Source organism: Phallusia mammillata, chromosome 1, assembly GCF_965637545.1.
Source record: "Phallusia mammillata chromosome 1, kaPhaMamm4.hap1.1, whole genome shotgun sequence".
In the NCBI taxonomy this organism is placed as follows: Eukaryota; Metazoa; Chordata; class Ascidiacea; order Phlebobranchia; family Ascidiidae; genus Phallusia; species Phallusia mammillata.
In genome coordinates, this window is record NC_137252.1 from 6,273 (window position 1) to 568,057 (window position 561,785).

At 37.5% G+C, this 561,785-nt stretch overlaps 60 protein-coding genes, 4 long non-coding RNA genes and 1 pseudogene across 84 annotated transcripts; 38 read left to right on the forward strand and 27 right to left on the reverse strand.

The window, feature by feature from the left end:
* Positions 1-6,529: 6,529 nt before the first annotated feature.
* LOC145238813 (uncharacterized) lies at positions 6,530-12,555 on the forward strand. Its single transcript, XM_080102086.1, has 17 exons — positions 6,530-6,784; positions 6,846-7,022; positions 7,157-7,289; positions 7,351-7,454; positions 7,813-7,971; positions 8,038-8,232; positions 8,373-8,473; positions 8,544-8,648; positions 9,883-9,979; positions 10,048-10,148; positions 10,225-10,329; positions 10,591-10,687; positions 10,748-10,865; positions 10,982-11,055; positions 11,297-11,430; positions 11,737-11,833; positions 12,344-12,555. Exons 1-17 carry the CDS (start codon positions 6,724-6,726, stop codon positions 12,553-12,555), a joined length of 2,070 nt encoding a protein of 689 aa, XP_079958212.1. The 5' UTR covers positions 6,530-6,723.
* A 627-nt stretch (positions 12,556-13,182) lies between these two features.
* LOC145234380 (receptor-type tyrosine-protein phosphatase alpha-like) lies at positions 13,183-16,199 on the forward strand. The gene is made up of 10 exons (XM_080099119.1): positions 13,183-13,313; positions 13,373-13,508; positions 13,586-13,686; positions 13,747-13,835; positions 13,896-13,969; positions 14,226-14,351; positions 14,497-14,613; positions 15,011-15,156; positions 15,362-15,497; positions 15,559-16,199. Exons 1-10 carry the CDS (start codon positions 13,246-13,248, stop codon positions 15,631-15,633), a joined length of 1,068 nt encoding a protein of 355 aa, XP_079955245.1. The 5' UTR covers positions 13,183-13,245; the 3' UTR covers positions 15,634-16,199.
* A 20,318-nt stretch (positions 16,200-36,517) lies between these two features.
* Positions 36,518-46,608, forward strand: LOC145234362 (uncharacterized). 2 transcript variants are annotated; one of them, XM_080099101.1, is made up of 28 exons: positions 36,518-36,863; positions 36,924-37,100; positions 37,373-37,508; positions 37,695-37,813; positions 37,976-38,134; positions 38,206-38,400; positions 38,542-38,642; positions 38,714-38,818; positions 39,550-39,649; positions 39,711-39,811; positions 39,893-39,997; positions 40,290-40,386; positions 40,447-40,564; positions 40,681-40,754; positions 40,994-41,127; positions 41,472-41,568; positions 42,060-42,262; positions 42,509-42,640; positions 43,255-43,394; positions 43,454-43,589; positions 43,667-43,767; positions 43,827-43,915; positions 43,976-44,049; positions 44,306-44,431; positions 44,577-44,693; positions 45,087-45,232; positions 45,442-45,577; positions 45,639-46,608. In XM_080099101.1, exons 1-28 carry the CDS (start codon positions 36,803-36,805, stop codon positions 45,711-45,713), a joined length of 3,354 nt encoding a protein of 1,117 aa, XP_079955227.1. In that variant the 5' UTR covers positions 36,518-36,802; the 3' UTR covers positions 45,714-46,608. The 2 variants fall into 2 exon arrangements, with proteins under 2 accessions (XP_079955227.1, XP_079955235.1); XM_080099109.1 differs by having other exon boundaries at positions 36,798-36,863; positions 36,944-37,100.
* A 2,253-nt stretch (positions 46,609-48,861) lies between these two features.
* LOC145238838 (uncharacterized) lies at positions 48,862-51,894 on the forward strand. The gene is made up of 7 exons (XM_080102118.1): positions 48,862-49,800; positions 50,025-50,196; positions 50,255-50,322; positions 50,382-50,565; positions 50,744-50,878; positions 50,940-51,045; positions 51,788-51,894. The coding sequence occupies exons 1-7, from the start codon at positions 49,772-49,774 to the stop codon at positions 51,892-51,894; spliced, it is 801 nt and encodes a 266-aa protein (XP_079958244.1). The 5' UTR covers positions 48,862-49,771.
* A 1,600-nt stretch (positions 51,895-53,494) lies between these two features.
* On the reverse strand, positions 53,495-66,806 carry LOC145209060 (uncharacterized). Its single transcript, XM_080079310.1, has 28 exons — positions 66,674-66,806; positions 66,440-66,616; positions 65,694-65,832; positions 65,483-65,598; positions 65,060-65,218; positions 64,808-65,002; positions 64,636-64,736; positions 64,328-64,432; positions 64,168-64,264; positions 63,985-64,085; positions 61,133-61,237; positions 60,051-60,147; positions 59,641-59,731; positions 59,355-59,428; positions 58,877-59,010; positions 58,721-58,817; positions 58,288-58,490; positions 57,760-57,891; positions 57,305-57,444; positions 57,110-57,245; positions 56,862-56,962; positions 55,555-55,643; positions 55,424-55,497; positions 54,994-55,119; positions 54,687-54,797; positions 54,470-54,615; positions 54,152-54,287; positions 53,495-54,085 (listed from the first exon to the last, which is right to left on the reverse strand). Exons 1-28 carry the CDS (start codon positions 66,744-66,746, stop codon positions 54,011-54,013), a joined length of 3,330 nt encoding a protein of 1,109 aa, XP_079935436.1. The 5' UTR covers positions 66,747-66,806; the 3' UTR covers positions 53,495-54,010.
* Positions 66,807-69,170: 2,364 nt separating this feature from the next.
* Positions 69,171-72,198, reverse strand: LOC145209062 (damage-control phosphatase 1-like). Its single transcript, XM_080079313.1, has 7 exons — positions 72,045-72,198; positions 71,762-71,867; positions 71,188-71,327; positions 70,767-70,862; positions 70,542-70,707; positions 70,041-70,208; positions 69,171-69,899 (listed from the first exon to the last, which is right to left on the reverse strand). The coding sequence occupies exons 1-7, from the start codon at positions 72,086-72,088 to the stop codon at positions 69,300-69,302; spliced, it is 1,320 nt and encodes a 439-aa protein (XP_079935439.1). The 5' UTR covers positions 72,089-72,198; the 3' UTR covers positions 69,171-69,299.
* A 3,975-nt stretch (positions 72,199-76,173) lies between these two features.
* Positions 76,174-84,666, reverse strand: LOC145209061 (uncharacterized). Its single transcript, XM_080079312.1, has 6 exons — positions 83,158-84,666; positions 82,731-82,825; positions 82,247-82,463; positions 81,463-81,688; positions 78,813-81,099; positions 76,174-78,595 (listed from the first exon to the last, which is right to left on the reverse strand). The coding sequence occupies exons 1-6, from the start codon at positions 83,443-83,445 to the stop codon at positions 78,391-78,393; spliced, it is 3,318 nt and encodes a 1,105-aa protein (XP_079935438.1). The 5' UTR covers positions 83,446-84,666; the 3' UTR covers positions 76,174-78,390.
* A 58-nt stretch (positions 84,667-84,724) lies between these two features.
* LOC145209059 (uncharacterized) lies at positions 84,725-97,774 on the reverse strand. 3 transcript variants are annotated; one of them, XM_080079309.1, is made up of 16 exons: positions 97,573-97,774; positions 96,617-96,727; positions 96,300-96,365; positions 95,156-95,303; positions 94,739-94,876; positions 94,320-94,405; positions 93,135-93,244; positions 91,075-91,241; positions 90,491-90,627; positions 89,984-90,093; positions 87,704-89,792; positions 87,367-87,473; positions 86,710-86,875; positions 86,142-86,313; positions 85,608-85,751; positions 84,725-85,527 (listed from the first exon to the last, which is right to left on the reverse strand). In XM_080079309.1, the coding sequence occupies exons 1-16, from the start codon at positions 97,573-97,575 to the stop codon at positions 85,388-85,390; spliced, it is 3,894 nt and encodes a 1,297-aa protein (XP_079935435.1). In that variant the 5' UTR covers positions 97,576-97,774; the 3' UTR covers positions 84,725-85,387. The 3 variants fall into 3 exon arrangements, with proteins under 3 accessions (XP_079935435.1, XP_079935434.1, XP_079935433.1); XM_080079308.1 differs by lacking the exon at positions 97,573-97,774 and adding an exon at positions 97,033-97,140 and having other exon boundaries at positions 84,725-85,524; XM_080079307.1 differs by lacking the exon at positions 97,573-97,774 and adding an exon at positions 97,033-97,140.
* An 868-nt stretch (positions 97,775-98,642) lies between these two features.
* Positions 98,643-100,858, reverse strand: LOC145231328 (uncharacterized). The gene is made up of 3 exons (XM_080096335.1): positions 100,053-100,858; positions 99,347-99,494; positions 98,643-99,007 (listed from the first exon to the last, which is right to left on the reverse strand). Exons 1-3 carry the CDS (start codon positions 100,133-100,135, stop codon positions 98,759-98,761), a joined length of 480 nt encoding a protein of 159 aa, XP_079952461.1. The 5' UTR covers positions 100,136-100,858; the 3' UTR covers positions 98,643-98,758.
* Positions 100,859-102,522: 1,664 nt separating this feature from the next.
* LOC145229817 (WD repeat-containing protein 76-like) lies at positions 102,523-110,150 on the forward strand. The gene is made up of 13 exons (XM_080095151.1): positions 102,523-102,704; positions 102,804-102,915; positions 103,308-103,369; positions 103,674-103,827; positions 103,919-104,034; positions 106,078-106,238; positions 106,409-106,562; positions 106,856-107,014; positions 107,273-107,391; positions 107,729-107,830; positions 108,014-108,166; positions 108,980-109,139; positions 109,623-110,150. Exons 1-13 carry the CDS (start codon positions 102,645-102,647, stop codon positions 109,770-109,772), a joined length of 1,662 nt encoding a protein of 553 aa, XP_079951277.1. The 5' UTR covers positions 102,523-102,644; the 3' UTR covers positions 109,773-110,150.
* Positions 110,151-110,192: 42 nt separating this feature from the next.
* On the reverse strand, positions 110,193-114,686 carry LOC145229802 (spermatogenesis-associated protein 7 homolog). 2 transcript variants are annotated; one of them, XM_080095131.1, is made up of 8 exons: positions 114,347-114,686; positions 114,097-114,186; positions 113,767-113,906; positions 112,951-113,417; positions 111,681-111,770; positions 111,452-111,505; positions 111,261-111,389; positions 110,193-111,104 (listed from the first exon to the last, which is right to left on the reverse strand). In XM_080095131.1, the coding sequence occupies exons 1-8, from the start codon at positions 114,429-114,431 to the stop codon at positions 110,324-110,326; spliced, it is 1,836 nt and encodes a 611-aa protein (XP_079951257.1). In that variant the 5' UTR covers positions 114,432-114,686; the 3' UTR covers positions 110,193-110,323. The 2 variants fall into 2 exon arrangements, with proteins under 2 accessions (XP_079951257.1, XP_079951266.1); XM_080095140.1 differs by lacking the exons at positions 112,951-113,417; positions 113,767-113,906; positions 114,097-114,186; positions 114,347-114,686 and adding an exon at positions 111,983-112,733.
* A 429-nt stretch (positions 114,687-115,115) lies between these two features.
* Positions 115,116-117,065, forward strand: LOC145204766 (cysteine--tRNA ligase, mitochondrial-like). The gene has a single exon (XM_080077364.1). The coding sequence runs from the start codon at positions 115,233-115,235 to the stop codon at positions 116,943-116,945; it is 1,713 nt and encodes a 570-aa protein (XP_079933490.1). The 5' UTR covers positions 115,116-115,232; the 3' UTR covers positions 116,946-117,065.
* Positions 117,066-117,095: 30 nt separating this feature from the next.
* LOC145204775 (zinc finger-containing ubiquitin peptidase 1-like) lies at positions 117,096-119,744 on the forward strand. Of its 3 annotated transcripts, XM_080077370.1 has the most exons (9): positions 117,096-117,220; positions 117,282-117,433; positions 117,607-117,796; positions 117,966-118,117; positions 118,177-118,287; positions 118,832-119,021; positions 119,111-119,199; positions 119,266-119,417; positions 119,484-119,744. In XM_080077370.1, exons 1-9 carry the CDS (start codon positions 117,096-117,098, stop codon positions 119,646-119,648), a joined length of 1,326 nt encoding a protein of 441 aa, XP_079933496.1. In that variant the 3' UTR covers positions 119,649-119,744. The 3 variants fall into 3 exon arrangements, with proteins under 3 accessions (XP_079933496.1, XP_079933501.1, XP_079933504.1); XM_080077375.1 differs by having other exon boundaries at positions 117,220-117,437; XM_080077378.1 differs by having other exon boundaries at positions 117,220-117,437; positions 117,622-117,796.
* A 1,201-nt stretch (positions 119,745-120,945) lies between these two features.
* Positions 120,946-122,823, forward strand: LOC145213404 (beta-1,3-N-acetylglucosaminyltransferase radical fringe-like). The gene has a single exon (XM_080081661.1). The coding sequence runs from the start codon at positions 120,987-120,989 to the stop codon at positions 122,013-122,015; it is 1,029 nt and encodes a 342-aa protein (XP_079937787.1). The 5' UTR covers positions 120,946-120,986; the 3' UTR covers positions 122,016-122,823.
* LOC145213379 (E3 ubiquitin-protein ligase synoviolin B-like) lies at positions 122,818-129,514 on the forward strand. Its single transcript, XM_080081631.1, has 14 exons — positions 122,818-123,034; positions 123,249-123,341; positions 123,424-123,576; positions 123,667-123,715; positions 125,280-125,383; positions 125,804-125,930; positions 126,196-126,361; positions 126,516-126,628; positions 126,766-126,890; positions 127,126-127,177; positions 127,419-127,665; positions 127,982-128,140; positions 128,523-128,704; positions 129,029-129,514. Exons 1-14 carry the CDS (start codon positions 122,897-122,899, stop codon positions 129,175-129,177), a joined length of 1,857 nt encoding a protein of 618 aa, XP_079937757.1. The 5' UTR covers positions 122,818-122,896; the 3' UTR covers positions 129,178-129,514.
* A 217-nt stretch (positions 129,515-129,731) lies between these two features.
* LOC145213395 (lysosomal Pro-X carboxypeptidase-like) lies at positions 129,732-134,953 on the reverse strand. The gene is made up of 11 exons (XM_080081649.1): positions 134,754-134,953; positions 134,454-134,591; positions 134,176-134,283; positions 133,633-133,814; positions 132,960-133,136; positions 132,557-132,707; positions 131,962-132,110; positions 131,448-131,554; positions 130,848-130,944; positions 130,185-130,326; positions 129,732-130,076 (listed from the first exon to the last, which is right to left on the reverse strand). Exons 1-11 carry the CDS (start codon positions 134,886-134,888, stop codon positions 130,020-130,022), a joined length of 1,443 nt encoding a protein of 480 aa, XP_079937775.1. The 5' UTR covers positions 134,889-134,953; the 3' UTR covers positions 129,732-130,019.
* Positions 134,954-135,853: 900 nt separating this feature from the next.
* Positions 135,854-170,536, forward strand: LOC145213366 (acetyl-CoA carboxylase-like). Of its 2 annotated transcripts, none has more exons than XM_080081619.1 (45): positions 135,854-136,088; positions 142,394-142,565; positions 142,682-142,930; positions 143,190-143,301; positions 143,565-143,797; positions 144,017-144,180; positions 144,337-144,493; positions 144,652-144,762; positions 145,164-145,315; positions 145,424-145,512; positions 146,167-146,311; positions 147,446-147,596; positions 148,254-148,357; positions 148,760-148,912; positions 149,334-149,408; positions 149,928-150,055; positions 150,708-150,831; positions 152,125-152,233; positions 152,539-152,685; positions 153,041-153,261; positions 153,786-153,999; positions 154,621-154,782; positions 155,036-155,191; positions 155,664-155,782; positions 156,164-156,319; positions 156,736-156,994; positions 157,597-157,692; positions 158,037-158,252; positions 158,597-158,730; positions 159,101-159,326; positions 159,673-159,900; positions 160,246-160,320; positions 162,553-162,711; positions 163,199-163,351; positions 163,608-163,766; positions 163,961-164,089; positions 164,528-164,792; positions 165,369-165,580; positions 166,079-166,193; positions 166,576-166,720; positions 167,623-167,768; positions 168,038-168,192; positions 168,651-168,821; positions 169,425-169,559; positions 169,815-170,536. In XM_080081619.1, exons 1-45 carry the CDS (start codon positions 135,931-135,933, stop codon positions 169,935-169,937), a joined length of 7,062 nt encoding a protein of 2,353 aa, XP_079937745.1. In that variant the 5' UTR covers positions 135,854-135,930; the 3' UTR covers positions 169,938-170,536. The 2 variants fall into 2 exon arrangements, with proteins under 2 accessions (XP_079937745.1, XP_079937741.1); XM_080081615.1 differs by lacking the exon at positions 135,854-136,088 and adding an exon at positions 140,733-141,820.
* A 684-nt stretch (positions 170,537-171,220) lies between these two features.
* LOC145213420 (copper chaperone for superoxide dismutase-like) lies at positions 171,221-173,144 on the forward strand. Its single transcript, XM_080081686.1, has 2 exons — positions 171,221-171,396; positions 171,476-173,144. The coding sequence occupies exon 2, from the start codon at positions 171,541-171,543 to the stop codon at positions 172,330-172,332; it is 792 nt and encodes a 263-aa protein (XP_079937812.1). The 5' UTR covers positions 171,221-171,396; positions 171,476-171,540; the 3' UTR covers positions 172,333-173,144.
* Positions 173,143-184,502, reverse strand: LOC145213360 (KICSTOR complex protein SZT2-like). Its single transcript, XM_080081606.1, has 3 exons — positions 184,395-184,502; positions 184,241-184,323; positions 173,143-184,166 (listed from the first exon to the last, which is right to left on the reverse strand). The coding sequence occupies exons 2-3, from the start codon at positions 184,307-184,309 to the stop codon at positions 173,625-173,627; spliced, it is 10,611 nt and encodes a 3,536-aa protein (XP_079937732.1). The 5' UTR covers positions 184,310-184,323; positions 184,395-184,502; the 3' UTR covers positions 173,143-173,624.
* A 266-nt stretch (positions 184,503-184,768) lies between these two features.
* LOC145213414 (GPI-specific phospholipase A2-like PGAP3) lies at positions 184,769-186,698 on the forward strand. The gene is made up of 3 exons (XM_080081674.1): positions 184,769-185,002; positions 185,062-185,168; positions 185,643-186,698. The coding sequence occupies exons 1-3, from the start codon at positions 184,919-184,921 to the stop codon at positions 186,406-186,408; spliced, it is 957 nt and encodes a 318-aa protein (XP_079937800.1). The 5' UTR covers positions 184,769-184,918; the 3' UTR covers positions 186,409-186,698.
* Positions 186,699-186,739: 41 nt separating this feature from the next.
* LOC145213386 (ERO1-like protein beta) lies at positions 186,740-193,623 on the reverse strand. Its single transcript, XM_080081640.1, has 14 exons — positions 193,147-193,623; positions 192,792-192,911; positions 192,580-192,666; positions 192,271-192,392; positions 192,130-192,203; positions 191,651-191,771; positions 191,539-191,591; positions 191,230-191,274; positions 190,532-190,624; positions 190,164-190,306; positions 189,705-189,808; positions 189,043-189,193; positions 188,440-188,558; positions 186,740-187,460 (listed from the first exon to the last, which is right to left on the reverse strand). The coding sequence occupies exons 1-14, from the start codon at positions 193,315-193,317 to the stop codon at positions 187,379-187,381; spliced, it is 1,485 nt and encodes a 494-aa protein (XP_079937766.1). The 5' UTR covers positions 193,318-193,623; the 3' UTR covers positions 186,740-187,378.
* Positions 193,624-195,408: 1,785 nt separating this feature from the next.
* On the forward strand, positions 195,409-196,704 carry LOC145220877 (polyglutamine-binding protein 1-like). Its single transcript, XM_080087987.1, has 2 exons — positions 195,409-195,495; positions 195,833-196,704. The coding sequence occupies exon 2, from the start codon at positions 195,870-195,872 to the stop codon at positions 196,467-196,469; it is 600 nt and encodes a 199-aa protein (XP_079944113.1). The 5' UTR covers positions 195,409-195,495; positions 195,833-195,869; the 3' UTR covers positions 196,470-196,704.
* Positions 196,705-196,714: 10 nt separating this feature from the next.
* LOC145220835 (mitochondrial ribonuclease P catalytic subunit-like) lies at positions 196,715-206,220 on the forward strand. 2 transcript variants are annotated; one of them, XM_080087985.1, is made up of 12 exons: positions 196,715-197,007; positions 197,533-197,661; positions 197,759-197,914; positions 198,527-198,688; positions 199,175-199,294; positions 199,926-200,108; positions 201,782-201,929; positions 202,597-202,752; positions 204,108-204,253; positions 204,454-204,655; positions 205,273-205,431; positions 206,100-206,220. In XM_080087985.1, exons 1-11 carry the CDS (start codon positions 196,715-196,717, stop codon positions 205,426-205,428), a joined length of 1,851 nt encoding a protein of 616 aa, XP_079944111.1. In that variant the 3' UTR covers positions 205,429-205,431; positions 206,100-206,220. The 2 variants fall into 2 exon arrangements, with proteins under 2 accessions (XP_079944111.1, XP_079944112.1); XM_080087986.1 differs by having other exon boundaries at positions 206,119-206,220.
* LOC145220893 (uncharacterized) lies at positions 199,924-201,782 on the reverse strand. The gene is made up of 2 exons (XR_013858409.1): positions 200,348-201,782; positions 199,924-200,146 (listed from the first exon to the last, which is right to left on the reverse strand). It is a non-coding gene; the product is annotated as an uncharacterized LOC145220893 (long non-coding RNA).
* A 2,159-nt stretch (positions 206,221-208,379) lies between the features above and the next one.
* Positions 208,380-211,581, forward strand: LOC145220861 (WD repeat domain phosphoinositide-interacting protein 2-like; annotated as a pseudogene). Its single transcript, XR_013858378.1, has 3 exons — positions 208,380-208,576; positions 208,846-208,985; positions 209,063-211,581. The product of XR_013858378.1 is annotated as a WD repeat domain phosphoinositide-interacting protein 2-like (transcript).
* A 1,183-nt stretch (positions 211,582-212,764) lies between these two features.
* Positions 212,765-219,975, forward strand: LOC145236287 (uncharacterized). Its single transcript, XM_080099647.1, has 4 exons — positions 212,765-213,981; positions 214,406-214,510; positions 215,664-215,835; positions 218,034-219,975. The coding sequence occupies exons 1-4, from the start codon at positions 212,892-212,894 to the stop codon at positions 218,221-218,223; spliced, it is 1,557 nt and encodes a 518-aa protein (XP_079955773.1). The 5' UTR covers positions 212,765-212,891; the 3' UTR covers positions 218,224-219,975.
* A 2,268-nt stretch (positions 219,976-222,243) lies between these two features.
* Positions 222,244-233,592, forward strand: LOC145234742 (kanadaptin-like). Its single transcript, XM_080099472.1, has 16 exons — positions 222,244-222,986; positions 224,762-224,975; positions 225,350-225,414; positions 225,777-225,910; positions 226,201-226,344; positions 226,608-226,805; positions 228,556-228,728; positions 228,824-228,893; positions 229,042-229,231; positions 229,593-229,659; positions 229,802-229,922; positions 229,980-230,113; positions 231,462-231,606; positions 231,849-231,928; positions 232,320-232,401; positions 232,874-233,592. Exons 1-16 carry the CDS (start codon positions 222,322-222,324, stop codon positions 232,921-232,923), a joined length of 2,532 nt encoding a protein of 843 aa, XP_079955598.1. The 5' UTR covers positions 222,244-222,321; the 3' UTR covers positions 232,924-233,592.
* A 281-nt stretch (positions 233,593-233,873) lies between these two features.
* Positions 233,874-241,004, forward strand: LOC145238848 (2-aminoethylphosphonate--pyruvate transaminase-like). Its single transcript, XM_080102128.1, has 8 exons — positions 233,874-233,967; positions 234,023-234,155; positions 235,204-235,336; positions 235,742-235,955; positions 236,615-236,774; positions 237,605-237,772; positions 239,928-240,094; positions 240,735-241,004. Exons 1-8 carry the CDS (start codon positions 233,874-233,876, stop codon positions 240,896-240,898), a joined length of 1,233 nt encoding a protein of 410 aa, XP_079958254.1. The 3' UTR covers positions 240,899-241,004.
* Positions 241,005-241,525: 521 nt separating this feature from the next.
* LOC145238980 (uncharacterized) lies at positions 241,526-262,126 on the forward strand (the record flags this gene model as incomplete). The annotated part of the gene is made up of 25 exons (XM_080102280.1): positions 241,526-241,630; positions 243,020-243,294; positions 244,040-244,332; positions 245,256-245,486; positions 246,981-247,169; positions 247,743-247,857; positions 248,469-248,730; positions 249,116-249,234; positions 249,763-249,928; positions 250,627-250,762; positions 251,202-251,353; positions 252,032-252,180; positions 252,716-252,831; positions 253,230-253,376; positions 253,709-253,823; positions 254,280-254,413; positions 254,941-255,146; positions 256,033-256,290; positions 256,663-256,783; positions 257,856-258,016; positions 258,463-258,693; positions 259,634-259,807; positions 260,207-260,399; positions 261,096-261,250; positions 261,559-262,126. Coding segments are annotated over 25 exons (4,506 nt in total), but the record flags the coding sequence as incomplete, so codon positions are not given.
* Positions 262,127-263,763: 1,637 nt separating this feature from the next.
* LOC145239017 (uncharacterized) lies at positions 263,764-264,087 on the reverse strand. The gene has a single exon (XM_080102311.1). The coding sequence runs from the start codon at positions 264,085-264,087 to the stop codon at positions 263,764-263,766; it is 324 nt and encodes a 107-aa protein (XP_079958437.1).
* Positions 264,088-266,965: 2,878 nt separating this feature from the next.
* Positions 266,966-275,026, reverse strand: LOC145239059 (integrator complex subunit 13-like). Its single transcript, XM_080102348.1, has 10 exons — positions 274,793-275,026; positions 273,717-273,876; positions 272,391-272,480; positions 270,824-271,038; positions 270,224-270,439; positions 269,801-269,940; positions 268,996-269,154; positions 268,225-268,325; positions 267,514-267,688; positions 266,966-267,107 (listed from the first exon to the last, which is right to left on the reverse strand). The coding sequence occupies exons 1-10, from the start codon at positions 275,024-275,026 to the stop codon at positions 266,966-266,968; spliced, it is 1,632 nt and encodes a 543-aa protein (XP_079958474.1).
* Positions 275,027-276,584: 1,558 nt separating this feature from the next.
* Positions 276,585-296,946, forward strand: LOC145229138 (gephyrin-like). 3 transcript variants are annotated; one of them, XM_080094420.1, is made up of 18 exons: positions 276,585-276,820; positions 281,181-281,282; positions 281,660-281,738; positions 282,077-282,134; positions 285,323-285,510; positions 286,410-286,476; positions 287,793-287,879; positions 288,917-289,072; positions 289,152-289,209; positions 289,473-289,610; positions 290,192-290,284; positions 291,332-291,519; positions 292,352-292,564; positions 293,017-293,185; positions 293,448-293,562; positions 293,885-293,949; positions 294,256-294,359; positions 295,315-296,946. In XM_080094420.1, the coding sequence occupies exons 1-18, from the start codon at positions 276,664-276,666 to the stop codon at positions 295,543-295,545; spliced, it is 2,268 nt and encodes a 755-aa protein (XP_079950546.1). In that variant the 5' UTR covers positions 276,585-276,663; the 3' UTR covers positions 295,546-296,946. The 3 variants fall into 3 exon arrangements, with proteins under 3 accessions (XP_079950546.1, XP_079950556.1, XP_079950559.1); XM_080094430.1 differs by lacking the exon at positions 276,585-276,820 and adding an exon at positions 278,299-279,577; XM_080094433.1 differs by lacking the exon at positions 276,585-276,820 and adding an exon at positions 280,945-281,007.
* On the forward strand, positions 279,587-281,163 carry LOC145229176 (peptidyl-prolyl cis-trans isomerase FKBP4-like). The gene has a single exon (XM_080094476.1). It carries the CDS (start codon positions 279,713-279,715, stop codon positions 280,553-280,555), a length of 843 nt encoding a protein of 280 aa, XP_079950602.1. The 5' UTR covers positions 279,587-279,712; the 3' UTR covers positions 280,556-281,163.
* On the reverse strand, positions 287,360-288,923 carry LOC145229196 (uncharacterized). Its single transcript, XR_013860384.1, has 2 exons — positions 288,583-288,923; positions 287,360-288,148 (listed from the first exon to the last, which is right to left on the reverse strand). It is a non-coding gene; the product is annotated as an uncharacterized LOC145229196 (long non-coding RNA).
* Positions 296,947-299,060: 2,114 nt separating the features above from the next.
* On the forward strand, positions 299,061-305,535 carry LOC145229186 (uncharacterized). The gene is made up of 6 exons (XM_080094486.1): positions 299,061-299,385; positions 299,901-300,059; positions 301,017-301,253; positions 301,845-301,934; positions 303,179-303,313; positions 304,570-305,535. The coding sequence occupies exons 1-6, from the start codon at positions 299,299-299,301 to the stop codon at positions 304,657-304,659; spliced, it is 798 nt and encodes a 265-aa protein (XP_079950612.1). The 5' UTR covers positions 299,061-299,298; the 3' UTR covers positions 304,660-305,535.
* A 744-nt stretch (positions 305,536-306,279) lies between these two features.
* On the forward strand, positions 306,280-310,122 carry LOC145229169 (uncharacterized). The gene has a single exon (XM_080094465.1). It carries the CDS (start codon positions 308,052-308,054, stop codon positions 309,093-309,095), a length of 1,044 nt encoding a protein of 347 aa, XP_079950591.1. The 5' UTR covers positions 306,280-308,051; the 3' UTR covers positions 309,096-310,122.
* A 725-nt stretch (positions 310,123-310,847) lies between these two features.
* Positions 310,848-316,700, forward strand: LOC145239101 (b(0,+)-type amino acid transporter 1-like). Its single transcript, XM_080102386.1, has 6 exons — positions 310,848-311,686; positions 312,201-312,730; positions 313,486-313,630; positions 314,500-314,687; positions 315,219-315,425; positions 316,080-316,700. Exons 1-6 carry the CDS (start codon positions 311,476-311,478, stop codon positions 316,305-316,307), a joined length of 1,509 nt encoding a protein of 502 aa, XP_079958512.1. The 5' UTR covers positions 310,848-311,475; the 3' UTR covers positions 316,308-316,700.
* An 879-nt stretch (positions 316,701-317,579) lies between these two features.
* LOC145239070 (b(0,+)-type amino acid transporter 1-like) lies at positions 317,580-325,489 on the forward strand. Of its 4 annotated transcripts, none has more exons than XM_080102359.1 (6): positions 317,580-317,839; positions 318,948-319,474; positions 320,317-320,461; positions 321,167-321,354; positions 322,206-322,412; positions 323,798-325,489. In XM_080102359.1, exons 1-6 carry the CDS (start codon positions 317,638-317,640, stop codon positions 324,035-324,037), a joined length of 1,509 nt encoding a protein of 502 aa, XP_079958485.1. In that variant the 5' UTR covers positions 317,580-317,637; the 3' UTR covers positions 324,038-325,489. The 4 variants fall into 4 exon arrangements, with proteins under 4 accessions (XP_079958485.1, XP_079958495.1, XP_079958492.1 ...); XM_080102369.1 differs by lacking the exon at positions 317,580-317,839 and adding an exon at positions 318,430-318,557; XM_080102366.1 differs by lacking the exon at positions 317,580-317,839 and adding an exon at positions 318,720-318,846 and having other exon boundaries at positions 318,907-319,474.
* Positions 325,490-338,802: 13,313 nt separating this feature from the next.
* On the forward strand, positions 338,803-352,813 carry LOC145232663 (kremen protein 2-like). The gene is made up of 9 exons (XM_080097330.1): positions 338,803-339,004; positions 344,460-344,613; positions 345,093-345,184; positions 345,562-345,903; positions 347,052-347,429; positions 347,704-347,760; positions 348,021-348,143; positions 350,115-350,171; positions 351,451-352,813. Exons 1-9 carry the CDS (start codon positions 338,911-338,913, stop codon positions 351,651-351,653), a joined length of 1,500 nt encoding a protein of 499 aa, XP_079953456.1. The 5' UTR covers positions 338,803-338,910; the 3' UTR covers positions 351,654-352,813.
* Positions 352,814-358,473: 5,660 nt separating this feature from the next.
* LOC145218974 (stabilin-2-like) lies at positions 358,474-396,492 on the forward strand. 2 transcript variants are annotated; one of them, XM_080086395.1, is made up of 48 exons: positions 358,474-358,602; positions 358,998-359,089; positions 359,401-359,575; positions 360,584-360,742; positions 361,141-361,236; positions 361,733-361,912; positions 362,362-362,495; positions 362,971-363,123; positions 363,960-364,207; positions 365,050-365,326; positions 366,630-366,836; positions 367,582-367,740; positions 368,123-368,314; positions 368,713-368,849; positions 370,166-370,320; positions 370,914-371,094; positions 372,125-372,282; positions 372,639-372,837; positions 373,315-373,486; positions 373,970-374,102; positions 374,514-374,623; positions 375,395-375,571; positions 376,326-376,456; positions 376,899-377,025; positions 377,214-377,432; positions 377,703-377,910; positions 378,355-378,510; positions 379,119-379,326; positions 379,944-380,164; positions 380,732-380,839; positions 381,302-381,459; positions 382,099-382,238; positions 382,597-382,747; positions 383,208-383,362; positions 383,744-383,824; positions 384,536-384,677; positions 384,999-385,145; positions 385,495-385,612; positions 386,336-386,456; positions 387,561-387,678; positions 388,201-388,423; positions 389,448-389,750; positions 390,301-390,380; positions 390,911-391,046; positions 392,430-392,642; positions 393,348-393,664; positions 394,959-395,188; positions 395,838-396,492. In XM_080086395.1, exons 1-47 carry the CDS (start codon positions 358,539-358,541, stop codon positions 395,169-395,171), a joined length of 7,752 nt encoding a protein of 2,583 aa, XP_079942521.1. In that variant the 5' UTR covers positions 358,474-358,538; the 3' UTR covers positions 395,172-395,188; positions 395,838-396,492. The 2 variants fall into 2 exon arrangements, with proteins under 2 accessions (XP_079942521.1, XP_079942526.1); XM_080086400.1 differs by having other exon boundaries at positions 394,959-395,171.
* An 8,140-nt stretch (positions 396,493-404,632) lies between these two features.
* Positions 404,633-427,179, reverse strand: LOC145226707 (son of sevenless homolog 1-like). The gene is made up of 23 exons (XM_080092308.1): positions 426,904-427,179; positions 424,881-424,997; positions 424,205-424,339; positions 423,654-423,824; positions 423,048-423,126; positions 422,043-422,173; positions 421,511-421,654; positions 421,048-421,158; positions 418,005-418,103; positions 415,803-415,924; positions 414,771-414,897; positions 414,008-414,169; positions 413,202-413,416; positions 411,770-411,897; positions 411,242-411,323; positions 410,807-410,929; positions 409,918-410,232; positions 409,308-409,440; positions 408,790-408,939; positions 407,983-408,100; positions 406,823-406,919; positions 406,127-406,325; positions 404,633-405,603 (listed from the first exon to the last, which is right to left on the reverse strand). Exons 1-23 carry the CDS (start codon positions 426,958-426,960, stop codon positions 404,815-404,817), a joined length of 3,804 nt encoding a protein of 1,267 aa, XP_079948434.1. The 5' UTR covers positions 426,961-427,179; the 3' UTR covers positions 404,633-404,814.
* Positions 427,180-428,246: 1,067 nt separating this feature from the next.
* On the reverse strand, positions 428,247-437,990 carry LOC145229154 (uncharacterized). 2 transcript variants are annotated; one of them, XM_080094452.1, is made up of 8 exons: positions 437,831-437,990; positions 437,353-437,426; positions 436,795-436,972; positions 435,546-435,694; positions 432,272-432,349; positions 430,441-430,852; positions 429,508-429,675; positions 428,247-429,015 (listed from the first exon to the last, which is right to left on the reverse strand). In XM_080094452.1, exons 1-8 carry the CDS (start codon positions 437,851-437,853, stop codon positions 428,814-428,816), a joined length of 1,284 nt encoding a protein of 427 aa, XP_079950578.1. In that variant the 5' UTR covers positions 437,854-437,990; the 3' UTR covers positions 428,247-428,813. The 2 variants fall into 2 exon arrangements, with proteins under 2 accessions (XP_079950578.1, XP_079950571.1); XM_080094445.1 differs by having other exon boundaries at positions 437,353-437,438.
* Positions 437,991-441,958: 3,968 nt separating this feature from the next.
* Positions 441,959-445,614, forward strand: LOC145232528 (uridine diphosphate glucose pyrophosphatase NUDT14-like). Its single transcript, XM_080097163.1, has 6 exons — positions 441,959-442,216; positions 442,602-442,645; positions 442,992-443,056; positions 443,190-443,243; positions 443,731-443,945; positions 444,442-445,614. The coding sequence occupies exons 1-6, from the start codon at positions 442,121-442,123 to the stop codon at positions 444,607-444,609; spliced, it is 642 nt and encodes a 213-aa protein (XP_079953289.1). The 5' UTR covers positions 441,959-442,120; the 3' UTR covers positions 444,610-445,614.
* Positions 445,615-446,557: 943 nt separating this feature from the next.
* On the reverse strand, positions 446,558-452,631 carry LOC145232520 (protein disulfide-isomerase A3-like). Its single transcript, XM_080097150.1, has 11 exons — positions 452,337-452,631; positions 452,163-452,250; positions 451,174-451,291; positions 450,580-450,687; positions 450,148-450,271; positions 449,725-449,838; positions 449,262-449,387; positions 448,772-448,957; positions 448,198-448,429; positions 447,633-447,770; positions 446,558-446,905 (listed from the first exon to the last, which is right to left on the reverse strand). The coding sequence occupies exons 1-11, from the start codon at positions 452,474-452,476 to the stop codon at positions 446,831-446,833; spliced, it is 1,449 nt and encodes a 482-aa protein (XP_079953276.1). The 5' UTR covers positions 452,477-452,631; the 3' UTR covers positions 446,558-446,830.
* Positions 452,632-454,896: 2,265 nt separating this feature from the next.
* On the reverse strand, positions 454,897-457,430 carry LOC145238116 (uncharacterized). The gene is made up of 5 exons (XM_080101185.1): positions 457,203-457,430; positions 456,441-456,711; positions 456,053-456,169; positions 455,542-455,686; positions 454,897-455,366 (listed from the first exon to the last, which is right to left on the reverse strand). The coding sequence occupies exons 1-5, from the start codon at positions 457,384-457,386 to the stop codon at positions 455,262-455,264; spliced, it is 822 nt and encodes a 273-aa protein (XP_079957311.1). The 5' UTR covers positions 457,387-457,430; the 3' UTR covers positions 454,897-455,261.
* A 58-nt stretch (positions 457,431-457,488) lies between these two features.
* On the reverse strand, positions 457,489-462,131 carry LOC145238099 (uncharacterized). 3 transcript variants are annotated; one of them, XM_080101165.1, is made up of 8 exons: positions 462,008-462,131; positions 461,148-461,346; positions 460,542-460,759; positions 460,215-460,248; positions 459,774-459,883; positions 459,207-459,419; positions 458,509-458,674; positions 457,489-458,124 (listed from the first exon to the last, which is right to left on the reverse strand). In XM_080101165.1, exons 1-8 carry the CDS (start codon positions 462,045-462,047, stop codon positions 458,040-458,042), a joined length of 1,065 nt encoding a protein of 354 aa, XP_079957291.1. In that variant the 5' UTR covers positions 462,048-462,131; the 3' UTR covers positions 457,489-458,039. The 3 variants fall into 3 exon arrangements, with proteins under 3 accessions (XP_079957291.1, XP_079957282.1, XP_079957299.1); XM_080101156.1 differs by having other exon boundaries at positions 458,509-458,698; XM_080101173.1 differs by having other exon boundaries at positions 458,509-458,671; positions 462,008-462,130.
* Positions 462,132-462,501: 370 nt separating this feature from the next.
* Positions 462,502-464,057, reverse strand: LOC145229368 (uncharacterized). Its single transcript, XM_080094695.1, has 3 exons — positions 463,748-464,057; positions 463,401-463,455; positions 462,502-463,156 (listed from the first exon to the last, which is right to left on the reverse strand). Exons 1-3 carry the CDS (start codon positions 463,785-463,787, stop codon positions 462,850-462,852), a joined length of 402 nt encoding a protein of 133 aa, XP_079950821.1. The 5' UTR covers positions 463,788-464,057; the 3' UTR covers positions 462,502-462,849.
* Positions 464,058-467,698: 3,641 nt separating this feature from the next.
* LOC145229348 (Golgi resident protein GCP60-like) lies at positions 467,699-477,538 on the reverse strand. The gene is made up of 9 exons (XM_080094673.1): positions 477,415-477,538; positions 476,878-477,025; positions 476,380-476,520; positions 475,557-475,694; positions 475,051-475,138; positions 474,377-474,578; positions 473,439-473,585; positions 469,911-470,048; positions 467,699-469,441 (listed from the first exon to the last, which is right to left on the reverse strand). The coding sequence occupies exons 1-9, from the start codon at positions 477,536-477,538 to the stop codon at positions 469,230-469,232; spliced, it is 1,338 nt and encodes a 445-aa protein (XP_079950799.1). The 3' UTR covers positions 467,699-469,229.
* Positions 477,539-477,551: 13 nt separating this feature from the next.
* LOC145229359 (zinc transporter 7-A-like) lies at positions 477,552-480,213 on the reverse strand. Its single transcript, XM_080094683.1, has one exon. It carries the CDS (start codon positions 480,038-480,040, stop codon positions 478,970-478,972), a length of 1,071 nt encoding a protein of 356 aa, XP_079950809.1. The 5' UTR covers positions 480,041-480,213; the 3' UTR covers positions 477,552-478,969.
* Positions 480,214-481,980: 1,767 nt separating this feature from the next.
* LOC145229378 (beta-1,4-glucuronyltransferase 1-like) lies at positions 481,981-492,951 on the reverse strand. 2 transcript variants are annotated; one of them, XM_080094709.1, is made up of 12 exons: positions 492,892-492,951; positions 488,222-488,435; positions 487,880-487,943; positions 487,576-487,683; positions 487,138-487,254; positions 486,524-486,677; positions 485,315-485,484; positions 484,919-485,011; positions 484,266-484,394; positions 483,776-483,925; positions 482,225-482,298; positions 481,981-482,161 (listed from the first exon to the last, which is right to left on the reverse strand). In XM_080094709.1, exons 2-12 carry the CDS (start codon positions 488,365-488,367, stop codon positions 482,053-482,055), a joined length of 1,314 nt encoding a protein of 437 aa, XP_079950835.1. In that variant the 5' UTR covers positions 488,368-488,435; positions 492,892-492,951; the 3' UTR covers positions 481,981-482,052. The 2 variants fall into 2 exon arrangements, with proteins under 2 accessions (XP_079950835.1, XP_079950841.1); XM_080094715.1 differs by lacking the exon at positions 492,892-492,951 and having other exon boundaries at positions 488,222-488,818.
* Positions 489,266-495,056, forward strand: LOC145229408 (uncharacterized). The gene is made up of 8 exons (XM_080094749.1): positions 489,266-490,073; positions 490,609-490,775; positions 492,022-492,175; positions 492,909-493,062; positions 493,652-493,736; positions 493,937-494,014; positions 494,130-494,349; positions 494,644-495,056. Exons 1-8 carry the CDS (start codon positions 490,013-490,015, stop codon positions 494,721-494,723), a joined length of 999 nt encoding a protein of 332 aa, XP_079950875.1. The 5' UTR covers positions 489,266-490,012; the 3' UTR covers positions 494,724-495,056.
* A 244-nt stretch (positions 495,057-495,300) lies between these two features.
* On the forward strand, positions 495,301-500,113 carry LOC145229393 (uncharacterized). The gene is made up of 8 exons (XM_080094726.1): positions 495,301-495,458; positions 495,851-496,017; positions 496,372-496,525; positions 497,195-497,348; positions 497,898-497,982; positions 498,159-498,236; positions 498,938-499,148; positions 499,674-500,113. The coding sequence occupies exons 1-8, from the start codon at positions 495,377-495,379 to the stop codon at positions 499,751-499,753; spliced, it is 1,011 nt and encodes a 336-aa protein (XP_079950852.1). The 5' UTR covers positions 495,301-495,376; the 3' UTR covers positions 499,754-500,113.
* Positions 500,114-500,309: 196 nt separating this feature from the next.
* LOC145229403 (uncharacterized) lies at positions 500,310-504,576 on the forward strand. The gene is made up of 8 exons (XM_080094736.1): positions 500,310-500,491; positions 500,957-501,123; positions 502,001-502,154; positions 502,336-502,489; positions 503,049-503,133; positions 503,310-503,387; positions 503,618-503,828; positions 504,109-504,576. The coding sequence occupies exons 1-8, from the start codon at positions 500,410-500,412 to the stop codon at positions 504,189-504,191; spliced, it is 1,014 nt and encodes a 337-aa protein (XP_079950862.1). The 5' UTR covers positions 500,310-500,409; the 3' UTR covers positions 504,192-504,576.
* Positions 504,577-504,641: 65 nt separating this feature from the next.
* On the reverse strand, positions 504,642-506,724 carry LOC145229456 (uncharacterized). The gene is made up of 2 exons (XR_013860450.1): positions 506,671-506,724; positions 504,642-504,684 (listed from the first exon to the last, which is right to left on the reverse strand). It is a non-coding gene; the product is annotated as an uncharacterized LOC145229456 (long non-coding RNA).
* LOC145229424 (uncharacterized) lies at positions 504,682-507,870 on the forward strand. Its single transcript, XM_080094766.1, has 5 exons — positions 504,682-504,968; positions 505,289-505,452; positions 506,068-506,221; positions 506,689-506,843; positions 507,085-507,870. The coding sequence occupies exons 1-5, from the start codon at positions 504,887-504,889 to the stop codon at positions 507,112-507,114; spliced, it is 585 nt and encodes a 194-aa protein (XP_079950892.1). The 5' UTR covers positions 504,682-504,886; the 3' UTR covers positions 507,115-507,870.
* On the forward strand, positions 507,111-508,969 carry LOC145229434 (uncharacterized). 2 transcript variants are annotated; one of them, XM_080094785.1, is made up of 4 exons: positions 507,111-507,169; positions 507,282-507,359; positions 507,840-508,104; positions 508,297-508,969. In XM_080094785.1, exons 1-4 carry the CDS (start codon positions 507,125-507,127, stop codon positions 508,377-508,379), a joined length of 471 nt encoding a protein of 156 aa, XP_079950911.1. In that variant the 5' UTR covers positions 507,111-507,124; the 3' UTR covers positions 508,380-508,969. The 2 variants fall into 2 exon arrangements, with proteins under 2 accessions (XP_079950911.1, XP_079950902.1); XM_080094776.1 differs by having other exon boundaries at positions 507,118-507,174.
* On the reverse strand, positions 508,000-511,176 carry LOC145229449 (uncharacterized). Its single transcript, XR_013860449.1, has 3 exons — positions 511,110-511,176; positions 508,977-510,426; positions 508,000-508,062 (listed from the first exon to the last, which is right to left on the reverse strand). It is a non-coding gene; the product is annotated as an uncharacterized LOC145229449 (long non-coding RNA).
* Positions 509,315-512,222, forward strand: LOC145229415 (uncharacterized). The gene is made up of 8 exons (XM_080094758.1): positions 509,315-509,396; positions 509,532-509,692; positions 509,849-510,005; positions 510,258-510,405; positions 510,708-510,801; positions 511,123-511,251; positions 511,584-511,677; positions 511,858-512,222. Exons 1-8 carry the CDS (start codon positions 509,315-509,317, stop codon positions 511,926-511,928), a joined length of 936 nt encoding a protein of 311 aa, XP_079950884.1. The 3' UTR covers positions 511,929-512,222.
* A 633-nt stretch (positions 512,223-512,855) lies between these two features.
* LOC145209013 (phospholipase B1, membrane-associated-like) lies at positions 512,856-520,333 on the forward strand. The gene is made up of 14 exons (XM_080079262.1): positions 512,856-513,306; positions 513,699-513,795; positions 513,865-513,947; positions 514,477-514,561; positions 514,767-514,825; positions 514,900-515,011; positions 515,299-515,413; positions 515,807-515,858; positions 516,477-516,623; positions 517,075-517,248; positions 518,410-518,514; positions 518,800-518,895; positions 519,106-519,168; positions 519,721-520,333. Exons 2-14 carry the CDS (start codon positions 513,729-513,731, stop codon positions 519,934-519,936), a joined length of 1,374 nt encoding a protein of 457 aa, XP_079935388.1. The 5' UTR covers positions 512,856-513,306; positions 513,699-513,728; the 3' UTR covers positions 519,937-520,333.
* Positions 520,334-520,621: 288 nt separating this feature from the next.
* LOC145239188 (uncharacterized) lies at positions 520,622-524,792 on the reverse strand. Its single transcript, XM_080102475.1, has 6 exons — positions 524,697-524,792; positions 524,140-524,342; positions 523,081-523,237; positions 522,210-522,457; positions 521,462-521,678; positions 520,622-521,372 (listed from the first exon to the last, which is right to left on the reverse strand). Exons 1-6 carry the CDS (start codon positions 524,746-524,748, stop codon positions 521,296-521,298), a joined length of 954 nt encoding a protein of 317 aa, XP_079958601.1. The 5' UTR covers positions 524,749-524,792; the 3' UTR covers positions 520,622-521,295.
* Positions 524,793-526,422: 1,630 nt separating this feature from the next.
* On the forward strand, positions 526,423-538,142 carry LOC145218064 (protein Smaug homolog 1-like). Its single transcript, XM_080085455.1, has 15 exons — positions 526,423-526,592; positions 527,047-527,224; positions 528,391-528,560; positions 528,751-528,907; positions 529,235-529,339; positions 529,584-529,715; positions 530,656-530,765; positions 532,635-532,721; positions 533,739-533,919; positions 534,400-534,485; positions 534,743-534,846; positions 534,914-535,052; positions 535,512-535,615; positions 536,581-536,669; positions 536,923-538,142. Exons 1-15 carry the CDS (start codon positions 526,575-526,577, stop codon positions 536,949-536,951), a joined length of 1,689 nt encoding a protein of 562 aa, XP_079941581.1. The 5' UTR covers positions 526,423-526,574; the 3' UTR covers positions 536,952-538,142.
* A 395-nt stretch (positions 538,143-538,537) lies between these two features.
* LOC145218080 (lipoyl amidotransferase LIPT1, mitochondrial-like) lies at positions 538,538-540,439 on the reverse strand. The gene is made up of 3 exons (XM_080085478.1): positions 539,982-540,439; positions 539,564-539,777; positions 538,538-539,219 (listed from the first exon to the last, which is right to left on the reverse strand). The coding sequence occupies exons 1-3, from the start codon at positions 540,235-540,237 to the stop codon at positions 538,601-538,603; spliced, it is 1,089 nt and encodes a 362-aa protein (XP_079941604.1). The 5' UTR covers positions 540,238-540,439; the 3' UTR covers positions 538,538-538,600.
* A 63-nt stretch (positions 540,440-540,502) lies between these two features.
* Positions 540,503-544,983, forward strand: LOC145218071 (adenosine 3'-phospho 5'-phosphosulfate transporter 1-like). The gene is made up of 7 exons (XM_080085467.1): positions 540,503-540,814; positions 541,058-541,218; positions 541,399-541,517; positions 541,691-541,847; positions 542,171-542,431; positions 543,883-544,053; positions 544,375-544,983. The coding sequence occupies exons 1-7, from the start codon at positions 540,595-540,597 to the stop codon at positions 544,630-544,632; spliced, it is 1,347 nt and encodes a 448-aa protein (XP_079941593.1). The 5' UTR covers positions 540,503-540,594; the 3' UTR covers positions 544,633-544,983.
* Positions 544,984-545,885: 902 nt separating this feature from the next.
* LOC145218090 (uncharacterized) lies at positions 545,886-552,274 on the forward strand. The gene is made up of 4 exons (XM_080085489.1): positions 545,886-547,603; positions 548,438-548,593; positions 551,276-551,395; positions 551,883-552,274. The coding sequence occupies exons 1-4, from the start codon at positions 547,555-547,557 to the stop codon at positions 551,975-551,977; spliced, it is 420 nt and encodes a 139-aa protein (XP_079941615.1). The 5' UTR covers positions 545,886-547,554; the 3' UTR covers positions 551,978-552,274.
* An 845-nt stretch (positions 552,275-553,119) lies between these two features.
* On the reverse strand, positions 553,120-554,886 carry LOC145239256 (receptor-type tyrosine-protein phosphatase alpha-like). Its single transcript, XM_080102561.1, has 4 exons — positions 554,689-554,886; positions 554,262-554,393; positions 553,567-553,648; positions 553,120-553,505 (listed from the first exon to the last, which is right to left on the reverse strand). Exons 1-3 carry the CDS (start codon positions 554,884-554,886, stop codon positions 553,604-553,606), a joined length of 375 nt encoding a protein of 124 aa, XP_079958687.1. The 3' UTR covers positions 553,120-553,505; positions 553,567-553,603.
* Between the last annotated feature and the right edge of the window lie 6,899 nt (positions 554,887-561,785).

The window sequence follows — 561,785 nt, forward strand, 5'->3', positions numbered from 1 at the left end:
GACTCTAATTCGCCATTAAAAATTCAAGTGGATGCATCGCAACATGGTTTGGGCGCTGTCTTGTTACAAGACAATGGTCCTGTCGAGTATGCATCCCGAGCATTAAGCGAAACTGAACAAAAGTACGCACAAATTGAAAAGGAAATGCTAGCAATAGTTTTTGGGTGCGCAAAGTTTCATCAATATATATATGGCCGACATTTTTCAGTTGAATCCGATCACAAGCCTTTGGAAATCATCTTCAAGAAACCGATTTCGACAGCCTCTGCTAGACTGCAGCGAATGATGATAAAGATTCAAGATTACGATTTTGCTGTTTCGTTTAAACCTGGAAAAGATATCCCGATTGCAGATGCCCTATCTCGAAACCACCCTCAAAACAGTGACGAATCGGACCAATGTGACAACAATTTGCATGTTAATTTTATAGATTTGCCATCAGATGGGATTCATGATCTCAAAGAAATTCAACGCGCTGTTGAGATGGACCCATGTATGCAAATGCTTAAAAGGTATATTCTTCACGGTTGGCCCACCGCGCGAAATTCATGCACCCAGCAGACACGTGATTTTTGGGGATTTCGAGACGAGCTGTCTGTAACAGAAAATGTCCTGTTAAAAGGTGAGAGAATCGTTGTTCCTTCGTCTCTGAGACAACTTGTAACAAAACGCATTCATGGTGGACACATGGGAATTGTAAAGTGTACAGAAAAAGCACGTGATTTGTATTTCTGGCCCGGAATGACAAATTACATCCGCGATTACATTGCCAAATGTAAAGTTTGCCAATTGTTTCAAAATAAGCACCCAAAAGAACCCTTAGTCAATCATGAAATACCTAGGACGCCATGGGAGCAAGTCGCTATGGACCTATTTCAATGGAATGGAAATGAATATATAGTTTTAGTGGACTATTACAGCAAGTATTTTGAAGTGGTTTTGTTGACAACTACAACTAGTCCAGCTGTAGTTTCTCATTTAAAATCTTTATTTTCAAGGCATGGGATTCCGAAGGTTATCATATCAGACAATGGTCCGCAGTTCAACAGTCAAAACTTTAAAGATTTTTGTACAAATTGGAACATATTACATAAAACGTCGAGTCCATTATATCCACAATCAAACGGTTTGGCCAAGAGAACTGTACAAACTGTAAAACGTTTGTTAGATAAAGCCTTCAAGTCTAATGAAGACCCGTATTTAAGTTTTTTGCAGTACAGGAATACGCCGATCGGAAACGAAGGCTCGCCAGCGCAATTGCTGATGGGGAGAAGATTAAGAGAATTGTCACCTATGACATCCAGACATCTTGAGCCAAGGACTGTGCCTGTATCAGTCGCACAACAATATATGCGTGAGAGGCGGAACCAACAGAAGAAGTATTTTGATAGAGGTGCTCGACCACTTCCACCACTTCAAACTGGAGACAAAATCTATCACCGACGTGACAAAAATCTTGAACCGGCCACTGTTATCAAAGCCTCTCACAAGCATCGTTCTTACATCATTAAGGATAAAAAAGACGATTTGCTCAGGCGAAATCGACGGTTTCTGTACAAGGCTCGGTTTGAGCCCATTATCCCTCACACAGAAGATGTCGAAAGAAATGATGACGCTAGGAGTGCTTCACTGGAAGGTTCAACATACCACACTCGGTCTGGTCGGACTATACACGCACCGCAGCGATTTAGCGAATAGTGTTACGTATTTTTCGTTTTGTCTATTATTGTTATGTTTGTATTTACAATCTTTCTGAAGAGGGAAGATGTAGTGAATTTGTGACGTATTTATACGCTTGGGTGGTTTTCTACTACGTAGTCTTTCTTGTACCTCTCCACCTTCTTGGAGGTCATTCTAGTTACGCGCGCATGCTGTGCGGTTGTGCTTTTGGCTCCTGGCAATAAAACACTACACTAAGCACCTAAACTCTAGATGCATCTTTTCAAAAAATCTTTCAAAAAATAAGTTGGCTAAAAGCTAGCTAACGGCGACAACTGTCAAAATGTCGTTTAGATCGCTTCCTTGTGAAATCCGGTAAGTAAGTTATACAGTCATATGTTTTGTTTTTGTTTGTTTAAATATCTCGCAAAACAGCTTATAATGGTTTACACCAGGGGTCTTCAACCTTTTTAGCGAAATCGCCCCCTTTCAAGGCCACTGGCTCAAAATCGCCCCCTGTGAGATTGTTATTTTGTGTGAAAGTTCTTTCCTTCTGAGCAAATGTTGGCGGTTAGATTCACCCAGCAACACAAAAGCTTTACTTAACAGTTAAAACCTTACATTGAATTCCTACTACAACACGCAGGATCTATATCAGGCAATTCTTATGCAGCTGAGGAAAATTTGAGAAAAATTTCATACACAAGATAGTATTACGATTATGCGCAAACAATCGCCTTCTGTTGTTGAAAATAATGGGGCAATTATTCGTCAGAGCAGAAACCTAAACATTCCACATCAACTTACACTAGATTTACCTAATTAAATGTTACAAATACTTGCAGTTGGGGTAGCGCCAGTAGGCCTTTAGAAAGTGTGAAAGCAAAACCACTTTAAGGGAAAGCTCGTAACTGTTGTATTTAAAAAGTATGGCCCGTCACCATACATAGCCTTAATAAAGTGTCCCTTGTGGCAAACTAAATGCCCAACCTTGCTCACAAAAAAGTAAAACAATCGCCAGCATACAAAGTGTATTCAAATAGCAGCATGTTCAAGCTATAGCGCCCCGTGTCCCTGATGTTTGCAACACGAATAAAACCTGCTGGTAAGTTAAAGTTAGCTGAGTCTCACAGTTCTTGTATATATTTATACAATGAGTAAAGTTGAAATCGCCCCCTATTAAAGTTAAATCCCCCCCCCCCCCCCAACTCCAAAAATTGTCACCATCGCCCCCTCGGTGGTCGAAATCGCCCCTGTTGAAGAACCCTGGTTTACACATTGTTGGGCATGAGTCAGTTAGCGGGGTGTTTTACTGTATTTGCATACCCTGCACCACAAATACCATTTAATCCACAACAAGACCTTTTGTGACATCACAATTGATGTTCGTTTTGCAACTTAACATGTTTATGCGGTAGAGCTACTAACACCATAACAAGAATCTACCCCCAAATTTGATTGGTTATATCTCCAAAAATGCTCACGATTATGACTATTAGGGTCGGTGTAAGGTATTAGCACTTAAAATACAATAAAACTAACCCAAAAAATTACTTACTAATGTAAAAATTTTATGTAAATATTTCCCAACCCAACCCATTTATAACCGCTAAATAAAAATTCAGCTTTTTACGCCCCCTTGTGAAAGCTAAGTTCGGATTCTCGTTATGGTGTTAGTAGCTCTTCCTGTTTATGCGTAGAGGAACATAGATGACCGACGGCCTGTACACTTCACCGCCATTGGGAAGTATAGTACAATTATTTCACAGTTTTATATTGTCTCTTTATTAATTGCTTGAGCGTTTACCTTTTTCACTGTTGTTTGATGTGTATATCTTTCATCTGTTTAATTTCATCTTTTAGGCACATTGTTTCCACTTTAAGTTAAAGTATTCCCCGTTGCTTTGATTCCTTCCCCTGTCGTTGCCTTCCGCAAGCATTACAACTACAATTTCTGGTGTTCATTACCAACCAAGAGATGCTGTTAGGGCGAAACTAATTAATCAGTAGGTTTCGATCACGCTGCCTTTTGGTGACCGCGATGGCCACGTGCTCATCTATCCCACGTGATTGAAAACAATCATACAAACAAACAACTACAAAGGGCATCTTTTCATAATAATAAACGTTTTGCATATTATAAAACAGTTAACCGGTAGACTATAAAATCCTTGGTTCAAACAGAATCAGTCGGTTCATGTAATTCTAAAGAAACATATATTTCGCCTAAATAGCATCAACAGTTTCTGAAAATCGATGAAAAAATGAATGGTCCAACAAAGCACGTTTCTGCTTCTATTGGTTTTACGCGCTGCTTGGTTTTACATTCATTCATTTGAGGTAGACGAAAGTTGATTGTCGAAACGTTATGTTTTATACAAATATACTGGCGTGTTGTTTGTTTCTCGTCAGAATTTTTCAACCGTTATTTCTGAACCAAAGCACGATAAAAAAAACGAATAAAACATTAAACCAAGGAACCTGTTTAAAAGTGGTTCAAATCTACCCGAACTGACCTCTAACTCAAACAAGCGCAACACCGGATGCCGAATCAAGGGGGAAAGATAAGAGGTAAAAAGCGCAAAAGTCGGACAGGCACGCGCAGGGAGGTGCCAACAGCGGTGGTTGTCGAAGGGAATTGTTAACGCACTCGGGGCAAGACCATTTCTTGAATGTTTATTGTTGCGTCCAATATTTTTTGCCATTTGGCCTCGCACAAGTCTAAATTTTCGTTAGTGGGGATTTCAACTAATATGATTCAGAAACATGTGGCGATGTGACGATTGTTTGGCCCACATAGTAGACATTGCATTCATTGCATTTGGCCACATAAATACCATAGTCGCGGCAACCAAGGGTTTGCTTGAGTTGCATTTCCCCAGCGGGTGTGTTGATTGTGGTGGTATCGGGCACCATTGATTTGTAGTTGCTGTAATGCCCACAAAGGCCGCAGTGCTCGCATGGATGGGACCTTCCTGATATAGTTGCGTCTCGGTCTTCACATGCAATACGTCTGCAGTTTGTTAGTATTCCTCCAAGTGTAGCTGGTCGTTTGTACGCAACACAGGCATTGGGTTTTCGGTTCATTTCTTTTCCTGAAACCTTGAGCAACTTTGGAAAACAGTTGGCCAGAAAAGTCGTATGACAAGGCATTGTTATGCGACAATAAACTAAGGAGTCATTTTTGCGTCATAGAGAAGAAAATGAAACTGCTGCTACTTGCATAAGGTTGGTGTACAAACTATAAAAAGAAAATTAAATTAAAGCGTCCAAACACGCATTTGGTTTAACATAAACAAACTTAGTAAACCTCTGCCGAGTAAACATGAGATCTATAATGAGTATTACGCCTCGCTGAGTCTTTCAAATAATCTTATTTCAAGCAATTAAGTCTCTAACCAAAGCATTTTTGCAATGAGTTGCTGCAACACAAACATCAAAACTGAGATCTGGTCTGGTTTGAGTTGCAATCCAAAGTAGTTGTCCAATCTTAGATTGCAAAATATATACAATACAATTTTACAATGGTGAAAGCCTGAATCATTTTGCAGAATATTTTAACTTATTTATTGTTGTTCAGAATTTCAAACTACTGCGCAGTGTAACAATGAATACATTTTAGCAGCATATTTTTGTTACACAACGCAGTACAAAATACAAAACTGCTGTTTATTTGCCACATTTTCGGGTGTAAAAGAAAATATAGTTATATATGCGTTGGAATCAAACTCCAGTTCAATGCGCACAACAAATTCACCAGCGATATTTTGATGACAACTTGTAAACTCAACAAAACTTCACTTTCGGCGTTTCACAGTTTAGTGACGTCATTCGATACAGAAGTGGCGATGACGTCACACAGATACGTGCAGGCAAGTGACGTCACTTTCCCCGATGTCTCCGCGATCCTTAATCACTGACTAATTGCGCCAACCGATGTAAAGCGGGGAAAGGTTTTGAACAGAAATGTAAAAATTAATAGTCTTGTAAAAGTTAATGTGATGCAATAAATAAACCAACCAAAATCAAAACTCGCTAGTTTTCAATATGTTTGTTGAAAGTTTAAAGTAGTGTTGTATTGAACGCAGTTTTGGGCGCGTGACATTCTACAGGAATAGAACAAACGACCCACGTCTTTCGTAATAAGCGTGCTGTTACTGTTCGGATATTTTCAGATTGGATCTTTCCATCCCACGCTAAGTAATAACTTCTATGGGACAACAAGACCCGATGCATCAACACATGAGGGGATTTCTTCAGTGTGTTAATTATCTGTTCATTGTGAAGCCGATGCGCTTGTTTCATTTCTTCATCAGGATCACAGACTTTTCTTCAGCAACAGCCCTATTCGCAACGAGTTTATGAAATATGTTTTTGATATTATATATTCGTTTGAAATGTTTGTAAACTACTTATTATTTAGAACGACAATCCAGGCTTCTTATATGAATTGGTTGTTTGTGCCAATCGTGATCGAAACCTTAGATTATATCAGATTGATTTGCGAAACCGGTTGCTTGTGCTAAACGTGCAAAAGTATTTTGTTAAAATCTTCGGGTCCTGTATTGCTTTGCCCGAACCGCTTTTTTTCTTACAGCGCAGCAACAGGGCGTATATTGTAAGTTGATTTAATCAGGAAGCCCGCGATTCTGGCAGGCGTTGAGGAAGTATTTACTGCAGCGCGTTGTAACACGAACCAAAGAGTTTCGGAAAATATTTATCGTGTTGAGCGCAGGAGCAGAACCTTGAGCTGCACTGGAAAAGTCGACGGCAGTTAAATCGATACTTCTGTTTGGCTCGCCACTAAAACTAGCATAAAACGAAAGATTTAGAGATTACGATTTTTACGTTGACGTGTTGTAGGTGTACAGAAAACAAACAAAGGTAGTAAAATAAAAGTTGTATATTATAAAGTTGTACAATGATCTTCATGATTTGTGAATTGTAACCTGCTTGGATTAAACAAATTGCGCACATCTAAAAGTAAACGCGGATTACCACATTTGGTTGTTGAATTTTCGTCTATCGCTGGAGCTGAACCAAATTGTTACGAAGACTGGGAAAATGAAAAGTGAAATACTTGTATGTTTGATGTTGGTTTGTTACTCGATGGAACAAACTTCCAGTAAGTACGAAAATCTAGGACATTTAAGGTAAAAATCTTAAACAATAATGTTGTTTGTCAGGTTGTAACAAAACCGTGAATGCAGTGAAAGACAGTGTGTTGATATTATCTGACGATCTTGTGGATGCAAACACTGCACAGGAGAAATGTTGTTCGCTGGGTGGAAATCTTGCAATGACTGATGACCCACAGGTCAACGCAATTCTCACTCAACTCATGACAAACAAATACACAACAGGTTAAAGTTGATACAAGAGAATATCGCAGTTGTTATATCAATACTTTCAAAAGAAACTTATCTTCAAAAATGAAATAGTTTTAAATCATTGCAAAAACGACAGATAAAAATCAAGTAGTTTTAAAACATTTTAGATTTAGAGCGGGTTTACATATTTTACAATCCTGCCGATCCTAGACGATACAAGTACTCAAAGAATCAAGCTGAAGTGGGTTGGAGTAGTACAAAGTCTCTTGGACATCTGTGGTATTTCGACTTGTGCAAAAGGTGACAATTTTAAATACAAACCATTTGATGCAAATTAGTTAAACATACTTTTGTCCAGCAGCAATTCTGGAATTCATAGCCAAGAAATTTTCTTTTGCAATTATGCGAGTGCCAGAGACACAGAAAGGTGGAATGTGACCATTGGAAGAACTTGTGGTGTCCAAGGTTTGTGTCTTGCACAAATTAACGGAGCATAATAAACAGTTGATTCTAAAACATATTTTAGATGTCTAGGTTTCATAGTTAAGTGATAAGTTGCCTATTGACGCATCATTTGAATTTAAATTTAACACAAGGCAACAAAACCACTATGGTATATAAAACACCTCAACAACAGAATAAAACACATTTATAAATGGCAGACTGCTGTTTATTTAAACTGTTTAATTAAAGTTTAGTTTCAAATAAAAATCATTTACTCTGTTTGACTCACTCGTCGTTTTACAATTTTATCTTTATTACTGTGGTCAAACAACAACCTTGTTACATAGAGTTGGCCTTTAACCAAACTCGTTGTTTGTAGGGTGGAAATTCCGGTTCTTTCTGTTTTCCGAAAATAAAAAAGGCCAAAACGAAATATTTAACTATGGAAGACACATACAGCCACGTTCAAGCAAGTTGCGAAGTGTCAACGTTCCGTATGAAGGCTTCAATATATTTGATGGATCGTTCCTGGCACCAAGTAAGCGCTTGGTCTTAAATAGTAAAAGTTTGACATTGATGTCAAAAACATTTTCTGTATTTTTAGACATTAACTTTTTCATTGGAGCTCGTTACAACACGTCGTTGAATGGTTGGTTCTGGAGCGACGGATCTCCGGCAAACTTTCCCGTTTCCAAGGTGACAACTTGCCAGCAGGGAGCGTTGCATTATGGGATCGGATGGGAGCAGTCAAGCATGAACTGCAGTGGGGAATCGGCTTACTACGCTTGTCAAGTAAAATGTAAGTCATTAACAAAAAAATACAAAACACGGTCAAGGCTCAAACTATCATTCTGTGTTTTTATGATTTATTTTTGTTACCATTTTATTGTGATGATGCACGCAAAAAGGTTTTGCCCCATATACTATTTATTATTTTAGTCAAAGCTACAGTGAAGAAATTTCCATGCAACGCTTCAACTGTGCTTATCGGTTGGACTGGACTTGATCAATTCATCAACAATAACAATCTAACTGCGCAGGTGAAAATCATTGTTAGTTTACAGCATTTTTTGTGGTAAAACATATTTGTAAGATGTATTTTTGTTACAGGTTGAAATTTACGTTTCGGAATTGGGACAAAGGTCGATGGTGGATTACGCACGCAAATCGGCATCTATTGGCGGTTTAAGCTTTTCAACGACATATTCCATCAGAGTAAGTGATTTACAGATAGCACTGAGTAATAAGCAACTCATTGGAATGAGTAGAGTAGGGGTTAAAACTGAAACAAAACACGAAAGTTTTGCTTAAAAAATTGTTTGTGTTTTAGGGCGTTGTTCAACGTCAGTTTAGCACAGGGGCGGGCAACATACGGCCCGCGGGCCGGATCCGGCCCGCTACGGGATTTTGAGCGGCCCGCAGACAGTTTCAGGTCTTACATGATAATGTGGCCCACGGCCACAGTCTGCCACAATCCCCCACTACTTCCTTACTGCGTCAAATTTTAGTTGTAACGGACAGTAACGCTCTCCAATAGCAAAACACTTTCCCGCCGTTGTTACCATTGCACCATACGTCCATTGTGACGACATAACTGCCAACCTTGTGTGTGGCCTGCTTCCACGGTTTCCTTTGTTTCCACACGTGTAGCCTATAGTTAGTGTTTCAGCAGTATCTAAGTCTGTGGTGTATGCATTAAATTTGCTGTGGGGAATAATTTTATGTTATATCAGTTAGATTGTTTGGACTGTATTGTAATTGTGATGTTCTTGAATGTATTTGGTTTAGGTGGTCAAAAATCCGTTTTAAGTCACTGGATAAATACGCGATTAATGTATCGATTCAGGAATCCGGCCCGCCAAGTACTTCATTTTCCCATATCAGGCCCGCCGACTGAAGAAGTTGCCCGCCCCTGGTTTAGCACATTTAATCGTATATTGTCCGTTTACCAACAAACCGCTTATAACGTTAAAAAACATGTTTGATAATAACGCAAATATAATCCCTGAATTGCGCCTCACTTGTATCCTTGTAATCTTGACCACAAAGGCAACATTGTAGTGGTGTAACCTCAAAATGCCCCAAAAGCGCAAGGTACATCCATCAAAAGTTGCGCCTCACACGCCGAAACTGAATTTCCGGTGGCTGTATTTGACCCAGCGTGTACGAGAAGCGCAGCAGCAGCGTCACAGTTAAAAGCGCGTCAATAACCAGCGAGAATCACCATAAAAACGCCAGATATAACACGTATAACATAAACAGGGTTAAAGCTAGTTTTCAGAACATTTCCAACAAACAAATTGCAACATATATGTCATTTTCCACCTTACACTGACGTTAAACTTTCCGCAGCCTACTGTCTGCTATTTACCAAAGAACCTCGCGACCCTCAGTAAAACTCCCCACGGGTTACCTCTGCTGTAAATAATTAACTTCGAATTTTCCGCAGGTTACTGTGATACTTGAAGGTTGCCAAACACTTAACGTGACTTCCAATTTGCCAGTTACAACTGTGGGTAACCCCCCTGCGAGTTGCTACCCTCCAGGTAACCATAACAACAACATATAACTTCAAATCTGTTTTGAACGTGTATTCACACCGTTTCGTGTACAGTTGTTTCAGCAGTGAAGACATTTCCATGCAACGTCTCAATCGTAGATGTCAGTTGGAGTGGACTCGATCAACTTATCAGAAACCACAGTCTTACCGCGCAGGTAATACAGCATTTTTTAAAAGTGACTCTGTTCTTTTGTGTTATATTTCATGAACATGAAACACGTGCGTTTGTAGGTCAAAGTTCACGTGATGGAAGTGAATGAGATAATATTTGTCCCGTACATGAACAAGTCAACGACAATCAACAATCTCAACCATTCAACGTTTTACAACATTAAGGTAGAAACAAGTTTTAACACAAAAGTTCATGAAAGTTATACATTGTAAAACTTCAAAACAAAGCAAACTCTTTGTCGCTGATATTTCTGCTTCTCTATATACATCCGGTTTAATGAATCCTGCACTTGTGAATTTTACCACTACGTTACCAAGCTTAGTCTATTTTAGGGTTTTCAACTGGGAAATACTATTTTAATTGTTAAACAAAGCATTTGTGTTTGCAATGTATATTTAAAACGTAAAGTATCTGTTCAAATTTAGATCACGGTTTTACTTGCTGGTTCAATCAACACAAACATTTCATCCAACTTAACTGTGACCACGCCTGGTATTCCCGCTGCAAACTGCTTCACTGGAGGTAACACTTTCATCCAATGCATCATATGCTTGTTAGCTTTAAACATACTTCATGTAATAGACACAACAGGAGCTGGTCGATCCATCAGCCCCGGTGTCATCGGCGGTTTGCTTGCTGGGATTTTGCTTCTGGTGTTAGTAGCAATGTTCGTTCTGTTCGTGATCCGGCGAAGACAAAGGTATTTCAAGTTGAAATTGTTCTCCCATCTCAGCGTTTCGGAATTACAAACGCATACGAGTACCTGTTACCGTGGCTTACTAACATCATATAAAAATAATAATGTTTGACTTTCAGACCTGGTAAGCGTCGTACGATGCCAGCCAAACAACACCAGGAAAGTCAACCACAACCAGTAGAAGCAGCAGGAGGTAAATGTGGGAGTTTCCTTGACGTGAAAAACAAAATATTCGTCAAGTTTCCGTCTTTATCCACTCATGGTGGTGCGGAGGCGGAAAAAAGTGCAAACAAAACATTTCGTCTAACTGACTAGTAACGCAGTTTGTTGGTCTAATGGCAATTACATTTCTTGTTATCTGTGCTTTGTACATGACGCCCATCCAACTTGTCTTTTTCCGTTCTTGCTTTAAACTCCTTCTGCTTGTTTTGCAGGCGTAAACGGTCTTTACCAAAACGTCTTATTTGATTCTGAGATTGTGACAAACAACAACGTCACAAAGACTCTGTTTAATATTTACAAAAGAAATGTTGAGTCAGGCTTTGTTTTTCTCGCTGAAGAGTTCAAGGTTGGTTGAGTCATGGACAGTAAACAAGCCGCTATATTAATCCCTGTGTAATATGTAAAGCCTGAGTTGGCTCGTGGCTAGTGCGATATAGTCTGTCAATGCATTGCCTTGCCCAATGGGAAGATATATTATTAACTAAGCATATAACATTATTACACATTCTTAACCGTTGAGTTTAGGAAAGACCCAACATTTGGCAACGATAGCACGTAGTTAAGTTCTTCACATTTGTGGTTATTTTTCGGGTTCTACCAGAAATTCGCGACAACGAATCAATCAATCAAGTCACATTGTGCATTTTTTTAGAACATCGAAAAAGAAAGTAAAGAAAATCAACGACCAAACCAGATTTCACAGTTGCCTGAAAACGCACCAAGAAACCGATACAAGAACATTTTTCCCTGTAAGTTGAGTTCAAAAATAATTCTTGCAACGAAAACAGGGTTAACTGTTTTTTTCTCGGCAAAATCTGTTCGGAAAAAAGTTACGTTTTCCGACGGACAAGAATGCTTTAATTCACTTCCTATCACATTTGTTGCGGTTTAAATTATTAAAGGTTTTGATTTAGATTTATTAACTTTGGCTGAAATTTGCGTAATTCTGGCTTATTTGTAACATAGCCTACACATAAAATCCCACCAATATAAGTAAGCTATTGCTGCCAAGCATAAATATCAACTCTTCTGGCACGTATTTTTATTCCGACGTTTCGACGTCCTATGCAGGTCGCCTTCATCAGGGTAAATAACACTGAATGCGACTAATACATAGTACGATAAACAAAGGAAAAAAAGAATGAAACACAACGAAAACACGGCCTCTAATCTTTGAGCAGGCGCCTGTAGCACGCTGAAAGCATCACGTCTCTTTTGATGTTCATCCAACCAATATTAAGGCTCTGTGTATTTTACAGACGATCATGCTCGAGTGGTTTTGCAAGGAAGCGGTGGAAACGATTACATCAACGCCGCTTATATACCGGGTTACGATAACGAGAGGAAGTTCATCGCCACTCAGGGTCCGAAGAAGGAGACAATCAACGATTTCTGGTTGATGGTTTGGCAGGAAAACTCCAACATCATCGTAATGCTTACTGGCTTAAGGGAAAACGGAAAGGTTAGATGAACTGAACATGTGCGCAGTTCTCTGTTGTTCTTTGCTAAACTATTTTCGTTTGTTCTTTGCTAAACTATTTTCGTAACAGCTTAAAATAGATTGCGCCACCTTGCGGTAGACTGTGTAAACCTCTCTGTTAGCACCTGTTGTGCCTATTAAACTCGCAATATCAACTAAATGCTGGTTAGCCTAAGGCCCTGTGAAGCCCTTACTCTTGCTGTAAGTAACGAACGTTATAGTCACGATTCGATCGTGTTCATGTAACACTTTTTAACACTCGGCACAGTTGTTTCTAACAGTGGTTGCCTCTTAATCATATTGTGAATTATCTTCACTTGTATGAGTGTGACGTAACAAAGTTATTATAAAATCCATTGTAACGTCATACACGCAGTTGGACGCCAAGTGGCCTGGATTGGCATTCATTGTTTATTGAGATGTGTGACGAGCATCAATGCGTTACGCACATTAAACAAAATAGCGAACATTACTATTCACAGTTTTGTCTGAAATTACAAGATTTAATACTAAAACAGCAGGTCAAAATTTCTTGAGGGGGGGGGGGGCATGGCACCTTGTTCAATGTGCAGTTCAACATTATCATTCAATCATAATTTACTTTTCCAGGAACAACGAACCATAACACAGTTGCAGTTTACAACTTGGCCCGATCATGGGATTCCAGTAACTACATCCAACATGATCCACCTACGTAACATGGTCGATGGTTTGCAAAGCACAAATGCTCCAATCATTGTGCACTGCAGGTAAAGGCTGACATCCTATGTTGTTTTGATCAATCCATTTAACATATGTCTGTGTGCAGTGCTGGAGTGGGACGCACAGGTACTTACATAGCAATGGACACTTTGTTTTATGAACTTGATGACAAAGGAACAGTTGATGTGCCACGAACTGTGTTAAGAATGAGAGAAAATCGAACTGACATGATTCAAAACCATGCAAGTACCTTCTCAATTTAACAAAACAATCACAATATCTGACAGTAACACATTTTCTTCCTGTTGTCCAATTACAGAAACAATACACGTACGTCTACAAACTGCTTATGGAGCGTGAGAGTTTAACAAAAACAGACAAAGATGTGACAGAACTACAATCTATGACTTCAAGTAAAATGTGAGAGATTCACTCGAAAATTTTTAGTCCCGATAAACAACATTATACAATATTTTGAAGGAAAAAAATGCAGAATCAAGAATACAAGACCTTGAATGAATGGAGATTCGGCGAGCAATGGTTGGAAAACCGCCCCCAGCTGAGCATTTGTAACAACAAGCAATTAACCTGCTAAGAATGTTTTGGTTAAGTTTGTGTGTATATTGCAGATAAGAACACAGCTGTTGGAGTATGGGATGACAAAATACAAGCAATTCAACAGTTGGATGCTACATATATTCAGGTACACCACTGTCATTATTGACAAGCATTAAACTCCCACCCGCAGAGTTAAAACCAGAAAGCTTTCCACTAAGTTTAGGTCGTTTTGTATCGTTGCATGCGTGCATCGGTTATTCGTCCTTGGGAAGTGTAGCTTGGGTGACTGGCAACGTGTCTTTCATCCTGTGTCTTCGCGGAAGAATACAAGATAAACAACAAAATTACATAAAAAAGGCCTCAAACAAACGAAAAAATGTAATCATTTATTCCCTTTACAGAAACACGTTTCTTCAGAATTTTTCATCGCAGCGAAAAATCCTGCTCCAGGTGAAGAAGAAAACTTCTGGAAGATGGTGGCAACGAGGAGTTTATCCCTCATCATTGATTTGGACCACGGTATCAGGGTAAGTAATAACACGAGTCTAAAATAAACCCTGACCAGATGAATCCAAATGCTGCGTTGATCTGGCTTGCCTAGAGCTAATGTCATGCTTTATAACTTCTTTAGACCATCAGAAGCACATAACCTTCAACCGAATATTTTGTTAGATTCCACACAATGCCGTGACCCAATGCGGAAACGTTTCGGTTTCCTTGAATGACGTAAAAGATGTGAAGCTGTACAGTGAAGCAACAGTTTTCATCACTTCCGCAAACAACTTTTTCGTAAGCTCACGTTTTGTTAAGCTTGTTTAAAATTGACCAAGCATCAGTACGTTTGTGTGTTTAAGCTATTTATTAAACCTGAATCAGTAGCGTTTATGTTGTGACCCCTGTAATAGGTACATGGTTATCAACGCTAAAGCGAAATTTATTTCTCATTGCCGTTAACTTCCTGTGGTGTTAGAACCAACTCATTTAGTTACTATGCAACTTGGAATGATTTAGTGAAATTATCTGTAAACCTTTTGTGACTGTATGTGCCAAAGCCTGTTTGGGCCGAGATCTGATCTAGATGAGCTTTAAGCCCGGGAAGCAACGTGTATGCATTCAAATCAGTGTTTGATATGACTTGTAATGTAGTGTGTAGTATTTCACAGTTAACACCGCTCTACATTTCAAGGTTGACCAACGGGTTAAACTGGTGCAAGTGAAAGGGTGGGATGACGTGCAACGACCACCGAAAGAAATTGATATCGTCAAAATTATTGAGACATTGCCACGTTTACATGTTGCTCAGGGACCGCAGTGTGTATTGGTTAGCTGCAGGTAAAGATGATTTTGTCTTCATGGAGATAGTTATTGCTAAAATCAATAGTTTGTATCCAAAACTTTCCTCTTGCTGTTTCAAGTCTACTAATGTTTATGTATCCACACTTTCTGTGAAATTATTCAGAATAAATTAAATAAAAATGAGAGTTATTTTTCTGTTGTCATCTTCCAACATTTCGATGTATTTATTTATTTATCGCAGTAACGGTTCAACGAGAACTGGAACCTTCATCGCTCTGGTGAACATTCTCGAACGTTTGAAGGCACAAAAGCGGGTGGATGTATTCCGAACTGTAAAAGACCTGAGAGATATGAGACCGAATATGGTCGACAACAAGGTAATTCACGTTAGGTTTATCTTTAGAAATATCCTCGGTAATAATGTTTATGTTGTTACAGGAACTGTACAAATACTGCTACTCGGTCGTCATGCAATATCTGTCCGATTTTGAAACTTATTCAAACTACAAGTGAATTGTTTAAAGTTGCAATCATTGTTGAATTCACTGTAATCGTGTTTTGCACTTATATTGAGTAATGCTAAAGCACGCAACGCTGCGAACCTGCTTTCCAAGTCAACGTTGCCATCGGCTACTTTAACATGTGCCATAAGCATAAGCACTGCTATGAATAAATCTCTGTATATTAAGCTGAGTTCACGTGCGCTAACTAGTTTTAAGTGCCGAGCCGATCAATTTTCACACGCAGATTTTTTGCAGATTCCTGGTTTTAATATTTGACTGATTAATTTCGCCTTTTAAGCTGCCTACAATACACACTGTTGCACACTGACCTATAAGGTCTTATTAGTGCTGCCGGTGACAAGAAATAGACCTTGTTGGCTGGTGCAGCCGTCCAACGACAGCCCAGTTTGTTGGGAGGTCGGTCAAAACTATGTGCTTTGTCTGCATTTTATTATTTATTGACTTGATACTGAAGCAGTTTTGTTATTAAGCGAATCTCCCGCAGACAATAAAATGTATAAAAGAAAGATTCTTGCTTCTGATCAGGATAATATTGGACTGTTTCATAAAAACAGATAAAAGCAACGATTTATGCGTTTAAGAAACGATTTATGCTTTTATCTGTTTTTATGAAACAGTCCAATATTATTGACTTGATACTTTTACAATTTCACCTTCATTATAAGTTTACGATTTTGATTTTGCTTCTCTTAAGTCTATTTCTTGATTTAGTATGTGCACATTACCATGTTCATTTTACATGTTTTGTAACAAACAAACAAAACTAGAACATGTTCTTCGTTACTATAATGTAGGATTACCTGGGCTTCGAAACAGCAAAATGTTTATGATTTTAAGAGTTATTCAAATTTAAAACTTCAATATCGGTAAAACCAACCAGGAACTATGTTTTTTTGCTTGTCTAAATTAATTTTCGTTCGTTTTTTTTATTGATTTTTTATTGAGCATTTCTATAGACTCCTTGTTATTGCGTCATTTTCTTAAAAACTGCCAGGTTAAATAAATGAAATTCTACAATTGTGAACGTCCCATTGTGCCATCATAATGCCTTGCACTTAAACAATGCAGATCAGTTTTTGTTTTGACCGAGTCCGAAAGTTGGCATGTATTGAACAAACTGTAACGATTTAAGGTGTATTTCATATGGTTGTTCGTCCCACTGCTTAGTCTGTTTTCCCTCTGGTTACTTATATTCATGTAATAGTTCTAAGGCTTCGTCCATTCGCTACGCTTGCCACGTTGAACTTACCTCTGTATTGTTGCCCAGTTACATTTCTTTCTTTTTTTCACGGGGTTCGAACCCAGAACACTCCCGGGGACGAATCCCGATCAAGGTCTTTTATTACTGTGTATGGGTTAGGCGCGCCAGGCCATTCGGCCAAGTTCCCGCGTCGCAGGTAAATATATTCACAACCTAATAAAATTTCTATCGATTTCTCGTTTTGCGTTCGTTAAACAAAAGCGATTGTTACATGCACGACTTTGCAAGCTTAAAGCGAGTTTTCTAATTCGTGCAGTCAACCATAGCGCATGTTACATGCACGACTTTACACGCTTGAAGCGGGTTTCCTAACGAGTGTCGTGCGGTCAACCATAGCGCTTGTTACATGCACGACTTTGCACGCTTAAACCATCGCAACTTTTGCTCTTGTTTTGTAGTACAGCTTGCTACCTCCTTTTCGTGGTAGTGGAAAAACAGAAAATGCCCTTATGGCGTAACAATGGCAACGCCAGGTATGACCGCTTTGAAATGATTTGATGCGCTGTCGACACAGCTAAATTATACAGGCACTAAATCACAATTGAACGACTTAACGTAAATGCAAACGATTTTTACAGGTCTACTATAAAATGTAAGTAGTAAACACAACAAAATATTGTTTCAATGTGATCAAAATTTAGAAAATGTAAGGCGCACATCATTAGCGAACTTAATGCGTTGAACCTTTGCATTTGCCTTAAACCAGGGGTGTGCAACAGGCGGCCCGTGGGCCACAATCCGGCCCGTGAAGCTATTTTTAGTGTGGCCCTCACCAACACACTGATTCAGAGAAATAATGCAAGTCTTGTATATAGGATTTCAGCAAAATTTTCCGCTTGTTTTTAATATATGTTTTAAGTTGCTATACTATACGTAGCAAATATAAGTTAAACCAGCGTTTACTATCAGGTGGGCCATACAGCAGCTTGAAGGTACTTCCGACTGTGACGTAACAATTCCCTTCGTCTTGTAAACAATTACGTTGTTGTGAAAGCCAGTGTGGCAGCGAAACCGTATTTTTGAGAAAACAAATGTATTGATGCTTTAGAACAGGGGTCACCAAACTTTTTTCACTGCGGGCCGGATGAGTGCTAATAATGATTCGCGCGGGCCGCATAGTTTACATGCCCTAGCGCCGTCTTTCCAACCACAGCCCGTGAGGCGATTTTAGGTGCGCCAAGACATGGTCTTTCTACAATCCCATTCAAAAAGTAGTCATGCGACTGTTAAACTGTATAATTAGTCCCAGTTTACGAACAATGCTTGTATATTACGCCACAAATGACAAAAATAGGCACTTGTTTTCGCACAATTAACACTTGCAGTCTTGTCTGTGACGTAACAAACTGGTTTTGGATCAATCCTGGGCGTTATAATCCTATGAAACTCGGTAACATCATTTCTGAATATCCCCACAGAAAAAAAATTGTAAGGAGTAGATTAAATTGTAATGTTACAAAGTTATTAATACAATTTGGCAACCTAAAAAATGTGGTCGCGGGCCGGACGAAATGACCTCGCGGGCCGTAGTTTGGTGACCCCTGCTTTAGAACAAGGGTGTCCAACTCGTACACACCGCCGTGCCAATTTTGGCTTTAAAATATACTCGCGTATCAACGTTTGGTACTTTTTCCAAACCATGTCTTAAACGTCTTAACGGTACGGGCTCAATCCGAATATTTGGCCAATATGTAGAACCCTATTAAATGATTAGAAAAAAATTATGTCGTCAAATGCGAGTAAACTTGTTTATGGTACTCCAGAAACCTTTTATTCTGTTTATGCAACACAAAATACAAATGGTTTGCAACGGGGCATAAGTTTTGTCAAAAAACGAACAATTTCACGAACAAATTAGTGGGTTGTGTAATTTTACTACTGATAATCTTTACTGAAGGTAGAATAAAGGCCATGAAAAATCAATAGAAACAAATTTAATTGCGTGACAAATCCTAATGTTTACCATGTAAATGTGCAAAACTTGTGTGCCATTTACAAATGCTCTGCGTGCCACGTGTTGGACACCCCTGCTTTAGAAGAATTTTAAATTTATTGTGTACATGACAAAAATTGTATGGCCCTCGCTTGATGTTCGAAATTGGTTATATGACCCACCAACGAAAAATGTTGCATATCCCTGCATGGGCGTCCGCAGCGGGGGGCAAGAGGGGGCGCGTAACAATAGCTCGGTAACAAGCATATTATTACGTCATTGATGGATGTGTCAAAAAGCCATTATGTGATACCTTCACTGTGTCTGTTGTTACATCTGATAAGGTTCGTGTATGTAAATCCTACTTCCGTTAAAAATCGTTTGCCAACCTTCCACATATTACAGTAATAGTTGATATTGTCTTTATTGCACTACTTTGCTACATTGGGATTGGTAAGAATGAGTATTTTTGTTCTGAAATACAAATACCGTTTATCGAACGGCGATGTGACGATAGTTTGCCCTCCCCTGTATTTTTTCCTGCGGACGCCCATGCATCCCTGCCTTAACCCGTTTGTGATCTGGAGCCTGTATAAGCTGCTTGTGTCCACATAAAATCATTTTTAAGGAAATGCACATGAAACCACTTTTAAGCGGTCATGCCTGGCATTCGCTGATGATGTGTGCCTCTCATTTTCCAAGTTTTGATCACATTGAAACGGTATTTTGCTTGTGTTTACTACTTACATGGTATAGGTTAGTTGACCTGAGAAAATCTTTTGCATTTACGTTAAGTCGTTTGTGATCTAAAGCCTGTTAGAACTAGTTAATAATTACAACGATAAACACCAAATGCACATGGTAAGAACGACATTTTATTGATTTAAAAAGATAAAGCCACTCAGTTACCCAAGCATAATACGAGGATTGCGCTTCTCATACAAAATGACTCTAATTTACCAGCAAATAAATCATTGTGTGGCCACAAAAACCTGATGATACAAACAAAGTATACAGTATTGTGCTTATTAGTAATTAGTATCATAGTAAACATAATAAATCAGGTAAACAAAGCACTTTACCAACAGTTCGACATTGGTTCACACAGTTATATAAAGGCAGAAATAAATGTGAATGAGACATGGTAAGTTGATATACCACAATAATTTGGTTCAAGAAATGAAAATCTGCTTATATACACAAGGGATCTAGCCTGTAGATAGAAGATTTAATCAAATGATTATACATGACCGTAATCCTTTTACCTACATCTTTAAAATTACACAAATATTTTTTGTCATCAGGCATATAGACTGAAAAACAGTAAGGTGAAACAGCTGTGCATAGGTGCCATTACAATGCTTTGCTACATTCAAAATAACATGCCATCAAACAGAATGCTTAAATTAAAAACAGATTTTTAATTCATCATCTCATAGATCACTTTTGCCAATAATTCAACATTAGAGAACAAAGCTTTTTTGCGTTTATCCAAGACATAAAGACCATAAACAGCATGAAGGTTAAATGGCATTAACATTAATGAAGGTTTTCAAATAGGTATTAAGTGTAACTTGTGTACAGGTGGAAAGAATGGCCAAACAACAACATTACTTTAAGAAAAGTAACATTCTGTTTGCATTAATGGTTTTGTGGACACTTTTAGAACCTTCAGTGAGCTCATATAAGCAAATTTCTTTCACAAACAATGACTTGACAGGGGATCTTTTTTTACAAATAGTCTACTGGATGACAATCTCAGCCAACCCTCTGCATGTTCCTGTTGATTCTTTTTGTGCTTGTTAGCCTTCTTGGAGGTATTGTCCTAAAGTGACCCTAAATGCTTCCCCAATTCCCACCGTCAACAGTCACTTTGCATTGCTTCACTGTTTTGTCAGGTTCTAATCTTTGAGGTACAAAATTGGACAAGCTGTTGCAAATTTCACCATGTAGACCAGGGGCGGGCAACATACGGCCCGCGGGCCGGATCCGGCCCGCGACGGGATTTTGAGCGGCCCGCAGACAGTTTCAGGTCTTACATGATAATGTGGCCCGCGGCCACAGTCTGCCACAATCCCCCACTACTTGCCTACTGCGTCAAATTATAGTTTTAACGGACAGTAACGCTCCCCAATAGCAAAAACTTTCCCGCCGTTGTTACCATTGCACCATTGCACCATACGTCCATTGTTTTTTACGACATAACTGCCAACCATGTGTGTGGCCTGCTTTCACGGTTTCTTTTGTTTCCACACGTGTAGCCTATAGTTAGTGTTTCGGCAGTATCTAAGTCTGTGGTGTATGCATTAAATTTGCTGTGTTGAATAATTTTATGTTATATCAGTTAGATCAGTGGTTCCCAACCTTTTTTTGTCGCGACCCAAATACTTACCAAAATTTTGATTTGTGGCTTCTCGCGACCCATGGATATGCATTCTTACAATTTGGGTTGTATTTTTGTTTATGAATCAGGAAAGTTTTTCAAAAATTACTACGCTAGTTTGAAAAATAGAAAACGTCAAACAAAAATTATTCGTTTTACCGCCAACTTTAAAGCTGGTTCAAAGCATTATGAGCCAGACAACGCTTAACAGTGATCTCACACAAACATTATGACGTCACAAGCAGAATTGCCGTAACTGCTATTCCGCCAAATAGTCATGAAATTGTTATTGGGAAACAACTCACGGCCTTGGGAAATAACAAAATAACGCTACGAAACGTAGATGCTCTTATTGTCACAAAAACTGGCGACCCAACAGAATTTACAGGCGAGCCAACTTTGGGTCGCGACCCATAGATTGGGAAACACTGAGTTAGATTGTTTGGACTGTATTGTATTTGTGATGTTCTTGAATGTATTTGGTTTAGGTGGTTAAAAATCCGTTTTAAATCACTGGATAAATACGCGATTAATGTGTCGATTCAGGAATACGGCCCGCCAAGTACGTCATTTTCCTATATCAGGCCCGCCGACTGGAGAAGTTGCCCGCCCCTGATGTAGACTGATTTTCCATTTCACATACTATTGTTATTTCAATGTTTAATCTTAATAACCTGCGATTATTTCCACAGAAAAATATTCATTTACCAAAAATTTACACTAAACCCACTGTGATCTAATATTTATACACAAAATGGGAAGGTTGCAGTACATATATTTGGAAAATTTGCTTTCCTGCCCTTAACAAACGGCATGGCTTTCCTGATATGACTGCATTTAAAGGGACTAGTTTAGTTGAATCTGATTCTTTAAGTCCAAAATATATTTCTTGCATTAATTAGTTTTCTATTTCTTGTTATCTATTTCTTGCATTAGGCATGGCATTGCTGTTTGTATAGCTTCATAAACTGAAACACAGTAGTTACATGAAGTCCAATGCATGTGGTGCCAGAATACTAAATGTCAGAAAGTTACATTAAGCAATTAAATAAATAAATGATATTTGCTTGTTTATCTGTCATGTAGACAATTTTGTAGATAATTCTTGTTTAGTTAGGATACTTTAAAATCAATGGCTGATTCATTTAAAAGTCTAACCATCCAACAGTTTCTTCAATATATTGGCAAACATAACTGGCCACCGAATAAATTTTTCACTAATTTAAGCAGCAAGTTTCTGTGCACATTTCGCTCATCTTATCATAGAACTGGTAAATGTATTGTGACTTTCCATTGGTTTGCACTTTCCTATTTCCAGTAGCCAAAAAATAAGTTTACTTTTGATAAAGACTTTAAACAGTGTAACTTTGATAAATCGAACTACTTTGATTAAATCATTTTTTAACATTTTTTTATCATCTAAAACAGTCGGGGTCATTTATATCTATTACATTTTATCATCACAATAGTTTTCTCAAAGACTATTTTCTCAAATTTGCCAGCAAACGATGCAGAAAAACATTTTTCGTCAAACTAGTGCCAATAAAACTGCTTTTCAGCAAAGAATACGCGTTGCCCAGCAACCAATGACGTCATTTTTACGTAACATTTAATTTTATTGTTAGCAAGACAATTTACAAAAAAAATAGTTGGTCGTTAAAACAAGTTATTGAAAAACACACCAAAATCCATATCTTTTGCGTTAAAAGTAGCCCCGTTTCACAATCCATGAATTCGCGTGCAACAACTTGTGTTTGATCATAGACTACTATAAGCTGGACTGAACCGTATGAGGTTAAGGTTTAAGCGCAGTCACGCATGAATGAACTGGGCGCCAAACGTCGTTGAGCGCTTGTAGTACTGAAGAAAGTGGGTTGAAAACTCGGAAAAAATGACGCATTGTTGTATACCAGGCTGTTTTTATCGACACAACAGCAAAAATGCACCCAAGCGATCTCTCTTTATAATTAAAAGGCCAGATCTGGGGACAAAATCAAAGGAAGAAAAAGATCACTACAGTAATCTTATGAATTTTGTGTTAGGCATCCGCGATTCCAGCAAAGGAGATCAAATCAAATCTTTATTACACAAGGAAACGTGAGTAGCGATGTTTTTGCAACTAGACTAAATTGGAAAAATACTAAATTAAAAGGTACTACAGGGCAGCAATTTGTGAGGCTCACTTTAAGCCAGAAGATGTAAAGGTACAGGCGCCAAGAAAAATCTTACGTATAGGATCATACCCCAGTGAAAACTTGCCAAAAAAATACTATGGGACCAAACAGGTAAAATTTGACCAAATTATGTTTTATTTAAAATCGATGACAGTAATGAACACATGCAATTGACAGATAACTAGAAAGGAACCAAAAGTTAGACTTTCCCCAGTGAGTCAAAGAAGGTATCTCAGTTTAGATCAGTTAAAAAAGGCATTTCAGCATCTACCCAAGCATTGTTTTGGTAGGCATATAGATTATTGGTATAGGCTTGGTCAGTTGTGTACTTACGAGCCACTAGTGGCCCATTTAGAAATTAAGATCAGGTTGTTTTATGTTTTCTTGTTTCAAAATTGCGAAAAATGATAACCATACATTTGTTTTAGATAAATGGTCATGTTCACTTCGACATAATAAATTTGTCATGGAGTACTACTTGTCTGAATCCAGTGTCTGTCCGTACATCTGGTATGTTTGTGACAAAAAAATTAATAGAACTTTCAGCTACAACTGGTCATATTTTTGCAGTGTATGCATAAGTTCAGGGGTCAATATTGATTGGGTATCATACTATGGCTGGAGAATTGACCTTGAAAGCAAGATGTTGGGTAACATCTATCCGTTGACAATTTTTTTAGGTGAGTAATTAAATTTTTAGAAGGACTAAGGAACATAAGTGTGTTGATCGTTTAGATAATTTGGAAAAGTTTGACATTTGCACTGGAGTCAGTTTTCGCACTAGTAGCAGTAACATCCATGCAATTCAAAGTTGGAACTCAGCTTGCCTTTCTTCTCAGGAGATAATTAGGTCACCAACTTGTGCAGTAGTTGGTATGTAACCTTAAATAGGAAAGGATAAATTGCAAATTAATGCTTGTACTGTGTAGTTAAAAAAGACTTGCAAAAGCAGAAGTGTCACAATTGCTGTAAATATGATACAAAGACCAAATACAACAGAAAATATGTGTCACAGAAGGATATTCCAGAGGTTTTGGATGATGAACTAGTTATAGTTGATGAATTGTTGCACAAAGACATGGTTGTATGTGTAAATGTTTAAATTTTTGTTTGCAGGAATTTAGAGTAAATCACAATTTTATTCTTTTTTAGAATGTTTTTAATAGTGAAATAGGTGATATGAATGAGTGGCAAAGGATGTTTTTTAAGGAGCAGTTTAAAAATGCAAAGGCCATTCCAAGTGCTCGCCGATATCATCCTGATGTCATTAGATGGGCAATAGAGTTGTATGCCAAATCACCATCAGCATACCAACAGTTAAGAACAACAGGGGTGTTAGTTCTCCCCTCAACCAAAACATTACAACAATACAGGTGATGTTATTATATTCACACATTATGCCTAATCTGAAAAAACATGTTTTTGTTATTCTAGAAATTTTGGGTCATCATCCCCCGGGATTAATGAGCTCGCAGTGGCTGAAATGAAGAAACTTAAATCAACCATAGATGGTTACATAACTGTTGATGAAATGAAAGGTATAATGTATTAATTCAATGATTTTTATCTTTGTCTAATAATTGCTTCACAGTTAAAGAAAATCTGGTTATTCAAAATGGAAAACTTCTTGGATTTATTGATTTTGGGGAAAGAATGTTTGATGCAAAGCTAGCAACACACATCTGTGGTAACTGTTTTCTCCAGATTAGGTTAAAAAATATGGTCTTAGGCTTAAATATTTGACATGTTTTGCAGTTTTTTATGCTCGGTCACTGAAAAAAGAACTGTCCTTGCCATTGTCTTGGTGGCCAACAACCGTTACTCCATCATTTCAACTTGCTTCATTGTTTTGGGAGGCTGTGGGAATTTGTGAGACAAATAATTTCCAATTCATGCTGTAGTTGCTGATGGATGTTCAGTAAACAGAAAATTCTTTGATTTAATTCATGGATCTAAATATTTACCAAGCCAAAAATACACAGCTCCCAACCCATATCACTCCACAGATGACATTTTAATTTGCTGTGACACAAGCCATCTTTTAAAGGTATGCCATGCAACAATATCTACTTTAGGTGCAAATTTTGTTGCAATCCAGCCTTTTTATTTAAGACATCAAGAAACGCTGTGTATTCATCAAAACCGGGTGGCACAAAATACCTGTGCAAATCAGGTGAAGACATTTTGTGGCCACATATTAAAACCCTTTATGAACTGGAAAGTAGCAAACCACTGCACAAAACAAAACTAAGTCCTGCTCATATGGACCTACATTCCTACAGCAAGCTAAGTCAAGCGAAACCTTTTGTGAAGATATATAAACCTGCCAATGCAGCAAGTGTTACAGACACCTTGTCATATTTGCAGTTGGTCTATACCAGTGGGAAAATTTGGCGGTCCCATCCTTTAAAAATAGCACATTTATATTATAGTTTTGTGCAAATAAAAATACAATTAAACTTCCAATACTTTTTCAGATGAAAGTATCATTGGCTAAAGATACACTAAGTTGGGCTGTTGCTACTGCATTAAAGCAAGATGTTGCAAAATCTGAAGGAACTTCCACTTTCATTTTTAAACTTGACAAGTACTTTTATTATCTTGAATTACTGACTTTTGTTTCAAACATTCAGCTAACTATTGTTTACAGGTGGTTTGAAATTGTAAATTGCGGTGTTAAAAATGCAATTAAATCACCTGATGACGAAAGACTTTCGTGGTCGCAAAAACATTTCATTCAGTACCTTCTTGATTGGAGAGTAAGTTGTTTGTTAATAGTTTTTCTTGCCTCCTTTTTCAAGCCTGTGTTTTATTAGAATGAAGTTGATGTGATTTATCCTGGTGAGGAAAAACGGATTATATCCAGGTCAACATGGGAAGGCTTGTTATTTTCAACTCAAAACCTAATTGCCTTGACAAACCGACTGTTATTAAACAATTTTCAGTATGTGTGTTTGGGCATGGTTACCCAGGATGTCCTAGAAGCAGTGTTTGGAAATTTGGTTTGTACATCATTTTATTATGCAGCTTTTTGTTAGACTTATTAGTTTTAATTTAGAGGTCAATAATGAGAAGGAACACCAATCCAGACATTAAACAAATTGGATATGGATTGTCTAACATTTCTCAAAGAAAAATTATTAAAAAAATAAAGGGAGGCAACACCACATTCGGAAAATCCAATGTATGGACAAGTGTGTGTGAAGAACCATTGAGCAAAAAAATTAAAAATAAATAAAATTCTGCTGCAAGTTTTTCAACGATCATGCTTTTTATTGTGGTCGTTCTTCACATGCAAATTTTGAAATACAATAATACACCTGTTACGGGCATTGAGGAAACAAAATGGCAATACAAATAAATGTCAAAGAAGATAGTTGAATTTATACTCCAAAGTGGGAATTTTACTTGGATATCCGCTTGAGATCACCACGTAGCCCAGCTGACTGAATATTTGGCTTTTTGAGATACTTGTGAAGTGTAAATTTTGCAAAATTGTGTGACAGAACTTTAAAACACAAAAACAACACATAATCTAATACTTGAGTTACTGAACCAAAATCCACTTTCAATTGGTCACACAACTTTTTTATAAAGTAACAATAATAAACATCATTTTTTGCTTTTTCTAAAAGATTTGTAAAGTTAATAAGACGCACCTCTTTTTCAATTTCTCTGTTGTGCAATTTCATAAAATCAACTGTAAAAATTCAGCACTGGGGCAATGATTTGCAATGATTCAGATTTTTTTTCAACTAAAGTAACATAATGAGTAGTGGCATGGCAGTGGCATAACGTAAATGACCTAATATTCGCACTGACGTCATAAGTAAGAGCGGACGTGACTTGTAAGTTTTCCCATTACGTGATTTATATACCTCAAGCGTTTGATTGCGTGAGACCGCAGAGGTACATCCCATATAATTGCAAATTGATGTTTTGACACAGGATGTAAATGTTCTGTACCTCCAGGCAAATCACAGATCCCACGTGCGTAGTTTAATGACGTTGTTTTGATATGTATTTATATACCGTGTGTTTCAAGTTCTCGTGGGCCACAGGGGCACAAGGCACAGGGCAGAATTGACTGGGCTTCGCCCCAGCCTTTGCCCATACATATTCGATTCGACTTCGGTTGGGCGTATGAATCACACTACGTCAAGCCACGTTTAAATTGCATTACTGTTGGTGTTATAATAAAACAAACTAACCAACGGCTGGACTATTGCTGTTAGCACAATCGGAAGCGCAAGTCGAATAAAGAACACGTAATATACATCTACATACCTACCTATTTCCTACAATTGGTGACCTCGACTGCGATAGCTTCCAGCAGCAAAATAACGACTAAGAAGAAGACGAAATACATCAAAGAAGAACAACTGTGACCGTGAGTACCAAAACAATTGTACTTTTTGGTCGGAAGATCTTTCATCATCCAAACGAAGATAATCTTTCTTAAACCATTCAACAAATAACCTTCTGATCCATTCAAGTGTCAAGCAACAATCAAGCAAGCGGTACAACTTAATTCCGCTACAATCAAGCATCGCTTCGACTACGACGAGTCGACGAACAAGCACTAAGCCTTGCCAAGTCCTAGAAGATTACTTTCAATCAATCCATCCACAAGAATTCAAGAGCACGAGCTTTCAATTTCTTCACGAATCAATCAAGCTCGAGCTATTGAGGAGGATATGTACTATTCGAGGTACGGAGATCGGAAACACAAACTGTCTATTATAACTGGATTACGGAACAAATGGAAACAAGCAAATACATCAAGCATCGTCATGAATCACTACTTCAACGATGACGCTTCTTGAATCTTACCAGTTAAGTTTTACCTTTTGTTTTTACTATGTCATTAAGTTTTTGCCTACCCCATTCTTGGGATATGTTATACTAACACCTTTGTTTGTCTCTTTATTTGTAATGTGCTAGTTTAAAAGCTACTTATTGTGAAACACACACTTAATTTGAACTATTAATTTCGAAACTAAGCTTTTTATTATTGCTTTTGCTTGTCTCGATATCCATTAGCTTCGTGGAGACTCGACTTTTCGAGTTGAGACACTTTATTCTCTAGTATGCCACCGAGGAAAAGTTAGCTCTTGGTAGCGTTTGTGACTGATCAACACAAATTATTACTTTTCGTGGTTCTGAGAAATACGGTAGCTTCTCGCGCGTACCTGCTTTACACCAGTCCTTATTGTCTACAAGCAACATGCTCTATTTTTGACGGGATGAGCTTTTCCCCGCACTTATATTCTCCCATGACACTTCACAAGGTTGCTATACCTTTATTGGCTAGATGGCGTCCCAATTGGAAACATGATGCATTAGACACTAGACCAGATATCTTTACTAGGCCATAGCTGCCTCAGATGTTGCTTACCGAAGCATATTGCGTGAATAACTTTGACCACGTAGAGTAAAGGCGATATTTATTTAGTGATGTTTTGTTATTTGTAATTGCATCTAAATTTTGCTCTAGCACAAAGCAAACTGTTTATGTACGTGTACTGCTGTTTATTTTATTGTTGCAGAAATGTGATTCATACAACTACTTGTGGCACAATGAAGGAGGACATTTGAATTTCCCATACCACTGCTGAGCCCGATTCTCGAATTTTCGGATAACTGTCGACAACCGAGCTCGAGAGACGTGCAAGCGTTATAACAAATTTTACTGTTAACGCGTATCAGTTGGTGTGGTTAATTAAATGTTTTTCTTTTGTATGTCATAATTGTTTTCACATGTTTTTTCGCAATTCTTTCTTGTGCATGTTTCTTGTAAAACACTTTTTGGAGGAAGACTAATGTAACGTAAATGACCTAATATTCGCACTGACGTCATAAGTAAGAGCGGACGTGACTTGTAAGTTTTCCCATTACGTGATTTATATACCTCAAGCGTTTGATTGCGTGAGACCGCAGAGGTACATCCCATATAATTGCTAATTGATGTTTTGACACAGGATGTAAATGTTCTGTACCTCCAGGCAAATCACAGATCCCACGTGCGTAGTTTAATGACGTTGTTTTGATATGTATTTATATACCGTGTGTTTCAAGTTCTCGTGGGCCACAGGGGCACAAGGCACAGGGCAGAATTGACTGGGCTTCGCCCCAGCCTTTGCCCATACATATTCTATTCGATTCGACTTCGGTTGGGCGTATGAATCACACTATGTCAAGCCACGTTTAAATTGCATTACTGTTGGTGTTATAATAAAACAAACTAACCAACGGCTGGACTATTGCTGTTAGCACAATCGGAAGCGCAAGTCGAATAAAGAACACGTAATATACATCTACATACCTACATATTTCCTACACTCCTGACATAAACTGTTCAATATTGGTGTTTGATGGGGAAACTTTTTTGTTGCTTTTCTTATCAAATACCCAGACATGTATTCCAGAATCTCTGCAAAATAAGACAAAATATACTACCCATTTTTTGTACCTTTGTCTCTACCATTTATTTCTTCCTGTCCATGGGCTTTTTCCAAATCTGGTGAAGCTGCACAATGTATTACAATAGCATGAAGCAACTTGATTAAAAGTTGTGCTGCTTGGTTCTGTGGAAGAAGGAGGTGCAGCGATGCATTCATGCAAAGTGCTGGATATCTTTTATATAATTGGTCACGATTTTGGTCTCTTTTGAATGATGAAATCAGTGTCCCTATAAACCCAATAACAGAAGGAGGAACAGAAGTTGGTAGCTCATCTTCGGTTATACGGGCAAGAGCATTTTTGGCCTGAACATAGATAGCCGTTGCTTCCTCGTCAGACACGTTTATATTAAATTTTGTTTGCGCTGTGGCTGATGCAAAGTCACTGTCATCCAAACTTAAAAACGCTTCTTCAATTTCACGAAAAGTTAAATTTTCTAAGTTAAATGGCATGGTTACTGATAACTTGCGTGGTGAGTTCCAAATCAACCTAAAGCAAAAACTAAAGATAATTAGGTATTTTGAATCAATACAAAACTAAACTCGAACAAACAATATATATAATTGCAACGTTAGCCTTAATACGACACATAAAACTCATTTACAATGACGAAATTACACCCATTGCCTGGGCGTTATCTGCCATTTACAGCCGCCATGCGCCCATGTCACTCAAGCGTGACTGCGCTAAACATCAAAAATGCATTTAAAATATTAACGTTTAAATCAAAGCTCTTTTTGTATTAACAAAAAACAAAAAATGCAACAAAAAAACATTTTAGACATACATGCCAGTTTTTGTTGTATTCCAAACTTTAATTTTAAAGATATCTCCGATTACTTTGTACGCATAAATTAGACGGTTCAGTCCAGCTTATAGTAGTCTATGGTTTGATACACAATAATCTTCGCCGCAAACTGAATACAAAATGGTCCTCTATCGCCACCGCAGTGGAATTTTTTAAATAATTATTTTAAAGCCCTGCAATAATTATAAAAACAGCAATTAGGGAGACATAGTCATTTTTGATCCACGTTCAAACATTATTTTGCTTTTATTTATGTTGAAACATTTTTGTCGAAACGATTTTTCCTCAAAACAAATTTAAAATTCGGAAACGTTTTTTCAAAAAAAATAAAAAATTCGAAACATTTTTTTTGCTGAGTCAGCAAAATTAGGCGCTCACCGTGTAGTAGGTTGGAAAACACTGTTGTGGTAAATACATTTTACTGAGCTATAAACAACGACAATTGCTAAAACAAATTTGAAGTGCACCACAAGTCCGTACTAATTATGTTTATGCGACATTACCTGACACAAGTCAGTGTTTGATTCTGTTGTCACTTCTTTCCACTGTTTGTAAACCAAGAGTTGTTTCGTCCCTGAGGGGGCGATGGTTCGGTCAAAACCCGCGGTAAAGTGATTAAGTAATCCTTGCCCGAAAACCCCACAGGTAGAAAGATTGGGACTCCAAAGGTGACTTGCAGTGCCGCAGATGTTAATATAAAAGGCAAACAGCTGATTTGCGGCGTTAAAAGCACGTGTTGCTGGAAGCGGATGGAGGAAGCCAAGCTACAGGTTCGGCGTTGGTATTATTTTTTTTTTTCAAGTTTAGAGGCCCACCCAGAACCTTGTTTTGGTATTTTTGAATTACTTTGTTTCTCTTCTCTTGTATTTTTGTTTACTCCGCTTGTGACGAAGCATTAGTGGGAACGTTAGTGAGAGCGTTTCAAAACCTAAACCAAGTTTAAACGCAGGTTAAATTGAACACTGTTGGAATTTAAGCCAAAAATAAAAACATTCATTTTTCCCCAAAATCAATAAATCTGGATATGCTTAAAAAATCCTTCTGGTGGCCACGCATAACAAACCAAGCTTAAAACAGCCTAAATTATCTCTGATAGTCGTCAAATTAGGACCACATGGCCGGGTGTGGTATAATCCAGGCATAAACTGGTCAAATCAACAGTTGGCCGGAGATACGCCGGCTTAAATTTTTGATTGGGAATGAACCAATGGCACAACAATGCCAAAAAAGGACTGAGGTTACTTTGTATACATTAATATGAGTTGTTTGTATATATACACTCTGTAGTCTCTCCAAAACAACAATATTTCCTAACAGAAATTCCAACCTCCTTCTCTGCGATCCCACAAAACTTCACCTCTCCATCGAACAACAACTTTTCTACCGATAAGTTTTGTTACAAGTCTGTCGTGTGATTCACCCAGGTCGTCCAATCAAATCATAACTACGAATTTTCTTTTAATTTTACAAACTCGGTCAATTGATTTGTAACCAATTCATAATCTGTTTATTTGCATTTCCCGTAATCGGGTTCTGCTTTTCTGTTTGGGGGTCAGATCTCATGTCATTATATACAATCAATGTAATAAAAATATATATTTGTAACGACCAATTTCATTGCTAATTGTTGTAAAATATATCACATGTTATCATAATTTTCATAATTAATAATTAGGGTAAGACAATAGCAAAGTGAAGTTATTGCGTTTGTTATTAATTCAACTAAACCACAGTTTGATAATCTCATTTTTAAATCAAATTTCTTTTTCTGGACCTAATTGTAAAATTACCTTTCCAACTAATTAATCTTGGTTTTAACTGCAACAAATCATAACTTACACAATAATTTTCACTAACCCAGTTCATATAATGTTCAGTTATGCAACACAAATAATTTTTACACATTTTGATTTATTCCCAACCTTTCTTGTTGACAACAACAATGATGCTGTAAACTTAACCTTGTTTTGTTCTTTTTTATTTTCTTTATTTCACTTCTCTTTTATTCTTTTTATTTCTTTTTTTCGCCGCATTATATAATATAGATGGTTGTGCACGCTCTCTATTTCATTTTTGGGGATTTTTGGCCACGAGGTTTCGGGTTCAATAAGTAAAAAATAAATAACAAACCAGTTTACATAATTTGATTCTTACGTCATAGCAGGGAAATTCCCATATGCGCGACTCCTGCTCCAAACACATTACGTCATAGTCCGATTTAAGGTTTTGCAATCTAATCTGTGGGTATAATTATTATATGGGTATAATTTTGAAAAAAGCAATAAAACATAAACCAAACGATTGCCGCTACCAACTGCCAGAACATGTTTAAAAGTGGTTCAAAACTACCTGAACCGACTTCTAAACCAAAACAAGCACAACACAGGGCGCCGGGTCGAAGGTGGACACAGGGCGCCGGGTCGAAGGAAGATAAGAGGTAAAAAGTAACAATTGTTATAATGTTAACATTATATTTTATTTTAACGTCCAATATTTTTTGCCATTTGGACTGTCTCTTTTTGCACATGTCTCTTTTTTCCTTAGTGGGGGTTTCAACCAATATAATGCAGAAACATGTGGCAATGTCAGGTTTCCTTTTCAAAATATGAAAGTGGATGCTGGCGTAATGTCGCAATGAAGCTGCTTTGTCATTTTTTTCACTGTAATTAAATGTTTCCAAAATCGCCCTGTGTGCCCGCAATCGTACAGCAAACGGGTTCTTGGTTTGGCCAACATAGTAACCATTGCATTCAATGCATTTAGCCACATAAATACCGTAGTCGCGACAACTAGGGGTTTGTTTAAGACGTATTTAACCAGCGGGTGTGTTGATTGTGGTGGTATCGGGCACCATTGATTTGTAATTGCTGTAATGCCCACAAAGGCCGCAGTGTTGACATATATGGGACCTTCCTAATGTAGCTGCGTCGCGGTTTTCACACGCAATACGCCTGTAGTTTGTTAATAATCTTCCCAGTGTAGCTGGCCGTTTGTACACCACGCAAGCATTGGGTTTCAGCCAGTGGTGGGATTCATTTTTTTATCAGTCGGTTTTATCACAAAAGTCATATTTTTCAGTCTGTTCAGTTACAAAAAAAGTCCTTTGACAGTAACCAGTAATGCTAACAGGTTCGCTGATCTCATAAAATTTCGTGAGACGGTTCTATAGAACCGATGCGAACCGGCTGAATCCCACCACTGATTTCAGGTTTCTTCCTTTTCCTGATACCTTTAGCGACTTTGAAAACCAGTTGGCCAGACAAGTTGTATGACAAGGCATTGTTATGCGTCAATAAACTAGTGAGTCATGGTTGTGTAATAGAGTAGAAACTGAAAGTTTTAAACCGCCGCTCACTTAAGTTTGGTGTACAAACTATAAAAATAAATAAAAGCGTTAAAAAAGGCATTTTGTTTAACATAAACAACCTCAGTAAATCCTGAAGTGATTCCTCTGCTGAGTAAACGTTAGGCCTACAGTGAGTATTACCACGTCAATCAGCTTTTCGAATAATTATATTTCAAGCAAATAAGTCTCCAACCAAAGCACTTTTGCAATGAGTTGCTGCAACACAAACATCAAAACTAAGATCTGGTCTGGTTTAAGTTGCAATCCAAAGTAGTTGTCCAATCTTAGATTGCAAAATATAAGTTATACAATACAATTTTACAATGGTGAAAAAATTTTTAAACAGGGCCATAAATTTGCAGAATATTTTAAGCACATTGCTCTTAAGAATTTGAAGAATGTTACTTTCAAATTAAAACTAAACTACTGCGCAGTGTAACAATGAATACATTTTGGCAGGATCTTTTTGTTACATAACGCAGCGCAAGATACAGAACTTAGGTTTGTTCGCCACATTTTCAGCTGTAAAAGAAAATATAGTTATATGTGTTGGAACTAAACTACAGTTCAATGCGCACTACAAACTTGCCAGCGGTATTTTGATGACAACTTATAATCTCAAAAACAAAACATCACTTTAGGCGTTTTACAGTTTAGTGACGTCATTCGACAGAGAAGTGGCGATGACGTCACACGCATACGTGCAGGCAAGTGACGTCACTTTCCCGGTGTTTGCACGATCATTAATCACTGATTAATTGCATCGACCGATGTGAATCTGGAAAAAGGTTTTGAACAGAAATGTAAAAATTAATAGTCTTGCAGAAGTTAATGTGATGCAAATAAACAAACCAAGTAAATCAAAACTAGCTGGCTTTTCAATATATTTGTTAAAAGTTTAAAGGAAGTGTTGTATAGAACGCAGTTTTGGGCGCGTGACTTTCTACAGGAATAGAACAGACGGCCCACGTCTTACGTAATAAGCGTGCTGTTACTGTTCAGGTATTTTTAGATTGGATCTTTCCATCCCACGCTAAGTAATAACTTCTATGGGACAACAAGACCCGATGTATCAACACATGAGGGGGTTTCTTCAGTATTGTTACAGCGAGAAATTACTTGTATGCGCTTTCTTTCCCTGTTTCTAGTTCATGTCGGTAATTTGACTTCATTGACTATGACGTAACAAAGCGTCTGCCAGGATTGGTTAGAAATCTCCAAACGTAACAATGCGTGTGATGTCATTAGTGTCGCAATCTTGTGCTGACCACGTTTTACAGTTTCTTTCTGTGCTGTGAGCAGGCTTTTTAGTAGTTGCAGTTGTGGTGGATCTAATGTAGTTTTTTGTAGATATTTATGTGCTAACAATACAGTGTATTATGTGCAGCTATAAAAACATGAAAGCTAAAGTTATTAAAATGCTGAAACGTCTTAGTTCGTCAAAGTGCCTGTAATTCAGTCCTGGACTCCTAACAAGTTGGTACGTAATTGAATGCGTAAATTGTATGAGTTAAATGCCGTAATACTGTTTGTGTATGATTTAAGGAGTATTGACTTTCTTAACGTGACATATTCCTAAGTGTAAGTTTATCGGCCATATTGAATGTGCGTATTATTGCCGATTGTGACACGTTTCTGTTCGTTTAACAGAGAACCAATGCTGTTGTGCAACCAAGGAGAAATTTGTACCATCAGGCAGACAGTGTTGCGTTCAAGACAAATTAGGAAACCCCCTAGTGCGGCGGTCGGTGCAGATCCAGGCTGCACAGATTTTTAAGTAAATTACGGCCGCTACAAGTATGTTTATCATCTCTTCAGTGCAAAGTCGATGCGCATGTTTCATTTCATTGTCAGGATAACAGACCTTACTTCAGCAACAGCAGCATTTGTAACGAGTTTTTGAGATATGTATGTATGCAGTGGTGGGATTCAGACGGTTCGCACCGGTTCTACCGAACCGTCTCACGAAGTTTTATGAGATCAGCGAACCGTTTAGCATTACTGGTTACTGTCAATCGACTTTTTGTAACAGAACCGGCTGAAAATATGACTTTTGTGATAGAACCAGCTGAAAAATATGGCTTTTGCGATAGAACCGGCTGAAAATATGACTTTTGTGATAGAACCGGCTGATAAAAAATAGAATCCCACCAAACACTTATCATTTACGACGACAATCCATGCTTCTTATTTGTTGTGCCAATCGAAATGTGGTCGAAACCTTAGACTATATCAGGATGATTCGCGAAACCGGTTGCTTGCTTTAAACGTGCAAACGTGTTTCGTTAAAGTCTTCAGGTCCTGCATCGCAGTGCCCGAACCGCTTTTTTTCTTGCAGCGCAGTAACAGGGCGTATATTGTAAGTTGATTTAATCAGGAAGCCCGCAAATCGGGTAGGCGTTGAGGAAGTATTTACTGCAGCGCGTTGTAACACGAACCAACGGTTTCGGGAAAATGTGTATTGCGTAGCGCAATAGCAGGACCTTAAGCTGTACTGGAAAATTGGCGGCGGTTTACGTTGAAATCGATATTTCTGTTTGGTTAGGCACTGAAATAGGCACAAAACGAGAGATTAAAAGATTACGACTTTTACGTCAACGTATTGTGGGTGTACAGAAAACAAACAAAGGTCGTAATAAATTTATATAATGAGTTTTATGACTTGTGAAGCTGCTTGGATTAAACAAATTGCGCACATCTAAGAGGGAACGCGGATTACCACATTTGGTTGTTGAACTTTTGTCTTTTGCTAATACAAGTTTGTTACGATGAAAAGTGAAAGACTGGGAAAATGAAAAGTGAAATACTTGTATGTTTGATGTTGGTTTGTTACTCGAAGGGACAAACTTCCAGTAAGTACAAAGTCTAGGACATTTATAAAACAAATCTTAGATAATAATGTTGTTAATCAGGTTGCAACTTGACCATGCAGGCAGTGAAGGACAGTGTGTTGATATTATCTGACAATCTTGTGGATGCAAACACTGCACAGGAGAAATGTTCTTTGCTGGGTGGAAATCTTGCAATGACTGATGACCCACAGATCAAAACAACTCTCACTCAAGTCATGACAGACAAATACACAACAGGTTAAAGTTGATCCTATAGATAATGTTGTAAAGAGTTTGCAGTCCAAGTTAAAAACGAGCTTTATTTTGCTGGCCCCGTTTGTGTATCGCGTATTTTTCAATTAAATCACAAACTATGGATTGCCTTCTGGTTTTGTGCCTTGTGTCGTAAGTTTGGGTGTTCAAATAGGAAGTTTAGGAAACACAATACAGAAGCAGTGCGAGTTTCATGTCAACAACTCAGCAGTGTTAAGTTACCCTGACCATTTCTACTCACCACCATATTGTTTCAGGATTGCAACGAGTTTATGTTTTTTACCACCGAGTTGATCACAACCGATACAAATACTCGTACAGTGCAAGAGAAGATTCGTCCTGGGCGTTGGCTTTACGTCTGGGACATTTATGGTTTCTTGACTTGCACAAAAGGTAACTTTTTTATGACTGTCGCTTACAGAAAATTGTGACGCTCCTACCTGTTCCAGGTCTTATTGCGGTACAAAATAATCGGACGTTAGTCTAATTTTTTCGGCAATAAAAAAGTTTGGTTTAACAATTTGTGTTTGGTTTTAATTCACCCTGCACAATTTATTAAGCGGGTTATTTCTGCCACAGGAATTCTGGACTGTCAGCAAACATCGTCAACTTTTGTGATGCACCTCGTTGGCCTAAAAAGAAATGGGGTGTTTTCGTCGATAGAAATTGTGAAATTGATAACAATGGAAAAGCTAGTGGTAAGTAATAAACATGAATATGAATAGGTAATGTGATGCAACATAAAAAAACGCTAAACATTCTTTTCACCAAAGTGAGTATTATGAATGAAAGTACCCGATAAAAATCACCAAACACCTACAAGAGAATAGTATGTAAATATATGTTTGTAAAACTTGCAGGTTGGATAATACAATTTACCCTGTATTCCATAAAAACACCACAAATCGGTCAAAGGAAGATATATCATTATTTTGGAGGCACAGGTTCCAGCAAACTGAGGAATGTTAATGAGTCTTACGGACTTTTTGCCGAATACCGGGGATCCTTTCAGCAGCCAGGTAAGATCTAAGCAGAATCGCAAACAATATACAGTATATGATGCAAACACACAAACAAAGTTTCTGTCCAGATATCAACGTCTTGATTGGAGCTCGTTACAACACGTCGTTGAATGGTTGGTATTGGAGCAACGGATCCCCGGAAAACTTTCCCGTTTTCAACGTTAAAACTTGCCAGCAGGGAACGTTGCATTATGGGATCGGATGGAAGCAGTCAAGCATGAACTGCAGTGGGGAACCGGCTAACTACGCTTGCCAAATGAAACGTGAGTAGAAACAAAACCAAACAAACTACCGACCAGTCTCAAACCGTCATTCTGTGTTTCTATGGTTTATTTTTGTTACCATTTTTGCTGTGATGTTGTCCGCAAATCGTTTTAGCTTCATAGAGCATTTATTAATTTTAGTCAAAGCTACAGTGACGAAATTTCCATGCAACGCTTCAACTGTGCTTGTTAGTTGGACTGGACTTGATCAATTCATCAACAATAACAATCTCAATGCACAGGTGAAAATCATTGTTAGTTTACAGAAATGTTTTGTGGCAAAACATATTTGTAACGTGTAAATTTGTTACAGGTTGTAATTTATGTTGTGGAATTGGGACAAAGATCGATGGTGGATTACGCACGCAAATCGGCATCTATTGGCGGTTTGAGATTTTCGACGACATATTCCATCAGAGTAAGTGATTGACAAAGAGCAATAAGCAACACATTGGAATGAGTAGAGTAGGGTTTAAACTTATTAAAACACAGAAGCTGTTCTTTTGAATGCGTGAAATATCGTTAGTGTTTTGTTCAGCGTCAGTTTAGCACATTTAATCGTACATTGTCTGTTTACCGACAAAGCACTTATAATGTTAAAACACAAGTTCGATGATAACGCAAACATGATCGCTGAAACACTGAGTCTTTACCATAAAGGCTACATTGTAGCGACGCGGCCTCAAAATGCCCCGAAAGTGCAAAGTACATCCATCAAAAGTTGCGCCCCTTCACACGCAGAATTTCTCCCTGCGTCACAATAAAAACGCGGTTGGTGACGTTAATAAACGGCGGGAATCTCCCTCAAATCCCTAGATACAGCACGTATAACATCAATAGGGTTAAAGCTAGTTTTCCAACTGAAACACAGCTGAAAAAATCGGTTTTGCTCAAATATATGAGATGTATTTTTGTTTATCCTAAAACCGACTTTTGGCAAATATAGTTTAACATTGAAAATCCAAAACATATCCAACATACGAATCGAGTTAAATTTCAACATATATCTCATTTTCCACCTTACACGAACAATGAATTTTCTGCAGGTTATACTGTCTGCGATTTGTCATAAGGCCTCGCGACCCCCAGTAAAAAGCCCCACGGGTTAAAGACCTCTGCTGTAAATGTTTAACTTTGAAATTTTCGCAGGTTACTGTGATACTTGGAGGTTGCAAAACCCTAAACGTCACTTCTTCTGCTTTGCCAGTTACAACTCTGGGTAATCCCCCTGCAAGTTGCTACCCTCCAGGTAACCATGACAACTATGTATAAGTTGTTTTGAACGTGTATTCACACCGTTTCGTGCACAGTTGTTCCCGCAGTGAAGACATTTCCATGCAACGTCTCAATCGTAGATGTCAGTTGGAGTGGACTCGATCAACTTATCAGAAACCACAGTCTTACCGCGCAGGTAATGCAGCATTTCTAACAAGTGACCTTATGATTTTGTGTTAAATTTCATGAACATGAAACACGTGCGTTTCACATGTAGGTCAAGGTTCACGTGCTGGAAGTGGATGAGATAATATTTGTCCCGTACATGAACAAATCAACGACAATCAACAATCTCAACCATTCAACTTTCTACAACATAAAGGTAGAAACAAATTAGAAAGTTAACACAAAGGTTGGAAGTGAGATGTAATTTTGTAAAGGTAAAATTCAAAAAAGTTTTAAACGCAACAAGCTTTGTGTTGCTGATATTCCTGCTTCTCTATAAATCCGTTTTGATGAAACCTGCACTTGTGAATTTTACCACTACTTTACCAAACTTAGTCTATTTTAGGGTTTTCAACTGGGAAATACTATTTTAATTGTTAAACAAAGCATTTGTTTTCGCAATGGTACTGTGAAATACAGCAAATTGAAAAGTATCTGTTCAAATTTAGATCACGGTTTTACTTGCTGGTTCAATCAACACAAACATTTCATCCAACTTAACTGTGACCACGCCTGGTATTCCCGCTGCAAACTGCTTCACTGGAGGTAACACTTTCATGAAACGCATCAGATGCTTGTTAGCTTTAAACATACTTCATGTAATAGACACAACAGGAGCTGGTCGATCCATCAGCCCCGGAATCATCGGCGGTTTGCTTGCTGGGATTTTGCTTCTGGTGTTGATATCATTGTTCGTTCTGTTCGTGATCCGGCGAAGACAAAGGTATTTTAAGTTGAAATTGTTCTCCCATCTCAGCGTTTCGAAATTACAAACGCATACGAGTGCCTGTTACCGTGGCTTACTAACATCATATACAAATAATAACGTTTGACTTTCAGACCTGGTAAGAGTCGTACTATGCCAGCCAAACAACACCAGGAAAGTCAACCACAACCAGTAGAAGCAACAGGAGGTAAATGTGGGAGTTTCCTTGACGTGAAAAACAAAATATTCGCCAAGTTTCCGTCTTTATCCACTCATGGTTATGCGAAGGCGGAAAAAGCGCAAACAAAACATTTCGTCTTATTGACTAGTAAAGCAGTTAGTTTGTCTAATGGACGATCGCATTTCTAGTTTTCTATGCTTTGTGCATGACAACAAGCCTACTTCCTTTTCCGTTTTTGCTTTAATCTACTTACTTTTGTTTTGCAGGCGTAAACGATATTTATCAAAACGTCACTTACGATGCTGAGATTGTGCCAAACAACAACGTCACGAAGACTCTGTTTAATATTTACAAAAGAAATGTAGAGTCAGGTTTTGTTTTTCTCGCTGAAGAATTCAAGGTAGGCTGAGTCATGCATTTACAGTATACAAGTCGTCAAATTGTTCTATTGTTCCAACAAGCCGCAAAATTGTTCAATACAAAGCCTATGTTGGCTTGTGTCTAGTGTCATAATGTCTATCATTATATTGTCTTGGCCAATGGGAAGGTATTATGTTAAAGGTGGGGCGAGTCATAGAATAAACAAGCCGCTGTATTAATACAATGTTTGCTTGTGGCTTTTGAGTTCAAAGTCAACAATAGCACTTAGTTACGATCATCACGATTTATTTTTCGGGTTTTAACAAAAAATTACAAAAACAAATTAATCAATCAAGCTATATTTAATTGTCTATTTGTTTTTAGAATATCGAAAAACAAAGTAAAGAAAATCGGCGGCCAAACCAGGTTTCACAGTTGCCTCAAAACGCACCAAGAAACCGATACAAGAACATTTTTCCCTGTAAGTAGAGTTCAAAAATATTGACGACATGTAAACCTGGAAAAATCTGCTTTTCCACTGAGCAAAAAAAGTTTTATTTCACATTAAACTTGTTGCGGTTTAAATAATGGTTTGATTCAGATTTTGTGACTCTGGTTGAAATTTGCGTAATTCTGGCTTATTCGTAACATACACTTAAAATATACCAACATATATAAACTATTGCTGCCAGGCATAATATCAGTTTTATAGAGCTCTTCTGGCCATGGTACTTTTATTCCGACGTTTCGACGTCCTATACAGGTCGTCTTCATCAGGGTAAATAACACTGAATGCGACTGATACAGTGTACGATAAACAAAGGAAAAAAAGAATGAAACGCAAGCACGCCACAACACAACAAAACAAAAACACGGCCTCTAATCTTTGAGCAGGTGCCTGTAGCACGCTGAAAGCATCACGTCTGTTTTGATGTTCATCCAACCAATATTAAGGCTCTGTGTATTTTACAGACGATCATGCTAGAGTGGTTTTGCAAGGAAGCGGTGGAAACGATTACATCAACGCCGCTTATATACCGGGTTACGATAACGAGAGGAAGTTCATCGCCACTCAGGGTCCGAAGAAGGAGACAATCAACGATTTCTGGTTGATGGTTTGGCAGGAAAACTCCAACATCATCGTAATGCTTACTGGCTTAAGGGAAAACGGAAAGGTTAGATAAACTGAACATGTGCGCAGTTCTCTGTTGTTCTTTGCTAAACTTTTTTCGTTTTCTTTAAACCAAGTCGTTGACGGATGATGTGCTGTAGATTATAACTCTTGTAAGAACCACGCGTTTATGTGAATTAGAAAGTGAAATGCCGCTAAACAGTCCACATTATTCAATGCTCTTGGATAAAACGCTTCGTTCTCAGACGGTTAGTAGAACACGACCCAACAAGAAGTTTTGTTTCTTCAGTCAAAGTGTGAACAATATTGGCCTGAAGTTGGATCCCAAACCAAGTTATCATCAAACCTTCAAGTTCAAGGTCAACAAGAAACGACTGTTGGTGGAATCGTTCAACGGAAGTTTATGTTGTCCAATACCAAGGTATGAATCGCATAGGTACTGCTGAGCAAAACTGTTTTGCCAAAATACAATGTACATTATTATAGCATGGTTTGTATTACAAAGAATAAGAACAAGCAAAAAACTACGACAAGCCTTATGGCTGCCACGACTGTTACAGACACTTTAAAAAATGCTAATATGTCTTGGGTTTACTGCCGCCAATAGCTTTTAATTATAGCCAATCCAGGTCAAACAATGTTCTACATAAACTGCAGTGACCCACTTACTTATATCTTTTGACACATTCCAATTAACCCATTAACTTACAAAAAGTCGTAAACGAACCGATTGGAAATTAAGATTGTTTGCAGCAAATATCATACGAATAGCCCCAAATTTATAGATAAATGTAAAAACAGACGAGAACTAAACTTTTTTGGGTAAATTTAAAAATATTATCAACTGTTATGGCTTTCACGTACAAAACGAAGATTTCACTAGCAACAGGACACATAATCAAAATATGTGGCGTTCATGTCAAACACAGACGACTTTATCTGTATATACTCATGACAAAGATTCCACATCATAAGTTAGTTCATCATTCAATGTGCAGTTCAACATTATCATTCAATCATAATTTACTATTCCAGGAACAACGAACCATAACACAGTTGCAGTTTACAACTTGGCCCGATCATGGGATTCCAGTAACTACATCCAACATGATCCACCTACGTAACATGGTCGATGGTTTGCAAAGCACAAATGCTCCAATCATTGTGCACTGCAGGTAAAGACTGACATCCTATGTTGTTTTGATCAATCCATTTAACATATGTCTGTGTGCAGTGCTGGAGTGGGACGCACAGGTACTTACATAGCGATGGACACATTGTTTTATGAACTTGACGACAAAGGAACTGTTGATGTGCCACAAACTGTGTTAAGAATGAGAGAAAATCGAACAGACATGATTCAAAACCATGCAAGTACCTTCTCAATTTAACAAAACAATCACAATATCTGACAGTAACACATTTTCTTTCTGTTGTCCAATTACAGAAACAATACACGTACGTCTACAAACTGCTTATGGAGCGTGAGAGTTTAACAGAAACAGACAAAGATGTGACAGAACTACAATCTATGACTTCAACTGAAATGTGAGAGATTCACTTGGAAATTTTTATCCCGATAAACAACATTATACAATATTTTGAAGGAAAAAAATGCAGAATCAAGAATACAAGACCTTGAATGAATGGAGATTCGGCGAGCAATGGTTGGAAAACCGCCCCCAGCTGAGCATTTGTAACAACAAGCAATTAACCTGCTAAGAATGTTTTGGTTAAGTTGGTGCGTATATTGCAGATAAGAACACAGCTGTTGGAGTTTGGGATGACAAAACACAAGCAATTCAACAGTTGGATGCTACACATATTCAGGTACACCATTGTCATTATTGACAAGCATTAAACTCCCACCCGCAGAGTTAAAACCAGAAAGCTTTCCGCTAAGTTTAGGTAGTTTTGTATCGTTGCATGTGTGCAGCGGTTATTCGTCCTTGGGAAGTGTAGCTTGGGTGACTGGCAACGTGTCTTTCATCCTGTGTCTTCGCGGAAGAATACAAGATAAACAACGAAATTACATAAAAAAGGCCTCAAACAAACGAAAAAATTTAAACATTTATTCCCTTTACAGGAACACGGATCTTCAGAATTTTTTATCGCAGCAAAAAATCCTGCTCCAGGAGAAGAGGAAAACTTCTGGAAGATGGTGGCAACGAGGAGTTTGTCCCTCATCATTGATTTGGACCACGGTATCAGGGTAAGTAATAACAAGAGCCTAAAATAAACCGTGACCAGATGAATCCAAATGCTGCGTTGATCTGGCTTGACTAGAGCTAATGTCATGTTTTATAACTTCTTTAGACCATCAGAAGCACATAACCTTCAACCGAATATTTTGTTAGATTCCACACAATGCCGTTACCCAATGCGGAAACGTTTCGGTTTCCTTGAATGACGTGAAAGATATGAAGCTGTACAGTGAAGCAACAGTTTTCATCACTTCCGCAAACAACTTTTTCGTAAGCTCACGTTTTGTTAAGCTTGTTTAAAATTGACCAAGCATCAGTACGTTTGTGTGTTTAAGCTATTTATTAAACCTCAGTAGCGTTTATGTTGTGACCCCTGTAATAAGTACATGACTATAAACGCTAAAGCGAAATTTATTTCTCATTGCCGTTAACTTCCTGTGGTGTTAGAACCAACTTATTTAGTTACTATGCAACTTGGAATGATTTAGTGAAATTATCTGTAAACCTTTTGTGACTGTATGTGCCAAAGCCTGTTTGGGCCGAGATCTGATCTAGATGAGCTTTAAGCCCGGGAAGCAACGTGTATGCATTCAAATCAGTGTTTGATATGACTTGGAATGTAGTGTGTAGTATTTCACAGTTAACACCGCTCTACATTTCAAGGTTGACCAACGGGTTAAACTGGTGCAAGTGAAAGGGTGGGATGACGTGCAACGGCCACCGGACGAAATTGATATCGTCAAAATTATTGAGACATTGCCACGTTTACATGTTGCTCAGGGACCGCAGTGTGTATTGGTTAGCTGCAGGTAAAGATGATTTTGTCTTCATGGAGATAGTTATTGCTAAAATCTATAGTTTGTATCCAAAACTTTCCTCTTGCTGTTTCAAGTCTACTAATGTTTATGTATCCAAACTTTCTGTTATTCAGATTATTCAGAATAAATTGAATAAAAATGAGAGTTATTTTTCTGTTGTCATCTTCCAACATTTTGTTGTATTTATTTATTTATCGCAGCAACGGTTCAACGAGAACTGGGACCTTCATCGCTCTGGTGAACATTCTCGAACGTTTGAAGGCACAAAAGCGGGTGGATGTATTCCGAACTGTAAAAGACCTGAGAGATATGAGACCGAATATGGTCGACAACAAGGTAATTCACGTTAGGTTTATCTTTAGAAATATCCTCGGTAATAATGTTTATGTTGTTACAGGAACTGTACAAATACTGCTACTCGGTCGTCATGCAATATCTGTCCGATTTTGAAACTTATTCAAACTACAAGTGAATTGTTTAAAGTTGCAATCATTGTTGAATTCACTGTAATCGTGTTTTGCACTTATCGTTTTACCAAGGCGAGACAAGTGTTTAGCTTCATCACTGTATGTTTGTTTGCCACCATATTGAGTAATGCTAAAAGCACGCAACGCTGCGAACCTGCTTTCCAAGTCAACGTTGCCATCGGCTACTTTAACATGTGCCATAAGCATAAGCACTGCTATGAATAAATCTCTGTATATTAAGCTGAGTTCACGTGCGCTAACTAGTTTTCAGTGCCGAGCCGATCAATTTTCACACGCAGATTTTTTGCAGATTCCAGTGTCAATTTTTTTTTTGCAGATTCCTTTAAGCTACATACAATACACACTGTTGCACACTGACCTATAAGGTCTTATCAGTGCTGCCGGTGACAAGAAATGTACCTTGTTGGCTGGTGCAGCCGTCCAACGACAGCCCAGTTTGTTGGGAGGTCGGTCAAAAATTGTGCCGTGTCTGCATTTTATTATTTATTGACTTGATACTTTTACAATTTCACCTTCATTATACGATTTTGATTTTGCTTCTCTTAAGTATATTTCTTGATTTAGTATGTGCACATTATCATGTTCATTTTACATGTTTTGTAACAAACAAACAAAACTAGAACATGTTCTTCGTTACTATAATGTGGGATTACCTGGGGTTCGAAACAGCAAAATGTTTATTATTTTAAGAGTTATCCAAATTTAAAACTTCAATTTCGGTAAAACGAACCGGGAAACAATGTTTGTTTTGCTTGTCTAAATTAATTTTTGTTCGTTTTTTTTATTGATGTTTTTAGCATTTCAATGGACTCCTTGTTATTGCGTCATTTTCTTAAGTTTGTTTAAAAACTGCCGGGTTAAATAAATGAAATCTACAATTGTGAACGTCCATTGTGCCATCATAATGCCTTGCACTTGATAAATACAGATCAGTTTTTGTTTTGACCAAGTCCGAAAGTTAGCAAGTATTGAACAAACTGTAACGATTTAAGGTGTATTTCATATGGTTTTACGTGTGTTGTTTTCAAGAAGTTTTTCACTGCCAAACATTTAAGCGATGCTTGATACAACGACCACTGCGCAACGTTGTTCGTCCCATTGCTTATTCTGCTTTCCCTCTGCTTACTTATATTCATGTAATAGTTCTAACCCTTCGTCCATTCGCTACGCTTGCCACGTTGAACTTACCTCTGTATTGTTGCCCAGTTACATTTATTTCTTTTTTCTTTTTTTTCACGGGGTTCGAACCCAGAACACTCCCGGGGACAAATCTCGATCAAGGTTTTTTATTACTGTGTATGGGTCAGGTGCGCCAGGCTATTCGGCCAAGTTCCTGACGTGTTTGAGCAGAGTTAGCAAAGATATGATGCCGACCGTCGAAGTGAAACCAATGCTGTTTGATCCATTGCCGGTGTTGCAATTGTCTAAATGCAAAGTTTTTCGTTTGGTAATGTTAAGCATTTTCCACAAAACATTTCGCAATATTTCGATGCTATAGGACAGTGGTTCCAAAACTTTTTCGACAAGTCCCTCACATACAAAGCACTTTCAATCCTCCCCAATTGGAAACATAGTAGAGGATGAACCATACAAAGATGTTTTAAAATTTGGTCTTTTATCAACTTCACAGGTTATTTTCTAGAACTTAAGAGTCTATTCACAAACCAGTAAACCCCAACTCCAAGTTTTAAAATTCCTTTCTTGGGAGGAATCCCTCCTCGGTTGGGAAACAGTGCTTTAGGACATCCCACTTAATTTGGCTTGTTGCTACGTTGCTAGGTTACAACCACCTAAAAAGAAGACATGAACTTAGTTATAATTAAAGTCTGTGTAAAACACAAGTTTTCAACAGATTGTTGTCCAAGAGCCTCATGGACGCCATTTTGTGTCCAAATTAATGCAGCGGGTAAAGAAAAAAACACATAAAAAATTTGTTTGTTTTTAGTTTTGTTGCGAGTTTATCACTGTTTATATTATTGTTTGTTAATAACTTTTTAAAAAACTACTAGAGCCAAGTGGTTGCGTACCGGTATACAAAGCGATTTCCGTAGTACTGCCAAAAGACCAAGGTTCGACAATTTTACTTGTGTTGAAAAAGAACAATTGTTTGCGTGTAATCGAATGTCTTAAACTCGTCTGTGATGTCACAAGCTGCTCTTAGATTGATATTGGTAAACAAGCGAGTTCCTACTTTAATAAAATCCTTAATGTTGCAGTGAGGGTGGAAATGTAGTGAGGAATTTTATTAGCTTGGATAGCTTGGACCGTAAGTTCAATAGCACATCAACCATTCTGTAAGTCAAAATGTTTGAATGTCACTGTCCTTGGCCTGTTTGGCGGCCTTCACAAACAAAAAGGTTCCCCACCCCTGTCTTAGACTGTGCACTGTCTAACTCAGGGGTTCCCAACCTGTGGTACGAAGGTTTTTCAGGTGGTACGCGAGTAACTTCCGTTTTGTTCACATAAACCTGGATTTACAACCTCATATTTTGTTTATCTGGTTTTGTTTACAAAAAAACATTCCCCAGGCCTATTGTCATTGTTACGGAACTATTTCTGTTGTTTCGTATCATTACGATCTTCAAAATACAGGTCATGTCAATTGCCAAGAAAAAACATAGTTGCTATGAAAAGCCGTACAACCAGGTGGGCATTAATTATTTTAAAAGATTTCTCTTGACAGATATCATCTACTGTTTGTTTTGTAGTGTTAAAAGAAACATGATTCGAACAAATTAGTTGTTCTGCAAGAAGTGGTACCACAGAGATGTGCTCTATGGTGGTACGCGTGGCAGTGCAAAGCGTCCAAGTGGTACCAGATCGTAAAAAGGTTGGGAACCCCTGGTCTAACTTGACACGGGGATAAAACATTAAAAAAGTTTACCTTGGTTACATCATTTGAAACCTGCATATTTTTTCTAATATCCTGACAATCAAATATTAATGGTTCATTAAAAGTTTGTGATGCACCCTTGTATACCCCTTCGTACTGGTGCACCCCATGCTTATTTTGGTGCACCGTGCACACCGGTTGAAGAGCACTGTGTTAGACAACTGAACCATTTTGCACATATATTAGACGCTGTGCTAATCATTTCAATATGTTGTGTCTTTGATTGTTTCCGCAGCCTGCCAGGAAAGTACGTCCGATCCAAGCTACCCGGAGCCGGCGAAGAGCTTGAAATGATCGGTGACGATTCGACACCACTTGACAACTGCTTTGCAGTAAAGAATGCCCAGACTGACGAGTATGACATGAATTTCCTGAGTGGAATTGGACAATGTGCTGCAAACATAGTCGTAAGCAGGGAGTCGAACCGCTTGTCATATGGGTTCAGGTTCGGTTCGGGTTCATTTGTTTTTGTTTTTAAGGGTTCGGGTTCGGTTCAGGTTTTAAAAAATGTATATTTTCGGGTTCGGGTTTTGTTCCGGTTTGGACAAATTATCGGGTCCGAACCGGTTTGCGGTTTTTAAACCGGTTCAAATTTAATTCTACCCATCATCTACCTGTCCTTATCAAACTCCGAAAATATTTTGCAGGTGCACTGTTATTTTTGACACGCCCTATAAGTGTTATCTCGCGTATTCTTCAGTGCGTTGTTTTCAGTAAAAATCACAACATTTAAAATAGACTGCATTTTTTACTGGTTCGGTTCCGGTTCGGGTCCAACGCCAAACAAAATATGGGGTTCAACTCCGGTTCGGGTTTTCAGAAAAGCGTAGTTAGCGGTTCGGATTCGGTTCGGGTTTAATGAAATTAACCGCTCAAACCGGTTCGCGGGTTCGGGTTCAGTTCCGGTTCGACTCCCTGGTCGTAAGATTCAAGTTTACTGATGTAAAAAGTAGCTCGGCAAATTAGCCGAAAAAAAATTGTTTTTTCTGTTTTGTTGTTTAATTCCAGGAGAGCGACACAGAAATTGTGGTAACATACAAAGTTTCGCTTGGTGTCGCTGCTGACTCGTCGTCGCACATAATAACTCGTAATGGGGATTCGCCAATCGTGGAGTTTCAATGCGCCTACGACCGTTCAGAAATAGCGACAATGGATCAACCTCTAGTGGCAATGATCAGGTTCGAAATTTATGTAGAACCCATTCGCAGAACCCACTCTGATACGTGAGTGAATGTTGTGGCATGTGAGCATAAACAATATAGACCAAATCACGAATATGTGCTTGTGTATAATCCAATAATAATACCTTAAAACATTTCTTAGCGTGTTTCTGTATATCGTTACTTTTAGGCCGGTCTGCCGTACTGTGACAAATATTAACCGGTCAATTCCTCTTCTGCAGCAACGTTAGGTTGAATTTGGGCAAAACATCGTCATCAATTAAAATGGAAATGGCTCGTTACCAATCGGACAGTTTTACTACAATTGAAACTGACCAAACGATAACAATTGGATCCCCTGTTTACATTGGTGTTAAGATCGATGTGGGAGCTAACACAAACTTGGCTTTGCAGGTATAATGTCAAATAAACATGCTTTATACCAACTCTGTTACATTACTTTAAATGTTAGGGAATTGATTGTAATCTGGCGGCCACTGAAGACGAAACTGGAACTTTTTACCCTGTTGTCATCAAAGGGTGAGCGCTTGTAATTGAGGATGTGGAAAGTTCCACTTTAACATATTTCTTTTTCACAGTTGTGAGGCGCCTGATCCTCTTGATGCGGGCGGGAATGTCATCTACGATGTGACCGATTCTCACAAGTTTCACTTTTCGTTCCTGGGATTCAGCTGGTCAGGTGTCCAAGATTCGGAACAGCAGATATGGCTTTCGTGCAAAATGAATATCTGCGAAAAAACGGACGACAACGATTGCAAAATAGTACGAATTGTTTTTCGGGTATTTTTGTGAATCCATTAAAATTAGTTGTTTGTTAACACGAGTGTATCCAGACTTGCTACTCCATTAACATGGCTTCATAAGCGAAGTGGTATTTCATAAAACAAAGTCACAATCCCTTTTAAATCGTAATCTTTCCTATTTAACTTGATTTTATCAGGACTGTTCACAACCGGCTCAACCAGTCAAAAGATCAATCACTGACGAAACTGATGATGCAACAAAGAAAATCTCTCTCGGACCTTTTGTCCTTGCACCTGAACTTGATAGTGATGACCAACTTGTTTGCAACAAGGTAAATCTTCTATTGTTACCTTAAGTGTGAATATGTTAGATCTGTTTAAATTTCTTTCTAGGAGGAATTGGGATGCTCTGACATGTGTGGTATCGACACGACAGGTGCAGCTCGCTGTATTTGTCCTGAAGGATATTTCCTCATCAAAGATGGAAAAACTTGTGTTGGTAAGACGCCAAATACGTTAGTCAGTTTAGCTATTTTGGTGTTTAAATGTTTTCATTTTTACACTCAAGTGTGCAAAAATGCCTGCAGTGTGTTCTTTGTATGGTTGCAATTCGAGAGGAAATCAAAAGGCCAGCAAAATGACACTTTTTCGCTTTCCAAATATAAAGCGATTGCGGTCAGCTTGGATTAAATTTGTTAACGTGAAAAAAATGGAAGGGACCAACGGAATACAGTGTTCTTTGTAGCCTACATTTCACAGATGAATGTTTCACAAACAAAATACAGTATGACAGGGGTATGGCAAAAGTTCTGGTGTTAAAGCCAAATGCTATTTCAGCAAGAAATGCCATTGAGAGCAGCTGCAAGAAAAGTAGCCGCACAGCGTATGGTATGCTTTAGTTAATTGTTTTATAATCTCATTTAACATTAAAGTCTTTAATATTACCATTATGTCATACTAATTTAGTTTATTGTCATGCCATTTACTTGGTAATAACAAAAAAGTGTGGTTATGAAAAAAAAGGTGTAATAATATCAATACATTTTCATGTAGGGAACCACCCAATCTAAGCTATGAATCAAAATATATTGTGTGTAAAAAAAAACTTCTTAAATCTCTTAAATGGTGTACCAGAAGTAAATTAACTGCAGATTTCCCTGGACACTCAGCTAAATTTGGTACATACACAATGATGGATGATGGATCTTTGCAACAATAAAATTGCTATTAATCTTGTTCAGGTATTCAGATGGTATATAATATTTTCTACAGTAATGAAGTGGTAAACAGCAATGATATGGAAAAAGAAGGATTCTTGGGATGCATTGAAAACATCACAAGCAAGTGATTGTTTATTAAAGCCTTTGTTACTCACAGGCATCCACAAATCATTAAATACATTAGTGAAGAATTGTCACAAACAAAACATTATTTTGATGTTTGGCATGTAGCTACAAGTATATATGTTAGAAATAAAAGATGAGCATACACCAGTATATTTGTTTTTATGGTTTTAATTTTAGGAATCCAAAAGAAACTGACAGCACTTTCTAACAAAGCCTATTGCAAAGAGTTGGGACCTTGGGTGAAAAGCTTATGCAACCACATGTATTGTTGTGCAGCAACGTCACAAGGCAATTCACAACTTATAGTTGACAAGTGGCTGTCAGTCTGGCAACGTAACTCTGAAGTCTTCCTCAGCACCATTCAACAAATTTTCTATAGGCAGTATATCTGTAACGCCTGAATACATAGAGGTTGCTGGTGGCATATTGCATGTTAGTGGTTAGTATAGTAAAACTTACTCGTGATAGGTGTTACCCTCATCCTGATTTCCGAATTGACGTTTAAATCTATAACATGCTGCTTCTAATACATACACGTTGAGACATATAGATTCAAATCCAGGATGTGCTTTTATACAAAGCAGATTCGACTCAGAATATTCGTTGAACTTGGCTAACTGCTGTTGCACTTACTAATTTCATGGCAACAAACGCATGATTTTCTCTCCTCCATTATCACACAGTTAGTACATAAACACCTACAATAATTCTGTTACGTGGAAAATAGCTTTTGTCAACAACAAAACACCTACCTTTTTAAGCAAACAGTTGTTATTTATTGCTTAACTGTCAACTAAGTATCTACGTTAATTTTATCAGTTGTAAACAATAAAAAAATGTACGCATCAAAGCTAAAACAAGCAACAAAAACAACAGCTGATCAACGCCATTGTTAGAAGTTGGTACGAGGTGACGTAACAATCGCTGCTACATTTTGAACCAAGGTGTCGCTCGAGAGCTCATTGTTTGATTGAATATCTCAAAAACGACAAATCATAGGACCAAAAAAATTAGTGATTCGGAATCCCTGAATTATGGCAATTCTAAATATCTAAAATGTAGAAAAAGTCACATCGCCGCTGCTGGGGCCCGACCCTTTACGTGTTTACGTCTTCCAGTCAGGTTACATTTGACGTTTCTAAAAGCAATTTAAGCATGATTACGGTTTAGAACTTCATTGACCTGGTAGTTCATGATGTGTTTACAACTAAATTCCCATAGTAATATTGTGACCTGAGCGCTATACAAGTCAAGTGTTTCTTAAGCAAAAATCAGTGCATGGTAGAGTTATGTAGTACACGGTACTCTAGCAATACGCTCGTTGTGCTGTGCGACATGTTCTGTCGAAATATAGACTTGGAATTAACTGAGGTGTTCGGCGTCATACAGGTTTAGTTAAGCAGCGTTTAGTTTGTTAAAACAAAGAATTAGATTTACGTAGTGTTTTTAATTGTCTACCGTAAGGGTCAGTACAAGGTCTTATCAGTGCTGCTGGTGAAGAGACAGGCCTTGTTGGCTAGTGCAGCCATCCAACGGCAATCCAGTCTGTTGAGAGGTCGGTCAAAACTGTGTGCACTGTCTGCAGCTGGTCATTGCTTGTGTTGATTCTTTTACAATTTCACGTTTATTCCACGATTTTGATTTTGCATGTAAACATTACCATGACCATTGGCTACGCTTGTTACGTTAAACTTACAAGGGTCCTTTGTCGCCCAGCGGTTGCCCAGTTACATTTTGCCACCATTGGTCCGAAACTGTGTTTTGTTTCGAAAACTTAACAAGAAGAGACGGAAACTGGACCGCTGCCCGTTGTGCCTCACACAAATCTTCACTGCTTTAAACAGGAAAATATTTCAGTGTAACGTTACCCAGGGAATAAAGTTTGTCCAGGGTCAGGGTCAAATTATACAACAGAGAGATATTTTTTATATTTCTTATCATTTTAAATGAATTTCGGTAAATCGTACAAAAGAAACAACAAACTTCAATTTGTTTTGCGGTTCTAAAAAAACACGACAAAACGCACAAAGCTCAAACCAAGATCAACGCGCTAGAGCTTGCTTATGTTTTTCCGTAAATACACAAATAAGCCAGGATGCAACAGCGCTATCTTGAGGTTTACAACAAATTGGCATAAGTGTTAAAATCAGACGAATATTCAAGCACTGCCGAGTAGCAGTATTTGTAGAGTTCCTGTAAACAGATAAACATTACATAGAGATTTAGTCTCCGTAAACCAACCATACGCAAAAACATTACCTTGTTGTCGACCATATTCGGTCTCATATCTCTCAGGTCTTTCACAGTTCGAAATACATCCACCCGCTTTTGTGCCTTCAAACGCTCGAGAATGTTCACCAGAGCGATGAAGGTCCCAGTTCGCGTTGATCCGTTACTGAAAATAAATCAAGACACGTGATCAAACTGCCTAAATGCACCGCAATGAACTTCAAACATTTAAAAGTTAGAGTAACGAAAAGTCAATTCAACATTTTTCAATATGGCGCAATGGTTTGTTTCGTAAATTGGCTTTTCCAACTGGTCAAATCATTGCAATTGATATTATCTGTTTTTCACCTGCATCCCACCAAGACACACTTGCAATTTTGTTTGGACTTTTGCCGTTGCATTTCCTCGATAATTTTGATGAAATCCATTCGTTTCGGGGGTCGTTCCACGTCACTCCATCCCTTGACTTGCAGAAGAGTAGAATTTTGTTCACTCTAAAAACATTTTCATAAATCACGACTGAAACCTGAGTGATGCTAATGTCAGTAACAAACTGTTATCTTACAAATGACTTCGACGAGATGGTAAGAGTCGTTTCAGTTTGGAGTTCGCCTTCATTTACATCAAGTACAGACACAGAAACGTCGCCATATTGCAAAGCTTCGTTAACCGAAACCTGAAAACAGTTGATATTGAAGGAAAAATCGAAATGGATTAAAAAAATGGTCCTTATCGATTTTATGAAGTGCTTTCAAACGAACAAATACTGCCCCAACCGACTAGGCTTGTTACATAAGAACACAAACAAGAGAGTATTTGTCGGGCAAACTAGATTCAAACATCAAATGTTTATATAGGTAATTGATTCTCACTTTAATGCTTCCGTCCAAATCAATTATGAGGGACAAACTCCTCGTTGCGACCATCTTCCAAAAGTTTTCCTCTTCACCTGGAGTAGGATTTTTTGCTGCGATGAAAAATTCTGAAGATCCGTGTTCCTGTGACGAGAAGAAAAAAATTGAGTTTAAATTCACCCAAACCAACATCGTCATATCAGAAACAGACGTTGCTTCACGAAAGTTTGTTTATATTTCACCAAATTTCTATGGTTACGTATTTCGTCTGCCTTTTTACACGAAATGCTTCTACATGTTATTTACCATTATATAACGTTTACATTATATTAAGAAAAAATTGTGTTTAGAGCGTTTTAGCTTTTCGATGGAGTAAATATTAACAAAGCGACATCTAAAATATATTTTTACGGTGAAATGAAAAAAAAACGTTTTAAGTTGAAGTTACCTGAATACAGGAAGCATCGATGCGCATCACAGCTTGTGCTCCATCGTCCCATATCCCTATCGAATTGTTTCTGTCTGTGAAGGTTACAAGAATAAAGCAGATGATTGTTAACCATTGCAACACAACCCTACATGTGGTAACTTCGGAGGAATTTCCCGTCCAATCTTCACCGAACCTCCAACTCGAAAGCAGTGAGAATTCGTTTTCCTGGATTCTGTTTCTGTGTTAGAGAAATATTACTTACTGGAATATATCAGAATTTTTGAAACTAAATAAAAAAATTACTAAATCGCGAATTTCCGGTTGTTTTCATCTACAATCCCTTGTTGAAATGATTTTTGTTTTTTTTACATATCACGTTTAAATTAATAACTTTTATTCAGGGATAAATTTAGCGTTTTATTTTCGCGTGTTTTCCGCATTCGGACGACGTAAAGGTCTGCTAAAATACGCAGATATATATTCACAAAAATGCCAACCTTAAAAAAAACCTTTAAGAGTTAGGTCTTTTCACGCACAAAATAAATTCGAACAAAAAACGTCCTCAGTTCGGTAGTTATAGATGTTAGGACCCAACAATCGATGTTTGTTTAAATTAGGGGGTCGCAAACCGAATCTGCGACGGGAAATGACAATATTTTTTTTCCAAATCCACTTAGTGTGAATAAGGCATTGTTATAAAGTTAGGACCAGAGTCGGGTTCGGGCCGGGCTTTCAAGCCGGGTTCGGGCTTAGGTTTTTTTTATTATAAAAACGCTTGATTCGGGCCTGACTTTACACTCTATGTCAGTATATATATAAATATTTTTGGAATAAATGTAAAGTAGCTAGTTACTGGACCTGAACAGCCCTTAAACGCCTTGTTCGAGTCCAATTGTTTATTGTGTTTGTTGTCTTGGTCTTTACTAAGGCTTCAATGTTTAGGCCTGTCAATCAAACTTTCGGTCCTAAACGGGCTTCTCAAAAACGATTCGAGTTCGGATTCGAATTTCAGGCCCGTTTACAGCTCTGGTTGAGCACAACATTTAAGTTCTCACAATCGTAAATTGTGTGTACTCAATATGCGCAAAAGCTTTTAAACCTGGGGTTTCGGGCTGGGATTTCCCGGGAATCCTAACTTCTCACATCAATTACCTTATATCGTACTAAAATGCTTGCAAGCCCAGATTTCATTCACTGTAGCAACACTGGTTATGTCTAGTTATCGATGATGCACATAAACGATCCAGTGATGCTTATTTGTCCGCTCCAGTGATGCTTATTGTTGCATAAGAAACCGGTTGTAAACGGGTTTGAAGTTGGGACATAAATCCTACCCCATCCCAAAACCACAACCAAGTCTGATAGGTTTGAAAACCAAAGGCCGAATTACACCCCAAAGTTGTTGAACTGGCAAACAAGTTGTGTGATTTATTCTACCAAGCATAAAGTGAGTTACATTTCACTTGAGGCCATCGATTGTAGTTCTGTCACATCTTTATCTGTTTCCATCAAACTCTCGCGCTCCATAAGCAGTTTATAGACGTACATGTATTGTTTCTGTAGAAATAAATTATTTAAACGTATTTAAATACAGAAGAGATTTAACTATCTGCAGAAAAGTTCAAGGTTTGACAAAATTGTATGAACCGAATTTAAACCAATCATGTGCTGAGGTTTGGGAATTGGCAAAACAAATTTACCCACCGAGTTTTGGATCATGTCTGTTCGGTTTTCTCTCATTCTTAACACAGTTCGCGGCACATCAACTGTTCCTTTGTCGTCAAGTTCATGAAACAACGTGTCCATTGCTATGTAAGTACCTGTGCGTCCCACTCCAGCACTGCACACAGACATATGTTAAATGGATTGATCAAAACAACATAGGATGTCAGTCTTTACCTGCAGTGCACGATGATTGGAGCATTTGTGTTTTGCAAATCATCGACCATGTTACGTAGGTGGATCATGTTGGATGTAGTTACTGGAATCCCATGATCGGGCCAAGTTGTAAACTGCAACTGTGTTATGGTTCGTTGTTCCTGGGAGGAAATTAGATGCTCAACAAAACATCTGCTACACAATACGGCAATTTCCCCGGACCAAACGAGGGTATTTATCTTTATCGCTATTACAACTGAATATCCACGACACAAGAAAGCTCAGGGTTCGCATTTTGTGTCGAAATCGAAACTTCACTAAATGTAAAAAGCAGCGTTAACTTTCACAGGAAAACTTTACAGTGCTCGGTATGTTCAGCACTCGCATCAGTACCGCATAGTGGCGAGTTGACAATGAAAGTAACTCCATCAACCATATTTTGTATTTTTTGCCTTTGATCTGATACAGCTACTTACATCAGCAACGGACAACACGAACTTCCGTTGAACGATTCCACCAATAGTTGTTTCTTGTTGAGCTTGAACTTGAAGGTTTGATGACAACTTGGTTTGGGATCCAACTTCGGGCCAATATTGTTCACACTTTGACTGAAGAAACAAAACTTGTTGTTGGGTCGTGTTCTACTAATCGGTGGAAAAACAAGCGTTTTATCAAACAGCATTAAAATCTGTGTTAAAGTTTTGCAAAGAACAGCAGAAGAAAAGCGCATTTGCAAACGGAGTATTTGTGAATAACTACTGCGCCAGAGTTGTAAGTCGGGCCAGGTTTTTCGGGCCGGGTTCGGGTTTAGGTTCCTTAAACGCTTTGTTCAAGACCAATTGTCTGTTGTGTTTGTTGTCTTGGTCTTTCCTGAGGTTTAAATGTCTAGGCCTGTCAATCAAACTTTCGGGTTAAAACATACTTCTCATAAACGATTCTGGTTCGGGCTCCAATTTCAGGCCCGTTTACAACTCTGTACTGCGCACATATTCGGTTTAGCTAACCTTTCCGTTTTCCATCAAGCCAGTGAGCATTACGATGATGTTGGAGTTTTCCTGCCAAACCATCAACCAGAAATCGTTGATTGTCTCTTTCTTCGGACCCTGAGTGGCAATAAACTTCCTCTCGTTATCGTAACCCGGTATATAAGCGGCGTTGATGTAATCGTTTCCACCACTTCCTTGCAAAACCACTCGAGCATCATCGTCTGTTGAACAAACTCCGTGGTTGAACGTGCGGTTATTGTTATGCTGGGAAAGTTTAATCAACAAATGCCGGCAAATGCATGGTATCTCCACTACAGACACACAAGCATAAACGTGCCTGTTAAACTGGCTAAGAGCAGAAACACTTGTCGGCTGCAACGTTAGTATCAAAACAATGTAACTGTGCAGGGTACTTTTTTGTTTAAATGACCCACATTTTCAATCGACTTACATGGGAATATATTCTTGTAGCGGTTTTTGGTCGCGTTTTGAGGCAACCGTGAAACTTCTCTTGAATGTTGGATGCGTTCACTTTCATTTACCATCAACTGAGGATTAGATGTTTATTAATTTTTTTGCCTTTGAACCTTAGCATGACATAGCAAACCTCAAACTCTTTGGAAAACAAACTAAATCCTGACTCAGAATATTTTCTGTACATGTCAAACAGTTTGTTGGTGACGTAATAATGTCTGCCTGATTCTTCATCGAATGTGACGTTTTCGTAGACGTCATCGTTGCCTGGAAACACTTTTTTTGTTTATGATTTTTTAAATAAAATGAGCAGATCAAATCCAGAATCGTAGCAAGCATTTAAGAGTCTTAGGCTTGTTCACTATCAGTTATAATAGGTTTCAAAATAATGAATAACATCATACGCGCATTCAGTGTTATTTACCCTGATGAAAGCGACCTGTATAAGACGTCGAAACGTCGGAATAAAATTACATTTGCCAGAAGAGACTCTATAAGGTTGATATTATGCCTGGCAGCAATATCTTATATAATCAGTTTATTATTATTGTTAAGTTTTCTAAGGGAGTTGTACAGACTGCTGGTTGCTTGCAGAAACGTCAAAGTTTTACCTTCCGCTGTTTGTTGCTGTGATCGACCGTTTGAAACATGCAGGGATCCGCTTAACTCGGTTGCGCTGTGTGCTCTGAAATGGATTGTTAAGTGTAAAAATTTCCACGTGTATTGTTACTTAAAAACTTTTGCGTGAATTGTTACTTAAAAACTTTTGCATATGTGTGTTTTCGAATCGGTCTCGTTTAAGGACGTCAAAGTTTCAAACAAATTCCAACACTACCATCGTTCAAGCAGAGTTATAACGGCCACAACATTCGCTTCAAAACAACTAATCTATCACACCTTCGTTTTCGATGCAGTACGAGAAATGCCAGAATAAAGATTAGAAGCAGAATCCCAACAAGCAAACCAGCAACGGTGCCGCCTGAAGAACCTGAAGTTAAGAAGCGGTTAACATCCAACAATTGTGTCCAACATGATTTCGCTCCGATAAACGTTACAAAGGCTAGAGATACTTAAACCATAACTCACGTCAGCCGCACGTTTAGCTAATTTTCGATAGGTGGCGTGAAGAGCTGAATTATTTATTTAACGGCCAAAGAGGGGTTGGGTTAGGAAGTAAGTTTTTTTTAATTTTACATTGAGAACTAAATTTTAGAGTTAGTTTCATTGAATTTTTAATGATAATACCTGACCTCCCGTGGTTTTACCACAGTTTAAATCCATGTCTCCATATTTAGTTTAAGTTTTACCTGAAGGAAAACAACTTGGAGGGGGATTCCCCGGAGTTGTTACTGTCAGATTGGATGTGATGTTTGTGTTGATCGAACCAGTTATAATCACTGTGACCTGTGGCACAAAGAACTTTGTACGTCAACGTCAGCCACAACAGCACTTGCTTGATACTTTCGCTTGATTCATATTGCAACCAATGGTTATCAACCCCTGGCAGGCGTGCCAAGGTTGGCACGCAAGGTGGTTTTTTATGGCACGCCAACCGATTTGCGTGTTTATATTGAAGTAACAATTTAACCTGTTACACTGCTTGCTTATATTTTTTATCATGCCATTGTCTTAAAATTCAGCCATGCACAAAACACTCTGCTTTCTCTTTATTAGTGATATCTGCTGGCACGAACCACTATTACGCGTCGCCTAGAACAGCGCTTCCCAACCGGTGGGCCGCGACGTTATTTCTGGTGGGCCGCGAAGCTTTTCAAACTATTACAATACCAATATAAAAGTTTTCGTGAGAACGTACTACAAGTTTAACTATACTACTCTAAAATATAATATTACTTACTATGAGAGTCGTAAAAGATTTCACGTTAAACAAAGCTTTATCACACAAACAAACTACAATTGTCACGTCACAGCAGTATTAAAACTGCAATTGTCGCATCACAACACTACTTGTATTAGTAACTATCAAGAAACACTATATTAGTAACTATCACGAAACACTGAAACACAAAATGCTGCACTGCGTGTAAGCTTGTCTCCCAATAAACTCCGACTTGATGTCATCATATCAAATCAGATTAGCAGAAGTATTGCTTGTGCGGTTATTATTTTTCTTTCTTATTTTTGTTCTTTTTCCAGTGTGGTTTTGTCGCAATGTGAAACAGTGGTCCGCCAAAAAATTTTTTTTTGAAAAGTGGGCCGTGAGGTGAAAAAGGTTGGGAAGCACTGGCCTAGAAGGTTGCGGACCCCTGTGAGGCTCACAACCAGGGCTATGGAGTTGAAGTCGGTGGTAAAGTGAACCAACACCACATCCCTGCTTACAACGAACACGAAACATGTCAGTTTCACTAAATTCGGATTTCTTACTGACCTGAACGCTGTAACGCGTTGAATCATTAAGATTCCGGATGGTTGCCGAATAGCTTGAATAAGATGACAAAACCTTGTTGCCCGCCTCAAGGATGTGGATTTCAACCTGTATTTGTTTAGAGGACTTAGATCACTTCCTTATATTGCTAAGACGATGAAATTTCACCGTAATTCAAGAATAATTAGACGAATAATTGCTTATTTCCGTAAAATTTGTCCATTTGTTTCTGGATTAATATGTATGTTTTCAGTGCTGGATTAACCTATAAGCAATATAAGCACGTGCTTAGGGCATCAAGTAAAGGAAGGGCACCACAGAAATGGTTTCTAGGTAAATTATTAAATCTAACAAAAAACTACAACTATATTCAAAATGTAATGAAAATAAATAAGTTCTGTTTATAAAGCGAGAAAATCGAATAAAATAACTGACAAAGGGATTGATTGCGTGCTATATGACGTAACAACGTTGCTTTGTTTGTTAAAACCTAAAACAGTCAAGACTCATGGGTGCCCAACCCGTCGATCGCGATCGACTGGTCGATCTCGGACTGATATCAAGTCGATCGCGAGGGATTCAGAAAATTATTTAAAATAATTGATTTGTAATGCGTTTTTAGGGAATGCTGCCCTACATAGATGACTTTATTGTAAAAGTTATTCATTAGGGCAGTGGTTCTTAACCGGGGTTCGGCAAAGCCGAATCAGGGGTTCGACGAAGGTCTTTTTGAAGTACAATACAAATACTCGTTTTCGTCAAAGCTTAGGGTCTATAGTCGCTAAAGATGGCACTTTTTTGCCAAATATCAAAACGCTGGAAGGTTACACTAAGGCAGGGGTGCACAACCTGCGGCCGTACGGGTCGAGTTTGTGCGGCAGTGAACATGTTTATTAAAATATATGTACAGGCGGCCGTGACGTAAGTAAAACTCTTTTGCTGAATATTTTTATTTTTAAACTGCTCTAAACAGTTTTTGCGGTACTAAAAAGAGTATATCATAAGCATACGCGTCAGACTTTTTGTACGCCCATTGTGTGCAAACAATGCAATCAAAACAGGTACCACAAGCATCACAATATAGATTATGACATCATAAAAACCTAAGATTGATCTCCACGTTGTGTGCACCAAGCTCGAAATTTATCTGGGCTTTTGGGGCGCTATTACAGGGTATATATATATGATATAAACCAAGTATTTCAAAACAAAAAAGCAGGTAAATGGCTGCCGTTGGTGAAATAAGAATCTGCGATGCGGTCGTCCTAGCAACAAGGTTGTGCACCCCTGCACTAAGGTTTTATTTTCTTTTGTTGACGTAACAAAGAGCACTGTGCGCGTTGTTCGTAAGCAGAAAAACAACGAAATTTTGTTGGCAGCAAAAACTTATTACTTCATCTTTTTCATGTTAGTGTACAGATGCTAAAAATACAATGCTTCATTTTGGTAAAAACTAAAAATTGCCGGAATTATAGCAATCTTGAAACAAGTTGCTTGTATTATTATGTCAGAATTTAACAAAATGACAAACAGTAACTGTTTCCACTACGTTTGAACAAAAACTAATTATGACCCACCAAACAAAATGGGTTAAAAACCTAGGATGTAACTTTGGGGTTCGACCAAAGGCTGAAGAATATCGTAGGGGTTCGGCCGTTATAAAAAGATTAAGAACCACTGCATTAGGGTATGTTCACACCACAAATACTCAGTCGACGCTTTACATCGCAAAAGTCACAAAAGTAATAGTTACGTCACAAAAATAATAGTTACAGTAGTAATGGTTACTTTGTGCTGGTACTTTTTGTATTATCAAGATTAGCTTCGGATGAATTATAAACAATTAAGTTCAATGTAGTGTAAAAAGTCACCCCAAACCACGATAAAAAACGTAAAACAGGGCTCGGAAAATGCTAGTTTTCCTTTAGTAATACACACATAGTCTTGCATTATCTTGTTAGTTTGTATTCGAATGGTAGATCCCGAGAGTTGGACTACACTACCTCAAACGTCGGTCTTGAGTCAAAAAAGATTGGGCACCCCTGGTCAAGACAGTAAGGCAGGGGTGTCCAAACTGCGGCCCGCGGGCCAAATGCGGCCCCCGACGGCATTTTAAGTGGCCCGCGGCTGTTTTTTTTTAAATTGTGTTGCGTATGGCCCGCCATAGTTTGGAACTTTGGATTAAGTTTTTGGGTTTTGGCGACGATACATCACGCAAAAGCTTTCCATGGAACTTCATTTACCGGTAAAAAGGAAGGTGCTGACTCAACAAAATCACAAAATTTCCTTAAATCCTGTAAATTTGTGTCTTAATTCTGAAATAACGTTGGCCCGCGGGCGTCATTACCTGGTAAAATTTGGCCCCCGTTAAAAAAAGTTTGGACACCCCTGCAGTAAGGCAATGCTTAGTTAATAGCATGCTGTTTGAAAACATATTTGCGCATGTGACAAACGTAAATTAAACACGACGCTAATACTAGTATGTTTTACAATTGGGCAACAGTGCCGAGACTGGGGAAGGCAGCAGCAAAATTAGGCGTTTTTAATTGAGTTTTGGAATATTTCTGACATTCTGAAACAAATCTGCAAGTTCAATATCAGCTAAGCTTATAGTCTATTACCCTTGCTGTGTATTCTGTTAAAATCGAAATCTCGATGAATAATTTTGTTTTACGTTTATATTTCGAATTAAAAATGGTGTAAGGGGCACCAAATTGTTTTAGTGCTTAGGGCCTCTAATGGTGTTAATCCGGCCCTGTATGTGTTTATGGGAAGCAAAAAGTACAATTCCGTTCACGATTATAGATCTGTGATTTGGTTTTATTTATTGTTTCTGTTTGTTTGATTGAAGGTACCTGAGAATTTAATTTGCTGTCGTTGATAAACTGATCAAGTCCAGTCCAACTGACAACTGCAGTGGAGGAATCGCATTCAAACGTCTCCGCAGCAAGAACAGCTGCGCAACAAACACTCGATAAATTACTGAACTGAAATATGCGCAATGACCAATAAGAGGAGGTTTTGGTTGCCATGGTTACCTGGAGGATAGCACGTCGACGGGGAGTTACCCGGAGTTGCAACTACCAGAGCGGAAGTGACGTATAAAGTTTGACATCCGGTTAAGATCGCGGTGATCTACAAAAAAACAGGTAAATTCCATCGAATACTCAGTTAACTTTCTGGGATTGCGCAACTAACATTTATGTTGTAGTTGGTTGCACGACTCAGACTTTCAATCACTGTTGACCGATCCGCATACGGCAAGATCGTTCCCCATTTAAGTTCAGGGATCTGTATTTCAACCTGTGTAAGTCACAACAAAATGATTAAAATTATTTGAGAGATTGACAAATATGAGCGCCATGTTTTTTTCGATCATATTTTTCAACTTGAATTTGATTTTTACGTTAGTAAACTGCATGAAACCTTTGGATTTGTTCTTAACTAAACTACAATAAATCGAGAATAGCTGTCAAACATTTTCCTGGTTTCTGGATCAAAATTACCCGTGCAGTGAGATTGTTGTTGATGATGAATTGATCAAGTCCAGTCCAACTGACAAGCACAGTTGAAGCGTTGCATGGAAATGTTTCCACCCTCGCTTTGACTGAGAATGAAAGTTAGGCAGAGGTCAGGTTATGTACAAAAATCTAACAGAAACAGACACAAATTACTCACATTTCACTTGGCAAGCGTAGTAAGCCGGTTCACCACTGCAGTTCATGCTTGACTGCTCCCACCCGATCCCATAATGCAACGCTCCCTGCTGACAAGTTGTAACGTTGGAAACGGGAAAGTTTGCCGGAGATCCGTCGCTCCAATACCAGCCATTCAATGACTTTTTAAATCGAGCCCCAATCATAACATTAACACCTGAGATAGACATTTCAGCATTTTATTTTGTAAATATGTTTTGACAGTGCTACATACTTGGAGCATAAAATGTTTTTTTGTATTGATCAAAAGATCCGTATGTCATGTTTACAGTTCGCAACATGGTTGAATGGATGGAATTGGAAAACATAAATATAGGTTGGAAACCAACTTTCCATTTTCTTCGTGCAAGTAAGGAGAACTGAAAACGCCAACCTGGAAAACAAGCAGGAATAATACATTCGGGCATTAACCTTCCACTTTGGGGCGCTGTAAGTCAGATAAAAGTAACATATGCAGTTGGCCGTGGTGATACTAAACACAATACTTCCACATTTAAACTGGTGCGTTTTCAACTCACAATATTTAGGCCTTTGCAATGTGGTTACATGCAGTCAACAGCTTACATTACGTAACGGCAACAGTGGTTTTAATTTTTCACATTTTAAATCCCGCTCAAATAATTATACCAAGTTTTACCGTTCCATTTTGGAGAATTCACTTCGCAGTTTCTTCCTGCCCTCACCGACCACTTGAGCCGCGCAGAGTCAGGAGCAATACAAAAGAACATCTTCAATGGTGTTTTCAAATTACCACTAGACAAGCAACGAATAAGCGAGAGATTAACGGGCATTATCCGAGTTTCATTTACATGTGAAGCTTCAACGCACGAGAATACAAAATAATTTACCGGCTGCGAAACAAGTCAAGATACCACAGATGTCCGAGATCTTTAGAACTTTTCCAGTAATCCACCTCTGCCGGCTTGTACGAGAATCTGGACCGATTTGAATGCACTGAATCGTAAAAAATGTAAACTCGCTGGAAACCTGAAAAATACAAAATATGTTTTCGTTTGTTGCGCCACCTTTTCTCCACGTAAGTAGTTTAGTTTGTAGCAAACTTTGCAGAATAAAAACACAAAACAATTATTATTTTGCAACTTTGGGGAATGCTTTTGGAAACAAGTAAGAGTGGAGCACGTCTCTATTGGAAAACAAGTTATTCGCGGTAGACTCGGTAACTGATCACTGCACAATAGCTTTCCGTGGCAGAGTGAGTAAAACACTGTTTACACCGAACCACCAGAAACGCTGAAGTCCAGCAATAAGTTTCATTATCTCAGTATATCGGAGAAGCAAAGTTGTTTTCCGAAGCAATAAGATTTTACATTCTAATAACAAATCTTTTATGCAACAAATATTTACAATTTGCTCTTGAAATTATGATGGCGTTTTGTTTACAGTGGGGTATTGGACGAAAAATGTAAAGAGTTTAAAATAACGAATGCACAACTTCCTTATTCAAGCCGGTTTCTATACGTCTCCATCAACGCAGTTTAGCAGGAAGAGATCGGTTCCTTATCACGTTTCAAAATCCCCCTTCTGTCTGTAGCTGTGCTAAACCAAAAACCACCAAAGACCATCCAAACGTTACCTGTCGTGTATTTGTCTGTCATGAGTTGAGTGAGAGTTGTGTTGACCTGTGGGTCATCAGTCATTGCAAGATTTCCACCCAGTAAAGAACATTTATTGTTTGCATTCTTTATACTCTTAAGATCATCAGATAACAGCAACACTGTGTCCTTCACTGCTGCTACAGTCATCTTGCAACCTGACACACAACCCCCATTATAAAGCGTCGCCGTAAATACGTTCAAACACCACTTACTTGCGGTTTGAGACGAGCAAATGTGGATTTGCAACAATATGAATAGAATCCAATACTTAAAACCGGCAGCCATCACCGATTAGAGTGAAAAGCAATATGAAAAGTAGAAAAAATTATAATTCACATTTTCTGGCTAAATCTGAGCATAACAAGAAAAACAAACATAACACATCGATCTATTTTACCAAAGCTTGTCATAAGATCAGAACTAGAAAAGGTTTAAACGTTGTCTCATGTCTAAACTTGATGATGTAAACCTCAGGGTGAAAACAACATTCGAACGATGCGCAGCTGTTTCCGCCTTGATGATTGTTTTATTGTTATTGTGTTTATAGTTTTTTCAACAAGCGAAAGTATCTCAACACACTTATAAGAATTACTGTTGGGTTTTTAAGCCGGCCACCATTTTATCTGCTTACCACGAAAAATAAGTTACTTTCAAATTGAAATCTGACGACTTATGTTATTATCTATCAACATAGCCTACTTGCAGTGGTTTACTGCGCTTCCCACGAGGACAAACAAAAACAAAACTCAACAGATAGGTACATAGTCCCAACAGGGACCAATGAGACGCAAACGTTTTTGTGTGACAAGGATTTTATTTTGGCTGTAGGCTATCAAAATGCGAAAAATCCACATTCGCTGTTGTGTGACTGACCTCGTTGCGCAAACGTAATGCTCATTACACCGAGCTAATAAATATTGCTTGCTTTGCAATGGACGCATTAAACCTGTTATTGATTAATTAACAATAAACGTAATATAACATCAATAACAGGTCACATTACACTGTTTCATTCACATGTTCCTTAGCCACCAACCGGCCAATTGACAGCTTTACTAACAATTACAAATAAATATAACTTAATACAACGTTATCGTTGCGCACCTGTATGCGTACATTGAACTTTTTGCTTAAGCAGCCTTCTTTCTAACGTAGTTCCCTTGCGAGTTTCCTGTTAAGTTGAAGTAAAGATGAAAAGCGTCACAGCTCGGCGGGACTTTCAACGTTTGTGGGGAAAAAGCAAATATCCAAACAGTATAGGTGAACTTTCAGTTCGTAAAAACGGCCACTATTTGTTGCTTTACTCGTTATTCTATTTCAGAAATATTCCGCCTGCTTGAACTAAAACAACCACACGCGCAGACTTACACCTAGCCAGGTTCGATGCAATGCGTCAACTTATTTGCGGATGCTGAAACTTAACGGGGTCGGCGCAACATGACCTGATGACGTCATCAAACAAAACGGGGCACGTGAATCACCACAGGCTGACGTCATCAACGACAAGTGGCGCTATGAAAGTGGAAGGAAAACTACTCACATAAATGGGATTATCTTTTTACGTTAACACAAACCTGTGTATTGACTGCGGCCCATTTAAACAGGAATGCGCCAAACTTCAAACTGTCGAGTTCGAACTCGGATCTACCAGTCAACTATGGGGGTAATTTCAAATTTCAGGCCTGGTATTTTTAATCTCCCAACACTCTATACAGATCAGTTGATCGTTACACGCATGTCGGGCACTGAAATTTTGGACGCAAAGTAACCATTTCTGCGTCATGAAGGTCACCTTGCAGTGCCGGATTAACCATTAGGCAAAGTAGGCACGTGCCTACAGGCCAGTCAAAAATCGAGGCCACTTTACAACAATGATTTGACAACACTGATAATTCTATTTTTTAGCTGGCAACCCTGATTTTCGGGCCACTTGTGCCTACATGCCAGCAGACCCTTAATCCAGCACTGTCACCTTGAGCAATAAATAATTAATGCCTTTGCAGTTGTTCAAAAGATTCTCATCTGGATCATCGAATAAGCAGGTTCTCGTGACATTAAAGGGATCAGACCCTTTATCATAGCCAAAAGTTTTACAGTGCCTCAGTATTTGAAATACCACAAAGTTAGATTATCCCAGTTGACAGTGAGTTGCTTTCAAGTTGTTTCAATTCAGTAACAACCCAACAATAATTTTAGCCCGCCACCCACCCTTTAAGATAGCACGAAGTTCACAGAACATTCGTACGAACCGGGATAGATCATGGGAATAGTGTGTGACACACACTGTCTGTATAATTGCAACAAAGTTTTAATTCACCCAGTTTTGGCCTTAAGAATCATTGCATGACAAGCTGGGAGTTCGACCTTGTTTTTAAGTCCTCGCAAAATCGGTTGATCATCAGCTTTAGAACTTGTAAACAAGCACAAGTGTGTCAGACCACTTTGCAAGATCCAACTTAGAAAGCTTGGAAATATGAATCTCCTTAAAATGTTGCGCGTTTTAGCTTGATTTCTGGTTCCATTTTTACGGTTTGCGCTCAAAAAAATAAATATTCACACAAAATCATCAATAGTGTAGTCGTCGATCAGATAGATAAAAAGAAACAGAAAACTACGGTTTCAGCTTAAGCCTTCCAATTTATAAGTTTAAAAAATATGCGAAAAACCCCAAAACAGACTTTTTTCTCGCAAGGGCAAACCAAATTAACAATCTGTTAAAATTGTCGTTTATTTACTGAACCGCTCACCTAATCAGCAAGTTTACACGCGGAACTTGTTACATTGCCCATTAAATGCATAGGGTAGTAAGTGCGGGAACAAATTTTTAGGGAAACAATTTTATGGCATCCAGGTTTGAATCACAGCATATTTCCCGGCAACCATCCAATTCTCATCCTCCGATTCTGCACGTTCTGCTTGGCCAGGTTCAAGACCGACCATTACATTCGCTTTGGACGTCCTAAGCGCACAAAGGGGTGCAGGGGTAAATCCCCGTAGAGTTGTAGCAAACGGGGTTTCGTGGGGCCAGTCGAGATCACCAACCAGTTTCCGGTAATTCAAATCACCCTTAAATATAATCAGATCAGATTTGGACAAATAATTGTAAAGTTGAGGGGACGATTTTTGCATGCGGCAAAATGCGTCTGGAAACGACCAAAACATTGTCATTGCATCAGATCGTTCCAACTGTATTTGCTTGTCATTGATGCGTTCGCGCAAACTGCCAATGAACTCCGCTACGCCATCCAGCGGTTCGCTCTCTAAACGATCAAGTGTCCACTGGAAGTCGCTGTTGGTTACATCGGATACAAACCATGGCATTATTTTCGGGTGAAGCCGAATAGAATCAACAAGTTTTGTCTTCAACAAAAACTCACACAATACCAAGTCTGTGAAAAGCTCAAATCCGGCGTTGTCAAGAATAATGTCAATGTGCACCTGGAAATAATATTCACAACTTGATTTTAAAACACAACAAAAACCCCTTACTGAATATTTATTTACAATTGAAAGTCAACATTGAACAAACTTTTCGTAATAATAAAAGAACATGTAAAATTTATGAGCATTCTGATTTACCTGTTTGTTTTTTTGAACAGTGTTTAAATGCTTCCACATTTTGTCAATGTCATTTACCAAAACAAATTTATGAAGTGCCTGCAGATTTTCATGTGGCCCAGCAGTTGATTGTGCATTCTCCTCTCCGCCAGATATAGATAAATCACATTTGTTGCCCCACAATGATATCTAAGTTCATAAAAACATGAATAAAATAAATTGTTACCACTTCACATACATCATGGTAAATTTTGACAAAGGTACATAACAGTTTTTTTAATATAACCCTTACATCCCAACACACAAAAGTTTGGATGTTGTATAAAAAACAAACTTTATTTTAAGGGCTTACCTTTTTACCCCAACTGTATTAAACTTTGTGTTATTTCATTAGCATTTAGTAATTTTTAGAATCTCAACCACTAAACTTTGAGACAGCCACATTTCATTCACATTACCACAGTAAATATAACACAGAGAAATATTTAAAGTCGTGTAGGAAAATCCTAATGCAATACACACCTGAATAAAGTCTGAGAAAAGGCTTTTCACGTGATTACAATCATTTAGTTTGCCAGCACCTGTACAGTCATGCAGAAATTTTGTCAAGCTCCTCACAGCATCTAAAGATTGTTCTAATGCTCTCTGTTTTTGATCCATGAATGTGTCAAAGTTGGACATAAACTTACTATATGTACAACACAAAATAGGTAAAATTGTTTTTGCTGCAAAATATTGTAAAAATACCTCTTGTGTATGATCCCTTGTATTTTCCGATACATATAACATTCAATGTACAACCAAGGAGCCGTGAACCATGTGGGCAATTGACCTTTGTCTTTCCTAAAAACAACAAGAAACATTCATTGTGTTGATCCAAAGTTAAGTAAACAAGAAAAGCTTTGGTTTGATTCTTAGTATTTTTGGGAAGACTATGTGTCTTTGTTTAATAGTGAAAGACTATATCTTTTTAAGTGAACCAGTTCTTTACAAATAAAATAGATAGTTTAATGGGGCAAAAATACAAAAAATAAGTGAAACTAGCAACAAACATTCACAGTATAAATAGACCTGTAATATTATGAACCAAAGTTTTTATAACTGTTGTTACATATAAATATTGTGAACAATATTGGTTTACATTAAACTTCAATATTGATTGTCTTACACATAAGTGTCAAATCGTTGATTCCAGATATGAACATCTGGCAGGGTGTCGTCTAAGTAGGTCAATGGCTTGTCTGTCATTATTTCACTTCTAAGTTGGGAAAGTTTTCCAACAACTGACAATGCATCAACACAGCCATCCTGTGATAGAAAACATGTAATGTATTGAAAACACAAGAAATAAATACCATTAAAACTCAATTAAATACGTTTTTTTTAATAGGGTTTTCAGGAGATAACTGTAGACGTCGGATGTAATCATTCATTTACAACAACACCAAGACTACTAAACTGCAAATTAGTTGAACATTTACAAGATTGTAAACACAGGCATTTTGAGCCAGTAATTTTGAGCCATTTTGAGTTTATAGTCGTGCAACGTTGTTTTAAAGTATAAAATAAAATATATACATCAAAAATCATAATATTCAGAAAAATATCTTTGTATGCATATAAAGAGCCTAGTGACAAAATTTTAAAAATAGTCTTTTTTTGGACTTGTAGTTTAAAGATTTCATAACCAACAATTGTAAACTAGTTTGCTTTATCTAAATAAGGAATCCCAAAACACTCACTTTCCCATGAAGTTCTTCAACGTTCTTTACTTGCTTGTGACAAGTATCCACAAGTTTCGTGAGGATTTTAGGAATCCGGTCTTTCACTGTGCCATAAGCAAATGTTCTACAAAATGGATTGTAGTAAAAGGTTTGACACAGAACTTGCACAAATGCTGCAAAAATAAAGCACATAAACAAACAATTGATTTTACAACGCTTTGAAAAATACATAAAATCGTGAGAGCATTGCTTTGTCCCAAACTTGATCAAAACATTTTGCCACCATTATTTTTTAACTTACCCCTTGTACGAAGCAGAGAGGGGGACGGGCAGATCCAAATCCATTATTGTAATTGTTTTGTTCGAGATCTCTATAATAATATCAGCAGTTCAGCACATACCAACATTCAAACGTTGAACAAGGCAAGTGTTACATCTCCACGTTCAGTTACGCATGATTAACTTGTCTCATTATTCCACTGCTATGACGTTACAATCGCCATGTGCGTAACAGTAAAATTAGAAGGCCTTTGTCTGTATGTTGCAATGATTAGTTCATTTTACTGTACAACGTGGTCGAGTAAGGTGATTTATTACTGCATTAAGTAAATTCGTTTGTGTTGCATTTTTAGAGACGAATAAGGCTAAATTAAATATTGTGACGACTGACTAATTAATCTTCAAGTGAAGGCTGTTTACCGTGATTGTCGGTGAGTGTTTAATTCGATTTGTGACCTAAATTAATTCATGGCTTTATGTGTGACTTATGGCATGCTGTATTTTCCTATAGTGATTGCAGCGATTGTTTCATCGTCTTGCAACTGTTGATACGTGTACTGTACCTGTTGACCTGTGTCGCAAAATAGTTGGTAAGTTAGTCATTGGCATTTTTGTGCGTTGACATATGTCAATGTGTTTCGTTTTCTTGTTTAGAAAACCGTTCCCGTACCCGTTCCCGTTTCGTTCTCAACCCTGTTTCTGTCCGTTCCTGATTGTGTACGACGTTGTGGTTGTTGCCGCTGTTGTCGCTGTGGATTATTACACGTGATTCGGGAAGTGTGATTTGTGTGGGAAAGGGCGGGGCGTGTTTCAACGTGACAAACCCCTTTGTGAGGCTCAGCCTTGCAGGTCGGCCGTTCAGAGTCTACAGCAAGCAAGTCAACCTCTGCACTTTTGCCGACTAGGACATTACTAATTTACGGAAAACGGAAATGACGGAAACGAAAGAAACCACATGCTAATTTACGGAATACGGAAAAGACGAAAATTACGGAAATAATTCAAATCTAATTTAAGGAAATAGGAAATAATTTCCAACTGGCGGAAATCGACAGAGAACAATCTCTATGCATTTCTTATGACGGACATCGACAGAGATCATTCTCTATGTATTCCCGTAGAGCCAATACACAGTACACACCCCACGGCTAAGCCATATTTAGCTATTTTTTGAACGGTGGCGCCAAGAGCATTTTAGCCATTTCAAACGATATATCTCTAAAATGCTTACGGTTAGGGCTATTAGGGTAGGGGTAAGGTATTAGCACTCAAAATTCAATAAAACAAAATTTATGCTATCAAGCATGCAAGTTTTCAGAAAATTTACATCAGAAATTAGGTCCTATTGCTAGTTTTATTCGTTTTTGAACGCTAACACCTTACCCCGACCCTAATAGCCCTAACCGTGAGCATTTTTGGATGTAGCTCTACCGAAATATTGTCCTCTGTCGATTTCCGTCATTAGGAAATTTCTTCCTATTTCCGTAAATTAGATTTGAATTATTTCCGTCATTCCCGTCTTTTCCGTTTTCCGTAAATTAGTATGTCGTTTTTTTCGTTTCCGTCATTTCCGTTTTCCGTAAATTAGTAATGTCCTGCCGACTAGTCCTAGTGTCTAGTGGTGTCAACCGCGCCGCGTGAGCGGCCGCGCAATTTTTTTAGGTAATTTTTTATGCGCGGCCGCGGCATTAATAAATTTTTATGCAGCGTCAATGCCGCACGCCGCGCAACTTGTGTAATTACTTTTGCTTTAAAAAGGTCCTCAACTTTTATGTACACAGGTTTGATACGTTTTTCTGTCATGATTAAGCAGAGCTATTGTGAAATAACAATTGGCTGTATGCCTTTAGAATTTTAGAGTAAACGTAAACGTTAAATTAGGGTTGTTCGAATTTTTTGTTATCAACAACATGAACACAGCGCAAGTCAAAAAAAGTTTGGAGGCAGGCGAGCTCTGTATTATAAAAAAATGCGGAAAATCCAGCATTTGGAACACTTTTGGCATAGTGGCAGAGAAGGCAGGAGCAGAATCTTCGGCTTCCAAACAACTTCCGATGGTAGCATGCAGACAGTGCTTGAAGTGTTTCAAGTATATTAGCCACACGACAGGCACAACCCACTTAGCCAGACATGTGGAACAAGGTTGCAGCAATGAAAGTTGCAAGCAGCTTAAACTCAGTTTTCCTAAAGTAAAATTACCAACACAGGCTAGAAACGACGTTATTAAAGGTGCAGCAGATCTTGTGGTTAAAGATCTCAGACCATTTTCATGTGTAAATGGGCGTGGAATGAAGAACTTTGCACAGACTTTAATCAATGTAGGCGCAAAATATGGACAGGTGAATGTTTCAGATGTTTTGCTTTCAAGAAATACCATCAGCAAGTATGTAAAAGAGTCAGCAGCAGAGGAAAGAGGTAATTTGATTGCAAAATTAAAGCGGGCTATACATTGCAATGGAGGAGTCGGCATGACTGTTGATTTATGGACAGATAGCCATAAAAAACAAAGCTATATGTCATGTACTGCACAGTGGATCGAAGAGGGATCTGTTAGACAAAGTGCCATATTTTGTGAGCAATTTTCTCCATCTTTTAAATCTGCAGATAATATTAGAAACGAATTGGTAAGAAGCTTAATAAAGTATGGTTTTACAATGGAGTTGATGAAATCAGTTACTTTTGTGTCTGATAGAGGAGCAAATGTAAAAAAGGCATTAGAGGTTTTTAACTGGCTACCATGCTGCTGCCATATTTTAAACACTGTATTGTATCATGTCTTTAGAATAAAACCTGCAAGTATTCTGTGCAATGATAATGAGGAGAATGAAGAAACTTTACTGTATGATGAAACCTATTATAGTCAAATAAGTTCTGTTGTGAAACTGCTCACAGAAGTGAAAGATTTAGTTACTTACTTAAAACGGAGCGGCCTTGCTTGTATGCTGACTAGTTCAGTTATACAGGAGTGTGAAACAAGATGGAACACAAAACTTGCAGTTCTAATCAGTGTAAACAAGGTGTTTGATGAAATAGAAACTCTTTTGATTGAGAAAGGCCAACAATCTCGACTTGAAAATATTGACATTGTATTAATGAATGAACTTATTAATTTTCTTTTGCCTTTCAAACAAGTATCGGAAGCAATGGAAGGTGACAAGTATCCTACCATACATGGTGTGCTTTTGTGGAAAAAAAAATTACTGGACCACTGTAAAACACTGCCAACTAATACTATAGTGTTGAAAATGTTAAAATTAAAATGCACTCAATTGATTAAGAGCAAATGGCCAAGTCTTGACACCTATAAGATTGCCCTTTTTCTATTTCCTAAGTTTAAAAGTTTGTCAGTTCTACCTGTGGAATGTGCAGTGGAAGTCCCAAATTTAGTAAGGGAAAAATTGGATGTGAATCAATCTTCTTCTAACAGTGGTTTTCAGCCCATGCTGTCATCTGACCATACCTATCAAAATGTTACACAAAAAAAGAGAAAGTTTGACTTTGCATTAGATTTTAATGACTATGCTGATACTCCAAATACTGAACAAACTTATGATGAGGTTACAAAATATATCCATGCTGACTTTTCTTCTGAGTGCACAACAGGTGCAAATCATTTAGGAGGTTTTGATGTAATTAAATTTTGGAACCAGCAAAGTTCATTGTTTCCTAAGCTTGCAAAGTTTGCAAAAAGTGTTCTTTCAACACCTTGCTCATCTGCTTCTTCAGAAAGGGTGTTTTCATGTGCTGCGAGAGTGTATGAAGAAAGGCGGAATCAGTTGCACCCAGAATCAATTAATGCAATTGTGTTTTTAAATAGTTTTTTAAAGGAGTAGTGGTTTATTTTAAGATTGTTGGTTTGTTATTTGTTGTTTAAAGAATTTATGACTTTGTTACGTTGTTGCTGTTTGACTATTTCATGCAAAGTAGTTGATTTTTTAGATAACATTAATACATGTTTAATGTTGCATGTTTTGCATTACAGGTTTAGGAACTGATGTAGGGGTTTATGATACAATATTATATGCGGTGCGGTGCAGTGTCAACAAAACTTTTGATAAGGGTTGCAGCTTCGGTGCGGTTTGCGAACAGCTTGGAATTTTGCGGTGCGAACAAAATTTAAAAAAACTCTGTCCGCGACATCACTACTAGTGTCTACGTCAAGCACGATGACATATTATATGCGAAAAGATCAATGTGTAAAAACACGCTTTTTGTAAAAAACTGCATAATTTTAAAACGAAAAAGCAAACGCCCAAATTCTTACAACCAAAATTTGCACTGCTCAAAGTTCCAAGTTTAAAACATGGCTCAAAAATAAAATAACACTTTTGTAGGTCGGATGATGGCTATGTATCTCGCCGCATTTTTGCCACTTCGTAACGCAGCACAAGCGCAAGTTTAAATTCGTTTTAAGTCAGTGTTACCACGTCGAAATTTAACCCGTCGAAAAAAGTGCAACTCATAAAAACAAACGGGAGCTCGATGTCAAAAAGTGGCCTTATTTGGCAATAAAAGCGCCAACCAGCCACACTGTGTAGAATGTAGGCTAATACACCAACACCAATAGACTGTAAATCCTTGGTTAGGCCTATAACAGAATCAGTCGGTTTTAAATGAAGGAATATATATTTCGCCTATGTGGCATCATCAGTTCCTGTAACCGAAATACGATATAAATATGATTGCTAAAACAAACACGCTAAAATAAATAAAAGCAGTAAAACACTAAAACAAGATTTTACTGTTTCAAACTGTCAACGCTGTCTGAGCCAACCTCAAACACAAACAGAACAAGCAAAAACTCCGGGCACTGAATCAAGGGAGAAAAAAAATTTTGTTAAGCCAACTGCAATCAATCGTCTTTTTTTACACGGAACATCACACCACCCACTCAGCATATTTAAGTCCATTGTTGTTGGGGAGGCAAGGCGATTGCGGAGACTTAACGAAAATGATGAGCTCTATAATACCAGCCTGGAAAGACTGCAGCAGAAATGTTTGTGATCGCATTTTCCGAAAAATCTAGTAACGCACAACCTTAAAGTTGCCAAAACCTGGACCTGGGACAGCACAACGGCAACAGAGTCAAAAAAGTCAAAAAAGAACAACACCACAAGACTTGTCTGGCCAACGGCTTTTCCTAAGTTGCTACAGATTTCAGGAAAAGAAAGGAACCTGCAACCCAATGTTTGCGTGGTTTACAAACGGCCAGCTACACTGGGAGGATTACTGACAAACTACAGGCGCATTGCGTGTGAAGAGCGTAAATCAAGCACAGCAGGCAGATCCCATCCATGTCAACACTGCGGCCTTTGTGGGCATTACGGCAACTATAAATCAATGGTGCCCGATACTACCACAATTAATACACCCACTGGAGAAATGCGTCTCAAACAAACCCTTTGTTGCCGCGACTACGGTATTTATGTGGCTAAATGCATAAAATGCAATGCATGTTATGTTGGCCAAACAAAGAACCCATTTGCTGTACGGTGGCGCGGACACAGAGCGGTGTGGAAAACTTTCAATTTCAAGGAAAAAATGACAAAGCAGCTTTATTACGGCATTACGCCAGCAACCACACTGATATCTTAAAACAGAAATCTGACATCGCTACATGTTTCTGCATTACCTTTGTTGAAAGACCTAATAAAGAAAATTTAGACTTGTGCGAGGCCAAATGGCAAAAAATATTGGACGCCAAAATAAACATTTAAGAAATGGTCCTACCTCGAATACGTTAGAAATTCCATCGGTACCCACCACCGTTGGTTTATCCCTGCATGCGCGTGCCTGCCCTACTTTTCTTATCTGTATTTTCATTTTTTTTTCTCCCTTGATTCAGTGCCCGGAGTTTTCGCTTGTTCTGTTTGTGTTTGAGGTTGGCTCAGACAGCGTTGACAGTTTGAAACAGTAAAATCTTGTTTTAGTGTTTTACTGCTTTTATTTATTTTAGCGTGTTTGTTTTAGCACTCATTCTTATATCTAATTGTATTTCGGTTACAGGAACTGATGATGCCACATAGGCGAAATATATATTCCTTCATTTAAAACCGACTGATTCTGTTTAACCAAGGATTTACAGTCTATTGGTTTTAGTGTATTAAAGTTAAAAAGGCAAACAGTGATCGTCAGTTTAAGACACGCTGTTGATGGTTTTGATCTATTACTAAAGTTATCACTTTGTGTAGAATGTGCAACGTTACTGAATTGTTTACGAACAAACTTGTTATTGTCTACTCGGAAGTTTGAATGGGACAATTGTATAATAATGTAAAAGCGTAAAAACCACTGCTTTCGAAAAGAACATAATACAAGATAGGTAAATGAACATGACAATTTTCATGGAATACTGCGGCCTCGACGTTTTATCCAAAAATAGAAATCGGTTTCGGTCCATCGCTGGTCGCAGAAGTTCCCTCAAGACTCACACCGAAAAACGCGGCAACCTTTGTCAGAAAACTTTCTTCAGTTTTGGATTCCGTCACATCAGACTGTTCTGACGTCTCGTCCGCGTCAACTTGTTTTGCTTGTTGCAAGTTCGTTGCGACGCTGTCCGCTTTATTACTGGCACTGCGTGAACGAAAAACTTAATTCAGGCGATTCTACAATAATCTGTGTGATTTAGTGTGGCTGTATGCAGTGATGGGATTCAGTATGTTCGCACCGGTCTGTATGTTTAACGTATTGGAGAAGAATAAACTTCAGCATACACAAAAACTTTGCAAATGACGAAATTGAAACTATCCAAGTTGCACAAATCATAACATACGATAAATGCTGTCCTCACCTTTGGCTGGCAACATCAGGCACTGACGTCACTCGTACATCACGTGATTTCGGGCTGACGTCACCAGCGTCATCGTCCGTGGGATTGGTCGAAACTCCGGAATCGAACGAAGGTTGTTTGAAGAAGCGACGTGGTTTTCTGGAATCAGCGGGAAGTGGACCAACATCACTCACATCTTCATCGTTAGACGGAACAGGGATCAACCTCTTCTTCGGTGCTGACATCTCTTCCGTTGAACTTGGCCTCCTGCTTTGTGTTGGCACAGGAGCTGCGCTGTTTGCAGCCTTAACCTGTTGGGCACTCGGCCATTGCGCTTCGGTGAAATCTTCAATAGACTCGCCGGGAAGTTTCTGCATCAGCTCAGCTACTACGTCGATCTCCTTTCGCTTTTCAATATCATCTTTGCGGAAGAACGAAGCCACCCTTTTCACCAGCTTCCCATCCGCTTTACTGTCGGCCACTTGACGTTTCGACCACATCACCCACCAACCTTCGCTGGCTCCATCCATCCCCGTCCCTGCGTCAACCACCGACTGAATCTTCTCATTCAGCTGTTCAACACTCTCACCGCGTTGGTTGCGGATCCCCTGCACACGGATAAGCGACCTGCGTCTCCTCACACCGGCCGACGAATTAGAACGTGACGTAGTGGCGTTACCAAGCAACGGAACTCTATCACTTATTACGTCATCCGAATCAAGTTTTTTGTCCCAGGAATTTATGACGTCAATTGTTATGACCTGTGACGTGTCTTTAGTTATTTCCCTCCGCGTGGATTTCTTCCGCAAAACCGGGATTTTCTGCGCAGGATCTTTGTTGGATTTCGTTACGTCGGGTTGCGAGTTCGGTTTTGGGGGTTCGGTTGAAGCCTCAACAGGCTGAAACGGGGAATGTTGTGTTGGGGAATCACCGGTTGCTACGGGATACGGTGGTCGGATTATTTCACGTTCGTTGTAAATGTGACCGTTAGGAGTTTGAACTTGTGAGCGCGCTACAATCGACTTTCGAATCGGCTTTATAGGTTTTTGAGCAAGTTTGGAAATGTCAGGTTTTGTTGCAGAAGCATCGATTGTAGCAGGGTCAGAAGTCGGTGACGGGAGAGGACGGTTCATCGCAGATTCACTCCCTCTGCTGTGTTGGTCACGTGGTCCCATTGATTCATACGTCAGGTCATCAAACTGCGTCTGTAACTCACCAGAATCGCTCACAGAGTCAATGCTTCTGAAACTTGCAGCAAGTGACGGTCTTCTTGACTCTGATGTGTACTCGTCTTCCAAGTCGCCGAAACTCCGGTTCGAGTTGTAGATTGAACCCGAGTTGCGCAAAGATCGCCGGGACACGATACCTTGCCTTGCTTCCTCCATATCTTGCCAGCGTTCCATTAATTCATTCTGCTTCTCCACAATCGACGCAAGTCTCTCGACCATCGCTACATCACCACTGGAGGCGCTCCTGCTGATACGGGCGCCGTGTTTTCCGCTGTAATTCAGGTTTGAACCATGACTCCTGTGCATTCTTCGGCGAGCTGAGTTCGTTGATTGGCGTCGAGCGTGCTGTGCTGGTCCGGATTTGTTCTTCCTCACTTTTGAGTAAATCGGTTCTCTGCTTGTTTCTCCCGTGGGGTGGGCACTCATCGGTCGGTTGTTGAGCGAAGGCAAACTTGCGGCGAGAACTGCGGGCGAATCGTAACCGTAATCCACCACGTCAGACTCGCTGTCTACTTCGCCGATTTCAGGAGGCAGCACAAACACATTCTGTCTCTCATCTCGGGCTGTCGCATAATCCGACAGTTGAGGAACGTAAGCTCCACTTTGCAGGGGATTGCTCGGTTGTGAGATGTCAATCATAGAGACCGTGTGTTCCAAGTGCTTGGCGCTCGCCATTAGTATTTCCGAATACGAGATCATCGCTCCAGTATCGCAGAAGTCATCGGGAGGGGAAGGGTTGAGCGCAGCCATGATGTTTCCCTCGCTTTTTGCGTGACTCAATTTCTGTAGAAAACTCGGTCGTTTGGCGACTGGATGCAACCTTGGAGGTTTGTTGCTCGATTTCTTTCGGGCGATCGATGTTTCTGGCTCTACGGCTTCGTCTGTGTTGTCGGTGTCTGGGTCGTGCTTCAGTGGGTTTGTATGCGCATTAGGATCGTCGTTGCCGTTCTGTTGTGATTCGTTGCTGTTCTCTCCTATGTGTTGGTCGTTGCTGGGCGACTTGGCAATTTTCTCCTGCTGTTGTTGGTCTGTTACTTTTATTTCGTCATCGGGCTGTGCCTTTGTTGGAGTTTGCGCAACTGTATAAAGCAAGCAGAGTTTAACACAAAACGCGCGGTTATCTGTTATGGATTTGGTGGCGAACAATATAACGCGTAATTTGGTATTTATGTATTCAATCACTTTTTTCTCTGTAGAGTTATGACTGTATACATTCCAAAGTTATTTCCTAAAAACATAATTAAACGCAGATTAGATGTAAAAGTTGCAAGCATTTGATGCAGGAATGTAAATAAACAAACAAGTTATTGTTTAATTCTAACCAACGCTCATGAAGTTAAAACCACACAGAATTACAAACGTTCCAACTTTGTTGTCGGTTCCGTTAAATATTTCCACCACTATCACTTACAACAACGCGTTCCTCTCCTCCATTCTCTCACCTGTTTCAGATTGTTTTTCACCGGATGAGCCAATCGTGTGGAGTTCAGCCATTATCTTCTCATTCAGCATCCTCTCCTCTCGTTCCTGTCTCCTCTTCTCAATCTTCTGCATCACTGCGCTCACCACAGCGATCTTCCGGCGGGGAAGACTCTTCCCAATCGCCGAGAAGAAAGATTCTTCATCAAGGTCAGCATCAGCCACATAAGTTGGCCTGAAAATCTCCTCCTGCGCATGACGTCATAGTTAGTCGGGGTGAGATGACGTCATAGTTAGTCGGGGTGAGATGACGTCATAACTTGGCGCGCATAGTCCTTGAAACACACAAGGTTTTTTCGAGTTTTTTTTGGGACTTAAAGTTACATTTTTCTTTGAAGTCGAATTTAAAGTTTCACGCGTTGATTGTTAAGACGTTGTTTTATGTTCAATACAGTACTTTTTACTGCCAGCTCGTTGTATGAAGGCAAATACCTGGTTACCACGAAAACAATCAACTTTATTTTCAGATGTTTTGCTGTTTGTGGTTTCTTTTATGAAACTCGGCGTACGTACAACTTTGCGTCGCGCACCGTTCGTTTGTGTTTGTATGGCGTTTGTTGCGACAATATACCACAGTAGTTTAGAAGTTTCGTTGTACTTTTGTGTCGCACAATATTTGCCGCCCGAATTGTTTGAGCAACATTGCGATACGAACTTAATAAACCGAAACAAACCGGAAACAAGGTTGCAAACAATTTAAAAAACACCGCAACTCAGCCCAAAACTTTCCAGTAATATGAGTTTTACCTCCAACGTTCGTTTCTCGTGTATTTTGTCGAAACCATCTCCAATCTCCTGCTCATTGACAACTCCTCCTTTTCCTGATGCGGATTGTCTCTTCTTGACGGCAGCGATCCGAGCTTGCTCCTCTTGTGTCTTCCTCCGCTTCCAGATCTCCTCATCAGTGATTGTTCCTTCTAACTCCGCAGACTCCTTCATTTGCTTCTTCCGGATAAAATTCTTTCTGTGTTTGTTAAAAAAGAAAAAGTGAATGTTGCTTCGAAAAACTCAATCGCTCGTCTTTGTGTTTGACATTTTAACTAAACTGGGACAAAGATCGTTCACCACCTTAAGTGGCGTTAAAATTTTGTTACAAGAAGTCGGTTTTAAAACTGACACGCTACCTATAACGAGTAACATGTAAGCTGTTGCTGTCAGGCATGATATCATGTTTGTAGAGCTCTGGGCGCGATAACGATGTTTGGGTCTCTAATCAGCAAGTTATTTATACCTGTACTTTGCCATCGGAACAGTATTCTGAGGCAGAACTTCAACGCAATCCTTCGACCTTTTGCTCGGGGTCAAATCGAAGCTCACTGCAGATTTCTGTAATTGAAAGGTAATTCGCAATTCATTAATTATGTGTATTTGTAGTCATTGACTTTTTATCGGCCGACAAAGTGCTACATTTGTACAGTGCAAAGCCATTTACAAAACTGATTCGTTTTGCGAAAGTTTCACAACAAATATGAAAAAAATCACTTTTCTCGCAAAAAAGTGCTTTAAATAAGTGTCTTGTGCAAACAGAAAAATGTTTGGGCCAGTGTGAAATGTTTTTTTCTGTGTTGGCTTGCGTGAGCAAAATTTATTCATGAGGCTTGTTCCGCCTGCAGAGTTATCAAATAATACATGAAATACTTCAACAGCATCGCACTTACCGATTCCATCATGCGGCGATCGGGTAAATCTGATGGACTTGCGCTGGGTTTGGGCAACCAACTGTCGGCGGAGGATGAACTGCTGCTCCCGGCAGTGGCAACCGAAGACCGGCGCACCCCAGCCATGTACGGGTACTTCTGCAGTGTTTTGATGTCTGTCACACTCATAACAGGAGGTTTAATGTCGTCTTCTACTGGAACCAACGGAGGAAGGTCAGCGTAGAGGTCAAAGTTATCCATGGTTACTTTAGACCGCGAACCGCGGATTTTTTGCTTGTAGGAAAGCATGACAACACTTCAGCTCATAAAGTCTGCGATACTGAAATATAGAAAATTGTTGGTCTATCACTTATTGTACCAGGAATTGGATACTCTTTATAGTTTTACTCAAACTGACAAATGCATACTGCGGCTGCACAACACTTACACAACTAAGCCTTGTCCGCCTGGCCATGACAACAATAATTGTCGAAACCGTGTCATGTTTTACTCTCAGGTATTGGCTTGTGTTTTGTGAAGTCCCTTTCACGATTAAAAAATAACTTACCAATTCAATTCAATGCAAACCAATTGTACTTCACGAAAATGACGTTATCAAGATCAAAATTGTCTCTTGTCACCTCACAAAATATACTTGAACCTCACAAACACATTGGAATGTGTTGAGGCAGCGCCAGAGTTGCCAACTAGTCGGTTTGCTAACTTTCAACCGAACCAGTACAAGTATATAAAAGTTCACAAAGAAAATGTGATATCTCCAGGTAACGTAATTTGATTACTTGCAACGTCAGAAATTCGGAGGTGAAAAATCTCAACGCGCTCACTGTTAGGTGGCGGCAGAGCGTAACGGGGAATTGTGGAGATTAATTATTCACTCAGGGAAACGATACAACCGAACGTCGCACCCTGAAAAGAATGTAGAACAAAAAGCATTCTTTGTCGCTTCATGGGTGATATTAAAGCAATCTATAAAATGAAGTCGTTACCAAATAGTTGGCTATTTAATCGTAAGTATGACAAACAACAATAGAAGCTTGTGGACATGATTCCAGCCCAGAATAAAACTTCAAGCAAAACGTTTTTGAGGTTTTGCAAAACTCGAACCAACATCAATCTTTAACAAGTGGACACGCTCCGTCAGAGGTTTCAAACTGAGGATACTTGATGCCAACCAAGTTCGACTGAATCTCGAAGTCATAGGAAGTACTTGTACCACCAATTTGATGTCAAATCGTGCTACTGACCACTGTATTCATTTTGATAAAATCCAACGACGGTTTGAGGCTGAGAATGTTCGGAAAAATCGCAAAAAATGGGACGAAAAACTTTGTAATAATTTTTCTGTTTTGTTCCATCGGCAAAATAAACAAAACATGCGACGTTTCAACGTCTCATACATGAGGGAAAGTTTATGAAATATGTCTGGTAACAACAATATATTCATTAAAACCTGTGTAAGTTTGTGCTAACTATCACCAGCCGTGGTGCCGAATCAAACCATAACAAGCTTCCAGTAGCAAAACCTGTACAAGGCGACCCGGGCGGGGTTCGAACCCTCAAACTCATGTCTTGTTTCGACGCAGCACGGTTTTATTTGCATTCACGTCATAAATATATACAAACTATGTAGAAAGGCGAGAAACTGCGAAGTCGGGCGGTTTGGGTCGAGCTGCTGTACAAAACACAGGAAAGGCGCGCAACGACCTTTAAAAGATATTCACGGGGTAAAAACAAAATAAGTAAACAAGAATATAAAAATCGAAGCACTTATCACTCGGTACAATTCGGAGTGCGAGTTGTTTCATCACGAGCAACTCGTATTTCGTTCACAAAAGTTTAAAGGCTTTGGATAGAAACGAGTAAAGAATTTGTATTGCTTGTGGACTTGGCAACTCGTGCGAGTAACGCAACACGAGTACTCGTGCGAGTAACGCAACGTGAGTACTCGCATGTTATTGCAAAAGCCTCCTCGTTTGCTCACGTGTTGTATGATTCCTGGTTAAGCTTGTCTTGCTCGTGTGGAAGCATTTTCGCCGGTAGATGGAGCAAACCTGAACCAGTTGATTGTCACAATACACTGTATGACGTATTTTGAATTGTGGCGTCACAAACACTTCCATCTAAACACCTGCAAAGTTGAAAGTGAGAAAAGAAATAAATAAAATAAAGATTTCTGGGCTGGCGTCTTTTTTCGCGGATGATTGGCAGTGCACGCGGGCGGATTGTAACGTCATACAAGCGAGTTGGAAGCGTTTGACGCGGCGATGTCGGCCTCGATGTCGCCCTTGTCGGCGCCGATTTCATCGTTTTCCCGTTTGTCGGGCGACGAGCAATGTTTCTTCGAGTTGAACGGCGAACCAACTTCTGCTGCTGTAAAAAATACGAGTTTGTGCCACAATTTCAAATCACAACTTTATCAGTTTTATTCGGATTCGGTAATTTGACGTCACCTTCCTGTTCCCGCCTTTTTGCTCGCTTCCGCTTCCTGTCAATCGACGACACTTCCTGCTTCAGCTGCTGGTAAACTTTCCTCATTTCAGCGAGTTTGGATTGCAGGACTCGGATTCTTTCATCAGGATTCATCTTGGCCAACTCTGCACACAAATAGTGGGTGAACAAGCGAGCCACTTGTGACAGTTTAAACCACCATCAAACCGCGCAGGTTTAACAAACTGGAAATGTGACACTGAAACATCAACTGCCGGCCAATCACGAAATCAAATCCTTTAAAGCAGGGGTCGGTAACCTTTTTTCTACTGCGGACCGTTTTTGAAACTGAAATTTTATCGTGGACCAGACTTTAAAAAACTACAAATATTCTGCAAGAAAAACGCTTGTATTAGTTTATCATCTCCGGGATGCATGGAAGCGTTTAACCTGAAAAAGTATTATACTTTTACGGCCCGGTAACGAACCCTTTGCGGGCAGGCGGGCGGTTGCTGACCACTGCATTAAACAAAACAATAAACTGAAAACATTCGAACCTTCCCCTACGACCGGAGGAGGCGCAGAAGGTGGTTCGGGTTTCGTTCGAGTTCTCCTCTTGTTGACTCGTCGCCGTCCTTTGGTCGGTGTTCCGTCATGGGCCTTGCCGCTAGGTGGCGCGTCGTCTTCTGAGTCCGTGTCCCCTGGGGCGCTTTTCCTCGACTTGTTGCGCTGTAACCACGTGTCGTGTCATTTAGTCGGCTGCTTTGATGAGACCGGGCGCACAGGATACAAGAGGCGGTGTTTTCGAGCTCGTAATTAGGCCGATTTAAATTGCCACGTCAATGTGGTTTTGTGGTTTGGGCAGTTTGTTGGAAAGCGGACACGATCCAACGGGTTTCGTCCGAATTTTATTTCATCACTAACTTATAATGTTCAGAGCTCAAGTTTTCTAATAAGTTTAAAATTGTGCGAGACCGAAAAACTTATTGTAGCTGAAAATGCGCCACCCAAACCTGATATGCTTCATAATATAAAAGTTCTTGATACAATAAATAGAAAAACTAGATTTGATTAATTCTGGCCAAGCCCTAACACAAGCGATTCAATCCAGGGTATTCAACTTACAGCGTCGCTTTTTGACGATGACCTTCTGTGACCTTGTCCCTTTCGATATTTCCGCTTGATGTCGCCGTCCCCACCAGTCTTATCATCTTGGCAGGTTTCATCTTGCGGGGGGTAATCGGGTGACGACGATAGAACAGGGACGTCCCCACTGAGGGAGCTTGCACCACTGAAACGAGGCAAGTAAGTTAGTGTGACGTAATAAGTAAGTTTGTGTGACGTAATACAACATGTTATCTAGTGGTGGGATTCAGCCGGTTCGCACCGATTCTATAGAACCGTCTCACGAAGTTTTATGAGATCAGCGAACCGGTTGGCATTACTGGTGACTTTCAATGGACTTTTTGTAACAGAACCGGCTAAAAAATATGACTTTTGTAACAGAACCGGCTGAAAAATATGACTTTTGTGATAGAACCGGCTGACAAAAAATCCTACCACTGATGTTATCCACGTACGCGGGTTCATAACGAGCTTGTTAAATCATGAACAAAATTAACAGAGAAAAACTTTTTGGACGGTTTCACGCTTCAACCAAGTAACGGGGATTTCAGGTTATGAGAACCACAAATAGCACACAAGCGCAAAACAAGCGCAAAACAAGCACAAAACAAGCACAAAACAAGCGCAAAACAAGCACAAAACAAGCACATAACAGACCTTCCTGCCATCCCAGCATTGTCGCTCTCTCCATTCATATCCTGGTCGTCATAGAAATGTTCGGGCGATGCCTCAGGCGTGGTAGGAGGCGTGTTTTCCACTAAAACCTGCCGGTGAAAAAACATTCGTTACATTTGTTGCCGTCACATTTGGAAACTCCACATCCACACGTAAAATGTTTTATTGTTGCAAGTGTCAAAGAGCTTGAAAATTTTTCAGGTGTGCTTCATTTTGACAATTTGTTTCAAAATTAATATCAAATAGTTATAATCCTGTCCATTGTTAAATTTGATTGAAAGTAAACTGGCACTGCGAAGCCGTAAACCTCTCAACTCACCTTACTGCTTGATGGGGCTCCTTGGGGTAAGGGTGGGGGAACCAGTTGTACTTGTTGGGGTTGTGGGGCAACAATAGGTGGGTGAATATAGGGCAAATCTACTTGGGGTTCTTGTGAGTCATCGGAGGGCCGCTCGTTGTTCTCAGAAAAGCTACTGTCATCCGATGCGTTGCTGTCTGTGGTGACGATGTCATCTCCCTGCGATGGTTGTTTCTCTGTCACTGTCGAAGTGCTGTCGTCCGCGTTCTCGGGGTCATCCAGTTTCGGCGAGGTAGGGTTCGAATCAACAGCAGGAGGACTTTTCACGGTGTCAATTTGATTGTTATTTTCTACAGCAGCAGGAGAATCACTCAAGTTAGTCTCTGTGAGTTCACTTAATGCAACACACGATAAGCAATTGCTCGGCTCCCTGCTCGACTCTGCACACACAGAATGTGATTTGGGCTTTTCAAGTGCAATGATGGGCGCCTCCTCGTCAAAGTTATCATAGGTAGCTTGCGAAGAGGAAGAAATCTGATCCTCATCACTTCTCACACTAACTTCCTGCTCTTTTTTTGTGCTGGTTTCAACAGTTAAATCTTGATCTTCAGAGGATTTGCTTTGGTTTTCAGATGAACATTGCGAGACATCGCTACATATTGGTTGGCCAACAGGTTGCTCAGTGGGACTCAATGCGGTTTCAGCAGCAATGGGAGAGTTTTTAGATTCGCTTACAGGTGTCTCTGTCACTGAGCTTGAGCTGGTCGTGCGTTTTCGTTTCGATGTGCCGAACTCTTTGAGGTAAGCTGGTGATTTGGAGCGACGACTTGAAACCCTTCTTGCAGCTGCAGTCAAAGCTGAAGGAGGAGTGATCCTGCCTGATGGATGCTTCTCTCGCACTACAGGCTTTGGTGACCCTTCCTTGTGGGTGACACTCTCCTGTTTAACCTTTACTTCCGGGGTTGTTTTTTCTTCGGAGGCTGCTCTTTTTAATGGTGGACTGACTTCGGGTTGTGCTGAACTTGACGAGGACATGCTTTGTCTTCTCGTTCGACCCTTTCCTGGTTTCTTTGCACTAACTTCAGGTTTGGGTTCTTGCTTCAAAGAAGGAGGGTTTGCTTCTTCCTTAACAGCAGAACTTTTTGGCGGAGTATTAAAATTCAGAGCTTGACTGACACCTTTCAACACATCTCTCGTCAAACTCACAGTCGGTGTTGTGTTTATCGGGGGACTCGGCGTGTATTTCTTCTCACTCACTTCACCGGGTGTTGGGGTTTTCGGTCTTCTGCCCGGCACTTTACCAGGAGCAGGAGATGAGTTGTGAGTCGCTGAATCAGTCTCATTCAAGCAACCTGCTATTTGCCAACTTTTAATCCATTCATCGTGTCTGCTATTCCATCCAGTGTAGTGGACATAATACTGCATTTCTGTTCCTTCATCAAAATCAACATCAACAACTTTGGCAATGTAAAGTTTAAACGAATCCTTTCCATACTTGACACGGATTTTATCCCCAGCTTTGTACAGAGCATTTTTTCTCCTTGTTCCGCTGTTGGAGCGACGTCGGTCGTTTACTCCTCTTGCCCCAAGTTTTTGTGAAGCTGACTCATTTACTGATGAAAGTCGACTTCTAGTTGTGGATTTTTCTGAGCTCGCGGTGGAACTTGCATCGTCCATGTCCGAATCTCGCTTCGAATCATCCACTTTGCTCCTCCTCCCTCGCTTTGTCTCCTTCAGTGGGGTTGTCACATCTTGCTCATCAGTGACACACTCCGATATCTTCCTCCTCCGGCTTCTACGCTTACTGGATGACTCCTGGTCATCATCGGATCGTGTGAGAGGAGAAGCTCGACCGGAGACGGCACGGGAAAGTCGCTTCTCCTTGCTTTTTACAGTGTCACCCTTCTTGCCACGTTTATGATTGTCCTTTGCTGTCGACTGCTTGAAACTCATCAAATATTCCTCAAAACTCAGCAGGTATTTGGTGTAAGCCATCTTCGCATGGTGCCCAGCTGCTTGGGAAACTTTCGGGATTCCAAGTTCACAGTAAATTTCTCTCCAATCTGGAGCGTTAACAATTGCATGGAAACCACCTTTTGCTTGCACCAGTCTGTTGAAATAAATTAACAGTTAAATAAAATAAAAATGTGAAACAAAATAAAACACTGAAACATTAGTAATTCGAAGTTCAAAGCAATATGGCACTTAGTAACTGCAGTGTTGTATTGTGTCATTAATAAACTATTTTTATGGCAGTTGGAAGTAAATGGGAAAAGAAAATGTGAAAGCAAGAACACAAACCTGTAAAGCAAGAAAAGATCCAAATCTTTGTAGCCGAGAACCGGAGTTTTATTGACGGGACTTCCCCTGTCCTCCATAAACTTGTAAAGTTGTTCAAGAAAGTCATGATTCTGTACAAAGCCAAATAACATCATTAAACCATTGTAATGTTTTTGTGAACATTACAACATCATTCATTTTACAATTTTACCAACATGGATAGAAAAAACTGTTTGCCAAATGCCAACTCAGTTGGTCAAAGCCATCGTGTGATACCAAACACAAGCAATGCTAGAATGGTCATTGTGTGACTGACCAACAACTATTTGGGCACAATCCTCATGTGTTTGTGAGGTCAACCTTTTTGTTGCCACTGACCAAACCCTACACGATATACACTATAGAGACGGGCATGGCATTAACTCCAAGAACATCTGATGTATAAAGTTGATTGTCTATTGGCAAAAAAAATGTTGTACATGAATGAATGAAAACTGGTGACTGGTGAAAAAGCCAAACACATCCAACCTTTTCTTGATCCTCAGCAGATGTGGATGTTTTGTCCTTTCCCTCATCTTCTTCATCCAGGATATCTTTGATGTCGGTCCTCCACGCATCGGGAACCATCCGCGTTTCCTCCCACATAAAAGCACATTCCATCACATCTGAAATAAGCAAAGTTAACACACATGGTAATTATGTTACTGCAGTCGAAACAATAAAATAACCATCTACAATTCTACATAGATAACGTTTTCTTTAAAGTGACTTAAGTGGATATAAACGGGTGTAACTGATGCGGCCTTCATATCACTGATGATGGCACAAGCATTTACCGAAACATTTGAATAATAAAGCATGTTGTCTATGAAGTCCGTTATTTCTATCCTGAAATGCTTCTGATACACAAATAAATTGAAAACTTCACTATAAAAATCAAAATAGGTCATTTCCCTAAAGTTTCCCTGAGTTATGATTTTAAGTCTTTTTTGAAAAAACAAACTCTCAAAAAAACATGAAATTTTAAATTTTTTGAAAAAAGACAATCACAGTCAGCTGACATAGTAGCTTTAATAAAAAGGATTGCAAACTAATTTATTTCCAAAATTTACCTTTCCACGAGGGTTCCACTTTGCTTGGTGCAGTTTGCTTTGTAAGACGTTGGCATCTCTCTACTGCTTGTAATTTGCCATTCTTAAACGATCGAACAACAATCTGAGAACTCGTGAGTTCATCACAGTCTTCATAGGACAGTGGATTCACACAAACAGCCGGATACCTGAAACGAGGGCAAAGGTCAATGTCACATTCATTTTTAAGTGGAATTTTGGGATACTTTTGGGATACAAAAACTTGGTATTTACATCAGTGTTATTTACCCTGATGAGGGCGACCTGTATTGGAAAAAAATTGCAAGAAGAGCGCCATAAAGTTGATATTATCCGTGCTTAAAAAGTCTTTCAGGTGGTAATAAAAAACTTAGAAGAGATTGTGGGAACTTTCAAACCATACAATGTGTCAAATTTATGTGACCCATATTGTTGAATATAAGTGACATTCATTCTATTTGCTGTTACACTAGTGTCAGCTGACGTAATGCAACTTATATGTTGATTTGCTTATGACGTGAACTATATTATGTTCAGTATTTGAAGCTTGACTAACATAATAAAGTGTTGGACATTTTTGAAGGTTATAGCTATTAATAAGTGAGGAGGACTATCTGCTGCAATATGTAGAACTGCATAAACCATTGCATAATCAGCTGGTCAATTCAAATTTGATTATGTGCAAATAAGCTATGACAATATGAAAATGTTAATTTTATTGACTTTAAGGCAACAAAGGGCACATATGCTTTCATATTTCTGGATATAAGTGGTTTGCAGACATTGTACAAACCTCTGAATCCTACAAACATAGAAGTTCGGGAATTGCTGATGTCAATTTTACTCTAGTGATGTTGTAGCCCTTAAATGTGGGACAAAATACAACAGTCATTGCTTGCAAACAACTGTCATTTCCCACAAAACAGATTTAATTACAACAATTTGGATTACTACTAAAGTCACCAAAGTTTTAAGTTTCATTCACAACAACAGTTTCATATGCACGGCACTGCTTAAGAAATTTGCACACAAATGGTGTAACATTAACGATTTCATACAATACCCCACCCTAACTCTCACATGTATTTGAGGAGCTTTTCGCCGCCCGGTTTCAAATAAAACAGAAGCAAATTTTTTCTTGATATGGATTGTGACACCAGCTCACCAACTAACTGGTGGACAAGACCATGGTACAGTACATTTATAAATGACAATGGATTTTTTATTTTTGTTTATTTATCTTGCCTGCATTTTTATTTTATTTACTTGATGTTTAATTACACCAATTTTAAACGAACTTGCAAATTATTTTTTGAATGCCTGCACATGTAAAATATAACATTTAAGTGCAGCTTGTAAAATTATTTTATACCACCGTTACAAGCATTATTAAAATCACTGATCCTATCCTATCTTATATAGTCAGACACACATCTAGCTTAAGCAGGTCCTTTCATCAACTATTGATTTTTTTCAGCCAGACAAGCTTCAGGACATTCAGCAGGTATGACTGTTTACCATTAAGCAAAGAAGTATGAAGAAAATCTTGGTTTTTCCAATGTTTGTTTGCCAGTGTAGGTGGCGATTTTTGTTATGTTTCATCTATGGGTGGGATATATTGCATTGTAACAACATTTGACAATTTGCGACTATTCAAAATATCTTGAACCATAACACTGCAAATCATGTTGGGATGGTTAATGAAGGGCTTTGTCAAAATAAAGCAAAACAGAAGAAGTTTGCAGGTGCCATCACTAAAAGTTTGCAGGTGCCATCATCATCATCATCACGGAAAAAAAACAGAACATACACTGTGGAAAATGTGGTGAAATCTTTACAGTTTTTGACATTAAACAATGATTGGGTAAAATGTTAACAAGTATATCAAAGGTAACAACCTGACACCATAAATTGTTGGTTAGAACGGATGCAAACATCCCTACTTTAACCTAGTATTTTTAACACTACAGGTACCAATGTTTATTTGTGAAGAATATGTGTAACATGCTAGCCACACATGTGGATACAAATAAGTTTGGAACAGATTAACAAGTCCAACGCACCAGTGTTTTCGCTTGTCAGGCGGCTCCACGAGTACAAGTTTCCCCATCAGCGGATCAGCGAGCCATTTTTTTCTCTTTTCCTCCTCTGACTCCTCACTACGATCTTCATCCTGATCAGAAAAAATTATTTGTAAAAACTAAGTAGAGAATAGGTAAACAAGGCACGAACTTGAATAGTAGCTTCAATAAAAACCAAACTGACAGCGATGTAGAATAAAACATATTCATTTTTTCACAGATGATGACAATCGTTTAACCGTCAAATCGTCTGTTTAATAAAATGAATACTCATTTAAAAAGTTTTATTCTACATCGCTGGTAATTTGGTTTTTATAAAATGTAGAAAATGTAACATTTATTATTTTTTTCTTGTTTTACTTTTCAGCAAATGAAATGAGTAAAGTCAAAATAAATAAAAAATACTTTTTCAAACTGAAACTAGCTCTTGGTTAAACACAACTAAAGATGAAAATGTGCATCATGGTGGGTGAATATTTTTCAAATGCCTAAAACTACTTCTTGCAACATGCACCGGGGCTGAACGTGGACACAACTTCGATGCCCCTGCGGCTTTTTAACACCTAATTATCACTGGTTTTATCGTTATCTCCATTTTGTCGGCAACCTTTTATCAGCGTGACACAGTTGATTAAACTTTCTCCTTACTTTTTCTGTATATAAACGCGCTTGTTTTCACTTGTGCATTACATTTTACACTGATGATGACAATAGTTTTGTCGAAACGTTTGTTTTAATAAAAAATGAATACGTTTTACTCTACGTCGCTGGCAATTTGCTTTTTATTAAATACTTCTTGCAAGTTATTACACACACCCATATGTGTATTAGAGATATACCGATATGGTTTTATAAAGACTCATTATCGGTGGCTATCTCTATATTAGAGATATATTCAATTATTATTGGCCAACTTAACCAGCAATAATCAGTCTTAAAAAAAAAACACCGGTATATGTCCAATACACATATGTGTGTGTATACATACACGTAGAACTATTGGTTCGAAACAACTCATTTGCACATACATATGTACATTTATATTTAAAACCTCATATTAAGGACACTATTTACAAATTAAAAGGTGGTTTGATCAAAACCAACTTCCACACAAGCCTGTGTATAATGAGTACAATCTATGGTAGTGAACATCATGCATTACAATACCTTGGAAATGTTTCTTGTACTTGTCACAAGTTTTCTCTTCGCATTCGGTTCACGATCTGAGGTTTTCTGGTCGTCACTGTCGTTGTCTGAAAGAACAAAAAGTTCAAAGTTGGCACAGAAGCAGAATTCCAATGCTCCAACTATTTGCCAAAAATTTAAGTGACTGTTTGTTAAAGTTGTCAACCCAACTTGCATAACAAAGATGATTACAATTTTTTAAGTAGCAAAACTAATTTTACCAACATAAAAAATACAAACTGGTTTAACATAATTGCTGTTGGCAACAGAAACATTGAAAGTGGTCAACTGTTACAAAGAAAAAAAACTTTAAAGATACAAATAAGGAATAAACTAATGTTTGATGGTGACAACATTTCCAGCAAACTTCAAGGCAGAATTTAAGGAAAACCAGTTTTTACCTTCTTCTGCATTTGTGGAAGTGCTTTGAGGTGTTTTGCGCTTTGGTTTGCGTTTCGTAAGAACAGGCGTCCCAAAATTTTCTGGGTCGGTCAGCGGCAGATGATCGAGTGTCTCGCTTTCAGCAAAGTGACGGACCCCTGAAAGATCACAAAAAGTTTAACACACACACACATACATATATATATACATCCAATAAAGAAGACAGAAAATTGGGTGGTAAAACACAATGTTAAAATTTATTTTTTGGTGTTATATATTTATCATTATTGGGAATATATTTAATTTGTAACCTAATTGAAACAAGTTTACAGAGTTGTATTGCCGAAAGAGCTCTATAAAATGGATATTATGCCTAGCAGCAATATCTTATATATTAATTGAAACAAGTAATGTTTAAATATTTGTATCCAAACTACCTTGCAAGCATAATGAGCTTCTATGGAGAGTTCGCACATCACCATCATCAAACTCAACAGTGTAAACACTTTTGTCACGAGCGCTTTGTATCACAGCCTCTGTCCAGCTGTTCTGCTCAGGAAATTGGGCCTCCACTGCTGAACCAATCTTTGCAAAACAAATGTTGTGTTTGCATCACACAGTGTGCAAAAATTCCCACATTATTGTGGCTTGCAAAAAGTCACATATAATGTTAATGTGACCCAAGTCTGTTTAATCGTTTTATCTATGGGTAAGATATATTTTATTCTTGCCACGTTTGACAGACTGTAACTGTTTAAAACATCTTTAGGGGACAAAAAATACTGCAAATTATGTTGTGATTGTTAATGAAGGGCTTTCTAAAAATATAGTGAAACAGCAGAAGTTTGCCCAGCCAAGCATGGAACGTGGTGGTGCTAAAATACTTTACCATCATACAGAAAGGAAACACAATGCATAAGCAGATTAATTAAAAGCAATAATCAACAACCAATCAATAATGCCTGCTAACTTGTACTTAGCTCAACCTCTTGCGGAATAAAAAAGATCTAACAAACATTGTTGTTTTAGTGAGTACAAACTAAAATAACCACAAATTTCAGTTTCCAGTTTAACCCAATGTTCTTGTGATAGATAATGATTGTGTGTTTGTATGTAAGGTATGATGATTTGTATAAGGTAACAAATCAAACTAAAAACAACAACTTCGACAGTGTATAACTACGTTGGGAAACCATTACACAGTTTAAAAGCATGTGCCTGTTGCAAATAACTTAAAGGGAAATGAAACTGGTTTGTTTGTGTTTAACTGCTTGGTTCTGCTGTGCAAGCAATGTAATTGTTTCTGGTCAAACAACCCACAGAAATGCACAGGTTATAAAGCTGACACAATTGAGAAGATACAAACAAACATATTTGTTGTGGTGGCAAGCAATGACAGGGAAACAATACACTGCACCTCACCACATCACAAATAATGTTAACAATATATTACAGGTGCCAGGATTTTATTGTTTTATTGAATGGCTGGGAATATGTCAAACAACAAGAACAAACAATACCAGTATTATCCTATTTGTTGGTATAAAATAATGTTATTAGGGTGTATATAAAACAACATACCTTTAGAGACCCCTTGATAGATTCTTCTGGAATATTGTAGGATTTTCCATCCTTCTTGTTGGTCACCTTTTCAAAAAAAATGTTACGGGTCAATGAAAATGTACATTTAGAATTGTGAAATTGTGAAAGTTATTTTCGCAGCAAAAAGTACAAGTTGTACTGAAGTCATCACAGGGAAATTGTTACATTTATAATTGCTATGATGTATTCATTACACAAAAATGGCTGATAACTCATACAGCAGCAGAAAATCGGCTCCATTAATTATTTATATTTGGTGTAGACAATGTAACCAAGTTACACATTTGCATACTTACCCTAAATATGACACTCTTTTTCACAGACTTAATTTTTGCTTCACAGAATGCTCCCCTGTATTTAGCACTGACCTCAGTTCCAACTGATAAAAAATGTTGGTCACTTTCCTCCTGAAATAAACAAACAAAATTAGTTTTTATTTACAATATATATATGACACAAAGCATTGGTAACATTGTAATTGTTCATTGTGATTGATTAGTTGCTGGTGTTATGCTTTGTTAAGACAAAAAAAACACAAATGACTTATAAAATATAAATAACTGTAAATGTCATCAACTCTGTACATATATAAAAGTTTATTATTGCTGCCAACCTTTTCAAAATATTTTACCTAAAGTAACATAACTAATGTGGCTAAACTGTTTAACTGGGCTTAATGCTTAAAAACTCAAACATACAAACACTTTTTTACTTTTTCCTTTGGCACAACTTGCTTTACCGGCTGTTCCAATACTTTACGGCTAATAAAAGATCTCCAAAACATTGTAACACCTTGCAACTGCATAATAGAAAACAAAACTATGCTGGATTACTTTATCAACTAAACACTGCATATAAAACTGTTTGTATTTTAACAAACTATTCAATGATAACAACTATAAAATGCTATCTAAAAAAAAACAAAAAAAAACTGGTTAAATAAAAGATATAAATGTTACTGCTAATCCCTGTATACCATATCCTTCAAATTTGCCCTGAACTAAATTCATAATACTAAACTTATAAACATTTTTGTAACCAGTTAAAGTTATCTCACAATTCAATATTTCTAAATGCTTCACAACAACTCTGTTAGAATTGCTACAAACTTTGGGCTAATTGACTAAATGGTCAGGGTGAAAACAAAAAATCTTTGAATAAGTTTCTATTAAACCTTTCAAGTAGCAACAAACAAATTGAAAGTAAACGTGCAAGTTAAATAACACATATTTTTGATTGTGTGATAACTTACCATAACTCAGAATTTTTAAACACCGACTTGTCAGCTAAACATCAAGGTAAAACGCAAGCCTGGAAAATCGGCATTTCCAAAAAACTTTTGACAGAAAAACTACATCCACAGACAAGATCGAATTGCAGGCGTTCAATGGAAGAAATCGAGATCAACAACTCACGCCACCGAGCGCGCTGATTGGCTAATCCCAATATTACGTCACACCAGCTGCTTCACGTTTAGGCCCGGAGCAGTCGCTGTGCGCAGTCAAGTATGTCATTGTGAAGCCGGCGGAACGCTATGGGTTTATTTGAGTTGAGTTTGGGGGCTTGGTCCCTGTTTCTTAACTGGTTTTGGGTTATTGTCGTTGACCACCTGCCTAATTAAAATAATGTAGAAAACAATTTCTAATTTTAGACAACCATTTTGGCATGATAGGCCTATATATTTGCACGCAACAGAATTTCAATAAGTGAAGGAAAATAACTTGATTATTTGGGTACAAATTGTCCGTAGCAAATTTTAAATAGGTTTGATGCAATTATTTGCAGTTAATCACCAAACATTGGGAGTGAGACACCCAAAATGTCACCCGCCAGTTTAGAACCACAGGTGCACCGCCAAAAACATTAACTTTTATTCCCTTTTGGAAAACATACTCCCACAAGGTCGCATTTAACAACGCAAGCCTAACAAACCACATATTGTTTTTTTTTTTTTTAATTGCTGAAGTTAACGATTGATTTTCGTTACCAAAGGCGCCGGCGCATCGCAGATTGCAACACTATTTTGCTGTTTCTTGTTTTTCATTACACTGACGTCAGCACTCTTAACGTGAAGTTCTCACAACCTTATGTAATCATTGTTTTGTGTGTTTTCTTTCTTCCGTCGCTTGGAACTAACCGACAGGGTTTCTTTCGGTGTTTTTTCCTGTCGAACCCACCCCTCTTTCCCTAACACGACCGAGTGGTTATAAGCTAGTTCATAAGCCCCCCTCGACTCGTACCACCAACGTTTCCCCCCAGTCGTGTTTACCGACTCATTTATGCAATCAGCATGTTTATCTGCCGAAATGGGCTCCATCTGACTGAGATTCATGATTTGTTTGTATTTGTCTCTGACACAAAAACATTACTAGACTAGACTTTGAAAACGCGACGAAACAAACAAGGATAATAAATACAATGCGAAAAAATATGTCGGTTCAAAATTCCGAGAGTTTGTTGAAGACTGAATCCCTGAAACCTTGTCTCCCGTACATTTCCCGTTTCTTGTCTTGACGATCACAAACAACCGATCTCGCTATAGCGTTTTCGACGTCATTGTTCGATTGATAAGTCTCCGAACTCTCTCCTCTCATCCGTTTACTCTCGTCAAGGTCAATTACGTCGAAATCGCTTCCGCTGTAGCGATTTTTAAGGGCGAGTCGTTCTGACTCGTAACTCGGAACGGACTGAAAAGCATTTGAAAGTTGTTTCGTGAAGTTCACATGTATTTATGGGAGACAATGCCAAGGAATAAAATAATGTGGCATTTTTTTGTTATTCACGCCTAACACGGGAAATCCCGGGATTTAAGCAATTTTATTTCGATCCCAATTCTATGGTCTATAAGGCATCTGATTTATTAATTTTGATATTTTATTTGAAAACGTTTTGAATTATGCGCAAATTAAGTAGAAAGGTAAACAAACAAAAATTGTAAAGTGCTGCATGTTAAAAAATCTTGTTCTGACAATCCCGATCTAGGAACTCGAGAGATCTCTTCTCAAATATTTTTCAGAAAACTTTACCAGGCTTTTTGAGACAGAACCGGAAACGCTTTTTTCTTTTCCATCGGGATCGCCTCGAGGTGGAATAAATATTTCTTCCGATTTCGCCGATTCGCTACCTTCCAACTTCGACCAACGACGTTTGCCGACCTCGGAATTCTCACTCACACTGAAGAACATAAAACCTTGAAACTGTTTTTAGAACCACGCGTTTTAGGTGTTTTCGAATCTATTTTTACTGCAACCATGAAAATTAGCAACAAAATTATGTTTCTACACTACTACGATTCCAGATTTTTTAGTGCAGTGTCGACCGGTTTAACCCATTTTCCAGGCAGGCCTTCAAAAGAACACAAAAACGTTTTTCTACTTATTAACCCCCTCACCCATAACCCTCACCCAGTGGTGGGATCCAATTTTTTCTGCTGGTTTTATCACAAAAGTCATATTTTTCAGCCGGTTTTATCACAAAAGTCATATTTTTCAGCCGGTTTTATCACAAAAGTCATATTTTTCCGCCGGTTTTATCACAAAAGTCATATTTTTCAGTCGGTTCTATCACAAAAGTCATATTTTTCAGTCGGTTCTGTTACAAAAAGTCCATTGACCGTAACCAGTAATGCTAACCGGTTCGCTGATCTCATAAAATTTTGTGAGATGGTTCTATGGAACCGAAGCGAACCAGCTGAATCCCACCACTGCCATCACCCCTCAAATCCCCGCAAACCTGTCTTTGGTGTCGACCGATGCCACATCATAACAGCAACACCATTTGAAAAACGTCTCGAGCATGTTTGGCTTGTTTTCCATTTCACTTTTATCTGCTGTTTTTAACAACTCAGCTTGACTGAAACAACAGCAGATACTTCAGATACAAGGAAGTCACATTGAAATTTTATTTATGATTTGATGAAACGAAACTTCCGCAAGGTTGCTTGGCATTTTGCGGTCATTATTAACACAACACTCACGACGCATATAGGACCGTAATCATTTCAACACTTTCGATTTAAAATAAATTTCCGTGTACCCGAGTTCAAGTTTTATTTTACATTCGTATATTTATCTCAGCGCTTTCTTTGTTGCTATAGCTTTTACACATATAAATCGAAACCATACGGTCTCCTGTACCATTAAGACAATTAAGCGTTTCACACAGGCGACAAATATCTTATCTTTGAAACCAAATTTAATCAGCAACCCAACAAACATATATTTGCAAATAAAAAAACGCGACTTAACTTCTCTCTAATATTAACCTACTACGCAATTTTAATAACATTTTACAACTGCGAATTTGTGACCTATCATCTAATCATCCATGTTCATAATTTGCTTGATGAGCAAGCGGGTAAACTAAAGGTTGCAATTAAGGGTCAAACAAGAGAAAATAGTTTTGAAAATAAGGTATTCCTGTATCTTACAGCACAAACAATTACGTTATGCTTCGCTGTGCTGTAAGCTGTGCTATGCTCACGTACAAACCGAAACTTGCCAAAATATCGCAGATATAAAATATTGCGCTGTCGGTCTCTCGCTCTACAATGAACAGCAGCTAACGGGGCAAGTTTGCGCACGAGCAAATTGAAACAAAGCAGGTTATCAGGTCAGCCAGGAACCACGTGCGTCAGTGCCACAACGAATGGGGAATAAGTCGAGCTAAACACGTCATAACAGCCGCTCACCTGTCTAGAGAGCCCCGTGAGTCAGCCATAGACTGATACAAGGGTTCCTGCCTTCTGTGCATGTCCAGCATCACATCGCTCATACGGTATTGGGGCCGAGCAATGTAATTGTCCGAGTAAACGATTTGGTGGACTTTTGACATCACGCTCGCCTGTTCACAAAACTTACATTACAACTTAATTGTGTGTTTCAACATATTTGGTTGAAGCAAATAAAGCGACTTTAGAGCAATACTTTCTTTTCTTGCGCTGTTATTATGACGAAGCAAATTTATTCGCGTAAACTAATAGCGTAAAAATGCATCACCTTTTTATAGCAAGTCAAATAAATCAACAAAAATCAACTTACGTTTATTGAAGACCTATAGTCTCATATTCCTCAGCTAAACTTGAAGATATTTATTACCTAAAAATATTCCTGTAAGTTATATAGAAATTTACTTTACGAAACTTTTTTGTGTGTTTAATTTTTATTTCAGCTGAAACTGAATGAGTCGATGGCCAAGTTTAGTTGAAAGCAATTTGGACTTTGCGTCGTGATTCACGCAAAAATCCGGTGTGACCAAATATTTGCATGAAATTATTATGAAGCCTGTTTCGATGATGACTTTGGAACGAACAAAACGAAACACTGCAAATAGAACAACCTGCATCGATTACTTTTGGTTTCATGGGAGGCAACTACTACTTATTCACCACTTGCAGTTGCCCCTGAATCATTACAACGCACACATACGATGCTAAAAAGTACATCACCGTTCTTACGGTTCCCTGTATAGCTTAGTAATAACTTGCTACCACAATTTCATGCAACTTGTGTCGGACCAATCAAGTGCCTACTTATAATCACGTGCCATGTACTCGGAAACGTGTTGTTTTTGTCTCAACTCGAAACCTTTTCTCACTTCAAATGTCACGGCAGGACCAGATAACTACTGGTTAAAAGATGGCGCTCGAAAATATACATGGTAAATCTTTCTATTTTAATGCCTTCGCCTCTTTACCCACAATAACAAGCATTTATTTTTAGTGTAAAATTTTCGCCCTCCAAACCCATTCGAGTTTGTTCGTTTTATTTTTATCCTAGGGGGAGTTGATGACCTGCTTTTGCTTCAACCCATGAGGTTCCACTGGGTCGAAGAAATGTCGCTCAAATTTTCTTGCTTAAAGAAACGCAAGTTTTAGAACCTACATCCAGGATTATTAGAACCCACATCTGTGAAAACACAAGGTAGCGCGAACCACCTGGCCATCTTGGTAGGTCGAAAGCCCACAAACAATATAACTGTAGGCTACATTGTATTTGCAAATATTACTATGCTGGTAAGTTTCTTACTTCACCAGTTTAGGCAAAGAAGAATTCCTTTTTTAAACAATTTTGAAATTGTGATTCTAGTTTGATAGAACTTTGAATCAAAGTTTTGCAACACAACATGTTTATGATGTCTGTGGTAAAGAAACAATCTTTAAACCGTCACGCACGACTGCTTGTGCTGACGCAGAAATATTTCATCTGGCGCGAAAATTTGTCTTCATTGCGTTTTGTGGCGCAACCTCACTTTATTTTGTTTGGTATAAAACTGTTTTTTAGATCGTGTTGTGTCTGAACGAATCTTCGCGAGGTTCTAATCAACATGCCGGCTACAAGGAGATCACTGCGTATCATTGATAATGTCAATCAAACGCAGAATGAGGTATTTTGTTTATTCTGTTTCTGTTGTTGATTTACTTTTGTATGATTGGATGTTATTAGATTACTTTCGATTTTTAATGTTTTGAGCCAATTTTTGCAGCAACCATTAAAAAGGATTTCTGTCAAACTTCAAAAGCTTGGAGCTGAAACAAAGGAAAATCTGAAAGTCAATCGAATTGGAAGAAAATCAAAATCGTCCTTTTCAGACAGTGGTATGTAAAATATAAAACATTGTTTTTAAAGCGAAATATCGAAATCATACTTTCCATTGATACAATCTGGTAGCACCCTCAAATTCCTCAATACTTTGATGACAAAGAGATTATTTCACCAAATTATACAAGGAGTTCAAAACCTAAGATAACTGGAGTATAAAATAAAACTAAAGTGCAAAAAACGTTCAAATAATAAAATCACCCGCCCAGGCCAGATGTTTACTAAAAATCCTAAGAATGGATTTGAACAATTGTGACGATATAAAAAATAGGGTGTGTTTTTGTTTGTATACTTTCTCTGTGTATGGGTATGTTTTTGTTTGTATACTTTCTCTGTGTATGGGTGTGTTTTTGTTTTGTAGCATTTTATATATTCTCTCTTTGTGTAGATGTACAAAACAATTCTCAATCAATTGAAGTAGATGATTCAGATTTGAGTAGCGATGAAGAGGTTGGATTTTACTTGTTGTATCATTTGTTTTTGGTTTTCAGAAAAATGTATATAGTTAAAAAACAACAAAAGAAAACAACTTTGTCAATTTAGGTGCTTAGTTAATTTCTTAAACTTGAAACAGTGGACTTACACATTCTTTGTTATTGTGCCATAAAATACCATAGGTAAACAGGAGCATAGGTCCAAAGGTTACTTAAAGGGCCTAAAAGTTACTTAAAGGGCCACAATCTGTGTAAGGTTGACAACCACTGGTCTGGGGCAAATCAAAATTGTTCTCCTGAGACTTTGTCTGCTTCTGTAGGACGCAGTTGAGAAGTTGCAAAGACGACGCCTTGAAATTGAAAAACACAAACTTGAGGTAATTCAAAAGTTGAACTTGCATCAAGCGGCATTCGAGTTGAAAGCTTCAATCAACATTAAAAAGAAGGTGGCCGCGAGGTCCAAGTTGCCGGCAAGTAAGTAGTTTGTGAACCCATGATTACTTATCCCTGCGGCAGTAATGTGTGTGTGAAGAGTGGGAGTAGTTTTAACAATTGTGAATTGCAGGATTTACTTCAGAAGAAGTCAAACATGAACCTGTGAGGAAATCGCTGAGAATCCAAAACATCCAGGCGTCGGAAGCAAGCGAACATGTCATTCACACAATGGAACACACATATGAAGTAAAATTAATCGCTTATTGTGGGTCCCCTTCCCTGAAGGGGACACATCTTGATTTCACTCTGTTTTTTTTTCTGCCAAAGCCAAAGCGTTTCCATGCACTTTTGGCATGAAATCTTTGGTGGATTTAAATGAAACTTTCACAGATGGGAGATATAGTTATGTAGATGTGCCATCCGCTTCGTTTGAGTTAATAACCCCAGTATTTACCCCGCTAGCCCCCAAAATGTAAAACGTTTTTGCATGTTGCTGCGCACCACAAACGAAAAAAATCTGTGGAGTAACAGTATAGTAAAGGTACCAGAGAATATGCTACTTGTGTTTGTGCATTACTTGGAAGGCGTTTTTGCACATGCCAGTCAGAGGGGTGTTAACAGTCTTATGACGTCAGATGTGTTAACAAATGTTGCTAAAAACACCTCTAGTGGCCAGAAGTTTAGACATTGGCCGATTTGAATAAAATTACATGACTGTTGATTGGGTCATTGTAATTTCATATTTTTTACTTTTGGGTGTAGAACCCCAATAGTTGCCCCACTAACCCCCTAAAATGGGTGAGTTTTTTAAACGATGTCGGAAATAGATGAAATTTGGACAGCTTGTAGAATTTGTCATTTATAGGGTCAATTGTTGTGTTTAACCCCGTGGCCCCAATATTACCTCTCTAGCCCCCTAAATTGGGTGAATGTTTTAAACAATGTCCGAATTGGATAAAATTTCAACAGTTTATAGAGTGTGCTATTTATAGTTGTCTATTGTTTTGTTCAACCCTTTGACCCCAACATTTTCCCCACTAGCCCCCAAAATGGGTCAATTTTTTAAACAATGTCTGAATTGAATAAAATTTAGACAGCTTCTGGAGTGTGCCACTTATAGGTGTCGATTGTTGTTTTACCCTGTAGCACTATCATTTACCCCACTACCCCCTACAATCAGGTGCAATTCGCAATTAAAAGGAGCTGATTGTTGTGTTTAGCCTTTTTTCTCAGACAGAGAAAAACCTTGTATGAATGGAATGAATATTCATAACTGTAAGAAAGTTTGTTGTTGTCAGATAAAACACAGTGACTGGTACCGAGCGTAAATAAATATGCTATTTGGATGAATGGAATGAAATTTGAATAGTTTGAAGTCCATACAGCATATTTATTTATGCTCAGTACCAGTCACTGTGTTTTACCTTACAACAACAAACTTTCTCATAGTTATCTCTTGAAATGCATTATTTGCAACTTTGTAATTGTGGGGACCCATGAGTTTCTGCCTGCAGAAACAACCAATGTTATAGAAACAGTAGATAATATGGGACCCATTATAAAACAGGTGTAGGAAATATAGTAATGTTTTAAAGTAGGTTATGGTGTATATGCAATGGCAATATGTCCTTAGCCACCCTTCTAGTTTCTATTTTTTTTTGTAAAACCAATAGTGATGGGATGAGTACCCGGTAGTGGTATCGATACTAGACTCGGTATCGAAATATTTAATCTCAGGGCAGTTTACACCATAAGAATACAGTCAACTTTTTGCCAATATTTGCTTCGGACAGCACAAAATCAGGAAAGCGAGTTCTGCAAGGTTATGTATATTTTGATGCGCTATCATGTGGAGATTACATTTTTCTGCATGTGTTATGGCTGTCTGTTCCCCGGCCATGGCAGATAAATTAGACAGTAGTATACAACTAAGTACAACACTATACTTAAGTACTCGGTTTCGAAGGTATATACATGTGGTACTCATACTCTGTATCGGTACTCGCTTCAAAACCTGGTATCGTCCCATCACTAAAAACCATGTGCTTACCAACCGTGTGCTCTATCTTTAATCCTGGGTTTTCGACAACTTTTGAAACTGTAGACACAAATAGGGAAATTAATGACAGATAATACACCACAAACTATTGACACATCTTAAAAAATGAATATGGGCCAAAAGCTCCCCAATGTGTACATTTAGTCCAGAATATAAATATTTATTTGTGCATCTACATGTTGTGTATGTTTGTTGTCAATTTGTATCTGTGTAGTAACTGTCTGTTACAGGAGGAACGAAAACCAGTTGGTGAATATGATATGGTTTCGATCGGGTTCGAAGAAGATACAGAAGCAGAACTGAGCAAAGATGATTATTTGACATTTATGAAAAGCTTTTCTGACATGAAACCTACTTTAAGTTCCAAACCTCATTCTGATTCAACCATAAAGTAAATCATAGTTTTCATAATAACCACTTTATTGGTTTCATATGTTTTGTTTAACTAGATTTCAACTTGAAAAGGGTATTTTCCACTTATAAATGTAGCTGATTTGTTTCCTTGAAACTTTGCAGTGTTTCAAGAACTAAAGTATGAAAAAAAAAATTGTTTTGTTTCAGACACATAAAAAAGCTGAAAGTCATTGCGTCTGCTGGTTGTGCTGTTAAAAAAGTTGTGATGAAAAGGATTTTTTCAATGGCATTTTACCCTGGTTGTGAAAGACTGTTGCTCGCAGTTGGATGCAAAACTGGTACTGTCGGCTTCTACAACATGGTAACTGAGTTTGTACAGAAAAAATAATTTGTTGTAGTGCAGGATAGGGTTGGTCTTAGCGCAGAAACCCTGTTTGTGCCGTAAATTTTGTTTGACCAATCCCAAGTTTTAGAAAGGTGTAGGTGACTTAATTTTACGACAAGGACAGTTTAAAATGTTTAAAAAAATTTTCAGAAAGAAATTTTTCATGTGCTTGTCGGAATCTCAACCAATTGTGTTTCGAAACAGTGTGTACTGTCTGCAGCTTATCATTTATTGGCTCTATATGCTTTTAAATTGTGTTTGTATTTCAGCAAAACCCGGACAAAAATGAAGGAGTATATTTGTTTTCAACTCACACCCGTCCTGTAAGGAACCTTAAGTTTTGTCCTTCACATCCAAATATGTTGTACACCTGCAGTTATGATGGAATACTTCGTGCCTCCGATATGACAAGTGGAATGTATAAAGAGGTAGAAGTTTTACTTGAGAAATTTTAAGTCCTGGGATTCTGTGATCTATTTCCCAATTATACAAACACTTGTTTGACAGGTTATTGTTAGTAATATGTGTTTGTTTCGAAACAGGTATAGGATGTAAGAGTTGCAAATATATTTTCGGAGGGTGAAACATCTAACAAACTTGTAGCTACATAAAATTCAGGGAATTTTAATTTATTCAGTTCACAATAGTGTAAAATATGTTCTGTAAATCTATCCTTTTCCCGTTAGGCAGTTATAGACAATCAAGAAAATCCCCCAACAGCTTTTGACTTTCAATCCTTATCCGGTGATGTTATATTGTCTGGAAGTTATGATGGTTCGGTGGTGGTTACTGACACAAGAATAAGGTAAGTTTAACATTGGCCTGGAACATTTCCTGAACTCCTGTGAAGAAAAACTTCATGTTTTTGAGATGCAACATGTTATATGTTGTTTGAGTACTTTTTGTGATGATAGCAAAACCTTTCAACGGTTCTGGATCCTAACATAAGGTTATTGATTCTCCATTAGGTGGGGACCACCTTTTGAGACACCAATAACTTGTTTTGTTATTTGTGTGTGTATGAAGTTCGTTGTGCAGCTATTTTCATTGGATTGGTGATGATTGTTCAAGTGCAATTGTGCTTGCATATTTTTTTCACTAAGCAAATAAATTTAACTCGTAAAATGCTATTTTTGTTGCAGAGAAAAAACAGTGAACACATTTGAAGCCCACAGCAAGAATATAAAATGTGTTTCTGTTCATCCTGTGAAGAGGGAATATTTTGCAACATGTGGAAACGACACGTAAGCTTCAGGAATTATTTGCTAACTGTGTAGTTGGGTTTAAGGGTCGAAACAGTGTACACAGTCTCCAGCTGATCATGTATTGACTTAATGCTTTGATATTGTGTTGTTGGGTTAACCTCCCATTGGGTCCTGGTTGGAAATTTGCACTTTACTTCAACAAACAAAAATCCACTTTATCAGGAAACTGAAGATATTTGACATGCGGACGGTGACCAGTAACCACTCAAAAGCACTGGCTGTTGTTCATGAACACGGAAAATCGATAGACTCTGCATTCTTTTCACCCTTAACTGGAAACAAAATCCTCACAACCAGTCTTGATGACCGACTAAGGTCAGTTTTGATGGTTTAGTGCAGGGGTGGGGAACCTGCGGCCTAAAGGCCACATGCAGCCTTCCAAGTCAAAATACATTTTTAGGATGTTGGGACTACTGACTGCAACAGGCGCAGAAAAACTAGAGCCAATAGTCCCATAGTGCTACACGCAGCGATTTCCGTAGGACTACCGGACGGCCAAGGTTCTACAATCTTAATTGAGTTGCAAAAGAACAATTGTTTGCGCATAATCGAATGTCTTAAACTCGTCTGTGATGTCACAAGGTGTTCTTAGATCATTGATATTTGTAAACAAGCGAGATTCTAGTATAAATAAATCCATAATGTTGTAGTGAAGGTGAAAATGCAGTCAGGAATTTTATTTAGCTTCGACAGTAAGTCCTACAACACAATGAGGGAATAACAAAACGACCATTCTGCAAGTCAAAAGGTTAAACAGCACTGTCAATGGCCTGGGAAATAGTCTATGCGGCCTAACGAGTGTTGATAAACTGTTTGGTGGCCTTTACATACAAAAAGGTTCCCCACCCCTGGTTTAGTGTTTTCAAATATCACTCCAAATGAACATCTAAATTTGTTTGCATTGTAGCTGCCTCTCTCACTACCGTTATTCTGTGCTTTCCTACTATGCAACAGCATATTCATATTTGTGTTAGGTAGCAGAGCGTGGTTGTGAATTTTCTACAGCAAACACTACAAGCAATAATACTTTAAACTAGAGTTACCAAAATATGTGGGAAACAAACATCACAAAATTGCTTTAAATTTTTAAAATTTCTTTTAATTGTTCTTATTATTATTTATCCCCAGGATTTATAACACAAGTGAGATGACTGCTTCAGCTATTCGAATGCAAACATCAGCGCGTCACAACAACTTTACTGGTCGATGGCTGTCAAACTTCCAGGCGTCGTGGCACCCGACAAGAGAAGATTTGATCATCGTGGGAAGCATGGCACGGCCCAGACAGGTTTGTGGTGTTAATGTTCAATAGAGATCACTGACAATTTAGTTACTGCAGTACTTGGACCCAAACTATAAATGTTCTGTTGGGTCAAACATAGAGCATCTCATGTTAATGCCCGATTCATTGTGACACCATAAACAGGTCCCAGAAGTATGCACTTTTCTACCATTTAACATAATTAAAACAGTTTTTTTTATACCTTTTCGAACACAGGTTGCTAGCTGGACATGAATATTCAAACTTAATGCTTGACTTATTTCATGCGACTGCTTGTCCAAGCAAAAACAGCAATGCTCGGTGCAGAGTACTCGGATGCTGGTTCTGCTTGGCCCATCCCTAGTTGCACTCAGTTTTGGAAAATGCACAACTTACTTTTTCGAATATAAATTCACCAAACTGTTCACAGATTAAAACCTTTACATGAAATTGTATCAAGGCTACCCTTGCATGATCTGGTGTTAATAAAACTTCTGTGTTTTTGTTTAGATCGAAATACTTGATGAAAATCTGAATTGTGTGATCCCTATTTCTGACCCTGATTTAAGTTGTGTTTGCTCACTCAACTGTTTCCATCCAACACAGGATGTTATCTCCGGTGGTAACTCAGGTGGAAGAGTTTTCACATTCGGGCTCTAGATAAAAATTTGTGCCAAGTTGTAAAAACTTTACTGTTGTTTGTTCTAAAACCTTTTCTTTAATTTCTTTTTCATTTTGTTCACATCTTGGTGCCATAAAACAAACCATCTCTAAAACCAATATTTTTGTGGACTTTTGTGCTAATATTGTAAAAACTTTTGCTAACATCTTAATGCCATAAATTGTACAGACAAGCATAAAACTTGACATCTCTGAAACTATTTAATGTTTTTGTCAACTTTGAAACTGTTTCTTGTTGTGACATTAGCATAACCTCATTTATCAAGACTTTGCAATATTTATGTACAAACCCATGTATTTCTTTGTATGATTGTACTGCTCTCTCTCTTCATTATAAATATAAATCCTCCTAACGTGTTTAATGTGGTTTTGTAAGAAGGGTATTAAGACATTATATAATGCTATGGCACATTTAATACAAAAATAGTTCTCCACGATAAATTGTAACATTTGCAAACATTCACAGTAACAACAGAAATTTGCTAAATGCAACCAACCCTTGGTACAGTTCTACACCTGACAGTAAGCAATTAAAAGTCATCATCAAAATCATCACTGTATATTCCCCCATCCCCTTTTTCAGCAGTTTCTATTTCTGAGGTCTGTGTGAGAGTTTTGTCCAAGTCTTTTGTGTTTTCTGCCGGCTTAATTGCCATCGAGAGAGCTGCAACCGACTCATAATCAGATTCAGCACTTGAGTTTGAGTCTGTGTGGCTTTTTGCTTGTTTTGAGCGACTTGTAGATGGAGCACACTCCACCTCAGAATGTGGATCGCTCACAACATTATGCCCTTCATCGCTAATGCCTGATTTCGACAGTTGCCTAACAGATCGACTTTCTACAGTAATGTCTGCACTAGACACACTTGGTGGGTGTGAGGGGCTGCCGGGAACTGGCAGCAGAGTTTCACTGATATCTGTTGAATACTGATGCTTTGTGCTACTAGTTGGATTAATATTGTCAACTTTGTCATTGTGGAGTGATGAAATACTTGTGACAGACGGTGACGGTTGAAAAGTCTTCCTGCCAACTGACGACAACATAGTTGAATTTCCTGTGTATTCCATGTCGTTTATAGTTGATTGAGCAGTGATTTCTGACACTCTGCTATCCTCCTTGTACATTCCTTGCGATGTGTAGGTGCCACTATGTTCGAATGAGCTGGTTGTGTTCAGCATATTTGACCTTGAAGGAACATCCTCCGACATTCCAAGGTCGCGACGTAGTTTTACAAGCATACTTCGCATTTTGGTTTCATCCAGTTCGTGCTTATTGCTTTGAACGTGTCGCTCCATAGTTTGGTGGAGGATTCTGCAAATATTTAATGTTTTAATCAAACAAGAACAAATATCACATGGTCAAGTTTTTTAAACGCACATTTTTTTAGATGTAATACATTTTTACCCCTTTATTAATACTCAAGCTTTTCTGCGCCACAAACAAATGTCTGAAACAGAGATAACATACACATCTGAGTAAATTCCTCGTGCCAAAATATCATTTGTGATCTCGTTGATGAATGCAATATATTTCAATTCTTCCTCCTCTGCTTCGATTCTTCGCATTGTCTCGGATTTTTCTGATCCACCTTGTATTCTGAATCAACACAAGTCTTTAAGTTTTATAACAGTTTTAATTAAAAGAGCCAAACAATCTACCTGATGGATGGTTTGTTCAATACACTTGTGTGTAGCCACGTTCTGCTGCTATTTCTTTAAAAAAACAATATGAAAGAGTGTTATACATGCTTCATAGGGTGGTGTAAACGTGAAAAGTTTTTCAACATCTGAGATTGTATGTTGTTTCATTGCTTAATTAGGAACAAACATAAGAAAAAAAACAATTATTGGCAGAGAGTCCAGGCTAAGTCTTAATTCAGTGAAATACCTGCTTGGTGCCTTGGAGCGTTTTTCATCCAGGGACAAGCGCTGCATGTGCTCCGTTTGTTCTTCTATCCACCTTCGATGGTCTTCATCTCTAAAACAAAATTTCCATTACTATCTCGTTTAGCTAGAGCGAATTAAACATGCAGTAAATGCCACATCACTTATGGAGCTAATTCGATGCTATTCGAACCGAGAGAGCTGGAAAGAATATGTGACAATATGATGACACACTTAAATATCATGATCAACAACAATCACACTGGTTAAAACTCTGAATTGGAAACATTTCACCTAATTTCTGACCTTTTTGGATTACAACGTTCATTTTGTGACATATTTTCCATTATTTCGTCCACAGACATGTCAACAAATTCATTAATCTGATCCTGGGCATCTTTTCTTGAGCACTGCTTCTGTTTCATTGCAAGTATAACACACTGTTCTGACAAACACTTGGCAAACCAACTGCTTTGCTTCATTTCTAATGTGTAGTGTTTACGCAAAATATGCAGCAGATTCCGGGAACATTGTTTCAACTCGTTGTCCCATTCCCTTAAAAAAGCGCACCCCAGTGGCAGACCTGGTGGAGTTAAACTGATATCAAGCGCTGGTGGTATCGTCCTGTCATCAATATGACTATTCACAAGTTGTAGAAACATCCCAAACTTCACCTGTTTCTTCACTGCCTTACTTAAGCCACCAAGCAATCCTTTCATCAGCTGACTTTGCTGGTGTTTATTGCATGGTGTTATCTCTTCCAACTTAAATATTCCCCGCTTTGTACCTTTTACTAAAGGCATGTCTGAACATATCATTTCAAGACGGTTTGCAGGCAAAATGAGTTATCATGCATCCACTCAAGAGTATTATTACCTCACAGATTAACTAATCAATAGCTCTTATGATGTCACAAGCATACTGCATGCCCTTGTACCAGTCAGTTGATAGATTGTAACTAAGCATTCACACTCCAGTTGTTTTAAAGGTTCCATTGGAAATCTCAAGGACATTTAGTTGCCACATGTATACACTTGACAAACCATTCAATACTACACTTGTGTTTATTACACAGTCAGTTTGAGCCAGATACACTTGGTTTCAAGTAACAAGTGGTGTTGATGTTTTTAATAAACCTCTACATGGTTGTATTTATGATTTAAAGGAAAAAAGGCAAATTTAACAAAATAATTATAGCCTATATGGTATCGCTTCTTTATTTCAAATAACATTACAATTGAACTATCTGAAAACATAAAATCTTTGGGACTTACCTTTGACTACTGTGAGAGCTTTCCAACTTTTGTATGTTGTCTTCTGTCATATTATCACCATTACGTTCTTCTGCTTTTTTACTCTTTCTTGGAGTGACCACAGGTGGGGCATAATGCTTTGATTGGGACAAAAACGACTTTCCTTTTCGCTTTTTTGTGCGTGGAGTGAAAGCAGAATTGTTTTTGTTGTCAAATTTTTGGCTGTGTCTGTCCAAATAATCGCCACTGTACGTCACATTCATAACTCCAGGTTTAGGGGATTTCGATTCTGTTGTCTTTTTGTTTTTACGGCTGCTTACTGCCGATTTACCACTGCGTGAACTTGAGGATGAACCATAGTCATCCACCCAAGATTTAGACAAAAAGTCTGTTCGGTCTGTTGGAGTTTTATTGAAATCAGCGTAATTATAACTTTTGCTTTCAAGGTTTCTTGTTTGTTTTCTTTCTGCAGTCTTCGAGCCTTGATGCTAAACGAAAACAAAATTATGTCAAAAAAGTAGATCCTATCACTGATATTTGTAGATGACATTTATATATACGCCTTTTCTTTAGACAAAATATACGACAACATAACCAACAGCATGTAGCCATGTTTAGCTTGTTCACTATAATTTGTTTTGTCCTGCTCTACTTAATTTGTACTTATAGCTTCCTAACTATTGTAGGGATTCCAGATGTATGACATTCCCAACTAACAATATGAATTGTTATATTTGCAAAGACTGACAAAAGTTTAATCATCAAGACTTTCATATTAAAATGTGAGATCAGTGCCATGTTTAGTGTGTTTTGCTTTTTCAACAAGCATTTATTTACCCTCTGGGAAGCGTATCCATTAGAAACTGTTTCGCTGTATGGAGATGCTTGCGTCTTCCTTATAAGGGTTTCCCGCTTCAGTTGGTCTTGTTTCTTGATGCTCATTGAACTCGATTTTGGTGGTTTCGAGTCGATAGCGGCTATAATACAACATTATTATGTTATTAACAAACCCAAATTATATGCATGAATATAAATGTTAATTGCTATTGTAGTGAAGCATGTTGTCATTATAAAAAAACATAATAATTCATGCTGTCATTACTAGACAGGTCAAGGCATAACAAGAACTTTAATATAGTAGGTTTGTTCACAATAATCACTATGTACATTTTATAGTTGCCAGATTGTAGTAGTGGCTCGCCATTTGATCTTGGATCAAGTACTGAGATGACAATTTGTTGATAGTCGGCTTGAATGCTGAAACACAATGTTTGATTATATATGAACAAAAAAATATGTTTGTGTCAGTTGGGTAACAAATATAAGTTCGTTTTAAGGCTAGAAAGAGAACAGGGGATTAATTTTACTTGAACTGTGACCAACATATTATATAATTGTCGAGCAACAATATACTTACGACTGCTGTTTAAAGCCATATGTCCCTTCATTTGTGTTGATCTACTGGACGACCTGCTGTTCGGGCGATTCATATTATTCACCATAACTTATAGCAACAAAATTCAGATTTCCGACCACAACAAAATTAACGTTTTTGAGGAAAAACAAGTTTTCCTAGGTTTCGTAATTATTCATAGTATGCTGACACAAAGTAAATACTTTATCTTAATTTATAAGGCATTATTTACTTGGTTACCACAGACGCTATTTTTCGCATTTTACGTTCAAACATTTAATGAAGTTGCCGATAAACAAACGATTTTAGTAAAATCGCTTGTACGTAACATCGATCACAACTTCGGTTTTCCCTTATCTTCATTTTTAAATAACAAGCGAGATAATCTCATTGTTTAAAAATGTTTATCGATCGCTGATCTCTGCGCAAAATTATCTTTTAGTTCGAGAGAATTTCGGTTAGGCGGAGAGCAGTCAACCGTGACAAAAGAAAAAAAGAAATTAGCGACAACACATGGCAAAAGTAAAACCAAAACAGATATTTTTGTTTGTGGCAAAACAAGTGAAAAGTACACATGATTAAATGTACCGCAAGTGTGTTTGCGTATACTTTTATAAAACCTATTAGCGTTGCTGGATCTAGAATTTAATAATGTATGAGCAACAATAGCAAATTGATTAAATAAATATGAGTTTAGTTAAATTGTGTACTTTTGTTGTTTATGCAATATCGTGTTGGTTAAATTGTAAAGCTGATATGGTTTTGTAAAAGCAAAGAGCCAATAAATGATAAGAAAACGTTATGATTTTGCCTGGTAAAAAGTGTTTTGTTTGGGCTTTGTTAATTCTAAATTGTTCTATTTTAAGGTGATTGTTATGTGGTATAGACAATGCAGTTAACAATGATATACAGATCTTGCCTGCAAACCCTGAGGTTCCATTCTAAGTGCTACTTGTCGTTCATGCATACACCTATAAAAAGGCAATATTCTGAATTTGTTCCTCTTGAAGAGACTGAAGGCATTAAGACTTGGTTAAAGCCAGAAGGTTACAACACTGGGATCAGGGTTGCAAATGGTTATGAATATTTTGGGAAGCACCCCAGCAAAACCTTGTGCCCCTTGATTGTGAAAGATCCACAGAATATAACATGGTACTCTTGTGGACCAACAGTGTATGATGACACTCATATCGGGCACGCTTGCACTTATGTGAGGCTTGATGCAATTCGTCGTGTTTTAACCAACTTTTTTGGTTTTGACGTAAAAATGGTCATGGGCATAACCGATGTAGATGACAAGCTGATTATTCGGTCACAATTACTTAACAAAGAAATGCAAGCCATGGCACAGCATTATGAGATCTTATTTCAGAGAGATATGTGCTTGCTTAATGTATTACCTCCACATCAGTATGTTCGTGTCAGTGAGATTATTCCTCACATTATATCCTTTATTGACAAACTGATAAAAGATGGTCATGCATATGCAACTCCAAAAGGTGATGTCTGGTTTAATACAAACAAGTTCACTGATGTTGGGCGTCTCAGTAGAATGTATGAGGAATTTGAGATGCAGGAAAATCCATGGGTTGCCAAGTCACAGCAAACACGGAGTAAAAGAGATTTTGCTTTGTGGAAAGCTGCCAAGCCCAGTGAACCTTACTGGGATGCTCCGTGGGGTAAAGGGAGGCCAGGTTGGCATGTGGAATGCTCGACTATAGGAACACTTGCTTTCGGTAGTCAGATCGACATTCATTCAGGTGGTCGCGACTTGTGTTTTCCTCATCATGAATGTGAATTGTTGCAGTCGGAGGCATATCACGGCTGTGATCAGTGGGTCAATTACTTCTTACATACTGGTCCGCTTGTGCTTAAAGGGGATACCTCAAAAATGTCCAAGTCATTTGGCAACACTATACTTGTATCAGACTTTTTGCAAAAGCACTCCAGTGATTTGTTTCGCTATCTAGCTCTGTCTACTTCATATCAAATGGATTTAACATACACAGAATTTGACATATATAGAATAGGCAAGCAAATTCGTCGTAGCTGTAACATTTTGTCCAAATGTCACAATTACATCAACAAAGGTGGAAACTATAATATAAATACAGCTCTAATAACGGAAAAGACAAATCTAATGGAGACCGGATTTATTCGATTGTTGCAAAAGAACTTTAGAATTCCTGTTATATTGTCTATCTTAAGACATGTAGAGTATCTGCTTGAAGAATCTCTAACTGATGTGGAAGACACTGATGTCCAATATCCTAGTGAAGTGGGTTGCATCCAACGGGCTACTTCATTTATAGAGGATGTCTATCAAAAACTGGGATTTGTTCACATGAATGGCAGAACACGACAGGTTGATGGACAAACACATCAAATAATTAAAGTTAATCTGGACTTTAGAAGAAATGTTCGCAATTTTGCAAAAGAAATGTTAAAATCTGGAAACCAGGAACAAAAAACAAAAGCAATGGAGTTGTTAAGCGAAAGTGACAAAATGCGCTCTAGTTTAAATAAACTTGGCGTTACTGTTAAGGACGACTATCATGAAACTATTTGGACATACACTGAAAAGGATTTTCGAGCATATTAAATATTTGAAACAGTTTGATTTGTTTTATTTATATGTTTTTGTTTGTGACACATGTTTTTGTAAATCCATATAAACATCTAAGGTTTATGTTCGATTCATAGAAACTTTTAAACAAGTGAACAGTCACACAATCCTCTTAAATTTTCCAGAATGATTGCTAATGAATTTTCATGTCCATTTTGCTGTTATTTAAGCCCAAATTCTGAAGAGCTTCAAACACATGTTTCATCTGAACATTACAAAGAGCTGAAAACACCCACCAAAAGTGGGAAGAAGTAAATTGTGATTGTTTTATCGGGACAAATATTTCTTTGTGATCAATTTGATTTCTTCCAGACAGCAAAGTCATGAATCTGATGAAAGTTTCACTGAATGTCCAATATGCATGACATATTTCAGCATTAAAGAGATAGACAATCATGTACAAAAACACTTGTCAGAAGCAGAACCATCCTGTAGTACTGAGCATGATGCACTGGTTGCCACATGTAGGTAATGCTTCCTAAATTCTTTACCAAAATGTTGAATATGATTTGTTTCTACCTTGTTTTATTGGTTGATGACTCAAGTCAGTTTATTTTTTTGCACACACTACATGCATATCTAGTCAGCACCAAGTTGTGGTTACGAAACATGCTTGAATTGAAATTAATTTGATTAGGTTTGCACAACACAGAAAGAATGGTTGAAGAAAATCTGGCAAAGGAAGCTGCTGAAAATTTGCAACTGCAGTTGTTACAGGAAGAATTTAACTGTGACCCAAATGATAAAGTGACATACAAGAAACAAGCAAAACAAGTAATGGAAAAGGCTGTTGGAAGGAAGAAGATGACAACCACTGAATACTACCGGTTTGTTACAACTGCTGTTTTTGTTACATGTGAACTTTATTGGGTTAAATACAAGCATACACTGAGCAAATTGAGAGAATATTTTGTCAAAATACAAACTATTTTGTGAATTGTGAGCAAATATTGGAATTAACTAAGGTTTGAGTAAATAACAAGCATTAGTACCCAGGAGAAGATTTGAAATGCTTGAAAGTTTGGAGCAAGGGATCGATGACGGTTCAACTCTCACACCAGACTTTGCATTTAAACTGAGCAAACTTTTCAACCAAAATACAAGAAATAATACAAGCATCATTTTGAACTCAACATCTGTACATTATGGTATGTTTCCTTGCGTGGATATATACACATTATATCTCCAATTTGGTTGCTTGCTTCAGGAAGGGGCGCTGGTGATTCGGGGTGGGGCTGTGGATTTCGTAATTTGCAAATGATGATATCTTCGCTTGCTGCACTTCCAGCATACAGGGATCATTTGCAACAGTTTCAAGGTAATAAACACAGCTTAACTTGTAACAGTTTGTGTACTGTTAACAAAAATCAAGGCAGTTGGGACCCTCGTTATATGTGTGACCAATTTGCCAAGCTTATCTAAGTGACTAACTAGAATAAAAGAAGTGTGCAAGTAAACTGGTTATATATGTCTTCTTCTTCTTCTTCAAAAAAAGACACATGTATTTATCATGTATTAAACATGGCAAAAACAACTCTAACAATTAGTGTGTTCTAGATGTCTTATGGTTTTATGCTTCACCCAAATGATATATTGAATAAAAAGATAACCCGAGCAGTTGGCGCAACCGCCATGTGTCCACAAGGTTGTCGATGGTGATTTCCTTGAGCAATGGGATAAATTAAACTAAAGTCGTCAACTACAAAAAATCAAATTTTATAAACGGACTTGAAATAAAACAATAAAGTTTTTCAGACTTGCAATAAAACAGGCAGCTTGAGATAACACATTCAGGCGTTGCCTGCCATTTTTTGCAGTCATTTTTGTTGTAAATGATTTAATTTGTGTTTTATATCCTCTAGACAAAATACCCTCTATTCCGAAATTGCAAAGCTTAATAGAAGATGCTTGGGCGATTGGGTTTGATCCACGAGGGAGGGAACAACTGATGGGAAAACTTGTTGGCACCCGTAAATGGATTGGGGCAACTGAAGCTTTTGTTTTGCTCTCAAGTCTTCACTTGCACTGTAAAATTGTGGACTTTCATTCAAGGTATGAAACAAAGACTTTCTATTTCTCAGAGATATTCAACTTTGCCAACCACATATTTATAGTGTGCCTTATTTGTTTTTCATTTCAAGATCGGGATCAAAAGTGAACACGGAACTTTTCAAGTGGGTTTTGAAATACTTTCAGAAAGATTTGAATCAAGAATCCTTACTTAAACCTGGTTTGTAACATATTAATGTTATTTTACCAAGAACTTGTTTGTAATGGTTAATAAACGTATTTTTAGGTTCAGTTGAACTTGCCAACATCCCAATTTTATATTTGCAACACCACGGTCACAGTCGAAGTGTGTGTGGAGTGCAAGTTAACATGAAAACAAAAGCTGCCTCCCATTTAATTGTTTGTGACCCGGGTATGACCAAGCATCAGCTTTCGGCAGTAAGAACCACATTGTTGTGCACAAATTTGTCTGTTTCTTTAAAGCTGTTGTTGTGTTGGTTTAAGGCTTTAAATGGAAATAAGACATGTTCACTTTCCAAGACGTTGAACTCTTTCAAAGAAGAAAAATATCAAGTTGTAGCAGTTGTTGGCATTTCAACAACAGAACAGTTTGAGAGACAGAAAGATGTGGACACACTTGCTGAGAAAATATACTCACAAAAAACTTGAAGCAGTTGCCCAACTGCCGTTTCTATTTTGTTTGTGAAAACACTGTGCGTTTATTATTGCTTATTTGGCACGTTAATAAAAAAGTTTTTGAATATACCTTGTAGGAAGATTTTTGTAAGAAAGTCTCCAAATTAAATTCACTGATCTGTCACGTGACCTGGTTGTTTATAACGTTCCGCATGGATGCGTTATAGAGGTTACGTGTCTGTAAGAATAAGAACTAAGAAGATTTTTCCCGTGTTTGAAAAGTAGAGTAATATAACAAACAACCAAAACTTGCCATCTTAATTAAACAGCGCGATTACAATATGGTAACATGGGTATCGTAGCAATATTACAAACGCGTCTGTTGAACCGTAAGGTTGGTAATTTTTAATCAGTTGATTATCCCAAGATCCGGATTAAGTTAGAATGCAGACAGCTGTTAATTGTGTTCAATCAGGTCAAGCTGTGCAGCACCGGCGTTCGTAAATATTATGATCGACTGGATAATGCACTTGCTTTAATAGCGACTAGTTTAGATTTAGACAAACTGTATGGATTAAGACATGTTCACTTGTTCATTCATTTTGCACTCGCCGTGCGGCGAGATAAACGATGCAATATTAGTGACTCGGGTCAGCTATCGTACCAATCGATAGATAGTGCTAGATATGCTACACTGGTACTAGAGTAAAGTCATACAGTTAAAACAAGCATGAAAAATTCAGAACAACTGTCTTACCCAAAATTGGATTCAAATATGTTTTGTTTGGCTAGTTTTGTTACTTCTGTATGTATCAGAGTGAATTATTTTGTAGTTCTAGTTCAGAGGTGGCCAAACTGCGGCTCCCGAGCCGCATGCGGCTCTTTGAGCCTTTGATTGCGGCTCTTTAATGTTGCACATGCAATAATTGAAAAGTTTAGCCAAAAACGTTGTTGAGAAATAACTGCAAAAAAGAAAGTGTGGAGGTAAACCAGATAATGGAGGTAAACCTGTGTGTCTGATTTGTCCAGCTTCGCTCAATCATTACAAAACTAGTAACTTGAAACGTCGTTATGAAGCTTAACACAAAAAACTTTCCCATCATCTCAGCCTAATTTCAAACACCTTGCAGCCCAGGTGAAGACACGCAGTATCACACAACAATAATCATTATTTGATAGCATACACTTCGTTGTGAGTGAATAAATTCGTTTTTGATTTTTTGCATTGCGGCTCTTTTAAAACTAAGTTTTGTGATATGCGGCTCGAGCATGAAGCAGGTCTGGCCACCCCTGTTCTAGTTGTTATAGTGTGGTATGCAAAAATAACATTTTTTGTTATTTATTTGTTTTCCAGATGGTGGCCCAAATAGAATGGCTAACTCTAGGCACCCACCCTACTGTACAAAACGTTTATGTAGAGGGGTGTGGTTGGCTGCTGTTACCACTTTAACATTGTTTTACCTCGTCATCATAAATTGCACAAACTTTGCACCAAGTTACAGGCATCTCACAAAAATTAGTCTTTCTTCTACGCCAGCAATCCCTAAATACAGAAGAGTCAATGAAACCAAGAGTTTATCTGCAGCAGCTAAGCATGGAGTTGAAGATGCACTACTGCAAGACATATTTATTAGTGTAAAAACATCAGAAAAGTTTCATGGCAGTCGACTAAAGATCATCATAGACACTTGGTTTGACTTGGTGCCGGAACAAACATACTTTTTTTCGGATGCAACAGACGAAAAACTACAAGAGAGAACAAAAGGCCATGTTATCAATACAGGCTGTGGCAAAGAACATACCAGGACTGATCTTACATGTAAAATGGCTGCAGAGTATGACATGTTTGTGAGCTCATCAGAAAAATGGTGGTGTCATTTCGATGATGACAATTACGTGAATGTTAAGCAACTTAATGTTTTATTGAAAGAGTTTAACCCTGAAGAAAATGTTTATATTGGCAAGCCAAGCATGTCAAGACAAATCTCAACCCTGTACAGTGATGAAAACGTCAAGTTTTCATTTGCCACTGGTGGAGCAGGGATGTGTATATCGAGAAGCCTTGCTATGAAAATGTCCCCGTGGTGCAGGAGAGGGAGCTTACTGGAAACATCTGATAAACTGCGTTTTCCTGATGACTGCACAATAGGTTTCGTAATTACCAACAGACTTGGAGTAAACTTAACCCACAGTCCGTTATTTCATTCACACCTTGAGCCTTTATCAAGAATCCCCTCTGATGATTTGAAAAAACAAGTTACCCTCAGTTATCAAACTTCATCATCAGGTTCGAACATTATTAATTTCAAACATTGGAAGCTGTTTAATAGTTCTTTTGACCCCACAAGGTTATATTCATTCCACTGTTCTCGTTATCCCACCACTCACTTTTGTACGTAAGTTTTTATGACTGTGTTATCACCATTGATCCCAAGATTGTGAACAATTTACCAGAAACATCACTGTAACTATTTATGAGTTGTAATGTACTAGTTAGATTTGAAACTATGTAGTTCAAATTAATTTGTCACTGTGATTAGATCAAGCCATGACAGATGTGTACAAACTTTTCTATCATTTTGATTCTTCTTACAGTTGAACACATATGTCAATACCCGAGCAAACGCTGTTTCTTGCCCTGTGTTATTAACCCATTGAATCTATGGAAAATAATTTTGTTTTGTATGCAACTGTTTTATTTTTTTACTGACACAGCTTGTGATATTACCTCGTGCCTTGTCTTGCCCCCAACTCTCAATGTTCCATTTAGTTGTTACGTTACCACTGTATCCTATATACACATTTAGTAAGATGTTGTTTTCATTGTGGCCTTAATTTATGATTTCATTGTCGATCCATGCATGTTTTTCCTGCAAATGCTCACTTTGTAATGTGCTTTATTATGCAAATTTGAAGTTCAGTTTTGAGCAGATCATTAAAAATGCCATTTAATAGTTGTTATGCAGATAAATTTTTATCAGTCTGCTCGGTAATTGTGACCTGTTATAAACTGGGTTGTTATTATGTAATTACTGGTTTATTAGGTCAATATTTAGCACAAATGGAGTTGTATCTAATAAATCTGTTTGTTGTGTTGTATTTTCGAATGATTGTTTGTGACATGTGCTCAGTAGATTTTGCCTGAAGTTAATATTCCAAAAAAATGTGTTTTGAAGTTTTATGTGTTACATTTTATCTTCAAACAGAATGACCTCCACTACGCTACTTAGTGTTTAGTTGTATATTTTTTCTGTTAACTGACACCTGACTGTCACGTTGTAATGATCAAAATGAGGGGCCTCGTTCTCACAGGTGCAAGTTTTGCCCTCACGATGTCGGTGGTCGTCAACGCATGGATGCAAAAGAAACAGTTTTACCCCACTGTCGTATATTTGACCAAATCAAGCCCATGTATGGCTGTAAGTAACAATCAAGATGTTTAGAATATTTAAGTATAAATTGATTGCATAACTGACAGGTCAACATAATATTATTGCAGTTTGAAAATTGACTGTGGTTTAAAAATTTATTGTTGTATGTTCAACTATCAGCAAGTTCCATCATTAGGTCTTGTTCATAATTTGTACAAGACTAAAATAGAAAAAAATATCCCAACTAAGTCTTCTTATCTAGGTGCTCTATCTTCAAGCATTTGTTTTTGTTTTATTGTTGGGAAAACTGATGCGAAAGATTTTTTTTGGACAATTACGACCTGCTGAGACAGAGGTGAGTTTGAAGGCTTTTTTTATGAGATGAGTTACTCTCATTTTCTGGGTTTCTTATTTTGTACAATTTCATTCTTTTGCAGCATCTTATTGAGAAGTCTTGGTATGCGGTCACCGATACTTGTCTTGCCTTCACAATGTTCAGGGACGACTTCAGTCCTGTATTTGTTGCTGCATTTACAATTTTACTTTTCCTCAAAGCCTTTCATTGGCTGCTCGAGGACAGAGTTGACTTTGTAAGATTATTTTAGTTTAATAGAAAAATATTCAATTACGTGGAAAATGAACTCTTAATATGATTTAACCGTTTTCTAATTTTGTTACAGATGGAGCGAAGTCCCGTTATTACATTTGTTTTCAAATTAAGAGTTTTGTGTAAGTACAATATAATTATAGGTCCCCTTCCCTGAAGGGGACACATATTGATTTTACTCGAATTGTTTGTTTGTTTTTTCTTTTTTTTCTTCTTTTTTTTTTCTTCTCAAAGTTTCTCGTTTTTCCATCAAACGACTCGTTTTTCCATCAAATGTTTGATGGATTTGGATGAAATTTACACAGATGGTAGATGTAGTTATGTAGATGTGCATCCCACTTTGTTTTTGTTGATAACCCCAGTATTTACCCCGCTAGCCCCCTAAAATGGGTATTTTTTCCCCGAAGTTTGTCCGACTCGTTTTTCCATCAAATGTTTGATGGATTTGGCTGAAATTTACACAGATGGTAGATATAGTTATATAGATGTGCATCCCACTTTGTTTTTGTTGATAGCCCCAGTATTTACCCTGCTAGCCCCCTAAAATGGGTGAGTTTTCAAACAGTGTCAGAATTGGCTGAAATTTGGATTTCTTGTATAGTATACCATTTATAGGTGTCGATTGTTGTGTTCAACCCTGTAGTCCTAACATTTACCCCACAAGCCCCTAAAGTGTAAAACGTATTTGTATGTTACTGGGCACCACAAACGAAAGATTTCTTTGGCGCAATAGTGTTACAAGGGAAACCAGTTGTATGTTGCTCGTTGGTGGGTTGCTTGGTGGTCGTTTTTGCGCCATGGCAGTTTGGGGCTTGTCAACAGCCCTATGACGTCAGAAACATTACCGGTTGTTGCTTAAAACTCCTCTAGTGGTCGAAATTTTAAACATTGGCCGATTGGGCTGAAATTTTGCAGTACTATTGATTGAATCATTGTGGTTTTTATATATTTTTTAGTTTGTGTGTCGAACCCAATTAGTTACCCTACTAGCCCCCTAAAATGTGTCAGTTTTTTAAAACGTTAAATAGGACATACTTCAAACAATATCTGGGGTGAATCTAATTTTATAGCTTGTATTCTACATAGCATTATTATTTAAGCCCAGTGCCGATCACTGTGTTTTACTTTACAACACCCGACTTTCTCATGGTTATCTCTTGAATTGCATTATTTTCAACTTTGCATGTGTGGGGACCCATGAGTTTTTGCCTGCAGAAACGACTAAAGTTATAAAAGACAATGGCTAATATGGGACCCAATACAAAATAAGCATAGGAAATATATTTATGTTTTAAAATAGGTTATAGTGTATATGCAAGGGCAATATGTGCTAAGCCACCCTTCTAGTTTTGTTGTTGTTTTTGTAATGATAAAATTTTGAGATTTTCTGCCCCATTAATACCCAATTTGATAACTTGTTCAAGTGAAAAGTTTCAGTGTTGGGATTCAGCTGGTTCTCACCGGTCCTATAGAACCGTCTTACGAAATTTTATGAGATCAGCGAACCGGTTAACATTACTGGTTACTGTCAATGGACTTTTCGTAACAGAACTGACTGAAAAATATGACTTTTGTGATAAAACTGGCTGACAAAAAATTTGAATCCCACCACTGAAAAGTTTGTAGCATTTGTTGTAGCAGAACAGCAAATATGTGTACACTTGACACTCTTTTACATGTACCTAGCACTGTTGGCCATTCTTTTGTTCTGTGATGTTTTCTTTGTGAAAACTTCCTACCAGACAACACTTACTAAAGGAGCTTCCGTGCAATTGGTGTTTGGTTTCGAAGTAAGTTTCAGATTAAATTTCCCATCCTGGGCTTATGATACCTCTGTAACTTTTCTATTAAACCTGCATTGTCATTGTCTGCAATAAATTTATCAGTCAATAAAGTTTTAAATTTCAAAAAGGCTTTAAAGGCCTACTTAACTTTTGTACATGTATAAAGACAAAGTTACCCCTGAAGTACCGAAACTTCTTTTTCACTTCAAAACTTTTGAACATAAAGTTCTTGGTATGACATAAACATAAAGTTCTTGGTATGACTGATAGTAGTAAACCCAGCTGTATAATGACAAGATTAACTTTGTGCCACATTTTATAGGAGTCGTAATGTTATGAAATTTACAGACATTCATAATTGGCTCTTGTTATTAATCAGGTTTGGGAAGTGTGGAGTGTTTTTGTGCTAAACTATTTATTTTGTAGTATGCAATATTGGCCACGATTGTGCTGACAGTTTTCCTCAAATACGTTCTTCACTTAATTGACTTACAAAGTGAAAATCCATGGGAAAACAAAGCTGTATATATGCTGTATGTTGAACTAGTGACAGGTGAGGGCATTTGACACAGAAGATTTTTTCATTCAAAATATTGTTCTAATGTTTAATTGGTGTATGTGTGTTTCATACCTTAATGGTTTTCAATATTAAGCTCTATCTATTGTCTGTCGACAGCAAATTATTAGGTATTGACTCCTTTGCAATACACAAGCAGATGTTCACTCAAATAATCTAATTCTTTTCAGCTGCACAAGTCAAAATACATGATATACATGTGATGCTGGTTTTGTAAAACCTAATATTTGTTGTTGTCCAGGTTTTTGCCGAGTGCTCTTATACATCTGTTTCACTGCTATAATGGTGAAAATCCACACCTTCCCATTATTCTCCATTCGACCAATGTATTTAACGATGAGACAATTCAAAAAAGCTGTTTCAGACATAATTCTGTCAAGAAGAGCGATAAGAAATATGAACACTTTGTAAGTTAACCTAATGTTTGTGGCTAGCTAAAATTTATTTAAGAGCAAAGAAGACAAAAAGGCCTGCTTAGCTTTTGTGCATCCAACAACACACTGCATACTGACAATATTTTGTGAAACTTTTTCCCCTACATTTATGACAAATGAACTTTAGATACCCTGATGCCACTGCTGAGGAGCTTGCTAGCACAGACAGCACTTGCATTATTTGTCGTGAAGAAATGAATGCACCAGCAGCCGATGCCCAACCAATGCAAAATGCCACAGGTATGTTCAACTTGAGTGTTTGTTCGAAATAGGCGAAAGTCCAGATTAACCAATGTTGATTAGCTAAAGCCTTTACAAACCATTTGTAACCCGGGTTTTGTCCGAATTAAGTAAAGTTCCGGATTATTTGTATGCAGGTGTGAACAAGAAACTGCCGTGCGGTCACATCTTTCATGCATCTTGTCTGCGTTCCTGGTTTCAGAGACAACAAACTTGTCCAACATGTCGCCTGGATATTTTGCAAAATCAAACAAGACCACAGGTAACATTATATCACACTCCAAAAACATGGGGGATCGAAACACGAAAAAGAAAATCGTTTGAAAATGATGATGGACATTGTTCATGAACATGACACGAACTGTGTTGTACACATTTTCTTTTATGTGGACATGTTTATTTTGGCCGTGGCTTTTCTTGCTAAACCCATTGGTTTCAGGGGGTTAAACTACTATGAATAATTACAACTAGCTGAATTATGATTTTTTACTTGTCAGACTCCGCCCCAAAGACCAGCACCGCCACCCGCTCAACCTGGTCAAGGCCCATGTAAGTTGCTTGTTTGTTTAAAAAGAATTTTTCTGTCGATGTCTAACTCAGTGAAAGTTGCTCTTAGCACTGAATATTGCATGGATCTGTTGTTGCAATACTCTCTTCCTATTATTTTTAACTAAATTTTTGAATGAAATAATTTTCTTAACTCAGCAGCCACTTATTAATTTTGCAAGAATTATGAATATTTTTTACCTGTGACAAAAAATTTTGAGTTGGGCATATTGTTTGTGTGCAGACCCGCCCATGTACCCTCCAATGTACATGCCGCCTCCCAACATGCAACACCCTATGTTTCAACCCCCACAAAATGGACAAGCACCCAATCCAAGCACATCTGAATCGGGTAACTCAGCCCCATCAACGAGTACAGCCCCACCAGTCTTCTCACCACCACCCATGCCCCCAATACCAGGGACTGGACCAATGTTCATGCCTCCGATGCCGTTCATGCCACCGCCCCCTCCAATTCCTCCTAATTTTGAGTAAGTTTGGAAACACTATGTATGGATCTGTTCACAAGGTGAATGGTGAAAATAACGGCCCAAATAGACATAGAATCATTGTTTTACGAGACTAATGTGTATAAAAACGGGTGTAACTGATGTGGCCCAACGTATCACTGATGAGTGCATGAGCATTTGCCGAAACATTTCAAAAATAAAGCATTTCGCTTTACGTCTATTTGGGCCGTTATTTTCATCATTAAACTTTAAGTAAGTTGTTGTTGTTTAACAATTTAAAGCTATTACTCAAGTTTTGAAGATTTTTTTTGTACAACTCGCGTTTGCTTTGGAACAGAGGTTTAAGTGAAGATCAGGTTCGGAGTATGGAGGGTCACGAGAGGAGAGCTGTTGAAATGAGGATTGAATGTCTTCGCAACATCAGTCTTCTCATGGATGCAGCTTTCCATCAAGTCCAGCAATATATTACTGTTGTGCAAGCACAAGGAGATGCTGGGTGGGTTTCTTATCAAGAACACTTAGGATACCTGGCTTAAATCTTTGCAAATGTATTTTTAAAACTCACAACACGATTCAAAACTTTTAATAAGGCACACCAAAAAAACAGGTTCATGCAAAAATGTTTGTGTGATATATCCAGATAGCTTGCATTTATTTGACACCAGTGGTGGGATTCACATTTTTTGTCAGTCAGTTCTATCACAAAAGTTATATTTTTCAGCCGGTTCTGTTACAAAAAGTCCATTGACAGTAACCAGAAATGTAACTGGTTCGCTGATCTCATAAAATTTTGTGAGATGGTTCTATAGAACTGGTGCGAACCGACTGAATCCCACCACAAGTAATTGCTAACATGTAAACAATTCCCACATATGCAGATTACGTATCAACGCAATGCCTTCATTCGCCACCCAGCAACAGCAGCAGGGGTCAAGTTCGCAGGCAGATGTGACATCAGGTTCGCATACAAATGAGAAACAGGACACGAGCAGTGGACCAACTTCCACTGAGGATGTGCCTGGACCGAGTGGCCTTCCTCAAACATCGGCTGAAACGAATGGTGAGATGACCTCTGATTGACCCACCTTCAATGCGCGATCTTTTCATCTTCAGCTGTTTGTAAAAAATATGGTTCAGTGACTCCTACTTGTGTTAACTGGTTGGAGCTGGAAACCTTACTAGGAAGATTAGGTTTTTTTAGAAAAAGCATGTTGCAAATATTAGGAAAAAATAAGGCTACATAGAAAATATTTTTACTGAATTGATTATTGTGAAGCACTGACAAGCAAAATACTCTTTCCCATGCTTAATTTAACCAGCTTAAAGTTTTATAAAGAACACTTTTATTTCGCAGTTTATAACATTTTAAGCCTTGTATATCCAGACACAGCAGATGCCCCAAGCAGCAGTTCGACCAGCAACAATGGCTGTGAAACTGATGATATTCCTGCCGATGCCAATGAGCTGCGTCGACGCCGACTTGCAAAACTACTCAGTGACAAATCATCGCCCGATCATGGAAAGGACGACTGAACACTTTTAGCCATAAAGATGTTACCTTGCATAATAAAGGGAGTTAGGACCATGTATTGCCAACCGTTGTCATATTTAATAAATTCGCTCGGAGGTATTCACATTTTAATGCTTCAAACGTAACCCACTAATAGTTGGGTTGGACATACAGGAATCTCACTTGACAAGTTGTGTATGCTCACAGTAGTTTGTGCGTTCTATTTTATTGGTTAGTTTTCTATTACAGGTTGTAAGCTAGCTGTATCTGTTGTTGTTGTTTGACTTCGCATGGTGGAGGGGAACTTGTTACAATTTTTCTGCTTCAAATATTGTGAGATAAACGGAATTTATCGCTGTTTGTTTTGGTCATGCCTGGTGAAGAATATATAAAGCAACAAGCTACAGAAAAACTTGTTACAAAGTTGGTTTTGTAACAGATCATTTATTTTGGAGGATTGAATTTAGGGTTTGTTGTTATGCTGGTCAAGACAACCAAAAGAGTTAAATTAAAACTGTTGTAGATTGTATTGGTTAGTTGAATCAAGGCAAAACAAAATCAATTCCTACCAAACTAATCACAAACAAGGTTATTTTATTGCACAAGAAAACAAACATGAAGAAATGAAACACAATGTTGTTTATCTCAGTAACACTTTACAATCATGAAATATAAGGTTTGTTTGGAGAAACATGCACAATTTTGATTGGTAAAATGAACAGGATGGTTTTGTGTCAATACAATTCAAAAATGAACAATAAAATAAAATAACAGCAATACAAGAAATACAGATGAATGAATCATTTTCATTTAGATCGGCAAACAGACAACACAATATTTGCTTCAGACACAAAAAACACTTTTCTTAAACCTTTGCTTGCTTGATCCATTTGTGTATGTGTTCAATTTCAATTTTGCGAGCCTACGACACACAAAAAAGTGCATAACTTGCATATGTGGGCATTATTATTAGGATGTAGTCTTTCAACACAGTTTACTATGGTTTGGTGAACCTCAGTATATAACACACCTGTATAACAGCTGGTGGATCATCCGGGTTACTGTGTCTTAAATCCAAGTGATGCGCTCCACCTTGGATATAAACAGCCACAACGCTGTCGGACACTGACTGAAGGACACCACCAACTTGCCAAGGGTCCAGCTCACCATTTCTACATCAAGGCAAATGTAATATTAACAAAGTATAAAGTCTAGTTTAAAATGCAATCAATCCGACAGTAGCAGTTTCCCGGTGAACTGAGGATGAGGCAATAAACATTTGGTGAAATATGTATTCTGGGAAAATACTGTGTACAACGATTGATTCTGTTTGGCCTGGGTTTATATACTGGGTTTTGGATTATTATTGAAATATTTTTCAGTTCACTTTGTACAAACAACTTCAAATTGCCAAACTAATAATGGAATGAAAGCGAGCTTTGCAGACCAAAGTAAAAGGTTAACAACCAAAACTGACTAATCTCATGTTGCGGGATTTGAAACTGATTTGCCACTATTGGTTATTCTATTCATATCTTGACCAACATATATTTGTATTTGGGGTTTTATTTAACAAATACCTGAGTACTTAGCACACATATTGTTTTTAATTTATGACCCACAATGGTTGACAAGTTACATGCAATAATGTATTTACCAGCTGTACATTATTTAAAACATATTTTCAACTTACGAAAACACGATATTGCTCGCAGACTTCAAGTCACCTCCTCCATAGTTGGTTATCGCCCAATGTTCGCGAGGGGTTGTTCCATATTTTTTACGACAATCTGTTAAAATTGAACAACATCAATTTTTGTTGGAATCTTCAAAATATCACTAAGTTACATGATGTGTATCTGAATGTTGGATACAAAGCAGTGCTATTTTTATTGTTGTGTTTAACCCAAATTAGTAATACAGTAATTAGTACAATAAATTTGACTTTATCATCAGAATTAGTTGTATTATATGTTTTCATTGTCGCCCAATGTTCTTGAGGGGCCCTCCCATATGTTTTACAAATTCTGACAAAAGCAAACAACATCAATTTATGTTTATAACTCCTTGTTAAATTGGTCTTGTTCACCATGCAAACTATTATTAATTGGAATATTTAGAAACTATCACTGATTAAGTATTAAGTACCGTGTATCTGAGTATTTGATATGAAGAAAGGCATTTTTATTGTTGTGTTTAACCCAAATCAGTTATACATTGATTACTATTGACCAAACCATTATCTTGCTTTATCATCGTATTAGTGTTAGTTGTAATATGTTTTTCCACATACTGGCAGTGAAGTTTTGAAAAGTCCAAGTTGTTGGAGAAAACATGTCATGAATTCCATCCGAACAAAACGGCATAACCATATCTGTACAGGTCTGATAATTCCACAAACTAAAAAAACAATAGACAAAATAATATACACCAAAGTTGGTCATGTTATTCCACACATTTAACATACATTGATGTCATGTATATTATATTTATATGTTGTTACAATTTCATCAATTTACCACCTATTTTTGCATGTCACAATTAGGCAAACCTTTTAAATAAACTTGTTACTGATAATGGCAATATGTTTAAATGCTTAGATATATAAAGGCACAATAATTGGACAAGGTTGAGTAAATGCAACCTCAGTAGCCAGCACCACATACACAGGGTGACAAGTTTTTTTATGATTCATCCACATCTTTCAGTTGATCTAACCCATATATTCGACACAAAGCTGCCTACATTTTTTATAAAGACAGCACAATATGGGCTTACACAAAGCTTTAAGTGTTTGTTGTTCTTACTTTGTGGAAAGTGAAGTTGTTTCTGTGGAGCTTACATTGAAACAATCTGCCTTTCCGGTGTAGTTGTAGAAAACTCCCAGAGCATCTCGCATGGCTGACAACAGTTGAACTCCAGAAAGGTCAGCTTGTGATAAGTGTTGGCATGTGACCTAAGATTAACACAAACAAAATGCAAGGTAAATTTAACATGCCAACATGGAAACACTTTCGAAATATAAAGGTGATATTTAGTACCAGTTTGTTCTGTTGGTTGTAATTTTGTGTGTTTTGTGTATTCATATTTTACACATTTTAATAAAATCTAAAAAGGTTTGCAATTTTTAGTTAAAAAAAGAGATATATGTTTACACATTTCAAAGCGAATTGTTAATACAGGTTTGCACTTCAGGATAAGAATATCTCTGCTTCAATTTGTAGGATTTGTTTAGTTGATAAAAGTGTAGTTAATAAAAGCATCTTAACATCTTACATCAATCAACACTTTTTTTTGCTCTTTGTGCATTGCATAAAAAATTTGTTGATTATGCCTGGAGGCAACAGTTTATTCATATTACAACAATAACTGGTGATGAGTCATTACATCACAAGCCCTCACATTAATTGGAAAGGCAGGCAGTGGATTGAGGAAGTTGTTGGGGTACGGGTAATCCACCATAGCTAGGTTACCGAACGTATCACTGATCCAGTCACTTAGTTTGGAGGCTTTCTTCAGTGGTTTGCATGTATGGAATATACTTGACAGTTTCCTACACAACAATGAATGTGAGTAAAGTTGAATTCATGACAATGCATTACAAATTAAATTTGAGACAAAGACACAATCATAAAAAAACATATTGGAAATCATTGTTTCGTGTGAAGAAACATAAAGTTTCTTGAAAAACTAATTCTGGTTTCTACTTAAACAAACAAAATTTTTGCAGACATGTGACGGTTGAATGATAAAAACATTAAACAAGCTCACAACTTATTTATTACACAACTGTTCAAACACATACTGTAAGCCTCCGGGCTGGCTTCCTGTGTCAGTCACGGTTTTCCAAACATGGTGAATGTTATTAACACATTCTTTTCCGTTTGTTACCCGAGCGAAATCCTTTGTTACCACCGCATCGTAAGCTCCACAGTCAACATGGCCGGGAAAATAATGGACTGGTGCTGAAGCCGCGATTGCCCTGATAATAAAATATCCAGTGGTAGTAAATGTGGTGAAAGTACACAAGCTACAAACTGTTCTGTTTGTTATAAAGGACAGCTTACTGGTAATTGAATGCATCAGATGGTAAATTTAAACCAAACAAAATCTACAATGTTTCATTTAAACAACAGTCATACAATTGCATTTTTTTGCTTTACCAAAACACAAACATCGTGGTTGCAAATGTTGTGAAAGTACAAAAGGTACAAAACTGTTCTCTTTTTAACAAATAGTTGCACCAACAACTAATCTTTTGTTTAGCATTACACCAGTTGATTGGCAAATTTGTTAAATATGCAACCTAGTGGACGAAACGCTTACTCCGTATTAACTGTTCTCTTTGTTAGGGCAGCTTACTGGTGGTTAAATGCATCAAATAAATGTTAAAAAAATTAAGCAAAACAAAATCTAAAATAATTTGTTTTAATAACAATCATACAATTGCATGTTTTTCTTGCTTTACTCAAACACACCCGTCCACTATGTGTCCATATTTTATTCTCATCCAAGCCGCCAACATGCCACCATAAGATCCACCAAACGCAATAATAGGGTTGTTACCGTTTCCAACTGTTGCTTTAATATGTGTTAGAAGAACTGCAAAGTCAGCCATCGCTTGATCAGCCGACAGTTGCACAAACTTATGGACAGATTTCTGAATAAAGAAATTTTGAAACGAATAATATAATTCTGTAAATTAAATAATTTTGAGCAAAACTAGTTCTACAAATACAAAATTGTTGCTCCTAAAACAATTACGTGGATATTTACAACAGTAAAACTGTTTACAAAATAAGAGCATCTAATAAAATAGGAGCAATAAAAAATAAATTAAAGTTTGTAAATAAAATGTAGCTAAAACTTACATGCAAAACTTGATAAAAAAAGTAATTTGCTACAAATTAAAATGCCAAAAAATTATAAATTATGGTATTTGGTTTGAAATGTTTTATGCGAATGCTTGCAGAAAGTGACAACTTCGTATTTAAACAGTGGACACAAAGTGGATTTCTTACAGGAGACACTTTTAGAGAAATGTCGTTTGGTGTCGATTTTCCATAATATCTGTGCTCCGCAAATACGACCAATGCATTAAATGAAGGTGCAATATCCCACATAAAACCCTGCAACATATTTTAAATTTATAAAGATTAGGTACAAAGATTTTTACTTGATTTTTAGGCCCAGATAGTAGGTAATTTATGCGATTACATTGTTATGAAAATATTAGTACAGAAAAAACTATATTTTTAAGAAACATGCAACTAAAAATGTGTGATTTAGAAATAGTTACAGTATTGTTGATAAATAATTCAATCGCTCCCTCATTTCCAGGGTAAAAGAAAATTGGTCCGTCTTTCACAAAATATTGGTCAGAAACAAAGTAGCGTTGCTGAAATGTGGCATCAATAGTTGGATTGTAGTGGTCAAGCTGAACAAACAAGAAAAATATGAGATAAATAAATACTAACAAACAAAATAGAAAAGTTTTTGGCAGTTGCTGAATAAAGAGTTTCACAAAACATGCTTGTCACACTGCAGTAATCTTTCAAGTATATATTCATACAAGCAAAATATTAGATTGCCAATTCACCTTTTGTTCAAACATGTGAAGTTTTGGATAGATATACTTGTCATTCTTTACAATCTTGTAAGCTTGACCATTCAGACATAAAGTACAATGTAGTACAGTGACAAATATCAAATGACAAAATATAGTAGTTTTCATTGTAATAACTAATAATATTAACTGCAGAACGCTGAATATACAACTTTAATGTTTATCAAATCTTTTGCAAAATAAAGTTCTATAGTCTAAAACAGATATAGAATGTTCTAATTCATTAATCCTAGATACAAATGCAAAGCTTCGAACTTCTTTCATACGACTAACGACGGCGTATAACACAATTACAAGAGCGTTTGAAAATTGTTGTTGATTGCATTCAATGCATTGTGAACGGAAAACTGAAAACTGAATACCGTCCGCGAGTTCATAAACTACTAATTTGCTGATTTATGTTATTTCTATAATCAATTCTGTTTTTTTGAAGGTATATCAGGGCACTGGACAATTTAACAAACTAAATTTCGAGGAGTTTAGCATTTCTTAAATATAAAAATGTGTTGAGTCATACGAAATTTAAACTGAAGGGATTGTCCCATTTAAATTTTGATGACTCACCTTACGCACATCTGCGCTGAAACTGAGCACGCTAAGCTGAATTTCGAAACTTGTCGCGAGTGAGCTATTCTTTATCCACTGTCTTTGCACCGTATGGCACTTTAAGTAACGGATGTGGTAGGTTTAGCAATTTTAGAAAATGGTTAGAGGTTTTAGTTGCAGTTTTGTGTATTTGACATGCATTGAATTTGAACATTACAGCATGGAATGGAATTGCGTAACCTTGGAAATTGAAATGTAGATACCATTAGTTTTTATGTAACTGATAAGAACAATCCAGAAACAATCAATTCTATGCTAATTTTTCAAATATATTGACAAAATCAAAGGTGTTGGTTAATTTGCTAAAAAGTGCACTGCTTAATAGCAACCAAATTTGCTTGTTTCAAAAACATTTTTATGGTAAATTGTCAATTTGCTGATGTGTAATAGAACTGCTGAAATATGATTTTATTTGTCTCTATATTAATTAAAATTCGCTTAATTTTAACTGATTCAAACTTTGCTATTTTATTTTGTCAGTAGACAGTTCTCTAACTCAAAAAATAAATATTATAAAGTAGTGCTAGTTTGGAAGCCTTTTAAAATGGATGAAGCTAAAGCTACAGTCCAATTCCATGTTGGTTCTCTGGAGTCGAACTCTTCAACCTCTTCAGCCGAATCATTAACAGATGATCCAGCGGATGGGAAAAAGGGAAAATCTGAAAAGGCAGTTGCTCAAAAGGAGCTTTTGTTCAATAAAAGGTGAGGACAATAAGTATGAAGAAATGTGCAAATATGATACAGTACCACTGCAAAGTTTGTTGCAAATATGACCCAGTGGATTATCAAACTTGCTTTAAACAAGAACAGCTACGGGTTAAAATTAATTTCTTTGTTCTGTTTTTAACCAAATAAAATTATACCAACAAACTTTGTTCAAATAAAATTTTACCATGTCTCACAAAATACATTTGTATGACTTGTAACTTTCATACATGTAATTTTTTGTGTATTCCCAATATTTTCCAAATGATAAACAAACTGAGGTGGTTACAACTGTTGATTATTATATGAGTTGGTATGTGCTTGTTTTTTTACATCCTGCAGTAAGTGTTCAGTTTTAAGGGAAGGTTTTGACAAGGCGAATAAAATAAATTATATTAGATTGAGACTGATCGGAAAACCACCAAATGTACAGCACATTTTTGGGTCAAACTTCCATTAAAAATATAAAAAAACTTGATATGGCCAGTTTCATACAAATCAAATTTAAGCTAATGTGTGAAAAGTCGGACTTTGGACTCTGCACAGTAGAGGAATGTAAAGGCTTCTTAACGTTTGTTTGCCCAAGTAATAAAACCTGCGCTTGTATCATCCCTGTGGTTTAACCGCCCCGCTATATTACCCTTTCTGTTTATAACTCGCTATGGCAGCAAGGAAACTAATTACTTCGTTACTTTCGATCGTTTTCACTCAATACGCGGAAGCTTGCTTTTCTGTCTATTGTCTATGCTGCTCCATACAAGTCGTTTCGTTCGTATCTTCCCGTTAGTTTTGTTGCTTCAACGAGTCTATATGACACGCTCGTGTGTCGGGTTGATGAAACTTATCAAGTTATCTGCGTAAAGGCATTTTACCAGTTTCTTGCCATCTACCGTGGTACAAACGGTATTTGTGTGAACCACGTAAGTTCTTGGCAATCATGGTGGAGGTGCGCTTCTCCTCAGCTGTTGGGCACTTAAGCCATCTCTTATAAATTCTTGTACTGATGTAAACCATAATCACGTGAACAGCGAATCACATTACGGCTGAAGGTCAAACAGACGTTGATAAAACTGTTTTTGTTGTAAACCCATTATTTCCATTGGCTTGCCTAAAACACTACCACGGTGTTTGAAACCCCATTACATTTTAATTCAAACTGCTTTAATCGGAAGGAGACGCACATTTGGCACATGTTGCTAGGATCTATATTTGTTTGTGTTCGCTTGGAAGAAATTATGCTGTTTTCTGAAATCGTCACACAGTTACCAGTTGTGCGCTGTCCGCCATTAGTTGGCAACAGAGAGCAAATATTTTCGTGATGGTCGAAATCCAAACTTATCATGCTTCTTCACTCTGGTCCGCACCGGCTCACGTGACTGACCTAACGTAACCTCGTATGTTAAGCGTCATCCAATTGTCATTTCATTCAACTCCGAGCAATGAAATGACACGTTGTATGACTGGAACACGAATATATCGCACGATTGTCTGACTGAAGCCGAAAGGTTCCAATTTGCAGACAGAAAACGGGTTGAAGACACGTGATCGTGATGTCATGGTTGTCATGGTAAACGCCCTTGAATGGCATGTTACGAGAAATGCTCAAGTCGAGTGGTTAGTATTGGACAGTGAGTTTGGAAACACAAATCTACAATCAACACTTGAAAAAACTTTATCGAAGGCGGAGTATCTATTCATCGTTGTTGAGTAAACCACATTTGTCTCGTGTGAATGGCCAAAAGTAACCCCGTTCTTTGGGGATAGTCGGCATTGTTTACTCATCAGCATGATATATAGAGAAGGTAGCCAGTAGAACACGGTCAAAATCACTCTAGAATCGAAACGAAATCTTGTTTACCGTCTGAAGGCCGAGACAATGAAAGTGGTACAACAGAGCCTGGTTATCACGTGATGGTTACCCGACGGTGACCATGGGAACGCCCCTTGAGGTCAACGTCTGAATGTTAAGAGGTCAGCGAACCGGTTAGCATTACTGGTTACTGTCAATGGACTTTTTGTAACAGAACCGGCTGAAAAATATGAGTTTTGTAACAGAACCGGCTGAAAAATATCACTTTTGTGATAGAACCGGCTGACAAAAAATTTAAATCCCACCCCTGACTTAGTTCCGGTTAAAGGTGGAGACTTGAATTGCCCAGCCCCCAAACAGCTGTTCGTTTTTCCGCTAATTTTATAGCCGCGTAAATTATTTAACTGATAACCCTGAAACGCAACTTTTTATGGCAAACTGATTACCGTTTCGAAATTATCATTGAAATGTTCAAGGCTGACACGAATTCATATTTGAGTAAAATAACGTGATTGTTTGTACAACAGATTTCTCCTAAAGTCGTTTATGTTTGTCAATTGGAACGTCTGTCTGTACTGGTGGTCGCGCAGTGCTAGGTTGCTTAGTTACCTTTTCTGTTTGTTTTTCTCGTGTCACCTGAAAGATGACGAACAGACACATGCTGAAAAAAAACATTAGATGCCATGTAGTTTTTAAAAAGGCCAGTTCTTACGGAATAAAATACATTATTAAATTTATCGGATAATAATGGGAAACATTTTTTACAGTTCTTGCACCTAAAAGATTACTAAATGTCAATATGTGTAACATATTATGTCAATCTATCACTATTGACAATTAACTGCAATTATATCGTGACATCATTAATTCGTTAACCAACCAGCAGCCTTTCATCGTGGCCAGCGCCGGCCGTTGCGAGGTAACTGCAGTTTATATGCCGTGCGCAGTAGAGTGTGACCACCACGCCAGTTAAGTTTACTCCAGGTCATACGCTCGCCAGTTTCAACCGCAGCCGAGAAAAAAAGGGGGCGCCCGAGCTATGACAACCGAGTCCAGGTTTTTGCAGCGACTGAGAGGGGTTTATACGTCGCATTTGGCTGAACTCTAGCCAAATGCAGGGTTACTTTAGGTTATTTGGGCCCGGCGTATTAATTCAAATATGACGTGATGTCAAAACTAATGTTGCGGCATATAAGGTTTGGTCAGTTACTAATACTAGTAGTAAAGTAGGCTTCGGTTTAGGCGTGAACTGGTTCTTGCAAAGTTAGTAAACAGCAGTCGATAAACAGGTAAAGTGGAATTGTAGAGCCTAGTTTAATTGCTTATGATTTGTAAAATTGCCATGACAATCGGTTATAAAAACCGAACGTCAAAATTTGTAAAAAGTAAAAGGTATTTTGCGTTTATAGATACCTCAAGTTACTGATGCTGTCTTGATGTGTTGTGGTATTGTGTTTGTTACATCACAATAACTAGGGTACAATCTTAATTGTTTCGTCACACTGCAGGATGTTGTTTGTTTCATTTTTCCGACAAATTGTTGAAGTGACATATGGTTTGGTTTGGTGACTTCTGTACAAAAACACCAACAATAGTTTTTACTGTATGTTTTTACTGTAATTCAAAGCCAGCGGAATGAAATGGTCGATGTAAGTTGAATAACGTACTTCATAATAAAATTCACAGTTCATGGCGATCAGTTGCTTTTGAAGAGCAGTTTGGCGCTCACAGCCACCCTTTTCCGTTGAGTTTGTTTTTGCACGGTTCGTTGCGCATTGCGTTATAAAGCTCCGGGGTTAAGAAGGTTCGAAACTTATTATTGTCGCTCGTTGTTTGCTGGAATAAAGAATAAAGTTTCGAAAACAAAGTCTTGTTATTTGGGTTCGGCGCGAGTTCTTAAAACTCAGAAAAAAACAACTTCGACTTTGTCAGTGACCGCTTTGTTCATAAGAAGGTGTATTTTTTGTGCGAGTTTTTGTTTCAACAAAATTATAGGTAAGTTTAGTTGCGCCCGCTTTTCAATCATTTAAGCCTTAAATGATGAATTTTTTTGCTTAAATTTTAAGCAAAGAAAAATTGCGCAAGCGCTGGCTTCGACAAACGATTGTAGAGTGTCCATTGTCAAATGTTTGCTGTTATTAACCGACAGAAAAAATAACGGTGTCGCGAAATTGAATCTGTTACTTGCGCTGTCAAGAGATTTTTTTCTGGATGACTGGTTGTGGCCGATGGTCTTGGTAACTATTGCGTCATACTGAGTGAGATCGCATTGCCGTTGGTAAAATGATCTGTAATTACGAACAGCCGCTGTAAGTTCGAAAGCGTGTAAGGTGATGTCGCTTGGGCTTAGCTTTTCCACATTGTTGTTGTGTGGCATGCGCTGAACGCGTGATAGCGGTGATATAAACGATATACCGGTAATGTTTGTATGCTGGGTTGGGGCAATACTCGTGAGACAGGAGTGATTCACACTTATGGCTTGAGTGCTTTACCAGGCGTGATCCCAAACAACTTTGTTTGTTAAAACTCAAATTTCCGAATCAACGCGACGTTTACCATAATGTTTGCCTTACCTGACAACCGTATATAAGCTATTGCTGCCGGGTTTATAGAGCTCTTCTGGCAAATGTATTTTATTCCGACGGTTTACCCTGATGAAGACGACCGGTATAGGACGCCGAAACGTCGAAATAAAAATACTCGCCAGAAGAGGTCTATAAACCCGGCAGCAATAGCTTAGCTTTAAATTTGATAACTATCTAATAAGATAGTATAGTTCGAGCTTTATGTTATACTTATACAGGATTATGCCATTTAAAATCTGTACCTTTGATAACTTTTGATTTCTGTCAGAAGTCTTGCAAAATTGGTAGATTTTAAAAGCGTGTAAACGTGTCGTGTGTTTGATTTATTGTCCACGCATCTTATTGTAATCGACATGCGTCAAAGAAAATCGTGTGACAACTAGTGAAGCGTTGGGTCACGTGTCTGCTCGTTTTATGCAGCAACCCTAGTTTTCTTGCGTCCACCGGAAATCACACCGCGTGCAAGTTATGACGGTATGTTTTCGTTGCAGAAGCTACAACGCAATACACTGTATCATGTATTACTTGTAAGGACAACGCAATAAGCACGAAATGACAGCATCTGTCTTGCCTGAATCGCACGGCGTCAACCCTTTCTCGTGGTTTCTTGTCAACGAAAATGAGCCCGACCGCTTTACAGGCCACCAACATTTTCATTTCCACAACACAACAGCAGCTACAGTACTTTCTCAGTTGAGCAGTATGACTAAAGGCGAGGCTAGCAGGACATCTAGCGGCGATGATATCTTCCCGTTGCTACATGAAAACTACGAAGTTCTTGCATCACGAAGAAAGTCAGATCATGAGATCCCAGTGGCTGCAGACAACAGCACGGAAATTGTTGTAGCGGAAGCCATAAGCAGCGAGAGTGGTCGGTCATGCGTTGACAGCCAACAGCAAGAAAACCACGACGACACTCCTTGGTCGGGATTAACCGGTTACATCAAGAAATGTAAACAACGCAAGCGCTACAACTGCCTTCGTTGCGGGTCACCACTAGAACTTACCAAAAAACCCGCCGAGAAGTGTCGCATTGAAGCACACAACCAGATACAACGCAGCAAATCATGGCCAGGTACCTCAACCAGCAACGTCGATATAGCCAAGAAATCTCCTGAAAAGCAAGTTTACAAGTGTGGTAACTGTGGGAAGCGCTACACCGACTTGACATTGTCAAAACGACTCAGAAAGCGATCGTTTTTCGCGCGCCGGATCAACGGGGTTCGACGGAGTATTACTTGGCCCTTGCCCATGGATTGCATTGACGAACTTGAAGAAAGCGAAGACGCCGTCACGTCTGTTACGTCACAAGACGGTGGCGATGACACGAATCAGTGGGTTATTGTTAGACAACAAACGTTTTTAAAATAGAAGCCTTTTTATATCTCGGTCTATCACCTTGCTGCATAAACCCTGGATTCCACAAATGCTGTTGTTCAGAACATAAGTGTTGATAAAAGTTGCCATTGTTTATGACAGTAATTTTGCTGTGAAATTATGGAGAAAATTAGGGCATTGTGAAAATTTTAAACCTTATATTCCCTACTGACATGAACTGTCTGATTGCTTGCCCTAGTTAAGGTGAGGTGAATTTAGGTAGTTTGCAAACACAAGACCACTTGGCCTGGGGCAAGTTATCCCATTGTTTGTTGTCACCAAATCAAAGTTTGTACTTTAGACTTGTGAAGAGCCCCTGGGTATGAATTCTGCACTGTTGAAGGATGTTTAACCTTTGGCATCATTGCACAACCTTTGTGCTGCAATCTGAACAGAAAAAACTGCTTACTGTTGAAAAAACAAGGATAAATATTGCTAGCGGTCCTGCACTAAACACAAACCACAAAACCACAGCCCTATTTGCCATTTTTTGTGAGTTAATTTTTTTTATGTTTTTGTTTTTATTTCAGGAGTCAGTCGAACTCTTCCCCGACCGATCTCAACTCATCTGGCAGTTCGATCAATGTTGGAAACAAAAATCAAATGCGGAAACAGTTTAGTAGCAAGAAGTTTAGTAGATGTTTGGCAGCAACCGTCCCTGAACTGGTGAAAATCCTTGGAGGAAAACATCCCATTGAAAAGGTAAACGCAACGCGATAGAATGAAAGTTTGAAACTGAAGGTCTCCTACTGACATCCTGCATATGTTCTGTATTAAATTAGGCCTTCACTTGACTTGAAAAAACTTGTTGTTTTCAGGTGTTGATTGCCAACAATGGTATCGCTGCAGTCAAGTGCATGAGATCAATTCGGCGGTGGGCATATGAAATGTTTCGCAACGAGAAAGCCATTCACTTTGTTGCCATGGTGACACCTGAGGACTTAAATGCAAATGCTGAATACATTAAAATGGCCGACAGCTACGTCCATGTGCCTGGAGGTGCAAACAACAACAACTATGCAAATGTGGATTTGATAGTCGACCTGGCAAAGAGAACCAATGTACAAGTAAGTAACAAGACTGATCATATAACATGATACGAAGGCATGCAAAGCTGCATGCAAAGCTGCATGCAAATGTGCTAAACTTTTAGTGACCAAGAGTAACCTGCTCTGTGATAAACAAATGACACATAGTAACCTCAGACTATTTTAGAGCGTGTTGTTGTGTGTAGGAAATGATGACAAAGCATGCAGACATATATAAACTAGTTCATGCATGGTTTTCTTTACTTACATGTTTTACCAATTTTGCTTTGATTTTCAGGGTGTTTGGGCTGGTTGGGGTCACGCTAGTGAAAACCCAAAACTTCCTGAAAAGTTAAGCAAACTCAACATTGCCTTTCTTGGTCCTTCTGCTTCTGCTATGTGGGCATTAGGTACCTATCTCTCCCAATGTTTTCCAAATAAAAAACAAGCAATGCAAATATAGTGAGATATCATACATTAAACTTTCTGTTGTATATTTATAGCAAAAATATTTATCATAATATCAAATTGTTAGGTTGTTTGTCAATACTTTTATTTTTTTGTAAGCTTTTTTTTAATCTTTTACAAATTATTTATGACACAAACTAAAGATAACAGCAACTTGATTTCCCTTTTGTAAGAGTAATCTGTAACCTTGAATTTTGTGTTTTAGGTGACAAAATTGCTTCATCGATAGTTGCCCAAACAGCAGGGGTTCCAACTCTTCCATGGAGCGGTTCAGGTTTAACGATAGCAAACAGCGTAACCAACGGCAACTCGGTGAACGGAAGTCCGGAAGATAATGTTTCTGAATCGAGCTCGAACAGCCAAAATTTCTGTGTACTCAGTGTTCCTGATGACATTTACTCGCAGGGATGTGTGGACAATGTGGAAGCTGCTATGAAGGTGGAGAGTGTTTGTTTAATTGATTTTTGTGTTGCAATAAGGGTGGCTGTGTTAGCTTATAGAGTGAAAGAAAACCAAAATTATGCAGATTTTCCTTTGAACAAAAATATTACCGCAAACAATATGGCACAACTGGGAATATAATTTTTCTCCTATGAATTTAGCATACATAACTTACTTGTCATTTATGGTTGCATAACAATAGTTTTTGTGATTAAGGCTGCTTTGAAAATTGGTTACCCTGTAATGATCAAAGCATCGGAAGGTGGTGGGGGTAAAGGAATCAGAAAAGTTGTTTGTCCCGATGATTTTCCTGCTGCACTCAGACAAGTTCAATCTGAAGTTCCTGGATCTCCAGTTTTTATCATGAAGTTGGCGACGCAGTAAGTTTGCTGACACAAGAAATATCAAGAAATAATAAAGTTTTGACACTGAAAAAAACTGAGAATAGGTTTCACTGGAAATACAGTTATTCACAGTTATCTACCGATGCTTGTTATTTTGAGAGTAAGAAAGACAACATTAGTCTTGTTTTCCAGATCTCGCCATCTTGAAGTTCAGGTATTAGCCGACCAATACGGAAATGCTATTTCACTTTTTGGTCGTGATTGCTCAATTCAGCGTAGACACCAAAAAATAATCGAAGAAGCTCCAACCACTGTTGCTGGGAAAGATGTGTGGACCAAAATGGAGCAGGTAAGTTGAGAACAAGTTTTAAAATTGGGCTAGATGTTGTTTTAAGTTGGGACATATTTGTAACATTGGTGTTGCTTTAAACCTGTTACATAGTACTTGTAATGTATTGGACAAGATGTAATCATTCCAAATACATAAAACCACAATGAATTTTTCAGGATGCAGTTACCCTTGCAAAAATGGTTGGTTATGTAAGTGCAGGGACAGTGGAATATTTATACAGCGAAGATGGAAGTTATTCCTTTCTGGAGCTCAATCCACGACTGCAGGTAAAAATGTGATCAATTATTTATATGTTGGATACTTAATTGTGATGTGTGTTGTTTGGTTAAATTGTTTGGCTAGTAAGATTTGTGAATTATTTATGTATTAGGCATATGTGGATGCCAAACGTGTGTCAGTGACCTGTGTGTGGGGCAAGTTATGCAAATGACGCTGGTTACTTGGTGTGGTTTATTTCATGATCATCAGGACATTTACCAATGGTTATTTGCTTAAAGCTTGTTCTGTAGTTTATTATATGTGGATATGTGTAGTTTAATACATCCAGTTATATTTGATGCAAAAGTTTGAAAAAGATGTAAATTGTTTCAACTGCATTTTGCCTCCAAAAACTTGAATATACTTTACACCTTGACTTGTTTCTATAACAAACAAATTTCGCTCAAAGGTTGAACATCCTTGTACGGAGATGATCGCTGACGTCAACCTCCCAGCAGCACAACTTCAGGTTGCCATGGGAATACCTCTCTATCGAATCCGAGACATTCGAATCCTCTACAACGAAGACCCCTCAAGTGACAACGAGATTGACTTCACTGCGTAAGTTTGACAACTGATACTGCTGGTTGTGTAACCTTACTTGTAACGGCTGCAGCATAAGCAATACAATACTCTTTCTTCATTTGTAAACTTGTCATTTAATTTTAGACCGAGACATACCCCTGAACCCCATGGTCATGTGATAGCAGCTCGCATCACAAGTGAAAATCCTGATGAAGGATTCAAACCCAGTGCAGGTAAAAAACTCTCATATTGCTGTTTGGTTGCTTGAATGTTTTTCCATAAGTGCATTCGTAAAAAAAATATGTTTACGAATTGTGGCAGATTTCTATTTTTGCATAAAATCAGTTTTAAAAAAATTAATGTGTTTGTTCGCGTAAAAACGCTTAATGTTGAAGCAGGTTTTAATGCAAATATGCATCACAGTTGCACCCTATCACTTTGTTTCCATCGCAACAGTTTTGCAGGAAGCAGACCACCGGCGTTTTATCTGCCAGCGTATTGTTTCAATACAGACATTATATTCGTGTAACATAACACATCAGGATGTACTGGTCGCGTTTCGCTGCATAAAATCGAATTTCCTTTAACTGCTGCAATTCGTTGTGTGGTCAAAATATTGTAATGCTGACTAAAACCCAAACAAACTATGTTTAGGGTGAAAAAAATGTGAAATTTGTAGCAAGCAACGGTTACCTACTTTATAATGTGCTTAGCCCAAAACTGATCATAAATATGCGTCTGTGCTTAAATATTTTGCCCTTCCTGTGGTGGCTCAGATTCCTTGTAACGGCTCACTAAACCTATTGGTGAAGTTTTATGTTAAAGAATATCTGACGAACATTTTGTGGAAATCAAGCGTGGTTAACTGAGTTATTTCTTTCATCCAGGCACTGTACAGGAGCTGAACTTCCGAAGTAGCAAGAATGTTTGGGGTTACTTCAGTGTTGGTGCTGCAGGTGGTTTACACGAATACGCCGACTCACAATTCGGACATTGCTTTGCCTGGGGAGAAAACAGGGAATACGCAATATCGTAAGTAAAATATCCTGTCTGTTACAATTCAAGAATTCCTGCCGGTTGTGTTTGGAACATGGGTTACTTTAAAAAAGGCCTATGTAAAACTAATCTACTGAAGGTTGAACTGCATTCGGTGCAAATTAGCATTATTCATATTATTCTCACCTGTCAAAACAGGCCGCTTGGATTGTATTCGTTTGTGAACATGTTTCTTATTGAATTGTAATGATATGTATAGTAGGGTTTCTCTCCCGGGATCCCGGGAATCCCGGACAATTTTAGCAAAAAATTCTATCCCGGGATTTTTTCTTTGTCCCGGGATATCCCGGGACAAAAATTGAATGCTTTTTTAGTTGCACTCTTCAACCAGAGGTGCGACATCCACTGGGTTTCCGTGAATTAAAGTGTTCACCGAGGTTTCTTGCAACAATTCAAACAGGAATGATAAATAGTTCTGCTGTTGCGAACATTACAACAGTGTTAGAACCCAGTTAGTCAAATTCGCGCTATAGCTCTCCAGTTGGTAAAAATCTGGCAATTTGTAAAATTCCAAGACGGCGGTGTGGTTATAGCGCCATCGACGTGTGTCACAAGGTTGTGGGTTCTAATCCTATCTCAGTAGCTGGAACCTGATGGGTTGAACTAAATTGGACTTACCAACTGACTAATTTGAAAACTGATTTCAACTTAAAAAAATATTCAATTAACTTAGAAAATAACAGGCTGCTCTACGGTGGCCTTCTGAACATATTGCATTGATGCTTTGCCGGCCCACTAGAAATAAAAATGAAACAAACAAACTAATATTATAAATTTAACAAAAATCGAATAATATCCCGGGATCCCGGGATTGAGGTTGTTTTTGTCCCGGAATCCCGGGATAAGCCAAAGTGGCAAATTTGAGAAACCCTAATGTATAGCTTCAATGTTGTAGACCAATTGTTGAAAAACGCACTTAAAATAAGCTAGTGCTGCCAGGCATGTTTAAATAAATGTATAACCGAGTATTGCTCATCCAGCAGTTTTATTATAAATAATCGACGTTTCGACGTCTCATTCAAGATGCCTTCATCAGGATAATGGCGTATCTTGCAAGACAAATTTCTTACAAAGCGACAATTGCAACAAATAATAATTATGGTGACACAGAAACATGGTGATGGCGTTAAAGGAACTCTCGATTCGCGGTGACTTCCGCACGACTGTGGAATATTTAGGAAGGTTGCTAGAAGATCCGTGTTTTCAGCAGAACCAGATCGACACCGCTTGGCTTGATCTACTCATCGCTGAGAAAGTGAAGGTTAATTAACTTTTTGTGGAATATTTATGGAAATTCTGTGTTCAAGTATCATGTTAAGTGCGGGGTTTGTGCGAAACGAAAAGCCAAATTAAATTGGGGGAAACGGATCGGCTTTGTTTATTATGAGGATTTTTCCCACTATTTCATCATATAGATTGTAACTGTCCCCGTTGAAACGACCACGACAAGATTGTACTTCTGTGTGTTAGGTTATTGTTTGTTTTCTGTACAAATCAAAACGACTTAGGTTAAAACGTCCTTGAGTAATTTTTATGAATTGCAAAATGGAAATACACACGACAATCCTTGCTCGTTCCAGTAAGCGCAAGAATCGTCCTTCAGTGGTGAAATATCCGTGCTAACATTTAAACCAGGAACCTTGGTGAGAAGTTTCAAGGCAAACTTCCCATAAACGGCTGTGTTCGAATTTGTTTGCTGACAAAGTCCACGAAAGATTGAACCCGTTGCGCATTCAACAGACTTATGCGGTCTGCATGGGCAAACAACTCGTAATGTTTCTATTGCCCGGTAAATTTGCACGCGCTGATTGGATTTATCTTATGGGTTTGTGCAAATACAAATATTTGTTGGCACATGGTCTGATTCGGGCAAAGGTTATTCGGGGATTTATAATTAGATATTATTCTTACTTTTCAGTCAGAGCGTCCCTGCACCACAGTGGGTCTGGTCTGTACGGCTTTGCACATTGCAGACTCAAAATACCAGGCAAGATTCGATTTCTACGTCAGTTCACTGGAGAGGTAAGAGCAGTTACAAAAACAAACACAAAGACAGGCATAAACAAACAAATAAGCACATACACGCATAAACAAAACACCTACAAAAACAAGCAAACGCACGCTCAAACAAAAAACAAGCACACACACACGCACAAATAAAAAACAAGCACACACAGGAATGAACAAAACACTCACAAAAACAAGCACACACACGCACAAATAAAAAACAAGCACACACTCGCACAGAAAAAAAACATGCCTTAAAATTGTAATGTGCTTGGCTGTCGAAACCCCAGCGGAGGTTATGTATTATTGATGACTTCTCGTAGTTCTGGCTGATGGCCTTTCACTGAACTTCCTCATACCCTCATGGTTTACACAGAGGAACACTGTTAGGTAAACTCACACGTACGCATGTTTCAGAGGGCAAGTTCTCACACCGACCAGCTTGAAGACAAGTGAATCTGTCGAGTTGATATCGGACGGTGTGAAATATATTCTGGAGGTGACGAAAATATCTGAAACTTGTTACTACATCAAATGTAACAGCTGGAATATGGAGGTAGATGTCTACAGGTAAATATCACTTCCCCTCAACTGGTGTGGGTTTGAAACAGCACCACTGCTTGTTACACGTAATAAGTTGCAAACTATTCAGATTGGAAGGTCAAGACTTTTCGTTAAAATGTCCAAACCAATTGAGATCACCATACGTGTGACGTTTGTTATGTGAAATACTTTCCGAAATTAAACAAGAAATATTCTAACTTTGCTGATAAATACTGAAATATACTCACTGGGTAATATATTGACCAACGCTGCAGTCGTTTCGTCCCCCTAAGCAAAATTGTACCAAACAAATCATGACATACCAACCAACATAGCTTGGTGTTCCTACATTCAAACCTTATCACATTTTTACATCAATATATTTCGCCGCAAGCACTGGGCTCGGTGGCGGAACCGGGTTCTACTTAACGTTAACATATTTCCTCAGACTCACAGACGGTGGTTTGTTGCTCTCATTGGACGGAATAAGTCGGACCACTTACCTTAAAGAAGAAGTTGACAAGTGAGTTATGTTTGTTTGATTGACAGCTGTCAGTCACCACAGGACGTTACGTCATGCGTGTGTCACGTGATGGTTCCGGCTTTTTTACAACCAACCCATTTATCAATGACGATTATTTAAATGGTGATAAAATGGATAAAAATTTTAATTTTTCTGTTTTGTTTCGGTTTATTGAACACAGGTTGGTAACATACTTTACATTGGTAGTTAATCTTTACCATGTTTGAGTATTTTAGATTGTATTTGCAAACACCAAGTTTACAATGGTATGTTATTATGAATCCCCACCACCCACAAAGCGAGGTACAACAAATAACTTCCTCAAAACTTTCCAACTTTCAACATAACCTGAAACTCCACAATACGTAAATATCCCCAATAAACAAAAGCAATTACGTCCAAACAAAAATCCAGTTGACGAAAGCGACAACGTCAGAATGCTGATTGTTTCGACACACCATCATATTTCCGCTTTCTTTATTGTGTCTACGATTTCGAGAACGTCGCTATTGTCTCCAGATTCCGCATCACAATCAACAATCAGACGAGCGAGTTCGAAAAGGAAAATGACCCGTCTGTCTTACGAGCGCCCTCCGCTGGCAAACTTATCAACTTTCTTGTAGCTGACGGAGCGCACGTGTTCGCAAGTGAGTTGGAATTATATCAGCTATTGCTGCCAGGCATAATATCAAGTTTGTAATGCTCTTTTGGCAAATGTATTTTATACCGGCGTTTCGACGTCCTATACAGGTCGTCTTCATTAGGGTTAAAAAACAAAGGAACTTGAGAATTCTGGTTGGTAATCTAAAAACGATTCGAAAACACTCTTCTGCTGAAAATATTGTGGAAAACTTGGGAGTGTTTGGACTGGACCGAAAAATTGTCGTCAATGAAGTCACCTGACACCTTTCGTTTGTTCCATTGTGACGATGAACAATAGGAGTGTTCTTCTTTTACATTATTGTGATTAAGTCACTTACATTATGTTGCCGACAGGTGTAACACAATACCTTCAAATGTTGCGCATACAGATATTCCAATACCTTATTATGCAGTTTCTGTTCCCCATGAGCTTTTGCTAAATATGTTTTTAAGCGGTTTCCTTCAACGGATTTTGTGATATGCAACCATGTACATATGCTGTGTATGATAGGAATAAGTTTGACGCTGCTGCCAAAATTGTGAAACTAATTTAGTGACGAAGGTTTTGATTTTTCCTTGCGTAGACAACTTTTTGACCCACGACAACGTGAAACCATTCTCACTATCCGTCATAATGACATGTTTGTTACGTTGCAGGCCAGACATATGCTGAGATCGAGGTTATGAAGATGGTGATGTCACTGACAGCATCGGAGAGTGGGACTGTACATTACGTGAAGCGGGCCGGTGCTGTGCTGGAGGCTGGATCGATCGTGGCAAGGTAACACTGCCTTATAATTATGGGTCCCCTTCCCTGAAAAAAAATTTTTTAGCGCGGCTATTGTTCCCACGTTTTGGTCCAGAAAGAATGGTTCAAACTTTTTCAAATTTACACACATTGCAGATATTGGTCTAAAGATGGTCCATGTGAATTTTGACCCCGTATGACCCAGAGGTTCACCCATAGGCCCCCGAAACATAAATGTGTCTAACGCCCGTTTGGTCAAGAAAGACACTGTAGGCAGAAGTACCAAGAGAGTAACTCACTGGTTTACGATAGCGGGAGGGCTCAGCTTGACGTCGGACAGACGTTTTACGACTTGTCGTTTCAGTGATTAGAAATCAGCTGTTTTGCACAGCAATGCTATGTCGTTTTATTAAGTGGTCAGAAAGTTTTACACCTATGACGTGATTTAAACCTAATAACCGTGCTTCGGTTTTGTATATGTCAAGAAAAACTTTGTTAATAAAAGTTAAGATGAAAAAATTAACTTGAGTTTTGCCAAATAAATGTTTTTTAAAATGCTCGTTGTCAGGTTGGCTGCCGCATGATCATGGGTTACTTAAGGTCAACTAGTCGGTATTACAAACACAGCTCAGAACTTTCTTCATAACGTAGCGTTTTTTTTGACAATCAATTAAGGAGTCAATACTCAAGGCATGTATAAATTAGGCTTAACAGTATTGTTGAACACGAATGACGGTGTGCTATTGAAAACGGTGTCAAAAGGTCAAACAGTCGTTTGGCGTGTGCACCCTGTGAGGTTACTACTGGTCAATGGTACTCGTTTTGCGAAACAAAGTTAAATGAAAAACAATTTGTTATGTATACACTTGTAGCAAATTGCTTTTTAATTTACAGTGTCTGTAACACAACTGTTACAGCTTTCTAAAAAAATTGTGTTCAAAACCCGACCTTGGAGGACTATATCTGGGTCAAAGCAAGAGATTAAATTAAAGTATTTGTTACGTTTTTTTTTAATTTTGTAATTACATGACAATAATAGTGCAAAAAGAATACGAACAATTTTTTTTTATTGTTGGGTTAATGCTTTCTAAAAATTTGTCCTTAAGAATGTAAAAATCACCGCAACATTTGTTTACTGTAAATCCGCACAAACGCGCGTGTGGGGACCCATCAGTTTTTGTTTACAAAAACAATCGTATGTGTAGATCAAATGATGTGTATAGTTAATTGGTAAATATCGTATAGAATATATAAAATGGAAGTATATCAGAAAGCCACTCTTCTAGTGTTATGTGTGGTGAGTTTATAACTTGTGGTGTTGCACAGATTGGAACCTGACGACCCGACCTGTATCAAGCGAGCCACCCTGTTTGAAGGGGAACTAGAAAAGTTTGAGGGCAGCGACGATCTTTCCGACACCGAGAAATCTCATCAGGTGAAACAAGTTGAGAATTTTCATCAGGAAAGACTTTGCCACTGACACAAACCAAATGTTACAATTTTTCGAGGTGTCAGTTGTGGCATATTTTGGGGGCGACATCGATATCCGAAGTGTTTCCAATAAGAAATACACAGACTAATTTGAGTGTGTGCTGAAATTGTCAGCTAATTAATGTCAATATATGTGACTGAAATCGTCTGTCGAGCATCCGTGGTTCAGGAAAATCTTTATTGTAGCGCCGGGGTTCGAACCCGTAACCTTGCGACTTTCACTACAATTAAGCTCGTATTTTATTCCAGGTCTTCTCTGTGATGCACAAGCGGCTGACTTGCATCATGAAAGGACTTTGCCGTCCTGATGAAATATTCGTCGATAAAATGAAGGAAACGGTCAACACGCTCATCAGCGCGCTCAAAGACCCGTCTCTACCTCTGCTCGAACTTCAGGCGAGTTTTTAATGTTGAAAGCAAAAAACACCACTTGACTGTGTTTGAAAGGATTGGAAAGCAGGAAAGCGACACAAATTATTCCCATTGTGATTCTGCCTATTGTATTTTTCACTGAAAGCCCGTTGTTGTAACTGAACATCTATGACCGATAGTAACCCCGACCCCATTGATAACAACTCTCGTCCATGACCGATAGTAACCCCGACCCCATTGATAACAACTCTCGTCCATGACCGATAGTAACCCCGACTCCATTTATAACCACCCTCGCCTATAACCGATAGTAACCCCGACTCCAGTGATAACAACCCTCGCCTATGACCGATAGTAACCTTTCTCCTTATTTTTCCAGGAGGTCATGACCAACCTGTCTGGGAGACTTCCAGCTAAATTGGATCAGTTTATTCGTCGCGAAATGTCAAGTTACGCATCAAACATCACATCTATGATGTCTCAATTCCCAGGTCCACGAATACGACGTTATATCGATAAATACGCGGCCGTCCTCACAAATAAATCAGAACAAGATGTGTTTTTCGTCAACACTCAGTCGATTTTGCAAATCGTCAACCGGTACGTGTTGATTGAATATTTTAATTTTTACAAAAGATTTTTTATGTGTTTTTTTTTCAAATCTCTTCGACTCTGCCACGTTCAAATATTATTAGGCATGCGATGATGCCCAAATCAAAAAAATGACTGGACGAAAATTTCTATGTGTTGATTGACTGTACGAAATATTTAGTTTTATATTTCAAGAGAGTGATTGGCTGAAAAGTTTCAATTATGTAACTCAAGAAATTTGGTATGATTTTTTTCAAATATTTTTTCGACTTTGCCGCATTTAAATATGTTTAGAGATGCGATGATGTCCAAATCAAGTTTGGCGAACATTTTGAATATTTTGTCTTTTAAATTTAGTAACTCGACAAGAGGCTGGTGTTATAGGCTGTATTTTGTCGAAATAACTTGTCGATAACATCACAATTACAACACTAGCAATATATGTTACTGTTTCCCTGATAAGTTTTGTCCCCCTCACAATTTGTAACAGGTTTGTTAACACTTCGGTAAACACCCGATATTTTCCACCACAGTTACAGCAGCGGCATCAGAGGTCATTTGAAGGCCGTCATCCTTTCACTCGTCAAGGAATATTTCCGGGTCGAATCTCAATTCCAACACGGTTCGTTCGATAAAAGTGTGATCGCGTTGCGGGACAAGAGCAAAGACAACATTAGGAATGTGGTGGAAGACGTTTTGTCGCACGCAAGTGTCGCAAAGAAGAATGTGCTTGTCGTGCAACTCATTGTAAGTGACGAGATGCTTCAAAGAAATACTTGGTTTAAGTCGGCCTCGTTGTCCACCTTCCACGAAAGTCATACAAATGAAATAAGCTTTACACCAGTGGTTTCCAACTTTTTTAACCTATTCCTCACTTAACATTAAACAGTTTCATTCTTTCCTTATATACTACATAGTAGATGCTAAACCATACACAAAAATTAAATTTTGTATGTTTCATCAACTTCACAGGTTATTTTCCCAGAAATTATGTGTCTATTTTTGAAATTATGTGTCGGTTGAGAACCACTGCCAATTGTGTTTTTGGTTAATCCGAATTAAACTCAATTCTTTCAAAAAACTTAATAATATACCAAGAGTTCCGGGCCAGACAGGTTTTTGACATTTTTGTTCGAACAAATGTCTAATTCGATTTCCTGTCATCACGATTTCAATCGCGTGTTGCCCCGATTAAGGTGGATTGTCATTAAAACGTGACTTGCCCCAAAACGAAATGAATTTAACCCAAAATTTGGTCGGTTGCATTACTGGGATAAAGGTCATGGAAATAAAGTTTTGCGAAATATCATTCAAGCAACCTACAGAGGTACAATACCGCACTTTTACGTGTCACTTTGTGGTCGACAGAACGCAGTTTCGGGAAGGGACCACTCCTTACCTGATGATGTGAGTGCTGTACTTGAGCAGCTTGCCAAGTTGAGTAAACACGACAATGCGAAGGTCGCTCTACGTGCAAGACAGGTTCTCATCGCAGCCCACCAACCACCATACGAACTACGTCATAATCAGGTATTGTGACTTGAACAATAGAAAACTGTCACAGTTGGCAAGTGTGATTTATGCTTACCACATATGGATGTCGTTTATTTATATATAAGTGTTTTAAAGAGACTTTGTGTAAAGTCAAGCTTACTATATAGTTACGAGTTTCAACAGCATGTAAAGTCCGTCCTATATCTGGCCCGTTTCATTAGAACTTAACCCCGAATCTGACCCGAAAAAAATGTGGCCCACATTTATAATAATTTACGTTTCACCTCAGGTGGAATCTATTTTCCTTTCATCCATCGGATCATACGGAACCGAATTTTGCCCCGAAAACCTCAAGAAGTTGATTTTCTCCGAAACTACGATATTCGATGTTTTGCCGGATTTCTTCTACCACCAAAACCCTGTTGTGAGGATGGCAGCGTTTGAGGTGAGAAAAATATTAATTGTCACGTTTCATTTCCCGGTAAAATCTGAAATCGGGTCGATCATGTGTTGTGCTGAAGTAACCCCGATGTGCACTGAGGTTACTATGGGTCGTTTCGACGTGGTGCGACCTGCAATATATGAATTAGCAGGGCGTTTTTGTAAAAGGAAGAGCTCATTTTGTACAATTTTTGATCAAACTGAAATATTACAGTTTTTGAATCAAGCTAAATGTTTTACTTGTACAAACGTAATTACTTGAAATATTTTCTTGTGGAAACGCGATGACTTGCTCTTTATCAATTAATTTCATTAAATCATTAAAAATACCAGCAGCGTTGTGGTATGGGAAAGCTAAAAATGTTCTTAACACTTTATAACACAAGAATATCATCAGCTCTTTCTTTATATGCTTCTCTGTAAATTTTACCTTGTCACATTTTTCATCACTTTCACTTCCCACTTAATGTTTGCAGGTCTACGTTCGACGATCTTACATCGCTTACGAGCTGAACAGCGTCCAACATCACGAGATTGGGAGCAGCAATTGTGTGTTGGAGTTCCAGTTCATGCTGCCTAGCAGCCATCCTAACAGGTCGGTTAAATCAAGCTGTCTAGGAACATATGGCGACAATACTCGTGTAAAACTTGTTACTGTAGGTATGCCAACCTGGAGGCCTACTTTGGCACAGATATCACTTTTCTTATCCTAATTAACAAGTCAAGTAGAAGATAGTCACAAGAAACTGAACTTAAACCGAAAAAATACTAAAACTTAACATTTCTATTGCTATAAGGCTCACCACCAAGCAACGGACTGGGTGATTCCAGCTTTAAGTTTCAATTACGAGTAAAACTGAACTTTAATAGGATTTTTTCTACAGCCACGATTAGTTACATAATGTCCCGCCTGCGTAATTTACAAGTGTTGAATATTAGTGAACCTTAATAATTGACATAACAACCTGGTTTACAGAATGCACCAACGCGAATATCAGATTCCCAGCACATCGTCGTTACCGAAGGTTGCAAGTGTTGGTGAAGGTTTAAACACGTTCGACCCTTCCCTGCTTCCTCCCTGTCAGAGAATGGGAATTATGGCGGCTTTCACAGACTTCGGGCAGTTTAAAGAGTGAGTGTTTGGAAAGTTGGGATGTTTGGATAAATCATCGGCAGTTTTGACTAAGAAATATAATATGTGGGCCTAAAAGAGTTTTCCAACAACAAATGTGGCTAAAGTTTTAAATTTAATGCAGTAAAACTCGTTTAACCGGACCTGTGTGGACCAAACAAAATTGTCCGGATTAGGCGAAGATTCGGATTAACCGATGTCGATTAGTTCAAGCCTTACCACATTGCAAAACATTTGTACCTTGAGTTTTGTCCGAATTATACAAAGATCCGGATTAACCGAATCCAGTTTAAACGAAGTTTACTGTATTATAGAAAGTGTAAATCTAAATTCCTGACTCTCCTGATTTAAAAACGCAGTACCTTGAATCTTAAGCAATTGTCTTGATATGTTTTAAATGCTGACCACATTTTCAGACACTTCCAGTTCATACTTCGTTGTTTCCACAACGCAAGTCCTCCCGATTCACCCCTAACTATCGACGTGCAAGCTTCGATCCCACAAAGCACCTCGTTCCGTTTCGGTTCATCTAGCAGCAGAGACGAAGACACCACGTCACTTTGCAGTGTCACAGATGAACCGATTCACATCCTGAATGTTGCGATCTCAACACAGCATGGGGTTGACGATGAAACGCTAAACACGCAGTTCATGGAGTTCGTCCGCAGTCATCAGGTGAGCAAAGGTTTATCGGTTCGAATCCCACCACGACAACCGGATTTTCTCTCCTGCAGTTTGCTGTTTTTCAATACTTATTTTGTTATGGGGAACTTTTATATGTAGAAATTCCCTCATTTTGTGTTATTTTAACCATAACTAAAAAAATAATCTGATACTGAAACTCACTCACATTTTCCTTCCTAACAAACATAAGCGATTTCCTTTGACCTTTGTACATACGTGACTTTGTTAACCTCGCTTTGGCGCCTTCTGTCTGTACCCAAAGCCACACGATGACTTTGACCTTAAATAACCCGTCGCGCTTGACCTTGAATAACCCCAGTGCGAGAGTCGTTCACTTGAACTTGAATATTTACATTCAACTTTTGGCGCCGATTGTTAAACATCATCGCACGTTAATGGTACTTACCTGAATAAACGAGCCCAATGCAAACTTGCCATAAGTTTTGTTTGTTCCATATTCGTAAAATGAATTAAGGTTGTCCTTCACCTCTTTCTGTATTTCTCCGTTTTATCGACAGTTTTGTTGAAATAACTTGTAAGTTGCCTCTTAACCTTTTATCCCCATGTAATAAATCATTTCCACCAACTTTCAGATGGAGTTGAGTGAAACTGGGATCAGACGAGTGACTTTTCTCGTCCACAAACGTAAAGAAGTCCCCAAATATTTCACATACAGAGCTCGGGATTGCGTAAGTTTGAAATTATGTTGATTCATTGAGTCATGTCGTGCAACACACAAAGCTATAAAGTCTGTGATATCGTGACCGCTAATATAAAACAACAACTGCTAATATGCAGGTTTTTAACGACAGTTCGATGTCGATCGCTGTTACAGTTTTCGTTTGGATTATTGAGTGTTGAAGGTGTTAACAAGTCCAAAGTATTTTGCTTCAATTAACAATTAACTACTTTGATCGGGATTCGTCCCCGGGAGCGTCCTGGGTTCGAACCCCGTGAAAAAAATGTCAAACATTCTCGCACTACAATTTTTTCTATGACACGTTTACAACTTTTTCTGACCACAACTACTTAGTTTGACGAGGACCGGATCTACCGACATTTGGAACCTGCTTTGGCGTTTCAACTTGAACTTAACCGGATGAGGAACTTCCGGTTGAAAGCTGTACAAACCAACAACCACCGACTCCACCTTTACCTCGGTTCGGCCCGTGTTGAGGAAGGGACTGAAGTCATGGATCACCGTTTCTTCGTCAGAGCTATCATACGTCACTCTGACCTTGTGACAAAGGTAGGTCAAAGGTTAAAGGTCATTGATTCGTAACCCAGTTCATCGCATAATCTGTTTAATTGTTCAAAGATCGTGAACCTTTGTTACTTTGTTGAGTAAACCGTCTGGGTAAATCCAGACCGCTTAAACGCGCAGTCTGGTTAATCGCATACAAAAACTTGGCAAATTAGATGCGGTTTACCGGATTCGTGTTCACATTATGCTTGTCCTGATAATGATTTGTAGTTGAACTTGAACTACATTATACATTGCGTTTGTGATGATGCATTTATTCCCTGATGCCCTTAACGCTAAATTTAACCAACCTTGCTCATTTTTCAATCGCTTCACTTTGTTGTGATTAGGAAGCGTCGTTTGAGTTTCTTCACAACGAAGCTGAGAGACTTCTACTTGAAGCAATGGACGAACTTGAGGTCGCATTCTCTGCCACAGAAAACACCAGGATTGATTGCAATCACATCTTCATGAATTTCGTACCGTAAGTTAACACCGGTTCAAGCCGCAGTACAAGATATAATAATGTGATGTGATCTTGTGGATATTCATGTGATCTGAAGTTGTGAAAATTCATGTGTGATGATGTTGTGAATATTCATGTGATATGATATTATAAATATTCATGTGATATGGTGTTGTGAATATTCATATGATATGATGTTGTGAATATTCATGTGATGTGATCTTGTGACTATTCATGTAATGTTGTGAATATTCATGTGGTGTGATCTTGTGACTATTCATGTGATCTTGTGATTATTCATGTGATGTGATCTTGTGACTATTCATGTGATGTTGTGATTATTCATGTGATGTGATCTTGTGACTATTCATGTGATGTTTGTGTGCAGAAATGTGATGATTGATCCGCTGAAACTGGAGGAAAACATCAGATCGATGGTTCTTCGCTACGGAAGCCGACTCTGGAAGTTGAGAGTTTTACAAGCTGAGATCAAAGTTAACGTGAGACTCACAGACGACGGTGATCCATTGCCGTTCAGGATTTTTCTCACAAAGGATTCTGGATATTATCTTGACATCAGCATTTACAAGGAAGTCACCAATGCAACGGGCCAAGTAAGTTCAACAAGACTTGACAGAAACATCCAAATAATATTTCCTGCATTCGAATGTAATATCTGTTCATAAGTTTAATGATGAAAATAACGACCCAAATAGGCGGACAAAAAAACTTTATACCACTGATGATGACATAAGCATTCGCCAAAACGTTTGAACGTCGCTTTTTACGTCTGTTCGGGCCGTTATTTTCATCATCAAATAAAAAACGTTGTCAAAGAACCTGCAATAAATTTACATCACTGACGATGGCATGAGCGTTTGCCGAAACATTTGAACAATAAAGCATGTCGCTTTTTACGTCTATTAAGTTTCCTTCATTTTTATCCATTGTTTCCACCAGACGATGTTCCAAGCTTACAACACGAGTCGACCGGGCCCATTGAACGGGATGCTCATCAGCACTCCATACGTAACCAAGGACCTTCTACAAGCGAAGCGGTTTAAAGCCCACAGCCTGAACACGACTTATGTGTACGACTTCCCCGAGATGATCAAACAATCTCTGTCTGATATTTGGAAAGCTTTCGCCACCAAAGGGGATTGGGGGATTGCGATCCCTGACACTCTTGTAAGTTACGTTTTGCATTTTTGTTGAAGAAACTGTTGAAATTTCAACGCGTATGCGGCTCCCGAGTTATACATAACCAGTAACCACTATTGCCCGTGTTCGTGACACTCTTCGTAAGTAAGGCTTGGGGCTTTCTTATTATGGTATGTGGAAAATATTTAAAAGAAACAATCACAATGTTAGCCTAGGCTCCCGGTTACTAATATATACGAAGCGCGATAAAAATGTTTCATTCTTTCCACATACAAACGCTAAAATTGCGCATTTATGAGTTGGTACTACAAATCCATTGTTTGGTTTTTATGCAAAGAACATCTCGCAATTTCGTTATTTCTTGCCTTTCAGATTTCAACCGAGGAATTAGTTCTAAACAGTCAGGGTCAGCTGGCGAATATGAACAGACAACCCGGGGAAAACGAGGTGAGAAACAAGTTTCATCGCACAAGTTGAAAATTTCCTAAACCGTGTAATTTTATACGTTTGTACCGCTACTGGCTCGGAATAAGTGTAAAAATCCTTACAATTTAAAGTTTCTGGCTTTTTAAATACTTGTACCTTAAACCTTAAGTAGGGCGAATAGTACGCTTCCATCGTGCAACCAATTTCATGTATTTTACCCAGTTTTTACACTTGCTTCCTGATGCCAATGCTGCAAAGGCGAATAATTATGGGTCCCCTTCCCTGAAGGGGACACATATTGTTTTTGTCCGTATTTTTTTTTTCTTTTTTCTTTTTTTCTTTTTTTCTTTTTTTCTTTTTTTCTTTTTTTCTTTTTTTCTTTATTTCTTTTTTTCTTTTTTTCCGTCTAACGCGGATTTGTTCCCACGTTTTGGTCACGAAAGAATGCTTCAAACTTTTTCAAATTTACACACATTACAGATATTGGTCTAAAGATGGTCCATGTGAATTTTGACCCCGTTTGAACCCTCGGTTCACCCACAGCCCCCCAAAACGTGAAATTTTTAGCGCGGATTTGTTCCCACGTTTTGGTCAAGAAAGAATGGTTCAAACTTTTTCAAATTTACACACATTACAGATATTGGTCTAAAGATGGTCCATGTGAATTTTGACCCCGTTTGATCCCTCGGTTCACCCACAGCACCCCAAAACGTGAAATTTTTAGCGAGGATTTGTTCCCACGTTTTGGTCACGAAAGAATGCTTCAAACTTTTTCAATTTTATACACATTACAGATATTGGTCTAAAGATGGTCCATGTGAATTTTGACCCCGTATGACCCAGAGATTCACCCGCAGGCCCCCGAAACGTAAATGTGTCTAACGCTCGTTTGGTCAAGAAAGACACTGTAGGCAGAAGTACCAAGAGAGTAACTCACTGGTTTACGATAGCGGGAGGGCTCAGCTTGACGTCGGACAGACGTTTTACGAGACATCGTTTCAGTGATTAGAAATCAGCTGTTTTGCACAGCAATGCTATGTCGTTTTATTAAGTTATCACTCACATTTTTAGTTTTGGCGAAGGTTTTACACCTATGACGTGATTTAAGCCTAATAACCGTGCTTCGGTTTTGTATATGTCAAGAAAAACTTTGTTAATAAAAGTTAAGATGAAAAAATTAACTTGACTTTTTTGCCAAATAAATGTTTTTTTAAATGCTCGCTGTCAGGTTGGCCGCCGCATGATCACGGGTTACTTAAGGTCAACTAGTCGGTATTACAAACACAGCTCAGAACTTTCTTCATAACGTAGCGTTTTTTTAACAATCAATTTAGGAGTCAATACTCAAGGCATGTATAAATTAGGCTTAACAGTATTGTTGCACACGAATGACGGCGTGCTATTGAAAACGGTGTCAAAAGGTCAAACAGTCGTTTGGCGTGTGCACCCTGAGAGGTTACTACAGGTCAATGGTACTCATTTTGCGAAACAAAGTTAAATGAAAAACAATTTGTTATGTATACACTTGTAGCAAATTGCTTTTTAATTTAAAGTGTCTGTAACACAACTGTTACAGCTTTCTAAAAAAAATTGCCCGACCTTGGAGGACTATATCTGGGTTAAAGCAAGAGATTAGATTTAAGTCTTTGTTACGTTTTTTTAATGTTTTTGTAATTACATGAATAGTGCAAAAAGAATACGAACAATTTTTTTTATTGTTGGGTTAATGCTTTCTAAAAATTTGTCCTTAAGAATGTAAAAATCACCGCAACATTTGTTTACCGTAAATCCGCACAAACATGCGTGTGGGGACCCATTAGTTTTTGTTTACAAAAACAATCATATGTGTAGATCAAATGATGTGTATAGTAAATTGGTAAATATCGTATAGAATATATAAAATGGAAGTATATCAGAAAGCCACTCTTCTAGTATATATTTTAAATTCTCAAGGACGAATGCCCTAAAGTTTTTCATGAACTTTTAAATAATTGTTTTCAGTTCCGCCAATCGATAGCAAAGTGTCAGGTCAGTTGCAGAACTCTACCCAAACCCAACTTAATATTAAGTTTATAAAGTTCTTCTGACAAATGTATTTTTATTCCGACGTTTCGACGTCCTATACAGGCCGCTTTCATCAGGGTAAATAACACTGAATGCAACTAGCACAGTGCACGATAAACAAAGGAAAAACGAATGGAACGCAAGCACGTTTAACATGTCCCCATATTTAACCACTTGTATTCCTCACAGATCGGGATGGTGGCGTGGAAGATGACTCTTCATACTCCCGAGTATCCGGATGGGAGGAAAATCATCTGCATCGCAAACGACATCACCTGCAACATCGGATCATTCGGACCTGAGGAGGATCTCTTGTATCAGCGCGCGTCTGAACTCGCAAGACAAGAGGTGATTGTTTGTGACGGAACAGTACAACTAAATTAGCGGAGAATAAGAAATGGTTTCCAAGCAACAGAATGAGACAATGAATTTACTTGGATCATATTTCGTCTAACTTGCATCTTCAGTTACTACAGAGTCACAGGATAAAACAAAAGATGAATAAAATCAGCCAAGCACAACAAACGAAAGTGTAAAACCATTATGCTTAAAAACACTATACACGGAGTTAGTAATTAAAGTAACTCAATCATAAACATAACTGCCAAAGTACTGGTGTATATAGAATGCACTGTGCGGACGTTTCAACAATCTCTGTTGTCATCATCAGTGCAGGTGTTTAGACTGCCAGTTAAACCGTTTGTCAACTAAACTACGTCTGTTATCTTGCACTTGAAGAAAGTATCGAGTCGCGACCAAATAACTTGTTATCTCACATTTAACTTAGTGTTTCATCTTTGACTTAAAAAGTGACACATATTTGTTTCCGACACAGGGTATTCCCCGCATCTACCTGTCGGCAAATAGCGGTGCTCGCATTGGATTAGCGGAGGAGTTACGTCACTTGTTCCGAGTGGCTTGGCACGACCCGAACAACACGCAGAAAGGATTCAAATATATTTACCTCACTCCTCACGACTTTAAAAAGGTACATTAACGCCACCACTACAAGATTGCTCAGTGTTTCCCGACAGGGTTAGTAAACTGTTGTAAACATCGTATGTTGCTGTTACGCGCCTGTTTCGAAAATTATCCTGATGTTGCCCTTATAATATACAAAAACTGAAAGCGTTTTTTTGTAAATAAACCCTTTTTGTAATAGTTTCCTGTCCTAACTTGTATAAAGTATCAAATAATCTCTGAACACGAAATTTGTTTCAACAACTGAACCATTTTCGTCACAGTTGAGTGCGTTAAACTCGGTGGTGGCCGAGCATATCGAGGAGGGGGGAGAATCGCGATACAAAATTATCGATATTATCGGGAAAGACGAAGCTCTGGGCTCGAGGTGTCTCCGATGGAGCGGAACGATTGCCGGGGAAACGTCACTCGCCTATGACGAGGTTGGAAAAAAAATTGTGAAATAATTTTTTTTCTCAACAAGTTATAACTGATTAATGTTTTGGGATTTATACATTTGAAAAAAGGAGTTTATATAAATTTTATAAAAAAACAAGTTATAACTGATTCCAGTTTTCGAATACTGCCAGTTTTAATGTTTGCAAAATCGTGACGTTACATATGTTTTACGTCATAGGTAGTGACGATATCGCTGGTGACATGTCGGGCAGTGGGGATCGGTGCTTACTTGGTCAGGTTGGGACAGCGGGTTGTGCAGGTTGATAACTCCTACATTATATTGACCGGACATCAAGCTCTCAACAAGGTGGGTGGAATATATTAACAGATGTTTGAGTGGAACATTTAGATGAAACCAACTGTTGTAACTTGGGGCAAACGAATAAATGTTGCTCAACGACGCGTGTCAATTCAACTGTTGTTTGCATGTGTTAATGACCTCGCGTGCCAACGTTTTTCTAAATAGTAGTGGTTCGTGCCATCTGACATCACTAATAAAGAGAAAGCAGAGTGTTTTGTGAATGTAAGGCTGAATTTTAAGACAATGGCATGATAAAAACTATAAACAAGCAGTGTAACAGGTTAAATTGTTACTCCAATATAAACACGCAAATCGGTTGGTGTGCCGTGGAAAACCACCTCGCATGCCAACCTTTTCATGCGTGCCATGGGTTGCCGACCCCTGATTTAATGTAACTGGTAAAAAAACAAAGTAATGCTATAACGTAACCGTTCATTGCTCCAGGTTCTTGGACGGGAGGTGTACAACTCGAACAACCAGCTTGGTGGGATCCAGATCATGTTCAACAACGGAGTTTCGCACAGCACAGTAACATGGGATTATGAAGGGATCCTCGTTATATTGAGGTGGCTTTCATATATTCCTGCCACCAGAAACTCGCCACTTCCAATACTCCCGTCAAACCGAGATCCTGTAGATAGAGAAGTCAGGTTCAGTCCTTCCAAGGCCAGCTACGACCCCAGGCATATGTTGGCAGGGGCAACGAACGGTGAGTGGCCACAAAAAAACGAATTTAACGGTTTGCAGAACGAAGTTGGTTTGTAAACCCGCTTCTAGCTTACAGTGTCATCTAATGTGCTTCCAAATATGAACAAACGTTTTTTTGAAGCAATTTTTCTTTTATGTGTTGGATAAAAATGCTTATGTAACAAGTTGGAAATATGGTTTTAGCGTTTGAACCTTAAGACATCGCCGCACTCAGGTACAGAATTGTAAACGGACCTGAAATTGTAACCCGAAACACAACCCGACCCGATTCGTTTTTGGGAATCCCGTTTAAACCCGAACGTTTGATTGACAGTCCTATACATTGAAACCCCAGGAAAGACCAAGACAACAAACACAATAAACAATTGGTCTTGCACAAGTCGTTCCAGGGCTGTTTGGCATTAGGTCAGGTCCAGCAACTGCTAGTTACATGCCCTCAAAAAAAATACTGACACAGATTGTAAAGTCAGGCCCGAATCAAGCCCGTTGTTTTTGAAAAAACCCAAGCACGAACCCGGCCCGACTAACAACTCTGGCCAGGTAGTATAATTTTATGTAACCTGATTTTATCGAACAGAAAACGACGAATGGCTTGGAGGGTTTTTCGACCGCGATTCTTTCGACGAGATACTTCACGGTTGGGCGAACACGGTCGTGGTTGGTCGCGCACGATTAGGGGGCGTTCCTGTGGGCGTGGTCGCGGTGGAAACCCGCACAGTTGATGTGGATGTGCCTGCTGATCCCGCCGATATGGAAAGTGAAGAGAAAACTGTGCATAGAGCTGGACAGGTGATGAGCGGGCTGTGGAAGAAATTACAGTAAACATCGGTTAATTTGGAACCGTTTTGACCAAATAAATTGTCCGGATTAAGATCCGGATTTACCGATGTTGATTAGTTAAAGCCAGTGGTGGAATTCAGGCGGTTCGCACCGGTTCCATAGAACCGTCTCACGAAATTTTATGAGATCAGCGAACCGGTCAGCATTACTGGTTACTGTCAATGGACTTTTTGTATTAGAACCGGCTGAAAAATATGATTTTTGTGATAGAACCGACTAACAAAAAATTGAATCCCACCATTGGCTAAAGCCCTACCAGCTACCACATTACAAATCATTTGTACCTCGAGATTTGTACGAATTAGGCGAATTTTAATATTAAGCTTGGACTTTATAAATTGTCAAATTGATAATAATCAATAATGGAAATTGACAAAAATTATGACACAAGCACAAAACTAAGCATTGAAATTTATGAAATAACTCATATATTTATTTTTGCTTCAGGTTTGGTATCCGGATTCCGCTTACAAAACCGCCCAAGCGATCCTCGACTTCGACAGAGAGGGACTTCCCCTAATCATGTTCGCAAACTGGAGGGGATTTTCGGGCGGAATGAAAGGTGAAAAAAAAAACACTTTGTAACAATATTTTGTGTTAAACTATACTGAGGTTCGGTTTGAAAAACTTCGGATAATATTTGTTGCCTCGCTAATGGTATATTACAGTGGTTCCCAACCTTTTTCGTCCTGTTCACCCTTTTGGTCGATATTCAAATCTAATCCCCCCCCACAAATTTAGTTTGCTACAATATCGTTTACATCAACAGTTTAATGTAATTCATAGAACAGAAATTTTCTTTTTTCTTAGCTCATATGTGGCAAATAACACATAGCACAGACGACCAGTAAAAAATTAAAATTGTGACATAAATTCCCCCCTTAGTTGGGAACCACTGGTTTATATCGAGTTATGTTTTTTTATAATTCAGTTTTATTTTCCAGACATGTATGACGAAGTGTTGAAGTTCGGCTCCTACATTGTGGACGCTTTACGGAAATATCGCCAACCTGTGATTGTTTACATTCCACCGCATGCCGAGTTAAGGGGCGGGGCATGGGTGGTGGTCGACCCAACCATCAATTCAACGTGAGTTTAAATCTAATCCACTTAATCTAATGTAATCAGTGGTGGGATTCAAATTTTTTGTCAGCCGGTTCTATCACAAAAGTCATACTTTTCAACCGGTTCTGTTACAAAAAGTCCATTGACAGTCACCAGTAATGCTAACCGGTTTGCTGATCTCATAAAACTTCATGAGACGGTTCTATAGAACCGGTGCGAACCGGCTGAATCCCACCACTGGCCCACGTATATGTGCGGTATAAGGTGGAGGAAAAGGAGTAGAATTGTAAAAGCGAAATTGACCTCACACAACTTACTGGAAAAGTTTCAAGCAACATTTCGAAATCACAACTTTAAACTAAAACCACGAAAAATACACTTTAACATTTTTTACCAATGTTACAAACTGCGATAAAGGAAATATTACCAAAATATTAAAAATACCTAAATATTAATAGCCTGAAACGAAATGTCAACATTGACAGCAATGCAACCTGCATTTCTCAACGGCAAAGGCGTAAACCGCATGTGCCTGTAAAACTTAAAACAATGAATACCTGGCGCGCAAATTCCAGGTGACGCCACAATAGCTATTGTGACGATCACGCCATCTGTTGACCTGAGGTAACCTTATGACGTGGTGTGAGCAATGTTTGCCATTCCTGCTGTGTATAGGTACTTGAAACACCTGCAAAGCACCTGCCTGGCATTCTGCAATAATCCACAGGTTCATGTAATATTCCCACCACACAAGAAAATGCGTTTTGTCATGACATAATGAAAATTTAGGGTTTCTTATGTGAATTTAGTTTGTCTTCTGGAGAATAAATGTCTGTGACGTATGTTTTTGACCTTGTGACGTCACATTGTTTGTTCCATTGCCTGGCTACGGCGCTTTATTTTATTCCACTTCTATTGTTGCGCAGACACATGGAATTGTACGCCGACCAAGAGTCGCGAGGTGGCGTACTTGAGCCGGAAGCTACTGTGGAAATCAAATTCCGCCGGAAGGATTTGATTAAAACCATGAAACGCTGCGATCAGGAATACGCCGGTATTTCATCCAAACTCGGTGAGTAGAAATTAATTTCACGCATAATATACAACAGCTACAAATACGAGCTTGTGCGGGTTGCCATGGCGACAGTTTTGTAAATGAAAATCTCTTTGGAACACCATACCGGATCTGTTCATAAGTTTAATGCTGTAACTAACGGCCCAAATAGGTGTAAAAAGCGACATGCTTTATTGTTCAAACGTTTTGGCAAATGCTCATCCCATCATCAGTGATATGAAGGCAACATCAGTTACACTCGTTTTTTTACAATCTATTGTTCGCAGAAAACGAGGAACTCAGTGAAGCCGAACGAAAAACGTTGAACAATAAATTGAAAGAACGCGAAGATTATTTGGAACCGGTCTACCACCAGGTGGCGGTAGAGTTCGCAGACTTGCACGACACACCGGGTGGAATGCTGGCGAAGGGATGCATCTCGGTAAGCTGTGTGTTGTTAACTGTCGTCAGATTGTAAGCTGAAGGTTGCGGGTTCGAATCTTGCCACGTATTTCTATAATTCGCACGAAACTTGGATCAGTAAAAACATGATTTAATATTACAAACGTGTGGAAACTGTTTGCGTTGATCGTTGCAACATGTTGGATTAATTTGTATGTATGACGTTTCAAAGGTCATGCTTTTGTTATTGGTAATTAAATGCATTTCTACCCACCAAAATAAAATTGAAAATTAACATTATTTGAACAATTTTTGTTATGTTTACCTAAGAAGTGCGCCACGGGAGGAAATTTTAGCTCTGTAATGCCACTTTAAACCGACAAAATCGACACCATGGCATAAAGTTCCCGCAGAGGTTCAATAATTTTTTTTAGTCAATGCGAATCCAGTCTTACAAACTGCGGATTCATGAACTGCAACTTTATTTTCTTCTCCCAGGGAATCTTGCAGTGGAAAACGAGTCGAAGTTTCGTTTATTGGCGACTTCGACGTTTGCTTCTGCAAGATGACGTGAAGAAACGATGTATTGGGATCAACAAGGATTTGACGAACGGACAGATCGACGCCATGTTACGACGCTGGTTTGTTGAGGACCTCGGCACTGTAAAGGTGGGTTGGTATAATCCTATGAGTGATACGTCCAGGCGTAAACTGTGGTGAAATTAAATGGGACATTTGAAGCATGCGATTTTTCGTCGCAGTTAAAACATTGCAAAATAAAATGCCCTTATGAAAAAAACTACTACTTTACAAGTCAGAGGCAAAATCAGTCGTTATCGCGCGGTGTTTTCGTTGCGTTGTGACATGGTTGCGTTCAGTTCCTTTTCCTTTGTGTATGGTGCACTGTATACATTCAGTGTTATTTACCCTGATGAAGACGACCCGTGTAGGACGTCGAAACGTCGAAATATAAAGACATTTGCCTGAAGAGCTCTTTAAAGTTTATATCATGCCTGGCAGCAATAGCTTATATTGGAAACAATGACGCTTTATGCTTTAATGGAAATTTCGTTCTTAGTTGAGCTGCTTTCTAATTCCGTTTAATCTTATACACCAAGTTTTGTTGTAACATTTTTTTCAGATGTTAGATTAAAGGTCGAAGTTTTGTGATAATTTTTTAAGTTTTGTGCAGTTCTCTGTTTGGCTTGTGTGTTGTACATTTAGATATTCAAAGTTGGCAACGTTTAATTCTTGAACCTCTTATTCGTTCAGGCTCATCTGTGGGAAGACAACAAAGCTGTCGCTGATTGGCTTTCACTCCAACTTAATTCATCCAAAAACAAAACCGGATCGTCAATTCTAGAGGAGAACATAAAGATCTTACAACGAGACTCGATTTCGCAGCAGGTAACTTTCAAAGTTTGCAAAATATCTAAAGTTAGCGATGACCACCATCAAGGTTAACAATGTGTTTTCGTGTTCCATTTTATTTTGAGAATAAATTCTAAAGTTTTTCCACCAACGACACCCGTATGACTGTAACCTCCGAAGTGTGTAACAAACTTAACCTGGACTTTGTAACAAACACAAAATATTCCAACTAACACATTTAAATATCAGAATCTCACTCAGACTGTCGATAACCAACTGGAATATTTTCAGATCCGCCATTTATCGCAAACCAGCCCCGACATCGCTCTCCACTCGATGGTCCAACTCGCTCAGAGCCTCAGCCCGGAACAGCGAAAGGAAGCCGTGAAAATTCTAGAATCGCTAGAAACATAATAAGTTCAAACTTTCAAACATTTGTTGCACTTTTAGTTTGTTCCCGTCGATTTCGAACTTCTCAATCGAATTTATTTGTGTATTGTTTCTATGCACTGCGCTCTTTGTATTGGAAGTCCATCTAATTCATGCCCACCGCTCGCTTTTATGCAATTTTCGCAACTGTAGCCCCGGTACGTACGTTCCACAGTCCCTATATACGTCCGCTCTAGCCTATAAGCAGCCATAGCCGTGCCCCTGAAAACGGCGTTGGCGACCCCACTGTGACGCCAAACACTGAAAACTGGAACTCGCATTTTTGTTAAATCCGCTATAATGTATTGAATGATATAAGTTTTAGCGAATGACCGCCCCCTAGTGACGCTGAAACATCTGATTGCCGCAAAAACTCTGTGTTGTGAAGTTTGTAGCAATTTTGTGTGGAAGAATCGAGCGCCTTACCAACATTCCCGTCGGCACTGAAGCGCAAGCCTTGATTTTGTGTGAAAACGCCGCCTTGATTGTTTCTGCTGCTTGTGGAAATGTATGATGCCTACCTTGTGTTGATGTAATCGCTTGATCTATATTGCCTGTGGCAAACTAAATCCTGGAATGCGAAACCGAGTTTGTTACCTAACGAGCACAGAATAGCAAAACCACAGCAAGTTTAGTTGAGTTTGTGTTTCTACAGAGACAAGTAATGTTAAGCCTATTCTAACATCCAGCGTTTAAAGAAATTAATTATCATGTCGAGACAGATTGTGTTTCAGTTTATCTTTGGTACAAAAACAGAGAATCACAGAGAAAATAGTTCACCAATAAGCCTGTGTAGCTCAGTTTTTCGAGGGCAAGTGCCGAAAAGACTCCTGTCGAGGGTTCGAATCCCACCGCTGGCTAGATGTTTGTAGCCTATGCCTTGCCCATATGGTGGTGAATGCTTGGGAGACCAGCTGATTCGGTATAACGTCTTCAATGGGCCTGGCGTGTTATACTTTATTATGAGTATGCCGTAATCTCTGGTCTGCATCGCCGCTTCAGGGCTGATCCCAGTATGAATGGATTTATCTTAGCTGGTAAAAAAATAGTTTTAATCCGGATGTCACAATTTCCAGCTGCGAAAAAGACTCGCGTAATTTTAAATTTTCAAGATGCTAAAATTGAAAAAAAAACTATCACTAGGAGCGCTGTCACAGTTTGAAATGATTACGCAGCATATTCTGCAAAAATATGACTTGACAAACAGTTTTCCACATGGATGCAGATTGTTATTGTTTGTTTTTTAGATGTAAGCCGTGGTGGGATTTAGCCGGTTCGAACCGGTTCTACATAACCGTCTCACGAAAGTTTATGAGATCAGCGAACCGGTTAGCATTACTGGTTACTGTCAATGGACTTTTTGTAACAGAACCGGCTAAAAAATATGACTTTTTTGTGATAGAACGGGATGACAAAAAATTTGAATCCCACCACTGAATATAAGGTCAGTTAAAGAACAAAAATGTGTTTACCTTTTGCCCTTGAATGTTGAGTACTGTTTACTTTTGTGTTTTATTTTCCAGGCAAATAAATAGTTGAATGTTTTAAACTTAAACCCGCTTTGGGTCAAAAGCAGACACAGATAACCATGAGTGTGAATATTCAAATGGAGTTCGCTGTGGAAATGTCGTGCGAAGCTTGTTCCGATTCAATTACGAAGGTACTGAAGGAAAAGTCTGTAAAGGTTTTGGATATTGACTTGGATAAACAAATGGTTTTGGTCGAAACAAACAAACCTTTCCAAAATATTCAAGAAACCATCGAAAGCACTGGAAAGCGAGCAGCTTTGATGGGATTAGGTTCAAGTGTTGGAGGAAAACACCTCGGTGCAGCAGTTGCTGAAATTAGTGGAACAAAAGTGAGAGGAGTTGTCAGAATGCTTCAACTCGACGAACAAAATTGTCTTTTTGAAGGGACTTTGGATGGTTTGTCCCCCGGAGAACATGGTTTAAATATCCATGAGTTTGGAGATCTTTCGAATGGGTGTGTTAACTGTGGTGAGCATTACAACCCTCATGGAAGGCAACATGGTGGAAGAAACAAGTCTGAAAGACATGTCGGTGACCTCGGTAACATTTCAGCTGAGAAAAATGGGAGGTCTGTGTTTCGGTTTGTGGATGACCAGGTTAAGGTGTGGGATATAATTGGAAGGTCAATGGTTGTTCATGAGAAGGCAGATGACCTTGGGCAAGGTCAATATGATTCATCTAAACAGCATGGCAATTCTGGTCAAGGCCTTGCATGTGGCATTGTTGCACGATCTGCTGGGCTTATGCAAAATGTTAAGAGGGTTTGTGCGTGTGACGGAATAGTTTTGTGGGACGAAAGAAATGTCCCGGCTGCTGGAGTAGAAAGATCGCAGTTCATGCAAAAGTTGTAGCTTTGAACATATCCTCAATAATTTACGGGTGGCACTAAATACCGCATGTGACCGCATGTGATTCCTCTTAAAATACACCATGTTATGTGAAATGTAAGAATTCCAGCCCCATTAGGGGTAAAATAGACCAGATTCTAGATTGATTTTAATTTCAAACCTTCACCCAACCCTAATAGCTCTAACCGTCAGCGCTTTCAAAAGTCCGCAAAATTATTTTTTGGTAAAAGCATATTTAAGTCCTTCACAGATTCCTGCCGTGTGATAACATGCGGTCACATGCGGTATACCATGCGGTCACATGCGGTCACATGCGGTCACATGCGGCCACATGCGGCCACATGCGGTATTTAGTACCACCGATAATTTACTATGCAAATGATAAACTGTACGTCTTACAAAACTTTCTTTGAATCACCAGAAATGTAATTCAAACACCCAACAAATCTACATATTGACTGGTGGGTGGATTATTTTACTTTAAATCAAAACTGGCAATTTAAAACATTTTTGTGTTGTTTCTTCTTGTAATCCTGTGTATATTTCTATCAATGTATATTACCGTAACCAAATTAAACTCAATTTTTACAAAACTTGGATCAACAAAATGTATTTTAAATCCAGCAGCACCCAAGCAAGATTATATCAGCACCCAAGATACTTCTGCTTCAAATCTGGCCTTTTTGTATATTTTTTTCTTGCAATCTTGCATATATGTTTCTATCGTTGTAGTGTATATTACCATACATTTTAGCAATACTGTGTTGAACCACCATGACTAACCTGTGTCCTAATTAAAAGGAATTCCATAACAATTGTGAAATAGTGTAATTTATGCTGGCAGAGGAATGGTCACAAAGTTTACTGTCATTAACACAGCACCAGAAAAGAAAAAATGAAAATTGTGGAATAACAACATGAAGATAATTACAATTGAAACATGGATAAAAGAGAGCACAATAGTTGCTACATTTACCCACAAAGAAATGTACGAGGCAAATTGGCAGCACAATAAACACCAACTATTCAAATTTGTTACAATCTTGCATTCTAGTTCAGATGCTGAGCACGATTTAATTTGATGAGTTTTATAACATAGAAAATGAGCAACTGACATAGATTGAGAATTGGTTAAATAAACAGGATTTAAAGCAAGCACAATGTCTTGTTTCTCATTTCAAGTTGTTCATGTAAATAAATTCCATTTGAAGTTTGTCAAAAACTCTCGTTACCACATAATCAATCTGCTTAAAAGGCAACTGTTAGTAGCATAGAATACATACAACACAGATGAATCACCACCAAACAGACCAAAAATCAAGGTAGGCTTCATTTAAAACTTCCTGCAAAAGTTTCATTGCAACAGAGTCAACTGAACTATCAGGAATGTCACGTGCTGTGGTGACTGGCCTCACCATGTTGATGCTAACCCTCTTCATGGCCATGTTAACATGCACCGTCACCATAACGTGAAAATTATCAGAGTTCAAAATACACACAGTGTTCACGTTACTGTCTCCAGACACAAAAGATGCAGAGGACTTTGGAAATGCCTTTAGAAGTCTTTTGTGGAGTTTGATTCCATACTTAACACTTCCCTTACGTGAATTTAAAAGTTTTACAACTTTTGGATCAATTTTGGAAGCAGAAACAATCCACATAAGGTTTTGCAGTTTGTCAAATTCTTCCCATGATAAGGAATTGCTGTAGTTCTTCTCCTTGCAAGATTGCACGAGTCTGTTCCAGAGCTGATGACGATAGCACTCGGTTCCTGCACTGGCACATAACTCAGCAAGACACTTTTCGGTTCGCTGCTGCTCACATTTCACAAAACATGAAGCCTGGTGGCTTTCCGCTTTGTCAGTGCTGTTAAACACCACTGAACTTAAATCAAGTTTTTCCCGGTGAAATGTCGCCAAACTTTGGGCTATTCCTGTCACTTCAGAAAACCTACGTCCATGTTTCTTCCTATCCAGAGACGAACTTGAATTTCGTGGAGTATTTGCCATAGTGGGCTGTATGGCTTTTTCTGTAAAGAGGATGTAGTAATCCATAACAAGGGCTCTGGTATTGCTTGAAGCAGATGAAGTGAAAACAACACAGATATTCTTATTTCTGTGATCAACCTCTGAACAATTGCTTGCGTGCTGGTCACAAAGTGAGGCGGTGGAGCAAAGCATAGCCCTCGGTGTAGTGAGGGATTTGCAGTTTGAATAAAACACTTTCAAGTCCATGTCTTCAGAGTGGTTTGTGATGAAACTAAACATGTCCTTGTGTGAAACATTGGGGCAGGGAACTGTCACATTTCCACACAGTATATGGTGCGAGAGCGGATGAACTAAAGGCTCGTAACAATCTGCTAATGCTTGTAGTATATCAGTCTGAGAGCATCCTGTATAAAGAGATGATACTTTGTCATTTATCAACAACTGCACTTCTGCTAACTGAAGATCCAAACTGATGGCATGAACATTCAAGCACTCTTTAAACTTCTCACAAGAATTGAGGAAGTTGACGTGCAACTTCACGTTATCAGGTCGACTGCCATCATACGACATGTGCGGCATATCAACTCCATACAACTTAACATCGAAAAGGTCGTCGTGGAACAAGAAAGTTATTACCACAATACCACCAGGCATGGCACGATACAAATACTGGGTTGGTGGTATGCTTAACTTCGCTGCTCTCGATATGTCAGTTTGTAAATGCACAAAGCCCTTCCAGTGGTTAAAATAGCACTGGTAAAATGTGTTCATCAGCTGTTCCTCATTAAAATCAGGAGTATCATGCTCTTCTTCCTTCTCTGTTGTGATCTTACTCAGCGAGTCCCCAGATTTTCGTCTGTAGCTGTCGAGAAACGAACTCCGTCTTGTCAACTTTTCCGGCTTCGATCCTGAAATGGTTCGAGCTTTGCGTTTGTGACCAGAATAAATAGCAAGAAACCTCTTCTGTGCTTTACAACTCAACAGAATTGGGGCACATTGTGCAAATAGAAGCCTTGCATGCGACATGAGAATCGAAAGTGTTGGGCCTGAAACTATTGATACATTTGCTGCAGTTTTGCGAAACTTGGCAAAAAGATTTTTCAAATGCATCTTTTCCTCACTTCGCTTATATTTTAACCGGGCAATGTTATAACACTGTTGACCATACAGTGATGCTTTATCCTTGGAGCTGGTTTCACGTTCGTTTATTGGACAAACTGGTTGGCAATCGAGGTAGTGGTCATCAAAGAAGCGATCAGCGAAAGTTGGCTTTTGTTTCTTTTCAGGGACAGGAAGAGAAGAATATCGAGATAAAACGTCAACTGTAAACCCAGAAACCTCAGCACTTTGGTTCTTGTAGTTGAAAAGTCCGAGCTTTTGAAAAGTAATCCCTTGCATCATAGTATGTCTGGCATTGTGAAACGCAGCACACTGTTTCAGAGTTTTGTGAATGGAAGCAGTTTTGTCGCCAGCGATGTTGTACAAATACACTGTGACTGTGGTGGGAGATTTGGACAGCGTGTAAACAAAATGATGTCGGGGAATAAATGAAGATGAAGCAATAAGAGAATGTTGAGGACATGGGCTCTTTTCAGGTTTGTCGCTTATATCATGAGAGGGAAATCTCTGGATACTGCTTAAGTTTGGACGATTTTGTTCACTTTGGCGACCGACAGTTCTTTTCCACATATTTTCAGAACAAATTATCATTTCCAAGTGTTTTCCAGGAACTTCTTGCTCGAAACCTAGTCCGGTGTGATGAGTCCATACTAATGAGCTGGCTGGTTTCGAAAACAGGAAAATTTCTGGGTGGGTAATCTGGCTACGGAAAATTTTTAGCAGATTTTGTGTGCAGTGCAGCTTACACGACCTGCTGTGTAAGTTTAATGTTAGTTCAGACACAGAAATACATGCATTGGACTTCATGTAGTGAAGCCAATCAGGCAGTATAGTGTGGTAAGCTTCTGACAAATGACCCTGTTGTTTGGGAGGCACAGTTTTGCTGGGTTGCTGGTCAACAGTTTTAGTGGTTGATCTCGATTGCAACACACTTAGTATTTTACCTGTGCTGCTTTCTGTACAATCTGGGTCAGAATAATTCAACACAGCTGCAGATTTTTTTGTTGGAGTGGGCTCAAACAGTGGAATTTGTGATAGATTTTCCATAACAAGATCACACAGTGCACTCTGTATAGCTGAAAGAAGTTTCTGTGTGAGACCGTCCAGTTTTATGCTTCCCCTTGTCCAAACATAAAACTTGACAACAGATGTTTCTGTGTCTGAAATATTTTCCACGTCCTCAATGACTTCACATTTTGACTTTAGATTTTCTGTTTTCATTTCGACCTTGGACTTGAACAAGTTGACCCTGGATTGTGAACATTCCATGTCCAGAAATATGCAGGCAATTCCTTGGCCCATTCGGCCCTTTTCAGTGGATCCATTGTAAAGGTAAATGCTGCCTGGTGCTTTGTTACCACTAATGTCGTTTAAAATACTTGACCCACTATGTCCTTGCAGCTGGTAGGATAAGAAGAATCCTGCAGTGTTGTTAGGATCAGTGTATCTGGGCATGATCACAAATTGAAGTAGGTTTTGATCCAAGTAATACAAAAAGCTAGCGTTGGTCAGTTCATTGACAAGTGAGCCACAAACACCAAACAATAAAATGTTGTCTGGCTGTTTTGGTGTCGGTTGTGAAGACTGACAATCAAGTCGTGGTTGGATCAAAGACACATCAGCAGGAGAAAGTTTAAACATCTTGTTTCTGGTCAACATCAAGGTGATATATTCCAAAACTGCTTCGTCCATTTTTCTTTCAATGCTCTCCTTGACCTTAGTGAGTTCCTCCAGGTGTTGTGAAGTAAGCTCATGCACCCCATACCACTGAATGCAAAGTTTTGGGTCATTATCTGCCACTGACACCAGGCTTTCTTTTGATTCCCTCACCGACACAGGTGTTGTGTCTAAACCTGCACTAGAGGTCACCAGAGAGGAGCGCCGACTGCTTGGTTCACTCTTCCGAACCTCCATCTCCATTCTGCAGTAAAATATCGTGTTGTCCTCCATCTGGAAAACAAACATGTTTTTCTGGTTGACCACAGCGAAGTTTTTCAGAAAAGATCGGATAGTTGTCATGGCGGATGGTGCCTTTGATGTTAAGGAAGATCCAGACACTGTTCCTGTGATGCGATGATGCAGGAAGATGAATTGCTGCAGCACGCAACGGCATTCAAAGTATCCTGGTCGAAAATTCATGTTTGCAGCTAAATATTCACCGTGATCAGTAACCTCTTCTGAAGTGCCATATTCGTCAATGGTGGTTGTTTGATAAACAGAAGAGTATTCGTCCCTCTTCCAGATGTCTTCAGCTGGCTCTTCCACTAAAAGTTGGTGGCACAAGTGACTTTCATGGAGTTTTTTCAACAGTAGGATCTGGTTTACTGCTCGACACGCCGAGTGCAAGTTGGCTTTGATTATCTGCATCACATTGTTCTGTTCCATCTTTAGAGATTTCAACACTCTTGCACTGCCACGGCGATGGAAGTAAATATTTGCACAGTCATCCTTGATTTGCACGATGAGCCAGAAGTTGGGCAGTTGACTGTTGGCTTCCTGGATCATCTGCTGATAATATTCCTCATCCTCTGTGTCACTGACCTCGCCCTCATAACCTGATGCAATCAAACTGTTCTGACTATATTGCCTAGGTGAAGAGTCAGACACAGGACTGAAAATTGGATCTCTCGAAGAAGTTGTTGGGCCTGGAAACGAAGCGTTGTCGATCCCAAGTTTGTTTGTGCCGGATAAAAAGTTGAAGTAGATGTTGTCATTATTATTGGCTGGTGTCCCAGGCATAGACATTGCGTTGCTTTTGCCAATGAATAATGGAGAGTGGTGTTCCTTTCCTCCACTTAAGGAAGCATGCAGGGGTTGGTGAAAGTTTGAGGTGGAACTGTTTATTTGGAGCGGCGTCGGTTTGTTTTGCCCCAACCTGTTTGGCTTCCCATATTTCCAACTTGACTCAACATGGACATTAGTAACAGATGATGATCGCCTTGCAGGAAGAATACAGTTCGAGAGTTCGACGGATGAAGCAGCTTTGTGGATCTTATTCTCGGCTGGAGGAAGTTGGTCTTGTTGGTAAAGTGAAACACAACTCTGACGACCATGTTTCATTTGAGAGTTGCTGTCTGCTTTGCTGGAAGATGCTGAACACTGGCTGACAATCGGGGTTGACCACATTTGGTTGGATGCTGTCGGCTGAGGTGTAACTGTCCCAGTGTCTGGCTCAACCAACTTAAAGTCAATCGGTTCTGTGCTAAATCTGATGGGTAGAAATGATGTATTTTCCCTTTCAATGCTGAGATAGTAGTATTGATCCTCTTTCTTCAACTTGTACTTTTCAAAGCGGAACCTCTCAAATTCAATCGAAAACAAAGCCTTGCTGCTATCAAGACCAAGTATGAACTGCAATGGGACCGTTTCCATGATGCAATTGCTGGATTTCTTCTTTTCAATATGATGTGTAGCCTTTTCCAGTGTGAGAGTGTTTATCGGCTCACATGTCCTCAGTGAAGACATGATCTCATCTTCCAAGAGCCAGGAAATGCTCTTCTTTACTCCAGCAACACAAGGCAGACATTCCGGGGGAAAATCAGAAATGCTAATGTCGTGTTCAGAGTAGGATAAGCGATGTGCAACATCCAACTTCGTTGCACCGTTGCTATCACTGTGGGTGGGGAGAAATAACCAAATCAAATCCAGCGTGATTTTCAGGTCTGACAGATTAACATTTTCACATGGGTTTTCAAATGAATCTAAAACAGTTCCGAGGTTTGTGGGAAGCGCTATTACTGGCAAAGTGCCATGATTTCCACTGCTCTTGTCTCTAACGGTGCAGGTCATACACATAAACAATGGAGCACTGTATGTTCCTGAGGCAGAAGAAATCGATGCATTGTCATCAGCGTGAATCGAGCCTGGGTGGTCATAGACGGCATCAGATACATCTGACACACCGTGTTTGTGTGTAAACTGCACCGCATCATTTTCACTGTCGTACTGACTAATTGAGGTATGGGTAGCAGATGTGAATGCCTGGCCAGAGTTGTTCACTGCATAGTAAACATCTGGCAACGTTGGAATAGCCCTGCAGTATTTCTTCAGGACATTGTTGAAATATTTTTCCAGTTGCTCATTTGATCCTGACAAATGCCTTGAGTGAGATTTTCCCAGAACAGAAAGAGGAATGCTTGGTAAGTTTTTCCACCCACTTTGCATTGTGCCTGACATATTCTTTTTTAGGTCCACTTGTTTCACTGGCAGTGTATGAGTGATTTGTCGCTCACGCTGATGAGATTGAGCCTTCTTCTTTCTACTCTCAAAAGCCTCATCATCCGAGCTTGTACTTTCAGACAAATGCCGCTCACACTCTGAAATTCTGTGCCGCTGTCTGACTGATGTGAAAGCACTTTCCTTTTGGTGTGGTATTGTTATGTAATTGTCAACATTTTGTCCATCTTGGCTGCTTTCAACAGAATTTACTGAGTCAGAAGGATGTAGGTTAACAGGAGAAGACTCCCTGATCAATGGAACCGATTCAGGGGGAGGTTGTGGTTCTTTCTTCGGCAAAACTGCGTCTTTGCAAATATCTTCAATGTCATCCAGCTCTGTGTCACCAATCTGTTGTTTGAAACCTGACAGTGATGATGGCGTCAGGTGCTGACTCTTGAACTCTGCAACCTGTGGTGAATTGAGAAGCATAAAATCTGTGATGTCAATTTCCTCCACAAACTCTTGGCAAATTGAGTCAGTTGCAATTTGTAGATCTTCGGTGCTCACAATCTGTTCACTGTCGGTTTGAACTCCCTCGAAAACTCCCGATACAAAGCTTTGTCGGTAACCATCAACAATTTGCATGCAGATGTTGTTTACTTGGTCATTTTCTCGGGACACAAGTGGAAACACTTCATCAGAGGCATCGATGCTATGTGAGGCCTGGAAACTCCTTCCCATTTCACTGAAGTCTTTAGGTGACAAGGTTTGGTAAACAACACCATTTTCACCATTATCGAGTGTGTAGAAGCGGTGATCCTGCACCGATTCTTGCCACTTGATCTTCCTCTGCGTGTGTACGCTCTGCAAAGCTGAACTGACGAGCATTCCCATCGAGCAGTTGTAGACATAAACTGTAAACGTGCGTTGTTGCAGCGACTTTTCTGCCGCTTTATCCTCCAGTCTGTATGTTTCGGTCATTGAAGCTTGTCGCTTGATCGATATTCGACGAGCAATTCTATGTGAATTTCCACCATCAATATGTTTTTCATCTGTGCCTGCTGGACTCCCTGGGATGGTAAATGATGGTGTAAGAAGGTTTTCGTGGTCTGTTATAGTTACAGCACTTGAGCTGTTGCTTCGTTCCTGGGGTTTGGAATCAACACACACACCAAAAATATTTCGGAAGTCAGCATATGATGCAGGCAGGAGAATAATTAGAACTTGGCCACTATCTCCAACCTTTAGATAGCAACACCATCGTCTTGAGAGCTCACTTTTGTTGGCTTCAACATTTTCTGCATTGCCCGAGTTTTCAGTTGCCAGGATGTGTTTGTTGATTCCAAATTGATCTGATGATGATAAGTTGACCTCACAATCACAGATTCTTTCAATGGAATGGTGCAGATGTGAAAACAACACTTCATTTGGTCCCTGCTCATCTTTTAACGTTTGCTGAAGTGTCATGAAGTGCAGCTTTGTCCTTGGACTTTGGTCCAGCAGTCCGATAAAATTAAACATGCATGGAAAAACTGTGATGTTGCTGTCAAGTTCAAATCCTTGCACCTGATCAAACAACTGCTCTTCGAGTTTGGAAACTGAACCTTTATCGCTGAGGTCATCAGATATTAGTGTGTCATTGCTGAATGAAACATCTTGTGCGGATTCCTTCATACTTGTGTAGTTATCTGCCAGTTGTGGAAAGGTGGTTGCCATGTTATCATTTTTACACATTAGTTGCAAGTGCTCCAGTGTAATAACTGTGCTGATCCATGATGTGTCCTTCTGTGCTATTGCTGGTGAAATCTGGTAGCAGTCCAAACCTTCGTAGTAAGGAATCCCAGGTGTTAGGTCGGCATGCATGAGTTTCATGCTACTAGAGCTTCCTGTGCTGCTTGAGCTGAAACGAGATGAAAATTGAGGTTGAGTGATCATGCCATGCTGTGGTTCGATCCAAATCTCCATGGCAAGAAGAATTTCTTTTGGTTTAGTTGAAATCTCATCTTCATCCTCATCCGACTCATTTGTGCTCACGGAAGTGTCTGTTGCCCTGATCTTGGGTGGAAACAACACACACTGAACAAGACAGTTGCGCAAACTTTCCTGTTTGTTGTCGTCCGATATGTTGAACATTGAGGCAAGTGGAAACTCGCGTGCAAGTGTGAGGACACCGCTTGTGGAGTTTGCAATGTTGTAGCCTTCAGCCATTCGAAGTTTCATGAGCAGATTGGGTAGACTCTCTGCTATTTCCATGGCGACGGGAGTGTCAGTGTTACTGGTGACAGACCACACATAACGCTTTCGAGCCAAATAGCATTGCAACTCATGCAACTTCTTTGTGTTGTCACTGATTGGCTGATGATTCTGAACCAGATGATTGGTACTCTGGGAAATGTGAAGATAATCTCTTGGCAGTTGGTTGTATTGAACCAGCAGTTTATCCAAGGGCTTGCTCATAAGAACCACACTGGTGCGCTTGTCCGATAAGTGTTTAGTCCGAATGCCAGGTGAGATTCTAGAACTCGAATGACGAACTCTTTTCACGCTTGCCGTTCCTCCAGTAGCTAATGCTGAAACCCGTTCACGTAACTCGTCAACCTGTTGTTTGCGAACTTCTCCAGGGACACCGAGAAAGAAGGCAACTTTCAATATCACAGCAGGTGACTTGTTCCACACTCGCACTATAAAGAAATACATCGGCTTTTCAGTGCTGCTGCCTTCAAATATCAGCTTGACATAAGTGTGGCCTTCCAGAAGCACAAAAGAACACCATTCTCTCAGCAGAGTCAGCAACTGGGCAAATGCCACCTGGCACTGAACTGTATGATATCGACCGTCACTGGATGAAGAGTGCAAGTGTTTGGGTAAAGGGTTGTCGTGTTTCAGAATCACCTGGATATAGTGGACATGCAGCCATTTCTGCCAAATGGAAACATCCAAGGACAGAACAGGTTTCCAATAAGATGAAAACAAACTCGGAGTTGTTTCTGCTTGTGCAGACAGGACAAACTCACTCGAATTTGGAGGTAGATAGAATAAACTTTGTGCTTGGGACAAAACATCCGATACAAAGTAGTACACAGGATCGCTGTTAAAATTTGCAAGGTTTTGAAGCATGTGGTCTGCTTGCTGTAGATTGCGAATAAATATGACAAATCTCTGTGTGACCTGTTTTCGGGACCGAGTCCACCGTTCAACTAGTTTTCCTCTACTGATATCAAACAGGAACTCATAAGTACCAGCAATGTGTACTTCAACTTTGCATGATTTCTTGCTTAAGGGCCACGGTGCTGAAACCCTGTACTCCACAGTGGTGTGATTCTTCCACCAACATAGCTCCAAGCGAACTTCGATCATATTTTTCGGAAATAAAACCTGTTTGATGCTGTAACCCTCTCGAAGTCGAGAACCAACGACGGTGGGCAACGACACACGCAGAGATTTTTCACCATGCTTTCGACTCATCAGCGCTGGGACATCTCTTTGTTCAGGGGACAAATTGCGGAGCTCAAACACAGAGCATGTGCTTCGATGGGAACTTCGCCAAGCTGTGTGGTCTTGCACTGTAACATAGTTGTCATTTTCATCAGCTTGAAATGTCCACAGCATTAGAGATTCCTGATACATGTTGAGACAGTGCGACTGATTACTGGGTGCTTGAAATGTGTTGATATATTTTCCCTTTGTTGATTGAGCGACAAACTGCATCAGTTCGGTATGAGACACACAGCCAAAGTTGCACAAAGGAAAACTTGAGGGGTTAACATGGACAAATGAACATGCAGTGGTCAAAGTTTGGCATTTACCTAATATGTTGTCCAGCAATACAGGAATAGGTTCTCCAATTACACCGTCAGTAAAAACAATAATGCCAGAACTTGTGTTTGGAGGAAGAAGCTGCAAGGCAAGTAAAGCTGTGTCTAGTATTGTGATGAGAGTATTGTCGTATTGCTGTGGTCTTGCCATGCCAGCACTGGTCATCCCCTCTGCAGAGTATTTTATGGAGTAAATAACTTTCTTTGCTAACGACATGATGTGTTGAACTGATGACTCACTCAACCGACAACCCTGTATAATGACCTTCTGATGCCCTTCAACACTTGTGGTTCCCCTCCACTGAACAAATAATGTAATGAAAATTGAGGGCTGCTGTGGACAAGAGGTTCCTGGCACGATGAATGGCTGGATGAGTGACATCAAGCACTCTTCCAGATTGAGAAGTATCGTCTCAACCATCACACATTGCTGGAAAGTGTCAACTCGTAAAACTGATGCGGACAGATCCAATGCAAAAACAAACTTGTATCCACCAGATATAAATGCTAATCTGGTGTCTGTGGTCATCATACACGGTTGATCACTTGATGTCATGTCGCTATCAATGATTGAGAGAACCTGCAGTCCTGTAGTCTCAATTGTGCTGTCGTTATCATTTGGAACGGAAACCTGTGAGTTGAGGTGATCCAAATACCACATTAACCGAATATTTCTTGAAACTCGGAATTCCTTGTTGAGCTGGATATAAACTTTTCGGGCATAGTTTGCAGTTGGTGTTGCATCAGTTTTGGGTGACTGCAAATACAAGGTTTCGATGAATAATGAATTATTTTTGAACACAAATGACATAAATGCAAATAACAACTAACCAGAGATGATTGATGAGAAATATTTATGGTTGTGTTTTGTAAATCAGCACTTTTTCTCTTTCCTTCCATATTTCCTTCTGTCGCTTTGAAAGGTAATACAAATATATTTAGCTAAAGCAAAACTGATTTGAACACAACTGACAAAAATGCTTACCTGCTGTTTTAACTGATTTTGTGTAGTTTTATCATCAGTTGATGCAGAAATTAAACAATTGAAGCAACACAGACCCATATACAAGGTCTAAAAAGAGAATAATTTTTCTAAAGGAAAAAAAAGTTTTGTGTTTAACAGGGAATTGGTAACAAGCTTGCAAAAATGCAAACTGATCATTTTTACCAATGAAAGCAAAACATTAAAGGCATGGCCTGTGAATACTCAAAAGCGATTTACTTTCCTAATATTGCTACACTGCCTGTTCAGTAAAATTACGAGATAGTATTTTTGCAAACTCAAGAAAACACAAAAACTCGTGCCTGGTGGCCAGTGAACCGGAACGCCTCATGTAAACATCGCGTCACGCATCACTGCTTTCTATGTTACAAATCTTGTTTTGAATTTGTGGCTTGAGAGTTGAGACGTCAACAACAGAAGGAAATAAAATAATCTCAGTCCATACAACGAGGTTAGCCACCAGACTAGTGTTAACAGTATTAAGCCTTGCGAGCATTTTTGACAGAATGAAAGTTTTCCTTACAATTTTTGCACTCAGTTTGTTTTCAACGACTTCTGCTTCAAATGGAGACAGATCTGGCGCTTATCAGGTTAGCTAGAAAGTGTAGTTTGTTTAATAAACAACTAATAAATTGCTGCCATTTTGTAGAATTGCCTTAAACCATGCGTCAACAACAATTGCAGTGGTGTTGAATATCCCGTGGACCAGCCTCTGTATTTGAAAGCAATGGGCTGGGATTGTAAAGAGGAATGCAAGCAAGTTGATTACTTGAATTTAATGATCAATATAACGGCCCAAATAGATGTAAAAAGCATCATGCTTTATTGTTGAAATGTTTCAGCAAATGCTCATACCATCATCAGTGATATGACGGCCACATCAGTTACACCCATTTATATCCATTTAAGTTAAAAATTCATAAACCATACTCTCAAAAATTCTAAGCAAATGTCTCTCTGTTACTGAATTTTATGTCTGTTATATATTGGAGCTAACATTTACAAAAATCTTCCGGCTTGGTGAATATTTTAGCGCTATTGTGCTGCTACGATTTTGCCCAGCGAAATAAACTCAAATCAAATTGCTGTATAATGGTGAAACTTGCTTGAGTTTGTCACACCCATGATAAGTATGGTATGCTCCCTACAACAAGACTGATGAATTTATATTTGTTTTTTTGAAAGTGCCTGGTATCTGTAAACATGAATTGATGTTTATTTGATTTTCAGATACTCATGTATGTGGGTGGCTGTTGACATATATGCAGATCATGGCGTGGCATGTCCTCAGTTTCATGGAAAGTGGCCGTTTATCAGAATACTTGGCATGCAGGAACCAGCATCAGTGCTGTTTTCTGTCTTAAACGGTGTCGCCAGTATAATTGGATTTCGAAGATATTTGAGAGAAGTTCCAACCACTACACCCATGTTTAACGTAGCTGTTCTACAAACTGTGGTTGGTGTCAACGCTTGGATTTGGTCGGCTGTCTACCATTCAAGGGATTTTGTTTGGACAGAAACTCTTGATTATTTTTGTGCAACCTCTTTAGTGATGTTCTCTTTTTATGTCGCTATACATCGTTGGTCTTACGAGGCCAGGGTTGAAAGCAGAGCCAGGATTCGTTGGATAGCTGGGCATGTGCTTGCAGGACTCTACGTTACTCACATATGTTACTTGAGTTTTGATAAGTTTGATTATGGATATAACATGAAAGCAAATGTGGCCGTCGCCCTTAGCAACTCGGTAGCATGGCTGTGGCTTTGGAAACAGAAGAAAAAAAGTTTTCCATACTTTTGGAAAATATTTTTCATTATTGTGGCAACTCAAATTTTCCTTTTGTTTGAGTTGTTTGATTTTCCACCGCTGTTATGGATACTTGATGCCCATTCCATCTGGCATCTGCTCACTATACCAATGCCTGTACTTATGTTCTCATTTTTTAAAGATGACCATCTAAATTTGGAAAGCACTTCGTCGAAAGATAAAGTTCCTTGACCAGCAATTATTTATAAGATGCTGGTCTTGACTGGAAGTAACAGCACCCAACTTGCGAATGCATCGTTAACTTTCCTATACTAACCACCAAGGAAAATTGTTTAAAGATTTGAGCACATTTGGTTGTTTTAGACTTACTCCCTTTGTTGAAGTTTGGTGGTATGATGCTGTATTGTATCTTTCGCAGATATTGTGAGCTGTGAACAAATTATATGCAAAGTGTATTCTTCATAGATGGCTTTGTCTTCTCTGCGTACTTATATTTTATTAAACACTGTATGAACAGTTAACTGATCTCTATTTCTGTTTGGGGCTTTTCATGAAACTGAAATAAACGTTAAATAAACTTTTATTTCACCCAAAAGCAAAACTATAAAATAATTGTGCCACGAGTAAATAGACAAGACACCACAAAGATAAAACAACAAAACACAATAAATAAAATTATACAGAAAACAAAATTATTTTGCGATTCATACAGTATTTTTCGAGAATAGCAGAACAACATTTTCCAATTTTCATCGCTTAATACTGCATGCTTCCCCATCACATTACTGTCAATTGCTCAAATGACTGGAGAGTTTATGGTCAAAATTATTACACTCAACGGCACCAATCCCGTTTAAAACAGACGCTCATACTTTATAGAATTGATTTGAAATTTCTAAGTGCCTTCACTACAATTATTTTACCAGGGAAATTATCCAAACAGTAACATGTTGCTGATAACCAATTCACACAGTTCACTAGTGTGCAAAAAATATCGAAAAGTCTTGCAAGCTTGTAGCATTCATGTAACTTTAGTGAATTTAAATGTCCGCCACATTTTGCTTTGCATACTTTTAAGGTAAAACCCCTTTTGTGAGAAAACATTTCAAATAAACCTGAACTTTAAAGTTGAGGTTCAACACACAAATGTCAATTTGCTTCAACATCAAAATATTGCACAGTCTGAAAGTTTTTGTGAGAATCACAACTCATCTTTTCTCTCTTTGTCTTGTTCAACGTGCATTTTGTGAAACATGTCCAAGTATTTTATGCTTTTAGACAACCTGTCAAAAATAGTGTAACAGTTTGGTCATTGAAATTGTCTTTTCAAAACATGAAATAGTGTATTTAAGTATTAGATAAGTGAAGACAGTTCCGTTGGTCACCACCCGTTATACAGGGTGATTCCTGTAGTCTGTTCTTAACACCTATAAGTTGACTGTTTGTATTTGCTTCAAATGACTTTACAGCTCTTACAGCAGTGGATCTCATACTGTGGTATGCCGTAACTTTTCTGGTGGTACGCGAGTAGCTTTCTGCTATACCTGATTGGAGTCCGGTCTAAAATTGCAACTTAAATTTTGAATTTGCTAAATATGCTAGCCGGGTTGAGAAAATGTGCCCATTTCTTGGTCCATCCGATCAAACAGGGTTTAGGACTTGAGGCTACGCAGGGATAGAAAAAGTTGTCAGGTGGTTTGCGACCCAGAAAAGATTGAGAACCACTGGCTTTCAAGAATCAACCATTACTTTAAGAAGTGCAAACAAACAAACACAACAGAGTCTTGGCTTTACAGTTGGCCTTAATCTCAAATTATGGTAAGGATTTTTTTTAAATATTACCGTTCATAATCTTGAATGCCTGTATATGTTGAATGCTGTGTGAAAGCCTGCCAACATTAATAACAAAGTTACTTGCTGAAAACGAACAGATTTTGTTCTATGCTATTCTTAATTCACTTTAAAACTGAGACACTTCTGCTTTATTACTCACTAACTATGAATTGACTTATTGTCTGATATCACCATTGTCTGCAAGCCTGAATGAAACAGTTGCTTCCTGCTATACTATCGACATAATATGGAGAAGCTGAGTAATTATTCAAAACTTTTCTGGACAAATCGAATTTTTAACCAATCTTTGTCTCTTTGCTTGTACAGTGTTGCCAGTCTAATGTACTTGCAATTGCAAAATTATGACAATGGTTTTGACATGCTGGTGAATTTAGCAGTTTGATGTTTTCTTTGTAAACAGTGGATTACCTTGCGAAGCCGTTGACAAGCGAAACAACTTCTTGACGTACAAGTCTGAACGGTTTACCGTCACCATCAATTTCTTTTTCAGAGAAGAGGATTTTCAAAGCGGTTCCCAAACCTTTCGTCTGAAATTACAAAATAAATGTTTAACATTAGAAAACTGCTGATACCTGTACAGGCAACTTATTTTTCAGTAAAAACTCTCCAAAAGAGATGCAGCAGTCTGTGTTATACGCAGGGTTGCTATCAACATGGACCCCAAATAAGGACAACCGAAAAATTAAATTTTTATACAATTGAAACAAACGTTTCTAAACAAATCTTTGCATTTATACGAGCCATGACATATCACATGCTATATTTTTTTGCCAGAAAAAATCTGTTCCAGCAACTACTTGCCCTTAAAAAGGTTTACTTTTACATTTAGCAGGGATTTCACTTGCAATTTTTAAAAATGAAACAACATAAGGATTCAAGTGAAAACAAGGACATTTCTTAGAAATAAGGACAATAAACTTTTCCAAGACATTGCCCTTCAAAATTAGGACAAATCTTGGAAATATGGCAGTATAGCAACCCTGTTTATATCATTAACTGCAAATTCCTCACCTGTAGTTTTCCCCACAGCCGACATTTCTCACAAGTGACACAATCGATAATTCGTGTGACGTTAAGAAACCGATCAACAAACTCCTTTTTAAGCAACTTCGCGTTTTTGTCCTTGAACATTAAGCCCTCATCGAAATGCATGGGAAAATTTCTAAAACAAATTGAGCAGAAATTAATTGCATGCTTGTGATACTCTAATATTACATGCAATACTTCTTGGTTTGAAATTTCAATTGGAAGCCCATGGTAAAGAACAGGTACAAATAAATAATTGACAATATATGTTATAGAACCGTTTAATGATACATTTATTTATATATACCCTATTGATAAATATTTGTCTATGCCTGTTTCTCGTTTTAGACCAACATCAGTTTGTTTACTTGTAATAAAATTATCAAACAGAATAGGTGAGGTATGGCTTTTCAGCCTGTTACTCCTAACAGACTGCAATGCCGTAAAGTGGCTACACTAGCCAATACAGCCAATGTCTTGTCACCAGCTGCACTTATAGGTCAAAACAGTGCGCACTATATGTACAATATAATAAAATTTACAAATAAAAATAATATAAAATCAATTGACCAGTAACTGCCTTAGTACGGCTGAACACCTCACTATCAGTTAACAGTGAAAACAGCAATAATTGAGTGTCAAATTACTTTGTGTGATCAAGAAGTGACGTTAACATTTCCTTTGTCTTCTTATCTTTTTTCTTATTTCCAGTGAAAAGCACAAAGTCTTCGCTTGTAAAGTATGACGTGGCCTAAACAGGTTCATTAAGTTACCACAAGCAATCACAAAATTGTCGATTATCACAGTAACAATTGGAAGATTGTGACATGTTTGAAATATCCTAAAAAAGGTTCGTTAACAAGCCATCACTACAGAAATATACGCTGAATATCCAACTAATAATCAAGAGATTGTAATGTGTAAAAATGCACACAGATTTTTGAAGTAAATTTTGTATCTATATGTTGAAAAAACAAAGCTCTTTACTTATTATACATGTATTCAGCTATGCTTGTCGTACAGACAATAAAATTTCAGACACATACATGTTAACATAACATCAAAAATCTAGGGGTTTGCAAAAATAAAATCGAAACAGAATGTACTTTTGATAAAGCTCGAAGTTCCAACAGATAAGTGAGATAAAGATTTTTGAGCCTCACGGGACCTTCTTGCTTCGTTTGCTGTGGGTCGAACCTTCGTTGGAACTCAGCTAAGTTTGGACCCCAGTGTTGTTCACCCCAGCCATCTGTAAACAAGATAACTTTAAAATACAAACCCATATTAAACAAACTCACTACAAAAAAACAAACTGGATAAATTGTGTGTTTTTATAAAAAATACATTTGCTTATTTTGAAATTAACAAAAAAACATTTAATTAATCAGTACTAATTTTACCAAACATGAAAACACAAATCTAGTGGTGGTTCGTTGAAACAGAATGGACAGAACAAGAAATATTTAAGATTTACCTTCAAACAGGTATTCAGCAGACAAGTGGGTGTTAATGCTTGTATGAAGTCCCGATATAACACGATAGAAAATTCGCTTCTCAAGACACATTCCTGTTCATAAAAAATCCATCACCAAAAAATATCACATTGTGGCTGTTTTATAATGAAAGACAAATGATTATTACAAGTCAAATAGCATGATTTAATTGATTGCAAGCTGATGCCTGGATAAATTTTCATGACTTGCATGGATTATAAATCAGGAAGCGACCAATATATTTGCATTAGAGGAAGTCAATGGGACAAAGGGGTGACGTAAAGTCATTTGTGACACCTTCCTCATATAATTCCTGCACAAATATTGCTTATACAAACAGCCCGGGAACCCGATTTTAACACAACAAATGTTGTCATTATGAGTGGCATGTACAATTACATCACATGTATATGACACATGTTGGTGTGAAGGGGCCACTGAAAACTGGGAAATCAAATAACAACAAACCAATTTAAGGTCAACAAGCTGTACTTTAGATCGTTAACAAGTTAATTTGTAAACTCAGCATGAGGTACACTCCATACAACATTTGCTTTAGACCGCACAATGGTTGTATAACTGAAATTTCCGGGAAGTGTTGATTTGGATTTTGAAAGCTAATCACAATACAGATTAAATTTGCATGCAAACTCCCACCACAACACTACATGTATCTCACCTTGCAAATCGCTGCTACTTATCTGCACATGTTTCCCACTCTTTCCTACAAATTCCCAAACAAACTGTAACCAACTATCACCGACTAATGTATTTGTCTGTTATACAACACTACAAGGCTATGTTGAATAAAATACACAGATTTAAAAAGCTATAGCTACATAAAATCTAAAATATATAACACCATATACCAAGTTATACATGTATGCAGTTTACATGTACACAATATAGCTAGTGTTTCTTCATAGAACTCTTTGTATTAGTCTAATTGGTAATTTGTCACTTTAATGAGTAACACAAAACTTCTTACCAACAGGAACATTCCCAAATATCGGGTTAATGTTCCGGGTCATGGTATCAGGTCTAAAAAGATCAAAAATTAACACAAATGTTGTATGATTTCTGCAAGGCAATCAACTAACGAAAAGCAATTTTCTTCATAGATAGCTTTCCATATTCTCCAAGCCATCGGCCCTTTGTATCCAGTGTATCTTTCTGGGTTTGCTAAAAGATCAATGTAGTAAAGGTTTGTTGAGGATTCATCTGAAAAGTGAAAAGAAAGAATTATTTAAGTGCACAAATTATTGGTCACGTCATATTGGTCATCAGACAACACATCTTATTGTAGTAATTAGGGGTTTTAAGTGAAGATGGTAATTACTCATTATTATCTGGAAGTTTAACAGTAACTTATATAAGCTATTGCTACCAGGCATAGTATCAAGTTTATAAAACTCTTCTGGCAAATGTATATTTATTCCGACGTTTCGACGTCCTATACAGGTTGCCTGCATCAAGGTAAATAACATTGAATGTGCGTAATATAATAACTCATATTTGTCAGTGCCACACAGGTTGGTAAATTAGATCATTCCAAATCAATAACGTAATAAATACCTACCATCAATATCACAAAACTGGTAAGTAGTGTCATCATGTTTATCCCAGCTATCCAAGACATCCATGGTAACATTGCTAACAACAAAACACAACTCTCATTAATTATTAATTCTCCTAACACTCCACAAAACCATCAATTTACCTTAGTGTCCCATTGATGTCACCCAAAGTTGTTCTCTTCGTACATTCAGTGTCTGATGCCTGGCTTTCATCATATGTCGGCTTGTTGAAGTTACCATTGCGTAATCCAACAGGAATGTCTTCCTACAATGTGTTTTGCATTGTTAAAGCTTTAACTCAAAATCTGGGTTTTCAAATTAATCATTTAACTTGTGGAAATATTCTAACTCATTAACAAAGTCTCACAAACTGTTGAAACTTTTCTCAAGCTGGATTTTTTCTAAGCCAACAACTGTATAAGCTAAAACTGATTTCAAAGAGATCTGCTTACCTCAGCACATATTTTCACACCACATGATTCATTTTCACACAACCCAATGTCCCCATCGAAGTATTTACACTGCTTGAACAAATTCACCTAACAAAACAGAATGAATTTGATAAAATAGATAAAGAACATATGGATCACAGAATTTTGTGACAACGGTTATATCATGCAAGCCTTTTAAGGTTTCCTAACAAACATCAAAACAAATAACATACTTTGTAGTAACGGAAAAAGTCTTGCTTAACAAGTTCACTTAATATTGGAAAAACTTGCTCATTGTTGAATTTCTCCAGTGTTTCAATGTCACAAAAACAATCATCGATTTGACCAGTCAACTGAAAAATAAGCAACATAGTAAAGCAAAAACAAATTTGCTAAATATTAACATTGCTTTAGATTAAATGTTCCACCATAATCTGCATTTTGATTATGTTGCAATGCAGTACACACTGTCATAAAGGTAAGCTATGAATTTCTGGTCGTATTTTTAGAGATTAAATCTTATAAACCAAATTCTTAAAATCACAATAAGTGGACAAGCAGAAAGAAAACAACTTATTTACAACTTACTTGACAAAAGCAGCGGTCATCTTTACTTTTTTCTGAGCCAAACGTCCCACAAAATAGCAACAAAAAACAAAAATACTTCAAAAACATTTCAGACTCCTTTATACACACATACTTTTTCCTTTGAAAAAAAAACGGTAAAAGATGTACCACTACAAAAACAAACGTAACCATTCCATACGTCAATCTGTGGCCAACAACTTGTAAATGCGTAACAGCTAAGCACAAAACAGTTCAAGCATATTAAACAGTAGCTGCTTTTTTCGTTTCAGTTTCGGGAAACTTCCCAGCATCAACACACCGGAAGATGTCATTAGCTCAGGATATATATTCATTCTTATGTGGATCCTGAACTACTGACGGTTGGCGTTGTGTTGTCAGTGGATCGGATGACCGTAGCGTAACGATGAGCTGTCCTCTTCTTGTTTACGTTACTTCGTCGTCGGCGGAGGCTGTCCAGATGTTTCTATATAAATGGGGCTCAAAAAAATAAATTCTGATAAAGCGTGAATTTATTTCTTGAAATAAAACACACCTAAAGTCAAAATTCATGCAAGAAAAAGCGCAAAATACATCATGTACATTTTGAGCACTTTATTTAAATTTCTAAAACTTGGCAAGCGTCCAAATTACCCTCAGAATGTTTCAGTTACACTAATTAACCAGGCGAAATAAACTTGGTCTTGGTGAAAAAGTGGGTAAAATCAAAAAGATAATGAAGTAATCGTTATTACTTTTTGGTCAAATCTAAATGGTAACTAAAGGTGTAAGTATTAGACAAACCGAAAGTGGTTTCTCCATACCTTTTTGCAGCAGCAGTGTTACACAACAATCCATTAAGTATTCTGGTCCTAAATGCTGGACAGACCTTGAATTTGATTTTGTTCCCACTTCGAAAAAATTGTTTACAAAACAAGTAAAAAAGACACTCCTGGAATAATAGCAGCCGGACAGCACTTGGACTTATTATCTTAGTTTGTCAACCCACGTATCACTGTTTAGCTGTTGCTTTTTCAGATGTCCCCAGGGTATTATTTTTCCTCTGTTTGCTGTGATGAGTTTTTTGGTGGACACTGTCAAGCAACCATCTGAGACCACGTTTTTTTTTCTTGCTGTGCACATTCACTAAACTGCATGTCTCGCCACTATTATACATTTGTTAAAAAACTAGGCATAATATTGCCACACTGGTTTTGCACATGTTTTTATTATTACCATTATGTTTGTTAGGCAAGTGATCTAACTTGTTTTGGTAGTTAAACATTTCATTCATCAGTATTTTTTCCTGTTTTTACTGGTCATGGTTTTTTACATGTAGCGGTCACGTGCTTTTAAACCATCATTTTGGCACTTTGGTTTGGCTAAGCATTAAGTAATGGAAAATTTTAACTTTGCTACCATGACTTTTTGTTCCATGGAAATTGTATGCTGTTTTTGCGACATATGGTATCGAGCGGTGTAACTTTACTGTTCCATGTGTTCTCATGATTCAGTAACTGTTGAAGCACATATTCAGTGTCGTTGTTACATGTTCCCGTCTTCCTGATATAACACAGCGCGCGCGCACCCTCGTCCCCGCATACATGACCTAGCACATTATTATTACACTGCTATTATTACATGTTCACTTAAAACCACTGTCGTTTGGAGTGATTTGTTGTGTATGCACCTATTAAAATAAAGTCCCTGTGTTGTATCAAAAACGATCGCTGCTGCTCGGAGTTTTTCTTTTTCAGTTGCAACATTGCCAGTTCACCACCATTCAAATATACAAAGTGTCATGAAACGGAAATAGCTGAGCTGATGGTGCCCTCCTACTCCTATATCCCACGAACCCATGGACGCATTTATCTGTGTATTTTTTATTTTAATTGCTTTTTTTTAGTTCATATTTTTTTCTCTTTCTTATGTTGTACAGCTATCATGTTCTATCGTCACTATATTTGTGCTGCACCCTTTCTTCTGGCGCCGGAAACTATCTAACAGGGTTTCTTTTGGTGGTTTCTTTTCCTGTTGAACCCCACCCTCTTTCCCTAACACGGGTGGTTAGCTTTTAGGTCCCAACCTGACTGGTTCCAGCAACGTCCCCTATGTGCTGCTACGATTTGTATCACCGGCGAAATAAACTCAACTCAACTCAAATTGTTCAGATTTAAAAGTGGCGTCTAGTGCCACGGATTTTTTCAATGTTTGTCACGCTTTCTATTTGTTTTGTTTTCGGCGTGCGCGCAAGTCACCAAAATATAATAGAGTAAAGAAAATGTGCAGGTTGTTAAATCTTGCTGCTATGAAACATATACGACTACATCTACGGTATTTAAAACTCGATTTTCTAATTCATGTTCAACAATGGTAAGTAAGTTTATGTAACTTTTCTTTCTGCCCACGAAAGTACGTGCATTTGCAATTTTGCATACGGTTTGTAGTTTGTACTGTAGGACTAGGAATATATAGTCCAAAACAGATATTACAAACTAAACACTATTGTTAGGAGTTTTAGTGTTTAGAAAGTTCAGTGTATTTTCAAATATTCAGAAAGAGTAGTTTTATTATTATTAAAATAAAGTACCTCTACTTATAAAGCAATAAGTTACTTAAAAAATATGGTTTAAAGGACAGATTAGTTAAAATGGTAAATTGCCCATTTTTAAGATTTTGCATCAAATTTTAACGTATGTCTAAATTTCAGTTTAGGTCTGCCTGACTGAATAATAATAATCAATACAATGCCACTGCCTTCTGCATTGGCAGCAAAACTTGCTCGAAGAGGGATTTTATCAGCTGAAAGAAACTTGGCCGGTGATGAAGAAGTTATAGCTGAAAGCTACGACAAACCCCAGGAAGGGCTCGTTGATCACAACATTGATGAATTCGGCAACCCACTTCCTCCTCCGTGGGAAAAAGTGTGGGAACCTGAATTTGAGACCTGGTATTACTGGGAAACAGTGACAGATAAAGTTAGCTGGTTGCCCCCGAGTGACCCCGACGCCGTTATCACTTACCCCAAGTCAAAATCTGTGCACATTAAAAAGCCCCCGGAATTAGTAAGAGACAAAATTGTTGAAAAAATCCCAAGATCTCGCCCAAAACCAGAAAAACGACGATCACGAATGGAGGAAGAATTTGACCCGATGGATCCAAGCTCCTATTCTGATGCTCCAAAGGGAAAATGGTCAACTGGACTGAAGAAATTAGATGATGCCAAGACAGGGGTGGACTCCACTGCCAACGGACCATTGTTCCAACAACGACCTTACCCTTCCCCTGGAGAAGTACTCAGCCGAAACAAAATGGCTAACAGAGATTACGGACCAACTAAACCTTGATTATTGTTTGGGTGTCATGAGACATTGAATTGTGGCTAAACCTTTTTGCATTTTTTCTTATGCTTGCATATTTGTTTGATCATAAAAATATGGTTTTACTGATAATGATACGAAAATGCTATTTGATCAGAAATAAAACCAGTTTTGTAAAGCTAGACATAGTCGTTTTTATTGGCTTACAACTGTTTGTGCTGCTTTTCAAAGTTACTACTGTTTGTGTTTTAATGTCTTTTAGGTGATTCACAATGATAGCTCGACAGTTACTTAAAGCTGCTACGACAGACAAACTGGTATCTTGTTGCACATGGAATTTGTCAGTGAAATATGGCAGCACAGCAAAACACAAACGCATTTCGCTTTTTAAAAAGCGAGCAGTGTTTAAGACCGATCTATCAAAACCATCACCAACAGATTTAAGATACATAGACTGGAAACTTGACGGTGTTGATGAAATTAAGGAGGGGGGCATTTCATGCAAAGAAGGTTTTCCAACTGCTGCCAAAAAGAACCCAAAACCTGTCATAGATATTCCACCTGGGTAAATTGGATTTCATACTTCTTATGTGTAATTTATTTAACCTGTAAACAGCTGCCATGGTATTTGCATGTAGTGGATCTATTTTGTTGCTCTAGCCTGCATTTATTATTAACACACAATTATCTTTCAGTTTGTGGTGCTAGTGTCAATAAATTGAATTGTTTTAAAATTTAACTGGTATCTCAATACACAATGACTGTAACTTGGTAACATCGGTTGTCGGCTAGAAAATATATGACAAGTTCTAACTGTAATATTAATAATCTTTATGACTAATTGTATTTATTTGGGCAAAAATAATTTATTTATTTCTATGTAGAACTTTCATCTCTATCCTTTAATTCTCAACTATAAGTTTTATTTGCAGTGTAGTTGTTGTTTTCCAAAAATGAAGTAAAATATCCAAAAGTTAAATTGATGATTGGTTATTTAGTTTCATACAGTCTCTGCTTTTCTTCATTTTGTGTGTGTGTTGACAAAATTATACTGCATTATCACTTTTTGTAAATTTTATTTCAAATTTAGGTACAACAGCATTGAAGTGTGGGATGAAGTATTGGAAGAAGTATTTTCAAACTCACCTTATGGACGAAATGTTGTACAGAGATCAATTATGTTGTTTCTGTTAAGGAACTGTCCTTTAAACACAAACAGGTGCTTCGAACCTAAAAGTTTGTGTGAAAAATAATTTTGTCAAACTCAGCCTAAAAAAATAAATATATTTCCCTTAAACATAAAATATCTATTTTAGCCACTCTGAGTCTGAACTGTCTCGAACTCTTCAGTCGTTTTTGGATTATTTGGTTGAAAAGCCTGAAGCTCTTGAAGTTTGTCAAAGTTCACTTTGGTACTATTTGAAATCATGCAGAGAAAACGGTCAAACTCACAAAGTTCTGCCACTTTTAAGGTATGAGCCACTTTGAAATTTCCTGTTCTTTAATAGAGTAGTTGATGTTAAATTTACTGTTTTATTTTGTTGACTCAACAGTCCAGTGTTTACCTTACCATAAAATAATGAATAGAATTTTCACGGTGCCAGACACCTCAAAGTTTCTCTGGTATTGCAAGTGTAATGGGATGCATGCTACTTGTCATTGGTATTTGGCCAGCTTGCAGTTAATTTATTGTTAAAGGCCCAAGTGATTGTTGCTCGAAATGCCTCTGGTCGTTTGATTCTTCAGCAATGACCTAATAGGAAACTATGGGATGGTTTGTTATTTGATCAGTGATAACCTTCTGATCCCCACCTTCAAATTTAAAATTGTAAATCTTTTATATCAAACACTTTAAACAACTTTATTGGAGATCTTAGAAATTGTTCTGCCTTCGGTAGCAGAACCAATACAAAATGATTTCATGTTCAGACAATATCCAATCACTTTGAGTTAGCCTGCTAGGAACCTTACTGTGTTACTGCAATTGTATATTTTTTAGATTGTTTACCAAGTTTAATGTGGTTTTATGATGTGTTGTACATAAACAATGCAGCAATTCAGACTTCTGTAAAACTGTTTTGCAGGTTACTGAAGGACAAAATAAAGACGTGGGCTCCAAAATTCTTGGAAGAAATTATTCAACATGATCTGAAGGATGATCAAGATGTAGTTGATTATTTTGTGTACATGGTCAGTGTCAGCTGCGACAAGTATCTCAAACATGAAGCAATTTCATTTTTACTCAGGTTAACACATTTTTTTACTTTTACAAATAAATATGGTTATTTAGCAGTGGCGGGATTCACATTTTTTGTCAGGCGGTTCTGTCACAAAAGTCATATTTTTCAGCCGGTTCTGTTACAAAAAGTCCATTGACAGTAACCAGTAATGCTAACTGATTTGCTGATCTCATAATTTCGTGAGATGGTTCTACAGAACCGATGCAAACCGGCTGAATCCCACCATTGGTTATTAGCAATTATTAGTGTTATTAGAATCCCAAAACATAGCTTATCATTATGAAAAGGCCCACATATTGTTTTTGTGTTTTTTTTTTTGTTTATTGTTGATTTGTTCTATCTAATTGGTCCAGAAAAACTAGTTCAAACAAACATGCTTCAAAGTATATGAAAAAGTTGCCTTCCTCTGCTTTTTTGGAATGTTCGATGACTCCATGGATTTTGAACAATATTTTTTTAGTTTATTGCAATAAATATTTTTGCCTTTTTCAGAGCAAACAAAAAAGAAGATGCTGTAAAAATGATGCGAGAGCAAATGGAGGTCAATGCACGCAACACCAATGCCATTAATATCCAAGACAAAGTTTTAAATACTTTTCTTGATACTTTTAGGTACTTCAGTATTTATAGTTTTTGTGTTAAAATGCCAAAAATTGTGCAGTATATTAGGGATGGGCCAAAACTTCAAATGTTCTGTTTGGTCAAACACCTCATGTTAAACCTCGGTGCTTAGCCGTGTACGCTCTGTGCATTGTGACATCACAAACATTCACAATTCTATGCTGGATTTTGTAGCTTTCCAAGGCCCTCTCCGTCACAGTATTAAGCTGTATAAGCCCCAAAAGTACAGGTTTTCCCACTTTCTAACACATATAAAAATGTCATTTTGGTTTTTGGATACCCCTGCAAACACTAGTTTTATGTGATAGCTGGGTTTAATATGCAAAATGTTAGGTTCATTTTGTGCAACTGCTCAACCAAGCATCAAAAACAGCGATGCTCGTTACCAAGTGCTTGGGTTCAGGCTAAGCCCATTCCTACTGTTTATAAAAGACATCATTTAAAAGAGCTTTGGAGTAATGCAGTGTGTATTTAAAACATATTATTAAAAACAAGTTTCATAATTTTTTACAGTAATAAGAAAAAAATGTGTTAAAGAAGTCATGTTCTACCCTAATAAAATAAGGTAGAAACAAAGGCCTTGACTGTTAAAAAAAAACTAACCAACAAAAATTCTTTGCAGTTACAGTGAAGATGGTGATGTATGGGCAGAAAATCGGGATGTTGTTGAAAACTTCCTGCTTTTAATGAGTCAGTCGTATTTTGTGTTCAAACATCACGACTCCGCAGCGATGGTGGCTGAGTGGTTCAAACGTATTCCTCACGAAAACTGGGCGGCCAAAACCTTCTCCGCAATTCAAGTCAGGTTGGTTGATGTTTCATGTGGTCAAAAAATACTGAAAACTTTTGCTGATGTTAAAATTAGACATTGTGGAAACTTTTACAATAAAATGTATGCAACACACCTTTAAATTCTCTAACAAATAATTTATGTTTTTAAACAAATATTAAAAACATATATTTTCACAAACAAATTGGTGCTCACATTTTCAAAAAGCTTAACCCATTTTAATGTTTGGTTTAAATTCAATTTTAAACACTTACTACTTGGTTTTGTGCCCAAACGGAAACAACACCTCTTGAAATGGAGCAAAGAATGGGTGATATCGGATGCCACGACAACAACAACAAAATGTTTTTCTTTTGTTACACTATTTACGGTTTTGAATAATCTGAGCAAAAAAATCAGAGCCAGTATATTTGTGTAGAACATAACTACGTTTCGGCAATTGATATTGTCATCATCAGGTCATAAGAAATTTGCCTCGGGTACACTCGTTTGCACCCTTTCCGCGTGCGTTTTTAATTTATCTCTGTTTAATTGCTTTTACATTTTAACTTCGTGTCGCCTTTTTTACCTTTGTGTGTCGCCCTGTTGCGTGCCATCTGTCGCTTTTATTTCTTATAACCTGACGATGACAATAGTACTTGTCGAAACGTTGTTATGCTCTACACCAGGGGTGGGCAAACTTTTCAGTGCAAGGGACGCATTCAAAAGTTTATAATCTTATCGGGCCGCATGGTATTTCACCAACGGCCGCCAATTGCTTGCTTGTTGTTTTGTTTTTAAACAACTGATGTAAAGAATAAGGTTTGTATCATATATATATATACCATTTAAAGTCGCCTAAGATGCTCTGATTAACAATTTCTAACTTGTGCATAAATTTAGCTGAACGGAGCTAACTGTTTATGACGTCATAAACTGTATTGTGACGATTGCAGTGCTCGTTTTTTCGCATTGTTTGCACACAATAAGCGGATAAAAAGCCTGGCGCATATGGTTACTAGACTGGTAATCTTTTTTCCAGTCCCACGAAATCTGTTTTAGCAGTTTGAAAATCAAAATATTTAGCAAAACAGATTGCGGCCGCAGGTTGTGCACCCCTGCGCAAAATTATTATATAGTATATTTTCAGCTTTATGCAAATACGTTTGTTCATGATTATACAAACATTGGTTGAAACGCTACAATTGTAATTGTTTCAAAAAAAACAAGCGTTTGTTGCCACAAAGGCTGAACCACGTTTTTTGTTAATAAAGTCCTTGTGCCAAAGTTTGGGCGTCAACAGTGCAAAGCGGGCTGTATTTGAAAACGTGAATCGCTTTTACTTTTATCGAACGAAGAAACTGTGTCAAGTGACGATTTGCATAATAACGTGGCAGGCTAAAGTACGTGAAAAGTATCTGTGTTTTGTTCCAAAGTATCGTACGGGTACAGATACTGCACATGGTATTGGTATCGGCTAAGTCGCACCCCCGGTATTTTTAAAACTCTGCGCCTGTGCTCATAGTACTATTCAGCGTTACTCGGAAACATTTGGCGGGCCGCATGAACTCCTTTGCCGGGCCGCATGTGGCCCGCGGGCCGTAGTTTGCCCACCCCTGCTCTACACAAACGTATTGGCTCTGATTTTTTTGCTCAGGTTTTCTTTTTATTATTAGTAATTTTTATTGCTTCTATATTTTTTCTTGCAGAGATGGATTATGTCCAGTGTCTGGTGTCAAAATGATTCCCTCCATACTTTCAGAAAAAGAACATCAGCTTCTGAAAAATGCTTCAAAGAAATCTCTTCTAAACCAGAACATACAAATCAACAGATATGCTCCGGCAGAATTTAAACCTGTAAGAATGATTTGTTATTTGTGGAGGTTTTGTTGTTAAAGGTAAACATAGGTCAAAAGGTCAAAAACAACATCAGGATGATTACTGTTTGTGGTTTAATTCTTTAATACACCTTTTTTATTATTGAGTGTACAATACAGGAGTTTGTTTCGGTATTGACAGCTACATCACAGGGCCTCAATTATCCATAAGTGTCTGTTTAGATTTTAAAACAACATGTGTAAAAAAATATTTTTTATAATATTCCGTATTATACCTGTGCCTGAAAGTCCATATTAATTACCAACATAATCCTTACATTGAACTGAACAATTTAGTGAGCCAAATAACTAGCAAATCAATTCACAGCTGTCAGTACATTGGTTTACAAAAAACATGTTCATGGCTACATATATTTTTCTATGTGGCCGCAGGTTGTGCAAATATTTTCTGATGTGTTAGTGTTTGGCGAACTTTTATCTTTTTAATAGTTGCTTTCAACTGTGCAGTAATTTTGTGACATAACTGTTACAATATTTAAATGTTTTATGTGAATTCACCACAATGGTCATCATGCAGATAAAGTTGTTCTGTTACGGTGATTTCCTTCAGCGCGGAGAAAAACTGTCAAAGTTGTATTTACGCTTTCATGAGGACTCACCTTATTAACAGTTTGTTTTAATTAAAGACAAAACATTGGAAATGGCAGTCCGATTCAGGAACAAAAGATAAAGATGCCAAGAAATTTATTGAACTTCTGTTGGAACGAGGCCCTTTCGATCTTGTGATTGACGGCGCAAACGTGATACACACTTACAAGACAAAAGATGTTGCATTTAAAGCTGTAAGTTGAGATTACCTCCTCGGTCAGCTTAATTTGTATTTTTAGAATAATGGTTTCAAACATTGGACTTGCTGTTGCTCAAATTTCAACAAACAATACGTTTTGTAGTAAATATTAGTTTGGGCATACATGTAGTTTTTAACTGATCCATAAACAGAAGCATAGTATGTTATTTCATAGGTCCCCTAAAGCAGGACTTCTCAAACTGTGGGTCGCGACCCCAATTGGGGTCGCGTAATATAATTTTGGGTTCGCGAAACATTATGGGTTGTTATGTCAGTCACAATAAATGGTATACATGCGTACATTTATCGTTTAAACACCATTCCCGTGTATTCAAACTGCTCTAAACACATTTTGTAGAACTTAAAAGAGTATTACCAGCCTAATAGCCATATGCGCCAGACTTTTTTATGCCTATTGTATGCAAACAATGCGAAAAAGCAGATACCACAAGCGTCACAATATAGATTATGAAGTCATAAAAAAATAAGACTGTCAATCTGTGTCAAGTTAGAAATTTGTTTAGGCTTTTTGGCGCTAATAAATGGTATATATATATATATATAATAAAAGTATTCTTTCCATCATACCCATTAAGGGGTCGCGTAGAATTTCCGTTTTGAAATGGGGTCGCAGAGCAAGAAAGTTTGCGTAGCCCTGCCCTAAAGTATTACCTTTAACTCAAAAAGTCACTTGTTTCAAACTTTAAAGCTCATGGCACACTAACAACTATTTTTATCAGTTTGGACCTTTATCAATTCAAAGTGTTTGTAAATTTGTTTGGATTTACATTTACAATCTGATATTTTGTTCACTTAAAAAACCAAAAAGTACATGTGTGAATGAAACTGAAGTATTAAAGCGCACCGCTTATATTTTTATTACATGAGAAATAGAATACTGGTCACATCTGGTCAAACAATGTAGAAAAACTTACAACTATGTATTTAGAGTGTTACAACCTGCAAAGTTGATTAAATCCTTCCACATTTTTGCCACAACAACAACATGGAAGTTTTACCTTATGTTGAAATGATTCATAGATTAATTAATTTGTTGCAAATAATATTAACTTTGTGTTTAAACAATTTGTGTGACTTATCTGATTTGTACATAGATTGCCACAAGAATTGCTATGCAGTACCAAGTTTGGGAACAAGGTTTCATCTATTCCACATAGCAGTGAATAATACCTGTAGATATAATATACTGTAGTGTGTTTTAAATACTGTGAAACCACCCTAATTTATTGGCTCTTGGCTAAAACTTGAATTGTTTAATCTTCAAGAATCCAACACTTTTTATTTTTAATGACAAAAATTATAATTTATATTAATAACCTTGTTTTTCAGATTCGGAGATTTGTGAAAGATTTCAGAGCTAAAGTGAAAAAGGACGCAAAAGTTGTTTTCATGGCCCGCGATTATTCCGCTGGTGAACTCAACCGGGCTTATCCTGATTTTGCACAAACTATCGACCAATGTTACTTAAATCCAAGGTAGCTGCTGTGAGCTGAAGAATATTGTGCAAAAATACATGCAAAACTTTTCAAGTAATCCAGTAATACAGGTGTTGTAACTCAAAACATGTAAATTTATGATGAACCCAAGGTTTTGTAGATTAAGATTGTTATAACAGAAGAACAAGTACAAAACTTTGTCCTTTCAAAAACCAACCAAACTTTTATTTGTTTTCCAGAACAGAGGACGACTCGTATATTTTATACACAGCAATTTGCAGCGGTCGCAACTGTTATGTTCTTTCTAATGACTTGTTTCGAAATTACAAACATTTTTTTTCGACTCACCTCACACCGACAATTTCGTTGCTCTTCCACAAGTTTCAGTCTTCTATGCAAATTACTTTTGAAGCACAATTGGGAGGCCACCTTGAAGTCCAGGTAATAAGCCACACTGAAATTTGTCTGTGCAGTCTCTACGTTAGATCACTGAATTGCAAACGCAAGTAACAAGTGTATAATCCACTAGTAACAATTTTCTTAAGTTAAGAATGTGTAGTCCCTGGTATATCTATAAGGCCCACAAAATTTCAGGTGAATATAATTTATAAAATGTTAAATATAAAGTAAAGTCTTGGTCTAAATTTTGATCGCAAATGACAGAACGCTTCATCCAAACGCCACCAAAACATTAAAAAACACAACAAAGAATATACAGCTACATTTAGTGAAGACAGAACCCATGAGTTGATTTCCTGTTGGTTGGTTGGTGTGTTACCAAGTAGTTTAAAGCATTTTATAATTTACAGTAAACTTTGATTAAACCGTAATTGGTTAATCTGGATCTTCACCTAATTCAGACAAAACTTGGGGTACAAACGATTTGTAATGTGGTAAGACTTTAACTAATCGACATCGGTTAAACCGGATCTTTGCCTAATCTGGACATTTTTTAGGTCCAAACGGGTCCGGATTAACTGAGGTACATTATTTGTTGCTCTCGCTGTAGGCAACATGAACCAGTGTGACATAGAGAAACTAACCACTTTATTTTGCAGTTTGGGTCATCAGTATTTCCCCAAGTTCAACAAACGGACAGAACATGGCACTTTCCATTTCAATATTTGGATGGTCCCAGATATGGGAAAGTTCATATATTACCCCGGCACTATCTCTGCGTTTATAGGAAAGACCTGTTACCCCAGTCGTCTTAAAAGGTGAAATATTGTTGTGGTCGATTTATCAGAACGTTTAAGCATATTAAGTTTCTGAATGCATTCAGTGTTATTTACCCTGATGAAGGCGACCTGTATAGGACGTCGAAACGTCGGAATAAAAGTACATTTGCCAAAAGAGCTCTACAAACTTGATACTATGCCTGGCAGCAATAGCTTATTTAAGCAAATTGTTTTGTACGTTTCCGTTTCTGTCTTAAACGGGGTTGTTTTGCATTTTGGTCAAGGAGTGATTTGAGTTTTTTGTTTTAATTTTATTTTGTTTTTAATGTCAACTGTTCCCTCCAATGCCCTAAATTCTGTACTTTGTCGAATGCTGCATTGTATTGTAACTACAAACCATTTTGTAAGTTAAATCAAACCAGACACAAAAATTCACATCAACCCAAACTTTTCATTAAAACTTAAAAACTAAGTATCGATTTACTTCTCAAGAAATTAAGTATTTTCCCAGCGACATGAAAAATAATATTTGTCCACATTAATAGAACTACCTCGCATAAAATGAATTACAAACGGTTTGTTGCAATGAACTAGGTCATGATTAATAACTTTGTGTTCGAACAATCGCCATTGTTTATAACTAAACAATAAGGTAGTAATATGAGTGGCAACCAATCAATTACAATTTTACTGTTTTTTACACACAGACTCTTCTTTCGTTGCTAGGAAACCACTTGATGAGCAGCAAGACCTTATTTCGGTCAAACGGGCTTTATAGCGTTCCATGGCTACGCGTTGGCCAAATCGAAATAAACGAATCGTTTTTTATCGCTTGTTTTGTTACTTGTGTGGAGATACGTTGACTGCAGACAATCAGGTCATAACATAAGTTGGGATTGCGAAATATAACAGAGGATGCGAAAGCAATACCGGAGCAGGGCATAGCGGTGATGCGTCGTGCTGGAAGGAAGAGTTTGTAACGACAAGTTGGTCCAAATAGATGGTAAGCGCAAACGTATTGTGTTGGCAAAGTTATGAATTATAATCATGTATCGACCAGTTGTGTTTCTCGAGCGGCAATGCTCCACCAACCCAGTGGAACATGTTGGCTTGAAACAGACTTAAGACACCATCCATATTACTCGAAAAACCATTTAAAAAAAATTTCGTCGGACTTGCAGCAGCATGACGCAAAGTCTACAAATGTTGCCCGCCTGCTGAGGATAAAAATTGAACAAACAACAGCAATATGGCAGGAAAGTAAAACAAAATAAACAGCAAACGAAACCGAAGCCAAACCAGAGTCATATGAGTGCCTGGAATTGGGCCCGAACCCGTTTCATGAAAACAAACTTCGGATGTGGCCAAATGCGAAGTCAGGTATTCAAATTTAGGCCAGAGCTGAATTGATATTCACGGTGAAGCCAAGTTTAGAAACACACTTTCAACAAAGATACAAAGAATGTGTTTTGAAATATTTAGTGAAAACCTGACAATAACATTGGTAGAAACGATGTTAGAAATAAACATGTATATTTTGGTGAAAACAATCATTTATTGCTGCTTTGTCGCGAAGACGGAAAACCTTTTCAACATTTCAGGTAAAAACTCGGCCCATATTTATAATGAACGAACATATGATAAATTACATAGTTACATAAAAATGCAATAAAATAAAAAATGCGTGTGTAGGCTTTAACGCTAAGGCGGAAAAATGTTGTTTCTTCTGTGGCAGAACCAGTGAACCGCTTCAATTGAGCCAACTTAGAAGTTTAGTGACGGACGAAAACACAATAACAACACGTAACCATATTTGCCCAACACAATACAGTGAGTCATAACAGACGGAAATACTGGCAAGTGCCAGCAAAACAACAATACGGGCCTTCTACGGCGGTCCTTTAAACAGTTTGTTACAAATTCAAGTTGAAATTCCGAAAATATATAGCTGAGCAGTTGATAAAAAGTTCAGCAGTGAAAAAGTTTTTTTTTGTTAACCAGTAATAGAAAAGAAACGGAGAAATAATGCCCAATCACTTTCTTAACATCTGTAATCTTCAAAAGCACTTTCAAAAAATATAAAATACGTCATTTTGTGAAGTATTTTAAGCAAAAGTAGTTTAAAATCGTAAATATTGGCCAAACTTATACATGATGAACAAGGCGGCTGTTCACGACAACAAATTTAACCAGGTGTTTTATTGACAAAACATTGCTCATCAAATTGAAACAACGAGCACCAACAAGTCTACAAGTGGCTATTGCCCGATCGCCGTCAGCCCCGATCGCTTACAGACGAGTTTGTAATTTTCCATCGCGCTGCTTGGAAACGTTCTTCGTCAAGGCAATGTGATGTCACAGTTTAAATCGCCCTACTCTTTGTGACGTAGCCAATCAGCTGCTCTCAACAATCACGTGACTTTGTTGATAAACAGGGCGCGAGCGTTTAGCTTCCACTTGCAACAAAGAACGACTAAAAGGTCAGGCGTTTGTTGTGTAGTGCATGTTAAGTGCAACATAATGTATTTTACAGTGAAATACCTGCATTTGCGCGAAGGTTTTATGGTTTGTTTGAAATTTCTTGACAAAAAAGCTAAAAAACAGAGATATTATGAGAAGGTATTGCATCATATTATCTTGGGCTTATAAGGATGGATGTATTAAGACGGAATTATTTCACACTTCGCAGCACAGCTACGGGAGTTACTGAAAGTCACTTACAGCTGGAGTGTTTCTATATTAGATAATAATACAAGGATGTTAAGATGTATTTACTGTGATTAAATCATTATAATTGATAGAAAGAACAGGTATTTTAGGTTTCAAGAAGCGATATTCAGAAGTGCTTTATTTTGTTGAAGTGTTTAGTCTTGGTTCAAGGCCAAGGGTGTTTTTATTTTAAGTACAATTTAAAATAAATATGAAAAATCAAAATCACAAGATCATTGACTAAATGTTGCAAATTAGGATAAGCTTAAGTTTTTGTTGAAAAGCTTAATATATCATATAATTGTTTTCAGGACATTTTATTTAAGTTTAAGAAAACATGAATCTTGCCACATCTGATGGTTTAGCTGGTGACTTGCTTTTTGGCAACTTTAACCAGGACTTTACCTCGCTTGCTGTTGGGGGGAGATACGGATATCGAATACTCGGATTAAACTCTGTCGACAAACTTGAAGAAGTGAGTGCACAATGTTGCAACCTAACAAGTTAAATGCTTAACAAACTGAGATCAGTGTTTTGATTAAGTTATGTACCACTTCATGTGGAATATACCTTTAACAATTGATTTATGTATGATGTATAAACAATGTCTTTGATAACTGATAAATTACCAACCTCCAACTTGAAAGTAACAAATTTATTTTGACCTTAACTAAATGTAACAAATATTAAAATATGAATAATCCTCATTTTAAATTCATTGTCCTAACTTCTGCGATTTTTCAGATACATTCTGATGATATTGACGACGTTTGTTTGGTTGAAAGATTGTTTTCCAGCAGTCTTGTTGCTCTGGTCAGTCTCTCAAGCCCACGAAAGTTAAAAGTTTGCCATTTCAAGAAAAATACTGAAATATGCAACTATTGGTAAGTGACCGTTTAACCAGAAGGATATAGGACTTATTACGATTCAAGTAATTATGCTCATTTGTTTGTTGTTTTAGTTATTCCAACACAATTTTGGCTGTGAAACTGAACAGAATTCGACTTGTGGTTTTGCTTGAAGACAGTCTTTACATTCACAACATCCAAGACATGAAAGTGCTTCACACAATAAGAGACACTCCTCCAAACCCACAGGGAATTTGTGCCCTCAGTGCCCACACTGAGAATGCCTTGCTTGCCTACCCCGGCTCCCCGAATACTGGAGAAGTGCAAATTTTTGATGTTGCCAATCTGAAAGCAGTGACAATGATTCATGCACATGACAACCCACTTGCTGCCCTCTCATTTAACAGAGACGCTACCAAACTGGCAACAGCATCTGATAAAGGGACAGTGATAAGAGTATTTTCTGTTGCCGACAGAAAAAAGTTGTTTGAATTCCGCCGTGGTGTGAAACGATGTGTGCACATCTGTTCATTAGCATTCAGTGCAGACTCGATGCTTTTAGCTGCATCAAGCAACACAGAGACTGTACATTTGTTCAAACTAGAACACCAACAGCCACAGCCAATCAAAGAACATCCTAAAACCAATCACACAAGCCCCAACGAGGCATCATGGATGGATTATTTCAACAAAGTGTTGCACAACTTCATCAAATTACTTGCCAAGCCAAGTAAGCGACATGCTTACACAAGATCGTGCCTTTGCGACAGTAAAACTACCATTTTCAGGCCAGAAAAATGTTTGTGCCCTCACAGTAATGCAACGTCTTTTGCGAGTGGTTGTTGCGTCGGCCGACGGTTACTTATACATCTACAACTTGGACAGTGAGGAAGGTGGTGAATGTACTTTGATCCGACAGCACCGCTTGGATGGGATTGGAAATGTTTCTGGATCACCTGGACAACTAGAAATTACCGGGGCAACCTATGCTGATGCAACAAAAGGGAAGAAGCTGATGGGGTTGCAGCATCAGAAACACCGAACCAACAGCACAGGCAGTTCCACAAGCACAAGTAGCAATGACACCGTCTCATCACTTCGCTTGCACGAATCACCAAAAGGCAAGCTATTTTGTCCGATAGATGTTCATGATATTGCCGAGTGTTTACCATTGGATGACGATAATGAGTTTCCACCAATGACCTTAAATTGTGAATAGTTGTAGTTAGGGTGCTTTAGTAGATTTTCATTTTCCTTTGTATATTTTCACACCCATTGCTTTTTAAACCCATACATATACTGTTCATATCAACATATATCTTCATCAAAGATTTATCATGCTTTTATTGCATAGTATACTAATATATAGCATGATTTTTTTACTTATATAGTATTTAGTTTTGCGCTTAGTAGCATGGTGCAGCGTTCTGCAATAGCTCTACTTTTTTACCTTGAGCCCACTGAATGAAAACTTCCTACATAATTATACCCAAGCGCTTTAAATGTTTTGCTGGTGCATTAACTGTTGTGTTGGTGAAGCCAGTAGGAAGTAGCCAACAAACTAATTTTCCTGTTAACCCAACGTTATGATAGAAAGGGCACACACTGAGTTAGAACGATAAACAAATGTTAGTGTTTTGTGTACAAATTCTGTGAAAATAAACTGTGTTTATTTCACAGGAAACCATCCGCTCTCGTAGCAGTGATTGTGCCCAGCATCAGCAAAATAGCCACTCAAGTTATTTTTGCATCTACACCATCAACTAGAAAATTCACCAACACTTGTTTAAAAATGTCGATTAGTGTTTTACATTAATAGTGTTGAATTTTGATGTTGCTACTGAAGGGAGAGAGGAATCAACAAGTTCCACATATTTGTTTTCAAATGTGAACCACATTCCTTACAAATACCTTTTAGTTTGTACTTTCAACCTAAAAATCCTTAACAAAAATGGTACAAAACAAAAAACCAACAAAAAACAGAGGATGGCTGTTTATTTCCCCTAAAGTTTTTTCATTTCATTTCGCCATCATGTCTAAGGTACAAGATCCAGAAAATAACATAACAACCTCGTAAAATAACAAGTTAACACTGTGAGAAGTTTTCCTTTTAAATCACCTTTTAGTATCTCTATTTGTAGTGGGTAAAGCTAACTGGTAATGGGAATAATTATTACACATCTTGAAATTAGCCAAACATTTTTGCAACCTTGTCATTCAGTGTCCACCTCAGTCGTTTACTTTCACCATTTAGTGCAATTTCTATTTGTGTCTGTTTTTGTGTGTCCTGGCAAGACTTTTAACACCTTTTCCTTTTGTTTGTGTTTGTTATTGTCTGTATATTTCCTGTTCTCCTTTATTTGTGTCTTAATATTGCCATAAACTTCATTGACATGTTTGGTAAAATCTCATAAATATTATTTAGTTGCAGGAAATGCACATAACTTTCCAACTTTTTAGATTTTTAACACCAGTAAGAATTTTAACTTTTTGTGTCAATTCGTTATTTTATCGTTTTTAAACCAGATCACTTTTCACTTACATTTTGTTTTATGTCAATTTGCTGACAAATCAAGTGTTGTGTTTTGCTCATGGCCTTGGTGAGGTAATAAATTCTTTAAAGTCTTTACAAGTGAAGCGTTTTATATTTATAAGAGTTTGTAATTTCTGTTTGCCTCCATCGAGGATTTCTAATAACTGGGAAAACATTTCTGTGACTTATAGGGTGGTTATAGTAAAATTGGATTTTGAAAAATGAAAAATAAGGCAAAAAGATGCCTTGGGGGAATAAATTTGCCAAAATGTAAAATGCCTATTTTGGTGCAGGTAATTAAACAGTTAGGGCGAGGGAAGGTACGCAAGCCTGACAAGCCACCATAGGCGCCGGCAGAAAATTTTGCAAGAGGGGGCAAATTTTGGCCGATACTTTACCGCATCAAGAATTGGTTACATGAAGCCATAAATCGTGTACTTCACAATTGAGTTGCCTAAAAGTTAAAGTATTGAACGCTGTCACATAACCCCGCGCTGCCAATTTAATTAGGTTTGCTGCTAAATATGTTAAATTGAGGTACACTGAAATCCAAGCAAGTGCCCCCTCTTGCCCCTACGTGGCGGCGCCCATGCAAGCCACCACAGTTCATACTACTCAGTGCTGTTGTTTACTGCTTGTCCAAAACGCCAATAATTCGAATCAATTATACCAATATTACCCTCTTAATAGCATCGTGCATCAATCAACAGCACTTATTTATGATTCATTGAGTTCTAAAAGCAATTTTACTTGGTACCAACACGACTTTTCGTGACCATAAAATCGTTTTTTTCGAGAAAAAAGATAAATTTCACATTGGCTGCGCAGTAAGATATCTATAGCACAGAATCTGTCGCAGACTCGCAGTGGTCGGAGACTCGGAGTTTGTCCAGCAGCAGCAGTTTGTTACTCCAGGAAGCAGCAGAGGCGATATGTGTAAACAAACTGTTAAGTGACCATCGGTTCTGGTAAGTTCCTTGCTATTAATTGAAGTGACGTGCATTCGGACACAAACGAAAAAGAGTATTTCTTCAACAGGTAGCCAGGTACAGCTGCTAAGTTTTAATCATTGTTCCCTCCCCTTTATAAACCGCTATGTATTTTGCGGATGTGTTTTCTGTGTCACATTACCATAAAGTATTACTATAAGTTTGTCAAATTGAGCATAAACAAAATACAATACAGTGGGTTGCAAGCATATTACACAGAATTAGTTTTAATGTTTAAATAAGTATTCAAAATTATTGTATTTTTGGTTCTGCTGTTTTTGTGTCAGCATGTTAACAAGTTTAATGATGTTTTTAATTGATTTTTAGCTCACTGCCTACAGTTGTCCAGGCATTTTAGTTGTTGTATTCAAACCAGATATATCTGCGATGTAGGTACAAACAAAACATTGTGTATAATGAATGCTGGTAATGCAAGGCAAAATGGCACTGAATGGTATAAAAGAAGATGCACCAAGACCACCATTGCGAAAGCAGTTTTTACCGAAAAAAAGTGACACAAAGCACAGCGGGCTTAATGGTGATACTACATCAGCTTATCCCAGTTACAGAGACGCTCAAGTCGGACTAAAAAACCTCACTGTAAAAGCTGATTTTGTTCCAACACTAAATGGGGCTTTTGTTGATGAGTTTGGAGAAAATGTGTACGGTGAAATTGGGAAGGACAATTTGTTTCAAAACAATTCCGACCCTGTAGTTAATGGTGTTGAAAATAACGATCACATAAGTGCTGAATCTGCAAAGCATGAACCCGAGCAAGCTGCAGGCAGTGGTTTAGCTAAGGTTGAAACTTACCAACTTCGACCAAAAAGACGCCGTCATGTCTATCATGAGATTGTTTTGCCCTTTGAAAAAAGTAAAGTTGATGACGTTCAACCCTCTGCTCCCGTGCATAAACTTCCCCCTCCTGCGCTGCCCTTTAAACCTCACTATTTGAGGTCTAAGTTTAGTGGGGATTTTGCCCCACCTCTGCCACCACGTGTAGCAAACAAGGACGCACTGATGCAAAGAAAACAATTAACCGAAGAGTATTTTGAGAACATTCGCAAAAGCGTTGACATTGATTTGCTTGATGATTTTATAGAGGACGATTTTCAGCAGGGACCATGTCCAGCTGATGCGTTGCAGCAACGATCACATCTTCTCAATGACGCTGGTGCTGGCCCTTCAAGGCCCAACAACAATATGAACTCAGATGAACCGGAAACCCAATATTGGACAATTGAAAATGATCCAAATGATTCTGAGCGACGTAGGTCAATTCCACTGTTGGAAATTCAAACCAGCAGATTTTCACCCGAGATTCCTGCTAGCAACAGTTTGTTTGAAAACAATGAACCTGCAAAAGAGAGAACTTTTCCTGGCTTACACACAGGCACTAGAGTTCAGTTTATCCAAAGTTTAAAATGCTTGAAACAATGTGGTTGGTACTGGGGTAATATGACGTGGGAAGATGCTGAAACAATGCTCAGCTACAAACCAAATGCAGAAGGTATATATATAACTATTGTTATTCTAACAACCAATACCGGTTGTGTACCTTCCTTCTTGGCCAAGTTTTTTGTAAGAAGTCAAATTTTGTTAAAACTTTAGAAAGCCTAGTAATAAGTTACTTTATGTTCTCATCAGTTCAATTAAAATTGTGAGGGAAAATGTCTGGTAACTTTGTGTTAAACTTGCTTTAAACTGAATATCTTAGATCAGGGGTGTGCAACCTTTGTTACTGTGGGGCCAAATACAATGCTATTTAGCCAAAATTAGATCGCTGGCCTCACCTGTGTACAACACAAGGTGATTTTACGCTCCGCACAACCTTTAATCAAGGGCCGCATTTGGCCCGCGGGCCGCAGGTTGCCCACCCCTGTCTTAGATAAAATACTTCTGTGATATAATGTGACAAGTTATTTTGTTGATAGGAGTATTTCTTGTGCGTGACAGTCAAGACCCATTGCATCTTCTCACACTAACTGTTCGATCGGCTGAAAATACAATTCATCATGTGAGGATTGAGCATGCAGACGGTAAGCATGAAATAATGACAAAATCTAGAGGCTTATATAATATGAAAACTCTGTTGTTTTTCTGATTACAACCAATGCAGCTTAACTCCTAAGCATTCTTGCTCAAAAAATACCATTAGCTTTTCTGAGTATCATATATATTTGTTTTGCCAAGTTATACAACTTATATATATACAAAGAAACCTTGTATGCAACATTTTTAACGCAAATATAATCCTTGAGGCACAGGATTTTCAAAATATGCATGAGTTTGAAAAATGTTTTCAAATGTTTGTTTGTATTTATTTGTGTGGTTTTCATGCACTGACTGCAGACACTAGAGATTGTCCACCTCACACCACACAGCTCGCAGCACTTTGCGTAAAAACATCTGTTAGATGTAACATGTAGGCAAGAGTTTTGAATGTTAAACTGCAGAGTGACAAATTTATTAGTGTGTGACGTTTAACAATAACTTGTTGATGAAAATAATGTCAACAAATTGTATACGAATTGCAGAAATTGTTTCATAACAAAATGGCAAAAAAACTTACTAGGGAACGTGCATGTTAAAAATAAATTCTACAAATCATTTAATTTGGTTGAAATAAATGTTAACTGACTGCCAGTATTAGGTGTCTGACAAATTCTGTTTATACCATTTTAGTTGTTAAATGTAGCATTGCTTTCTGTTTCTTTGTAGCACCAAAGAAAATGTTTGTACATTAACATGCATGAAAACAAAAACTGATAATATATGTCTTCCAATTTGTAACTATATTAAGCAACAATAGAACAACAACAACAACAACAACAACAACAACAACAACAACAACAGCAAAAAGCAAGTCTACTTGCCTGTTCAACTAAATATAGTTGTAATATTTAAAAAAAACTATGTTTTAATCCGATTGAATCTACTTCCATGTTTAACTAGAGTGTAGAAGGACTATGTTTCAGCCCCAGTGAATAGTCCAAAGAAAGACTTTTGTTGCTTTCAATTTCAAAATTACTGCAGAAAGTGTGCTTTGCTTAAAATAGTTTGACATTTAAGTATGGTTTGTATTTATATCCTTTCTGCACCTTTAAGACAATGTAAAAAATTTAAACTCGAATTCCTCTAATTCAGTTCATGTAAATTTGAATGTGATCATTTTTGTTTGATTTTTCCCAGGCAAGTTCCAGTTATATGAGCCAAGTGGTTCAGTAAGCCAAGGAGCAGCAAACTGTGTCCGACATCCAAACATTGTAACTTTCATCAAACTCGTTATGAAGCATTCTCAGTCTGGAACTTTTATTTATTTTGTCAAGACGCGCAACATGGGCGAACCTCCAGTACAAATAAGGTATGTTTGTTTGTTCGCAACACACTTTCTGTTTGTGACATTACGTGTTTGCTGTGATCAAAATGCATTTAATGTTGGGCCAACTGTTTTTGATTTTTTTGGTCAAAACTAAAAGTTTGTCGGCCTGAAATTTGTGTGGGTCGTCTGTTTTTAGTAGAAATGCATGACATTAAACCATTACATGAACTTGGCAACAATATGCCCAAAAAATGACAGGATTTATTCATTCGAGGCATAAGAGTTGTTTTGTTGCGTAATCAGTATGTAGTCTTTGCAATGGTATTTAAATACAGCAAAGGAGTTTGTGAAACAAGATGATATGAATGACAATATTTTGGGCCTTATAAAGTCAAATACAATGCTTTTAATGTTACCCTTTGAGCACAAGGTAAACATGAGTAACAAAATCCCTTGCAGCAGATAATTTTCAATTTTTAAGTATTTTATGAAAGAAAATATTTTGGGTTGTTACCTTATGGTATAATAACATAAATCCAGGTTAGCTGACAAAATTACAAGAAAAATCTAAATAAAATGTTTTTCAGCTTGAACTAATGCTATTTATGGGTCCCATGAAGGGGACACATTTTGATTTTACTCGATTTGTTTGTTGTTTTTCTTTTTTTTTCTTCCCTGAAGTTTGTCCACCCTCCTTTGTCATGAAATGTTTGATGGATTTGAATGAAACTTTCACAGATGGTAGATATAGTTATGCAGATGTGCCATCTGCTTCGTTTGACTTGATAACCCCAGTATTCACCCCGCTAGCCCCAAAAATGTAAAACGTTTTTGTATGTTGCTGCGCACCACAAACGAAAAATTTCTGTGGTGTAATAGTGTAATAAAGGCAACAGAACATATGGTACTTGTGTTTGTGCATTATTGGTTGGACGTTTTTGCACATGGCAACAGAGGGGTGTTAACAGCCTTATGACGTCAGAAGCGTTAACGAATATTGCTTATAACACCTCTAGTGGCCAGAATTGTAAACATTGTCCGATTTGGATACAATTTTACATGTCTGTTCATTGAGTGATTGTGGTTACATATTTTATACTTTTGGGTGTAGAACCCCATCAGTTACCCTACCAACCCCCTATAATGGGTGAGTTTTTTAAACAGTGTCAGAATTAAATGAAATTTTGACAGTTTACAGAGTGTGCTTTTTATAGTTGTCGATTGTTGTGTTCACCCCTGTGGCCCCAATATTTACCCCACTAGCCCCCTAAAATGGGTCAATTTTTTAAACAATGTCTGAATTGAATGAAATTTGGACAGTTTGTAGAGTGTGCCATTTATAGGTTTAGATTATTGTGTTCAACCTTGTAGCCCTATCATTTACCCACCTACAATTGTGTGCAATTCGCCATTAATAGGAGCTGATTGTTGTGTTTAGCCCTTTTTCTCAGATAGAGAAAAACCTTAAAAAATGTGTGAATGGAATTGGAATATTTTGCATATTTCCATCCATACAGCATATTTATTCATGTTCACTACCGATCACTGTGTTTTATCTTACAACAACAAACTTTCTCATTGTTATCTCTTGAAATGCATTGTTTACAACTTTGCATGTGTGGGGACCCATGAGTTTCTGCTTGCAGAAACAACCAATCTTATAAAATACAGTGGCTGATATTAGTGATGGGACGATACCAGGTTTTGAAGCGAGTACCGATACCGAGTACCACATGCATATACCTTCGATACCGAGTACGATTACCGAGTACTTAGGTGTAGTGTTGTACTTAGTTGTATATCACTGGCTAATTTATCTGCCATGGTTGGGGTACAGTCGTGCACACACACATTCCGAAAAATGTAATCTCCACGTGACAGCGAAAAAGATATACGTAAACTGGCGGAACTTTTTTCCAATTTTGTGCTGTCCGAAGCAAATATTGGCATAAAGTTGCCCGTATTCTTATGGTGTAACTCAGCCTTTGGTACTCGCACGTTGGTATCGAAAACTGAGGCAAAATATTTCGATACCGAGTACGAGTATCGATACCACTGAAATCGTTTGATACCATCGATACCGAGTACCGAGTACCGGGTACCCGTCCCATCACTAGCTGATATGGGACCCAATAAAAAATATGAGTAGGAAATATATTAATGTTTCAAAATAGGATATAGTGTATATGCAACGGCAATATGTGCTAAGCCACCCTTCTATTTATAAACTATTTTTTTAGATTGATGCATCCGATATCAAGGTTTTCTTGTGTGAAGAGTTTAAAGTATTACACTCGCTTTGTCATAAAAGACATCGTTCCAGCTGAGTCAATAGACCTTTTACCGATTCCTGCAAAGTTAAAAGATTACCTGCAAGAATCTCAATACTTTGATCCCAAAGAAGATTTTGCCTGTGCACAAGTTTCATAGTGATGTGGTTTGTTGTTCTTACACTGTAATGGCTGGAAACTACAACAAAAAACAACTATTTCATATTCTATAAAAACATGTCTTAACCAATACTTACAGCAATTCTATGAAAACATTTGGTTATTGGCATGACCTGAAGCAGGGGTTGGCAACCCATGGCACGCATGAAAAGGTTGGCATGTGAGGTGATTTTTCACCGCACGCCAACCGATTTTCGTGTTTATATTGAAGTAACAATTCACATGTTACACTGCTTGTTTATAGTTTTTATCGTGCCATTGTCTCAAAATTCAGCCTTACATGCACAAAACACTCTGCTTTCTCTTTATTATTGGTATCTGCTGGCACGAACCACTATTATTTAGAAAAACGTTGGCCCACGAGGTCATTAACACATGGAAATAACAAGTTAATCGGCATGCGTCGCCTAAAAGGTTGCCGACCCCTGGCCTAAAGCTGATGTATATTTGTAAAGTTGGGTTCAGAGCAAAAGTAACCAAGACAAGTGAGTTTATGCCTTCAGTACTTTTGAAATAGCAAGTCTAGGTGTTACTAACTACAAGCAAGGTAAATATTTTCCCCACTCTATTGTGAGTTCCTGCATTTCATTGCACCTTTTGCACACAAGGTGGAACATAGAAATGTTTCCACTTATGCTGCTCTTGCCTTAAACACTGTCGCTATCGTGTGTTGAAAACTACCGACTGTCATATATCTGTGGCAGAAAACATTATTTCTGCAACCTGTTATTTTTAGGAAGCCTGATTTCAGTTGGAAAATGAAAACTGGGTCTTTTAAGTGTTATGATTTTTATGTTACTGAGTTGAATCAGTATTTGTCACATAATGTTATGGTTGTACTCATACAATCATGGGCTGATAACAAGGTGTATGCAAAATTAAACAATTCTTCATGATTTATTGTCTCAATCTTCTTACCTTGTTAATATTTGTGCCCTGCATTGATTTTGAAGTGATAAACCTAGTACTGTAGCATGTCCAAAATCCTTACCAAGTTTAAAAGAAAGCAATGATGTGAAATTACATAATATTTGTAGAAATACGAAAAGCCATGTCACTGCAGAAATGATGTGACTTTGTGCTTTCCGTTAAGCCCATGTGTTTTATATTTCCCACTGTACAAGCATTTTACGTGGTGCTTAATGATTGTGGACAGACAAGTTTTAATCCGTGATTCTCTATATTCAACTTACTGAAACATGATTTGTGTAACAATGCTTGTCAAGCATGTTTTATGGTTTGTAGCTTCAAATCTCTTCAGTGTTGCTGGTAAATGGTTGGCCTAAAAAATAATTTACAAAAATTTTTACCATTACCAATTTTCCTCAGGAGTTAAATAACAGTATTTAAAATCCCTTTGTTACTGTTTAATTAAGCTTAAAAAATGTTTTATTGTGCTTTTTACCCCACATAGGTTTTAAGTATTGATTTCGACAAAGTATCCAAATCTCATCCCATGCTTTTGTTGTCGTTTTCATTACTGTAATACCAAAGCATTTTATTGTGACAGCATAACTTGTCTAAATCCAGTAATAATACAGGTTTTTGGCAAGTTACATAAATCATGACTTTGTAAACTTCAGCAATTGATTATTATCGAAAGATTTTTGCTTTTAATTTCATTGTATGTGATGAAACTGTGCAATCAGCTTAAGTGCATGTAAAGCCCTCTACATTGTCGATTTGTATTGTTGTGAAACAATAAACAGTAAATAAACTGTATTCGTGAAAAGATGGTGGTGTATTGTTTGTCAATTGCAACAAAAATCAACATTAGGTTGTATTCAGGATTCGTCAAAATCTAAAAGAAATACTCTTAATTGAAACTTAAAGCTGGAATCACCCAGCCTGTTGCTTGGTGGATGAAGACTAATGCACCTTATAGCAATGGATGTTAGTTCAGAAAAAACACTGTCGTTTACCCTTGGTTTTAAAGATATACATATGTCGCTTTTGTAGCATCGTCAGTATCTGTGTGCACGCAGAAAGATTCGTGATAACAGTATGCGTAAATATCTACTAAACCTGAAAGAACAAATTTATGCCTATGTGCCAGTTTTAACTTTGTGCTTTGATATGGATTAGGCGAGGTATGGGCTGCACCTCATATTCTAGTGGCCCAACACAGAAGTAACAACTGCTTAGGGAGAGTATAGAAATTGCATGAGATCCATTACAATTTTATCTGCAAATCGTGAAATGGTAATTATTCAGCATTTACTCCAGGCAGCCAAAGTAAAAAAAATGGGAAAGGCAAAAAAAATTATATGTCACACCGGACATTTAACTTATTTGGGCGCTTGTTGTTCTTGTATTCGCTAAATAAAATTTTAAGGTTTATTTTGAATAATCTCATTTAAATCATAATTTATTGCTTTGATCAAATTTTATTTTTAACAACAGAGACGAATTTTATTTTATGATGTCACAAATAGTTTTCGGGGAATCACCGTTCGAAGCATGGCTGAAAAAATCATTTGTTGTATTTGCTACTTACATTTTCTTGTTTTGTGCAATTTGAAATGCCTAAAAGACGCACTGTGGAAAGTTAAATAGACTCCACTAATATCACATTGTGCGAGGTTTAATATAGATAAAACTATTAGTGATAAAAAAGGAAGTAAATTTACATTTGAAGTCCTGTAAATATCCATTAATCAAGCTGCAAGTAGACTTGTTGTTTTGAACAAGTTTTAGCCATCACTCGTCCCATTTTACCCAAAGCAAATAGTGCTCATCTATAATACACAATCTACTTATGAAACATATGCAATTTTTAAAAATGTTGACGGTTAGAGCTTCTAGGGTCTGGCGTCTGGGACTCTGGAGGGTTTATAATAAAAAACAGCAACAATAATTTAGTTTTAGATGCCTGGGTTGGGCTTAATATTCTGTGTAGATTTGCGTATTTTAGAGTAGCTCAAGCAAATATTGCTACCATGGGCACAATTTTTGCTGATTTCGGGGTTACACTAAAAGCAGAAATCAACACTAAAAGCAGAAAAGAAAGGAAAAGCAGAAGCAAGGGAAATTTGTGTTTTCTAAAAGAGGGAAAAAATAATTCCAGAAAAACAGAAAAAGAGTAAAATTTCTTGTTTCATAAGATTTTAAAATACGAAAAGCAGAAAAACGGGAAAGGTTTCTTTATTTGTTTTTTTTTGCCGTTCTAGCTCGTAAAAAACATTCGAAAGTGTTCAAATAGCATTCTACATTGATTGTGTCAAAATACAGAAAAGACAGGAAATAAACAAATAACTTAATATTCTCATATGTGTTGAGAGTGGTACGAAGCACCGGCGGTACTAAACACCGCATGTTACCGCATTTGACCGCATGGTATACCACATGTTACCACACAATAGGAAGTTGTAAAGAACTTGAATATGCTTTTACGAAAATATAATTTTGCGGACTTTTGAAAACGCTAACGGTTAGAGCTATTCGGGTTGGGTAAGGGTTTATAAATAAAATAACACTAGAATCTAGTTTATTTTACACTTGTTGGGCTTGTATTCCCACATTTCACACACAATGCAGTATTTTAAGCGTAATATCATGCGGTCACATCCGGTATTTAGTACCACCCCTAAGCACTGTATGGTACCACATGTTAACACTAAGAAAATTAGGTCCAAAGGTATCTAAATAAATTATAAAGTTATTTGTATTACAATCCCTCACCTTGACCCTTATAGTCGTAGATTGCGTATTTTAGAGTAGCCCATTAGAAAGGTATAAAAAACAAATAAAGAAACATTTCCCGTTTTTTTTGCTTTTCGTATTTCAAAATCTTATGAAACAAGAAATTTTACTGTTTTCCTGTTTTTCTGCAATTATTTTTTCCCTGTTTTAGAAAACACACATTTCCCTTTTTTCTGCTTTTCCTTTCTTTTCGGCTTTTGGTGCTGATTTCCTGCTTTTCCCTCTTTTCTGTTTTTCTGCTTTTAGTGTGACCCCTGATTTCGTGCCGATTCTGAAATTGTATTCACTGCTTTTTTCAGTTTTACTCAACATGTAACAGTGTCCCATGTGCTTGCAGATTTTATGATTATTATATGTATTACTGCTGAACTGAGAAATGAGTAGTGAAGCATCCGCTCCAGCCCCGCCTGTGTTTAAAGTTCCCGTAATCGCAGGAAAAACTGTTAAAACCCAGAAAACTGATGCGGGAACATCTGAGGCTTCCACTTCTAAATCCCCAACAAGCGATGGTTCATCGAAACCCAACCCAGTGCAAAGCACAGAGGAACGACGCCCTCCGGTGTCGTTTCGTACCAAAAGTATGCTCCTACCTTCCGAAGTTTACAAACCCCATCGTCCAACTGCAACGGAATTTCTCGAGAGACATCTAAAAAACAAATCAAAGATCAAAAAAGCAGAAGAATTAAGTAAAGCTGCTGAACAGGTCCCTGCAAAAGCGGAAAGTCCAGAAGCAAAACACACTGATGCTGAAGAAGACAAAGAACAGAAAACTGAAACTTCAGAAATCAGTAAAGTTTCAAAAGAAGTAAAAACTAAAGTTGCTTCCTCAAGCGAGGACAAGCCAAAACCACCCCCACCGAAATTAGAATACACCAAACCAACTTGGAGTATTTCTAGTACCACTGTTGATGAGCCGTACAGTTTAGAAGTGCTACGTGCTGGAGCAATCATTGATAAAATTGAACTCACAGATCATGAGTTCTTTGTTTTTGGTCGACTGCCAGAGTGCAATATAACATTAGAGCACCCTTCCATATCAAGGTATGTACTAAGCATAGGCGCCGAACACGGGTATGCCGGGTATGACACGCGTACCCGGACGAAAACCTCGGGTATGCTGCATACGCGAGAATCGGACCAACGTTAGTCATGCGTTATTGCTTCATGGAAACTATTCTGATACGAACCAATACGTAACATACACAATTGATTTCAATCGCGGTTATTATTTCACAGCCCATGAATTATTCGCTTTCATTACAATTGTGACGTCTTCAAGAAACATTAGAATTGATACATTAAAGGCAATGGTATTGGCGCTGACGCTACTCCGGCTATTACGTCAACAACCACATGACAAAAGGTTTAGCGTTTGTGAACTAAATTATGAGAATACAGTTCTAAACTTCTAACTGCCTCTACCACAAGGACAACGACTGTCTAGTTTCAACCGAAAAAACAACAACGCTTATTGTTACGTCACAAACGTAAGGTTGGTACTTAATTAGGGTGTTAGCTTGTCAAAAGCTTCTGGCAGTTTAGGACATCGTTTGAAGTACACTAAACTTTAAAGTTAATAATGCATCACATATGATGCACTGCGTTAAATAGGCGACACGTTGTAAACGAAACAAATGACTTTATAACGTATAAAATGATATTTGTAATGGCTATGTCAGAAGTGTGTGTTTGTTGCGTGAAAACAAAGCATTTTTGTAAAAGTTATTACAGAGAAAATAAATGTTAAACACTATAGTAATTTGCGACGTAAGGTGACTTTTTTATCTTTATTGTTCCGCCTCCCCGTAATTTCGGCAAGTTTCGGCCTTTTTTGTACTGTACAACGCGGTGTGTTACCGGGCACAAACATGCGTTGATTTGCAACAGTAGCAGGCGGTGGAATTACGTTGTGTAAACTCATATACTGCAAGCTTAGTCTCACCCTTTAACTTAGTCTCACCCTATGTAGCGACAGGAAATGATTTTGGTATTTCATGACGTCATGTAATATGGCATACCCAGGTAAAAATTAAAGTCGGCGCCAATGGTACTAAGTATACTATCCTATAGCATCAGGGGTGTAAAACTCGCGGCCCACGAACACTGAACAACAATTGCAGTATTTTGTCAGATTTTTATCCACTTACAATGAACTTTTTTCTTACTTTTCAAAGTGAAAGCTATTATTTAAACAGACACTTACAGAAATTTAATTTATAAATAACAATTCATATGCAGTGCTGGATTAACCATTAGGCAAAATAGGCACGTGACCCCAGGCCAGTCAAAAATCCAGGCCACTTTTCTTTGTGACAATGATTTGGCAACACTGATAATTCTAATTTTTTAGTTGGCAACCCTGATTTTCGGGCCACTTATAAAATGTGCCTACAGGCTAGCAGACCCTTCCGGCACTGTTCATATGTTATGAATAGAAACGATAGTAATCAAACCATTCCTCAAACCATATAATCACATGCGGCCCTCTGCATAATTTTCAAACTGCAATGTGGCCCTCGAACCCAACGAGTTTGACACCCCTGATATAGGATAGTTTTATGCCTGACTTTAAATGTTTAGTATAGTTAGATTCCAATTAAACTAATTGCAAAAGTGTGAGTGGTTAGCATAATCCCCAAGGTTGTTGGTTCCTATCCCATCTCAACCCTTTCTGTTTCATTAAACAAGTCATTTAAACAATGCTGCTTTAAACCTTTCCCTTTCCCCAAAATATTAAAAAGGAGTGAATAGGATGTCAAAGAGGTAGACGTTTACTTTGTTGAAAAAAAAATTCTAAACTAAATAATGTTTTTCAGGCACCATGCTATTCTGCAGTTTGGAGCTCCCAAATCACAAGATGAAAATGTTGAGTTTCAAAAAGATGGTTCGGCTGGATTTTATTTATTTGAACTTGGAAGCACACATGGAACATTTTTAAACAAAGCCAAAGTTCCGCAAGGAAAATACTACAGACTGAAAGTTGGGCATATGATCAAGTTTGGGAATAGCACAAGAACTTACATTCTCCAGGTTTGTTGCTGGTTATATATCCACAAGTTTGAAACAAAAAAACTTTAACAGTATGTGTATGTGGTAAAAATAGAATAAACACAGCCCATGAAACAAAGAACAAGGTTACCCAACACTGCATGGATGGTGGACTACACATTTATGTAAAACATTTTGGCTCAGTGTTTCATAAAATTTGTTGTCCGGCATATTTTAAGATCTTTTCAACACTAGCAAAGTTCCAACAACATGTTTGTTTCGTTTAACACACAACCATATCATCACCTTTTTTGACATAAGCATGTTGCTGTATTACTTTATTATCTATGACTAGCATGATACATTATGATTAGTTTTTACCCTTTGAAAAAACACACATGAATTCTGTTGTTTAGGGTCCGAGTGAGGACCAAGAAATGGAATCAGAAGAATCGGCAACTGAACTAAGAGACAAAGCAAGGTCGGTTAAATATTAGGAATAGGCTGAGCCGAGCCAGAACCCGGGTACTTGATACCGAGCATCACTGTTTTTGATGCACTCGGTCGAGCACTTGCACAAACTGACCCTTTAACGTGAGATGCTCGGTGCTCGACCTGACGGAACATTTGATGTTTTGGCCCATCCCTATTAAACATGACATAAAAAAGGTTATAGTTTAAGTTTTGGGATTTCTTCTTAAACTGCAGAAATAAATTTAATATTTTTGACAATATTCTACTTTGGTTGTCTTAATTGTGGTGAGAACAATTATAAGAGCTGCTTCATTAGACTTTTATGGGACAACTGACTGCACTGTTAGAACAATCTTGAAATGATTTCAGGGAAGAAAGGAGCAAGAAACGGGATTTGGAGAAAATGATGATGGGAGAAGACAGTGATGAAGATGAAGATGAAAAAGAGTCGCAAGGTTCAAACAGGAAAGTTGCGTCGGAAACTGGGATAAGCTGGGGAATGTGTGAGTTAAAAACAACTAGAATGAAGTTTATGTAAAATGGATTTAATTTGTTTCATTCTTATCCTCAGTGGATAACAATATCTAAATGTATTCTGCTCACAATGAGCCCACCATTGAGCTGATAGTTTTAATTTGTCGCAAGTCCAGTGAATTATTACTTTTTTGTGTGAGTTGGTGACTTCAATTTAGTTCAACCCAATAAAAAAATCATTTTGAAACTAATTATTGTAAATGGTTTTATTTGCAATAAATGTAATTTTAGTTTGATCCAAATACTTTTGTTGGTTTAGTGGAGGATGCAGTTGAGGAAAACATAGAAGAAGAAGAAAAGAAGATCGAAAAACCTTCCCTTGATGCGATTGCTCTTCCAGAAAAAGATCCATTTTATGTTAAAGATCCTCATAAAGCTCTGAAAAATTTCTATGAAAAAGAAGGTAGGAATATCACATGCAGAAAATATTTACTACCTGACATTGACAAAATAAATTGTTGAAACGTAGTCATGTTTTATATGCAAATACTAGCAAAACCAATTTAGCATTGAAAGCTGTATAAAATATTTTTACACCAATTCCAGTGTTTTTTTATGTTTTAAGAAATTGTTCTGGCGCAAAGATAATAATTTATGCTTTGTCTTACACACGAGGTTACAAACCATGCAAAAATCCTACTTTTTGTTGTTTTTTCCACAACAAAGGTATGGAGCTGGATTTTGAGTGCACTGAGAGACGTCCGGGACAGTGGAATGTTCGACTTGAACTGCCTGTCGACACTCCGACCGGAAAACCAATATTCGCTGAAGCAAGTGTGACTGGGAAACGTAAAGAGGCGATGGTCCACTGTGCATTGGAAGCTTGTCGCATTATGGACAGACATGGGTTGTTTAAAAGAACAGGTACGTTGGATGAGCATTAACATGAGATGCTCGGTGTTCGGCCAAACAGACCATTTGCAGTTTTGGCCCATTGCCAGTGCTGATGGAACCACAAGGTTGTTGGTTCTAATCCCATCTTTCCCACATTCTCCTGTGTTGAGTAGAAAGTTTGACTGTTTTTTACAAATGACGTCAGTTGTTTTTTGCTTTGTGTTTTTATTTACTTTTGAGCTTGAAATGAGCTTGTAAAATAAATATAGCACATTGAGGTTATACTGTAGGAAAATAAAATTAAGAGTTTGTAACTTTAAACCAGCTAGGAAGTAAACCTTTATGCAAATCTTTTGTGATAGTCAACCTAGACGCCCACTAACTCTATTATGATGCAAATTGAAATTATACGATGAAGACATGATTTAGTAAGACAATGGTTCTCAAACTTTTCACTTTATAATTATGGGTCCCCTTCCCTGAAGGGGACACATTTTGATTTTACTCAAATTGTTTTGTTTTTTTCTTTCTTTCTTTTTCTTCCCAAAGTTTGTCCGACTCATTTTTCTATCAAAGGCTTGATGGATTTGGCTGAAATTTACACAGATGGTAGATATAGTTATGTAGATGTGCGTCCTACTTTGTTTTTGTTGATAACCCCAGTATTTACCCTGCTAGCCCCCTAAAATGGGTGTTTTTACCCAAAGTTTGTCCGACTCGTTTTTCCATCAAATGTTTGATGGATTTGGCTGAAATTTACACGGATGGTAGATATATTCATGTAGATGTGCATCCCACTTTGTTTTTGTTGATAACCCCAGTATTTACCCCGCTAGCTCCCTAAAATGGGTGAGTTTTTAGACAGTGTCAGAATTGGCTGAAATTTGGATTTCTTATATAGTATGCCATTTATAGGTGTCGATTGTTGTGTTCAACCCTGTAGTCCTAACATTTACCCCACAAGCCCCGTATTTGTATGTTACTGGGCACCACAAACGAAAGATTACTTTGGCGCAATAGTGTTACAAAGGGCAACCAGTTGTATGTTGCTCGTTTGTGGATTGCTTGGTGGATGTTTTTGCGCCATGGCAGTTAGGGGCTTGTTAACAGCCCTATGAGAAACATTAATGGTTGTTGCTCAAAACACCTCTAGTGGTCGAAATTTTAAACATTGGCCGATTGGGCTGAAATTTTGCAGTACTATTGATTGAGTCATTGTGGTTTTTATATATTTTTTAGTTTGTGTGTCGAACCCAATTAGTTAACCTACTAGCCCCCTAAAATGGGTCAGTTTTTTGAAATGTTATATAGGACATACTTCAAACAATATCTGGGGTGAATCTAATTTTATAGTTTGTATTCTACATAGTATTATTATTTAAGCCCAGTGCCGATCACTGTGTTTTACCTTACAACACCCGACTTTTGCATGGTTATCTCTTGAAATGCATTATCTACAACTTTGCATGTGTGGGGACCCATGAGTTTTTGCCTGCAGAAACGACTAAAGTTATAAAAGACGGTGACTAATATGGGACCCAATGCAAAATAAGCATAGGAAATATATTTATGTTTTAAAATAGGTTATAGTGTATATGCAAGGGCAATATGTGCTAAGCCACCCTTCTAGTTTAAGATTGTTGCCTTACATTGGTAGAACCTCACTATCTAAACAAAAAGGCTTTTACAAACCACATCATGCAATGAAATTATAATTGCTCACCGGAGTTTCAAATTCCTTACTGGCTAAAATTCCTGCAACAATTGTTGGTTTATTTAGAGCGGCACAGAAGGAAGGTGAAACAATGGGAGAAAGATGATTATTACGACAGTGACGAAGATCAATTCCTCGATCGAACCGGGGATTTGGAACAAAAACGAAAACAGAGAAAATTAAGAACTAAAGGAAAAAAAGCTCTGCTGCAAGAAAAAGCTCAAACCTACGAGTCTCTGGTAAAATATTAAACTATTATCCTTGGGTATTTATACAGAAAACATAGTCATTAATATTCTTTGTACAATTTTTCTAACATTGCTTTTTCTGACAGACTGAGCAAATAAAAGAATTGGAAAAGGAAGTGTCTGAAATAGAACAACAGTTGAACAAGGATAAGGAAGGTTTGGACATTAAACTATTTCACTTTTATTGGTTTAACTGAGTATTAATATTTTAACTTTGTCATTGAGTTGAAAATTGGGAAAATTTTTGATTGGCATGAAGCAACTGTATGACAAAATTTCAATCTTTGTTGTACTTTTGACTTAGCAATCCGCACAAAGGGCAATGTAGAAGACCCATTGGAGGAGTTTATGCAACAAGTAAAGTCCGGTAACACTCTCGATTCCATAACAAGATCCAAGTTGAAACATCGACTTATTGAAGCAAGGAAAGAATCAGCTCGACTTTCTAAACTTGCTGAAATTGCCAGACCCATATCTCTCCCCCCTGTTAACCAGTGAGTATGACATGTTGCAAAATTAGAACCCAAGCACAGTAAAGGTTTGTGTCTGGATATATTATGGTTTCTCTTTTTGGATTATATTTAAGTGTATAAAATGAGAAAAACTGTTATATAAGATGGAAAGTGTGGCAAGTTGATCTAACTACACCCGGATATTATGACTTTACACACATATGACATAATAATAAATTTTCGTTTGATAATTCACAAAAGGGAGGCATTTGTTAAAAACACTAATACGAATTATTTTTACTCTATTATTTTGCACAACGTTTGTCGATTAGTACTCATTAGCAATTGTTACTCTTTTTTTTCATTATAGTTTCATATGTCACAAATCATTTGTTTGTTTCAGGAATGTGACCAAGTCTTTGGGTTTCATCGGGAAGATGAGAGGGAAGAAACGAGGCTTCACTCTCCCTGTATGTTGCTGGGTTTTATCTGTTGCATTATTTCAATCAACTACTTCATAGTAACAGTTATTTTAAGTTGTTTGCTGTACAGGACCACCTAATCACAACTCATAATTATGTGTAAATCATGTGACCTCTTGTGTAATTTCAGCCGAAACCCGTGGAACAATCGTATCCCGTCAAACACGTCACTGATGACGTCATGGTGGTTGAAGAAGATGATGAACCTACCACTCATCCAGTTCCACCATCAAAACAAGATGAGACGAAAAGTAAGTTTGCCCTTTTAAATCTTTCGTTGTTGTTTGAATCTAATAAACTGTTTTTAGCCGCTTCAACAGTGACAGAAGATGGTGGTAGTGAAACAATTGTTACATCACAACAATCCAAACCCACAGTTGAAACCACTGACACTTTGACCACAAACATAGATGAGGAGTCTGCACCGGAAAAAAGTCTCCAAGTAGGAATATAATTTTCCATTCTGCCATAATTGAACTATGGTTTTTCTTAGTGATGTACCGAATCGGCGAAATTTCGATTCGGCCGAAACCGAATATTCGGCGGTTTTCCCGAATGAATTCGGCCGAATCTACCGAATCATATATGACGTCACGTGAAGTCGTAAGATACGCGTTTGACATGAAAATATAAGTTTATCTACCAGGCAATTAGTGCAGAATGGTTGTTTCGTCCCTATTTTAGTTCTTTGGGGTTTAACATTGCCTTAAGCATGATTGTTAACCCGACAATGAATTGCTAATTTTTTGTCTGCAGTTAGAAAAGCGATATTGTGTTAACAAATATAATGATAGACGCGATTTTCGTTGGTACTAAGCAGGGAGTCGAACCGCTTGTCATATGGGTTCAGGTTCGGTTCGGGTTCGCTTCGTTTTGTTTTTAAGGGTTCGGGTTCGGTTCAGGTTTTTAAAAATGTTCATTTTCGGGTTCGGGTTTTGTTCCGGTTTGGGCAAATTATCCGGTCCGAACCGGTTTGCGGTTTTTGAACCGGTTCAAATTGTCATTCGTTTCAATTTAATTCTACCCATCATCTACGGCCATATCAAACTCCAAAATTATTTTGACCGTGCACTGTTATTTTTGACACGCCCTATAACTGTTATCTAACGTGTTTTTCAGTGCGCTGTTTTGAAAAAAAATCACAAAATATAAAACGGACTGAATTGTTTTCTGGTTCGGTTCCGGTTCCGGTTCGGGTCCAACGCCAAACAAAAAATGAGGTTCAACTCCGGTTCGGGTTTTTTGAAAATCGTCATTAGCGGTTCGGGTTCGGTTCGGGTTTAATGAAATTAACCGCTCAAACCGGTTCGCGGGTTCGGGTTCAGTTCCGGTTCGACTCCCTGGTACTAAGCAGAAAAGACACGTTTACGCTTGTAATGTGTGTTTGTAAAAGATTCAGTTTCGGCCGAATCGCAAAAAAATATTCGGCCGAAACCGAATCTTTGCAAAAGTGGCCGATTCGGCAAACCGAATATTCGGTACATCTCTAGTTTTTACTAATATCAGGAGCTTGTGGTTAATAATCGCGAAATCACCGGCTTTTTGGTTTTTTACTTCTTCAGCCAAAATGAGAGAATGAAAAATTGGCTGGTAAAACAATTAACTGGATTAACTAACTAAATCAAACACTTTTACTTTTTTAAACTAATTAGCTTGAGCATTGTCTGAAAAAAAAAACAGAGAGTTGAACTTGACATAATGGAAAGTAGTGATTTATCTTACAGTTGTTCCTATTTCTAAACAGTCTAAGCATATTTGAGAATTAAAAGTTCAAAACCGTTGCATTTTAGGATTCTCCGCCACTTGAGGCGCCAGATATCAGGGCCGAAGCATCAAGTGTTGAAACAATTCAGGAGTCGACGAAATCCAAGCGGACGTTTGGACCAACTTTACCTGAAACTTTGCGAGCAACATTAACTGGTGAACAACCACAAGGTGGGGCCACATGTCACCTGAAACAACCTCGGTTTAAATGTGTTAGCTTGTGTACATTTTGTGCCCTTGGTAAAGCTGTGATCATTTCAATGATAATTTTCCTTTTTTACAATTGCCAGAAGAGCTCTATTAACTTGAACAGTATTTTAACTTGCATCTATGTTTATAAGTCACTTGTTAAGTTTTATGATTTTTGTAAGTTTTGCTCAAAATTAATTTTTCTGAAAACTCTTACTTTGTAGAAAAACGAGATGAAAATGAGGAGAAGGAGGAGGAGGAGCAGGGGGAGCAAAGTAGGAAGAGACGGAAAAGAAACAGAAAGGTTCGTTTGGGTTTAAAGTTCTAATGTTGTGTGGCTCGTTAAGAAAACGCGCTAAACTGTTTACCTTGTATTTTCTGTGTCACTGAAAAACTACCAGTAACCTTCCACACAATTATTTTATTTCAAATCTTTCAACAATTGCTTTTGTCACCGTTAGTGTAAAACTAATGTCATTCTAAATTCTCGCTTTTAAACATCGGTGACATTATTGATTTAATGATCAATATAACGGCCCAACTATTTGTAAAAAGCAACATGCTTTATTGTTTAAACATTTCGGCAAACGCTCATGCCATCATCAGTGATATGAAAGCCACATCAGTTACACCCGTTTATAACCACTTGAGTCACGTAAAAGATTGATAATATTGGTTTCAATTTGTGATTGCAGCCTCGGGAAAAACAGGCAAAGCAAAGCGCTCCAGCCACGATCAGCAATGACCCTGATTACTGTGACTGGATACCTCCGGCAGGTCAGGATACCTTTAAGCTAAGTTCTGTAATTCGACATGCGTAGAAAGTATGTGCAACGGCAAGGTTGTACAACAACAAATGTTAAATCTAGAGTTCCGAGAGATATTTCGAAGTGTTACACGAAAATGTTTTTTTTTCGAGTGGAACTATCACATTTTGTTTTAGGCCCATAACAAAACCCGGGTGTCATGGCAACAGTAGTATCTATTTTTTTAAATACAGTCTCACAATCTCAAAAATGTTGCAAAATAATTTGTTAAACAACGTTTTGTGTTTGTAACCATATAAAACTAGCTTAGAAAAGTCTTTGTTAATGTTTCGCAAGCTTTTGAGAGTTTGTAAACGACTGTGGTGGAATGACGGTGCGGTTGGTTTCAAAATTACCGGCCTATTTTGTAAGTTTTGCATTTGAGGCCCTTACCGTTTATCTTGCGACAAAATGATCACAAAATGTTTTTGTCCGTGTTTCAGGTCAAAGTGGGGATGGTACGACATCACTCAACGCTAAATACGGATACTGAACACGAAAAATATTATGGGAAACACTGCGAACCACTCTGATTGCGCCGAAGTGAAATGAATGGAAGACACATCGTGGATTGTGAAAGCAGAAGTAACACCTGTTTTCAGCACCTGGCGGGTTTTGCGTGCACTTCACTGTTGGGTTGAATTATCTGCTTTTTATGTTCCAATATTGAAAGTTGGTGGTTCAAATATATGACGTCTGTATCACTTTGAAAAAAACTTGACTGTCCGTATAGTCAGCGCCCTTATGAGAAAAAAGAAACATTTTCTGGTTCCCGTTTCAAACACTGACCATATTTGGATAGTTCGGTCGCATTAAATCATATTGCAAGGGCTTCTCGGGCTTGGGTCCTCAAATGGGATCAGAATGCTTCATATGTGAGGTAATAAACAGGTCATGGGGTCGGTGAGGTCTTGAAATGGGAGTAACAATATCCAAACCTACTGACACAGAAAAAAATGCAGAAAATGAATGAATGTGCAAATTAACTGGTACTGTATTATTGTCAGGGTTGGTCCACGGTTTTTGGATTATTATTGGTTCACAAATTAAACCAGCACCTGCCAGTTAAGGCTTAGCACGTTTTATTGTCGTCGGATCTACTCGTGTAATACAAGTTCAGTGATTTGGCTGACCCTGTTGCAATAAATATGATGTGGCTTTGCTTATTAGTTCCGTTTTAGGCATTAAAATTGACAGGATTGTTTGTAAGTGTTGTCAGTTTTTTTTCCACTCATGATATAGCGGAGTTGGTTTAGAACTGCAACAATTTCTTGAAAAAAATCCAACATAAAATCAACCAAATATATATAACCTATGTAATTGACTGTCACAATAGCCCTTATTACGTCACAGATGAACATTAAATGCCAGTCAACTTTTTACGTGCAGTATAAACACAATGTAATCGTTAGTTCAAATAAAGATAAAATAACCGTAGTAAAAATGAGTTTTTTGATCAAAAACTGTCTTTCCCGTTCGGTCTGCCGATCCCATCTACTTCGGGCGAACGCTGCAATTTCTATTGGACGCAGAAATAGTAAGTTTGTGCGCCAAGTTTCAGCAGGTTGTTGGTTATCGAATATTTTCGGCAGATGCTGCAACCCCAACCCTCGGAACATCTAAGAAACTTTTTACACCCGGCCCACTCATGGTTACATCACGTGTCAAGTCTGCAATGATGGCCGACATTGGAACGAGGCATTCTGATTTCGAATATGTCATTAAGTGAGTGATTGGATGAGTGATAGGAGTAGGACTGGGCAGGGTTGCCAATGCCGGTGGAGTTGACTTATGTTATTTGCTTACCACATCTAATAAGCCGAAATCCCGAAAGTTTCAACAAATATCTTTTTGGAATTAAGCATTTCTGAGCACTTGTTTCGACTGTATATCTCGTACAGTACACTAAAAGAACGCATATATAACAATGCAACGTAAAAACACAAAACGCTGCAGTCTATTAATTATCATTAACATCAAATATTTACCTGATGAGGTAAAATTTCTCTTTGCTAAAATCGCCCCATCGGTACAATGTCGTTCCTTTTAAAAGCACTTCAGTCAACACAGTAGAAAAGTTTTAAAATAAAAAATCGGCATGAGATTTAATTTACACTGAACAAATGTTTCGTATTTAACAAAGTTTTTCATTTGTTGTTTTAAAAAACTGAGGGCTTCTTTAGAATAATGAAGTGAATTTTATTGCGACTAAACAAGGTAATACTACCTTTCTAACTTTCCCATTTACATGCGTTTTCTTGCAAATAGAAATCTTTAAGTTCCAACCAATCCCCTTCATACATTTTGATTGTTTAGCAGTGTATTAGGTAAGGTAAACATACGCAAGTACTGGGATCAGCCCTGAAGCATCAAATGCTGTACTCATTTATAGAGTATGGTGCGCCAGGCTTATTGAAGTCGTCATACCAAATCATGCCGGTTACCCAAGCATTCCCATATGGCAAGGCAAAGTTCTCTCACCTTGTCATCATGTTTTCTTAGCTAAGGTAAACATACACATGTACTGGGATCAGCCCTGAAGCGTTCATCCAGTTCAACAATCACAACTGTCGTGGGTTCGAATCCCACTGCGGGCTTGATTTTTCTAGCTTGTGCCTTACCATTCATGGTGGCAAATGCTTGTGAGGCGGCTTGATTCGGTGTGACGCCTAAAATATGGCTGGTTTGCTATTGCATTCATTTATGTTGCTGATCCAGAACCGCGTATCCTTATCTTGCCCCTGTAAGTAAATCCCACCACATTTTGTCACAGATATGTGCGGAGTGCAGTGCTGGGAGTTGCTGGTGTAAGCGCGGATGAATATTCAACCATCCTTGTGCAGGGAAGCGGAACGTTTGCCAACGAATCAGCGATCTCCTCAATGTTTTCAAAATCGAGCGGGAAGGTGACATCACAGAAAGAAAAATTCTATTTCATTTAGTCAAAACCTCTACAAAAGATATTTTATTTTGCATACATTCGAATAGATCAATCATCAAATGATAGCACGCCAGGCCCATTGAACCTTTATACCGGGCTCACCACTGAGCCTGTGTAGCTCAGTTGGTAGAGCGCGAGTCCCAGAAAGACTCCTGTCGTGGGTTCGAATCCCACCGCAGTCTAGATTTTTCTAGTCTAAGCCTTGCCATATGGTGGTGAATGCTTGGTGACCGGCTGATTCGGTATGACGCCTTCAATGGGCCTGGCGTACTGTGATTTCTATATAAGCGTGCCGTAATCTCTGGTCTGCATCGACGCTTCAGGGCTGATCCCAGTATGAATGTATGTTCATCTTACACCCCCCCTACAGGTTGTGGTGATGCAGAACGGAACGTACGGACGCCGGATGAACGACATTTGTGCTCTGGCTGGGGTCAGAACCTTACCAATTCCGATGGACCTCGATAAACTCCAACATACGCTTGCTCAAAACAAAGATATCACTGGTGTAGTCATGGTTCATTGCGAAACATCGTCTGGTGTAATAAACCCTGTGGCAGCCGTCGGAAAAATTGTGAAATCTCACAACGAAAGTAAGTTTGTGAAATTAACTTTTTGTCGGCAAATTTTTGTCACAAAATGTTTGTATGGTATTTTTTTATTGCATGTGAACAAGTTAACTCATATAACCAGTCGTGGGGTTACATTTTTTGTCAGGCGGTTCTATCACGAAAGTCGTATTTTCAGCCGGTTCTGTTACAAAAACACCATTGACAGTAACCAGTAATGCTAACTGGTTCGCTGATCTCATAAAATTTCGTGAGACGGTTCTGTAGAACCAGTGCGAACCGGCTGAAACCCACCACTGGTTATATTGAGCCCTATCCCTCATTTTTTACTATTACATTTAACAGCGATTCCCGGCATTTTTCGGCTATGTCTTCTTTACCAAAAGAATTTCGATCAACTTACACATTAAATATACATGTGTATACACTTCTAGAATTATTAGCAATACGACTTGGCATGTGAAGTATATATACAAAGCACATAAATGTTAAGTTTACACCATACGTGTGGGTAATGTACATTACTCCCGTACCAATGTTAGCTGCTGAGATTCGACCAAAAGCACTTTTTGCAGACAAACCATGACGATCCAAGTCCCATATACGGTTTCCTTATCATTAGCCACGAGTTAAAACCTGATCGTTTCACTGTTTTCTTGTGCAATGAGACATTTGCTTTCCAGACATCAGCTTCATGGTGGACGGGATGACCAGTTTAGGGGGATTACCCGTTGATTTGAGTGACATCGATATTATGACCGCTAGCGCCTGCAAGTGTCTGCAGGGAGTGCCTGGGATTTCTATTGTCATCGCGAAACGTGATGCAGTGGAAAAGTAAGTTGGCATTTGTTGCACAAATATATACGGTGTCTCGGCAGGTTGCTAAGAACCTAAGGATCTGATTCTGCTGGAATCTTACCGTAGATCTGTTTTCACTAAACTATTTAAAATATAGATATATTTTTGCGCGGTTATTTTTAATTTAACGTTGGGTAAAGGCAAATAATAAAATTGTATTTCCAACTATTGAAACATAAAGGTCGCGGTGGTATAAAGCAGTGGTCGGCAACCACCGGTCCGTGAGGGGTTTGTTACTGGGCCGCATAAAACTTCCTTAAGGTTCACATTGATTTAATTTTTTCAATGCTGAACATTTGTGGTTTTTAGAAGGTTGGCCCGTGATAAAAATTTCCGTTTCAAACCGGTACGCAGTGCAAAAAAGGTTGGCGACCCCTGGTGTAAATATAATGTCTTTCGAAACTACTGACCACGTTTTCCTGTTATTTTCTGGTGGACAGTGAAGTTTTCCTACTGACCTAAATAAAAAACGACTACAATACTTCGGAACAAAGTTAACTCACTTTTTTCATATCCTGCTAAATTGATTCTGGGAATCATTCCCTGTTTTGTTGTCATTGTTGTTTGCCTAATTCTAATTTTAATCCCTTTTATTGCTCTGTATAGACACTGAAGATGCTTTTTAGGGAAATTAGTTCGTTTTTATAACACTGTCAACTGATTTTACCCTGGAATTAAACATTTCCCAACTTGTAATACACATTTTTCATGCGTTAAAATCCCAACCTGGAACACCACAACAAGCTATGCAACTTACAACCACTCGTCACTGTTCATCATATTAAACGCCCATCTGCCATTTTCAGATGCCGTTACCGTAGCAACAGTATGGTACTCGATATCGCCCCTCAGCACGATTCGTTCGAGAACAACGGACAATTCCTCTTCACACCTCCCACCCACGTGATGCTCGCTTTCCGGGAAGCTCTTCTGGAGTTTGAGGAGGAAGGATCAATGGAGGGAAGATCAAAGAGGTTGGTGCCCATCACTTGATTTTATGAACCAGTGGTTCTCAAACTTTTTTATTGTCGGGGCCAAATGGTATTTTTTAAGTGTGTGGGGAGCCGCAAAAAACGAAACCATGACAAAATCACTAAAGATTATTACTTTGAAAGCTAAAATAGCAATGTTTGGTGGTTTTCTGAGGTCTGGTGCGAGCCGCAAAATAAGTAGTTGAGAGCCGCATGCGGCCCCGAAAAGCGAGTTTGAGAACCACTGTTATGGACGATAGCAGCGTGCGTGTGTTGCAGAGAAATGTTAAGAGCGTAAACGAGGTCTTTTGCATTAAGCTTCACCACACTGACACTTTTTACATCAGCCAATTGCGTAATTGTTTTTTATTAGCTCAGAACCTGTTTCTCCAATAATAGACTCCTATACAGGAGACGCTATGTTGACGATCACTAACAGACATGGGGCAATTCGTATTCGTCATTCGTATTCGAATGCATTCGAATACAGGTTTTGCCACCTTCGTGCTGTATTCGAATGATTTTGGCTTTCGTTCGATGGTGCATGAATACAATTCGAATAGTTGAAGTTAACTTTTGAACCAACAATTCATGAATACAAAAGCTTGAATAAATTTATTCGAATACAATTCGAATTGTTCTAGGTTTTTGCCAACATAAGAATTTGCAAATTCGAATACACGATATTTTTTACGAATACAATTCGAATTGTTATCAGCCTGTTTCTACGTAACAATTCGCAAAATCGAATACATGACTACATTTTTACGAATACAATTCGAATTGTTGTCAGCCTTTGGCAACGTAAGATACGTAAAATCGAATACATGACTACATTTTTACGAATACAATTGTCGATTACCTCCAGACTAGGAGTAGTCGAGAATATTTTGCTATATATTGTTGCCAAGTAGATTCGAATACAATTCAAATTGGCAGTGAATGTGACCTGATTTGACAAGTTTTTGATTATGTTACGAAACAATGACACATAGAAGTTTAATTGTGACGTTACATAAATGGAATTGTGTTACAAAGCTTGCAACATTGGGTTGTTCTCAGCACATGACAGGTGTAGCGTGTTCATGAAGCAAACATTTCATGTAAATTTGGTAAAATTTGTATAATGGAGACTTAAATTAGTCAAGCTGAGGTGGCAAACAAAGCGTTGGTTTACATTTTTACTAATAAATTTGCAATTCATAAACCCATGTTACTTTTTGATCGAATACCTTTTAAGTTTCGGGGCTCTTTTATTTCTTTTATTTTCCGCATCTGCAAATATCCGAATCGGTGCATTCGAATGCTATTCGAATTGTTTGCTTCTTACTACAACTGAACAATTCGTGATTACAAATAACTAGAACTATTAATTCGAATACAATTCGAATTGCTAGATCTCAAAAGTACGAAGTATTCATGAATAGGAATACACGCTTGGGGTTTATTCGAATAGTATTCGAATTACACGTTGTTGTTTTTTGGTCAACTATTCATGAATACTAATACTTGACACGTTTTATTCGAATACAATTCGAATTGCTGCCACCTTAACATTACGAAACAATTCGTGAATACGAATACTTGACTCGCATTATTCGAATACAATTCGAATTGTCGAACTTTGAAAAGTGCGTAGAAGTCATGAATACGAATACATGTCTTGGTTTATTCGAATAGTATTCGAATTACTTGTCGTTGTAGTTTGGTCAACAATTCATGAATACAAATACTTGACTCGTTTTATTCGAATAGCATTCGAATTGCTGTCACTCAAAAATTACCAGAGTATTCATGAATTCGAATACAGTCATGCAGGTATTCGTAAAGTATTCGAATACAGGACGCGTGTATTCGACCCCATGTCTGATCACTAAACAACTGTCGTTTTTTTTTTTCATTAGTAATCGATACCAGGCAGCAATGCTTATATAGCAGAATCAATCAAAAACTTTTCTGAACCCAAAGATAGATATTGCACCCTTGTGGACGTCATCACATTTGTATTCAAAACGATTTTGTTTTCACATAATTGTTTCGTAAAACAAACACTGTATTTGATTTTTTATCGATTGCATTAAGCCAGTTACGCTTGAACCCGGTTGAGGAACGCCGAGTTAAGATTTAAACTTGTTTTAATTTTTTTTCCAAATTACAGATACCGTGAAAACTGGAACGTGCTGACCAAGGAAATGGCCGATATCGGTTTTAAACAACTTCTTGACAACCGAGAGCATCCAGATTCATTCATTGTCACAACTTTCAAATATCCCAAGAACCCGCGGTTTATATTCGATGAGTTTTACCACAAACTCAGCAGCGCAGGTGAGAAACATACTTGATGGTTCACTCAACTTGAGTTGGGTTGGGTTTGGTTGAGTTTAAGAAAACATTGCGACATAAAATCCACTAACAAGAACCTGGAAACCGTTAAAGTGACGCGTGCCAATTTACATGTTATTTCCATGTAGTGTTGACTTCGCGTGCCAACGTTTTTGTGAGTAATAGTGGTTTGTGGCAGGCGATATCAATAATAAAAAGAAAGCAGAGTGTTTTGTGTGTGTAAGGCTGGATTTAAAGACTATTTAATGATAAACAACTGAAAACAAGCAGTGTAACAGGACAAAGACGTAAATTGGTTCGGTGTCATAAACAACCACCTTGAGTATCAACCTTGCCACGCGTGCCAGGGTTTGCCGACCGCTGCACTAACACGATCACCGGAAAATAGCAACCCATAGTTGAAATGTTGAAACACAAAGCAAAAAATAGAGGCCACAATTAATTAAGGCTAAACGCAACCGAAAATCAACAAAAAATCAACTTTTCAAAATCCGTTTTTAAACCCTCGAACCCTATTTTTGAAAAACGTAACCAAAACCGAATCAACGAAAAACATCTGTTGCTTATTTTTTTTAAATTAACTTTTTAAATCTTATTTTTCTCTAACAAACAATTTCACCAGGTCACGTTATTTGCCCGAAGCGCACCAACTATCCGAACAGTTTCCGGATTTCAACGATCGGAGACATCCACGTGGAAGATGTCCATTCTCTCATCAACAGCATCCGCGGAGTTTGCACAGAGATGAGGATCAGTCTCCCTCTAGTGGAAGGAAACATGCAATAATTATTTTGACGTTTTAATGTTAAAAACAAGATTTTGGCCAAGTTAGCTCTTGTTGGTTTGACCCGAACTCGACAATGTGGGTTCGAACCCCGTCAGAGGTGGAGATGTTCCGATATTCATTTTTAATATTTAAACTTTTGTATTTGAGTATGACTTTAACTTTTTAACAATTGAGAGTCCACGGTCGGCCGGTGGTGGCGCTATTGCTTGTGTTTTTGAAGGGGGCGTTATGTTGCTATAGCAACACTCTGTTGAATAACATCTGACAAACCAAATATCAGCATGTCTATGATAAGTTTGCAACGTCGCTCGTTACTGCCGCTTGCAGTTGTTGTGATTTAATCCAGTTGTCTGCTAGGTGGCGCTCGGTAGTCACTGTAAACAAATTCTCAAAATAAGAAAACCGGGAAACCGGGTAAGTTGTCGTGGTGTCAGATTGTTTGAACGCAGATGGCGTTAAGCACAAGGAGATTTTGTTGTGACTGATGCGGGAAAAATGAAAAGTAAGCGGAGTTTGTTGTTGTTGTGTATTTCTATACAATTATTTTTGTTTCGTGCAACATGTTTTAATGCAATCTGTACAACATTTACGCGGTGATTTTCCGCAAGATATAACCAATTTTGTTTCATGACGTAACAGGCATAGACGTGGTGACGTCAGAATCGCTTGAGGAGACGCTTTCTTGTGACGACGCATTTCTGGAATATTTCAACGCTTTTCTTTCACTCCCAGTAAGATTGTTCATATTTTGTGAACCTGTGCGTTGTGATGTTACTCTACTGCATTAATGCTTATTCGACCCAAATGTTTTAGACAAATGTGACTTTTTGGTCCAACATTTTTATCTCAAATCTTAGGTCTTTGGTTCAAAACCCGCCGCGGATTAGAATCGATCGCAATTACTGATTTGTGTTTCAGTACTTGCGTTTTAGAATGGTTTTAAGATAAATAATGTTTTATCAAGACGGCTTTTAACAAGATCACAGCACTCAGACATAAGTAAAAATATATTATTTTATGGATGTTGTTGTTAGCAAAACGTTTTATGGTTGTCAAGAATTTAATTTGTCATGTAGTTTAAAATTAGCTATTTTGCTCTGTGCTTTTGTAGAAAAAATGCCTGTTTTATTAAAACGTCAAAACATGGATCACAAACTTGGAAAGTAAGTTTGGTTCAAAACCTTGAACATTCGACCTTTGTTTGCTATCCAGCGGTTAAAGCCAGTGTGCTTAGCACTCATTCCCTTGTTCCAAATCCCAGCCCCTTTAAACAAGCAAAACCTCAATGTTGCAGCGATTGTTGATCAACCCATGTTCGTTTGAACACTCCCAGTTCGAACAATTATCCCAGGGTAGAACAAAGGCTTCTGTTCTAATCCATTCATAGTTTCGTCTCTGCGCGCCGATTTGTAAACACTATCAAAGCGCGCGGTTCCTCCAAATGAAACTGGAAACGCGCTATTGTTTGTATTGTTATTTCGAGCCCTGTTATCTCGTGTGTTTCAAACCAGCTGTGGTAGGTTCGACTCTATACTTATCGAATTAAGACATCATCCTGAAAAATTAGGTACAAAGCGGGCGTTTAAGCTTTACGACAAGAGCCGTTTACCCACACTTGTCGGGTTCGTTTTTTTTTTGTTCTGTTGCATAAATTGTAATGGCGGGTAAGTTTGAATGGGCTGGAAGGAGGATATAGAAAAGCTTAATATTTGACATTTCTTCAGAGGTGTAAATAATACAAACTTAGTGACTTTCAAAATGTCAACAACGTGCTTACTTAACCAGTTACCAACCATAAACTCATCCAGACTTTTTTTGCTATAGTATGATAAGAAACACATTGCTGTTATTTTTTTCTTCGAAACCAACTAACCAATCAATATTGTTGTTTTTCCGGCGCCCCACAAATAAACATGATAACTTAAAAACCAACCAGAAATAAACGCCCAAAGAATATTTTTTTGTTTTCAGGCGGCAATATGCTGCTAACGAGTCAACTCCAAACTTATCTAGACTTGTTTTAGCTTGTTCAAGAAAATATGTGAAATTTAGTTTCAAAACGACCAAGAAAAAACGTGACAAAAACGTTAAAATCCTTCGCTCAATTTTTTATTCTGCAGGCGTTTCCACAACGCTTGGCTTACAGTCGTTTCACCGGGACTTTCCATGACGTCGACAAAGAAAGCGTCCCCTTTGCCCCCATTTGCGATGTCGCCCCACCAAGTAACGGGGGAATAACCCAGCCCCCACCCGCAGACCCCAGTTTACCCATGGATATTGAAATGAACGGGAGTTTGAATGTGCTTGGGGGGAGAGAGGTTTACGGAGCAAAGGAAGATGAAAGGGAGAGAGTGCTCGGTTGGGCGAAGGAACATAGACTTCCGCTGTTTGTCGAGTAAGTGGAATTTGCTGTTCAGATTCAATGCTGGGTTAAAAACTATGTGTGTGTGCAATTAATATTTAAAAAGTCTTAGAACAAACAAAACTATTTGAAACTGAGGCATACTTTTGTTTCTCCCAAACTGGAGTGTTGTTGAATTACTACATTATGCAATACCACGCTTGTCACCAATAAGCTGCAGACAGTGCACTCTGTTTTGACCTATAAGGTATTCATCAGTGCAGCTGGTGACAAGAGATTGGCCGTATGGGATAGTGTAGCCAGAAAACAAAACTATTTCAAACTGAGGCATGTTTTTTCTGCTTGTTACTGCCAACAAACTGGAGTGCTGTTGGATTGCTACACTAGCCAATATGGCCATGATATTGTCAGTTGTCACCAGCTGCACTTATAAGACCTTGAAACAGTGTGTACTGTCTGCAGCTTATTCCAAACTTAAATGACAAATATTTATTAGCACTTTAATCTGTGCTAAAATTGCAGTAGTAATAAGGCGAAACTATACAACAATTAAATGCTTTTTGATTAGAAGTGCCATTTCAACACACGTGTTAATGCACTTTTAGGCAAGTTAGATCTCAAGAACAACGTTTAAAGTTAAATTAAGGCGCCACACTGAACAATTATCAACTAAATGAAAAAATCGACACAAATTTATATTTAAAGGCACAACGCTGAAAGTATCATCAACCAAAGGAATTAGGTAGAAGATGACTAACAGTTTTGTTGTTCTCCACAGAACCCAACTATACCGCGAACTGAAACTTTGCAAACTCCTGCTTCGTCCGTTGGATGTTCGTAGAGGCAGCAGCAGAATCAGAGGTTACAGTCGACTTTCCATGGGTTTCGCGACCACAACATCCATCATAAGTGGGACAGCAGGTCGCATGGATTCGCCATCGAGAGCTCTGACCAGTTTGGAGAACCAGTCCACCATAGACTGGACTGACATGACCAGCACAAAGTATCAGGGTTATGAGGAAGGGCGTCCAGCCAGCAGAGCTTTCAGTTTGCCACCAAATCTTGGACTCGGTAAGTTTTGAAAACTTGTGCAAACAAAAAGCAAGTATCAGATATGGAAAAGCTTGTTTTTAACTCAAGTTTATAGAGCTCTTCTGGCAAAGGTATATTTATTCCGACGTCCTATACAGGTCGCCTTCATCAGGGTAAATAACACTAAAATTTGCGCAATTGTTTTCAAATAACCAAGTCCTGTCGGCCATAAAGTTGGTTTATCTCTGTGCATTGCATGTGTTAGCAAACGCTGTCTGTATTTACATCATTTTCGCTGATCATAAAATCTTGCTTGCACAGCATTTATACAACTTACACTGCTCGTTGTCGGAAGGTTATTGGGGGGATTGCTTTAGCTGGTTTGTTCGAATTTTATGTCTTGTTTGAATTCAACTAGAGGTGAAAGGCACGTAACAAGTGGATTGGAAAGCTTCGTTAGTTAATATTTCACCCGCAGTACTTTCCTAATCCCGGTTCTTGCCAGCTTATTTAAGCTCGACGCAGTAAACCTATGCATGAATTTAAACAAAGGTGAAAATATCCACATAATTTTGTTCAAGGATTCATTGTTATTGTTCGATTTGCTGCTTGTGACGTAACACAACAAAACACAATGCTATAAGTTTGTAACTACAAATACATTTTTGTCTCTACGTTTGTAGTAAGCCCAAAAATCGTAGTGGTGAAGGTTGATATAATCGTGCAACGTTTTTTATTACAAACATTTGTCAACATTCCAGAGCCAGTTACAATTATATCATACCCCTTAGTCGTAATCAGAGTACGCTAGGCCTATTGAGGGCGCTATACCGAATCAGCCGATCACCAAGCATTCACCAAATGGCAAGGCACAGGGTAGAAAATTTTTAATGTCAATCCTTGTAGTTTAGTCTTGCTTTGATCAATTTCAACCGGTTAATTTCGATCCTGCACATTCACAGGCAGGACTTGGTCCGCTACAGCGATGTACGACACTTCTGCCACTGAAACGAGCAGCACGCAGGGCGACAACATCGTAAGGAGAGACATCGGTCGCCCAAAAGCCCACCACAAGAGGCGCGCTTACCCTGCTATGACGTCATCCAGGGGTCAGGAGGGGTCAGTGTCAGGTCACATGAACCTGTTGTCGGATTCGGGGCTGGGAACAACAGCTGTTGATTACGCACAGAGCGGTAAGAAGTTGGTTTATCATTGTTATGTTATTTCTCTCATTGATGATTGTACCACAGCACTGGTGGTACACCGGAGCTTTCAAACGTGTTACGCGAGTAGCTTTCTGCAATATAATTCAAGTCAAAACAGGAAATACAACGTATCTGACCCAACTGAATAGCCCTGGTTTTGGACAAAACTCGTGTCTTGGACATTCTTTCGCAATTGCTAATCATGCCATTATAAGGAATATCCTGTCCTAATCAAGAAGCATTGGTCCATCTCTTGTTCTACCCATTCCAACAGAGTTTAAATCAGGGGTTCTTAACCAGGGGTAGGTGTACCTCTTGGGTGTACGAAGCACCAAAGCAGGGGGTACGACTTGCAGGATGAAATTATATGCTATTTAGGCATATTTGTGAAGAATGCGTAACAAGTTACTTTGTTATATATCCAGAACGGGTTAGTTTTGTACTCCTTACAATACTGTTTTCATGCATGCATTCAACACCCAAGTTATAAATACACTGAGTTTAATTGTTACAATTTTATTTACTTCCGTCGGCCATTTTAGACAAGGGTTACGAGAAAATTTTATGAAAGCTCAAAGGGTACGAGCGTTAAAAAGGTTAAGAAACACTGAATTAAATGGTATGCAGCGATGGTAAAAGTAGTTAGGTGGTAAGCGATTAGTTTATAGTTGAGAACCACTGCACTGCAGTACATGCATTTCGAAATTGAACAAACAATCATGAAAAAGTAACTGTATAACAAAATGAACTGGATGTTACTAGTTTATCAAACACAGATTGAGCCAAATATCGGGACGCTAAAAATCCGGTAACCGGATAAATTGTCCAACATTTTGATGCGATTGTTGTTTAACCGGTTCATGTTACTTCCCCGCCTATACTACGTAACATGATCCAATTCACCATTAGAACGCCGATCTGTTGCCTGTATAGTGGCTTGTTTATGGAAAGCTGTTTATGCTAAACTCTCAAGACGTGTAAGTTATTGTCCCTTAACTAAAAGCCGGGATTATAACGTTGTGGTTTTGTTGGTGGTTTTAATTTTTATCTTTTCATCAACATATTTCTTTGTTGTTACATTCCATACATGACCCGTAAACACAAACTGTAAGGGTTCGGATTAAATTAAGAGTGGTGGCTCGGATTAAATTAAAACTTGAATTAAATGAAGGCTGGAATAAATTAAAACTGTGGTGGTTCGGATAAATTTGTTATTGTAACGTATAATATTATATTTGTCAACGATCATATTTGTTTTCGATACTCGTAACCCAATGGTGGGATTCAATTTTTTCGTCAGCCGGTTCTACCACAAAATTCATATTTTTCAGCCGGTTCTGTAACAAAAAGTCCATTGACAGTAACCAGTAATGCTAACCGGTTCGCTGATCTCATAAAATTTGGTGAGACGGTTCTACAGAACCGGTGCGAACCGGCTGAATTCCACCACTGCATGTAACTGACGTCTTTCCTCACACACAGGGACGAGTGGCAAGACACGCAACATCGCAACGCGCGCTGACACCCTGGGAGTGAGTTCCAGGTGGGAAAGTGAAGAGGGATACAGCACTCGAACTCCAGGTTCTAGAACACGCACCGCTATGACGTCATCATCGTTTCCAGGCGACGGACGCTTTTCCCCGGCCAGCCCTGCAAACTGGACGTTGAACGGTGACGTAATAGTCTGCTTTAGTCAACAAACGTTTTGATCAATTGTGTTACCAATCTTGGCATGAGTTTGATGGGGAAGCATCACGCTTTCCCACTACATGTATATTTAGATTGCATATGAAAAATTTGTACAAATGATTTGAACTTACACACTACAATAGTTTTTACCAACTGAACGATAAACCGTAATTTGTTAGACGATTATACTCTCACATTCAACTGTCTATCTCAATAATAAACTCTGACATTTCTGGACATAATCACCGATGATGATGATATAAACAGTTTTTGAAATCTTTCTTCAAATATAGCCCATTACTTCTGTCACGAAGTTCACACGTTGTTGTACTTTAAATTAGTGTATTAGTTACATTCCATATTCAGTGGTTACACAAATAGAAAACATGAAACTGTAATATTTTGGCCGAACCTTAACTTAAGCGCAAGATTTCAACCTCCATTCGCCGTTTAAAGCCTGCAAACTATCAAACACATTTGATTGACATCCGCTCACACCAACTCCATCGTAAACATCGGCCACCTGGTGGGAGTTATAAGTAGTTTATGTTTCAGATTCAAAGTACGAAGGCAAGAGCGCGCTACGAACCGCGGATTCTCCCAGTAAACCACACAGAGCCACCATCGTCCTCCCGCAAACCCAAGCTCAGATGGTTAGGATAATAACAAGGTAAAGACCAGGATTGTTTATATTTTGCAACATTAAATACAGATCTGTTCGTAAGATAAATGATAAAAATAACGGCCCAGATAGACATAAAAAGCAAACTGATGTTACCTGATATCGCTGATGATGGCATGAGCATTTGCCGAAACGTTTGAACAATAAAGCACTTCGCTTCTTGCATATATTTCGGCCGTTATTTTCATTTAACTTAAAATATAATTTCTTTGTATATTATTGTGTCACAAAACAAATGCATTTCGCTTTTATACGCATCGTCAGTGTATGAAAAACATGTGGTATAGAGATAAATTCTTTTACAGCGACTAATTTAGTGTTTTCGCTCTGAAATTTCCTTTCCTTTTCTTACAAGGAGATTTCATGCATAAGGAAACATATACTAGTAAATTAACAAATATGTAGCTCTGCCAGCAGTTTTTATTATAAAATTTAATATATTCGAGTTAAAATGCTTTAATCTGATATTTTGTGTATTTCAGATATTTATTTCAGTATTTCAGCTTTAATGTATAAAAAATGACCCTCTTACGCGTGAGAAAATTCTTGGTCAACATCTAAATCTTTACGATTTTCTTTGAAATTATTTCTTTTCACAGCGATTCAAACGACGACTCAACCACTGTGAACACAAAAACCGGCGGAAACGGGCCCGATGACGTCACTACGTGTGATGGTGACGTAGATGATGACGTAGTGGACGCCGAATCGGACGAGTTTGAGGAGGAAGACGTGGTGGGCGAGTTTCTCGACTTCGAGGATCATGATTCTTCATGCGGGGAAACCGAGACCGAAATCGCGTCGATCGAGAAAGTTCACTCGATGTCGTTGCAACATATTAAAGAGAGGATCTTTCGAACGGTATAAGTTTGATTTTTTTGAGTTAATTTGACGAAACGATCGTATTTCCCCTTGTAAGCACTTTTTTTGCGATTAAGTTTAACATTTAATGGTGAAAATATCGGCTATAATAGACGTAAAAAGCGACATGCTATATTTTTTAAACGTTCGGCAAAGGCTCATGCCATTTGAAAAATAAAGTACGTCGCTTTTTATGCCTATTTGGACAGTTATTTTCACCATTAAACTTATGAACAGATCCGTATATAGTGTTCCAAATTCGACATAATGGCCTTAATTTATAAAAATGAACGTATTTGCACTTAGTAAATTTTTTTCTGTGCATTTTTTTACAATGAAATATTACACAGATTTTAAAGTGTCAATCATGTAAGTTATGTTTCAGAAATCTGGAATGGACAGTTTCTTGAATTTCGTGAAGGGCACAGCTGGTGAGTTTCTTGTCGCGTTCTGGCTCGACACGGAAGCTTTTAAAGACGCGTTGGCGCGATTCGAGTGCAGAGGGTGAGAAGTGAATAAATATTGACTTTACTTACTGGAGTTTGCGTCTGTTGGTGAAAGTGATTGATAGAGTTCATAGTCCGGATTATTGAAACGGAAAACCCGCTCAAGCTACTGAAAAGTTTAGAGTGGTTTGCAAATATCCAGCAAATCCTACTTTGGAGGCAGTTTTATGGAAGGTTGCAATTCCGTAAAACTTAAAATGTCGCAAATTTTAAGATGCGAATATTTTTATAATACTGGATAAAGCTTCGACTTTTTTTGGTTTTGCCAGCAAGTTTTGCTTTGGCGAACTGCCACACATTTATACATATAGGTGTGAGCGAAACAATTTAAGGGCAAATCCCATCGCATAATATGCACTAGCCAACTTTAAATAGCCACCTAAATACATTTTACCAATGTTTTTCTGTGTTAGATGTCCCAGTGTCGTTTTAAACCTGCACAAACCGGGAATTAGAATTTGTTTGCAAGTTTGAAATGTTGCAAATGGAGATTTAACTTTTTTAAGTTTGCCATTTTGCCGAACAGATCAACAGCAGCTTCAGAAATAGGCTCCGCAGCATCATCTAGCGGCGATGGTTTAGAGGAAGAGAGCTCTCTCCGCTTGAGGCGCCATCGTCTCTTCCGTGATATTCTTGATCGCCACAAGTTTGTTTTGACCGAAGAATCCTGGCAACAAATCCGAGAAGCGCAGGTTTGAAACACAAATATTTTGCACAACTATACAACTTTTGAATCCAGCATTGATAAACTTATATTTTTTGATCAACCGGCAAATATAAACAAAACATGTCGTTTCTACGTCTTATACAGGGCGTCTTTATCAGGGTAATGTCTGCTTCCCAACACAGTCTTTATGGAAAAACGTTCATCAAAACTGTGGTTCAACGGTGTAAAAGCGACCGAATGCTAATCGACATTGGAACATCAATTTTTCGCGAATAAACTGTTGCTGCCAGGCATGATGTATCAACAAATCCACATATGTCATTATCATGATGAAGGTGTCTCGTATTGGACATCGAAACGTCGGCATATTATACTGCCGGAAGAACTACAAATTTGTTGATACAAAAGTTAATTTATAAAACACAAAAAAGCGCAGTGGTATAACAAGCTTGTGCGCACCAACAGGTTTTGTGTTTCATCGGCCTTGTTGCTTTACACTGCAACTTTGTGTTTTCAATTTATGTCATTACCCTGATGAAGGTGTCTCGTTTGGGTCATCGAAACGTCGGCATATTATAATACAAACTGCTGGAAGAGCTAAAAACATTGTTGATCAGTTTTTACGTTCATCGTATTGGCGTACTTTCATTGCGTAGTTCATGAAATATGTCTGGCAACAGCATAGTGTTTATTAGCTTTATGATTTATCACGTGACTTTGCAGGCCAGCGACGGATTGAGCTACCACGTGTTTGTGCGACCCCAGTATGACGTATTACGCAGACTGCGCTCCTATTGGCTGCCGAGATTCGTCGTCCACCAAAGCTCGAAGTCAAACTTTAAAGACAATTTAGCAACAGGTGAAAAAAGCTGTCGATCGGCTTTCATCAGGACAAAGTGTGTGAAAAGGAATAAGATATTATAAAACTGATGATGGCATGAGCGTTTGCCGAAACGTTTCAACTATAAAGCATGTTGCTATTAGGTTTATAGAGCTCTTCTGGCAAATGTATTTTTATTCCGACGTTTTTGCCAGAAGTGCTCTATAAACTTGCTATAATGCCTGGCAGCAATAGCTTATATATATGTCGCTATTAGGTCTATTTGGGCCGTTATTTTCATCGTTAAACTTATGAACAGATCCTTATAGTGTTTCAAATAAGACCTTGAATTTTAGTTTGTTTAATTCCGTTTTTACACAATACGATATTTTTACGATAGAGAATTTTTTTTATCAATTTTTTGATCCATGTCTTACTACACTCGTCTCACACGTGACTCCCATAAACATCTTACCAGGTTCATGGCACGATGACGTAGAAGGAATGTATGACGTCACGAGTAGCAAGCTTGTGACGTTTCCGCTTCTAACTGTCGGATATTTCCAACTTCCGGAACGACCGTCACTTCCGGATGCGAATCAGTCGCAACTTTCAGTTCAAACTCTAGAGGTAAAAATTAACGCTCGGTTTCACAGTGGACACGAGGTTTGAAGTTGATGGTCTGGAATCAGATTTAACTCATGTTTGCGCAAAAGTTGACCAGAATTGTACACATACTTAAAAACGCTTGGAGTTGGAATCCCACCGCTGCCTAGATGTTTCTTACCTGTGCCTTGCTGTATGGGAATGTTTGGGAGACATTTTTGATTCGTAGCGCCTTCATAGGGTCTGGTGTGTGATAATTTATAAATGAGTATGTGGTGATTGCTGGTATGCATGAACGCTTCAGGGCTGGTCGAAGTACGTGTGTAAATTTACCTTAACTAAAAACACTTAAGTTCGAAATATTCAGTGTCCATTGGCTTGCGGCTTTCAAGCGTTAGAGTGATGACAAATATAGTGGATGACGATCTGTGATTATTAAGTTAGCTTATTTAACCGTGTTTCTATTTGTTTACTGCGTTCGATGAACGCATTGTTGGGTTTGCCAGCTAGCTTCAATATCACTTGATTACAATTTTTTAAGCTTGTACCAACAAGTGTGTATATTGTTCGGCAAAAAGAGACACATTTGTACTTGGGTTTGCTATTGATCTGGACTCTGGACGAACACTTAGTGCAACTCCCAGTGTATAATGTACAATATACAACTTTTAATATTTGTTAAATTACCTCCCTCTCATCCAGTCGTTAGCTGCTCAGAGCCAAACCACAATCCGACCTTCTACGTCACAAATACGTATGATGTCAGCTCGTTCCGCTTCAAGTCACACGTTGATGCGAGCTTTAAGTTCTGAACCTGAGGCTGGATTTCCATTCCGCAATTATATACGGAGGTAACATTGAAAGCTGGAGTTAACTGGGTCTGAAAAGTGTTTTACGACTAAAATCAATGTCATCTATTAATACTGGGTTATTGTGTTGTAACACAACGAAATGTAAAAGTCCATCATGACATACATGTATTTTTTGCTTGCAAAAAAGGTTTGTTTCTGTCATTATGGGGAAGGAGCAAAACAGCAATACTTTATATTTCAAAACAGCAATACTTGCTTTTATCCTAAAGTTTGTCCCTTTGTCTTTCTACGAGGTACTTACTCAAAACCCCAAGAAAAAATCAAAAGCGAAAAGATACAACTAAGATACCTGTTTGGAATATTTCGCTGCTTGAGACTTGGAGCAGTCAACAAACGTTATTGACTATTTAGGATATGAACCACATATTGTTTTGACAAAATCTTGAATAATCTGAGTTTGTTTCAACCATTTTTGCATGACAGCAGTTTTCATCCGTTCAACTAGGATTTAAAATTTCAATATTTCACACAAAACCTGATGCGTCTTCCCTGCATTGCAACTTTTCTTTTCCAGCCACGAGGACCGAGCAGTTACTTTCACATACGACTTCTGGACGTGTTTGGAATATTTGAGCGAATGGAGTTCGTCTCACGTACAATCCCCTGCAAATTACGCCAAGCAGAATGCGAGTAAGAATTATGTCGGATATTACAACTTACTGCGTCTCACAGTTAATGTTCTTGAAAGATAAACAGAGATGCAGAGTCGAAGTAAACACGACTTTGTGCTGATAAATGCAAGTTACAAAAATCTGGCTTGTGGCGGATTCGAACTCACAAATTGTTTTCCGTAAATCGTGGTAAGCCGGTCAAAAATCGGCGAGATATTAGTGTAGTTTGTTTCGAACAACAATTAAAATAAGTTTACCAAATCTTGCAACGCGTTTTTTTATTTGCTGCTTTGTTTTGCCACTAGGTGTCAGATTTTTACGCAATATCAAATATTTCGCTTTTATAAAGTTGTTTCCTGGTGCAAACTAACAAAACAATAAAAGCTATGTTACGTAACAATGCGTATATTCTTGCAGTTGCGTTGGGAGCAGTGGAAGCTTTCATGCTCTTCAACATTTTCCTGGTGAAAGATTCTCCGAGTTTTATGAAACCTCCGAAAAAGCTTGCATCCAGTCTTGCTGCTTTGCAACGAGCTCTCAAGAAAGCTACAGCACCAGGAAAAAGTAATTATTTTTTGGATCGAGGATTTTATTGATTTCATTCGATTCAAGTTATAAAAAGGCGCAAAGCCACCACACTCATCTGACAAACACAGCAGTTTTTTGTCACAGTTTCTTCTTCATTCCCGAAACTTTTAAGTCTCTGGAAAAAAGTAGCACATGGAAATCAAATAAGTATTTAAAAGCTTCAAGCCCTTTATGATTTCGAAATCTAAATCATATAGTACGCCAGGCCCATTAACGGCGCCTGCGGTAGGATTCGAACCGATGACAGAAGTCTTTCCAAGGCTTTCTCTCTACCAACTAAGCTTTATATAACAACCCTTTCTACGTAGAATCGTCAGCGATAATATCATCCAACTTGTTTCGTCCTATGAAGCAGTACGCGATAAACGTACTTTCTTCGTGCCTACAGAGGTACAATGATCACGAGATTAAAATCTACATCGAGTAAGTATGATGTCTATGGTTTGTTAAGACACACGGTCGGTTCATTGTTTTGTAAATTCAGTTCATTCCAGGTGTTTGATCAGACTTCTTTTAAGTCCACTTAAAAGTATTAATACCAACAACACCTACATAAAAAAATCACACATAGCAAAACACGAACAGTAAAAAAAGCAGATTGATTTATGGACTTGGCTAAAATAAAGTTAAACAAAATAACTTTCAAAATTATGAACCGTTATGCAAATATGCGGAAACTGCTGCAGGCCACGGTCAGTTCATGTTGTAAATACTTTTCATTTTCGACATTTAAACAACTATAGTTGTTATATGCTGTCATCATCGATACAGCTATTGGTAAACATCTTGAATAGATACGCGTTTAGTGCTTGAAAACCTGTCAAAAATAGACCTTTCAAACACATGAACCGTTGTTTAATTATGTGGAAATTGTTGCAGGTCACGTGAGGGACGGTCTGTCCAATCAGAGACGACAGAGAAATCTGAAAGTTCATCCGAGGTCAAAGTTGAGGAAAGTGAAAGCACTTCTGTGAGTGAAACAGCCACAAGCTTCAGCAAGCATTGGTATTATGGTAAGTTGGTGGTAATTTGTGTTTTGTCAATCGTGATTGCGATTAACTTGTTGACAGATCTCCAACCCACCCCCATGCATGTTATTTTGCCATATGTTTTTTAACTAAATATTACTAAAATTCGCAAACCTTTATTGCAAACTAAGATGAACATAAATTCATAACTGGGATCAGCCCTGAAGCGTCGATCACGGCACACTCATTTTTAATCACAGTAAGCCAGGGCCATTGAAGGCGCCATGCCGAATCAGCCGGTCACCAGCAAGCATGGTAAGGCCAAGATTTTTTGTAGCCTACGCCTTGCTATACGGTGGTGAATGCTTGGGAGACCGTCTTTATTTGGTGTCACGCCTTTAACAATGGGTTGCTAAAGAATATGTTTTTCAACATTTCCAACAAACTAAGAGAATTTGAAAGCGCTTTGGATTTTTCAACCATGACAAAAAACACCAAACTGTCTAATTACTCTAGTTTAAGCATCTGCAGTTTTAGGCAAAACAAAATACAACTCCACTTTCTTCTCATAGATGCCGAGTCCTCCACTGAAACTGACTCTGCGAGTACGATGTACTCGTACGACGTTGAACGGATCAAACAACTCGCAAACTCGATTCGACAGAAAGGAGCGAAGAAGCCTCAGCGTCCACCGAAGAAAACGAGCACGGCTGCTGCGCGGAAAACTGCGAGGTTGAAAACGGCCGGGGTCGGGTTCAGGGATCATCAGGCGTCCAAAGTAACTTGATGTGCTGGATGTGTAGCGAAATTTATTTTACAACATGGGTCGCAACCTTTTTGCACAGCGGACCTTTTTTATAAGTGAAATTTAATCGCGGAACGGCTTTCGAAAAACAAATATTTAGCAATGAAAACGCTTAATATAGTTTATGATCCCCGGGAGACATAAGCAACATGTTTTAAAGCAGGGGTAGGCAACCTGCGGCCCTTTATTAAAGGTTGTGCGGCCCGCAGAGACGCTTGGATTTTAAATATACTGGCAAACAAGTCCAATTATTACATATTTTTGAGCTGATTAATGCGCCTGGTGCTAGTTTTCTGCGATCTGGCAAAATGTGGCTAGAATCAAATACGAATTATACTTGTAGTTAAGCATATTTGGTAAGAAACAAAGCAAAATCACTTTGTGTGATGCACATGTGCGGCCCGCGATCCAGTTTTGACATTCATAATTGGCCTTACAGTAACAAAGGTTGCCCACCCCTGTTTTGAAGCATTTAACCTGTAAAAATATATGGTCCGGCCTTAAATTGCTGGTTTAATGAAACAACGCGTCGACAACTTCTAACTTATGATGTGTAAGGGATCATCTCGCAACTAATCAATATAATTTCGTTTGTTAGGTTTTGCTATTTTTTACTATTGAACAGTATAACCCAACGATTCTTACCAACAACCTATTTGCAAAATCTATTAGCATAGCATATAAAACTTATGACTAACAATTCACAATTCGTCACGTGAATAAAATGGTCAAGAAGCCTTTCGTTAATTCGTGAAACTCGGAAGCAATTTCTTGGTTGAAATAAAACTTCTTCAGTTTTCATTTGATTCGATAACCGATGTGCTCTTGTCTGACAAACAACAATTGCTCTAATTTTTAGGTTCAGTTCCGGCTTCCAACTGACGGGGAGGAAAAAGCGGAGGGAGAAGAGCAGGAGGGAGCGGAGTCAGAGGAGGAGGATGGGGTAGGAGAAGAGGGAGAGGTGGGGAGTGAGGAGGAGAGGAGGAGGCGCAGAAGGAGGAAGAAGAAAGCTATGATGTCGCAACATCCGAATCGTCTCACTTTTGCTGAAATCAAATCGAACAAACTTCTTTACACGTTTTTGAGGAAATATATTTCACAGTGTGAAAGCGTAGAAGTAAGTTTCTAATTTCTACAAAAAATACTTTAGCTTAAAATCCGTGGATTTAAATTCTTTTTTAATTATTTTCTAAATCAAGAAACTCTCTGGAACACTATACACGGATCTGTTCATAAGTTTAATAACGGCCTAAATAGACGTAAAAAGCGACATGCTTTATTGTTCAACCGTTCCGGCCATCATCAGTGATATGAAAGCTTCATGCCAAATGTGCGTGTACCTAAACTTTATTGTTTCGAATAATCCTAAACAACAAACAATTGTCACTAAACAAACACAAACAGTAAAGCTTCGAAAACATATTTCGAAACTGATCTCAGTAAAAAAAATGGAAATTGATTTTTATGTTTCGATCATTTTTGTTTTCAGATTCAGAACGTGATGCAGATGTACCAGTTGTGCGATGCTTTGCTGTCGGTTCCGTCCAGTGAAGTTGACAGGAGAAGCGTCTTGTCGTCGGAACTCGTCAGAACTTATCTTCATTCATCGGGTAAAACAATTTGAGGGAAATTAATGGAGTTGTTCGGTTGATGCACATTTGTCAGTCAAACCGGGCTTTAGTTGCAAGAAACGGTCTGAAGTCGGACATAGTGTCGCATTTATTGTTGTAATTTCACCTTGGGTAATTGGGATTAAGTCTGATTACAACTCAAACGAAATAAACTCGCGGGTGCCCCTGGCTCATTGAGTGGAAATTATAAACAAGCTTTTCGTTCCTGAAAATGTGCGGTCAGTCGGTCGCTTTCCATGCCTCGTAGCAGACCTTACACGCTGAAAGCAGGTTTCCAAACAAACTTTGTGCAGACAGCTGTGTAGTAATGGGCTGTTACATTAAGTTTCAACAAGCTGACGACTTATTAACCGGCTAATGTCTATGTTGCTCAAACCGCTGCGATCTACGACCCAAACACACACGAAATGTGAAGAATCGTATTCGCTTAGCGGTTATATATGTTGTCAACGATTGCTTTTCAATTCTGTCGGTTTGAGCAGCATAGACTTAGCTCTACATAGCTCAATACCTCATCTAAATCTTGATGCTGCTAACAAACAAACTAATCAGGACTTCTGGGTTCAAAACCGTCCTGGGTTCAAACCCCGTGAAAATGCGCATTTTACTTTCTTCAAAACTTCCTCTGGTATGGGACGCAGAGTTGTAAGTCGGGCCGGACGTTTTGGGCTTGGGTTTCTTTTAAAAAAATACGGGCTTGGTTAAGGCCTGACTTTACACTCCGTCTCGGTGTTTTTTTGAATAAATTAAACCAGCTAAATGGCTAGTTGCTGGACCTGACGTAATGTCAAACAGCCCTTAAACGCCTTGTTCAAGACCAATTGTCTATTGTGCTTGTTGTCTTGGTCTTTCCTGGGTTTCAATCTAAAGGCCTGTCAATCAAACTTTCGGGCCTTAACGGGATTCTCAAAACGATTCGGGTTCGGGTCGTGTTTCGGACTCCAATTTCAGGCCCGTTTACAACTCTGATAGAACGGTCATGGCAAGTTCCAAAACTCACACATTTTTAATGAAGTAAATCAAGTTCTAACCTCTCAACCTCCTCATCCAGGTCCGAAGCAGATCGCGATGCCATCCGACCGATCCTCCCAACTACTCAAGGAACTTCCCAATCCATCGGATGAATCGGTTCAGGAAATCCAAGATTACGTCACTCCTACTTTGGATCAAGCGGCCGCCAATTTTTCACTCGGTTTCAACACTTTGCTGAAGGTGGGTCAGCGTAGTGGTGGTGTTGATCGTATAATTTGTTTGTTTTTCTATTTACATTTTTTGAATTCGTATTTATTTAAATTTAAATGCGTTGATGTTATATCGCTTGTGGGATATTTCGGCCAAGTTACTCTTTAATTGTTTTCAGGTGTTCCAAGTTTTTTGCTCTTGTTTTGTTTAATAAATAAAACCCTGGTACAGAATCATGCATTTCTTTGGACAAATTTGCTCTATTTGCGCTATCCTTATTATTGTTGATATAGTTGCGCACCGGATCTTTCTAGGAAAACCCTTTTTCGTGTTTTTTACTCTGCTTAACTTTAAAGCAAGGTTTAACGGTATACAATGACGTAATTACCGATGAAGTCTTCTTGTGACCTCATAAACCACGCGTCATGTATTCAAGCTTCCGTACTATGACGTAACAATCTAGTTTATCACTTCAGGAATACAAGTTGTCGATTCGAAGCGATCTCGGTCAGCATCTGAACACCGCGGAACTCGCGCTCAAAACTCTGACTCTGAAACCGAGTAGTAAGCGGCGTAGAGCGTTGGGGAAGCACTCTGCCCGGCAAACTCCGACTTCAGAACACAAGATCATCTTCATCGAGTCACTAGATCGCGCTAAAGAGGGCAACCTACCTCTGGAGTTGATGCACTTCTTTAAATACTTGCAGGTACAACTTCACACTTTGAACAGATTTTTTACAACTTAGGTACACGATTCACGGTTTTAAAATTCGAACGAGAAACAAACAATGAATACACTGTTGCTGCCAGGCATAACGTATCAACAGAATTTTTAGCTCTTCCGGCAGTTTTTTTTTTTTTTTTTTTTTTTTTTATTGTAATATGCCAACGTTTCGATGTCCCATACGAAACACCTTCATCAGGGTAATGACATACATTGCAAACACAAGTTATTATAAAGCGAAAAGGGCGGCGAAACACACACAAAAAAGGCGGTAGAAAAAACGCAGTGCGCACCTTTATAATAACTTGTGTTTGCAATGTATGTCATTACCCTGATGAAGGTGTTTCATATGGGACATCGAAACGTTGGCATATTACAATAAAAAAAAAAAAAAAAAAATGCCGGAAGAGCTAAAAATTCTGTTGAGAAACAAACAAACCAGTATATTTGCATAAAACATGACGACAATTAATTTGAGAATGACACAAGTTGTTGCCGAAACGTCATGTTTTATACAAATATACTGATGGCGTGTTTGATTCTCATTAGAATTTTTACAACTTATTGCATAAAATACATCTTTTACACGTAAGGTTGTAGTCTGTGCCTTGTGGCGAAATGCGCAACTGACATGATTCGCCGCTAGGAGCGCACCTGTTGTTCATTATGTTGCATCCCTTTGAGGCAAGGATGATGAAATGACTTGTGGCGCTCATACATACAAATTAAACCTGATCAGGATTCGCACTCGGGGTCGTGCAAGGTTAAAATAAAAAGCAAACTTGTAGAAATACGAAACCAGCCATTTGTCTCGGACAATTTGCTGTGCCAGTTTTCTTGACGAAACAAAATCCGATGTTAATTCCACGCAATTCAAGTCCACTTTCCAAACAACCGGAACTGATCCCAATATTTTCTTGCAGGGATTCGGCAACCAGGAGGGGTTTCCCCTAATCCACAACGACCTGATGTTCTACGTCGAAGTCAATAAATTCCTCGCTCTATTTCACTCCGACTATGACCTTGTGATGTTGAAGGCCAAGGTCAAGAGCATCCGGGACTGTTTCATCGACTCGCAAATGCAACCAACTCTACAAGTGAGCGTTAATTCAATTAGGGCCCTCAGGAAAACGTGTCCGTCTGTTTTCGATCGTAGAGATTTTGTTTAAACAAAATTTGTTAAACAAATTAAGTATGTTGGTGAAATCAATTTAACTTTCCCTGCAATTAGCGACTATGCCAAATCTTCGATAGGTAAGGATTTAAAATCTTGTGAACATTTTTTCAATGTTTAATACAAGCTGAAACAGATTAATTCCACCAAACCGCTTTTATTGCTTAAAATATTTGTAACTAACTCTTTACTTATTCAAATCGCGAAGTTTGGATATATTCTAGTTTCGACAAGTAATCGTTTCTTACATCACAAGTGCTTGACGTCACCATACCCTCAAGCGCAGAGCGATTGTTTCGAAACAATCAACATTATTTAACAGATCGACATCAAAACTGGCACCGCAGAGCGCTTACGCCGCGCGATGGACGCTTTTGTTTTAGACAAAGGTCGGGATCCGCATGTTTCCACTTTATTCGACGATTCCCAACACACTGTCTTCAACGAACTGCTCCCCTTCTGGGCCGGATTCGTTACAGCGATGTCGCCGTCTGAGAGGGAAGGAAAGAAACCAAGTGAGAAGATTGGATAAAAATGTGCTGTGTTTTTCTTTTACATTTGTGCAGATAAAAGTATGATTTTCAAATCACGTTCCAACCAGCGTTGTAAGTCGGGCCGGGTTCGGGCTTAGGTTTTTTCAAAACAAGCCCGCGGGCTTGATTCTGGCCGGACTTTACACTCTGTGTCAGTATTTTTTTGAATAAATTTAACCAGCTAAGTAGCCAGTGGACCTGACCTCATGTCAAACAGTCCTAAAACGCCTTGTTCAAGACCAATTGTCGTTTGTGTTTGTTGTCTTGGTCTTTCCTGAGGCTTAATGTATCAATCAAACTTTCGGGCCTAAACGGGCTTCCCAAAAACGATTCGGGTTCGGGATTTATTTCAGGCCTGTTTACCTCTGGTTTCAACATTGTAAATTTATTTGGTTAGTAACGCTGTCGAATGTTAATGTTCTGTTTATTGTAAAATGAAACACATTAATTTTATGCTAATCAGAATGATCTATACTAAGCTATGGAAACTTTGTTCACTAACACTTCTTCTGTTGGTTGTTTCATCGACCGTTTGCATTCCTAAACACGTTTTCATTTTTTTCTCATGCCTTTGTTTAAAATGATTTAAAAACACATTGGCCAGTTTTAATAGAGAACCAAAACTTTAAACATTTACAAGACATGCACAAATGTATACACGATTTAATTTATTTTCAGTTTTAAAAAGTGAGCGAATGCAGAAACGCCGGTTGGAAGCTTTCCTGAAAAGTCAAGACCCACATGTCGATTTTTCGCTTCCGAATTCCCAACCCAAGTTTGATATGAAGGGAATCGAATTCACATTTTCAGTCAATACTGGAATCCAATGGAAAGTAAGTTGGAAGTTCTGATTGGTTGAAATGTGTCACCTGATGTAATCGTCTGCTATGAAATGCAACTGCATTTGTTGAAAAAAAATAGTTAGAAATTAGTTGAAATTATACTTTTAATCCTTTTTTGTATTTACCAACCGTCTTTACATTATGGCTTTTGTATTAACTTACATAGCATTACCCACAAGTGTGATGTGATGTATTGTTTTTGGCTAAAGTTTGCACATGCAACCTAATTAATAAAACCTGAGGCAGACGATGCCGCCTTGGTTAAGTTCAAACTTGCATTGTTTAACCAATCACAACAGGCTTGGAGTGAAGCGTCATCAAGCCGCTCGAGCACTCCACCAATCACAGGCGTGATCGAGGTGGTTAAAGCCCCGCCCATATCTCAGCGACGAATCGTGCGAAGATCAGGTTTCACGATCCGCAAACTTCCCAGCCACGTGACGCAGGGGAGTTCCCCTCACCGTACCACGCCCGAAACCGAGACGAGCAGGAGCAGGAGGAGCGGAGGAGCACGAAGGAATGGGAGTGAGAACAACTTCCGCAAGGGGGCGACAGCGAGTGACAGTGCCAGTGTCGTAAGCTACACCACGTCAGTGTGTTGAGAGTTTGTCACGTGATGTTGAAATGGTTCAAGCACAAAATTGATGACTCAGCTGAAAACTTGGAGCATGACTTTGCACTTATCAGCACAAATTTTCGTTCTGTTTTCAACGTTTTTAAATTTTTTTTGTGTTTCATTAATTTTGCTTCACTGTATTGTTCGCATGCGACAGTGTTTTTATTTTTAACTCATTGTTTTGCACTTTTAGGCAGTTTTAATTTGTTTGTACTTAAGTAATTTCTTTGCCATGCACAAGAAAACTTATATTTCTTATGAGGTGATCTACAAGCAACGTAAGTTGAGGTGGCAGATGAGTTTCGTTTGATTTGAGCAACACAACTAATCAGTTTGAATATAAAACAATCATTCTCACTTTCAGGGGGATAAGAACGTTCAAGTCCCATTGAAGTTCGTTGTCGGAAACTACATCATTAAACCACCAAAGTGTATTGCAGTGCATCAACTATATTTGCATAGACGCGACTGTTATCAAACCACATGGTAAGCGTCTATCGGTTTCGCCCAGTTATTAAGGAAACATACGATCCACTGTCAACAACACAATTCCCCACAGCAAACGCTCAATGGCAGATTGTGGTTTTGTCCAAACCGCATTCTCTAGGATTCACAATAGCAGGAAATAGTAAAACCATTTCACATTTTAGTAAATCCACGAAAAAGCACAATGATATATCGATCCATTGCACGGATGCGGTGTTAAAATTATTTGTAAGTTGTAGTTTTGCGAAAACTTGAAAACAACTGGCACGAATGTAAACTCGTTGGAAACAATTTAAACCAGGGGTGAGCAACCTGCGGCCCGCGGGCCAAATGCAGCCCATTGACTAAAGGTTGTCAACCTTCAAAAACGCTTGGATTGTACTACTGGCAAACGAGTCCAACTGTTATATATTTTTGAGCAGATTGATGCGCCCGGTGCTATTTTTTCTTCGATTTTTCTGCGATTCTTGCGGCTAGAATCTAATGCGAATTTTACTTGTAGTTAAGCATATTTGGTATGTAACAAAGTAAAATCACCTTGTGTTACACAAAGATGCGGTCCGCGATGTAATTTTAGCTATTGTATTTGGCCCCACAGTTATAAAGGTTGCACACCCCTGATATAAACTGTTAACCATCATGGCCACAAAAATATAACGGTGTATTTCAATTTATTTCCAAACGGTGAGGTTGAACACACCAAAACGAAATCGTTGTAAATAAAACTAAAACCATTAAATTAAATCCCCCTTCATGACCTGAAAAACATTACTCACACCGCATCAGTGTTCAAATACATTAGCAGACCCTTACAAGTAAATATCTCCACTAATCATTTCAGTTCTACGTCATAAAGGACACGCATTGTTTCACAAAACTAGCTTGTAACACTTTATTTTAGGTCACGTGTTACCAACCCTTTTCCTCGCAAAACACAAACACACCACACCATGTAAAATCTGTTTAATAATCGAAAAACGACTTCTCGCGGCCAAATCGAACCGCGCTGTTCTGTATTCTTTGTCGATCGCGTGTGAAATAAAGTATATCGAAAGCACAGTACGCGATTCCGCGATTTCATTGTATCAGGCTCATAATATGGTGGTAAAATCAACGACAGATAAATGCTTGTAGCGTTTGAATATAATTGACAAAAGAAATGATTGCTAGGCATGAAGTGAAACGCAATTATATCTTTACGTAAAGTGGAGCGGATTAAAATACTTTTGCAAAGTTCATGGTAGTATGATCTATACGTTGCCATGGAAACAACAGTACTGTTTGTGTAAACTGGAACTTTCGATGTGAAATGTAGTGAAAATGACAATAAATAGGTAAAAGTTCAGCTCATACCCGCCACCAAGTGACAAACATTTATCCCACACATTTCCCGACTCCAAGCTTAAGACCTGGCCATGGCCTGCTCATAGGGGGCGCCACATACCTCCCTGTTGTCCTGGACCAGCGCACAGAGAGGGCAGAATGCATGGGCGAGAAGATCCAGGCAGATATTTCCTTCGATGTCTTTTGTTTCTCGAACCTTCCGTCGGACGATCCCACCAGCAATGCAGCCTCCCACAATATAAGCCAGCCCGCACAACACGCAGTTGTGTCCCACAGCTTCTGCGGTTTTGCCGTTCGTGTAGCAGGGACAGAAAAATGTCAGAATGCACAGTTGTGGATTATCAAAGCAGTTAAAAAATGTGTAAGTGAAATTATTCGACATTTTTAACAGACTTTTTATGCAATGAAGACAAATTCTCTGCAAAAGCAAATAGAAATTTAGGTACACTATTTACGGTTTTGAATAATCTAAGCAAACAAATCAATGTCGTTATGTTTCACACGAATATACTGGCTCTGACGTTTTTGCGCAAATATAAACAATTGGTGAGAAATTGTTGGGAACTTTGAATTTGAAACCCAAACATTCACTTCCTTATAACTTCGCTGATTTCAACCGCGGGTTCCACTGAGATTTAAAACTCACAACACCAACATATTTCCCGCTGATGTGGAAATTTGCGGGAAAAGTGTCGGCACATGTTTCGCATTCAATGAATAAAAACGCAGAAAAATAAAATGAACAAACGACAAAATGCGAGTTGCTGCGTTGTGACAATTACATCGGCAAAGTTACTTATGAGATGGAACTTGCTGGTGTCCGGTTGGTTAAAAGAAAACCAATAAAACATTAAAACCTCTAATCATTTTTACCGTATTTTTGATAGAATCAGAATATATGCACCCCCTTTCCACCTATACTTGAAGTAAACGTCGTCAGGAAGGTTTAGTGGTTAGATAAACAACCTCGTAGTCACAAGGTTGGCGGTTCTAATCCTGCCTCGACACTTACCGAAGCCAAAGAACGAAACAATAGTGATTCAACACACTTGCAACAAATCAGTCAACTCTACGGCGGACTAAGACATCCAAGCGTTGCCCGCCCACCGAGGATTTGAATGAAACAGGCAACAGGCGTTTCCTAATAAAGGCGTTTTCGTCCCGCGTTATCCTAATCACCCGTCACAAACAAATCACAAACAAATATTTGCAGGGTGTTTGTTGAAATACAGATCACAAACAAAACTTCTACATAACACCGAAGCAAGTACTGTGTGATACATAACTCTATCTTGTTGTGCATCTCATAATTAAATCAAACTATCACAACCCACGAATGTCAGTTCGGCATCGACACTTCGCGCTACAAATTTGAATGACTTCATGATATCACACATTACAGCCGGGAGCTGAGTTTTATCACGACTCGATAGAAGCCGACCATAGCAGACACCGCCCCCCTTTTCCGTTGCTAGAATCGCATGAGTTGTCACGTGTGATGCTGTTAGGCAACCGGCTTCCAAAATCACTTCTTACTTCACAAGACGTTATTTATTTATTAGCGTTCCAATTTGGTCCGGTTAGAACAAATTGTTACCAACGTAAATGAATTATTGTTTTGTTCCTGTGCTGGTCACATTACAGTTTCGATCACGCTTGTGGCGGATTAACTTGCAACATACCGTCAGTGAAGCACTGTTTTGATGTGAGAAAAAAACTTTATCAATTTTACTTAAATAAAAACAGAGTTGTAAACAGGCCTGAAATTGGAGCCCGAAACCGAAAGTACAAACCCAAAACCCGGCCCGAACCCGAATCGTTTTCGACAAGCCCGCTTAGGCCCGAAAGTTGATTGACAGGCCTATACATTGAGGTGTCAGGAAAGACAAAGACAACAAACACAGCCCAGCTTCCAACTCTGATCAAAGTCTCGATGTTCGCTCTACCAATAAAAGTACAGCAATTGATATTAATTAATTCACTCTCGATCACTGGCGACTGCACGAAGCTAGTTGAGTAACCCGCTTCGCGTTTTAGCTAGTTGAGTAACCCCATCACTGGCGACTGCACGAAGCAGAGCATGCACGTGAAATCTGATACACAGTAAATCAGTTTATAAATCCACAACAACGACAAATTACTTTCTGACGAACCAACACCCGACCTAAGCGACCTCTGTCGAGCGGCAAAGTTCAGGAAACAATCCATAACTGCTCTCTCGCTTTTCGGCGTAAGAATCCCGCAACAGACAAGCCATCCTCACAACCAAGCATATGTTGCTGCTGCAATAAGCAGTGGACGGTTTCGAATGCGTGTCTGTGAACGAATATTGTGGTCATTAACTGCTGTGGTTTACAAACAAGGAAGTGGGAAACCGTAGAAACTGAAAATGACCCGATCGCTGATTGTATTTTAAACCACTGAATTCGCACACAACCTCAATAAATTGGTGGATTTAACTGTGAATCTGGACACATTTTGAAAGAAACACAATCCAATGTTTTTAAACTGACTACATTCAAATTATTTCCTGAATAATCAATTCCACGATTGTTTTCTGAAACGTGTGTCAAGGATAAGTTAATGAATCGCGGCATAAACCCGTTCCTAATGTCTTTATTGTTATGACAACAATAATATTTACCTTCCGATCCACAAGATAACATTTACTGAGATAAGTTAAACGGCTACGTGATATCAATACATGATTGTAACTGAATGCCGGTTTAATGTTAAAACATTCAAACTAAATATCAACTGACTTGCTTGTGTATTGGGAAGTTATCAACTGAATGTTTAATTTGAAAACATCAAACATCAACACCATTGTTTGCATTAACATTCGTTCGCAGGTTCCGCCAAGAGGATCGAGGCGGTGGAAATGAACCGGGGTTACGCCATTTGTATCTGCCACGTGACTTCACACCGGCGTATGATTGGTGGAGATGTATTTCGTATCATTTCCGACATATTTTAATTCGTCAAAACACAAAACTTTACGGCAGGAAACATGATGTGTTGCATTTTGTTTCTTGGACTTTGCTTAACTTTGCGAAATCTCACGCCCTCTCATAACTTTATTTGCACGATTACAGTTTGGAAAGTATATTCATGTTGAGTTCGAAAAGTTTTGCCCTATTATCCATTTTAAAGCTCGCAACAGTTTGAGTGAAGATTTCCAACTTGACCAGCATATTTAAATTTCTGTCACTTCATTACAGAGCTGCAGTAAACCACAGTTTGCCACAAACTTCCACTCGTCATGTTGCTTGAGAGTACGACTTTTTTTCTTTCTTAATCTTCTGTTTTCCCTGCGGAGTTAATCTTCCGCTTCTTCCCGAGTCCTCCCTGCCTCCGGATGACCCCCTGTGATGATGGGAGAAGCGCTGGTGTCCTCCGTGTCTGAAGAAGATAAGACTCATGTCAACATCTCTTCTTGGAATTCAACACAATACAAAACTTTGCGCACACACCCAGGCAAACGTCAATGGGTTAAAATGATGTTGTAATAATTATGAAATATTACATATATTGACGTCTCGCTTACATTTTTTTTAAATTTATGACGTCATTCTTACAAATTTTGAATTGATGACGTCATGGTTACATTTTCATTTTTTTATTGATGACGTCATGGTTACGATTTATCAATTGATGACGTAATGGTTACAATTTTTTTTTAATGACGCCATTTTTAAGTAAATGCTTGGGTTGTATCACGTTTGACAAATTGACGAGACATAAAGGTTTAAAATTTCTTTAACTCTGTCTTCCAATAAGTTTCACTAATAAACAAATAGAAACGCACCTTTGGTTTTGCGATGTCGGCGTTGCACTGCCCTCACGTGACGAGTCCTCCTCTATGTTCGGATAAAGCCGAGCCTGGTTCCCATCGCTAGCAAGTCGACCGTAAAACTCCACGTGGCGTTGTGAGTTCTTGTTGTCGATTCGTTGATTCCACAGAGACAGGAGTGACTGTTTGCCTGATGTGGAATATACACAGATACGTACAACAAATTACATCATAAACAACACGGTACTACGAAGCAATACACACATATTGTATGCTGGGGTACAAATACACCGAGTGTCTGGTAAAACATGGTTAGGAACACGCAGTGACTTGTTTGTGTGCGAACAATTTACTTTACATAAACAACATGGTGCTACGAAGTAATACAAATGCGATGTAAATGTCGTCATTCGCATCGGGATTGAGAATGCGTTAATTTTAATGGTCAGCAAACAATCTGACGTGAGGCAAGTAAGCTACGTAGAGGTTTATGAAGTAAGAAAGCGAACTCCATCCAACAAAAAGTTCCATGAGGCGAAAAGATGGCTTCCTCATATACTTGAGTCACAACCACAGCCCGTATCATAAATACTGCGAGTGGCTTGTGGGTTGGACTTTATTATTTTAGAAAAGCAACTACCCAACTTTGTCACACATGGAACTCTATCAACATTTAGTAGGTAAGCAATACATGATACATTACATCAAAATAAATTTGAACCGAACCTTTCTGCAGCTTTGCCACCGTATCTCGGTCAACTTTCTGCTTCTTCACCGGTGGTGGAGACTCGGGAGATTCCGAGACTTCAGTTTTTACATTTTGCGATCTTCAAGAAAACATGTGAGACGGTAAATCCGCATGTCATGTGCGCAACCCTCGGTAATCCTCGAAAAAATGTGAAAAATATTCACAAGCAAACTTTTTGGCGAACGAACAATAATGTGGGAAATAGTTAGACACCAACGTTGCGCAGCTATTTCCGGCTTGGTGAATATTTTAGTTCAATTATGCTGCTACGATTTTGCCCGGCGAAAGAAACTCAACTCAACATAAAGTGGAGCAGATGACATGTTGGAGAAATCCGACACGCTATTTCGTCTGTTACTAATTTAAATTCCACGATGTGTTTACGTTAGCCAGGAATAACTGTAGTTTCGCCACATTGAGCAGGTGTCATGCATAGTCCATTATCAATTTCACAAACATCGGCGGAAACTCTGCTTAATGACAGTTCGAATCCCAATGACACGTATGACGGGACTCGGAAAGACTCCTATTCGTGAGTTCGAATCCCACCACAGGCTAGAATTTTCTATCCTGTGCCTTACCATATGGTGGTGAATGCTTGGTGACGGGTTGATTCGGTTTAACGCCTTTAATAGGCCTGGCGTACTATGACTTATATTTGAGTGCATGCTGTGATAGCTGGTCTGCACAGACGCTTCAGGGCTGATCCTTACTATTCATCTATGTCTTAACTTAATGACGTCACTTACAAACTCGTCACTTCCGGGTGTTTACGTAGGTCTGACTTGACATTTTTTCCCACGCGTTCAACGAGACAGTCCAGAACCTCAGCGTGTCGTAACGAGGTCGTGCTGTGAGATTGAAGTAAAGATTCCAACTCTCCCCACATCGCCCTGTACTGGTCGTCCCTGGAAATAAGAGGTTTGATGTTTCTTTGTTTGTTTAGAAACTCAATTTTAAGCAATGTTACATTGCCGTTACAATAGTGGTTCTCAACTAGTGGTCCATGATAACTTTTTGGGTGGTCCACAGACAGTCAACTATAATTATACCAATTATAATTGGCGATAAACTGAAGATGATTGCATACTATATATTAAAATTGAGGTTGAAAATGTTAGCTGTTAATAATTTTATCTCATATCTTGAAAATCGTTTCAAAAAAGTTTGTTTCAAGCGAAAATGCATGAAATATTTTTCAAGAAATTATTTTTTCTGGGTCGGTGGTCCATGGCCTGAAACGAATTGAGAACCGCCGGTCTACAACGAAAAACTCTTGTGTTCCGGCATCTCAACTTATACTGAGCACCATACTGTATTAAATGGCTATGAAAAAGCACAAACCAAGTGTACATTTAGATCTGTGGGCTGATTGCAAATGGCGCCGAAACCAAAATACACATGCCTTCCTGTGTTCAACGTCATCAGTTTGCGTCATCGTATGACGTCACATCAAACATTTGAAACCTTCGATCGTTTCAAAACCAGCTTTAAAAAAACTTCCAGTAAAACAGCAGTTTTAATTCTGCAATCTCGATATAACAACCAAATGACCTATTTGGGTGTTTCGTTGATCCTCTGCTTGAATTTCCACCAGGGGAGCCAGAGGGTAGTGACGTCCCATTCCTTTCCATATCACCGAGGTGAGAGATTGTACGTTGACACTGAACCACGTCGTCCGCTGTCAGTTTCTCCTGCGCGAATAAATTAATCAATGAACGATTTGGTATGACGCCTTAAATAGGCCTGGCGTGCAATGATCACTAAGCGGTTTATACGGATTCATTTTTTTAGAATATGACTCCCAGAAAATTCAGGCGGTCGGTGGTTCGAATCCCAGCTAAGTGCTGCTTTCTAATTAAAGTACAAAGCTCACCGGAAGTTACGCAAGCGTATGTTATACGTCACATCTCGGGCATTTGATGCACCGGGAGCCGTGAGAAAAAGACATTTTTCCAGCAAAATACAAAGCCCCACCTTAACAATGATTTCCAGCAAGCGTTCCAACGTTGCTCCCATGTTGAATATAATCGTCTTCGATATGACGAGCGGCCAACATCTTGTATGACGATCCAACTTCGCTATAGCGCCGCTTAGTGGCTTGGTGATCTCGTGTTGTTTTCTATCTTCGAGTTTCGACCACTTTGCACCGAGAGGCAGAAGTTGGACTTCCTTTATCAGGGAACTGAAGTTCTGGAATTTCAAGAACCCGGAAAATATTAATAGGAAACACTTTTATTCTGTCAGTACGAATAATCGATCAAGGGAAGATTCTATTTAAATAAAAGGTGATGATGCCCCATGTTGCTGAAATATATATTGCTTAACAACATTTGTTAGCTCTGTTGCTTCGTCAATTATTCTTAACAGACACTTCCATATATAATCAGTGATAGTCGACATAAGATGCCTACTATTGTAATAAACACTAATTGACGTTTTTATTCTATCAGAATGTTTTTCTGGGGGTGAGCCACGAAATACTTAAAAATACATCACTGCTGTGATGTTTCTGGGCGCATTAGAAGTAAGCAAAACACCACAACAGCAAACTTATTATTAAACTTCACACCTTACATTTATTCTGTAGTCTGTCACTCTGCCTCCAGGCCCGTCAGTTATCGATGGAGGGTCCTCGAACGGCACTCTACTGACACCTAGCGCCTGCAGGAAAATATCGGAACCGCGACACGAAATCATATGAGTCATCGTTTTTGTTGCGGAGTCAGTGAAACTCGACCCTGCTCCGCCCTCTGGACCTTTCTTCCAGTGCTCCAACAAAACTGAACGACCTGCGAACATATTCCATTAGTATATAAGCTGTTGTTGCCGGGCATAAAGTTAAAAGAGCTCTTCTGGCAATTGTATTTTTGCACTGGCGTTTCGACGTCCTATACAGGTCGCCGTCATCAGGGTAAATAACACTGAATGCGACAAGTACAGTGCACGATAAACAAAGAAAAAAAAGAAAAAAATCAATCAATCAAACGCAAGCACGTCACAACGCAAATATTCCGTTGGTGGGCGCTAAAGATCCAGGTCAATTAAGTGAAGTCAACACATATGGGAGTGGCAAGCCGCAAAATCGTTAATCGCACTTTAAATCGCCTCTGGCGTAAATGTATGCAAACAGTAGCACACAATCCGTCAAAGGTGCTACATTATTTCTCGAATAATCCGCTTGAATCATTTTCACCGAATCCCAGCGGTAAAACTTTCCGAGGTTTTGGAAATTTCCGTGTGGGAATTTTGTGCCGCTAGGTTTGCTCCTAAAATTAGATGATTGAACAATAAAAACCACAATATAAGTGTGTTATATAACAGATTTTCCGCCAATCAGGTTTATCTGAGTCATAATGTTCACTATACCAGTGGTTCTCAACCTTTTTATCCTGCGACCCCCTTTAGAGGTAAAGCAAAAAATTAGAAAGTTATAATTTTACGAATGACAAAACCGCTGAACTTCTTTCACACGGGCAATATATCGGTGAAAAACATTTATTATTTCCATCACATAACCGCATTGTTGCGTAACATTTACTTGATTGAACCTACAGCGCTCTTTAAGTCAAACCACGCGTTGCTGAATAATTGCGTATCGCGGTGTTACATAAGTGTGAAATAATCACACCTACTTTGGTTTTGCACGAATCGTGTAAAACCTGGGGGAATTTTATGAAAACTATTTTTGTTTACAAGTTTAGAAAAGACAATTTATCAAAACGATAATTCAATGTAACGTCTAAACTTTGAAGTTTAGAATTTAGACTCTAAACCAAAACGTTGATACTTTTAGCCTATTTTGTTGATTTTTTATTAATACTTTTTTCGTATTTATTGCAATTAAGCCAAAACCCCATAACTGATAAAACTCCAATAAAACTTTACTATTTTAATGATTTTTTTCACCCAAATTTATTGATTTTTAATACTTTATCGTTTTTATTACAAACTCTTGTAAGCCGGAACTGATATTGAAATAAAACCATAACTATCAGAGTATAGTTAGAATACATCATGCAGGCGTTACAACAATCCCATTATAAACCAGAATCGATAACTATAAAACTAAAAAAACTAATATTTATTAAATTGTAGTTTCCCCTTTAATATTTAATAATTATCCGGTTCCCCTTTAACCCACCTGTCTGCAGGAAATTAGTGAGGCATAACGAAGGTCGGCTGTTGACGTCAACAGGGCTGATACGGGCGGCTCCAGTGCAGTGATATAATTCTGGGGATGGAAAAATGTTATGTGACAATTTTTTATATGTCAACACCTGTTTAAAATCGAACCAGTTTTTGCAACCCTCCCCTATTTAAAGAAAGTAATTTTTATTACTTAACCCAGTAGTTCTCAAACTCTTTTTTGGTGCGACGCGTCTGGAAAAGTTTTCTGGACTTGCGACGCACCGGCAAATTTAATTAATGAGGAAACTTATTATTAAAGGTGTGTTTATTGATACAACAACAAAAAAGCCACGAAACGGAACTATTCTGCGACGCCCTTGGAAAATTGAAACGACGCACAGTTTGAGAACTACTGACCTAACCCAATGATTTACTTAAGGTATATATAAATGTATAATGTATATTGTAGTGTGGTTTATGTGAAATATGCCAAAAGTTTAAGTAAAAACTCGAGTCAAATTTTGTTGTTTGATAAGAATTACTAGACCGGGGTTAGATTTGACATAATTTAGGAGGTAAAAAGCTAAATTTAAACGATAACTTTCGCGCCTTCCTAAGACAAACGATTGCCAAACAAATTCGCTTTGATCCATAGTTCTATCCGCAAAAGCTACTGCTATACGATACATAGGGAAAGAATTTAAACACAAAAGCAGGAATAACAAGAAGGCTTGCAGCGTTGATATAAACAGACAGAAAGTTAATGTTCATGTTATGCAGATGCGCGCTTGATAACCGGCAGCTACTTAATTCCTGTGGTTCACAGCGTCTGGGATTACCAGAAGCAGAGTAGGTTGTGGTGTTAAAATCCTCCTGAGGTTTTTTCACATGTAAACACACAAACACAAACGCGCTGTTTTCCGGAGTTTCTGTTGATTTCGAATTTACCAATGCACTATGACATTTCAACAAAGGACTCAGTTGGTACTGAACGAATTAGTAAAAAACTTTTTGTTAAATAAACTGAAATTGAAGGATATGTAACTCATATTTACATTAAACTGTTACACTTAGCCGGTTGGATTTTATGTTCTTTCAGTTTAATTCAAGATCTCAAAGCCTTGAAACAAGCTTGGTAAATATTCTAAATTAATCCTAACTAACCATAAGTTTGAATTTCGAATCCAAATCCGCATTGTTTTTGAAGTTTAAATAAACGAATTGAATTGAAACAATTACCACTAGTTTTTTGGGTTGCGCGAACGACTTGTTGATTTACTTTGATCAAAATCGCGATATCTATTAAAACTGCAACAACTGATAATAATCACTTTTTTACCGTTTGCGTTAATTTTTGGTGTGCACCATTTTAACAACATCGTTGAGTTGAGTTCCCCGTCACTTTTGGCGCTGTTTGCATCATTTGGTAAAGTTCCAGGGAGTCGTCGGTGAAGCAGAAGAACATCGTAGTTTGCGGAGCTGTTCGCGTGTTGTTCCTCCTATAATGGAATGGAATAATATCAAAGGAACTGAAATGCCAGTGGTGCTGCTGATACATTCAAACTATGCCTGTATGCGAGATGAATATATTTATAACTGGGATCAGCCCTGAAGCGTCCATGCAGACCAGAGATTACGGCACGCTTATATAGAAATCACAGTCCGCCAGGCCCGTTGAAGGCGTCATACCGAATCAGTCGGTCACCAAGCATTCTCCACCATATGGCAAGGCGTAGGCTAGAAAAATCTAGCCTGCGGTGGGATTCGAACCCACGACAGGAGTCTTTCTGGGACTCGCGCTCTACCAACTGAGGTACACAGGCTCAGTGGACAATCCGTCGAAAGTCGAATCACAAGCACCGTATGAATACATACATTTATACTGGGATAAGCCCTGAAGCGTTGATGCAGACCCGCGATCACGGCACACTTATATAGAAATCATAGCACGCCAGGCCCATTGAAGGCGTGATACCGAATTAAACCGGCCCCAAAGCAATCCTATATGGCAAGGAACATACTAGAAATCTCTAGCCTGCTTGATTTGGCTGTCAAACTATGGTCCAGTGGTGCTGGGATTTGAACCAAGAACTTTATGAATGCAATTTGTCTTGGCCGTCTTATATTTTTCTGTTTAGTCATTCGTACATATAAAATATCTACGTAATATACGGTTTAAGTTTAGTGAACTTATATCTTGTAAAAATATCGTCTTTAATATTTTTCACCACACTAAGCAAAAGTTTTTTTGCGCAAAAGTAAGTTTTTTGCTTTCTTATAAAACCTCTTGTACACTTCTATTAATTTATTTTGTTACCTTAAGGAAATTTCACTTTCTGCTGTGGATATTAACGATTACTAATCAACCGCGTAAACCGAAGTTTGTGGGTTCGAACCTCACCGCTACCGACTAACCTTCATAGGAATTCCAGTAATGCTTGTCACCGACAAATCGTAATGGTGACGTAACAAGTTTAGCATCCGGTTGGCTACAGCGATTCCGTGTCGTGTAGCTTTTACGTTGTGTGATTCCACTGTAATTTTGGGGTTGCTTTTCATTTCAACTGGAGGAGATTCTGTGATTTGGAAATCCGACCCAAAGGGTTTGACGTGAACCAGAACCAAGTTCAGGTTTTCGATGGGAAGCATTCTGTCAAATATTTAAATCTTATTACCTTAATGGTATTACTTACACATTAATTAGTTTGATCACAATTTTGCAAACGTTTTTTTTTCTGGTTAAAATCAGTTAAGATATCTTATGTAGAACAAATATATTTCGCTATAAAAGCATATTCGGTGTCTGTAAAGGGCGATAAAAGGGATTAAAATTGGAAAATGCTAATAGTTCCAGCACAGACGCGACCATCGCTTATCTGAAAGCCGTGCAGACTAAATGGACTGAACACGCAATGAAAGATAAAAACCGTAAAAGCGAAAAAAATGCAAAGAAAAAACTCTTCATTTACACCTCGGTAAAATCATTACTTAGCTGGATCAAAAATATCACTACTAAGCAGTAATTTCTTCTAAAAGAATTACAACAACGCGTATTTAGGTTGTTTTATGGATTTTTTCCATCATGCAGTGAAACCGTTTTGGGTAAAACATACTATAAACGTCACTTGCTGAAATGATTGTAGGCCAGGTACAAGGTAACGCTTTACAATACAGTGCAACTGCAGTGCGTTCAGCCATTATCGACCAATTGTGCCCTTCATTATTTTACGCTCCATAACGTTTTAACGTTGCGCAGCTATTTCCGGCTTGGTGATTGTTTTAATGCAATTGTGTCGCTATGTTCACCAAGCATTGTTTTCCAACAACTTGTCATTCGAATAATGTCGTCGGTTAAACATATTGACTCCGAACCCTAACATTGGATGCAGGCAGCGGAAAATTACGCAACGCATTTAAATCAAGCGAAGAAGCAACGCACAAGATTTCCCGGTTTCAAGTATTGATAAAAGCCGGTCGATATAAGGTTATTCCCCGAGACCAATTAGCGCCAAGTTGGCAGGAGAGCATAAAAATTCAATAAGTTAAGAGTGTGTGGAGTAAATTACCCGTCAGACTTTGCAGCCAATTCACTGTGACGTGATACAGCGTCAGCAACACAATCTTCCAATGTTCTTTTGTGCGTGTCGCTGTGATAAAATTTGCAAGGTGATAAAATTTGTTTGTAGCTGATGTTTCTTCACTTAGTGACAAAACACATAATAATGGAATAATTACATTTACAGCAAGTGCAGTTAGAAGATATAATGTTCAACAAAAGCATTTAGTTGTGAAATAACATTGAGTCTTTAAGAAACAGTATTTGTCAAGTAACTTTATTTGTATGATGAGTTAGTATAAATTAGGACATTTCTGTTGCAAAAAGTCAATTGGTGCATAGAGGAACAAGTTTAAAAGCAGTATTTATAAAGTAGATAAATAAACATTTAAAACATTTAAGGAACAGCAAATAACACCAAGATTCTGGTGATAAACTGTTTTCTGTTGTAAATAAATTGAAAAAAAGGATTGAGTAGTTATAAACTGAAAAGCCTAATGCTGATAAAAAAAATCTGATTACAGACATTAGCGTTGAGAGTGTATAACAAAATAATCTTTGCTATGCACGAAACAGCAAGCAAAGTTTTATTGACCGGAAACTTAATAAATTAGTCGTCTATATGAAATGCAACATTGAACTTACTTTTTCAGCTGAGTGATACAGATAATTCTTCCACTGTTTGAAATTTTGCCATTACATTTTGTTTCTGGCGCAAGTTTCTGCTGACATGGAGTCATTTCGCACAATGCCTCTACGGCCGACACGAGACCCAACATCACACTACAGTCCGGCTTTTTCAGTGGAGGACCGACCGATGCAAGCGACCTCATCAGCTGCATTTAAATTAGATGAAGAATTGTTTCAAATCACAGATCAATTGGACAGTAAGTGCAAAGTTTAAAAAGGAAATTGTTTTCTTTCTAAACTTTATTTCGAGATTAGATTATCCCAAAGAAATTAGTAACAATAAACTTCAGGGCGTTTAAAAAGGTTTTTGAAAAAAATCAAAATAATAAAATTATTGTGTATTGTGTAACAATCTGTCTTAAATTATTTTACTACTATGCACTCCAAAATTTGTCAATATTTTTGCCTGCTTCAAAACTAACTATCCATTATATCGGTTAGTTAAGCAAGTTTGGAAAAAAGGGTCAAAATTTTTTCCCATACATGAGCCATAGTTTGTTCATCCTCGGACCAAGTGTTGAGAAATTTTGCTGAACTGTCGCTGACAATAAACCTGAGAAGTTTGTCCGCTGGGAAAATATCCCAAACAATGCGACAATATTCACATAAAGCTTCCATACATGACGACCAGAGAGATTTCGAGACAGGTGCAAGGGGCACAACTCCCTGAAAAGCATAAAGAGAAAATTTAAATATATTGTAAACCAGGTTACAAATATTTTAGACAGAAACAGACAGTGGTGGGATTCAAGTTTGTCGTCAGTCGGTTCTATCACAAAAGTCATATTTTTCAGCCGGTTTTGTTATAAAAAGTCCATTGACAGTAACCAGTAATGGTAACCGGTTCGCTGATCTCATAAAATTTCGTGAGGCGGTTCTATAGGACCGGTGCAAACCGGCTGAATCCCACCGCACTGAAAACAGACAAATCAAGCACATTTAGTTTCAGAATCAGAAAAGCTGTTATTCTTCCTTGGCAAGTTGATAACAAGCTTGGATGCAGGGCAGTTACACAAATCAACCAGAAAAATCTCAATAAATTTGTTTTAATTCAAGCAAACAGAGTAATCTACAAGTATTGTAAATACCTGTGGTCTTGATTTGGTTGAAATATCAAAGTCCACCATTTGTTTTGACGACTCAATCATAGGTTGTCCATGGTCCAACACGAAAACAGTTTTGTGATCAATCCCAAACATTTTCTCATCCATCTAATTTATCAACAACATCAATCAGTACAACATTGTCAAGACAAAAAATATGAGGATTAAGGACTTATATTTCATATTTTCCATTCTGGTGCTTTCCCCGGCAATGGTGGATATAACTTTTCTCTCATCCGTTTAATATTGTCAGCTTTTATTTTTAAATACCGTAACTTATAAATCACCTCTAAAAAGTGGTGTACTTTGCATACCAATTGCTTTGTAACTAAGGTCAAATACAAAATGATTTGTCTAAATTATTCACAGGATAACAATAATAACAACAGCATAGCTTAATATAGTTAAATTTTAACATTTTATTTTGATCAATTGTAAGCGTGACTTAAAATATACGAGCACTCACGTAACAGCTATTTTTAGCATTACAATTTTTGATTGTCATGTTCAGCGAAATTTATTTTAGCACGTTTGGTAATTCCCGAGAAAATCTTTCAAGTAACTGTGGTCGCTACTCGTCACGGTGCAGTGCTTGTGGATTGTGGAATATCATGTTTACTTTATGCCGTTTGCGCGTGTTAGGTTTCCGGAGTCTTTGCATGGCACTTTATTGGCACACATGCGTTGCAGTCAAGTATCAGTGAAATTTACCAAATGCAGAAATAATGAGAAGTTTAATAAGAAAACTAGTGGGAAATACAGTTTAAATCTGATTTAAAATATCAGAAAATGCGTTTGCGTGAGTTGGTTGTTTTCCAATTGCTGGGGTCCTGTTATGTATTCTTGTGAAAAATTGCTTAAATTCAAATAGGTGTAACTCTACAATTTTAAAACAAACATACAAAAGAACACAAAATACTAATACATGCAGATTGCAGAGCAAGTTATTCCTAATTTTCTATAGAAAAGTGTGTACACACTGACCACATTGGATTTTATGGCACATTTCGTCGAGATCTCGGGTGTGCACGAAGAATTTTCAGGTGTGCACGACGAAATTTTAAGGTGTGCATGAACCAGTTTAGTGTGCACCTCATCAAGAAAAAGCTAATCGATTTACAAATGTTTAACAAAATCCCAAAATAGCCGTCAAATGCAATTGCGCCACTGGTTAACTAATGTAAAATGAAAATTTCGAAGGCGAAATTTTTTTTAAAGAGAACAAACACACCAGGTGTCGCAAACCTAAAAAAAATGTGTGCAATCAAACTTGAAAAAATAGTCTCGGGTGTGCAGCTGCCATACACTCCATACTGGCACACTAATCATGTTTAAACTTGAGTAGTGCAAAAAATATTTGCCTATTTTGTGGTCAGATGTATTTGTTTCAAAACATTTTGACATTAAACTGAGATAATTACTTTCTTCATGCAAACTTGTGTTTTCTATGTTAGTGGATCTAATTTCACTTGTAAGATAATAATATTGCAAGCACTGTTAAAAATTTTTAGCAATTGGTAGTTTTTTCTGCGTTGCTTGCTAAACAGCTTGTTGCTTTAAAATGTTCATTCTAACATACTGATAGTGACACTTGTAAATTATTTGGATTTTTTGTTAAAAATAATCTATGTTGCAAAGCGTTTACTAAATTGTTTATGTTGGTCGTTGAGGTATATTACCAAAATTACTTTGTCACTGTATTTGTTGTGTTTTGACTTTTAAGATTTATTTCAACAAACTCCCTGTTACCCAGTTATTCTCCAACACCTCTTTGTTATTGCAACAATCCTAAGTTTGCACTGATGTCCACTTTAGTAACCACCAGTGTGGATAGTCAAGACAGAAAAAATGGTATGGGCACGCAATGACTAAGAATTAATTTTTTAAAGATTTTAGTACAATAATTTTGTTTTTATCTTAAAAAATATTCTCTAGTGTTTTGTTGTTAAAATAAAGTTTCGCTCCAAGAAATTGGGTTGGGAGGAAATGTACTGGTTAGTTGAAAAATCCCAATTAACAGTTGGGGAAGGTTTTAACTGCCCTCGGTTGTATTCCAAATGTTCTGTAGTCACCACTTCTGTGGAATATAATCTAAAACAAAAAGTTACCGAGTCTACTGATAAAATCATCTTTGGACACAAAACTGATGGTGAAGTTGAAATTGAACTTGGATTCGGTGAGGGGGAAATTTCTGTTGCCATTGACGACTGTTTGCGAGCAATGAAAACTGGAGAAACGCAAAAAGTTTCTGTGAATGTTACAAAACAGTTTGGAACACTTTGTGAAGGTGACACTATTTTGTTTACTATAAAGTTGGCTTCATTTCAGCATGCAGTGCCTTTGTATGAAATGACTTCTGATGAATGTTTGAGCTTGGCACAAAGGTTAAAAGAAATCGGCACAGGCTTGTTTAATGACAAAAGGACCCACCTTGCTGGGACATTTTACAGCAAGGCACTTAAACAACTTATAATATTATCGTCTCTTGAAGACTCTTTGCTGCAGGAAGACACAGAGAAACTTTTAATTGCATGTCACAGTAACCTAGCAGCATGCCAGCTGAAACTTGGTCTGTACGATCATGTCGTGGAAAATTGTTCTGATGCACTGGCGTTGGATTGCAACCACTTGAAGGCGCTGTATCGCAGAGCATCAGCATTTCTTGCATTACATGACAGTGAAAGAGCACAAGCAGACGTTGATCAAGGTTTACAAATTGATCCATCGAACAAGATGTTCATTTCACTCAAAAAAGAGTTAATAAAGACTCACTCAGCTGAAGATAAGTTGTTGTCCCAGAGACTGAGTTCAATGTTTTCTACTTCTTGATATTGTAAAGAGAAATTCCTTATTTTCTTAGAATATTTGCATGGCCAGACAGTAGGCCCATTAAGCTTTACTGAAAGGTTTTTATGTCATAAAAAGGGACATAAAATTCTGCAGGCTTTGCAAATTTTGCTGCTTTTTCTATTCTGCATTTGTCCAAAGTTATGCCAAATGCCTTCGACAGAAGTTTATGTGTTAAATACAGTTAATTGAATATTTAGTTCAAAATGTAACAATTGACTCAAGAAGCACACGTTCACAAAAACAATTATTGAATTAAAAATAGAATATTATTTTGACTGCATATTAATACATAGACTGTGTGTTATTGTTTTGCTAAAATGTTAAGAACTGTCAAACTTTATTAAAAAAAGTTTTGTTACGTAACTCAAGTTACCAGGAAAATTTCAACCTCGATCGCTGCTTCCCAGAAAAGCACTGGTTTTAGCCCAAGGGTATGTAGCCAATAATCTTATGTAACTCACGGTCGCTTTTTTCTGCGTTGTCCAAAGTTTACCATTTTCTCCAATGAAGAGCGATCATAATTGACATCGGAAACTCGTGCTGTACAGTAGCTTCGTTAACTCTAAGGTTTCAGTGTTTAACAACAGGATTATGGATACTGCAGGTTTTTGGCTGAAAACAGCAAAATTAAATAGAGGATCTGTTGGTACCGTTCCATCACCAGACATGGAGGACGAACCTACAATATTTGTCGGCATTTTGACAGGTAAGGTTTCAAAGCGTTTGTGTATATTTGTTATTGTTTATTGTGGCTTACACAATGATTAGGTTCGAAAACATCATTACCAAATCCAATTCAGCATAAAAAAGTGTCCGAAAAAATAATTTAGGGTAATATATTTTCAAGTGCTCAACTAAAAAGCAAAATCAAAATGTTTTATCTTGTGTATATTTGCCTGTGTAATTGTGAAATAGTAATTGTTTATTGAGCTTTTACAATGATTAAAACATCATTAAACGTGCAAAACTTATTGAATGTGTTTTAGTTTTAGTGCTTGAAAAGTATAAACTTGCAAGGTGAAACTGTAAGAAAACTTTTAGGCTGGTTTTTGGTGGTGGTAAGTTAACGCTTTAATTTTTCAGTGAGTGACCGATGCTCTTCGGGGGAAAATCAAGACATCAGTGGGCCGAGAATACAAGCATTGATCCAATCAATACCAAGGTGGGTTAAACTGTGTATCTACTGTGTATTTACTAATTTTAGATTTTTAACACAAACCACTTTTACATTTAAGTTGAGTTTATTTTGATTGAGAAACGAATGCATTTACTGAACATGATTGGCACTAAAACAATTACCAAACCATAAATAACTGGATTATATTAAAATGATATTGAGCGCAAAAGTTTGAGAAACATTTAAACGAAAACTGAGATTTTGTAGTAGTTGGAGTTATTTATATGTAGTAAATTTAGATATTTTAAAGTTTTAACTATTGTATGTTGTAACTGTTTTGCTAGGACAAAATAAATTTTGACGTCTACGTATTTTTTTAATAGATTTCGAGTGATTGTGAAAGTTCAGAAAATAGTTCCTGATGAAGTTCTTGTTATCCAAGTAAGTTGTTTTTATCGGCTGAGCAAATTTCATCTAAATTGGCACCTATTATGTGGTGAACTCCATCAATTATTTATTTGGTTCTGCCCGCCTGCATGTGATAATGTTGCACAAAAAGTTTAATGTAAGTGAAAAGTGGTTCACTGGTTGAAAATTTCTTGAACTTGCCAATTACTTTAACACTTATATCAAAAAATATTGAGTTGCAAACAATAAGCACTTGCTACACTACCCAATTGACCAATGTTTTGTCCCAAGCTAAAAACCTTGTAAGTCAAATCGGTGTGTACTATCTGTGGAAAACCTTTAACACATAACATAAACTCACAAAAGCGATGAAACAAATGCAACAAAAATTTTAGTTTAATTATTCAGGGAACCTGGCATCATCTCTTATCACCCTAACAATCAACCCAGATAAGCCCCTTCCCTCAAAACTAGCCCAAATCCATCAATATAATCTCTCTGTTTCGCAGCAACAGTCAGCTGCATGAAAATCTTGCAATTAAATTTTTACGGTGAAGCACATCAGGTCATGTATATCACGCGGCTCCTTTGACAGAATCTCATTATTTATGAATGAACACCGCAGGGGTCTGATCAGCTAGCACGTGTTTAATTCTATAGTGCATCGCAAACTTGTACACCGCTGCGCAAATCGGATTTTCTGGGTGAATTTGCCAGATATGATATAAGCACACTAAGGGACTCATGATTAATGTGTTTGTCACTTACCTCATGGTTGCCGATATCTGCGCTTTTTACAAGTAGATAACTAACACGAAAAATTGTGTCGTCGGTTTATTACAAATTTGCAAACCTAAAATTTTACCACAGCGAAAACAAAACATGTCTGGAATAAGTTTAATGGTGAAAATAACGGCCCAAATAGACGTAAAAAGTGACATGCTTTATTGTTCAAACATTTCGGCAAATACTCATGCCATCATCAGTGGTATGAAGGCGACATCAGTCACACCCGTTTATATCCACTTGAGTCACGTGAAGGAATGATAAAAAGGTGCGAAACAAGCGTCGCGCAAATATCTGGAATATTTTCAATATGTTTCCACTGATTTAAATGAGCAGCACACCTATGGTCTGTGCGTCATTCGGTCTCTGGTGTATTGGTGGATTTAAACTTAATGCACTGATCGTGTTTGTGTGGTACATGGCAAGTTTGCTTCACTGTGTAGAAGTTAAATGCATCAAGGTTCAAAATTCAATTAATTCCACCCTTAAGCTCGTAATTAAACCTTAAAACTACATTTACTCAGCGATTCGCCCACTACATTAAAACTCGATGGACCTTAGTGACAAATTTTGTTCCCAAAGATGTTAAATGATTTATTTCTTAACTTCTTAGTTTTATAATAAACTGAAGCTTTTTGTTGGCTCAAAACTGATTTAAGTCTACTTTTTAGTGAACTCAAATTTTTTTTAGCAAATAAAAAAATAAAAACATTTTAGTAAATATATTATCTGCAACTGGAGTCGTCTGTAATGATCGCACGTTGGTTGAGGACGATGTCTGTGTAAACCCAGTGGTTCTATTCTTAGTTTTAAAAACTCTGTTATATGGCTGGATCAATCTCGAAGGATTTTCTCGCATTGCTTTTAGATTTTAAGAACCTAAAGCAGAGGTGCGAAACGTTGTGCTATAGTCGCCCGCTTCGCACATTTTACTGGATTTCAACACCACCTTTTTATGCCAGTTTTACAAACCATGTTTACTTTTGTATCAAACATCACCATAATAGGGTAATTACCAACATGCAAGTTTCCTTTGCACCACATGCGCCGTATTGCCGACAAGCGTGCTGACTCGTAAATGTCAACAAGCGTTGCTAGTTTGACCTTGGTTGACCTCTGTACGAACTAGCTGTTGTACATTGTGGCTGTTCGTTGCGCAGAAACATTTCACCAGCACGCAGTATTCTGTATGCTATGTTGTGAAACGTTGTACTGAATCATAAAACCGAGCAACCGCTTCTTAAACTGCTGTGTTAACAATACTGTGTGTTATGCTAAAAATTATTTAGCTGGAAGGGTGAATGTTAGTGTGAATTTGATGCATTATTTGTAACCTTATTCAAAAATAGTCATCAAATCAAGTTTTTATCAATGGTTTATTTAAATTGTTTATTCTTTTTATATATCTACAAGGCGTGGTGAAATCACGAGTTTTGTTTTAAATAGAAATCTCCGAACTTAATCGTGTCAACCGCGTCACTTTGTTCTTGACACTTTTCACGTTCATCTGCTACACCACAAGTGCAATGTCATGACCATTATGACGTCATCGCACTTAGCGGCATGATTTCACACAACGTTTTGTAACAAATCGCCAAAGTTAGAATGGTTGTGGTTTACGCACAAAATGGCTTTAGTACAAATTCACTTCAATGTTGTTTGCGAAAAAAACTGATTTTAATATTCATGCATTGGCCGACCGGGGCAGGGTTGAACCCGCTATCTTGTGATCACAACGCTACCAACTAGTGATGCACCGAAGTTTTGTTTGGCCGAAACATTTCAAACACGCTGTTTTCCAATGTTTCGATTTCGGCCCGAAATTTTTGAAAATTCGGCCAAAACCGCACTTTTTTGATTGCTTGAAATTAATGCCAAGACTTTAATTTGAAACATCACCAATTAACCAACTGTTGCATTTAGAAAATACAAGTCACGTTGTCTGCAAAATATAAGAAGTTGAACAAAGTGTATGCATTGTGAAAGTTAATTTTTAGTATCATGAGCCAGTTCCCTTATATCAGGGGTTCCCAACCGGTGGTACGCGTACCACTAGTGATACGTGAAGGTTTGTCAGATGGTACGCGAGTAGCTTCCGTTTTTTCACAAAAAAACTGAATTTACAACTTTTTTTCGTTTATCTGGTTTTGTCGACCAATTGGTGGACAGTAAACAAAAATCTCATTAAATTTCGTTGTGGTGCTTTAGTGTTATTTTAGTAGGCCAATATTATTATTCTGAACAAAATATAATTCGATCAAATTAGTTGTTCTGCAAGAAGTGGTACGCGTGGCAGTACAGAGCGTCCAAGTGGTACGAGATCGTAAAAAGGTTGGAAACCCCTGCCTTATATCAACAACTCAACATTTAGTTGAAAACATTAATATAACAACCACAACATACGGACTCGCCAATAAAGTTAACCTTGTTTACAGGAAACGCTGAAAGATTGGTCGGACAAGCTGGGACTGAGTCTTATCCTCACAACGGGTGGAACCGGATTTTCACCACGAGATGTCACTCCCGAGGCGACTAAGGCGGTGATTGAGAAGGATGCCCCTGCGATGGCTGTTGCTATTAATATCGCTGCGTTGAAAATTACTCCGCACGCCATGTTGTCAAGGTATATGTGGGAAATTTGGGAAATTGCTTGATCCGGATCCAATCAGTATTTAGATCAAATATTTTGTTCCGTGTCTTGATGTAAATACCGCAATTAATTACCATGATGAAATTGTAAATACTCTGTCATAGTCGCGCTTTTTGAAGCCAGTATTTGTATCGTTCGATGCGGGATGTTGTGTCGAACGGGGTCGCTGAACCACAATTATCCAAGCGCACAAAAAATACCTCATGTAAAAACCCAATAAGCCAAGTAAATACCACGATGAAAACTTCCGTTGTGTACCGCGATGAAATTGCTAATATTTTCTCATATTCACTGTTTTGGAAGCCGCTTGGTTTAAGGGTCGTGTAAAGTGTTTGTATTGTGATTGTTTCGATGCTTACTGCTGTTATGTGTGATGTCGAATGAGGACACTTAACCGCAGTAATCCAAGCGCACAAAAACACAGTTAGTTCAGCGCGTAAAACCACAATAAGTCAAGTGTGCAAAGCTTTGTGCTTCATAATTCCCAGGTATTTCAAAATGTTTGTCGCTAAAATTTTTCTTGGTTTTGATAATTTCAATTATTAAAATATCAACAAACTTTGCTCTTCCGCCGCTGAAATCAGAAACTTTCAGCAGTTTGTTGCCACTAAACCAGTAGTTCTCAAACTGTGCGTCGTTTCAATTTTCCAAGGGCGTCACTGAATAGTTCGGTTTGGTGGCTTTTTGTTGTTGTATCAATAAACACAACTTTAATAAAAAGTTTCCTCATTAACTTTTATTTGCTGGTGCGTCGCAACAACAAAAAGTTTGAGAACCACTGCACTAAACGCAAAACAATGCAGTATTCCACATTTAGCTGTCAACACAACCGTCATATTGGTTGTACCTTAACCGACTCCGTTATATTTCAGGGCGGTGTGCGGTATCAGGGGTAATGTTCTCATTGTTAACCTTCCAGGGAGCGCCAAAGCGTCAACGGTGAGTCGGTGGAAATGTTTTAAAATATTTTGTTTATGTGACTCAATCTGCATCTGTGAAAGATTCGTTAAAGTTTTTGGTGTTAGAAACAAAAGTATATTTTTAATCACATAAAGCTTTGCTGTCAGACCTAATATCAAGTTTATATAGAGCTCTTCTGGCAATTGTATTTTTATTCCGACGTTTCGACGTCCTATGCAGGTCGCCTTCATAAATCGGAATCAAAATACAATTGCCAGAAGAGCTTTATAAACTTGGTATATTTCCAAAGTTATGTTTTTTACTTTTACGCTCATTAGGTTTTGTCCGTGACATAATGTTTACCAATATAGTAATACTACATAGAAATACCTCATTTGTGAAGCATCAATTTCACTTCAATCTTTTCATGATAAAAAACACACACAAAGAAATCATAAACAGGCAGTTTCTTGTAGCGAATGTTACAAATATGTGTTAGCATATTCATGTCTGTTACTGCATTTCTACCAACTGATTCATAGAGGTCCATTATCACCAAACAAACAAGTGATTGTTATTCTAAATGGAAACGGAAAACTTGTACCAACAAAAATGCTTTAAAGCGTAAGACTCAAATCTTCCTAACAAGGTCCACATTTTGCGCATAATTCCTAAAACAATAAACAAGTTTGAACCGCTAGACTGGAAACCCGCTAGACGCCAGCGCACCATGTATGTCGTCTGCCTTGTTTCCTAGAAAACTTTGTTTATTTTGTCCTGGCTGCGCGAGTTTATGTTATGTAACCTTGTTTTTTGTTCATAAACTTCTCAGTAAGTTACCGAACACTGTGGTTGATGAGCACAAAACTACCCCAACTGTTTTGGCTTGCTGCTCATTATAACTTCAATTTAAATACCAGCATATATTTCATGTATAGTATTTTCAAACAATAGCGCTCTAGACAAAACCCACGAAACGCAATGTGCAACGCAATGTTCGTGAGTTAGTTTGGGTGACGCAGGGCTCCGGTTTTATTTAGAAATACGCATTTTCCCTGGAGTTCCGCTAGAATAAAACAAGCCGCTGTATAAGATGAAAGCCAAGTAATTTTATCCCAACCTCTGAACGTACTGCAGCTATCATTTTCAATGCCTTTTAATACGGTGTAGCTGCAGCGCGTTTAGCCACCATCCACCAATTGTGCCCTCCGCTATTTTGCATTCCTTGACGTTTTAACGTTGCGCAGCTATTTCCGGCTTGGTGATTGTTTTAGTGCAATTGTGTCGCTATGTTCACCAAGCGAAATAAACCCATCTCATCATCACATTAACATATTACTCCGTTTCATCGACAGGAGTGTCTCACCGTGATCCTGCCCGCCCTTCCACACGGCATCGACCTGCTGAGGGACCGCCGACCCAGCAAGACACAAGACCATCAGGTTTCTGTCCCTCAGTGCTGGTCACATCCTTGTTGTGAGGAAGGCGCAGCGCTCATGCGCTCTACATACACCTCATCCGACATCAGGGTAGCGGCATCGCCCCCGTCGCTGCCACCGCACCCCCAGCATCATGTATGGCGCGCTCTAGCGGTTGTACCCCCATGTTCTTGGTGGCGTCGAGCATGCTCTCGTTTTGACTTCTGCGCTTAGGTCACGTGTACCAGCGAGTGCAAATGTCACGTGATGTTCAGGATGGTCATGTGACGTAACTGTGAAGAGATTTTAAAATTTCAATTTCATGTGCGGATCTAAGATTCAGATTCACAAATCCGGCGTAACGCCAAGTTGACTTCATTCAACTTTCAGAAATCGCAAATATTTCGGCTTTTCGTGTGAACTTCAAACCGCCGTCGCTTTTTGTGGCTGATTTTGTTTGCTACTGCGAAGTCGCCGTGGCTAGTATTTCCTTAAACTATGTGACTTTTAAAATATTTATTTGTGACAAATATAGAAATGTTCATGAAGCAACCATAGTCAAAACATCTAATATCGTTTTGTTATTTTGTAACCGGCCTTAAAACTCGATACGACCTTGTTCCTGGGTTTATACAGGAAGTTGCGCTTTAATGCATTAAAGACAAACAATTTAGGAAAAAACAATCGCCCAATAAAAACCCACTAACATACTTTTGCGGACACTTACATACACAGCAAAACTTTCATGTTCTTTTGGACGAATGTGATTGGTTAATCACCGATTACCCAGTGGTTCCCAACCTTTTTGTCCTGTGCACCTTTTAGTCGATATTCATATCTAATCCCCCCTACAAATTTAGTTTGCTTAAATATCGTGCAGCAATAACACATAGCAGATAGCAGAGACAACCAGTAAGAGATTAATATTGTGACACAAATTCCACCCTAAAAATTACAAAATTCACCTCTAGTGGGGAATTCCGCCCTAGTTGGTAACCACTGGACTACCCAAATAACAACTCCTCACATCCACGAACTTTCACCCACTTTTTACTCTCCAGATCAACGATTCGACTCCTTCACTTTCAACGGATAGTTTCCGACACCACATACAGGAACATCCGGACAGGGGGAGTTCCCTTGTTACTGCAAGCGACTTGAACTTGGAACCGGAAATTGAGGTTGATGACGCAGTTTCGCACGCTTGTAGACATCACGTGAGTAACACAGGGGGCGCATTCAGTTTATTTAGCCGTTAACTTTTGTGTTCACTTTTCATTTCTATTGTTTTTTCAGAGTGTTGTCGGATCTCGTCCAATCAGCCGTAGTATCCAGTCAGACAGCGCTGTGTCCGGTAAGTTGCAAATTTCATCATGTTTTGACAAAATAATTCGGATTATTCAAACAGCAAAAGTGAAGGTTCTAATCCCATGTCGACCTTAAGCGACGTCGCCTAAATTGAGTAAAACCCTTATGTGTAAACATATCCAGTACAAAAAAGCAGTTATAGTGGAATTTTACTCATTTTTGGGATGTCTGCATTTTCGCCCAAACCCTTTGTTCATTTTATTCTTCAACCGTTGTTCTCCATTGTTATCAATACAATCGAACTTCCAGGTTTAGATTCGAGCGGAATTTCGAAAATCGCGCGTCGTCTCCGAAATTCCCCCTACCCTCTGACGTCAATGGACAAAGCGTTCTCGATTGTTCTAAACAATTCACCACCGCTTCGCGTCGTGTCCAAGTACTACAAAGGTGGGATTCTATGTAGATGTTCTGTGTTTAGGTTTTCGGCTTTACACTAACCCTAACCCAAATTTACACACATGTTAGTTGGTTATTTAATGTTGCTCCTTTAATAGTTTGACCCCGAATAACCCCGCGGTTCACCCACGGCTTTCAAAACCCTAAGCTTCGAATTGTATTCCGGTACCTTACACTGGGATAAAATATGTAAAAAGTATAAAAGTTAAGATTTAATTCTTATCTAAATGTTTGTTCAGTGAACCTCGGTTAATCCGGACCCAGTTGGACCAAAAAATTGCCCGAATTGTCCGATATCGATTAGTTCAAGCCTTACCACATTACAAATTATTTGTACCTTGAGTTTTGTCCGAATTAGGCGAAGATCCGGATTAACCGAATCCGGTTTAACCGAAGTTTACTGTATGGTTAACAGTAGGAGCATAATCACTAGCGGTATCAGCCAACACAGCACCGATCCCGTGAAATTTGGATGTCATTTCGCCAAATAAACTTCGTGTCGTGGGTTCAAATCCCACCACAGGACAGATTTTTCTGATGTACACTTTTTAAACCCATCTTACTTTTTTTAGAGGCGTTTGGTCACATCCTTGCGGAGAATGTTCGATCCAAAGGTCCCCTCCCTCCCTTCCCAGCATCTATTATGGACGGTTACGCTGTTCTAGGTAAGTTAAAAGTTCACAATCCTACATGTTATTTCAGCTCAATACTTTAAAGCAGCGGTCGGAACCTTTTTTCTACTGTGGACCGTTTTTGAAACGAAAATTTATCGCGGACCGGTCTTCAAAAAAACTACAAGTATTTAGCAATAAAAACGCTTAAATTAGTTTATCATCCCCGGGATACATGGGCAAAATGTTTTAGAGCATTAAACCTGAAAAATTATACGGCCCGGTAACGAACTCCTCGCGGACCGGCGGTTGCCGACCACTGCTTTAAAGTTTTCTACCGGCATCTTTTGCGCGATATTGTAAATGAATTGTTAAATTGGATATTTGAACGGTGTAAATGGAACTAGATAAATACCAGGGTTTCTAATCATGTTAACAACTCTTGCGGTTAAATGCTGCTAAAGATTTAAACCGAATCATTCGAGTTTGTTTAAGTCACGTTTAAACGTCTTGATCTTATTCCAGCAAAGTTTCAACAACTCTTCGCAACTATAGTTTCACACAAAGTTGTGCTGCTTTTAAATCAATCGTTCCAACTACGCGTCACATCTTCGAAAGCCGCTATAGGTGTGACCGTGTTATGTATCAATACTACATGATGGGTTGACATTCGTGTCACACAACATTTGGTATATCATGCGCCTACTATCCTATTGGACACATATTGTTTTCTTTTTTCTGTCTGATTTGTTGATTTGTTCCACGCGTTTGTTCCAGGAAAGAGTGCTTGAAACTTATTCAAATTTGGACAGATGTCAGTTTTTAATCCTTAGTTGATCGCACTAAAGTCCGAATAACCCAGCGGTTAGCCCACGGGCCTCCCCAAGTCAGTGGTGGGATTCAGCCGGTTCGAATCGATTCTATAGAACCGTCTCACGAAATTTTATGAGATCAGCGAACCGGTTAACATTACTGGTTACTGTCAATGGACTTTTTATAGCAGAACCGACTGAAAAGTATGACTTTTGTGATAGAACCGACTGACCAAAAATTTAAATCCCATCACTGCTTCCAAACCCAAAATTTAATTTTTACTTCCAGCCTCTGACACTCCTGGTGATCTTGACGTGGTCGGTTCATCAATTTGCGAGAGAGACAACACGAGCTCTAGTAACACCTACCTGTCACCGGGCAAGGTATACAGAATCACCACTGGGGCGCCTCTACCGGTCGGAGCAGATGCGATTGTTCCTGTGGAAGAAACTATGCTGCTTGAAGAAACGGACGATGTGAGTTGAGTGGCTGTGGTGGGAGAATTGCATGGAAGCCGGTTCTGGCTGCTTGGCTAAGTGGCTGGCAGACTTTATATCAAATCCAGTTGGAAATTAAAGAATGGAGACGCAAACATATTTATGCACTCAATGAAAACCGTTTGGTTAAAATTGTTTTGTAGAGTTTGTGAGGTTAATTCATTTTAACCATTTTTCATAAAAGCTTGATAGTTGCAACTCGCTTGCACATTTTCAACGCTCAAAACAATCTGTACTGTGCATAAAATTCAATCAACTATAAACTGCGATATTATTAGCCCAACAAACTTTTAATAGCTCTCGGTGTACTAAGGAAGCTTAGACAAACAACAATACGGAGCAACATGGATTGTTTTGCACTTGTATTTGGATCAAGCTCTTCAAAACATTTAGTTAAAATAATTATTTCATGTCAACCTATTTTTCATCCAACCTGAACAACTGCGTTGCACATTTCCAGCCTTCACTCAATCTCTGCTGCTCATAAACTTTAATTAAACATAAACCATGGAATTTTTAGCCCAATAAGTTACACATGGGGATTCTCATGGTGCTAAGGACGCTTATTGGGCATATAACAACCTAAAGTAACAATGGATCAAAAGGTTATGATGGCTCTCGAATATAGTAAGGAAACTTAAATATAGTAAGGAAACTTAAATATAGTAAGGAAACTTAAATATAGTCAGGAAACTTAAATATAGTAAGGAAACTTAAATATAGTAAGGAAACTTAAATATAGTCAGGAAACTTAAGACACTTGAAGCGATTTCTAAGTATTTCTAATGTTAAACCGGAATATATTATCCAGGGTGAAACTGAACTCCGTGTTCGAATCATGAAATCAGTTCTTCCCGGTCAAGATGTGAGACCTGTGGGAAGCGATATTAAGACTGGTGAAGTTGTCGTGAAAGCTGGAACCAAGATCGGACCTTCAGAAGCTGGTTTGCTTGCTGCTGTTGGAATCACATCGGTTCGTGTGCATTGCCTGCCAGTGATCGCGCTGTTCTCTACTGGAAATGAGGTGAGATTGGATCGGTGTGTGTTTGTGGTTTTTACGATTTGTTGGGATGCACGTTTTATAACATGACATAAGTTTAAGACAGTGATGTTCGTTTTTCCATGATTTGTTGGGAAACTGAACGTCTTTTTCACCTTTCGTGCGTGACATGAGTTATGTTCAGGACCAAAATAATTAGTAGCCGTAGATTTTGTAAAAATCGATATGTTCTTAACTTTGACTATGGAAAATCTGCATGACGGATTCTCCATGTTCAAAAACGGCGTTTGGAGTTTCTTGCGTCGTATAACTCGGATTTTGTTCGAACTATTGCTTGTCATCATTATACGATGTTCAGCAGGTTTTGGTCCAGTTCCGAGCATTTCGGTGCCGACTACACAGCGTATCAGGTGGCAGAAGATGTCCATGCCCAACACATGGCATTCAGTCTTGTTCAACATTGTTTTATTTCGCAGCTTGCCGAGCCAGACACTCAGGTGCTTGGACCGGGTGAGATCCGGGATTCGAACCGTGTAACTCTGACTCTCTTCCTGGAGCAGCAAGGTTACAAGGTAACAGATATGGGGATTATACCTGACGACCCGATCAGACTAAAGGAAGCTCTGCTGAATGCTTGTGATCAAGGTGAGGAAATTTCACTATTGATTTGTGACAAGTCTCATAGATGTGTTTCATGGGGAATGTTTAAAACTAAATAGAACTTTAGCTAAGATGAACATAAATTCAGATCAGCGATCACGGCACACTCGCATATAAATCATAGGAGCCTGTGTAACTCATTGGTAGATCGCGGTATACAGTATCATATACAGCATTGGTAGAGCGCGGTGACAGTACCTTGTACTCTACAAATTTCCACACCAACATGTTTTACTTTTAAATGCAGCTGACGTAATAATCACATCTGGCGGGGTTTCAATGGGAGAAAAGGATTTCATCAAACCTCTCCTGACGACATTAGGGGCGACTATTCAGTTCGGCCGAGTCTTCATGAAGCCTGGGTAAGTACCTAAACCAATGCTTCTCAACATTATTTAGCCTCGGATTGTTTCTGGCTGAACACAAAAACTGAAAAGACGTAATGAAAGTAATAAAAAAGTGCATGAAAGGATATAAATGTGAAGTAATGAAAAGAGTGTGTTTGAAAATGTGTTGATATGCCGTGTGGCTCAGATACTTGGTTGAGCAACACTGGTCCAATAATATTTTGCCTGTGGAGGCACAGTAACACATGATGTTATAGCATATGTTGCTTGTTATGTGAATTATATGTGAAACCTGTATGTGGTAAACCACCATTTTGAGGTTTTTTGTTTATTCCAGGAAACCCACAACATTTGCAACACTTGAAACGACCAAAGGAAAAAAGCTGTTCTTCGCACTGCCAGGTGGGCATCAGAATTCAACTAAATTGTTTTATTTATCAACTCGCATTCGTTGGTGCGAAATAAAACTGAACAAAAATAAAACTGAACAATCTTCATTTCAAAGGATGTCAGTTGCCAAAAACTTGAACCACTGTGTCGTTCCGCAAATAGCTTGGTTTTACGTAGAGTTAAGTTTATTTTCCCTTATTTGTTGAGTTGACTTTTGAGATACAATTGTATCAAAACAATCAAGTTGTTCCATCACCATTATTACCCTGATAATAGTTCTGATTGTCCGTTGTTAAACCATTGTCTTGTCGTCTCTAGGCAACCCGGTGTCAGCGCTGGTCACGTGCAACCTGTTTGTCCTCCCCTGCCTCCGGAAGATGGGAGGATGGGAAGAGCCAAGACCCACCATCATAAAAGCTAAGGTGAGTCCTCCACATCACTGCGGTGTTCATGTTTCACAGTTTGCACACGAGGTGGTGTTGTGAGTTTTGATGCACTGAAGAAACTAGTTTTGCGCCAAATTAAGTACAAGGGCTTAAAACAGGGGTTTCCAACCTTTTTACAAAGTCGTACCACTTGGACGCTCTGTACTGCCACACGTACCACTTCTTGCAGAACGACTAATTTGATCGAATCATATTTAATGGAGAAGAAGAATATTGGTCAACTAAAATAACACTAAAGCACCACAACGAAATTTAATGAGATTTTTGTTTTTTGTTTACTGTCCACCAATTGGTCGATGCGCGGTGTTAATTTGCTAACAGCGCATCGAAAGTCATTTCCGGGTGAACCCAGTTTTTGTGGAAAAAAAAAACGGAAGCTACTCGCGTACCACCTGAAAAATCTTCGCGTACCACAGGTTGGGAACCCATGGCTTAAAACGTTTAAAAAGTGAGAGACTGTGATTTGCGAAAAGTTGTACACATGTCATGTACATGTGTTAGGGTCGGTTTTAGTCGAAATGTCAGAAACTTTATCTTAGCTTCCGTCATTTTTTGTTTGAATTCTCTGCAACCTGCAAAAGTAATCTATGGATATAAACTTGAGGATGTAACTAAAATGCGCATTTAGCCGTCAGTGCGACAACATAATTAGAAATCAAGTTTCGAAACACACTTGCAAATAAACACTGATCAAGAGCTGCTGGCAAATAGATTAGTTGCAAACAAACTGTCCAACCTACGAACAACGCAAAGATGCGGTAAAATATCCCGCAACGCAAAACCACCTCTTTCCCGTGTAAAACCGCTTCAAGCAAGTTTCCTTTTGTCGAAACTGCAAACAAACGCCAAACTGGAGATGTTGGCATATAGACTAAGTGCAAATAAACAATCAAATTGACAACCGCTTCAAGCAAGTTTAAATCTGGTGCAGTTGTCGTTCGACGTCCGTCTTGACCCCCGACCCGAGTATCAGCGAGTTCATCTACGCTGGGAGCCGAAGGAATCGACTCCATGGGCTGACAGTACAGGCAGACAGATCAGTAGCAGACTCCTCAGCATGGTTTCAGCCAACGGTCTCCTCATGCTGCCTCCTCGCAACGACATGTGTCAATCAATCAAGCGTGGCGAAGTCGTCGACGCGATGGTGATCGATCAACTGTGACCGGTCACGTGACATCACACCTGTCACGTGACAAACACGTGGATTTTAGCGCGTTTTTTTCAAATGCCAAAAATTTTTTGCGTGTTCTTTTCGGTTTTATCCGATTTTTTTTGGTCTTGGAGACTAAAGTTGTAAAATATTGAAACTATTTACAGCTTTAAACCGCGCGAACAGTCGGTTAATAAGTTCATTTACATGAAAGCAAAGCAAAGTAGCTAACAAAATCGCGATTTAATCCATTGGTAAAGGGTGTACGAATTGGAGGATTTGAAAAAGCCAATAATAAATGTATTTTTGTATCGAACCAGCACTTTGAAACATGAGCCTCTAACACCGAACTTTGTTGGCATACTACTACTCTCATAACCTGCTTCCTCAGGTTTTGTTGCAAAACTATCGTGTACATTTGGTGTTTTCGTTCATGACATTTGTTTTGTGGCAAAAGTTCCAAACACATGACTGTTGTGGAATTGTTGATGAACAATATTTTATGTTTCCACAACTTTTACGAGCATTGGATCAAATCCCAGTGGCTTTGTTGTTACGTAGCAACTTCGTCATAATTCTACCAGTGACGCAATATTGAAAAAAAAACTGCTTTGTAAAATATACAACATTGCTAAGATTTTTCAGCGAATAATTATGGGACTTATTTTGGCAATTCTACACGCGTAACTGGATGTCTCATTTAAAAAATATACAAATTCCGCATTAAAAAGGTTTTAAAAAATTTCCATGATATGTTTGGTCGAACCCAGCCAAGTTTAAAGAATCGTTTCCAAACTTTCCCAGCGTTGTGAAGTTACAGAAAACCCAGTTTACTTCTTCCTCTTGTGTTATTTTATTGAGCAAACACTAAAGTTATTCACCAACAACAAAGTTTCATTTTGTGTGTTTTTGATCGCATCATGTTTTTAACAATTGTTTCGATTAATTATTGCGATAATTAATTCTTGTTTATGTGTAAGACACCATCACTCGATTTCTTGCTGTCGTAATTATCCTGGAAAATTTGCTTCACAGAATGACAACATTCTAGAACTATTATTTAGTTTAGTTAAGTTTTGTGACATCATAATACTTGATTGCGGCAAAAATCGAAACGCTTTGGGTGGGAAAATATTAACGATTTAACGCCACCGTAAATGTGTTCTTTTCATTGCATTGTTTGTATTTAGAGATGGACAATTTGCCAAAATGTTTGCTGTTGGCCCCGAAATGTAAAAAGTTTTTGCTTTGGCGAGTTTTCTAATCAGCAGAATATTGCATGGCTGAATGCGTTTTCCATTTCACTTGTTTGATCTGTTGGGTCATAATTGCAACTGTGACGTAGTACCTGTCAATCAATAGTACATGAAATATTGTTGTGTTTTTTCACACATGAACGCTAACTACACTGCTGTATGTGTGTGTTGCTGTGTTGGTTGAGGTGCACCACACTGCCACCTTGTGGCGGGTAAAATTTTTCAGGCAGGTTTTCAGTCTTGGAAAATCTACAAACACAGCAACTCACATCTCAGGCCTGCTAATTTCCAAAAGGTGGCGCAACGGAGCATAGGCTTTTACTATTGCAATAATTTTCAGACCTTGCCTGTGAGTCCTTGTGTAAGTAGCTCTACCTTCAGACTTGATGCTATGAGCGGTTTGGTTCATTTTACATCAACGTTTTGTTCAATTCGTGTCTTGAAAGTTTTTCAAAATTCTTGCAAAGAATTCGAAAGGTTAGAAAATGTTGGCACATTTATAAAAGTTTGTACATTGTTTTATGGTTATAAAAGCAGTGTTTATTCTTTCTAGGTTCGTGTCTTTACATTTTTAATTATAGTCTCTTCATTTCGTCACCGAAATAGCAATTAGCGTTCACAAAAATGTCCATAATTATACCAGGCATTGGTTAGGGTTGTTTAATTTTACATCGGTTCAGATTTTTATTCCTGTTCCCTGAAATAAATTTGTCAAGAAGTCAAATCTTTGGAACAGTAAAGTTTCCCAACAAAAATATCCGCTATCCTGGCAAGTCCATAATTTTCAGCCTAAAAATTTGGGAGGTTCCAAATAATTTATTGTCCAAAACCGTTTTTGCTAACCATAGGTGTAAGGCGTGTTTTACCCGTGATTTTCCAAACTGGGGTTCGACGGGACCATCAAACGCTATATTTACTTATTTCATTTCTCTATGAATATAATATATCTGGACTTCGGCCTACAACTCAATGACAATAGTTAATTTTGGCAGTTTATGCTTGTAGTTATTTGATAATAATTTAGTCAAGAGATACTAAGACACAACGAACTTCAACAATTTGGTTGGTGCCATTGCTCCTTTGGCCCCTTCCTCGCTATAATTTTTATGTGGTGGGATTGAATTGTTTTATCAGTCGGATCTGTCACAAAAGTGATATTTTTCAGTCGGTTCTGTTACAAAAAGTCCATTGACAGTAACCAGTAATGCTAACCGGTTCGCTGATCTCATAAAATTTCGTGAGACGGTTCTATAGAACCGGTGCGAACAGGCTGAACCCCACCACGGTGTTTATTCCGCTGTTTGATTTTTTGAACGTTTCCTAGCTCAAGTTTCAATGGAGAAACATTCTGTTTTTATGTGAATGCCCACTTGACAGTTAACCAATCCATCAAGTTAATTACCATGTTGTGTTTCTAGAAATGGCTTTGTTCTATTGAATTAAATTCCAAAACAGTTAATCAGCACCTCATTAACCTTCGGGGTTGAGTTTCATCACATTACGGAGCAAACATAATAATGCCTTGTTTTGTCACAATCGCACAAACTGTTATTGTTTAAATTCGAATTCCTTTGTTCTATTGCTCAACAAAACTTGTTTTTCTGTGCTATGTTTACCATTTAATGTAGATAATTACCAGGTACTATCGTATGAATTCAGTTAGGTTTTGAAACTAAATTGATAAAAAACGCCCAAAAAAAGAAGAGTCATTATAAATCTTATTTTCTATGTCCAACAGCATCCAATAAATGTTTTCAACAAATTCCTTGTTGTTTGGTAACAAGCCAGTTATGACGCAACAAAGAGCCGCACAATGATTGGTAAACAACTCAACACACCAGAACACAATGGACACCAGATATTTGATCCTGGGCGCCAAGTTTCAAGTTTCATTAACCTCGCGTTTAACCCACTGTGCGCTGACTTTGCTTGGTCGCTCTGGCACAACCAGTTTCGTTCACGGGTGAAGCTGCCCAGACTTGTGAGAGGTTTTCTATTGTTAACTTCGAGATTAACACATAACGAAAAAGTTCAGTTACCAGTTAACAAGCAAACATTTTTCAGTGTTATCAGATAGTTCAGATGTATCAAATAACTACCACATAAAAGTCGATTTTGGTAAACAATTTAGTTCAGGCACCGTCTGAATTTTCATGTTATGCCACTGTTAGTCGAAGGGGACATTCGAGTTTTCAACTTTCAATCACATTAAACACAGTCAGTTTTATGCATTGAAATTTAATTAGTCGTTTATGTACATGCGGATTTTATTGAAAGATGAATGATTTTCGAGAATTCAGTTTCGTGTAATTTAAGCTATGGTTAGGTTTGGTTTTACATTAACTTACGAGAAACGTGTTTAGATGAGCTAAAATACTCCAGCCTGTTCTTTTTTTCTTCATTAAAGATTTAAACCAGTCACAAACTTTTAGATTGAGGGTACGTGGACTTAACCTGGACAACATTTACTCTTCCAATAAGCTAATTCTGATTTTCCGTGACCTTTAAAATGGAGGAAGCCGAAGCTTCGCCACCTCGACTGACTCCGGATGAAGAAGAAGAAAAGGAAAACGAAGTTCTCATCAAATATGTAAAGGTCAGAAAACTTTGCCTTGCCATATGGGAATGCTTAGGTAACCGGCATGATTTGGTATGACGCCTTCAATGGGCCTGGCGCACCATACTCTATAAATGAGTACAGTATTGATGTCTCAGGGCTGATCCCAGTACTTGCGTATGTTTACCTTAGCTAAGAAAACATGATGACATTTAACGTTTTTCGTTGCATATTTGGCAGTTAAATGTTTACGTCAGTGGTTCTCAAACTCGGTTTTCGGGGCCGCATGCGGCTCCCAGCTACTTATTTTGCGGCTCGCACCAGACCTCAGAAAACCACCAAACATTGCTATTTTAGCTTTGAAAGTAATAATCTTTAGTGATTTTCTCAAGGTTTCGTTTTTTTGCAGCTCCCTACACACTTAAAAAATACCATTTGGCCCCGACAATAAAAAAGTTTGAGAACCACTGGTTTACGTGATCTAATCGACCTTCTGGAGCAAATTACAATTACAGATTTTGGTCAAAACAAGCATCAGTAACAAAGTTTTGCAGGAAAAAGAAAACTTGCGAGCTGAACTTGCGATCAAAGAGAAGGAAATACAAAAGTACAAAGCAAAGGTTTACGATATGTCCGAGAAAATGAAAAGTCTTGAAGAAGAATTAAAGGCGGCAAATAACACGAACAAATCCCGCCAACTTCCCTTGTCAGGGGTGAGAAATATTTAGTTGAAGTGTTTGACTTGTAAACATCGAAATTGTGAAATATATAGTTGGTGTGTTTGTGGGACTTGTTAACATCCACAGGCGCCGGCCAAAAACTTTACAAGCGGAAAAATTAGGTGCCGCCGCCCATGTTAACATCAGAATTGTAACCCCAGCCTTTATTTTGCTGTGACCCTTTGTTTTCAATTAAGCGTCAGGAAACCTTTAAGTCTAGCCCAGAGGCAGAAAACCTTAGGCGACGCATACCGATTTACTTGTTATTTCCATGTGGTAATGACTTCGCGTGCCAACATTTTTGTGGGTAATAGTGGTTTGTGCTAGCTGATATCAATGTTCTGTACGTGTAGGCTGAATTTCTAGACTATTGAATGATAAACAACCGAAAACAAGCAGCGTAACAGTTTAGTATTTTAATATAAACACGCAAATTGTTTGGCGTGCCATGAAATCACCTCGAGTGCCAACCTTGCCACGCGTGCCAGGGGTTGCCGACCCCTAAGTCTAGCCTACAATACTATGATATTCGGCAGTCTGTAATTGGCACGGGGTGTTTTGCTATATTGTGATGCTCTCATTTAAGTGTGGTTTACGACACCAGCATTTTGTTTAACCTACATAATATAATAATTGATTTTACGCGACTTGGTACCAACCTCCAATGCAAAACGTCACAGTGTATCTTTGCTCTAAACTGCAACCAAACCTTATCTTTCGGCGAGTGCACCACCGAGCCTCTGTAACTCAGTTGGTAGAGCGCGACTCCTGGGAAAGACTTCTGTCGTGGGTTTGAATCTCACCGCCGGTTAATTTATTTGGCCTACGCCTTGCCATGTGGTGGTGAATGCGAACGCTTGGTGACCGGCTGATTCAGTATATGGTGCCTTAAATGGGCCTGGTGTGCTATGATTTTAAACCTTACATGTATTATTATTTTCCAATACGCAGGACAGCTCAAAAGTCCCATCCAACAAACTTGGTGTTGTGAGGCCTTCCACCGCTCGGAGAAGTCCGATGGTTCAACGTGCGAAGTCCGCTAAAGCACGTGGTCAGCACAAATCAAGCAAGAAACCATCAAGACACACATCAGTCTCTTCGACGCCTCCAGTGGAGAGAAACACCCCACCTAGTGACGGAGATATGGCCAAATTTACATCGGCCCTCCAGAGGGTAGCTCTGTACGATGTAAGTTGTGTTTATGAGTCACTTGCATTGCAACTAAAAAAAAACTTACATTGTAATTAGAAACGTTTACGGAACAAAGTGATCAAACGATTAAATTCCGTTATTTGTAATGTTCGAAAATGACACCCGCTTTTAGTCTTAAACATGTGAACCTCATCATCATAAAATTGTCACTACACGCTTCTGCACAAACGTGAAGCGTAACAATATTGAATCGCAAATTATTTTTGCTTCAATATCTGCTTACTTGGAATTAAATATTTGGTGGCGACTTCACGCAAAAGCTTTCTATGGAATTTAATTTATGGGTAAAAAGGAAGAATACATGGTTATGACGCAACAAAATTCCACAATTTCCTTAAATCCCGTATATTTTCTGCTATAATTCTGCCGCGGGGGTCTTCACATGATAAAATTAGCTCCCTATTAAAAAGTTTGGACACCTTGGAGTAAGGCCTCAATGCTTTTTTTTAACGTTCCTGATACTAATATGTCCTAAGCATATTACGCTGTAAGCTGTACATCATATAGTTTAGGTTTTGTTGTGCTAGGATGTTTTGTACAAATGTTTATCTCGCTTTTATTCCACAGAAAGTTGCAGAGCAGTTGCCCGAACTCAAACTCTCAGTTCTCATCAAATCCGAAAAGTTTTTCAACGAAAGCGACATTAACAACGATGGTGTAAGAAAAAAAATGTTGTTGTTCGAATTTCAAGACCTCAATTTTTTTCATTCAGTAAAATTATCTCAAAATGAAACACACTTAAGCTGCAGTGCAAACTGTTTCAAACTAAGGTCTCATCAGTGCAGTTGGTGAAGAGAGATAGACACTCCGGGCTTAAACATATCCTTCGAACATTAAACAAAGATCAGTTCGTTGCATTTGTTACTATGATGAACACTTCGCCCGTGAAGAGTTTAAATGTTAAAGGCATGGCTTTGTGAATTTGGGAACGTTATAAGTTTTTCAACAAACATTTATTAATTTTAGTTTTCTGACACGCAACAATCAGCGCTATTGACATTTCTTTCATATTATAGTATATACAAGTTGTTTTGAATTTCATTTCATTGTGTATGTTGCGGAGCAAATAGAAGGCAAACATTTTAGAACTGTCGAGTTTACACATCACAAAGCTACCCAAACATATATGAACACAAACAATAAACTCAACTCAGCTCAACACAGACACATATTAACACAACGAATACACACATGACAAAGTTATACATTGTTCTTCACATGAACCCTGCTATTTTTGGAGTAACATAATCTCGAATGAACCCAAATAACTGACCGTGTTTGTGGGCTTGATTGTAACATTGTTTACAACGTGAATGTGCTGAGTTCAGAACCTCCAGATATTATTTTTGTTATTACCCAACAATTAGGAACATATAACGTCAAAATTATGATCAAATTACAAAAAAACGTGCCAAGTTTGTGGGGTAAACAATGTTGTAAAATGTTGACAAAGTGTGTTCGAATTGTTTGTACAATCAAAAACTTCGACTACTTGACCCCAAATATTAACTTTAACTGAATCTTTCACAACCAACTGATCAAAACCTTGCCCACTTTGACAAAATTAAACATTTAGATATTAAAACTTCTACACAGTTGTGTAAGTAAGTTGTTGCTGCCAGACATAATGTATTAATAAATATGTAGCTCTTCCAGCAGTTTTCATTATAACAAACCGACGTTTCGACGTCCCATACGAGACGCCCACATCAGGGTAATGGCATAAATTATTCCACAAAATTGTCCACAATATGAAGCTAATGCAGAAAATGGCCATAAAACGGAGTAATAACAAGCTCATGCGCACTATAATGTCACTGATTGCAAGAACTTCCTATTTGTCAATAGCTGTGCAAGCTTTGTTAGAGTTTGTTGCATGATCTGTTATTTGTTTGATGCAGACGATTGACGAAAACGAATTGGAACAATTGTTGATGAAACAGGGTCATCTTTACACTGACAAAGAAATCAAAGAAATTATGAGTCAAATCGACGTCGATAAAACGGGAACCATTGATATTATGGAATATCTTACAGTAAGTTCATGCTTTGGTTGGTCAAATATTATATTCTCTTTAACATGTTTGATGTTCAATTCAGAGTTGTAGGTCGGGCCGGGTTTACAACTCTGGTTCAATCTATCTTGTCAGAAAAGCTTTTTTTATAATTTTAATTGTCTTCATTTAAAACCTTGTTTTTAATTGTGTTGATTAAATCCTGAAAGTTGTCAACAATGGAAGTAGAACACTTATGATTGAAACGTTGCAGTTTTACTTTATTATTCTAATGCTTTGTTTGGTTATTGGTCTTTGTACAGACAAACGAATCCAAAGTCCAAACAAAATGCCTAACGCTGGGCTTGGTTTAAAACATCCCATATTGTTACTTAACATTTTGACAGTTATTTTTGGATGTTTGTCAGCCAACAGTGGCCACAGTACTTCGTGTCCAGTAACTTAACTAACACTAACCGGATCACGCTAGCCTGAAATGCGTTGTCCAGTCGCCACACAAAACATCAATCGTTGTGACAGTGATGGACAGCACAGAAACCTTCGCGACTTATTTACAAGATTCCTGTCACAAAAACAATACCAGGGCCGCTTGAAATTATGTCGGGTCTCTCGCGTCGGTTTCCAATTTCGTGTCCTCAATCGCGACGAAACAATAGACGACACATTCGAGAATCGTGCTGTGTGTGATGTAACAATGCTTTCGGCGCCGAGAACCACGAGGTGTGTGAAATATGCGCCATAGGTTTAATATAAACCAGCGGCACAACATATGTGAATAAAATACAAGTCCGGACACTAGATTTTTTTGGACTCGGTGGACACACTGGTGGTCTTTAGTAAAATAAGAACATGTGATGCGATTTGTAAACGAAAAAAGGTTATGCACTCCTGCTCTAAACCTATGGAAACAATATTGTTTTGCTGTTTAAATTACTAATCCATGTTGATGTACCATGTCTTAGTCCGTATCGTTGATTATATTTATAATTATTACATTTATTAGTAATGATTATTACCGCCTGTGCGTTGTAACTGACTTATACTAGTTTAATGTATGTCTTTTACCTAGAAACACATTGAATATTGTGTCAGTATTCAAGTCTATAAATTATTTTTTTCTTATATTTTTGTTGTTGTCAGAAGCAAACTTATCACTTGTTTCAAACACTGTTTCGCCAAAAATTTGTAAGTTTACTTATCAATGTGTATAAGTTGTAGAAATAAGAACGCCAACATTTTGAAACAAATTAACTAAACATGAAACCACATTTTTGCAGGTCATGGAAAGAGTCCAGCAACGCAAGCGAGTCAATCTACCACCAAGTCTTACTAAGAATACTTCGAGTTCCGTATGCGTCATACAATAACCCGACCATGCGATATGAACGTTATATGCTCCACGATGCCACGTAGCGGCGGAAAACTTGGTGGCATTTGGTGGATTTCGCAAAAAAATCGGCAGGAATTTACAGGGCAGATGGGGTTCGTTTTTCTTATTCTCAGGGTTTGAACAATTTTTTTGCTGTTTTGTGTTGGTCAAAAGGATAAGCTTTTGCAGTTTGACAAAAAAAGTTCATTTTTTATCGCTTTGTATGGTAAAGCGATTATTGTATGGTAAAGACATTATTGTATAGTAAAGCTTCTGCTTATAATGACACTATGTATATTCCTATAGAACCCCCTTATACAGTGGTTCCCAACCAGGGGGAATACCCCACTAGGGGAGGAATTTGTGTCACCATATTAATCTCTTACAAATCTCTTACTCTTACAAACTAAATTTGTAGGGGGAGGGGGGGAATAGATTTGAATATCGACTAAAAAGGTGCACAGGACAAAAAAGGTTGGGAACCACATATGCGTATTTATCTGCACTTTTGCCTTGTTTTAGTCTTTGTACATCACAATGTGTTATAACAATGTTTCACTTTTTCACACAACTTGTGTTTGTCCTCACTCACTTACATCAGCATCTGTAGAATCACGCTTTCATTTCACGTTTTCTTGTTTCGTTTTGTGTCACTGTGATCGGTTGAACCGCTGATGTGATATCACGCACATCTCAAGCACCTATCAATAAAGTTCCTCTCAGTCTGAATGCAATGATCCCTTGCCTTGCGACATTTGACGGAAAGTTCAAATATTTTATTGCGAAACTACATAGACTCGTCATGTAATTTTTTCCAAGGACAGTCAACTTGCATTATTTCCAAGAGGACTGGATTTTAACCGTTGTTGTTTTTACAAACAGAGCTGTTATTTGATACTTTTTTAAAAAACCAAACCTTAAACCAAACCTTAAACAAAACCCGGCTTCGAGGTAGTTTGTAAGAACTGTTAAATCTTTTCAAAATAATGATGGCGAACACAGAGCCGTGGTTCGTGTGGGTTTCGTATTATTACCTGTTTAGAAACAGCACGTATTTCGGCTGGACAAAAGATGGAAGTTTATGAGAAGTTAGTCCAATACTTAAGGCCCTTATGGAACAGGTTTTTAAGGCAAAAAAATTTCCTGCATTTGATTTAAACTACCTCGAACCGTGTGTTACACAAACTTTGTAGTAAACATGGCAGAAAATGGTTCGTGGTCTATTTATTTTACAGCGACCTCAACCCGCGAGGACAAGGGGAAGTAATTTTAATTTCGCGCCCGTTATTACGCGAACACTGGTTTGTCTGTAAACACTAATTTCCTTTCGTTGTTTCCCGTTGTGTTGGACGTGGCGTGGTAATCGACCAGGCTTGAATTTTCGGCGAATCTTTACGACCCTTTTAACCGTTAGACGAGCGCGGCAAAAGTTGTTTTAAAAACGCTTGAGTTTAAATCGTCTTTTGCTCCCGCGGAAATTATCGAGTGAAGCAGAAAGCGCAGGGTTAAAAATGAGAAATACAAGCTGTACTTATCGGTACCTCATTTCCACCAGCGTTTCATTCAAACATTTCCGGCTAAATGCCTCGCGGGCGGATTGCAGGAAAACAATGCTAAAATATGTGGCACAGTATGGCTTCAGGACAAATTGTTTCAATGTTTTCTGATTTGACAGACATAGTTTTTATCCCTGCGTTGTGGTTGCTGCTTCTCAACAGCAGGATTTCCTGGATATTCACAGCTACATGCGTTGAGCGGGTTTGCCACATTCGGGTTTGGTAGGAATTGTTGTTCAACTCGCTGTAGCGACTTCATGTAAACAATTGACCTTCAGTCACAGTACAGCACCAGTCAGTCAGCAGTCTTGCAGTTGCTGGAGTCAAATAAGTTGTCTGTCTGACAGTTTTGCAGTGACGTCAAATCGCATGCAAACGCAGCATGAGGTTTTATCCACCTATCGTGATGGTGTAAGTTAAAAATAGATGAAATATTACATGGAAGACAGGCAACTGAACTGTAGAGTAGGCAGCAACTGATCAAAGCATGACTCCAACAGTTAAAAGTTTGTTACCTGTGCTATATTTTTCCTTAGTTTTGTCTTTTGCAGGTTGAAATACGGCCAAGACTATCTGTACAATCGACAGCAACTGGTCAATAGCTAGAACAGTTTGTCAGCTGCCCTAGGTTGCAGGCATAGCTGGAAAATGCTTGTTTTTGGTTTTGTTGTCAGAAAAAAAGGCTTGTTTAGTCACGAACTGGAAAAACGTTCGGGTGGAAGTGTTGCATGTGTTGCTGTTTCCTATGTGATAAGCACTCTAGGAAATAACTTCAAACAGAATAGGTCGGCTGTAACATAAGTAAATGTGCAGCATATATGTGGTTTAGAATCAAAACTCTAAATAACGGTTTTGCAGCTATAGAAAAAAAGATATTATTAACGGCATCTACAAATGTGCAGGCTTTGAAGTTGAAAGTAAACATGTTTTTAAAAACTACGTGAGGTATTTGTAACTGCAGTAGTTTTACAAGGTATGGGCGTACAAGGTAAATGTCTACAATATGACAAATTGATGACTACGCAAGTGCAGCTCATGCAGCTAAAAATAGGTCAAATTGTGTACGACATACATTGGTTTGTGACGAAACAAGCAGTTGAGAACGCAATTACTGTTTAAGTACCCGCTGGTTAAGGAAAACCGGTTACGTAACTGTTCGCACAGCATAGTAATTTCCGCCCAGTCATACAACAGTTTTAAAACAATAGACCAGATTGTAAAGCGGTTCATGTGAAAAGCAGTTGTGCAAATGAACAGATGTTTCAAGTTAAGATACCGCAAGCCCGCTTTAAAGTTTAGGTCAAAACAAAACAGTTGGCTGATTTGGTCGAAAGTAAATGCAAGTAAATCTTGTATATGTCACTTTAATACACCTTTAGACCTTTTAGGCACTACTTGCTAAGTATGGTTTGAAAAGTGGCTTGCATTCTGTACAGACAAGATACGTTTTCTGAATATGTTTTATGTGTTTAATTTTTTGACTTTGTTGTACAAAATGACGTTGATCATAGTTCCATAAAGTTCGGTGACGAAACTGAAACATCAATTTAGCTCATGTAGTTTTTGCTTGCAACATGTGAGATTTGTGAGGATATTTCGGGATCGCAGAATTGATCAGGCATGTGTTTTTAAAGTTACTATGTCAATGACGTCCATATGTTGATTTTACTTAATAGTTTTCTACAACGCACTATATGTCCGCCATGGCTTTAATCCCGAAATGACAGGAATGTAATTCTGTATTACAAGAAAACAGTACAAAAGTAATACATCTTTATTTTCTTGTGTAAATTTTACAGATTTTAGTTTGTATCTTCTGTGGCCGCCTGTAGCAATGGCTTACGACAGATCTCCACAAAGGGTTGTGCTGTCTGTTAAAAAGAACCAGGTACGCTATTATCACAGGATTCTAACATTTCGTAAAACCCGAAGCGAACGGACAACTAGGCGTCAGAAGAAAGTCCGCATTAAAGTCGACGTTTCTCAGCCACCATTACCCTACGTTGAACCGAAATGCTGCGTTAAACTGGCAATCCACCACGGCGTTGCGGCTTACTACACGAACTATGTGCTCCGGTGCGACACCACGTGCTTTTGCAACGAGCTCTGTGATTTCGTTTGTGGGCGTCGATCGACTTTTAACAGCAGCGAAAGTTTGTCCAGTCCTACGTCGCTAGGTGGCGCTAGCAGGCCGAAGTCGATGAGTTGCGACTCCGGGTTTGACGAAACGGACGACGAAGACTCGAAAGAACTCGACTCGGAGTTTGTAAACATCGATGTCGGACACCAGAGTGTGTGGTTCTGCCGCTACTCGCCCCCCGGACCCGAGGATTTAAAGATTGTCCGGTCATCGCTTTATCAAGTCATGTCAGAGTCTGCTACTGAAACCGAGTGCAGCGGTCCTTCCAACAAAATGTGTTTCCGATGGCACAAGGATTGGCAGAAAAGCGCAAACGCGGTGAAAACGAAACGGAAAAAGACCAAGGATAGCGACATGTTCACGTACAGCTCCCCACGATCAAGAAGACCGAAGAAAGAAACCCTCATAACCCGATCCAGCAGTTTAATCGACATTCCGTGTAGCCCAAAAGGCAGAAAAACCCGCCGAAGTATCGCCAGCTCCTCAACATCGAACATTTCCTCTTCGTTGCCCACGATGGACTCGCACATGACACGGGGATCTCCACAAACCCCGACCAAGGACAGCGACGTTAGTGACGTCATTTCTGATTACGACAGCAGTCGTGACATCACTGAGGAGGGAGGCCCGCTGTGCGAGAGCTCCTACATTTCAGTGTTGGAAGCCATTAAATCTACATCACGTATAAGTGTTGGTAAACCACATAGAACATCAAGTTTTCATCTTCACGTAGGGTAGGTGCTTACAACGATAAAGTCCTATTTAGTGTGTACAGCAGTAGTTAAGTTGCACAGGTTTTTTCTCAATTGTTTTTCTTTGTGAACTTTTATTAGCAGTTTTATGGACATAATTCTTTTTTAAAGCCACGAAAACCTATTATTTCAGACCTTATCTGCTTTATTCACCAACAAAACCCTATAGTTGTATGCAGACTTGGACAACTAGATTTTTTTCGTTTTTTAAATTGGATTAGAATTAAAATTAGAGCATCCCAGTTTTTACAAATTACATTAGTAGAATTACCACTTTCTCAAAAACAAAACATAAATTAAACTAGAATTCGAACTAGAATTAGATTTAAAACCAACCAACTGTGGTACATCTCAAATTTAAACTCCACGATTTGCACGTTTTGAACTGTATAATTCAGCGTGGTTAAAACTCGTTTACATGTTTCAGTGATGTGGTTTGGCCTTGTTTGTGACATAGGTTTGTTCGCTTTGCACATACTTGTATAACATGCCTAGAAATACTGTTGGACAAACTAGCGTTTTGGGGAAAATTGTGAATTTGACTAGAATTAGAATTAGAGCTTACTCGGTATGTCTAAATTAGATTGGAATTAGAATTACCGCCATTTTGCTCTAATTTAACGAATTAGATAACTAGAATTATCTAGTTGTCCAAGTCTGGTTGTGTGTTATAAATGGATTGAAGTACAATGTTGCAAATGTTTGGATATAATTGCTTGATTATGTTTTTCAATTCCTTTTAGGCACAATCGAACCACAAAGGATATGTTCCAATGCCATTATTAAGTTGTTTTGTGTAACAAAGACTATTGTTGTTGTGTATGTCGTCACAATCTGTACCCTTATATGTATGTTGTATGTGCAATGTATACATGACCTGAAGGTACCGAATAGTTTATTGTGCTATATTGTGAAAGCAGTGCTATGTACGTTCCTCAAACTTTATGCTGTCTTGTAATTTTGCAATTGCCGTTTACGTGAAACATGCAATAAATTTTCCTTGAATTGCTGTACCTTTGGGTGAACAAGTACATTACTGTTATTCATATGCAGTGAACCTCAGCTATTCCTGATCTTCGCCTAATTCAGACAAAACTCGGAGGTACGAATGATTTGGAATGTGGTAAGACTTGAACTAATCGACATCGCCTAATCCGGATAAATTTTTGGTCCGAACGGGTCCGAATTAACCGAGGCTTACTATAATTAACTTTTTCATAAATTTGTCACTTTGCATCAAGATAGGCAATCGGATTAAACCGTTTAGTTTCAGAATGACTTAGAGCTCAGTGATGTACGTGCGCGTTTTTTGAACGATTTCGTCATGAATTTTGCGACTCAAGCAATATATTGTGCTGGCAGTGCAGATTGTCGTGGGGCAAACTCTTGCAGTCGTCATGTGCTAGCATGGAAGTATAAATAACCCAAGTTGTGGATAATACTTACGCAGTGCAGCAATGTCGGAAATACTTAAGCTCACAATACAGTTTGGAGGGCAGGTGCACTAGGGAAAGCTGCTGCATCGGTAAATACAGTTTTATGTATTAACTATTTGAAGTTTAAAGAGTGTTAACTGGGAAATGCTTGTCTGGTTGTGTGTGACTGGATGCTGCTTTTGTAGATGTTTACTTGTTTGCATTTCCATCACTAGTGAATTTCGACATTCCACAAAGAAGTTTGCTGACAGTAAAAAAACTATTGTTATGAACTATAGTTGCCAGTGATATTATGGTTTAAATATCAATATCTTTATCAAAAAAAATAAGGGACAAACACGGTTGTGTACGTAAACAAAGCTGGGGTAAATGCATCGTTGCGGAAACTGTCCATGCGTGAAATAACGTTTGTTTGATTGTCAATTGTTAAGTTGCGTCACAATCAGTTTGTTTACCAGTTACAGAACATTTGTATTGTCAGACGAATAAGTGCGAATACTAGCTTGACTTCCTGCTGTGCTGCTGTGCATTTGTGAAAGCAATCTCACTTGTATTAGTAAGTAAATTACGCAGCCTAATTGCTAGAAAGGGAATGACTGAATTGTACATGGGGTGACTGAATGCTAACACTTATCAGATGTTTTGTTGACATAACGCTATATTGTCTTATTGATAACGTCACGAGTCAGGAGTGCAGAAGTGTTTGTAACGTCATAATTGGTTGTGTATTGTGCAATGTGGCAGAATGTGTAAGAATGAAATGCGATTGTGTTTATTAATTTTATGAAACAGCGATTAGCAATTCAGTATTTTTAGATACAGCTGATTTTTATGCTTTTTCAAAATCCATTTCTTGTCGCAAATTTTCAGATTTCAAACAGTTGATTCTTATGCATTTACGAAATTGCAGATTTGCGACTTAGACTAGAAATGAGTGATGAGAGGGAATTTCTCATTACTCGGCGCCGAAAACCACATTATGGGAGTGACGTAACGACAGATCCACAGCCATCATCGGATATAACACCTTCCGCTGATCCGCTTCGCGTCAAGAAGCAAATCAACTTGTTCAGTGGTGTTATGATGACGTGTGGAGTTATGATTGGCTGCGGGATTTTTCTCACACCAAACATGATATTGAGTAAGTGGTGTTGAAATTGTGCGTGAAAAGTTCTGGTAAAGCCATTTTGGTCATTTAAAACATTAAACTTGATTCTTGCATATTTCTAAAACATCTACTACAGAGCTTTTTAAGCGTCTTACACTTGCTTAGTTTTCTAACCGCTTGCTACATAGGATTGCCTACAAACGCAATTAATGCAGATAAGCTGAACCACTCTCGTTATGCAAGTAATCTCCCGCAGACAATAAAATGTAAAAAGAAACATTCTTGCTTTTGATCAGTTGAATATTTCGACTATGTACACAACATAGTTTTTTACATATAAAAACAGTCTAAATACTAATGTAGATATATGAGAAATTGTAAATAACCGCTTTTGTTGATGGAAATAAAGTTTAAACCTGGCTTAAATTTAGCCTATAAATTGAATTAAACATATTTACCTTCCTGTGGCAACTCTATCCAACAAGTTTTAACCTTACTTATTCTGAAATCTACGTTTTCACGCGAATATGAAGTGTTTGGATTGCAGAGGTTTGCAACAACAGTGTTGGAATCAGCCTCGTAATATGGATTGGCGGAGGAATCGTGGCTACATTATCGACTCTTTGCTACAGCGAACTCGCGGTGACCATTCCCGAATCGGGATCCGATTATTCCTACCTCACACACGCATACGGACCCGCTATAGGTTTCCTTATGCCTTGGGTAAACTGCTTACTGCCCACCTCTATTGCAATCGATGCTCTGGCTTTTGCGCAATATGCAATCCAGCCAATCTTTCCAGCAGGGGGCGCACTACCGCAAAACAGTGTAAAATTGTTAGCGAGTATCCTGGTATTGCTGGTCACTGCCATCAACATATACAGCGTCCGTTTAGCTATCCGAGTTCAAACTATGGCCACTTTAGCGAAGTTTCTCGCTATAGCGTTTGTTGTGGGTGGAGGACTTTATTACAGCGGGAAGAATCCTTCTCTTGCGTTGAACACTTTCGAAAACGCTTTTGATCCAGGACCGATTGAAGGAATAACTTTCGCTACAATTACCAACGCTTTTTATCAGGTAAATATAAATAAGTTTTAGATTTCTGGCAAATTTTGGTGGTTCATCAAAATAAACCATCAACTGTTAAGTGTTGGACTTGGAGTTGAGAAAGATTAAAACGTTTTGTACGGTGTCATTTGTTTTTTTTAACAACTGCTGCAAAGGTCTACATAAGCTGTTCACGGCTTTCTAACAATTGCTTTAGATCAGGGGTGGGCAACCTGGGGCCCGCGGGCCGCATGCGGCCCTTTATTAAAGGTTGTGCGGCCCGCAGAGACGCTTGGATTTCAGAGACGCTTGGAAGTACTGGCAAAGGAGTCCAATTATTTCATATTTTTAAGCTGATTAATGCGCCTGATGCTAGTATTCTGCGACCTGGCAAAATGTGGCTAGGATCTAATACGAATTATACTTGTAGTTAAGCATATTTGGTAAGAAATCAAGCAAAATCACTTTGTGTTATACACACGTGCGACCCGCGATCCAATTTTGACATTTATAATTGGCCCTACAGTAACAAACGTTGCCCACCCCTGCTTTAGATTATTCATTAATTTTATCTCTAAAATCAAACCAAACTACTTCTTTTCAACTACCTTATTTCATTTTTCAAATTGACTTATAGTCGTACAAATGTTGCTAAACGTCCTAGATTTTATTTACGCAATCCAGCAGACTGAGATTTGAACCACCAACCCATAATAACTTTATGACGCATTGATTTCACATGGCTGCTTCACTCTTGTATTGAACACATGATTTCCTTTCACCAGGTGATGTGGACTTACCAAGGTTGGAACGCCCTTTGTCACGTCACAGAGGAAGTAGACCGACCACGCACTGTCGCTGTCGCATCAATCCTCGCTGTTTTCATCATCACGATATGTTTTGTAGTCATCAATGTCGCTTATTTATTGGGTAAGGCAGTGGTTCCCAAACTATGCGCCGCGATGTCATTAGGTGTGCTGCAAAAAATATTGAAATTAAAATCAATCAAGTAGAGTAGTAGTACCAGGTGCTTAGACCACTACGCCAACATGCTCCACGTCTCTGAGATGTTCAACTAGGCTATTTAACTATGAGAGTGACCTGTATAGCGGCTTTATGACCTCATAGTTAGTGTCTTTGTCAGCTAAAAAAATATTCAAATGTTCGAAGTGCGCCAATCAATTTTTGTTTTTTCTAAAATGCGCCTTAAAAGAAAAAAGTTTGGGAACCACTGGGGTAAGGTAATATTTGCTGTTAACGGTAAAAAAATAATTTCACTGATGATAAATGGCATTGGCAGGATGAAGTCAGTGGTGGGGTTCAAATTTTTGGTCAGCCTGTTCTATCACAAAAGTCATATTTTTCAGCCAGTTCTGTTACAAACAGTTCATTGACAGTAACCAGTAATGGTAAGCGGTTTGCTGATCTCATAACATTTCGTGAGACGGTTTTATAGAACCGGTGCGAACCGGCTGATTGTCACCACTGTATGAAGCGTATTTTCAAAGTACTGGGTGTCGCACAATTTTGACTATAATCATTTGTATGTTAGCATTTACCAGGAACATGCGGTCGATTTTGGTTATAGTGGTGGGGAAAATCTGCCTTCTGTATGTTAACATATAGCTTTTGAGAACTTACTTACACGGCAAACTGCACGAAAACAGACGGAACCAAGCGGTACTAACACATCAAATGTACCATTGGATTAAAATAAAACTCTGAAGGAAATCAAAAAAGCGATTTTAATTTACAAACAAGTGTTTCAAACCACTTTTACCACATTCCCACCTTTTCAGTTCTCACCCCGACAGAGATGAGCAATTCCACCACAGTGGCGCTCACATTCGCTGGGAAGTTGCTAGGCAACGGGTCGTGGGTAATTTCCCTGATGATTTGCATTGTGACGTTCGGATCTGTTAACTCAAGCGTGATTCAAATGGCTCGGGTTTCGTACGTGGCTGCAAGGAACGAACATCTGCCGAGGGTGAGAAAAATTTTGTAAGTCGGGTCGGGCTTTCGCAGACTTTCAAGTTCGCCTGTCAATCAAAGTTTTGCGACTTAACGGACTTTTAAAACGAGTCGGCTTCTGGAAGGGCTCTGTGCTTTTGGTTTCGGGCACGAATTTCGGCCCGTATGTCATGATTTTCTACAAAGTGCATTTATGATGTGACGTTCGAATCCCACAGCAGGATATGTTTTTTTTTCTAGCCTATGCCTTGTCATCATGATTCAGTATCACGCCTTTTGTAAATTGGGATTTGTTATTGGGATTGGTTAACGGTATGAACTGATTGACCTAAACCGGTAGGATGGATTATCTAACGATTTTAAATTTACTTTGACCTAACAGACTATTATTTCATTACATGTACGTTCTGGTTTTGGTTGTTAACTAATTGGGCGAGATTCCTAAAAATTTCCTGGTTTATAAGTTTTCTCTCAATTTAAAATATATGTCAGCAGATAACTGATTGTTTGAAATATTTTCTCGATTCTCAAACGATTTTTCTTTCAGATTCTCGGTATGCTGCATATCCACAGGGCGTCGCCCTTGCCCGCCATCTGCTTCAACGCCATCCCGGTGCTTGTACTGGTCTGGATTGGTGAATTCGACACACTGATTGATGCGTTCGGTTTCGTCTCTTGGATTTTCTTCGCTTTCAGTTCAGCTTCTGTGTTGGTTTTGAGGCACAGAAAACCTCAACTTCCCCGACCTTTCAAGGTAAATTGAATTGTTTAATTGTGACACGTTCAGCTCAGTTGAGAATCCGCCGAAAGTTGAATCACAAGCACCGTTGCCTGCCTCGTATTCTGCACTCGATTTTTCTAATCTACGCCTCGCCATAAGGTGGTAAATGTTTGGTGACCGACTGATTCGGCATGGCGCCTTCAATGGGCCTGGCGTACTGTGATTTATATATAAGCGTGCCGTGATCGCTGGTCTGCATAGACGCTTCAGGGCTGATACTGGTTATGAATTTATGTTCATCTTAACTGATTACTGTTCAACCTGGCGATCCTCTACTACGAAGCTGACATGTGCAGCATACAAGGCAGGCAACGGTGCCTGTGATTCGACCTGTGTAGCTCAGTTGGTAGAGCGCGAGTACTGCTGGAAAGACTCCTGTCGTGGGTTCGAATCCCACCAATCCCCAGGCTAGATGTTTCTTTTGTGACTTGCTATATGGTAATGCTTGGTGACCAGTATGATTCGGTATGACGCCTTATAATAAGCCTACGGTCCAAAAGTTCTGGTTAAAATCTGTCTTATTACAAACAGACCCCATGTTGGTTTGACATTCCAGTGGCATCTTACATACTGTTTAACATTTTGTAAGGTTTTACTTTCTTACACTTACATTTTCCTACTTTCCAGGTTCCAACCATCATTCCAATCATGACAACAATCATCTCAATTTGTTTCGTCTTCATTCCAGTTATAAGCAATCCACATTTTCTATATTTTTACGCTCTAGCATTTTTCGGTGCTGGTCTTTTGGTTTTTTATATTTTCGTTCACAGGGACTGGTCGGTGCCGGGAATCGAACCCACGACGAAATTTTGTCAAAACCTTCTCCAAGTTGCGCCAGAAGACTTAGATTAAACATTTTTATTTTATTTAACTTCTAGGGATTCGATTAAGAAACGTCCATAAGTTGCTAACGAGTCATATTAACGCAAAAATCAAATAGTTTAAAACAAACAGTTTACATTTTTTCGTAAATGTAGAAATACTAACGAAATTTAGGAAAGCATAATCCACTGTCATGCTTAGGCAATATGTTTTGTTTGAGGTGTTTTTTAGTCACTTGCCAAGTTTTTCGCATAACACACTTTCGTCGTATTTGACGCACTTTCATGCGCAACTCTGCACTTATTGTTGTTGTTTCCACTGAGTTTTAAAATTGTCTTTTTTTCATTTGATTTTTTTTCATATTTAAATGCATTGATTGGCGCTTGGGTGAAAGCTACACGAAGCAAGTGGTCGGTTTGGGCATTTGTGTCTGATTTCCTAAAACTAAGAAAAAATGGTAAAGCAGAATCGGAAACATATTTGAAGCTTGCAGACAGCTTGATACCAGTGGAAACTTCTTCGAATCCTTAGAAACTCTTCAAGGTAATTTGACAGTGTTTTATTGTTTTCCAACGTAGGACTTGAATAGTGAATTGGAATGTATTTATTCTTTTAAAACGAACCACGCCAAAACAGCTGATATTTATGTATGGTCAAGTGTATTGTAGCACTGGCACATTGCAAAGCATTTATCTTGCAACGATAAAGAAAAGTCACGAGTAAACACAAAATACTGATTCAAATCAACAAGTTATCGCAGTTTCATTTGCGCACCTGCACAAAGTTTAGGGGACGAAACGATTTAATCCAAGTTACAGAGCTTTGGAGAAAAAGGCAAAACCGATCACGGAAGTTATTGAAACCTGGATTTGCGAACAGGTCACTCAGGTTGTTTGAGATTATCAAGTACTTAGCGAAATGTTTTTATCGAGGTTTATTTTGTTACTATACAGCAAGCGGTGCAAAAAAACGCACAGTAAATATTGTGTGGTTTTTAAGGAGTTGATTTCCTTGTTGAACTATGTGGTTTTGCAGCACATTTAGACGTGGTCATTATTTCAGAACCACGACGTGGTTTCCATGCTGCAGGCAAGCGTTGATTAAACATTTCGCTGCATTGCAAATTTTACTTGTCTTGTTAATTTTTAGCCGAAACAAGTTCACTGTCACGAATTCAGTTAACAAGCATATAAAATGCAGGACACAGCAGCGATAGGAAACAGTTTCGAGATGAATCCCTAATGCTTTGAGGTGATGGTGAGGTTATCATTACTCTGAGAATAACCTTTGCATGTCATTTCATACCTAGCTACTTCAAATTAAAATAGATTTGGTTATTTACTTTTGTTTATTGGTTGCTATGAGCAACGAATCGGAGCCTTTACGTCACCGTGACGTCATGAGCTATGACGCAACTGCCGATCCGGTTCAGTCAAGCGTTACGGGGTCGAACTCCGAACATTTCCGTGTGAAGAAGGAGATTGGATTAGCGAGCGGAGTTCTTATAACCTGTGGGATGATGATCGGAGTGGGAGTGTTTGTTTCACCGAACCTCGTGCTACGTGAGTGGGGGTTGGACGAGAAATGAGTTGGGGGACTCGTTAGTTCGTAGTTATGTTTGTTTGACGAGGTTCGAACCTAGTTTGCAATTTATGCAGAACATAAGGTGTACAAACATTGCTAAACAAACTGGTTGTAAGAGCCTGAGAATTCCCTCCTAAGCAATTGGTTACAGAAAAAACTTTTTTAACAATACAAATTGACAAGCTACAAACGTTTGGAGAATCTAAGCTTTTTTTCAAAGGTATAGCTTATACGTTTACTATACAAGATGTTGCTACCAGGCATAATGTATTATGGAGCTCTGCTGGTAATTGTATTTTTGCAGCAAGGTTTCAAATACGCTCATTATTTTGTGCTCTAAAACTATTGCCATGTTTGGAACATTAAAATTCGGTTGGCGGGCCATTTTAATAAAACAGACGAGCGCTTTCAATGATAAGCACATAGCGGCGTTTTGTGCCTTTCCACTTAAGCGTCGCAGAAGCTCTGTATTCAATCCCATGTGTTAACCCAGTGTGTTTGCATCAGGTAGTTTTGATTTGTAGAGCTGTTTGTTTAGCTTCAGTGTTGTTTGGGGTTTATCTGTGAAGGTTAATCCGAGTGGTTTAATACTGCAACAGTATCTAAGTGCATTTCGAAATTTTTGTTGCAATAAAACATTAGCTAGGCAAATATTTTTTTTATCCACTGAAACCTCAAACTTCAAACATATGTACCGTGAGAATATTGCTAGCTAAATAACCTTTCGTTTAATTCGTTTAGCAAACATTCTCAAGTGGAGAAAAGCGATTGATTTGACGGCTGCATTGACTGCTGCATTTATAACTTTGTAAACTTTGTATTATTTTTGTTGTTATGAAAAATCCTTGCATAATCTCAGTTGGCTGTAACTAATACGATAAGAAAATTGTCCATAAATGGCAACAAAAAATTGTGGTATATCCTGTCAAGCAGAAACCAATATAACTCCAAGCAGTAAACTATTTGTTGGAGGCAAAACTGTTTAGTGAGTCAAAATCTCAATGCAACCAAATTGAAGAACAGATATATAAGGATTGTTTTTCAGTTTTGACCTATTATCCAATCTAAACGATTGTTACATCACAGAGGCGAGCAACAACAGCGTGGGAGTAAACCTGATCATCTGGACATCGGGAGGATTCGTTGCGATTCTCTCTTCACTTGGCTACAGCGAACTCGCTATGAGCATCCCAGAGTCGGGATCAGATTATACTTACATCAGAAAAGCGTTCGGACCCGCTCTAGCTTTCCTCCTTCCCTGGATGAACGTGTTCCTTCCTACATCTGACTCTCTTACTGCTCTAGCATTCGGACAATACGCCGTACAACCGTTCTTCCCTAACTCCGCGGCTCCAAAGACCGCTATTAAGTTGATAGCAACTTGTATGCTTCTGCTTGTGGCTGTTATCAACGCAGTGAGTGTGAAATGGGCTGTCCGTGTGCAATCTGTCATCACAAGCGCTAAGTTTCTCACCATAGCTTTTGTGGTGGCTAGTGGTGTATATTTCTGCATCCACGATCCTTCTGTCGCTGAAGCAAATTTCACAAACTTGTTCAGCTGGAAACAAATTGGCGGGATCCACTTCTCCACAATTTCAAACGCAATTTATCAGGTAAGATTTGTTTTCATTTTACTATCAGTTGTGTTAAATCGAGATGTTGAATAGACTTTTTTTAAAAACGATTATGTTATTTTATTCGCCACGCTTTAAATAAGGAAAAGAAGTTGCGTAAAAGGTCAGTGAAAGGTCAAACATTGACCCCCAAGTATTTGACCCGTTATTGTGAATTGAAAAATATGCTTAGGTATTTTAGATCAACGTTCTGTTTTAAACTCGGTTTAGCACTTTTCTTGCTTCTTGTAAATGTATGTGACTGAATTTTGCATTACAGAAAATGCTTAAAACTAGAGATGTACCGAATATTCGGTTTGCCGAATTTATTCGGCCGAATCGGCCACTTTTGCAAAGATTCGGTTTCGGCCGAATAATTTGTTGCGATTCGGCCGAAACCAAATCTTTTACGAACACTCATTTAAAGTGTTATACGTGTTTTTTTCTGCTTAGTACCAACGAAATCGCGTCAATCATTATATTTTTTAACACATTGTCGCTTTTCCCACTGCAGACGAAAATCAGTAATTCATTGTCGGGTTGGCAATCAATGTTATACCTCACTGGACTAAAATAAGGACGAAACAAAACCATTCTGCACTGATTGTCTGGTAGATCAACTTATGTTTTCATGTCAAACGCGTAGGGTACGAATTCGCGTGACGTCACAAATGATTCGGTTGATTCGGCCGAATTTATTCGGCAAAACCGCCGAATATTCGGTTTCGGCCGAATCGAAATTTCGGCGATTCCGTACATCACTACTTAAAACAGTAGAAATTAACTTAATACGTCAACACCAAAAATGCTCTCATTTTATTTGAACAAGACTTTCATTCCAGGTAATGTGGACTTACCAAGGTTGGAACGCCCTGTGTTACGTCACAGAAGAGGTTGACCATCCACGCACTGTCGCTGTTGCGTCAGTAATCGCTGTTGTTGTCGTCACAATCTCATTCCTAACAATCAACATCTCATATTTACTGGGTGAGAAAATTTTGTTAAATATGTTTTCTTACCAACTCCAAGTTTCGATGTGTACACAGGATTATTCAAACTAAACACCCTGATTTAAGAATTTCCTTTAGCTGAGTGATAAAGACCTGGTTTAGGAATTGCAGGCATGAATCAGTTGTAATCAAGAAATACCTTTATTTTACTTCATATACATTTATTTAATTTAATAAGTTTATTAGAACTAATCTCTTGCTGTAAAGTGTAGTAGAGCTACTAACATGATACCTCCCGGGAGATTCACTTTCACAAGAGAGCGTAATGCGCTGAATTTTTTATTTAGCGGCTAAAGAGGGGTTTGGGTTGGAAAATAAGTTTTTAAATTTTTTACATTAGTAACTAATTTTTGGGTTAGTTTTATTGAATTATAAATGCTTATACCTTACCCCGACCCTAATAGCCCTAACCGTGAGCATTTTTGGAGATATAACGTTTTAAATGTGAGAATGCTCTTTGCGCCACTTGTCAAAAATTAGACACTTTTGGGTCTCCCGGGAGGTATCGTGGTAGTAGCTCTGTCGTAAAGTGTAATTTCGGTAAGTCCTTTAGAAGTCGCTCTTGTGCTAATTCTTTACTTCTCTTGGAAGTTGATGTTTACAAAAAAATAAATAATAAAAGAAGCTGTATTCGTATTCAAACGCAAGCTTTGAACCAACTCATTTATTCACGTTATTTCAGTGCTTACCCCGCTTGAAATGGCCAGCTCACAAACAGTGGCGCTCACATTTGCCAACAAACTTCTGGGAAACGGTGCATGGGCTGTGTCTGTAATGGTCTGCATTGTGACGTTTGGATCGTACAATTGTTCGGTTATGATGTCAGCAAGGACTTTGTTTGTTGCTGCCAGGAACGGACACATTCCTCAGGTTACCTTGACTTTTTTGTTTTTTAGGTTGTCGTGTTTTGGGCAAGGTTAAGGATTAGTAAGAAGGCTGACAAAACATCTCGGGGTTTCTCTTTGTATACAATAAGCCACCACAAATTTGTAAATAGAAGACTTAAATCGTGCAATAAAAAAAATGGCGTTTAAGTTTGCTCTTCGAAGACCCAAGTTTCTCAAATCCTTTCAAATATTCTTAAAAATAAATATTGGCAATCTTACATCAAGTTTGTTAACCCTTATATTGTAACAAACATTTCAAGGCCTCACCCAGATGCCATTTTTTGCGTGTTATCTTATAACTTGAATTGTCAAGATGAACATAAATTTATAATTGGGACCAGCCCTGAACCGTCTATGTCAGTGGTTCTCAAACTCGGTTTTCGGGGCCGCATGCGGCTCCCAACTACTTATTTTGCGGCTCGCACCAGACCCCAGAAAACCACCAAACATTGCTATTTTAGCTTTCAAAGTCATCTTCTTTAGTGATTTTCTCAAGGTTTCGTTTTTTGCGACTTCCTACACACTTAAAAGATACCATTTGGCCCCGACATTAAAAAAGCTTGAGAACCACTGGTGTATGCAGACCAGCGATCACTTACACCTTGCCATGTGGCGGTGAATGCTTGGTGAAGACCGGCTTGATTCGGTGTGACGCCTTCACTGGCGTACTGTGATTTTAATTGTCCAGTGCGACTTCTGGAAGTGGCTCCGTATGGCTTGCGACAGACCTTGATACAACTCTTTAATGCAGCTCGCCTTGTATCGTCCTGTTCGGTTTCGCAACACCATTTGGTCAATGCACACCATCAAAACAATCAATCTATATTTTCTCAGATATTCGGAATGCTCCACATCCACCGAACCACTCCACTAACCGCCCTCATACTGAACGCCCTCCCCACTGTTGTGTTGGTTTGGATCGGAGACATTGAAACGCTCCTCAGCACTTTCGGATTCGTCTCGTGGACGTTCGCAACTTTCAGTTCAGCTTCTGTTCTGGTTCTGCGGATAAAACTTCCAGACCTACCTCGGCCTTATAAGGTAAATATACGAGGTTTAAGCTTTACTTGATATGGGCTTTGCCTAATTTAAGTCCTTTATGATGTTTTTGATGATTAAGTCTGTTGGTTTTATTTGTCCGCTTAGTAACTGAGTTAAACTATACTTGATCTGCGCTTCGTCTAAACTCAGTGGTTCACAACCTCATAATGAGCACGTACCACCTGGTGACTTTTTTATTACTGCGTTCCACCTAACCTTTGTTAAATAGGGTGGATCAAACGATTGGCCTACTTTTCGACTTTGCTAGCATATTTCTGAACCCTTAAAGTTAGCAAATCTATAAGAATGTACAAGACACGAGTTTCACCCAAACAGGGCTGATCACTTGAGTTGCAGTTCTTGATCTGACTTGAATTAAACACAGCAAAAAGCTACTCACGTAACACCTTAAAAGCTCCGCCGAACCGCAGGTTGAGAATAACTGGCCTAATTCAAGTCGTTTTGTGTTGTTCTTGTTGGCCAAGTCTATAGACTATAGACTATACCACTATAGTGTTTTTTTATTTGTCCGCTGCGTGGCGCCGTTGAGTAAACTAATACGTCAGGGTCCAAGAAACGGTGTTTTTGCATTTTTGCAGTGAAATGCGGTTTCTTGTAAAACAAATCTAATATAGCGACTGATTTTGCATTTACACTTTAAAAATTCCTGCAGACATGAATTAATGACTCTCAGCGGTTGTCAACTGGTGGTCCATGATGACTTTTTGGGTGGTCCACAGGACGTCCACTAAACTTGGTGAAAAACTAGATATGATTGCATATTATATAATGAAAGAGTATCGAAATGTTAGCTGTTAATTATCTCATTTTTTGACAATCGGTTTTGAAGAATTATGTTACAAGCCCAAACGGTTGTTTCATATACGAACTTCATTTTTACTGGGCCGGTGGTCCATGGCCTGAAACGAGTTGAGAACCACTGCTCTAACTCATCGCAGTCCTTTCTATACTTGCTGATTTCATTAATAAGAAAATATTTATTAACTCGCATAGTGTTTATTTGCCCACTAACGCTTTCAAGAAAACTATTGGGCCTACTGAGTGGTTACATTGATGGTTTTGACAAATAGCAATCAACTGGCAATATTTCTAAAAAGCGACAAGAAATTGTTTTGTTGACTTTTTTGTTGTTATTTGCTGACGATTGCAAGCCGAAACGTTCATTGAATCAAAACATTTTTATTTGAACTAGCAACTCCAAACAATTCATATTTTAAATTTGATTCATCGGTATGTCTTGTAATATGAAAAGTACATTCACTCTTTTGTAATAACATTGCATTTACTTTTTTAGTATTTTTAAAAGCAACTTTTAAACTGTTAAAATGTTTTACAAACCGTAAAATAAGTTTTCTTTTTTCCAGGTACCAACCATCATTCCAATATTTATGACAGCAATTTCGTTCTTCTTTGTTGTTTTACCTTTGATTGGAAATCTTCATTTCCTCTATTTGTACGCGGTTGGATTTTTTGCCGCCGGTTTTGTGGTTTACTTCATATTCGTTCGAAGAAAAGCTCGGTTGCCGGGAATCGATCCAACAACCTCATGTTTGCAAAAGTTGTTCGCAGTTGCACCGGAAGATTCAGATCACAACGATTCATGAAATTTAAGATCTTTATGTTTCTACACAGTTATAGCCATGGTGCTGCGCCCAAACAACGCAACAAGGTAGCTCACGTGTTTGTTAGAAAAATTGTGATGAAAAGCGTGTCTACCTCGACTCAGTAAGGGAATTTATACATTCGTTTTAACATTCTGCCCAGTTCCTAACGCACCAAGCAACAACAATTTTATTATTTTTTGTCACAAAGTTGTTTGATTGAAACTTTTATGCCGGTTTTGGCTTTGTGGTGAATCACATGGAGCCATTTTTTTTAAACTCAGCCAATCAGAAAAATGTACTTTAACTTCCAAATTCTCACTTTTGTTTGTGAAATAACCTACTTAAAAGTTTTTGTTTAGACATATTTAATGTTTTTTTAATTGAATTGTAATCTTTCACTTCTTTCAAAATCATAATAATAATAATTTTAAAATCATAAACTTATAACATCTGAACTGGTAAAGATGTTTGGTGGTTTTGTAATTTTTGTTTCTTTCTACTAATGTGCAATATTTACATTGATTACCAGAAGAAACATTTCATTAAAACCCACAAACTTACCGAAATGTGATTTTCAAGGTCAATGTTACGATCGTTTTGTGCAAATTTCCACCAATGTAATCGATTTACCTGGCAGAAGCAAGTCTTGTAATTTCGTAAACTATCAGTTTGCAGTGTTTGACACAAGCTGATACGAAGACTTCACATCAATTAATTTTCCCTCAAGCCTGACATCCGGATATATGTGCTCTGTCATCTTGTACTTGTAATATCGTGTAATGAGATGTTTCGCTGCTGTATTACAAGTCCGCTCTGTTGAAATGAAGGTACCAGTTTAACTTTCATATCCGGTTTAGTCCAGGTGTGATCCATGCAATATTACGAGCGATTGTACAACTACTCCAGCTAATTGGTTGTTGATCAAATGATTCTGTTTAAAGTGTAAAGTGTTGACGCAGATTGCGGTTTTCTTAATCAAACGTTTATTGCTGTTTCCGCTTTGGTGATTTAAACTTTAAACGTTTGTTAAAACGATGATGAGTTTCTTTTTGCTTTTCCACGCATGTAACAAACCAGTGATGGGATTCAAATTTTTTGTCAGCCGGTTCTGTCACAAAAGTCATATTTTTCAGCTGGTTCTATCATAAACGTCATATTTTTCAGCCGGTTCTATCATAAAAGGTCATGTTTTTCAGCCGGTTCTATCACAAAAGTCATATTTTTCAGCCGGTTCTGTTACAAAAAAATCCATTGACAGTAACCAGCAATGCTAACCGGTTCGCTGATCTCATAAAATTTCGTGAAATGGTTTTTTAGAACCGGTGCGAACCGGCTGAATCCCACCATTGTTTAAAACCCTTTTATAACGAACCGATTGCGGCCGGCCTTTCTTGAGCAAACGTTTTTGTGGTTCCGTGTTATGCAAAACTTTTGTAAAAGAAGATAGTGAAACTGTTTTGGTTTTTGTTTCCACACACGTAAAACTTTAAAACTCTTTAATCCATATAAATTATATTTCTTCTCACCGAACCAGTGTCCAATTAGACCCATAGAAAACCAAACCAGCATAAACTCGGCGCCGAATCCGCAGTTTTGGCGTCACAATGTCGAAAAATGTCGGTTTGGCAACTTGATCGCGACAAAAAGCGAAGTTTCGTCAAGTGATTGTCAGTTGTTGCCAAGTTTGAATGGAATTGAAATTTAGTTACCTAGGTGTCCATCAAATTCAGTGAGATTTAGCTAAATAGGATTTAAACATAAAATGTTTTAAAAAAGATCTTTATGCTTAATTGTTGTCGAAAACTTTTCATACATAGACATTTCCATCCCTAAACATGCTTTGTTAACATTTTTGTGGTTGTTACTCCAATGTTACTCCAGGAGTACTCCGTCAAATACAAAATTGTGGTTATTTGGAGTACTCCGTCAAAACACTCATCAGGTTTTCGATCGCACAAACTTCAAACGAAGCGTCGCAAACCACGACATGCACGCACTTAACGCTAAACTATCCATTAGCTTTCCTAGAAGCAGATGTCGGAAACTTTATGCACAACAACAAACGTTTCAAGCATGAAATTACACACAGCGGCAAATTACTTGATCGTCGTAAAACATCAGCTGCAAAACTTTATGCGTTTTTCGCAGAAGCCAAGCGCTCATGCTTCCACTGTCCCATCGTCGACCTGCTAATTACCAAACTCATCGGCTGCGCGAAATTACAGGGCCGGTAGGAGACATTCCGGTTGAGTCCAGAATTTTCCTCCGGCAATTATCGTTTTCTCCCAAACTCCACTGCCGTCCAATTAACATTGCGCTCATCGGATTGGCTCCTGTTAAATTTTGTGACCACTTGTGTATCTTTGCGAGCTTGAGTTTGGATAATGAGCGCTTCCAGCCGGGAATGCTTGAGATAATTGTTGTGTTGTGGCTGCAAAGACGTCAGTTGGTGCGAAATGTTTTGTCAAAACTGTCACAATTGTTCAGTGGCTTCAGAATTGTCAAAATAACCAAAGAACAAGGGTTTGGATATATGTGTGTATTATCTGTGAAAAATGTTGACATGTTAAGTATAGAGGTAGACAATGCTATAAGAATTCTAATGAGTTGTTTATTTTTCCTTCTTCGTGAAAATAATTGTTGTAATTTTTAATTTAATTTCTCAGCAAAATGATCTTGATTTTAGCAAGACCGGTTCATTTGTCGAAAGCGTTTGAAAATTAAGCATGTCGCTTATACTCCTCCAAAGGCTGTAATAACCGCGTTTTAACGAACTTAACTGTTAAACGCGCCGAGAGATCACAACAAGTTTCGACCAACTCCTTCGCTTAAGGCGCTTTATATTTATTGCAGGTTGTGAGATCGCGTGTTGAGTTTTAATTACGTCTCAAACCCGGACTCGACGCCTCAAGATAATCGGTGGCAATTTGCAAACGACTTTAACGCTGCCAACAGCAGCAACGCCGACGTCTTTTCTCGTCCGAAAATCGCGCTTGTTTGGAACGAGTTCAAATGAGGAAAGGCGTGCGCACTCAGCCGTGACGACAGTCAATGGTGCTTCACATTTCACAATCGAGAGGTTTTAGTGGCTTTGTTTATGTTTTTATTTGAAGGGTTTAGTTTAGGAATGAGGCAGTGCAGCAGTAGTATTGTTGTGTTGTAAGGTTTATGTGTTATGTTGGTTTGTAATACCAGTTTTGAAAGCAGAAACAAACCGTGTTTTAGATCTTGTTACAGTAAATGAACTGAAAAGTTTAGCTGTAATTGTAATCAAACAGTTAACTATTGTGGGAATGAGATATCAAATATATATCAAATGTATTTTGTTTGTGAGATAGTTAGTGAAGTAAATTGTTGTGTTGTTTAATATGACAGACTAGCTGTTGGTTTGATACCTGAGTTGGAGTTAGGATTTTGCAAAAAGTAGACCAACGGATTTGATGTTAATAGATATGCAAAAACGATTGTTCACATAGGCCCTATGTGATAGGGCCTGACTGCAAAACGTATGCACCACACACCACACACCACACACCACGCACCACTCCAAAATAAACACATAATCCCCATTCCAAGTAAGTTACAACTCCTTACAAACGACTAATAACAACATTCTCTCATGTGAAATGCTTCAACCGATTTTATAACGGGATTAAAACTTTATGCAAACTTTGTTTTTGTTGACAATATTTGTCAACTTGTTGTGTGGTCCACAAAGAATAACATGTGATTGATGGATTGTTGTGATGTCACAAGTAAGCTTCTGTGTCGTGAGCGGCTTAACGAGTCACGTTTCTGTCTGCTTACGAAGTAATCAAAGCGTTTGTAATTTGGCTGCGGCGGGCGATCACTGGAGAAAAGTGGAAAAATATCTTGTGCTGAGGTTTTGTTTGAAAATGTCGATTTGGAAATCCTTGTCATTAATGCTTGTGAATTCCGACAGCAAAATCGTTTGCTTAAAGCTTATGGTCACTATTACTAGAAGTTCTCTGGGAGTTTAAGTGAAAACATGGTAAAGTCGAAGGCACAAAAAAACAGAATTTACCATTCGAATTCAAATAATTCAAAATGATTTCAAATGCAATTCCAATTTTAAAGTTTTTTTTACTGTTTGTTATGCAGAGCAATTTAAGCTTTATCACAGATAAAAACTGAAACAAAATTGCCTTTCAAAAGTTCTAATCCACCACCAAAACTGTGGGAAAATAATTTTCTTCGAGTAAACTGTCTGGAACAGCTGCATTTCGCACAAATTATTGTGTAGTAATGTCACTAATGTGTAATGTGATCCCAAAAGTGCGCCCACCCAGCCGCAAAACACGTGCCCTGTGTTAAATCCCACATCCTGTCAGCGCAATCTCGAATCCACGGAGCAGAACTTACGTCTTTGCGGCGAAACGAGCGTCATGTTGCCGCAAACAAACCACAAACCATCCCTCCTATGTATTTTACATACTTTACAGGCTTCTAAACGCGTGCTTGGATTCGGTCGACACCTTCAGTTACAATGTTGTGGCAAACTAACTGTGTTTGGTTTGTAAAACAAACAATCTCTGCTAATGTATTCGCGTGTGCATGAATCCTTTGGATTGAGTGTATTGGAGACTTCCTTGCTAAACAACCATATTAGCGAATTTAAACAGTAACAGTGTTTAATGACCGATGTACCTTTGCGAACTTTTCGTTTTGTCGAAAAAATGGTTGTCGTTTTGTTCATGAGCTTATTTTGGTTTTCAAGCTTTTTTACCAATGCGCTGCCCACGTGGTACATTATTTCCATTTGGTAACTGTAGGGGGTCGGTCGTGTGTTTAAAAATTACGTCCCAAATATTTTCAAGTAGTTTTAATTTTTTTTTCGAAACGAGATTTTAATTCGAATATATACGTAAGACCTGTGTTACACGATTGTAAAACAGTAGCGCGGTTTCTTTGTTGGAACGCGTATTATGTTAGCGACGTATTGTAGTAGTTTTAATTTCGGTTTTTATCGTTAAGCGGGTTAAAATTGTAACAGGTATTTCAAATTATTCCAACACATCATTACGAAGATTCGTACTAGAATAGTTAATATCAATTCAAATTACTTTTGATCAAATTTGGTCTTTCTTATTGCACGTAAAAGTGTGAGAAACTATGGAAACCAGTTTTAGTTCAATATCCGACAAAAATCCTAATAAGTTAACAACGGAAGCGGAATTTTAAAACCGGAATTTTTTGTGCTATAAACTGCGTCCGAATCGGAAACCTGCCATTTCACGATCCAAGTTAACGTTGCGTCACGTGCAGTGGTGACGTTATACGCACGTGACCACGCTGGGGACGCGCCAAATATGGAAGAATCCGGTGTGTTGGTCACACGTGCATTGTGACGTGACATGAGTCGTTGCAATCGTCACAGTTGGAATATTGTTTCACTTCCCGGGATTTTTTCGCGTAAGTTAAAATGGGAAGCCAAAAGTAACGTTTTTTTCATAAAATAAGTAATGCTATATTTTTTGTTCAAATATGTTTTATGTGAACAACCACATTAATTTTTAAAGTTGAATTCCAAATTCGCAAAGCCTCTGAAAACAATCTGAACACCCTTGGGACACACGGATCTGTTCACAAGTTGAGTGAAGTAAATATCGGCCCAAAATATACGTGCTACAATTGAAGAAAAAAGCATGTCGTTATTCATGTCTATTTTGGCCGTTATTTTCATCATTGTTCCGACGACCAATCCAATTTTAAACAACACAGCATAGTCGACTTTAACCCTTTGAGGGACACACTTTTTTGTGCACTGCTTTTTTTAATTCAATCAACAAATCTTAGTTAAAATGGGTCAAAAAAAGTATTCCCCTAAAAAAATTTTTGTAATTTCTTAGTTTGTTTATTTTAGAGCATGGTACATATATGTACCAGCAACCGTTTGGGGGAATTTTTTTTGGAAATTTTTTTTTTCAATTTTGGTGCAAATCCATTTTTATAGTAGAAACTTTATTCAAGGATCACTGTACGTAAACTCTGTTTACTAAAAATACTTGTATTCCATGTATTTGATTAGTAAATACAAAACAACAAACAAAACCTAGTCAACAACATACAAAAATGCCAGAAAACTTGTAAATATAGAATAATGGTGCAGGTATTTCAACAATAGTTGTTGTCATTACCGGTGTAGGATTTCAGTTCAGTAAACTTAGCTTCACAAAAATATAGAGATGAAAAGGAAATGCTAGTTTTGTACGAAGAAGGCATAGATAGCAAATGGTAACAGGTCACAAAAAAATAAAATACAACAAAATCAAGCACAGAAACTTATTTTTCATGATATAAAATACTAAAAACCTTTAAATGTGCTGTTTTGTAGTTCTAATTGGACTTAAAAAAACAAACAACAGCATTTTTCAACAAAACTGAAAATTTTAACTTTTTTCCCCAAATGGACAGTGGTACATATATGTACCATAACATGTATGTCCAAAATTTTTACATTTTTACTTGGGTTTTATTTTTTAAAACTAGTAATTATTGATAACCAACACATAAACAATAAAAAACGTTATCAGTCACTTGTTTTTATGTTTTTGCATACTCACCAGTAAGTGAAACAACTATGCCCTTGAGTATGACCGAAAACTGACTACTTTAAGGCACAAAAACAGCTGATCTGAAGGTGGCAAGTGCGAAAAAATCATAGAAATATAAACATAAAACCCAAATTGAGAGGTTGTGTGAAAATTATATCGATCGAACAACAAATTAATTTTCTACGACGCTTCAAAGTTGTGGTACATATATGTACCAGTAACCCTCAAAGGGTTAATGTGGTATTTCGAACTTCACTTGTTTTAACTTTGGTAAAGATTTCAATCTGTCTGTAAAGTTTTTTTCTCAGCATCAAAGCGTTGTTAAATAAACGTGATACGTCTCGTTCATAAAGCGAAACAATTTGAACTTTCTGACTTCAATATGTTTTGAGGATGTTTAAAATATTTGGTGCTGCGCAGTGTAAGATACATGCGGTGGAGAATAGAAATCATATAAGCCCGGTATGACCTTGTGTGACCTTGCATGAACTTGCACATCCAATCCCCACAGGTTTCCAAACAAATAAAATCCCACAATCTTCCTATGTGCAATTTACACAATAACTTATATATCAAATGTATTTTTTCACGATCTATGTAAGACTTAACCATCAAAACCACACCAGCATGTTAATATAGAGAATGTTATCAAGTAAAACTTGTTGGGCTTAAAATAACGTGCAGCGGTTTCAGTGGATTATCGTTCCTGCACGAATTTGCCCAACTGCAGTTGTGCAAAAATTAAATATAGAACTTTTTTGTAGTTACGATTTATTTAAACTAACACGGAGATAATTTCAGTTTTCTATGAAACATGACGTAAGCCTCTGGAAGGTATTTCCGAGTTGATTACATTTAATCCCAAACATACTTGTCATTATTTGAAGGCAAAATTAATGGCTTGAAATAGATAAAGACATTAGACTCAAGGAAAGTGAGATCTGCGGTTTCAAGCGGTTTTAATTACCACACAGCGACTGTTTGGTTCAGGGGTGAACAGTCTGCGGCCGCGAAGACGAATTTGTATGTGGTTGTGACGGGCTACTTCCGGCGGAAATGGCGTAAACAAAACTATTTTGCTTGAATAAATATGTTGATTTCAAAAATGCTCTAAATAGTTTTTGTGGACCCGAAAAAACAAAAACAGCCCAGTAGTCATATACGTCAGACATGTTGTAAGCCTATTATGGGCAAATAATGCAAAAAAGCAATTGCAAAAATACATATTGACATCATAAACATTTAAGTCTGATCGCCAGACTGTTAACTTTTCAAGCGCCTAAACCTATTTCTTTACATCAGTAATTTTAAACAAAAACAAGGACATTGGTGAAGTGCTGATCTGCGATGCGGCCGTTGTAGCGAAAAGGTTGTGCACCCCTGCTCCAGGCGAAGGGAATTTGCGTGTGAGTAAGACAGTTTATTTTGGCGAACTCTAAACGAACCTCAATTTTCAATTGTTAATTACACCGAGTAAAAACCGTGCACGAATTCACAATCACCAAGCCACTTGTAATTAGGAAAATAATTTAATGAGTTTATTCATTGTTTTAAATTATCTTTTGAAACTTCCTAATCAGAGCTTTCTGGGAAATCGCAATGTATTGAGTAAATTCTTCTGCCAAAATTGTGTTATGACGCACATGTCGTATCAGTTCGTTATATAATTTACAAATTCTTGCCTTCATGTTATCTTGTGTTGGTTTGCTCACTTAAACGCTGAATGCGGACGCAATAAATGTTGGATGCAAATTGAAGAGAGACGAGCCAAGTTGGCAAGGGTTTCGGATGTTTTTCGATTATAAACAGGGTCAGATAAAGTTACAACTGTTCGCTAATCGACGCAGTCTGCAGCTGTGATGAAGAATTAGATTTGCTAATTTCATTTCTACGATTAAGCTTGTGATGAAATCATTTGCACTCAATTATTGTGTCAAAAATAAAGAGGGTGCATGTTCTGTGATAAAAATATACCTGAATGAGTAAATATTTTATGAAATTCATTCCTTAATTCCTTATTTAAGTCAAATGATGTTCAAATTTAGCTTGTCAAATGCGTGAAATGTCTAAAAGTGGTTTCTAAGAAAATAAATGAATCAATAATTAAGAAAACTAGTTTTATTTAATTTAATCTATCGAATAATTCATGTTTTACAAACCAAAACCTTTATATTTTGTCTTGCTAAAACAGAGAGTTTTTAAACAAATCAGTAACAGAAGAATTTAAACACTCAAAAAACGCGGGAAATTTTGTTCACGTGACCATCACGCTCCAGTGACCACATTAAGTTGAAAATTCCCGATCTGCCGTTTAATCTTCTTGTGTTGTTTTGCCGACTGCGTTCCAATGTAAGTTGTAAGCAGATAATGCGACCGCGTGTTTGGATCATACAGCGCCATCTAGCCGTGAAACCGACAACAAACAAACAGATTAGAGGCGATTTTGTGAGAGGTTCGTGTTTTGACCACATCATGCTGAAAACGATTAAGCTGCGTTTGAACGAATTTGACATATGAGATTTACTGGAAGAAAACTATGTTGCGGGAAAACACGAAAACCTGCGGAATTAAGTTGTTGAAATCCAATCGTGCACAAAACAAGGTTCCAGATCTGTTAGTCGGGTTTTGTCTTTTCGGGTTCTGGTTTAAATATAACCGGCTTGAATTAGGCTTGAATTTACACTCGCCATCTTTTGTATCGTAATTTTAATGTAACTTTTAAGCTAAATCCGGGCTTGATTTTCAGAGAATTCGGGTTCGAATCGGGCTTAGGGATGTACTGTGAGGTCCGAGCCTTTGGGTTTGCTTATCTACAGGCAACTTTTTTTCATATTTTTGCCAAATTTATGCCAAAATTTAATTGACAAAACTGCAAAAGAAAATATGAAACTTTCTCAATAGTATCATCAAATATATAATTAACATTGTTTCAAACACACATTGTACGTCTGGTAACAACTAGGTTTCCCGGTAGACGGTTTAATGTAATGAAGCTCGCCAAATACTTTTAAATTGATGTAATCTTTGCTGTGTGGTTTGCGTAGAACAAAAAACTCTCACATTAAAGAAACTGCAGTGTATTAAATGTAATGGAAAAATGCTTACAGACTATAATATTGGACATTCCAAGTATAATTGAACATTTATAATTTGTATTACTCCCATGTGATGTTAACGCAGTGAAATAATTTCCACTTAGAAGTGTTCTGTCCTAATTAACTCCACGCGGCAACAAGAAACGAATAAAGTTTTCACTTCCTGCATTCTTCGCGTGTTTCTCAACTTCTACAAGCTCATTTCGTTGTAATCGTCGCCTCCGTTCAAACGTCAGGCCAGTAATTACATTGTCGGTGATTAATTGGAGCGCGGCGCACAAAGCATCGTCTGTTATCACGAAATAACCAGTTCCGTTCCGCTTCTAGTTCCGTTATTGTGTCTCCACTCTTGTTCGTCTGCTGCTGACGTAAAATTGTGATTCCACCTAATTTGGTAATTAAGTGCCCTCTTATTTGCGAAGAGACTTAATATGTACAAACGCAATTTCTGGGAAACTTACTTGTTTTCTTTTCCAAACTATGTCGTTCTTTTTATTTGTGCCCAAAACTTGTAAGGTTAAAGCTTAAAGTTTAAGCAGTTAAAACGATGCATATGGTCGTATTTAAAATTGTAAAAGTATAACATATTTCAACAAGGCTTACACTATGCTTGTCTTGCCTTTTTACTAATGCCATCATTACACTGCAGTTCAGTGATCTAACCCCATGGGGTGTGTTATAAGCACGAGCATGCAAAGATAGGGTGTCTCGAACTGTTGTCATAAACGAAGGACAGGGGCATGTCTTCTTATGTAGAATGGTCGTGCAATGGCGATTTTGACTGAATCGAATCCTGCGCCATATTCATGGAAGCTTATCGTCACAGCGATTAAAGTCGTTTGGCGCAAAAAGTCGCTGCTGTCTATTACGCGACTGTCATTGCCCGCTGTAGACCAAGCCAGCAAATTGTGAGAAGCAAACAAAATGTCTTTGGCTCTCATCAACGCATCAGTGGCGATTTTTGCGTTGATGTAATCATTAAGTTATCTACACAATACAACATTCGTGCCTAATGTGTTGAACTTTGACCTCCACAATCCGGGGTCGACTCCGTCAAAGTTCATCTCCCGATTTGCTCCCTGTGTCCTCCCGAACCCACCAATGCTTTTGTATCGATAGAAAACCCGGAATTTGCCAAACTTCAACCACTTCCGCACGTTTGAAGCCAGAACCTCTTTGTAACTCAGAATTTTGAGGTAAAGAGAAAACCCAATGAGCGATCGGAAAATTCCCGGATTATCTGCACATCTTCGCCCGCTTATTTTTCCGGCCTACCCGCGTGCCGAGATAGAAGAAATTGTTTATCGTTAATTTTTGTTCTAGGAGAGTTCGTTTTGGTAGAAACTTTTGAGAAGTTGCGATGGTATAACTTAAGTCACAACAAAATTTTACATATTACTTGCATCTGTCAGAGTGGAATTTTTGTGTTTAACACGAAAATTTTGTGGTTTTGTTGAGTAAGCATTAATTTTGTTCAAAGTCATTCTTATCCGGTGCTATAGATTTTCGGTCTAAACTATATTAAATTTAAAAAGGTTGATTTTTAGAAAATATTTTTTGAATGGTTGAAGTTTTTCTGTCGACAAACTATTATTATCATCAAAAATTATGTCTAAAATCGTGACAAAAAGCTTTTTTACCGTAAAAATACCGTTTGAAAGCGTCGAGTAACCAAGAAAACCGCTCGTTATACAATGTATTGTATTGAAACCAAACTGTCAGCGAACTTGTATAACGTAAAAACATTTCAACAATCGCTGTTGGCATCATCAGTGCAAAGTTTAAAACTGTTTGAAAACAATAAAAGGTGAAGATTTCGACGTTTTGTGGCGACTTTAGCAGTTCAGTACGAAGCCAACTATATTATGTTGTACTTTGAACAGTGTAATGCGGGAATAGGGGCCGCAAGTATTTAATCTTATGCTGTGAGTTGATGCTTTAGATTAGGGTTTGATTGCAATTTCTGTTTTCACAACAAACCCACAAGAGTTGATGCAAATTTCAATCTGATTAAGTTTTGCAAACCGTTTTGGAATTTTTTTATTAACCAAATTTAACGATTTTTAACAATGTCTCACACAAAAAGCAAATAACAAAAAACGCTTACAGTTCACAGATCAGGTATCCTTTTCGGTGTTTTTCTTTTTCTGTAAAAAGCAATTTTTATCATAACATGTGCTTGTCGGAATTCTTAAACTCCAACTGACACAAACAAGCAGATTAGAAGAGTGAATAGATTAGAACTATTTTAAAGTTTGAATTAAATCGAAACTTGATTTTGAAGCCACAAAATTGCATCGGATCTTACATAACAACTCTAGGCGGAAAAGATTTCACCCAAAATTCTTTTCACCTCCAAATGACCCCGGGTTTTCGATTCTAATCTTATTTTTTTCTATCTAACTTTTGTTGGAATTTTCAAACTCCCGATATAAATTCAAACAACTTAACCACAGCAACACGAAATTTGGAGCAACGTATTGACACTGAACACATTATTCCTGTGCAAAAATACGAGGACGAGATTGAACTCTAAAATTGAACTGTTTTTCCTGTTATAAATCCCCTCACGAACATTCCGCAGAATTTCCTAAATCGTTGTCAAAACTGCAATTTCGAAACGGGTAGGTTTGTTACTAGAGTGTGCAAATAAGTTTTTGTGATAAAAGTTAAAAGTCACGTCTGCGTTTTCATTTATTGTGCTTAAATTTCATGTTTTGTACCGAAATGATTTAAAACTGTTTTCTTGGGTATTTTGTTGCCAATTTTATTTTCTCTGTTAAAGTTTGATTTTCCGAACGTTAGTTACACTCGAATAAGTAATGACTAGTTAAAATGTTTACTCACAGTGGCACAAAATACCTTTTAGTTTCCCTAAAATTGCGACTGACTCGTCTATGAACAAATGATTTAATTCGTTCCAGCATAAACATCTTACGGACTGTGGTGGTTACGTAATTGTGATCTCCTCTTAAATGTTTGGCTTTTGGTTTGAATAAAACCATTGTTATTTCAGCGCAATAATTCAGGAAGCACTTTTCATGTAAACCGCCCATATCTGATGTGTGATCAAATTAAGTGGACTCGACATCAGACAAGATCTAGTATTGCGATAACTCTGCTTGTACAAGGAAATCTTGTGTGTGTTCAGAGAATTGTAAACAAACGAAAATCCGAAACTAGTTTACGTAGCTGATAACGTTTCAGAGATGACTTACATGTTTTAGTTGATTCCTATATCCCTCTGCTAAGAGACTTTGTGTCTGTTTACAATATATGAATTGACATAAAAAATACATTAAGCTCATAGTTTGCATACAAGGGCGTAACTTGTTGACACATACCATTGTCTATCAGGTTAAAACTTCGCTGTGGTAAATGGTCACGGGATCAGATGATTATTATAAAAACTGCAGCTCCATATTTCCTTCCGGTTTAAAATTGTATAATAGATGCCGGATCTAACCGCCTAAATCAGACAATATATATATTGCAGTTTCTCCTCGTTTTAATATTTTCTGGCAATAAAAAATAAACTTTGATATTTTAGCCGTTTTTAGGTGACATGAACATAATTTCTTGCAATGTAACGTTTGCGTTTTGAATAAGTTGACGGTGAACTTGCTTAGCAAAGCCGTCAACTATTGGTTGTAATTAGGCGTGCATATTGCCTCCTGCAATAAATCGTGACTGTTTCTCAACGTGCCGAATATCACACTGGGTGTGAGTTTAATTGGACCAATAACGTCTCCACCCTAGCTTGCAGACGACACGTTTATTACACGACAATATGCGTGGCGTACGTAAGCACATCCGATTCGCTCGCTCATCCAAGTAATAACGCTCATCTTCCGCAAATAATACAAGCCGGTCTAGACTGATACACATTTGAGGGTAATATCTGCTACAGTGGGGTAGCACATCAACACAAATACAGCACGATTTGACGCTAAGCTATAACTCACGTCAGTCGCACATTTAGCTAATTTTCGATAGGTGGCGCAAGGAGCACAAATCCCTATTGAAAACGGTATTTCTCAAAATATGCCTACGGTTAGGGCTATTAGGGTTAGGGTTGAGGTATTATCATGAAATATTCAATGAAATTAAACTAAAAATGAGTTCTTAATGTAAAATTTTCAAAAACTTACTTCCCAACCCTACCCCTATTTAGCCGCTAAATAAATATTTCAGCTTCTGCGCCTTTATCGAAAATTAGCTAAATGTGCGGCTGAGTTATGGTGTTAGTAGCTGTACCGAGCAGGGGAGGACTGGACTGAGCGTGCTTCGAACATTGAATCGCGGCACGTTGTTACGTCACGCACTCATAAAACCGCCCGACCCGACATGAAGCTCCACACAAGTTGCTTGCAGCTCTGTCAGTGAGTGGACACACACAGTTTGGGCCTTAGGCAATTTGCTGCTGCACGCTTGCTCGATTCGAGCAGTTTAGAACCCGGCAGAATGCTTTTGTTGCATCTGATGTAGAGGTGCTAACTATTGTTGAATGGTGAATTGAAATGTGTGATTAGTTTACAATTTAAGAAACAGATTTTGATGTTATTTATGTTGCAGTGTTATTGTCATTAGTTACGATCAGTGTTCAGTCCAATTAAGTAAGGTATTCAAAAATACAGAAAAGCATGACTTCTGTTTTGTTTCAAAAGTTTAATTTATTCAGTTCAATAAAGCAAAAGCAAAGGATATTATTGTGCTAAAACATACAGCTACAAATGTTTGTCAAAAACGTTGTTAAAATGTTAAAAGAAAGAAATTAAAGTGATTGTGTGTTGATAATTAAGGTGTGTGTTTATGTTGTATATGCCATGACTGTGGAAAGCACTATGCAATATTTCAAACCTTTACTGAACATAATTTTAAAAGGACCCATTGTGTTTTAAAATAGCTTCTGTATTTTGTAACAAAACAGCTTTAAATAAGTTTTCCGTCGAACATATATATGATCAGTAAAATAAACAACAAAGTGAATAAATGAGATGAATTTAAAATGAAAAAGTTTGGCTTGATCTCGCAAACAGGACGTAGTGAGTGATGTAGAGCCGCTTGTTAATAACAATTAATCTCATGACTGGAGGTTTCAACCAATGCTTGGTGTTTTACAGCCACATAGCTATAGGCTTTACAAGCACGGAACTAGTTTTAAACTGCGGCCAATTTCCTATTTAAAGCCAAACTCCTCACGATGAGCTTCAGGCAAATACAAAGAACAACCTGTTCATGGTTTCTTATTGTTTTGTTAATTTGGACGAATCCTGCTTCGGCAAACGGACCAGACGGTAAGTACATCAAAATATTATTGACTCCATATTGTTGTTTACGTTGTTTGGGCGGTTTCTTAAATGTGCTTTGTTAAGCCGTGAAAGTAGGTCAAATTGTTTTCAATACACGCCCCAAATTGCTTGTATTAAAAACAAAAATATCATTGCATTTTACCCGAAGTTTTAACCATACTAGAGTGCCAAAATCTAAAATTGCTTAATGTAGCATTTTGATCATAAAACCTGAAATAATGCGTTAAATAGAATGTGCTTGTTTCGAGGTTTAAGCATCGCACGTTGCGCAACACAAAGGTATATAGATATGAATTATTTATCCCACTTATGTTGCCGGATGCAATTTTAGTGCGTCAAACCCCCATGTGTTTATGTCCTTCTCAATATCATGAAATGGTGGCACGACCATGACAGGAGGTTGTCAGTTGGCTGGTACAATATTTGATTGTGACATTGTACATTACGTCATGTTTATTTGCATATAACGTCATGAATCCGCTTGTGACATCACAAATACAAAAGGCAATGTTTTGTCTCAAGTACAAGCAAAATAAATCAGTTTTTTTACATAAAGCAAACCATTCGAAGACATGTATAATATCATTGATACTGATCAAACGAACTAATGTTTCAGCTACGGTTATATACACTTTGCGTTTCTAACTTTTCTTACGCATTTATCGTGGCAAAAGTACAGTTAAATATTCAGTTGTGCAGTTTATGCCGTTTAGCTGTTTTGACGCTGTAAGTCGGATTACTAAAAAATAGAATAGTTTTCAAATAAGGTTGCGTGTTGTTGGTAGAAATATTTCGTGCACGCGGTTCTATTCACTTCCTGTCGTGGGACGAACTGAAATTAGCAGGTTTAAATTTATATAATACACAAGCCCATATACGCACTATGACTGCGAAACTTTTTGCTCCCTGAAACTGTCGCTTCATGCTGTGACGTAGCGCATTGTTACGTAAGTCCGTATGACGTTGTGTGAATGCTTTCAGATGAACTTAAAAAACAAAAGTGGTTTTAAACGAATCTTTAAACACAAGACAATTTCGACTTGGTTGATTTGAATACGATAGGCCACTTTGCTCAGGTGAAAAGTTTTGTTTTGGATGCTTTTGTTTTGTTTTTGCAGCCTGCTTACTATTTGATATATCCGTTCCCCGTACGGAATCACTATTGATCCTTAATTTGTGAAAGTAAACAAACAAATTTAAGTTGCACAGATACGAGTGGGTGAGATAAAGGTTTTGTTTTAATGTTTTGCTGGAAATTGTCTATGGCATTTTCACATTGCAGACTCGTTAAAAACGATTTCCATTTGGTGACAACACAGCATTAGTCTGGTTGGCCAGTCACGTAAACACCACGAATATCCTGCAATAACATCAGTTGCAGACACGCTACTTGCCCATTTAATGCAAACTATATTCACTTTCGTGACTTCCCAGTCTGATGCATATTTGTCCCTCGTGTCGAGCTGCGCTAAATCAATCTGCGCCCATAAAACCGAATATCGCTGCAAATGTGTCGCCTTGTTGCTTAAAATACATTGAGGAAAACCAGACTCGGTCTTGTTTTAAAAATAACTTTAATAAAAACAAAATTTCCAAGATCTTGTGCATAGTAAATACATTTTATTGCAAAGGTTTAAATGCAGACGCATTACTCTCTCTTGTTGTTTTGTTTGTGGCCAAATTTTAATGTTGTGGAAGTTACGTGTTATTTCAAACCTTGTCGTTCTATTTAAAGTTTACCATCCAATAAGTCCTGGTGTTTGATTCAAAAGCTTCGAATGACTTTGTCGAAACATTATTGACCAATAGACATAAACAATAGTCCATTTTTTTGGAACGTTTTATTTAATTTTTTCGAGCCTATTAGCTAAAAATGATGTAAAGATCTAAAATTTACATGTTTTAAAGTCGTTCTTTAACTTCGTTCTTATATTTTTTCTGACTCTGGTCTAAAGTTGAGCTTAGTATCAAATTTTCAAAGATAGATTTATTTCTGATTTGGACTGTAGTAATGCGTTTTCAGTGTTTGGACAGAATAACTGACCCAGAGTTGTAACCGGGCCAAAAACTGGAGCCCGAACCCGGCCCAACCCCGAATTCGGTCGAATTTCGGGTGAAACAGACCAATTGTTTCGATTTGTGGATGATAATTGATGTCATTGTGGTTTAGTTGAGGCCGGGTTCGGGTTAGACTTCGAGGAAACGTAATTACGGTTATTACAAGATGATGCAGTGACCTTATTTGGTCGTATCCAGTCCATTTTTAAACTCCCTTCGTGACAAGACATCCGTTTTTAAACCACTTTAACAGTGAGATTTTTTAGTCCGCCTTTTAACAATCTATTTGCGTATCATTAGGCCAGTGTGTTTTATATAAGCTATTGCTGCCAGGCGTAATATCAATTTTATAGACCTCTTCTGGCAAATGTATTTTTGTACTAATGTTTCGACGTCCTTTACTTTTTGTATTTGCTTAGATAAAACTTAAAGAAAAAATATCATAATTGACTTCTGATGCATGTTTTCCTCAAGTCGCTTTGAACTGTGTCATAAGAATCTGAACTTTTTTATTTGCTTGTGCGAGAAAAACAGGATTTTGGATGCCTTTAAATATTGTTTAATTTCTCCACACATAGTGCCAGCTCAGTACATATTCAACACTTTAGAACACTACATACGGATCTGTTCATAAGTTTAATGATGAAAATAACGGCAAAAATAAACGTAAAAAGCGACATGCTGATGTGGCCCAACGTATCACTGATGATGGCATGAGCATTTGCTGAAACGTTTGAAAAATAAAGCATGTCGCTTTTCGCGTCTATTTGGGCCGTTATTTTCATCATTTAACACTTGTTTTTTTCCAAAAAAATGTTTCAAACTCAGTTAACACATGTAGATAAAATTCAAATTGAATTGTTGCTGATATTGAAATAATTTGTTGATCAAACCCTGGCTTGTATCAACTCCTACAACCTTCGATGTTATAACCAACATTTCATCTCCTATCTTTCCCTACGGTTTTCGAGAGAAGCTCAATGCATCCCCTTGGTGGCGTCAGTCAAACACGCCACGCTTCTTGGCGCGCTCAAGTCAATATCGCGATTTTATCTCGAATCTCAACAGACGCCACGCGCCACCGCAAACGCCACGCAGGGGAAAACGGCGTCGACGTTTAACTGGAGAAGAAGAATTTTAGGCGTCGAAATGTTGTGAAGGTCACATAGAGGTCAACTAGCGTTTATGGATGAAACAAGTTATATTGAAAGTCAATATTTTATTGTAGGCTGGTATTCAAAGTTAACATATTTGTTCATTTTAAAGATATTTTTCCATGTTCGTAGAAATAAAATGGCTTGTTTTTTCAAGGAGCTAATTCCTGTACTACACATAACAAATAATTTCAGTTCAGGGTAATATTCAACTTTAAAAAAAAAAAGTAAAAACACAAAAAACTTTTTTGAATCCAAGTCTGTTTTTCTACTAAACTATTAAAATTTACTAAAAAATTTGTTGTACACGCGTGGAAGAACTGAATGTTTTCACATCGAGCCAACCTGTCTTTGTTGAAATTGTCGATGTCTCGCCCAATAAGTTTGCGGTGGTGAAGCCACAAACATTCAGTTGACGCCTGTTGTTGGTTTGTGGGATAGAATCGCCAAACCAACATCTTGTAATGAGTTTCATGATTGTGTGCCTTCTAATGTCAACCGCCCTCAATCGCTAAATATAACTGCACAATCTGCAATCGCTGCAGTTTTCCATCAGAATTTATGTGTTTTTCAACCAAAACGCTTTATAACAGTGGCTTGTTGTGTTGTTTGAGATTTGGTGAATGACTTTGTTAAGGTTTTGAGGAAGTTAAACCTTTCATAACTGGTTATGAAATTGGCTGAAAGCATTTTCTTAACTTTTCTATTGTCTGATTTAATAACATTCTATAGACTTTAAAGAAACTCGATTTGAAAGACTCAAGGCCAGTTTAATCTTTTCCACGTTGTAAAACAAGTGTGAAAAGTTTGGTCAAATCATATGACTTTTATTGTCACCAACCATTCAGTGTAGGTACTAATATAATTTTCTATTTGACCTTTATACTAAAACAATTTCGTTGTGCTTGTTATAATTAACTCCCTGATCTTGTTTGCAACACACATTACCACCTTTTATAAGACATTTCTCACAACTCGCATAAAATATATTGTGTAACGCAGAACTTAACGCTGATAAAATCTGGCCGGAGTCTTTACACCCAGACTTAGTGAAGTTTTCTGGGAAAATGGCCCCTATCGAATTTCTCATCTCGCCGATAAGGCATTTTGACGTAGCCGGTTGAGGGACAGTTGTCAAATGCAAAAATGTCGCACCTTGAACCAATTTCTGAAAACTTTACTGTTGTTTCAATGGAAACTTTATTTGATTTTTCGGCTCTTTTAAAAGTAGTATTTTTTTCATTTTGGCAAAGGCTAATTCGGGAAACGTTTAAAAAACAATTTCTGTGTTTTTTTCTTTTCGAAAACCGAAAGCAAATTTCTAGTTGTTTTTTTAAAATTAACTGACAAATACATCATTGGCATATCTTTAAGATCTCCCGTAATGGTAAACATTTAATTAATGTTTGAATTTGGACGCGCGTGTCACAACAAGCATTTCGTTTTTTGTGGGGTTTTGCAAAAAGGCATTCCCTAAAATGCTTTATGCAACCAACCTACGTTGTGGGCTTGTTATTAAATGTAAACAATGAACCAAAGTTACATTCCAAGTAACCTGAACATTACAAAACAAGCCAAGTAAAGTCAACATTAGATAAACAGCAACATGAAATGAATGCGACCAACAGATTAAGAACTGTCAGTTTTGTTGAAATTAATCGGATTTTCTCCAGCACACAAAGCACCGGTGTTAGTTGTAATCGTCAGGTTAAGTGCAATTTCACATAACTTGCTACCGAAATCTGCGCCTGCGGGGATTGGAAACTGCAAAATCGTGCGCCAGTGTTGAAGATAATCTCCCAGTATAAAGCTATTCAACCTTGTCACTGTTACTTTCAAGTTATTCTAATTCTGAATGATTGTTAAGCATTCACTTCATATGTTTTTGTTGAATGTAAATTTGAATTTTGTTTTTTGTTGTTGTTTCTCCCACTACTTTTATTTTTATCTTTTTCGAAATTGTTTCGTTTTATTTCATTACATTCATCGAGGTTACGAAAAACTGTGCGACACAATCTTTCTTTCAGTCCTCAAATTTGAACTAATAGCAACAATTGTGTTTGTGTTTCCTATATTCGTACAAGCAGACAGTATAGGCTAACAAAAGTGGAACTTCAAATCAAACTTACAACATATATCATATATGACTATAGAGATCTATTGTGGGCGTTATACCGAATCCCAGTATGAATGTATTACTCTTACAACATTCATCATTTTCTTTTCAGTTACGGAATGTTACACAGTGAACGGGGCAGACTACGAAGGTTCACAATCCCACGTTGAATCACCAACTTCCACCACAAGCAGTTTTACTCCATGTGTGCGTTGGGCTGATGCAGGAGTAGAGGAATTTCAATCTCTACCAAACAACTACTGCAGGTGCGTTCAAAACTAAACCATAAAAGTGTTTCTTCGTGCCCTATACACAAACAAAAACGTTCGACAGGTTTGCTTTAATTTTAGCTTATTGTCAATCATATAGTATAGCTTTTGGTTTTTCAGCTTGCTAATTTCAACCCTGACCCTTTAATAAAAAAACCTTGATGACGTTTCAATGACTTGGCACCAGTTTATCAACTTCGGATTTCATTTTTAAAACCCCATGTTGAACGATTAAATTAATGCACAACCAAAAATCCCTTGTAGCTGTATTCTGTTCCTGCTGTCCAGGGTTATTCCAGTGTCTCCAAATTGTCAAATTCATCTTTGGGGCTCTTGCGGTTACCGAGTGGCAAGGAACCCTAAAATGCTTGAAAGCTCTTGCATCAGTTAAAGAATATTTGATGTTCATCACCCTCTTGAATAAAATATGTCAGAACATTGAAATAGTAACATTATGTTTGTGTGTATTTTTACAGAAACAGCAACAACAGCGTGTTTCCGTGGTGTTTTGTGAGTGTTGGGGTTGGACAGGTTGAAGCGAGAATGTGTGACATCCCAACTTGCTCAAGTAAGAAATCTCAATCTAATACTTTATGTTGTGAAGCGTTCAATGTTCTACAATGAAAATGCTGGGAGTGCTGTAATGGTTGATTCCCGACAGCAACAGTTTATTTATGGAACAATCGTTTAAACCTGAAATACAGGAATTTATATTAAAAGGAAGAGCTATATTAGGTTTACATTATGCCTGGCAGCAACAGTTAATTAAATACAATTTGCTTTAGTTTATTTTTTACAATCGCATGCTTTTTTCACTGATAATGACAATAGCGTTAAAACCCAAAAATAATATACAAGTTATTATTCTATGTTGTTCAACTTTAAACTTAGTAAAGCTCCATGTATTTTTCACCTAAATATTCACCTACCCACAATTCATTGCAGCTCCCGCCTACGTCGGATGTTTCCGTCCAAACATAAACACCACTATGACGTCAGACGGGGTGATTATGACGACACCGCTGATGAATGGGGCAGACATGTTGTCGAGCGACCCGAAGATGAAAATTTCGAGGTGTCTGAACTTTTGCAGGAGTCGGAAATACAATTACGCCGGGCTGACACGTGGACATTCTTGTCTCTGTTCAAAGTGGCCGAACTCCATGGAAAGCGACGCGGCTTTGTCGGACGCCAACCGTCTCCCTGCCGCTAGGTGTCGCCAGATCCACTGTGTCGAAGATCCGATTCACCCGTGTGGGGGAAATGATGCCGTGGCTGTTTACGATAGTAAGTTGGCTTGATAAGTTCATCCTATTTCGAGCCATAAGGCCTCATCAGTGCAGTTGGTGACAAGACATACATAAATCGTTTCTGACTTTGTGAGTTGATGTTGGCTTCAGTAACTGTAGAAAACGTGTTTGTAAATTCTTTCATTTGGAGGATGAAATTCCGTTTTTTGCACAATTTTCGTTTACATTCAAACACGATTTTTACATTTTTATCTTTGGTCGAAAAGAAATATAACTTAACATCCACAATCTTCGTACTTCAACTTAAAAAAAAATCACCCAGCTTGTTCCTATGGGTGAATGTTAGTAGATTTAGGTTGACTTGGCATACACATGGCGCTATTTGCTTCCAAAACATTTAATCTTTTATCTGCCGTCGGACAAACCTCACAAATCCTCATGTGAAATATTTTGTTGTCGATCACAAATCTAACTTCACATTCAGAATACTCGTACTTAAACTTTAAAATAGAATCACCGCAGCTTGTTGCTGGGTAGATGAACGTTATGTCTGTAGTTTTAAGAATACGTATAAGGCGTTCTTTGCTGGATCGAGTTGTTTTTGCATCAATCATTTTTTGTGAAACACCGTATACCTCCTGGGAAACATAAAACAAACTTCCATGTTTGTTTTCACTTCCATGTTTGTTGTCATGTGGTTTGACTTTTATAATATCGCACAGGCCATGCAGAGTGCAGCGGGTCATTAAACTTTTACTTCAGTTGTGTTGAATCTAAACTTAGTTAATCTGTGGGTAATGTAGGTCCACAAATTGTTACCCCGGGCTAAGTTGTTGAAACTTGCAGAAACAAATCCAACTGATATAGAACACAGCTGGATTTTTGAGAAAAATGCTTCATTTGATAAATAATTCACATTTTGCGAGGGGTCAAAAAAATGTTGGCTCTTCGTGGTCTTATGATCAACATTTTGGGTTTTTTTATTTGGCAAATTTGTCTGTTTTAATCAAAACCACTTGAAGCAAAGTTTGAAAGGGAATCAAATGTAGCAGAAAAAGCAAGGTTTTCGAATCTTGGCAATCATAGAAGTCTTGTTCCCAACAGCAAAATGTAAATCCATTTTTAATAGCAATCGTTCAAAGAATGAAACTTTACAGATTGTGAAATCGTATTTATCTATTGCAGCTGATGCTGGATCGTGTAAAGTGAAATATTTCAACCAAACTCACGGAACCATTTACTCGCCGAGGTGGCCGGGTCGATACCAACACAACTTGTCGTGTTCCTGGCAAGTTTATGTCCCGAAGTGGTTTCCCAAGACTTCAAATTACGCCGCTCTATTTTCATTCCTTCACTTCGACCTGCACGGCTCCGAGGACGTTTTGGACTTTATCACTTTCGAAGGAGTTTTCAGCGCTGGAAGCAAGATCGCTTCTTATAACGGAACCTTAAGTGACCCCGCTGACCTTGAGATTCCGGTTGATAACACAACCAAAGTTTTCTTGTTAAATTTTAAGTCGGACGGAGCAAAGGCGAGAAAGGGATTCGTAATCAGCTTTAAGTGTAAGTTGAGTAAACTTAAGGAAAATTTTACCATTTAGATTTAAGGTAAAAATTGTTTAATAGAGTTTTTTTTACATTGTTAAAAATAGGAATAAAAAGTATGTTGGTGGTTGTCTGAACTAGAAACAGAGCGTTAGGTTAGAAAAAAAACTTGCCCAAGGTTGGATTCGAACCCTCAACAGAACCCTATATTCGGGTCTAAATATTCCTGACCAAAATATCCCAAATATCGCATAATTTTTCACCACTAACAATTCCCGTTTGTTTCTTGCAGTTAGGAAAACGGAAACAATTGCATCGCCATCTACAACGCAACTTTCCATCTCAACAGGTGCGTTTGAATTGGTTTTGTTGTGACGTACAGGGCTTCAATTGTTACGTATCAAAGCAACATGTCGACGAAAATGGACAGACGTTGTTGTGTGTCCATTTATATTTTTTTGGTGGAGTTTGGTTTAAATAACTCAAACTTTTTTCACGTTAACTGGCATAAAAGGCTTCGTGCACAAATTTTGTCGACTTATTTTACATTCTTCACATCTTCCTACAGGCCATTGAAACAAAATTACCATTACTTTGTTTCTAATTTAGAGCCACCTGTAGCGAGCACTATTTCCACGACAACAATAACAACAGAAACTACAACAACAGTAACGACGACGACGGCGTCCACTATAACCACAACACCCAGAGTGATACCTTCCACCACTGCAGGTAAAACACTTAGGGTTTGATAAATTGAATGCACTTGGGAGATGTGTTATAGTTTGCATGGGAAAGTCCATCTTCACCTTTTGATCAATTGTGAATTCATTCCCAGAAAAATTAACAAGCAAAAAATGCTTGCCTTAAATGCGTGGACCACGATATTTCGGTAAAAAGAACGTCATGGCAAGTAAGCAAAGGAATTTTCGAGCCAGGATTTTAAAATTTCTGTTTTCTTAATAAGCTCATTTTCAAGTTAAAAGAGTGACACCTTACACCACTACAGGTAAACACCCAGGGCTTGATAAATTAGGATATGTGTTATATTTGCACTGGAAAGTTAATTTTTGCGTTTATTACTTGTGAATTCATTCCCAGAAAAAATAACGGCCAAAAAATGTTTGCCCTAAAATATCGTGCGTTTACCATAGACCGAATAATATTGCAGTAAAAAGAACATATCATGCCAAATAATTAAAGCATTTTTAACCCAGTGTTTTCAAACTTCTAGCTTTCAATAAGCTCATTTTCAAGTTGAAAATCGCTTCAGGATTGTCGGTGAAAAAGTGGAAGACAGTTTCGTTGTGAATGTAAACCTACCTTATGTGGGATTATAGGCGCGGCAGAGCTTTAAATCGCGTCGGTTGTTTGTTGATCATTCACCGCTTCTCGCTTTAATAGCTGCTGGTCGTATTACTCATAAAGGAATTCACTTGTCAAGTTCCAAGTATAACCAGCAGATTAAGAATCCAAAAACGTGTTCTGAATCACAATGATTGTCTTCCAAAAAGCACCTCTACTGATGTGATGACATTGTAATCGACCTTGTAATGCTTTCATTTGACCAGCACTGAGATTTAGCGAGACCCGGGTTTTGTAAAATAAACATCAACAGAATGCGGCAGGAATTCGGACTTTCAGTTCACAGAAGCAGATTGTATTGGCGCCAAACAATTTTCGTGGGTCTTTAGAATTTTTCGGCCGTTCTTCAGTAAATCGCCTTTGCGAATAAAATCGTGACCACCGCAGGCTTAACGAGGTTCCGTGCAGATTTTCATCACTCTTAATTGCATCTGCATTCACGACTTGAAAGGCTCGACAAACTGGTTTAAATTCTGCTTGCCTTATTTGCATCGATGAAACTACATTAACATACATTTTATTTTATTTTTGCCAGATAGTTTGCGACACTCAAATCAAAATAAGCTGTTTTTGAAAACGAGCGGAAATGAGACTTTTTTTGAAATAAATTTGTGTCCAAATTTACATAATTAAATTCTCAATTCCCTGCCATTCGAACAAAGTATTCATCGCGCAATAAATAAAAGAACATTTTCCTGCATTGCATGAACACAAAAAGAATAATAAGTTCTATTGTGTCATCAAAACTCACCATTCAACGTTTTGCGTTGTAAGTAAAACATGTTTTGTGTATTTGAATATGAATAGGATTTGCATTTTGTCGCTTTAAAAGAAATTTGTCTTGCAAGTTATGTCATTATCCTGATGAAGGCGTCTTGTATAGGACGTCGAAACGTCGATTGTTTACAATAAAACTGCTGGATGAGCAATACTTGGTTATGAGTAGGATTGTTTCAATTTATTTACGAAAGCGAACATTAAGATTTCTATTGGTAACTTACTGGTTGAGTAGCACTAAACTGCATTCCTATAAATGTCACAAAAGAACCATGTACGGATAGTCCATTGCTTTTCTTCTGTGGAAGCGGTTGTTTTAATATTCGGCGCGACAACATAATTCAGCCGTCAATATTTCGAGTTGTTTCAGTTCGAAAAAGACAAAGATCAAAACTTTAAATCCTTTTGCTCACAACTGACCTTCCGCTGCAGCGATTAACGCAAGTCGTGACCGCACTTGTCTTGTTAATCTTCTATCGGTCGTGTAAATTTATGTTAAAATTGTTTGACCTGCTCTCATTGGTGACTTAAGTAGCAGTATATGTATTGTTTACATTACAGAAGCGAATTATGACTCGAAAAGTCCGACCACCTCGCCCAAGTCAACTAAACCAGCAGGTAAGCTTGTCAATTATACTTAACGTACTTTTTATACTTACTTAACGTGGACTTCGCTCAGATCTTTCCAAAGATTTCTGGTTAAAGGCGTTTTTGTTGAACTGATCAGACATGGCATGAGCGCAAAGCTATAAGTCAAGCATGCTGTGATGGCCACAGAGCCAAACCGTTTCTTATACACTATGTTTGAAAATACTTGTTTCTGTTAATATAGATTTAGCTTTTAATTTAACAAAACAATTTCACTAAAATTCCACACGAACCTCATTGCCATATTTTTGTTATTTACTTCGCCATTGCTTGCGGTTGGTTTTATTTATTTTCCGTTGAAATGTATTTACATTTGAAATTGTAATGTAAATGACAAAACCTATTTAAACTCTGGTGCCTCAATAACACAATCAACGACATGAAACAAACAAACAGTGCTTTGCAATCGAATACAAAATTTGAATGCAAATCCGTTCTAGAATTGCGTCATTGTTGGAGTTAATGGGCTGCACTTGACATTGTCAACTTTATTGTTTGTTTGAATGGAAAACAATTGTGTTTGTGTGAACAATAGAGCGGATCGCGACGTTCGGTTACTGATTGTTTGTTGAAACTCTCAACTTCGCAAATTGACTAAACACAAATTCACAAAACTACAAAACATGAAATCTCTGATTACTCTGTTTTAATTGATGCTTTGACGTGATTTCCTCGTTAAAGTTCAGAATAAGTTGAAAATGGCAAGCAGAAGAAAAAACAACAACTGTGATAAATTATGTACTAATTTTACAGGGTTTTCCAACTCTCGCATATCCATGGCTTTCAAAAAAAACCTAACAGCCCCTCAAAAAACCTAACTTTTCATATGTCCATTTTTTAGACTACAAAAATCACTTTTTTTGATCTTAACCATTACCGAATATGCCAGTTGTACAAACATTAAAGGTACATTTGAAAAGTAACAATAGGTTTCCTATATTATTACTTGAACATATGTAAGCATGTTTACGTTCACGTTTTGCGCGCAGGACGTTATGCTTTGCGTGACAATGGCCAATGTTCTCCACAAGCCCATATTGTTGACTCACTAACTTCCACATAATACCATTTTTCAACTAACAACCATTTCACTGAATCTTTTTTGCCGCCAATTAGCGCGACAATAACCGGTGTTGACCAATTGACCAGAAAAGTAAACTCTTCTTATTTTGTTTATTGCTGCTTCAACCTCATATTACAGACTTCCACATCAGTGTTATACTCACAACTAATCGTGCGTCTTTCACAGGACAAGCTCCATCCAAGCCACCAGTCAATGTGATCGTGATCGGCGTTGCGTGCGCACTCGTTGTTCTGGTAACGGTGTCGGTGGTGGTTGTCATAGAGATGAAGCGACGAAGGAAAAAAGTGCCCAAAGAAATTACTCCGCCGGCCGACTTCAAAAATCCGGTCACTTTTAACAACGGGTCGAAAACCGTGAACATTGTGTAGCCGCTAGATGGAGCTGCGGAGACTGCAATGTTGAGATACAGAAAGCCCAGCGCCGTGGATGTGTTCTGCAGGGATTTTTATAAATCACATTTTATCGCATTTTGTGTCGTTGAGATCACCTGTTTTCTAATAACAGGTCTGGGATGAATCTAGTAGCTGCGGCGACTTATTTGACGATAATTGGAAACAAATTTACCAAATGTAAACAACTGGGTAATGGCATATGAACGCTGAAAGCACTTTATAATGCAATACCGCTAAGTTTTCATGTTGGATGTTGTACTTCATGTTTAAACGCTACTTTTGTATTTGTTCATCTGAGCACTTTTCCATTGTTTTTTAATCTATAATTAAAGCATAGTGTTCTTAAAATTTCATGTTATTGAAGTAATCTTAAACTTTTACTGATAGATTTTATTACAAGGCATTAAAGTGAAAACAAAACTTGGGAGACCGACTGATTCGGTATAACGTTTTTTAACGCCTTTAATGGGCCTGGCGTACTATGACTTATTTTGTCAAAACTGCAACATCGGTTAAAATATTCACTGCGAAATAATCAACATTGTTAGACGTGGCCCAACCGGAATGTTGAACCAAACAATTAAACATATAAAGTTTAAAGTCGTTTTTCACACAAATTCTTTATTGCTGTTGAAAGAAGTAGTAGCCTATTCAATTTTCTGATCCGATGTGTTCATTTCTTTAACTACAAATTTGTACTTTCGAACCATTTGCTCCGACTTACTGATCGTTCAACCGTGAAACTCGATGGTGCGTGAAGGGAATGTGATTTTGCGCCCTCCAGTGACCCAATACCTACACCTGACAATCTCCTTTACCCTAATGCGAGGAAATTTAACGATAACTTGTTGACTTATTCGTATTTTTCAAACTCGCATACCTTGCCGCCCCGTGGTTTTTGTACGCACCTTTTTGTTTTTGTTTGTTTTTTTTTGACTTTCAATGGATTTACTGTAGAAGCGTTTATTTTGTTGACTCGGACCGAATCGTTGTGAACATTTTCTACGATCTCTATGTTTTACCTTCGTGCCATGTTTTTGTTACTGGAAGTTTCCTTTTTATTGTTTCTGTGCAAATTGCGATTGTGTATAGTTGCGACATTTAAATATGTTGGAATAATATTGAAATTGATTATACTTGAGGCTGATTAATAATCGAACTGGCGATTCTCTACTACGAAGCTGACAGATGCAGCATATATCGTATACAAGGCAGGCAACGGTGCTTGTGATACAACTTTATGCGGGTTCACCACTGAGCCTGTGTAGTTCAGTTGGTAGAGACCGAGTCCCGGAAAGACTCCTGTCGTGGGTTCGAATCCCACCGCAGTCTAGATGTTTTTAGCCTATGCCTTGCCATATGGTGGTGAATGCTTGGTGACCGGCTGATTCGGTATGGCGCCTTTAATGGGCCTGGCGTACTATGATTTATAAATGAGTGTGCCATGATCGCTGGTCTGCTTCAGGGCTGAGATCCCAGTATGAATGTATATTTATCTTATTTCTGGCTTAGAGACGAAAAATGTTTTTGTAGCAATCCATCACAGCTGTAGATATCAGCCGAAAGTATTAAGCGATATTTTTTTACCTAATATTAAACTTGAAAATCGAGGAAGATTTTTGCAGTGCAGTGGAGCATATAGTGGTGTAGGATATGGCGACACCTTGTGGAATGAAATTAAATGATTTGGCGCTGCAATGATTGCTTAACTTTGCTGCAAACATCGATCCTCTGGGAGTGCTCAAGAAAGGTTTTAAATGACGCATGGTTTGTAGGTTGATAATCTTCTATCATGGTATGAATTTGATGTTAAACAAACAACAAGAAAATTTGCATCACAAAGAATGCAACAGCTCTTTTTTATCTTTTATTCTTTTTATAACTTTTAGGTTTAACACAATTTTGGGCTATGTGATGTCCCAAAAAGTCAACGTTGAATTGAACCTTTCACCAAACTACGTCATCACACGCTTCACTGGCTTCATTAGCACGTGCCTCTCATCAGACCTCGTGCAACTTTCTACTGGAAGTGACTTATGATGTGGAAACGGTGCCATGAGCCACTTTGCGCTGCAAGAAACACAAATTCGGTGTTTTGCCTCATACCGGAAAGTCATAAGTCTTAACAAGTGGATGCAGAGTCCGTATGAGTTGTGTGGGAAAGTCGAATTTCCACAAAAGAACGCGCGATCTGTGCGCTTTCGTTTTCTTTTCCTCCAAAGTCCCAAGAGAGAGAATAAGACTGCGTTTGGCGCTTGCATTCACAAGAATCGGGTTCACTCGTATTGGTTTCTCGCCGTGTCAAGCACGTGTGTTGGTTCGCGAATCAGTGTGTGCGCACCGGCAATGCAACATTGAAACAGGACAATGTTTGTTTCCGAAAAGTTCTCGTTTTGCGCTCACAGCCGACCAACTGGCTACTGATTTGTGTTTGTGACGTGGCGAATTGGGGCAATGTGCTTGTTGCTTGGCTTGTCCACGCGATCGAGGCTGGAGGTTTAGTACCAGGTCCCATTTTGAATGCTTTGTGGTATTTTCAATAGTTGTGTACAGAAGCATCAAGCCAATAAATGATAAATAAGTGAGAGTATACACTATTTCGACCTATAAGGTTTCATCAGTGCAGGTGACAAGACATGGGCCAAATCGGCACTCTTATTTATCAGTAGTTGTGGCAATCTTTTACAATTTTGTTTTAGAAACAGTCATAATTTAATAAACTAGTTAGGATCGCGAGACTTGGAATTGAACATAATCCTAACTAAAAAACAAAACTATCAGAGAGCTTGAAAAATAATACATAGTGCAGACGTTTGAACAACAGCTCTTGTCATCACTAATGTTAAGTATTACTGAATATTTTTTTGCTACGTTGAGTTGAAGTTTTAGCAACAGTTAGACCTGGAGTGATTTTGTAAAAGTTTGAAATCCATTGAGTCAAGCTAAACTATTTTGGGCGTAGCAGAATTAGTACAATTTAAAAAAAAAGTTTATACATCTTACTGACAACACAAATGATATTGTTTACATTTTCAAGTCATAGACTTACATTACAATTTATGACGTATTAAACAGTTCATCCAACGCCAATTTCATAATGTCAATATTTAGTTATGGTTGCGAACTTTTAGGGTAGGCATTATTGAACATAAAGGAGACGTTCTATTTCCTTGTTACGTCATAGTGTGTTAACTCATCAATAGAATGCTTCCTGGGCTTGGCATTCTTCCTGCATGCTATCATAATTCCATGGAAGCCGACGGCACAGTGCGCTTCGCATACAATCATGCATTTGTGGTCTTGATTTGGCTTGTGTGCGTTTCCATTTACCGCGAGTTTGGTAAGAAGCTGATAGCTACAATGTTATTGTGTACAACATGCCGATGGAACTACTGTTAGGTATTTATAAACCGATGTTTGTTTTGAAGTTTCTGAAAGACTTGTTATGGAAAACTTGTATTGTTATGTAACAATGATTGCTATTTAGGGCCACGTAGTGCTGGGAGCAGAGTTGTTTGTATGTATGAGCGATGTGCTGTTTTTTGTTGCTGCTGTTCAGTTTGTGATTTGAAATTATAAATTTAGTAGTTTTTTTTATAAACCTAATAATAAACGTTGGTGTTATTAACTTATCAACTAGTTATTGCAGCAGAAACAGAAATGCCTGTTTATTGTGTTAGGTCAAGGTAAAATACCGATGAAGGTAGTAAATAACTTTTGGCTGTTTTACACTATGTGTACTAACTAGGTAATGACCAAGCAAGCAAACTAGTTTGTTACGGCCATGAACCCATGATCTTTTAATATTTTTAAAGCAACTGTAACATGTGCTATGACTATATTGTTTGATTAATACAATACAAAACTAATTGCCGCAAAGCAGACCAATTTGAGGTCATGTGCCGTCATTATTAAGTTTCATGTATTCTGTAGGGGGAGCTATTTCTAAGTTTGTAAAAAATACCCAGTTTGGGCCGAATTTATTTGGCCGTGGAAAAAATCCGATTTCGCCCAAAGTAAGGGGGATTTCGATGCATTGTCAGTTACGATTGCAACATTTCGAAGTAAGCGCACAACCAAGTTAACACGTTGCAATGTAAAAACAACGCTATCAGTTGTTATAAAATGCTTTTGAGCAGACACTGAACTATAGTGAAGATCTATGCATGTTATTGCACCCTTCCCTATTCACACTTTCGTTTTGATTTTCGCATTGTTTGTACTTTGATTGAAGGTGCCATGTCCGTTATGAAAAACGCGTTAAATTTGCTGACAAACCCTCTACGTGTGATGTTGACTGTTTGATACCAACAGCTGCATTGATAGTTGTATGGCGAATCGCACAATGACTGAAGGTTTACAGCCAGCTTAATGTGCCAAATCTGCTTTTATTGAGATCTCATGACTATATATGAAGTAGGGAGCTTAGTCACAATGTTAGCTTTATTGTAAAACAGCATAAAAGCCAATGAATGTGAAAAAATAATCAAATAGTTTTTGACAAATGCCGTGGTTATCAGGTGGTTAGTTGTAACAATGTTTAACACGCAAACAGTTGGTGTGTATTTATGATAAGGGCGTCGTTTTTAAAGGTAGTCAGGTAAAACAACGATTTTGGTTTCAGAACATTGTGGTAACGAGTAAGCTTTGTCGAGGTGATACGAATCTGCCCAAAGTCTTTTGCAATTCACAAATTCGTATGCAACGTCGCACAGGTTACATTCTTATCAGCTCGTACAAATCATGAGTGATTTTCTTTGTGTGAGCAAAACCTACATGACCCCCCCCCCCCCATGTCATATGATTAATGTACAGATTGTTGCGCGCTTACAATCTGTAGCCTCAAACAATAGAGTTTGTCAGTCACTTATAACTTGGATTTGGTGAAGCATCTGAGGTTTAAAAATAAATTGTGCCAGGTCCCTTAAAATGTTCGCTAAATTATAAAACATAACGAATGCAGTAAGATCAGGGGTGTCCAACCTTTTTGGCCAAAGGGCCACATGCGGTTTACGAATGATTGCGCGGGCCACTTGAGTGTTACTGCCAATTTGGAATCTCTGTCTTATAATTTCTTATTAAAATCCTCACACCGAAGTTCTAATTCTAGAAATGTGTATTACCCTCGTTTACAGTTATAAGAACAATAAACACACCAAGATATAGTTAAGTCAACAAGGTTTTTCCCACACGTCGACATTTCAATGTGAAGTTTGGCCCTGTTTTTCTCTAACAAGTTAGGCAATATTCGGTGAGATGGACGATGGAGAAATGCAGAGCGATTTTTCCATATGGCTGTCAGAAATTACTGATCTTACAGGGGATTTAAAGTTACATGTTAATCTTTCTTGGAAAGTTCTGTTGGCGTTACTTGCTTTTTATTTCCTGTTTGGCATAATCTATATCACTGCAGAGTGCGGAAGATGTTTTTCTGCTAAATGCGTTTTGCGCGAGTCTCTGATACCATGCAGATGTATTTCAATGAACCAAGAAACATTAGGCTACTGACTGACTCTTCAAGCACGAGTCAGATTGTGACGTAACAATGTAGAAATTGTGACGCAACAAAAGTAGCTTGAACAGTTGTGTATTACTACTCTATTAATAAAGAAATAACAATTAAAATGTCAATTTTTCGGAATGAAAGTTTGCCATAAATTACGTAGGCGATTAAGTTGTCATTTCACAAAATACTACGCGGGCCACTCAGAACCTTCCTCCGGGCCACATATGGGTTAGATTGAGTTGTTCACGGAAAATTTTAAAAATAGCGTAAGGGTTATGTCGTATACTGTTTGTTATGTTTAAGAATCGCGGCATGAAAGAATTTTACTACTGTTCTATATGCTTTAAAATTTGGATCCTTGCGTCAACCCAAACAGAAGACCTTTTCACTTGTCTGTTTAACGCATTCCAACTTTAATTCATACGAAGGACAGAAGGTGTGTGAGTGTGTGTTTAGAAGAAAAAACATTTTATTACTTGTATCAAAATTTCCTCAGTTAAAAGCCATCAATACTCTGATTCATCATATTCCGTCCCTGTAGTTGTAATTCCAATTGAAATTACTACATTTTCACATGTGCGAGCAATTACCAATTGTTACGATGTTGATTTGGATTGTCATAACGAACGAGCGCGATTAGGAAATTTTACTTCCTCTGGTTCTTCGTTGTGCATATTTGGCCACTTGACTTTGATATTGTAGAGCAACAAAGTATAGGACAATTTGGCAATTTGATTTCTCTTGGACATTTGTAAAACATTTGTAATGTTGAAGAAAAGTTAAGTCTATCGAAGAAATTAAGTCAAGGTTTGTACGGTTTAGCTTAGAACCACACCATCTAGATTTGTTGATTGATTTTATGAGGAACAAGTTAATTACTAGATCACTGGTTGTCAACCTGTGCTACCCCTACCACTAGTGGCGCTCCAGAGCTTTTCAGGTGGTATGCGAGTAGCTTTTAAATCATAATCAATTTAAGTCAGATGCAAAGTTGTAACTCAACTGACCCAACTGATCATCCCTGGTTTTGCGTAAAACTTGTGTTTTGGCATTTTTCTGAAATTGCGAACCTTGCTGGTTTCAGAAATATGTTAGCCTGGTCAAGAAGAATAGGCCTATTTCTTGGTCTGTCAATCAAACAGGGTTTGGGTGGTACGCAGCGATAGAAAAAGTTGTCAGGTGGTGCGCGGTCAGTGTAAGGTTGGAAACCACTGACATAGAGCTAGCTAACAAACAATATTTTTTGTTGTACTGCACGTTGCCATGTATCTGCTGTAAAGTTTGTATACAATTCACAAGTAATTGACATTTGTTTTCAGAATGTTAGGTTGCACTTTTAGGACTTTTTGTTAAACATGATTTATTTAAAACTGATTGGAATTACCGGAATTCTGCTCGTTATTCTCCACACATCAGCAGGTAAATTATTTGTTTGCTTTTTACGTATATTTGTGGTAAGAGGCACAACGTTTAAAATACAAAGTAATTTTGGAAGCTGTGATACATTTTGATCACGAGATGGAGTCAGGATTGGAACCAACAACCTTATGATTACAAGACGGTTGTGTTAAATAGGCGCTTGTATTTTGTCGTTTACACATTGGTAATTTTAGTTGAAGTTCACCCCGTTTAACAGCCCGGTTTTTCACACCTAAGTATAGTTTACAACAATTATATATATCCTCTGAAAACTTACTCCTAATTCAGAAGACTTTGGGCTTTATCGCCTTTTTCTGTAGAAGATTAAACAACAAAACCACAATAAACTGTGGATTCAACCGTACAATGTATAATTTTGTATTTCTTTGATTCAGTGGACGGATCAACTTCGACACAAAACAGATGCGACCAAACTAAATCGGAAAAAATCAACACAGGTTGTATCGGATGTCGCGAAAATATCAACGTGAGTCACTGTTGTAAAAACCATCCTAAACCATGAGTAGTAAACCAGGGTCTAAGAGCCTTAATGACACATAGTTGAAGTTTTTAAAATTTTGCACTGATGGCAAAAACAGTGTTTGTTGAAAGGTTTGTAACACAATAGATTTACCGAATACAATACTCTTAAATAGTCTATTTTGGTCAAACTCAGTTTCAAGTCTGTTTTTCGTGTTTGAAACTAGATTTAAACGTGGTTCACGATTTTTGATTTCATGCAGTCCAACATAATAAACAATGGCCGACATGGAACTAATCTCAATGTTTCACTTCCAGGCGAACTGTCCGACCGGTTTTCGTAAAACAACCCGAGGTAAAGGACGTCGAGGTTGTAGATACAGAATCCAGGCTGGATCCCGCACTCGACCGGCTGTGGGATGTTTCCATACTTGCATCAGAGTTATACAGAAAGTTGAATGTTGCGGAGGGTTCTGGGGAAGAGACTGCCAAGGTTGGGAGATAGAAAGTTAAATTAAGATTTGAGTGTTGGGTGTGTAGTAAACCTCGGTTAACCGGACCCGTTTGAACCAAAATATTTGTCCGGATTAGGTGAAGATCCGGATTAACCGATTCCGGTTTAACCGTGGTTTACTGTATTTGTACTATAAGTCTGCAAGTTAACACAATTCAATTTAAAGTACAGTTTCAATTAGGCTAATATAATTTTTTATCTTAAATTACACGATTTACTCTTATGTAAGCTAAAGTATGACCCAATACTCGTAATTGAAACTTAAAGCTGGAATCAACCAGTCCCTTGCTTGGTGGATGAAGACTAAAAAGCCTCATAGGCTTTCTGCTTGTTCGTAGATACTGACGATGCTGTAATAGCGAAATATATATAACTTTAAAACCAAAGGGTGAACGACTAAGTGTATTTTTCTGAACTTACATCTAAAGTATGACCCTGTCGAACATTGCAAATGAATTTATATTTCGACAAACAAAAGTAACCAACGTAATTTCTGCTGTTGCCCAAATCTATCTCATTAGACTCGTGTAAGACTTTTCTTGCTCTTAAAAACCCTATACTAGCTGGGCCAATATACAGTAATACATTGCAATACGTGTTTTCAACACTAACATTCGATCGTTCAGTGCCGCGGAATTGTGTTTGTAAGTTTGACTTCAAAAGTTTCGGGCGAATTTTACTTTATACGATATTGTTTTTATTACGTACATATTTTGCTGTAATACATGTTGTGTCTAAAGCAATGGTTCTTAATTGGTTTATTATCGTTTTTCCTGAGAACAGACGATGGATTTTAAGTCCCATTTTCAAAAACTAAAATTATCAACTATGACGTCACAGGAGGATTACGTCACGTAACTACCCTTTCAAAAATGTCATATTATTACCTTTCCCCACAGGTTATGAACAATTGGATCAGGTTTTATTTCCAAAAGTGCGCAATTTATACACTTACGTTCTCATGGAGGTCTTTCTTTGTATTTCCAGCTTGTCCGAGTAGCAGTGGTGGAGAGGTGTGTAGTGGGCGTGGTGTGTGTAGCGATCTTATGGCTGGGAACGGAACTTGTATGTGTAGAGGAAGAATTGGTGGATCAACTTGTGAAAAATGCCAGGAAGAGAATCATTACGGCCCAAACTGTGAATCCAGTGAGTAATGAGTAATGATTTGTATGCAAATGGTTCGGGGGAACCTATTGTTAATTGTACAAGGTGGCTTGTTTAATCAAAACGTGTGCAGATTTGCGGGAACACAACAGATTGGTGTTGAATTAAATTATATGCAGTATATTGTCTGTGGAACCTACCATGAAGTTAATAAGAGAATTTAAATTAAAAACCATTTCTTGAAGACGCGACTGAGCTAGATTTCTAACTGTGAATCTAGTGAGTATTGGCCAACCTGTTGTTAATTGTAAAACATGACGGAAGGAGATTTTGGATTAGTTCATGAAATCGTGAATAACTTTGAAACCAATTGCAATTGTGTTGGAGCAAATACTATAATTGAAACTTTACTTTACCAGAAAGTTTGTTATTTCTTACAGCATGTGGATGTGTACATGGGAGATGTGACAGCGGAGTTGGTCGACCTGGAACATGTTTGTGTGATAGCGGATATGGTGGAGCACTCTGTGATCATGGTGGGTGAACTAACTCTTGTAGAAAAACTTAGCAATTTACTATTTCCTCTAAAGTTAAGTCAATAATGATTGTTTGCTGATTCGGAAATTATTTTTTGTGTCTATATTTATTTACTATTTGCTTAAATTTAATCACAGTTTTGATCGTTAAACTTTTATGTCAAATATTTTTGAAAGTTGTCATTGTTTTTGTGCATTATTTTGCTAAAAAAGACAATTATCCGTTTTTGTTTCTTCAAATTTTGTCTCAAATATGTTTAAGATTATACTTTTTTATCTTATTCTTTTTTTGTTAAACGTTAAGGAAAAAAAGCTGTTTTAAATGTTGAAATGAAACATTTCTTTAATATAATTTAATCAGGCATCAGATTAACCGAAGTGGTTTACTTACATTCTTGCATAATCCACTTATGAAGTATTTTAGGACGTAACGGAAAAAAATGAAGCTTAACACATACTGCACTGCCATAGCAACAACCTAATTTATATGTTTCAGTTCTTGCGGCTTGTGCTACACGCAATTGTCCTGCAAACTCCCGATGTTTGAGCAATGAAGGAACTCTCCAGTGTTTGTGTAACCCTGGTTACGAGGGGGTCACGTGTCAACCAATCAACCCGTGTGACGACAGCGACACCTTGTGCTCGCCAAATGCAAGTTGCTCACATACTGGACCGGGTCAGTAAAATTCCGAAAAATGTTTTATTTGCTGAATTTCTCTATTTACATAAAACTTTGTTTGAAAAATTATTTAAAAAACGTTTAGTGAGATTGGCATTTGTACTCCAGTTTAATACGCCGAGCTGTTTCATATTGCTGTTACAGTAATCCTCCAGGCCTGTTTGGACCAAAACATTTGTCCGGAATTAACCGATGTCGATTAGTAAAAGCCTTACCATATTACAAATCATTAGTACCTCAAGTTTAGTCCAAATTCTGCGAAGATTTGTGTTAATCCAATTCGGTTAAACTGAGTTTTACTGTTATATATTTTGAAAACAACATTCGCTAAATTTGCACATTTTGTTCAATTTTAGACTTTTTTGTACTGTTGCCCAATTTGCAAACCGATTTGAAAATCAGTGTTTCAAAAAATTTCATCAGAATTTGTTTTTGTAATTTTGCAGCAAAATACTTGTGTACTTGCAATACTGGATATACTGGTGATGGGAAATGGTGTGGAGCGATTGATCCTTGTCAGACCAATAATGGGGGGTGCCCTTCAAACACGACCACATGCCGATACACTGGACCAGGACAAGTAATGTTGTTTACCATAAATATATCGTACAAAGTATACTAAGCTCCTTGTGGTTCAGTGTTTTGCAATCTTTTCTAGCTTGCAGGACACCAAGATTTTTGGCGTACATAGATACTCACTGTATTACAATCACTAACACAATCTCCTGTAATCACACACATTCTTGTAGTTTGAGTTGTGTGTTCTGATTTTTTCAAGTTTGAAAAACACCAACAGAATTTTTCTAACGTACATAAGCACACCTGGGCAATTACTAATGAAATGCCAAGAGATTAGAAAGATACAATAAAAATATTACAAAATAACAAGTCTTACACCAATGTTTGTTGCTGGCATACGTACTCAAGAACACAAAAAATCTTGTTCAAAGAAATTAATTTGCAAGTTTAAATATGCCTGGTGTGACATGATAGAATTCATTCGTCCAAATGTTTCACATAACTATGTTTTACTTATGTTTTTGATCTTTTTACAGTTCGTGTGTGATTGCAATCTGGGTTATGAGAATCTCACGAACTCTGGTTGTTCTGTCATCGATCAGTGCGGAGTTTTCGACAACTCGACTTGTGACTCGCGCGCCAACTGCACAACGATTGATGACAACGGGAGTATTCGAGTTTCTTGTCAGGTATGACTGTAAACATGACATTGACATATAACAAAGTATTGCTCATCCAGCAGTTTTATTATAAATAATCGACGTTTATAAATCTTCTTATCGATATTTTTGTGTGTGTTTTGCATTTTGTCGCTATATAAGAATTTTGTCCTGCAAGTTATGTCATTATCCTGATGAAGGCGTCTTGTATAGGACGCCGAAACGTCGATTATTTATAATAAAACTGCTGGATGAGCAATACTTTGTTATACATTATGCCTGGCAGCAATCGCCTATTTCATAACATTGACATTTTTTTGCTTGTCACAAATCACCCTAAGGTCCAACAGTTTTTAAACAAATAAACAAACACCCCTGTCGTATTAATAGACGCGTTTTTTGACTTGCTTCCCACAATACGCAGCGTATGTTTTTATTTGTTTGGACGTCACCCGGAGTACACTGAGGAACACTGTGTTTCTTGTCGGTTGTTTTAGGTTTTGCTTTAAAGAATTTATATTGTTTAAGTCACCAATAATACCACTCATATTATTTCCTCCTGTCTCGTTGATACTCGCTTGTCATTGAATAGCTCTGCAATACTTTGTGGTCAGCTGAGCCAACGTAACAACTTCTAGCCAATGTTTCCTCCCATTTTGTCTAATGTACACGCAAGCTCCCTGAGTACACTGAGGACCACTGTGAGCAACATTAAATGTTCACGCTGTGGTCCCACACTGTGTATACACACATGTTTCGTCATTAAGAACGCCGAATATGTGCGAGTCAGTGCCTAATTATGCAGAAAACATGCAAGAAGAAAATGGCTTCCGCCCAAAACCACTAAAACGTATCATGTTTTTCAGTGTCCGATCGGTTTTCTTAACAAAGGACTGAGCTGTCACAGTGATCTCTTCACTGAAATGCAACTTGTCAACGAAACCGGGATATTCCAGAACCAGTTGAACACAGCAATAAAAATGTTCATGAACACTTACTTCCAAGATCTCTTCTTCTCGACAACCCCTTTCACTTTGCTTCTGCCACAAGATGAAGCTTTTGGTTCCGAACTTGGTGAACCGGATTCGTCGGAAATGTGGAAAGCACGAGCGAGGTACTATGTTGGCAGTGGTGGGATTCAACTTTTTTGTCAGCCGGTTATATCACAAAAGTCATATTTTTCAGCCTATGTTAAAAAAAAATTCTTGACAATAACCAGTAATGCTAACCGGTTCGCTGATCTCACTAAATTTAGTGAGACGGTTCTATAGAACCGGTGCGAACCGGCTGAATCCCAACACTGCATGTAGAACACATGGATAATTGTACACCAGATACTGTAGTCCAGATGTGCCAAACCCATTGATCGCGAGGGTCCAGAAATAATTTAAAATGCTGTTTTGTGACACATTTTTGAGAAATGTTGCTGTACATAGTTGACATTGTTGTGATTAAATCATCGCTGTTTTGGCCTTGGTAGATCACGAGAGTTAAACTATCTCAAAAGTCGATCTGGCGTCAAAAATGTTTGGGTACCCCTGCTCTAGTGTGTAGGCTTAATTTTTTGGGTACCCCTGCTCTAGTGTGTAGGCTTAATTTTTATGACAAGATCAGTCATGCATGAAATTTAGTCAAGCATACATAAAAGAGCCACCATTTTGGGTTTGTGGTAAAATGCGTCATCGATTATATCTTTCTTTAACACAGAAACGCTCTGCAGGTTTTCACAGGCTGTAACTTTTCGATAAAGCTCAAGAAATTGTCCTGTTTGTTGGTAACAAGTTAACTTTTACAACTTTTTCATAGACTTTTGAACAGTAGCAAAATATGAATAATAAGTGTATAATTTAACATTTGTCGATTCCGTGCAAATTTGGTTGTATCAATTCCTAGAAGTTGTACGGAAACACGTTGTATCAATTCCTAGAAGTTTATTTAATTTTTTGTTGTTTTTAGAGCTCACATCATTGCATCGGAAATAGTGATTGACTTCCAGTCTGAGAGCGCCAAGTCGATGTACCCTCTCCTGGGTTCGCGATATTCAATCAAAGCCCTCCGACCTATAACACCTGACCCCAACCCTGATGACGACAGCGCCGGGGTTTTCGCTCAAATCAACTTCGCGAACTCGTTCAGAACCGGCGGAATCGTAGCGTCCAACTTTTGGGCGGCAAATGGTGTTTTTTACGTCATAGACACAGTTCTTGAACCACCGGAAGTTTTTCAAAACTCGGTAAGTTAAATGTTGTCGATTTAACCGAGTAGCGAGTACTTGTGAATCTTACGAGTAGCAGCTGGTGACGTTAATTGAAGTTTTAGCAGCGTGGTTCTCTTAAAAATATTTCACGAGGTGTCGAGTATTCGGAAAACAGCTTTTTGAAACGAGTATTTTAATCAATAACTCGACAGTAACAAACATTCCTTTTATAAATAATCGGACACACTGTTTATTGAGTAACAAGTATTTAGGCTTATTTCCAAACAATTAACAAGTTTACATCAAAACGCCTGAACCACCCAGTATGTGTAGAAAATTGCTCTAACTTTTATTAGAATACTTAGTGGAACATCAGAAGGTAACAAATTCTGTTTTTGTCACTCCCAACAAAGCGGAGTGTTGGTAAAGGACTACACTAGCCGATACGGCCGATCTCTCGTCACCAGCTGCACTGATGAATACCTTATAGCAGTGGTTCCCAACCAGGGTTACTCGTACCCCTTGGGGGTACGAGATTGAACATCAAGGGGTACGAAGATCCTTGGGCCACAGAGCACCATTTCAAAAAGATTTTACAGTACAGTTTTATTTTGGAATTGTAAATGATATTATTACTGTCTTTGCTTTGAAAAAAAAAACAATTATCTACAACTAATTGTTTCAAAACAAGCCTCATTGTCTCATAACAATGCAACAAATATCTCACTGAGAAGTGACAAACAAAATAACTGACATTTAATTTCTTTTTTGATTTTTGCATTTTTGTGTGAAATACCGCTTTAACGTTTAATTGAGCTATAAGATCAATTTGATTTAGCAATATATATCTGAAAAAATCCATCAGAAATTTTTGGGGGGTACGAAGAAGGCTCTGACCTGACAAAGGGGTACGAGCAGCAAAAAAGGTTGGGAACCCCTGCATTATAGGTTGATACAGTGTACACTGTCTGAAGCATAACAAATACTTATTTGCAACTAATTTGTGTAGCTAAAGAAAAAATGTTCTTTTTAAAAACAGCAAACCGACTTACTCTCCAGTAATAAAATCCTTAACACTTCACCATTGTATCCAGGAATGCATTATACCATAAAATTAGACATAAAACCAGTGAGGGGGGGTTCAATTTTTTTGTCAGCCGGTTCTATCACAAAAATCATATTTTTCAGCCGGTTCTGTTACAAAAAGTCCACTGACAGTAACTAGTAATGCTAACCAGTTCGCTGATCTCATAAAACTTCATGAGACGGTTCTATAGAACCGGTGCGAACCGGCTGTATCCCAGCACTGCATAAAACGTTAAGTTCTATGCCATTACAGGGATATGACGCTGTGTCGTCGATGCCTCTGCTCCCAGTGTTGAAACTGACACCGGATGCTACAAACTTCCTGAAGTTGTGGAAGAGGAACGATCAGATGTGGAGATGGGTGCAGGATCCTGGGATGGACTTCACCTTCCTCATCCCATCTAATGATGCGGTGGACTCATTGACAGATGATGAGAGGAAAGCACTTGAAGATTGGGAGGTGGGTTTGATAATACTTTATAATTTCAACCAATCTCCTCAACCTTTTCTACATCACTGTACTCATTTGCATTGGTCTTTTATTTAATTATTATGCATTTAACTTACATGATAGGTGTTAACTTATTTTATTGCTTATTCAAATAGAATCACAAACATATCATTAATAAACATAATTGCAAAACACACACATAACAGTATAGACATATAAACACATTCACCAAGTCAACTACCACTGCACAGACCAACCCCAACTGAACACCAACACAAGGTCAAGAACTCATCTTCGTCCAAAACGGCTGAGTTGATATTGCCTAATTTAAAACCATACTGCACAAGTTCGGGCGTGCTATGGTGTTATTAGTTTTAAAACCGCATTTAGTTGAGGGTCGCAGTGAAGTATTGTTACTTTTTTTGTCACCGACTTTCTTGATTCCCAAAATTTTTTATAAAAGTATTGACTTTTGTTGAGATCTTATATATTTTTTATCTCAAAAACTCTGAGATATCCTAAAACTATTTCGGTTTTTATTAGTTAAACGAGCTCATTACCATTAAGCTAACTCAACAACATTTGAATGTTCGTTGGTTGCTACGGCTTATTTTTTGCTGTTATAAATCACTTTTTGGATTTGTGATCCTGCGTCCAGTTTGTGGGTCGTGGGTTCGAATCCCACCGCCTCCGTTTTAGTTACCTTTTTTCTTCAGTGTGAAGACACTTTACTCAACATTGCTCTTGTTTGCAGAACCGCGAGAAGCTGACTGCTCTGTTGCGCCACCATATGGTGTTACGCCGTATAAACAGTACGACACTAGCGGGCGTTAGAGATCTGGAAACAGCGAATACGGCGGTTGTTGTGAATGTTTCCGAATCCAACGGAATGATGACGATCGGAAACGCTAAGGTAATGGGAGATATATTTTACATAAATCATTATTGCGGTTTTCAAAAATAGTTTCTCGACCAGTTGTTTTCAGTGATAGTATACATTTGCAAGCCTACTATATTAACGTGACATTTCAAAAGGGAAACAGTGTTATTTGTATTAAAAAAAAAACGAAATCAATCATACAAGCAATTTATTTTATTTGTTTCAGCGCGAAAGTATAATAATAAGATAGGTGATGTACGAAAAAATAAATTCTTATGATCAAATGCTTTAGCGTCCAACATAGAATTAGATAAGCTGAAACACTTTGGTTATGTAAGGAATCTCCCGCAGACAATATAATGTAAAAAAGTAGATTTAGGATTGTGCAGAAAGTCTGTTAAACTTTGTTTTTCAGGTTCTTGTCTCTGATATTGCGGTTACCAGAATCATCAACTTTTACATCATCGATAAAGTTATTATTCCTGACAACATTAAACCACTGGTAAACAATTGGTGCACCAGAACCAGGTCGGTAACCAAGCAGGGACCGTGTGAACCATGCAGTCCCACTTTGACCTGTCCAGACGGAGGCGTATATCAGACCAGGGTGAGAACTCAATTGTGCAAAATCTAAAAACATTTAAGTATCTATTTTAGAAATCGAAAGCTTTTGTAAAACGAAGCGAATATTTTTTCCAGTCATATGCAAGCTATTGCTTTCAGGCATAATATCAACTTTATCCAGCTTCTCTGGCAATTGTAATTCAGTGTTATTTACCCTGATAACGCGGTCTGCATAAGACGTCGAAACGCCGGTGCAAAAATTCCAGAAGAGCTCTGTAAAGTTAAATTCGTCGAGTCAGTTTACTTGTAAATGTAAACGTATGTATTGCTTTATTCAAACAGAATCATAAACAGATGATTAATACTTGCAATCTAGCTAAGTTGTTTCTAGAATTATCGCAATCACAAAACAGTATTTTTTTCAAACATTTTGATTCGCAGAAAATTTGTGTGAGAGAAGTTGAAACGATATCAGGTTCAGCTTCGATCAGCAACAAATACGGCTGCAGAGCTTTGTGTAACGTCAACGTTTCAACAAGCATTTGTTGCATCGGCTACTTCGGTCCCAACTGCCTAAGGTGAAGTGAATGTTTGTTATCCAAGTATCTCACACACGCTGTAGCATTGTAGGGTAGGGGTCGACAACCTTTTTTCTACTGCGGACCGGTTTTGAAACTGAATTTTTTATCGCGGACCGACCTTCTAAAACCTACAATGAAAACGCATAAATTAACAATGAACAATGAAAACGCATAAATTAACAAAAATTTTACAATGAAAACGCATAAATTAGTTTATCATCCCCGGGATACGTGGGCAAAATGTTTTAAAGCAATTAACCTGAAAAATTATACGACCCGGTAACGAACCCCTCGCGGGCCTGCGGTTGCCGCAGAGTTGCAAGTCGGGCCGGGTTCGGGTTCGGGCCGGGTTCGGGCTTAGGTATTTGTCAGAAAACGGGCTCAAAACGGGCCTGACTTTACGTTCCGTTTCCGCCATTTTTAGTAACAATTTTCTAGCTTTGACCTAATGCCCACCCTACTCTAAAACGTATTGTTTACCCCATTGTCTAGTGTTGTTTATTGGGTTTGTTGTCTTTTCTATTTTTTTCTTTCTCATACTTTGTTGCACCGCTTTTGCGGATAGGCCTGTCAATCAAAATTTCGGGCCTAAACGGGCTTCCCAAAAACGTTTCGGGTTCGGGCTCAGATTTCGGGCCCGCTTGCAACACTGGGTTGCCGACCACTGCTATAGGGCAACTCCTACCTAAACATCAATATTATGGTAAAAAATGCTCAGAGACTTATTGAATTTTTAAAAAGAAGCATTCTCAACGCTTATAGTTTTAAACATTTCATGAGATAAAGAAGTTTAAAATGTCAATGTTGATTTCATTTCCGAATCAGTTGTTCGGATTGTCATAGAATTATATAAAACACCAGCCTGTAATGTTAATTGTTTTATTGCGTGAAAGGGGATCTGGAAATATTCAGTGATTTGTGTTGATTTCTAATCGTTAGTTAGGGTTGGTATGTAATGTACGATGTCCCCTCTTATTGTTTTATATTCGTGTTCTAAGAAATGGGTCAAATCAAATATTGATTGTGGGGTAAATATCATTATTTAAAAGTTATTGTGAGGAAAAATGCATTATTATTTCCCAGTGTTAATTTTGTTTGGATTTCCGACCGGTTGTGAGGATTGTTATGTAATATACGATGTCCCGTCATATTATTTTATATTATATTGGTGAAAAAAACATCTTTAAATTTCTCACACAATCTTTGTCACCTATTTTCGTTTGATTTCAGTGCAAATAAACTAAACTTGAAACCTGAAACTTGAACTCTCATTGTGGATTTTTCGTCTCCATTTTTTTTGTTATCTGTTTCAGTTGTCCAGGTCCGGTTGGCAACCAGTGTGGAGGAAACGGCCAGTGTGACGACGGAATGAACGGAGTTGGACGTTGTTCATGTTCTCCATGTTTCACTGGATCTGATTGTTCCATCTGTACAAGTCCTAACATGTATGGGGACGGATGTTACACCAGTGAGTCGTGTTCGGTTATTCTTGTCGTGTAAACTTCACTGAAAGAGTTTATGCTGTTGGACTTTCAACTTAAATTTACTTTTTTTATTGTAAAAAGTCGTTTTTAACATGGTGTCTTTTTAAATCTACTGATATCGAATTTTTAGGTACATTTTTTTGCAAAATTACCTCTTAAGTTGTTAAATGTAAGTAGAGATACACAAATGTCCCTGTGAAGGGCCGCAGGGTTGACCTGTTCAACCAACTGAGGTACAGTGAGGATGGCAAACTAAGTAAAGCAAAGGTTATACAAAAAACTGTAATATATCATCTGTTTGAATAGTACATTTAACATTTTTTATGCTAGTGTATGTTAACTTGTGTTGGCTACTTAGTAAATGTTTACATTTTAGAAACTATTTTATTGTCTGTAAGCAAAATGTAAAATGTGCAACGAATATAAAAAGATGTTGATCAAGCAGTCGGATAATACTTTAGCGAATATAAGGGAAAAAAGTAACATGATCCCTCTAACTTAGGAACACAAGAGACGGACTTGAATATTTGCTTTCCTAAAAAAATTGTTCTTGATAAATGTTCCATCTACTTTCCAGATTGTTCTTGTGTGCACGGGGTCTGCAACAACCGGGCTGTGAGTCGAGGAATTTGTGAGGCTGGGTCGTGTGAGGACGGATGGGCTGGAGAGAACTGTGACCGACAGGTTGTGCCTTGTGGAAGGCAGGGTCTGATATGTCACCAGCATGCTGTGTGCTTGGAAACTGATACACAGGAAAGGTTAATAAAATATATATTTAACAAATTTGTGATGCAACAGTTTGATGCTAAACAAAATACTAGTTTGTTTAAAAAAAGAACTTGTAATTTTGCTGACGTTTCGCCCACCAGAACGGTAGGGCTTCTTCAGAGCAATGAATGATATATTGCGAGCACAACAAGCGAAAACGCATAAGAGCAGTGGGATATGATAAAATTATGAATTCAAGTCATAAGATGCAAGTTGCAAGCAGAAAAATATATATCAAAACCTTTTTTCATCAGTAGTTTTTTTCACGAATTGGTTGCCATGAAGAAAATAAACAGTTTTGACATTTTCCTCTGCCAAATATTTCGTATGTTTTTTCCTTTTGATCAAAATGACAACTTTAGTAATAGATCAAAACCATTGAACTGACGATCACTTTTTGTCTTTTTAACAGTTATACAGTAAAACCAATGGGCGATAAGTTCCTTGGAAAAACAGATTCAGTCGGTTCAAAAAAGGAATATATATATTTCGCCTATGTGGCATCAGTTCCTGGAAAATCGAAATACAAATTGATATGAAACTGGTGATGCCACATAGGCGAAATATATGTTCCTTTATTCAGGGTTCCCGCGGGTATGGAAAACTTGGAAAAGTCATGGAACTTAAATTTGTATTTTTAAGGCCTGGAAAAGTTTTGAAAAAGTCAACTTTTGCAAAAGTCCTTGAAAAAGTATGGAATTTGGCGCCCGAAAATGCCAGATAGAGCTAGGGAATTTCAAATTACGTAACGTTTGTATATTCGTTGCAAGTTTGGTAAATTGGCTGCATATACCAAAGTCTACTTTCTAGTTTTACGATGAGAATTGCTCTATTTTTTTCGATTAAGGTTATGGAAATTCGTTTTTTTTTTCTTGAAAAGTTTTGGAAAAGTCATGGAATTTATAAACAAAAATTGCGCAGGAACCCTGTTTATTTGAAGCGACTGATTCTCTTTCGCCAATGATTTTATAGTCCATTGGTTTTAGTGTATTTGTTCACCTTGATGTTTTTCACACACAGTTGTGTATGTGAACCCGGCTACACAGGAGATGGAACAGCTTGCATTGAGTTCAACCCTTGCACTGACAGCAATGACCGGGGTGGATGCAGTATTAATGGGATTTGTTATTATTATGGGAAAGGAAATACGAGCTGCAAGTGTAAAGATCATTTCGAAGGTATAAAATGTAGTAACATCATATTTTGTGTTATCTAATCCTAAAATTATCGTTGGTGGGTCTTAGAAGGAATTTATTTACTCTAGGGGAAGGTATTTAGGAAAACGTAACGCTTTATACCTTTAAATTTCCGACTTGGTGATTGTTTTAGTGCAATTGTGTCGCTATGTTTTCTTCTACCAAGCAAAATAACCACAACCCAGCTCAAATTTTTGCAAAGCAGTATTTATTGCTGTTTAATTGTGTCCAAAAACCGTCAACCAAACAAAAATAAATGAATGCAAAAGTGATTAATCGAAATACATGTAGAGGCTCTGTTCGACCCTCTCGCGACATCGTGTGATTGTTTTACACAGGTGATGGATACCACTGCAGTGTGGTGAATCCATGCACTAAACCGAACCGTGGAAATTGTCATGAGAAGGCTTATTGTCGTCTCACCGAACCCGGCTTGAACAGTTGTACTTGTATTGACGGGTACAGAGGAAACGGTCAAGTCTGCACTGAGATCGATAATTGTCTGCAAAACAATGGCGGTTGTCATGGAAGAGCTACGTAAGAAGTGTTTGATGACGTGTATATAAAAACTAAGTCTCAATCATGTTGGTTGTTGGATAACGTAAAGTAAAATTAGGTTATGCTGCAGTCAGTACACACCGTTTCGACCTAAAGGGTCTCAAAGAGAATCTTTTCGGTCGAAACAGTGTGCACTGAAAAGAGAATCTTTTCGGTCGAAACAGTGTGCACTGTCTGCAGCTTATCATTTGTTAGCTTGATGCTTTTACAAAATTAGGTAAGTTATGTTGAAACAAACACAAAAATGTTTGCTAACAATGTAAACAAAAAAATTTAAAATTGGAAACGGTGTTAATACTAGTTGTTTTAAGACAATGTCATGTCTATAAAACATAATCTTTTTTAAAAACAATAAATAAACATATAAAACATTGTTTAACGTAGTACTTATTAGGCATGTACCAACACATGTTCTGAAGTTTATTTTTAGGTCAGCAAAAATTTTTTTTTTTTCAGTTGCACCAAAGACGGTCCAGGCAGCAACATATGCGAATGTCTTACCGGGTATTCAGGAGACGGCTTACAGTGTGTGGGAACGCTGTCCATGGAAATAACTGAACACCCTGAACTGAATCTGATACAACATTGGGCGGAAACAATGCCAAGTGTGCAAACTTTGTTCAACTCAGTAAGTTAATGATTTTTCCAAATGACTGAAATTTTTGAACAGTGAGTGAAATTGGTTATGTGGTTAAAACAACTTTAAAACAAAACTTGTTTTGAGGCTTATTTTGAAAAAAATATGAAAAACATGATTATTCTTGCAGGGTGCAGTGAATATATAAATAGCTTCCAGGTAAATCAAGAAGTTAAATTATTTTTTCAAATTCACGGTGTAGCTGCAGCGCGTCTACCATCTATCCACCAATTGTATTCTCAACTTTGTCGCGCTTTATAACGTCCTAACGTTGCGCAGCTATTTCCGACTTGGTGATTATTTTAACGCATTGTGCTGCTACGATTTTGCCCGGCGAAATAAACTCAACTCAACTCAAATTTGAATTTATTTTGGTAAATGAGATCAAGTTTACTTTTCCACTTTTTCATCTTAAAAAGACTACTTCAATCCATTTATTTGTAATCACAATAAAATATTTGTTTTTCAACCCAGATATCAAGTTATCAGGTTACAGTGTTTCTCCCTCGCAATGAAGCTTGGCACAGCATGCAACCTGGAGATTACCAGTTCTGGATCACTGAACAACATCTGCCAGATCTGCTGCGTCATCATATCGTCGTGGGACGTGAGTGACTCAGCATTTATTATCGCGAAACTTGAAACAAAGCAAAGTTGTAAACTCGCCGGAAATGGATCCCGAAACCGAAAGTACAAGCCTCGGCCCATACCCGATTCATTTTTGAGAAGCCCGTTTAGGCCCGAAAGTTTGATTGACAAGCCAATACATTGAAGCCTTAGGAAACACCCAGACAACAAACACAATAGAAAATTGGTCTTGAACAAGGTCTTTTAGGGCTGTTTGACATTAGGTCAGGTCCAGTAACTGGCTACTTAGCTAGTTAAATTACTTAAAAAAGTAAATACTGACACAGAGTGTAAAGTCAGGCCCGAATCAAACCCGTTTTGTTTTTGAAAAAACCTAAGCCCGAACCCGACCCGACTTACAACTCTGAAACAAAGTGATTTTAATTTGTAGAACAAGGCGGAATTCCTTCGTACAAACTGAAGCAAAACAGTAAACTTGAAACATTGTTACCAACAACGACCATCACCGTCACCAACCAAACTTCGGGCGTCCAGGAACAGGTAGATTAATCAACCAACATTCGTTTCGTGAAATGGTTGCTCATTTACTTCTGTATCTCATATTTCTGCATTATTTTCTTAAACGTTTTCTCGAATCTAAGTTGCTAAGTTTAATGACATGTTTAAAGCAGATAAATAAACGACAGGAGAACAAGTACCTGACTGGAGCGTTCAGTATACTTAAATCTGTCTGCGTTTTTGGTTTTGCAATGTTAGAAGAACATAAAAAAAGTTCGCCTTTATAAGGACATCAGCAGTTGTAAACAAGAAATAAAAAGTTAACAATTTGCAAAACAAAATTAGAAGGGGCAATAGGTTTGAATTAAAAATAGGTTGGAGTTTGGCCAAAAAATGCATCTTTTGTCGAATTTGAGTAGAAGCCTTGTTTTAAATTTCAGTTTGTCTATGATTTTGTATTTAGGGGGTTGTTGAATGGTTGAAGCTATCGTACTTCTTATGTTAATATTTTTCATTTCCTCTTGAACCACCATGATTTTTATCGCTTGTATATTTCAAACTCACCTGTTGTTTTTGGTAATGTCAACAGGGCCATAACTTGGAATAAAATTAGGGATGAGTTCGTCAATTCGTCATCTTTTCAAATTTCAGTTTATCTGTAATTTTTGTGTGTTGATTGTTGTATTATTAAGTAACCTCTTACTTCTCATTGTAAAATTTAGCCTCTACTATATTAACCTTGCCTTGTACAGCTCACTGGTTATTGGCATGTATTTGTTAATTCCACAAACTGATTCTTGCACATTTATACAGGATGTTGGAAGCAATGTAACACGCAACGAAATGATTCCGACCCTAGGAAGTAAATTCGCCAAAATCATCATCCCCGATCTGAGGATATTCAACGGAGTTGTACACGTCATCGAATACGTATTACTTCCGCCTCGTGACGCAATACATGACCATCCGTCGTTAGCTCAAGTTGTAAAGGTGGGATACATTCAATGGTGGGATTCAGTCGGTTCGCACCGGTTCCATAGAACCGTCTCACGAAATTTTATGAGATCAGCGAACCGGTTAGCATTACTGGTTACTGTCACAGAACCGGCTGAAAAATATGACTTTTGTGATAGAACTGGCTGACAAAAAAATTGAATCCCACCACTGGCTACATTCCATATTTGACCGGAATAGTTTTTTTACAAATTCCAAAAATGTTAGTTATTGAATCCTTTTAATGCCTTTATTTGCCCACAGGGGCTAATTTCAGTCTTAATACTTATTGTTTCTTCAGTTTTCGTAAGATATAATTTAAACATAACATGTATGTTTATTAAATTTGAAAATATTTATTTTTGGAATCTTTTGTTGATGTATGCTGTCCACAGGGGTTGATTTTCTCTCTTGGGCTTTTATTATTTTTTTAATTTTTGCTAAGAACCAATTAAAATCTTGTGTAGATGTTTCAATTTCAGTCTCATTGAATAAACGTTTCATTTTTCTTGATTATCTTTACCGGGTTTTTAGCAGGATTTGAAAACCGGCTCCTGAAAGTTTTCTTTCTTTCCAATTTATAGGTTTGTTTTCAATCAGACCCGTTCTCTACTTGACATTTCAGGTTTCATATTCTTCAGGATCAAAGAAATTTAAATCTGTTTTAAAATTGAATTATATGTTTATGATGCAAATTGTTGAGTTATTTACATGTCCTGTGTGGTCAACGTCTTTTCTGTTTTGATTGCAGAACTCCACTGGTACGGATTTAGCGATGTTCAGCGTTTTTCTGAATTCTCTCAACAGTTCCGGAGTTATATCCGAAATCATCGATTCTAATGATTCCTACACGATATTTGCTTTGTCCAACGATATTTTCGAGTAAGTAAAATATATTTAGCTTTTATTAAAAATACACAGTGTGTTAGTATGAAATATTTTGATTTTTTTAATTTCATCTTTAGGTAAATATAATATATGTTAATGGAGTGTATTTGTCTTGACACAAATTACTTTTAAACGTTTTTTTAATTCGAACTTGTTACGTTCGCGGGTTCGAATTCCATCAATCAAATCTTTGTTGACCCAATAAAACGGGCTCGACTCGGCGCAGAATCATACTCGGCTTCATTTTTGTCCCAATCTTACAAACTTTCAGGCCTATTTTGCCCTTACTTTTTCCAAATAAATGCATTTTAGACCGGGTTTCGAACTTATATAGTATTTGGGGTTGTAACTTCAATATTGAAGTTCAAGTTCTACATTTATACACAAGGAACTTGTACTTTACTCTTCATGAACAAATTTTTTTATGTCGTCACAGTCCCCTCTCTGTCAGCGACAACAAAGATATTGTGATGCGGTATCACGTGATCGTGGGAAAGCTCATTCGGGTTGATGACGTACAAAGTGGTCAACACGAATCAACTCTCGCCGGTGCAGGATACCAGGTGATGACGTAACAATAAAATGTAGAATGTCAACAATCGATTTACGACGCGAATAACGGGAATCAGCTGTTGTTTAATCGTTTATGTACTTACCACTACGTAGTGTTAGATTTTGTCTTTTGTACATGAAAGAATAACGTCGATTTTTCCGTTTCTTGGAGTTTAACCGTTTCAACTTGTACATCCAGGTTACACTCACAAGTATGCATGGCCGCATGTACGTGAACGGGAAGCAGACGACACGAACCGGTGTCAGGACAGCGAAGGGCATCATCCACGGTTTTTCGGATTCACCTCTCACTCCAATTAAAAGTCGTTGCGACAAAACCACGACAAACGTTTTCAGAACACCTTGCTTGCCTTGCATGCTCAACTTTCCCTGTCCGGACGAATCTCCAAGTTCTATGGTATTTAACTTTTTACATTTTTTTTCAAACATTTTCACATTTTTATGCTTCCCAATTGCTGATTTCGGTAAAAAGATGTTATCAACTGTGTTATTTTGTTATACATCATAATACATGACGTTAGTGCGTGTTACGTCATCGCACTTTTAGTGAAACTATTTTTGTTTTGTAATTTTTGTAATTTTTTTGCATCGAAAATATCGATGCTTCTATTGACGTCACCATAATAACAGTGACATCATCACCTGATGACGTGTATCTTGTCTCTAGGTGGCGCAAGTGCACTGTTACTTTCGCGGCTTCGGATTTACAGGAGATGCTCGAAGTCGGGTCGGATGTCGTAAACTATGTAGGTTAAAGGTCAAATCGAAAGCGTGCTGCGGCGGTTTCTATGGTAACGATTGTGAGCCGTGCCCGGGTGGGATCGGAAATACTTGCTTCAAACAAGGAACTTGCTCGGACGGGATTGCTGGGAACGGTGGGTGGAGTGTTGTGGTTGTTAGTCGTAGTTTATCACATATTTGTTGGTTTATTAGTTTTACGCAGTTTTGATTGCATTAGATGCTACAAGACACAAATATTCACAAATTCAAATTTTTAAGCAACATAATCAAAAGTGATTTAACAACTTTTGTCATCAGAAACCTGGCATATCTGACTGCAAGAACACTTTGCCCGTTGTAGTGCGATCTAGACATCTAATGTAACAACAAAATGTTATCGGTCAAATGACCAGCAAAATCCCCTTTCGCTTATAAGTTTGTGGGTTCGAATCCCACTCCTTTGCAATTTTCCCTTTTCAAACACTTGCTTCTGTACTCACTCGGTTATTCTGTTTTCACAGGAACGTGTTGTTGTATTGACTACGTTAATGTGCATTTTACCTGTCCTCGAATTGACTCGGTTATTTTACATATTCCAGGCACGTGTTCTTGTACCGACTCCAAATTTTCGGGTCTGGCATGTGACGATTGCGCCCCTGGTTTGTTCGGTGAAGATTGTGGATCGAACTGCGCATGCGTGAACGGGTCATGTGACCACGGAAAGAAGGGATCGGGAAAATGTTTTTGTCAGAAAGGTGACGTAATCGATTTACTAAACAAGATGTGTGAAATAAAAATTTGATATTATAGAATTGGGACCATCTTCCTGTGAAAAGAGTCTTTTGTTTGCCTTAAGTCAACATTTAAAATTGGGGAATATGTACTGTATTAGATTTATGAAAGACACAAAATCGATAAAAAGTCTAAGCATTATGGCAGCAATCAAGAATCAACACTTAAATTTAAAATGTGAAACGGTAATGATATTTAAAGGTTTGCTGGGGACTAAGAAAATAATAACGAACTTACTTTCAAAAGAGTTTGAAAAACGTGGATATCACAGTTATAATTGTGAAACATGACAAGTCTGTCATCAGATTCTACCGCACGATCCTCCAAGGGGCACAACTTTTCATCATTTCTTTGCGTTTCATTGTCATATCGCCTCTTTCGCTATAAACTATCCTGTTTCCGTCCATTAGGTTTTTGTCATCGTTTCTAAGTAACTGAAATACTTACCCTTACTCACTTTGTTTTACATAGACTTTGTCTTTCAGACTCACAACGCCTCTTCCCCTGTGAACTATCTTGATCCTGTCCATCTGGTAGTAACTAAAATATTTAGACCTCACTTTTTTTGCAGGTTTCACAGGCACGACTTGCAACCAGGCGATCGTTGCAACAAATGCTTGCAACAACACGTGCGACTCCAGCGCTGTATGTAGTGGGAGTCACGCAATATCTAAATGTGTTTGTGCGAACGGTTACACAGGGGACGGCACCCAATGTACCCCTATTAACCCATGTCGGGATGCCAACTTTGATCGGTGTCACGCCTATGCATCATGCGTGTAAGTTCATGGAGTTTATTTCATAAAATATCAATGGTTTTTATCATAATTTGCCCCACGTAATTATTTCTGAAATGTTTGATATATTTAAACGTTATAATATTTAAATCTCCCTATTGATATGCAACTCCAGTTTACGATTTCGTCCTTATATACTTAACGCTACAAAAAGCGTTTATTCCCCGGCCAAAAGCTGTTAGACAAACATATTTTCTTACACGTTTCTACCCTACAGGATTTTATTTGAATGAGGCACTGACGTTGTTTCTGTTACGAAATATATTTGTCTGGCGTACAACCTTTGTGTAAACGCTCTGCCTACTGAGCTACACAGGCTAAGCGGTCTGCTGACATATGCAGCATACGAGGCAGGCAGCGGTGCTTGTGATTCAACTTTCGGCGGTTTCACCACTGAGCCTGTGTTGCTCAGTTGGTAGAGCGCGAGTCCCGGAAAGACTCCTGTCGTGGGTTCGAATCCCACCACAAGCTAGATTTTCCTAGCCCACGCCTTGCCATATGGTGGTGAATGATTGATGACAGGCTAATTTGGTATGGCGCCTCTAACAGTCTTAACGTACCATGATTGTTTTGTCACGTTCTATCTTAACGCATCTCAGGTACCGAGGAGCTGGTCAGTACGATTGCAAATGCAAGGACGGTTTCCAGGGCGACGGTACTTATTGCTTCGAGATCAACCCTTGTTTGGGGAACGCGACAGATTGTAATGTAGAAAGGGGATTGTGTCATCACACTGGACCGAACCAGTACAATTGTGTGTGTAAGGAAGGTTATTCGGGTGATGGGAAAACTTGTTCACCTGTGGATCCGTGCGCGACAGGTGACTTCATGTTATTGTTATACAGCTTGCTTGCTTTAAACGCGATAATTTTAGTTTGGATATTTAGTGTAATTTGCAAAAAGCATCCTCTTGGAAAATTCAATGTGATGGCGATTTGTTGCAAAATGATTAAAATTAAAATTCGTTTAAACACGCCAATTCCATGTTCTTGTTTTAAAGCTTTAATAACGCAATATTTTGTTTAAATCTTTACTGTGTTATTTTGTTTAAATCTTTAATCTTTATTGCTGATAAGTGTGGTTTTATAATGTTCGGCTTTAGAATTTTGTTTCTTTAACTATTTTGCCTCACAAAACCGAGCTACATATCTATCAGTGATGTTTTATTCATAAATGGTTCTCTAACAATCCTCTGCATGAAAGTAATAATTGTAAAAAAACCTCTTGGAACATTGTTTGACTTGGGGATTTTATTCTTTGAAGTATTTTTTGCATTACCGAACCAACCTAGATGTCAACAGTATTTCACTTATAAATAGAAGTAATAATCCTCTGAATTAAAGTAATGAGACCCCATATTGCTGTTAACGTTAGTTTGTGGTTTCAGATAACGGAGGATGCCACCCGTTCGCGAAATGCACGAAGGAAGGTCCAGGATCGCGAAGTTGCAGCTGTTATGCAAACTATGTTGGAGACGGGATAACCAGATGTATAGGTGGGTTTAACCTGACAAGTGAGAGATGGTAAAACTTTGTTTAAACTACAAAACTTCAAATGCCTTGGTTTAAATAAGGTTCTAAAATCTAAAAACATGGTGTTCACGATAATGACACACCTTGAGTTATTAAAATGTTTTGTTACGTTCTGGGGCCCGTGACAAATTTGGGTTGACTGGACAAGATTGTGGCTTGACAAAATGGGGTGATAGTCAGTTTGTCACAGAAAAATAAATCTTTAAATTATAATTGACCAACAGTCGTTGCAATAATTTTGAAATACTGCTCTTAATATGTTTGAATATTTAAACATAAGCCCTTTTAAATTGTTTGCTTGAGTGATGTCATTAAATCACTTTACTATTCGGAAACATTTGTTTTGTTACCAACCTTATTGCAGTTGTTGGCCACGTCCTAGCCTTTGTTACTCATTTAATTGAAACTTGATTCTTCCACACCAGGTTCGGTTTACCAGGAATATCTGAACGACGCCCAGATCAGCTGGTTTCTCCAGGGTAGCATGGTGCGATCCACACTCGATACATCGGGACTTATTACTGTGTTTCTACCTTACATACCTGGCAACCAAACTCAACAATATCCACGCACTGACACACAGGTGGGATATTCCTCCAGCTGATTTGCTGATTGCTGATTGAGGAACATTTCAAATCATTCAGGAATTTCGGATTTCGTCTTTGAATATCTTTATTTCTGAGAAACCTTTTTATTATTCTAGTATATCCTTACCATTAGAGAATGTTTAATTTTGTGTTTGAATATTTTTTGCTTTCTATGGTTTACCTGATTGAACCAATTTCATTGATCTTATTTTGATAATTTAATCATAAACAATACTGCCAAGGTACTGGTGTATATAGAACGCATCGTGTAGACTTTTTGTCAACGCCACCGTTTTAAACGCCAGTTCCCTGTTATCGTCTGTGATGCCACTTCAGACACCTGGCATTCACTTTTTTTTCCTAAGTGCTTGATATATCGTGTTCTACAGCTTGATTGACAACCTGCACTGATGATGACAACAGAGATTGTCGAAACGTCTGCATGATGTATTCTATACACCAGTACTTTGGCAGTAATGTTTATGATTAAATTAATTACGAGTCCGTGTATAGTGTTCCTTATTTTGATCAGTTTGTGATTTTTCCTGATTGAAAAATCTGCAGCTCTCAAAAGTGCGTTGCACACAAAATGACATTGTTTGCTTCATATGTTAATTTCATTTAAAATGTTTCAGTTTTTCTTGAACCATGTGGTTGGCTGTGGTTCGTTCAATTTAACCGATTTACAAAAAGCTGGACAAGTGACGTCAATGGTGGGAAATCCCCTAAACATCACTACACGAAATGGCCAAGTTTTTCTCAATGGAAATATTGGGTAAGGAGAATTGGACTATACAAGCAAAACATAATGGAAAGAATTGTGGTTTGATTAAAATTTATGACAAAGCAAGTCTCGTTGGCACTTTATTATGCCGTAGAATAAGATGAACAGGAAATTTTGTGGTGAAAACACTAATTCGGTCGCTGTGTTTTACTTGCACGAAGATTTCATTAATAAGAAGAGATTTACTAAAATAAGTGACGTGTGTTACGATTTGCTTTGAAATCTCAAAAAAAAACATGCTAAATCAAATGTGGACATGAGCTCATTGTATGCATAGAGAGGATACAACAAACAGCATTGGACAGCAACCTAACACAAACATCATATTTCAAACCAACTTGTTTTCCAGGCTTGAACCACCTCGCATTTTGGCCAACGGTGTCGCATACAGAATCAACCGTACCATACCAACCTCAACTTCTGTGGGATCAACAAGTGGTAGTGACGTCACCAGCAACGTCATGCTTCTCAAAAACATGGGGTTTAACAAGTTTGCAGCGGTATGTGTCGAATTTGTGCTGATTTTGCTTTTATTTTATTTCAAAGTAATAATTCAAAGACGAGATTAGTAAACGTTTCGTCGAGAAAATTTTGATGTTTGGTTAGTCTTCAAAAACAAATTTGTAAGATATGATTTGCAATGTATTTTTTCAACATACATTTCGTTGAAAAGTTTGAATGTTTACGTCACTATATGTTAGTTTAATTATGTAATAATTATATAAACCCTGTTTACGCTTGTGCTCAATAATTTAGAAATGATAACTAAACGAAGTTATGTATGAAACAAAACAGCATGTCGTATGCAATGTGTACATCATAATAATTATTTAGTAATAAATAATGTGTACAAATAATGCTCTAATATTGTATAAATGTATAAATGCTCTAAATTTAATCCCATCCCTGGAGTGTTTGGTATGTCGACTTCCTGGATCAACAACCGATGTTTTTATTCAGCTGATGAACACTGCATCAATGATCGATGTATTGAGTCAAGAAGTTCACGGCAGATGGACGATGTTTGTACCCACCGATGACGCATTTGCTCGTCTGTCGTCGTACAACCTACGTCAGGTCGTCAATGACAACGACACTGCTGCGGAATATGCGAAGTGGGTTTTTGATCTGTTTAAAAATTGTAAAAATATGTTAAAAATAGTTGGGTTTAATTTTTAATCTGTTAAGACCGCATAACGTGCAAACATCTTTGAGAAGACAAATGGATGTGTAAAGAAGGGCAAAATAATTCATTTTTAAAACTTTGGCTGACAATTGTCGATTACGTTGTTTCTTTTAAAGATGCAATATTCGTTGCTGACTTGCTTAAACCGTGTTGTTTAGTGTGGAGCCAGTTTAGATTACAAAAGTGATTGTTCAGGACATAAGATTTGAATGTCCATCATTTTAAGGGTAATCGGGCGTAAACACTGGTATAAGATATAGAGTGTGAAACATTTCATATTTTTTACACAATGTTCAACCCTGTGTTTCAGATATCATCTTGTGCGTCAAAGTTTTATGACTCCAGCTGATGCGATGAAAACGCAAGAACTCACAACAATGCAAGGATCAGAGTAAGACGTTGTGGATCAATTATTAAACTGATCTCCTGCCATCCTTCTGTGTAAATTGCAATACTGGACTAAAACAATTAAATTATATGGACGAGTTAAAGTTGCGTTGTAAAGGATTAGGAAATTATATTTTGTTTACTGCTTCAGCTTTGGAAAACCGTTAAAGTACTTTTAACTTACTTACAAGCAATAAAAAAATATTCCGTTTAAATCTACAGTGGTAATCGCAATGTCAATTTAACCTCAAGCATTTTCACAACGTTGTAACTACAACGGAATATACGTCATCTAACTTTAAACTTATCTATAAATTACTGCAATGTAATTATCTTGTGGTAAAATTTTTTGTGAGTTTTACAAGGCCCCAAAATTAAGTCAAACAAACAAAAACTCACGACATATATAAGTTATTGCTGCGAGGCAAAACAGACGTGATGCTTTCAGCGTGCTTCAGGCACCTACTCAAAGATTAGAGGCCCAATCATTCGTTATCGCGCGGTGTTTTCGTTGCGTTGTGACGTGCTTGCGTATCATTCTTTTTTTCCTTAGTTTATCGTGAACTGTTCTAGTCGCATTCAGTGTTATTTACCCCGATGAAGGCGACTTGTATAGGACGTCGAAACGTCTGTGCAAAAATTACCAGAAGAGCTCTATAAACTTGCAAAACTGACAACATTTATCTGAATGTGAAACCTGTCATTTCCTCCCCAGCGTAACAATCGCTTGTTCATCCTCAAACATCGGGAGATTCGTGTTGAACGGTGGTGAGTCAACTGTGACGAGGTTTGTGGCAAAGAAATTATTTTCAAGCGGAAGAACTCCACTGAGCTCAGCTCTCTACGTCATTGACAAGGTACTTCACTAAATTATAAACTTCACTGTGTTTTGACGTTGGTCCTGTTTGAATGCTTGGAAGAAATCTGGTTAATTGCAATCTGGTTAGACTCACATGCCGTTTAGTTGCATAAGATTGCACAACCCAAGTCCTTAGGAACCTTTTGTTGAGAAAAGCTCTGTTTGTTTTTATGAAATCTTTGAAATTGAATTAGAAAATCAGATACATTTTTGTTTGCATATTTGAAAATAATGTAAAAACCCTTTGCAGACAATGCCGGACGATTTTTGTAACATCGTTTTGTTACACTCTAAATATCTTGTTTATATTTTTTTTCAGGTCCTTCTTCCTCCTTCAGTCGGTGGGAGATGTGACGTCAACCGTGACGTCACCAGCTATTCTGCGTGTAGTTTCTGTCACAGTGTGATGGGATGCCCTACTGGGACGGCCAACATTGGTGTGAAGCGGAATGTTATGTGCAAGTCTGTAAGTTGAAAAGATGACGGTTGTGTTCAAAAACCTTTCTTCATTAAATCAAAAACAAAACTTTTAAAATTAACGGACAAAAATAGTTACCAGGTTTTTGTTTTGATTCATTAATGAATGCTTAAACCATGAAATATACTAAGTTAAAACCAACACTGCAAGACGACTTGTACGTAGTGTGTATATTTTGCTGTAGAAGTTTTAACAATTATCGAAAGTTACCGCTCACTTTACTATAAATCTTTGGCATTTTGTTTTGTTCTACAAATCCTTGTCTACTGTTTTTAACATAGTTTTATCAGCAACACCAATTTGGTAAGATTAACTTTTGGTTCAATTTCCCACACAGAGAGACGGCAGTGGAAGTGTGACGATGTTCGTCGGCTGTCAATCAATTTGCACGACCTATCACGTGATCAAGAACTGTTGCGACGATTTCTACGGCAGAGATTGTCATCCGTGTCCAGGTTAGATGTTGTTTTGCGCAAGAGTTGAACCGTTAATAACTTCTACACACCAGGGTTGTAAGTCGGGCCGGGCTTAGCTTTTTTCTCCGGAAAACGGGCTACGCCTTGTTCGAGACCAGTAGTCCATTATTGTATATCTTGTTTGTGTCTTGGTCTTTTCTGAGGCTTCAAGTATAGGCCTTTCAATCAAACTTTCGGGTCTAAACGGGCTTCTCAAAAACGATTCGGTTTCGGACTTGCAGTTTCGGGTTCGGGCTCCAATTTCAGGCCCGTTTACACCTCTGCTTCACACTACTGCCGCTGTTGTTATTACTAAAGTTACAATATTCATCAGCTAAAATTTTTCTTTCTAAAATCTACTTTCGTTTCAACTTTTATTTCTCATTTGCCACTTCGTAACAAATGATTTTCATTGTTTTATTGTAAATTGGGATAAGCTGGGTGGGATTCGAACCCATGGCTCCAAACCTCCATGAGATCTGGCTGTAATAAGTGTTCTACTGAATTACGCCGGTTTCCCAGGCACAAGGGCAATAAAGAAATAAAGTAAACCTCTGGTCTGCGCTGGGATTCGAACCCACGACTGAAACATATTTCACGCTGGCGCTCTACAAACTCAGCTACCTTTGATGCAGACAAAATCTTCCGTTAGGCTTGGTGTTATAGACTGCATCGACGCTTAATGTGTATCTTAGTCGCTTTAATGTAATTAATTATTTGAAGGTGGAATCGACAACGCATGCAGTCACAATGGAATATGCGATGCGGGAATAAACGGAACCGGAACATGCAAATGTGACGTTGGATTTACTGGTCACGCCTGCGAGTTGTGTAAGACTGGAAGGTAAATGAGAGTTGCATTTTATACGAAGAAACTTAAGTTAAAAAAAAATCAATTAGACTTTCTGATAAATATAAGACAAGATAAATAAGAAATAACTTATCCACTCTTTGAACTACAAAAAAAATATTGAAGTAATAAACCAATAATATAAAGACAAAATATTTTATTTACAAACAAATGTGTTTTGTATGAAAATTGATGAGTAGGGCGATTATTTTTTGACTTGTTAAAAAAGTCAAAATTTTTAGAATAGGTCAAAAATTGTCAAAATTGTTTACAAAGTCAATTTTTTTTACAAAGTTAAAATCGTTTACAAACTGCAATGTCGTGGTGTTGTAGAGGTTGCACTACCAGTGAAATATTCATTTTACACCTTGTAGCTTACTTTATACTGTTATGATTGGCCCATTGCCTAATTATTGCGAATCATAAACCATCAAGTGAGTGAAATAAGTAGGTTGATATGGCGTGATGCTCAACACACCTCAAAAGTTGCAAAGTTTTGGTAGGTCCCAAGTCATTTTACGGCAGCTTGAGGTTAGGTGCAGCTCTTGCTTCGGTTTTGTTTTAGATACTTCATGTATCTTTCGTTTAGACAAATGTTTTGAATAATTTTCGTTGTGTCTTAGCTGCAGTTTTTTGGCAATGATTTTTAATTAGCTCATTCCCTTTTCAGAATAGGTTAGGTCTGTGTTCATTTTTTTGCCCTTCTTTTTGACTTTTGCACATTCTTTCGCTCTAGTTAGATTAGCCTAGCCGTATTTTCACTTTTTGGACGATAATGCGTAATTTAACTACTTGAATTCTTCATAGGTCAGAATTTTGTCAAAAAAAAGTTTTTTAAAGTCAAAATTTGTCAAAATTTTTAATTTGTAGGTCAAAATTTTTCGTTTTTTAGGTCAAAAATAATCGCCCTATTGATGAGTTTCAAAAAACCAAATCAACCAAAGAATGAAAACAATGACTCAAATAAAATGTTAGATTTGAAGCCTGATAAACTTTGAATTTTTTTGTGGACATATGTGTTTAGCTCAAAAGCTAACGGCAGAAATGAAACATTTTTGTTTATTAATTGAAGTTTTACGAGGAGTTTTGTTGTAACAGATACGGTTTCAATTGCGAACCTTGTAAATGTTCAGTGAAGGGAAAATGTATGGAAGGGATGAATGGGGACGGACGATGTTTCTGCGATCAAGGCTACACTGGGGAATTTTGTGATAAGGTGATTATTTTAAAGATATTTTATTCATTTATTTTATTTACACTTGTTTAAGCATCAACATTCAACTAGGTTTAATCACATACTCAGTTCGTTTGAAAAAAACCTTGACTGGTTTTGAACATTGTTTTTTTTTATTCTTACATCTTTACAAGTTTTATTACATTAGCTTTGATCAGGTTTTTTGAAAACATGAAAGAAACTTATTTATTTTGAAATGTGAGAATCCACAATTTTACTCAAATTTTGATCTAAATTTTTCCCGACTAAGGCGAGATTATAAAATTTCTTGTGGACTTTCGGTCCCACAATTGTTTCTATTACCCAGTGCATCATATTGAACAAAGCACCAAAAACAAAACAACCATGTTCGGAGTTTAAATCCCACCATTACCAAACCTTTCCATTCATCTTAATATTTGACACCAAATTTTATTTTTAAATCAACTTTTTTCAAGAGCAGGATTAGAGAATTGATTTAATTTGTCTCAGATTTTTGCAACTAACCCCAACATATTTCGACAGAAACTTGTTCATCCATCCAACTGTTCTGTACCTTGTGTTGCGAACGCTGTATGTGTGGAGGGTGGGGTGTGCGTGTGCCGACCCGGATACCGTGGAATCGGAACCGATATGTGCGAGGTTCCGAATCTTTGCCAGGAGAGACCGAACGGGGGCTGCTCACGTCACGCAACTTGTACACCTGGGACGTTAAGTGTTGAGTGCATTTGTAAGCCAAACTATGTTGGTAAGTGAAATTGAATTTACTGGCTGTGAAATCTTGAAAACAAACTGTGCAAGTTAGTTTGGATATTACTTGCTTGAATGCACTTAACAAAACTATGTCGGTAAGTGGGTGTTGACTTGAAGTCTACAAGTTGATGTAAATCAGGGGTGTCAAACACGCGGGTCGCATGCGGCCCTCCAAGAGTTTTTGTTCGGCCCGCGAAGTAAGTTATGAGTATAACTCAGGTGGAATACCCTGTCGCACCATTGAGTTTATATGATACAATATCATTCTCTATTAGTGGTATATGTAATGTTTTAATAAGATAATCGAAATAATCCATTATTAGAATCAGCAATTGCGATTGTTGCGTCATTGTATGCCATTTTTTGACACAAAGCAATAAAGCACAGTTGGTACTTTCACTCTGCTACAATGTATATTTGTTTGTTATTTATTACAATATTGTTTTTACACTGTTACAAATGTTTCGATAGTGCGCCCCCGACTTACTTCAAAGTTGTTTAAATTTGACACCCCTGGTGTAAATAATACTTGCTGAAGTTAAGTAGACTTTATAATAGACTAACGAAAATGAACGAGCGTTTGAGGGTAGAGAATTTGCATTTTTTTCATTTTACCTTGAAATCATTGATATAGCAGTTGTATTTCAATAAAATGACCATAGATTTTCTGAAATTAACACCCAAATTTTTTTCTTTGTTTAGTAATTTTGTGTTATGGACGTTTCGTTGTCAAACAGGCCCCAAAATAAACAACATCTTCCGAACATTAAACCACGAATTCCACTTTCGGGTGTTAATTTTGTGTTAATATACTGACTACACTGATATAAACTGCAAGCATGCAGAACAACAAACCAAATTTGTCGGGCAGCATTAAATTCGCACAAAAATTCAACAGCAAACCTAGATAATTGGAAAAGTGATTTAGACCTAAAGCTTTGTGAAGATATTTTTATGAATGAAAACCGAGCCAGATGAAGGTGTTTCCCCGAAGCTAAAATCCCCTCAATTTCGCACAGGTGATGGTTTTGTGTGCGAGGGATCAGATCCGTGCAACGATGAAGCGAACCCTCCGAACTGTCACAACTTCGCTCGTTGTGTTTACGTCGGTCCAGGTCAGACCCGATGCGACTGTTTGCCGGGTTACAAGGGCGACGGGGTGAACCAGTGTGAAGTAGACTCGGAATGGACCAATCAGGGACCTAGGATTTGTGCTGTGAACAATGGTGGATGTTCAAGTGATGCGGTTTGTGCGGATCTTGCCACTAGTGCTCTGGAACAAACACGGAAAGTAAATTGTACATGCAAGAAAGGATTTGTCGGTAAGTTCCAGATTATATTACTCATTTGTCTTCATTCTTACAAATCTTTTCTACTCGTTTTTTTACATACTAACTAACTTACATAGTGTATTTCACCTATGCGTTGCTTTACTAAATACGGAGTTTCTGTAGCATTTTGTACACACGTGTAAAAAAACATCAAATACCGTCGCTTCGGATTGTTTTTTCGGGGCAGTGTGCCAATTTTCTGCATCAAAGTAATATTGACTTCTTATGCCGACACTTAATGTGTAGGTTTGTAGAAGATAAATTTAAAGTTATCAGAAGCAGGCATGTCAGAAGTGTAGTGTGGGTGTTTAGTGGTACAATATTATAATAAAAACAAACTATGTGTGGTAGGCGTAATTATATTAAACAGAATTAAAATATTAATTTGTAAACCGACTTAACAGTCACCTCTCCACTTTAACAAATGTCTAACAGAGCAGTGTTGACATAAAAAAGCAGCATATATCTCTCTGCAAAACAATTCCAACTCGTATAATTAATTTCAATTGTATTTTTTCCCCACTATCATTTATGTTTGCAGGAGACGGATTGACTTGCAACGGAAACATTTTCCAAGTTCTCAGCCAGGCTGATTATCAGATGGGAAAGTTTTATCAAAAGGTAAACTAACCACTATTGCATGTTAGAAGTGAAGTATTCTTAAACATTGGGTATTTTCGCTTTGTTGAAATCACATTTAAAAAACCCAATCTCTGTATGTTTGACAAAAACTATATTTTTTTCGGATTGTCACCCCAATTTTTTTTGGATTTGTTTAGTAATCTATTAAAAAAATCGCAGAACTTTTGTCATTTTTTTACCAGATTGTAAATAAAATACGTTTTTGTTTTTTCCACAAATTAATCTTACTATGGAACACTATATACGGATCTGTTCATAAGTTTAATGATGGAACTAACGGCCCATATAGACATAAAAAGCGACATGCTTTACTTTTTCAAAAGTTTCGGCAAATGCTCATGCCATCATCAGTGATATGAAGGCGACATCAGTTAAACTCGTTTGTTGCGTATATTCGGGCCGTAATTTTTGTCATTAAACTTACTAAGTCGCTTGCTTCGGTCACAACACTTGCACTAAAAAGAAATTTTATCTATTTGCTTACTTCACACTAACGCTTTTTTCACCAGATCATCCGGAGTGGAAACTTGAAATTGATGTTTAAATTACGAAATCATCCAAATCTGACGCTCTTTGTTCCGGTAGATAGCGCTCTAACCTTCAGGAAACTGAGATACAAAACTCTCAAACGACACATTGTCACAGGTGTTGTTGGAATTGGATTAATTCGTAAAATTATTTTAGGTCTAATTGATACTGTAATTGTTAAATCCGTCTTTTGTGAAGAAATGTTTTGTAGTGAACTGCAATAATTAACTTACGTTTACACTTTCCAGAAATTTAAACTAAATAAAATAAAACTTACAAAACTCAGTTACAAACGGTTCGTATGTAGCAAATTGGTAAAGTGATATTCAAATGGGTTTGGTTTAAATCTTGCGCATCATTATTATAACAAGTGAGTCGGTAAAGCTGTGTTCCGGGGGGCCATGGGTGTAGATTCACCAGAAACACCCACTAAAATATATTTCCTTTTTAACTTTATTCCCTAATTTAATCGACTATTTCACATACTATTTGTTTATAGTGAGGTTTATCACGCTCATTTACTCTATTAGACCTGTTTAAGGCCAAAATTAATACCGCATTCCAACGCGAGATTGCTATCTACATTTTAAGGGGGGCACAAGTCCAAAAAGTTACTTTAAGGGGGCCATGGTCCACGTAAGGTTGGGAACCACTGTACTAAAGTGTCACGTATTATTATCACACAAAAATGAGCGGGTAGCCCGAATTGGATTACTGTGGGAAAAATCTGCTGCTTTTAAAAGAAGAAATAAGTAGATAAATATGATTTAACTAACACAAAACATGCAGAATTGTTTTTGTTATCTCATACTTTTATTTATTTACTCTAAAAGGTTGTAATTTGTCGAACTTAACAACTGAAATTAGCCATTTCATGCAAATCTAAATCCATTATTTAATGGAAACGTTTAAGTTTTAGTCGCTGGGTGTCGCAAAACATTTGAGCGCGCCTGACCCATATACAGACATAAAAAACCTTGATCGGGATTCGTCCCCGGGAGTGTCCTGGGTTCGAACCCCGTGAAAAAAAAAAAATCAGCCAAAACTAGGTTGAAGACTCTACATTATTATTTTCAAAACTTACCACCTATATTCAACTTCGCTATGGTGCTTGACATGTTCTTATGTTTAACATGTTGCACATTATAATCATAAAAAACGAGCCTGTACATAAAATAGGATAACTGTAGGGAAATGTGCTACATTGAGATGAAGAAAAAAGTCGTTAAATAAGAATTAAAAAAACGCCATGGTGTTTGCATACTGCATAATTGTCTTTGTAATCTCATACTTTTATTTGTATTCTCTAAAAGGATGGTTTACTGTAATTTGTAGAATTGTACAAAAAATTAAGTGTAAATCCAGTATTCATAGGGAACGTTTGGGTGTTTGCTAGGTGTCGCACCTCGCATTCTAGGTCTAGGCGCGATCAGCCAAACTAAGTTGCAAACACTGCATTATTATTTTCGAAATTTCACACTTGTATTTAACTTCGACCAGGTCATTCCTACACAACCGTCGACCTCCAGTCACTTCCGGCCGTTTTGTCGGATTCGAAAACTCCTCTTCCGGTTCAATCGATTCCCAGAGGACTTTTCATCAGTGGAGTAAAAGTTCGAAAACCTGATATTATTGCGACAAACGGGGTGATTCACACAATAGAGGGAGTTCTACCTGGTAAACCACAAACCATTTCAACCAGCACTTCAACAGGTGAGATGGTGTAAAAATAAATATGGAAGCAAAACTTTGATTCGTAAACGATTCTGTGCTAACTAACATAATTTAATTAAACCGGCGAATCTTTGATTCCCTTTTCATATTTGTTTCTGAAACTAATTGGTGATTGATTTTCTTAAATTTGTAACAATTTTCGTGATTTGCTGACGAATATGTCATTTCGGAATAGATCAACATTGTTTGACTTTATTTTAGATACACTTGTTTAAAAGAAACAGTTTGAAATAGTACGATTCTGTGCAAGCTAACATAATTTAATGAAACTAACGATCCTTTAATGTGATAATTTTTTGCTATTCTCTAACCTGAAAATGATTAGTAATTGATTTTCGTATGTTAGTTAAACTTTTCGTGATTTGCTGACAAATGTTTCCAGTTGTTATTTGAATAAGCATTGTATAGCTTAATTTTAGCAACACTTGTTTTACAAATTTAAAATGTTTAAAAATACACTCATGCTTTTTCGTTGTTTGTTCACCTCCCTGATGTAACTTATAAGTATAATATTTTTAGTGACTTTGAAAGAAGTTTATAGTTATATTTGAGATCAACATTGTTTGACTTTATTTTGTCCACACAAGTTTAAAATTTCACTTTTTTCTGTTATTCTTAAGTGATTTTAACTGCCGACAGAACGTGGTTTGTTAAACTCACTGATTGATAAGTTTCATATTTTAGTGGCTTCGCCAGCGGTTTCGCCCAGCAACACCGACAATCCTGGAAAAGTAACAAAATCTCCTAAAACTAGCGCGAGCACCACAAAAAAATCAACTATCGACGGCGGGGGAATTCCCAAGAACTCCTCCCAACCCCCGGGTAACACAACGACCATGAAGCTGACCCCGAAAGTGACCCAAAACCCCCCGAGCCCTCGGTCGTCGAGCAACGGGGTTAAAGTTGGGGTGGCAGTGGGGATTGTGTTGTTAGTGCTGATTGTTGTCATCGTGGTTTACTGGAAGAAAAGAAGTGCAATGTTCGTGTTCAGGCCACTGTCGGTGAGTGTGTGTGTGTGTGGGGGTGAATGGTTTGTTGTAACTAGTCGAGTAAAATCGGGCCACGACTCGCACAAATGTACACGTGACAATTTAATGAAATAGCTCTAAATTGTATTTAGTTTTGGCCTGTTTTTTACTGAAGATTGAACTTGTGGTGTGAATTGTCTGCAGTAACTAGTCGAGTAAAATCGAGTAACGACTCGCACAGATGTACACGAGCCTTATTTAATCAGATAGCGTCTGAAATATGGATTTAAATTATATTAATTTAATCCCGTATTTACTAAAGATTGGACTTTTTGGGTAAATTGTTTTCAGTAACTGGTCGAGTAATCGAGTAATCGAGTCTTATATAAATATACTCGAGTTTAAATCAATATTACAGTAATTCTGTTTGTGTATAATCTTCAGTTGTTACCTACTTTTGTCTGCAGTAGCTAATCGAGTAAAATCGAGTACCGACTCGCACATATAAACACGCCTAATTAAATCGGATATCTCTTAATTATAGTTTTGACTTGTATTTACATAAGATTGAACCATTCAATAATATGCGCAAAAATTAGTGTAGTGAAAACAGCAAATAACAAACCGGAAGTTTGCAAAATTGTTTTAACCCAATGTTAAAAACACGTTGACTTCAATGTTGAGAAAATAAAACAACTCTTTGAATAAATATTGATTAAGATCTAATAATCGAAAATAGTCGAGTGGACTTGCACTAATGCGAGTAAAATACTCCGCCAGAAATCAAATAAACAATTATTACTACCTAATTATTACTAATAATTAATTATTGAGTTAACATAATAATTACTACCAGACTAATTATACAACCTGGTGACTGGTGAGCAACAAACAGAGTCATCTAACAACTTACAACTCGCATTAAAATATCCGATCGAATACATTTTTCTCAAAATTTTCTTTTTAATCAAAAGATTAAGTGTTTTGAATTTAATCCCTTCTAAAAGCAAAGGTTCTTAACTGGGGTTTCGTGTAACAGCTAGGGGTACGAAGCACCAAACAGGGTAAACGAGATTGGGTGCTAAACTAAAGACGGTTTAGGTCTGTACCCAGTGGTGGGATGCAGTCGGTTCGCACCGGTTCTTTAGAACCGTCTCACGAAATTTTATGAGATCAGCGAACCGGTTAGCGTTACTGGTTACTGTCAATGGACTTTTTGTAACAAAACCAGCTGAAAATTATGACGTTTGTGATAGAACCGACTGACAACAAATTTTAATCCCACCACTGTCTGTACCACATTTTCTGAAACCCACATATTTGCCAGGAACGAGCACGTCTTACAAGTCGAAGCGAAGATGCCTTCGACGATCCGGTTCCTGGATTCGGAATGATGAACCCGGCTTACGATTCGACTGCTTTCAGCGACATGCCCTCTGGCGCACCTGCCGACGAAGAAATTAATATATCGTCACCACTAGAGGCGGAAGAAATGGCTGAGGAGGAGGCACTGATAGGGTTCAACGATATAACTGATTAGGTGCGTCTAACTGGCAGGTAGGTGGAATATTAAGTTCCGATGAAACAGATTTTGTTTGAAGTATGTTTAAACACACGGACATAAAAAATATTGACTGAGATTCGTCCCCTGAAGCGTCCTATTCAACCCCGTAAAAACGAGAGTTAGTTCTTGTCGGTAGAGTTCGCTGCCAAATAAATAGTAATTGCCATTGTAAATAATTTGAGACATGGGCAGGAACTTGGCCGAATGGTCTAGCGCGCATGACCCATATACAGACATAAAAAACCCTGATCGGGATTCGTCCCCGGGGATGTGCTCGAACCTCGTGAAATAAAAAGTAATAATAATAATTTGAGACATTGGACATGCTCATGGTCCGGCGCGCATTTCCCGATAAAGGCCCGTTCACACCGGACGTAGCGAAGCGAAGTTGGGCGAACAATGGATTTCAATGGGACCGTTCACACCTTCGCTCAACTTCGCTACGCTACGTCCGGTGTGAACGGGCCTTAATGCAGTCACTTTAAATCTTTTCTGGGTTCGAACCTGGTGAGGTATTCATGTCTTATAACATGCTGTATGTTATTGATAAAAGCAATCAGTTTTAATGCACTAAACTTAGCCAGATAGATTTACTCCAGATGTGAATTTCTCGTCGAGTCATAAGAAAATCTGTTTGTCCAGGTATGAGCGAATTTTCCGAAGAAACGCAAATCCAATCAACTGCGTTCGTGTAGAATTTCCCCAAAATCCTCCACAGTCCAAGTGTTAACCTGGGCCACCTAAGACTCACAATTTCTTGTTTCAAATCTTTTTTTTTACCGTCGTATTAATATCAGACTGCAATCGCCATTAATGCAGTGCTTTCCTAAATGTTGCCAAAACATATATTATTCAAAGTTGGTGCAATTTCACTTTTGTGTCGTACTGCGTTGTATTTATACCAACCACTAGGTGGTGTAACATGTAAAAGTTGTTTTTCCTTGTTTTGTGTATTTTTACAAAATATTGCCACGTCCGTATTTTGTACTTTTACGCCATTTCATTTTACCTTTTAATATTTTCAAAACACCATTTGCCTTAACTCTCAGAGTGCATATTTTGTAATTATATTCAGTTTGATCACATAATTTCAGAAATAAATCTTCAATTTTTTTCAGCTTTTATTAAGTTCTTCAATCATCGTGTTCGCAGCAAATGTGTCCATTTTTAATGATCTTCAAACCAATATTTTTCTTCAAGCGTGTTTTTCATATTTTATCTCGTACTTTCATATCACTGTCGTTGTTTCCATAATACTTATGCACAACAGTGGCTCATAGAAACATAGTGACATCTTCGCAGAAAATTTCATGTTTCCGATTCCGGTTTAAACCGGTTTGGAGTTTCTGTAGGAGGCAGAAACCGGCTCTAACCAGTTTGAAACTGGAATATTCCGGCGAAAACCCACCCAAAACCGGATATTTCTTCAATTTTTTGAGCCCCAAAAACTGAAAAAAGGGAAAGGCTATAACCTTAGGGTTTTTTCAAAAATCGGGTCAAAATTTTCGCTTTTCAAATCCGGTTTAAACCGGTTTGGAGGTTCGGTAGGAGGCAGAAACCGGCTCTAACCAGTTTGAAACTGGAATATTCCGGCGAAAACCCACCCAAAACCGGACATTTCTTCAATTTTTTGAGCCCCAAAAACTGAAAAAAGGGAAAGGCTATAACCTTAGGGTTTTTTCAAAAATCGGGTCAAAATTTTCGCTTTTCAAATCCGGTTTAAACCGGTTTGGAGGTTCGGTAGGAGGCAGAAACCGGCTCTAACCAGTTTGAAACTGGAATATTCCGGCGAAAACCCACCCAAAACCGGATATTTCTTCAATTTTTTGAGCCCCAAAAACTGAAAAAAGGGAAAGGCTATAACCTTAGGGTTTTTTCAAAAATCGGGTCAAAATTTTCGCTTTTCAAATCCGGTTTAAACCGGTTTGGAGGTTCGGTAGGAGGCAGAAACCGGCTCTAACCAGTTTGAAACTGGAATATTCCGGCGAAAACCCACCCAAAACCGGATATTTCTTCAATTTTTTGAGCCCCAAAAACTGAAAAAAGGGAAAGGCTATAGCCTTAGGGTTTTTTCAAAAATCGGGTCAAAATTTTCGCTTTTCAAATCCGGTTTAAACCGGTTTGGAGGTTCGGTAGGAGGCAGAAACCGGCTCTAACCAGTTTGAAACTGGAATATTCCGGCGAAAACCCACCCAAAACCGGATTTTTCTTTAATTTTTTGAGCCCAAAAAATTGAAAAAAGGGAAAGGCAATAGCCTTAGGGTTTTTTCAAAAATCGGGTCAAAATTTTCGCTTTTCAAATCCGGTTTAAACCGGTTTGGAGGTTCGGTAGGAGGCAGAAACCGGCTCTAACCAGTTTGAAACTGGAATATTCTGGCGAAAACCCACCCAAAACCGGATATTTCTTCAATTTTTTGAGCCCCAAAAACTGAAAAAAGGGAAAGGCTATAGCCTTAGGGTTTTTTCAAAAATCGGGTCAAAATTTTCGCTTTTCAAATCCGGTTTAAACCGGTTTGGAGGTTCGGTAGGAGGCAGAAACCGGCTCTAACCAGTTTGAAACTGGAATATTCCGGCGAAAACCCACCCAAAACCGGATATTTCTTCAATTTTTTGAGCCCCAAAAACTGAAAAAAGGGAAAGGCTATAGCCTTAGGGTTTTTTCAAAAATCGGGTCAAAATTTTCGCTTTTCAAATCCGGTTTAAACCGGTTTGGAGGTTCGGTAGGAGGCAGAAACCGGCTCTAACCAGTTTGAAACTGGAATATTCTGGCGAAAACCCACCCAAACCGGATATTTCTTCAATTTTTGAGCCCCAAAAACTGAAAAAAGGGAAAGGCTATAGCCTTAGGGTTTTTTCAAAAATCGGGTCAAAATTTTCGCTTTTCAAATCCGGTTTAAACCGGTTTGGAGGTTCGGTAGAATGGAAAAACCGGCTTTAATCAGTTTGAAACTGGAATATTCCGGCGAAAACCCACCCAAAACCGGATTTTTCTTCAATTTTTTGAGCCCCAAAAATTGAAAAAATGGAAAGGCTATAGCCTTAGGGTTTTTTCAAAAATCGGGTCAAAATTTTCGCTTTTCAAATCCGGTTTAAACCGGTTTGGAGGTTCGGTAGGAGACAGAAACCGGCTCTAACCAGTTTGAAACTGGAATATTCCGGCGAAAACCCACCCAAAACCGGATTTTTCTTTAATTTTTTGAGCCCCAAAAACTGAAAAAAGGGAAAGGCTATAGCCTTAGGGTTTTTTCAAAAATCGGGTCAAAATTTTCGCTTTTCAAATCCGGTTTAAACCGGTTTGGAGGTTCGGTAGGAGGCAGAAACCGGCTCTAACCAGTTTGAAACTGGAATATTCTGGCGAAAACCCACCCAAACCGGATATTTCTTCAATTTTTTGAGCCCCAAAAACTGAAAAAAGGGAAAGGCTATAGCCTTAGGGTTTTTTCAAAAATCGGGTCAAAATTTTCGCTTTTCAAATCCGGTTTAAACCGGTTTGGAGGTTCGGTAGAATGGAAAAACCGGCTTTAATCAGTTTGAAACTGGAATATTTCGGCGAAAACCCACCCAAAACCGGATTTTTCTTCAATGTTTTGAGCCCCAAAAATTGAAAAAATGGAAAGGCTATAGCCTTAGGGTTTTATCAAAAATCGGGTCAAAATTTTCGCTTTCCAAATCCGGTTTAAACCGGTTTGCAGGTTCGGTAGGAGGCAGAAACCGGCTCTAACCAGTTTGAAACTGGAATATTCTGGCGAAAACCCACCCAAAACCGGATATTTCTTCAATTTTTTGAGCCCCAAAAACTGAAAAAAGGGAAAGGCTATAGCCTTAGGGTTTTTTCAAAAATCGGGTCAAAATTTTCGCTTTTCAAATCCGGTTTAAACCGGTTTGGAGGTTCGGTAGGAGGCAGAAACCGGCTCTAACCAGTTTGAAACTGGAATATTCCGGCGAAAACCCACCCAAAACCGGATTTTTCTTCAATTTTTTGAGCCCCAAAAATTGAAAAAATGGAAAGGCTATAGCCTTAGGGTTTTTTCAAAAATCGGGTCAAAATTTTCGCTTTTCAAATTCGGTTTAAACCGGTTTGGAGGTTCGGTAGGAGGCAGAAACCGGCTCTAACCAGTTTGAAACTGGAATATTCTGGAGAAAACCCACCCAAAACCGGATATTTCTTCAATTTTTTGAGCCCCAAAAACTGAAAAAAGGGAAAGGCTATAGCCTTAGGGTTTTATCAAAAATCGGGTCAAAATTTTCGCTTTTCAAATCCGGTTTAAACCGGTTTGGAGGTTCGGTAGGAGGCAGAAACCGGCTCTAACCAGTTTGAAACTGGAATATTCCGGCGAAAACCCACCCAAAACCGGATTTTTCTTTAATTTTTTGAGCCCCAAAAACTGAAAAAAGGGAAAGGCTATAGCCTTAGGGTTTTTTCAAAAATCGGGTCAAAATTTTCGCTTTTCAAATCCGGTTTAAACCGGTTTGGAGGTTCGGTAGGAGGCAGAAACCGGCTCTAACCAGTTTGAAACTGGAATATTCCGGCGAAAACCCACCCAAAACCGGATATTTCTTCAATTTTTGAGCCCCAAAAACTGAAAAAAGGGAAAGGCTATAGCCTTAGGGTTTTTTCAAAAATCGGGTCAAAATTTTCGCTTTTCAAATCCGGTTTAAACCGGTTTGGAGGTTCGTAGAATGGAAAAACCGGCTTTAATCAGTTTGAAACTGGAATATTTCGGCGAAAACCCACCCAAAACCGGATTTTTCTTCAATGTTTTGAGCCCCAAAAATTGAAAAAATGGAAAGGCTATAGCCTTAGGGTTTTGTCAAAAATCGGGTCAAAATTTTCGCTTTCCAAATCCGGTTTAAACCGGTTTGGAGGTTCGGTAGGAGGCAGAAACCGGTTCTAACCAGTTTGAAACTGGAATATTCTGGCGAAAACCCACCCAAAACCGGATATTTCTTCAATTTTTTGAGCCCCAAAAACTGAAAAAAGGGAAAGGCTATAGCCTTAGGGTTTTTTCAAAAATCGGGTCAAAATTTTCGCTTTTCAAATCCGGTTTAAACCGGTTTGGAGGTTCGGTAGGAGGCAGAAACCGGCTCTAACCAGTTTGAAACTGGAATATTCCGGCGAAAACCCACCCAAAACCGGATTTTTCTTTAATTTTTTGAGCCCCAAAAACTGAAAAAAGGGAAAGGCTATAGCCTTAGGGTTTTTTCAAAAATCGGGTCAAAATTTTCGCTTTTCAAATCCGGTTTAAACCGGTTTGGAGGTTCGGTAGGAGGCAGAAACCGGCTCTAACCAGTTTGAAACTGGAATATTCTGGCGAAAACCCACCCAAACCGGATATTTCTTCAATTTTTTGAGCCCCAAAAACTGAAAAAAGGGAAAGGCTATAGCCTTAGGGTTTTTTCAAAAATCGGGTCAAAATTTTCGCTTTTCAAATCCGGTTTAAACCGGTTTGGAGGTTCGGTAGAATGGAAAAACCGGCTTTAATCAGTTTGAAACTGGAATATTTCGGCGAAAACCCACCCAAAACCGGATTTTTCTTCAATGTTTTGAGCCCCAAAAATTGAAAAAATGGAAAGGCTATAGCCTTAGGGTTTTATCAAAAATCGGGTCAAAATTTTCGCTTTCCAAATCCGGTTTAAACCTGTTTGGAGGTTCGGTAGGAGGCAGAAACCGGCTCTAACCAGTTTGAAACTGGAATATTCTGGCGAAAACCCACCCAAAACCGGATATTTCTTCAATTTTTTGAGCCCCAAAAACTGAAAAAAGGGAAAGGCTATAGCCTTAGGGTTTTTTCAAAAATCGGGTCAAAATTTTCGCTTTTCAAATCCGGTTTAAACCGGTTTGGAGGTTCGGTAGGAGGCAGAAACCGGCTCTAACCAGTTTGAAACTGGAATATTCCGGCGAAAACCCACCCAAAACCGGATTTTTCTTCAATTTTTTGAGCCCCAAAAATTGAAAAAATGGAAAGGCTATAGCCTTAGGGTTTTGTCAAAAATCGGGTCAAAATTTTCGCTTTTCAAATCCGGTTTAAACCGGTTTGGAGGTTCGGTAGGAGGCAGAAACCGGCTCTAACCAGTTTGAAACTGGAATATTCCGGCGAAAACCCACCCAAAACCGGATATTTCTTCAATTTTTTGAGCCCCAAAAACTGAAAAAAGGGAAAGGCTATAGCCTTAGGGTTTTTTCAAAAATCGGGTCAAAATTTTCGCTTTTCAAATCCGGTTTAAACCGGTTTGGAGGTTCGGTAGGAGACAGAAACCGGCTCTAACCAGTTTGAAACTGGAATATTCCGGCGAAAACCCACCCAAAACCGGATTTTTCTTTAATTTTTTGAGCCCCAAAAACTGAAAAAAGGGAAAGGCTATAGCCTTAGGGTTTTTTCAAAAATCGGGTCAAAATTTTCGCTTTTCAAATCCGGTTTAAACCGGTTTGGAGGTTCGGTAGGAGGCAGAAACCGGCTCTAACCAGTTTGAAACTGGAATATTCTGGCGAAAACCCACCCAAACCGGATATTTCTTCAATTTTTTGAGCCCCAAAAACTGAAAAAAGGGAAAGGCTATAGCCTTAGGGTTTTTCAAAAATCGGGTCAAAATTTTCGCTTTTCAAATCCGGTTTAAACCGGTTTGGAGGTTCGGTAGAATGGAAAAACCGGCTTTAATCAGTTTGAAACTGGAATAATTCAGCGAAAACCCACCCAAAACCGGATTTTTCTTCAATGTTTTGAGCCCCAAAAATTGAAAAAATGGAAAGGCTATAGCCTTAGGGTTTTATCAAAAATCGGGTCAAAATTTTCGCTTTCCAAATCCGGTTTAAACCGGTTTGGAGGTTCGGTAGAATGGAAAAACCGGCTCTAACCAGTTTGAAACTGGAATATTCTGGCGAAAACCCACCCAAAACCGGATATTTCTTCAATTTTTTAAGCCCCAAAAACTGAAAAAAGGGAAAGGCTATAGCCTTAGGGTTTTTTCAAAAATCGGGTCAAAATTTTCGCTTTTCAAATCCGGTTTAAACCGGTTTGGAGGTTCGGTAGGAGGCAGAAACCGGCTCTAACCAGTTTGAAACTGGAATATTCCGGCGAAAACCCACCCAAAACCGGATTTTTCTTTAATTTTTTGAGCCCCAAAAACTGAAAAAATGGAAAGGCTATAGCCTTAGGGTTTTTTCAAAAATCGGGTCAAAATTTTCGCTTTTCAAATCCGGTTTAAACCGGTTTGGAGGTTCGGTAGGAGGCAGAAACCGGCTCTAACCAGTTTGAAACTGGAATATTCTGGCGAAAACCCACCCAAAACCGGATATTTCTTCAATTTTTGAGCCCCAAAAACTGAAAAAAGGGAAAGGCTATAGCCTTAGGGTTTTTTCAAAAATCGGGTCAAAATTTTCGCTTTTCAAATCCGGTTTAAACCGGTTTGGAGGTTCGGTAGGAGGCAGAAACCGGCTCTAACCAGTTTGAAACTGGAATATTCTGGCGAAAACCCACCCAAAACCGGATTTTTCTTCAATGTTTTGAGCCCCAAAAATTGAAAAAATGGAAAGGCTATAGCCTTAGGGTTTTTTCAAAAATCGGGTCAAAATTTTCGCTTTTCAAATCCGGTTTAAACCGGTTTGGAGGTTCGGTAGGAGGCAGAAACCGGCTCTAACCAGTTTGAAACTGGAATATTCTGGCGAAAACCCACCCAAAACCGGATATTTCTTCAATTTTTTGAGCCCCAAAAACTGAAAAAAGGGAAAGGCTATAGCCTTAGGGTTTTTTCAAAAATCGGGTCAAAATTTTCGCTTTTCAAATCCGGTTTAAACCGGTTTGGAGGTTCGGTAGGAGGCAGAAACCGGCTCTAACCAGTTTGAAACTGGAATATTCCGGCGAAAACCCACCCAAAACCGGATTTTTCTTCAATTTTTTGAGCCCCAAAAACTGAAAAAAGGGAAAGGCTATAGCCTTAGGGTTTTTTCAAAAATCGGGTCAAAATTTTCGATTTTCAAATCCGGTTTAAACCGGTTTGGAGGTTCGGTATGAGGCAGAAACCGGCTCTAACTAGTTTGAAACTGGAATAATCCGGCGAAAACCCACCCAAAACCGGATATTTCTTCAATTTTTTGAGCCCCAAAAATTGAAAAAAGGGAAAGGCTAGCCTTAGGGTTTTTTCAAAAATCGGGTCAAAATTTTCGATTTTCAAATCAGGTTTAAACCGGTTTGGAGGTTCGGTAGAAGGGAAAAACCGGCTCTAACCAGTTTGAAACTGGAATGTTCTGGCGAAAACCCACCCAAAACCGGATATTTCTTCAATTTTTTGAGCCCGTAAAAATTGAAAAAAGGGAAAGGCTATAGTCTTAGGGTTTTATCAAAAATCGGGTCAAAATTTTCGCTTTTCAAATCCGGTTTAAACCGGTTTGGAGGTTCGGTATGAGGCAGAAACCGGCTCTAACCAGTTTGAAACTGGAATATTCCGGCGAAAACCCACCCAAAACCGGATAGTTCTTCAATTTTTTGAGCCCCAAAAATTGAAAAAATGGAAAGGCTATAGCCTTAGGGATTTTTCAAAAATCAGGTCAAAATTTTCGATTTTCACTCCGGTTTAAACCGGTTTGGAGGTTCGGTAGGAGGCAGAAACCGGCTCTAACCAGTTTGAAACTGGAATATTTCGGCGAAAACCCACCCAAACCCGGATTTTTCTTCAATATTTTAAGCCCCAAAAATTGAAAAATGGGAAAGGCTATAGCCTTAAGGTTTTATCAAAAATCGGGTCAAAATTTTCGCTTTTCAAATCCGGTTTAAACCGGTTTGGAGTTTCGGTAGGAGGCAGAAACGGGCTCTAACCAGTTTGAAACTGGAATATTCCGGCGAAAACCCACCCAAAACCGGATATTTCTTCAATTTTATGAGCCCCAAAAATTGAAAAAAGGGAAAGGCTATAGCCTTAGGGTTTTATCAAAAATCGGGTCAAAATTTTCGCTTTTCAAATCCGGTTTAAACCGGTTTGGAGGTTCGGTAGGAGGCAGAAACCGGCTCTAACCAGTTTGAAACTGGAATATTCCGGCGAAAACCCACCCAAAACCGGATATTTCTTCAATTTTATGAGCCCCAAAAATTGAAAAAAGGGAAAGGCTATAGCCTTAGGGTTTTTTCAAAAATCAGGTCAAAATTTTCGATTTTCACTCCGGTTTAAACCGGTTTGGAGGTTCGGTAGAAGGCAAAAACCGGCTTTAACCAGTTTGAAACTGAAATATTCCGGCGAAAACGCACCCAAAACGGGAATTTTCTTCAATTTTTTAAGCCCAAAAAACAAAAAAAGGGAAAGGCTACAGTCAAAACCGGATTTTTCGCCTCAGGGTTGTTTTCAAAAACTAGTGTTCTGGCTAAAACCTATGCACAAAATGATATGTCTTACCAATTTTTTGTAGCACTTGTACATTTGACAAAGAACAGACTGCCATACAATCATAATTGCACGATAAAGGAGTAATTTACTTGGCCAAACCTTACGATAAGAGTAAGAAGCACACGCGATAGAAACTAGAAGCGACGATTGGAGCAAAAGAGAAATAAAAGTGACCGAACCTTTCGAATTTCATCACAACAAAACACGAGTATCAAAAATACAACAGGGATATCAGTACCGATTGTGGCTATACTGGGGGTTGGGGGTTACGTCTCGGTACAGGAGGCGGAACATCGGGGCCCGCGTTACTTCGAGGGGTCGCCCCTATGTTCATAAAGTGGGTGGGGTCGGGAACGTAGCGAATCCCAGCGTAGCTGTCGTAACCTGCCGAAGGGGGCGGTGGGTCTCTCGGTGGGACAGAAGGTGGGTCCCTTGGCGGTACGGGGGGAGGCGGGCCGCTGTCTACCGGGCCGAAAAACTGCTGATCGGGGTAACTGAGCGCAGATTGTGCAGGGTAAGTATGATTGGGAGTCTCAATGCGGGGTTCAGGGGTGAACGTTGGGGTTGGGTAATCAGGGGAATACAGAGGTCGGTGAAATGGCAGCCGAACCTCGTTGTGGAAGAATCCGTGTTCAGGCTGATATGGAACTTGCTTTATTGGCGCGTAATCTTTGGGGGGCAACGGTGGTGGCGCCCTTTCAGGGACGTCAATCGATGCCCCCTTCTTAAGCAGCTTCTCGCGTTCAAAGGGGAACGCTGTTTTGCTGGCGTCCATTCTAGGTGGGGCCGACACTAAATCCGGAACCGGTTCCCGTGGGGGCCGAGGTGGGGGCGGGGGTTCCACCTCTACGGGTGATTGGGGACCATCAGGGGTCGGTGGGGCTGTGGTGGGAGTCGGTTCCTCTTCTGGGACCGAATTCCTCCTCTCCATCAGTGACATCCGGGACTCATCCCTGTAAAGTCCTCCCTTATTGTTCTTCTTGTTGCTGAGAGTTATACCCGGGGATTTCAGCTCTTTGTCTGTGAGCGTTTTTGGCTGCGAATATAATGTTGAGATTTTAGAGTACATAAATATTGAGACGATTTACTCCAGTGGTTCTTAACCTTTTTCCTTGCTGTGCCCCTTTTTAACCACCAACCAATTTTCGCACCCCCCTGGGTTTTTGTATTTATATAAAATAGATCTAACCAACCTTAATGATTCAGCATCCCCGCACCCCCGAGAAACAGTTCTCGTACCCCTGGTTAAGAACCCCCTGCATTAGTCTGTAACCATATTATGCTGGTCAGTACCATACAGACATTGCATGGGCCAAACAGTTCTACCTTAACAACCCTTGACTGTAATCCCCCTGTGATGATGACTAATACCATTGCTTTATAACACTAGCTTCTGTTGTTGCATGGTACAACTACATGTCAACAATAGTTAGTCACTTATGAGCAGTTAAACCCACCAGGTTGTAAAACTCTTACATCATACACTTTGTAACAATGCAAAATTCAGATTTAACAACAACACAAAGTCATTAATCTCCACAACAGCAACAACAACTTACGAATGGAGGTGGTTTGTTGACATGACGCGGTTCGATCTCCATGGAGAGACTGTACATGTGATCGTGGAACTCCTTTGCATTCATTTCACCCATCGGTTTTAGGTCGGTCAAGTAACGCTGGATTTCATTGACAGGAAGAAAGTTGTAAGGTTGATTCTGGTATTGCTGGATGTCCAACATAATCGAAGCAACCATCCGTCTGCAAACAATTGAGTGTAAAGTGGTTTAAGGTAAACTTAACTTAAACAAATCACAAAATTTCCTGACAAGAAACAGACAAGGAAATATATTGCCTGAATTTAACTGGGAAATAAATACCGATCGTTTGATTTCACAAAATACTCATCTACAGTTTCTTTTTTTTTGAAAACAACAACAACAACATTTGTAACAACAGTCATCACAGTCTATTATCAAGCTAACATGGTACAGATGTAGCATCGGTTGTTGCACACAAAATTACTTTTTTCATTCAACAACTGTTTGGTGTGGAATCTATTGGTGCTTAGATACACGTTAACAAAGCCACGAAAACATTAACGTAATTTTTTAACTCAAAATATGTGAATCAAGGTTTGAATCACACATGATATCTTGTAAAAATGCCGGCGCATTTGTTCAGTTGAACGAAGCAAACAAGTGAATCGAAAAAAAAATCGGACATAATAATATTCCGTACTTTTGTAGCAATTTTACCTTTTTCCGAAATTAATCAGTTCCAAAAGTTCAGGGTAGTTGGGCAGCAGGTGGGGATTCCCCTCTTCGGTTTTAAGAATGTTCGTCAAAAAAGAACCTGAAAAAAAATATTTCCAAAATTGTCGTTCTGTGTATTTTAACAATAAGTTCGTAAAATGAAAACAAAACCGGTCCAGCAAAGTTTGTGGCAAGAAACCAGCATGGTGTTCGAACCCACAAACATATGTACATTAAAGTTCCACATATGCGAGGCAGGAGGTAAAAGTGTGTGATTCAAGTTTGGGCGGGCTTACTAATGATTTAAACGAAGTTTTGCGGCACAAAATAATCGCTTTATTACGTCACAAGTTAAAAACAAAACAGATCGGTCACCGTGCAACGTTGGTTGGTATGAAATATACGATTTTAGGGCGTTATCGCCAAACTAATAAGTCATAACATGCAGTGGCGTAATCAGCCGAAAATTCTGGGTGGGGCCCAAATAGTTTCTGGACCAATTACGTTTGCTTTAATAACGCTATAGGCGTAGTCGGTGTTTTTACCACACACAATGGTTTTCCAAACTGGGGTTCGGCGGGACCAACAAGCGTTCCATTTACTTAGTTTATGTCTGCATGAAAATAAATATTTGAGGACTCCCAACTCGGTGACTACAGTCATTTTTGGTAGTACGGATGGGCCAAACCACAACCCGAGTACTCGGTACCGAGCGTCACTGTTTTTGATGCTCGGTGCTCGGCCGATCAGTTGCACAAACTGACCCGAGTGTTAAATTTGCATACTCATGCCCTGCTAACATACAAAACTAGTGTTCGAAAGGGCATGCGGTACAAAAATGACGATTTTTTTAAAACGGGTTATATGGTGAAAAAAGTGTCCTTCTGGGTCTGATACAGTTTAACATAATTGATGCAAGAGAGCTTGGAAAGCTACAAAACTAGCGTGGAATTGCAAATATTTGCAGTTTTGGCCCATCCCTATTCGGCAATATCTTTTTATATGTTTCTGTGACAATTTAGACATGATGAGATACCAAACCACACTGAGTTAAAGTTTCTCGAAATAAAACTCAAAAAAATTGATAGATGCCCTTTCTCCCCACCCTGACTTCGCCAATACTAGTGAACTTACACAAGAATATAAGTTGAAGTTCAACTCACCTACGAATGGAACACACGGTGGATCACATGATCGCAATTTATCGAGAACTTTCTTTAACCTGGATTCACATAAAGCCATACAAGATTGCAGGACTTCCATTAGACGATCGGAAATTCTCTGAAACAGAAAATAACTGCGTGAATAAATGTGAGAAAAAATACTAATAATAGCAAACTCGGGACTTTGCAAGTTGGCATAAGGTTGTTGTTTTGTTTGTAAAGATTTGGTAGAATAACTACTGAATCTATTTACAGTTATTATTACTAAAAATTTGTAAAATTGTAACTGCTAAATTGTAATTACATTTTTTGTCGTCATTTATAAATAAAGGCTGTCAAAATCAGGTTCAAAGCCCGCGATATTTTTTTGGATAGCTTAGCACATGTTTTCAGATTATGCTCAATTGAAAAACAAGGCGAAACAATAGATAATTTTAAACGGCAAAAGTCAAGTTCATATGGCCCACCTGTTTAGGGTGGTTGAGTCTGTGGATTTAAATTAGTACAGTAAATGTGAACACTGAGTCGTTCGTAATTACATTGGATATTATCAAAAATTTCTATAAATTGGAATTGCGAAATTGTTATCAAGAGTTGCCACATCAATTCCAAACTAACTGATATTTTTGGGAAAGTTATGCACACTTTTATAGATTTTGCATAAATAAATGGAAGAATTCGAAACAACGGATAATTTAAGCAGGAAAAGTCAAACCAAACATTCTCTTTTATTCTAATCACATAAAGCAGGAATACAGAAGTTTTTTATCACGTGAAACTGGTTCGACTTCACTTCATGTGTTTAACCTGTTTAGTGTGGTTGAGTCGGTGGATCGCTGAAGCGTTGAAAGCCGCCACAAATTCGAGCAATCCGTTGAAATTATTTAATCCCTTCAGAACCTGCATGATTTCTATGGTGCGGCTCATAACAGCAGTTCTCTCCTCGATATTCTTTGTCTGATGCAGAAAATAAAACCATTAACAAATTATATATTTAGTAAAATTGGTCCATGACTCTTGTCAGGGGGATCATTTTATAATTATATTCTTGTTATTCTTTTCTAGCGTTTTTATCTTTTTGGCGACCTAATTTGGTTAATGGAAACGCTTTAGTTTTCAGACACACTGGTGCTGATAGAGTTGCATTTTAGGGAAGCACCAAAAATGTGATGAAAAAATACATAAAAGTGCTGAAAAAAATTGAGCTAATGGAAATGTATGACTTATTTGGTTAATGGAAACGATTTTGTATTCGCACAGGGTTCTGAAGTGGTGAAATAAAACACACAAAGAACAGAAACAAGTAAAATTTGGAAACAACTAACCGTTAGGATTGAGACCATGACCCATCTGGTAATGGTTGTGGAGAAATGAATCATTTGTAGCAGGTTAGGGGAATTTTGCTCTTTCCCAGCTTTCGTCCAAACGTTTTCCACCAATTCTGATGATTTCACTTTACTGGAAGAAAAATAAAGTTGTTATTTTCTAGCAAATATTTTGAGAATAAAATCTAAAGTCTGACACAAGCAACCAACAAAAGATTACGTTTGCCCAGCTTCCATTTAATGAGATTCACTGAATGAAACATGTTTGTGAACATTCAAAATCATTTGACCTGCCTTCAGGCAAAGTCTTTTCCAGGAAAAACCAAAAAAATGAACAAAATTTGTGTGTAAATCGGTTTGGAGTAATGTAATGATCTTCCTCTGATGAATCAAATTCAACTTGTTAGAACGTTACTGTCTGTGAGCTAAACCTAATCTGGATGCAGTCTCTTTAATTTTCAATTCCACTAATTTTTGTGCTATTTTTTGTATATTGGGACCAACAAACGCCCATAGGGGGCGCTACTACCCACACAAAGAAACTGTGGTTTGAATCTCTATCTCACCGATAAAAAAATGTCATCAATAAAAAAAATTCATAAAATCTCACCGGTAAAGTGAAAACTCGTGCAGAGTGAGTTGCCTCGCAATCTCCACAGGATGAAGAGTCATGATTGTGAATTTATCGATGTCGTGAGCGAGATGCCATTCCACCACCGGAGGGTCCTCGGTGAACAAATGGATCGGTGTCTCCTCCTCGCAATCCATCTTCTTCGCGATGATCTTGGACATCGTCCGAACCCACTTCTGCATATTTTTACCGCGTCCTTTCGCCACAAAATCCCGGACTCGCTGTAGCAGATCAGGATCACTCTCGAAGTCGTACCAGTGATATTCCAACCACTGTCGCAGCACATTCATCACCCTGAACATACAAGAGTGTGTTATTGCAGTGCCCGGTTACAGTCCGTGAGAAGTTCGTTGCCGGGCCGTATAACTTTTTCAGGTTAAACGCTTTTAAAACATTTTCCCCGTGCATCCTGGGGATGATAAACTAATTTAAGCGTTTTTATTGCAAAGTATTTGTAGTTTCAAGAACGGTCTGCAGTGCAAAAAAGCTTGCCGACCCCTGTGTTACTGGACATCACAGACAAATAGTGGGTTAAACTTACAACAAGATTACACAGTTAGAAGGTTGAGGGTTCTAATCAACCTTTGGATATACTTGAACTAATATACTTGTTGATGCTTGGTTTGAAAAACAAATAGTTCACACCAAATAAGTCTCTAAAATATAAGTAGAACAACAAAGCACTGTTTTACATTTCAGTTTGTTAATGCAACCAATTTTGAATATTTGCTTCAACAAGCCTTGGTTTTTGAAAATCATAAAAAATGGCTGAATTGTTTTTAAAAAGACAAGTTAAACAATATCAAGTAATTGGCCCATCTTAAAAAAACAAATTTGGCTAACAAAAAAGCAAGAAATTTTTCTCCACCTGAGCTGTATAGGTTGCAGATATTCTTTCCTGAACCTTTTCAGATCTTCGCGAGTGACAATTTCTCCTCGTTCAAATGCTGCAGTTTGTTCCTCACTCGGTGGAGGCTCAGGAATATGATGTCTGTGGAAAAACAGAGTTTTATTTTCCCCAAACTAGGGCAATTTTATATTGGAACACTAAAGGCAAAAAAGCACCATCAAGACAAAAATAAACAAACATTGAAAAAAGGTTAAACATTATGATAAGTTGTTTAGAAAAGATTTTACAAATTTGAAACCAAAACCAGATAATTATAAGAGCAGAATTTAAAATTACTATGATACAGTTAATGTTCACTCAAACATTTTCCATCTGTTCATTTTACCATCCATCCACTATAAAGTGACTATCTATAAAGTTGAAAAATATGTGACACTGTCGAAACCACCTCACCTTTCCATAAGCAGATCGAGCAATCGATGAGGTTGACAAAATGACCGAAATGTTGTCAGAAATGTTTTCGTAAATCCAGAATCTGAAAAAACACAAAAACATAGGATGAGAAAAATCAATGTAACATCACATACACATACATGTGGTGAACTGTGTGTGTTGTATCAAGTTCAAAACTTGTAATGGAATTTATTCAGGATTGACAGAAGTATTATGATAAGCAATTTAAAAAAAAAATTGTGTTTAAAGTTTTGATACAAATGTTTAGCAATATAACGTAACTATTGTAATGTAACTGAGAAATACTGTTTTGTCTTTTTTATGGGGTAAAATTTATCAAATCTCAATGACCTAGTGAGCAATCTTATGAAAACAATTCTACTTAGGCAAAGTTTCTTCCATCATAGAAAAAAAACAATCAGAAAATGTTCCAGCAAAACTAAAATAATTACATAAAACAAACGTGGGATTGAACCTTGCAAAATGCACATGCCCCTATAAGTTGTGACTTTTGTTAAAGCAACTTACCGTAATAGAGATGGTATGTGAGTCTCTCCACAAGTTTGAGGACGGTTCCACCTTTAATAGAGGGAGGCACTTGATCTTCGGAGTCGAGAACGAGATTATCTGGACTGTCAGGTTCAGCAAACCGATAGCTATGCAAGGTAAAGCATAAGAATTTGGTTAAGCACAAACTTGGTTATGTTAGGGGGAAGAGGGCTGGAGTTACAATATTGGGTTAAAACTTACTGAGCAACTTCAACTGTCACGTGTGAAAATTTAAAGAAATTTAAACCACCTTTCTCTTGACCAACAAATAGCAATCAATATTAAATAGAAGAAATGAAACTGGTGGAAACAAGTATATAAACCACAATCCAAACCCTTTCTATGACCCATGACAATTTTATGATGCAATTTACAAATTAATCCTTTGAACATGTAATAACAATTACATAATTATGCTCCATGGGCAAATTTCTTTGAAAAAATTCATTTAAAACAAATATTACAGAGAGTTAAAAAGTTTTTAGTGCTAAAAATATTTGTTAAATTTACATCATAACAATATTACTGACTGCATTTAAAGATGAAACAATGTGACAGATGATTTGACAAAAAGACCATTTCGATTAGGGCTAAAGTCTGAAGGTAACAATTATTATAAAAAGGTAGGAATGAAATAAATAAACACATGTATGACTTTAGACCAAAAAAAACAACTTGTTTTAGAAACACAAGTCATGGGACAGAGCAATAATATTGCAAACACATTTAAGATTCTGCAACTCTTGCATTGCATAAATTCTGCACAAGCAAGTTTACATCACTGGGAAAGTCTGAGCTGCCTGAAATTTGATCCTTTCAATTATTAATGAGCTAGGGAGGTGTTTTTCTGCACTGAACATTTATGCAAAAGTGCAAACTGCAATGCATATACGATGACTGGCAAAATTTTGAAAATTGAGCCCATAAATATTACAAATTAGAATTTGTGTTTTTGTCAAAGTTGACATGTTTTTGTGATAATAATTTCCATAAAGAATAAAACTGCAATGTAGTCAAAATCAACTTTTAATATCGCCTAATCCCAGTAATTTACTTGTGTTGCTAAAACAATTTGTTCAGAATAGGCTTCCAAACCAGCTGCACTGATGTAGAAGGATCTCACAGCAGGCCTAACCAACTACCTTTCAAGTAACAAGAAAATTCTGACCCAAAAGGCCCGCGAAAATTTGGGATCAAATGGTAAAAATTATTACATTAACTAAAATCAAAAGACATGGAAAAAGATTTTAATGCTCGAAAAAATAAAAATGCCCCTTAATAAAAAAGGCAACAATCAACAACTCACTATGGTCATATTAACCAGGGTGAAAGCTTCTTTTGACTGCATGGGTAAAAAACTCTAAACTAATAAATTTGATCGAGTGTCACAGGATAAAACAATTTTCCTTACTCTTTGGGGTCAGGAATCCTGAGAGGTTGCTGTCTTGCTTCTTGCCTCATCAACTGATCCAACATACGATCGTAATACGAACGATACTGAAGTCGAACTAAGTGAGACATCCAGGCACGTTTCAGTTCGTTGGACGGAGCGATAAATGTGTATTTCGTCTCAGAATCCAAAACGAGGAATTGTCGATCGTTAGTTTCATCATCTTCCACAACCATCTGCAGAGGGAAAAACAGTTGCAATAACTTCCAAACATGTCAAGTAAATGGCTTTTTTATGTTTCACCCAGTAATTTTAACAATATTTTTAGTGCATTTGTTAATGACACACACGTTTTTGGTTACATCATTTCTCTATTAAACTGCACTTGCAATGTAAAAAATTAAATTAATGGCTATGCACAAAACCTTGTGGCAACATGCTTTTAATAACAAAACCATTTGGACGCTCTATACCAGTGGTTCTTATAAAGCTTGCAGAGCATTAACAAACTCATTTTTTAAGCAGCACACTTTACAGGCCAACAAAAAAGTTGGTGAAACACATACAGAGTTAATTTGCAACTTCAGTTTACTGAGCCTGATTGCTTTTTATGACAGAATAGGAAAAACATGAGCTTTTAAACCTTGTGATGCCTTTCGTTACCAGTTCCTAAACTCAGAACATTTTTGCACTTTTAAAGAGCAAATTTTTCCTAACACACTTGATGACGCAATGTGTACACAGTTTGAGAATCACTCGTTAGCAATGGCCAGGCCTGCACAGCCAGTTTGTGGTAATTGTTATCCATCGAACTGCCCAAAACAAACCTTTCTTAGTAAAATTCTTTCTTTTAATCTGTACTCGTGCGTCATGGTGACTGAAGGCATCGGACGTCTTTGTTGATTCGATTTACAACAAACCAGCAACGCATCGAGGAGAAAAACTCGACGTTCGGAATTCTTCTTGCCAGTAACTCTGGTAAGATCACCCTACATGAAAAAGTATTTCTTATTAAGGCAATTGCATTCAAAAAACAAAGTTGCACAAATATCTGGAAAAATATCTTTTCATAATAAGTAAGCTCATTTCTTATCTATTTTTAACTATTTTTTTCAGTCAGTTCTTATATTGTGTAACATTCGGAAATCCACATCTTTTAAACGAGGGCTGTGCAACCTGCGGCCCGCGAGTCAATGGCATTCCATTGATTAAAGGTAGTGCAGCCAGCAGAGGCACTTGTATTTTAAATGTACTAAAAACGAGCCAAATTATTATATTTTTGAGCAGATAAATACACCCTGTGCTATTTCTCTACGACCTGACAATAATGTGGCTAGAATTAAATGCGAAATTCACTTGTTAACTCAATATAGGCATATTTAGTTTACAACAAAGTAAAACCACCTCGTGTTATATAAAGGTGCGGCCAGTGATTTAATTATAGCAACTGTATTTGGCCCCACAGTGAAAAAGGTTGTACACGCCTGTCTTAAAATGTTTGAAGCATTATAGCTTTTTTAATTGACATCGCAATACTGGTCAGAAACACATTACGTTTTCATCAACCACAACATTTGTATCGAATGTTACCTCGAATATAAACTCGTTGCATGATTGTGTGATAGTTTTTCCGACCCATCCCTCGATACTCTCCTCAATTCTCTTCATCTTTTCAGCTTGGATCCCTCCCTTCCACGAAATTCGCAAACTTGATTCACTGAAAAAAGTTTGTAATTGGTAAACAAATAAAATTAACAACAAGAAACATGTTAATGGTGGATCAGATAAAACACAGCAAACTAAAATTTATTAAGGCTTAATTGGAGTTGCAAGTTGTAGGGCAGAATTTAAACAGCTTCTAAACCAGTGGTTTTCAACCTTATACTTTTTTATTGCTACACATGATCTATACCAGTGGTTCCCAACCAGGGCCCATGAGCTGTGTTCCGGGGGGCCACGGGCGTAGTTTCACAAGAAACACCCACTAAAAGTCATTTTGACCTTTTAATTGACTATTTCACATACTATTTGTTTATAGTGAGGTTTATCACGCTCATTTACTCTATTAGACCTGTTTAAGGCCCAAATTAATACTGCATTCCAACGCAAGATTGCTATCTACATTTTAAGGGGGCCACAGGTCCTACATGGTAACTTGAAGGGGGCCACGAGGCCAAAAAGTTACTTTAAGGGGGCCATGGTCCACGAAAGGTTGGGTACCTCCGGTTTATACCGTACTACAAAGGGTAGAACAAAATATAGGCCTATTCTTGACTAGGACTGCATATTTTTAAAACCAGCAAGTTAGCAATACCAAAACAAAGTCTAAGATATACAATTTCCCAAAAATCATGGTTATTGAGTTGGGTCTATTAAGTTGCATTTCATAATCTGACTTGAATTGAGTATTGCAGAAAGCTACTTGTCTATCACCGTAAATGCTTTGACGTACCCAGGTTGAAAACCACTATTGTACACTATAAAATCAAGTATACAAGACAATGTGATAATTAAATAGACAAAGTGTATCCGAGCTTTCCTACCAACAACCCAGCAACCAGTTTGGAAAATAAACCCAACATGTATTAATCAGTTGCATCATCTGCATTATAGCTGACTCACCTTGGACGACTCTTTGGTAAAGTAGCAGCACAGGATTCTAATATTGGCTTGATAGGCGCGATTGCACTCACGGTTTGACTGAAACACTCCTTGTCTTCGTCACTCGAATTTTGCTCTAGAATCTGAACAATAACACACAATTATGAATGTGACGTCAGAAATAAACTAGAAGGGTGGCTTAGCACATATTGCCCTTGCACATACACTATAGCATATTTTGAAACATTAATATATTTCCTACACTTATTTATATTGGGTCCCATATTAGCCATCGTCTTTTATAACCTTGGTTGTTTCTGCAAGCAAAAACTCATGGGTCCCCACACATGCAAAGTTGTAGATAATGCATTTCAATAGATAACAATGAGTAAGTAGGATAACTAATTGAGGTTCAACACACACAAACTTAAAAGTAGGAAACCACAATGACTCAATCAATAGTACTGCAAAATTTCAATCCAATCTGCCAACGTTTAAGATTTCAACCACTAAAGGTGTTTTGAGCAACAACCGTTAATGTTTCTGGCGTCAAAGGGCTGTTAACAACCCCCGAACTGCAATGGCGCAATAACGATAATTGGCATACTTTACAAGCTATCCAAATTTTAGCCAATTCTGACATTGTTTACAAAGTCACCCCTTTTAGGGGGCTAGCGGGGTAAATACTAGGGCTATCCGGACAAACAAAGTGGGATGCACATCTACATAACTATATCTACCATCTGTATAAGTTTCAGCCACATCCATCAAGCATTTGATGGCAAAACGAGTCAGACAAACTTCGGGGGAAAAAACATTTTAGGGGGCTAGCGGGGTAAATAGTGGGGTTATGAACAAAAACAAAGTGGGATGCACATCTACATAACTACATCTACCATCTGTGTAAATTTCAGCCGAATCCGTCAAACATTTGATAGAAAAACGAGTCAGTCAAACTTCGGGGGAAAATACCCATTTTAGGGGGCTAGCGGGGTGAATACTGGGGTTATGAACAAAAACAAAGTGGGATGCACATCTACATAACTACATCTACCATCTGTGTACATTTCAGCCGAATCCGTCAAACATTTGATAGAAAAACGAGTCAGTCAAACTTCGGGGGAAAATACCCATTTTAGGGGGCTAGCGGGGTAAATAGTGGGGTTATGAACAAAAACAAAGTGGGATGCACATCTACATAACTACATCTACCATCTGTGTAAATTTCAGCCGAATCCGTCAAACATTTGATAGAAAAACGAGTCAGTCAAACTTCGGGGGAAAATACTCATTTTAGGGGGCTAGCGGGGTGAATACTGGGGTTATCAACAAAAACAAAGTGGGATGCACATCTACATAACCACATCTACCATCTGTGTAAATTTCAGCTGAATCCATCAAACATTTGATAGAAAAACGAGTCGGACAAACTTCGGGGGAAAATACCCATTTTAGGGGGCTAGCGGGGTAAATACTGGGGTTACCAACAAAAACAAAGTGGGATGCACATCTACATAACTACATCTACCATCTGTGTAAATTTCATCCAAATCCATCAAGGATTTGATGGAAAAACGAATCGGACAAACTTTGGGGAGAAGAAAAATGAAAGAAAAAAAAAGAAAAAAAAAAACATTTTGAGGAAAATCAATATGTGTCCCCTTCAGGGAAGGGGACCCATAATTACTGCTGGAATCGCTTAAGTCGGCACAAACAGCTCAAAGTCAAATGGTTCATGGTTCAAATCCCATCTCAGACTTTTGTGTTGCACTGCAATAAAACTTGAATGGCAAAGCACAACAGCACCAAGCGTTAAGTTTGGGTAAAATACATTTGAACAATATCACAAACAATTATCTCAAAAACCAACTACTGCTAAAATAGCTAAGTGGATGGCACAAACAGGTTCAAGTCAAATGGTTGATGGTTCTAATCCCACCTCAGACCAGTGCAACAAAAACTGGCAAAGCACCAAACATCAAGTTTAGTTAAAAATACTTTTTATTGTGTATGTGCAAAACAAGATGTTTAAAACAAGAAAATTTAATATGCAGCATGTTATTATTTAACAACAAAAATGTAAATTGTCTGTACTAACTATCTGACAGAATATAATAAATATTCAACATCTGCTGTCTATGTCTGCTGTTTAAACAATTTTTGACTTTTAACTCTCAACAACTTCAGTATAAGTAAAAACATATATGTCAGAGAAAAACTGACCTGAATTTGCTCAAAATAATAAAAACAATGATATATTGGGGCGAGCAGGAGGTTTGGCAGAACGTAATACACGATGTCACGGAATCCTTCGTATTTACTCTGAAAAAACAAATTGATTTAATTTCTTCATTTGAAGAACATTTTTCAAACAAGGTTTTCCTTGCTTTCACACACATATATATAGAATAAAAGAGTTTAAATCAGGTTCCTCATAAATAAAAAACTCAACAGCCTTGGGTTTAAGAGTTCCGATAGATTTGTTTCAAACACATTGATAGAAATATACATACAATAGAAAAGTACAAAAATATTAATGTTCAATAATGATTTTCATAATGCTATTAGAGTTCAGCTGAAAAAAGCATTGTAATATTCAATAAACCAAAAGTGCTTGTGGTAAAACAAAAGCAGTAAATCAAATATATACTGTGTATTCAAATGTTAAAAGCAGATTTTCACAACTTAAAATAGCGCAGACATGGGTTTATTTTTGCTTGTGAAAACCTTTCTCAACGGATAAAACAATACGACACATTTCAACGCGATCGTGCGATGCAAGAAGTTGATTTTAGCAATTTTAAGCACAGATGTCATAAAGTCCTGCAATGAAAATAAACTCTCCCAAATTAGATGAGATCTGGACGTAAAATTTACAGTCTGTCATGACCACAATGTGATGAACGTTCGAAGCTGGAAGATTTCATGGTGTTTGCCTGACTATAACCTTAGTTCAAACAAGAACTCAAATAAACTTTGATCGACACAAGATTGGCTTCATGTGAAGTTAATTTAGGATTTCACATATTTTGTAAAACAAGCCAAACATGCAAAATACAGAACCAAAATGTTTTATCATGCTGCTATAATTTTGACATTCCTGTTTATTAAAAACTAGAATGGTGGCTTTCTGATATACTTCCATTTTATATATTCTATACGATATTTACCAATTTACTATACACATCATTTGATCTACATATATGATTGTTTTTGTAAACAAAAACTAATGGGTCCCCACACGCGTGTTTGTGCGGATTTGCGGTAAACAAATGTTGCGGTGATTTTTAAATTCTTAAGAACAAATTTTTAGAAAGCATTAACCCAACAATGAAAAATTTTGTTGTATTTTTTTGCACTATTATTGTCGTATAATTACGAAAACATTAAAAAAGAACGAAACAAATACTTTCAATTTAATCTCTTGCTTTGGCCCAGATATTGTCGTCCAAGGTCGGGTTTTAAACACAATTTTTTCTAGAAAGCTGTAACAGTTGTGTTACAGACAATTAAAAAGCGATTTGCTGCAAGTGTATACATAACTTTTCATTTAACTTTGTTTCGCAAAACGAGTTTTTCATTTTGTTTCGCAAAACGAGTACCATTGACCTGTAGTAACCTTTAGGGTGCACACACCAAACGACTGTTTGACCTTTTGACACCGTTTTCAATAGCACGCCGTCCTTGGTGTTCAACAACACCGTTTGCCCTAATTTATACATGCCTTGAGTATTTGATTCAAAAAAAAAAAAACGCTACGTTATGGCGAAAGAAAGTTCTGAACTATGTGTTAGTAATACCTACTAATTGACCTTAAGTAACCCATGGTCATGCAGCGGCCAACCTGACAACGAGCATTTAAAAAACGTTTATCTTGCAAAAAAGTCAAGTTTATTTTTTTATATTTAGTTTGTTTAACAAAGTTTTGCTTGACAATATACGAAACCGAAGCACGCTTATTAGGTTTAAATCGCGTCATATGTGTGAAACCTTTGCCAAAACTGAAAATGTGAGTGATAACTTAATAAAACGACTTAGCATTGCTGTGCAAAACAGCTGATTTCTAATCACCGAAACGACGTCTCGTAAAACGTCTGTCCGACGTCAAGCTGAGCCCTCCCGCTCTGCCCTATTATTCGTTAACGTACTCTCTTGGGACTTCTACCTACAGTGTCTTTCTTGACCAAACGAGCGTTAGACACATTTACGTTTCGGGAGCCTGTGGGTGTGTCGCTGGGTTATTCGGGGTCAAACTTCAGGTGGACCAAGTTCAGATTAATATCTAACATATGTCCAAATTTGAATAAATTTGAAGCACTCTTTCTTTACTAAACGAGCGTTACAAACCAGCGTTAAAAATTTTACGTTTCGGGGGCCTGTGGGTAAACCGCTGGGTCATTCGGAGTCAAACTTCAGGTGGACCAAGTTCAGATTAATATCTAACATATGTCCAAATTTGAATAAATTTGAAGCACTCTTTCTTTACTAAACGAGCGTTACAAACCAGCGTTAAAAATTTTACGTTTCGGGGGCCTGTGGGTAAACCGCTGGGTAATTTGGGGTCAAACTTCAGCTGGACCAAGTTTGGATTAATATCTAACACATGTCCAAATTTCAATAAATTTGAAGCACTCTTTCTTGACCAAACCAGCGTTACAAACCAGCGTTAGACAGAAAAAAGAAAAAAGAAAAAAGAAAAAAGAAAAAAGAAAAAAGAAAAAAAGAAAAAAAAAATACGGACAAAAACAATATGTGTCCCCTTCAGGGAAGGGGACCCATAAAAAACTAGTTACTTTTATGATTTTATTTTTTAATTGTGGACATGAGGTTCTTTAACATTCTGTCATTTAATAGCATTTTATAATATTAAAATCCAAACTGTTGCTAAAAATCTAGCAAAACACCAAAACACACATTTGGGTTGATAATGTATCAAATTTTGAAAAGTGCTTTGTTGCCAAAAAAATAATATTGTGCCTAAAAAAATTGTAAAACAAGTCCGACAAACATATAAGCATCCAATTTATGTGTATGTATTAAGCTCTCCTGGGAGTTCCAGGTATTCAGTTTTTTTTACAGACAAAATATCTGCAAACCTGTCATAATAATAGTAAAGAAAGTACCTCATGCCTTATGTGTATAATTTCAATTAAAAGTCTTCTAAATGTTTCACCCGACCACATAACTTACATGTCAAAATTTAGTCAAAGGTTAAAAGTGGTTAAATTTGGAAAGGGCATCACAATTAGTTTAAAGTTAGTCTTACCTTGAGGGCAGCATTAATATTGGCTTGTTGAAGTATTTCAAGAAAATGTTTTGTCCAACCTTCTTTGGTGATATTCATTGCATAATCAGAGTATAATTCAAAACTACATTCCTACAAACAAAACTGCACGGTAAAATCCCACAAATCCATGCATTAGACACATATACATATATATATATATATTTAGATATAAAAATGTTTAAAATGTTCAGTTTAAAATATAGGCAACTTATAAGTTTTCTTAGTTGTTTGTTTTTTGCAAATTTCAGTTTAAAGCATCAACGTTGCAACCTTATTTATGAACTTACTAGCAACCACTTTTGAAGATTATTATTGAAACCTTTTCAAATATTGTTTTATGCATAAATTTACCATTTCATGTCAAATAAAATTTGCACTCCAAAACAGTGTTTTTTTTTATTTTTAATTTTAATTTTCAGAAAGTCAACCTCATTACACTCACTTCGGCAAGTTCTTCGAAACAGTTTCCGACGAGAGGAACGGGATTAGTTTCATCGGTCATCTCGATCGCCTCCTCCAACATAACGATCAACTTCATCGATAATTCGGCAATATCCTCGATGTTGCCAAAAATTAGATCGATGTCCTGTGTAAGATTTGTAATTGAATGGGTATATTTGTCAAATTTCACAACTACACGAAATTTGACAAATCAGTGATAAAATATCATTTACATCTTTAATTACCAAAACAGCCTGCAATTTGAAAGCATACACAAATTGCCTAGCATAAGAAAAAAAAAGAAAAAACAAAAAACAGAGTGAAATCAAGATGTGTCCCCTTCAGGGAAGGGGACCCATAAAAAGTAGTCATAAACAACACTTTGTCTAAATGATGCTAAAAAACAACCTGCCTGGCAATCAACTGAACTATTTCCTGAGAAATCCTAATGCAATCAAACCAACAAAAAATACCTAGAGTGGACAGGTAAACATAGAGCACACAAACACAACATACAATATTATCACACTTACAGCTTCAGTGAAGAGATCCGACCGATCAGTAAAAAACTTTTTTATAAGTTTGATGATCAGTTGGAGGTCGCGTAAGTAGCGCTGCTCGTCGCTTAAAAGGTTTCGGACAAGAGTCATATACGACGCATCACCTAAAATATTGAAAGATGAATTTAAGTTAAAAAGAATATTTAAAGTTGATGAGGATGTGGAATAGAGTCTAGGATTTCTGGGACCTACTCTAGTATAGCATTGCACATGACTTTGTTATATAGAACAGGGTGGTCCAAGACTAAGAGAATAAAGGGCAAAATTAGGTTTTCAAAATTCTTGACGAGCCACAAAGAAAAAACTCTTTGTGTTGAAGGACTGAATTTGCTGTTTCAATTGATTTTCTGTTTTGAGATCTAAATAATATCACCACAAAGCACATCTGCTAGCACTTGGTTACAACTGCTTGTTCCTGCAATGAATGATGTTTGTAACAAAGAAAAACTAAATTTAATTCTGCCACATCAGCTTTAAATTATCTGGAACTTTCATTCACAAAAAAAATAGAAAAGTATTTGGAAATTTGAGTTTCAGTAAAATCGGTGTGCAAGGCTAGCGGGATGTTATACAGGGATGAAACAAAGTTGTAACGCATACATGTTTCCAACACAATAACGCGACGTGCATGAATCATGATACACAACAAACTAGACGCCGTAGGATTGACTACGTCTACTGGAGTTTACCGCAGATGTCACCACTGACTCATGCAATATACAAATCAGGACAGATCCAGTCAGCAAATGTGTGGCACCATATTATAAACTTAGGTAGTGTTGCAAATTAAAGGCAGCTTAACTTGCAGCATGGGGCTAAGAATAAAAAGTGAAAGGTTTTTTTTCTTTTTTGTGTTCCATCAGTTGTTTGAAACAATACCAGCATAAAAATTTTAATAGAAATCTTTTCAATTTTTGAGCACGCCTTTTTCTTAAGTATGTTTTACTTGTCAAAAAAATTCAGACCAAATTTTCTCACCAATATCATCGGCTGTTGCTATTGGCAACAGGGGAATATCTTCCTCTGCCTCATCTTCTTGAAATATGTTGACAAGAACCTGAAAAAAGATTAAATGAAATTGAAAAGAAATGGCATGTTGTAATTACACCCATTCAAGGTTTCATTAAAAATTTAACCCCAACCACAAATGAGAAGAATTGTACAAAATTAAGACAAAGAACACACAATTACCTCAAGTTTACCAACTTAATGGTGAAAGTAATGGCCCAAATACACTTAAAAGTGTTTATTGTTTAAACGTTTCAGCAAATACTCATGCCATCATCAGTGATATGAAGGCCACATCACTTACACCCAATTATATATATTTGAGTTATTGACTTGACATTTTAAAAACTAAGAAATTGTGCACCTGACAAAGCAAGTTTAATCACGACATCTAATTTAATCGATAACAATAGTTGGTTTCATTTCTCATTTTCTATTGATCCGAATCACATTTTTTTTATTTTCACATCATTGATAGTGGATTATGAGTCACCCTTTGCAAACAAGGATTGAGTTTGCAGTTGGTTTTCAGAACAATCATAAAGTAATTTGGCAATTCGCCGGGACTTGGTCTACCTTGTCGGCAAACATGGCAATCTTTACATCTTGGTCTTCAATCTCAGTATTTTGTCGAGATATGTTATCGACGTAGTTGGATGTCAATTTCAAAATATCCAACAACATATACTCCAACATTGCAGCGAAGAATAACGAAACTTGTTTGTCAGGTGTAGTGCCAGTGAAATCCTGAAAACATAATTAGATGGTTTTACTTTTTGTCCAGGGTCCAATTGCACATAAAAGATTTTAATGAGGTAGCAAAATTTTAAAATACTTTCATCTACAATTCAATGAAACCATTTTGTCTATACTGTGATTTTGAGGTGCACCTTGATAATGTGATTAAAAGACGGTTGAAGTGGCATTTTGTGGCATAAAAATATGTTAGTTATAAAATATTTCTTGACCTTTTATTGTATCAACAAAAAAGTTTTGCCTGTGTTCTAATGTACTTTTAAATATTTTCAATGACTGCAACATATTTTTACTCTTGCATGTTATTGGACATAATACATACAATTAAACCATGTAACAGCACTTACAACCTTAGATCTATAAAGGTTCACCTTGATAATGTGGTTAACTTTGTCCATGGACAAGTGAGGCTTCTTTCTTCCTTTTTCTCTGCCATGTTTAGAATCTTCTAAAACCCAGGTCAGTAGAGGTTCCGGAAATTTCCGTGATACTTGCTCATGTGCTTCCTGTTTACAGGTAGTGTACAAAGTGTTTAAAGTACATTCCTTGCCACCATGAGCTTCACCATGAACCAATGCTTCTCAAATGTTAAAGTATGTGATACACAAACACACCAAGTTTTACACATTTTAAAGAAAATGCATAAAGCTTGTTCACAGAAAGTAAGTCGCTTTGCAACTTTAATGTTCTGCTGCTTAAATTTTACACTTTGAAACAATTTTCTGCAACAAACTTTGCTGATTTTATAATATTATGTCACGAACAACAATATAAGATAACAAATTATGTTAAAGTGCGGTTCCAATAATGTTAATTAGATTCCTGTTTCCAAACAAGAGGAGGAAATTACACTCAGCAAAAAAAACTAGCAAAAACATTTTTTTGTCTGAAACTTTTTAGTAAAGTTATGAAGTGACCAAATGACAAGTAAATACCCAACAACATTTAAATCACAAGCCTACACCACAGAATCATAACACAAATCTGGAAGGAGAAGTTGAGCACAACTTTAAATAAGACTTGCATTTGCATGATTTCAAAACCTACCTGTACGGTTTTTGGGGTTACAGTTACAAGGGAAGTCAGCAATCTTGTTAACAGGGAGTTTAAATAATGAAGCGCGCCTTGAGAAAGACTCAAGTTGGGATGGCGATATAGTTGTATCTGGAAAAAATACAAGTCCAATATTAACCCTCGGTTCATGGCCCTTTTAAAACTATTCAACACCCTTAATCGATACACATTTCCTCTCATTTTTGAAACCAAAACAGTCAAAGAGCATTGACATCGCATAATTTACATTAGTTTGAAGATTGGATTTTCTCATGTAAACAAGGTTATTGCCATGTACTCACATATTCCACCAGTACCGTAATTTTCCAAGTATAGTGCGCCCCCGTGCATAATACGCACCCTAAAAATGGCATGTCGATGCTGGAAAAAAGCCTGTACCCATGTATAATACGCACCCAAATTTTTACTCTTAAATCCGTAAACGTAAAATTATTTCAGAAAAAAGATCATCTTTTGAAACAGCCGGATGTTATTCTGCCGGTCAGTATCACTGCGCATGCGCTCGCAAACTCGATAGCGAAAAATGTTTAGGATTTGTGTAGGGTACATCGTGACAGCAAACGAGATCTTACTGGTCGCGTTCAAGCGGAACCGATCTTAATACTTGCAGAGAACATTTTTATTTTTAAAACACAAATGAAGTTTAATATGTATCAGATTAAAATACCTAAAAATCAGAATAATTAAATTCAAACTTATATACAAAATTTTAGTTTGATCCGTTGCATATCGGCAATGATATCATTTACGTTGTCGCTAAATGGGCAGTGTGCAGTATTTGACAATAACACACCATCAAGGATTGCACCATCGCATCAAACGATGTGTCGTCAATTATGAATTTTACTGACTAAGTGTGTTGGGCAGGATGGCTAAATGTGATGCGCGATTGACAACAAACAAGAAGAAAGGTCTGATTTCAAGTTTTATTTCGAGGCAGATTTTCTTCAAAAATTGTTGTACCCATGCATAATGCGCACCCTAGATTTTAGGACAATAAATTAATTAAATTTTGCGCATTATACACGGAAAATTACGGTAGATCAAACAAGGGTATGTCTTAATATTAGTTGATCTCAAGTTACAAAATACAAACAAATAATCGTCTAACATAACTTGACTGAAACGGATTAATACAACTAAGCAATGAGCACCTGATCTACTCAACCCATGATTTACAGGTCAAACAGCAAAGCTACCAAATGGCTTGCCAGGCAAGTTTTAGAACAGTGGTTCTCAACTCGTTTCGGGCCGTGGACCACCGGCCCAGTAAAAATAATATCGTGAACCATTTATTTTGGAGCAAGATTGAAGTACGCATACAAAACAACCATTTGGGCTTGAAACATAATTCATTTAAACCAATTTTAAGAAGTGATATACTATTATTAACAGCCAACAATTTAGTACTCTTTCAATATATATTATGCATTCATCTCTAGTTTATCAACAAATTTAGTGGACGTCCTGTGGACTACCCAAAAAGTCACCATGGACCACCAGTTGAAAACCACTGGTTTAGAACAACTAAACTTGTGTTGCCTGTTATATATTTAGGCATATAAGTTCCTTGTTAAAATCACAACTAGGTGTGTTTGTTTACATAAAGAAACTCAATGAATTTGGGACAGGTAAATGAACCTAACAAAGTTTCATGAAAGAAGGGTCACTTAAAAGTTAACGTTGGGTTGCCAAAATAGTTACACAAATGTTGCTGAAATTTTAGTTGTTTCTTAGTTTGCGTAAGTACATGCTCGACTGCATGAGTGGGTTGTCTGAATAGGAAAGTCCGAAAAAATCAGAAAGTAATAGTAAGGAGATTCAGAAATTAGATAAAACATTGCAGCTTCATTTTAAAAATTACAACTGTACAATTTATGTAATTTTGTTCGATAATTTATGTGTAAAAATTAACAGTGCCTATAACTAAACCAACACTTCACATAATTAAAATTGTAATTGCACCTTTTATCAAATCCATACAACACATATTTACCTTCGTAATCGATGGACTAAATATATTGGGCCATCGTTCCTTTACTTCGCCGTCCATTTCTGAGTAAACCTCAAAAGGTAATCCTTATCCGTTATTACCATCAGAAGAATAGCGAACGATGTCTTGCAACCCCATGCCTCTAATTATTGCGTAAGTGTGAAATGCAGACAGCCAGGAAAAGTTTTGCAAGCTCTGCAACCTGCAACCCAACTTCACCAACCAACACCCTACCTCCTTTTTGTGCAACAATAACGTATCCGTCGCAGCACCTTCCACTTCACACGTACAAGTGTAAACCAGTGCATCAGCTAGCCTTACACTGATTGAACCGTTGTAGCCGTGCAGCAGTGCTGGCAAAGTAGCCGACAAAATCAAATTTGTCCCTTAGTTTTTTCAACACCTTGTTCTGTGATTAGGTTATTCCGTTTAACTTAATGTTACAATCGTTGAAAGATGACCAAGGTCACAGTTCAATCGACCTTTCGCACGTTTCAACCAGATATTCGTTCTTTGTGGGGAAGTGCGCCAGATTTGCAACAAATTTCACAGAAAATGTCTTGCTTCCTATCGCTACCTCAAAAAGTCAAAGCTGGTAAATACAATCTGCTCTTGAGTTTTGTGAAAAACGACAACAATCATTGTGTACAGGAACAGGGAGCCGAACCGGAACTGAACCCGAACCCGCGAACCGGTTTAAACGGTTTATTTCCAACAATCCCCGAACCGGAGCTGAATCCTATATTTTGTTTGGCGTCGGATCCGTTCCGGACCTGAATCAGTAAAAATGCAGTCTGTATTATGTTTTGTAAATTTGTCTAAACAGTGAATTTTTTATCAATTTAATGATGAATATAATGGCACCTTGTCCCCCCCCCCCCTCCCCTAAATACGCTAGTGCCTCTGTTTATGATTTGTTTACATTTTGAAATCAACTAAAGAAGGCCAATCAAATATATTTTGCACAACGAAAAATAATATCTGCTTTACTTCTATTCTTCTTAAGTTGTCTCGTGCAAAGTCTACAGTAAACACAAGTTGTCCCACCCTTTGGCATTCCAACTTCGCACTAAAGCTTTCTAGTTAGCACAAATCGGGCAATTTATGCGTTTTTCCTACCCCCGCTGTATTAAAGTGAAGGTTTATCGTGTAACAATAGGTTGGACAACTTTACAAACACTTTGATTTTGTTGGTGGTTAAATCAACTTATGAGTTTAACCCCGAGCCCACAAACCCAAATAAAAGGCTTCATAGAAACATCGATCTTGTTGTTGGTTAAATCGAGTTACATAGACCGAAGCTATTTGAAATCCTCAGCAACTTTTCCATTAACACTTACGCACACTTTTGATATTCACTTCGTTTTATTAACACATAAAGCGAAACTCTAAGCGCCACGACCTGCGATACCTTGCACTCGATAGCAGGACAATACAATAAGAACATAATAATAATAGACTGTATGTGACGTCACAAACGAATGCCACGTGGTTTGTCGAGAGAAGTCGATGAACGGAAGACGCAGTCGCGTGAAAAAATCGGGGTTTAGTGTAAAAACGAGGACTCTATGGCAGGGGAATCACCGAGACCCCAATCTACGATTTCTATCTTATTGGGTCGCATGAGATGGAAACTTGCATAAAGTATGAGCACCAATTTCGGGTCTTTTGTCGTAAAATCTAATGTAATTGAGACGTTGACGTTTAAATGGATAATTTATTTTGGCACAAGCACAGTCTTAGTGCTGCAGGGAAATTAGAAGTTGCTCTGTTGAATCAAGATTATAAAGACTGAAGAGAAGACATCGGTGTCGTAAACACAGGCTTATATACCTCCTTTATACCGAACAACAAACGACACATTGCAACGTCCGGTTCAGCGCTGGCTACTATCCTTGACCTCTAGGTGACCTTCAGTCGTAACTCGCCAGCCAGTGGTTGTCATGCAGTCCGACCTGGCAACCGGGCGAGCTTCTTTCCAGCTGCAGACAGCACATCCAGTAGCTGCGTCCGTACGGGAGGTCGGCGTAATACCGCTTCGGGTGGAATCGGCACAACGACATGTCACCTCGCTTAAACTGATGTCGACATTGCTTGCAAGGGTCGTCTATGTACCTGTGTGGGAATAACAACATGGATTAAATAGTGTACTCGTACTGCTGCATGTTTGGCCGAAACTTGCGTTTGCATTCGAAGGGTTTACACTGAAAATTGCTAAACACGACTGGTATCTAATGAACGCTGGTTAAAATGAAAAATATGATGCGTTACAGTCAAACTATACAAGCAACGTCACACAAAAACATTGAAAAAAGGTGACCACGTCACACTTGTAAGCGGGCCTGAAATTGGGACCAGATTTCTTAAGAAAGCCCGAATTAGGGTCAAAATTCCATAATTTGAACCCCAAAAGTAAGAAACAACTTACAACCCTGGACATTAACATGACGTCCATACAAATAAATTTTTCAAAACTAGTTGCAAGGATATTCGGTGAAACGTTTGCTTGGCCCACCCGGAAGTTTTGACATCCATTATTTTCTTTCATAGCTATGCCTAATTCGTGCAATGTCCAAACTCGTTAAATAACAGCCATAATTTTTTCACCTGTCGTCTTTCGTCCACCGCGAGTCGGAACTCCTGATGTCGAAGTTGACGATGATAAAATTAAAGTCAGTGCACGAACACTTGAGGGCGGACAAGGTGCGGGTGTCGAGGTGGGAAAAAATATTGCAAAGCACGTGATCAGGAAGACGAACCATTAAACCCTTGCGACTGTGAAGAAAAAAAGATTTATCGTTGAATTTTGCAGGTAGGGTTGTTGTGATGTAGGATAACGATATCCCTACATATATGTGAATCTCATACTGCAGTGCTTCTTTACCTAAAGTCCCCACACGCAAAAGTTTACAAAAGCAACCACCTTACAGGATACAAAAATGTTTTAACCACCGTACAGATTACTTAACATTTTTACTGTCCGCGAATGGTTGTGTTGGGGCAGAAAAATTCTAAAGCAAAAAGAGGTCAAGAATTAATCCTGTTTCAGACTTTAAACGGTTTGTGCATTAGGTCTGGGTTAAAATGAGCCACGGAGGTTGAAACAGGGCCGTGAAGTGCAAGCCTTATTTTTAAAATATTGCGTGATCGGAATTGTGATGTTTTTTTGCGACTTTCGGCGAACTGATTAAAAAGCAGCATTATTGTGCAAGTGCAATATAATAGCTTTATTTTGGATTGTAATTGGATTCAGTTTAAATTAGGCGCTGTCGGAGTCAGTTAGTTTTTAACCGACTTCACAACCCATGACAGCAAAGGTTTTAAGCAACAAGCACTATTGACATTTTTGTTTTGCGAGCGCAGCTTATTTAGACATAACACAATTACACACTTGGTGACCGACTGATTCGGTATTACGCCTTCAATGAGCCTGGCGTACTGTGATTTATAGATGAGTATGTTTTGATTGCTGGTCTGCATAAACGCTTCAGGGCTGATCCTAGAGACGCAACACAATTTCACACAAGTTAAATATCTCACCTTTCAGGGTCGTTTCGAATCTGTGCGGGATTCGGTATTCGGATAGATTGCAGGAAGGTTTTCTCATCAGTCGGGGATCTTGGCGTCCGTTCCTCTTCACACCCATCATCCGATCTAGGAAGCATCAACCTCTGCACCTTACGTCTCATCTTCTGAAACCTCTCACTCGGAACCCTCTTTAAATTTCTTCCGGTCAGTTTTGGGGGTTCGATGTGTTCTTGTGCATCGTCTTCCATGGGGGTGATTGGGTCCGGAACCCGCTGGTCTGGGGGTGTTTGATTGTTGTTTGTCACTAGAGGTCGGTAGTAAGTGCCACCCGGACATGCCTCAGCGCAACTTGTGCTCGGGGTCGGGGATGTGGCGCCCTCAAGTGACGGAGGCTTCGTTTTCTTGCACTTGCTGCATAGAGATTCTAAAAACATAATTTTGAATTGGTAAATGTGTAAAGTAAAATAAAAAAATTTCAGGTAGTTTAAAACATGTGGCGTAAATGTGAATGATTCTACCAATAAGTTATTTGCTTGTAATGGCAATTTTTTTTACATAAAGTTAATTTTAACTTAAATTTTCCTGTCCCAAAATATTTTCCATTTATTAATTTAAATACAGTAGCCTACATGATAATTTGCTGATGCATTTGACCATCATGCTTTATATTTGTTAGTTCCATCGACATTAAAGCATTGTGAACCACAGCTCTATACAAGTGTGTAAATTGATTTTAATATTGATTGCTTTTTAATTAGCAGAGCTTCAGCAATGAACAGCTGTTACCTCACAAAGCCTTTTCATCTGTTCATTCACAAAAATATAAATATACCTTTAAGGCAAAATCCAGGTGTTCATTATTTTGTGGCTTACACTGCTCATATTATTTAAAGGTGAAAATTGTAATGTTCGGAAATTACATTTTTAGGAATAAATTTGGTGTCAAGGTTTATTTAGCTTGTTTTGCCAATGTAATATATTGTTGTATAATCTTGTTTCCAAAATTAACAATCCACCACCAAGCTAAGAACATTACATGTTGTGATTTATATATGTTGCACTCAATTTGTACAAGAGTTTTTCTGTTATGTGAAACCAGAATTCCCAACTATTTCAGTCTTTGAATATTTCAGTTTTACCATAATCCTTAGAGGACTAAATGAAATGTATATGTATTAGTCATAAGTAACTGTAGATCGGTAGACTTTAAAAATAGTTTTGTATGTCATGTGATGACAGCAAACTATTTGTATTTACATTGACCGATCAATGGTTGAGAAACACTGTGTTGGGCTTACAAATAACTTTACATCAATTGATCAAATAAAACCGTAATAGTTGCAGAGTACACCACAAATTTCACAAAAGTTGTTGGGATAATTATTTGAACAATGTTAAACGATTTAAACGTTAAACTCAAACGATTAATGGTTGAGAAACACTGTGTTAGGCATACATGTGACTTTATGTCAAATGGTCAAATAAAATGCTATACTGGCTATATTTAGCCAATTGACATAAAGTCACATTGGTCACCGTAACGTTAGTTGGAACAATTATTTAAACATTGTTGCAAGCCGACAATGACATAATGTTAGAACGCCTAAATTTTCTCCCACACGGACCATGTCAGCTCATGTATGTTTGCTCTTCTTTGTGTGGAAAGGTTTTATTTGCACAGAATAAATATAAGCAAAGTGAGCCCTGTTGTCATGGCACCGGGTGCAACACTTCATTTACATTACGGGTTCCTGCCAATTCTTATTTCAACACCTTTGGTAAAATACAAAAAATTATCGTTGATGCCTTTGTAAAAATGGGCAATTTTGTATCACTTTTTTACCTTCTACTTGGCCTGAACTTGCACATCTTTCAAAATGCAGGACTTTCTTGTGGACATTCGATGAAATTTGTTCGACTTCTAAAAAAATAAAATGCTCTGGTCAGTAATATAAAAAACATTCCTAGTAATTAAAAAAAGTAAACTTAAATACACATAAATCCTATAACCACAAAAGATTATTTAAAAGTTTGTCAAAGATTTAGTTTTTAGGATTGCTGTCATTGCAAAATGCTTTAGTTCGCCAGTTTGTGAAAATATTTGACAGTATAAAATCAGATATAGGAGAACTGGAGATCTGTATCTCAGTGTCATAATATTTGACAAAACCAAAGTAAACGAAACATCACACAAAGGCAGTAATGTCTTCCCAGCCCAAATCCAGTGTTTACATTACTTGTGTTTTGTATTAAACCTGCATGTGCTCATGAGGCAGAGCCAAGTGTTGTGTTAACCACTGTGAACGAGCAATGAATCGAATCTCTACTCAACACTTGAAACTTGGGCCAGACAGTTGCCAACCACACAGAGCAGGCTGGATTACATAGTTAGCCAGTCAAGCGCAGCAGTAAAATACCACTGACTGTTGATGAATGTGTCTCATTCGCTGCAACAAATTTTGTGGCTCGTGGGCAAGTTTGCAAAACAACAAGATTATCCTGAGGTGTTTTATGCCTTCAGGTTTTGTGTGTTGTTTGTCAAATATACGTCAGTACAATGAACCTTTCAATTTTCTTCATACAACAAAACCCAAAACACAGTACAATTTGCCAGAATATGGGCACAAAAAAAGTGCAAAGTATTAAAAACCAACTAACTTCTTTAGAAATCAGTTTGAGTTTACAGTATAAACAATGCTACCAAAAACCTAACCAAACAACACATTTTAAATTTCAAACCTTTGAAAAACAAAGCATGCCACTTTTTATGTCTATTTTGGCTGTTATTTTTATCATTAAACTTATGAACAGATCTGTATGTAGTGTTTCAAAGCAAGTTTTTTTCACCACAAACACAAGAGTCATTTGGCGGAACAAAAAATTTAAACAAAGTTATTCCTAATTCCTATTCAATAACTGTTAGTTTTATACCTTTCTCTTTAGAATAATGCCCAGCAAATACCCAAAGAACCATGACAACAATGGCAGTAAGACCACAAGTCACTAATACGCTGACAAACACCATTTCAAATTTTATCAAGGGTTAGAAAATACAAGTAACAAAACATCCTCCTTCTGCCACCCACTTCCTTGTACAAACTAATGGTTGTTATAACAGTTTCTTGCATGTATAAAGTAGATAAGCATCACATTATAGGGGGATAACCGAGTGGGTTGAGTGGATCGAGTTTCGGTGACGATGGTGGTGCAACTAAGAACTGCTGATGTCATATTGACAAATAAGGGACAACAAACTGAATGATGATCATTTAAACAGTAGAGATTACATCATTCGAAACATGTCAAAGATTGATCCAGGATTTAGGATTGAAAAGGTGTTTTCTATTTAGAGAAGAACAAAAACAATTTTGGATGGACAGCCTGTAATTTAGGCAGTTTTTTTTAGTTTTTAGTTTTTAATTTAGGCAGGAGATTTTAAAATGATTTACCTCTTTGTACGTTGGTAAAAATGACATCCATGGAATTTATTGTATTTTGTATTGATTTAAGAAACATTGTTCAAAAATATGCCAAATATACAGGCCTCTTAAAGACATATGCTGTGGTATGATACTGTAATATCACTTAAGTGTGCAAATTATCTATTAGCCCAACATAGTAAAACCCAGCCTATACAATCCTACTAGGTTTACCATACAACATAGTCAAGTTTGAGTTGTGGTTGTGACAACTATGCTTTTAAACTACTCCAGATAAAAGTCTGAAAGCACTTTAGAAGGGTGAGTTGACAGTTGCTCTGTGTACCTCCATATATGGCTGAATGGCCATGTACTCTCATACTCCCAGGAGAGTTCAAACGAGGTCATTTTGGTCAGCTGTTTGATTGACACATGTCACCTTTACTGCCCTGACCATGGTTACATAAAACTCGCAGTTACAGTGACAGAAGTATGACATTTACGATACAGTGAAAAGACTTGGTGCTAAAACAAATACCTAGACAATACTATGGTGTATTCAAGTTCAACCCAATGAATCACAAATGTAGTTAAATGTTTCACATAATATTTTTATAATCTATCTGTTGTGTTTGCAATACAAGTTATGCATAAGTTTATCAACAACAAAAGCACACATACAAATGCAACACTGAAAAATGCTTTTCAAGTTGAATGGATAAACAAACTACTTACAATCAAACTTGCATAATTATGAACCAATGTGGCAATACCAAAACTACTACAAAAACTGTTACATCAACACTTATTGAGGTTTAAATCCCTTTTATTGGGCATTATACCCCCGCATGCATTCCTGTTAATTAAGCCTAAACCTAGTTATGGCTCATAAGCATTGAAAGGCTTTATAATCCCTTAACACTTAAACATGATTAAATAACATTTAGGCAAATCAATACATCATTCTCGTGCTTGTACTTTAGCTAAAGGAAAAGCATAAAACGCTATAAATGTCTTAATGTGTTTCAAAGTAATCAGTTCATATTGGCTGATGGACAATAACATTATACATACTAATACTGTATTCCAAAAACAAAGTGGTATTTAGTCAACTTAAATGCCATGGAAAAACATCCACTGTATTTTTACCAAGTAATGCTATTTGGAATAAAACTTTTTGCATTATTCAAAGTTGGACCAGCCTTTTTCAATATTTTTACCAATCAATAAACAAATATGGAAAATGTCAATTGGTAAAAACAGGCAATATCAGAAGCAGATATCATCCAGTTCACAGATAAAACAACGATTTAAATCTGACAACCCTGCCAATTAAACATGTCTATTTAAACTGAAATGCTATATTACATGCAGTAAATTACTACCTTGAATAACTACTCAACCTTTTCAATTGTGTTAAATGGGCATAATTACAACTGAAGGGATTTAGATAAAGGTTGAACCAATTTTGTGTGTGCAATATTACAGCTTCAATCATCTATATTGAAATTTAAAAACAGTTTGTGTTTCAAATTTGGAAATTATATTGAAAACATGATCATTTGTTCATTCATAATGTAATGAATATCAAACTGGCTTAAGTATAACAAAATTTGTCAAGGGATAGGCATAAGCTTAAGTAAATTATTTATTAATCAATAAATGTACAGATTTTCAAAATTGATAATTTTTACACACCAGTTTTGCATTCATTTGTCGATGGAGTTGATTGCACATCACTTGTGTTGGATGAGTTGGATCGGTTTCGGAACGCCACCTTCTCTCTTCGTCGGGGTTTCTCGGTTGATTTGTTCGCGCATGAGTTGGCACAATGGTCCGTCGAGCTTCTGTGCACAAATAAGTTGCCGGTCAACAATTTTGAACTTGACTTTTAAGCTTTTCTCTGCAGCCTTAACTTTTAGGCTGAAGTGACAATTTTTTTCTGTTTGACTTCAACAATTAACTATTTGGGTGATCAGTAAATAAATAACGGCTAGCAGCAAATTTGACACAAAATAATTCTTACAGACAAAACAAATGCATCAAGGAGATTTGCATTAGTTACTGCTTTGTTACTTTTTAGTTAGGATGCCATTGCATTAATAGCTGAATCATTTATTGATTTGTCCATAACTGATCTTAGTATAAGATGTTCGATGTACAACCGTTTTCAGGCAACAAAATATTCACCAAAATAAAATGGTGGAAATAATGGATAAAAATATTAATTTTTAAAACAAGGTGTGGTATTACAGTCGGTAAAGCATTAAGTTTCAACATAGTCTCTGAGTAAAAGTGAGGTGACATTATCATGACAAACATATTTGCAAGGTTGAGTTGGGCAGTTGAACATGTGTCAAAATTATTGACAAACAACAGTCGCAAAACATGTGCTGGAGTGTGAAAGACCACTCAGGAATTTCAGGCTGCATTACCACACATGTGAGGTATTTTCTACTGCTGAGGTATATTTTCTGTATTTCAACTTGTCATTCACAAACAAAACAGCCACTATTTTTTATAAGTTACTATTTTTCAGAAAAGTAACAGATACCACAAACATCTAACTGCAGGAAATATATTTTTAAATATATAGGGTTAAAAATGTTTAGTTAACAACATTGTTTAAAATAAAAGTAACTAACAACATGTTTTTGTTTTCTTTTGTTGTTGTTTTTTTCTTTTTTTTTTTCACGGGGTTCGAACCCAGGACTCTCCCGGGGACGAATCCCGATCAGGTTTTTTTATGTCTGTATGTGGGTCAGGCGCTCTGGGCCATTCGGCCAAGTTCCTGCCCAACTAACAACATGTTAAACATCAAAACTGCCATTTTAATGCCCCGAAATATCACAGCTGCTTAGTGGCACTATTTTTTCTGAAAAGAGAAACTTAACTTTCCCCTGATTGTATCTTACTAAACATAAAAAAACACAGAAAATGTAGTGACCTGAGTTGGGAAATGATGTCACGGACAGAACGAGAAATTAAACGATGTCCATTGGCAGTATTAAGTGAGCTAAATGTTTTACAGATCGTCGAAAGTAAACTGTTGTTGGACGTTGTCTCCATCGCCAGTTGGTTTTCATTTTCATCAAGGGTTGAACTTTTGCCATTTTCAGATAACCCTAATACACAAAACATTGCGATAAGTTTCCACTAAATATAAAAAAACAACGTTGACGCTTCGATAAAGCTTTTGGAAATCATTGTGAAAACATTTTTAATAGCAAATACATAAAAAACATAGTTCTACTGTCTATGAAGCCTTTAAAATAATTCTGGAACCCTTTTTAAAATGTGGGATGCAAATATACACATAAAACATAAATTTAAGCTTTAATTGAAAAGTTTTCACATAAAATACAGAAAAACAAAACAAAAATTACTTTAACAATGATGTAACGTAAAACTGACAATCAATGTCACGGCCACCTTAATATAGATTATAAAATAACGGCATAAAACATCTCATCAAATATTTATAGTTTAACTCGAAAGAAATCACCTTTGAGGCTCTGTGTTATGAGGGCATGGACAAGCTGGAATTCATTGATCTCTTCATTTTGTGAAACCGATTTTCTAATCATAAACCTGGTTGAGAAAAGCAAACAATAGGGGCTTCCTGATGTTTAACAATCAACCAGCTATTAAAGCAGGTAAACAGAAGTTTCTAGTAAACATTTCAAAACCATTTCACATGCTGTGGGCTTTAGACATTAGAGCAGACATTAGAGCAGACATTAGAGCAGACATTAGAGCAGACATTAAGGGTAATAAAAATGGGCTGAGCATAGATAAAGAGCTCCCATGATATATATAATCACATCTTATGTAAACAAGCATGGTTTGAAAGACTCTAGTTTTTTTTCTGGTTTTAGCGCAATGAGTAGTGCGAAAAACACATCACTTTAGCATTAACAATGCTGATTCATGATGTCAATTGTTTACATTTTACACGTTGAGTCAACAAAAAAAGGACTTACGTCTGTGTTGCATGTTGTACCATTTCAGTGATATCCGGTCTCGTTGCAAGAAAAAGAAACAAAGTATAACAGAAAAGCAGTAAACTAGTAAATTGCGTCACCAGAAAGTATTTTACGTGGAGTTTAAAACAAAAAAATTCACTGCAAAGAAACAATACATTCTTAATAATCTGAATAAAGTTGCAATTAATATCCACAAATTATTGCCCATGGCTATTTGAAGCTTTCTTTTCAATTGCTATGTGAAGAAGAAACTTCTTAAGTGGTTTGGTTTGATGTTGCCAAGCACTTAATGTGAACAATCAACATTCTCTCTCTGTTGTGGCCAGTATACTTGTCTGCATCAGTGTAAAGTTGTGAATGCAAAATCACTTTTATATGATAAACTGGACTGAAGTTGATTACCAAAAATAAAAAAATAGTCCAATTACTAACGTTTGTTTGACATACCACAAAACTCCAAAGTTTCACATACTACAGTTTCACCTTAAATTGTTTGTGGTAACAAAAATCAATTCAGCTACACCACAACCTTAATTAAGCACTATGTGTGCAATAAACTTTATGTTGCGAGCTGACGTTTTTTATGAAAACATTGACCAGAAGTTTATCACCATATTTTCAGTATGTCACATGGCAAGGCATTGCAAATCATTTTATCAGAAACACTAACACATACATACACAGAATCCAAAACACAATACATAAGGCCCTATTTATCTACTAAAACTGTTACTGTAGGCATAGGTGCCGAGTTTTACAAAAATGCAAGGTGGCGGACGTAAATTATGACGTCACTTTTTGTGACGTAACTAAAGCGTGTAACCACATGAGCTCCAACTCAAAGCAGAAATTTTTTTTTAAAGAGTGCAACGTTCGTCAAAGTCTTAAAAAAAATTATACTAATGTTCATTTGAAACACTTTAACGTTTTGATTGGTTTAGCAACGCTCAGAAAATGTTTCGTCAAGTTGTTGCTCTTGTATCACCTAAATAACATTTTATTACAGTACAATATAATGGCCATACATTCACTGCCAACAATTGTGTGTTTGACGTCATAAACAAAGCACTGACCAAAACAGGTTGCAGTTTCAACACGTTTTGTTGCTTATATGTCAGCATGCTTGTGTAAAAGCAAAATTATTGCTAAATTTCCTCAGATTTTACGATGTTTCGTATTATACCGCTACAGACAAATCAAAATATCCACGGTGGCCGTCACCATGCTTTACAATCCCAAGGTGGCGGCGCCACCCCGCCATCGCCCACTCGGCGCCTATGACTGTAGGACTTGATTTCACACAAACTTATACATAGTTCATTCATTCTTATCCAATATATAAATCAGCAATCGGTTGTCAGAATATGTATACATTTATTTGCAGATAAATATGCATACCAAAGACCAATGACAGGGAAAAAAAAAATCAAAACTCAGCATCTTTATGCAGAGGGCCAGTCACACTTAAAAGGCATAATACTTTTCACAGCAAAGCACACTGTGGTTGACAATAGTGAAGCAATGCTGGAGGTAGTGCATTCAACCTACACAAAACCCTTGAGACTTGAGCTAACCAAACCCGTCTATCTGCAGACAGCTTTGCGATTGTGCAGTGAACCACACTTCATTTGCAATACAATATTTACATGCATTAATACATACTTGTGTCAAGCATGAATTTTCAACACATGTAGATTATAACACACAGTTTGGATTAAAAGTTGATACGAGATCTGGTGTAGGCCTACAGGTTTTGAAAATTGTATATTATTCTAATATTAATATTATTCTCACAAAAATCAGTGCATAATACAAACACAGCAAATAGTATATGCAAGCCACAAGGCACAATTTGGTTTGTTTTTGGCCATAAGCAATATTATTTAGCAACCAGACATTTTAGAATGCTAACTAACATATATATGTACAGCTTTAAACTCCTTTGTGTTCGCATTTGTTGTAATGAACCAACCAACCAACCAATTAACCAACCAACCAACCAACCAACCAACCAACCAACCAACCAACCAACCAACCAACCAACTAATGGATGTAAAGTAATTATTTGCTGAAAAGACAGTGAGTGAAGCGCCACAATTTAATATTAAATGAAGTCAGTATTTGCAATTAATAGTCCACCAATAGCTGGTTAAACATATTATATTTTAGATGCGTTGCTACAAAGTGCAGAATGCGGTCTAGTTGATACTGGAGTAACTTGTTGGTTTGTGACAAATTACTTTTCAACCTACAACCAGTTAGATATGAGACTTGTAACAAAAATTGACATTAAAACTAAAACTTCAAACCAAACTACAATGGAAAGAGACTTTTCTAAGCTTTCTACATAAAGGACTCTCTAATCTGTTTATGGGTGGAGAGTAAAAACAAAGTGGAAGGCAGTTAAGACAATGCTCACATAATGCCTCCACATCAGTTTGTTTGTTTATGCCATAAATATTACCTTCAAATGTTTATATTGACTGTGCATCCAAAAGTGCTCCAGGTAAAATTCTTGGTGCAGCGGATCATTTTCTACATAATTTGGTCACTTAGCTTCAAATTTCCTACAGTTTTTTTCACACATACATGTACAAACTATATTAACTAAATATATTGGTACTTTGGATTTATATTACATGCAATTTAAAACCTCTGATAAATTTGCTTTTTTTTTATTTCGCACCAAACCTTATTTACAGTTTTACACCAAACCTAAAGAGTGTTCAAAGTGAAGCACAAATGATTTAGTGGTATATGTAAAATACAAGTTTTCCAGTCAAATTTAAACTCCTTTTTTTCACCATAGGTATTACATATTATTTCAGACCACTGGGTCACCACACACGGCCAAACAACTTTTACATTATCTAGTATTTGATTTGTTTCTTACGCATTTTAACAAGATGTACAAAGCAACTGGCTCTAGGGACAAGCAAAAACTGCATCACAACAACCTTAAATTCTTTGTTGGTCAGGAAATCATGGTTTAAAGTGAATAAAGTCACATTTCACAAGATACCAAGTAAAGTCATTTTATACAAGCCAAACGAGTGAAATAAATGTTGCTTTTTACATTTAATTGGTTCAGTAAAGTCCTTGTATAACTCTGAGCTTACTAATGGTAAATAGCTGTTTGATTTTATTATGTCATGCAACAACTATTAATCTACTACTTTATATCTAATATCTAAAATATGCCAGCAGCTTTAAATTCCTCAAACACTTTATTCTTAACTATAATGCTAGAAATAGAAACTGCAATAATAATTAATATAATTTATGAGTGTCGCAAGATAGTTGTACAAACTACAAATCATGTCAGGTGTTAACACAAAAAAATCTAGAAGGTTTATTAAGAATGACATCCTAAATCAGATCACTGCGTACAAAACGTTGACACAATTTAATCAAAGGAAAGTTTTTAAAGTCCAAACAAACAGTAACAGTATCTTTAATTTAAGTGCTATATTGTACAAATTGTAATTTTAGAATAGTAGCTTGACAACGATATAAATCGCATTCTTTCCAATAACACTTTACTGCATTTTTTTAGGGTTTCTTATGCAAAAAAACATTTTGTCAGATGTAATGTTATCCTGGATGGTACACAACAATTTTAACGTACTTAAATTTACACGAAAAGATGCAGCTTAATTGTAACACCAACTATAGCTGCGCAATGAATCAAGACATAGAAATTGTTTAATTAAGTTTACTGAAACGTCTGCTGCATAAACACAAATGAGCAGAGAAGTAAAAACTTTTTTGCCTTCGTCAATCACCAGCACTATATTCACTACGGTTGAGACAAACAATGGATATGTTTGCCGAAAGTTGGTTTATTTTTGGCAACATATTTAAAACAACAAGATAAAACATGTTTATTAACTAGCACTAATAGATATATTTGACTTATAAGTGAATTATTTTGTGCTATTAATGGATATGCGCCATAAAAATAGCTTTACAAATGAAATAGTCAGACAAGATTTTTTTTTCAAAATTGAGGTATTTTTGGTATTTTAATCGAAGTGGTGCAACAAAATTTATGTATAGCAGGGGATAAAACCGCAAACAAAGTGCCAAAAACTGGTATTAGTGCTCTATGCTGAAACTAAATTTATGCCTCAATAATGACGTCATAAATTGGTGTGACCACAATGGGAAATCCCCATTATCGGAACGAGTTATGAAATCTGAAATGTCAAGTGAATGTTAATTGTCAATATTTCAAAACACAAGACGCGAATTTACTATTATTAGCGAGAAGTTCGAACTATTTCAATGCAGCGGGGAAAAGTAGATGATGTGGAAATCTTATCCAAAGAACCGATTTCAAACTCAATGTACATTAAACCCTGGCGTGTGAATTATATACAGGTGTGAATTTGATAAATAACTTCTTGCAAAGTTTTGGTCAACATACTTGAAGGGGTATTAACGCGAATTTAGAGGGTAAACCCAACACACTAATTTTTAAGTTAAAGTACAACTAGCACTAGGACGTACATAAAACTTGTTTGTCATTTTACATTGGTTGTATCAGTGTATTTAGAATTATACAGGATCACTTGGTGCATGCACCTTTATGCCACTTGGTTCACCTTTATATACCTTAGTGCAACTTTACCACCAAGCAATATAAACTTGCACCAAGTGATAAAAGGTGTGCCAAGCGATATAACAATGAACCAAGATATCCTGTATATTTTATATGCACCCTCGGTTGTATATTCTGTGAAGCTCATAATTTGTTTGTTTTCAGGCAGGAAAGAAGAAGATTTGGGATTACATGATAAACCACGACAGGTGAAATATTTAAACTATAAAATACTACAAATGTTACAGAATAATGTGAAATTTGTTGGATTAAACCAGGGGTGTGCCATATAACTAATTTCGAACATCAAGCAAGGGCCATACAATGTTTTTCATGTACACAATAAATTTGAAATTCTTCCAAAGCATCAATACATTTATTTTCTAAAACATATAGAGTTTCGCCGCCAGTTTTGTTGCACACCCCTGGACTAAACAAAACAGCAACAAACAAATTTTGCTGTGAGGACAAAACCTGCAAACGAATTATGGTCATATTAGAATATGTTTTTTTTAAATATTTGTTTAACTGATGCCCATTTTCCTATTTTTTTAGTGTTGCAATTTGCATTTACAACAAGTCAAGTCAAAATTTTGTCATGGTGAAACAATTCAGACCTGGTAAGTAAAAAATACATTAAAATATTGTGCCTTGTTGGTTTGGACATTATGCAAAATTTGTTAATTAAAAGCAGGACTTCTGACACAAATATAAATTAGAAAACAAAGTTATTCATATTTTTTTCATTTACAGCAGTTTACATGGCTGATGTCAATCGTAATGAAAAAAATGGAGTTGCAGAAAAAGGTAATTGTGATAAGTTGTACTTTGGCATTAGGGCGAAGACCATTTGTTTATCTACTGCTGGATTCAATCCAACCCAATTTGAAGTTTATGCTTGACCAAATGTCACATACTCCATCTCCCTTTGAAAACTTAATTCTTATTTCCTGCTGTGCCATCACTAGATAATCACCATTCCCAGGAAAAGGTGTAAATTTAATTGGTCACGGTTAAGTTACTTGGCCCGGGATAAACATAGGAAAAAGTTAAAACAATATCTAGTTTGAAATGTTGTACTCTTTTAATACTTACACACATACTTTAAAACAGTGGTTTTCAACCTTTTTTTTGACAAATTCCTCCCTTAACAACCTAAACATTTGATTAAAGTAAATTTCCCCCCTCAGCTGATAAAATTCCTTCCTTGTGGGAAATTTTCCATGATTGGGAACCAATGCTCCAAAATATTACATAAGTTGTAACAATCAACTTAGTATTCGTATTTTTACAGTTCCATTTTCAAGTGGTATAACCCTTGAACTTTGTGCTGGAATAATTGACCGCGATGAAAGTCCGGATAAAATTGCTCAAAGCGAAGTCCTCGAGGAAACCGGATTCAAAATCGACCTGGAAAATTTAGAGCTAATATGCAAATTTCGCACTGCAGTTGGGACGGGTGGTGCAATACAGTGGCTGTATTATACTGAAGTTGACGACAGCATGAAGGTTTGTGTGTTACCATTTTTCCTATCGTTATAAAAATAATATATAACACATAATCCACAACAATGGTTCCCAAAAATTTTTTGGGCGTGTATTTCCAGCATTTAATTTTGAAATAAATTTCTCATCACTTGTGGGAACATTATTGTGGCATTTTCAGTCGAATTTAAACGGTCTTTATTCAAACATTTGGGTTTGGCTATATGTTGGGAAACATTGCTGTACAATATATGCTCACATATTTAGTTACAAATGCTCACAACCTTATTGTTTAAAATCCTTTGTTTGTTTTATTTTGAGAATAACTTGTATATTATTTACTAATACATTTGCAAACTTTTTTTCCGCTTTTAACTGAAGCTGTGAGTTATTGCCCATACACCCTGTGTAAATTGTAAATCTGCTTGTACTATATTGTTGTATTATTGTTTTTGTTGTTGAAATTAGGTAAAAAAAAGTTTGGTATTTTTTGTGTTAAATGTGATTTGCAAACTTTCAGGTTACTGAAGGAGGTGGCAGTGAATTTGAGGGTGAATTAATTGATCTTCATTATTTAAAACTTGAAGATGTTGATGCTTTCATAAATGACAAAGATTGTGCTCACATCACATCCGGTGTAATGTATGCTCTCTCGTGGTTCTTAAGGAAAAAAATAGACAAGAAATAATTGTAAAAAACAATGTTCTTAGTAGTGATGTACCGAATCGGCTAAATTTCGATTCGGCCGAATCAACCGAATCATTTATGACGTCACGCGAAGTCGTACGCTTCGCGTTTGACGTGAAAAAAATGTTCATCTACCAGGCAGCCAGTGCAAAATAGTTGTGTTTCGTCCTTATTTCAATTCTGTGGGGTTTAAAATTGCCTTAAGCATGATTGGCAACCTGCCAATGAATTACTAATTTTTTTGACTACCGTGGGAAAAACGATAATGTGTTGAAAAAGATAAACATTGACGCAATTTTCGTTATGTTTGGGCTTTTGAAAGATCTGCGTGGACCTTAATAAGCAGAAAAGACACGTTTAACGCTTTAAATTTGTGTTCGTAAAAGATTCGGTTTCGGCTGAATCGCAACAAATTATTCGGCCGAAACCGAAGCTTTGCAAAAATGATCGATGCGGCCGAATAAATTCGGCAAACCGAATATTCGGTACATCTCTATAGTTCTTAGAATAGATGATTCTGGTTAAAATTGTTGATTTGCATAGCTTTTTTCCAACTAATAGGAATATTTTTCAAACAATAATATCTTGCAGTTTAGTATTTTGTACGTAATAGAAATTACGTAATTAACGAGGATTGCCTGTATTTGCTTTTATTAGGCTCTTTTGCAATCCCTGGTGATTGAATTCGCCTGTCAATGTGGTAGCAAAAAAGTATGTGTGTATCTGGCATTTCTGTATTTCTTTCTTTCCGTGATGTGACATCTTACATACTCATATTTTCGGATTAATCCCAGGATGTTACAAATTACTAACCTTAACCTAGGTTTGAAAATTGTTGTTTAACAACGTTTTGATTATTTGCCTTTATAGTTCAAATTGTTTTTGCTAGAAGTTCTTTTTTTCCGGCGAAACCAATCCCATTTTTTACCCTGTCCATCTTATATATTTTGATCCGTTTGATCTGAAAAATGCAAATTAAAATAGAATGATAAAATGTTTTTTTGTATTTTCGCTGGTGAAATTAGGAAGGTGTTAGGAAAACAAGTTGGAACAACGGTATTGTTCTGCTTTAGAAGTTAAAAGAAACACTCTACTGATCACAAGCGTGTGTAGAAAAAATAGCAAGTCGTTAAACAAGTCAAGCATGAAATTCAGCTCCATCTACGTGGCATCTCATCTTACAAAGTTTGAAATTTTAACCTTCCATCAAGTTTATTACTTGTTGGCCAGTTTACTCAGTAGCAGGGATGGGCCAAGCGGAGTCAGAACCAGAGCACTTCGCACCAAGTAGGGATGCGCCGAGCCGAGCCAGAACCCGAGTACTCGGTACCGAGCATCGCTATTTTTGATGCTCGGTGCTCGGCCGAGCAGTTGCACAAACTGACCCGAGCATTATATTTGCATATTCATGCCCTGCTAACATAGGTAACTGGTGTTCGAAAGGGTGTCTATGAACAAAAACAAATGATTTTTCAAATGTATTAGATTGTGGAAAAACGTGTATTTCTGAGGCCTGTAACAGCTTAATACACCGCTGGTGACGTAAGAGGCCTTGTAGAGCTAAAAGGTAGAAAGGGGATTTTTGTGACGTCATAATGCACCGAGCGTGCTCGGCCAAGCACTGAGCATTAACGTGAGATGTTCGGTGCTCGACCAAACAGAACATTTGCAATTTTGGCACATCCCTAGTACCAAGCATCTTTTTTTTATGCTCGGCCAAGCAGTTGCACAAACTGAGCCTGCTAACATCTGAATGCGTCAGATGTTGGAATAGCTCATATTCCTGGGGTCTGTACAGCTTAACACATCGCTGGTGACGTAAGAGACCGAGGAAAGCTACAAAACTAGCTGAGATTGGAATGTTTGTAACGTCACAATACACCGAGCGTGCTCGACCAAAAAGAACATTTGTTTTGGCCCATCCCTATTCTGTAACCAATCAGACATAATTGTGGAACCTTTGCACATTAGCATTTATTTGAGCAGATTGGAGACACAATACAATGACATCACAAAATGCCAGCCGAGGCACAAAACAAACAACGTGACACAAAGATAAATGTACTGGAACAACGCCACAGGGGTTTGGTAACTTCTACTGAAGATGAACTAAACACTAGATTGAATTTTAGCAGAGTTTTTTCGAAGTTTGAGTTTGTCGAAGAAAGTGCTTCAACTTATTTACTGCATAATCTCTTACAGAGAAAAGTTGCTTTGTATTTTTACAACTCGGTCTTGATCTTAGAAGAGGATTTGCTCTTGAGGAACTTCAGGAAGTCGGCCACCTCACGGCCTCCCTGAAAAACAAACAAAACAAATAAATATAATATATTGTGAGAAATATAAAATAAGAGCATTAAACAGTCACAGATTCATACATTAGTGAAAAATTTCCCCAAACTTCACAAAAATAGCAAATATATTGTTGGTTGTCATCAACACAATATACCAGGGAGCCAAACCTGAACCAAACCCGCGAACCGGTTGGAGCCGTTAATTTAATGAAACCTGAACCGAACCCAAACCGCTAATTACGATTTGTTTTATACTTTGTGATTTTTTTCAAAACAGCACACGAAAAAATATGTGAGATAACACTTACAGAGCACGTCAAAAATAACAATGCACCAGCAAAATTTATTTGGAGTTTGTTAAAGCCAGGTAGATGATGGGTAGAATTAAATTAAAACAAATACATATTTAAACCGGTTTGAAAACCGCAAACCGGTTTGGACCGGATAATTTGCCCAAACCGGCAAAAAAACTGAACCCAAAAATATACATTTTGAAAAACCTGAACCGCACCCCAACCCCTAAAAACAAAACCAAGTGAACCTGAACCATATGACAAGTGGTTCAACTCCCTGCAATATACTGAATCCATGAAATCACATATTGATTGCCACCATTATGTTTTTTTAACGTTAAGATTTGTCAAAATTGTTTGTTTACAAGCTAAAGCTATACATTGAATAACTTTGGATAAATACACAATGCATACAAGAAAATATGTTCCAAGCTTACCTGGTATTTTTCTGGATTTTGCTTGTTGTCTTTTGGTGCCCAGTAAATAGTTGGGAAACCAGACACAGCAAACTGTTTAGGTTGATCGTTGGCTGTGGCATCCATTTTTGCGATCACAATGTCATCATTGTCTTTCAACTACAAGTAAATAACATATTACTAAACCAGGGGCACACCACCAAGGGGTACAAGAACTGTTCCTAGGGGGTGCGGGGATGCTGAATCATTAAGGTTGGTTAGGTATATTCTATATGAATAAAAAAACGGAAGGGGGTGGGAAAATTGGTTGGTGATTTGAAAGGGGTGCAGCAAGGAAAAAAGATTAGGAACCACTGTACTAAACTGACTATAACACAAACAGATTTGAGTAGACTGTTTGGATGGGCAGGCAAAACTCCTACACTCTAATTGTTGAAGATCTGTAGATTTGTATGAGAATAAATCTAACAAAGTTATGAATTATAATATATTCTTGTCTAAGCTTTGTTATTTGTCTGTGATGGAAAGTAGAGCTTAGCCCAAACAGGACTCTTACAGTATCATTATGCCACAATAACTTAAATACCTTTTCGCCAAGTTCATCCCATTTAGGTGCCAGAGACTTGCAGTGGCCACACCACGGTGCGTAAAACTCCACCAACACATCCTTCGATTCATCCATGACAACTTCATCGAAATTCTTTCCAACAACAACGGTCACAGGGCCATCGTTGGGTTCCGGCACGGGTTCAGACTTAATGTGTGCCTCGATTCCTCCGTCCAAGTAAGACTGTAGGAATGCTTGGAAACTGTCCTGGCTAAAAAAGGGCAAAAGTTATTACAATACACTTTGCAATTCAGAGCTTGCCAACTTGTTTTCTTGTGAATGCAACTTGTCAATTTGTAAAAACTATTGAAAAGCCACCAAATTTTGTTTTATTATATATTATTCTAACAAAACCAAAATACTACCACAAAGCATCCAAAAATCACCCATGTTTCAAAAATTTCTTCCCAAATTAGGGCAATAGGTTTAACATGTATTTAAGAGCCACTGGATTTACTTCTTTGTGACAAGTTCGAAAAACTGAACAGGAATTTTAGAACAGACTTTTTCGTGTTGAATTAGTCTGGTCTTTTAATTTTCAGATTCAACTTACCCGAATGCTTCACTCATCACATATTTCCTTCCGCTTTTGTCCAGAACAACCACAACTGGTTTTGGATTCTTTTCAGATGCATCAGATTCAGGGAGGCCGGAGTCGGGAAGATGCATAGACATATCATCGCGACTTCCAATGGCAAAGTTCAACTTTCCTTGGAAATTCTTGCTCCACTTCATAACTCTACAATTTCACAAACACTGTTGGTGTGAACCAAAGCAAAAGTTCTTGAAGAACAACTTGTTCGCTCTTCTAGTCATTTGTATTTTTGCACCGATGTTTCGACGTCCTTTTCAGGTCACCTTCATCAGGGTAATTGTTTTCCTTTGTTTATCGTGCACTGTACTAGTTGCATTCAGTGTTATTTAACCTGATGAAGGGGACCTGTACAGGACATTGAAACGTCGATGCAAAAATACAATTGCCCGAAGAGCTCTACAAAGTTGACCATTTTCAACTTGAAAACGCTTGTTCAAACTGCACTTACCGGTTTCTCCAGTAGTTGGATCCTTTGGGATTCTTTACATAGTCCAGCTTTTGGTCGGCTACAACCACCAAAGGTTTTGGGAACTTTTCGAAATTGGAGTTAGTGATGTGACCGCAAAGACCCAAGCTGTGAAAATTACAAACTTACTTAAGCGTGACTATTTTGTTACACTTCTTTAAATGTCAGCACTTTGTTTTGGTATTTCAGCACAGTGTCTGAACGAGCCTATTTTGTTGTTATAAAACAGTTTGAAGGCTTAATCCTGCACTGATGATGACAACAGTGATTGTTGAAAAGCCCGCATGATGTATTCTTTATACACCAGTACTTTGGCAGTAATGTTTTTCATTCAATTACTCTTTAGGTTCATGTACAGTGTTATTAAATTTGAAGGCTAACATACAAGTTCTAGTACATGCATAACACACCAACAAACAAACAACGCTTTGAGTAAAACACTTACAGATTTTCTTCCAGGAAAGATTTGAGGTTTGACTTGGTTGGTTTTTCGTCAGTGGTCAGTTGCTGATCTTCAAAAATACTTTTCAGTCTCTTCGGTCTGTGCAGGATCACGACACTGAAAATACGAATCAAACATTTTAGTTTTAGACCCCTGATATAAAAAACAAGAGTGAGTTTCTTTACATTTTACAGCACTGAAATGCTTGCTGCTGCAAAACTAATTATAATATGGATAAAAATATGATCAAACCACAAACATATTTTTCATAATTGTCCATTTTCTTCCAAAACAATTTAAAACCGGACTAAAAAATCTAGCGGTCCTATTACTAGTTCATTTCACAAGTATACAATTTTACAACGATAATTACCAAAACACAGGGTTTAGTGTTTAGCAACATAAATAACATAATGTACAACATACTTCTTAGCACCAGCAGCCTCCAAAACCTCCTCATTGGTTGTGTGTGCAAACTTGTAATCATCACGAAGAGCACTGGCAGTTTTTTCGTAAACAGCGAGGTTGTCGTCACCAGCCTCATAATATCCTGAAAAGTGATTAATGATTAGATCAGTGTTCCTTGTCACTGATACCATGTCTGGGTATTTTGTATATCAAGGTAAGCCCATAACTATTTAGTCATACAATGATTTTATATTATGTTCAAGGGGTAAAATACTATTGGATAATACATAATGGTAACATTGAAGTAGGGAGCTAAGAAAATGTTAAAAGGCTTTCAAAAATCTTACATTTTATGCTCAAATTAGGTAATAATAAAATAAACAATTTCAACCTTAGTCAGTTTAATAATCTCAACACGGGAAATGAGAAAAATTAAAATAGCAAACATACCAACAACGACAGCATCAAAGTTGTTGAGGAACTTCTCATAGTCGGCCATTGTTTTAAGTTCTTTGGATGCGGGTCCAGAGATCTTTCGCAAGGTGCTCATAATTCCATCTGATTAAACAGTTAGTTACAAATTTTGTTGAAATCCTTATTGTGGATTTGCATGCAACAGGTAAACCAACTTTATAAAATAAGCCAACCTTACAACAATCTATTGATAAGATAAGGTCCAGACTAATGACACCAATTACACAGAGTTTACTACATGTAAGATGGCTTAATTAGACTTTTCTTTGTTCGTCCAGAAAATATATACAAGTCATCAAAGTTTCGACAAATGTACAGCCTATACAGGACGTCTTTATCGGGTTAAAGTCCTAACACAGTCGTTCTTATAACACCAATAGGTAAACTGTTTACCCCGTTAAGGAGGTCAAAATGTCGAATGACTTGTATATATTTGCCGGATGAACACAGGAAAGTTTATTAAATAAGCCTGGCAACAATACTATAGTCATGGCTAAATTAGGTTAGATTATTATCAGTGCTTGGTAACTCTTTATTTGAAGCCTTGTAATGATTAAAACAGTTTAATACCTGCGTTCCTGCCACCATTGTAATCTTGGTTAAATTCCCCACCACGGAAGATTTTCAGAGTAGGGTAACCACTCACACCAAATTTACCACATGTTGCTGTGTTTTCTGTGCAATCCACCTACCACCAAACACACCACATAAACCCACTACCATTGCTACATGATTCTAAATAGAAGACAACATATGGAGTGAGTTTTAGGTGATTTCTGTTGTTTTGTGAGCTTGCACAGAACAACTTATAGTTGTACATGACGCTTACTTGTTGGAGAGTGACGTAGTATAGTCATTCAATCACAACAAGCAGGTATTACATTTGATAGCATGTTTTGCTTGACCATAATGCAAGAAACACATTAAGTCAAACTTCAAATGCTATAAGCTTTTTAACAATTTTAATGTTTAACAAAATGTGGTTTTCCATATTATGGACACATAAACATGCTTTGGGACAAAGTTATAATATGCACTGTGCATGAATTTGCAAATGACAGACTATGCATGAGACGTAATATTATGGTCTAATTTTCCCACTACTATTTGAACCTGCAGTCCGAATGCTGGCAAAGCGTTCGCCCTCAACACCATTGTTGTATAGTTTAAACGAAGGAAACCCCATCACTTTCAACCGCTTGCACAAATCGCTATTTACCGAGCAATCGACCTAACAAAACCATGCAGTCAAAATTGCACCTGCATTTCGTGGGCCTTTAAAATCTACACTAGTCTCGCCGTATCGAAATATCTTAAGAGCTGGATAGCCCCTAATGTCCATTTTTTTGCAAGTCTTCTTATTTTTGACACAATCAATCTTAAAAGAATATTCCACATGATGTAATATCAATTTCATAACCATTTGGAACGTAAAATGACCACCAATACATTTGTGTGCAGTTTTTACCAGAAAATTCGGTTATTAAATGATAAATTAGAAATTCACACAAAAATTACATGAAAGTCTAGTTGAAAATGAGGTTTATTAGGAAACATACCTTAGCAAGGGGAATGGGAGGGTCATCATTTTTCAATTTTGTAGCAGCAATTTCGTATTCTGGTGCAAGTTTTTTGCAGTGGCCGCACCTAAAGCAAAATAACATGTTGAAAAATTATAAACAAGAATATGCTATGCATCTCTAGTTATCAACAAAACGTCAAACAAAACTTGCCATGGAGCAAAGAATTCCACAAGGATCATGTCATGTTTTATAATCTCACCGTCCCAATTTGAATCAGATAAATCTATAACATCACTGGCCGTTGCAGATGCAACAAACAAGGTCGCAAAGAAAATAACTAAGTGCTTCATGTTGATGTGAAACGGTGAACTATACAAACAACAAACCGGTGTAACTGTGGACTACTTGCTCTAAGCGTGAGTTTTCAACACGATTGCAATGAAATGTGTTCAACCCAGAAACATGCCTCAGCAGTTCGGCTCAAATCGACGTGTATCCCGTGACGTCAGCTTTATTTCCTTAGTTGGCCTCCGCTGATTGGCTAAGAGCAACCGGCCGAGTTAATCTCGCACCCAAAACGTTTTGATTTTTTCCCACGCCAGCATTTTGGCACACGTTGTACATTTAAGCAACACGTTCATAGCTTTTCGGCTCCATTGAAGCGATAACATTACATTGTGCTCGACAAAACAAAATATCTGATTGATCTAAATTGTGTAAGGCCCCAAACAATAAATATCTAAACAAGGCTGTTTTACGGCCTTAACAGCACACGTTCTATAGTATAGAATCTATACCAAGGAAAAAGTGTTGTGTCACGTTGATTCTTGGTACTTTTTTTAAACTTATAACTCATACAAATGCTGATATATTGTGCCACAAATCTTCCTATACATTTTTTTTCGTTTGATCACTTGGCCATTTAACCGCTTTATTACGTCATTAGTTAGAAACATAACAGATCGGAGTTATCGCCAAACTAATAAGTCACACTCACAACATGCAGTGGCGTAGGCAGCCGAAAATTTTGGGTGGGACCCAAATCAGGGTTGCCAGGTGGCCTAAAATTCGGACAAAAAACGATAAATTGGCCTAATTTCACATGCTGTGTCCGACGCCTAAAAATCATTAGGACATTTAGTTTTTTGTCCTAATATGTTCGAATTTTGCTATATGTCCGAAAATCCTATTTTTTGAAGGTTGCAAACCTTTTTTACGACAAAACGTGGCTTAAAACTGCAACTTGTTTTGGTTAGTGCCTTGTTTATGACGTCAAACACATAATTGTCTGCCAGTGAATGTTTGGCCATTGTTGTGTACAATGTAAATGTGTTGTAATAAATGGTTATCTGAGGTGATATGAAGTAGCAACTTGACGAAACATTTGTTAACGTTGTTAAACCAACGATAAACGCTAGAGCAACGTGTTGCAATTGCCGACTAAATATTATTTTAAACTTGTCATTTTTTTTTCAAACATAGGAAGTTTGTTATGTTTTACGTCCGCCACTTTGTATTTTAGTAAAACTCGCTCTTATGAGTGTGGGGAACGTAAGCGCACAAAAATGGCAGTTGGCACCTCGAAATTGATACCTCGTTTGCAATTATACGCTCTAGTTTTTTTTTGTCCTAAAATGTCCGATTTTTAGACAAATGTTGTCCGAATCCAGTCGACACCACCTGGCAACCCTGACCCAAATAGTTTCTGGACCAATAGGCTACCGTTTGCTTAAATAGGCGTAGGTTTTTTTTTACCAAACACATGGTTTGAGAAGATTGAGAAACGCTGGCCTAAACGTTACCCCTACCTTAATTCAAACTTACATTGTAGGCTACATCTCTTTAGCATTCCCAACTAGCATATGGTCGTAGGCAGTGGTGGGATTCAATTTTTTTGTCAGTCGGTTCTATCACAGAAGTCATATTTTTCAGTCGGTTCTGTTACAAAAAGTCGATTGACAGTAACCAGTGCTAACCGGTTCGCTGATCTCATAAAATTTTGTAAAACGGTTCTGAAGAACCGGTTCAAACCGACAGAATCCCACCACTGGCTATGCCATAATCATGTAAGGGATTTTTGCTTGTTTCAATTTTATCATCCTTGAGCGGGAAATGCCACAAGATTAAACCAGGGGTGGGCAACCTGCGGCCCTTCATTAAAGGTTGTGTGGCCCGCAGAGACACTTCGATTTCAAAAGTACTGGCAAACGAGTCCAATTATTACATATTTTAAACTGATTAATGCGCCTGATGCTAGTTTTCTGCGATCTGGCAAAATGTGGCTAGAATCAAATACGAATTATACTTGTAGTTAAGCATGTTTGGTAAGAAACAAAGCAAAATCACTTTGTGTTATGCACATGTGCGGCCCTCGATCCAATTTTGACATTTATAATTGGCCCTACAGCAACAAAGGTTGCCCACCCCTGATGTAAACGATCTGCGCACCTTTCCGAAAACTCGTTTGACGAACTTATAAACTCGTAAGGTATGAAATTCTCGCAATAGTCAAATCACCAAAACTGTCTGTCTGATACCAACACTGTCGAGGTTGGCCCCGTAATAATAATCCTGATGAGACCTTACAGGTCGAAACAGTGTGCACTGTCTGCAGAATGCCACTTTCACTTTCGGTAAACCCATGCTTATAAACTTTATTCGATATCAATTTAGGCAACATTTTCCAGAAAAATATTGGCATTAACCGAAACCTTCGTCATCGTGACTAAATCCCTGGCACAGCATTTTTGAAAGTAATAAATCTTTCGCGAAGAAACCCACTAATATTTATTCTACTAACAATACGGCACAAGTATTTTATCCTACACGTTTTAACGTCACTTGAAATGATTTATAAAGGGATGTGAAAATGAATTCGTTGCAAATTCATGGCTGAGGTTATTACTAAACTAAAGACCACAGCATTACAGGTTATTTGCATTGGATAACAACGTGGAAATTTAGGGAAAAAATAGGGTACATAAGTTTAAATGAATGCAAACTTCAATTGACCAGAAGTCCACATTAGCTTCTTAAAACTGACTGCTTATCAAGGGCAATAAACATCGCTTCAATAGTTGAATAATACATATTAATATTAACAGAAGAAAGCAAATAATATAATGTGTAAACAGATCATGAAACTAGGCTGATATGATTAAATATTTCGTGTAATTCGTCCTCCAACATTTTAAGTTCAGTAACTTTCTCTTGTAGAAGTAGTTTGGCTTGATCAACATTCTAAAAAAACAAATTGCTTTAAGTGATGTCAAAGCTAGCTGAAAGAAATATTTTTCATTCATTAAGATTCATTATTGCTATTTATGCCAAAATGTCAAAGCTAGTTGAAACAAAAAAAATGGGTAACGTTGAGAAACTTTTTTTATACTTTATTGTAGAAATAAACATTACTAACTGGTGGTAGATTCTTGTATGAGTTTAACTGTAGCTGATGAGGTTTAGTTTCTTCCTCCAGATGTTTTGCTTTATTCCCCAACTTTACCAATTCACTGTGCGATATTTTGTCAGAGTAACCATTTTCCTTTAAGGTTTTTTCACATCTGAACAAGATTAGAGTTTTGAAACCAAGGTTTCTTATTAATAAATTCCTCTTCTTGTACAGCACCTGGTTGGTGGTTTTAAAGGAGCATCAACTAAGATTCAATGAGTTTATTAAAGAGTCCACAAATACAAGTTATAAGAAAAATCAAATTTGGCGGGTTTCAATTATATACCAAACATTTTTGGTGTATTTTGGGGGAGTGAAGAGGGACCCAAAACTCAATAAATTACAAAAAGATCACTGCATATATACAACTAAAGGAAGTATAGTGTAAAAAATCTGCAACCCTTGACTACAAAAATCAAAATTAAATATGATTGTCTAAAAACAAAATGTTTAGGTAATATTTCCTTTCAAAACCTACTTCAAAATTTGTCGCTGATATTCCTTTTTCTTCAGCACATGAAATTTTGTAGATTTTTGCAACATTTCAGCATTTTTCATCTCTTGGGATAAACTCGTCTCAAGCTCTTCCAGTTTTCTACACAACATAACACATCTCCAATAATTCAAAGAATATACAATCAGTGGCAGGATTCAGCCGGCTCACACCGGTTCTACAGAACCGTCTCACAAAATTTTATTAGATCAGCGAACCGGTTAGCATTACTGGGGACTATCAATGAAAATATGACTTTTTGCAACAGAACTGGCTAAAAAATATTACTTTCGTGATAGAACCGGCTGACAAAAAAATTTAATCCCACCACTGTATGCATTAGACGACAAATTTATGAAGCAAAACTATCTACTTTTCTAGTTGATCTTGAAACACTTTGACATCATTATTTCTCTGCTTAAGTTTATGGCAGAGCATTTTTGTCTTCATAATGTCCAGCTTGGTTCTGTCGTGAGTCTGAAGAAAAGCTGCCATTGAACAAGCGAGAGAAGCGTGAGTTGGTTGAACTGTCCCAAGAACTTTGGCACATTTCTGTAGAGATCTCAGACACTTGGTGAGGTTTGGAGACAAATCGGTGTCAGGGTTCATGTCAACAGAACTCAAAAGTTCCTTCATTCTTTGTGCTGTTGATGTTAAGAAAATACTGTTTTACAGGAAAATTCCAGTTAAATTGACTGAAGTATAAAAAGACACAACGTGCAATAAACAAATGTATTTTAATTTAAATAAAACAAACAATCTTTGCTAAAGAAACCATGGTTATGCAGGTAAAGTCCTGTTTTAAGAACTGCAAAACACCCTAAACTAAACTTTTTTAAAAAGTCTGTAAACACTGAAGAAAATAGAACTGACAAAATAACAACAATACAATCCACTTTTAAAGAAAAGTTCAGCAAACATAGTGAAGCAAAACTCATACAATTCTGCATTTTTTGTTTGCACAAATTCTCTGCAAAAACGACCAACATTTGGCATATAGTTGGTAAATGCTGTAACCTGTAAGGCACAATGTTTAATAAATATATGAAAGTCTTGCCTTGTTTTTGGCTGCTGCACTGCATAATTTAATAATTTATTACTTAATCGGGACAAAATGTTATTTAATCATTTATACCTTCAGCGCTAAACTCCAGAATTTCCCTTTTCATTAATCTTTCTTTGATTTCATTTTGTTTCTTATTTTCTTCATGTTGTTTCATGAGATTTTGCAAAATAGCAACAGTTTCCGGCGTCTCCTCAAACAAAGGAATTGTTTCCACATCTAAAGTCTCCTTTATCCAAAACTGTATTTCATCCATTGTTAGTTAATTAAAATTACCCAATGTTAAATTTCGCGCTGTTGCTTGTTTGTCATAGAAATCATACCATACAATATTGTTTCTATTTTGTTCAAGCACAAGTTGTGAGGCAAAAACTTTATTTTTGATCAAGCATGGCTTATTTTTTTAAAGCATCAAAAACATTGAAAACAGCAGTGAAAACATTTGCTTACAACAAGCAGTTGAATTATTACAGCGACCAACACGCCTTTGTACTTGCTGCCATGATTAAACCAAGTTAACAAGATACTTAAAAAGAGTTAATTAGGTGAAAAAACACTCGTTAATATACGAACGAGATCGTTAAACTTATGGATAGCTGAGAGAAGTTGCCGCACCTGTATACTACAAGTCAATAGCCATCATTAATCTGTTTTAAAGAATACAAACTTACTAAAAATTACAAACTACACAACACACAATAGAAAAGATACAATAACAAAAATAATGTGAAATAGAGTAAATGTGCATCAGAAAAATAGCTTTTGCAAGACAAAGTGATAACAAACAAAAAACACAAAGAACTAGGGCAGTAAATTAACAAACAAACACAATATACAAACAAAATATGCAAACATAAGAAGTGAATAGGATTGTAGAAAGTGTAGAAAAAGTCACAGTGGATTAAAACTTCAGAATGTGTGATCGGCATTGAGCTCCTCAAATCCATGGGCAAAGTGGCAAGCGACTCCGAACGAGCATTGACCCTTTAGCCATCTAAAAACAATTCATTTTATCAACACATGACACAAAGCGAAGTTAAAAAAACTGTTTCCATGAGCTAATTACCGATTTGATCAGGCAAAATGCAAATGTAATAAACACATTTGTTTGAATATCTTAACCTTGCAACGACAGCAGAAAAAGTATCTCGTCTATTAATAAAAGTCACGTACAATATATGACGCGCTTTATCTATTGGGGAAGTCTATATTATTGGGAAAAGTTCGGAAAAAGCATTCTGTTTGAGGTAAATAAGTTACGGTTCTAATCAAAACGCATTTACTCTTCAAACCGAACCTTATGATACTAATAGAAGAAATAAAAGTTCTTAACGTTAAAAACCTTTAAAAAGATCACAGAATTACTTTGTGCACTTACAGTTGGCAAATCTCAGTTTTGAACTTGTAAACTGTCGAAATATCTTTTCGTTTTTCCTCTTTATCGTGAGCAAAAGTACACTGGTCACCATACGGGCATTTTCCTGTGGTCGTGAAAACTTTGCACATTCGGGTCTTGTATTTCACATTCAACTCTTCGCTTCCTGCTGAGCAAAAGAAAACGGCGACAGCTACAACAACTCTTGTTATTTTTACGCTGATATTCTTTCAAGCAAATTACTTCTGATTTTCTATACACAAACAAGATCGTTTAGATATGCCTAATTGTGCGTTATATTATAAGCGAGACAGTTAAACTATAGGAATTTGGCAAGAAAATGTCATCGAGCTTACTTAGTATTAAATATCCTATTAGCATTGTGTGCTTGGCCGAAACCGTAAGTTGGTTTGCTTATGTGTTAGGCAGTGGTGGGATTCCACTTTTATGCCAGCGGGTTCTATCACAAATGTCATATTTTTCAGCCGGTTTTGTTACAAAAGGTCCATTGACAGTAACCAGTAATGCTAACCGGTTCACTGATCTCATAAAATTTCGTGAGACGGTTCTATAGAACCGGTGCGAACCGGCTGAATCCCACTACTGGTTTTGGGTTGGGTGAAGTTGTTTGGGTGCCAAGTTGAGACAAGCGACGCAAGCAAAATCCAATTTTATAATTAATCCCAAACATCTCAACCCACCATGAGCAAAATCGCATTTCGAACCGAAGTCACATTTTTCTCCGATGTTCCACGACTTGCAGAGCCGCGTTTTAGTCTTCCCCACATTTTTCTCATCATTTTTGTGGTAGAAGTTGCACTTTTCACCGTAAGGACAAGACCCAATTGTGTGGAAAGTTGTGCAGGGCTCGGTTTTAAACTTTGTGGGTCGCGGTCTTCGCCAAACTTCAGCTCCTGTAGATTCATGTGATTTTAAAACTGAAAACGGGTTGAGACAAACTGAACGTCAAACGCACGGCTTCAAAATTATAAGGAAGATTCATATGATTATAAAACTGAATCAGTATATAAAGATAAAACAACACAAAATATATTTATAAATAACTTTGCGAAATCATAGACTAAAAGTCGGCATTTTATGGTGACAGTTTGATGTAGCAAGGACAGGCACTTCTGTTCAAATAATTAAGTATCACACAACACATTTTGCTCTTTAGGAGGATTCTTAAACCATTTTACGTTGGCTATATAACCAGGACTACAAAATACTGTTTGTATAAAATCAAACTGTTTGTATACGGGACGTACCCGGTGCCCTGCTCCAGTCGCCATCATCATAATCATCAGATTTTTGTCCTTGCGTCACGTGGAAAGGTTTGTACAAATCCGGTGCATCACAGGTCTCATCCGTTGTAGCGCTTCAGCAAATAGTAGAAACGCGAGAAGTGGTGACATAAAAAATCAAAAAGTTGTAATAATGTTTTCCTTCGTATTTCCACAGCAGTCGGTGATGGAACTATTTGTGTTTGTAAAGTTGCGCTCAATATCGCCACCAAGCGAGAGCACGGAACAAAGGCCTCCAAACACTTATACGTTACGTTATTGCGAAAATATCAAAGGGAGTCACGAAAAATGTGTGCATTAATTAGACTTAGAGTGATTTGGTTTCCTTAAACTAAATTTAATATATTAAACAGGTAAACTCATTGAGGGAAGCTGTTAGCAGATAAAAGATAAACGAAGTCGTACCTTTTCTTGAAGGGAGAGTAGCAGTCGCTAAGTTCTGAAAAATATAATAATCGCCTCAGACATGAGTAAGAAGATAGTCTAGTTTTGTTATTGCACTGGTGGATATGGAGAGGACATTTTAAATACCAAAAAATAACTAATTGTTATATATCCGTTTGCAGTTGTCTGTTTTAATCACTTGCTGTACATTGGTATTTAACAGGTTAGAACAGCAAGGAACAGCGAAGCTTAGAGTTACATGCACGTAAAAAAATGATAGCAGAAAAAAAAAAACATTACTAAATCATCGAACATTAAGTAAAGAGTCTTAATCGGAAATGTTCGCACCTGTGCTTTGGCTGATTGCCAAGTTCGTTAATTCTCGCGCAATCGAATTGTCCTGTTCGCTGGCACCGTGCCACGATTGTGACGCAATAATCTGACGCGATCTTGGCACAAATTCAGGGGCTGATGGGTTAAAAGATGAAGAAATTTTTACTGGGGTCTTCTTCTCATGAACCAATGGACATATTGGACCCATTTCACAAATACCGTCATTGTGGTACCTGAAAAATAAAACAACGTTTTAGTTTTTTTGGACCTTTTTTTGAATATTTCGTTTAATGATGAAAATAACGGCCGAAATAGACGTAAAAAGCGACATGCTTTATTTTTCAAACGTTGGCAAACAGTTTAGCTTGCTAATTAGATTTTTTAGTGGCATGCAGTAATGGATTGTGGTTTCTGAATAAAAACAACAAATATGCAAAACTGTAATGTTCTATTTTTAAATTTGTTTTGAAAAATTACATAATGGCACAAACTGATGTCGCAAATTTGCAGTTTCGTCTTTATTTCCAAAGTTATTACATTTTGTTCAGTTTTAAATATATATATGACATCTTGCGTTTATCTTCGATAATCACAATGACTACTTGTTGTAATTTCACTTACTTTGGACAAAGTCCGCTGTGTTCTGCTGCGTCATGCTCCGTCACAACCGAACCGAAACCAGAATCGAATGACGAACCCCGGTGTTCATCACGTGACGATGACTCAGCTGTTTCGTCGATATTGAACTTGGGAACTGTGACGAAAGGTGACGAAAACTTTCTCGGTCGGAACGGCCAAACTGGAGTGTGACATGCTGTGGCTGTGATCGACATAAAATATATTTTAAGTAAGTGAAATAAATAAAGTTTTTAATGAATAAATTCTTTATCACATTCCATTTTGGCTTGTAATGCATGAAAAGTATTTTCAAAACTCTTGCGACAATTAAAATAAACATAGAAATAAAAACATTGTATGTGATGAAGTTTTAACAAAATTGTTAAAAATGGGTAACAATCAGATTGTTTGAACTTTTAAAAAGGATTACATTTTAGACCCGGAAGATCACCCCTTTATTTAAACGAACCAACTTATGATACTGGTATAAATGCAATCACGATTTTACATTTAAACAAAACAACAACATTTAAATCGTAAAATATTCTTTGTTCTAAGTTACAACGCAAATTCTCGTATTTGTATGTCTAATTAAGCGAACTAAAATAAGCGAATATTGGATGTTGCTAGCGGAAAAACAACAAAAACACCCCAGAAAAAGTTATCCAAAAAGCCTAGCATAAAGTTTAACAATTTTCTGAATGCATGTAGCACAAGATTCTATTTGTTTGCAGCTTCTTTGCCAACAAATAACGCAGCAGTCAAATTTAATAGGCGTTTTCGAGCTTAGTTTCACAATTTCTTAAATTAATAGCAGACTCAATTCGCAGTTGCCAACAGAAAACGTAGCAATCAAATCTCACAGGTGAAAGGCGACTGCGTAAGATTGAATTTGCTCTCCATGGTAACTCTGCGGCTTGCAACTTGAAATAAAATCTTCTGAAGATTGTTTCGGCTTTTACCGGTTTGTTGACCTCCGCCCACGCAGCTGAAAGAAAAGCAGCCAATCAGATAAGACTGCAGCTTTTTATCCGGTTTTCAGATAACATGCCAATTCGGTTTAGACCCACAATGCAATTTCGGAACTCTTCGGTAATTTTCGGATTTTATCGATCATAGTTGGTTTTGTTTTTTGGAATGTCAGCTGATAGCTTCGGATATTTTTAGATTTATTTGGTAAGTTTCGGATTTGTGTTAGACTGACGCCAGCAATAAGGTCATTCACTAACTAGAGGAGTTAAACTTTAAAGTGATAAACTAAATGCGTTTGATGATTTTTAGGTGCTGCGTCACAGAAATGTAGTACTGTTACCAACTATTATTTCACACTTGTCCTATGATGTCAATGCACACCACATTTTTTTGCTTTTAAATTTTTATTTCAGTGCAAAAATCAACAGAAAAAGCGAAACAAAACACTGGAATGGAGGCGAAGTAAAGCAGCATTCGCATAAATTTGTTTGTTTCACGTTATAATCAACAGAAAAAGACATGAAATAGTTTTAGTGAGACAGGACAAAATAGTTGGATGATTTTCAAAAGTCAGGGTTTCAACAAACTTACTCAAAAGTGTGAAAACTATATAGTTTTATGTCAATGAACACAACATGAAAAATGCAGCAGCTCACAGCAAAATAAAAGTCAGCAAAGAAATAAAAGTCAAGAAAAAATGTAAAAAATAAATAATTCAGCAGCAACAAAAATGTCACTCAAATACAACTCGCTCGGGAGCAGGTAGAGAAAAATCTTCGGAAAAACTTGTTTTTTCGCTAAATTCAAACCCAGCAGCTTTGTTTAGATCTCGAAAGTGTTTTTTGACTCGTTTCATTTTCATGTCGTGCCGATGTACGTCTGCTCCCAACACCGATAAGCCATCTACCGAACAATTCCGCTTTTCGATGACGTCGGGAAGTTTAAGATTTCTATGTTTCATTCCGGTAGAAGTTATTGAAGATGCAAATTGTTCAGTTGTCTTGCCCACGAACGAGGCTTTGGCATTAATAGGTGGCAATCTATAAGAGGATAAAATTTAATAAAACATCCTTTCAGCTGTGCCAGGCTACATTCCCAAAATCTTTTTTATCATAGTAAAAGCATCCAGCCAATAAATGATAAGCGGCAGCTTTTATCAACGGATATTTCTGTGTAATTTGACTGATAAATTAAACTTTTACCGACTGAAACTCGTGTATTGAAACATTTTAACTTTTTTGTTTATATTCAAAATCATAGAAATGAAAACAGCTTTAAAATTACTTCGTATTCTTCTTTGGAGAGTTGTTCAATTCCTTGCCAGCCCTTTTAGGACTTCCTGCGATACAAAGAAGTAAATTGTAAGATTTATGTGGTTAGGGGCAGAACAGGTACAACAATAACCACAAACAAGTGATCACAATTTCAATTTTGAGGAAATTAAACACGATTAGCGAATTAGTTTTTGTTTGTAAACATACAAAACAAACACAACAGTAGGTATAATTGTCCAAAACAATTGTCATTGTGTTCGCTTATTCGCTAAACAAACCCAATGGCATTTCAGTTTCTAAATAAACATAAACTGTACAGTTATGTTGTGCAATGTATATAGCATACAGAAAACTTACCTAAGGTCATAATAGGAACTAGTTTCATTGTACGTTTCATTCCGACTTCAGCAATATCCGCAAAATAACTGTTCTTCACTAAACAGTACACAGCTCTGACAGTGGCTGATAGAAAGCGAAACTATAAATACCGAGCAAGCTATTCCTTTTTCTCCGTTCAATTTTTTATGAGCTAACGTTCTTGTCGAAGCCAAATGCATGAGTTTAGCCATAAATCGGACACTTGCATAACTCAGTTCCCTTTTTTCTTTTAAAGGCGATAGACAACAACCCTCTGAACTCGTCTGGGGATTGTAAACCGGCCGACCATTGAAAACATGTTGATCTCTGTCTGTTGTCGCGACCTAGATGTGAAACAGTACAGAGTGCGCTACAGGTCGCCATGGATATAATCGTTCAACAGGGCTTTAAGCTGGTCAACAAGTCGGTTATGTACACAACAGACCAATTATAGCATAGCGTCTACTGTGGTGAATGCTTGAAACGGTTGCTGGTTGTGTTGAAAGTAGGAGGTGTTTCCGTCACACCAGGGAATTTGTTATAGCGCGAAATACTGTGTGGCCTTGAAAGCGCAGCAGTGTGTTTAGGTTTAAATTATGGATGGTTTTGCGCAAGAGCTTGGGACTTTTGCAGTAAGGGAAATTTGATACCTTTAATCCACTTTATCTTTTCATGCTTCTGCTTTTTGTGATACTGTTGTGCATCTAATTGTGTTACTGCAATAATGTAGTTTTCAACTGCGCTTCTACAGAAAACTCTTGAAAAAAGCACAGTTCTATATTCACTATAGACACAGTTATCACTGAATGCAATAATGTAGTTACGAATTGTTTCAAACCCAACTCAACTTTACCCAATTTGTAAATGTTTTTGTGAAATTTTTAAAACCACACAACACGGTGCAATCTAATACCCTTGTGTGCGATAAATTTTAAAGCGTATTACCCATGTGGCTGCTCTGATGACGTCAGTAAAACCACGTGGTCCCAGTCGGACGTCATCAATCGGATGGTAAACGCTTTGAACTCGTTTGAACTTTCGGCATTGATTTTACGCAGCGGTTTGAAGCGAAAAACGGGATCAACAGTTTAAACATCAGTTAATAGCGGGAAATGCAATCAGCCCTACCACATGTATTGATTTTATTTGTATTTATGGAGAACACAGGTCGTGTGAAGTGTTTGTCCTTTCTGTGGTATGACCGATAAATAAAACATGACACGATACGTTGGTCGGAATTGAATTATTCAGTGACATTATGCGACAGAAACGTGGTGAAAATATGTTAAAAACCTTGCCTGTGATTACAAATTTTAAAACAAATAAAGCAAATAAAGAAAATTATGTAGAATCGATTAAATTTTAGTTCGTAAACATTTCAACCTTTAAAATCCGGTTTGACATGAACTTTTATTTTAACGGGAACTAATCTTTTTCAGCATAAGAAAATCAAGGTATCACGTTTTACAGCTGATGAAATATATACAACGCAAGCTGATTGTGCGCAAAATGTTTTGTTTTTTGCTGCTTACGTGTACTGAAAAGGTTGTTACGAAGAGTTGGGAGTTTTTTGTACTGAACAAAACTAACTAGGGATCAGGATACATTCTTTCCAAACAGAATTGAGGTTTCGCAAAATCTGGCTGCAATCCGAACTTTAAATCGAGTTTCACCACAAACGCCCATATTGACGTCACACAGCGGTTGGATGATTCTAGAATTACTTTTCACGCAAAAGTGTAATTTGTTTGTTTGCAACATTATGACGTCACAAACCTGCTGTGACAGTTAAAAGCCTGACGTCACTTTTTGCACCCATGTGGTGATGACGTAAGTTCAACCTAAAGCGTACTTGTATAAAATTTTCAGTTTTTACGTCACCTGTCGAACACGAATGGTTTGATGGAAAATATTTTTGCAAATTCGTCAAATCGGAATTGCTTGTTCAGAATTTTGCGTCGGTTCGAAAGATGCGAAACACACATGAAAGTTAAGTTTGTAGAGCTTTTCTGGCAAATGTAATTTTATTTGTTGTGACGTGCTTGTGTTCCATTCTTTTTTCCTTTGTTTATCGTGCACTGTACTACGCGCATTCAGCGTTATTTACCCTGATGAAGGCGAACGTCGGAATAAAAATACGTTTGCCAGATGAGCTCTATAAACTTGATATTATGCCTGGCAGCAATAGTTTATACACATAAAAGTTGATGGTTTGTATAAACCCATTTAAATGAATATTTAAGGCAAATTCGTTGTCCCGAACTTTCGAAAAAAAAAATCCTCCCCATCGAATTTCTTCAACAGTTTATTGTTTTTTACCCCGGTTTGGGAATTACGTTGTTAGGCGTCCATAGTGCAAGAGATCAGGAAAACTTGTTTTGTCCAGGAACACGAACCACATGAACCAGTTGACCTGTTTCGGCCACTTGTTGTGCGATGGCGTCCCGTGGTGCGATGATAATTCAAAAAATCCCGTTCGTGTTTTCGATTTCTACTCGCCTACCTCTCTGTGGTAAATATCTTCCGCGGCCCAAAACACAATGTTTGCGTTGACATCGCGCGGCAGGTGAAGTGCTTGTCACGTGACTGTCACATGACGTAACAAGGGCGATAGTGGGTTGTTGTTGTCACGTGAGGGAAATTTCTGGAGCGTGAAGTGGTCCACAACAGTAAAGTGGGGGAAAGATTTCTCGTGATCGGGTGATGAGAAACGCACTAATTGCTCTGATTGGCTCCAATTTGTCGAAAACCAACAAACCTTGTTTTCACTGCGTAAGGATTTGATAATGTTGAGGTAATATTTACACTGTAGCGAAAATATGCCACAAACTGTGAAAGCGGAGCTTGTACAAACGATGTACGTGTGGTTTTTGTGTTGTATTGCTCATTCAATACAGTTTCTAAACTTTAATTTTGATTTTTTATGGTTGCACGCAAAACCAAAACCACGTAAAGCGAATTAGTTGATTGACAGGTTTAGGACCGAAATAATGCAGCGATTGGACTCAGAACACAGTACAAACGCAACACCAACTGTTACATCCACATGTATGTTTATTGTGATAACCACAATAGGCTACATTGCAACATGCAATAGTTCACTATATTAATATCAACAGTTCTAATTAAACTTTGTTTTCTCTAATAACAGGCGAAACATTGTTATTAAACTTTTCAGCGTTGTAACAGTTCATAGTCCAGGCGGTCGACCGTCCAACGGGCAAAGGTTACTACAGGTCATCCTGCTATTATTATTACGCAACACGGACGAGAACGATTCATCTGTTTGTGTAACAAAGCGGATTTCTAATTTATCGATATCGGTTAAGAGGTTTTATTGTTGTTCCTGCTTCAAACCATATTTGCAGCGCGAATCTTGAAGGAGTCTAAAATGCTCAAAATAGTTGTGACGAAACCTTTACGTAATATTCGAGAAAATACAGCCATATTTGCCGACGCCAGAAAACAGGTTTGAGAATGACGACCGCTTGGTATTTTGGCCGTCCACCAGCATCTTATAAGGTTTAACGTGTGTTCAATTGTAGAATTAGTACAATTTCACTTACATAAGGATCTGTTGAATGATGATGATGGCCCAAATAGATCTACGTAAGAAAAGCGACATGTTTTATTGTTCAAACGTTTCGGCAAATGCTCATGCAATCATCAGTGATATGAAGGCAACATCAGTAAACCCCGTTTATATCCACTGGAGTCACGTAAAAGATCGCCTTTGCGTGTATTTTCATCATTGAATTAACTTATCTGATTAGCTATTTTTTCGCCCAACTTGACCATTTTTACCAGAAAAAAACTTGAATCTCACATTTAAAACCTGTGTGGGTCGTGCAAAGGGTAAAACAAATATGATGAAAGTTTTGTCACCCACACATGCTGGTCAAGACAGCCAGGATCCAAACAGCAAACTTCCAAACATCAAGCATCTCAAGACACAGTTGCGTATATAGATGTATTTTTAAAACGCGAACGCAATACAGAAGCGACTGGCAATCGCAAAAAAGCGCGAAAACCGCTGAATAATCATAACACGTAAAAATTATAGTGGAGTCGTCTAAACAGTTTGCACCCTTTTAACAGATTTCCCACCGCGCACAGCTTGTGGCGTCACCAGCATGACGATGTGAAGCGTGACGTCATCAGCATGACGATATGAAGCGTTACGTCATCAAAATGCGCAATGACGTAACAACATGCGTAATGATATGACGTAATAATCATTTACAGGTGATATTTTTCGTAACTTTTTTTTTATGACGTCATTTAAAGTACACGTCATAGTGTTGAAAGGTTGTCCTTTTTTCAAGGTCAAAGTTATTGAAGACTGTTATGCTTGCAACTTCATGTTTGGCTGATGACCGTAAATGTGCGGGGTCAACTGAAAAATAACCAAGTTAAAGTGGCTGATTAAATGTTGGACAGTTTGAAATCGTACAATATTGGAACCAGAAAAAGAACGCCGAAATTTAGTTGAACACAAATCAACTTGCTGGTATCCTGTTGTTCAAAAAGTAAATCTGATTTACCTAAATTTTTCGGGACAAAATCAGACAAATTATTCACACAAAATTTGTTGGATGATTGCCAGTTGAGAAACATGGGATTGTGAGGAGCAAAATATTTATGTTACAACAAATATCTAGGTTCTGCAACAACTGACTTGTCACATACCAGTGCATTAGACCGTATATAAGCAGCACACATACAAATAAATAAAGATAACTTTAACCAATGTCAAATAAAAAACATCAAAGTGTGTGCAGCAACTTTTTACTGCATCATTCAAACAACTTTTAAGCGGGACAAAGTAATTATCTACGAACAATACTCGTTCTGACGTCACAATACCCTTTATCTCGCAATATGACGTCATTGAGTATTTTTGAAAATGGACGTTTAATAATTAAACGTCATTTCAGCGCCGTCGATCACTACAGGTAAAACGATGTCTAATACCAAAACAGCGTTTTCGATATTTCCATTTTAGGCTTTTCGATTCAATCGAGACAAACTGAAGGATTTGAGGCACTGTTGAACCAGCTGTGCTAAATTTAATGGTGAAAATAACGGCCCAAATACACGTAAAAAGTGACATGCTTTATCGGCAAATGCTCATGCCATCATCAGTGATTTGCCGAAACGTTTGATTAATAAAGCATGCCGCTTTTTACGTTATTATAGATCCGTATATAGTGTTCCAAAGCTGTAGTAAACTTCTGACAAAATGGAAATCTAGTCGATGAAACCGGACAAAACATAGAAGAATTGCTTCCTAGGTGGGATTCGAACCCACAACGTTTGGTTTCAATCAGTAACTTCAAGTCGACCGATTTACCAAAAGTGAACACAAGCATTCGAAGTTATAATATAGTGTGGGACACTAAATAATTGACAACAAACGACGTCACTGCATTCATCGCGCGTCATGCATTGATGACGTCACACAGAGAAGATTGTTACATCATCATCTCGTGTAGTAGACGCGGTAGTAGAGGGTCTTGGAACGCCAGAGGGAATAGCTGTTGTCGAATTTGAGAAGGTAAACGCCTCTGCCCGGGTAACGATGGGAACCAGCGTTGACCTCTAGGTGGCAGTCGCGTCTATACACCGGAACCACTTCGTCGATCGGAGGCCGGTTTGGTTCGTTGCCAGAACCGCGCTCCAAGTCACCACCTTCTGTTACGTCAGAAACATGGTAAAATGTTAAATATGGGTGACACGATTGACTGAGAATATATTTGTGAGTATGCTGCAAAAATTAAATTGTAACCAGTACATAGGTACATTCAGTGGTGGGATTCAAATTTCTTGTCAGGCGGTCCTATCACAAAAGTCATATTTTTCAGCTGGTTCTGCTACAAAAAGTCCATTGACGGTAACCAGTAATGATAACCGGTTCGCTGATCCCATAGAATTTCGTGAGACGGTTCTGTAGAACCGGTGCGAACTGCGAACCGATTGAATCCCACCACTGGGTACATTTACTTTTGTTATTGACAATGGCAGGTAAATAGTTTTTGTAATGCTTGAACAGCTTGCAGTAAAAACACTTCGTTGCCAAAAGTTTTTTTTTCTATCACTGATGCTTTTCACATCTTGTGTTGATGACTTCATTATCTTGTAATACTATTGTGACGTAACATACCTTCGTCTGTTTCGTCATCGGTACTTTCCCCTACTTCGACAGATACTTGGTTTTCTCCGGTGGAATTCGTCCATTCAAAGTAAACTCCGAATCCAAGGTCGTAAGAATCGGTTGCAAACTCCCAGAACACGTAAGCGCCTGGATGGTTGACACAAGGGTTATATATGATAACATATGTTGGATATGTGGTATAGTGCAAGAGGTTGGCGAACAACAGTTTATTTTGCGTGAAGTCGCAAGGCGCCACAACCCAAAAACTTGATCAAAACTATGGCGGCCATATACGCAACACAATTTGAAAACAACAGCCACGGGCAACGTGAACTGCCGCCAGGGGCCGCATTAGGACCCCACTGAGTTATGAGGATTTATAAAATAACTCAGTGGATATGTGGAACAGTGCATGGGAGTGGATGAACAACGGTTTATGAAGGATTTGTTACGGGGTCGCACAAACACAATGCATTATTTGAAACTGGGTTTATAAGGGATCTAAGTAGAAGCCATTCAATACACCAGTGGGTTTCAAAGTTTTGCAGAAACGGCACATTTCCAAACCAAATTTTCTGTGGCGAACTTTGCAGGCCAACAACAAAAACGTTTGGCAAAGAAAGTTAATTTACAACTTTATTGTAATGGATAAGGTTACTTATGTCAAACAAGAAAAAACGAGATTTTAAACGATTTTGTGCAGTTTGCATTTCATTATTAAGTTTTTATACATTAGAGAATATCTAAACTTTAAACTAGAATAGTGGTTTTCGGATATATTGCCAGTTTATATATACTACATCATATTTAACGATGTATCACATATCCATTTACTATATTTATAATGGACATATATTTGGCACCTACATTTCATTGGGTCCCTATCTTTTTCCTGGCACTTTATAACCTAATTGTTTCTGCAAGCATAATCTAATGGGTCCCCACACATATGCATATGCGATTTGGTAACAGTAAAAATAGGGCACAATCACTGTTAGATATTTACCAATTTACTATACACATCATTTGATCTACACATATGATTGTTTTTGCAAGCAAAAACGAATGGGTCCCCACACGCGCGTTTGTGTGGATTTATGGTAAACAAACACCCTGGTTATTTTTAGATTCCTAAGGACAAGCTTAACCAACTTTAGCCTTAACCCAAAAAGTTTTGCTCGTATTGTTTTTGCATCATTATTGTCATATAATTACAAAAAAACAGTCAATAGGAACAGGAAAAATACTTTCAATTTATTCTCATGCTTTGACCTTGATATTGTCGTTCAAGGTCAGTTTTTTAACACAATTTTCCAAAACTTAAAATGTGCTTGATAACTTAATAAAACGACATAGCATAGCTGCGCAAAAACAGCTGATTTCTAATCACCGACACGACTGCCTCATAAAACGTCGGTCCGGACGTCAAGCTGAGCACTCCCGCTGCATTCACCCGCCTTAATCGTAAACAAGTGAATTACTCCCTTGAGAGTTGAGACTTCTATCTGACTGATAAAATGGTCTCGTAACGACTGCGTTCATGCGTGAAGCAGAGGCATTTTTTTCTATGCGCCACTATGGTCAATCACTCCCATTGCGTCAGCTGTGCACTGAACGACAGGCAAATACGGTCATGACGTCATACGCATCGCCTGTCCCTGCCGTGACCCAGCAGCGTTAACGTTTACAGCGCAATATCACTAACACCGTATCATCTTAATTCCAACCAGTGAGAAAATGGTCAAGTGACGACTGCGTTCATGCGTGAAGCAGAGGCATTTTTTCCATGTGCCACTATCGTCAATCACTCCCATTGCGTCAGCTGTGCACTGAGCGAGCAAAAATATGACAGAAGACAGCATGTAAAAACATATTTTTACTATTACTGAGCCGATTGCACTGCATTTTTACCAGCCAACAAGGAGCACCCTATCCACAGCTGTTAAAAATTTCAACAGGTTAAGTCTTGTATTTCTGGCCTCAATAACATGTAAACAAACAAACAAATATTTGGGGGTAAAGGGGTGAAAATGGATATATACAACTTCAAGTTACAAAATAGTTTTAGTTTAAAATACGCTGCAATGTACCAATCAAAAAGTATGAAACTCCAGAAACATAAGTAAGTGTAATGTCATAACAGACTACAGGAATCAGCCTCTGTAACAGGGTGGTGACCGACAGATCTGTCTTTACTTGTCAAATATAAAAAATATACTCAAAGAGAGCGGCAGACGATCAGCGTCAGTGTAAAGTTTTATTTGAAACAGAAATATTAATTTCGCTTATTAAGGCATCATCAGTTTCTTATTCAAATAGAACTCCAGAAACATCTGCTTTAGCAAGTATAGCCGTTTTAAAAATTTCACGTTTTGGGGGGCTGTGGGTGAACCGAGGGGTCAAACGGGGTCAAAATTCACATGGACCATCTTTTGACCAATATCTATAATAAGTGTAAATTTGAAAAAGTTTGAACCATTCTTTCTTGACTAAAACGTGGGAACAAATCTGCGTTAAAAAATTCACGTTTTGGGGGGCTGTGGGTGAACTGAGGGATCAAACGGGGTCAAAATTCACATGGACCATCTTTAGACCAATATCTATAATGTGTGTAAATACGAAAAAGTTTGAACCATTCATTCTTGATCAAAACATGGGAACAAATCCGCGTTAAAAATTTTACGTTTTGGGGGCTGTGGGTGAACCGATGGATCAAACGGAGTCAAAATTCACATGGACCATCTTTAGACCAATATCTGTAATGTGTGTAAATTTGAAAAAGTTTGAACCATTCTTTCATGACCAAAACGTGGGAACAAATCTGCGTTAAAAAATGCACGTTTTGGGGGGCTGTGGGTGAACTGAGGGATCAAACGGGGTCAAAATTCACATGGACCATCTTTAGACCAATATCTATAATGTGTGTAAATTTGAAAAAGTTTGAACCATTCTTTCTTGACCAAAACGTGGGAACAAATGCGCGTTAGAAAGAAAAAAAGAAAAAATATCTATAGACAAAAACAATATGTGTCCCCTTCAGGGAAGGGGACCCATAAATAGTGAAACTTTCACAGCACACAGTTAGAGGATTACTGCTTTATACCATCATACGTTGTTGTGGGGAACCACATTGTATGGAAAAACAGTGTCCAACAAAGTTAGTGTCACCAATAGTGATTGCTTATTCCAGTTTTAGGCAAACTGTCACAATTGTATTCCTTTGTTGGTGTAATAACAAAGAACTGTCATATTTTCATGCCCCCAAAAGAGGACACAATGTTGTTAAATATGAGTAAATGTCTATAGCATCACAAAGCTGTTATTCAGTTGACTGACATTTTATAATTTTGATATGCCTAATAATTAAATGGAATGAGTAAAAAGTACAAAAAGGAGATCATTTAAAGATTTTAAATGTCCTTGTAGGACAGACTAAACTACATGAAAAAAGGCATGTCCTCCTTAAAGAAAGCTGTATGTTTGGCCAACATCAACAAGTCAGAGCTCAGGAAAGTTAAACTTCTCACACAAACTGACCTTCTTCGTGAGTTGGAACTCTCACAGTGACGACCTCTCCTCTTCCCACAGACAACACAGATTCAGGGTCGCGTTTTATTTGTTGCTTAAACTCATCAAGTTGAGGCCGAGTCCACATGGATGGCTCAGCGATGCGGACAACAGATGCTGCAACAAAACAATAATGTGCAAAGATTAATATAATGTGAGTAAATAATCTAACAAGAATAGAATTTAAACATTGGCTTTTAAAATTCAATCCATGCATCCCAAAAATAGGTGGGTAACAGATAACCCTGTCTTAAGGCTTCTCATTCTTTTTTGGGATCAGAATAGCAATTTGAGGAAACAAAAAACAATAATTAAAAATATGAAAAAATGTGTTTTAACTTTATAGGAAGTTGCGATTTGCAATAACCCTTTGACTTGGCAGACCCAGGGCTATGAACATTGTTCAGCTAACTAGTGTGAGTGGTAATAATGTTACAGATCATTAGTCTTACTATAGGGTTGTGGGTGAACACAGTGTTAAAGATGTTACGTGTTGCATGACAGAAATCATTTTAACACCAGAAGAAAATGTTTCACGCCTTTAGATCAGTGATTCTCAGCCTGTGGTATGCATACCATCTGAGCATTTGTGGTGGCAAGCGAGTAGCTTTTTGTCATACACAAGTAACTTCACAATTAACTTAAGCTCACAGACACTGGTTTTGGGCAAAACTCGGATTTTGGACATTCCTCTGATATCGCAAACCTTACGGCTTTCTAAAACATGCTAGCCCAGTCGAAAAATAGGCTCAGGTGGTACGTGATCAGTATAAGGTTGAGAACCACTGCTTTAGATAAACCAGAGATCTTGACAGTGCTTCAAAATTATGCTAGTTGTTTGGTTAGTAGTTTAAATCACTGAGACAGAAAGAGGTAAGGTATATACAACACAACACATTAGCTTCTACCTTCTGAAGCATCATCTTCAGTTTCAGTGTCGTCAGATTGCTCAGATTTAGGAATAACTGCAGTCATTGGTGCATTGGTCCCAACACTGTTGAAGGTTGTTGTCTCTTTCTGTTGCTGTTGTTGTTGTTGTTGTTGTTGAAGATACACTTTCATATATTGTTGATAATGTTGTTCCTGCAGATGCTTGATGAGAACAGCTTGCTGCAAAAGAGACAATCATAAAATAGAGATCACCTAGGAGTTAGGGAAATAATTTTATACTACTTGCTATTATTGTGTTGCAGTTAGAGTTGAACAATGTCACAATTATACTTTCTGATAAGCTCATGTTTTTATTCACTGCATTTTTTGCAAAAAAGTTTTAGTGTGTAACAGTAAGAAGTCATGCTTAGTATAAAAAAAGGTCAACACAAATACAAGAAAACTGCCTAAGAATGTGATCAATTTGGCAAGTATTTGTTTTAGTGTGAATAAACATGCTAATGAAAAAGTGAAATGTGTTTGAATATTGTGAGTGCTTAATCACTTGAAACAAGTGAATCATTGGCTTTTTATGTGGTGTGACAAACTCTAACTTGCTGGTAAGCTCATTTGATGACAGCACATTTTGTATTTTTGGTGTACAATCATGATTAAAAATACAAATTTTGATGACAAATGCCCCCATTCTCACCTGATCAGCATTGCCGGGATATTGTTGTGCAGCGTATTGTTGGAACTGAGCGTGGGTTTGAGCATTTAAAGCTGCCATGATCTGTTGCCTGTAATAATATGCACACATGTTGGTAAAATATTGACTACCAAGTTTATGATTAAAAAAAACTTATTCTTAGGTACACATTAACTTAAAGGGTAGTTTTATAACTGAAAAACAAAAATTTAGAATAAAACATTGACATTTCATTGCAATGAACCTGATTTTGCTTGCACACTATTTTAGTGATGACAGCAATTGTTTTTTGTTAAAACATCTGAGTAATAAAATGTCTCTGTTTTATTCAACATTATTGGCAATTTTGTTTCACGCTAGACATATTCTGACATATACAATAACATTACTTCACAAAAAGAAATACGGTTGGTTATATTTCTACAAAATAATAAGCAGGTTCTGTTTAGTTAAGTTGGAAACAATAAAAAAATGTTATCACCAAAATTGTGTCATATTCACAATCTTACTTTTGTGTTTCTTGTTCATTTTTAATCTTCTCCTCAGCTTTTTGTTTTTCTTCCAGCTCTTCTTGTTTTCTTCTTTCCTCTTCCTCTCGTAATCTTTTCTCTTCCTCCAATCTCTTCCTTTCCTCCTCTTCCCTGATTCTGTGAATGTTCGTAAATCCAGTTTAGTTAATTGCAAGGGGATACACGAGCTCATACGGCCAACCATTCACCACCAGCTGCACTGATGAGAACTTATACGTCTAAAACAGTGGCCGGATTCAGCCAGTTCGCACCGATTCTATAGAACCGTCTCACGAAATTTTATGAGATCAGCGAACCAGTTAGCATTACTGGTTACTGCCAATGGACTTTTTGTAACAGAACCGGCTAAAAAATATGACTTTTGTGATAGAACCGGCTGCGAAGAATTTGAATCCCACCCCTGGCCTAAACTGTCTGCAGCATGTCAGTTACGCTGAATTGCATACTTAAACTTAAATTATATTCAATTGAAAAATGGAAAAGTTTTATTATTTTACAATACACAAATCAATTTGTACATGGTGTATAAACTTGTCACAACAAAATACAAACACAGTTGCTTAATTGAGAATGCAGTAACTCCATTAGAATGTAATTTTTATTTTTATGACCAGTTTTTTGACACAAGCAAAATGAAAAGAGTTTAAAATCCCCCCAACTGAACTTAACAGTTGTTTTTTATGCATGAATGAGTTTCATGAATGACTGATTTTGTCAAGGTGGCAACTTGCATTACAATAAAGTTGACTTGGTGTAAAATGATTTTTTTATGTCAAAATACAAAACCAGAACTGAACTTTACCTTTGTCTTTCCTTCTCTTCTTTTTCTTTTTGATGAGCGATCATGAATGGACCGAAAACAGGAACTTTGTGGTCAATCGTCTCAATAAATTTTCTCCTTGCGTCATTAGACGACATGTCACCCAATAATCCCCACGCTTTTCTGTTGAGAGAAATGTTGCAACATGTGAGTGAACCGGACGTATAATCTGATTTGCATTCTGTTACAGAATCAGCAAAAATCAGTATTTTTAAAACACTTGAATATCACAACTGGACAAAAATATCTGCCTTACATTTGTTCACAGTATTTAATTGAAACTGCAATATTCAAATTCCCTAAAATCTTTCTTTTTTCAGGCCTTTATGCCATTTGATGCAATTTGCTTCATTTTCAAGTTAAAATCATTGTTTTGTTTCAATTTTACATTAACGTTCAGTTTACTTAATAAACTTTGTGCAATTTGCGAAATTTAATGTGCCTTGCAAATTGTTTTCTATCATAATATTCATGTCCTACCTTCTGTCATGGCCGAACATGTCAAGGTAGCCGATATCGGGAAGAGTGTTTTGTTGATTGAGAGGGCCGTGGGAAACTTGCTTAGTAAGCGACATCAGCTGAACTTTGTCGTCATATTCCATTTCAAATGTCCTCTTGCCTTCGTTATCTATGACAAAAATTGACTTTTTAGGCCTAATTAATCGAATTTCGTGATGACTATGTTTGCTAGCAATTATAAGCTAGTAGCCTGGTTTGCAAAGTCTTGGGTTTGTGAAGTTATTTTTTTGTCAAAATTTAACTGTCTAATATTCAATGTCCTTATGAATGAGGTGCAAAATTTAACACTTACGAGTTTATGACAGTCTTTTAATTGTGACACAAGACATACTTTTTGTAAAATGTAAAGAAAAAAAAAGCAAATTTGTAGCACACAAACCAAAGCCCAGTTACAGTTACACTGAAACGAACAAAGATTTTGCCTAACTTTGTTTGCTTTGGATACAAACATTTCCTAACTTGCTAGTCGATTCAATAAAACATGAAATGCATACAAACCTCTGTAAAACTTGATTGCCATTTTGTAAGCATCGAAAAGTGAGAAACCCCAGTAATCATCTTTGCCGTTTTCAATAACAACAGTGTCATTCAGTTTCTCAGCTACACTATCTACTTCTGCCATCCTGTTTGAAAAGCTAACGAACACCAGTGTCAATATACAATAAAACCACCAATCAAAAACACAATAGAAATTGATTAGGCATCGTACAAAGGGAAAAAACACTCACACAGTAAAACTCAACCACACTATCGTAGTACAATGTTGGGCTCAAAATATTTTGCCGAAAGCATCATTAACAGCAAGCGAGATTAAAATACTTTTCACTTTTAAAGCTTTAGACCAGGGGTGGGCAACCTGCGGCCCTTCATTAAAGGTTGTGCGGCCCGCAGAGACGTTAGGATTTCAAGAGTACTGGCAAACGAGTCCAATTATTACATATTTTGGAGCTGATTAATGCGCCTGATGCTAGTTTTCTGCGATCTGGCAAAATGTGGCTAGAATCTAATACGAATTTAACTTGTAGTTAAGCATATTTGGTAAGAAACAAAGCAAAATCACTTTGTGTTATGCACATGTGCGGCCCGCGTTCCAATTTTGACATTTATAATTGGCCCTCCAGTAACAAAGGTTGCCCACCCCTGCTTTAGACCATATGAATTGCACTAAACACTACAAAGTTCTTCTTGAACTAATTAGTGTTGAAAAGTTTTGTTCGAATGCATAAAAACACTTGCTTAAGCCAAAACAACAAATATATAATGCAACAAGTCAATTTTTATCATTTACTTTTTGTACAGTGTTTATATTTAAAAGGTATGTACTGCATATTAATACCAAGTAGCTACTTAATTAATTAATTACCAGTGATTAAAGGGAAGGTGAGCAAATTTGTAAACAGTTCAATCTCATTCAGTAGTAGGAAAAAAATGCTTCATAGTTTTTGTTATACGATGTTAACTAGTTTATTACAAACTGCATTTTTTAAACATCAAAGATGCATTTAAGTAGTTGAAATCCAGTCCCTACATTTTAAGTTTGACTGTGAAAGCTACAATTTTAAAAAGGCACAAAGATTAAGAGACAAGTAAAATGTTTCTTGTCAACAAAATAAATTAGGTGTTGCTGCAAACTCATACACTTTGCTTGGTGCACTATACATTTAAAGTTATAAATGCAACAACGTTATTGCACTATTGGTTTCATTTTGTAGAGTGGTTAAAAAACACAGACAAAAATTTTGTCAAAAACATCACCAAAACCAAAACTGCAAAGCCATGTAACTTATCCCTATTTAGGTATTGGTTAACATAATAAAGGGTTTGGCCACACATTGGTGAAATTGGCACTTAGTACAACAGCTTAGTTTGCAATTAAAATATTTGCTAGCATTTGTAATATGTATGGCACTTCAACATTTTTGTGAAATGTTGTAATAAGTTAAGATGGAGAACACTGTTCCCGATTTCAATAATTTTTCTAGTTTTAGTATGTACAAGAACTTAGCAGCAAAAGTCAACATATATATATTTTGAAATAGTAAGCAGATGTGTATTATAAAGAAGTAAAGTCTATTTGTACGTACAACTGCCTAACTCCAACTTGAGCATAAATACTATGCACTTGACTTTGAATGTAGCTTGGATTCGCGTTCGGGGCTATCTGGATTTTAATTGTTCCCACGGAGACGTCAGAGCACAATGTCCAAAAGTGAGGCTCATGGATTCTGTAAACACCTTCGAGCTGCATGACTTTCTGATGACATCCAGGCAACTTATAGTCCAAGTGCCTTGGCGTCCTTTGCATTAAAATCCCAACAGAGTCCTGCAGCAAAGGAATTACGCTGATAGCGATTAGAAGGCCAATCATTAGAGAGCAAATAGGGTCGGCAATCATCCAGCCAAAGAAATGCATCAACAAACTTGAAACAATTACACCAACACTGCCTAATGTGTCGGCCATTATGTGCAAAAACACGCTATGCAGAATCTGACTCTGTGATGATTCTGGTGTATGTTCGTGATCGTGTCCATGATCATGTGAGTGTCCATGATCATGTGAGTGACCATGATCATGTGAGTGCCCATGGCTGTGTCCGTGAGAATGACCATGATCATGTCCATGTGAGTGTCCATGGTGACCGTGTCCGTGAAAGGCAAATATACCGACCATGTTGACTAAAAATCCAAGGACAGAAACAATTAATAAGCGTTCATGTTTTACTTCTGGAGGTTCAACCAATCTCTCGATGGCTTCCGACAAAATAAAAAATGCAATAAACAACAGAAATAAGGCATTGACAAAGCCAGCTAGTACTTCAGCGCGAACATAGCCATAAGAAAACCTATCGTTTGCTTTCCACCGTGCAACAACTGATGCAGCTAAACCAGCAAGCAAAGCAGTGCAGTCAAAAAACATGTGGAATGAATCGGAGATGAGACCTAAACTGTTGCTCCATATTCCCCAAAACAGTTCAACAAAGGCAAATGACAAATTTAGCAGAAGAAACCCAAAAATATTCCTTGAACTTTCATCATGTATTATTGTGTTAAACCATCCTTTAATTTTTGCAAAGAACCGAATTTCAGGTTTGTATTCACTGTCTTTTTGGCTGATGGGAAGCATGTTCAATGATTGAGTCAAACTTCTGAGTAATCAGTTGCTGTTTTGTTTGACTAGTTCTTTAAAATGGATAAATTGCTGATTTTTATGAATCAGGTCAATTTCAAATATTTATAAATAACACATTTATGTTCATTGATTCTATTTTATCAAAACCTGATGACGTAAGTTTTAACAATTAGTTGCCAAGAATACGGATGTGAAAAAACAAACAAATTAAGACCAAGAACAAAATATTACTTATTGGCAAAGAAAGATATATTATAGCAAAAGAATTAAAGCTGCGCTTTACCACCAATTATGTAGAGTTTATCAAAATCGAATAACTAAACCTGTAGTATATGACACAGTATTGCTCATTACAAAAACAACAGTCACAACAAGTGTCTCTAGTAACTAGAAACCGGCGTACACATCTCAATTAATTCAACAAGCAAACATCTCACGCTTTCCAAATCCGAATCTTGGGACACGTCGGACTTCGCTGTAGCGAATTGTAAAATTCCCCCTCTATCGCGAAAACATAAAAACCGTAGAACCAATACGTATGTAAAATATTTGTATCTTTTTATTAATCAATCGTCATTTTTCTAAATGTAAAGTTAAAGTTTCCACGGAAGTAAACAAACACTGATTAAACTTTTGACTTTTTGCCCACAGGTAGGCTTTAAAGAAATGAAAAAATATTTGTTTTGTTTCGGTTATAAAACTTTCACAGCACAAAATCAATCGAGCAAAGATAAAGTTAAGGGTTTGTGTTTTCACTAATACTTTGGGAGAAAATCGTTATTCTTCTCGCGCTTTATAGCGAAATTGTAATCTTCTTAGGCCCCTTTCTCTTTCCAAGTTCGGCACCATGCAGCTGCGTTTTTACCATTGTTTTGGTTTATTTGCAACCGCTAGATTTAGGAGCTGTGTCGTTTATCGTACTGTGCCTCTAACTACTGATCCACATGGACATAATACAATACTAGCCTACACCTAAACCAGTCAAATTAATTATTAACAAAATTTGGTCGACATATATAGCTTTATTTTTCCTTTATCACAAGCCATGTAGTATATATGTGGGTTCAGACTTTTTGCATCTGTGAAATCATGCATGACCAGAATAATATTGTGACAATATTTAATTAGACTTTTCCGACAAAGAATATTAACACCGACTTTTGTGCCCAAGAAAATGACAAGATATTTGACGAACTTTACGCATTATAGTCCAATTCCGATAAAGTTTAACTTACTAAGAATGTTAATTTCAATGGTGCCATGCCCCCCCACCCCCCCTCAAGAAATTTTGACCGGCTGTTTTAGTATTAAATCTTGTAATTTCAGACAAAACTGTGAATAGCAATGTGCGCTATTTTGTTTAATGTGCGTAACGCATTGATGCTCGTCACACATCTCAATAAACAATGCATGCCAATCCAGGCCACTTGGCGTCCAACTGCGCGTATGACGTTACAATGGGTTTTTATAATAGCTTTGTTACGTCACACTCATACAAGTGAAGATAATTCACAATATGATTAAGAGGCAACCACTGTTAGAAACAACTGTGCCGAGTGTTAAAAAGTGTTACATGAACACGATCGAATCGTGACTACAACGTTCGTTACTTACAGCAAGAGTAAGGGCTTCACAGGGCCTTAGGCTAACCAGCATTTAGTTGATATTGTGAGTTTAGTAGGCACAACAGGTGCTAACAGAGAGGTCTACACAGTCTACCGCAAGGTGGCGCAAAATATTTTATATTGTTGCCCCCCCCCTAAAAACGATCCTAGATACGCCACTGCCTCGCAGTATGTCGCAGATTTACCAAATAAGCTCTTCTAAAGCAATTTATTGCACAATATTCCAGATTGCCCGCTTGTATCAATGCAACATAAATCTTGTATTTTTTTGCCACGGGCTGCATTAACTTGCTACATATTGACAGCCGATTAAGAACGAACTTATTTTATTTCCTAACAAAACTTTGCGTAAACAGATTCGATTTTTGATCTGCCACGTCACTATTGAGGTTCCCATGACAACCGCGCGGTGAGTTTCGCTCCAGCGACTTGGCGCTTGTTTCCTTGGATACGGTTCGAAACTTGACTTCGACCAGCTCGGGGCATCCCCCTGTGACGTAGGCAAGTTAATTTTAGATCGCGATCAGTTTGAACGTGAAAAATGAAAACTTACTTTTTTCCACGTGGGTTCCATTGTTCGATGGGCGAGCAAGTACGGTTGGTGTTGTACTTCTTCTGCAGGTCGTCCTGAAAACAAATATGCTGAAAAACTTTCTGAGGTGAAACAAAAGAAATTGATCCGCTCTGCAAATCATTGTTAAACGGCAACAAGTCTTGGATTTTGAGTCATTTTGTCGGAGTTCTACCATACAGCCCACTATATTTGACTGTTTAATAGAAATAGACAAAATCTGCAGACATAGCTGTTTGTTTTTACTTCGCTTTTTTGTTACTGTGAAGTCCATTGTGAACTTTGATTGAGGAAATTTGTGTTCAGGTAAAATTTTGACAAAAACTGTGATGCTAGCAATTTTATTTTATTTTTCTTGATTCGGAAAGCTTTTTGTAGACCTCTGCCATTGTAAAATTTTATATAAAGACGCCGACGAGCTATGATCTATATGCGCGGTCAAATCTAAAACAGAATACGTTTGTCGAAATGAATTTAGATGTTGTCTCAATGAAATACATCTATACGTATTAGAATAGTTGTTTACAAGTTTCTTTACAGAGGTAGAAATACTTTGCAAGTGGCTCCTCTAAAATACGCAATCTACGCAATCTACTTATAAAACGTATGCAACTTTTAAAAATGTTGACGGTTAGGGCTTTTAGGGTCTGGGTGAGGGTTTATAATAAAAATAACACTATAATTTAGTTTTAGATGCCCAGTTTAGACTTAATATTCACATATGTGTTGAGAGTGGTACTAAACACCGTATGGTACCGCATCACTTGTAAGAAAATTAGGCCCAAAAGGTATCTGAGATTAAATTATAAAGTTATTTTTATTACAAACCCTCACCCAGACCCTAAAAGCCCTAACCGAAAACATCTTAGTTAGTTTTTTTAGTAGCTTGCGTAGATTGCGTATTTTAGAGGAGTCCCTTTTTAAGTACATCAGAGTTATAACAAATTCAAACCGAAATGTGTAGTGTACAAGTCCGAAACATAGGCTATATGGTTTAAACCAGATTTAAAACATACAGCCCGACTTAGGCCTAAAGGTTTTACCAACGTAATATTAGGACATAAACTTGGCTAAGTTTCAAGTCGAGCCCAAACCGTTTTATTTGAACAGTCTGAGCTGTCATCCGATACAATTTGCTCTATTCATAAATGTGCGATGAATCGACTCAAGCGCAAAATGGGCGTGAAAGTTAGATTTTCCAAAGCTATTTAAATAATTAGGGCATAAATGTGTCCAAGTGTAAAGTTAAGCTGAATCACGCCTCTTTTACTAGGGCTTCTCGAACTCAAAGCCGACTTACAACACTGCTACTGTACATGATGTGCTACAATTAAATTTAGAACAAATTTCCTGGAGCCACAGCAAAATAATCCGAATCGACCTTACAGTTTGTTTTACCAACGCAATCTGAGATGGCAATTTGTCCAAGTTTCAAGTCAGGCCCGAATCAAGCCCATTTTATTTCCACTTAAGCCCGAAACCAGGACCTGACTTTGCTGCACTGATGAATAAGCTTCCATGCCGTGATCTCACCTTGAAGTGATAATTGAAGAGAACCCAGTTCTGAGCGTTGTCGACATCTTTGTTGGCGTAAAACTTTCCCGCAAACTTCCAGCCGTGATGAGTTAAAAACGCGTTGTTGAGAACAGCGAACTTGTAACCTGCCACGTGCATTTCACATATCTGTGACGAAACAAGTGTCGACTATGTTAGGACAAAGGATTCATTCAGCAACAAGCTATGTTACACCAGTCTTTCTTTTCGTTCCATGCGTTTACAGCTGATAAGCTAATAGAACAGTACATAAATCTGTTTGGAGCCTGCTTGAGTATTAAGTGAATTAGTTTACATTTATTTGTGTACAGAACTAAGTTTTAACAGGCCCAACAGAGATTTCGATCACACAGCCTAGCTTGGACATGAAATAGTGAATTAACGTTTGCCAAATATTCAAAAGTTTGCAACCTGCACACTGTAGAATTTGGAACAAAGTTACGCTCATATTATGCTGACCAAGTGTTACCTGTTGTATTCGATCGAACCCGTATTGCTTGAATCTTTCATCAAACATGGGGACGTCCCTCCTCGCGATGTAGAAAGGTTCCCAGCTTTTGTCCCAAACAGCCTCAAACGCAACTTCCAACTCTGAACTCTACAACAATCAACTTGTTACAAGCGCTGGTGGAAAAAGATAAAACTGGTAAAACCGCCGATGTTGAGCTAAGGAATTGTGCTCTCAAATGCAGAGGGATTCGAGCAATACCAGTTTTATATGGTCTTAGTTTGTTTTTAATGTTTCGGATTCGAAAACTATGAACACTTTTCGACATGCGACACTACAAGTTTTAAACTTGTTGTTATGTTTCTCACTACTATACGCATTTACAATGCATTGTACTGTTTTAATGGAAAGCTTATTTTGTGAGAGAAGTGGTTTAGGAAGACCATGCACACCGAATGAAGAGCCGTTTGGTCATTAACAAAACTGCCAGAGATTTTGCATGCAATCTTTTTTTAATGCAAAGGCTTCAACAATCTGAAATAGCAACAAAATGACGTTTGTTAATGACAATAGAGGTTGTTGAAACATTTGCACGTATTCGTTGCGTATATACAAGACAGCGCAGTGGTCATTATGAGAACTTTCAGATATAGATTTCCAGACCGACAACGAACCTGTGGAGCAGTTTTCCATCGATCGAAGTCTTCAGCTTTGTGACACCACCAACATGTCTCGTTGTGGAAAGGACGGATCGTTCCCTTGCGAACCTGAAAATATGAGGATAAACTCTTAGCATTCTGTAAATGGCAATCACAGCAGCAGCAACATAAAGTGACGTTTCATTGTATAGCTCAAGGCCAAATTAATTCTATTTTAAATGTTGTTCCAAATATTTACGAGTCAATGATTCAACATAATTGATAATGTCAAAATGTTTTAAAAACAAGTACCACTGACCGCCAACATTTTGTCTGTTTGCGACAAAGCGATGACGCAACAACAATATCGCTGAGTCATGACGCCACACCCACAGACTGCGACGTCACAATGATAATAATGAGGTCATTTACCCCAGACAGGACATCGCTTTTCTTCTCAGGGAATGGCAAACCTTCCAATACTTCAAACACAGGTAGCACGTATGCTGACGTGTCGGTTACTGATTGGTCGAAAAGATTACGGCGGCGGGCGAATTCGGCGAATTGATGACGTAATCCGGTGTTAGGCATGACGTCAATGTCTGTAGAAGTTATGACTTTATAAAGGATCACTATATTTAAGTGACGATCGGATCCTAAGCTTTGACGACTTCGGAAGCTTCTACATAAACTTGAAGCTAAACATTTCGATTTTGTTTTTTTCCAATGTAAGTTATATTTGTGCAACTTAACGCAAAATTAGCTGCGCGTATATTGGAAATACCGGATTTCGTTCCTACTGGATATAAAAAGCAAACCGGAATATTTTTGTATCTTAAGCTGCACCAAGTATTTCCAAAGTTGGAATCGAAACAATTTTTAGATGCATAGAACAGCTTGAGGCGGAAAAGTGACAAGTATCGCCAAAACTTTAAGCTAGGCGAGGTGATGTGATACTTTTCCTTTAAGCTAGGCGAGGTGATGTGATACTTTTCTCGGCCCACAAACATAGTTAATCACCTAAGAATAGAAAAGATGTGGATACACCCACATAATATGGATATACCCACATAGTAATACACCCACGTTAACAACGACATAAAGGTTCAATGACCATTTAGTCACCAAGTTAATAAAATGTAAAAGTCATTGCCCTTCTGAATGACAAATTAAATTACAATTTGCAGGTGAACAGTAGCATTATATATAGTACTTTATCTCATACAGATATTGGTTGTATTTTGCGTGTGTTTTACTGTACAAACAGAAAAAAAACCATTTTGCCTAGCGGTTGTACTATCTAGAGTAGACTTATTACACTCTTAAAATCGCAAGACCCACAAACATTGAATCTATAAACTGCCACTCCAAGTTCCAAAATACAATGTCGCCACCCGCATTTTGTCTATTCAATCATACATGTGCATTTTACTACTGATCCATAAAGCGTAAACTATTGTAAACATCAAAAATATCCCAAACACTCACAACACAAAAATGATCAAAAGAGAATTGAAATAAACACAAAATCACAGTTTGGTGTTCTTTCATAGTTTCGGTTACAATCAGAAGAGAAACCAAAACGAAAAACACCAAGTTCGCTGATATAAACGTTTCACATGACCGAGGTATGGTACGTACCAACTAACAGCACATACTGGGTGATAACGCCTCTTCTTGCTGCGTTCCTCAGTACATTGTGTGGAAACGAAATACCGACGTCATAATTCTGGTATCCGTAATTCTGCAGCCGCTCAAGGAGTTCTTCACAGGAAAGATCCAGCCATGAGCCCACCTATACAGAAAACATTAAGGTTTAAGTCAAATACGGCGGTTGTTGTGATATGCACAGTCGAACAATGTCGTATTGGGGAGTTTTGATATTTCTTTTGCCTGTTAACTAATAACTAATAGCACATTGCAGTCTAAAAATGTGACAAGATTGTCAATGATATGACCTTGAAAGAATAAGGCCATTCATTTGCATTCATTGCGTTACAGACAAGTTAAAGTGATGCAAAGATAAAACCTGTGGTCACTGAAACATACAGTGTGTAGGCTACTCAGTAAGTTCGCTAACTATTCTGAAAACAAACGGTCATCAGTGCATGCCAACTACGTTTATTTGAGTTAATTTCCACACACACGACAAGAAGACAATGTAAATTATGAAGTCTGACATTTTTGTGTGTTTACGGTGCAATCGACAGCGGATACAGATAAACTACATCTTGTGTAATTAAACGCCCCCTTACCAAAGCCAGGTCTCCAAGTTGTTCCGACGGATAAACAAGATGGAAGGTCACGTGTTTTCTTATTTTTGGGAAGCACCGACGCAACATGGTGATCGAATCGTCTGTGTAACTCGCATCCTGTGAAATAAATTTAACTCACAAATTCTAAATAAGTTTAGAATTTCTTTTGAAAAAGATAAGTCACAGAAGGCCAGGCGTAATACTGGATCAAACCGATCATTCCCAAATGGCAATACACAGGCTTCAGATAAACATAGTTTGCGCTGCGATTCGAACCCACAACGGGAGCTTATCTGGAGCTGAAGATGTCAGATTGTTTCGCAGGGTATAGCTTTAGCATTATGCGAGTCAGACACGTTATAAAGCTCAAACTATAGAGGACACAATTGTTGGGCAGGTTTGGACGCGAATGAGATAAACTGCAAACAAGATCCTCACCACGTTCGGCGCAAACACTGAACAAGATACGGGTCCGTCCCATCGTTCCAACAGCTCCACCAAGTGGTGAAGATGGTTGACGCTGCATTGGGTGGCAAGACTGATGTCCTGAACAGAGAAAGCGGTTAACGACTAGGCTATATTTTTTTGCGGTTTTTGTCTAGTTTATTTTTCATATGCTTTATTTACGTAATGTGCAATATAATTCAAAGTGGAGAATGATTTACTTAAATCCGTTTGGCTTGTCTGTTTATAGTTTAACATAAAGACGATTGCATGATATTGCACAATTTCAGCTACTCACATTAAATTCGTAATCCTCTGGGATTCCGTCGGACTTGTAGAAACGGACAATCCTGTACTGGCCGCTGTAAAAACAAAAATCTTGTTGTATAGTTCTGTAAATAAAATTACAATACCATCGCCAAGAAGCTACACCCTAGTTTAATTGCTCCAGACAATTTCGTTTCTGTTTACTTGTGCACAAGATTTCAGTGCCACAGTTTTAACCTTATACCTATCAGCGGTAACAGTGTACGCTACAAAGACTGTTTTATTCTTTCAACTGGCGGAAAGACACAACAAAGACATTCCACAACCGGTTGTTAACAATAGACACCTGCTGCTTATGATTGACAACACATACCTGTAGTCGAGTGTTTCACCTGTCATCAAAATGCGTTTCTTTCTTACATTCTTTGCACCAGGTTTGAAGAAAACGATAAAAATGACGATTTGAAGTAAAGCAACAACCACGATACAATGACGGAGACGACACAGTGCAAAACCCATCACGTGATCGGTGACGTAATACAGATATCAACAAACTATGGTTGGACAATTAACCAACATTGTGGAACCTATAAACATACATCCATTAAGTATTATGTACAGTGCATAGGCTTCACTTTCATATTTGCTAAGAAAAAACACTTGGTTAAAGAGTTGAACAGGCACAACCTGAAGCGTCCAAGAACTATACAGTGCATAACATATGAGCTTCTGTTGACTTTTAGGATATATTTGTTGAGAATAACACTTGGTTGGTTAAAAGTTGAAAAGGTACAACTTAAGCGAGTCCACAACGTGATCTGTGTAGTAAAATTACTACAAACTGCATCTGCAGTACATGTGAAGGGCCCCGGGCGGTAGCCTACTTGTTGGTAAACGCAGTATCATAGTGATCTTAAAATTAGTTTTGTGATTAATTTAACACACTTTTATGTTGAAAGCAATAACAATTTCATAAACAAAACTTCGTTTTTAACATAAAAAAGTCGTTGTCACAGTTCCACCAGAATCAAACCATCGCAGATTTGCTACAAATCTGTTCCTTTACAACCCGTACAGACACAAACATTGTTTTGACATTTGAACGCTCGAAACAAACACAAACTTTTAGTCTGCTGACGTTAGAATCTTTTCTCATTTAATTTAAGTCTAAAAATAATCAAACAGTTTTTAAGCTGAGTCAGAATCACTGCTATAGTTAACTTTCACTTCAAATCAATTACCTTGGTCTGGTGAAAGTGACTGGCGATATTTGGGGCAACGAAGCGTAAAGATGCCCTCGAGCGATTGGAGGCGATTTATAAAGCTCTCGAAGCGACACCGGCAATTTACAGATCAGATCCCCAAGATTTGCTGAAGCCTTGGTGAATTCGGAAGGTTAGGTTGAGCCTAATATTACTGAGGTTGCGTTCAGGTGATATTTTAGGGTTTAAAATATTTGAAGTACGATGATTAGTATTAGATGGGGTCAGTTTTGTATTGGAATTGATCAGTAAATGTATTATTATGTGATTTAATATTACCGATGTAGCCAACGGAGATACGTAGCCTACAAATGTCGATAACTTTGACAAAAAAAAAACGCCCGCCATTAAGCAGTGCATGATTCAGGGCAATTTTAAAGCCGTGTAGTTTAAGCCTTGCAGTTGAATACACAAAAATGTTGAAACACATTCCAACAAGTTATAGCATTGCAACAAATTGAAGTGCGCGGTACCGGAATGTTGAAATATTGGAAAGCGTAAGAAGATACCAAACACTTTTGTTCATGAGGGGCAACTTGCAATGTGCGGACTCTCAATGATTTTACATTTTTACACAGATTTTTCTTTGCCATAACGTAAAAACACTTTAGGGTAAATAGAAAGTGAAACTAGAACATTTACCAAGAAAATTACAGGAGTTCGACGTTATTACTAATTAAATAATTAGACAGAAGATCGGAAATTGACCTGCCACTGCACCAGGGAAATTGTCGATAGTTTCGATATTAATTATATCCGTAACCACTTCAAGCAAATCCGCCACGAGCAGTTTGAACTTGTAGGTCAACTACCGAGAATTTCAAGTGTTTTAATTTCCTCCACGCTTTGATCTTCGTTTATGTTTCGCAGCAACTTTTGTTTTTGTTTGTAAACACGCAACAATGTTTCTCAAAACTTTGCTGTCACTCGCGCTGTTCGCACTCTACTGTCATCTTCCCATCGGTAAGATTTTGTATTTATTTTCGGTTAAAGAATAAAAATCAAGTTTATAATGCTTACTTTTTTACCACCTTTAAATGTAAACTATTCCGCAGCCATCAAAATCAGGATTTGTTACAGAAGAGGCACTGTTTGTTGGTGCAATGTAACAAAAGTCAGTGCATGCATTTTGTAAAATCGAAATAGTCCAAAAATGTTTTTGTTCAACATCCTTTCTAAATCCAATGATAAACAATTCGGTATGATGTAAACACATTGACAGTGAGCTACATTTGTTGGAACAAGCACAACGATACTTATTTGCTCAGTTTTGAAACGAAATCCGTATTTAAATAAGTTATACATAGTGTATTTTAGGATAAGTTGTGTCGTTTTGTGGGTGATAACTGGGCTTCATACCCAGAGCTGCGAGGATGCTAAACCAACAAACGTTATAAAATTTCGTAATATACAGGAAAGGTGGCGAAGTGGGCCGGCGTTTTCAAAGGAGTCTTGAACAGAAAGCATTACTTGGATTAAATTGTTGAAATTGTTTCAGGTCGATCAGAATGCAAGATATTACTTCCACGACGAATTAGTGGAAATTACAGTTATCCCAACCACAGAGCTTGTGACGGTGTGCCAAGTTGGGAACTTCGAGTCCACAAGAAACAATCGGTTCGATATGTTTTCACAAACATGAATCTTGGTAGCGGATCGTTGGTGGTAAGTTGAAATGCACCAAGTCAAGTGGTACGGGGCTTTGTATGACAACAGTCATGTTTACAAAACGTCCGACTATAATTTTAAAACTATAATTATAAAACCGCCAAAAATTTAAAGCGAGCCGAAGTTTTTCCGCTCACAGCTGATTATTTTCCAAATTACATCATTTTTTTTTGAAATACCAACAGAAGAGTCTTTGGAAAGCCCGCGGAAAGGCAAACCGTAATTTTTTGCCGAAAACCAGCCCATTTAGTCGTGAAAACTTTCCACCCCTCTATGATGTTGTGTGAGGTTAGCTAAGTGTTGGTGGCTTGAGGTTAAGGCACCAAAAAGGTCACTTACGTGTACAGATAGGGTTTTTATGCGAATTTCGCAAAAACGGTTTTAGATTGATCGATCAAACTTTTTTTTACTTAAATACCACGGTGGGTCAACCACTGGTGTAACATAAAGCAAACTATGCCTGAAATGCTGCCACATGCAAGCTTGAGAAAGTTTTTAATAAGTAACAAAAAGTTGTAAGGATTTTAACTTTGGCATGATAGCGAAATATAGATCGAAACACCGGTTTACACAGAACAGTTTAAAATTGGTGTGAAGATCTGGTTTCCTTTGGACCAGACTTGCAACTCTTTACAAGGGCTTGCCGCATAGAACGAAACGCTAAACCACAAACCATTGGTATATATGCCAATGCCATGGAGCACGATTAAATAGGTACGCTCGGAATGACGAATCGCCGGCAGCTATTCAAGATGCATTTGGCGATAAAAATAAGAGAAATAATTAGGTTGAAAAAATGTAGTCTAACCCGAATGGGGTTCAAACTTGCCAGTTGAGTGAAAAAGAGTTCTGTTTAATTTACTTTCAGTAGGCCTAAAACACTCTGCTTTACTGAACTTAGAATTTGTCATTTCATTGAAGGAGATATTGGCTTGTCGCTTGTGTAAAGTCCACGGACCATGGCACCACAGTGGAAGTAATAGGAACTGACGAGTCCTAATAGATCGAAACGGTGTGCACTTTCTGCAAATTTTTTTATCATGTCTGCAACTTGTGTTGCATGCAGGTTGCAGAATTATGTGTGTTAAACCTGACTTTTACAGCGTTTGTCTAAATGTTATCAACGAAGGATCTGCCCCAAAGCAGATACTATCACTTTCAAAATATGTTGTTTGTCACCTGTTCCGACCCAGTTACCAACCGTACAAACTTTCTGCTAATTAACTATTTTCTTCCTTCACAGATCCAACAGAAGAAATGGGCAAGACAGCCTTACGTCACACGTCACGTGATCAGCGGTAATATGACGCAGGCTGAAGCGGTGATTGAGTCACCTTACAAGTTTAGCATCGTTAAAGCTATGGGCGCTGTGCGAAGTTTCTACACAAAATATGACGGTAGGTTCTGTGGTCTTGGTTAAAACTCAAAGTAAGACTTTTTTCAACTAACACCAAGATGGCCGAGTGGTTACCGCCCCACTTTGTGTTCACAAGCTTGTGGTTATAATTCCATCTCGGTCGTTTATGTTTTCCTGAGCAAGAAACCCGGTGGTTCCTGACGGGTTTACTAAATTGAGATCTAAACTACAATAATTGAAGCCGCAATAAAACAGGCAGCTCGACGACGGGCTTATTGTGAGAATAGCGCATTCAGGCGTTGCCCGTCCACCCAAACAAACAATGTAACATTTTAAAGTGTTCAATTTTTATTTCTATTGAATAACTTTTAGTTGAAATAAACTCTCGAGTAAGTAATTTAAGGGAACACTTCAAGAAATAAAACACAAGTACATTAGTTTAAAACCTATTTAATATTTTAGTAATGTCAAATTCAAGTTCAATGCTTTATAATACGGTGTAGCTGCAGCGCGTTTAATCATGACCAACGAATTGTGCCCTCCACTTTTTTTGCGCCCCATAACGTCTCAACGTTGCGCAGCTATTTCCGGCTTGGTGATTGTTCAGTGCAATTAAGTCCTAACTAGTCTCTCCAATGTACAAATAAATTTACATTCGTACTACAGACACAGATCCTAAACACATGATTAGGCCTCACACAAGCTCAACAATCAATTTATCAATACAAGCTTGCAACGCATTTTAAAACTTCAAACCTTATTTCCCTTTGTAGTGTTTTTCTGCCCGATGCCTGGTCCATCAGTGAGGAACGTTGCTTGTTCAAGAGGTTGGAATGCAAAATATTCATCATGTCTTTTCCAGTGTAATCAACCCGAGTATTATCCAAGAAGTCCAAGATATATGCATTTTCAAGAGTCAACCTGCAGGTAATGAAGTTTCAAAGTGGTAATTACAATAATACTTCGAGTCAAGTTGTAGTTGGGGCCGGGTTTAGGCACGAGATTCACCTTTGGCATATTTGCCAATTTTAGGAACTGTTTGGGCTCCTTCAAAACAAGAGGGTTTGCTGAAAAGATTAAAATGTGACAGATATTTTTTGAAATTATTTGACTGGCAAGAACCAGATCTAAACCGTCAACATTTTGGGCGTTGTAACACAATGCTAAAATCATGTATAGCAAAACAACGAATAAAAGGGGATGTTGATTTACTAAAACATCAATTGACGGTTAGAACATTTACACTGGATCAGTGGTTCCCAACATTGGGTTCGTCAATCGCCAATGAGTTGAGTTTGTTTCGCCGGATGAAGCAAATCGTAGCAACACAAATGCGTACCTGGGAGTCTGTGAAAACATATTAAAAAAAACAAGAATATTTCTACAGGGAGTTTTAGGAAAAAACTTTACGCATAATTTTTGTAAAAAGTTTTCTATCAAAGGTAAACCTATGCACTGAATGATAAAAACAAATTGTTCCTTGTGATGTTTATTTCACTTGTGTTAACATTCACAGGGGGAACCGGCAGTGGAGCGTTAACCCTTCACTTCGATGCATGACAATGTCGGAATTGGAAAGACTGTGTTACCTGCAAGAAGGGGTGAGTTTAAAATCCTACATGCAGACTATGTTGCAATTTCATGTTTGTTTACCTGACCAACACTACAAAAAACATTTCATGTTAATTTTATTCATGAATCAATAAACTAAATAATCCTTCTGCATTCAACCTTGTAAACAAAAACAATTAAATCACAAAAACTTTGTAAGTTTTTTACACTTTGTGCTTTTAATTTATAGACTTGTCCATTTTCTCCAAATGAATTGCTGGGATTCTTTTCAGAGAGCGACCCTCTTCTTGTGAATGACCCTTCTGCAGTAAGTTAATGTCGATGCAAATTTGGATTGAAAAAATTCTTTGCAAATAAAATAAGATCAAAATGCTGTTGAGTTTATTTGTTGATTTTTAAACACATACTCATTTGTGTTACAGCCAATCAAATTTGTTTTACTTCCTCCGATTATTATTCAACCACCTCCTCCTCCAATTGGACCAGGCGTTGCAGAAGGTAGAGTCAAACCACCCATAGCGGCAGGTGCAGCAGTATCACCACAGATCGACTGGGACAAGTTCTGCTTAGTGAGACCAGTTTGTAATCGAGCATCTCCAACTTCCAAGGAATATGCCACAGCCAAGTGTGGCGACTTTCCAGGTAAGAATTGTTTTCAAAGACTAAAGAGTGCATTATCATGATATTTGGTTTTCAATCCATAATTCGCAATTTTTGATACAGTGTTTTGTATTTAATTTAATTTGCAAAACCAAGTTTGAATAACAAAAAAAAAAAGAATGACTTACAAAATTGTTTCTAAGTTTTAACAATAAATAAACTGAACTATGATTGAAACCAGGATGAAAAAAATTTGAACTGAAAAAAATTTCACATCACTTGTTTTTATTACAAATTATTTACACAATATAAACTCACTTTAACACATTTGTTTAGCTGAGGACACTTTGGCAAGAGCCCTATGCATGGTCTGCAGATTTGTTACATTCACATGTAATAAATTTAATGCATTATAACGATGCTCAAGACTTGTCATGTTTGTTTTATAGCACTTTACTTGTGTTTCTTGAAGTTTTTAATAAGACTAATGGCTATTTAAAAAGAAGAAATATATGACACAATTTATAGCCTTGGTAAAGTTATCTGTGATGCTGCTATTGTATTTGATTTGTATCACAAGCTTATAAACATTTTTTACCATTACTGTACATATTTTAATGCAAACTAAAACAAATAATGTTAGTTTAATTTTTTATTAATATATTTTGATGATGTACCTTTGTACTGAATACATTTTTGTTGTATTATGATTGTCTTAAAATTCTAACAATAAAGATTATAAAACCCAAGCATACCTTGTGTCTGGATTGTTGTGAGTTTGTTTGCTTTGAGTCAGAAAGCAAACAAAGACTGCTGAGGTAGACCACTTTGTTTGAGTGAACAAACAGTCTGCAAAACACCGGAAATAGTTTTTGCTCAGAACAAAATTTTAACTTTGCAAAACTTTAAGACATTAGTGGATGAAAACCTGTGCATTGAGTTAGTTCCGGAAAACAGAAATGATTATATTTATTATATTTTAGTATAGCTTATTTTGGAGAATAATATCGCTAGATTTTCAGAAGTTTCATATTACAATAAAACTTGACATTGACATTCAGAAGACAATATGAGATATGCAGTTTATGTGTTGGTCATTTGTGTGGTTCTGATGGTTGTAACAGCTAAAAAAAACAAGAGACCAGAAAATAGTAAGTTTTAAAAATTTTATTTGAATGCTGCAGTGTTATTTTTGGTCCTGACATAGTCGGAAAATGGTATGCATGGCAATATGCTAATTTCCAAGGAATTTACAGCTGTTAAAAAGGCTAATTTTCACTGGTGCCTGACATTTAATTCAGTTAAAACCATGAAATTTGCACTAAAAACTTTAACCAGTTCAAATGCTGAAACCTAAAATTAAAAGCAACAATACAACCAGAAACTCATTTTTTTAATTAAGGAAATACATAAGCATTTTTTGATTTATTGCAATAATTTATAACTGTTGTGTATTCAAAAAAAAAAAAAACTTTTGCTACACTGGCATTTCAACTGCAAAATGCTTTAAGTACTACTTTTTTAGCCAATAAAATAATTGCAGACCAACCAGGATGCAAGATAATGCTTCCACGACACTTGAGTGGAAATTACAGTTACCCAAACCATAGAACATGTGATGGTGTGCCAAAATGGGAATTGAGGGTTACCAAAAAACAATCAGTTCGATACGTTTTCACAAATTTAGTGCTTGGAAACGGATCAATTGTGGTAAGTTTTAGGCCTACTATGCCACACGTATCTGTATTAGAGCATTTATATTTGGTGTTAAATTTTGAGCATTACTCATACAGGCAAATCTTGTGTTATTATTTCTGTGTAAATTTTGTAAAACCAATGTAAGTGAAACAAGACTTTGCAAGTGGGTGCAGTGGGAAAACAAACAAAGTTTCCCATAGTTTAAACAGAAAATCATTTTGTATCAATAATAAAAACTAGAGTTAATATAAATAGGTGCCTTATTATACCAACTGTGTTAAATAACAAACCTACCACACACAACTTGTCACTATTACTAAAAGCTGCATGAAACTTAAATAATGGTACCAACCCAATTGCATACAGATCCAACAGAGGAAAAAGCGAAGACAGCGTTTTGTCACTCAACATGTGATTAGCGGTAACTTGGCACAGGCAGAAGTGGTGATCAGTTCACCATACAGACACTCCATTGTAAAAGCCAGGGATGGTGTGCAAAGTTTCAATGTGAAATATGATGGTAGGTGTTGTAATCAGGGAGTCGAACCGAAACTGAACCCACAAACCGGTTTGAGCAGTTAATTTCATTAAACCCGAACCGCTATTAACGATTTTCGAAAAACCTGAACCGGAGTTGAACCCCATATTTTGTTTGGCGTTAGACCTGAACCGGAACTGAACCAGAAAAAAATGCAGTCTGTTTTGGATTTTGTGATTTTTTCAAAACAGCTCAATGAAGAATACACGAGATAGCACTTATAGGGGACAGGTCAAAACTAACAATCCACAGGCAAAATTCTTTTGGAGTGTGATATGGCCGTAGAGGATGGGTAGAATTAAATTGAAACGAATGACAATTTAAACCGGTTTGAAAACCGCAAACCGGATAATTTGCCCTAACCGGAACAAAACCCGAAAATATACATTTTTAAAAACCTGAACCGAACCCGAACCCTTAAAAACAAAACAAAGTGAACCCAAACCGAACCTGAACCGATATGACAAACAGTTCGACTCCCTGTTGTAATGCAAACTTGTTTAAATAAAACATTTATTTTCATTTAATATCATGGTATATTTTTAGGGGATTTGAAGGAACATTGTTTTTGTTCTTATCAACTTACTATTGCTCCTATAATGACACAGCACATTCAAGATAAAAGCTACCAACTTCATTTTAATTTTGCAGTATTTTTCTGCCCGATGCCGGGTCCATCAGTGAGGAATGTGGCTTGTTCAGGAGGGTGGTATGCAAAGCAGTCATCATGCCTGTTTGAATGTAATCAGCCAGAGTATTATCCAAAAAGTCCAAGATATGTAAATCCCCAAAAGTCAATCTGCAGGTAATGGAAAATTGTAAACAGGTAATACCATATATATATATTTGAAAATACGGCATTCTTTCTGGTGTCGCGCAATTACAATTTAAGATGAAGTTGTAAGTCAGGCTTGGATTTTTTTGAGTTTACTTTTAATAAAGTAGTATTGCTTCAACCTTAACTAGAGGAAAAGCTTGAATATTGTTTGCATCCAGGACCATTTCGTTTCTTGTTGTCTGTTTTGTTTTTATCCTCATTGGACAATGCCTAAATGCTTTGTGCTCACTATAAGTCTGCTGTCGAGCTATCTTTTTAATTGCCAGTCCGTTAATTCATTTTTTAATTGTTTTTCAATGAAGAAAGTTGGTGACTTCAGTTCAAACCCTTCACTGTAACTTGATAAATTTATGTATTTGAATAAAAACACAATGGTTTTTACATCTACTGCCCTTAATTAGTCAAAATCAACTTAACATTTTAGGCACTTATTATATCGCTAAGCTTAGTCACATAAATCAGGTGTCAGTAAGTTGTTCTTTGTAATGTTTTGTTTACTTGTGTTCATATCTGCAGGGGAAACCAGCAGTGGAGTGTAGACCCTGCACTTGGGTGCATGACGTTGTCGGAATTCGAAAGACTGTGTTACCTCCAAGTAGGAGTAAGTTTAAATCTAACTTACAGACTATGTTGCAATTTCACATAAAGTATTGCCTTTGAAAAGTTTATACAGAAGGAGTACACTAAATAAAGTGTCATGGGTTCAAAACCCTTTACAAAAACAAAAATCATATACACTTTGAAAGTTTTTTGAACACTTGTGCTTTAAATTTTTAGACTTGCCCATTTTATTCATCTGAATTGCTGGGATTCTTTTCAGAGAACGACCCTCTTCTTGTGAATGACCCTTCTGCAGTAAGTTTATGTGGATACATTAGTATTTTGGTCTGTAAAAGCACATTACCACAAGGGTGCACAACCTGCGGCCATACGTTTATTAAAATATATGTACTGGCGGCCATGATGGAAACGAAACTCTTTTGCGAAACATTTTGACTTTTAAACTGCTCTAAACAGTTTTTGTTTTACTAAAAAGAGTATTACCAACCTAGTACGCATCAGATTTTTGTACGCGTATTGTGTGCAAACAAAACAGGTACCACAAGCATTACAATATAGATTATTACATCATAAACACTTAAGACTGATCTTCATGCTGTGCAGCTCAATCTGTGCACCACGCTGAAAATTAATCTGGCCTTTTTGGCGCTATTAGATGGTATATAAATTTGTGTGTGATATAAACCAATTTCTTTACACCAGTAATTTTAAAACAAAAATAAGCATGAAATTGGCGGCCGTTGGTGAAATAAGAATCTACTATGCGGCCGTCATAGCAAAAAGGTTGTGCACCCCTGCATTAGCAGATATTCACCTGAAAGTTACATTATTTCCCTGACTAGTCCCAGCAGCACATAGATGCAGCAGGTGCTTAGTGCTGTCAAACTTGGCAATAAAAAAATCCTGTGACACAAAGCATGATGGTGTACCCATATTGGGTAATCTGTTGTTTGTTCTTTTTTCCATTATCAAATTCACACCTCTTTATGTTGCAGCCATTCAAATTTGATGTAATTCCACCAGTTGTTGTGCTTCCATCTTTTTCTCCACTTGCACCAGGTGTAGACGGTATAGATCAAGCACCAGAAGCACCACAACTATTGCCACAGATAGACTGGAATAAGTTTTGCTTAGTGAGGCCGGTTTGCAATCGGGTTTCTGCAACTTCAAGTGAATATGTCACAGCCAGGTGTGGTGATTTTCCAGGTAAGCATAAAACACATGTCAACATTTTTGTTTTGTCTTCGGAATTGGAATTTTTGATATTTCCCTGTTTTAAATTAATTGGATACAACTGGGTAAAACCAAGTTTGAATGACAAAATTAAACACAGTAAAATAGCAAGTATAATGTCATAGCAGACTACAAAAATCAGCGTGTGTGACAGGGTGGTGACCGACGGATCTGTCTACACTTATCAAATATACAAAATATACTTAAAAAGAGCAACAGACGATCAGCGTCAGTGTATTATTTCATATAAAACAGAAATATTAATTTCGCCTATTTAGGCATTGTCAGTTTCCGTCTTATTCAAGTTCTATCGTCTGCTGCTGTTTTTGAGTATATTTTGTACAAAATAGAATAGCTTACAAATCTATTTTTGATTTCGAGAACAAATAACTGAACTGAGCACCTGAAAACTGGGATGTAAAAAAACTTTAAACAATGCACTTCACTTAATATTTTTATTACAAATTATAGCCAACTCACTTTAACACATATGTTTAGCTGATGATCCTTTAGCAAGATCTCTATGCATGGTGTGCAGATTTATTACACTGACATGTAATAATTTTATTGCATTATAACAATGCTCAAGACTTGTTGCCTTTTGAGTTTGTTTTGTAGCCATTCACTTTAGTTTTTAGAAATTTTTAGTATGACTAAAGGCTGTTCAAAAAGAGGTAGTATATATATGACACAATTTATAGCCTTGGTAATGTTGGGAAAGTTATATGTGAACTGCTATTGCATTTGATTTGTATCAAAGGTTGAAAACATGTTTTACCATTACTGTACATATTTTATCTAAATTAAAACAAATAATGTTAGTTTAATTGTTTATTAATATATTTTGATGATGTACCTTTGTACTGAATAACTTTTTGTTGTATTATGATTGTCTTAAAATTCTAACAATAAAGATTATAAAACCCAAGAAAAGTGCATACCTTGTGTCTGGATTGTTGTGAGTTTGTTTGCTTTGAGTCAGAAAGCAAACAAAGACTGCTGAGGTAGACCACTTTGTTTGAGTGAACAAACATTCTGCAAAACACCGGAAATAGTTTTTGCCCAGAACAATAATTGACACTACATTACTTTAAGACATAATTAAATGAAAACCTGTGCATTAAAGTAGTTTTACAAAACAGAAATGAAAATATTTGTTATATTTTAGTATAGCCTTATTTTAGAGAATACTATCGCTAGATTTGCCGTATTGCAATAAAACTTGACAGATATAATGAGATATGCTGAATTTGTGTTGATAATTTGTTTCGTTCTGATGGTTGTAACAGCCAAGAAAACCAACAGACCAGAAAATAGTAAGTTTTATAATTGTATTTGAATGATGTAGTGTTGCTTTGGTCCCAACATAGTTAAAAATGCTATGTATGGCAATTTGCTAATTTTTTAATAATTGACTGCTGCAATGAGGTTTGTTTTACACCTAAAATAAACGAAAGATAGAAAACTTTTCAAACTAAAATATAGAATCAATCATGCCAAACTTTCAAATTTGGTTGATTCTTTTTGGCATGTTTTTGCAAATATATTTAAACATAAGTAACACATAAAGCCGGCATTATTAGTGTCAAGTAATGCAATATAAATTTAGGAAAACAACAATACAACCAATTTTTAAAAAAATAATAAAAATACGTAGACGTTGTTTAATTTATTGCAATAATTTAAAATTGTTGTGTATTCCAAAAAAACTTTTGCTACACTGGCATTTTTACTGCAAAAATGCTTTAAGTGCCATTTTTTAGTCAATAAAATAATTTCAGACCAACCAGGATGCAAGATAATGCTTCCACGACAAATAAGTGGAAATTATAGTTACCCAAACCACAGAACATGTGACGGTGTGCCGAAATGGGAACTAAGGGTTACCAAGAAACAATCAGTTCGATACATTTTCACAAATCTAATGCTTGGAAACGGATCAATTGTGGTAGGTTTAGGCCTACTATGCCATGATGTATATGTATTAGAGCAGGGCTACTCAATTAGTTTTGTGAAAGGTCCAGATAGAAAAGGTAAAAATACCAAAGGTCCAGACACATCTGTAAATAATGCAACATGTCTTAGCCAACTTTGGTTATAGGTAATGAGGAAAATAGTGGTACAAAATTAACACATTTCTTCAAGTCAATTGTTTCTGTCAGCAAAACAAAAGCTTGAATTGGGCACTGACCATAAATTAAGTTTTGACACGACAACATACAAAATACAGTTTATCTAGTTTTGCAGGATTACTTCCTAAGCCCTAAGGTAGTAATTCAAAATTCAGTTATTGCGTCATAGATACAATTGTGCGGAAACAATCGCCGTTTCGTTAACAGTCTATTGGAGTTTGGAAATACGAGCTCCTAGCAGTACTCCAAGAATCGCTATGCGGACTCGAGTTAACTGTCGCTACATAGCAACTATCAAGAAATTAACACACAATATAGCGTATGTGGCCGGAATCAAAAGACCGTTGGGGTCCAAATGCAACGCCCCAAAGGGACGGATTTGGACCGCAGGCCGCCATTTGAGTAGCCCTGTATTAGAGCATTTACATTTGGTGTCAAATTTTGAAAGGTCACTTGCAATTACAAACAAATGTTAAGATTTCTGTGTAAATTTTGTAAAACTTGATTTTGAAACATAACAAATTTTCTCCATCCCAAATAGAAAATCATCTTGTATCAATAATTAAAACTAGTGTTAATATAAAACCGAGCCTTATTATACCATCTGTACTAAACAACAGAACCTACCATACACAACCCAAAATTTTCAATAATTATACCAATTATGATTGGTACCAACCCAATTGCATACAGATCCAGCAGAGGAAAAAGCCAAAACAGCGACTTGTGACCCAACATGTGATTAGCGGCAACTTGGCACAGGCAGAAGTGGTGATCAGTTCACCATACAGACACTCTGTTGTAAAAGCCAGGGGTGGTGTGCAAAGTTTCAATGTAAAATATGATGGTAGGTGCAATGCAAAAGAAATGCAAACTTGTGTAAATAAAACATTTATTTTCATATAATATCATGGTATATTTTTAAGGGTTCAAAAGGAATATTTTTTGTTCTCATCAACTTACTATTGCTCCTATAATGGCACAGCACTTTTAAGATAATAGCTACCAACCTCAATTTACTTTTGTAGTTTTCTTTTGTCCGATGCCGGGTCCATCAGTGAGGAACGTGGCTTGTTCAGGAGGGTGGTATGCAAAGCAGTCATCATGCCTGTTTGAATGTAATCAACCGGAATATTATCCAAAAAGTTCAAGATATGTGAATCCCCAAAAGTCAATCTGCAGGTATTGGAAAGTAGTTAACTGGGAATACAATATATATTTGAAAATATGGCATTCTTTCTGGTGTTACTTCAATTACAATTTAAGATGAAGTTGTATGTAAGGCTGGGATTTTCAGATTCGAGTTTAGTTTTGATAAAATGGCCTTGATTCGACTTAAACAAGAGGAAATGCTTTATATTGTTTGCATCTAGGACCATTTTTTTTCTTGTTGTTTGATTCATTTTTATCCGTATTGGGCAAAGCCTAAATGCTTTATACTCACAATAAGTGTGCTGTTAAGCTGTCTATTTAATTACAAGTCTGTAGAATCAGTTTTTATTTGTTTTTTCGATGCAGAAAGTTGGTGACTTCAGTTCAAATCATCAGACTTCAGCAGAACTTGATAAATTTATGTCTTTAAAGAAAAACACAACGATTTTTTTAAATATACTGTCCTAAAACTAGTCAAAATCAACTTAAAATTTTAGGCACTGATTATATCGCTAAGCTTAGTCACATAAATCAGGTGTCAGTAAGTTGTTCTTTGTAATGTTTTCTTTACTTGTGTTCATATCTGCAGGGGAAACCAGCAGTGGAGCATCGACCCTGCACTTGGATGCATTGCGTTGTCAGAATTGGAAAGACTGTGTTACCTGCAAGAAGGAGTAAGTTTTAAATCCAACATACAGACTATGTTGCAATTTCACATAAAGGTATTGCCTTTTAAAATGTTCATACTAGAGCAGTAAACTATAAAAAGCTTCCTAAGTTCAAATCTTTAGCAAAATTGAAAATGATATAAACTTTAAAACTTTTTTACACTTGTGCTTTTAATTTTGAGACTTGTCCATTTTCTCCAAATGAATTGCTAGGATTCTTTTCAGAGAGCGACCCTCTTCTTGTGAATGACCCTTCTGCAGTAAGTATCCGCAATCCATTATTGTTTTGGTCTGTAACAGCAAACTAGCAGATATTTACTTAAAATAACACATTTCCTCCTTAACTAGTCCTTGGCAGCACATAGAGGCAGCAAATGCTACTAGACAAGGCTTTTAAAAAATTCTTTGACACAGTACATAATGGTGTAACATATTGGGTAATCTGTTGTGTTGATTCTTTTTTGTTCATTCCTCCCTCTTTATGTTACAGCCAATCAAATTTGTTGTAATTCCACCAATTGTTGTGCTTCCATCTTTTTCTCCACTTGCACCAGATGTAGAAGGTAGAGATCAACAACCAGAAGCACCACAAGTATCACCACAGATAGACTGGAACAAGTTTTGCTTAGTGAGGCCAGTTTGTAATAGAGTTTCTGCAACTTCAAGTGAATATGTCACAGCCAGGTGTGGCGACTTTCCAGGTAAGTTATTTGCACAAAACACATGTCAACATTTTTGGTTTTGTCTTCTGAATTGGAAATTTTTGTACCTTGTTTTAAATCTTTTGGATACAATTGAGAAAAGCCAAATTAGAATGAAAAAAAAACAGAATAGCCTACAAAACTTTTTTTGATTTTGCGAACAAATAATGGAACCGAACATCTAGAAACTGGGTTATATACAAAAACAACTTTAAAAAATTCACTTTTCTTGATAGTTTTATTCCAAATCACAGTCAACTCACTATTACATATGTTTTAGCTGAGGATACTTTGGCAAGAGCCCTATGCATGGTCTGCAGATTTGTTACATCCACATGTAACAATGTCAAACTGTTTGCTTGAGTTGAAAATAACACCCAAGCTCATCCATCAGCTCCAAGTTATCAACACAATAAGTTGATGTGCACAAAAACAAAATGCCAACTAGATGGTTTGTTGCCTGTTAAGTGGCTTAAAAAGCATGACTAAAATTTGTTACAAAAGAAATAACCAAATTTGTACCCTGGATTTTATTAGAAGCAATTGTTTGTTTTGCTGCCATTGTATTTAATTTGTATAACAAGCTTGTAAACCTTGTTTTACCATTACTTTACATGTTGCAATGTAAATTGAAACAAATAATGTTAGTTTAATTGTTTATTGATATATTTTGATCATGTACCATTGTAATAAAAAATAATTTATTTGTACTATGATTGTTTTAAAATCCCAACAATAAAGATTAAAATCTGAGAAAAGCACTCTCTACCTGGATGTTTATCAGTCTGATTGTTTTGAGTCACAAAGCAAACAAAAACTGCTGAGGTAGACCACTTTGTTTGAGTTAACAAACAGTCTGCAAAACAATGACAATAGTTATTCTGCTCAGAACCCTGTTTTACTTGAAGACATAATTGCATAGAAAAGTATACAAATAGCTAGTTTTATATTTCAAGAGCGTGGAAAATTTATGATGAGTAATTAGGAAAGCTAAGTTTGGAATAGACAGATTTAACAGAAATGTTGTATAACAATAAAACTTGACATTAAGAAAAAAAATGAGATATGCAGTTTCTGTGTTGATCATTTGTCTGGTTCTGCTGGCTGTTGCAGCCAAAGAAGTAAAGACACCTCAAAATAGTAAGTTTTATTATTGTATTTAAATGCTGCAGTAATGTTTTTTCATTGCAAAATGCTATTCATGGCTTGTTACTTTCTTAATGGATTTTCTGCTGCAATAAAGCCTGTTTGTTACATGTATGCCTAACGAACAATTCAGGCTCAACTCGTTGCAATTAGACGAAAAAAAAAACTTTCCCACCTTTGTTTGCACAGATTTTACAAACCAGGCATTAGTGTGTCAAGTAGCTTTGACACATATTTTGCAAGTCAATTTAAGATAGCAACAATACAAAAAAAAAATTTGAATAAAAATATTTCAGCTGAAAATATAATTTTAGAGCAATCAAAATGCAAGATATTGCTGCCTCAACAAATCAGTGCAACTTACAAGTTTCCCAATCAGAGAAGGTGTCATGTGCCAAGATGGAAGTTAAGGGTCCATAAGAAATATTCAGTTCGATATGTTTTCACAAACTTAGTACTGGGAAATGGATCGCTGGTGGTAAGTTTTAATATACACAGTAATAGGCCTACTGTGACCTGATGTGTGTATGGCAGTATTTCAATTTGGATTGGTTGCTTGAGGTTGAAACTTTGAAAGGTCACTTACACTGACAAGTGTTGTGGTAGATCTCTGTGCAAGTTTTGCCAAATACATTTACCAATTATTAATAGCAAAATATGAATTGAAAGTGGATATAGTGAAAATATATTGAAAAAATACTTGGTTTAAATATGCAGTCAAACTTAAGATAGAAACTTGCTAGTGTAGTGGATAAGAATTCCTATCAAGGTTTGTATCACTAGCTGAAAAAAACTCCTGCCATTTATAACAACTAAATTTATATATATATGCAACGTCTATTTTTGTTGACCAGCTTCAGTTTTTTTTAAGCTTAGTTGTTTGAACTTGTACATGTGTAAGCTTTATTGTTTAAAGTAATTACCCATAGCGCAGTAGAAAATAAGTTTATATTATTTTTTAATAAGAATTAGTCAGAATAGCCTACAAAACTTTCATAACCTTAATATCATAACCTTGCATATCAAATTTGGCACTAACCATGTCAGCAAAACTATAAAATTGCTAAAACCCAACTATTTCTTACTGCCAAAGATCCAGCAGAAGAGAAAGTCAAGACAGCGATTTGTCACCGAACATGTGATTAGCAGTAACTTGGCACAGGCAGAAGTGGTGATCAGCTCACCATACAGACACTCTATTGTGAAAGCCAGGGGTGGTGTGCAAAGTTTCAATGTAAAATATGATGGTAGGTGCTGTAAATGCAAACTCGTGTAAATAAACATTTATTTTCATGGTACATTTTGCAAACTAAATTAATTTTCTTTTTTTCAATTGACCCAAAACAAGTCGGAAAGCATAGTGTGACTAACGCAGGGGTCGGCAACCCCTGGCACGCAAGGTGTTTTTTCATGACACACCAACCGATTTATGTGTTGATATTGAAGTAAAAATTTAACCTGTTACACTGCTTGTTTATAGTTTTTATCATGCCATTGCCTTAAAATTCAGCCTTACATGCACAAAACACTTTGTATTTTCTTTATTTTTGATATCTGCTGGTACAAACCACTAAAACATTGGCACACGAGGTCATTAACACATGGAAATAACAAGTAAATTGGCACCCATCGCCTAAACGGTTGCCGACCCCTGAACTACTGGTTACTGATAACACATTACATTTAAAGTGATTACCTCAGTATACGTTTGTAGTTTTCTTCTGTCCCATGCCGGGTCCATCAGTGAGGAACGTTGCTTGTTCCGGAGGTTGGTATGCAAAGCATTCATCATGTCAGTTTGAATGTAATCAACCAGAATATTATCCAAGAAGTCCAAGATATAAGAATTTTCAAATAATCAACCTGCAGGTAAAAATCTACTCATGCGGATAAAGTGTGAACAATATAATGTTTTGATTAACAAAAAATAAAATGAACAGCAAACAAAAAATAAATGAACAGCAAACAAAAAATAAATAAAACCAAAGGCTACACGAGAGTCCTAATTTTCTTTTAAAAAAATGTTTCAAATATTTTATATTTGTTTGCTGATTTTTATTATGCTACAGTCTTTGTACATTTTTATGAATTTGACAAAAAACATTTACAGGGGAAAACAAAAATGGAGTGTGAACCCTGAGTTGGGATGCATGACATTCTCAGAACTGGAGACACTGTGTTATATACAAGACAAGGCAAGGTTTAAACAACAGCATACAGAACATTTTAAATTGTTATGCTTCGCCCAATTAGTAAATCATTTTATTAAGCATAATTAATCAAATTAAACCACAAGAATATTTTCAGGGTTGCCCTTTTTCACAATTGGAATTGCAAGGCTTCTTTTCTGAGAACCACCCCCTTCTTGTTTTGGTCCCTGCAGCGGTAAGTTTATTTAACATAAGCCAATATGTGAGTGATGCTTCTGTTATAACAGGTAGGAAACTTTTCAGCTTTACAAAAATATTCCCAATAGCACATAACTTAGCTTATTATTGTACTTTTTCCGGATCAAGTGGTATTAGCCTGAAGAATTAGTTCCAAAAAACCAATAAATGTGAATGGTTTTTAGCACCTTCAGGCATTATTAATAGCCAGGAAGACTCCTGTTGTGGGTTTAAATCCCACCACAGGCTAGATTTTCTAGTCTGTGCCTTGAGTTATGGGAGTACTTGAAAGGCGACTTGATTTGGTATCACGCCTTTAATAGGCCTGGATGCCAGCATTATATTTATATATATTAAGTAGTGCATGTTTATTGGAACAATGTGTCAAAAAACAGAATTAAGCTGTGAGAAAGACCACAAGTCAAAAAGCACAGTTTGGCAGAGCAAATATTATGTATACTTTATTTTTATGTTGCAGCCAATTGTTCATTCTCCAATTACTACACCACCTCAAGTCAATCCAGTGGTTACCAAACCTCCAGTCAATCCAGTTGTTGCAAAACCTCCAGCCAAACCAGTTGTTGCAAAAGAGTGGTCCATAGATTTTGTGGCTACAGGTCAAAAGGAATCGCCAGCATCTCCACAAGTTAACTGGGACAAGTTTTGCTTAGTGAGGCCGGTTTGCAATCGGGTTTCTGCAACTTCAAGTAAATTTGTCATAGCCAAGTGTGGTGACTTTTCAGGTAAGGATTATTGCAGTCAACTTGCTATAAGGAAATTTTGTTTTGGATTTCCAAAGTTTAACTGGGTGAAGTAAAAACATTTTACATTTTACATTTTTTTCTCTTTTTGTTGGCCTGCTTAAACTGCTTAAACCATTTGTTGCTTTTCAAATCACATATCACAGCCAACTCACTGTAACACATTTTTTTTAGCTGAAGATCCTTTGGCAAGAACCCTATGCATGGTGTGCAGATTTGTTACATTCACATGTAATAATCTCAAACTGTTTTCCTGAACAACACTGAAGCAAACAAATCTTGGCACAAGTTATGTCTGTTAAGATGGATCATGTAATGATGGTTCAATTTAGCAATTGTAAACCTGTCATTTGTTTTTGACTATGCTACAAAACACTACATTCATATTTTCCTGAGTTTCTTACCTGTTCACTTTGTAGCCAACTCAAAGTTCCTTACAGAGTAAAGTTATTTTATTTTATTGATCCAGCAAGCTTGTGTTATTTTTGCCAACTGTTGTAATTATTTTTTAATGACAAAATAATACCAGGTATAAATGTTTATTCAAATACTTAATAGTAAAGAATTTTGCTAAATAACAGAAGTTTTGAAATAAGGAAGGCAGATTGGCTTTTGAAAATAAGGAAGGCAGATTGTCAAGTACTCCTATGCAATATAAATTCATTTTAGTTTATTTTTAAATTTGAATCATGTAACAAGCTTGTATACCTCTTTTACAATTGCTGTATATATTGTGATGCAATTTAAACAAATAGTGGTAGATATTTCATGATATATTTTGATGTGTGCTATCTTACTGAATCACATTTTGTTGCGTTAAAACAAATAAAAGCAGCAAAACAAGACATATATACCTTGTATTTGTAGATCCCATCAATTTTGAGACAGTAGGTACACAAACAGTGATGATGCAGACACCCTTTCTCTATAGTCCACATTGATTGAGTAGGCAAACAATACTTTCTTGCCATCACAAAACAAATTTACTCAGCACAAATATTAGATGGTGCGTCATTATAAGTCATATTTGCACCAGAATGTGCAAAACAAGGCCTTTTCTACCTACATAAGAACAAAGCATATTTTAAAGGTATTTTAGTATTGTGGAGTACGGTAGGTTCAGGGTAGATTTAATAGGCTGACATTGGTATTGTTTTTAATAGCAATAATACTTTTACTACAAAAAATAAAAATGAGATACGTAGTTTGGATGCTAATTATTTGTCTGGCTTTGTCAGTTGTGACAGCCAAGAATGGAAGAAGACAAAAAAATAGTAAGTATTATCTTGTAACAATGGTGTATTGGTGTTAGTGCTTTTGTAATTACAAAGTGCTAATGCATGGCAAGGTGCTAATTAATTTTAAATGCTGCTTTTGTGTTGCTAACAAATGCTTAACATGTAATTCAGGCTCCAATACCTGCAAGCAAACAATCAGAAGAAAAAGTGGAAAAATTGTACTGAAAACTTCACACAGTTGCAACGCTACAGTTTATAAGCTAACATTATCCCGAAAATCTGATTTAGCTTTGACCATTTTGAAAGCAATCACTACAAATGATAAAATTTTGGTTGGTAACGACTTTGCTAGCTTTTTTTGCTTTTACTGCATGATTTTGCAAAAAAGTTATTTTCAGCATTTACTTTTTGAAAAAAAAATTTTTAATGCATAATATACATGCCGAGCTGTCATGTAGCCTAATTTCAAATTAGATAGTGTTTTAAAGATCAAAACAAAGAAGACACAAAGGCAGCCACAACGCATACAAAAAAGGATTGGTACAGTTCAAAATGTGAACATAACCGTAAAGTTCCCGAACAAATTTATTCAAATTATCATCCCAGCTTCCGTGACTAAATTTCAAGCAAAATACAAAATCCAAAGTAAGACACTAACAATAAAAGTGAACATAATAAACAAGGTTATAATTGTGAGTGAAAAAGTATCAGCTTATACAATTTAGAGTGCTTTTGGAATGTTGCACCTTCATATGCTTTGCTAGCAATTTTGAAGCTTCATGTGTTTTACCAATTTGCAAACTGTTGTATATTTTATGCTGCTTAAAAATACCCCAACTGACGTCATTTAACACAAACATTTACAAAATATAACACAGAAACATACCATCCTTTCAGAACAAAGAACAGGCAGAAAAAGGAACAGATGTAACATTAAAAACATGGAATCAGTTACCCAGCAGTGTAATTCACGGACATGTTTACTAGCATGCAAATCTCCAGAGTATATTGTTAAAAATTCAGAAGAGCAATTCGTGGAATGTGGGTATGTACCAGTGACTATAATCTAAAAAAAATGCATGGAAAAATAATTTGGACTTGTTTAGTATCATTTGAGCACAAGTTTTATACATAAACCAAAAAAGCTTTGTGCTGTAATACAGCATTACACAAACTCCATAACTGTAAAATATTTTTAATATTTTGCTAACACTGACGATATACATTTATTTTGTAACACAAGTGAAGGAAATTTACAATCATGTGACAACAACCTAATCTGAAAGCATTAATAAGCTACAACTGTTAATGCATGAGCAGTATTAAATATATCATTTTGTTTGCTAGATCAAAGCAATGGCAGAAAAAATTAAAAAGGTTGTGTATACCAAGATCTGATTTAGAGGATCTCTGCTTTCAAAATGGAGCAACAGCAAGTGAAGTGAGTTTACAGGATTAATAAAATTGCCAAGCTATTATTTCTCACATATACAAGATATATATTAAAAATAACACGATGTCAATTGCATGCTGCAGTAAATGTTTTTTTGGCAAATAAAAAAAGCATTTAGCTACTGGATATGTGATCTGCAACAATTCAACAATTTCATTTTTTAATTTGGTTTTTGGACTTAAAGTACGTTTTTACCACAACGAATACTGTATGTAGCTCTGTAGAAGCTGTTAAAAATACTCGTAAAATTCAATATAAGTGTTACAGATGGATAGTTTCTAATAAAACAAAACAACCTTTTTTATGCAGTGCCCATATGCTGTTGAGGATCTGCTGCATTTCTTCGAAACAGAAGAGGCTAATATTGGTGACTTAATCCCTGTTATGCCAACACCCCCATCCAGGATCATGTCAGATCAAATACAACATAGTCCAGAAGTAATTGAATCCCCTATACTACAAAACTCTTTAGTTACTACAAGTACCTTGTTAAAATTTTAATCTAAGGTTTCCTTTCAGGTTAGTGATATATATTTTAACGTAGGCTGCTGCGTCTTATAATGTTATGTCTTTTTATGTATCAATTTAGTTTTGCATTTGCATATTTTCAACTGCGAGGTATTTGCAGCCGTTTCCCGATTTTGTGGCAGTAGTATTGTGTAGTTTTACTGTACTGCTATGTACCATTTTCATGCCTGGTTTTAAAATTAATACAATACAATTTATCCTGTTATTAGTATGGTTGATTAGAATATACTTCTTAAATTCAGCAAAACCGTGAAATCCAGAGGATGAAGTTTTTAACAGTTGTATGTGCCACAAATGATGATGGTGATCCGTTATATAAATGTGGAAACTTCCCAGGTATGAACTGTGTTTACAAGAATACTTTTTTAGATTTTTCTAGCCTACGCCTTGTTAGTGGGTGAATGCTTGGTGGCCGGCTGATTCGGCATGGCGCCTTCAATGGGCCTGGCCTACTGTGATTTTTTTTCAAACTGTTTTATTTCTAATAAATCATACACAAAAATTTTTGTTTTTTAGAATTATACAGAAAGGGATGTCTGTATTATCGATTCTACTCTTTGGAATGCCAAACATTTACTCCACTTTAAATTGTCAACATTATCCTGAAAACAGCATGTCAACTACTAGAATAAATTTATATTGCATGCTGCGTGCACTGTACATTACATTATAACTCAAATAAATAGGTGTGCAACTGTTCTTTTACATTGTTTTAATTACCTTTGTGCATTTTTCACACTTTAGTAATTTTTTGTCACTCATGTCTGTTGCACAACCTCTTTGGGGCTATCTCAATTGGTAGCAAAGTGAAATTTAACACAAAAATATTTGAGTTTGATTTTGAGATCATAGTGCAAATAAAATGAAACATATGAATATTACTCTTCTGTGACAGCAATTTCCACGTTTTGTGTTTTACGCAGCAACAGAAAAACAACAACAGTAATTACGGTAAGTAACATTATGGTCAAATCCTGCAATTTTTCCCCCCATGCCGTTTGAAGTAGATTTTGTCCTTAACGTTAAAGTCTAACATTACCTTGCACATAAAGGCATGGAACCATTATCAATAGGTCAGCTGAAAAGAAAATTTCGCTTGCAAAACGGATTTTGCCTAAATAACACCCTTACTTTCCCGCTTTCACAATTTGTGCAAAACATCCGCAGACGATTTGGTCACGTGATTAAGAAATACGACCAAGTGGCGAAACAAATATTTTCTGTCAAAATTAGCTTGGTTTTATCTCTTGCTTTATAAAAAGAAATTAAAAATTAAAAAAAAATTGTGGGACTTAATCACCAAACAACCTAAAACAATTCGTGAAAAACATTGCGAGTTTAAATTACAAATATTTACATATGATTTCTATGCCGTAAGTATTCTGTCTTGCTGTTTGTGCGGCAGAGCTACTAACATAAGAACTCACAGGTCAGGCCTGCTAATTTCCCAAAGGTGGCGCAACGTAGCATAGGTTTTTGCTATAGCAATAACTGTTAAGTCGAGGGCAGGAACTTGGCCGAATGGTCTGGCGCGCCTGACCCATATACAGACATAAAAAAACTCGTCCCCGGGAGTGTCCTGGGTTCGAACCCCGTGAAAAAAAATTGTTAAGTCAACAAATTGCTAAGTCAGCAATTATTGCCACAGCAAAAGCCTTTGCTCTGTTGCGCCATCTTTGGGAAATTAGCAGGCCCTGACCTGTATGTTCTTGTGTTAGTAGCTCTGGCCTTTTCCACGACCTTTGACCTTGTGTCAATACATCGGTATCATTACGAGGTCGATAAACCCTTAATCTCGGAATTCCGATACATTTACTCTGAAGAGTGTGGCTATATTATTGCAGAATGTCGTAAATGTGTCGTTAAATTTGGTGCAGCTCCTAAAACCATGTTTGTAAGCTTGCAAACTCATGCATACGCGTTCCTGGTATGATCCAGTAACACGGAGCATCGGCAGGAGTATCAGTTAAGTGCTCAAGTTTCTTTTTTTCTTTTTTTGAATTATAGTTTGATTATTTACAGATAGTGCTTTCGTACTAGAAAATGCTAATTTCGGGGGGAAATAAAACGTTTGCATTCAAAAAAGTTTCTTAAACACAATAGTTTAACTCGTTTGGTAAAAACACACTACGACACAATTGTACGGTAGGACTATGTAAAATTTTATGCAGTGCAGAAAGTGGAGAGCATAATTTCCACATGTACTGAAAAATTTGATTGAAAATGAGACTTAAAAGTTTCACGTGATATCGGAAAAAATCCGTGAACAACAATTTTATTTTGTTATTTGGATCTTATTGATGATTTGATGCACAAATCTGTTAAATTGTTTCATCGAGAAATAACAATTAATACAGGCTATATAGCAAGGTTACGTTATATTCGCAATGGAGATAAGAAGTGTCTTGTGTATGCTTTGCGTCTTGCACGCGACAATGGGGAGTGGAATTGAAGGTAAATTACTTTTTATAAAGATTTATATCGCTTAAACACAAATCAGTTAAAGCACTAACGCATTTGTAGTTGTCGACGCATCTACTGATTGGACAAATTACTTGGAGAACCTTAAACTTCTTCAAACACAACTTGATGCAGACAATGACCAGGTGATTATTTTATATATTCTGGTTTTAAACGTGTGTAAATAATCTGTTTGCAAACGATGGGACAAATGTACTTAATCATGCTGCTAGTCGACACAGCCTATATGTGTAAACACAATATGGTTTGTGACGCTTCAAGTTTTCCCCAAGGCATGCTTTACAAATTGATTCTTAAATGGCCATTAAAAAAAACTTTACGTTGCAACATCAAATATCAAACGTTTAATGATGAATAACTTACGACCTCATTAGCGTCCACTGTCTATAAACCAATCAAACATGCCAAGCAAGTGAAAGTAGTAAAACGGCAGGTTTTGAGGAAGATAAAAACTTATTAAAAACGGGTTGGATGTAAAAAGTAAAATAGAGTTGAGTTTTGATCCACGTTCAGTTAGGGGCTGATCGAGTTCGTGAATGTACATCAACTTCAAAAGCAAAAACGCATGTAATCACACGATGGCTTTGCCTTTCTCGGTTGCGAAGTTTAAATAGTTTGTTTTCTAACATTGATATAACTTTATATTTCTTGCAGGTTGTTGTTCATGAAATTGGCAGAAACACGCCGAGAGAGATATTTTTTAATGTGAGTTTTGAATCTCCCCCACAAAAGAAAACTGGTAAGAATTTAAAAGGTTGCGTCGTTCCAACTTTGTTGTATTGAAATACGAGATTGGTTGTAATATTAAAAGCACGGCGTTAAAATAGTATTTAAAGAATTTCACGTTATGTTTAACTTAAACTTAAACAAGTAAAGAGCGCGCATTTTTTGGTCGGTGATAAACACTTTGCAGCAAATCAACTTAAAATATTATTTTATTTCAGTACACACTTTAACTCCACACGACATTGATGTACTCGGAGCACTTGGCGATTCATTAACGGTAAGATAAATTGGTGCAAGAAAAACATTAAGTTTTCTTGCTGGTTTCTTTCTCAACGCGGTTTCTATTTTCAGGCGGGAACTGGTGCAGGAGCGTATTATCTCCCAGGAATCGCGATTCAATTCCGCGGGATTTCATGGCTTGGTGGAGGCGACGAATCGCTTGAAACGTCGATGACATTAGCAAGTAAGTCTAAGTCCACTGAGAACACTTGCTTTGAATCGTACTACGTAAAACTTTGTTTTCGAACATTCAAACATGTCTTTTTTAATTAACAGTTAAATTTAATACAATTAGGTCACTCTATAATGAAGAAAGGAGTATTTATAAAGTGTAGTCTGGGTGGGTGTAATTGAATTAGCTTTTATGCTATTAATTGATATTCTATTCCAAGTAAAAAAAGGACAAAATCTTAATATTAAACACCTTTTCTCCCTTTGTCGTGATCTGTAAATTACAAACTTTTTACTCAGCCATCCTGCGCAAGTTCAACCCAGATATTAAAGGTTATTCGGTCGGCAACGGTCTCGGTTACGCTTCAAGGGAGGAAGATTGGTTCAATGTTGCTGTTCCTGGCGGGAGAGCTCAGTAAGATCATATTTAAAGAACAAAATTGGAACATGTACTATTACTTGACCTAAAAGCTATGACGAGTGGTGGGATTCAAATTGTTTGTCAGCTGGTTCTATCACAAAAGTCATATTTTTCAGCCGGTTCTGTCACAAAAAGTCCATTGACAGTAACCAGTAATGGTAAGCGGTTCGCTGATCTCATAAAATTTCGTGAGACGGTTTTATAGAACCGGTGTGAACCGGCTGAATCCCACCACTGGCCAAGACACATTTGACAGAAGTTTTGTGAATTTTGGATTTAGAAACACTTTAGAAACACAAGTTCAAAGCAGTACTCCGCATTTTATACTTTGCAATAAAATACTGTATGTCACAAATGGATGTTTACTTATATTTGCTTTTTCATCAGTGACATGTTGGACCAAGCACAGAACCTTGTGAATTTGCTGAAAAATGACTCGGTAAGCCTGGTTGCTTGTGACAAAGCATTAGATCAGGGGTTCTTAACCAGGGGTGCACGCACCCCCAAGGGGTGCGGGAACTGTTCCTAGGGAGTGCGGGGAGTCTGAATCATTAAGGTTGGTTAGGTCTATTATATATAAATGCAAAAACCCAGCGGGGTGCGAAAATTGGTTGGTAATTGGAAAGGGGTGCGAAAATTGGTTGCTGATTGGTAAGGGGTGCAGCAAGGAAAAAAGGTTAAGAACCACTGCATTAGATAGATTTAGGTCAGCGGTTCTCAAACTGAGGTATGCGGTCCCTTAGAGTTCCGCCACGGGATTTCAGAGGGACCGCGAGGAGCTTTATTTCAATGTTCTGAGAACAAGACGTTTTAGGGCTGTTAGGCATTAGGTTAATTTCAGCAACTAGCTAGTTAGTTAATTTACATTTTGAAATTACGGACACAGAACGTGAAGTCAAGTCCGAATTAGGCCCGTTTGATACAAAAACCAAAGTCCAAACCCGGCACGACTTACAACTCTGGTTTAACAAATGACCAACAAGTTAACTTTATCCAACACCACATACCCATCATAGTAACAAGCAAATCAAACCATTTAAGCTTTGTTATTTTCCAGAGAACAAGTTTTGAGAACGACTGGAAGTTAATTTCCATCTTCATCGGCGGCAATGATCTGTGCGCAATTGGTAATGATCCAAATCGTACAACTGCTGAAGCTTACGTGGGAGACATTAAGAAGGCCCTGGATTTGTTTCAAGCCGAAGTAATTGCTTTTGCTTGTTTGGTAGTTATTACCGAAAGCAGGAAATAGAAATGTGACACGTTGACAACAGCGTCACCATTCTGTTGTTACCTTATATCACTCCAATATATTGTTTTATTAGAACTTACCCTTTTTTTACCATTCTACAATATGTGTTAGTGAGTGGTCTCTGTATTACTAGAACACTGTACATTGATCCATTCATAAGTTTTGTAAGAAGCATGCTTGTCCCAATTGATCTCGAAACAGGCATGCTTTATTTCTTAACGTTGGCAGATGTTCAAGTCCATCAGCATTGGTGTCGTTTATGTCCATTTGTGCTACAACGTTTCTTTGCTATGAGTCAAGTTTGTTTAGCCCAGTTAAACAAAACGTTGCAGATAAAAAAAATGCTGAAATATTTACCAAGCATGAGGTTAAACCCTTCGTTTATTGTTTGTTCCACTCGTAGGTTCCACGCACAATTGTCCAAGTGATTCAAATTCTCGAAATCTATCTTCTTCCTCAAGTCGCCGACGCCGACAACGCGTATCCCCTTTGTGGCGTCACACAACAGTTGTTCTGTGGTTACGTGGCGAGCGGTAGAAATGATGATGAATTGAAGAGAATCAATAGAGATTATCAAGTTAGTTGCAATGAGAATCAAAACTAAATTAGCACTTTGACTTAATTGTGCATCATGTGGCTGTAAGCTTAAGGTGGGTTCGGTTAAGTTTGTTTGAACTAAGTTTAAGATATATTACTTGTATAATTTACAACTTACCAACAGAGATCTGACGAAACTTCAAAAGTTACACGTTTTGAGACGAGGAAAATCTACTAACACCATAACTCATGCAGCCGCACATTTAGCTATTTTTTTATAGTTGGCGCAAAGAGCACAAATCATATTGAAAACGATATGTCTCAAAATGTGCCTACGGTTAAGCCTTTAGGGTTGGGGTTAGGTATTATTATTAAAAATTCAATGAAACTAATCTAAAAAAATAGTTCTTAATGTAAACGTAATATAATGTATAGTTTATTTTTGCTGTGTTTTTGTTCCAACTACGGCCTTGAATTATTTGCCTAAATGCGAAGAACAAAAATTATAATCATCTACACGAATAAAATCAAATCCTCATTTAGTGAGTTAAAATGTCAAACGGCGTGATTTAGCGAAATTCGCTTGTGTACTGAAACACTCGTGCAATAATGTTTACATTCGCATAAATATCGTGGTTTTATTGCTCGTCCACGCTTTACGACCAGAATTGGTGCCTGGTACACGACAAGCTGTCCATACTATGCGTTGGAAAGCAGGTATATGATTTGCGGTGAATGTTGGGGCAAGTGGTACAGTTTGCCATAAAGTAACCCCAAATGTCTTATTATAGCATTAACGTTTGCATGACAAGAAAAAAAGATGTAGGCTACTTTTTAAACGCTTAACTACCTTATGTAGGCTAGTTTAGTTACATGGTGGTAAAGGAAGTTAAGTTTTTGTAGGAAACTTGTTAAAATATAAGTTGACCATAGCGTGCAAATGGCTTAAGCACAAAAACCTATTCATTTTCAAAGACAAAGCTTTTAAAGAGAAAAATAACGGTCCAAAGAGACCAAAAAAATCTCTTCGCTTTATTATTCAAACGGGTGTAACTGATGTGCCCCCTTATATCACTGATGGTGGCATGAGCATTTGCCTAAACGCTTGAACAATAAAGCATGTCGTTGCACCTTTAGTTTTTAACAGATTAACAATTAACAAATATTATCAGAAATGCTTGAATTTATTTGTTGGTTGTAGATTCAACTGGCAGAATTGATTGACAGCGGAGTTTATGATGAACGTGACGACTTTACTGTTGTTCTGCAGCCGTTTTTCGAAAACACAGTCCTTCCGGTGACCGAGGTATGGCTATATTTCACCACTTGTTGTCGTTAAAGAGCAAAAAAGTCTTCTATTTTCTACATATTATCGAATTACGTTGAAACATTAATAAGGAATTAAGTATTGAAGATTGGGTAAAAAATGATAAACTGAAACCAGCACTAAAATTTTATGATAGATTATTTTAAAGATTGTCTGATTCGTTTCGTTATTCAGAATGAACCCTATTAAAACCTTTTAGCTTGTTTTCAAAATCAGTGTTTTCTGGTCAAGTTAAGCTTAAGCCAACGGTGTTTTGATTTCCAGGATGGCAAAGTGGACGCGAGTTTTTTTGCACCGGATTGTTTCCACTTCAGTTCGAAAGGACATGCAATGGGAGCGCTGAATGTTTGGAACAACATGGTGAGTAGTTTCACGTTTCCGTGTTTATGATGCAATAAAGCTGCATGTTTATTGCGTCACAACAAACACTGTTGGCTTGTGACGTAATACTTGGAATGGAATACCATCTTTGTTCATATGTCACTTATCATCTGTTGATTGATTAATTTTGCAAAATATCAAAATATGTAAAGGCATACATTGCTTTTCAAAAGTCAATGTTTTTTCCAGATGGAACCGATCGGCGAAAAAGCAAAAGAATGGTCCATTAGCGACCTCAAGTGTCCAACGGTGGTATGTTATTTAACTTGAGGAAGTTTAGGAAATTTACTGTTTCGGTTTGAAACTGTTTCGAAACTGGCGTGATTTGGAAAAAACATGTTTTGGATAAATTTCGAAACCAGTTGTACAAACAACACTGCTTCATTTCATTATGAATTTTATTTTAAATACTTGCACGGTTCCTTGGAAGCCTGTTGATGGGCTAGAAACTGTCAAATACTTAAATCCCACAATGGTTAATCTAATAGATCGAAACTCTACGACGTTTTTGTTTTCATCAACTTTAAGTCTTATACCAAGTTTGTAGAGCTCATCTGGCAAATGTAATTTTATTCCAACGTTTCAACGTCCTATACAGGTCGCCTTCATCAGGGAATTTTCTCCTTTGTTTATCGTGCACTGTACTAGTTGCATTCAGTGTTATTTACCCTGATGAAGGCGACCTGTATAGGACGTCGAAACGTCGGTATAAAAATACAATTGCCAAAAGAGTTCTATAAACTTGATATAATGCCCGGGAGCAATAGCTTATATATTTAAGTCTTCTACTTTTAACCGTTTCAGGACAACCCTTACATATTTACGAGCGGAAACAGTCATTCAACCAAGCATAGAAATCGTCAACAACGTGACGTCAAAGCCGAGTATGCTGAGTCACCGTGTATTTATGAGGATTGCAACAAAATGCCTTCCTGGGTTTCGGGGGTGATTATTGCCCTTGTGGTTGTCATGGCAATAGAATCGTTTCTTATGTTCGTGGTACACAAGGTCAAACACTGACCTTGTAATAATTTGTTTCGTTCGCCTTACACCGAATAACATTATGAAAAATGCACAAAAGAGTGTTTGAAAAACAAATGTCCATTTGACTAATTTCTATGTTTTAAAACACCGTTTGTCTTGCGTTACCAGGAGCAATTCTTTGCATATTCTTTCGTATCATACTTGTCCGTAGCATTTCTGTGCATAAATTGTCAAAACATACAGGTGGTAGTAATCCTGAATTCTAAAAAATGTTTTGCTAATTTTTTGGTCTCATGATTATATGACCAATTCAACAATACCGTAAAAGAAGTTACATTTGATAAGTTTTATTTTATGCGCGGCAACGATCTTAAATGTTGTTGATTGTCAGAATGAAAGTGTTAAAATACAAGGAAGTTCAGATTTTAATTAAGCCGCTTCTCAAACTTGTTTATATTACGTCATTCATCCAATATTTGAATCTTGCCACAAGAACTTGTTGATTTTAGTTTGCGAAATGCTTCATGCTAATTAAGTGACATTTCAATTTCCTTTAAATAAGGATATGTCTGACTATTGATGGATTGCTGTATGTCAACATACTGACAATGTATTCGCGATTAATTACATGACGTCATCTGTTTGTTTGTCATTCCCGAAAATGCTTTACGTCAATTGTCAGAAAGTGTTAAACTCTTCTTTTGATGAATTTATTTTTTTGCCGCAAACCAAACATCAAGAAATAAAAACAAGTTTCAATACAGGTAGAACTTTGAGGACAATATTGTACAGAACTTATATAGTTTTAACAAACATAGTTATAACTTACTACATCATGGGTAGATGCAATCCTTGGCACGTGTGATAAAGATAACACGCAAAGTAATTTATGGACTCATATTACAACATTGTTTAATAAACCAAATACATTCCATGTAGCAAGTTAGTTATGGTTTTATAGTATTAAAAACGTAGCCCAATTAAGCTAGCAAATATAATCTACCTGAATAATTTAACATTTGATCATCTCTACTACAACTTAAAATAAAACAGGGGCCCGCAAACTTTTTTGCACTATGGACCCACTAACACTGAAACTTTATCGCGGACCAGCTGCATTTAATAATGTTATTGCAACTTTGACTCAATGAGAACTATGAGCTTGTTTTGTCGCAACAAGACGCCCCTATACCTAGAAATTATGTTTTAAAGCATTTAACCCCAAAAGCATAAGGGACAGTGGTTGCCAACCACTGGTTTAATACGTGCGGAAACTCATGCATATTAACAAAACAAGTAAAATTGGCACTCGTGTTCAGAATGTTGATGAAATTGCTCTGATGTAATCTTAAAACCACTTGTGGTGACGTATATACATTTGACGTCATTAAGGGCTTATCGTTCGTAGACTTGAAGTTTTCCTTTACATCGGAACACGCAGCGACAATAGAGACAAACCCATTTGTAGTTGCCTGGAACATGATGGTGAAATTAAAGATTGAGTAACTTATAGGCTAATTGTCACGAGAATGATTAATTCTTTCCCTGTTATTTCACTTACGCATTATTCCACAATCTGGTGCGTACACACCACCGCGTCGGTGGCAGAGATGCTTCTTACAAAACTCCCCGAGTTCGCTGCTTCTTCCAGGGTCAACTTTTTTCTCCTTCAATATTTTTTCCAAACCTTTCCATTCACCCAAGTCTTCCACACTGGCGTTCACTGGGTTGGATTCGTAATATGAAACCATTTCATCAACCGAATACGGGCAGTTGTCCTGTTGGAAAATGACAAATTTGTCTACATTTGGAGGTGGCTATTAACGTATTTATAACAAAGTGTAGCTGCAGCGCGTTTTGGTGTTATTCAACCAATTGTGCCCTTCATTATTTTGCGCTCCATAACGTTTTAACGTTGCGCAGCGATTTCCAGCTTGGTGATTGTTTTAGTGCAATTGTGTCGCTATGTTCACCAAGCGAAATAAATTTAACTCTTTTTAGGGTAATACTTGCGTTGAAAAACTATTGAAGTAAATTCGCTTTTCATTTTGTTCCACATTAATGGTAAATTAAAATAAGATTCATGAAAAACATTAAGTCAAGCTGGAAGATTCTAGTTTAAAGTTCAAAGTATTAAAGTAAAAAAGAACAAGTTTGGTTATTACGTTTAATGTGTTTTCATCAAACGACAATACCTTTCATTTTCTAAATGATGACAATGATTACAGTGGAATGAATTTATCTCGTTGAACAAAAGGTTTTATTTTATAGGGTTCACTAAAGAAAAAAAAATAACACATTCAACTTACTGTTCCGTTTTGCTGGCAATCTTCAAGTATTTCCGGATCAATTTCGCATTTTTCCATCTCAGTAAATTTACTGTCCACGCATCGGGCAACCGTTTCATTGGTTTCAGCGCTCCTTATATATCCGTAACTGCAGTTGGTCTGGCATTCCCGTGCGTAGCCATGCGTGACGTTGAGACAAGACTCGACAATCGTGTTGTTCGAATTGGCTGTTATTGCTGTGACGTCACAATGATTTCTGGTGTCGATGACTGGATATAATTTGTCGGTTTGTAATTTGTATGCTATAGAGTAGCTTGTTGGTTGTTACGTTATTGTGGCTGACAAAAAAAAGTGAAATAAAGTTTTTTAAACATTTCTATACACATCGCGTTAAACACTACCTTAAAACCACAAAATTGCAAATACCAATTGTTTATGTATTTATCTGCTTCTTTTTTCCTGTCTGAAAATATATCTAACAAGAAACAAACAAGCCAGTATATTTGTGTAAAACATCTCGTTTCGACAGCAACTTTGTGTCATTCTCAAATGAGTAAATGACAAACCAAGCAGGGCGTAAAACCAGTACAAGCAGCAAAAAAGGCGAGAAACAAGCGCAATTGGCAGGTAAAAAAATGTCACATTTTTTGAAACCGTGAATTGTGTACCTAAGCACATTGAAATATATCTATTTGACACTTTTTCGGTTTTTTTTAAAATACGATTTAAATTTGTATTCGTTTTCATTTTTTCAATGTTCAAAAAGAAGATGCCTTCATATTACTGATGATGGCATGAGCATTTGCCGAAACGTTTGAAATATAAAGCATGTCGCTTTTTACGTCTATTTGGGCCGGTTATTTTTACCAAAAAGAAGAATGTTCCAACTTACATTGATACGATGCGAAGAAACCTGTTCCTCTGCTGTAATAATCAGAAACAAACCGAAGACGGACTCTGTTAGTCTTTGATATGAAAGTGAATGGGGTTTCAGGAAAGCCATAGAAATAATGCGGTTTCGGATTTAATGATTTGCGTCCATCGAAAATCTGAAAACAGAACGAGTTGCCAAAAAAGTTTATAACGAGCCAGCTTTTAAAGATATTTATTAAAAATTTTGTTTAACGTGGCATAAAAGTTTTTTGTTGAAAACTTGGGGATTTGATGCATGTGCTAATGACAATGCTTTCTTTTAAGCAACTAAAGTTTTGAAAAGGTATATTTTTAAAAACGGTCCGCAGTACAAAAAAGATTGCCGACCCTTGATTTAGGAGACTTTAAAGAATCGTAAAGTAACTTACTTAAAATTGTTTTGTTGGACGAACCAGTAAGCTCTAAATCATGTTGCTTTTACAAACAGCCAATAGTCATTTTTTTACCATGGCAAAATAAGTAACCCTAAACTTTCCGAATAAAAAATTAAACTTTTCGAATAAAACATCCAACAACGTTTGCCGTTCAACCAGTCACATGTCACTTCTCACGATCCAGCCCATCCTGTCGTAATTTGCAAGTCACGTTTCCTATCATCACGAATTAACACATCACGTCAGCAGTACGTTTAACTGACCAGACAATAGTTGCAAACTTCAGCAACAAACTCATCAGGTCATTCTATTTGGTTGTTAGGTTGTATTTAGTCTACAAACTATTTTGCACGAACTTTTTGTTTCAAAATTGCCATTTTTTTCTACCTCCATCTTTGATATGTGGTAAAATTTGACTTCAAAGCATTTTGGTAACTGCCCGAATCAAATTATTGATCTTCCAAATAGGTTTTTAATTTTACTTCATTGTAATCGACTTTATTTTAACATTGAAACTTCTGTGTTGGTGTAAATTTATTCTCAAATCAAATTTGCCGGAAGCGAACTTTTTAATTAATCTGAAATGACCTAACGAATTTATTAGTTACAAATTTTACAAACAATCGTGATTCAAATCAACTTACCCTGACGTAATCAGTGAGTTTGTCATTAATCTTGTCCTGAGTATTAAAGTTGATGAAAGTCAACGCTACAATGTAACCATCCGGAGGTCTGAATGAATAATGACATTTCTGGTTGTCCTTGTAGAAGAATGGATATCCGGGACTGGAAAAGTAGCCTCCTTCAAGATTGGTCATCTTCTGCAACTTGCACTGGCCCGCCGTGGCTGCACACAAAACTGAACTTTGTATATGTTTCAAAGTTATCAAATGAAAATATTCAAATCCGAATGAAACATGTTAATGTTTAGGCACGTTTTGCTATTGTTACCATCAGGTGAATAAACACACTTGTACTTTTCTGATTTAAATACAAGTGTACTAAAGTTTAAGACGTTAATAACATATTTTTGTGAAATGATATAGTGCTTTGTTATATTAGAACGCTATGATGAAGCTTTTAACGACATAACAATTGTAAGTGGTTTATGCATTCTAAGTACTTTTTTATTCTTACTATTTTGTAAAAAAAACATGCAAATAATGAACGCTTGATATTATACCAAACAAGGCAGACTTACCTTGTGCAATAAACGAAACCAAAAATAAACTGACCAAAACTATTCTTAACATATTAATTGTTGTTTTGATCGAGCCACTAATTCCAACCAAGCAACACGACAATTGCGACTGACTACTGGATGTTTTGACCAACCAGCTTTTATCAAGCCTTGATTCCTTTTTCATTAAATATGATAACTGCAGTGGGTGGTCGTGCTGCCAGTGTTAGGCATGGAAGTAGTTTCGGTTGCGTAGTAAAATCGTGAAATTACAATTGTTTTGGTAATTTGTTTTTCTATGTGAGAAATTTCATGCATGTTGAGTTGGACAAGGTTCAGGGTTTTACGGTGCTTTGTTGACTCAACATTTTTGTGGGCATTTTTAAATAATAAGTTTGTGGGTATTTTTGCTAGTTGAGCTAATGGTGGTTCGAACCTGCCGTGTTTGGCGTTTCGTGTACAAGTTACAAACCGTCTCCAGGCGTTTTGATTGGTAAATGGTGGTTGGGTACTTCGTACTTTTGCAAATTGCGAGCAATATAGCGAAAGGGCTATCCAGTGGTTCTCAAACTGTGCGTCGCGACGCCCTGGTGCATCGTTTCAATTTTCCAAGGGCGTCACAGAATAGTTTCGTTTCGTGTCTTTTTGTTGTTGTATCAATAAACACAACTTTAATAATAAGTTTCCTCATTAACTTTTATTTGCTGGTGCGTCGCAGGTCAAGAAAACTTTTCCAGAGGCGTCACAACAAAAAAGTTTGAGAACTACTGGGCGATACTATACTCGTTAGCGCTCTCTAGCAGGTTAAGCAATCGCAACAAAAACACACACACACATTTTAATGCAATCGCTAACATTGTTACTTAAATGTGTTTACAAAAAACTTTAAGTTAATGATTGCGCGTATGAATTTTTCACGTTCAAAATTAAATTTTAGGATGATCTATTTGTTAAAAAAAGGAACATTAAAATAGAAATCATTTTTGTTGCGAAAATGGGACTACCCTGGGGTCGCGGATTAGTCACAAACTTTTCTGCCTATTGTTGGGATTTTGCTTTTGTAGTTGCGAAATAATTTGTAAAATTGCTAAAATTTTCGTTGTTAGCTTGTTAGTTAATCGATTTAACCGCTGATTGTACAGACAGAAAAAGCATAGAAGTATACTTTTATAATTGTTGCTAAACATACAACTAATATAACTGTTGTGTCGCGTGTTGTTTCGTATCAAACACAAAGCCACTGAAATTTTGGTTTATGATGTTGCTTTACTGCTAAAAATAAGCATATGTCACGCTACACTAGAAGAATAAATAATATTTGATACCTGCTAAACTGTCAATGTAAAAAAAATAAACTATTGCACCCGATGTAATTACTAATTCCCAGGGTATGTTACCTTGATATCTGTTTTTCCAAGTTTTATGATTTTTGTTGATGGATGTTTTGTTTATCAGAGTGATTTTGTGAGTTAATATGAAATGAGGATTAAACTGCTTAATGAAATAATTGAAGTGAGGATCCACAGTCATTGTTGTTTTTTAAATCGCGTTTAGTTAGACATAAAATTGGGTCTGGTATACTTTCATGACCCCATAAAATTGAGAATATAAAACTCAAAAAATCTTGATTAAAAAAATACCGCAAATTAAAAAATGAGGTTTTTTAACAAAATAAGGAACTAAGACATTTAAATAAAAGACTTACAACAATATAGTCATAAAATTATTGTATTTTTGTTGACTTTTTTTATATTAATCTCCATTTCATTTCAGAACATGGACGGAACTGTATGTAGATAACATGTTATAGGCCTTTTTATTTGCTCAGCATCTGAGTAACTCGCGTATTGTTTTGTTGGATTTTATTTGCGTGCCCTCTAAGCAAGCTTCTGCACAATCATGCTTTTCAGTGATCAGGTAAAGACTTAATTTTTAATAAAAAACTAAAAATCTGTAAATTATTTTTCAAAGCTTTTTATTGCAGTGCAGCAATTTTCTGGTGTAACAAAATTGTTTTTAATCTTATTCCTAACAGTTTGTGTCACAAATATTGACCCAAATTTTAAAAAAAAATACATTTATCCACACATTGATAGCTGGCTTTATATTGCAAGTGGAGTTTTTATATTTGTTAGCTATAGATTCTATTTGAATAAGATACCAATGATGTCGCAAGGCAAAATATAGATGCATACTGATGAATGACTTGATGCAATACTTGTAATTGAAACTTAAAGCTGGAATCACCCAGTTCGTTGCTTGGTGGATGAAGACTAATGAGCCTTATAGCAATGGACTTCTGAACTTACATCCTTGACTTGATGTTTTAATAAATTTGTCAGCAATATATTTCTGTTTGTTTTCCATTAAGGTGGAGGTTTTAGCTGCATGGTTCAAGAACTGGAACGAATGCGAACAAACCGTTGCCCTTTATTCGCTGCTGAAACGTGTCAAAAAATGCCAGGCCAAGTTTCTTGCTCGTTGTTTGGAACATTTTCTGAATGATTGTGACGAGCTTTACCCGATTGAAGAGGAAGCAAATAATGATGGTAAGAAAAAATCTTACATTGCATTACTCATGTATGACTCATGTATATATATATATAAGACATTAATAATATAAACACACACACACACACACACATATATATATATATGTATATATATATACATACAATTATACATTTGTTTTGTTGTTCTGTTGTTCTGTTACTCTGTATGCTAGTATAATCAATAGTCTGTTCATAAAATTGGTTTCAGTTAGTTTAGTAAAATTTGATCAAAGCTTTTGACAAACCCCTTGTGGTCTTTTTACTGGATATATATATATATACACAGCAAAAAGTCTTTTATTAAATGATATTAAATGTAAAAAATTACATATATATATGTACTTGTGGTTTTTTTCACTGTCAAAGGGTGTCAGAAAATGACCTGACTTCTAAAACATTGCAATGAAACTTGTCATTCCAGTTTTTCAAATCTAAATTGTTGTGAATTTGACCTGTTTATACCAAACTTTGAAACCATATATATAACATGCACTAAAATAATTGGTGTTAAAATTGTTTCGACTAACACCTAATTCAAACTCCTTTCCTAGAAACCATGCCACAAATTCTTGCATTTAATTTGTTAATGACAACAAGCCATTGCCAGGTGTCAAGTGCATCTCACAGTATGTCGCTAATTGATGGCCACAGTGAAAATTGCCTGCTTTACTGTGTAATTATGATACAGGCAGGAGGTTCCTACAATGTGCCATTTGTTCACACTCGATCTTTTTGACCTCTGCTCTTTTGTTGTGCTAAACAATTTTGTTCCTCTTAATAAGGTGTCAAACAAGAAGTGTTCATTCTCTTGAACATTTTTATACCACAAAAAAATTCTTAATTGAACAAAACAAGTTTTTATTTCCAAACATGTTTTTTGTAGTATTTCTGTTTGTCAACAACAGCGATATATATGTACATTCTTGTTTTTTGACTTTGTACTTTTTTTAAATGGAAACTTTTTTGAAACAATACATACGGATCTGTTCATAAGTTTATTGGTGTTTAATGTGGCTTTCATATCACTGATGATGGCATGAGCATCTGCAAAAAGTTTGAAAAATAAAGCATGTCGCTTTTTACGTTTATTTTGGCCGTTATTTTCATCAAGAAACTTTTTTATACAACAAGATGCGGAAATTCAACTGTTTTATTTTTTGCAGAGTTCGTTTCAAGATTATTTACCGAGCCACAAAAGTCAACAGTCATCGACCAACTGCTGAGTCATTTACCACTTCTGCGTCCTGGAAATGACACAGCAAAAAATCGTTACTTGCAAATTTTACCAACTGTCCTCGCATTTGCGATTGAAAGATCAGAATATCTTGAAGAGGTAAAAAGGCTTTGCTAAGATCAAACTGCATGAAACCAAAGCTTTAAAAAATCATCATATTTAGCAATTGTGGAAATATATTGATCAAGATAATTAAAGCAGAAAAAAGTTGGAATTTCATAACATTCCTGGTGTGTTTGTTTTTGAAAAATATTAAAGTGAGCTTAAAGTTTTGTCTTTTCTATTTTAGTCGAGACAGCTTTTGTCGTATTCCCTTATTCACCCTGCATTTGACAACAAGGAGAGACATTTGCTCACTTCTTGGATGTCTGGACTCGATGGTCGGATGTCAAGTGAAAACCGAATCCCTTCATCACAGGGAGATCTATCACCTGAAGTTTCATCAAGTAAGATGGAAAACAAGTAAAATGTTTCTTCCTGGAGGTTTTGTCCATTAGGAAACTTCACTAGTTATCGAAACACACAATGTGGTATAAAATGCAGGTTATCTTGAAGTGTGAAACTTTGGGTTTTGTGTTAAAGGCCTCTGATAAAACAGCACCATTTTGGTTGAAAAATAAAATATTGTATGTAGAAAACTGTCAAAGCTGTTATACTTATAAGTTTTGCTTATTGAAACCAAAAACCAAAGTTTCACCAGCCATCTAAGTAATAGTTTGTCTCAATGGAATATGAGCTGTTAAGAACTTTGTTAACTTACTTTGCTTAAACAGACACAAATTCGCTTGAGCTGGGAGTAACTGCAAATGGTTTAAATGACTGGAATGACAACAACGTTGTGAATGAAAAGTCAACTTCGTTAACCAATTCCTTGCAAGGTAAATTGTTTGTTGTAAGAGTTTCAAAAATATGTTTTTGTCTGCAAATTTTGTGAGCATTGACCTTTAAGTTATAAAAGTGTCTTTACTTGGGTTTCAACAATCTCTAATGGTGTTTACAAATTCTTTGCCATTACAAGATATAGTTTACATGTATAGCTTTTTCGGATTTTTGTAGCATTTTTACGTATTTCACACATTTCATTTTGAAACCAGTTCTCATTTCTTGTCTGCCACGTTATAGATTTTGCGACTGCTTGTGCGTCACAACCTGACATCTCGTCACCATCCAGTGCCACCGCCAACTCTTTACCCGATACCTCTCTACCATCGGCATCAACATGCACAAACGAACAACTTGCAGATGGGATGGCTGGTGAGGCTTATATTATATTTGTCACTAAGCAGTCATGGTACTCCCATATAAAGTGTTGAAAACATGTGAATGTGCTTAGCACCTAAATATGAGTAAACTACTGAAGAGACTCTACACCAGGGGTCTCAAACTCAATTTGCTTTAAGGGCCAAAAACAAACTTTTAAGTAAGTCGAGGGCCGCACTATCGAAACATTTGTTACAGTGTAACGTGACAACAAAAGTATTGCATGATTTAAAAGTAAAATATTCAGTTATGCCATTAACTACACTAAAAAAACACAATAAGAAACAGATATACAGTGTAACAAAGTAAAGAACCAACTGTGCTTTATTGCTTTGTGTGAAAACAATGACATACAATAACGCAACAATCGCAATTGCTGATTCTAAAGAGGATCTATTTCGATTTTTCCTATTAAAAAGTTGCATCTACCACCAATAGAAAGTGATTGTATCTTTTAAACTTACTGATCTGACAGGGTTTTCCGCCTGAGTAAAACACATAACTTCTAAAAGTTACTTTGCGGGCCGCACAAAAACTCTTGGAGGGCCGCATGCGGCCCGCAGGCCGCGTGTTTGAGACGCCTGCTCTACACTTTAGAACACTATGTACGAATCTTTCATCAAGTTTGATGAACAATAAAGCATGTGACTTTTTATGTCTGTTAGGGCTGTTGTTTTCATCGTTAAATATATTCTTCTGCAGAAAACTTTTTTCGAAATTTTTTATCAAAATTTGTTGTTCATAACTTACTACGTTGTTTATAGAATACATTTTATCAGCAAATATAGTTACTGTGTAATTAGATGAAAAAAAGTTGAAATAGCGGTGTCTGATATCTTTAATAAAAGTTTACGATGTACAGAAGTTTGTCTTATTTGCACTCTAAACTATATGTATAGAAATACTGTATATATCTAACTATAAACATTTCTAGATGTCAAAGTTTGGCTCAAATCCCTTCGTCTCCACAAATATGACTATCTATTCTCACAAATGACATATGAAGCTATGATGGAATTAACACCAGATAAACTCGATGAAAAGGTAATTTCTGTTTTTTATTCAGACTTAATTTCAAAGCTGACAAACCTAAAATTTTGTTTTCCAAGTGTGTTTATGGTTTAGTAACACTTGTTAAACAGATCTGTTTCAATTTTTATGATGTTTAGTGTTACTGTGATGCTATATTATTTGTGATGGCAATATAGGGCAATGAATTCTTCTTCAAGAACCTGACCATGTCTGATTGAAAAAAATTCTTAAAATAGTTACAGATGTTTTTGTGCAAAGTGAAAAGTTTATGTGTGGATTTTCCCTTTTGCTGCCCCTAATACCTGTGAATATTTGTGTACACTGTAATCAAAAATCTCCCCAATTCCCTTTGAAGGCTCAACTTCTCGGCCTAGAATTCCACTCGGCCTAGAATTCAATTAGTGAGTTTAAAAGATCGCGCGATGATTTGTCACGTCGGTGGTAACTCGATATTTCAAAACATTGTTCCGATTCCGTTCTGCCCCTTATTATGACATCACACTTTACCGAGTGACTAATCTTTCAGTGGGGGGTATCACACCATCCGATAGTTCCCACGAAGATTCCATTAAATTGTGGCCTACCTGCTTAATAGGGTGGTAATTCACGTAGATCGGGTCAATAGTCACTTAATAGTGTCATCCCACACAAATACCAGCAGCATTATGTGGCTTGTGACATTTTTTGCTGCAGTGCTTTTCTCTATCTTCTGTATTTTTGTGAGTGTTTTGGAATGGTCCAATTGTCATGTGTTGCTTAGTGGTGATTTTTTAAAGAATATGAGAAATGACATAACCTTCTTTTAACTTTGTCTTGTGACATGGTGTCATATAATGATGTGTAAATTTCGCAACTTATGTTTGTCTCTGTTTAAATCTGGGCCTTCCATGGTTTAAATTGATTAGTTTGAACTGAGTAATGGTTGTCAAAGCCCTAAAAATCTTGTTGTTTCAGGCAATAAGATAACAAAATTATTTTAATTCTTGAAACTATTAATTTATTTAAATTGGAAGTTAAATTTTCATCTTTTGTTGTAAAGATATATGTCCAGTAAACTCTAAACATGTTTAAATGTTTTTGCCTAATTATCAGTTGTAACCGAATTATTTCTGTCGGCTAATGGCAAAATGCAAATTATTCACTAATTATTCAAACATAGTTTCTGCCACATTATTTGTCATTGTGACATCACAGAGTGCATAACTAAGTGAGGCGTGCAATGGAATCTCTTCATTGTGTTGCTTTATTCATTTGCAGTCATGCACATCACACCTTGTTTGTCAAAGCAGTCATGCCCTTACAGGACATATTTCAGCCTAAAATTGTCCCGAAAACAACATATTCATTTGATGCGTGGAATGTAGATCCTGTCATCCAACGATTTCGCCTTTATGTGGGTCATTTTAGTGGGTCTAAGGGGTTGTTTCCACTGTGACAGACATTTTTAGGGTGGGTGTAAGGGTTTGTGGAATTTCAATTCATGGCAGGTCTAGTGTGAAGTCTGCCCTTTTGATTTCGTTGTGTTGGGAGCGTTTGGATTGCAGAGAAGTTTGACTTGAACAAAACTTATATGTGCAAGTCCTCCAAGCCAGTGAAAACAAACTGACACTTGATACCTCGAAATGCTTTTCATTCTTGCAATGATTTTATGTGTGTGTATGTGTTTGTAATATGATTATAACAGTGGATGTATTTTTGGTTGGTTAAATGCAATAAGTTCTTTTTTACACATTTAGTTGTGATTTTTGTGATTTTGACAAAAAAATTGATTTTTGTCTGATTTTTTTGCAAGTTCCTTTATTTAAACTTTAAAGTAAAGTCCAGTAAACAAATATTTTTCCCTCTATTTACTTTGTTACATTTGTCTATTTATTTTAACAGAGTGTCACAAAAGGAGCTAGAAACAAAATCATCCTAAGCATCAAAAAACTACATGAAAGATTTAAGCAACTCCAGGCACTTGAAAATGTAAGTAGGCATTTGATATCAAAGAGTTTCCCTGGTACACAAAACCTCATATTTTCTCTGATCTCTTGAAATGACAGCAGTTCAAGTTTAATGGAAAATCACTTGGTAATCTGCAGCATGATCTCACGAATTGAAATATAAAATCCCTATTCTAAATTGACCTTCACTGTTTTGGTAAAGATGAATATGAACCAAACCACTAACTTCCAGATATTTAATATCTTTTTTTTAAGTCTGCACTGGTTTAGAAACCATTTGCTTTTGGTAATGATGGTACTGATAATGAACATGATGCATGGTAAAAAACTTAGCTCCAGGACTACAGTATATACAGTAAATCTTGGTTAAGCCGGATCTAATTTGGCCAAAAACTTGAGGTACAAATGATTTGTAATGTGGTAAGGCCTGAACTAATCGACATCGGTTCTGGATCTTCACCTAATCTGGACAATTTTTATGAACCAAACAGGTTTGGATTATCCGAGGTTTACCACATATAATATATATATAAATATAAGTACATAGTAGGGATGGGCCGAGCCGAGCCGAGCCGAGCCAGAACCCGAGTACTCGGTACCGAGCATCGCTATTTTTGATGCTCGGTGCTCAGCCGAGCAGTTGCACAAATTGATCCGAGCATTAAATTTGCATATTCATGCCAATTTATTCGAAACTAGTCTTCGAAAGGGTATCTAAAAACAAAAATGACTGTTTAATGAAGTGTGTCAGATGTTGGAATAGCTCGTATTTCAGGGGTCTCTACAGCTTACCGTATCGCTAGTGACATAAAAAACCTAGGACCGCTACAAAACTAGATGGAATTGGGAATGTTTGTGACATCACAATGCACCAAGTGTGCTCGGCCGAGCACTGAGCATTAAGGTGAGATGCTCAATGCTCGACCAAACAGAACATTTGCAGTTTTGGCACATCCCTAATACATGTATTGGGTGAAATCTTGCCATACAAGATTGGTCATCTTGCCATTGAAGTAAACTGAAACATTGACTTCTGCAGGAAATTCTCGGGGGTGGATCTTTGCGAGCTGCATTGCTTGAACTGAAAGGAGTTATTCAGACTCCGATAAAAAGATTTGAATCGAAAAAACCTGAAACGGATGAGTCAGGGGCGAGTGGTAAAAAGGAAAATATTGAAGAAGGAGATATTCCAGCCCTTTACACCAAAGTTATGGGGAAAGGTAAGTTTAAAGTTTCTGATCAACTATTGAAATATTTTTTCATGTTGTATGTTTCAAGTTGAGAAAAAATGTTTTTATTACCTTGATTTGCTTAGTTTTTTTAAAAAATATATATAAATCTGGTTTAAAAAGTGACATCTGGTCATTATGCTAATAAACTAGTATTTTTAAATATTTCATGTTTCAATTTTAATTTCAAATGAATCATAGTACGCCAGGCCTATTACGCCAGGCCGTTGTACCAAATCAGCTAGTCTCCCAAGCATATGACAAGGCACAGACTAGAAAACTGTGACCTGGGATTCGAACCCACGACAGAAGTCTTTCTAAGATTAATCTTAGTTAATTTCAAATGTTTATTTTTGTGCCTTTATTTGCTTATACCAGTTGCATGGTGCAGCAAAGTAATTACCAATTTTCGACACAAGTTTGCATGAAAATTTTTTTCCTGGTCATAACAAACATATTGTTTTACTTTAGCCTGTACCCAACTTCTTGTGTCAAAACCAGATGAAGAAAACATAACGTTGTACATGAAGTTGCTAGAAAGATGTTTGCAACATGCAGTGAGTTATGGTTTTCAATTACTGAATATATTTGCTTGGAATTTAAAAATATATGTGATTTGCCTACTGTTACTGATCTGTTTACTGAGTTGAAATTAATTCTAAACATGCCGAAAATGTCTTTTTTAAATAAGGGCATTTTATAAATTTCTTGAGTGTATATTTACTAAATGCATATTTTTTGTACACAAGTTGCAATTGGTTCTAGTAATATTGCACTGCAGTTTTTTTACTAATGTTGTTATTCTATCATCCAGGCATTCACAGAAGTCCAGAAGCGGCGCTTACGATCGTGGAAACAACAAGTAAACAAAATGTATAGATCACTGCCGAGAAACACTCGACCTCCGGGACCACAACGGTAGAAAAATTTGCAATCAAATTTAACCCACAAAAATTTATCATCTAATAAATGTTTTTATCAAAAGACCTCAAGGGGTTGGATTTCCATTGCAAAGACGACAGCGAACCCCGTTTGGACCCCAACTATCTACCAACCCTCGCCCTCTCAACCCGCTCGCTTCACCCCCACTCCGACCAATGGGGATGGGTTTTCAATCTCAGAATGTAAGTCAGTTTCACATTTACACAACTAGATATATTGTGACAGCTTACTGCTATGAAAATATAAACATAATTTTAGTAACACTTCGAATAAAGTGTCAAGCTTACACACACATAGAAAATACAAACAAATAGTGTAAACTGTTCTATGAAAATATACACATACTTATTTAGTCACACACAGAGTATATGTAAGTGCCAAACTCATATACACAGGCACCACACCTGCTGGTTATGGTCAAACGTTTTGCCTTTTATTGGTTATCTAAATGTCATTTTAGACTGTAGATCTCATATTTTATCAGATACCATTACAACTACTACCAGTTACTCATTTTTGCCTTTAAATTAAATTTCGAAATCAAAATTAAGCTTTTAGTATGGTACCAGTATTATATTAATTTTATTCTATCAATATTTTGTTAATTTTATATTTTACACTAATAGCAATATTTCATGCAGATGGGAGGTTGGTATGGCAATGGACATACTTCTGGTGGGGGTCACCTTGGTAACATCGACCCCGCTAGGAAAGCTGCTTCCTATGACCCAAGGCTGGGGCAAAGGTACGCTTTATTTTGACCTTTATAAGACCAGTGCATGGACCAGATCAGATGTGAAGGATGATTATATAAACTCAAAAAAGACCAACCAATTTAAAAGTGTACCTAGACAAATGCAGTTAATTGCATATTATGTTGCATTGTTTAAAGATTGTGACTCCCAACCGCATCTGTTACCAAAGTGTCTATATTCTGACAGACACATGGATAAATGCAGAACAAAGCTTTGCAAAGTCGTTGCTTAACTGATCAGATTTATCTGTGTGTGCATACAGTAATGGCTTGTAAGATGTATACAGTCAAACTTGGATACTATGCCACCCTTTGGGACCGAGAGAATGTGGCATAGTATCGAGGGTGGCATAATAGCGAGGGTTGTTTTTAAACATAGCCTTGTGATGTGACAATGTACTGTAATGCCACGTTGTGTTGTACCATTATAATTTATTACAGTATACAGTATAAAGTACAGTATACAGTATAATTTATTACAAAAAAACGGATAGATCGTGCATAGAACAAACAAGATATGTTAGTTTTGTCGTGACACAAGCACAGAACGGCGTTTACATAACTCGCTGCAAAGCCGTGAAACCTCTTAACATGACCACGTTTGTTTATTCAACGATTTGTTTTTCGTGTTTTCTCTGTTTTATCATGAGCTCAAACCGAAAGTTGTCAGAAGGCTCAATTTTTCAATCCATAACCAGTCCATTAATACAGTAATACTGTACTCTCATGTGTCATAGTATCAAGGGTAAGGGGTGGCATAGTAAATATATTTTCTATTGAATTTAGTTGGTGACGATCAAAAATGGTATAGTAGCGAGGGTGGCATAATAGCAAGGTGGCATAGTATCGAAGTTTGACTGTAATTATCTGAAGGACACCACATTGTTTGTATTGTAGTTGAACTGTTAGTTTGTATTGTATTTGGTTCACTATTATAATATTCAGCATTTTTTCAGAGTGTTTACTGAAAATGATGAGGCACCGAGCGAAATCAACACAAGACTTGATTCGCTTTGTTTAAGTGTCGCAGAACATGCTTTAGCAGGTAACAGAAACATTAACAGCATATATAACTCGATTTTTGGATGTTTTAATGTCAATTATGTATTATGAAATTTTACCTTAAACCTTCTGCTTTTGAACAATGAACAAGTTACATTTGAAATATCAGAATTGAAATAGATTGTGGCTAATGTTTTTTTTTTATGAACCTGATCCACTAAACCCTAAACTATGTTATTAAACCTAATAGTATGATTAAATAAATAAGATTCAAACTAAAAACTATTTTTTCACAGATGGTTTGGACGGAGTCTCAACCTTGTGATGTCACAACTCCATAATTTGTATTTTTTTGTTCCTTATTTTTTTCTTCTAATTTTATTACCACTAACTATTTTGTTTTCAAGCAAGTTGCATTTTTTACAGGAAATCTGCTGAAGGTATTTTCTTATTCTTGTTTTTTTTTCCATTGTTTTCCTACAGTTTGTGTACAAAGCCAAATTCTATCATTTAGAGTGTGTCTCTTTTGCGCTTGACCTTTCGCTTACAAAATATGTGGTCATTTTCATTCAGAATAATGAAACACATTCATTGTGACAAGGCTTGGTACATTGTGCTCAGTCTAACAGTGCCACCTTTTAAAAACATGTTTGTAAAGATTGCGGCACAACAATATATAAAATCACAAGTTAGTTCATGGATTCAAGTCATTGCCTTGTGGGACAGAGCGTCAATTTGCGTCCGAGTGTTTTTTCAGCTTTTGTAAATACCAGATATAAGTTATAATATAAGTTTTTTGTCGTTCGTGGTGCTTACCTTCTGTTTCTTGCCAAGCCTGAGTCGTCAATGGACCGGTGCCTGAGACGACAATAATGTCACCTTTGCTTAAATTCACTCACTGAAATTTTCTGGTTTCAATTAATCTAAAGTTCTGATTTTCTTTCATTCGCAATCTCAAACTGTAACTTGTGTTAAAATTTTTTCACTTAGCTGCAAGAAAAAGCTACTTTGAGTTTGCCAGTTGACTGTAAAAATGTTTGCAGCAAAAAAAAAAACTACCACATCTCCAAATTTGTCCACCACACAAATATTTTGCTGCCAAGTAAAAATTGAGACTTTTCATTCTGGTATAATTATTTTTTGGTATTCAAGTTTTTCTGCAATTGTTTGCTGCTTTCTATTGACAACATTTAACTAAGTACCTGAAGATTCAAACACCTGAACATTCTCTTTGCAAAAACATAATGGTAGAAGCTGTTTCATGGAGAAATTCTTGTGCGAGAAACAGCAATGGATTCCAACTTCGTGTTTTCCTGTTTCGTAAATTTTTCACTAATTGTACAGTTTTTTTTTCATAGTCATCCAACATGGCCACTTACCCGCATGTTCATGTTCTTATCAAACGTGACAAAACACATTAATTTGTGATGTGACAATTGTGTAATTGTTTCGCAACTAACATCCTCTGGCAGGAAGCTGTTGCTACTAACCAAAAATAAAATTTTCATTTTGGAAACTTTTTGTGTTTTGTGCAAGATTCAAACAACTTTGCTCAGGTGCTTGTGTTTCACTGGAATACATACCACCTCTCACATTCCAATTTAAATGGATTTTTTGGTATAAAAGTATTGTGATTTAATGTAAGAAGAGCAGTAATGCACATGTTTTTTTGAGTTTTATGATGTATGACCAATAGTTGAAAAGTTAGCAAAAATACAAGTTCTTGAAAAACAACTAGCAATTTGTTTAGCATTACACCAGATGAAAGACAAATTTGCTAAATATGCAACCTGCTGGACGGAACGCTTGCTCAGTATTTTCTATTTTCCCACCTATTTGTAGGTTTCTATAGACCTACAAACATTTGGTGAACTGCTGCTTTGCTAAAACAAATTTACTCAACTACAAAAAAAAAAACATATTTAAATTTAATGAAACTCAAAAACAGAAAAAAAACCATGACAATATAAGCAACTAGTTGAGAAACTGTAAAACATATTTGGACAACAAGTTAAAGTTTTGCAATGGTTCAATATCAAATTCACTTTCCTTTAATGCTGCAAACACATCATCCCAACAAAAGCGAACATTTATCAGTAATTCTGAGAAATTCCTCTTAATTTCATCACTTATAGTTGGAGATGATATTACAATGTCTGAAATTAAACCCTTTTTAACTGAAACTGTTATAGAAGTCAAACCAAAATTATCACAGTGAAATTCTTTTTCGATGCTAAACTCGGGAGTTTTTCCGAATCTCCATTCCCATGTTTCCAATTTCTGTGAAATACTCTCGATATTTGGCAAAAGCTTCCTGTCACTTGTGTCAATAGTAAAAACTTCCGATGTTGAGTGTTTGCTTGCATAACTTTCAGACACTAGGTGTCTCACGTCCTCAAAAGTAATTGAGGAGTCGATGTCACTTAGATTCATAACAGATGAACGAATACTGGCAGTGGACTTGCATTGGAAACTAAATGGTTTGCTTGTGAGGTACTTCAGAAGAATCTCCTTGTTAGAGTTGAGCAACAAGGTGCAATGATGGTAGGCACTTTTTGGGCCCAGTTTGGCTGATGACCCAGACACCTTGAACCTGCAAAATAAGGTTAGTATTTTAAGTTAAAATGATCCAAATATTTTGCTGTTTTGCTTCCTTCACCAATACCTTCATTGCATAACTAAATGTACGATTTTATGAATGAAACAAAATCTTAACAAATCCCAATAAATTACTTAAAAAAATGACCCAAGTACAAAAATCATGGTTGGTAATTTATACGTAAAACAGATTTTATAATGCAAACTGCAGGATTGTTAGCCCATCCAGAATACTGTAGTGAAACTTACTTGTTTAAAACAAACATACAACTCACAATATAACTAGCATAGTAGAAAGCAAACAACCAAATTTTTAAATCATGGAAAGGAAATTCTCACTTTTCATTGAGTAATATGTCATCCCTGCAGTTCATAGTTAGATCCATTGATGGGAATTTGCTTTTTACCCCATCTATGATAGTCTGAAGGTTTGGTCTTCTGTTGTAACCTTTTCTGTCAGTGAAGAAAGTAAAGTTGACGTTTCCCAAGTCGTGGTAGACTGCTCCTCCACCACTGCTTCTCCGACAAAGCTTTACATCGTCGTTTTGCAACACTGCAACACAAAGAAAGGCCACAATTGCAATTTTAGATAAAAAGTGCAGTTGTATGTCCACTTAAAATCACTGCAAACCAAATCATCCAAAATTTGCAGACAGATCAGGTGTGATTTAAAACCCATAAGCCATAACCTTATGTTCACACAACAGCTGAGCTGAGGCCCGACACTTCCAAGATACCAACATAACAAACCACCTACTTTTTACGTGAGATTCCTTCCACGGATTTTGATGTCTTCCAATTACGACACATGGTTGGTTTTGCCAAATAAACAAGCAATCGGTTTCGGTGAAGTTAACCTTTTCATACATCCAATCTTCAAACGCGAGATTTTCAAACGGGTTCACATTGTTTGTGTGATATATGATGCATTTCTTATGTAGGCATCTTCGTTGTATGAGGGAAGCAGGCCAACATTTTGCGAAGATCTTGTGAATTTGTGCAATGGTTTTCATGTCTGACACATTTTTACATGGAAGCAAATAGCATTGGGAGTTTCCCTGTTTCAATCTTTTTAAACATACAAGGTTACGGGCTTTTCCAAAGGCGATGACTGTGAGCTCTTACAGCTAAAGTTTTTTTTAAAAAAATGTTCAAAAACAAAATCGCCAGTTTGTACCGTAAACATTCACTTTAATCTTATATTTGACTTCAACAAAATTGTTTTGCTACGGTTGAATGATTTAAATAACTACGTCGCAGAGCTTTACGCATGAACGAGCACAGATATGTTTGTGACAAATTGAAGCAATATTTAGTTTTTACTTTAAGGATTCTATTCTGGTTACTGTAGCATTAGATTAGTTTAAAAGATGAAGCAGTTAGTCGAATTTCTGTCATGTTGTCTCGTTCTTGCCTGTTCGTTTCATTTCACCGAAGCACCACCGGTTGTAGAAAGTTCAAACCTAAATTCAGAATGGAGCGATTTTTGGTTGGTTCGTTTGATTTTTAACCTTGTTGGTTATGCTTCTGTGGTTGTTCCCGCATATTTGCTGATTTCTTATTTAAAGAAAATCAAGTACAATGAAACAGGTATGTAAATTGTTTAATTTTTTACTCACATGTGAGTGTTTATTTGTTAACATTGAATTAATGTTTTCGTTACAGATGCAATGACAAGATAAAATAAATGCATGATATTATGTAAAAAAACGTTAAAAATTTAGTATGTAAAGACTCAAAATTAGGAGCAATAGCTCACAATGTCTTTTGTTTGGTGTGTTAACTGTTAACAATAGTCTGGTAATTTTAATTGCTTTACCACTTTGTATGCAGGCAGTGGAGTTTGTTATCCGTGTGTCAAAACATGTGTTTTCGGTGACGATATATCTTCTGACCTGCCCCAAACATCATCACCTAAAATAGTACAAAGTAAAGTGGAAAAATCATTTCAACGTAAAGCAGTTGCGTTGGTTGTATGTGCCATTGGCCTGCAGGTAAGTGCTTGCCGACTATTACTGTCAATTACTTTTGCTAGTTGACAGTTGATATTGGTTTGTCAAGAGTTTTGAAGTTGGTGCTTGTATGTGCTTAATAAACAGCAATTAATACCGGTAGTTCAATCATCAATCAAAAACTGAGCTATTCATTTTAAGTTCTATTAAAATTGTTTTCAGGTATCCTACCTAACATGGGGAGTCATTCAAGAGAGAATCATGACTTTGGAATATGGAAAAACTGACGACTCACCTGGAGAGAAATTTACCAATTCCCAGTTTTTGGTGTTTATTAACAGGTATATATTTGTGCAACTGCATAGTATATCCTTCGGTATCTTGTGAAGCAATTATGTGGCAAATCAAATTTGTAACAGATGTTGAATTGTTAGTTTCTTATCAAATATGCACCACACATGTCTGTCCAACAGCTAAGGGAAGTTTTTTATTGTTTTTTACATGTTTGTTTTAGACTTCTTGCCTTCTGTGTTGCCTTCATTTACATAATGATGACCAGACAACCTCGGCACGGATGTCCCTTGTACAAATTCTCCTACTGTTCATTTTCGAACATAATGAGCAGTTGGTTCCAGTATGAAGCTCTTAAATTTGTTTCATTTCCCACACAGGTCAATGTAGTTCAGTGCAATATAAATGTGTTTTTACTGTTGTTAAATAAATTTTGATTTTATAAAATTTCACCCTGTGTTTAAATGTGTTTAACTTCTGAATTTACAACCCAGATTTTAGATCATTGATTGTACATTTGTGTTTTTGTCTGATATAAAATGTAATCAAAGTACAAACAAATTTGTTACAAGTCGACAGGTTTGCAAAAAGCACTGGCAAATTGCACATCTGCTGTTTATGACAATGACATCTCCGATATATTCTTTCAATAAACATTGGCACTGTATGTTACTGTACAGATTTTAACATATAAATGTTTCAGGTCCTTGGCAAAGCTTGCAAAGTGATCCCTGTCATGTTGATGGGCAAAGTTGTGTCAGGAAATGTATACGAGATGTACGAATGGATTACTGCTGGAATGTTGTCCATGGGAATCAGTGTGTTCCTTCTTGCACAAGGGGACAGTCATGCTCACACTGATTCAGTAGACGACGTCCAGTCAACCACTGTATATGTTTTGCTCTCCGGGTTTATTCTGATGCTTGGCTACATGGCTTTCGACAGTTTTACCTCTAACTGGCAGGTGAGCTTATTGTACTTTTTATTCCATGGTTGGCTGTGCATTTGAGTATTATGTTATACACAGCATTGTTCAATGCCTGTGTTTTAATGTTTGACAACCCTTGCCACGCGGCTAAACAATTACGGCATTGGTTTAAATCCCAGGTTAGATTTTTCTTGTAGAATGGGATTAACTTTTTTCCCAACTATATTTTGTTCAACGCTTTTTAACGACAGTCCACTAACCATACTTTACAAAACAGCGATCATAGGGGAAGAAGCCCTGTTACGGCTGCTCTAAACTAGGGCTTCCCAAACTGGGGGTCGCTTAACAAACTTGAGGGGTCGCAGAGAGCTGTACCAATTTTGCAGAAAGTACTCAATACACGGGCATAGCGTACGGGGGTGCCACACACCCCCGGCCTTGACCTTTGTATAATGTCATGTCGGTTTTAGAACGTTTCCTAAGTGCAAACAGAAACTAAAGGCTAAAGCACATAAAAGGTATCGGTGTTTGGATGTGTAAGGTAGTAGACTCCGATTACCAATAAGTTGTTTTTAGTTTTCGTTCGAATTAATCATTTCAATAAATACAACAAACGTATTTTTCGCATTGTTTATTATATTATCGTGAAGGGTCAAAAAAGTTTGGGAAGCCCTGGTTTAAACCATCTGCTGTAAGGCTGGCACACACCAATACTGTTGAGATGTTGCATCAAGTTAAAAAAAACTTGGACAATAATTTTTAGGCCATCTGCTGTGAACAGATTGTCACAACAGGGATTTTGCAAAATACAATGCATGGTAATGTCTAAAGAGGAAGTAAGGGACATGTTGCCGCCATTGTTTGTACCAAAAAGAAATTCTCATGCAAAATCTATTTAAACCACACTTTTAACTTTCCTTTTGGTTTCAGTTTTACTGAAAAAATAAAATGTTACAAATTGGTAAAGGACAAACTATATCACAACAAATAAAAACCTTTAGCAGATTTTTCAACAGAATTAGTCCATTATATTCAGTAATTGTGTGGGTATCAACTGAATAGCTTTTAAGCAGGAAATGACATTATTAAAACAATTGGATAAACCTCTATGCATATAACATTATATCAAGCTAATCTCATTGCTGACATGTGTGTTATCAGGATTTAATGACAATGTATCTATGGCACAATTGAATAAGGATATGTGCCTATTTCTATTTATTGGTTATTGTTTGTATGTTTTCTACCATTGTAATTAGGATTTTATTGTATTGACATGCCAGTATTTGATGTAATAAACTTAGGCATTACAAATTTGTTTCTAAAATGTTGTGGTTAAAGGTTAACTAAAGCAGTATACTTGAAACATTGTGCATCATGGTCCCTTAAGTTAAATAAACATACACATTCGAGATTTTATGTAAACCATAAAGCACATCCTGTCAAACAAATAACTTGTGTCACAATATTTCTGTTTTTGTTTACAGGGCGAATTGTTTAAAACACACAAAATGTCTTCGATACAAATGATGCTGGGTGTGAATTTATTCTCCTGCATATTTACGTCGTGTTCGTTGCTCGAACAAGGCGCCTTCTTTGAAGCATTTGCGTTTATTACGAGGCATGTTGAATTCGGGATGCACTCTGTCGTTTTATCTGTAAGTGAACTTTTGTTTCTTTCAAATACTGGGACCAAAAACTTGTGGGACAAGAATGTAAGGTTACCTAGGTTTTAGAAAAATTGTTTCAGTTTTCGAACCCAAATTTTTGCAGTAATAAAATGATTAAGCAGAAAATTTTTGAAACTTGCAAAAAAGAATGGTTGTTTTTTATCTTCTACAATAAACCCATTGTATCTTCTGAAACAAAAGTAAAGAGAATAACATTATTCATTGTGAGATTTCTTGGTATTTCTTTCTTTTCAGTGTAAAACTGATATTAACATTATCCATGTCTCCACTAATATATTTTTTACTTAGATATGTTCCGCTGTTGGTCAGCTTTTCATTTTCTACACAATATCTGAATATGGGGCAGTTGTGTTTACAATCATTATGACGCTAAGACAAGCTTTTGCAATTTTGCTATCCTGCCTCATATATGGACATCCAATTGGATTCCTTGGATTCATCGGCGTTCTAATTGTTTTTGCTGCACTATTTTTAAGAATTTATGCTCGAAGTCGAAAGGCCAACATTAAGAAACTCGCTGGAGCAGGGACATCTGCCAAAGCATAGTTGAACAATTCGTGTAAAACACAAAATATTTATATTGTTCCCAGCACATGTAACAACATTAGATTGCAATGGGCATAAAACAAGTATGCTATGTCAAGATGACTGCTACAATTCCATTAGATCTTTATATTTGGATCTATTTAGCCATAAATTATGTTTAACCCACCAAGTTCCAAGTCTGTACAATTGTTACTTTCAATTTCTTACCTGCCGAAATGCAAGTGTCCATGACAACGACCATTACCCACAATCCTATAGTGCTGCGGTATGCACTTGAAACCTGTGCACAAGTGTGATGGATTTTGTTTATTGACACAAAAGTAGAAATACACACATTTATTATGAAACTGACTAAGGCCAGAATACTGTTGGGTTAGAATTTGAGTAATAATTATTTTCTTTGAGGAGTTTTGGTGCCTATATGTGGTTTTGTGCAAGCTTTCATCCATATTGTTATGCCACTGTATTTTACATAAGCCGCCTTGGCACAACAAACTGTTGAATATTACAGTGACCTAATGGATTAGAAGCGGTGCATCAAAAATATACAGGATCGCTTGGTGCAGTATTAACACAGCTTGGTGCACCTTTAAAATGCTGGATGCACCTTTACCTAGCGATATAAAGGTGCGCCAAGCTGTATTAATAATGCACCAAGCGATCCTGTATATTTTATATGCACCCGATTAGAAGTCCTAAATCCCCGCCTACTGTCACTTTTCACTTCTTGTTTATTCCTTTCTTACTTGGGTACTGCTTTTGTGTTTGCCTGGTGCAAAGTTTAAGGCTATTGGCATGTGGATTAGTTTTGTTAATTGTTATCTCTGGTAAGTAGACCTCTGATTGTGATTTCCTCCCAATATGTCTGCCACTGAGCTGTCTGTCTCCTTGCTAGTGTTTTTCTTCTTTTTTTAATGATAACTTTGATTAATTATCAATGACAACTTTGATATATTACTGTAGAAGTGACTAATATTTTAGTAGTATTTATGTAGGCACTTATTATATTCATTAGGATGTAGAAATTGCAGTAGGTCAACACTCCACTTGTGGTGAAAGGTGCTTTTACAAGCACAACTTTTATCTCGTTTAGTTTGTTTTTGTTCTTTTTCATACTTTTTTGTGCGAATTTATTCAGTAGCTACAGTATATGCTGAAACTACACAGTAAAAGCTAAGCCTATACACAAGGTTGTTTGCTGTAAAAACCTGCAAGAGAACCTGTTTTGAGCCGAATTTTTGGATGGAACTTGTAAGAAAATATGTTATTGGCTCAAGCCAAAACAAATGTGTGCGAATGGTACACAAGTGACAGTTAATGTTATGTTCCATCACATGAACAAACTGATAAATCATGAGCTAGTCAAATACTTTGTTTCGCGTCAGATACGACAAGCACCATTTGCAGGTGTTTTTTTCAGGTAACCGTCTTCAACGCACACAAAACATCGCAATATATCTCATGTTTTACAACAGGTAGAACTTTCACACTTTTGTTTACAACAGGTAGAACTTTCACACTTTTAAGTCGAGCTTGTAGAATTCATGCACATCGGACCATAAACACACCATTTAAGATTCTTTTAAGACCAGAGTTGTTTAACAACTGTAACACCGCGCACATTACGCTGTAAGATACTATTGACTGCAGGAAACCCTTGAAAATTTCGTGCTACCAACATTCGTCTAGTGGTAAAATTAAACTTGCAAACACATTTTTATTATTCTGGCTTTTAACCTTGTAAAGCGTGCCAAAAAATAGCTGGTGTGGAGGAAGCTTAGTTAGAACCTCAAACCAAAACTGAAAAAACAGAATTATTAACCCTGGATAAAAGGATGCAGCATGTTACGCAAGTCGCAACACAACCCGATTCCAACTAAGGTCTGAGCAAACTTTTATTATTCTTGGGGTAATCAATATGAAAACAATATCATTTTATTATGTCCAACACAAACAGTTCCGTAGCGGAAAAAAATGCAACACCTGGTTTGCATTTCCCAAAATAGACAAACAAGTTTAAATAAAAATTCCCTAAACTAAAACTAGTTTATCAATAGAATTTTTATTAGGTTGTGAATTAAATTAGGACACAGTTACACTAAAAAATCACCAAGTCGGAAATAGCTGCGCAAGTGGTGGCTCAATTGAAGGATGATAACCCCGAGCCTACATTAGGCCTACCATATTTCCATCCGAAACTCGGAGGACAGAACACAAAAAAAATTAAGGGTGCCCCAAAAATGAAACCCTCAAAAATTAGACGGCAAGAATAGTTTTGATAAAGCTGAACGTTTATCACAACATTAAAATAAGCTTGTGTTTTCAAAAATGTAAAATCCACCTGTAATGTTTAAAAAATAAACTAAAGATGTATATTTGGCTGTTTTCAAAGGCATAATTGTCACAGATGTATTTGGTAAATCAGAAAATCTTGACATTTGGGCACTTTTTCTTGTCCTCGGAGGACAACTTGGTTTTTGTTAAAAAGGAGGACATGTCCTCCAAAAAAAGGACGTATGGTAGGCCTAGCCTACATCCAAAACCGCTTTATGAATTGTTTTGTTAACCCATTGCCTTTTTGAGATAAGGCCAGAAGGTATAAGATATACATGTGCTAATAAAGTTCACAGGTTTCTACTTCTCATCAAAACAACTTCTCGATCAAAAAAAAGAAGGTGCTTAGAATCGTAGCATTGTCCGGCGAATTCAATTTCGTTCCGCCTCGCCAATGTAAAGCTGCGCAAATACCCCTATTGAGCTGGACAATACTTAACGGTTAGGGAAAAAGAGCGTGGGGGAAAAAAGAAAATAATCGAATATAAGGGTTCCCTAACCCATAGTAAACATATAGCGTTTTGCAAAGTTGTTAGAAATTTAGTTAATTTTTCTGCGCTGCAAGATCTGCAATTATTCTTCTGCATCATGAATGTTAAAATCGTTGTATTTTTGCTGGCAACAGTTTGTTCCCAAGGTAGGAAATAATTAGCGCAGTTGAAATGCTAACTGAATCATACAATATATTTGTTTATTCGTGGACCCCCTATAACCATAGTTTTGAAGTGGTTGAAAAAAAAAGAAATAATTTGTGCTTTTGCGACATGATTGATGAAATAAGTCGTGATTGAATTATGCGCAAGGTTAAATGACGCATGACACGTATAGAAGGCCTGTCGTTTTCCAACAAAGTGGTATTTGTCTGTTAGTTAGCTAATAGAAGTAATTCTGCTAAAAAGGTTTGAACAGACGAAGTTAAGTTGTGTTGCTTGTTTATTCTCTATGCCAGTAGTCGGCAACCTCCGGTCCGCGAGGAGTTCGTTACCGGGCCGTATAATTTTTCAGGTTAAATGCTATAAAACATTTTGCCCATGTATCCCTGGCATGATAAACTAATTTAAGCGTTTTCATTGCTAAATATTTGTAGTTTTTTGAAGACCGGTCCGCGATAAAATTTCACTTTCAAAAAACGGTCCGCAATGCAAAAAAGGCTGCCGACCCCTGCTCTATGCCGAAGACGTCATATTTAAAAACAATCAGTTTGAATCCTTGCGAGGGCTGGAGCGCGGAAAGTGTTAAACGAATTCAAACGTTTTTCAAAAAACGGACTGAATAGATGCAACATGTACAAAAAATTACCACGGTAACAGTAACATGGAAATATTATAATATAATTATCAGCGATGATGACATGACCATTTACCGGTCTAAACATTTTCCGTTTGGCTGGCCGTGATACATATCTCATTTATCACACAACTGCTTGTGTGCTTCAACATGTATTTTCTATATCAAGCCGCGTGTTTTGCAGGTATGTGTTTGAATTGTCACACTTGCCAATACACATCGGCCAATGGAGTGGTTACTTCCGGACAAAACTGCTTCGGACCCAACGTGGATGCCTCGAACAGTTTGGCTTGCACCAATGCTGCAGACCGTTGCACGACCACCGTTCTGACTGGAACAAGTAAGCAGGAATGGAAATGTGAATGTTCCGTAATGTATGTATAAGTACACTAAGGGCCACTGTGAGAAACATTTGATGTGGCTCAAATCTTTGGTGAGATTCAAATTTTTTGTCAGTGGGTTCACAAAAGTCATATTTTTCAGCCGGGTATATCACAAAAGTCATATTTTTTTTGCCGGTTTTGTTACAAAAAGTTCTTTGACAGTAACCAGTAATGCTAACCGGTTCGCTGATCTCATAAAATTTCATGCGACGGTTTAATATAACCGGTGCGAACCGGCTGAATCCCACCACTGGATGTGGCCAGCATGGTCACACATCAGTTTATACAAAGCATAGATTTTCACGTGTCTGAGCATACACACAAGCTCCTTGAGCTCACTGAGTACACCACTGTGACCTACATTAGATGTGCACGCTGTGGCCAAACACCAGTAGATTTTTACGTGCACTGAGAAGTCACGCAATTACACTAATGTACAACTTAGAGTAAACTTTTGTTAGCATTTTGTCGATATCGTAAACAAAAATGCCAACAAACAGGTCCACTTCTTTATTACAACTTAGATGTAGTTTGGATTGAAATTATATATAACCCATAGAAGTCCCGTTTTGTTTCCAGGCTTCACCCTTAACAGTTTGAATTCTTCCACAACGGTCTTACTGGAATTGTTTTTAAATCTTTTACCGAAACCCTTTTCTCGCTTGTGGCGGTCCCCCCTGGTTTTCCGAAACCTCTTTCTTCCTTTCATTGTCCAGGTAACAACTAAAACGAAGCGAAATCATTTATCTCTCAAAACAAACAAAGCCACCCACGCGATTGCTCCGTTTTTTACATCAATGGTGTCAACGCTTTCCGCCCACGCCCACGACCGGCAATTCCGGAATTTTGAACAATGATTTTCGGCGGAATCCTACACGAAATATTTCAGCGCTTTTGTGCTGGAAACAGTTTTGTGTCTGAAAGACTTTGCCACAACACTTTATCGCTTTGAGCTCGGCCGGATTAATACGTTAAACCCAACGTTTTTTTGTAAACCACATTTGAAAAGCTATTGGTATTCTTTAAACGGATTTGCGACATTAATGAAAGAGCTAAAGCTAATGAGACACTGATAATAGGCTAGATGAGAAAATGCCATACGTTTTGTGTAACACATTTGAAAAGCTGTTGAAACTCGTTAACATTATTGAAAAAGCTATAGCTTATGAGAAAATGATATTGGAGAAAAGTGAAACGTTGCAAGCCCGTAAATACATACACCGACATTACAGTCAGCCGCTACAATAAAATGCTACACGTTACACGACATCTTCTAGTTCATGTTCAGTCAACGCTATTTAAATTAAAGTTTTAATGCAAAATCATTTTTTAAGTTCCGGAATACAGAATAACAAGATATCCTGAAAATTTTTGCTGTAGAGTTACTGTTTAAATTACAGCACTTGACAATCTTTTAGCTTAACGGGTTTCGGATCTTCGCGTAGATTTTAAATATTTGCACATATATCATTTTTGTAGGTTAAGCTTTGTCCCCCTTGCTGAAAACAGCACAGTTGCAGATGAACAAAACGGAAACGTGTTTTTAATTTAACCAACAAACTCCGGCCACCGAATTTATGAAACGTATTTTCTTTAACAGCCATTTCCTTTGAGCGGAGACGTAATTAGATTTTCGTGTTGGTTTTGGTCACTACAACCTTTTGTGCGTTAACTAATTTTTCATGGGTTTTTGGTTGAATGGGCCTGTGTACGGCCACACGTGGGCAATTTTAACAACAACTTTTCGTAAACTTTAAACCCGAAGCAGAGCAGGACGTTGTTTTACAAACTCTAAGAAAGTTCACTCTTGTTTTTGAAATAATAATGATTCGTTTACGACCAGTTGTGTCATCGAACAGGTTTTACTTTTAATACTGAGACACTGAGCCGACATCATTTAGTTCACAAGCATGACCGTTACTTGACTATTGCAAACCAGTTTCCTTTGTGGTGTATGCCAAGTTGTGGCATCGAACAGAATACAATAAGTGAGGTATGGTTTTTCAGCTTGTTGCTTCCAACAAACTTGAAAGCCGTTAGATGGCTACACTAACCAATACGGCCGTTCTCTCGTCACCAGCTGATAGGTTGAAGGCCAGAAACTTGGCCGAATGGTCTGGCGCGCCTGACCCACATACATACAGACAGGTTTTTTTTAAGGTTTGGTTTGGGTGACCGCTAAGTAGTTTTAAGAGACCGCAAGTATTTCATTTAAATACCAAAAAATAGCCATATAGTTGCAAGTCCAAATTTTGGGAAACCGCTGGAGAAATTTGGCTTAAAAAAACACCTTAAAAAACACTGCATACAGACATAAAAAACCCTGATCGGGATTCGTCCCCTGGAGAGTCCTGGGTTCGAACCCCGTGAAAAAAAAAGAAAAAAAAAGCTTATATAGGTTGAAACAGGGTGCACTCTCTGCGAAAGATTCACGCTCAATTGCACTGGGGCTAATTTATTTGGTTTGCAATTACCAAGGTACACGTTATAATTTTTAAACACAACTTTACTAAAAACAACTTGCCCAGCGATGCAAAGAATAACGTAGACATTTTGTTGAACAATTATTTGCACAAAACCATTGTGATTGTCAGTCAAAAAACACAACACAACTTCTAATTCAAATTTCTTTTAAACAGCCGCAGCTGGCACGGAAGGCGTGATTATCAGCCGAACATGTGGAACTCCAGCTACTGGCTGTTTATCGGGGTCGCTTCTGGGGTTTACTGGGACGCAGTGCCACTTCTTCTGTGAAACAGGTAGGCTTAATTAGAACACAAGCCTGACCCACGATTTAAAATTTCCTAAAACTGTGGTTCTCAATCGAGGAGGGATTCCTTCCAAGATAGAAATTTTAAAACTTGAAGTAGGGGTGTACAGTTTTCTGAGCTTACATCCGTTGCTATAGGCGCATTAGTCTTCATAAACCAAGCAACAGACTGGGTGATTCCAGCTTTAAGTTTTAACTACGAGTATTGAAGTAGGGGTTTACTTTGATTTTTACATGTGCTTTGTAAATAGACACTTCATGCAGCTCTGGGAATATATCGTGTGATGTTAATAAAAGACCGAATTTTAAATGATAACTGTATGGTTTTGTAGTCTATTGGGAAGGAATGAAAATGTTTTGTATTGTTAAGTGAGGAATTTGTCAAAAAAGTTTGAGAACCACTGCCTATAGGTTCAAAACATAGCGAATTTTTTGCAAAATGTTTAGCATTCACAAACGGAAAACTTTGCATTCAGACAATTGCAACACCGGCAATGGATCGAGCAGAATTGGTTTCACTCCGACGGTCGTCATTATATCTTTGCTGGCTCTGCTCAAGCACGTCATTTAGTGGTCAACAAAACTGTTTTACCCAAACTCAATAACGTACACATGTAGTTTTACACAAAATTAGCTGTTTTTGCTTAATACAGAAATGTAATTGTACTGAGATTTTTATTTTTTATTTTACCAAGACGCAGATTCTGTAAATTTTCTTTTTATGGCGCAAAATTTGGCTTTCTGTACAATATAGCGTAATTGCCGCAACAGAACCATTTTTTAAACTATAAAAAAATGTGTTTGGAATTTGGACCTTTAAAAATCGGTTTGTTTTACCTGATAAATAAATCCTATTTTGAAATGTTGTACAAGACACAAGACACAGTATTTGTTGAATTTTGTTTGCTGTTACAAACAAAAGCAACGAATGGGAAAGCAGGAATCTTTAATTAAACTACAATATTTCAGTAAGCCTAAAATACATGAAATAAAAGTGAATTTAGTGCTTTGGCAGATATGAACCCATCACAGAATTTGGACGCAAATTACAAATCACACCAAACTTTTTATTTCAACAAATAGCATAAATCACATGGACTAAACAAAGCGTCATGCAGGCAAAGAAAATATAGGGAGTTACCCGACAGGTTATTTCCCCTCAAATTTGATTGTTCTTTTTTTGATTGAACGTTAAAAAAATATGTTATATCAATTGCACCCTATGCAAGTCTGATACAACAAGACATCAAATACATATAGATAATAAACGCAAAAAGCTTTTCTGGCAATGGTACAATACAACACATATTTTACAATACAATTGCCTCTTAAGTTTATAACATGCTGGCCACAAGAGGTTTAAAATAAATGTTCTTGCAACAATCAAAATTTTGAGTTAAAGATAACTCAACAATTGTAGCCCTTTGCTTATAAATAAAACAATTGGTAAACTTGTGGTAAGTTATTTGACAAACAAATCAAAGGTTTTGTTTCATAGTACGATGCCTTATGTAACAAGAGAATGTCCAGGAAAGTTATTTTGACAATTGAGGTGGTTAGACATGTTTTCTGTCCTTGTCTATAGAGTGGTGCAATTAATGTGAGTCCCGAAGTTACATTGACAGACAGCGATTTTACAGTAAGAGCCTCGATTGGCAAATCGTGAAATGAAAAAAAAAAAAAATCAAAAAAATAACATAGCAAAATAGGCATTTGCGGTTTAACACATTACATAAATAAAATCAGTTCGGTAGTCGGACCGGAATCCCTTAACTATGATCTGTTCTAGAGAGGGCACAGAGATACTTACAATGAAACAACACATGACAATTACTATTGGTAAAGTGCAGCATGAAGTGTTGTGGCTGTTACGTAGAAATGCCCAAAAGGCCAAAGCTTCATGACAACGTATATACCAACCGAGAGTTTGTTAAAATATCTTGGACAGCGTTTGTTCAGTTTCAAGCAACCACTTTTGTATTGTCCTGTGTGTTTTTATGAATTACTTTATCTTTTTGCACAGTTTACTTAAAGTTTGAATAAGTGTCAAAATCAGACAGATAATGCATGAAGACCGAGTAGCAGAACTTGTAGAGCTCCTGTAACAACATAACATCATTTAAAGAGGATATCTGTAAACACAAACCTTACTTGAATTACCTTGTTGTCGACCATATTCGGTCTCTGTCGCGTCAAATCAACATGGTTGTTTGCAACAAACTTTCATCGGTTTCCTAACAATCTGAAACAAGACGTCGTGCAATTTTCCCTCAGGACAGGTCAATTTACTGACCAACGAAATAATATGATGAACTAACTCATGATGTGGAAACTTTGTCATGAGTATATACAGATAAAGTCGTCTGTGTTTGAAATGAACGCCACATATTTTATATTATGTGTTCTATTGCAATTGAAATCGTACAAAATCGTTTTGTACGCAAAGGCAATAATATTTGCTAATATTTTTATGTCTACAAAAAATGTTTAGATCTCGTCTGTTTTTATATTTATCTCTAATTGGGTCTATTAGTATGATGTTTGCTACGAACAATCTAATTCCAATCGTTTTTAATGGGTTTCGTGGTAAATGGGTCATTGGAGTTTATGTAGAACGTTGTTTTTACACTATAAGGCTATAATTAATAGCTATTGGCTGCAGTAAACCCAAGAAATTTTAGTGATTTTCGGAAGTGTCTATGACAGTGGCAGCCACAAGGCTTGTCATAGTTTTTTTGCTTGTTCTTATTCTTTGTAATACAAACCATGCTAATAATGTACAAAACAAAGTTTCCCCACTTTTGATTTAAAATAGGTTTCCCAGTTTTTCGCACCAGTACAAAAGGGATTCATACCTTGGAGTTTGACAACACGAACTTCCGTTGAACGATTCCACCAACAGTTGTTTCTTGTTGAGCTTGAACTTGAAGGTTTGATGACAACTTGGTTTGGGATCCAACTTCGGGCCAATATTGTTCACACTTTGACTGAAGAAACAAAACTTGTTGTTGTTGGATCATGTTGTGCTATTCGATGGAAAACCGAGAGTTTTCTCCCACAGCATACAAAGAATATGGTCTGTTTGGGGCAAAATGAAACATATTTTTTAACCTATAAAAATGCGTGGTTCTTGAAAGAGATTAAGTCTTCAACACATCATCCGTTAACAACTTGGTTTAAAAAATCGACAAAAGATTAACAAAGAACAACAGAGACGCGCGTTTGTAAAACAAAGTGTTTGTGAATAACTACTACATTTCTACTACATTCGGTTTAGCTAACCTTTCCTTTTTCCCTCAAGCCAGTAAGCATTACGATGATGTTGGAGTTTTCCTGCCAAACCATCAACCAGAAATCGTTGATTGTCTCCTTCTTCGGACCCTGAGTGGCGATGAACTTTCTCTCGTTATCGTAACCCGGTATATAAGCGGCGTTGATGTAATCGTTTCCACCGCTTCCTTGAATAAACATAAAAAACATAAGTGATGCTTCTAGCGTGCTACAGGAAACTGAAACCCGAAAAATAACCATAAACGTAATGAACGTAACTAAGTGCTATAGTTATCAAATCCTGGGTCTTCCTAAACACAATGGTTGGGAATTTGTAACAATTCTACATCATTTAATTCCTAATTTTGACATAATACCTTCTTCATCGGGCAAGGTAATCCATTAATAGACATTTGCCACAAGGCTTTACTTGTACAAGGAATAATATGACGGCTTGTTCATTGTAAGTCTATCACTTAGCTCGCCTTGAACTCTTCAGCTTGAAACCGTTGGTTCGTGTTACAACGCGCTGCAGTAAATACTTCCTCAACGCCTGCCAGAATCGCGGGCTTCCTGATTAAATCAACTTACAATATACGCCCTGTTGCTGCGCTGTAAGAAAAAGCGGTTCGGGCAATGCCATGCTGGACCCGAAGATTTTAACAAATACTTTTGCTCGTTTTGGCGCAAGAAACCGGTTTTGTCAATCATTCTGGTATAGTCTAAGTTTTCGATAATGTTTTATCGCCACTTGTCAGACGTGGACATCACTAACACCGATAAGTTGTCATGAAAATATTTCTGGTCAGTTTGGTGTGCACTTTGAACTGTAGTTTAGTTCCAACACATATATTGTGCATTTCGTTTATACTCGAAAATGGGGCTAATAAACAGCAGTTTCGTATCTTGCACTGCGTTGTGTAACAAAAAGAGGCTGCCAAAATGTATTTCTTGTTACACTGCGCAATAGTTTAGCTTTAATTTTAAAGTAACATTCTTCAAATTCTTAAGAGCAATAAGTTTAAAATATTCCGCAAATTTTTAACCCTGTTTAAAAATTGATACACAATATGACATGAAGGGTTGTGCACGCTCTCTATTTTATAATTTTTGCGAATTTTTGGCAGGAACGTTTCGGGTACAATAAGTAAAACAGACATGTTAAACAAATATAACCCTATAAGCGCGACCCCCACCTCTAACACGTTACGTCATGGCAGGGAAAGTCCCATAAACGCGAGTTTCTTTAATTCAAGAAAACACAAGTGATCGATTCTGCCCGATTTGAGGTTTTGCAATCTACCCGTTGGACCGCCATCGTTCAACATTCATATGATTCCTTGTAAATTTGTTGATACAATTATATAAGTATATGAGAGTATTCGTAATATATGTTTATCAATCGGTAATAGGGATTTTAAGCAACTTTTGTACATTATACAGTGCTTAGCTTGTAATAACTATTGTACAGTTTGTTACCTCATTATACTATCACTAATAGATGTGTTTATAAAGAACATTGATTTTTATTGTCATGTTTTCAGCTTGCGTTTTTCTTGCGCCAGTCTGTTCTCCTAGTTTCGGTTTTAGTTCTGCACCGAACTAGGGTTTCTCTACTGCCTTAGACGAAACCCATTGCAAGATTGGCCTTTTTTACCATAATATTTCTGTTTTTTCAATTAAAGATCTATTAATAACACATGCGTTTAAATCAGCGGTTCCCAAACTGGGGTCCGCGGACCTTTAGGGGTCCGTGAAGCAATTTTGCGGGGTCCGCGAAAGGGTTGACGTGCCTCTATAGTCTTATTTGGCGTCAATTTGTGTCACTGAATAGGTTTTAATCAAAGTACAATTAGAGATTCACTGCCTCCATTACTACACAATAGATAGCCTTTATTGCATGACAACTACCAAGAATGCAATTGTTTGCGGAATATCGTAATGCTTTCTGCCTTGTCTGTGATGTCACAAACCGTTTTTGGATCGTTGTTATACGTAATTTTGCATACCTAATAAGCTAAAATTCTGTAAATCAACTTTCGTATTGCTAAAATACACCTTCAGGCTTAAGGTCCGCGAGTCCTCGATATAATGGCCAAGTGATAGTTTCGAAAAAACAATGAAAAAGTTTGAAAACCACTAAGTTAGAAAGTTGTTACATTAAAAAGAATCGTGATTGCACTAGTGCACTAGAAGAAACAATGGTTTTGCATTTTTCCTATAGCATTTTTTGATTTTTACAGGGCCGCAAAATATATAAATAATTCCAAAGGGTCAACCAGGCAATTTTTTTTAGAAAAGTTTGGGAACCGCTGGTTTAAATTAAACCACCAATAATGGATGGGTAGATTTTCGTTTTCGATAACTGCTGAGGAAACGTCAATCAATATCACCACTAGCGGGATTTCTTGGGAACGAATTGTTGCGATAAATGTTGGTTCGAGCTGCGAACATTTTTTTACTGCGATCAACAATACGTTTGCAAGCTGGAATGTCAACTGCTATAAAACCACTTTCGCATCATAAACTATTTATTAGTCACAAAAATTAGTGAAACATTTGACTTGCCATATCATTGGCTGAAGTTGTTGCAACATTTTGGTGTGATTTTACGTGAAAAACAACATTTTTTCAGCGTACATTAGTAATCTTTAAGTTTTCGTTTAGTAGTAACACCTAAATTACTATTATTATTATTTGATTTGTAAAACTAATTTGTATTAATTTCGCACGAGAATGTAAACAGCGATACAAATATTGAGAACAGTTTGTTTATTTGTAACAGGAAGTCTTGCTGACGTGCGGGGCTTGGGAAGTGACAATCATCTGCCTGGTTTGCTGAAAGCGGAAAATACGTTTGGAAACAATTGTGATCGCAGAGGTAGAAACTCAGTATTTTTAGTAAACACTATGGTTAATCCTTTTTACTTTTTTCAGATAATTCACAGTTTAGAATATTAGAAACTTTAGTTGTTTATTGAGAAAACTTCGGCGAAAAGATTTAGGAAGAAAAATGCACCACTTCGTGAAAAGGTAAGCTACTAAATTATCTTACATATAAAGTATATTATGAGAACACGCTTAGAAAAGACGCAGTTTGTTACTGTTGTGATTTGTTACTGTTGTGACGCAGTTTGTTACTGCAGAGAACTCATCGTGATGATTTTCGCTGTAACCTTGATTTGGTTCATCGCACCGGCTCCATGCCAAGCAGGAAGTAAGTTTAAAGTTTATTCTGTAACATAAATTAAGTTTTAATAATTTTTAAAATTCTGCTGTGTTTTTAAATAGTTCAATTGTAGTGCATTGGTCATCTGTCACTGTGACGCAATTATAAAACGACCAACAATTATATGTTTGTGATTGTTGATTGCAGAATTTACTTGCGATGGTGGGAGAATAGTTGACTCGAGTGACTTTTGCAATATTATTCCTCAATGCGGAGATAAAAGCGACGAGAAACTGGCCACATTTCCCACCTACCCTGCTAACCTATTATCGAACTATATCAGGTAAACTTTGTGGGTTATTTGATAAACTTTATGTTTGTATTTTCTCAATTTTCCGCTTAAATGTTTGATAGTGGGGAGAGTTTACTAAAAAAACGTCGTTGTTGTCAACCAGCATTTGGCCTAAAAATTCCACAGCATGCATGCGTAAAACTGTGAAGTATGGCAGCGGTCTTATCCAGTGGTGGGATTCAAATTTTATGTCAGCCGGTTCACTGGTCTTATCTGCTTAACGCGTTGTGTTGATTTGCTGTTTATTACTTTTTCTGAAAAAACCCCTTATTAACCCAATAGTCAAAATACTTTACTTCTCGTTTCGTTTGCCATGGGAAATACCCTGATGGGTAAATGCCAGCAACAGCCCGCGCATTCGAATTCCAGAATGTTGGATATACTTGAATGTGTGTTTATAACAGTCAAAATATAATAGTGCCACTTTCACAGCTGCGACAACACACGTGATTACCATTCAACAAACAAAGTGTGTGCGCTACGGAGGCAGGAATATTGTAAGGGCGACATCTCTTGTCGGGACAAAACTCCTTGTGACGGCGGTTGCTCCTCCCACTTTCGCTGTCCGGATTTGACATGTTTAAAGCGTTCAACTGTGTGTGATGGCGATCCCTGTAATGACTGTCCTGCCTTTCAACATTGGAGTAACGGTCACGGCTTCAAATGTGTCAAGAACAACCGGACGTGCTTACTCCCGCAGATGTTTCTGTGGGACGGCGTACAAGATTGCGATAATGGCTCTGACTTATGCTATACGCCCGAAAATGGCGATCCGAGGTATGTATATGTTTTCAGGTCGGTTGTTCTTCATGCATCAGCTGAGTTTTAAATCTAATCTCGCCCATTTTAATGGTTGCGAAAAGCTTTTCTAGTTGATAGGCGCTTTCGAGAACAGCTGCCTTTGTTTAAAAACACTGCGCAGCACAAAATTCGAGACAAGTTGACCGTACGACAGACGAGGATAAACTGATCATAATAGCAAAAGGGCATGATACACCCAAAAAAGTCTGGCGACAGAATTAATAAAGAAACAAGGAAACTAGCGAGTCACGTGGTCGAAACCCACTGGCCAATTAATATCGCCCTAACGGTTTCTTTAGTTGGTTGCAGCAGAGATTGTAGCTGACATGCTGCGGTAGGCAACGACAGTGGAAAGTGTAGTGAGCGCAAAGACGGCCAAAAAGTAAATTTCCGTAAAGTAGAAAACAATGTATCAAAAAGTAATCAAACAGTTAAAAGGAAGGGATTATAACGTCAAAAACATTTGAAACACATCGTGAATTTAAGATAAACACGTTTTGGGCAAATACGCACTCATACAGACAAAAACTTATGATTAACTAACCTAGTAAATTAAAGACTATGTAAGGACTGCAAGACAAAGGTGACTAATGTGAAAAAAGTGATAATGTAGCGACACAAAAGTTATGGTAACACTAATGCAAGCGTACACTCTTTGGTTATGTCCAAGTTTTTAAGGAAATAACACTTGCAAAGTTTTATTGGCGTGCAACGTTTTCACAAGGCAACAAGTAAAAAATCATTTTGTGCGTTTTTTTCGGTTAATTTGTGGTGATGTGATAAGTTTAGGAATGACCTTTATTTCGTTTTCAGGGACACCCGTCCTTCCTCCAAAGCCTCGTTCAACAATCAATTGTGCTTCCAGTGCAAAAACGACTCCATGATCGTTTCAAGGTCAAGTGTGTGTAATGACGTCATCGATTGTCCTGATATGAGCGACGAATGTAATTGTACCGGGAAAGTCCCCGAAATATGTGACAAATCAAAACGTTATCGTCGGTAGGTTTACTTGATTTTTTTGTAAATAAACGATCGTGCCAACAAAGTAATTATTTTTGAACAACCTTTTGCTGTACTGCTTTAACAGCTTGACGGTTCAAAAACGCGATCCTTAATATAGACAAATATCAATAATAGTTTAGAGTGGACAAACTGACACCAGTTTAACATCGGGATTCATGATAAATTACAAAACTATTTACTCAGTACTCTCATGTGCAGATGTTATCAAATTGCCTTGTTTAAACGCGCAGGGCACCGGCACCCACTCTAGGAACCAGCTGTTTTTGTTGCAACTATAGCGTAACCATTTTTTAACCCAGCTCAGCGGGACGATGCGATTGTTTCGACATTCATGGAGTTTGTCGCAATGCAATCGACCCAACCAATGCTTCCTGCCCAAAAACAAAAGATGAGATCTGCAAATCATATGCGCCTTGTGATGGAAATTCCCCGTGCGAACATCTCTGCCCTTCCCACTTCTGGTGTTCGGAATCGGTTTGCTGGAAGCGTTCATCGGTGTGTGATGGCGATCCCTGCAACAACTGCCCTGCGCTGCCCCGACCGATCGGACACGGCTTCAAGTGCACCAGAAACGGTAAAACTTGCACGTTGCCCCAGCAGTTGCTGTGGGACGCCGTACAAGACTGCGACGATTCCGCTGATCTCTGCTTCACATCGGTTGATGAAACGATAAAGTCGGATCCCAGGTACGTTAGAGATCCCACAATGCCCGGTGTTTAAACCGTAGTTTTCAAATTAAATATTTTCCCTGCAGAGACACCCGCCGTTTGCCGTCTGTCTCTTTTAATCACTCTTTGTGCTTCCAATGCATAAATGACCCCATGATGATTCCAAGGTCGAGTGTATGCAATGACGTCATCGACTGTCCTGATATGAGTGACGAGTGTCTTTGTGAGACAAAACAACCAACCGGTTGCGGAAAGTTTTCAATGTACGTTCAAACACATATTGGGATTAGTCAAATAAAACGTCTAATAATATCGTCGCTTTATCTTATTTTAGTTTTTACCTTGCTACCCCGTCCCAATAATGGTCAACCTAAATTTAAACAAAAATAAAAACCAGTAAACATATTATTCTTGCGTATATTATACGTTGACATATATATTTTTACACGATATTACACGATAACATATAGTGTTTTGTAGAAATATTTTTTTGTCACGAAACCTAAACATTACGCCTGCGTAAACCTGAGCAGCTGAAAACGCAGGAAACGCTCGACGGCCAAACGCGCATTTTGACGTTTATGCCATGGACACCAGTTCGAATAAATTAATATCGTCGATTGTGAAAACAGGACAAAGAAAGCACCCACAACAGACATATTGGATTGTAATGTGTCCTTTCAATAAAAAAATTTCCTACTAAATAAGTGGTATTAAACAACTGACAGCTAACAATAAATTGGATAAGCTTTTTCTTCTGAGTATTTAATAAATTATGTGCAACTATTTACAACTTATCGCCAAATATCATTTACATTCTGTGGTCCACCTAAAAAGTATGGGCCGCTAGTGGTTCATCTACAACCAGTTGAGAACCACTAATGTAAGTGGTGGTGGGATTGTTTACAGTGGGAATGTGAGCGCCGAGATCGACTGTTCCACAACCAACAAGATTACGAAGGAAGGGTGGGAATGTTTAATGGTGAGTGAAACATCAATTATGTGTTGGTTGAAGTTGTTGTTTAACATTCAAGAGGTTAAATATGTGAGTGGGTTGATTGAAATTGTTTTTAAAACTGAAAAAATAATGTACTGT

Excerpts from the sequence above, each read along its gene's own strand:
- LOC145238813 (XM_080102086.1), top strand. The coding sequence starts at position 6,724 with ATGAAAAGTGAAATACTTGTATGTTTGATGTTGGTTTGTTACTCGATG. Across the intron at positions 8,233-8,372 it reads CTACGCTTGTCAAGTAAAAT|TCAAAGCTACAGTGAAGAAA; the intron begins GTAAGTCATTAA and ends TTATTATTTTAG. Across the intron at positions 10,330-10,590 it reads CAACGTTTTACAACATTAAG|ATCACGGTTTTACTTGCTGG; the intron begins GTAGAAACAAGT and ends GTTCAAATTTAG.
- LOC145234380 (XM_080099119.1), top strand. The coding sequence starts at position 13,246 with ATGATCCACCTACGTAACATGGTCGATGGTTTGCAAAGCACAAATGCT. Across the intron at positions 13,687-13,746 it reads TCTATGACTTCAAGTAAAAT|GAAAAAAATGCAGAATCAAG; the intron begins GTGAGAGATTCA and ends AATATTTTGAAG. Across the intron at positions 14,352-14,496 it reads ATTTGGACCACGGTATCAGG|ATTCCACACAATGCCGTGAC; the intron begins GTAAGTAATAAC and ends ATATTTTGTTAG.
- LOC145234362 (XM_080099101.1), top strand. The coding sequence starts at position 36,803 with ATGAAAAGTGAAATACTTGTATGTTTGATGTTGGTTTGTTACTCGAAG. Across the intron at positions 40,387-40,446 it reads TGCAAACTGCTTCACTGGAG|ACACAACAGGAGCTGGTCGA; the intron begins GTAACACTTTCA and ends TTCATGTAATAG. Across the intron at positions 44,050-44,305 it reads TGGATGCTACACATATTCAG|GAACACGGATCTTCAGAATT; the intron begins GTACACCATTGT and ends TTCCCTTTACAG.
- LOC145238838 (XM_080102118.1), top strand. The coding sequence starts at position 49,772 with ATGGATCAACCTCTAGTGGCAATGATCAG. Across the intron at positions 50,197-50,254 it reads ACACAAACTTGGCTTTGCAG|GGAATTGATTGTAATCTGGC; the intron begins GTATAATGTCAA and ends TTTAAATGTTAG. Across the intron at positions 50,879-50,939 it reads ACCAACTTGTTTGCAACAAG|GAGGAATTGGGATGCTCTGA; the intron begins GTAAATCTTCTA and ends ATTTCTTTCTAG.
- LOC145209060 (XM_080079310.1), bottom strand. The coding sequence starts at position 66,746 with ATGGCTGCCGGTTTTAAGTATTGGATTCTATTCATATTGTTGCAAATC. Across the intron at positions 64,086-64,167 it reads GTCGACGTGCTATCCTCCAG|CTGTTCTTGCTGCGGAGACG; the intron begins GTAACCATGGCA and ends TTTGTTGCGCAG. Across the intron at positions 55,498-55,554 it reads TTCCTCCGAAGTTACCACAT|ACAGAAACAATTCGATAGGG; the intron begins GTAGGGTTGTGT and ends TAACCTTCACAG.
- LOC145209062 (XM_080079313.1), bottom strand. The coding sequence starts at position 72,088 with ATGGATTTGGATCTGCCCGTCCCCCTCTCTGCTTCGTACAAGGG. Across the intron at positions 70,708-70,766 it reads CAAGGGATCATACACAAGAG|TAAGTTTATGTCCAACTTTG; the intron begins GTATTTTTACAA and ends TTGTACATATAG. Across the intron at positions 69,900-70,040 it reads CTGTTCAAAAAAACAAACAG|GTGCACATTGACATTATTCT; the intron begins GTAAATCAGAAT and ends TATTATTTCCAG.
- LOC145209061 (XM_080079312.1), bottom strand. The coding sequence starts at position 83,445 with ATGCTTTCCTACAAGCAAAAAATCCGCGGTTCGCGGTCTAAAGTAACC. Across the intron at positions 82,826-83,157 it reads ATCGCCGCATGATGGAATCG|AAATCTGCAGTGAGCTTCGA; the intron begins GTAAGTGCGATG and ends TTTCAATTACAG. Across the intron at positions 81,100-81,462 it reads TGAAAAACAATCTGAAACAG|TTGCGCAAACTCCAACAAAG; the intron begins GTGAGAGAATGG and ends TGCTTTATACAG.
- LOC145209059 (XM_080079307.1), bottom strand. The coding sequence starts at position 97,125 with ATGCAGTTGCAAGGTGTTACAATGTTTTGGAGATCTTTTATTAGCCGT. Across the intron at positions 95,304-96,299 it reads CTATCAAGGGGTCTCTAAAG|ATTGGTTCAGCAGTGGAGGC; the intron begins GTATGTTGTTTT and ends TGTTTTGCAAAG. Across the intron at positions 87,474-87,703 it reads GAGCCCCATCAAGCAGTAAG|GTTTTAGTGGAAAACACGCC; the intron begins GTGAGTTGAGAG and ends TTTCACCGGCAG.
- LOC145231328 (XM_080096335.1), bottom strand. The coding sequence starts at position 100,135 with ATGGAAAACAAGCCAAACATGCTCGAGACGTTTTTCAAATGGTGTTGC. Across the intron at positions 99,495-100,052 it reads TCGGTCGACACCAAAGACAG|TGTGAGTGAGAATTCCGAGG; the intron begins GTTTGCGGGGAT and ends TATGTTCTTCAG. Across the intron at positions 99,008-99,346 it reads GTTCTGTCTCAAAAAGCCTG|TCCGTTCCGAGTTACGAGTC; the intron begins GTAAAGTTTTCT and ends AATGCTTTTCAG.
- LOC145229817 (XM_080095151.1), top strand. The coding sequence starts at position 102,645 with ATGCCGGCTACAAGGAGATCACTGCGTATCATTGATAATGTCAATCAA. Across the intron at positions 103,828-103,918 it reads GAGGTCCAAGTTGCCGGCAA|GATTTACTTCAGAAGAAGTC; the intron begins GTAAGTAGTTTG and ends TGTGAATTGCAG. Across the intron at positions 109,140-109,622 it reads GCATGGCACGGCCCAGACAG|ATCGAAATACTTGATGAAAA; the intron begins GTTTGTGGTGTT and ends GTTTTTGTTTAG.
- LOC145229802 (XM_080095131.1), bottom strand. The coding sequence starts at position 114,431 with ATGGTGAATAATATGAATCGCCCGAACAGCAGGTCGTCCAGTAGATCA. Across the intron at positions 113,907-114,096 it reads CAATCTGGCAACTATAAAAT|CCGCTATCGACTCGAAACCA; the intron begins GTACATAGTGAT and ends GTTGTATTATAG. Across the intron at positions 111,771-112,950 it reads AGCTCTCACAGTAGTCAAAG|AGATGAAGACCATCGAAGGT; the intron begins GTAAGTCCCAAA and ends ATTTTGTTTTAG.
- LOC145204766 (XM_080077364.1), top strand. The coding sequence starts at position 115,233 with ATGCAGTTAACAATGATATACAGATCTTGCCTGCAAACCCTGAGGTTC.
- LOC145204775 (XM_080077370.1), top strand. The coding sequence starts at position 117,096 with ATGATTGCTAATGAATTTTCATGTCCATTTTGCTGTTATTTAAGCCCA. Across the intron at positions 117,434-117,606 it reads TGATGCACTGGTTGCCACAT|GTTTGCACAACACAGAAAGA; the intron begins GTAGGTAATGCT and ends TAATTTGATTAG. Across the intron at positions 118,288-118,831 it reads TCATTTGCAACAGTTTCAAG|ACAAAATACCCTCTATTCCG; the intron begins GTAATAAACACA and ends TATATCCTCTAG.
- LOC145213404 (XM_080081661.1), top strand. The coding sequence starts at position 120,987 with ATGGCTAACTCTAGGCACCCACCCTACTGTACAAAACGTTTATGTAGA.
- LOC145213379 (XM_080081631.1), top strand. The coding sequence starts at position 122,897 with ATGATCAAAATGAGGGGCCTCGTTCTCACAGGTGCAAGTTTTGCCCTC. Across the intron at positions 123,577-123,666 it reads TCGAGGACAGAGTTGACTTT|ATGGAGCGAAGTCCCGTTAT; the intron begins GTAAGATTATTT and ends ATTTTGTTACAG. Across the intron at positions 128,705-129,028 it reads AACATCGGCTGAAACGAATG|ACACAGCAGATGCCCCAAGC; the intron begins GTGAGATGACCT and ends TTGTATATCCAG.
- LOC145213395 (XM_080081649.1), bottom strand. The coding sequence starts at position 134,888 with ATGAAAACTACTATATTTTGTCATTTGATATTTGTCACTGTACTACAT. Across the intron at positions 133,137-133,632 it reads TATGGACACATAGTGGACGG|GGCAATCGCGGCTTCAGCAC; the intron begins GTGTGTTTGAGT and ends TTTTATTATCAG. Across the intron at positions 132,111-132,556 it reads TGCCTGCCTTTCCAATTAAT|GTCACATGCCAACACTTATC; the intron begins GTGAGGGCTTGT and ends TGTTAATCTTAG.
- LOC145213366 (XM_080081615.1), top strand. The coding sequence starts at position 141,039 with ATGACAGCATCTGTCTTGCCTGAATCGCACGGCGTCAACCCTTTCTCG. Across the intron at positions 165,581-166,078 it reads CTGTGCATAGAGCTGGACAG|GTTTGGTATCCGGATTCCGC; the intron begins GTGATGAGCGGG and ends TTTTTGCTTCAG. Across the intron at positions 169,560-169,814 it reads GAGACTCGATTTCGCAGCAG|ATCCGCCATTTATCGCAAAC; the intron begins GTAACTTTCAAA and ends GAATATTTTCAG.
- LOC145213420 (XM_080081686.1), top strand. The coding sequence starts at position 171,541 with ATGAGTGTGAATATTCAAATGGAGTTCGCTGTGGAAATGTCGTGCGAA.
- LOC145213360 (XM_080081606.1), bottom strand. The coding sequence starts at position 184,309 with ATGGAAGGAAAGAGAAAAAGTGCTGATTTACAAAACACAACCATAAAT. Across the intron at positions 184,167-184,240 it reads TTTCTCATCAATCATCTCTG|TCACCCAAAACTGATGCAAC; the intron begins GTTAGTTGTTAT and ends TTGTATTTGCAG.
- LOC145213414 (XM_080081674.1), top strand. The coding sequence starts at position 184,919 with ATGAAAGTTTTCCTTACAATTTTTGCACTCAGTTTGTTTTCAACGACT. Across the intron at positions 185,003-185,061 it reads ACAGATCTGGCGCTTATCAG|AATTGCCTTAAACCATGCGT; the intron begins GTTAGCTAGAAA and ends GCCATTTTGTAG. Across the intron at positions 185,169-185,642 it reads GATTGTAAAGAGGAATGCAA|ATACTCATGTATGTGGGTGG; the intron begins GCAAGTTGATTA and ends TTTGATTTTCAG.
- LOC145213386 (XM_080081640.1), bottom strand. The coding sequence starts at position 193,317 with ATGGTTACGTTTGTTTTTGTAGTGGTACATCTTTTACCGTTTTTTTTT. Across the intron at positions 189,809-190,163 it reads AACTTCGAGCTTTATCAAAA|GCCACGTCATACTTTACAAG; the intron begins GTACATTCTGTT and ends GAACCTGTTTAG. Across the intron at positions 187,461-188,439 it reads CTTGTCAACGGCTTCGCAAG|GTTGTCTAAAAGCATAAAAT; the intron begins GTAATCCACTGT and ends TATTTTTGACAG.
- LOC145220877 (XM_080087987.1), top strand. The coding sequence starts at position 195,870 with ATGCCACTGCCTTCTGCATTGGCAGCAAAACTTGCTCGAAGAGGGATT.
- LOC145220835 (XM_080087985.1), top strand. The coding sequence starts at position 196,715 with ATGATAGCTCGACAGTTACTTAAAGCTGCTACGACAGACAAACTGGTA. Across the intron at positions 197,662-197,758 it reads TGTCCTTTAAACACAAACAG|CCACTCTGAGTCTGAACTGT; the intron begins GTGCTTCGAACC and ends TATCTATTTTAG. Across the intron at positions 202,753-204,107 it reads AAGATGTTGCATTTAAAGCT|ATTCGGAGATTTGTGAAAGA; the intron begins GTAAGTTGAGAT and ends CTTGTTTTTCAG.
- LOC145236287 (XM_080099647.1), top strand. The coding sequence starts at position 212,892 with ATGCTGGTAATGCAAGGCAAAATGGCACTGAATGGTATAAAAGAAGAT. Across the intron at positions 213,982-214,405 it reads CTACAAACCAAATGCAGAAG|GAGTATTTCTTGTGCGTGAC; the intron begins GTATATATATAA and ends TTTTGTTGATAG. Across the intron at positions 215,836-218,033 it reads GAACCTCCAGTACAAATAAG|ATTGATGCATCCGATATCAA; the intron begins GTATGTTTGTTT and ends CTATTTTTTTAG.
- LOC145234742 (XM_080099472.1), top strand. The coding sequence starts at position 222,322 with ATGAGTAGTGAAGCATCCGCTCCAGCCCCGCCTGTGTTTAAAGTTCCC. Across the intron at positions 224,976-225,349 it reads CAAGAACTTACATTCTCCAG|GGTCCGAGTGAGGACCAAGA; the intron begins GTTTGTTGCTGG and ends TCTGTTGTTTAG. Across the intron at positions 225,911-226,200 it reads TGGGATAAGCTGGGGAATGT|TGGAGGATGCAGTTGAGGAA; the intron begins GTGAGTTAAAAA and ends TTGTTGGTTTAG.
- LOC145238848 (XM_080102128.1), top strand. The coding sequence starts at position 233,874 with ATGAGTTTTTTGATCAAAAACTGTCTTTCCCGTTCGGTCTGCCGATCC. Across the intron at positions 235,337-235,741 it reads TTTCAAAATCGAGCGGGAAG|GTTGTGGTGATGCAGAACGG; the intron begins GTGACATCACAG and ends CCCCCCCTACAG. Across the intron at positions 240,095-240,734 it reads CCACAAACTCAGCAGCGCAG|GTCACGTTATTTGCCCGAAG; the intron begins GTGAGAAACATA and ends CAATTTCACCAG.
- LOC145239017 (XM_080102311.1), bottom strand. The coding sequence starts at position 264,087 with ATGTCGAATAATTTCACTTACACATTTTTTAACTGCTTTGATAATCCA.
- LOC145239059 (XM_080102348.1), bottom strand. The coding sequence starts at position 275,026 with ATGCTTCCCATCGAAAACCTGAACTTGGTTCTGGTTCACGTCAAACCC. Across the intron at positions 271,039-272,390 it reads CACTAATTTCCTGCAGACAG|GTCGTTCAGTTTTGTTGGAG; the intron begins GTGGGTTAAAGG and ends ATATGTTCGCAG. Across the intron at positions 269,941-270,223 it reads TGCTGGAAATCATTGTTAAG|GAGAAACTGACAGCGGACGA; the intron begins GTGGGGCTTTGT and ends TTATTCGCGCAG.
- LOC145229138 (XM_080094420.1), top strand. The coding sequence starts at position 276,664 with ATGGAGTCATTTCGCACAATGCCTCTACGGCCGACACGAGACCCAACA. Across the intron at positions 291,520-292,351 it reads TGCTTGAAGAAACGGACGAT|GGTGAAACTGAACTCCGTGT; the intron begins GTGAGTTGAGTG and ends TATATTATCCAG. Across the intron at positions 293,950-294,255 it reads GCTGTTCTTCGCACTGCCAG|GCAACCCGGTGTCAGCGCTG; the intron begins GTGGGCATCAGA and ends TGTCGTCTCTAG.
- LOC145229176 (XM_080094476.1), top strand. The coding sequence starts at position 279,713 with ATGTACTGGTTAGTTGAAAAATCCCAATTAACAGTTGGGGAAGGTTTT.
- LOC145229186 (XM_080094486.1), top strand. The coding sequence starts at position 299,299 with ATGGAGGAAGCCGAAGCTTCGCCACCTCGACTGACTCCGGATGAAGAA. Across the intron at positions 299,386-299,900 it reads TTCTCATCAAATATGTAAAG|GAAAAAGAAAACTTGCGAGC; the intron begins GTCAGAAAACTT and ends AAAGTTTTGCAG. Across the intron at positions 303,314-304,569 it reads ATATTATGGAATATCTTACA|GTCATGGAAAGAGTCCAGCA; the intron begins GTAAGTTCATGC and ends ACATTTTTGCAG.
- LOC145229169 (XM_080094465.1), top strand. The coding sequence starts at position 308,052 with ATGGCTTACGACAGATCTCCACAAAGGGTTGTGCTGTCTGTTAAAAAG.
- LOC145239101 (XM_080102386.1), top strand. The coding sequence starts at position 311,476 with ATGAGTGATGAGAGGGAATTTCTCATTACTCGGCGCCGAAAACCACAT. Across the intron at positions 311,687-312,200 it reads CACACCAAACATGATATTGA|AGGTTTGCAACAACAGTGTT; the intron begins GTAAGTGGTGTT and ends TTTGGATTGCAG. Across the intron at positions 312,731-313,485 it reads TTACCAACGCTTTTTATCAG|GTGATGTGGACTTACCAAGG; the intron begins GTAAATATAAAT and ends TCCTTTCACCAG.
- LOC145239070 (XM_080102359.1), top strand. The coding sequence starts at position 317,638 with ATGAGCAACGAATCGGAGCCTTTACGTCACCGTGACGTCATGAGCTAT. Across the intron at positions 319,475-320,316 it reads TTTCAAACGCAATTTATCAG|GTAATGTGGACTTACCAAGG; the intron begins GTAAGATTTGTT and ends CTTTCATTCCAG. Across the intron at positions 321,355-322,205 it reads GGAACGGACACATTCCTCAG|ATATTCGGAATGCTCCACAT; the intron begins GTTACCTTGACT and ends ATATTTTCTCAG.
- LOC145232663 (XM_080097330.1), top strand. The coding sequence starts at position 338,911 with ATGAGCTTCAGGCAAATACAAAGAACAACCTGTTCATGGTTTCTTATT. Across the intron at positions 339,005-344,459 it reads TTCGGCAAACGGACCAGACG|TTACGGAATGTTACACAGTG; the intron begins GTAAGTACATCA and ends TTTTCTTTTCAG. Across the intron at positions 345,904-347,051 it reads TGCCGTGGCTGTTTACGATA|CTGATGCTGGATCGTGTAAA; the intron begins GTAAGTTGGCTT and ends TATCTATTGCAG.
- LOC145218974 (XM_080086395.1), top strand. The coding sequence starts at position 358,539 with ATGATTTATTTAAAACTGATTGGAATTACCGGAATTCTGCTCGTTATT. Across the intron at positions 378,511-379,118 it reads AAAATGTTTTTGTCAGAAAG|GTTTCACAGGCACGACTTGC; the intron begins GTGACGTAATCG and ends CTTTTTTTGCAG. Across the intron at positions 380,840-381,301 it reads CGGGATAACCAGATGTATAG|GTTCGGTTTACCAGGAATAT; the intron begins GTGGGTTTAACC and ends CTTCCACACCAG.
- LOC145226707 (XM_080092308.1), bottom strand. The coding sequence starts at position 426,960 with ATGGACGGCGAAGTAAAGGAACGATGGCCCAATATATTTAGTCCATCG. Across the intron at positions 409,441-409,917 it reads CACGAGTTTTCACTTTACCG|TAAAGTGAAATCATCAGAAT; the intron begins GTGAGATTTTAT and ends TTTTTCTTCCAG. Across the intron at positions 406,920-407,982 it reads ACCGTGTGTTCCATTCGTAG|GTTCTTTTTTGACGAACATT; the intron begins GTGAGTTGAACT and ends ATTTTTTTTCAG.
- LOC145229154 (XM_080094445.1), bottom strand. The coding sequence starts at position 437,853 with ATGGTACAACATGCAACACAGAC. Across the intron at positions 436,973-437,352 it reads CATAACACAGAGCCTCAAAG|GGTTATCTGAAAATGGCAAA; the intron begins GTGATTTCTTTC and ends TTTGTGTATTAG. Across the intron at positions 429,676-430,440 it reads ATTCGAAACGACCCTGAAAG|TCGCAAGGGTTTAATGGTTC; the intron begins GTGAGATATTTA and ends TTTTCTTCACAG.
- LOC145232528 (XM_080097163.1), top strand. The coding sequence starts at position 442,121 with ATGCAGCGGGGAAAAGTAGATGATGTGGAAATCTTATCCAAAGAACCG. Across the intron at positions 443,057-443,189 it reads GGTGAAACAATTCAGACCTG|CAGTTTACATGGCTGATGTC; the intron begins GTAAGTAAAAAA and ends TTTCATTTACAG. Across the intron at positions 443,244-443,730 it reads AAATGGAGTTGCAGAAAAAG|TTCCATTTTCAAGTGGTATA; the intron begins GTAATTGTGATA and ends GTATTTTTACAG.
- LOC145232520 (XM_080097150.1), bottom strand. The coding sequence starts at position 452,476 with ATGAAGCACTTAGTTATTTTCTTTGCGACCTTGTTTGTTGCATCTGCA. Across the intron at positions 451,292-452,162 it reads CTCCCATTCCCCTTGCTAAG|GTGGATTGCACAGAAAACAC; the intron begins GTATGTTTCCTA and ends GTTTGGTGGTAG. Across the intron at positions 446,906-447,632 it reads AAAATCCAGAAAAATACCAG|GGAGGCCGTGAGGTGGCCGA; the intron begins GTAAGCTTGGAA and ends TTTGTTTTTCAG.
- LOC145238116 (XM_080101185.1), bottom strand. The coding sequence starts at position 457,386 with ATGGATGAAATACAGTTTTGGATAAAGGAGACTTTAGATGTGGAAACA. Across the intron at positions 456,712-457,202 it reads TCTGGAGTTTAGCGCTGAAG|CACAAAGAATGAAGGAACTT; the intron begins GTATAAATGATT and ends TAACATCAACAG. Across the intron at positions 456,170-456,440 it reads TTTCAAGATCAACTAGAAAA|AAAACTGGAAGAGCTTGAGA; the intron begins GTAGATAGTTTT and ends TATGTTGTGTAG.
- LOC145238099 (XM_080101156.1), bottom strand. The coding sequence starts at position 462,047 with ATGGAGAGCAAATTCAATCTTACGCAGTCGCCTTTCACCT. Across the intron at positions 459,884-460,214 it reads TACTCTCCCTTCAAGAAAAG|CGCTACAACGGATGAGACCT; the intron begins GTACGACTTCGT and ends TATTTGCTGAAG. Across the intron at positions 458,125-458,508 it reads AAAACTGAGATTTGCCAACT|ATGGCTAAAGGGTCAATGCT; the intron begins GTAAGTGCACAA and ends AATTGTTTTTAG.
- LOC145229368 (XM_080094695.1), bottom strand. The coding sequence starts at position 463,787 with ATGAAACGTACAATGAAACTAGTTCCTATTATGACCTTAG. Across the intron at positions 463,456-463,747 it reads AGTTCCTATTATGACCTTAG|GAAGTCCTAAAAGGGCTGGC; the intron begins GTAAGTTTTCTG and ends TTTGTATCGCAG. Across the intron at positions 463,157-463,400 it reads TCTCCAAAGAAGAATACGAA|ATTGCCACCTATTAATGCCA; the intron begins GTAATTTTAAAG and ends ATCCTCTTATAG.
- LOC145229348 (XM_080094673.1), bottom strand. The coding sequence starts at position 477,538 with ATGGCAGAAGTAGATAGTGTAGCTGAGAAACTGAATGACACTGTTGTT. Across the intron at positions 475,695-476,379 it reads GAAGAGAAGGAAAGACAAAG|AATCAGGGAAGAGGAGGAAA; the intron begins GTAAAGTTCAGT and ends GAACATTCACAG. Across the intron at positions 474,579-475,050 it reads ATCCCGGCAATGCTGATCAG|CAAGCTGTTCTCATCAAGCA; the intron begins GTGAGAATGGGG and ends TCTCTTTTGCAG.
- LOC145229359 (XM_080094683.1), bottom strand. The coding sequence starts at position 480,040 with ATGCTTCCCATCAGCCAAAAAGACAGTGAATACAAACCTGAAATTCGG.
- LOC145229378 (XM_080094709.1), bottom strand. The coding sequence starts at position 488,367 with ATGGGTTTTGCACTGTGTCGTCTCCGTCATTGTATCGTGGTTGTTGCT. Across the intron at positions 486,678-487,137 it reads AACTTGGAGACCTGGCTTTG|GTGGGCTCATGGCTGGATCT; the intron begins GTAAGGGGGCGT and ends TTTTCTGTATAG. Across the intron at positions 483,926-484,265 it reads GGTTCGATCGAATACAACAG|ATATGTGAAATGCACGTGGC; the intron begins GTAACACTTGGT and ends GTTTCGTCACAG.
- LOC145229408 (XM_080094749.1), top strand. The coding sequence starts at position 490,013 with ATGTTTCTCAAAACTTTGCTGTCACTCGCGCTGTTCGCACTCTACTGT. Across the intron at positions 490,074-490,608 it reads CTACTGTCATCTTCCCATCG|GTCGATCAGAATGCAAGATA; the intron begins GTAAGATTTTGT and ends AAATTGTTTCAG. Across the intron at positions 494,015-494,129 it reads TTGTGAATGACCCTTCTGCA|CCAATCAAATTTGTTTTACT; the intron begins GTAAGTTAATGT and ends TTTGTGTTACAG.
- LOC145229393 (XM_080094726.1), top strand. The coding sequence starts at position 495,377 with ATGAGATATGCAGTTTATGTGTTGGTCATTTGTGTGGTTCTGATGGTT. Across the intron at positions 496,526-497,194 it reads TTTCAATGTGAAATATGATG|TATTTTTCTGCCCGATGCCG; the intron begins GTAGGTGTTGTA and ends TTAATTTTGCAG. Across the intron at positions 498,237-498,937 it reads TTGTGAATGACCCTTCTGCA|CCATTCAAATTTGATGTAAT; the intron begins GTAAGTTTATGT and ends TTTATGTTGCAG.
- LOC145229403 (XM_080094736.1), top strand. The coding sequence starts at position 500,410 with ATGAGATATGCTGAATTTGTGTTGATAATTTGTTTCGTTCTGATGGTT. Across the intron at positions 500,492-500,956 it reads AACCAACAGACCAGAAAATA|ACCAACCAGGATGCAAGATA; the intron begins GTAAGTTTTATA and ends AAATAATTTCAG. Across the intron at positions 503,829-504,108 it reads CAGGTGTGGCGACTTTCCAG|CTGAGGATACTTTGGCAAGA; the intron begins GTAAGTTATTTG and ends CATATGTTTTAG.
- LOC145229424 (XM_080094766.1), top strand. The coding sequence starts at position 504,887 with ATGAGATATGCAGTTTCTGTGTTGATCATTTGTCTGGTTCTGCTGGCT. Across the intron at positions 504,969-505,288 it reads AGTAAAGACACCTCAAAATA|AGCAATCAAAATGCAAGATA; the intron begins GTAAGTTTTATT and ends ATATAATTTTAG. Across the intron at positions 505,453-506,067 it reads TGGGAAATGGATCGCTGGTG|ATCCAGCAGAAGAGAAAGTC; the intron begins GTAAGTTTTAAT and ends TTACTGCCAAAG.
- LOC145229434 (XM_080094776.1), top strand. The coding sequence starts at position 507,121 with ATGCATGACATTCTCAGAACTGGAGACACTGTGTTATATACAAGACAA. Across the intron at positions 507,360-507,839 it reads TTGTTTTGGTCCCTGCAGCG|CCAATTGTTCATTCTCCAAT; the intron begins GTAAGTTTATTT and ends TTTATGTTGCAG. Across the intron at positions 508,105-508,296 it reads CAAGTGTGGTGACTTTTCAG|CTGAAGATCCTTTGGCAAGA; the intron begins GTAAGGATTATT and ends CATTTTTTTTAG.
- LOC145229415 (XM_080094758.1), top strand. The coding sequence starts at position 509,315 with ATGAGATACGTAGTTTGGATGCTAATTATTTGTCTGGCTTTGTCAGTT. Across the intron at positions 510,406-510,707 it reads GAGCAATTCGTGGAATGTGG|ATCAAAGCAATGGCAGAAAA; the intron begins GTATGTACCAGT and ends TTTGTTTGCTAG. Across the intron at positions 510,802-511,122 it reads ATGGAGCAACAGCAAGTGAA|TGCCCATATGCTGTTGAGGA; the intron begins GTGAGTTTACAG and ends TTTTTTATGCAG.
- LOC145209013 (XM_080079262.1), top strand. The coding sequence starts at position 513,729 with ATGGAGATAAGAAGTGTCTTGTGTATGCTTTGCGTCTTGCACGCGACA. Across the intron at positions 518,896-519,105 it reads TGAATGTTTGGAACAACATG|ATGGAACCGATCGGCGAAAA; the intron begins GTGAGTAGTTTC and ends TGTTTTTTCCAG. Across the intron at positions 519,169-519,720 it reads ACCTCAAGTGTCCAACGGTG|GACAACCCTTACATATTTAC; the intron begins GTATGTTATTTA and ends TAACCGTTTCAG.
- LOC145239188 (XM_080102475.1), bottom strand. The coding sequence starts at position 524,748 with ATGTTAAGAATAGTTTTGGTCAGTTTATTTTTGGTTTCGTTTATTGCA. Across the intron at positions 524,343-524,696 it reads GGTTTCGTTTATTGCACAAG|CCACGGCGGGCCAGTGCAAG; the intron begins GTAAGTCTGCCT and ends TTTTGTGTGCAG. Across the intron at positions 522,458-523,080 it reads TTTCTTCGCATCGTATCAAT|TCATCGACACCAGAAATCAT; the intron begins GTAAGTTGGAAC and ends AATTATATCCAG.
- LOC145218064 (XM_080085455.1), top strand. Across the intron at positions 527,225-528,390 it reads AGAGGAAGCAAATAATGATG|AGTTCGTTTCAAGATTATTT; the intron begins GTAAGAAAAAAT and ends TATTTTTTGCAG. Across the intron at positions 530,766-532,634 it reads CAGATAAACTCGATGAAAAG|AGTGTCACAAAAGGAGCTAG; the intron begins GTAATTTCTGTT and ends TTATTTTAACAG.
- LOC145218080 (XM_080085478.1), bottom strand. The coding sequence starts at position 540,237 with ATGAAAACCATTGCACAAATTCACAAGATCTTCGCAAAATGTTGGCCT. Across the intron at positions 539,778-539,981 it reads GAAGGAATCTCACGTAAAAA|TGTTGCAAAACGACGATGTA; the intron begins GTAGGTGGTTTG and ends TTTGTGTTGCAG. Across the intron at positions 539,220-539,563 it reads GACATATTACTCAATGAAAA|GTTCAAGGTGTCTGGGTCAT; the intron begins GTGAGAATTTCC and ends CTTATTTTGCAG.
- LOC145218071 (XM_080085467.1), top strand. The coding sequence starts at position 540,595 with ATGAAGCAGTTAGTCGAATTTCTGTCATGTTGTCTCGTTCTTGCCTGT. Across the intron at positions 541,219-541,398 it reads TATGTGCCATTGGCCTGCAG|GTATCCTACCTAACATGGGG; the intron begins GTAAGTGCTTGC and ends AATTGTTTTCAG. Across the intron at positions 542,432-543,882 it reads GTTTTACCTCTAACTGGCAG|GGCGAATTGTTTAAAACACA; the intron begins GTGAGCTTATTG and ends TTTTGTTTACAG.
- LOC145218090 (XM_080085489.1), top strand. The coding sequence starts at position 547,555 with ATGAATGTTAAAATCGTTGTATTTTTGCTGGCAACAGTTTGTTCCCAA. Across the intron at positions 548,594-551,275 it reads CACCGTTCTGACTGGAACAA|CCGCAGCTGGCACGGAAGGC; the intron begins GTAAGCAGGAAT and ends TCTTTTAAACAG. Across the intron at positions 551,396-551,882 it reads CCACTTCTTCTGTGAAACAG|ACAATTGCAACACCGGCAAT; the intron begins GTAGGCTTAATT and ends CTTTGCATTCAG.
- LOC145239256 (XM_080102561.1), bottom strand. The coding sequence starts at position 554,886 with ATGTTTTTTATGTTTATTCAAGGAAGCGGTGGAAACGATTACATCAAC. Across the intron at positions 554,394-554,688 it reads GCTTGAGGGAAAAAGGAAAG|TCAAAGTGTGAACAATATTG; the intron begins GTTAGCTAAACC and ends TTGTTTCTTCAG. Across the intron at positions 553,649-554,261 it reads TCGTGTTGTCAAACTCCAAG|ATTGTTAGGAAACCGATGAA; the intron begins GTATGAATCCCT and ends GTCTTGTTTCAG.